General features: G+C 45.5%; 11 protein-coding genes and 2 long non-coding RNA genes across 29 annotated transcripts; 5 read left to right on the forward strand and 8 right to left on the reverse strand.

The window, feature by feature from the left end:
- Window positions 1–6,359: 6,359 nt before the first annotated feature.
- RpS20 (ribosomal protein S20) lies at window positions 6,360–10,221 on the reverse strand. Its single transcript, XM_037415647.2, has 4 exons — window positions 10,083–10,221; window positions 9,782–9,884; window positions 8,399–8,598; window positions 6,360–6,480 (listed from the first exon to the last, which is right to left on the reverse strand). The coding sequence occupies exons 1-4, from the start codon at window positions 10,083–10,085 to the stop codon at window positions 6,424–6,426; spliced, it is 363 nt and encodes a 120-aa protein (XP_037271544.1). The 5' UTR covers window positions 10,086–10,221; the 3' UTR covers window positions 6,360–6,423.
- A 326-nt stretch (window positions 10,222–10,547) lies between these two features.
- Window positions 10,548–34,545, forward strand: TM9SF4 (transmembrane 9 superfamily protein member 4). The gene is made up of 17 exons (XM_037415648.2): window positions 10,548–10,675; window positions 14,373–14,640; window positions 15,123–15,300; window positions 16,875–16,977; window positions 17,382–17,434; window positions 17,695–17,736; window positions 18,336–18,577; window positions 19,331–19,401; window positions 19,945–20,077; window positions 21,213–21,294; window positions 21,894–21,969; window positions 23,019–23,102; window positions 24,154–24,329; window positions 29,169–29,232; window positions 29,396–29,515; window positions 30,091–30,180; window positions 30,999–34,545. The coding sequence occupies exons 1-17, from the start codon at window positions 10,637–10,639 to the stop codon at window positions 31,146–31,148; spliced, it is 1,971 nt and encodes a 656-aa protein (XP_037271545.2). The 5' UTR covers window positions 10,548–10,636; the 3' UTR covers window positions 31,149–34,545.
- A 30,747-nt stretch (window positions 34,546–65,292) lies between these two features.
- LOC119164930 (uncharacterized) lies at window positions 65,293–173,794 on the forward strand. The gene is made up of 5 exons (XM_037417130.2): window positions 65,293–65,773; window positions 157,711–158,159; window positions 160,501–160,602; window positions 170,975–171,160; window positions 173,660–173,794. The coding sequence occupies exons 2-5, from the start codon at window positions 157,748–157,750 to the stop codon at window positions 173,668–173,670; spliced, it is 711 nt and encodes a 236-aa protein (XP_037273027.2). The 5' UTR covers window positions 65,293–65,773; window positions 157,711–157,747; the 3' UTR covers window positions 173,671–173,794.
- UbcE2H (ubiquitin conjugating enzyme E2H) lies at window positions 172,982–228,834 on the reverse strand. Of its 4 annotated transcripts, none has more exons than XM_075873344.1 (7): window positions 228,384–228,570; window positions 224,060–224,167; window positions 221,962–222,036; window positions 218,999–219,038; window positions 218,379–218,431; window positions 213,495–213,623; window positions 172,982–173,247 (listed from the first exon to the last, which is right to left on the reverse strand). In XM_075873344.1, the coding sequence occupies exons 1-7, from the start codon at window positions 228,454–228,456 to the stop codon at window positions 173,150–173,152; spliced, it is 576 nt and encodes a 191-aa protein (XP_075729459.1). In that variant the 5' UTR covers window positions 228,457–228,570; the 3' UTR covers window positions 172,982–173,149. The 4 variants fall into 4 exon arrangements, with proteins under 4 accessions (XP_075729459.1, XP_075729460.1, XP_037271549.1 ...); XM_075873345.1 differs by lacking the exon at window positions 172,982–173,247 and adding an exon at window positions 203,628–205,945 and having other exon boundaries at window positions 228,384–228,562; XM_037415652.2 differs by lacking the exons at window positions 172,982–173,247; window positions 228,384–228,570 and adding exons at window positions 206,655–210,653; window positions 228,641–228,834 and having other exon boundaries at window positions 224,060–224,136.
- Window positions 183,415–185,200, reverse strand: LOC119163613 (uncharacterized). Its single transcript, XM_037415649.2, has 2 exons — window positions 184,970–185,200; window positions 183,415–184,055 (listed from the first exon to the last, which is right to left on the reverse strand). The coding sequence occupies exons 1-2, from the start codon at window positions 185,049–185,051 to the stop codon at window positions 183,547–183,549; spliced, it is 591 nt and encodes a 196-aa protein (XP_037271546.2). The 5' UTR covers window positions 185,052–185,200; the 3' UTR covers window positions 183,415–183,546.
- Window positions 191,058–202,917, forward strand: LOC119163614 (uncharacterized). 3 transcript variants are annotated; one of them, XM_075873337.1, is made up of 5 exons: window positions 191,058–191,118; window positions 192,115–193,940; window positions 198,405–198,628; window positions 200,072–200,112; window positions 200,977–202,917. In XM_075873337.1, the coding sequence occupies exons 1-5, from the start codon at window positions 191,074–191,076 to the stop codon at window positions 201,199–201,201; spliced, it is 2,361 nt and encodes a 786-aa protein (XP_075729452.1). In that variant the 5' UTR covers window positions 191,058–191,073; the 3' UTR covers window positions 201,202–202,917. The 3 variants fall into 3 exon arrangements, with proteins under 3 accessions (XP_075729452.1, XP_037271548.2, XP_037271547.2); XM_037415651.2 differs by lacking the exon at window positions 191,058–191,118 and adding an exon at window positions 191,323–191,667; XM_037415650.2 differs by lacking the exon at window positions 191,058–191,118 and having other exon boundaries at window positions 191,676–193,940.
- On the reverse strand, window positions 219,383–221,951 carry LOC142771618 (uncharacterized). Its single transcript, XR_012886023.1, has 2 exons — window positions 221,620–221,951; window positions 219,383–221,514 (listed from the first exon to the last, which is right to left on the reverse strand). It is a non-coding gene; the product is annotated as an uncharacterized LOC142771618 (long non-coding RNA).
- Window positions 228,835–230,676: 1,842 nt separating the features above from the next.
- Window positions 230,677–299,207, reverse strand: LOC119163616 (uncharacterized). 8 transcript variants are annotated; one of them, XM_075873334.1, is made up of 19 exons: window positions 299,014–299,207; window positions 285,424–285,601; window positions 282,149–282,190; window positions 276,565–276,768; window positions 272,818–275,627; window positions 270,089–270,189; window positions 267,490–267,657; window positions 266,318–266,469; window positions 265,102–265,258; window positions 264,206–264,403; window positions 263,612–263,683; window positions 263,434–263,502; window positions 260,660–260,823; window positions 258,800–258,893; window positions 242,170–242,419; window positions 238,777–238,859; window positions 237,592–237,777; window positions 233,017–233,114; window positions 230,677–232,282 (listed from the first exon to the last, which is right to left on the reverse strand). In XM_075873334.1, exons 1-19 carry the CDS (start codon window positions 299,021–299,023, stop codon window positions 232,243–232,245), a joined length of 5,076 nt encoding a protein of 1,691 aa, XP_075729449.1. In that variant the 5' UTR covers window positions 299,024–299,207; the 3' UTR covers window positions 230,677–232,242. The 8 variants fall into 8 exon arrangements, with proteins under 8 accessions (XP_075729449.1, XP_075729446.1, XP_075729445.1 ...); XM_075873331.1 differs by lacking the exon at window positions 299,014–299,207 and adding an exon at window positions 293,628–293,827 and having other exon boundaries at window positions 270,089–270,186; XM_075873330.1 differs by lacking the exon at window positions 299,014–299,207 and adding an exon at window positions 293,628–293,827.
- On the forward strand, window positions 283,047–285,411 carry LOC142771617 (uncharacterized). Its single transcript, XM_075873346.1, has 4 exons — window positions 283,047–284,114; window positions 284,275–284,499; window positions 284,586–284,648; window positions 284,711–285,411. Exons 1-4 carry the CDS (start codon window positions 283,880–283,882, stop codon window positions 284,770–284,772), a joined length of 585 nt encoding a protein of 194 aa, XP_075729461.1. The 5' UTR covers window positions 283,047–283,879; the 3' UTR covers window positions 284,773–285,411.
- Window positions 296,431–365,753, forward strand: LOC119163619 (uncharacterized). Of its 3 annotated transcripts, XM_075873341.1 has the most exons (14): window positions 296,431–296,690; window positions 341,395–341,512; window positions 350,467–350,586; window positions 352,577–352,654; window positions 352,745–352,826; window positions 352,944–353,036; window positions 353,135–353,165; window positions 354,417–354,474; window positions 355,755–356,071; window positions 357,782–357,948; window positions 359,258–359,325; window positions 362,089–362,678; window positions 363,238–363,290; window positions 365,650–365,753. In XM_075873341.1, the coding sequence occupies exons 2-14, from the start codon at window positions 341,465–341,467 to the stop codon at window positions 365,697–365,699; spliced, it is 1,755 nt and encodes a 584-aa protein (XP_075729456.1). In that variant the 5' UTR covers window positions 296,431–296,690; window positions 341,395–341,464; the 3' UTR covers window positions 365,700–365,753. The 3 variants fall into 3 exon arrangements, with proteins under 3 accessions (XP_075729456.1, XP_075729457.1, XP_037271557.1); XM_075873342.1 differs by lacking the exon at window positions 350,467–350,586 and having other exon boundaries at window positions 296,432–296,690; XM_037415660.2 differs by lacking the exons at window positions 296,431–296,690; window positions 341,395–341,512 and adding an exon at window positions 350,036–350,358.
- LOC119163618 (phosphatidylinositol-3,5-bisphosphate 3-phosphatase MTMR14) lies at window positions 301,004–349,738 on the reverse strand. Of its 3 annotated transcripts, none has more exons than XM_075873339.1 (20): window positions 349,511–349,738; window positions 344,041–344,106; window positions 341,451–341,551; window positions 337,877–337,997; window positions 337,294–337,369; window positions 336,195–336,284; window positions 333,997–334,117; window positions 331,959–332,075; window positions 326,118–326,191; window positions 325,242–325,312; window positions 324,317–324,394; window positions 323,833–323,896; window positions 320,710–320,872; window positions 319,455–319,491; window positions 318,784–318,848; window positions 318,634–318,692; window positions 312,811–312,946; window positions 311,196–311,375; window positions 307,927–308,034; window positions 301,004–305,217 (listed from the first exon to the last, which is right to left on the reverse strand). In XM_075873339.1, exons 1-20 carry the CDS (start codon window positions 349,691–349,693, stop codon window positions 305,022–305,024), a joined length of 2,106 nt encoding a protein of 701 aa, XP_075729454.1. In that variant the 5' UTR covers window positions 349,694–349,738; the 3' UTR covers window positions 301,004–305,021. The 3 variants fall into 3 exon arrangements, with proteins under 3 accessions (XP_075729454.1, XP_075729453.1, XP_075729455.1); XM_075873338.1 differs by having other exon boundaries at window positions 301,004–305,220; window positions 349,511–349,737; XM_075873340.1 differs by lacking the exon at window positions 307,927–308,034 and having other exon boundaries at window positions 301,004–305,220.
- An 11,867-nt stretch (window positions 365,754–377,620) lies between the features above and the next one.
- On the reverse strand, window positions 377,621–391,318 carry LOC142771619 (uncharacterized). The gene is made up of 2 exons (XM_075873347.1): window positions 391,192–391,318; window positions 377,621–386,502 (listed from the first exon to the last, which is right to left on the reverse strand). The coding sequence occupies exons 1-2, from the start codon at window positions 391,313–391,315 to the stop codon at window positions 386,123–386,125; spliced, it is 504 nt and encodes a 167-aa protein (XP_075729462.1). The 5' UTR covers window positions 391,316–391,318; the 3' UTR covers window positions 377,621–386,122.
- Window positions 391,319–392,318: 1,000 nt separating this feature from the next.
- On the reverse strand, window positions 392,319–408,388 carry LOC142771620 (uncharacterized). The gene is made up of 2 exons (XR_012886024.1): window positions 397,144–408,388; window positions 392,319–393,727 (listed from the first exon to the last, which is right to left on the reverse strand). It is a non-coding gene; the product is annotated as an uncharacterized LOC142771620 (long non-coding RNA).
- Between the last annotated feature and the right edge of the window lie 7,775 nt (window positions 408,389–416,163).

Raw genomic sequence — 416,163 nt, forward strand, 5'->3', positions numbered from 1 at the left:
TCGAAAGGGCTGTTCTTGAAATGCGTAAGACTTTGCATTTAGTTGTATTAAGTTCCATTAACCATTGCTCACACCAGTTATAAATTGCATTCGTGTCCGATTGCAGTGCCGTAACGTCGTTATCGTTGTTAATTTCTCGAAAAATAACACAGTCATCTGCAAACAAGTGAATATTAGAGAGAACACAGCTAGGTAGGTCATTAACGTATATCAAAAACAAAAGTGGTCCCAAGACAGAGCCCTGGGGAACGCCGGAATGAACAGAACTGGGTGGAGAGTCATAGTTATTGGCTGTGACGAACTGGAAACGATTAGAAAGGAAATACTCAATCCATGCAAACAACTTAGGATCTAGATTTAACTTGCTTAGTTTGTAAAGGAGTAGTTTATGAGACACTTTGTCAAAAGCCTTGGAGAAGTCGAGGAAGATACAATCAGCGGATGAACGGCGATCTAAAATTAAGTGTAGCTTGTGGGTTAATGAAAGCAATTGGGTCTCGCACGAGAACTTCTTTGGAAAACCATGTTGCGTGGGTGAGAAGAAAGAGTTAAATTCAAGAAATTTGACCAGATGGGAAAAAATTACATGTTCGAGAATTTTGCATGGAATGCTTGTTAGTGATATGGGTCGGAAATTGTTAGGCGTGTGTTTGTTATCGGACTTATGGAGTGGCACCACCTTCCCGACTTCCCAATCCGCCGGCAGGATGCTCGTGTCGAGGGTCTGCTAGAATATTTTGCACAAAATAATAGAGGAATACACAACAGTACTTTTTAAGAACTTCGTATTAATAAGGTCAACACCGGGGCTCGATGAGGGTTTCAGTGACTGGATTATTTTACTTACACCACCTGGGACAGTAACAATGGGGTCCATGGAGAGATAATTACAGTTCTGAAGTTCAGGTATTGAGGGGTTAGAAGAAACAACAAAGTTCTGGCAAAAAACTGCATTGAGTCGGGAAGAACATTCGCTACTAGGTATAATGGAACCATCTGGCCCAGTCAATGTAATACTATTCGTTTTAGAAGGAGTGATCACACGCCAAAATTTTTTAGGGTCGTTAATAAGCATAGAAGGAAGGGTGCGCTGAAGAAAGTGTGATTTGGCAAGTTTTACTGCTGCAATGTATGCTTTGTTGGCGGTTGTGTATGCGTTCCATCGGTAATCACTCGGGGATTTTTTAGCCAGACAATCATCATCATCAGCATCAGCCTGACTACGTCCACTGCAGGACAAAGGCCTCTCCCATGTTCCGCCGGTTAACCCGGTCCTGTGCTTGCTGCTGCCAATTTATACCCGCAAACTTCTTAATCTCATCTGCCCACCTAACCTTCTGTCTCCCCCTGACCCGCTTCCCTTCTCTGGGAATCCAGTCAGTTACCCTTAATGACCAGCGGTTATCCTGTCTACGCGCTACATGCCCTGCCCATGTCCATTTCTTCATCTTGATTTCAGCTATGATATCCTTAACCCCCGTTTGTTCCCTAATCCACTCTGCTCTCTTCTTGTCTCTTAAGGTTACACCTACCATTTTTCTTTCCATTGCTCGCTGCGTCGTCCTCAATTTAAGCTGAACCCTCTTTGTAAGTCTCCAGGTTTCTGCTCCGTAGCTAAGTACCGGCAAGATACAGCTGTTATATACCTTCCTCTTGAGGGATAGTGGCAATCTACCTGTCATAATTTGAGTGTGCTTGCCGAATGTGCTCCACCCCATTCTTATTCTTCTAGTTACTTCAATCTCGTGGTTCGGCTCTGCGGTTATTACCTGCCCTAAGTAGACATAGTCTTTTACAACTTCGCGCCCCGCCGCGGTGGTCTAGTGGCTAAGGTACTCGGCTGCTCACCCGCAGGGCGCGGGTTCGAATCCCGGCTGCGGCGGCTGCATTTCCGATGGAGGCGGAAATGTTGTAGGCCCGTGTGCTCAGATTTGGGTGCACGTTAAAGAACCCCAGGTGGTCAAAATTTCCGGAGCCCTCCACTACGGCGTCTCTCATAATCATATCGTGGTTTTGGGAGGTTAAATCCCACAAATCAATCAAATACAACTTCAAGTGCACTATTACCTATCTCGAAGCGCTGCTCCTTGCCGAGGTTGTTGTACATTACTTTCGTTTTCTGCAGATTAATTTTAAGACCCACCTTTCTGCTCTCCTTGTCTAACTCCGTAATCATGAGTTGCAATTCGTCCCCCGAGTTACTCAGCAATGCAATGTCATCGGCGAAGCGCAGGTTACTAAGGTATTCTCCATTGACTCTTATCCCTAACTGCTCCCATTCTAGGCTTCTGAAAACCTCGTGTAAGCACGCGGTAAATAGCATTGGGGAAATTGTGTCCCCCTGCCTTACACCCTTCTTGATTGGTATTCTGTTGCTTTCTTTATGAAGCACTATGGTAGCAGTTGATCCCCTGTAGATTTCTTCCAGAATGTTTATATATAAAAGCGCTGCCAGACAATAGCAGCGCTTTTTTCGATTAGACAGCCTGTTTAACTGCTTGTTGTACCAAGGCGCCTCCGGGTTAGAATTTATTGTGCGCAGAGGGATGTATTTATCAGTTAGTTCGTGAACTTTATTTTTAAATAGGTTCCAGTTTTCTTGAACGGTACGCGTATCAAAATGCAACAAGAAAATGTCCAGAAAGCAAGCTAGTTCGTTGTTAATAGTTTCAAAGTCTGCTCTTGAGTAGTCGCGAATTTGCTTAGTTGAGGTCGTAGCCTTGCTTAGTGGAACGTTTATATTAAATGAAAGGAGCGAGTGGTCGCTCAGACCGGGTAAGTATGAAATCGGGGAAGCAAAATTAGCGTGCGTAGTTAATATCAAATCTAGTATGTTCGCGGTCTCTTGCATGGTTCTAGTCGGTTCAGAAACGAGCTGGGAAAAAGAAAATAATGAACAAAGATTGAGAAACTCTGTTGTTTGAGATGAAGGTGGTTTGGATGCGGGGGTTTCCGAGGACCAAGAAATATGTGGGAAGTTAAAATCACCCATAAGGAATATAGGAGCAGTGGGGTGTCGTGTAGAAACAATATTCAGCGCATCGTGTAGTTCAGACACAAACGTTGGGGGATATGAAGGTGGACGGTAACAAACGCCCATAACAAATTTCCGGTGCCCAATGTCAACGCAAGACCATACAGATTCTAAATCAGTGTGAACGTGAATTAAGCGAGATGGATAAGACTTTTTGACAGCAGGTAATACGGCACCGCCTTGACGCAAGTAACTTATGTATGCATTAGCACACAAATTTGGGCGCAATGAAGCACTCATGGCTAGGACTCCTAAAAGATAAAACAGTAGATAGTACTCACTCAATGACTACCATAACCATCTTGTGCATGTAGAAGTAAATTGCTACATAAGAGAACAGAGGTTGAGTATATACGACAGGATTGGGGCAAACTAAAATCCTGCAGCAACAGATGCAAAACTTCTGCAGCCAACTATAGATATATATGGGTAGATCACTGAGCATCGTTTTTGGGGGGAAGGGGGGGTTGCATTCAGGCATATTGGTGATTAGCAAAACTATGACGCAGTGTGTACTCTACACAACGCATGTGCTCACTTTTTCAATAAGCATTCACATAGCAAGTATGCTCAGCTTAATCCCGTCCAAAAATTGAACATTTGCATCAACAGCTATGCACAAACACTGATCTCTATTTCAAGGGACGCCAGTGTGTACGAATAATCGCACTCAGTCAAGCAGCCATCAGTCCATCTGCATACATTAGCCTAATCACTACTGTATCAACCAAATAGTACATCTTTGGATATTCAAGGGCACTTGAATATTTTAGAGGGGCAAGGATTCTTTTCCCCTGTACTAATATGTGACTAGGGCTTAAGATCAGCACACTAGAGCCACCAACTGAAATTTAGTAGAAATTTGTAAGCTGGCTTTCCTGAACAGAACATTTTTCCAGCTCTCAGTGCATTCACCCTTCATTTCAGTCGTATGTGAACACCACAAAACTTTTTCAAAATATGTCAGCAGTACCCCTCCTCATGCAATCTTTCTAGTGCATAAAAAGAAAGGAACAAAACAAAGCACATAATAGTTTGCTCTGCTAACCTGTGGTTAATGCTGCTAGGAATATATACTTACTTGCACAGCCCCTATTTTGCAGTTTAGTTAGTGAAAATGAGGATATTATGCAGGTGCACTTGAAACATGCCTTGTGTCTCAAAACATTTAACATTTGTATAGCCATCTAAAGTGCACAGCTCTGGTGCCGTCCAGAAGACTTTGGCTCCGACCATATTACGGCTTGAAAAGTGTAGATTTCCAAAGTGCTTTCACAAAATATTCTCACTTAATCTACAGTGCATGAATAGTGCTTCATTTCTTGAGACCTGTGGCTTACGAAAGGCATGCACACAGAAATATACATGCTCGACTGGAATTCCTGCATCACAAATGCCATCATTTCATTTTACCCGTCTACTCAAATTAGAAATTGCGATCCTATGTCAAGCACGCTGCAGTTTACAGGAGAACTGCAAACGCAAGCTGCGAGTGCTATATCTTTATTCTGAGCTACTTTCAAAAGTTGGAAAAGTAAAACATATGGTGTACACGTGAAACACATCTGAGCAAAGGAGGCGAGGTGTTTGTGTCATGTTGTTGTAAACTGCACGAAACACTTTAAATATCTATGCAAGGTCGCTCCTGAGCAGCAAGTTTATAGCAAGGTCGTCACCACGAAGTTTGTGAATAAGTTTCATTTTGCTGTGGAGAAAAATTCAATTCACACTTGTCTGTAGAACAAAAAAATGTGTAACAAAGGACTCCGGAGTAATTTGTTATATGCGGTGGCAAACTGAATGAAACAAACGTACAAACCTCGCAAAGCCTAGAAGTGACTTAGTGCACCTAGCCTTAATGAAACCTGGCTTTACACATTAATGTGTCAGAAGTGACATCTAAGAAAAAAATGTGGCTGATCCCTCTTTTTAGAAACCGCTATAACAAAAAAGTGAAACGCGTATTCTCAGAGGTAGTTCAGTGTTTGCTGTGCATTGCTTAGCCACCAAGGCGAAAAAACAAATGCTACAGCAACAAGGAACCACAAGCAGCTCGGAACTTGCAGCGCACACCTCAAGCAGAAGGCGCGCACGAAATGAGCCTACATAGTACGTGCGTGGACTAACAAATACCACAGCTCGACAATTAAGGTCCGCTGTTCGAACATAGAAAGATGCGCAAAACGAACGCACGAGCATACACAGGTCAAGCGCAAACAACTGCCACCATTCTTACTTCATGTGTGGGCAGCGGGTTCCTTTGGTAAGTGCAGCCTCAGTAACGAGCAAAGTGATTTTCATGCTCTCCCAAAGCACGAGTCTGCGTCACACGTGCGCAGCAGACACAACGCTCCGTGGAAGTGGCGCTCATCAAAACGCTACAGGCGACGACCTTTAGAACGCGCCCAACGCGAGACCTCCACGCCATCTCGCTACCGATGACAAAAACACGCTGATGTTCTGGAGCTTTGCGGTCCACCAAATGGTATACAAATGGTATATGGTGTGTATATATGGCTTCGATGTTAGCAATCTTGACGGCCAGCAGTGGCACAAAGCAAACAACACGTGGTTTGGTGTTCCTTTATCAGTGGCCCCTCAGTACATGGATTTGCCTAATTTTCACAACTTATGCCCCGTCAGGCTTCGCATGGCTTGAAGCTGCTTTTGTCACGAAACAAAAGGCAAATGTCCCGCAGTAATGCTTCACCACCGTAACCTTTTAGGCTCACCATTTTAAATCAGATCACAAAGTTCAGAACGGTTTGTTCTTTCATTTGAAACTAAACCAAAACACAGCAATAAACGAAGCCACATGTGCGTTCACCGCCCAAAAGCACAAGGCCTAAGCAAATTCATGTACTACCCATCATTCCCACGGTTGCTGAACGATCGCAGTGCTAGGGACCACTCTAGTTAATCTTAGAAAACTCTATGCCATGCATTAGATTAACTGGGTAAGCCACATGTGCGTTCACCGCCCAAAACCACAAGACCTAAGCAAATTCATGTACTGCCCATCATTCCCACGGTTGCTGAACGATCGCAGTGCTAGGGTCCACTCTAGTTAATCTTAGAAAACTCTACGCCATGCATTAGATTAACTGGGTGGAGCTTAATAAGTATGCAAAAGTGCAACTGCCACATTGATAATGCTATATGAATCATTCGCCAGCCCTCTTTCGGACATATGTATACCTGTGCACTTGCTCTCAGTTTCCAAGGAAACAGATTTGTGTGCTCTTTCAGTACCTGGTGTCTCAATGTAGCTTGCGACCCAGCAGAGACAGATATCCGTACCATCACAATAACACAAGCCAAACTGTTACTGTACAAAGGTACGTCAGAGGCCTTTATTTTCCGTCACGACGGCGGCATGTGGACTCAGCTTACGAGTCGGCGATGGTGACCTCAACCTCGACACCAGGCTCGATGCTGATAGACGTCTGTGCAAATCAGGTTAAAGAATGCCACGCCATTTTGGAATGGAACAAATGGCACGTCAGTTTTGCCCCTCTCATAAAATGCCACACTTTGCGGTAAGAATTCAAAGTCAACGTGAATCAACTAAATAACACATTCCCGAATTTCTAGTATAACTGATATTAGTAAATGAGAACTGCAATATATTTTCACATCTGCTGTCACTTGACAAATACCAAAACAAAAGACATATACTTTGTAAATCACAGAATCGTTTATGGCATAAACTAAACAATGTCAATCCACTGGCAAGGCATCCTACTTGGCATCAACGGCCGTAACAAACTATCTTTCACAATGTGTTTCTTGAGAAACCAGGCTGTCGGTAAGCATCCACACCAGCCACGAAGAAGAGGAGTGCCATGTGCCTTGATGTGCACCAGTCACGACGTCCATATATGTGCCTGTTGGTTAACCTTTTATTACATTGGTGTGTTTCAGTGGCGAAATCCCCCCAGTAATCTAGCTGGCTTTGGAAAAGAAACATGCTGAGTGGCTTGAGGTGCCAGCAGATCTTTCGCAGTGCTTTTTGTTGAGCTATTAAAATCGACAATGCTCAAAGCCGAAGCCGCAATGCCGAAGAGCTGCGCTTTGAAAACTAAGCCAGATGCACACAGTTTGACACCTCAGCTGTTCAGTTTAGCTGACACAGCCTACAACAATGATGAGAGGATAAAGTGCACCACGCAGTATTCCATGTCAGCATGCTTAATTGGTTTAAAGGGGTACTGGCATTAACTGTTTTATTTATCTTTTTTTGCGTCGAATGATAGGCCAAGTTCCTGAGAGCATAAGAAATGTACCGTAAGCGTCAGTGCGCCCTTAAAAATTAATTTCCAGCACCCTTTAAAAAGCCAGTTTTGGTTCCTACTGTACGCCGCCATCACGACATGGTATGAGCAGTGCCACCTTGCGGCAATATGTGCACGCACAAGTTTTCGTGAGTTATCCTCGTTAGCACTTTGCTTTTTGAGCTGCTGCGCGCCCCATGTGTGACACCTGTCGCGGCAGGGGGGGGGGGGGCAAGAACGTTAGAATGGGATCACTTAAAGTGCAGGTGTTTTGTTGACAATCCGAAGTCTCTTAGAAGCTGCATCTAACACGTGCACCTGTGTGGAGCGAAGTGCATCATAAAGAGCAAGCTCTGCTTGGTTGGAGCCCAGTCTTCGCCTCAATGCACGAAGTCGACCCACGCGTGACTCAGCGCTGGATTGGATGGTAATCGGTGAAACTTGCACCTGATGTCCTCCTTTCACTGGCACAAGACTTCACATGGTAAAATATTGCAGTCATGACAAGAAATTCGAAATCTAAACAATTCCTTAGCCCTCTGATAAGCGTACATCTTGTATTCGCCTGCACGTACACTATTCCAGACTCAACTAGCTCGCTCCAGGAGTACGCTAGATGACAGTGACCACACGATGCGAGCAAACGATCAAGAAGCAGGCGTGCAAGCTACCACTGTGTTTCAGTGCTAGACGTTATCACAACTAGCCAGATTGCTGCATAAAGTCATCACGATTAGTACTGTAGTCAGACGTCAAGCCAGCGTCGATGTCAGCAGGTGCGCCGCAAGAAAATTTACTATAATATCAAAATAAAAAAAAAAAATCGGCACTGGCCGAGCATCACACTCTCCGGAGGCAGTCTCTGTATACAGGAGATTTGTATGGCAGAGTAAACTCGCCTCCGACAAAAGGAGTCAGGACACCCTGTTTGCACGGCGAGTCTCATACAAGCATCTATAAGCAATCTGCTAGACCTCAGATAATAGCCACACATGAACAATGTTAGCACTGGTACATTACGAGCAACAGGATGTTCGGCAGAGGTCTACACTTGAATCTGCAACCCAAGTTCATAGCTGAAAAAGGATACGATCTGCTTGACGATTTCCGAGGGCGAGTGCAGGTCGATGACGCGCTTGTAGATGCGCATCTGGTAGCGATCCCAGGTCTTGGAACCCTCACCACAGGGCGTCTTACGGGTGGTGATGCGAAGCGTCTTGGTGGGCATCCGAACGGGCCCCTTCACCCGCAGCTCCTTGTCCTTGGCGCCCTTGATCAGGTCAGCGCACACTGTGGGAAAAAAAGCAACATTCGTAAACCTTGCTGCGGCATTCTCTTTGCAACCAACAGTAACCAGAAAAGGTTTAAATTCTGGGCCTGCTCTGACCACTTTTGAAAGCTGATTTTTTGCTTCCCACAGAGGTCTGTTTTACTGGCAGATCTGGAGCAGCTCTCTCTACTCCAAAAAAATCTGCTAATTCAACCGGAAGTTGAATCTACAGCTAACTATGCACCTCATGCATGCACCGAGTACCACATGTCTGAAATCGCGCTGCCCAGGCGTGGCCGTTTTCGTCGTGCACACACCAGTGAAAGCGCGTGAGCACCCCCGGCATTATTTTGGCTGTGGGAAGGGTGCATGCGTCCCACCGGCAGGTTTCCTTCAGTAACCCTGCCCTAATGTGCTCGGCGCATGGTTGTTCGGCCACTCCGAATCTGCCATTGGAATTCACCTTTCAGGTACCTTGTGTGTATGCAGAACCTCGGTAATCCATTCACATTGCAGCTTCCACTGCTACTTTCGCAATGATGCTCTAAAAGAAGTCAGTCGTGTTTGCTGATGCTCTGAAGAATAACGATTTCTTGTGCAGTGGTGCTCTAAATGAAGTCAGTCGTGTTTGCTGATGCTCTAAAGAACAATGATTTCTACAGAGGGAGCTGTAGATTATGAAAGACACCAGTTCGAGTCTATGGAATCACTCCAGAACAACACACTTGCCTGCAAAATTCCCAGAATGCTCCTTCAGGGGTTCAGCAATCACTCTTAGTTTAACACCGCCGCTAGGATATTAATCGTGCGTGCTAAAATGAAGGCGATTCATCAGGTGCAGCACTTGGCTGAAAGGCTGCACATACCACGTAGTCAAACCGATGTTTGGCAAATGGGTTCGCACGTTGCCAAAGGCCTTGCTCTACACATATGTTTAGGACTTGTATTTAGTTCGTACGGTAACTTCCACCATTATGATAATTCGGAAAGCGCTGCACGCCTAGATCTTATGCAACGCCAAACAGAACCTTGCCCAGTCTAGTTGCCACAGCTTTCAGATTGTGTCGATTAGCCGGTGACTCTTCTCAAATGTAAGGCAGACGGTATGAACGACAGAACTGCCTAAAGTAACTTCTCAAATGCGCAAAATTAAAGCGGCAGAGTGGAGTGCCGGCACCAGCACCTTTAGTTATAATTACTCACCCTTCTCCAAGCTGGCTACATTGCGACTCGTCAACGTGATCCTGATCCTGTGGACGGGCCAGGCTTGCGAGTCATCGACGGGCTTCGTGTCCTTGTAGACAGACTGAAATCGCACAACAACAGAACCAAAGATCGGCTCAGCGCTTTTTGTCAGTCAAACACGGGGCAAAGACACCACGAGACACCAGTTGCCCGCTGTCGGCGGCACGTTAGGCCTGGAGCGCGCGCCAAAGTACGACCACCTAGCAACAATATTGAACTAATATTAAAAAAAATGGATAATCGGACGGGAGCAGCTTACCATGACGACCTAAAGAAACACTCCTCTGGCCGACTTAATCAAGGTATTTCGTGCCGAAACACTTGAACAGCGGTGAGCCAGGGACTTTACGTCTGCACGCTACGCAAACGTGGTAGAAAAGAGAGCTGCCGGTGGCGATCGCACTGCCACCGCATGAGTACAAAGTAAACAAAACTATTCCGAATAGACCCTGCATATGCTACTAAAAGCATAGCCTTTGAGATTTGTAAAAAAGACTAAAAGATTGCTAACAGTACTAACAATAATGCTTCAGTTTAAATGTGAGATAGTAGTTTGCACAAAACAAAATATGTAATTTATTGTAATACAGCAACATGCTACAAAAAAGCTTTTTGTTAGTTTTTATTATAAGCTTGTGTCTTCAGTTACGGCAGCCTGCGTGTAAAACCTCAGTAATAAAATTTCAACAACTTGAATTGCTTATAAATTGGTTAAATAAAACTTCTCTGAAACAGCAATATTATACACGACTGTCACAACGCCGCAACGCACCACCTGTGCGCGCTTCAATCGTCGATGACGTAACTTCCCCCATGTTTCCTAGCATGGCGACGTCTACTCTGTGCCGATCGGTGAGTGCACAACTTTGCGCCCGAACCACCATTTAATTCTTCGTCAGAATGAGCTCACTGTGACGATACATTGTCCACCGTGACTCAATCTAAGTATCGTCTCACTCGAACGGCTGCGGTAAGCCCCCGTACTGCGTGTAGGCGGCTGTGATCGCGTTTGTATGGAGCGTCGCTCCTTGGTCTGTGAACCGCCTGCGACGAGCTGGGTTGTTAGCTGGGCGACGACGCGCTCCTAAAGCAGCTTTTTCTCGATCTCCGCTGTACTCCTCATTGTCGACGCCACCTCAAAGCGACGACAGAGTTCGTAGATGCGGACACTTCGGCATAGTCGCGCCCGTATCGTCTTTCTGACGGCTACGCACCTTATGAAACTCGACGTAGCAGCGAAAAATATACGAAAAAAATGCGTGCAGCCGGATCCATCATAGATTCGCAGCTGGTCTTCGGGCTACCGTGCGTTTTCAAAGGCTTGTCAACCTCCCGTCGACGCCGTGCACAGATCAGTTAGCGATTTGAAGTTAGCGGCTAAAGCGATCGCGGGGAGCTGTTTCAGTTTTGTCCGCTTCAGCGCCGATACTGAAACCAACCGTCAGCCGCCTTTGTTATACGGTATTTGCATAATGGAGCATTCGCTACTCGAAGAACACCCCGATTGCGCAGTAAAGTCGGCACAACGTGTAGTGTTTACGTGTGTTGATCGACAACGCTCAACGCGTCACCACTAAAGCCCACTTCACGTGAAGACTGCACGTAGTTTGAATAGCGAGGCGTTGGTTTCGCAGGTTGTAAAACACCCGTTGCCTGTTTGTAACAACCTTCGACGTGAAGTCGCAGCGTTAGCTTGCTCCGATGTCTCACCGTGTCTTCCACCTGTGGCACCAGTCGCAAGAAACGAGAAGTTTCGCGATAAGCCACGGTTTGCACGAAATTTATACGGCATTATGATCTTTAATGCTTCAAAAAATTTGTTTGTAGAGCTTCTGGTCGCAGGTTGGATGTCTTCGAACGGTAGTTACTGATCACCTCTTTGGTGACTGTCATGTCGGCGAGTGTATACCTGTCAGATTTCACTTCATTTTAGACTACTACGATATCCCGTGTCTCGCTTCTGCGAAAGCCAAAAAGTGTTGTGGGAGTTACATACATTGGTTAAGTGGTGATAAACTTGTCACACTTGTTACTGGTATTGTTATCATCTCTGTATGACGTGTCTTCGTCTAACCAAGCTGCATGAATTCATTTTGGGAGGTTCTTGTCCCGGTTAGGTTAGTCTATCTACAGCTTCATTTAATACTGACATCACCACTACAGAAAGGGCATGGCGTACTTGAAGGCAATGATCAGTTCTGTAAAGAAAATGTCACATTTGTGACAGAAAACTTTTTCGTCATCTGTGCACGTCTTGCTTTTCTGTGACCAAACCATGCGAATTCACCTTGAGATTTCTGTCTCGCATAAATAAGTTGGTTCATGTACAGCAGCGCTTAATACTGGTATCACCAGTGTAGAGACCGTGCGAAGTACTCGGGGGCCTTATACACTTTGGTTAAGTCTATAAAAGCGTCTCACATTTATCATGAGAAACATGTTTTCATCCGTGTGTCCAACTTTTGTCTTGACGAAGCCATGGCTGAACTTTGGCTTCATCCAAAACTAGATTAAAAATACTCTTGGATATATCGAGGGGCACTCATTGTTGTGGCTGTACAAGCTGTGCAAGTTTTTTGTGTTGCTGGCATTGTCTGTGCGGAAAAGTTCACAGCTGGCTTTGTGGATTTGCTGCACTCGCTCGGTTCAGTTGGCAGTGTTTTCATGTGCAGCTCTGAATAATTCATTTCTAAATTTTTTTCATTTTTTTTTGTTTCCTTGTGAAACTGGGATATTCTGGAAGCTGAATTGCTTTGGCTTTGTTTGAAATGTCTTTGTTTTCTTGATTTCATGAAAAGCGGTAGCCAAAGGTTTCAGTACCAGTGTGTGTTAAAAGAGCACATTTGTTGTAAATGAACAAAAATATAACAAAAATGGCTGCATATGTAAAAGATGCATGGAAAACGCACATGACTACCATCCGGGGATCTGCAGTCGACAGCATATATCCTCTCTGTAATATATCAAACACAACCTTTATTACATGCTTTGCATTTCACGTTATAAAAAGATGCATGCAGGAAGTGTGTGTTCAGTTTATGTCATACGTGGGTGGATATTAATTGCTTTTTACGCACAAAGTTGGCTCATAGTCAAACAGGGCATTGCCAAGCTGGAAGTTGCAGGTTTGATCTCAGCTGCAATGGCCACCTTTAATAGCCGTAGAAACGCGATAGCGCACCTTATAATGATTTTGATTCAATTAAAAAAAAAGGAATAGTAACAGGTCGAAATCAGAACTTCAATAAAATGCACAATTTTTTTAGTTGAAGGCTTTGGAAACATTGCATGTGATAATGGCATGGTTTATTATAAAATTTTTAAATGTTTTCCTGCAAATAATCACGGTCTGTAGAAAGACGCGCGTGAGAAATGGGAGTTCTCAAGTCACTGGCAGTAAATGCTTTCATGTACAGTTGTTTCATCATTGATCTGTTCCTTAATTTGCAAGTACTGAAGTCTCTAATCTGAAGAAATAACAAGACAATACATGGGAATGTGGCTAATGAAAAAAAGAGGTACTTAAGAGTGTTTAAAAATTGATGATGCTTGATGTTGTTCCTCAGCAGCTGCGCCCTTAAGGTTCAATTCCTTAATATGTGCAGACTGTCTAAAGAATAATCAATATGTTAGTACATATTACCTTTCCGTTTGTCTCTTCTAGTGGATAACATGTGAAAATTGCTTGGGTGCTGACACTATGGTACCAAAATTGCTAGGACCACTTCATAGTTCCAACCTAAAGCTGTGCAGTTTTTGTGGAAAACTTGAGGGTAGCTGTTGCATGTTATCGCAAAAGTATTGGTGAATAGGCTAGACAGCTCAGTGGGCCATGTGCTGGTGCTGCAAGCCACAAACCGACAATATCACACACACACACAAAAACGAGCATTTCACATCAAGGCAGCTCGTCTTGTAGGCTTGCTAATTGTGAGGAGAAAAGCGGTTCTTGTTTTTGGAGGCCATCTGGGAGCATGGCTTAGTGTTACCAGAAAGTGAGTGGGGAAGCAAAATAGTGACTGCAACACAGTGCGAAAAACAGACACAGAAAGGATAGGACCGTGCTTGTGTGTTTTTGTGCTAACACAAATATATGCTCCTTCCAAAAAAGGGGAGGGGGGTGGCAGAGTGTTAAGGACACGTGTCCTACCCTATCTAGAACATGTGCTTAAGAGTGTAAATAGTTAACCTCCTTGTTGGTTGCCGATCGTGTCCAGCTCATGTTCTAGATAAGCTGGGATGCATACACATTTTCAGAAACTCTTCCTCACCTCTAACTGTGAAAAACATATATGTTTGTGTTTGCACAAATAAACGCGTTGTTCATTGTTAGCGCTTGGTCCCGTCTGTCTCTTTCTGCGTCTTCATTTTTCGCGCTGTTTTGCAGTCATGAAGTCGGACCGACAAACTTATTCCCACACCCTTTAAAAGGGAAGCAAATTAATAGAGGAGAGAGAGGATAGACAAACTTTCTTGTTGCACGCAGCACCATTTCAGGCCCATCGGGTGAAACCTTAGTTCAATCCGTTGACAAATCAACCTCTCACAGGCAGCCATGGGTAGAGCCGGCCGTTGCAGCATCCTGGCGTCGTCCGGCAGGCTTCTAGCCCTGTGGCTGCTGATGAGCTTGTTCACAGGCTGCGCAGACACGTTCTACGTTCCCGGCGTGGCGCCGGTGGAGTTCAGCCGGGGTCAGCCCATTGAGGTGAAGGCCGTCAAGATGACCAGCACGCTGACGCAGCTGCCATACGCCTATTACTCGCTCAACCTCTGCAAGCCCAAGAACGGCACGCTCAACTACAAGTCTGAGAATCTCGGTGAGCAGGGGGATGAGCATTCTCACGGCTGAAATCGCATGCATGGTGGGGCGGTTAGCGTACTAGTTGCCTTTCTTTCAGTGGCAAACCCACCTGCATCACCGTGTGTATAAATATATCCTTGTGGCTTTGTGCTACAAATGGGTGGTTGTTTTCTTTCCCTTTCTCAACCCTTCCGCCACCTTGCGGGTTTCCGCAGAACTCATTTGCAATACTTGCGCCCATTTGCCTAGATCTGTTAATGAATTCGCACTCGCGCTGTCAATTGCTAGCGTCCTGGTTAGCTCGATCGGCAGAGCGACCACCCCGGAAAGACGTTGGTCCCGGGATCGAACCCCGGACCAGGATGAATTTTTTCGGCAACTAAGATTCTGACAATTCCATATGTAGCTCCGAACATAGTCAAGCTTCGGAACTTTAGGAATTGGAGAGCGAGTGGTTAGTGACAGCTCATCTCCGTCGCTCTACGACGTGGCTCGCAGGAGAGGTCCTCCGTGGGGACCGTATTGTGAACACGCCCTACGAGGTTCACATGGCGGTGGACCAGAAGTGCAAGCTGCTGTGCCACATCAGAGACACTGACCCACCGCCCATCTCGTGGCAGCTGGAGGACTCGCAGACTGCCGCACAGCGCATTCGGCATCAGTACTTCGTCCACCTGTGAGTGGCTGCACACCTGTTTGAGACATCTTAAATTACTATGTCATAGTATGCTTACTCTGTACTATGTTAAAAAGTTGACATCACTTAACTTTAGAAAGACATCGTCACTCTCTTTCCACCACCACCGTGCACATTTTGACTGAGGCGAAATAAATTCAGGAATGTTGCCCGGGTACCGAGATCTAATGTGCGGTGAAGTGTAAGAACCCAGGTGATTTATTTATTTATTTATTTATTTATTGGAATACCCTCAGGGCCCGTAGGGCATTACAGAGGGGGTGGGTACAACATTTTATAACACACAAGAAAAAAAAAAGACAAAGAAAAGAAACAAGTGTCAGATGCGCAAATCACAAAGGCAACATAAATCAACTAAAAATGTATACGTAAGAATTCAAGCACATACAAGACAAAGATAGATAATGGAAACTGCGTATAGTTACAAACATTGCTGAGAAATTGCAGTCTTGAATAACAAAGGGTCTGTTATTGTTACAACGGAAGAGGGAAGGTGGTTCCAATCGGCGGCTGTTTTCGGTAAAAAGGCTGCTGAAAAGAATTTGGTGCGGCAAAACGGAATGGCAACCTTATGCTGGTGATCAATGCGCGATGAGTGGTATGACGGTTGTGAAATGAGGTCTCGCTTCATTGATGGATTGAGTGATATCACAAGTAGCCTCGAATCACTACAGCATGCCTCATCATCATATCATGGCTACTTGAAATTCCTTAATTATTTTAAATAACACCCTTAGCATTGACTTTTTCTTTTCAATGATCATTCTATACTAACCCAAACAAACACTGTCGAATATCTCGACACTCACTCTTCTAAATCCCGCACGTGGACGTCGCACGTAAGTGAAATTAACTCAACTGTGCACTAACAGTCTCATCTATTCTGCCTGCAAGACTTTCCTACATCTTAAACTGGACTATGTTAGCGTTGTCCGGGATTTTCATTTTAGCCAGCCTGTCCCGCCCAGTTCAGTTGGCTTAAAAGCCAAACGCCTCAGTACTCCTAGTCCCAGTACATCTGCACAGCTGCAGTTATGTTAAACCTTCCAGTATTAACCGTTATCACTGATTCTCGCAGATACTCCAGCAGGTACATGTGTAATTTCACTAACTCATCACATGTCCTGCCACATTCATTAGAATGCTCTTCAACCTCAGCATGCCCACCTAGGAGCACTTACAGTACTTTTTCACGACCATGTATCGGACTTTTCACGACCATATCTGACTACACCCAATTCGAAACTTTCATTGATGTCAGTTGCAATGTTCGATTTGCCAAAATGGTCACATGTATGTTTACTTTCTTTAACAACACGTTTTCACGGCTCTGCCTCCCCCATCCCCTCCCGTCTAACTCTGCCTGGTAAGCTGCCTAGTCAAGTAAGCGAGCTGTTAGCGACAAAGCTAAAGTGCACAGATGTGTAGACACGATGTCCCACCGCATCATATGGCGATTCGATCCGAGTTACAATCGCCAGATAAAGCAGCAGTTTCACGTCAAACAAAACTCTTGAGAATGTTTTCACCCTCCTTTCCTGTTCACATTGCAGGCTTGCAGACAACATGCCATGCGCGACACGTCTCGAATCATTTGACAGCAGTCAGCCGGTTTATGAACATGGCTACCGGCTTGGATTTATAGAGAATGACAAGGTATTACTTTATTCATTTTTATTTCTTTTAGCAGAAAAAAAGTTTGTTTTGTGCTTGTCTTTGTACCTAGGTGTTTGTGTTTTGTTCGGTACTTTTGCTTACGTGTACATGTTTAGGTCTGTTTCTCTGTGTGTGTCGGGGCCATTGCTTGCATGTACATTAGCTTTGTTTCTCTGTGTGTGTGTAGGTAGGGGGGGGCATACTTTCTATGTATATATGACAAGCACACATGCCTGAAGTGCATCCACTTAAAATTTTAGCGTTTTGTTATGGTTTTGCAGGCACGCTAAGTAGTCTTGTGCTGCGATGTTGGCGCAGATATGTTCAACGTAGTATTATGGTTATGCCTTACTAAAGTAATAGTAACTGCAACAGTTGATGCCTATTTATATTTTGCCTTGCAGCCATACATCAACAACCACCTGAAACTCACTTTGTACTATCACACCGAGGACAAGTAAGTGTTCTGAGATGTGCCACCTTGATTTGCACCACTTCCTGTGCGTTTAGTTCATTTGGAATGTTTTATTCCAAAACTACCAATGCAGAAAATGTGCATACGTTTGCAATATGATTTGCCTTTCGGCACCTTCAGGTCTGGATAAACTTCACGAGTGTAGTATTTCGAGCGTCTTTTTTTCGAAATTCTTCAATTGAAAACGTAAATCATATTTTTTATTTCATGTTCTAATTCCCTCGATCCGTTTTCTTTTGCAGCGAGCACTTCAGGGTTGTCGGCTTTGAAGTGGCCACCAAGAGGTTTGTGTTCTAGTTATACTAGTATATGAACTCACTCAATCGCACTTTAACAGCATTTCTCTACATTATCAATCATTCGCTCCACAGGAGGCTTTGGTTGCACAAAGTGCTTTTACACACTCTTACACTTCTAAGGCTAGAGCCAAATGCTAAAGTGGTTTTGAAGAATGATCTTGAAGATTCTCGTTTCTGAAAACACGGAGTGTATCAGCCACAGCAGGAAGTGGGTATGTGCCAAGTGACTCCCGCGTGCAGTATAGTATTATGTCATACAATAATATACTATGCATGGCCATGCATCAATGCATCATATAGTATAGGGGGGGGGGGGAGTGAGGAGTAGTAGTTATGTGAGGGTTAGCAAGAGGGGAGGAAGGAAAGTGTGCAATGTAGAAAGTGATAGAGAAAAATTAAAAGAAAGTAATAGTTGTAGAGGGAAACGAAAAAGAAATAAAAGTGGCAGAAAGAAATCACCTTGCGTTTGTTCACAAGATGGTGGCACTTGCTTGCCAGCTGTGCTGTGTACTCCGATTTACCTGTCGTGGAGCTGGCTTTAATTTTTTATGATGTATTTTTTCATGTATCTTTGCTACGTGCAGCGTGCACAAGGATTCGATCAAGTTCCACAAGGGTGGCTTCTGCGAGTTTGACCCGAGCCAGGCCAAGAAGCAAGAGGTGAATGAGAACGGCATCACGGACCTGTACTTCAGCTACGAGGTGGAGTGGAAGCAGAGCAGCATCCGGTGGGCCTCCCGGTGGGACACCTACCTGGCCATGACTGACGTCCAGATCCACTGGTTCTCCATCGTCAACTCAGTCATCGTTGTCTTCTTCCTCTCGGGTGAGGCGTCCAGCCCCTGTCCTCATGCTAAAGATAAGGAGGCCAGGAAGGACATTCTCATGCGTTCATGAACGAAGTGGTAAAATTTGAGTGTGTTTGATCAAGCACTTGATTTATGCTGAATATTTTTATGAACATGCCTGTAGCGTGCGAGATTCGGCTAATAGTTGCGTTCAAATTCATGGGAGTCTATCTGTATTTGAGTAGAGACGACTTTGTTCAGCAAGCCACGTAGCTTCAATCATCTATTGATTCGAATTGTGTGAATTCAAATTATAGAAGTTGTACTACTCTAGGCAACCACTGTTTCGATAAATGACTTCAGTAACTACGTTATCTTTCTGGTCACAGTCATATAGAACAAGCTATTCTGACTGTCTTACATTGCATACATTTTTTTAGTTTAGCATTATGATATCTTACTATGTTTATCTATTGTACTGTGTTTTATTGCTTTAGTGCGTGTTGATTCTTTCCATACTTTCGTTTAATTAATCTTTCATTTAGGCAATGTTATGTCCCCTACTTTCGTTTATTCTTTCATTTAGGCTGTGTTATGCCCCCCTACTTGGTCATTCTATCACAGCATTGTGTAAATGAAATTAAATTTAAGAAATTTCTCGTGCTAATCGAATAGGTACACTAGTCACTCCTTTCATGGACACTAGCGCCAGGATTGCCTTGTGTGCTAGTTTCGTGGGACAAGCCATAATGATTGTTGATTAATTTGTTTCTATTTCTCGTTTGCTTCAGGCATGCTGACCATGATCATCGTTCGGACGCTGCGAAGGGACATTGCCCGATACAACAAAGATGAAGACTCTGTGAGCGCCCGCTTGGCTGCCATTCAAACGTAACATTATGGTGTTACACTTTGGTGCACACCATGTAAGAGAACGTGGCAGGTTATGATGATGATAGCAAAGAGAAAGAATGTGATATGTTTACTTGAAACGGGACTGAAACTTTTCAAATCAAGATCATCAAAGTACACTCAGCCCTCATTATAATGAAGTTGCATCTTACATAAAAATAAGTTAGTTATATCCGAAAATTTGTTATAAAGGTGCATTCCTAACACTAGATCAATTGCAAGACTATTCGTCATTTACTTTCTTATAACCGATATTTCGTTATATCCGGGGTTGCTAAAGTGAGGTTTTAGTGTACAGTGATAAACCGTCTACCACAGTTTTGCGTTGTCGACCTGAGTTCGCATCAAATTGGAGATGTGTCGTCCCTGACGGAGGCTTTTTAGCGTTTTACGTAGTCCGCTCAGTATTAATCAAAAATTGGAATGCGCTCTCCATATCTATGGGATACAGTGATTTCATATACTTTGATTGTTTTGATTTTGTTTTGCTCAGGAAGACGCGATGGAGGAGACTGGCTGGAAACTGGTCCACGGCGACGTCTTTCGTCCTCCTCAGTACCCCAAGCTCTTCGTCGCCGTTGTTGGCAGTGGGATTCAGATCTTCTTCATGATGTTTATCACAATCGGTGAGTGAAGAGAAATTGTGAATTCCCAATACACTTTAGCGAATTTTGTTGCATGATGAGCACCGAGATATAAATTTGATATGACAGAGCTGTTAAATATTAGGGCACATAAAAAAAGATAGCCATTCTACGTAGCATCAGGCTTGCGACCAGAGATTAGTTTAGCTCGTATTGAAGGGAGCTGGAAAAAATAGGGAAAAAAATGTGCTCTTGGTGATGCGCAATGTTGCTACAGAAGATAAAATGATAATTGCACAGTAGTATCAAGTACAGCGTTTCATGTAGTGCTTACTTTTTTCAAAGCAAGGACGCATTTCTTCACTTTTTGTCCGCAGCAAGCTGTGCCCATGAAATTCAGGCTCAAGTTTAAAAAACAAAATGAATCGCAGTCCTCAGATAATAATACCAAAATAACTCCAAATGGTATAAAGGCTATGGCAAGCCTTCTCGTGTTCTACTTGGGTTCCACAGGCCATTTAGTAATGGATGAAAAAATGCGGCGTGGCAAGTTTTCTTGGAAAATATTCGAATTACCTGCGCTTCTAAGCTGCCATTTGCCGTTTCTAGCACTTTCTTTATATATTATTTTGGTCTGTGTGAATATAAATATTTCTTCAAGTGTTTGTTCATTAGCAGTTATTGTCTGCTAGTGAAGTGTTGCCAGCTCAAATGTGCAAGCTCCCATGACATGCATTGTTTCAGCCAGTACAGCATGTTTTAAGGCATTTTGTTTATTGCCACTGTCACGTAGCTCCACCTTCGACTCTGTTAATTTGAAGGTGGTTACACTTTAGTCACTTGCTGTTTGTAAGAGTGCTCTCTTTTTACTTTTCTCTCATTCCTTAATGGTTTTGAAGCTGCAATAGTGGGCAAACATTTCGCTCAGCTAATCTATCCAGTTAACATCAAGATTCTTTTTGCTATTACAATCTTACTTTCAGGTGCACTGTAGAGTACAAATAGTTTTTTTATTTTGCAAAGTTTTCTCGGAACCTGAAAGATTCCTGTATCTCGATATGCGTTGCATGAATTGTGCTGGGGTTGCTTAACAGCGCTAGCTTTCAGAGCAATTCAGCCCAGAAATGTAAGACAGCTTGTTCTTCTGTCAAGTGCCTTGCTATCTTTTTATTTGTAGTCTTCGCCATGCTGGGAATGTTGTCACCAGCGTCTCGGGGAGCCCTGATGACTGCCGCCATCTTCCTCTACGTCTTCATGGGGTGAGTTTGGCAATGCTGGGTCCATCATTTTAAGAACAATGGGTCCATTTGGACCCTTGGATCACGGGCTAATTAGCTACGTCGTGCCATTTATTGCATGAAAAATGTACTTGTCGTGCTGTTTTCATCAAGTAGCTTTTTTTTATCAATGATAAAGCCAGTCTTAAGATGTTTTGCATTTGAGAATTGCCTTGTACAGAAAATGTGGCTACTAGAGGATGGCCTAGGGTTCACGGTAGTTGCCAGATGTGTTTCTGTTTGGGCAGGCATCATTAAAGATTACAGTTTGCTGGACTCTTGCCAAACTTAGGTTGATAACTCTTTTATACTAATCTGGCATTTCTATTTTGTGTGGATGACCCTGTACATGCGCCTGCAAAGAGTGGCAGTGCCCTGCTGGACTGAATGGTTCTGTGTGTTGTAGGGTTTAACCATGCTGTAGCTTGGAAATGTTATTATCCCCTTAGTTCTTTTACAAAAATAGTATTGAGTGATTGATTGACTTATCAATCAATCAAGCTTTGGTTTTGCCTTGCTTTTTTACGAAGCACAAGTTGACTGTTCTACCGTCCTGTAACTTGCGACTCTCTGCCCAACAGCTTGTTTGCCGGCTACTTCTCGGCGCGCTTGTACAAGACTTTGCGGGGTGTCCAGTGGAGGAAAGCAGCCTTTCTGGTAATACATTTTGCTTCTTGTCTGGGTTTTTGCTTGTCCTGGCGAGATTGCACCAGAGAATTTTATCGGCGGGTTATTGATTTTTTATCTGCAGTCACCCGCAGGGGCCATAAGATAGCGGTTGGTGGGCTTGCATTAACCAAAACCTTTTCAGCGCAGTTAGCCCAACTGCAGCTACTTTGTGCATATTAGCCTGTTCTGGCATATGCAATGCCTTTTGGTATTACAGAGTTCTTGATAGGCCGAAATCAAAATTGACTTAGAATCAGCGCCCGTTAGTGCTAATGTTCCATCGCCGCCTTGCAACATGGTGAGGTCAGGTCACATCATGTCGCCATGGCCATGTCTCCAACTTTCAATCACAGTATCAAATATAGGCTGCAGCAGCCAGGTTTTGATGAAAAATTAATGCAGAAACACCCTTGTTCTCTTATATAGGGGTATGCTTTGTACCCAAGGTAGTTGAAAGTATTTCGGAGTTCGTAATCAGGTTGTTGTTCTTGTTGTTTTAGCGCATTAAACCACAGAACTTGCATTTTTCTGTGTTGCATTGCTAAACAGGTCACTAATTTTTCAGGAATTGTTTAACTTATGAAACTTTTTCTGTAGAGCAGTTTGTGTTTTACATATAGCGAGATAGTAATGTCATCATTCCTGCAGATGTAAAAAAACATTGACACGCCACTGTAGCAATTGAACGAGGATGATTCGAAGAGGTTTGAACGAGCATGAGTTGCCAGAAGACCACAGCGTTCAGTGAGTAGTAAATGAACGAATTTGTTCAGAAAGACATCGAGACCCTTACCCTCAGCTATTGCAGTTCTTGTTTTATGCATCTACTTTGCCACCGACTGGCCTTACACCCGTTGGCAAGCGGTTTGCTTCATTTTGCACTCGTTCTTTGCTCGCAAGAAAGCTGGTTAGCTGATTGATATCCACGATATTTGGGCGGATCTTGGTGCTTTGTGCGTGTCTTGTTCAAGTTTACGTTCAGATACGCTGCTACGTTTTGTCATGAAATTCACGCGGTCTTTTTCTCTTCAACGCAGACATCAATCCTGTATCCAGGCATAGTGTTTGGAACGTGCTTCTTCCTCAATTTCTTCATCTGGGGAAAGCACTCCTCAGGAGCGGTGAGTTAGATTTCAGAGTTTTTATTTAGGCCCTTGTGTGTATCGCATTGGCCTCTAGTACTCATGTTGCAGATTTTAGAACAATTTCTGCTTCTCAATGTTAATCACTTGATTTCTTGCCATGCATAGACTCTTTTTCTAAGTTGCCATTTTTAAGCTGGTTGTAATGCCATATTAGTGGACCCATTAGCTTGACAGGTAATCTGAAGCCCAACAATTTGGCGACCTTCACAATCGTATCGTTCTGAAATTTAGAAACCCCAAATCTACATTATTAATGTGGATATTTGTATAAGAAGATAGGTATGTGGGGTTTAATGTCCCAAGCTATTGTATAAGAAGCAAATTTCAATTTATGAAGACCTCATTTCAAAGAGATTAAAATAAAAGTATTTTTTCAGGCTGTACTAGTGAAAAAACTTCTTGTGCTTTAAAGTGGGATTTAAAAACTATAATTAAAGTTCTAACGAAGGCTAAACAGTCTACTGATGCAGAGGAACAGATACAGTGGAGTGTTTGTTGATTTTGAAGCATAGTTCCATTTAAGAAGGCATCTTAGAAATAAAAATGCTTGCAATTGTTCCAAACTGAATTATACAAAAACTGTTGATTATTTCTGACAACACTTACTGTCTGGGTAGTCGCCACAAAACCAGATAACAGAAACTTGTGCCCTTGTCTCATCTTAGTCCGTGTATTTTGTTGCTCCTCTTTACAAAAAGTCCACCTTTACAAAAGGTCATATGTGGATTCTATTGCTTCATTCGGAATGTTACAAAATTTTCAATAGTTTAAGTTCAGATTGAAGTGAATTCAAATACTGTAATACTCGTTCTTATATTTGAAGCATTTGGATATTCACATAAGCCTGAATAATACACTTGAGTAATGTTTGTGGTTCACTCCTAAAGCAATGTGATAACATATTCCATGTACTCCTACACCTTGACCTCGTTTCATAAAACGACACAACAGTTCCTCCTGAAATTCACTGTCACTTTTTTTCTGTGGCCTTAGCTAACGAATTCACTCATCTCCTGTTATCGCTCAGGTTCCCTTTGCCACCATGGTGGCGCTGCTGTGCCTCTGGTTCGGCATCTCAGTGCCCCTGGTGTTCCTGGGGTACTTCTTCGGGTACCGCAAGAAGCCCTACGAGCACCCTGTGCGCACCAACCAGATTCCTCGGCAGGTGCCCGAGCAGGTCTGGTACATGAACCCAGTCCTCTGGTGAGCCCTGCTTGACACACATATTTGCAGCGTTACTTCTTGTCCTAGCCTTTAGTGTTTGAACTGGCGTGCTAAATGCCTTGTCTGAAGCACGGCCCACTGAAACTTCTTACTTCTACAGATATCTCCACCGCATCATGCCGTTCTAGTTAATTCATTCTGCCACTGGGGATGGAATGTACGAGTGGTGTGGCGCTAGTCAGTACTTGCTCACTGTAGTCTCCTTCAACACTCCTGGTGGTGTTTCTCTTAGCGCATAGCACTCACATAGTGCAATTATGATGCGTGAATACACAGCACCTCAGAAATAAGGACGTGAGAAGTGATTTAGGAATCCTTTGAATTTAAATTGTCTCCGTAGCATACAGCATCACTCAAAACTCGTTATAAGATAATGGGATATAACGAAGTAAATGAAATTCCCCTTGAAAGCTTTATTGAGAACCATGCATTTTAAACCTCATTGTAATGAAGTAAAATTGACCGTTGAATGAATATATAACAAACTAAAATAGTCTGTCAAATAGTCTATAAAAAAAAAAACGACCGTTGTGCGTTAAGTAGTACAGTAGACTCGCGATAATTCAAACTCTGATAATTCGAACTTTCGGTTAATTCATACAAAATTCAAAATTTTGGTTGGCTCGCTATGCTTTCAATGTATTTAAAAGCCGCTTAATTCAAACTTCGTCATTCGGTTAATTCGTACTTTCTGCCTGTCCATACCGGAAAATTTCTGCTGATTTGCCGGCAATATTTGAAAATTTGCGTGCTTATGATTATCATAATAGTCTGATATTGAAAAATAAGCGCCTTAAAACTTCAAGGGAAAAGGTTTTGCCACACAATCATTTCTCAGCATTCCGCGCCGCGGTGGAAAAAAAAACGAAAAACAAAAACGGCCCGGTGGTTACGAAGCTGGCTTGCGGCTTATCTCTGCTTTTCCGGCGTGCCGGTGGCGCCGGCCGACTCCGAAGCACGTGACCTGCCCACAGAATGCATACAGGTGTGCCCGTCTTTCTTACATGCTGCGCATTTTTCGATCGACCATGTCACCGCGAGGAAAATATCGGACACTACCCCTAAAAGAGAAATTGGCCGCTATCCAAGAAGTCGACGCTGGGGTAAAGAAGACCGAAGTGGCACTGAAGTATGGAATAACCAAAAGTACTCTCACAACCATTCTGAAAGCCAAAGACAAGCTGCAGAATAACGCGAGCCGCTTCGCTCCCGATCGGAAAAGGCTTAGGGAAGCTGCGTACCCGGATCTCGAAAACGCCGTGCTTCTTTGGCTCAAGCGCGCACGGAGCTCCAATTTACCGATAAATGGGCCAATCCTACGAGAGAAAGCTGAAGAACTTTCCTTGCGCTTGGGCATTGAAGATTTCAAGTGCAGCGATGGCTGGATTTCTCGGTTCAAGGAACGCCACGGTCTCTCCTTCAAAACAGTGAGTGGTGAAGCAGCAGTGGTCGATGAAGCTGTTTCTTCTGACTGGCGGCAGACTAGACTTCAAAGCCTGCTGCTTGAATACTCCCCGGCTGATGTATATAATGCCGACGAAATGGGGCTGTTTTTTAAGTGCCTGCCCGATCAAACCTTGTGTCGCAAGGGAGAGCGGTGCACTGGCGGAAAGCTGAGCAAAGAACGGTTAACCGTCATGGTTTGCGCCAATATGGACGGAAGTCACAAGCCAGAACTCTTCGTTGTGGGCAAGTCAAAGCGTCCCAGGTGCTTTAAAGGCGTCCGGACGCTCCCAGTTGCATATGACGGAAACACGCGAGCCTGGATGACGCAAGCTTTGTTCGAGGGTTGGCTCCGCAAACTGGATGGGCAAATGAAGCGAGCGAAAAGGAAAATTTTGCTCATTGTTGATAACTGCCCTGCGCACGGCGACGTGGAGGGGCTGGAAGCAATTCGCCTTGAATTTCTGCCTCCTAACACTACAGCTGTCCTCCAGCCCCTGGATCAAGGGGTAATCAAATGCTTGAAGCTTAATTACCGGAAAACACTGCTAAAGAGAATGCTGATATGTATGGACAATTCCATGCCTTACAGTGTCACACTACTCTCATCGTTGGGCATGCTCGCCGACGCATGGAATGCTGTCACATCAGCAACAATAAGGAACTGCTTCGAGCATGCCTTCCGCATACCTGGCTGCAGCATTGCCACTTCATCTGACTGCTTGCAGACTGAGGGCGACGATGAAAGCCAAGTGCTGTCTGCTCTAAAAGCGCACAACATAGCTGCCGACCTCGACAGTTATGCAGCTACTGATGATAACCTGTGCGTGTGCAGGGAGGACACACTCGATGACTTGGTGGCAGAGGTGCTGCCAGCACAACACAGCAGTGAAAGTGAAGAAGAACCGGAAGTGGAAAATGTGACAACTGCACAGGCTTTCCAGTACATTGCTAAAGTGAGAAAATTTCTGACAACAACAGAAAACTCTCAGAATCAACTGGCAGCACTTACTGGCATCGAGAGCTTTGTGCTAAATGTGCATGTGGCAAATAAGCAGTTGACCATCCATGATTTTTTTAAAAGGTATAGTCAGCAGTAGATAGTCAATAAACTTGTTGACCATACATGCACCGCTCTCTGTTTTTGTGTAGTTAGGATCTAGAGATGCTTAAAAGTGTGAATATAGATGTCTGATCATAATTTGTGCTGTCACCTTACCCAGAGTCGCATATATGAGAACTTCTGATAATTCAAACAGCCTGATAATTCAAACAAAATCCAGGGGTCCCTTCGAGTTTGAATTAATGAGAGTCGACTGTATATCGTTTTCTGTGGAATTTGACGCTCGTTCAGCGCAGCTCTTTCAAAGCTCCCGTGCCGACATTACAGTCACGCCACGCGCTGCCGAGAGAGCAGTCCTCCACACGCAGCCAGCGGAGAGGATTAAGAAAGCGCTCAGCCGGTCAGTCGCATGACCAAGAAGCGGTGCGGCAGTGCAAAGCGATTTCCCTCTCACTTAAGAACACACGATGGGGAAGCTTCAGAAGACTTTTATTCACAAATAATAGGACATCCGTTATTAATTGAAGTAATTGGTGATGCACGTCTGCACATGTTTGCCTTACAGCAAGTCAATCGATTTCACACGCAGTTTGCAAAGCATAGTAGCACGCGGCTAAGTCCAGCGCCAACACACTCTAAAAACGATGGCAGTGACTGTCTCCGCTGCTACCCTCTGCACCGAGAAAGGAGGAGTGTCTCCACAAGGAGAGAAGCAGATCGGCATTAGAGAGAGAGCCAACTCTCCGTGACAGCTTTCTTTTTTTTTTTTTCCTCTGTCTCCGCACGCGGCCTTCAAAGTAGGAGGGTCTCTATGTTCAGAGACGAAAAGGGAGAAGCGAGGCACAGGCGCTTCGCATATCGGCATTTGAGAAAGAGCAAACAATCCGCCACAGTCTTTTCTTTCCTTTTCGTTTTTTCCTTCTTCGCGCGCAGCGTTGAGAGGTGCTGCCATGAGATTGCCCAGGTGCTGAGAGCATTTTCGGAGCGCGGTATGTTCGAATTAACCGTCGCAAGTGCTTTCACGTTCAAAACACATAGCTTTGACAGGACCACAGCTTGAGTTCGAATTAACCGGAAGTTCGAATTAAGCGCGTTCGAATTAATGAGGTTCAACTGTGTTTATTTTCCATCGCACGCGTGGTCGCGTAGCGGTAAATCGGGCCATGATGCGGTTTCCTTCTTTGCACTCTTAAGGTGTGCTTCCATCTGAGCATACATTGCCACAAACTGTTATAATCGATATAACGAAATAATCGATATAATGAATTAGTTGTGGCTCCCCTTCAACTTTGATATAAAGATGTTTGAGTGTGCAACGTACCATACACATGGTCATTTTTACCACGTTACTCTACTATACAATCAGTACATTACTGCACTGAATAGTTCTCTCAAGCCTCTGCCTAAGTTTGCAAAAACATATATGGCAGCAGTTTGTCACAGAATATGGGCGTTCTCACTTCATTGACGTCCAAATGACTGCAGAGGAGCAAACAGTTATTCATAGAAGCGACACCAACGGTGAGAGGTTGAACGAGTTCAATTTGTTCAGTAAAAGAAGGCACATAAAAAGAACACAAAGCCGGTTCATCAGGATATCTGTGACAATAGTTGCCATTTTTCAAGCATGTGACAGATCGGGACATAGTACTGCGCCAGGGCGCACAGGTTTTGTTTAGGCATTTTATATCTACATAGTACTAGCATAAGTTTGCGAAAATGGGCATGAAATAGTGGTTGGCGAGCATAAGCACGCAGGCCAGTGCCACCACATGGTAAAAAGACATGAGTTTGTCTACTGCAAGCCCTCGCAACAGTTAATGTGAAGAACCTTTAGTTCCTCAGAGTAACATCTGTGTACACCCTAAAATGTCAACACCGCTTCCCTCACGAGCCTCGCGCTTCATGCAGTGCCCTCCGAAAATGCTGTAAATATCTGGAAGCAGCTGCTTGATGTGTTAAAAGAGCCGAGCTGTGAAAGCTTTAGGTTACTGGAAGTGCACTCATTCACACTTAAGCACATGTCCATGCAGGCTCTTCCTCAGTTGCATTAGTACTCGCAATTTCTCACTCACACACATTCGTTCGGCGAGAACTGAAAACTGAAAAAGGTAATTACCGACCTTCAGGCCCTTGTCACAACCTGTACCGGAATATAATGAGCTCTTGTAGGGGTACGACCGGTGTTTAAGGAGAGAGCGTCACCTGGCAGCAGGAAATAAAGTGGAATAGGCTTGTTTTCACGTCGTGTATCGGCTTCAGTTGCGCCCCCTAACTCAACCCGGCCCTTCTTTGTCTGCCCTCTTTTTCAGCACACTGATGGCAGGGATCCTTCCTTTCGGAGCCATGTTTATTGAGCTCTTCTTCATCTTCTCCGTGAGTATGATCATCGTTGCATTGTATCGGCAGTCTTGCGAAACACACTCGCTTGGAAAATGTTTCTCCGCTTCAGTGTGTGCCTGCCTGTCTCACGACTGTACGCTCTCGCAAAACTCTTCTCTCCTCCCCCACCCTCCCCTTTTTTTTCCCTCTTCTTCAGGCCCTGTGGGAGAACCAGTTCTACTACCTGTTTGGATTCCTCTTCCTCGTTTTCATCATCCTCATAATTTCCTGCTCGCAGATCTCCATTGTGATGGTGTATTTCCAGCTCTGTGGTGAGGTAAGTACTCCGCAATGTGGTTTTCACGCTATTTTCACGTTGAACGCTTCTTCTATGCCAGTAGCAAGCTTTAGAGTGTAATAACACAAGCGAAGTAGTAAAGGATATGTTTAGTATTTGGACCTTGCTTTATCTTGCTGGATCTGCTACGTGCGAAATTACAAGTTCTTATCATATTTTATTAGTTTTATTGTAATTATTCTCATATGCCATACACTTTTTTTAATGGGGTGCATGGTGGCTGTGAAAGAAAAGCTGTGAAGAAAAGCCTCATGCCAGCCCTCCCTGCTTAGCTTCCAGCACTTTAGTCTGGGCGAGAGAAGGGAGAATGCAATTTCAGCGTGCAACAAACCTTTGTTATTACGTTCGTACTGGGCGCAACCTAAATATGTTTGCGACGGTGAATTCCTGAGGCAATAAGCCACTTCGGTTAATCCATTCCATAGGTACTCGTAAAAGGGGCTGCAGGGCCCCTTTAATAACCGACATTTTTTTTTTCTCTCTCTCTCTCTCTCTCTCATCTTTCTTTTCTTTGCATGTGGTGCCCACCACACAACATGTCATCTTCATCTCAGAACTACCACTGGTGGTGGAGATCGTTAATAGTGTCCGGCGGATCTGCACTCTACGTGTTTGCCTATGCCGTATTCTACTTTGCCACCAAGGTAATGACACATTTGTTTACTTATTTGTTTACTTATTTTCCCCCCCCCCCCTTTTTTTTTGCGAAACTGCACTGTCGGGAGTCGGATCATGAATAAATACTGCTTTGACGGGATGGTGTTTACCAACTGCGCCTTGGGACTCCTCTCCAGACCCTTGTTTACAAACTCCCTTTGATTTACACAGCTCACTGTATTTAGGCAGTACTAGAAATTAAATGTACCTAAGAGCACCTGTAGGGAACTATCGCAGTTAGATCTTGAATATTATATAGCTCCATCAATTCGGATCTCTAGTGTAGACTCCCCTGTGTATTCATCCTAAACTCCCCACTGTTTAACTTGGGAACTTCCTTTTCACAGAGGTGTTTACTCCTGTGAATAGAAAGATTTATTGTGACAGGATGGTATATACTTACTTCTTGGCATGTTCCTGTGCACCAGGAAAGATTCTGGTGAACTCTCTTTGGGTTGTACGTCACGGTAACCAGGAGAGTAACAGGACTCCCTTGGCCCGTTAGAACTTCTACCGTCCTGAGGGATTATAATCTTCACCTACACAAGGGAGTTTTGTAGGCGGTAGAGGAAGCGTCACACACTTTGCCAAAGATGGCAGCTCTTAACGGTGAGACTTCTTTAAAAAAACATGTGAAGTCCTAGCTGAGGCTCTCCTCATTCACCCATTCTTGTCTGTCTTCTTGCGACACATTTTAGAAGCAGATTGCAGGTGCACTGACTATGGCTTATTGATCGAAAATATGCAGTAACGCCGGTGCCATACTTTTCGTGAGAAGTGAACCTGTCTGTTGACTGTTTTGCAGCTCGAGATCACCGAGTTCATTCCGACTCTCTTGTACTTCGGCTACACGTGCATCATGGTACTGACTTTCTGGCTCCTGACTGGAACCATCGGTTTCTACGCTGCGTACTTCTTCCTCTGCAAGATCTACGCGGCCGTCAAAATAGACTGAGCCGCGCCGATTACGTGCCTTGCCCACCGCCTGCGCTGCGCGTCCACGTGTACCGGCGGCATCGTGCGGGGTGCGCCAATACCGACCCAATCCTCCATGTTTCTTGAGAAATGGACGGAAGAGGTGAAGAAAATGCAAAAAGAAAGTACTCTTAAACTGGAGAGGGTGTGATGCGCGTGTGCCTGTGTTTGTGCATTCATGTGGAGGACAAGAGATGGCCGAGAAGGTTTGACTACAGTTTAGCGCGAAGCATAAGACGGACGTGCATAATGTGACAAGCACGTTGTACGGGTGAGGGAAGTGTGCAGTTTTTCTTTTTCTTTCCAGATTTCAGTGTGAATCCTCATAGCTGTTGCTTGTTTTCGTTTTGCGCGTAGATGTCAATGAATGGATGGCTTAAGAGCGAGACAAATACTAGCTGCGGCTTGCTTTGTACTGTTCCTTCCTTCATTCCGTTTTTTTTTCTTCTTTTACGGAACAGCTCCACTTTCGTGGTATTTACTGGTCGCGATCATTATTTGTCTAGCCGTCGGCCCGTCTCTTCCAGCTGCTGGACACTAGTCAGCAAAAACAGCGAGAAGCTCTCGACTTTGTGTACTTCCAAGGGCTCATTCTGGATTCGCTACCTCGTCGTGTTGCAAAGCACATCACAGGTGTAGTGTCACGGTGGCCGTGAATTCCTTGCTATTACTGTTTTGTTTTCTTCAAACAGAATGTGTCTCGTAACTAATGCACTTGGTGCGTACTTACAGCACAAGTGGCTTCATGCGTTTTCCAGCCTCAACGAAATTAATTAGCAATCTGTTTTGGCAAAGGTATCGAAGGTGTGCTTGTATCGATAGATCTTCCCGATGACAGCGTTTTCGAATGCCTCAGCTGATGCACCCTGCAGGCCTGTTGTATAACACGGTCTCTGCTTTCCCAGATGGAGCTTTGGAGGGGTGATGAATAAATTTTTTTAGCGTCTTTTCACTGCCGTTAAGTTGTGCTTTTTGAAGTCTTTTGCCCGAGTTGTTTTCACTGGTTGTTCTCTGTAAAGTGTAGAGTAACGGCTTATTGTGACTGCTGTCCCTAATGACCGCTGCACGTTTCGTTCAGATTTCCGTTGCCGTAATAGCTCGCGACTTGCTTCAAATCGGTGTTGTCAGCATTGCCAGTTGCAACATTTAGTCGGCTGTGGCGCAACCAGAGCTCTATGGGGAATTCAGATGCTCTGGTGTTTGCTTTTATTGCTTGGGCTGTTTCATTTACATGTCTTTTTTTCGCAACTAGTCACTTGCTTTCTAAAAGCACAACTTCGCAGCTATAGTTCCACAAACACAGCTGAACATGGAGGATTAGATTCTTTAATGAAGCACTAATTTTTTTTTTACTTCCATTACCTCACCCCCCACACACATACAAGAAAAGAAGTTGGTCAAACACTGCTGCCCTTCTTTTGTGTAACCCTGATTTTTCAGTGTTTCAGTCATTGGTTAAATGTTGCTTACCATTTTTTTTATGCACTGCACTGCTACTCCAAGTTCTCACGGCTCTGTTATCAAATCTATTTGAAAAACTTCTGTTGTTTTGTCATGCACATTCGCTGGATAGAACTTTTCCACACCCTTTTTCTGCAACTTAGCTGAAGGATGGCTGTGAAGAAGCTTGCACCCTTACCGATTTTTTTCGCACATCTGGGAAAGCAGCCCTTTGTCTCTGTGGCATTTATACCAAAATAGTTTTGTACACATCCGTGGTTAGTCTGCCAGCATCTCTTTTTCAGCAGTCTGTCCGCGGTGCCCTAACGCTTGAATCTGAATGTTTGTACTGTGAGTTGAGAGGACTCGTGCGTCGTAAACTAGGCACTTCCGTAATGTATGCTCTCAAGTGCCTATCTGTAGGGAAAGTGATTTTGCACCCGGATGTCTTGAAATGGCTTGACTTGGATTTAGAAATGAGAATGCAGTGCTGAAAAGTCAAATCGAGCAGCTTCCTGGGCCAAAGAAAAGTGTTTTGTGCAGAGTATAACCGTCAGAGGACTTAAAATATAGGGCAGCACTTAGTTTTGACTGTCAGAATTTGTAGTATGGTGCACTTTTGGGCGAGATGGCAAAGTGTTTGGAGCTATATCCAGCAAACTATATTGGTGAGTGACTCAGCAGCTCTGGCTTAGGTCTCTGAATCATATTCTAGGTACATTAAGCACTATTTGCTGTTTTATTGTCTAGTGCTAAAGATCTGCAATGCACTGTTGAGATATATATTTTCCAATTGTCTTATTATGTTGCAAAATGAGTCAGCGTGTTTGTTTTGTGCTTACGTGGTGCTGTTTATTTTGCAAAACCTCATTACTATTCACACGCATCGACTTCTGTACTTTGTAATTTATGATGTACATATTCCTTTGTATCAAGGAAAACTTCTGATTCCCTTGGCGTTTTTCATTGCTTCTCTAAACTACAGAACAGATGACATGTTTAAAATGGCAAAACAAATGATGGGAATGGTGTCGCTATGTGCAGTTTTTGTCAGAAGATTGGAAGCTAATATGAACATAACCAGACCATTTGTCTAGCCCATGCAAGGAGGCTTAAAAAAGTAATACTGGAGTAGAAGCTCTGGCATCATTTTACCGTATAAAGTGATACCAGCATTGCCCCAACCTATATTTTGAAAATGCTTCTTTAGTGGGGTGCCCGCTTAGAGGTGAGGTTGTTAAGCTCTGTTAATGTGAATGCTAGGTTACTCTAAAATAAGAAATCATTTCTGATTAAAGTAACATATAGAGATGAGTAATGATGACATTACCTCCAAAAAAATTTGACAAGACTATGCAGTTTCTTTTGTGAAACTTTAACATAAGTACATCTCAGCAGCATTGAGCAGGAAAAATTAGCCATACTAATCTTAAAGGGTGTGAGAGAAAAACATTACCCTTTTATTTGCTGAACAACATTAAGCCTGCCCCGACTAGGATGGCAGTCGCTTCCACCATCTTGGACTGGGCACAGCTTCACTCTTGTGGCTTAATTTCCACTCTAGGAAGCTTTTTAAAGCCTCTTTGGCCGGTGAAATCATGTTGGAGGTTTTGTGGCTTGCAGCGTGCGAGGCTCAGACTGGTGAGGATACAGCTTTGGAGCACCAGCTGGGTTACGTGTGAACAGAAACTGAAACGTTGCATCCACCGGCAAAGTAGCTTTGGAACGTTCGACCAAAACTGTGCTCTTGTCTTTTTGTTGTGTGCTCCCCTTTAGTAAGTTGCAGCACCTATGTAGGGTCAAGACGGGCGTTTGTCCAATGTGGAACGCCACACTACAACCAAAGCATCGATAGTTCATCACGGTAATGTACATTCATTTTGGGCAACTGACCTTTGAAACATTTACTGAATATTAAACACACTACTACTATGGAATTCACTTGATATGCTCTCGAGTGCCATGTTAACTTAATGAAGTCAGTGTAGAGGTGAGACCTCTGTTGAAGTGAGAATTTGCATGCAGTGTGTCTGGGTTTCACTCCCTTGCAAAAGCATAATGGCTTAGATTTGCCAGACTACGTACAGGTGACTGACAGCTCCGACTCCTTCTTTGACTGACTAGTGCCATATGCAAGCAATGTTTTCACATCCACTTGGAGTTAGGGGGCCAGCAATATGAAAGCGCTTCATCCAAGTGTTCCCCTTAGCAGTGGGCCATAAAGCAGTTTTTTTTGTTTATGAACAATTTGATTTCTATTCAGTCATGTAGAAATAAAAACTAGTTTCACTTTCATGCAATCACCATGGCTAGAAAGTTTGAACCTTGAGGCAGATTCCGTCCTTTGTTCGAGCCTTGGGTCTAAATTAGTCCGATTCTTCAGATTTTGTAGGCACCTGTTCCTGTGTAGAGGACATAGCGGCGCATATAGTGGGCAAATTTTGAAAGATGGCGACAAAGAACTGTGGTTGAAACCGGAAAAATATTGCCGTGGTTGAACGCGGTAAAGCCAACCTTATCAAGCGATAGCAGCAACTACTACCAGAAGCCTGCGGCGGCGTTGTCTCGTGCATCGGCGCCCTGCAGCGACACGACACGCTGTCCACATCTCGCATCGCCGACGCGTGATTCACGTGATCAAGCTTGGTGGTGTGGTAGTGGTTAGAAGATACGAAAAGGCACCTAATCTCTGCAACCCGGTCGGGAGCACGGCGCAGTGCCCAATGACAAGCGTTTGGGTCTCAAAGCGCGTGCTCTCGCCGTCCGACGGGGAAAAAAGGGGGCGCGCGGATAGGTGGAAGAATCGGTACTGCGCATGCCCATTGCTACGACGACCCACGTTCGAGGAAGGAAATTGACCTTGGCTGAGCTTCAAGGTCAAAGCCACACGCAACACCGTTTTCTGGCTTTGTAGCGGGAAGAGTGGAGTTCTCTAAGCACATTCTATAGCTTCTGAAAACCGTTGACAACTATTTTTTATAACTCTTTTGCTCCTTAACAGCACGTTGACTGGAACGGTGATTTGGCGTCGGAACCAAAGGCTCGTGCTCTTAAAGTGCCGCATTGAATGCACGCCGGGTGCGTTCTGTTCGGCTGCCATGATGGCGCAGAGTTTTTCAAAGCACTGGGGTTTAGGGACAGGGAGGGCAAAATAGACTTTAAGCGGGTAGCCCTTAACTAGAAGGAGGTTATCTGATTGGTGGCTAAAGTCAAGGCACGAGTGAAAATTAAACCCTTCACTGCAAAGTACCCGTCCAACTTTACTACTTAAAGGGGAAAAAAAATAAATCTAGTGGGTAGTTCACTAAGTATTACGGCTAGGTGGCGTTAGCCGCCGCCCGATCTAAAGGGTACAGCCACATACATCCATCCATTCATCTATGGTAACCGAGTGCAGCATATGCGTGCGCAGGTTTTCCGATGGGAGAGAGAACAACTTTATTCCGCTGGGAAGAAAGAAATTTAACATTGGTGCCACCACGCCCTCCACATCACACAAAGACCCGCACAGCAGGCAGGACAAGTCCGAAAGAACTCGATGTATGCAACAAATGCAAAAAAAAAAAAACGAAAGTGAAGTGACGACGTGCGCACAACGGCACCTTTTCTCCTGGGGTTCAAGGTGTGACGTAAGCTGTTCTTGGATTACAACAAAGATCGTTCGTCGTAATTAAAAAAAAAAGTTGCATGGCTGTGATTTCACACTTCAACTAATTACTGGATAGGTCTTAATAAGTGAAGATATTGGATACTGGACTTCCCCTCCCTTCTTTTGATGAAGGGAGAGTGCCACACCTCCTTTGAATACTAATTTTATTAAACATTCCTCCACTAGGAGCTGGTCTCGCAAGTTGCGATGGACCACAGTTCTGACCGGCGCTCTTCTTGTTATCGTCCCGTAACGAAGTCTACAGTTACAGTGGTGACATTTTGTAAAGTGCGCTGCCCCACATAAAGCTTCGTTTGGACGTGAAACCAGCTTGCGCGAACGGTCCCTGAAACGTTCTTTTTTTTTTCACATTCTGTTTTGATTAGACCATTACTAGGAGCAAATCATTGGCACCAGAGTTCAGTCGAAACACCCATTAATAATGTAGCTACGAGTACTAAAGAAGTACACTCCTCTTCCGCTCCGCCTTTCCCCCTCAACTCTTCCTTCGAGCGCTTGAGGCTAAGCTCCGCCTTCACGGCGCCTGCGTCACGATGTCACGAGCGTCACGATGTGGCGTAAATCCCGCCGCCGATCCGATACCGGCAGTCTGTGCTGCGAGTTCCACAGCCAATCGGATCAGCTGAAAACGATGACGTCAGTGGGGCAGAGCGCGTCGCTTGGTGTATGGGTGGTTAAAAACGCGTTTGGCCGAGTCTCAGCGATCCGGAGCGATTCACAGCTTTAAAACGTTGTATTAAATTACACAGCTTACGCAGAGAGGTAAAATTGATCTCTAAAATACCCTTGGGACTTGGTCTACCGGCCCTATGTGTTTGTCGAAAAACGTCAAAGCTGTTTCAGGGTCCCTTTAAGCGCGGACACCTATGAATACCGAACTGGCGTTCGCGTATTGCCGCTTGTAAACCACGTGAACTTGTGCTCAAAGAATGGTGACACGAGATTTTTTTTTTTTAATAGGAGAATACCGGTCTCTTTCCCTCCAACAGTCATTGCACACGCTCCACCGCGATACCCTGTCATAACGTATGTGATCCATGAGTTCTCACAAAGTCATGCGTAAGCTGCCCGACGTAGGAGCGTGGAAGACGCTTCTACACTGTCGCGCCATGCCCTGCGCGAATAATTATGCCTAGAGTTACTGTATATGCTACCTTTAGGTATATGCTATTTAAATATTTGCTACCTAAATGTAGCGTATACAGTAACTCTAATTTGGCCTACGTCGTCGACCATACTGGCGTAGCCATTAAGGCACCGTTCACCACTAACGCCTTGTGGAAATCGAAACACGGCAGAATTTCGGGGGAAGAAGAATGCCTGAATAGATGATAAAAAAAAACTGCATATCACGAAGCGAATGCTGATGATAGTGCGAAGCAGTGTGCATAGAATCACGAAATGCAGTCGCCTATTTTGTTTTGGGTTGCAGCCTTTTGTTCTTGTTCACCTTTTGTTTCGTCATATGCTTTGAATGATGACTGGTTAAATGTCGGTGTTTTACCGGTTTTGTGGTCTTTTATTTTGCTTCATCTAGTTGACAGCCTTTCTGTAACCCTTGTTTTGTTCACGGATATTTCTGTTTCTACGTCTCCTATAGACGCCGGGCGGCCGTTTACGGACGGAGCACGCACCGTGGGATGGAGGGACTCGAGGTGCGTCGCCGCTAAAACAAAAAAGCTGGGAAAGAACGAAGCATGTATACATGCTTCGCTCCTCCCTAGCTTTCATCCCCGCTTCCCCCTTCGCACCTCCTGAGCTCCTATCTAGATGAAACACCATGGGTGTTTCACACCTATAGAAAAGTTCCTCCCTAGATGAAACATACCCTTCCCTATGGGGAAGGTTGTTTCATATCCAATAACATTGTCTCCTCCTCCATCCCTAGATGAAACATCCTTCGGGAAGGGTTTCACACCTATAGGGAAGGTCCTCCCTAGTTGAAACACACCTATAGGGAAGAGAAGAAGACTATGTTAGTGGAAACACCCTTCCCTATAGGGAAGGGCGTTTTCTTTCTACTAACGCCGTCGGAAAAGTGCGTCGGATTGCAGCTTTTAAGGTGCTTCTTTTTCTTTTGCTCCCTACGGCATGAAGGAAAGGGTGTTTCAGCTAACGTCGTCGGCTGCTTGTTGGGCTAACTGTTGCCTCCTTTATGTTTATCGGATCGGTGGGGAGAAGTGGGACTTACCCAATTTTCGAGGGGCGTACCCGTTTTTACGATGTACCGTGACGACATTAGACGCGAACACCCTAAGGTTCTTCGCTACTACATGATTGCGTCACAAATTTTGTCGACCTTGTGTCATCACGATGACTGGATGACGTCATCAAGTTAGGATGTACCGTGACTACATGAGATGCCGACTTGCCGAGTCACGAAGGAGCTTCGCACCTGAAATCGTTGAGCAGGGGAATCGTCGCTGGAGCGGATGTTTCGGTAGACGGCAATGTTCTACTTCAGCATGTGTATGTCTGTTTCGGACGCTCCCCCTAACTAACACTCGGTGTGAAAGAAAGAGACTTATTCACAGAAAGGTCGCAGACACAGCCAATTCAGTAGCTCGCTCTCACCTGCTACTATGCCCTGCTGAAGGTGGTTACCGCGAAGGAGGGTTACTGTAGTAAGTGGTGTGGACGTCTCTCCGGCAGAGGACGTCCCTGATGCAGCCTCAGTTTCTGGCGCCTTCTTATCGGAGCAGCTGTTGAGTATAAAAATCGCTCATTGCGGCAACTCGAAAGATTTAGCGCACTGCCTCGTGTTGGCGCGTATCTACAGCGCTAACAATTGTAGAAAGGTGACATCCGCACTTGCTAACCAAAGCTGCGTTTTGGCAACATAGAACCATTAGCATCACTTCGACCACTTGCACTGACATGCCTTGGCGGCTGTGGTATCTAGCCTGCAAAGAATGGAGCGCGTGGAACTGCTCGGAGCCCGCCGATTTCTTCAGCATAATTTTTGAGGCAGTACGCATTGTCAGGCCTCTCTTGCACTCGGAGAGCTCCGATGCAGGTGCCCAACTATGGCTTTTCTTGGGCCAGCGACTTCTGAATTCGGAAAGGAAAAAAAATTAGCGTGAGGAAACACGCGAGCAAAGAGAAGTGCCTGTCTGTGTGTGTCCGTGTGTTGTATCGCGCTGCAATTTTTTCCCCTTTCACAACCCAACTGTGGGTTGTTCAGAAGGCCCACGATGCGGCGAACGGAATAGGCCTGACTGTCCCAACGTCGAGCCCTTCAGGAGTCCCAGTAAAGTTCGGCATCCGCCCATCCATTCGTCTTGGTGAGGTTTTGGTAAGGAAAGGTAAGGTAAGATCTTAAGGAAAGCGGGGGGGGGGGGGGGTGCGCTTCTCAAATCATAAAAGGGGAACAGCAAGTCTCCTTCATACTTTCGTTCAGTTGGACCCCGACCCTTCATTGCTCAATGTGCAGAGTTATGGCCGTGCAGGCGCTTGTTTGACGATAATTAACACCGTGATGTTGCATTCCAAGAACTGTTTACACCGAAGACCATGCTGCGATTCTCCGCGATCTCCGAAAACTTCCAACACCCGCCGAGTTATCTCGCGTATGCTTAGACGTTTTAGGCTGAAGAATAGTTTCGGTGAACTAAAAGCTCCACGAGGAATACGAAGCTGCTTTGTAGACAAACGTCAAGAACAACGTGCACCAATACTCACGCTGGGACACGTGGTGCCGAGACGCCTTCCCTCATAATTGGACTCTGAGCTAATTGGTTTACGTGTGCAGTAATGTTCTGTTGCACTGACGTAACACAATATATATATATATATATATATATATATATATATATATATATATATATATATATATATATATATATATATATATATATATATATATATATATATATATATATATATATATATATATATATATATATATATATCACGAAGCATATCTAGATTTGATTGATTGATATGTGGGGTTTAACGTCCCAAAACCACCATATAATTATGAGAGACGCCGTAGTGGAGGGCTCCGGAAATTTGGACCACCTGGGGTTCCTTAACGTGCACCCAAATCTGAGCACACGGGCCTACAACATTTCCGCCTCCATCGGAAATGCAGCCGCCGCAGCCGGGAATCGAACCCGCGACCTGCGGGTCAGCAGCCGAGTACCTTAGCCACTAGATCACCGCGGCGGGGCTATCATCTAGATTTGTCAAAGATATCACCCACATTTGTCAAAGGCGTTTGACAAAGGTCCTTCTACCAAAACGTCAGCTATAGCCTGTATGAGGCAATTTCTCCTGCTTAATTGTTTAACCTATAAGCGTATAAATTAAGACAAGGGCACCCCTTTTTTTCTTTTTTTTCCTTTTATCAGCTTTAGCCAGTCTTGCTGACGCTGAACGCGCCTGGTGCGTTTAATGCTCTCTTGTGGAACTCGTACAACGTCCTTAGCAGCGGGTAACGGCCCAGTCCGCAGGAACCGTCGAAGTCGTCCCACTCGGGACCCCAAGAACCCAAGCACCGCCATGAAGTGCGCGACGACGTTGAGGACTCCAAGTAATGCTTCAGAGTCGCCGGCGTCAGGAACATCACGTACTCGTCGCCTATCATGGCGTTCTCTCGGCTCGGAAACACGATCCGACTGTTTCCGAGCTCGCGGCAGAACTCGAAGAAGGTCAGCTTTCCAGGTTCCCGACTCGTCATCCTCGCCCCACCCCGACCGATGGGCCTCAGTGTCAGACCCGAGTCCTGGAGCACCGCCTTCATCTTGAACGTCTTGCCCCAGAACGGTATCATCGGGCAGATCACGGTGCCGGCGAGATCACCGAGGTACTTGCCGTATTCCCCGACCAGTGCTTGCGAGGGGCTCGAAAGCTTTCCCGTGTAAGCCGACTCGTCCATTTCTGGTGGAGACAGCAAAACGGCGTCATACGAGCCGTCTAGATTCGCGGTCAGGGCCTTCAGATTCGACATATTGGCGAAGTACCGCGTCCCTGGGGGCAGGATGATGCCGAACTTGAGCTTCGACTTGACGAAGCTGCCAACGAGGTAGCGGAATGCATTGACCAGTTTGCTGCCGTCACTGTCTTCCATCTGAGGCCAGTACAGGTAGACTCCATCGATGTTCCTGGTCTTCATCCAGTGCACGGCAAGCAGGTTGAATATGTCTTGGTGCATTGTACCAGATACCAAGCGTTTGAAAGATGGTGCGGAAGATTTGTCCGCTTTGATGACCACAAAATTATGTAGGCCAGGGCTGTCGCTCTTTATCTTCGCCAGCTTTGTGAAGTCGCTGTGGTTTCCGTGGTCTTCAATGGTGAAGTCCTCACGCAGCCCCAAGCAGCAGTACACGACGGAAGCACAGTACTGGTAGGGCAGGGTATCGAGTCCGTACGTCGTGTTGCCACTCACCCAACCTGCGTGTTCCTTTCTGTAGACGCATGTGATCCCCGTTCTGCGAAAGTCAGGCCTAGAGGTCTTCAGTTCAATTCCTCCCGTTGTGGTTACGACCGCTCGACTTCCCGAGTGGTCAGCATCGAGAGAATACCGGCTTGAGTCCCTCGCTCGGGGAGATCGCGTAGGTGTTGAGTTTCCATTCTCCATCGACTCTTCGCCAAGATCTCCGGGGTCTTGTGGTGATCTCGTGTTGCCGTACTTGACACGGGTCCCGTTCGCAAAGTTGCGTGCAGCGATGCTGCTGTTCGTGCTGCCACTGGTGGAAGAAGCAGCGTGATCGTCAGCCAAGGGTTGCACGCCGGGTTGGTTTGGACCACTCGACGATTCAGCTACTGGCAAATCAGCCCCAATGTCAAGAGCATTAGGAGGCGTTTCAGCGTAAGGTTTAGCTGTGTGTTTGACAGTGTAGGAAACTCTGTCACGCGCCCTCGACTCAGTGCTAGTGGGCTCAGTGCTAGACTCAGTGCTAGACTGCGTCGATGTACCCGACTCGCTTTGTCCGTTTCTGAGGTTAGGTCCAAAGTCTGGCACTGTAAAAGCGTTCTGCTTAGTCGTAGAGGTCACATCGCGAGGTACCACACCGTAGTCCAGCATATCTTCACCGCTCTCTCCTACGTCGTGTTTGCTTTCCTCCCGTATTGCCTCGTTCAGTGAGGAGAAAAGCTCACTCATAGCGGACTTCACGTTGACTTTCGAAGTCGGTTGCTGCTCCCTAAGAATCGCTTTAGACGTTTCTCTTGCTTGCATTCCATGATGCTCAGGTTTCCCACTTGTGCCGCCGACACTCACGTCCGCACTGCGCGGTGTTTGATGGCTCGCGTGGTCACCGGGAGCGATCAATTCATCATCACTCGCCACGACGTGGTGCGCTGGTGGTGCTTTCCCTCGAAGTTCAGGCTTAAGAATATTGGAATAGCCGCTGAGCGCGTCGATGTATCTGCGTCTCGACTCTGGAATCCACTCGTCCTGGCCCGTGTAATACGCGAACGTCGATGTTGTCGTTGCCGGTGTGGTCGTCTCGAGGGTGGTGGACGTAGGCGCAGCTTCAGTTTCGGGTACGATCTCATCAGGATGACCGGCATCCTTTGATGTACCAATCACTTCGGCCGGGTTGTCTGAAGTGGGAACCAGTGTTGAAGATTTGAGCAACGATGTAGTGATCGTTGAACTCAGTTTTTCAGGAGAGCCCTTCCTGGCTTGCCGCCTCGTAGCCAACTCTCTCGCCGGCGTTTCAGTCTTCGAGCCTTCCTTTTCTGACGATGGTATTACAGGTGGTTGCGCATGCGAAGGCTCTGCAGCTGGACTTGTTGACGCGAAGACCCTGACTTCCGATGTCGACTTCATGCCTTCATTTCCAGATAAATGTACTGCGAATGACTGCGTATTCGAAGGGTCTGCAACCGAAGGCTGCGGCGATGCAGCCGGAATCGTCGACACGAAGGCTCCGCCTTCTGATGTAGACTTCAAGCTTTCCGTTTCAGATGAATGTTTTGTAGATGGTTGCGTATTTGAAGGTTCTGCAGCTGAAGACTGCGGCGATGCAGCTGGACTTGACCCAAAGGCCCCGCTTTCTGATGTCGACTTCAAGCCTTGCTTTTCAGACGAGGGTATCGCAGATGACTGTGTACTCGAAGGCTCTGCAGCTGGAGGCTGTGGTGATGTGGCTGAACTTGTAGAAAGGAAGACCTTGCGTGCCGCAACACTCATCGATGTCGATCGATTCTGTTCCGTCAAATACGTCGTGGCACGTACTTTAGATGATTCTTTAGACTCGGTTGATAACCAAGTGTGCGCGCTAGAAACCGCTGTGGTTGAATTCGCGTTGCCTGCTCCTTCCTTCCAAGTTACGCCTCCGTCCACGCCCTTCGAAGTGTGAGCTGTGCTTGCGCTATCTTTCGCTGAGTTCGCGGAGTTGTTTCGTCTGTCTTTCGTCGCCTTGTTGAGGATCTTTTCAAGGACGTCATCCGCGGACTTGTTGACACTTCCAGCCACGACGTCGACTAGGCTCGCGTCGTTAAACGTATCCTTGATTCTTGGAGTTTGAGTAGTTTCAATGCTGCGAAGTGCGATTAGGGTAGTGAACGAGGTTCGTAGCTGCGATGACGATTTAGCACTGGAACTAATTTCGTTGAGCGAAGAATTTGATGTTCCCTTGACTGAGTCGTATGTGTTCGATTCAGTTGTACCAGTCTCGTCATTACTACTGGCAACTGCGGAGCTGCTTTTCGGTTCGCTTGCAGAAGAATTTTCCACGCCTGCAACATTAACATGTGGTGTCGAACCAATGACGCCGGCCACTGTTCCTTTTTTAGACACAGGCTCCTGACCTCCTGATGTTTCTGCAAGGTGATGTTCTTTCGTGGTAAAGGTGACACCTTTCACAAACGGGATAGATGAGGGTATTATTCTTGACAAGTTTGAAGATTTATTGCCACTAGAAGCACCGGAAATCTCGACATCAGTGGCAGCGGTTCGTTCCTTTGTTGTCGCCGGGTTCTCGGAACTTAGTCCGGTGGCCACTTTTGAAGTGATATTCAGTGCGTACTCTTTTTTTGTCTCCTCTTCCTCCTTCGCCCGGGCGCTTCCAGTATTGGCGGTGTGTGTTCCAGCAGTGGTGTTTCCAGCAACAACGGTGGAACTGCTGGACAAGCCGGGACTTGACATTGAGGCCGGCAGCGTGCCGAGCCTCCGAAGCTTGCGCCTCTTCTTGACCATGCGAATACGTTTAGGTGGCGTCGCGGAAAGTTTGCTGCTGCTGGTCGAGAAAACTGGCATGCCTGACGTAGTCTGGGCAGTGGATGACGTCCCTTCCGCTTCCTGCGATTTTGAAGAGTCTCTAGTGAAGTTACTGTTACTAGGTTCAATCCTGGCTGACGTGGTGCTGGAGTCGACTCCTGGAGAGGATGCCAAAGGAGCCCCGGACTTCTGTACATTTTCTACGGTTCCCGCTATAGACTGTTTCTTCTTAGCGTCGACTCTCCCGGTCGGCGAGGCGTCGTCCTCAACTACTTGGGGTCTCTCGGCGAAGGGCCGTTGCAGGATCTCGAGCTCTTGGTCTACGTCCACGACCTCTCCTCCGTCTCGGTGCCCTCGCGGAGCACCTCGTCTCGTCAGCGCCTTGTGAGTCCCCCGGGAACTGTTCTCGTGCCGCCGCAGTGTGGACTTCACGCGAGCCTTGCGCTTGATCTTAGCCTGCACTAGCTCTCGCGGCTTGATTTTCTTTGCTACAGCCATGCCGTGGGTAGAACTGCTTCGCTGTTGCCGCTCCAGCACGTCGCTTTTGCGCAGCGTCACGTTGGCCGTCGACTGTCGGCCCCAGACTTCTGTGGCGGCAGCGGCGGCGGCTGGCGAGTGGCGGAAGTAGGCGGTTAGGTTGAAGCGCCGACGAAACACCGCCACCGATGTACACATTAGCAGCATGGCAGAGGTCATAACCCCGACGATGAGCCAAGTCCGCCGGCTGAAGGCTCTACGTGCCACGCTCTCCCGGCCCATGGTCTTGTTGCGGAAGACGAACGATTCGGCCATGGCGTCCGGTCTACCGAAACAGTGGGGGCAGCACCCGTGTCGTCTCCGCGACCTGGCGTGAGCGAGCCGAAAACGGCCCTGTGTTTACGCGGCGCTGGTCAGAAAAGCGGTCAGCCTCCGCTGACCCGCTTCTTCTTCTACCCTGAACGCACGCGCTTGTTCTTTATGATGTGCCCGGGACGATTGACACTTACCCACTAAGGATGATAAGCCGGATGTATGGCGGATGAGATCGTCTTATTATTTTTTTTGCGATTTGACTGGTAGGTTGGGTTCACTACATCTAAACTTTGCCCGTTTGGAGCCGATCAGTTCAGTCCAAGCTGCAGGGCTATTCTGACTGCGCTACTCAAATTCATTCAAGCATCCGGAAGATTCATCATCATCATCATCATCATCAGCATGACTATGCCCACTACAGGGCAAATGCCTCTTCTACGGCCCGCCAATCAATCCGGTCTTGTGCTTTCTGCTGCCACATTTACTGTCCAACTATTTAATCTCTTGGCCCACCTCACTTTCTGTCGTCCCTTCGTAAATGACTGGACCCGGAAGATTACGATACCGATTACTGGAAACAATTTCCGTTTCTTCTTTTCTCAATACTTTACAAATTAATGGATGGATGGTGAAAGTTTATTTAGAGCCCTGAGCAGTGTCGTAGCCAGGGAGTAGAACTACGGCCTGACCTGAATATGGCGGCCACCATGACTCCTCATCTTATTCGAGAGGGTCAGTGCAGGGGCGAGGAGAGAGTCGTTCGGTCCCCACGTTTTTTAGTGCTCTTCTCACTTCCTTCTGTTCACCAGCCGCGTAAAGGAGGAACACAAAGAATCGGAGGGGGAACTAGCGCTAATCTGACGTCACTGTTTCTCGCTCCATGCGTTCGTGTTCACGCAGCATCTCAGTCAGCTGGTACCTGAAAATGGCGACCACAGTGACGTGAAGGCAAGTTATAAGTAACATGGTGCCACTGTGATGTCACACAATGCCAACACTTGCGATGTGAACGTACGTTGCTATCACGTCACGCTATGTCGTCATCATGGGACATTGTCGTTTGGTGAAAGGTGGACCGATCACGGTCGCAGTGCAAAGGCGGGTAACGCGCAGAAAGCTTGCGATGCCTCTGATCCAGGAGGCCGCGCGAAAACACATTTGTGGCAGAAAGCTTTCGCAGGGTGGATGAGGAGGATCCAGTACACCGACTGATACGAGTAAGAAGATGGCTTTCACCTTAGAGTCGCCTTAGGCGAATCTATAAGAGACCAGGTGAGTCAGATGCGTATCCCACGAGTGGCACGTCGGACCCGTGGGCCCACGCTGGTGTCTGTAACCGCTACGCTCCCGCGAGAAATAAATTCGGCAAATCCCTCGTACCTTGTGAATTGACGTAATTCGAAGCATGCGGAGAGAAGGTGATCGTGTTGTAAATGTTTTGTTGAGGGACACGTGATGGAATGACGCTAAATATATGTACAAATGTCGCACGCACAGAAATATGTTGCAGAATTGCAGATGTGTGCATTACCAGTTCTTCGCACTTGCGCAACGATGCCAACAGGAACATTAGTGTTAGCAACACCACAGGCGATAAGCTGATATGAAGCACATGGTGCTCGCGAGGATGGTTCTGGACCCTGGACACTGCTAAATAAATCAACTTCACTGCATGGCACCTAACCACAATTCGAGGTAACGCTCCGTGACGGCTGTATCATAGGAGTGCACATGTAATGCTTGCGAAATTGGATAGCCACAACTGCAAGCACAATGGACGCTTCACGAATATTGGCGCTTATTTGAAAAACAGTTCCGAGACCTGGCGTGACTATGTGGTACAATCCTTGACGAGAGGTCCTTTAACGTGCACCCAAATCGAAGCACTCAGGCCTACAGCAGAGTTATATTCCTGCTGGGACCTTGATACTGATTCTTTGCACTCTGTCGGGTCAATGCTGCCGATGTCAGGTTTCGCTTCACGCTCACGCGCTAAAATTACCGATGTGTCTCCTCGTCGTTCCTGCGTAGATACTAAGTGTCAATCACCTGTGGCACATACCCGCCCGCGGGTATATATGTGCCTTTTTCAGGCGGGTAGTGTTTGACGACGTACGCGACAGATTGTGGCATTACTCATGTCATGACCAGCGCGTCATATTCGTCAAACCATCTTACCCCCCCCCCCCCCATACTGATTTCACGCCAAGTTTAGGGGGTGATCATGGGAGCACCGAGACGTAAGCAGAGATAGATAGATAGATAGATAGATAGATAGATAGATAGATAGATAGATAGATAGATAGATAGATAGATAGATAGATAGATACCAAAAGTGCTTGCAGTACGCAAAGAAAGGATTCGCATTGCTAAAATATCATTAGAAAAATTTCTAGGAATTAATGGTGTTTTAACCCGGGACCTCTGCGTGGCCGTAGAGTATTCACAGAACGACGCTGGTCATTGAAACTTTTTCGCTACAACACGCTACGTAGGTGTCGTGCCGAGCACGGATCCGTGATAACACATATACTATGGCATCACAGAAGAGTTAAATAACAAACAGTCATCGCACAAATCTAATTGCGCAAGGAGTGGGTAACTCAATGCATTCAACCCGTTCTAGAAAACTCACCCATCTTTACTCTTCACCATCGTCGACCGCACAAAGTGCGCATAACTTTTACATATATGAGTAGCGAGTCCTTCGCTTATCCGCAGAATAATGAACAGTGGCATATTGGGAGCTTCTCTACTTCCTGAATGTCACGGTGGTTTATAGAGTAGTGGGTACCTTGCAAATATAATTGTATTGACTAACTTGGTTTGCCCCAAGACATATTATATACAACCGGCTCTGGAAAGGACACTGTTCCGGCTTTCACTGTGACTGCAATGCGTGTTCTGTGCAGGCCTGGCATTTTTTTTTTCGCTTTGGGATACAGAGGTCAAAATGACACTCGACCACAATTCTTTGCCGGGCCCCCCTTCCGATCAAGATGGGCCATCCTACTTCACTCCTCCCCCTCGAAAAAATTTCTACCGCGCCCCTGGTGTGAGTGTGTACGTCTTTGAATGCAACCATGCAGGTGTTTCTGTTGTTGTTTTTTGTCGTCGGTAGTTTGATCTCTCGTGAATAATTACGCTGACACCTCACTACGTCACCGGGCTTGTGTTCTAGAATGCCCCACTGGTGGCGCAGATCACGGGCTATACGTCTACCTTGACTTCTCGAATCCCGAAGCGCTTCCGATGGAATGGACGTTGGCTTTAGTCAGTGGCCTAGCCAGAATTCTTCTTTCCTTTGAGATGGGGTGGTAGGGGGCGGCTAACCGCGCGTGCGTTTGTACGTACGCTCGATTGAATATGATAAATTGAAGATGTTCGCGGAACTTGCAACGACCCCACCTCTGACCCTTGGCTATACGATCTAGTGTGTTGTGTGTCCATGTACAACTGCGGGATGGCGGCGGCCTCATATAGGTTAATTCACTAAAGTCGTCTGTATAAGCCATTGCGGTAATATGACAGTCAAAATGTGCACACGAACAGGCTTAAAGCATCATTGCACAGCTGCTGCGACGGAGCCCTGGAAAGCCTTACAACCCATCCCTCTCCCACCACACACAAACCCCTGCCTTAATCCATGTATGGCTTGACCACGTGACCGCTTGGTGAAGGGAAGCCCCTCTCGAGGCAGGTGCAAGCAACGCGTACGATACGAGAAGTCCCTGCTGTGAGGTTCTCGCTTGCGCTTCAGTGAAGCACGCCTTAATTGCTCAGGCCTAACTGCTGAATCGTGACTGACAGGCTCCCGTCCACTCGCGAACGAGTTAGCCGAGGTCTCTGGGCCCACGGTCTTTTTTTTTTTCTCTTTTTTTACACCCATACATGCCTGCAGCTCGTACGGACAAGCGTGCCCGCTTCCAAAGCGATACGTCGACGTTGGAGGTCGTCGCCGATATCAGCGCGTATACGTAAAAATGAAAAAAAAAAAGACTTGTCCCACGCACACATAATCTTGCGCACACTTTTCCATTCAAGAACAGGGAAATAGGGGCCGGCCAAGCTTCACCGCTTCGATCCACTCCCCCCCCCCCCCCCCCCCATCCATTTGATTGGTTGATAGGGTTTAACATCACGAAACCACGACATGATTTATGAGAGACGCCGTAGTGGAGGGCTCCGAAAATTTCGCCCACCTGGGGTTGTTTAACGTGCACATAAACCTAAGTATACGGGACTCAAGCATTTACGCCTTCATCGAAAATGCAGCCGCCGCAGCCGGGATTCGATCCCGCCACCTTCGGTTCAGCACTCGATCGCCACAACCACTCGACCACCGCAGCTAGTACCCTCCCCCCCCCCCTCTTTCGTCCTTCTCAATCCCAAAAGAAAATGAGTTTCACGATTGATCGAATCATTTTAAAAATGTGCTTTTGTTCTCCAGCTTTCCAAAAAGCAGTTAAGAGAACAGGGGGGGGGGGGGGAGGCGAAGAAGGAAGATCAAAAGACGCATGACTCCGTAAGAGCACTAAGAATGAAGCCACAGGAAGAACTGACAGCTACGAACAAGCGCCGTTCTGTCTCTTCTTTCAGTGCCTTCTTCCCGCCATTTCGCGGTCATGAAGTCGTACCAACAGGTTCAGTCACAAACGCTTTTAATGTAAACAGTTCATGGAATGTGACATCAAGGATGATCATGGGTTGGCATTATTGTAAAAACAGTGCGCGTTCCCAAACCTGCATTTAAACAATGCTTGTGCAGGTTCCACTAATTATGCGCGTGCGGCATGCTTGCCCCCCCCCCCACCCCCAAACGACCACAAGGAAGTGAGTGCCGGCGCCCGTCAAATCATGCGAATGCCTAGGCTCACATCCACTGCTCACTCCTTACCATTCTCACAGAATGGCGTCCTTGCCTTTGGGACATTTAAGGAATGCAGCGCAGGTTTTACCATCCCAATACGTATAGCCCACCACCCGTAAATCTACTAGCCACACGACACATGATTGAGGGCTTATGAAGTCATCGCTATTAGCTGACAATCTGTCGCGGAAGTTAATAGCCTTTTCCGCCCCACCCTTCGGGCGAGGAACTGCCTTTCTGTACGCTGGCGTGACTCGTTTTAATTAGAACCGAACATTCATGCAAACACCTGCTAAACAAGGATTCATCACGTGATCGAACCACCGCCAACTCGACGACGGCCGGAGAAGCCTCGATTTACGATCGGAGGCTCAATCCACACAAACCGGGAGTCAAATGAGGACTCAGCGTGCAAAGCCGGAAGAGCTTTTTCTCTCGTGGACAGAGGCGTGAGCCATCCGTCGTGTAGGCGTCAAGACGGGCTTTGACGCATCCTGGCCCCCTTGACGAGGCTTGATCTTAAGTCATGTCCGACCCACTTCACTCTGCGCCACAATCCGATAAGCCGTCGATTTGTGGCTCGTACGCAGCGGGCGCCTTCGCGGTGTTCCCTTTGATGCGGGCAGCTGGCGCCACGCAGCGGGCGCGTCTAAGGTCCCTAGATGAACTTGTTTTATCTGGGGACCTTAGGCGCGTCTACGCCCACGGGACTTTTCATATACGCCGGTCTCATTGGAGTAAATACGCAACAGTATAGCTACCACTAGCTAGACGTACGTTAACTAGTGTTGTTAACGAACGGTTAAGATTATAGAGAAGTACTTGTCATGCAGCCGCGTTGGCGTCACGATGAAAAGGCAGTTGGGCTGTTAAGGACGGAACTGTTAAGTCAACTTGCGCCTAGGAAATGGAAAAGTCAGAGTAGAAGCAGTACACTCTGTACACTGTTAGCGGCAAGCACAAGTCGTCGGCCGTCGGTAATCTGATCATCGGCGGAACGTGTCGCCTTTTGTGCATCAGTTGTCGAAACTTCCGGTGTCATCGCTAGCGCTAACGTAAACTCCCGAATAAACAGGACCAGGCGCGTCTACAGGCCCTAAGAGAACAATCTGAAACGATCGTGAAGCTTCTCAAACATCGCGGCGAGGCTAGTGCTGAGTGGTGCTGTTTCTTTGTGTAAAACTGGATCACATTGAACTAATGAAGCGAGGGCGAGTGGCAATACCAACCTCCTTTGACAATACCAGCGCCTCCTCTATTTTATCAATGCCAGCCAGATGCGCCCTATCCAGCTGTTGACCACCCTCTCCTCTAGCCCTTTCCTGCTCTCGCCCATGCCTTTACGTGTGCTTTGCGGTGATAGGGAAGAGAGCTCCTCATGCAGTTCCTCACGACGGGAATAATACTATAAAGTAATGTTTTGTTCAGTTGTGTACAGATCCGTGGGGCGGCTCCTAGCATTCCTCATGATCACAATGTTTGCGGCCAGGCTGGCTCTGTAAGTGATTCGGTGTTTTGAGGTAGCGTGTCGCCGTTCGTGGTAGTTCGTAGGGCTATGCGGGCAACCAATGGGGGCACGTCACGGGTGCCACTGCATAACTAGTGCTGTGAGGTGGCGGCGGCACTGTTTCCAGCCACAAAGAAGGAGCATGAAGAAACAAATCTGACAGACGTGTCATATTGTAGGGGGACACACGTATTTCATGTCTTCGTGGTAAAGCGCTCTGAAGCACTTGTGATGCATGCAGCCCTGCTACTCCAGTGGCGTCGCATCGCGACCCCTCTCTGAACTAAGGCGTACCGACGGCTCCCGTTGAAGAGCGCGCGTTGGCACTGGCATTGAAAGAAATAAAAGTGTTGTCGGCAATACACTAATGCTGTGATTCGACGTGGCCCGCTATCTCGCGAGACCACTTCTAAGGGATAAATCAGCACAATAACTTAGGCAGAACGAACCCCGGTGGTTTAGTACGCCGATAACAGAGCCAAGAGGCTTGACCTTCATGTCCCAACATAGACGTAGTGAGGTGGACGTCTTCCACGTCTGGTACGGAGAAAGGACAATCTTTTATCAACGACAATTTGCTGCCCACACGTCGAAATATTAGCCAGCCTCAATTGGTCTATTCCAACAGATGCCCATTAGCGCATATACACAGTTACCATAGTCGTAAGCATGCCCAGGGTGCTCCATTAAAGGGGCCCCGCTACAATTATCCAAGTAACCGTCGAATGGCTTCAATAAATGAGTTTATTGCTTCACGAATCGACTAACACACAAGTTTTAGGAATACGTTCATTTGGAAAGGGGTTAAAGGGGCTTGTCGCACACTTCAAGCTCTTCTTTTCTTTCCGAGTGTGCCGAAAGTCACGTGTAGGAAGGGTATGACAAGGGGGCAACAGAGGGCGCCCCTTCGACAGCATGCGTCTTGACCACGGACACGTTTTCTCATGAGAAGCCCGACTGCGATCACGCGCAGGTGCACGGTCACGGGGCGGCATCTCGCGGTGGCCATGGTAAATATACAGCTCATGGTGCTCAAATCGGCCAATGGCCTGAGACACTGAAGTTGTGGCGTGGTCACTTGCGTTTATAGCATCATTTATAGAGAGAAAAAAAAGAACGATTTCTAGCTGGCTGAGAAGTACCTGCAAATTTCAGACCACGTGCTGCGGTACAAGTCTCTGCCTCACGCGTCCTCGGGAGCCTCACCTAGCGATCAGCAGCGTTTTAAGGCGAAAGCTTTTAATGGCTCATACTCGCGGCGACCATAAGTATGTCCGTGCCCTGGAACGGTGCCAGCTGTGGCACCGTTCATACTCTCTCATCAATCATATCATTGCTAGGAGAGTGTAATGAATAAAAAAAAGAAGAGAGAAAGGGGAACAAAGAAACAAAAAGAAAGGAGATGGCATAGTCAGTCGAATAACCACAGGTTTTGGCGAACATACTTTAGTTTACACAGAGTGCCCTTAAAGCTTTTTTTTATCGCTTTTAAGAAGACGCAGGGCACTTTTAAGGGGGCCGAGTGTCACCGCAGCACCGCCCGGATAAAAGCTTCGAAACTACAGTCGTGGCAATTTCGCTAGCTTCACACATAACAAATTTGGTATTAAATGACGCGACCAGACGAAGATAAAAGACCATCCAAACATGATACTTATGACATGCGTGTCATGTAAAACATGACTACATGGTACAAAAATGAGAATCAAGCGATGGCATACTTATTGCAACGGCTTACCTTTGGTCACCGTTTTTTGCGAGGAAATGATGGCAGGTAAAAAGTCATTGGAATGCAACACCGAGGGCCCCCGGGTGCCATTCTCGTCAAATACCTGCGTGTCCAGAACCACGCTTTTTAAACCAAGGTGGGACACGTTGGACTGGAAAACATTGTAGGAAAACTTTTCAAAAAGGGTTAACACAACATAAAACAATTGGGAAAGAACGCGAAGGCGGAGGCAAAAAGCGCTGACTTCCAACTACTTGTTTTTATTTTGATAGGAAGGGCATTTATACAATGCAAGGAAGAAGGTGCGACACAAAAAGAATAAAAAAAGAAAAAAAGGATGTACAGGTGCGGTGAGCATTGCTCGATCCTTTCACATACTTCGAGCATACAAACACATACATCCGAAAACCCAGCCAGATAATCGAATTCTTGATTCAAAAGCGCAATAGATGGTGTGGTAACGCACTTATCACCTAGCTTATGTATCATATCAGCGTCGATAACTTCACGAGTTAGCTGAGCCATAAGTATGTGAAACGATTGATTTATATGTTGGGTTTAACGTCCCAAAGCCACGTTGTGATTATGAGAGACACCGTAGTGGAGGGCTCCGGAAATTTCGACCACCTGGGGTTCTTTAACGTGCAACCAAATCTGACCACACGGGCCTACAGCATTTCCCCCTCCATCGGAAATGCAGCCGCCGCAGTCAGGGTTCTATCCCGCGACCTGCGGGTCAGCAGCCAAGTACCTTAGCCACTAGACCACCATAGCGGGGCAGCTCGACAGCATTAATACTGCGAATAACTGTTGGTAATTGCGAACGTTGTTGCTTAGCTATGGGCGATTTATTTTCTTTTAACGCGGCAGCATCAAAGAGCCCGTTTTCATAGATGCTGCCATGCTGGGGAAAAACAGATACGGAGCGAGAAGTACGGGACAAAGTGAAGAAACGGCCCCGCCACGGTGGTCTAGTGGCTGGTACTTGGCTGCTGACCCGCAGGTCGCGGAATAGAATCCCGGCTGCGGCGGCTGCATTTCCGATGGAGGCGGAAATGTTGTCAGCCTGTGTGCTGAGACTTGGGTGCACGTTAAAGAACCCCAGGGGGTCGGAATCTTCGGAGCCCTCCACTACGGCGTCTCTCATTATCATATGGTGGTTTTGGGACGTTAAACCCCACATACCAATGAAAGTGAAGAAACGAACTGACACTGGCGCCGCTGACAGTCCGTTTCTTATCCTAGTTTCTGTATTCCTTGAGTCGTATATGCTTTTTACTTGAGTTTGAATGAACTAGCTCAGCACCAAGTCCTGTTTGTCATGTCGGGCTTTACACGAATAATTTCCGAGTTTCGTACGTCGTGACGGCAAAAGGCAGTTGCGCCTTGGAGGTGTGGCAGCTTGGGCTAGTTGGTATGACATGACGATAGTTATAGCGCGAGAACAAAACGACGACACAGAGACAAGAAGGACGTCTCCTTCGTGTCCTTCTTGTCTCTGTGTCGTCGTTTTGTTCTCGCGCTGCAACTATCATCGCGCCTTGGAGAGAACAAGACCACGTTCACTCAGGCGCATCAGCAACGGTAGGGGAAGGGCAAAAGTAAAGGAGAGTGAGAGGGGTACTTGCCCCCTGCCTCCTTGAGCTACATCAACACTTACTTCCCATCAATTCCACATCAAGCTTTTATATTGTCCTGAACTTGCACCTTTTTTTTTGCAGAATAAAATAATTTGATGAGATAGGCTTCTTCTGATGGTCACTCTTATTGCGTGTAAGCAAATTTTTGACGAGCCAGTTTCATGCGAGTCGGGTTATTATTGTTCAATACTTTACGTGAACTGTAAATAAATTACCACATGAGGCTTGCGAATTCGAATTGCGCTGCATTTATGTAGATATGCGCTGCTTTAGATATGCGAAAGTGCCTCCGTCTCAGTCTGGCACCATTTCAAAAACAATAGTATAAATGAAATGCATGAGGTTGACTTCTCCTTATAGTGACCTTTATTGCAGTAAAGCCAGCTTTGAAACACTATTTTCGCGTTAGTTGAGTTACTAGGGGTTTTTTAGAATAGCGCATCGCAAAACCCTCGCAGTACGATTGCTGCCACTGCGCATGCGTCGTAACGCGAGCCACCCTTCGCGTCCGCGGCCCGCCCGCAGAAAATTCGAAATAGCGGGTGGCGTGTGCGGCCCGCATGTGGTTTGCGAAGCGCTGTGAGTAGGCAGTGCATTTGGGTATGCGGTCGGGGTGAAACGCTATTCTAAATCTCATACGGCACCCGCAACTAAAGCAACGCCCGCACAACCTGAAAACGTTATTCCAAAACTCCCTACCAATGTCTGCAAGTTCACGTGGTCAGCCAACTAAGTCATCCATTGCGTTTGTGCATTTGAAGTGAGCTGCAGTAACGTAGATATGCATTGTAGATGACATGCAAAAGGGCCACCGTCGATGTCCGGCGCCGTGACCAAACTGCGAGAAATGTAGTTCGTGACGTTGGCTTCTCCTCGTGAGGACTCTTATTTCGGGAAAGCCAGCGTCGGTGAACGTCCCAAAACCACCATGTGATTACGGCGTTCGTGGTGTAATGATCCGGAAATTTCCGCCCCCAGCGGTTCTATAACGTGCACCCAAATCTGAGCACACGGGCCTACAGCATTTTCGCCTCCATCGAAAATGCAGCCGCCGCAACCGGGATTCCATCCCGGGACCTGCGGGTTAGCAGCCGAGTACCTTAGCCACTAGACTACCGCGACGGAGCTAAGTATGAGAAATGATGAACCCTAAGTACGTAATAATCGAGGTATGTGAAATGATGTATCTCTGCTCGCCGTACATGAACGCCCTTTCCTGTTTTTTTTTTCTTATTCTTTTCGTCTCGCACCCTCTCCCTTGCATTGTATAAGCGTCCTTATAGAAATAAAAACTAGTTTGCCTGTGTATTTGCCCCCCAACTTGCCCACGCGTCAACTCTTTCACATGGGAAAAGTTGGCAAGGCACAAGAAGGACGAGGACAAAAAAAAAGCATGTGCACACGAACTGCGCTTTACATTTTTTCCCCCTCATGTAGTCGACCAACTAGAATGGGAACACGCCTTCTTGAATCGTATGTGTCTGACTAGGTATTCTGCTTACACGATTAGGGCAGGGTGCCGCTATGGGCGCCGTACACATAGAGGCACATTAGATTAGGGAAGAGGGGCGCCCCCCTTCGCAAATAATGCAGATGGAAAGGGGCGCCTATGACCACTATGGCTCGCCTATACGGCCACAGTTGTCTACATAAACGTGTACGAAGTTCCCATCCGGGAAGGGGATGAATGATAATCACAGCGCCCCCCTTAAATGTCGAAGTATAGAACAAATATTGCCTCCCCACCCCGCCTCTTAGCCGACTAAGGCAGGCGGCCACCTAACATGCCTTCCTCCTACGTACGCCTATATGGTTGTCTCTTTGGCAAAGCAGCGCGCTCAAATACAGCACCACGATGTTACAAGCACATGCCTGTAACTTGCGTTTCTTGAAATGATGCATTCTAAAGAAAATTTCTGGAGCCCTCCAGACACTTTGGTGTCTCTCATTACCATATCGTGGCTTCGGGACTTAAAATGTCAACAATTGTCATTATCGATTTAAAAAAAAACTTGGCAATCTACCCTCGTATGCGAATGATGAGTGACAATCATGTTGGGGTGTGGTGCGTCAAGAAAGGGGCCAGGTACAATACTGCATGCGGAATAGCACACACGCCGCCGGCTTATATGCAGGTACGTGGCGCTACGCACGACTTCTAAGAGCATGCCAAGGCTTGGTTCAAAAACAAAAAAAAAGGACAGAGAGGAAACCGGGTGCGCAATTTCTTGCGTATTTCGCAAGGCTATAGATAACCGGCTACCTACAACATGCTAATCCTAATCCAACTTGAACGCCCAGCGACATCAAACATGTCAACGTAAATGTCTCTGTCTTCGAATATTACGAGCCGGTCCGACCTTCATCAGCGACACAGAGCTGGGCCTTTCTCTTATAAGCCAGGCGCAACGCACGAGAGATTCCAGTGGCGATTACGCCATTTCGTGTGCATGCGTAAGGGAAGAGAAAGTGTCAAGACAGGCCTGTCACAAATAAGACCCAATATCGGCCTTTCAACGAGGTTTCTCAAGGAAAGCCGCTCAGGTGTCCCGCTTCCAAACGCGAAACCCAGCTGTGCCAGTTTTCAACCCAAAGTTGGAGCGACAACCTTAGCACACTGACAGGACGGAGTTAATGGGCAAGTCGTGAAAGAGATGGCCCGAAAGCGTCGAAATGTGGGTTGTGAGGTGTTTCTCGTCGGTTGATGGATGTTCTACCGCAGCTTTTTTCCCGGCCTTATAGGGCTCCCAGCTAGCTCCGGGCGGAGTTTTGAAGAGAATGCGACGCACTCTAATGCAAGTTGCTGACTATTTCCCTGAAGTACATTTCTGTATTCTTCTTATTGACTTATTAGGCGTGAAAAAAAGTACTGTCACGGTTTTTAAATGGTTTCGGTTTATTGCTCTAAGCAAAAACGTGGGCGTCGAGAACCCTAAAAAGAGTGTCGTAATGCTTGAGAATGCATTGAATATACTTTTAATACAGCTGCCTTGAAACAGCAATTGTGGTTTTGGTATCGAGAGGGTGGCTTCGCAGTTAATTGTCAAGAGAGGTCTGACGTCACGGGAAGACTGACACTCACGTCCTGCTAGCAGCAGCTGCCCGTTTGCCGTCAGTCACGCGTAGTTCACGCAAACGACGAGTTAATTGTCGTCCAGAGTCTGCGACTGATTTTATGCGACTTAAGCTGCATGTAGGACGCAAATTTAGAAAACTCAAGAAACTGTGTCGACTCGTAGTGAAAAAATGCCCATAGTTGTGGGGAAGGGTTAGCAGATGCTGGGTGATGAAAGCTTTAAAATCAAGGTAATTTTTTTTGGTACATGTTGTCCGGCTCCGGTATGTTCAGAGCGTTGATAGCGCACACCAAGGACACAAAATATGTCTTTTCTTTGGGTGTCTCAATATCGTGTCACTACTCCTTTAATTAACAGACTTTCAAAGCAACAAAGCTGGACAAAAATAATGATAAAGTTGTAGACCAGCCTGCAAAACGTCTAATGAGACAGTCTAACTTTCCATCTATTAAAGTGTCTTTTGCTTTCTACAGATGTCCGGAAAACAGAAAAAAAAAACGTGGCTGATCTGTCTGGGCATCGGTATTACGCGAAAGCGAAACGTGTCTTCGCGGAGGCAGTTGAGCGTTTATTGTGCATTATTTTGCCACAAGGGAGAATGAATGAATGCTACAGCATCACATTGTAACGTCACGTGAAGAACGGCAACAGCTCGAAACTTGCAGCGCGCACCTCAAGCACGAAATGGGCATATTCAGAACGAGCGCAGACAAACGACTATCACGGCTCGACATTTAAAGTGCGCTGCCGAAGACGTACGAAACGAACGCACAAGTATGCACTGGGCGAGCGCGGGAAACTGTCACGATTGCTATACTTCGTGTGTGAGCAGCGCGCTCCTTTCGTGACCTTCGTGCACTTTTTTAACCACCGTGATTTCAATGTACACTTGTTGTGGAAGCACAAGACGTACAAGGCACCCCCGATAACGAGATAAGTGCGCACGCATCGCAACGCGCTGTGCGACGACTTCTAGAACGCACCCGGATGGATGGATGGATGGATGGATATGGCTGTACCCTTTAGATCGGGCGGTGGCTAGCGCCACCAAGCCGTAATACTTAATGAACCAAAAACTAGATTTATTTTTTTTTCTTTAAAAAGTTAGTTTGATGATTCGTACTTTGCAGTGAAGAGTTTAAATTTCACTCGTGCCTTGACTTTAGCCACCAATCAGATAACCTCCTTCTAGTTAAGTCTACCCGCTTAAAGTCTATTTTGCCCTCCCGGTCCCTAAACCCTAGTGCTTTGAAAAACTTTGCGCCATCATCCTGAACTATAGGGTGAAGCCCTTTACAGAACATTATCAAGTGTTCGGCAGTTTCTTCTTCCTCTCCACACGCACTGCATACTGTGTCTACCCCTTCGTATTTGGCCCGATATGTCTTGGTTCGCAGTACTCCCATCCTGGCCTCAAACAGTAGAGAACTACCCCGAGTATTATAATAGATCCTTTACTTGGCAATTTCCTGCTTAAAAGTTCGATATATCTCTAGTGCGGACCTCTTAATCATGCCCATTTTCCACATGTCAGTCTCCGTTTCCTTCACTTTCTTCTTAACCGATAGTTCTTTTTGGTTTGGCCACCTTCTGTTTTCTAAGTATTTACCAGTCAACTTCCTGGTTCGCTTCCTCCATTTTGTATCGACATTCTTCATGTACAAGTAGCTGAAAACCTTCCTAGCCCAACGCTCTTCCCCCATTTCTCTCAATCGCTTCTCAAATTTTATCTTGCTGCTAGCTTCCCTGCCCTCAAATGATGTCCATCCCATATCACCTTGTACTCCCTGATTTGGTGTATTCCCGTGAGCTCCTAAAGCAAGCCTACCTATTCCACGTTGCTTAATTTCTAATCTTGCTTGAACTTCTGATCTCATGCACAAGACCGCGTTGCCGAACGTCAGCCCGGGAACCATGACCCCTTTCCATATTCCTCTCACAACATCATACCTATTGTAATTCCACAGGGCCCTATTTTTCATCACTGCTGCATTCCTGTTACCTTTAGTCGTCACGTATATTTCGTGTTCCCTCAGGTACTCGGTCCCATTGCTTATCCATACGCCCAGATATTTGTATTTATCTGTTATCTCTAGCGTGACCTCCTGTATTCTAAGCTCACTACCTTCGTTGTCATTGAAAATCATGACTGCTGATTTTTCCTTACTGAATCTAAAATCTAACCTATCTCCCTCATTACCGCAGAAGTCCATCAATCTCTGCAAATCTTCCTTGTTGTTGGCCATTAGCACTATATCATCTGCGTACATTAATGCTGGTAGTGCCTGATTAATAAGTTTTCCTTGTTTGACTAAAGAGAGGTTGAAGCCCAGTCCACTTCCCTCTAATTTTGCCTATAATCCTTGTAGGTACATCATGAATAATAAGGGTGACAGGGGGTACTCCTGCCTAAGCCCCCGTTTTACCTCTGCAGGCTTGGATACCTGTTTTTCCCACTTTATAACTACCTTGTAACCTTTATAGGTATACCCTTTAAAAGATTAGTGACTACATGTTCCACGCCTAGTGTGTCCAGTATTCCCCACAATTACTCCTAAACCACGCTATCGTACGCTCCCTCGATATCCAAAAATGCTAGCCACAGGGGCCTGTGTTCCTTTTCTGCTATTTCGATGCACTGCGTCAGTGAGAACAGATTGTCTTCCAACCTCCTGTGTTTCCGAAACCCATTCTGCAGTTCCCCCAGCACCCCCTCATCCTCTATCCATGCCTGCAGTCTTTCCTTTATAATCTGCATCGCCAGCCTGTAGGCCACTGATGCCACTGTTATAGGACGGTAGTTGTTTATGTCAGCTTTGTCCCCCTTTCCGTTATAGATCATGCTCATCCTGCTAAGTTTCCATCCATCGGGGACTTCACCATCGATTATTATTTTGCTCACTGCCTCTCTCAAAGCCTGCTTAGACTTCGGACCTAATGTCTTTATCAGCCTAATTGGAATGCCATCTGGGCCTGTTGATGTACTACTAGGAACCCTTTTCTCAGCCCTTTCCCACTCTCGTTGTGAAAATGGAGCCATTGTACCACTTGATTCGTCCTTGTCTATTGTGGTGCATAAAGTACTTCTTTGTTGAAATTTTTCTGTCACCCTTGTTCTTTTATATTCAATAGCTTCGTCCCCTTCTAGCCTAGCACCTTGGGCTGTAGTTATAAAACTCTGCTCTAGGCTCGTCTCATTTCTTAGGGAGTTTAGATGGTTCCAAAATTTCGCAGCTGCCTTTCTATCTTCTTTATGTACTTCTGCCAGCCACTGGGCTCCCTTTCTTCTAATCTTTTCATTGATCAGAAGGGATGCATCCCTTCTACAGCTTAGAAAGGTTTCCCCTTTTTTTTTTTCAGCATCATCTGCCGGTTCACCCCGCTGCTTAGCATGTCTGTGTTCCCTAGAGGCTTCCTGACGTTTTGCTATGGCTCTCTTAACTTCCTCATCCCACCAACTTTTGGGTTTGTGTCTTCTTTTCCGGGGTGACTTGTTACGCGTCTTAGCAAGCTCTAGCTCAAAGAGTCTAATTAGATTCGTGTATGTCCACACTGTCTTATTATCCTCCGTGATTATACTTTCTCAATTTGTTTAGTGGCTATTTCAATTTGCCTTTCTGAATAAAAATTTTCCTGTAGTTGCTTATCTTGTCTCCTCATCTTGTCTCCAACCCAACGCGCGCCTTTTGCGCCATCTCGCGGTTGATGACGAAAACGCGCTTATTTTCTGAGCTCCAAGGACCGTCAACGACATATGATGAATATAAATAGCCCGCCGTTAGCAGGCTGAGCAACGTACGCTCTGTGGCTTAGTGGTTTCGCACTGCGAAGCGAGAGGTCGTAGGTTCGACACCCGGCGCCGTGATTGCAGAGATAGAATGTATGTGTGGTTTAGAACGCGCTTGTTCTCCATCGTCATCACCATCATCGACAGCGGCGGCTAGGCGCGGGAGAGAACACGTCTCGTTCATAAGCTGCTTCGCATCTAGAAAGAATGAAGAAACTTCGTCCACAAAGCCACAACCATCGGTACGTGAAAGCTCACGGCCCCCTTGACTTTCCCTTCAAAAGCAGCAAGACAGGCCGGTGAGGTTTCTCGTGGAAAACCCATAAAAACGGCGCTTGCTTTTTACGAACGCATTCTCAGACCAGGCGCAGGCGTTTTCGAATTTAAAAAGCGGGCGAAGCTATAGCCTTTCCACGTGGTTTAAGCGGGAAACACGTTTAGGGCCACATTAGCGCGTTGTTTCTCCGTAAAATCATACTACTAGGCACGTTCGAAAAAAAATCGAATACATAATGAGCAAAGCGTCTCCGCTATAGGCATCGCGGCCGGGCCGTTAATCCGTGCAGCGATGGTAAGGAAAAGGCGGCGTCCGTGCCACATGCCCTGGCGGATCCAGAGGAGGGGGGGGGTGGGGACAATCACCCTCCACCCTAAAGCCTGTGTCAGCGCTTCCAGACCCCTCCTTCCATTGACTGTCATTCACCTCCTATCATCGAGCAGAAAAAAAGAGAGACAACTGTGAGCACAAATGAATGGTGTTGACGTGATAGCGTCAAAAAGCTCGTGTCGCAGAAAACCCGCCGCCGGCATCGGCCCCGTTGGTTGTGAGCGAAAAATCGTCTGCGCGTCTGTGACCGAAACATAAAGTTACCGAGATAGCCGTGGGAAGCCGCTACTTGTCCACGCGTGCGCGCGCGATCACACTGAAAAAGCTGTGGATTCGAAGGAAAAAAAAAGTGCTCAAAGTCACGAGGCGTGGTAGCTTCTTTGCCCTGCCACCCCCTTCTGCTTAGCTTCCAGCGCTTTCGTCGGGACGAGAGAAGAGATAAAGCGATTGCAGCATGCGACAACCCTTTGTAACTCAACTCGCACTGGACGGATTCTTGAAATTTTCGCGGCGTTGAATTCGTGAGGCAATAAGCTCTTCTAGGGAATTCATTTCATTGTTACTTGAAAAAGTGTTTCAGGGCCCCTTTAACGCATTTTGTTCGACAGGTGTCACGACGAAAATGAGCCCATTTAGCAATAATAGCGCGCGCTGGTTTAATCTACTGTGTGCGTGTTTGTGTGGGCGCGTGTATACGTAAAAAAAAAACCTTATAAATAAATAAGCAGTTAGCGGTTGAAGGGTGCACTAGGGGCCGGATTTTGCTATCGCGTTCAACTCTTAAAGGCGAAGCTTAAGGGTCCCCCAATTGTTTACGCTGTGATTGGGTTCTTGTGACGATATATAGTAACCACTACAAACCATCCTTCTCCGGTTCAACTTCGAGCAACCACCCTTCCCTAAAATGTGCGGATGGATCCGCCCCTGCCCCACGCGCCAGGTCTGGAATCAAGGAATCAGCGTAAGGTGCGAAGGCTGAACACCGCGCAGTGATGAATGCACGGTCGATTCGCATGCATGCGCAGTCTCCGTATGCCTAATCATAGGAGTTCATGTTATCTCGAAGCGAGAGAAAACGCGTTGCACTTGCTAACTTCTATTTTCTTTTCTTTTTTGCACCGTTCTGACGAGACATAATGTCCACTGTCATCGAGTGAGAATTATTTACGTTTGCATATCCTCGTTAACAGCGTGCTCGTTGACCTACTTACTGAGCGAACGTCCGGCGCAAGAACTAATACGGTCCCTTACGCATTCGCCTAAAATGACTCGAAAGCGGAAGGCATCTTCCTCTTCGTTTAGGTACATGGCACTGTAGGGGCCCGCCTTGTCGTTTATCCGTGTATTACATGTGACGTGGTCACGCTCAGAGTAAAGCGCTCAATACAGGCCACAAAAGCTTAGCGATGCTCAAAACCGAATTGAAATAAACGAACAAGGACTAAAATATAATTAACAGAAATAGCAAAAAAGAAATTGCAATATTGAACTTTAAAAAAAATGTAAAAACACTTCGGAAACATGTCGCTGGTTCCGGCACCGCGCAAGAGAGGGCGCCACCGCTTTGCCAAGTGTGCGAATGCCCTTTTTTCTACGTTTCACCGGTGCTGAATCGATACATCTGCTAGGAGAAGATAACCTGACGGAACTCGCAGTAAACGACATGCATCCCAGCTGCCGCGACAAGCAGGAAGTCGTTGAAGCGCAGCAAAATGCAGCGCACATCCCGCACATCGAGTTGGCGAATCTCCCTAAGATTCTAGTCGTGCCGGGGAAACCCTGCATGCGTACACCATAAACATTGACGTCATCGACAGTTTGGTAAACGGGGCAGTCGGAGCTCTAAGAACGGGAATCGCTGGGTGCCCATGCTACGCATATCCTGAGGTTACAGAACAGTGAAGCTGAAGAACTTTTTCTTCTCAGTCGACTACACTCTCTGCATTTCAACAAAGAGTTCTCTCTCCCTTCTCAGTCGATTGCCTTGACTGGTGCTCCTGAAAGCTTTCTGCACGTAACATGGTTTTTACACTACCTCCAGTACTGGCCCACCTTTGACCAAGCGACGACACAACATGATGATGTTGTCATGTGACGTCATCAATTTTAGCAGCCTGTGACGTAGTCTGGTGGTGCCAATTTTTTGCGTCACTCGTGTTGACACCGTCTCCACAGGTCACTTTTCGCGCTCGATGAGGCAACTAAGGCTATCGCCTTAACAAGGAGGTCAGATAACTACGGGCTTTTGCATAGTTGTTTGATGCATTGCTGACGTTCCGCCTTCTGCGTGCGAAGTTAATGCTTGTATCGTTCCTTGAGGATCCACTTTTTTTTTCCGATGCCACGACGCATCGCCTTTCCCCTCAAGGAAATGTCGCAAAACGCCTCTTGATCTCGGAGGCTTTAGTTTCGGCGATACCAGTTGTCTCCACCAAAAACGACAGAGGGCAGCACGGGAAATTGCGACAGACGGATCAATCGACGCACCTCCGACCATTTCATGTCGCTCTCGTCAGCTTCTCAACCTCGGCGAATTGTGGGTCGACTTCCTTAACACGATTACGATTGCACGCGCCTTCCCGTCACGCCCGGGCCAGCCGTCCGGCCCGGTCAATTAAGCGACGCTCATTTGCAAATAGCACGCGTGGTGGAGATCCGATTGCGGCTCCCGCCGTCTCAGCAGTGGAGACGGGAAAGAAAAAGGGGTGGGTTACCGTGATCTATGTAACGCTCTCGGTAGGGGTTAGGGAGAAGGAAAAGACGCAAAGCCAGTAAGGCAGCGGCTTCGTCAGAGAGGGAGAGAGAGATGTGGGAGAGGTCGGATCACGACCCGAAAAATCGACGGCGAAGTTTGCGCGCGCGCGTAGCAGCAGGAGGCGCGCGCGTGTGTAGGTGGGCGGCTCCTGTGGCAGCAGGGGTACTAGGCACTTTCGCGTGCCGCTCGCTGCGTGCGAGAGGCTCGGCTTTTGCAGGGGGCGACGAACGAAACTGATGTGGCTGTCGCAGGCGCCGCGGCTGCGTCTCCGTCAGCGGAAGCAGCGCGAACCAACGACGAGCCGCGGTGGAGGAGTAGCGGCACGGTGCCAATTGCATGCCTGATTTGCTGGCTCCTGCCAGCTTCGTACCGTTGTGCTCTTCTTCATCTCGTTGTTGTTGTTATTGTTGTTGTTGTTGTTTCGGCCCGCCGCTTGTCCGTCCACCACCTCTTCGGTTGTTGGCATCTTGAAGAAGGGTCAGCAGAGCATAAAGGAGAAGCCGACGGCTCCGTGATCCATTCGACCGTGTGGTCAGCTCTTCGCCAGTTAGGTCACCGAAGGTGAGTACTTTTTTTTCTCTCCCGCGGTAATCGGCAAGCTAACAAAAGGAGTGAGGGGGGTACTTCCCTATTAAAAGGTTTCTGTTCTGTTCTGTTTTAACTGTTTTGCTGTGGAGAGGTGGAGGTTTCGAATTTGACAATTTTTATTCGCGGCAATGCGCTGTCGATTCCCCCAGAACTTTAACTGGGGTTATACAGTTGCGGATAATGCATATATAAAAGGCAGTTTACTTCCCCCCACCTCCCTAAAAATTGCTTTTACGCGCCTGCCCACAACAATACTTTCGATTCAACCAGAATTTTAGCCTACGGCTATAATTGGAAGATAGATTAAAGAAATGGACACCCAAACAGGCGGGAAACACTTAAGGAGGCGAAACCTTTCCCAAAATAACAAAAACCACTCGCACCAAACTGTTCCTTTTCTTTATTTATTAGGATACGGTCTTATCTGTAAGACAATACCTTGTGTGTGCCGCATGACCCGTGTTGTGGAAGAAGTGATTGATTGATATGTGGGGTTTAACGTCCCAAAACCACCATACGATTATGAGAGACGCCGTAGTGGAGGGCTCCGAAAATTTCGACCACCTGGGGTTCTTTAACGTGCACCCGAATCTGAGCACACGGGCCTACAACATTTCCGCCTCCATCGGAAATGCAGCCGCCGCAGCCGGAATCCGAACCCGCGATCTGCGGGTCAGCAGCCGAGTACCTTAGCCACTAGACCACCGCGGCGGGGATGGAAGAAGTGAAGCAGTGTCTTGTGGAATCTATAATCATGTATACAGTGGTCAAGAAACTTTCCCCTGAGGAGAATGTGGGGAAATGATTCTTTTTTATACATTTCTTGTCAGAGATGTTCCTAGTTTTCAAAAAAAGAACCCGTAGAAAGCACTCCGCCTTATTAGACAATACTTGACTGCTCCAAATTTGTTTTTTGTGTTTCTCTTTCTCTACCTATCTTTTGGGGGAGTGGGAAAGGAACTTGACTCTTGGGCCGAGTGGCAGGTAGCTTGGCGATGTCATATCTAGGAATTTCTTCTAAGGTTCACATTTCTCAGGATCACGCAAGTGCCGCCTTAAAGAAACGATCAAACAACACCTGACGGTTGGTGCCCTGCTCCGTGAATTATAAAGAAGTTTTAATTCGTTTTTCGTCTTCGTTAGTTCGACGCCAAGTATACGCGTGTGACCAACGCGCGTCTTGTTTGTCAACGTGCGAACGACTCGACAGATTAGAAAAAAGGGGCGGTGGTTTGGCAATATACCTCAAAGAAGGTTACATCTATGACGTCATAGATGATTACACCGTTTCAAATCGCAACATAGAATGCCTTACGCTTTGTACAACACGATTTCAGCTAGCTGCTATTTATAGGCGACCAACTGGCTTAAAGCGTTATTTTTTCAACTACATGGAAAATCTCCTGAACTTTTTTGCATCTCAAAGCACTCCTTTCTTTATCGTAGGGAATGTAAACATTAATGCAATGAGTAATAAACCATATGCTGCTGATTTCAAGATTTTAATTGATGCTTATGACTCGCAAAACGTCATTGACGTGCCAACACGCATAGGGGTAAACAGCACAAGCTGCATAGACGTCTGCGTTACCAATGTAAAAGAAGAGCAACTCAGCTCAGGCGTGATTACCCGTGACAAAAGTGATCACCTGCCGCAGCATTGCATCATGACTGAAACTTTCTCGAAGAAAACTAAAATCGCTAGCTTGTTCAGTCAAATAAACAGTAGATCTATCGATGCTCTCCGTAAAATGATTCAGTCTACTCAGTGGTCCAGTGTACATTTACAGAGGGATTCAAACACAGCATACGACATGTTTTTGTTTGAATTCAAACGCTGCTATGACAATTCTTTCCTTCTAACGCTTTGCAAGACACCAAAAGGGGCAATAAGAAAACCTTGGGTTACTCATGCTCTACACCACATAATAAAAGAAAAAAATAAAATGTATCATGCTTTTGTGGTTTGTAGAAACCCTGAAATTTTTTCAGAGTACAAGAAGGTGCGACAAAAGCTTAACTCAGACCTAAAAAAACGCAAAGGATAACTACTATCAAAATCTATTCGCGCATTGCCAAATAAATACGAAGAAAGTGTGGCGATCAGGATTCCAACACCAACGGTTCTTCAAGAACTGCTGAATAATGGTCGCGTCGTAACAGGTGAAGCTTTGGTTGACACAGTAAATGAATATTTCGTGAATGCAGGAAAACATATTAATGCAAATGTAGATAGTGAGTTGTCATTGCAGGCTATTCATCCTTTATCAAACACTATATTTTTTGAGGCAGTTACTACGCTAGAGATGGAACTATTGCTCAGCAAACTGTCAAATGACGTCTCAGCGGGATACGATGAAATAAAAGCGGAACCAGTCAGGCATGTCGCTAGTACCATAGCACTGATTCTGACTTACATAACGAACTTGATGTTTGAAAAAGGCATATTCCCAGATTGCTTAAAGATAGCAAGGGTGACTCCGATCTACAAAGGATGGAATAAAAATCAGGTTGCCAATTATAGATTTATTTCAGTCTTACTACTATCTTCAAAAATATTTGAATGGGACATAAACGAGAGACTGACGACGTTACTACACAAATACAACATCATATCTAGCTCCCAGTATGGGTTTTTAAAGGAAAAATCCACAGAGCAAGCACTACTTCATGTAAAAGAAAAAATTGTTGAAGCGATTGAGCAAAAGTATTACACCCTAGGATTATTTTTAGACTTACGTAAGGCCTTCAGTTCTGTCTACCACGAAGTGCTGTTGTTGAAGCTTCAACACTATGGGATAAGGAGCATTCCACTAGAACTCATCACAGATTATTTACGTTATCAGTGCCAATTTACAGCAATAAATAACTTTTCATCCAGTTGATTAAATGTCACAACTGGAGTACCACAAGGCTCGATACTAGGGCCAACTTTATTCCTGCTGTATATCAATGACATAGTGGGTATAGGTATCAAACAAGACATCGTAATGTATGCAGATGACACCAACGTATTTTTTACCGCAAAAGAAATGAACCTGTTAGAATTCATGACAAACTCCTTTCTAGAAGAAATAACCATATGGCTTCATCATAATAAGTTACAGTTAAATGCGAATAGGACACAGTACATATTATTTGCACAACAAAATAAGCGGAATGTAGGTGATATAGTAATTAAATATGGATTCACATAAATTACACGAACAAAGGAACAGAAATTTTTAGGAGTCTGGTTCCACGAAAACATGACATGGAATACACACATTTCAGACTTGACAGCAGACATAGCCAAAACCATTTGGGCATTCGAAGAATTGGTTCTTTATTACCACTGTGGTTAAAAAAACAACATTACTATTCATTAGTGTATTCGAAATTGACATACTGCACTCTAGTTTGGGGAACAACTACGGACCCCAATTACAATAAGTTGTCAGTTTTACAAAAAAGGGTGCTGCATATATTTAAAAATTATATGGGAGACATACGCGACTTACGCACACGAGAACTCTTCATAAAGCACAGCATATGAAAGCCCAACCAGATATACTTGTTTAAATTAATGAAGTATATACACAATAATAATGTCTTTAAAGAAAACAGTTATACTGAAACAGACAGATATAAGTTCAGGAATATTCAGCGTCGATTGCCTAAGGTGAGTACGAATTACAGAAAGCAGACATTACATTACCGAATTGCACATTTCCTGAACAAATACAAAGGCATTCTCTGCTGGACTGATTCCGCAAAAAAAAATGAAACATGAATTCAAGACACATCTTATTAACACTGACGTCGGTGATTAACTGCTTGTATACTATTTTTAGCTGTTCTCAGTAAATTCATATGTGTTCTACGTTCCTGTAATTTTTTTCTGTAAACGTTATGGTTTTGTAGCATTGTATTTATGTAAGACTGTACAATCACTACTGTTGTAGCGTTTCATTCGCGCTCCTTTTTGTACATAATTTTTTTTTGTATATGTGTGATTTTTGGCGTTACTGTTTGCTTTATGTATTGTGTACCTGCTCCAAACTTCGGGGGGCAGAGGCCACCGTCAGGCGATCAAAGCCTTTAGCCTCTGTCTTCTCAGGATATACCCGAAATAAAGCTGAATCGAACATATGGACTACAAATCTTGATTGGCGTGGGTATGGTTCAAGTAGAATGAAGATATACAGTCCACGTAGAAGTGGGCAAAGCATGCAGCCCCAAGGCAAGATCACCACTGGTCATTGATATTAACAGACTACATTAAAGGAGAAGGCAAGTGTGCGAGGGGGGGGTTGATAGATAGTTGGGTAAGTGCGATTCAGAATCTTGCGAGATTGCATGGCCATGCAGAGCACAGGACGGGGCTGATTGGCGAAACCTGGAAGAGGCTTGTGCCCTGTAGTGGGCATCGCCAGGATGATGATGATGATGATGATGATGATGATGATGATGATGATGATGATGATGATGATGATGATGATGATGATGATGATCAGATCTGTTTGGGTTACACTTCCACTTCACGGACAGGGACATGCGTCGAGCTTATGTCGCGTGGCCAGCGGACACCACAGTTAAACGCTTGGGCATTTACCGTTGGAATGCTAACCGTTACTGCAGTTGTGGCAGTGTCGTGTTTAGCAAATCCTAAATAAACCATTTTTCGAAGAGTGTTGAACGATTACTTGTCTTTGAATGCAAATGCATCAAGTCCCACCGTAATCGCTATTGTTAACTTTTTTGCATATTGACCCCTGTAAGTGTACTGTAGAACTGCTCTATATGTGAAGACCCTGAAACCTACTTCTACCACCAGTACCTTGACTGGGTGGTTGGAGACACTTAAGCAGGTATCGGTAGGTAGAGGGTTTCAACCACGGCACAAGTTGGCATTCTAGTGAGTGTGTATTCTAGAGACACGTCTCCTGGTTGTCGCACCGAGGAACTGGGCTGATATACCGGTGGGACTTCTCAGAACCGTGCGGTCGAACGCTAGTGTCATCACCTGTGGTGAGGTCACATGATGCATAACGTACGGCGGAGACCCGGCAACCGTGCGGTCGGCGTTTACTGGGGACGTGGGAGTGGATGTGGAGGACATGAAGTGCCACTTTATTCGTTGTTATATTACTTAATCATTTTTTTGAATATTGACCCGTGTGTGTGTACTGTAGAACTGCTCTATATGTAAAGACCCTGAAACCTACTTCTATTACCAGTACCTTGACTGGGTGGTTCGAGACACTTAAGCAGGTATCGGTAGGTAGAGGGTTTCAACCTCGGCACAAGTTGGCATTCTAGTGAGCGTGTATTCTAGAGGCACGTCTCCTGGTTGTCGCACCGAGGAACTGGGCCGATATACCGGTGGTACTTCTCAGAACCGTGCGGTCGAACGCTAGTGTCATCACCTGTGGTGAGGTCACATGATGCATACCGTACGGCGGAGACCCGGCAACCGTGCGGTCGGCGTTTACTGGGGACGTGGGAGTGGATGTGGAGGACATGAAGTGCCACTTTATTCGTTGTTATATTACTTAATCATTTTTTTGAATATTGACCCGTGTGTGTGTACTGTAGAACTGCTTTATATGTAAAGACCCTGACACCTACTTCTATTACCAGTACCTTGACTGGGTGGTTCGAGACACTTAAGCAGGTATCGGTAGGTAGAGGGTTTCAACCACGGCACAAGTTGGCATTCTAGTGAGTGTGTATTCTAGAGGCACGTCTCCTGGTTGTCGCACCGAGGAACTGGGCTGATATACCGGTGGGACTTCTCAGAACCGTGCGGTCGAACGCTAGTGTCATCACCTGTGGTGAGGTCACATGATGCATACCGTACGGCGGTGACCCGGAAACCGTGCGGTCGACGTTTACTGGGGACGTGGGAGTGGATGTGGAGGACATGAAATGCCCCTTAATTCGTTGTTATATTACTTAATCATTTTTTAATATTGACACCTGTGTGTGTACTGTAGAACTGCTCTATATGTGAAGACCCTGAAACCTACTTCTACCACCAGTACCTTGACTGGGTGGTTGGAGACACTTAAGCAGGTATCGGTAGGTAGAGGGTTTCAACCACGGCACAAGTTGGCATTCTAGTGAGTGTGTATTCTAGAGGCACGTCTCCTGGTTGTCGCACCGAGGAACTGGGCTGATATACCGGTGGGACTTCTCAGAACCGTGCGGTCGAACGCTAGTGTCATCACCTGTGGTGAGGTCACATGATGCATACCGTACGGCGGAGACCCGGCAACCGTGCGGTCGGCGTTTACTGGGGACGTGGGAGTGGATGTGGAGGACATGAAGTGCCACTTTATTCGTTGTTATATTACTTAATCATTTTTTGAATATTGACCCGTGTGTGTGTACTGTAGAACTGCTCTATATGTAAAGACCCTGAAACCTACTTCTATTACCAGTACCTTGACTGGGTGGTTCGAGACACTTAAGCAGGTATCGGTAGGTAGAGGGTTTCAACCTCGGCACAAGTTGGCATTCTAGTGAGCGTGTATTCTAGAGGCACGTCTCCTGGTTGTCGCACCGAGGAACTGGGCTGATATACCGGTGGTACTTCTCAGAACCGTGCGGTCGAACGCTAGTGTCATCACCTGTGGTGAGGTCACATGATGCATACCGTACGGCGGAGACCCGGCAACCGTGCGGTCGGCGTTTACTGGGGACGTGAAAGTGGATGTGGAGGACATGAAGTGCCACTTTATTCGTTGTTATATTACTTAATCATTTTTTTGAATATTGACCCCTGTGTGTGTACTGTAGAACTGCTCTATATGTAAAGACCCTGAAACCTATTTCTATTACCAGTACCTTGACTGGGTGGTTCGAGACACTTAAGCAGGTATCGGTAGGTAGAGGGTTTCAACCTCGGCACAAGTTGGCATTCTAGTGAGCGTGTATTCTAGAGGCACGTCTCCTGGTTGTCGCACCGAGGAACTGGGCCGATATACCGGTGGGACTTCTCAGAACCGTGCGGTCGAACGCTAGTGTCCTCACCTGTGGTGAGGTCACACGCTGCATACCGTACGGCGGAGACCCGGCAACCGTGCGGTCGACGTTTACTGGGGACGTGGGAGTGGATGTGGAGGACATGAAGTGCCACTTTATTCGTTGTTATATTACTTAATCATTTTTTTGAATATTGACCCCTGTGTGTGTACTGTAGAACTGCTCTATATGTAAAGACCCTGAAACCTACTTCTACCACCAGTACCTTTACTGGGTGGTTCGAGACACTTTCATTTCATTTCATTTATTTATACTGTTAGCCCAGAAGTGGGCCGTTACAGGGTGGAAGTACAAACAATTATTTGCAAAAAAGAAGTACCGTACAGGTCTCGAGATAATTTCTCGGTATTATTGTGACCAGCAACTCGAAGTTATACATAACATACATAAATGGAACACACAGGCGATGCAATACATACGCGCAGAACAGCACATGACGCATTTGAGGCGGCACTTTTGCACCGCGCTGAAGATTTGAAAGACAACTACTGCAGAATCATGCAACCAACAAAAAGTACACACACACGCCAAAAAAAAACATATGTCACTGTTATTCGGAAAATAAACGTTTTAGATTCTGTTCAAATGATGTAAGCGAGGAACAACCAATTATAGACTCTGGCAGCATATTCCAATCTTCAATAGCACGTGGAAAGTAACTGAACTTAAAGCAATCGTTACGTGGGACTAGGGGTGGTATATACATATTATGGCGATGTCTGGAGTGTTCTTGTGTGTTGACCTGGAAGTAATCTGAATAGTTTAGTTTAAAATGATTATGAATTAACTGGAAGAGGAATTTCAGACGCTCAATCCTCGTCCTAAGTTCAGGACTATCCAGTCCAGCTTTTTTACAGAGTTCAGTAGGAGAATGATGTCGGCGATATTTATTAAAAATAAATCTCGCACCAAGTCGCTGTATTTTTGTTATTTTATTGCAGTTTGTCTTTGTGTAAGGGTCCCAGACAATTTTAGAATATTCGATAATAGGTCTGACAAGAGTTTTGTAAGCAAGACACTTTATATCAGATGGGGCGGTATAAAGGTTACGTCTAAGGCTATACAATGCCTTGGTAGCCCTGGAGCATACATTATCAATATGAGTGTTCCACCGGAGGTCGGGCGTGAACCATAACCCAAGATATTTATAGTTTTGTACACGCTTCAGGAAAGCATTGCCAATCTGGTAGTTGTAATCTAGAGGTGCTTTCTTTCTAGTTATAGTCATAAAGACTGTTTTTTCTGTGTTCAAACTCATTTGCCATTCTTCGCACCAATCCTTTATTCTTTGAAGATTGTTGTTTAGATTAACTTGGTCATGTTCAGTCTCGATTCTGCTATAAACAACACAGTCATCGGCAAACAACCTTATCGGGACCGTAACGCGGTTTGGTAGGTCATTTATATATAACAAAAATAAAAGGGGACCCAGCACGCTCCCCTGGGGAACTCCAGAATTCACTGCAACTGCTCTAGACTGTTTATTTTTTATTTGAACAAACTGCTGACGGCAGCTGAGATAGGATGAAAACCATTTTGTCAAGTGATTATTTTGAAACGTTTTGTCAATTTTAAACAGTAGCTTTGAGTGCGATACTTTATCAAATGCCTTTGCGAAATCCAAATATACCAGATCAGTTTGACCACGCAAATTGATTGTTTTTGAAAGATCATGAACAAATTCGATTAACTGAGTTGTTGTAGATAAGCCTCGGCGGAAGCCATGCTGCTTCGAAGATAATAGATTGTGCGTATCAAGATAGGACATCAAGTGTTTGTTAATAATGTGCTCGAGTATCTTTGAACATGTACTGATAAGCGAAATAGGACGGTAGTTGCGCTCGTCCCGAGAGGAGCCACTTTTGTGAACAGGGGTAATTTTAGCCTGCTTCCACGCTAGTGGGAAAGAGCCACTGCGCAGGGACGACTGAAATATTTTTGTAAGGAAGCGAGCCGCCCATTCAGCGTATCTGTACAGAAATTCGTTTGGTATACCATCAGGGCCGGGGGTTTTTCTTGTATTTATATTAAGTAAAAGATTTAGGACACCCTCTTCGCTAATTACCACATCATCGATCGGCCGCTGCAATGGTGACGTAGAAAACTCGGGCAAAATGCCATTATCATGAGTAAACACAGAAGCAAAAAAAGAATTGAAATCATCAACACGTTGTTGAGTAATTTCAGGTGGCCTCGGAGAGCTTGCTGGGGGAGTTACAAAGCGCCAAAACCTTGAGGGGGCTTCCTTCAAGTATTTCGTCAATGTCACATTGAAAAACCGATCCTTGGACTGCTTGATCAGACGTTTCAGTTCTTGTCTCATTGAAGAAATGCAAGCTGTTCCTTCCGGGGTACAATTTTTTGCACAAGATTTCCGTTTCCGTTTTAGTTTTCTTTTTGTGTGAATGATTTCTCTGGTAATCCAGGGATTGGTTTTAAAAATGCGTTTTCTAATCCTAGGTACATAGCTGGGATTGGTAGGTAGAGGGTTTCAACCTCGGCACAAGTTGGCATTCTAGTGAGCGTGTATTCTAGAGGCACGTCTCCTGGTTGTCGCACCGTGGAACTGGGCCGATATACCGGTGGGACTCTCAGAACTGTGCGGTCGAACGCTAGTGTCATCACCTGTGGTGAGGTCACATGATGCATACCATACGGCGGAGACCCGGCAACCGTTCGGTCGACGTTTACTGGGGACGTGGGAGTGGATGTGGAGGACATGAAGTACCACTTTATTCGTTGTTATATTACTTAATCATTTTTTGAATATTGACCCCTGTGTGTGTACTGTAGAACTGCTCTATATGTAAAGACCCTGAAACCTACGTCTACCACCAGTACCTTTACTGGGTGGTTCGAGACACTTAATCAGGGATTGGTAGGTAGAGGGTTTCAACCGCGGCACAAGTTGGCATTCTAGTGAGCGTGTATTCTAGAGGCACGTCTCCTGGTTGTCGCACCTTGTAACTGGGCCGATATACCGGTGGGACTCTCAGAACTGTGCGGTCGAACGCTAGTGTCATCACCTGTGGTGAGGTCACACGATGCATACCGTACGGCGGAGACCCGGCAACCGTTCGGTCGACGTTTACTGGGGACGTGGGAGTGGATGTGGAGGACATGAAGTGCCACTTTATTCGTTGTTATATTACTTAATTATTTTTTGAATATTGACCCCTGTGTGTGCTGTAGAACTGCTCTATATGTAAAGACCCTGAAACCTACTCCTACCACCAGTACCTTGACTGGGTGGTTCGAGACACTTAAGCAGGGATTGGTAGGTAGAGGGTTTCAACCTCGGCACAAGTTGGCATTCTAGTGAGCGTGTATTCTAGAGGCACGTCTCCTGGTTGTCGCACCGTGGAACTGGGCCGATATACCGGTGGGACTTCTCAGAACCGTGTGGTCGAACGCTAGTATCATCACCTGTGGTGAGGTCACATGATGCATACCGTACGGCGGTGACCCGGCAACTGTGCGGTCGACGTTTACTGGGGATGTGGGAGTGGATGTGGGGGACATGAAATGACACTTTATTCGTTGTTATATTACTTAATTATTTTTTGAATATTGACCCCTGTGTGTGCTGTAGAACTGCTCTATATGTAAAGACCCTGAAACCTACTCCTACCACCAGTACCTTGGCTGGGTGGTTCGAGACACTTAAGCAGGGATTGGTAGGTAGAGGGTTTCAACCTCGGCACAAGTTGGCATTCTATTGAGCGTGTATTCTAGAGGCACGTCTCCTGGTTGTCGCACCGTGGAACTGGGCCGATATACTGGTGGGACTCTCAGAACTGTGCGGTCGAACGCTAGTGTCATCACCTGTGGTGAGGTCACATGATGCATACCGTACGGCGGTAACCCGGCAACCGTGCGGTCAACGTTTACTGGGAAAGTGGGAGTGGATGTGGAGGACATGAAGTCGCAATATAATCGCTGCTAATTTTTGGCATATGTGCAGTTGGTGTCAGAAGGTTAAAGGTTAAGGACCACTGTAGGTCTGAGAAAAATTTCAAATTCTCAGCACGATTTAACTGCATTTGGTCGAACCCCACGGTACGCGTTAACGCGTTTTAAAAGAGGCCGTAAACCTAATATTGGTGTCACACAAACACTTTTGATAGTAAACACGTGTCTTCATTGGCTCATTTACTCAAGGTACAGAATGAATCCAATCACAGTTATGAAGTTTGATCTCGGTGAGGCCTAATCATGATTAGCATAAGTCCAACGCTCACTGACGAAGGAGACAGAACATTCCGCATTTTTCGTTTGTTTGTTTCATCTCACAATCTATAAACTTCTGGTGGTGATTGCGCAAGTGTATGCCTATGGCTTAGGCAAGCGCTGCTAGATACAACAGTAAAAAAATCATCGAATGAAGATGCCCCTGCAATGAGCGTTTCGGCAAGGGGTCGTTGGTTGATGGTTCGATTACCGACCGCTGTCGCTGTGGTCCGATGCGAGGTGGGACATGTGCAGCTTTCGACACTTTTGTTTTAATACATTTTCGCGTGAGCGAATAAAATTTACATGAAGCGGAAAGTCAGGTGTGCTTGTGCACAACATGTTTAGGTGTATGCATTAAAAAGTATATACCGCTATGCCCACATTCTTCCGGAAAATTTCACGATGACTTCTCCTTCAATTCGTCATTCAATTTCTGAAGGTTAAATGAATTTTTTAATTAAAAATAATTTTATTATCACGCAATTAATGTTTGCGTTTTGTTGATAGTGAAGTTGTTTTATTCATTAATAGAAATATTTTATATATATTGTGTTTATTGATGATTTTTGTAATAATTATACTCGATGTTCTGATAATTTCGAACCCACTGGTTATTTTAATAAGCTTGTGCATATAAACCGCACGCAAAAAAGTAAAAGCTGTACCAATACTCGACTTTATACACGATTTCTCAATTTTAGCTCATGGGGCCTCGAAGCAATCTATATTATAAACTAACTGACTGGATTCCCAGAGACGGCAAGCGATTGAGGGGGAGACAGAAAGTTAGGTGGGCTGATGAGATTAAAAAGTTCGCAGGTATAACTTGGCAGCACAAAGCATAAGACCAGATTCATTGGCGCGGATTATGGTAGAGCCCTTTGTATTGCAGTGGGCGTTGTCAGGCTGCAGCTGCTGCTACTGAATACATTATTATTATTATTATTATTATTATTATTATTATTATTATTATTATTATTATTATTATTATTATTATTATTATTATTATTATTATTATTATTATTATTATTATTACAAATGCACGCGATTTCAAGCGTGCTACCCATAGCACATAATAGAGCGACATGCGAAAACTTCACTGATACAAGTCACTTTCAACTTCATCGATTGCATTGTATACCCACAATTTAAATTTCGCAAGTAACATTATACAATAAAAAGTTTGCACTGACTAGTTGAAGTACGAGCTATAGACAGAGTATCGCTATCTCTTTCAGCTCTTTAAAAGCAAAGCTTAAAGGTACCTCAATTTTTTTGCAATCCCCATCCCTGCGCCCCACTGTTCCCGATCCCTAAGGCCTTTACTTTCAGTGTGCAGTACAAATACAGAAAATAAAATGCCCCCACGCCCCAATTCTGACTCTATGTGCGGCATGCCTGTGGTGTAATTATAGACTGTAGCATGGGCCGCTTTACTGAATATTGTATAAGCAGTGTACTCAAGCTCTTTGGCTAACGTAGCAGAGAATCAGAAGGCCGCGTAAATTATTTTTAACTGACTACATATTTTCTTCCTATATGCTGCTTCAAACGCGTTTCTGCGAAAAATCTGGCCCATCAGTGACGCAGCCTCGGTGGTCTGATTGGCCCACCGCGGTGGTCTAGTGGCGAAGGTACTCGGTTGCTGACCCGCAGGTCGCGGGTTCGAATCCCGGCTGCGGCGGCTGAATTTCCGGTGGAGGCGGAAATGTTGTAGGCCCGTGTGCTCAGATTTGGGTGCACGTTAAAGAAACCCAGGTGGTCGAAATTTCCGGAGCCCTCCACTACGGCGTCTCTCATAATCATATAGTGGTTTGGGGACGTTAAACCCCACATATCAATCAATCAATCGGTGGTCTGATGATTATGGCACTCGACTGCAAGGTCGAAGGGCGCGTGATCGAATTCCGGCTGCGGCGGGTGCGTTTTCGGTGGATACGAAAATGTCAGAGGCCGGTGTATTCGAATTTAGGTGCACCTTTAAGAACCACAGGTGGGCGAAAAGTTTCGAAGCCCTCCACTACGACCTCTTTCGTAATTATGTCGTCGTTTGGGGACTTCAAACCCCGGCAAATATTAATATCGTTACTCACAGGGTATATTTACCAAATAAACTAACGTGTATTTAGCGTGTGAAACGTGCGGAATGTCACAACTCCTGACTTCTGTATTCCTTTCCCTCTTCAGCTTCACTTGATGCGTTTCATTTATCATCGTCAGCCTGACTACGTCCACTGCAGGACAAATGCCTCTCCCATGTTCCGCCAGTTAAGCCGGTCCTGTGCTTGCTGCTACCAGTTTATACCCGCAAACTTCTTAATCTAATCTGCCCACCAAACCTTCTGTCTCCCCCTAACCCGCTTGCCTTCTCTGGGAATCCAGCTAGTTACCCTTAATGACCAGCGGTTATCCTGTCTACGCGCTACATGTACGGCCCATGTCCATTTCTTCTTCTTGATTTCAGCTATGATATCCTTAAGCCCCGTTTGTTCCCTAAGTTTCATTTATAACCATTCGTAATTAATAACTGAAAATTAATACCTGCCCCTGTCTTTTTTTACGCGTTTACTGCCTCCATTTTTTTAAGGACAACTACTGAAACATAATAAGACAGATGCTTGGGCTAGATGGGGATTAGGAATCGACATATTTGCACAGCGCAAGACAGTGCTCTTTCTGTCATTGTCTCTTCTTCTGTAGTTTCGTCGTAACTACTCGTAGTCTTTCGCCGTGCAATTATGTTGATACTGAAACATCATGCACTCTTCATATCGCCGGTTTTCCGTACAAATGGCCCAGCTTCTCTGCAGGTGCAAGTGTTTTCGTTTAAAAGTGTCACGCGACACCCAAATGTGAGAGAATGTTTTTTATTTTTTTTTGTTTTTGCACGGAACGGCGAGGTTTTCTAGTTAGACCACCTCTTTAGATAAAAGCAGCTGGGAATAAGAAATGCCTTGCTGTAGACACGTTTTTTAGTGTTTTTTTGTTTGTTTTACCACGGCACCAGCATTTGCATCATAAAGCTTTTCGTGAGTCTCCTTTGCTTAGCCGACCTTTACGGTACGCTAGGCGCGAAAACGCGTAAAGCTTTTTTCGCAAAACAAACAAACAAACAAGCAAACCAACAAGCAAACAAACAGTTGTTTGAGCTATACCTTGAAACAGACGCTGCCTGGAGCGTCGCCTAAAACGCTCCTCCTCACAAAGCTCGTATGATACACCACGTGACATTGCATAGTCTCAGCCTGGGGTAATTACGTAATAACATCCTTTTAAAACGTACCATCTTTTGTGTCGTGCACCTGCCGGCATTACCCTTGCTTCTGTTTCTCTCGTGCGGCGTTCTGGTTATATGACGTTCTGCGTAAATATATTTCAGTATAATAACAAATTAACAAGAATAATTAAGCAACCTTTCAATAGTTAACTTGAGGCCACTGTATAATGAGGAGTTGCAGAACGTGACAAATAATATCTAGAAAAAAAACACACGTAATTTGAGATATTAAGGTGAAACTGCCTCAAAGGCTTCATCAAACAAAAAATTTGACCTTCGGCGGTGACGGTCAAAATTTTTTTTTCAAAATCTGACATGCAAAAATATCGACAGCATCACGTGGTGACGTCATCACATGACGTCAACATGAACTCGCACAACGCGAAAAAAATTATCTAAACGTCACAAATTCCAGCGTGATGTCATATGACGTAACGCCACGCGATGTTGTTGTAGCGCCCTCATTTGTGCGGCGAACGAACGAAGAAAGCACGCGACCTCCGGAGAATAAAATGTAACTAAAATAACTTCTCAGTGCAAATATTCCGCACACAAGCAATCTTTAAATAATAATACCAGAACACACTTTTCGTAACGTTATTTCTAAATACAACAAGTCAAACCTTTTATTTTTTCAGTTCAGCTTTTCAAGTTACTGCTGTTCAGTAATGCAGCCCAAACTAAGAGGTGAGTTCAGCAAGGCATAGGGCTGGCCAGAGCAGCATAGGTGAGAAGATGATTTAGAGGCTGCAGCAAGAGCTGAGGCGATGAAAGTGGGCTTCCCAGGGTCCTGCAAGCAGCGATTGGGCAGGAAACCAACCACCACAGGCTGTCGCAGATCCCTGCTCTGAGGGGCAGCAGCGATCGGGCTGAAAATCTATGAACACACGTGTGAAGTGCCTTTCCTAACCTCCATCGAGGCCAACAAACTTCAACAGCCACGTCTTGATGAAACGCTGAGCTTTTTCAAACACCTGCATACGTGGATAGAAAAGACGACGCTTGAAAATGACAAAAATAATCTTTTTAGTATTTTCTTATTCTTATTTTCGCCACCGAACTTATCTGATTGCCTGACCGTTGGCTCGTGCAGCGTTTTCATTCATTATTTACGATTTGATTTTTCGGGGCGAAGCATTTTAGGGTCGAGCTTTGTCCCACCGATTTCCGTTGTCCTGGCTTGCGCGCGCTGGGAGCGCCGGCCGCGAAGGCGCTGATCATGGGAAAGGAGAACGACGATCGCGGCTACACTCGTGGGACGCTATTTCTTTCTCTGCGGTGCCTGAAGAGCTATAAAACGAGCTTGGTCTCGGCTCTCTCTCTCTCTCTTTCATGGCAATGGAGTGCACTTCGTCATGATGGAGTGCACTTCGTCATGATGGAGTGCACTTCATCATGATGGAGTGCACTTTGTCATGATGGAGTGCACTTCATCATGATGGAGTGCACTTCGTCATGATGGAGTGCACTTCGTCATGATGGAGTGCACTTAGTCATGATGAAGTGCACTTCGTCATGATGGAGTGCACTTCATCAAGAAAGAAAGAAAGAAAGAAAGAAAGAAATAAGCAAAGGAAGAAAGGTCATAATTACTTTCACTGCATTTCCAAGCCAGAGAAGTTGTATTCCCTACATTCACAACCAGAGGCGTGGCTGCGTGTTGGAACACCCACTTGTCACGCAAACGACCCAGATTCGATCCCCCCTTTGTGACCGAGAATGTTTTATCATTTACTTTAATTGCATCTATCGCGATTTTTCGGTCATTCAAAGATGGTGATTTTTCGCTCACAACCAACGATGCCGACACCAACGCCGGAACTTCTGCGGGACGAGCTCTTTAACGCCGCTGTCGCGTTGAAACGAGGTTGTCGTTAGGTGCGTCACTGCGGCACTGTAGTTTATTGGCTATGCGATGGGCTGGTTGGGTCATAGGAGGCGCTGCTTGGGCTACAAGATGCCCTTTTACTGTACAATCGTGGTTTTCCTGCAACGAAACACAGGTATGGATGCACGCAAATAAGCGTCTCATTTGTTACTTCGCTGAGTCTGAAAAGCGCGCGCTTTTCGTGAACGTAGACTGCAATGATTGCAGTGACCTTTGTTCACCCGGTAGCTACAGCAGAATTGTTGCACGTAAAGTCCGAGGCCAGCCAAGGCGTACGATCCTCCCCTCCTCGCCACCGTGAGATAAGGGCGCGCAAGGGAGCGTCGTTCTCCTTTTCTAAGCCGGGCAAAGTATGCGTAGGAGATTAGAGCGGGCGCCGCTGCGCGATGTGGCGACGTGCGCTCATTGCGACATCTTTCTGGTAATGCCGAAAACACAGCAGCGGTAAGTGGTAGACATAAATAACTTGCCGTTTATACAGTAAACGACGTTCTCCGGGGTGGCTCAGTGGTTAACGTCTCGCTTTCACGACGCGGAGGTCCCACGTTCGATTCCGCGCACCAGAGTGCTTTTTTCTGGAAATTTTTTCGTGAGTTAGCATATATTTAGATACGTATACATATACGTGGCACGACATCGACGCCGGAGGCAATATCCAAATGAGAGTGCCCATATAATTGCTATCGCAATAAAAATAATTTCAACAAGTAAAGCATGGCAACTCGGTACTTTAGCTCTTTTTTCCGGGCGCATTTTGAACTTAGGCTGAGACGTCGGCGCAAACCCCCATGGGCTTATATTTAAGCACATTTTTAAAAGTGCCGATGTTCAAAAATAATGCAGGTGGCGTGCTTTACACTTATGGCATACACTTAAGGAAATTTTACGAAGAAGTATTGGTGAAGGGGGCGGGGGGCGAACCGTTTTCTTACTCGTTTCACGCGAAATCTCTATTTTATAACATTGCCATGAGTGCTTGTGTGGCGTTCTTATAGATTGATGGATGACCGAGGACAATATTTATTTAAAAAAAACACAAAAATGCGTGTTCCACAAGCTAACCAACCTTTGTTTTTATCACTGTCATGCAAGTGTTTAGTCGACGAAAACTCTGTGGTGAACTGTTATCTTTTTCATTCTGTTGCTAAAGCAAAATCAAATGCGTACGTTTTAAACATCTCCGTAGCGCAAAAACGCTGTCAGCCACGTAGCTTTCTGACTAGGTTTACCTGTAAGCTGTCGTACATTTCATGGAGAACTAAACAAGAGAAAAAAAAATCCACATGCGCCTTCGTGCGAACAGTCCTAATGAACTCACCCCAAAAGAATGCGAGTTTTATTTCTTTTTTTCCCCTTTGGTATCCATGCCAGCGAGAAATAAATGCTTAGGTACTTTAGTAGCACTACGGTAGTGTGTAGTAGGCGGTAGACAAGCTAGGCACTTACAAATAAAACAGCCGAAAAAAATCACACACAAGGTGCGAAAAACCAGACCGTCATTATCAAGGTGAGCATTCCTTTCATTGGCAGATTTCTCTTCTCTCAGTAGTTATATAGTAACGCTAAATGAGCTTATCGATTCGGCAATGAATAGCGCGCACATTACCAGTGAGGTAGGTGCTTCCAACGCATTTTATTCGCCGACAGTCGGCTCGAAGTGCTCACAACGAAGTGCCGCTGTGTACAATCGACTGATATGTGGGGTTTTAACATCCCAAAACCACCATATGATTATGAGAGACGCTGTAGTGGAGGGCTCCGGAAATTTCGACCACCTGGGGTTCTTTAACGTGCACCCAAATCTGAGCACACGGGCCTACAACATTTCCGCCTCCATCGGAAATGCAGCCGCCACAGCCGGGATTTGAACCCGCGATCTGTGGGTCAGCAGCCGACGCTGTGTACAATCATATACGTACCTCCGACCGCCTAACGCACTCTAGACGGGGACGGTGCTGCCACCTACATACAGCGATCTCGGAGTGAATAGCCTACGTTATCCGGCGTTGCCTACGTTATCCTGCGCTAGCTAGTGGGGAGTTTACTATTGGCATAAGGCGGCTAGCGCTGCCAAGCGTTGTTTAATGTTGAATTCCAATTGCAGGTAGCGAGCGTTCCTCTTAATCGTGAACGGAGCGTGTAGATCCGAGCGAGATTGCTATCGAAAAAAAAAAGAAACTGTGACTGGAACGCGTACGCCTCGATGGGAGCAGTCAATACACGAAAATCTTGCGAAGGGGCATTATTGGTGGAGAGGAGGGTGAACCGATTTCCTACTCGTCCATGGTTTCGCGCGACTCACAACATCCGCCCGTGACAAGGTGAAAAAGCGGGCGCACAGACTACGTCACGCGAACTTCCACTGAAATCATGCTATTTCCGCGGAGCAAGAGTTATTGCTCCACGGAGCAATCCGTAATATGCGGTAGCTCTCAATCTGCCGTTGGAACACACAATTCAGGTTCCCAGTCTGCCATTGGAATATGTTTGTTACACTCGGAGAAGAAAGAGTTGATGTTGATCTGCCACTGGAATTCAACGTGAATTATGATGTGTTTGCCGTAGTGTTTCCCTATGCAGTTTATCCACGGCTATGAGATCATCATTGTTTTTTGTAACTTTAGCTACACTGGCCTCACTGAGCCAATTTCGCGTGGCACTGGTCTGCGCATGCGCAATGATACTCCGCTGCCGCCGCGCGCGGCTCGCCGCCGGTGTGCGCGCAGACGATCAGTGGTGTCACGCACCGGAGCCGGCACCTGCCTCGCACTCGGCCGCGGCCGCGCGCGACTCGCCGCCGCCGGTGTGCGCTTTCCAGAGGAGTGCCGTCATAGCCTTAATAGACATATGGACGCCGACGCGCGCGCCTTCCTTGTGCAGTCGCCATCTGACACTGCGCTGGAGCCACTTGATAGCGCCTCTGACTGGCGTTTGCCACTGTGGTACAGCCATGGAGAAGGAGAGTGCAAATGCTGCTCAACGGTGCAGTAGAGCGGAGAAGCTTAACTCATCGAATCCCGAAGTAGTTGCCCGGCAAAATAAATATACATGTGCCACATAATACGTATACCGTGTGTGTGTGTCATTGGAACAGCTGTAAGCATGATACCCAAGCTAATTATAGACAACCAGGAAAGTTTTCCAGAGGAGTGACGTCATGGCCTTGACAGACATATTGGCGCCAGCGCGGGCGCTGCTATGCTATCACAAAAAGACAGACAATTCCAAATACCGTGTTGGGGCCATATAGACAGACGGCAGCGTGTTACTTCACTGACCACTGATCCGTCTTTGTGGCCACAGAGAAGCTACCTGGACGTTGAGCAGAAAATACACATGTGCCACATAATACGTATGCCGTGTGTTGGTCATTGCAGCAGCAGTAAGCATGATAATGAAGCTAATCCTAGACACTCTGGAAAGCTAAGAATAATCAGCCGAACCTTTGCTAACGCTACCTATATCCTGGCATAGCTGAGCTAAGCCACTGTCATTTTTTTCTATGGGTTTCAATGAAGTGATGTGATCACACATAAATAGACGACCGACCACCTTGGTTGGTCCTCCCTGGGTGCTTTCACTGAACAACAATGACGCGGCAACAACAAAAAAGAACTGAAAGAACGGCGAGGGAGCACTACATGTTGGAAGACTTAGATGAACGCAAATCAGAGGAGTAAAAAACAACAAAAAAACGAAATTCGTGAATGCCATTGTTACAGCAGATTATCAACAACATCATCATCGTCGTCGTCGCCGCCATTAAACCGCACCGAAACTATTTCTACGTCACCTGGGGTCACGGGGCAGTCGCCGTCGTTGATGATTTTATCAGGTTATCGATCAAGGTAAACTTTTGACAATGACTGATCGTCGCACGCCCGGTCACCCTATTACGTGCGTAATGGATCAGAAAACGTGATGAAAGAGGCTGACTGATAATGGCTTTCCCAATGTCTTTCACGATTGAGTCATCTTAGGCAAGTGGATACGGAACCCTGTGAGTTTTTTATTATCATACGTGTCCCTTTTCTTTCCTGCAAATTGACTACATTTGTCCGCAAATTCCTGCTTGTAATCACCACCACGTGTGACGCTCACTTAGTTTTACACGGTAAAAAGTAAATAATGTTTCCCACCATACAGGGCTTTCTCAATTACTTCTACCACAGCACGCCGTCTTATAGAAATGAACAGCACGATCTGAAGCTCTGAACGTTGACGGGACAAAAAAAAGCAAAAGGGAAAAAAATATCTACATATCGCCTTGGCGTCAACGGCAATTCGGTGCTCTTCGCTCCGCCCTATGTCGTTGTAAGCCGGCGGCGCCTTTGTTCTGCCGACGAGCCGGCATACAAACACGTGCGCAGCTTCTCGTAAGCACTGTGCAGCTTCAACGTCGTTTTTGATTGTGTCGGTCTAGCAAGCGTTCCAGGTTGGTTGGCCAAACTGAAAAATAAGCAGGTCAAAGAACTTTTTTTTTTCGTGGATCGTATAGTCACCGTGCACGTACACAGATGGCGCTGCAATACGTACTATGCCGATATGCCAGGCGACTTGAAGAAAACGATGAATTGGGCTTTCAGTTATCCTACATCCGTAATGGGCTGAGAGCTCGACATCATCAGCGCTGTGAATGACTCTTGCAAATTACGAGCGTTCTTGCTTAGCTATGGCCAATTTAACGCGACAGATTTAAAGAGCTCGTTTTCATGGACGCTGCCATGCAGGAAGAAAAACAGACACGTAGAGTACGGGGACAAAGTGAAGAAATGAACTAACAGACACTGGCGCAGCTGACAGTCCGTTTCATCACTTTGTTCCCATATTATTTGCGTTGTATCTGCTTTTTCCTTGGGTACGAGCAAACTAACTCAGCATCAAGCCCTGTTGGTCCTGTTGGGCTTTACAAGAATAATTTCTGAGTTTGTACCTCATGACGCCAAACAGCAGAGACCGCCTTGCAGCAGAGAAGGCCATGTTCACTCTAGCGCATCGGAAGGGGAGGCGGAGGGGCAAGAGTAGAGGAGAGTGAAAGGGGCACTTGCCCCCTTCCCTCCCTGAGCTACATCAACACTTACTACCCATCAATTCCACGTCAAGCTTCCATATTGTCCTGATCGTGCACCTTTTTGTAGAATAAAAGGAATTCACGAGCTTGGCTTCTCCTGATCATTAATCTTATTGCGGGTAAGCCAGTTTTGACGAGTCAGTTTCGAGTGAGTCGGGTCAATAACGCTTGAAACTTTACGTGAACAGTAAATTAATTACCGCATTAGGCTTGCTCAATTCTAGCGCGCTGCAGTTATGTAGATATGCACTGCTTTAGGTATGCGAAAATGTCACCGTCCAAGTCTGGCACCATGGCAAAACAATAGGGCTCTTAAAATGCACAAGGTTGGCTTCTCCACACAATAGCTCCTATTGCAGAAAAGCCAGCTTTGAAAAACTACAGGTTTTCCCGTTCACTTTAACCCAAGTGCCAGCCTAAATAAATAATCTGCACGCCATTGAAATAATCTGAGCGCCGAGCTATTTAATCCATGTGCCAAACATTTAATCCAAGTGCCAACATAATTAATCCAAGCGCCAACTCACTCAGGCCACGTGCCATTGAGTTTAATCCAAATGCCACCGTATTTAATCCGATTGCCAATGACATTAATTCAGGTGCCAGTCAGTTTAATCCATGCGCTAAAAACACACAGTTAGCCACTATATATAGTATAAATGTCAGAATAACGTAAACATGGCGCCACAGCAAGAACTTTTCCCTCGGCTATACTTGGTAGCGCTTATGAAATGAAGTGCGCAGTGCGACTTCCCCTTAACATTTTGGTGTCATAGCTTCAAAATAAAAAAAAACTGTCAGTAGTAATTGCATGTATGGGTACTTAAATGTATTTGCTCATAGAGTCCATGTTAGTCTTTATTGCATTGCTTCTGCTTCATTCCGGTTAACCATCTACACCATCGCATATGCATAGATTCGTGTCGTCTTGAGCAGACGGCATTTGGCTACTTATGCGCTGAGGCTACCGCAGTCGTCTGCTCAGCCCAGGGAGAACAGTGACCGACAGATGATATCCATTCGTTCTTGAAATCAGAAATAACCACTTAAACATACCAAACTTGCATTTATTCGGGTACATGTGGAAATAAGTTGTTATAAAAGCATCAAAGTAGATACTCTGGTTTTCATGTAACAGACGACGCTTATTGTAGCTGAAGCGTGTTTACTTGAAACGTGTGTTTTCATACGAGAACATTTGCAGACGAAGAGAGAGCTTTGCTTGAAGTCATGGCTGGACGCAAACGAGGACCACACTTTAAGAACCCCGACGAACCTCGTCGAAAAAACAGCAGAGTATCGGTGGTCGACAGGGCTAGGATTGTGGACGTTTACAGGCGTGGCGGTGACTTAAAGCAACTGGCCGACGCTCTAGCCATCAACATTAAAACAGCAAGATTGATTGCCGCTACCGACAGAGAAACATCAAAGCGTGGTGGGGGTTCAAAAAGGAAGTTTGGAGATGACGTCGTGAGTACTTTGAGACGAATTGTCGACGAAAACTGTACATTTACATTGAAGCAAATAAAGGAGGCCTTGAAGAAAGAAATGCCAGGAGTAACAATCAGTGCAAGCACAGTCGACCGCTTGCACGATGCCCACTACTACTCGATGAGGCTAGTGAAGCAGAGGCCCCCAGATCGCAACCGTGACGATATCAAGCACAGCCGCATGCTGTACGCCCAATGGCTGCAGTCTGATGCACCGCGTGTTTGACGCTTCTATTTGGATGAGACTAACTTCAATATCTGGTGTTCCAGGAACTTCGGCAGGGCAGCTAAAGGACAACCAGCTGTGCACATGACCACAACGACAAGGGGAGTGAACTTGAACATTATAGCATGCATGTCCGCAAATGGAGTTATTCACTCGACTGTGGTGGACAAAGTTCATTGGGTTGTTTTTAATGACTTCCTCAGTGATGCTTCGGCCCGCGTAGAACGTGATGAGCCAAATACCGAAGCTGTATTCCTTTTTGATAATGCACCTGCTCACGCTCGAGCAGAACAGGCGGCTTTGGCTAACTCCATGCACTCTATTAAGCCCCTGCCAGCGTACAGTCCCTTCTTTAACCCTATAGAAGAAGCCTTCTCGAAATTGAAGTCACACGTGAAGGCCTACCTGAGCGAACGTCGTAATTTAGTTTTAGTGACACCGCAAGGCATGACGAAGAAGGAGCACAGGCGTTCTTTGCTGCTGGATGCGGCTCGCCACTCCATGCAACAAATACAGCGCGTGGACTGCGCGGCCTTTGATCGGCACAATTTCTCTTTCGTGCCTGCCGCTTTGCGTGAAGATGATTCGTGAACATCCGTCTCCGAGCCCTATGAGACAGTTCTGTTGTAATAAGTACATTAACCTGTGCCTATGTTGCATTTCTTGAATATTTAGTAGTAATCACTCTTGTTTTCCTGTATATGTATATGTATGTATGGGTACACACACACACACACACACACACACACACACACACACACACATATATATATATATATATATATATATATATATATATGGTGTGCGTGCGTGCGCGTGTGTGTGTGTAGAGATAGAGAGGGGGGACAGAACAAATAATTTAGTGATTGCACTGAATCCGCAAGCTTCCAATGTGCGATGAGAGGCATAATGCCACGCAAAAAAAAACACGTACTCAAAAAAAAAAGCTAGGCCCAAGGTCAGTTGCGTGTTATTATCATTTTGTTTCCTTTGTGTTCGTTTCATCGCATTCATCAAGTACGTCACAAAACTAACAAGCTAAACGAACAATCAGTACTGTTCGTATCATTGGAGACATTAAACTTTATTTAAATAAAAAAATAAGAGCATACAATAATGTAAAATAAAGCTTCTATTGCCACATCAGGATGATCAGTTTACGTTTTATGTTCACTACAGGAAAAAAAACATATTGGAATTATGTCTATTTCACAGTGCGTGCCACACGACGGCTTCCTAATTTCTTGATTATGTAGCTGTCTTTGACCCATCACTGCCCGCGACCATGCTTTTAATCTCTTAGTATGCGTTCCGGCACTCCAATAAACATAGTGTGTCGTTCGCATTACATGACCTGTCGTGGTCATGTAATGTTGTAGCGTGTACCAAAGCCAATTAAGAGCTTCAGTGACGGATACTGAATTTCTTTGCAATGTAAAATATTCAGTAATATGTTCCTGCGTTTTTTTCGTTTTCATTAAATTTATTTCACCTGGGCCAAGCACTCATTATACAAACTTGCGCATAACAAAGTATAAGCACTCCAAACATGGCTTAAGCGAACCACAGCTGTAATTTTTTTCAAGAATACAAATAATAATGATTGATTCTACCTTCCGACCATTGTCTTTTATACTGTAGGAACTGCATTTCAATTGCACTGCCGTTTTTACGCCCCGTATTCTGGTTTTTGTGCGTGGATTAAACTGACTGGCACCTGAATTAAGGTCATTGGCAATTGAATTAAACACGGTGGCACTTGGATTAAACTCAATGGCACGCGGCCTGAGTGAGTTGGCGCTTGGATTAAATATGTTGGTGCTTGGATTAAATGTTTGGCACATGGATTAAATAGCTCGGCGTTCAGATTATTTCAATGGCGTGCAGATTATTTAGGCTGGCACTTGGATTAAAGTGAGCGGGAAAACCTGTAGTTTTGCGTGAGTTGAGTCATTATGACGTCGGCAAGTACAGGACGCCTGCAATTTAAGTCGTGAATTACGTTTGCGCATTCGAAGCGAGCTGCAGCAACGTAGATATGCACTGCGCTTGACACGTGAAAAGGCCATCGTCGCAGTCTGGCGCCGTGACCGAACTGCGAGACGACCGTAGTGCGCGACATTGGCTTCTCCTCGTGAGGACTCTTATTTCGGGTAAGCCAATGTAGGTGAACTCACTTGCATGATCACGCGAAGTTTGTTACCAGGTGGTGGGGGGGGGGGGGCGTAAGGATTTTCATATAGGAGAAATGAAAAGAAATGTGAGGCCCGCAAGTGTCAGCATCAGGGTGCACCACCTCAGCAGTAGCTCACAGGGGAAGAGATAAGAAGCAATTAGAAGTGATGTAGAGATAAGTAATGTTTTGAGAGAAAAGAAAGGGAGACCGGGACACGGTCGAAGGAGTCCGAGGACGGGGCACCGATCGGCGAGAGAGAGAGAATATGGTTGAGGGAGAGGCGGGGAGGTTAACCAGAAGAAAATTTCCGATTTGCTACCCTGCACTGGGGAAAGGGAAATGCGTATGAAAAGGTAATCTAGGAAAAAGGACGGAAATGGGTGGTAAAGAAAAGAGAAAAAAAAGGCGCGCACACGATCGGCGAGAACTACGATGGCGCAGAGGAGATCGTGGACGACACAGCCATTAAGCATGATATCCACCGAGCGAGTTCTTGTTACGAGCATGCTTAGAAAAAAGTGGTTAATGGTATGGAGTACTTGGTACGCTACTAAGGAAGAGCATAAAGCCGTCCCGTATCACGTACTATGTGCTTAGCTTTTTGCGACTGTATTGTGTTTAGAAAAAAAAAATGTTTAATGATTTCGAGTACTTCGAACTCAACTATGGGAGAGCACTGAGCCGTCCCGCTAACAGAATTGTTTGGAAAAAAAAAGAGCATTCTCCTCGCACGCCAAACGAGTTTACGCTATGTGTGTTTAGAATAAGTGGTTAACGATTTAGAGTACTCGGTACTCTACTATAGGAGAGCTTAAAGCCGTCCCTATGTTGTGTGTTTAGAAACAGTTGTTAACGATTTAGAGTACGATGTACTCAACTGTGGGAGAGCAGAAAGCCGTCCCGTGTAGTGCAGAAATCAAGGATCTCGACCAAGATCTCGTCCCCATGCTATCGCGCAATACTCACTGCTGCGCCAGTAATGTACGCGAAAACAATGTGGTGCTTGCAAGGGTACGAAAATTAGGCCTTCAAAGATGCACCGGTCACATGCGCATCTGCATGCATTGTTTTCCAATACCGTGATACTCCCTCGAACGAGTGCTTGTCGGCGATCAACCATGCTTCGCACAACAATGTTATCTTTTAACCAACTTCAGTTGTCATTCAACGTTGCCGTGTTCTAGTGTTGCCTGAACAACAGCAGGATGACCATCATTGTTTCCTATAGCCGGTGAATTGTTGCAATGCCAAGTACGTGGATTGCAATCTGATTCCTGCCATGAAAGAGGGAAATATTTGGGAAGGAGCGCGGTGTAATAAGAAAGAAAGAAAGAAAGAAAAAAGAAGAAAGAAAGGAAGAAAGAAAGAAAGAGAGAAAAAAGAAGAAAGAAGAAGAAGAAAGAAAGAAAGAAAGAAAGAAAGAAAGAAAGAAAGAAAGAAAGAAAGAAAGAAAGAAAGAAAGAAAGAAAGAAAGAAAGAAAGAAAACTAGCACGTCAGGCACGCATCAACAGTTACCCACAAAATGCATGCCGATAGAATACCTACGAAAAAAAAAAAGCGAGTAGCAGTACGAAATGATTCAGTTTTGCCAATGGGATTCCTTCAAGTACATCTATTTGACCATTGCTTTGTTTGCACTACGGAAAGTTTCGAGAAGTTTCAGAAGAGCTTGTGTAGGGGCTAGTTAGAACGTCGTGTAATAAGCAGTGTTTGTCATGCTCTCGTTCTGTTATGTTCAGTTCTAACTGTGTTGCTGTGGAGAGGTTGAGTTCCATATTGCCTCTGCTACTTCACTACGATAAGTTCTGCAGTTAAAAAGAAAAGAATAGTACTGAACGGTACCCAAAAAGGAACAAAAAATGGCAGCATATCCACGGAGTGAATGATGGAGAGTGGGGCGAAGAATTCGTCCGTCCATTCGTTCTTGCTTCCGTCCGTCCATGCGTCCGTCAGTGTGACCGTCCATGCGTCCATCAGCCCGTCCGTGCGTGCGTCTGTTCGTGCGTCCGTCCCTGCGTTCGTCCATGCAGCCGCCCCTGCGTCCGTTCATGCGTCCATCCATGCATCTGTCTATCTGTCCGTTCGTCCATCTATTCAACACTCCAAGTACCGCCATCTCGCATCTTTTCATCGTATATTCCCCATATAGAAGCACCGCCATCCAGCGGACATTCCAAGGACTAAACGAGAGGTGGCACACGCACACTTTCTTACGGCTTGCGCTTCGGGTCCACTTCCCACCTCTAACCACCTCGAGTTCATGGTATATACTAGTTCACTGTTTTCATGTCAATGCGGCCGAACGCTCGCTAAACCTTTCGAAAACCAAGGAGGTTGCGCCCAGCGAGTATGACGTAGCAAACTTTTTCAGTCAGATAGTGCTCAATGTACATGCCAATGGCTGCTAATGGGAAATGAAAGGCGGAGAATTCGGCTTTTACTTTCTTACGGCTTGCGCTTCGTATCTACTTCCCATTTTTAACCACCTCGAGTTCATTCATGGTATATACAAGTTCATTGTATTCATGGCACTGCGGCTCAACGCTCGCTAAACCTTTCTAAAGCTAAGGAGGTTACACCCAGCGAGTTTAACGTAGCAACACTTTCTTGTCAGATAGTGCTCAATGCACATGCCAATGGCTGCTAATGGTGATCGCAGCCTGCGCGTTAACTAAAAGCCGAATGCCCCTGTCTCTCATTCCCCATTAGCAGCCATTAACATGTACATTGAGCACTATTTTTTATTGTTCAACAACGCACAGAAGAAGTCTCACACCGGCACCACCTTGGAGGTCAAAATGTTATACTTCTTACATACTAAGGGGGGGGGGGGGGGGCGAACGGGTGCCGCTCTAAGGAGCTTCGCCCCTAATACGAAGAAAAAAAATAATAGCACACTGAAACCAGTTCAAATATCATGCCAATGCACAGTTTGCTTGCAGCAGTTCACACTGTCATAAACTGTTTGCACGCACACCTCCTTTTTCTACTCTTGCGTCTTTGAAGGCGAAAACCTTAAATGCCTCATGACACGCGAGAAGTGACTGTCGGCATCAACACGAGTGACGCAAGAAGTTATCGTCGCTTGATAACTTCACTACATGACATCACAATCACGTCACAGGTCAGCATAACCTGCGATCTGATCATGACGTTACTATGACGCCAAAGAATCTGACGTGGTGGCGTTATCACATGATGTTGTCGCTCAGTGAAAAAAAAAAGGGGGAGGGCAATTTCAGAGGCAATGGGACAACACCTGAAGTTCAATGTCTCCGATCTCAGAGGCCGTGAAAAACCACATCGGGTGCAGAAAGCTCAAAGGGAAGGAATTAATGCAGTCGGCTAAGCAGAAAAAAAAATTACACATTTCCCGCTAAAGTGAACCATGTGCAGATGTTAACGTTTACACTGGCGTTGACGCTGGTGCTCCTTGCGGCGTTGCGCAGGAGAAAAAAACTGGGGAGGCCGGCCTTTCCTGCTACAGCATGCCAATCGCTGCTAATGGGCAGTGAGGGACAGAAGGCTTCGATTGGACACAGAAACGCGCAGTTCGCTTTTAGTTAACGCGTACGCTGCGCGTTTTTTTCGACCATGCAGCTGAGGTTCTTTAACTTCCGCCTAAATCAAAGTCCACGAGCCACGCGCCTTTTCGCGCCCATCGAAAATGCGGTCGCCACGACGAGGAGGATTCCATCCCGCGACATGTGGGTCAGCATTCGAGCACCGTAACAAGTAGACCACTGTGGCGTGTCGCTCTCGGCGTGAAATGGGGCGATCCGAGCTTCCGGCTGTCACCCAACTGCTTGTTATGCTGCACCCAAGGAGGATTAAAAAAATTGCTGGAGTGTAAATGATTGCGCAAAAGTGAAGCCGTTCCTCTAGCAAGATGGTGGCTGTAGCGGCCATCTTACTAGGGGCATGCTGAAGTATCACCGTTTATTTAGAAAAAATTTATTGCCACAAACTTCAATAATACTCAACAGAACATTTCCTTCTTAGACATACTCTAACGATGATGACAAAACAGACGTCATTTACATGAACATGGATATGAGATGACGTTGAGTTTTTTTTCCCTTTGACTGGTTTGTTCTTTTAGCATGATTCTGAACGTTGCATTATGACACTGTTGTTTTGGCTACTTGGACTTCAATAGTTTTTTCTTTCTTCTTCTTGGATTGTGTCGGTACCTTTCTGTACGTGACATCATTGTTTGTATATCCTATGTACCACTCCTGCTTGGACCGAGAAGGTCTGCAGTATACTTAAATAAATAAATAAATAAAGAAAGAACATGTTTGGCGATTAAAAACGACGCGTTTCTTTCGCACACCCAATTAGTTTAATGTGGGAACTTTTTCGGGTCACATAGTGCTCCAAGTGCGTCATAAAGTTACTAGTTTTTCGCAGTGAGCCTATAAATGGAGGCAAAGCTCTTTGAAGATTCAGTCATTCATACTCGTTTCTGTGTGTTATTTCATCGCAAACAACTATCCTTTAATATAGAACTAATGTAGCATTTACATAACGTATCAAAGCCACTTGATCTTGAAGGGGGCACTATAAGAAAAGAGCACGTTTCCGCCATCTTGGCAGTGGCAAAAGGTGGCTTCACTTCTGCTGGCAAGGCATTGCAGGAGCTTCCACTCCAGCAATTTTTCTTTAATCTTCCTTGGCTGCACCGCGAGTGTTGAGTCGTGAACGCAGAGCCGCGTGATTTGCGAACGCCAGTGACGCGTCCGGATAATTCGAACTGACGGCTGCACAGACTAATTTTCCAAATTTGCTTCGAGAGTCTAGAGCAGCTGAATTTCTTTCCATAAATTTGTTTATGTAGCCTGTCGCTTCGCATCGTCTGTTCTTCAAAATTTTTGTTTGATTTTCCAGTTCTATTTTTAGGAGCGAAGCTCCCTACGCCGTGGGTCGTACGTCCCACGTCGTCGAAGTCATCGTAGTATCCAATTGCATTGCATTGGATGTGAATAAAAACGATGTCAAAGCATATACACAGAGTGAATGATGATGAGTGGGGCGAAGCGTCCGTCCGTGCGTCCGTCCGTGCATGCGTTCATCCGTCCGCTCGTCCATGCTTCATCCCACTCGTCATCGATCGTCTCCACCCCCTGCGTGTATATGCTGTGATTTTTTTCAGCAGTGGGAACCAATCAATCAATCAATTGATTGATTTTGATTGATTGATTGATTGATTGACGCTTGAACAAAAAATAATTTGCTTTACAGACAAAGATATTCTTTGTTTGAAAAGCAAATATTTTATTACGGCGTCTATGGACCAGAGGCATGCTGCTCTGTGTAGGGACGGGAAATGGGAATAAAAGATTTATTAAAACAGAGACGACGATATTGATAAAAAGTATAAACAGATATAATATCGGCAAGTGAACCTGATTGACGTGGTAAGCTAGCAGTTATGTTTCAATCGCCAAAACCTACCGGTTTCTGGGCATCATTATTGATAGGGACCTTTGTTGGAGTCCGCACGTGACCTATATGAAGAAGCGCCTGAACGCTATTTCCCAACTGTTCAAGTTCCTGGAAGGAAAGACGTGGGGGATGTCAGTAGACGCAATGATGGAGCTCTACAGGGCCCTGTTTCTCGGTTTCCTCAGATATAGCTTGCCCGTGCTTAGCAATACCTGCAAGACCAATGTTCGTGTTCTACAGGCAGTACAAGCCCAAGCGCTGAGAGTGTGCCTCGGTCTGCCCAGATGTACGTCAACGGAAGCAACAATTGCAATTGCTGGTGATTATCTGATACAAACTTACATTGTTGTAGAAGTCCTGAGAACGCACATCAGACACTTCGCACGTGCTCCCTGCCATCACCCTGCACTGTTGCCTTCAGAGAGGCGCCAAGCATCGTTCGCCAAAATGATTGTGAAATACAACGATAAACTTCCCTCGGGCTTCACTCCTGCATCTAAACCATCCATACCACCTTGGTGTCTTTTTCGACCCACAGTGCATCTTAGTGTACCAGGGATCCGGAGGAAATTTGAGCTTTCGTCGCCCGTGCTGACACAACCGTCTTTTCTTCTTTTGCACGAGAAATATTCAGACAGCATACATGTATACACCGATGGTTCCACGAACCACCAGTGTTCGTCAGGGGCAGTAGTTATCCCAGCAAGAGGTGTTACCATCAGCTTTAGGACTGACCACTCCACGGCATCTAGAGTAGCGGAACTAGCTGCTTTGCGCGCTGCACTTTGTGTGGTCAATCGGGAACCACCGCAACAATGGTCGATTTTCAGCGACTCAAGGGCTGCCCTACAATCTGTGCTCTCAGCACTGCGTCGCGGGCCATATGAACAGCTTGTTCTCGAAATTCGATGCCTTCTCCACACTTCACACGAGAAAGGGCATCACGTGACGCTTCAATGGCTGCCAAGTCACTGCGGCATCATAGGGAACGAACATGCCGATACTGCCGCGCGGGCAGCCCTTGAAGGAACGCGAGAAGAAGCCATACCGCTTTCGAGGACCGATGCTGCCAGTAATCTTCGACGACTTTCGCGTGAAATCAAGTTTTCACTATGGTGCCCACCAAGCATCGATACGAATCGTCAACACCACCTGTCCTCTTTGATGGCTCTCCGCATGCCCACTGGACTCGACCGAAGAGAAGCCACCCTTCTTCATCGCTTATGGCTAGGAGTGGCATTTACAAAATCTTATTCCTTTGTCATAGGAATGGCCGAAAACGCTCTCTGCGATGCCTGTCGTTGCGAAGAGACGCTACACCACATCCTGTGTGACTGTCCGTTGTATGAAATCCAGAGACAGTCACTGGCGTCCGCTTTTGCGCGCATCGACAACAGCCAAACACTATTCCTGTGAACACTATTCTGTCAAGTGCCCGAGAGAAGACATTGCAACAGAAGGCGACGAAAGCTCTGTTGAAATTCCTACGCGACACCGACTTGAACAAGCGACTGTAACAGCAATGTCACACAGCGCGAAAGACAAGACTGGACTATGACTGAGTGTGCGCGCGTGTGCTGCCGAATGTGCTGTTTCTCTCTTCACTCTCCGCTCTCTTTCATCTCCCCCATCCCTCTCCCATGCGCAGGGTAGCAAACCGGCTGCCTATAGGCTGGTTAACCTCCCTGCCTTTCTTTTCCCTCTATTTTCCTTCCTTCCTTCACTGCTAACACCAAGGTCGTGGGATGAAATCCCAGACGTGGCGGCCGCATTTAGATGGCGACAAAATGTTCGAGGTCCGCGTACTTAGATTTAGGTGCACGTTTAACAACGCCAGGTGGTCGACATTTCCCCGAAGCCCTCCACTACAGCGCGTCCCAATCGTATCGCAATATCGGGACATAAAACCTCAACACTCATTAACCATTTGCTTCGAGAAATCGATCAGGCCTCTTCAGTGTTCGCTTACTCCGGAATGCATCGAACGTGCCGTCGACAAAGGTTTCTCGCAGCAAGTGACAAGCCGCGTCAATGAAACTTAATTTCTTGGTGGGCCTTGACGTGAGGCTTGGAATGGGATAACATACGTTGTACAGGACGCTCCTGCATGGCTACTGGGCGATATGACGCTACTTCCCAGACTGCTTGGTCAGTTAGGGAGCCTCTTTATTTATTCTTTTAGCTAAGACTGGCGCGTGATCCAATAGGCTCGGCCGACATATTACGCACGCTTTAGCAGGTGGCCACCGGCCGGCATCATCGCCGACCCCGAAGACGCGCGCAATGCCGGCCGGCCGTTCACGCGCCGACTGAAAACACGAAGCAGCTGGCGCGGCATTCGCCATTCATCAGCCGAGAACGAAACGGTTTGCGCGGGAGCACGCGCGCCCCGTCTGATCCCGGCTTATGGAACGGGGCGTCCTTCGGTTTACGAGGACGCCTCGTATATAGGATAAAGAACTCCGTCCAGAACAAAGAAAGATTACACTCCGATCAAGCTGATCGCAGAAGGAATCTCGATTGGGCGATTCTTTCGCCAGTCGCAAATTTACGCAAATCGTTGGTAGCCAAGCGTTAACATATGGTGCCTCGTATGACTTCTAACCACGAATGATAGTCGGGAGTTTACGAGCGGCGAAAACCTAAACTGTCTCATGGAGTGCCAGAAAGCTCACCTTATCCCTTACGCTATACTTACACGTTCGCCGACAATGAACTTCAGTCGTTGAAATGTAACCTCCCATATATTCTTAACAAGCATAAACATTTACATAAACCGGCGCTAAAGACATTACGTGAATTATTTTCAAATTACTAATGTATTCATACATTTCAATTATTTATTCATGCTTTACTACATTTCACTGTATACCTCTATGTATGGTTAGATACCATGCTTATTTTTTCTTATATTATGTGGATTTTATTTTTTCGTGTAGCTTACTGCCAAAATTACAGGTGTACTACTGTTGCATTTTTTTCTTGTACTTTCAGTATTACATTTTTTCTATAAATAAACTTCGGTGTTTTGTTATTGTTTGTTTGTTATTAGAAATGTGTTCATTCAAAATAATTCCCTGTTACGTTTGTACAGGTATTGGTATATGCTTTGTTTTTTTCATATGTGGGGTTTAACGTCCCAAAACCACCATATGATTATGAGAGACGCCGTAGTGGAGCCGGAAATTTCGACCACCTGGGGTTCGTTAACGTGCACCCAAATCTGAGCACACGGGCCTACAACATTTCCGCCTCCATCAGAAATGCAGCCTCCGCAGCCGGGATTCGAACCCACGACCTGCGGGTCAGCAGCCGAGTACCTTAGCCACTAGACCACCGCGGCGGGGCATGCTTTGTTTTTTGTAAATATTTTTTCTACCATGTGGGATCATGACTTGTACATTTTTGATGCACAAATTTTCAGCTGTCACTTGTTGCCATGTAATTGGTCTTCTGGGCCTTAGTCAAGCTGTTTAATTACAGCTTTTAGCTCAGGAGATCACCTAGAATATAATGTTTTCGTTTTTTTTCTGGGAAATAAAGAGAAAGAAAGAAAGAAAGAAAAAAGAAAGGAAGAAAGAAAGAAAGAAAGAACGAAAGAAAGAAAGAAAAAAAAGAAAGAAAAAAAGAAAGAAAGACAGAAAGAAAGAAAGACTCGAAGGGGAAAGCCATCTTCCTCTCAGGGAATGTATTCGTAGCCAGGTCGACAGCTGCACTTGTTGATGTGGTTACATAATATTCAAAGCAACGCAAACGACAGGACAAGCCGATGGTTCGTTGTGTCCTCTTCTTGTAAGCGTTCGCTGTGTCCTCTTGTCCTGTCGTTTGCACTGATTTGAATAAGATGTATTCGTCGTATACCCCGCCCCAATCCAAAAGCCTTCTGCACCAAACGCGGTTTTGGAATCGCCTCCGTGATCGGCACGCTTCTGACAAAGCGAAAATACCATGTGGTGATGCCATCTATCAACGTCACGGCATGTGACGTCATACATTTTGGTAACGTGATGTAAAAGTGGCATTATACAGTGACGTCATCACGTGATGGCATCGGCACATCTCGTGTTGACGCGGGACGCCGTCATTGACGGTCAGTTATTACGTTTCATGAGACATCTAGAGCTTTCGCCCTAAAGGAACTAACAACAAATTTTTGTAGTACCTATTTGTTTTAGCGCAAAGAAAGCTTATCTTTAAGAGATCCGGGTCCGTCTATCCATCTCCCCACTCCAGTGCAGGGTAGCAAAACCTGATACTAGCTTCTGTCTGTATGTATGTCCGTCTTTGTGCCCGACCACGGTTGAGGTATGTTTCACAACCTTTCAAGGCTTGACTAGAGCGCAGGCTCCCGTAACTTTATTACGAAACAGACTATCTCCCATACCGTTTTTTTTCTCCTTTTTTCACTTCTACCCGCGAATATGCGAGAGCACACCACAGCCGCGGTCAACTATTCCTCCTTCTCCTACACAGAGGCGTAATTGTTTCGTTTTCTATTTTTATTTTTATTCCGCTCGCCAGTTATGAAGCCGGCACTTAGTGAGACACGCGCAGGCTCGCTTTTCCGAGCGCATCTCCGAGAACACTTCAATAAAACTTACTCATCGTGACATAAACACATTGGGCTTGGGATATAGCAGACACCTACGACCTCTCCTCTCAGCCGTCTTGCACTCTTTCTCATCGCTCTCTGCGCTACAACCGCAGCCCCCCCCCCTCTCTCTCTCTCTCTCTCTCTCTCACCGAACGGTCCTCACGTGCACGTGTGGAGAAAAAGGCAAAGAGAAGTCGTTGCCGAGAAGAATTGCAGCTGTTGTTGGCCCCCAATAGAAAACGAAACAAAGTTTTGTTCCTCTTGCTGACTGTACAGGTGTGAGAAAGCTGGCGACCAGAGAGATATGGGATAATGAATTTAGACCACGGTTTGAGGGCTCTATTCTCGCGTGAAATCGCGAGATACCGGACTTGGCAGTAATGCAGTAACGACAATGAAACCACAGTAACGAAAACACAGTAATTATAAATTCTCTTCTCTTCAACCTGATTTGCTGAGGAGATGATGTGGTTTACATCACCCTGGCTACGCTATGTCTACAAGTTTTGCAGCGAGGAAAAAAAGTTATTAAGCTTCGTTAAGCTCCTAAGATCAGCCAGCTTCACTGTTTCTTACGCGGCTATTGTAAACTTCGCCCCCCTTTTTTAAATTTATTGTTTTTTGCGTCTATGTTGAATTTAATTTTCGCTCACAACCTACGATGCTGACGCCGACACCGTGATTGAAGCGTAATAAAGTAGTTTTAACGTTGTCGCGTTAACAATTTTAGTTGCGAGTAGGCGCTTGTTTTATTGTACGGAAGTAGGACATTTTTATTCGGGTCTGATTAGGGGGGGGGGGGTATTATTCTTTCCAAAAGGACTTGAACAGGAAGAGCAAGAGAGAAGACAGAACAGTGCCATCTACCAACTGTTGCTCTTCCTGCTTCACGATATGTTTTTTGCGCCTCAGTCTTCTGCACCAAGTATTATTCTTCGTGTGTGCATGTGCATGTTGTTCTACATGAACGTGCTTATGTACACAGGCAAAATTGAAAATGACAGGTGATGCCTTTTTCATAGGAATTGCTCATAACATGAAATACTGAAATAACTACTTCATGGGACGTTAATACTCGCAAGATAAATTCGAACTGCCTAAACTTTTTCATTGATCGATGAACTCGAGCTGTACATATTTTTATTATAAGTCTTAGCGCACCGCCATAACGCCTGAACAAATTCGCTTTGGATAAGCCCGTATCTCTAACGTCTAGCCGAGAGTCCTATCATCCTAAAACATTTTCAGCATAACGAAATTCGCAAGTAAATGGCAAACTTATTACAGAGAAAGCTGTTATGATATCACAACTCGGGCCTCACGCAGCACCATAGTTGTCCGCCACCGCCGCCGCCGGTGTCCATAACCACATCGCCGCGAAATTAGCAAAAAGACATAGTACCGATGACACAGTGGAGCTCGAGCCCGGGTCCGCTGGGTGCCAGCCCAGTATTCTACCACTAAGTCACGCCGGTGCTTGGAACTTGCTGGAAAACTTGCCCTAGGCAGGATTGACGTCGGAAAATAAATAGCGTTATCGTGAGTAACAAAGCGTTTTAAAACAGCAAACGAACAAACAGGCGTCAGACAATGCGAATAGTGTAACGAGTGGGTCATCCGATCCTCCAACCCACTACAAAAGCTTGTTATTGATCACCTATTAACTGTGGCTCATACCCACTTCAGGCATAATTCCTCATCGTCGTCAGCCACTGCATGAACAATTGGCACAAAATTCTTGCCAATAGTTTAGCGGATACTACGTTTCTCAGAAGAATGACGATTGATTGATTGATTGATTGATTGATTGATATGTGGGGTTTAACGTCCCAAAGCCACCATATGATTATGAGAGACGCCGCAGTGGAGGGCTCCGGAAATTTCGACCACCTGGGTTTCTTTAACGTGCACCCAAATCTGGGCACACGGGCCTACAACATTTGCGCCTCCATCGGAAATGCAGCCGCCGCAGCCGGGATTCGATCCCGCGACCTGCGGGTCAGCAGCCGAGTACCTTAGCCACTAGACCACCGCGGCGGGGTAAGAATGACGAAGAATAGCATAGCGAATGCCGGCCTGCTACCCTAAAATTTTTTATTATTATTGCCGTAGTGGGTACCCGGCAAGTGTGCCTGCAGGAGTAACCCAATGAGTGCTTAGAAAAGGCTCTGAAAGGCCACTCTTCTAGCTTTCGCTGTGACTGTGCTGCGCCTTCCGTGCACTGGCCTTGAGTTTTTTTTTTTTTTTCCCTCTTTAGACAGTTACAGAGTTTCAGATAAAAGCCATATTTTTCTGCCTAAACGCTTTTTAACTGCTTTGATAAAAGCCAAATCAAATAATAATGAAACAGAATGTGTTGAATAACTTAGCCAGCAGAGCCATCTAGTTTTTTAGGGATGCACGAAGTCGAATTTTGGCGTATCTTCCGAAACGTGCGAAAGGAGTCAGCTGTATTTTTTCTGTAGGTAACTAAGGGACGGCTAGAGCTTGTACCACTCTGAAATTACAGTCCGTATTTTCCTTTTCTTCATTACAAACATGCCTTTTTATGTGCAATATTGTTCTTGAGCACAAGAGGAAACTGTCCTCACAGGTGAATGCAAAAACACCACCTTACACCGTGAATGACCCCCTTGTTTGTTCATATAGCCTTACTGTTTATACAAGTTTAATCATCTCGATGTGCCCCGCCGCGGTGGTCCCCGCCACGGTGGAATCGAACCCGCAGGTCGCGGGTTCGATTCCCGGCTGCGGCGGCTGCATTTTCGATGGAGGCGGAAATGTTGTAGGCCCGTGTACTCAGATTTGGGTGCACGTTAAAGAACCCCAGGTGGTCAAAATTTCCGGAGTCCTCCACTACGGCGTCTCTCATAATCATATGGTGGTTTTGGGACGTTAAACCCCACAAATAAAAAAAAGAACGCCCACCTACGCATTTTGGGTACGCGGGTTCGAATCCCGCCTCGCCAAGAACGTTTTTTTTTTTTTATTTTCCTTGTTTCTCTTTATTTCTCCCTCATCACACTCGCTCTCGCACCGATCAAGGTTAATCCATTCAATGCCAGAGAAAACAGCGCACGTGTTTCAGGAGTGAAGCAGGCGAGGACAGAGGGGACGAAGAGGACACCGGACGACTCATGATGACAATAGTTCCATGTTCGCACTACCCGAAGCAACCAGCCTCTCATAATAAATAAAAAAAGAAGTCCGCAATATTCTTCTCTGCAGGGCGTCTCCATCTTCCTTGCACACGTTGTGACGCAGACAGCGATTCCCATTGACGCCTACAGTGGACATGCTCTCGATTGATTCATATGTGCAACATATCAGACGTCAACTGTCCCCTGCACTGCTTTGCTTTTCCCACCTGTTCTTCCTTGTCTCACACGACTGTCGCGCACGGTCAACTGATTTCCCTTCATTGTGTGCCCTTACGACTGCGCAAGCGGTGATAGTAGAGGGTAGCCGAGAAGTGTGAAATGCTGATTGCTTAAAGGCCAACTACGGCGATTTGTCGACCATGTCAAGGCAATAGTGTTTCTATGTTCCCGAGACACTTTTGTCACGAGCCCAATAGCTGAAATGTTCAGAAAATTCGAAAATAACTTTTAAAAAGCAAAAAAAAAAGGTGTGAAAACGAAACCGAACCCGGCCGGGCGCTCTTTCTGCGTATGACGTACTATTTGGTAAGAACCGGAGGCCGAATACTGGTTTTGCTGACACGTAGTATGGAAACTGTGAAAACAGACCAGTAAAGCGCTGGCCTAACACCAGAGAAGGAAGAAAACTTTCCTGTGCTATGGGCCTCCCAAACTCGGACAGGGGCGCTCCGCCGCACGCGTTCTGCCGCGTTTCTTGCAAAAGCCGGTCGATATATAGGTGCCTCGCTGCCTGCGCTATCTCAGCACGTTCACGTGCTCCGTATATCAAAACACATACAGGAAAACGTCATTGTTGCCCCAATACCCCCCGCAACACTCACCCTGTACACAATGAGGTGCGTCGTCGGGCAAGGGCGACGGCTCTACTGAAGCAACTGGGAAAAGGTGGCGTAAACATGATGCAAGTTTCGTTGACGCTGCAGCATATCGAGACGGCAAAAAGTTCGCAGCGGTGGTCAGACGGGCTCGACTACGAACTGCGCCACGGTACGCACAACGAATCCCCAGGTGGCCGAACAAGTGGCCATCGCACTCGCTCTGCTAAATGGTCGGTGCGAAGAGGTGTACAGCGACTCCAAATCCGCAGTCAGAGCCTTTCAAAAGGGCCGCATATCAACACAGGCGGCCAGGATCTCGAACAGCTTCACCAGCGATACGATTGTCCCTCACACCATACATTGGTTCCCCGCGCATGTCGGCTCCATAAACGGCGTTGCACTGAACCCGAACGAGTCGGCCCACACAGCAGCGCGCGCACTCACTGACCGCGCTGCTCTCGACCTGGGCGACGGCTCCAGTGCCGACGACGTGGGACATAAAGACACACCTACTACACACAACGAGATTACCAAGTATTACTACAAGGCGAGGTGGGCATTCCCAATGCCACATTCAAAACTCAATAGAGCACAGGCAGTCTCGTTGCGCTTACTTCAAACCCATTCGTACCCGTCGTTAGCATACCTAAATGCAATTTATCCTCACGAATTTCCCGATGCCGCCTGCGCCGCTTGCGGGCAGACCGCTACGTTAGCACACGTGCTCTGGGAGTGCGGGTTGCTTGGACCGACTCATAGCAAAGCCGAGTGGGATGCGCTTCTGCACAGCCTAGAACTTCAGGACCGAATCTCGGCCGTCCAGTGTGCCCGCGACAGGGCCGTCAGGCTAGACCTGCCGGTCCCCACGTGGGAGTAGCCGGGTGACGCGTGGCAACCTCAGCGTCTGCACTGGACCATAATAAAGTTGTTCTCACTCTCACTCACTCACGTTCACGTGCTCCGCCCGCGCTGTTATCTGGTCGCCCTCCACGTGCAGCGTCACCTGTGACTTGCTCCGAAAGTTTTAAAGAATTGTAAAAAAAAAACGTTTTCACGGCGAGAATCTTATCAGAACCGAGAGCGATTCATTGACAACCTTTGTGGGACAAAGCAAGTCAAACACGATGTCTTTGAGCGAGTGTTATGTGAATGTCAATCATGAACAGCTGCCTTTCTATGAAATTAAAAGTGAGGTGACGGCGCGAATTCTATATGTGTGTTACCGAAAAACGCGCATTTGCTGCGGCATTCGTGTCTTCTCGGAGCTGTCGGCAGATTGCCACCACGCTTTCGCATGCATTTGTGTATAGCGTTCGGATTTCTATTGCTTGAATGTCAAGTTTGTCACGCGGCTTTCAATTTAGTAGGAATTCAGTGTGAAGAGATTAAATTTACGCCCGCCCTCTTCAGTCCCTGGCAGCAATTCAGTGCGGTGTGTTCCCTTTCACAAGACCGTGTGCTCAGATTTGGGTGCACGTTAAAGAACCCCAGGTGGTCAAAATTTCCGGAGCCCTCTACTACGGCGTCTCTCATAATCATATCGTGGTTTTGGGACGTTAAACCCCACATATCAATCAAATCAATCAAATCAATCCCTTTCACAAGAGTTTCACTTTTGCCGAGGTTTTCATCGGATGTCAACAAAGTCGTATCGTAAGTTCAGTGACACTTTTGATTTTTTTGCAGCTCCTTTGAAAGTATAATGATGCGCAGAAAAAAAAGGGGTATTTTTTTTGGGGTGCACGTTAAAGAATCCCAGGTGGTCAAAATTTCCGGAGCCCTTCACTACGGCGTCTCTCATAATCAAATAGTGGTTTTGGGACGTTAAACCCCACAAATCAATCAAAAAAGGGTATTTCATGTCCACTTCGACCACGCATGTTTCTTGCAGCGCATATTTCATTTCGGATGATATCCACGCCTGATCACGCAGCGTGTTCAATGATTCGAATGTCGATTAGCCTGTTTTGACAGCTCACTTGGTCGTCATCATATCACACAATACCCACTAAGACCGAGCATGTTTTTAGGTACGCCGAGATTTGCCCCTGATAACCACGTCGAATTTCGCGAAACCATCGAAAATTTTACATCTGCCTTGGTTCTTTTTCTACTCGTTTTGATAGCGGCAGCTGTTTATCACCCGCGGCTCGGGTGCATGCAAGGACATAATATTTTACGTGGCAAAACCATCATATCATTAGGAGGCACGGCATGGATTGAGACTCCAGATTTATTCCGGTCTCCGGAGGTTTTCTTTTTTTTTAGCGTGCACCTAAATCTATTTGAAGTGTGTACGGCGGGACAACTGACAGAGGGCGCACACCATAGAGTTTCCTAAAGTTAACTAGTGTGGACTCTGTCGCTCAGATCGTTCAGCGACCATGGGAATGATGGGTAGTACACACATTTGCCTAGTCTTCGTATACTTTCGGGCGGCGAATCGTACTTGCGGCTTCGTTTATTGCTGGTTCTGAAGGAACAAACGAACCCTTTTGAGCTTCGTGACCCGATTCAGAATGGTAAGTCTAAAAAAAAAAAAATAAGGTGGTGAAGCGCAACCGCTGAACATTTGCTGATTTTTGTTTTGTGAGAAAGCAGCTTCAATCCACACGAACACACACGGAGCCAAAAGCAGGCCAGAAGTACGAAGATTAGACAAATGTGTGTACTACCCATCATTCCCATGCTCACTGAAGCACCATGCATGGCTTTCAGCTCTCTTAGACGCTATGTGCCATAGTGCCCTCTATAGTGTATATTAGGAAACTCTATGGTGCACACACACACCGAGCGTCACATCTGTTTACATTAAGCGTCATACCACCGTACTCTTGAAATATGCAACACCAACACACCCTGTCTATCATTCTTGTACCAAGATCTGAGCGCACTGTTACTGCGTTTCGCTCCCGTAGAAATTCATCTGGCGTATGCGGGAATCGAACTCACGACTTCGATCCTAGCATCACAACACCTCATCACGCTAACTTGTCGGTCGGTGTTGCTTGCAAGACCTGTACGTATAAACGCTCAGCGCGAGCCCGCAGCACAAATCTGTTTACACTGAGCGGCGACGAGAAGTGTACAGCCATGAGCTGAATAAAACGCTTGGAGGGCTCACCGCACGGTATTTTAAGTGTATTAGGCTAGCAAGCTCCACCGCTTTCGCACTACGAATGGTAGTCTCGGAAAGCCAGAGCTCAATCGCGAAATGTACAGCGGTTGTCTACCGGCTGTGGTTTCAATTTACAAACACGCTTTTTTTTTAATGGGTCCGGTCATCGCGTTTCTTTCAGTTAATTTGTAGTACTGTGCACGACAAAAAAAAATCGCAGCATATCTACGGAGTGAATGATGATGAGGGGGGCAAAGCATCCCTCAGCCCGTCCGTCCTTCCGTCCGTCCGCACGACCATCCGTGCGTCCATCCATGCGTCCGTCCGTCTGTCCATGCGTCCGTCCGTCTGTCCATGCGTCCGTCCGTGACTCCGTCCATCCATGTGTCTGTCTGTAAGCTCGTGCGTCTATCCGTCCGTACGTCCGCGCGTCTATCCATCCGTCCGTCCATCTGCTAGTCAGTCCGTCCATCCGTCCGCCTATCCGTCCATCCATGCGTCCATCTAGGGAACACTACATGTACCGCCATCTCCCATCTCGCGTCCCCTGTGGCACACACCCGCTCCAGAGCGAGTATGTGCCACCAGTGGTTACGTACTACTGCATACATACAAGGGATGGACAGACCCACGCCTTAACGAGCTTGGCCCCTAAAAATTTTCAAACGAGACCACCGGAGTATCGGCGAACTGCCATAATCCACTATTGAAACCTTTGCTTCTCGCACAGCTTGCACTGGAAACGGTAGAACTTGACGGGCGGTTTTCAGGTCTTCGTCATGTTTAAGCTTCTGTATCAGCTCACAATGCAGCAGTAGCGCGTGCCTGCTTTTTGGCACGCGCTACTGCACACCGCCACCGTCGCGTTTTGGCCAGCGCAATAAACGCTGTAGCGGCCAACGTGGCGATGCCATCGGCGGCGTCCCTTCCGTTGACATGCCAAACGCGACGTCACAGAGACAGTGTTGCCAATAATTCTAGCAAGTGAGGTGAGCTTTCCGGGGCATGACGGTAGTTATAGCGCGAGAACAGAACGACCACAAAGAGACAAGAAGGACACGGGCTTGTCTCTGTCGTCGTTCTGTTTTCGCGCTATAACTATCGTCATGTCATACCAACTAGCCCAAGCTGCCACATTTCCGGGGCCATCTTTAAAATTAATTTGCAAACGATGAGCGCATCTATCAAGCCCGCAATTTGGCGTAAATGACGGAAATGCGAAAAGGAACGTACCCAGCGAATTTCATTGAGATCCATTGACCTCGAAAAATAGCAGGACTCGGCTTTAAGTACTGACATCGTCAACGTGCTTTCAAGAAATAGGTGGCGAGAAGGATACACCGCCTGTGAGAAGGGTAGTGGAGACGAGGAGGAAACCGTGCACTCTCTCGCCTTTTAAGCAGGGGTGGTTATGAAGGGCCCTTAAACAGTAATAATATGCGAGGTATTACGTCCCGAAACTATGATATGAATATTAAAGACGCTTGAGTGGAGGGCTCCGGGAATTTTAACTATCTGGTGTGCTTTAACGTGCACTGACATGGAACAGTACACGGGCCTCTATACCACTTCGCTTCTATCGAAGCGCTGAGGGCGGGCTCCTAAACAACCTCTGAAAATACAAGGGAAAAAGGAAAACGAGCTCCTTATTGTTTCCAGGCTTCCGCCGACTTTTGGGCAGCATTCTTGTCGGCAGCAGTTTGCTTACGTGAAGTCGTGTAGAAATGAGCCCCCTGTTGGTCCGTGTACAAGAGAGAGAGAGGGAGAGACGTCTTTATTCACAAAAGCATGGAGATGGAGGGCGTGGGAAGAACCCCTAGTCTGGGGTCCCTAGGACGACTCCAGCGACGAGCCGGGCCCGCTGTATCAGAGCTCGGAGGACCTCGGGAGGTCCATCGCGGAGAGCATCATCCCACAGCTCCTCGTTACGTAAAGGGTGAAGGAAAGCAGGTAAGAGAGGAAAGATGTTCGCAGTGCACTCGATCGAGACATGGAAGGTCGTGGGCGAGTTTCCACAGCCGGGGCAACGGTCTGCATAGCACTGCGGGTATAGAATTTGTGAAGTGATACTAGATTGGGAAATGTTTTAGTCTGTAACTGGCGTAACGCTACTGCCTCCTCTCGCGAGAAGAGACGCGGCGTTCCAGCGCGCGCGTGAGACGCATGTCACGTCGGCTCCGTCAGAAATCGACGAATGCTGTGGACTTTTGGCAAATATCCACCAGAAACTGGTTTCAGCGTTTCGGCGAAGCCATCAGGAATCTCTGGATACCTATTTTATCCAGGTAGGCCCATTTTCCGCCAATCTACGACTGGTTGAACACCACGCGACGCCCGAGCCCGGCTAAGCCTAACGCCAACGAGGCTTACGCCCGGGCTCCCCAGCCATGGCAGCGTCCACGAAGACAGGCTACGACCCCAGCACGATGCAGTGGGTTGACATCGAGGTGGCAGAAACACGGGAAGACCCCATACCAGGTGAAGACGAATATCTTCAGATCATGGTTCGCCAACTGCAAGAGAAGCTCGCTAAAATGAAGCCCCGAGGCTCGACGGCCGCCGCCCAGCCACAGGCTCGCAAAACACGATCAACAACCGCAGCTTGCGTTGAGTCCCCGCGGCAGCTGGCGACGTGGAAGCCAACACACACGCCTCTAATCCGGTCGGACGAGTTGGTTATTGTGCTTAAACCAAAAATAACCATGGATCTGCACGCTGCGTTCGGCCCAGGCGGGATTGGCACAGCAGTGCAACGCTTCACCGGCAGCACCACGAACGCTGGTATCTCCGTGTGGCCGGTGTGGGACCAAAACATTGTTGTTGTAGGTGTGAAAACGGAAAGCCTGGCCTCGAAGCTCATCGGAGACATCACGCTGACGATCGGGGACCGCCAGGTACCATTTAAAGGACATTTGCAATCAACCGGAGAAACCTGCAAGGGTGTCGTCACCGTCGCAGACAATGAAACTTCAGAATCCCTTCGACGCAAGCTCGAGTGGATCGACGGCGAAATTTTGTATGTGCGGAAACTCGGAACATCCAATGTTGCAGTGGTGACCTTCAAAGGACGCCGCGTTCCAAGATTCATTCACTACTGCTGTGAAAACGTGCCAGTGCGCTACTACAGGAAAACGGTTCCGGCATGTTACCGGTGTGAAACGGTGGGCCACAGACCGGATGCGTGCCCCAATCCGGACAATCAGCGGTGCATTCACTGTGGTGCGAAGGTGGAACTCACTCTGGAGGGCCCAGTGAAGCACGACTGTCAGCCCGAGTGCCTTATATACGGTGAAAACCATTTCACCGGCTCAGCGCAGTGCATCGGAAAATTCCGGAAGGCATGGAAGCCCGCTCTAACACAGCGGCAACATGGACTAAAAAACAAGCAAGAAGAGCCCTCAGCAGCTCTCAGGACTGATGAAAAAGCGAAGCCCATGCATAACAAGCCCAAGCCAATCAAAGCCCCAGCCGGACAGAAGTCGAGGCCGTCTAGCTTCGGCGCCGAGGATTTCCTGTCACTGGCAAACCCGCCCAAACAGGTGAGCAATTGGGTAGGGGTCTCCTCTCAGTCTCCCACCACCACCACTGCCTCCCCCTCCAATCCTAAAATTTTAAAACAATTGGAAGCCATGAAAAAACGCATTGAAACTCTGGAACGCGAAAATCGGGCGCTGAAGGTGTCGCAGGCTGCTACTCCTTCACCACCGTCGGAACAGGTGGCTATGCACACCTCCGACTGCTCGGACGATGAGCAGGACACTCAGTCAGACGTATCGGGTAACACTAGTGTGTCTAAAACTGTAGTAGGTGCTTCGAACGACATAGAAGGTCGACTAAGCAGACTAGAGGCTAAACTTGACGAGCAGAGCAAAATGATCCTAGAAAAAACCAAGCTTACAGTACAAGACAATATTCCGCAGCAGCTGAACCTATCAGTTCAAGCCGCTATGCAAGACCTCAAGCAAAGCGTTTTGCCAATTCTCACAGCCAGTGTACCACAAACCATTCAAAATTGGCTCACACCCCAATTGGACGAACTCAAAACTAGCATTAAGACAACAGAACAACCTCGACGCAAAATTGTTCATCGTAACCTGGCAAATTCTGAATCAGAGAGCAACATAGCCCAGTCGTTAACAAACCAAGCTGAGTCCCCCACGCCTCTCCAGGCTCCCACGCTGGCTGCAGTGGCGAAAATGACACCTCCTCAATAATAAATTCATGATGGCAGGCAATTCTAAACATAATAATAACAGCTGCAAACAACAGCAACTCAATATTTTCCAGTGGAACTGCAGGGGGTTTAAAGATAGTAAAAAGAGGGTCACTCTTAACCTTTTCCTGCAGAATCAAAATTTTACCCCTGCAGTTTTGGTGCTACAAGAAACCGGCTTACAGGCGAAATTGCCCGGTTACAACTCATTTCAGGGAAGTGCGTCCACCTGTGTTCTCGTACACAAGGAGTATACCGCTTGTCAGATAGACCTTGATCTGTCAGAGGCGCATGAATACACAATGGTCAAAGTCCTTCCCAATAAAAGACGAGATCCTAGCTTGTACATTCTAAATGTATACAGTTCTCCAAAATCTAGGCAATGTGTCTTCAACGAAATGTTTTATAAAGCGATTAAGGAAGCAGATAAGAACCCACTGGTGATTTTGGGTGACTTTAACGCCCCCAGCTATCATTGGGGTTACACCCGCGAAGTCCTCAAGGGACGGAAATTGGCAGAACTCATATCCACTCTTCGTCTATCGCTTCTCACAGATCCAATGAAACCCACTAGAATCGGGAATTCTGTAAACCGAGTTACTTGCCCGGATCTATCACTGACTAAGAACATTTCCTACGCAACATGGGAAAACTTAGAAGAAATGCTCGGCAGTGATCACTGTCTCCTCAGAATCACACTCTCCGGCAACATAGGCCGTAGAACATGGAGCCAAGCTAAGCTGACAGATTGGACAGCCTTCCGCTCACAGGTGATCCCCTCTGTGCCAGGGGCGGGAGGATATACGGGATGGGCAAAACAGCTCCTTGCAGCCAATTCCAAGTGTCTTAAAACTATAAAGACAACGGAAGACACCCCCGCCGTCGATAAGTACCTGCTCCACCTTTGGGACGCCCGCAGAAGCTTAACTAAACGTTGGCGGAAAAACAAATTCAACCGCAAGCTTAAACTTAGAATAGCCAAGTTGAGTAAGCAAGCGGATGAATATGCTGCACAACTGAACGAATCCAATTGGATAGAACGGTGCAATGTTGTAGCTAAAGAAATGAATACAAGGAAAGCATGGCGCCTTTTTCGAACTCTCGTGGACCCCGCCCAAACCCGAGGAGAAGCGCAAAAGCAGCTCCGTCGAGCCCTGCACAGTTTTCAGGGAACCAACTCCCAGCTGGCTGATGATTTGTGTGCTAGATACCTATGTCGCACCACGGATCCCAACAGGAGCGCATATGAATACACAGGTAGAGAAAACAGTCAGCTCGATGCCCCTTTTGAAATGTGCGATCTGAAAGCAGCACTGAAAAAAATGCGCAGGGGCACTGCCCCGGGCCGAGACCTGATCACGGTAAAACTGTTAGCCAATCTGTCAGACGATTCTTATCGGCATCTATTGCAGTACATTAACGCGATCTGGGATGGCCAACCACTGCCAACTGAATGGAAAACAGCAGTTGTCACATTCATCCCCAAACCAGGCAAGCAAATCAGCACGGACAACCTCAGACCTATATCATTAACTTCATGTGCCGGCAAATTGATGGAAACAATGGTTAGAGACCGTCTCGCCACGTACCTCGAGAGCAATGGGCATTTCGCAGATTCCATGTTTGGCTTTAGGCCACACCTGTCTGCGCAAGATATCCTCTTGCAACTAAAACGAGACATTATCCAACCCATTTCCTCGACGCACAACGACAGAGCGATCCTTGCACTAGACCTTAAAGGCGCATTCGACAACGTTAAACATGAAAGCATCCTGAAAAACTTGAGTAGTGTCCATTGCGGCAAGAAAATATTTGCCTACATCAGAGACTTCCTCTCTGAGAGACTGGCGTTTATTCGCATAGATGACGAGGAACATGGACCATTCAAAATGGGGACGCGGGGAACCATGCAAGGAGCTGTCCTGTCTCCGCTGCTATTCAACATTGCCATGATGAAGCTCCCGCAAGCATTGGCAGTAGTGGAAGGAATATATCATGCAATATACGCCGATGATATAACAATCTGGACGAATGGGGGCAGTTTAGGAGAAATTGAAGACCGCCTGCAGCAGGCCGCCTCCATTGTGGAGGGCTATGTGGCCCAGTGTGGGTTGCAGTGCGCTCCACCCAAATCTGAATTCCTGCATATCAGAGAAAACATTAAAGATAGGACGACCCTGAACTTGATGGTATCAGGATCAACAATACGAGAGGTTTCAGAACTACGAATCCTTGGCCTTCTGATTCAGAACAGAACAAAAAACAGCACCACGCTAGACAAGCTACGGAAAATTGGAGAACAGGTAAGGCACATGATCCGCCGAGTGTCAAACAAGCGCGGGGGGCTACGAGGAAGGGACGCGATTTGGCTCGCCAATGCTTTTGTAACTAGCAGGATTCTATATTCAATACCGTACTTACGAATGACTAAGCACGAAGAGAACTGAGTCGATGCTATTCTTAGGAAAGTAATTAAGCGCGCACTAGATTTACCCATCAGCACTTCAAATCAGAAACTCTCTGCATTGGGAGTCTAACTCTATACAAGAACTCCAAGAAGCCCACCTCACAAATCAATATACGCGTCTTACGCAGACGCCCCCCGGGCGGCGCCTACTGGACCGCCTCTTGATCCGGCACGAATGCGAAATCGAAAACGCGGAGCGTATTACTGAACTTTGGAGAACGAAACTCTGGGTGTCCCCGCTTCCCCGCAATATGACCAGGGAGGCGCACCAGGGTAGAAGGCAAGCGCGCGCTGAGGCACTTGAACAACGGCTTGGCTCCCGTAATGGGGTCTATTACGTTGATGTGGCCGGGCCGTCACCTAGGGGATACTACACGGCGGCGGTAATACATCAAGGAACGCAGGCGGACGGCCTCACTTTCAAAGCCACAAGCTCAAGTAAGGCGGAGGAGGTGGCCATTGCACTGGCAGTATCCCATCCAAACTCAAAACAAATAGTTACAGACTCTCGAAGAGCCTGCGAGAGCTATCTTGCAGGAGAAATCTCTCCATTGGTTGGAAATCTCTCCATCATGAACCGCGATCCTACTCCAAAACGTCTTATATGGACTCCGGGACATCAGGGTCTACAGGGTAACGAGGCTGCACATGCAGCGGCCCGCGTGCTTACTTCCCGGGAAACTCCCCGTTCCCCTGATAGACCTGAACGTCCCACACCTTTAACACGGTTTCGAGAAATCAAAGAATACTACATTGAGCGACGCCGCTTGTATCCCGCACCAGCGAAGGGACTCTCGAAAACGGAGGAGCGCATCCTGCGGCGCCTACAGACAAATACGCTGCTCTGTCCAGCCATACTCATATATTACGACCCAAAAACAAGTGGGCAGTGCCAGTACTGTGGGGAAGTGGCCAACACTTACCATATGGTCTGGGCCTGCCAAATGAACCCAAAATTAACCCCCTTTCCCAACCGCACCAAAGAGGACTGGGAGACGACCCTACTCAATAGCTCCACACTAGAGGAACAGCGAAGTCTAGTCCAGCGGGTTCGGGTGGCGGCCTCGACTAATGACGTCCCGGACTAGGGATGTCAACCAGCCCGGTGGGGATAAGGGCTATCTGGCACAGCCAGCATCAATAAAGGTTTTTTCCTCCTCCTCCTCCTCGCGAGAAAGATGGTGGTGGGGCGCTCTGACTGCGACGGACGTTCCTGTAGTAACGAAGAACGTCTTTGTAAGTGAGAAGACGATCCCCCCACTCCGAAATGGTCGCATCGCCTTGCCGGGCCACCCGGAGGGAAATTTCGCGGGCAACAGCGTGTGCACGTTCGTTGCCCGGCAGAGAGGCATGACCAGGAGTCCAGAGTAAGTGGATGCGAAAAGTACTGTTTGACTCAGTTGAATTTGAGAATTTGGTGGGCCGCTCTTGGAATGCCATGTCCTGACAAAGAGGTCCGATATGCCTGTTGCTAGTCTGTCAATATGAAGATCTCATTGTGAACACGGATAGCGTATCGTATCGCTAGAGCGACTCCAAGAATTTCGCCGTGAGCGGCATGTGTCCCACGCATTGCAGCCGAGTCCTGCAGGGAATTGGTGCCATCTAACACTACCGAGGTGTAACCTTCGCGAGTTCGGTTTGTGTCCGTGTAAAGAGTATGCGATTCCGGGATGTCTTCGAGCATACGGCCGAGGTATCGTACGTGGGATTTGCGCCGGCCCTTGTCATGCGGGGGGTGCATGTTACGTGGTAAGAGATGAACAGTTAGTATTTTACGTATCGCAGGCGATAAGGGCGTGGGGTGGGTTTTAATCTCAAGTGGTGGTACGGGATATCCGAGGTGTGAGAAGATATTGCGGCCAGTAGGGGTGAGCAGGAGGCGTTGGCGCTGACTGAGGAGACACCAGTTGTGATTCTTTTTTGTCCTGATTTGTCATGTACGGCTATTCTGCTTTGTCTCGCGTGGCTATCATGCGCTTACAAGAAAAAAAGAAAGAGAGAGCGAAAGAAAGAAAGAGAGAGCGAAAGAAAGAAAGAAAGAAAGAAAGAAAGAAAGAAAGAAAGAAAGAAAGAAAGAAAGAAAGAAAGAAAGAAAGAAAGAAAGAAAGAAAGAACAGGCGCGCACAAGCCAAGCTTCGCTTGAACCCATTTGCTCGGTTGGGCTAATGATACCATTGAATTTCGTCTTCATAGATTGTAACTGACCACAGAGGACCGTGTGTGTTGAAACCCCTCACGAGTACTCGTGGTGACTCAGAAGAAAAAAAAAGGACACTTCAGAGCAGCTAACTCTACGGACATTGAGAACGCAGCTGAGAGACCCCCCTGCGGAAATAAGTGTGCCCGACATCTGCAGCTTACCACGCAGGCCGACCCCTGGGAGTGCACGGCGAAGTTATATTCACGACGGGACCGCATTCAACGCGAAGCGAACCTCTGCGCGAAGGTGTTACGTGAATGCGTTCGTTCACGCGCGCGCCCGCGACCTCGTCACTCAACTTCGCGCAACTACGTTTTTTTTTTAAGCCCCACGCTGACCGGTGCTTCTTCAAAAAAAGCCGGAGCTCTTTCAACGATAGCGACGCTGAAACGCGCAGCAGCGCTGAGCTTTCAAGTTGGCGCCCCTTGACAGAGAGGGTCGACACTGTGGCGAATCGCGAGCGTCCATTGAGAACGCAACGTGAGTTGACAGACGTCGCGGTAATTAATGCTATTTAGAACGCACAGTGGGATTATGAGGGAGTTTAGGATAGCGCGCGCAGAGCTTTGCGTTTGCGTTTTCAGCCACTGCGCGTGCGTCGTAAGCCGACCGTCTTCAGAACCCCGTTAAGCGACGGAAACAGCCCGCGACCGTAACGAACGGTAACTTAGCGTGCGCTATTCTAAAGCTCTCTATTTGACCGTTCCAGGATAATCGGCGATGAAAGGCTAGGCCAACAGTTGAAGAGGAAGTAAGACTGTTTCCCTATTTAGGCCTAATTAGAGGCGAGGCAAGCTGCCTACTCAAAGCAACGACGTCGGTGTTCAAGAAAAAACTATTATGATTGTTATTTTTCTATACGCCGTGCACTTCGTACTCGACTGCATGGACGGCGTGCAACGCGTTGGAAGTGATCGTGGTGACGCTGGATTGTGGAATAAAGTGTGACGCTTTTTGTCGGATCGTGGAGGACAGCTCTTGGTCGGCATTGTGCTGGAATAGTACGACTGTCCTTCTCGGAGAAGTCCGGGATTGTGAGGAGGTGAGTGATGGCGGAAACTTCTTCGCTGTTTGTGATCTTGTTGCGAAGAAACTCCGGGTAGCCGGAGGTTCTTGAACAGTGGTTGCGGGCGAGGAGCACATTACAGCACTCTGCTCGAGGCTGTGGCTTCGCGGGACCGGTCCATCATACCCAGCTGATCGTCCAGGCTATCGCATTACCGGCACCTCGTTCTCAACTCGCTTCGGTTGTTGTAGGAGTGCTATCTTAAGCCTGCGCAGGGTTACTCATCAGCATGGGGGGGGGGGGGGGGGTCAAGGGGTTCACCGCTGCTCCCCTCCGTTAGTCAATGTATGGGCAGGTTCTGCGCCCTCCTTTCATAGATTTAAAAGGGACCCCCTCCACTTCTGTCCCCCTCGTCCTGCGGGTGGTATGGCAGGGATAACCAGAGATGCTCACGTGACTTCACACAGTGTGGCCTTGGCTGAACCACTATTGGTAGCGAGCAGAGTAGGCCGAAGGGTGAATTTGGCTGAGGATATGCAAAGAAGGGTGGCGTGTAAGCTTAGACTGGCTTTCAACTAACCTCTTCCTTTTTTATTTTGTGAGAAGTTTGGTTACAAGAAACGACGTCTTCAATTACTTAAATTCACCCGCCACGGTGGCCTGGGGGGTTATGGTGCCTGGCTGGTGACCCGCAGGTCAAGGGTTCGAATCTTGGCTGCAAGACCGCATTTTCGATGGAGACAAAAATGTTCGAGACCCACGCCCTTGCATTTAGGTTCACGTTAAATAACCGCGCGCAGCTTGTCGAAATTTCCGGAGCCCTCCACAACGGCATATCTGATGACGCTATCGTGGTTTTGGGACGTTAAGCCTCAATTCCTATTTTAGGGGCGAAGCTCCTTACGGCGTGGGCTGTGCGTCCCCTGTAGCCTGTATGTAGCCACCTCTAGTTTAGTTCTTGCAGTGTTCACTAGATGGCGGTACCGTCCCCTGTATGTAGCCACCTCTAGTTTAGTTCTTGCAGTGTTCACTAGATGGCGGTACCGTCTCCTGTATGTAGCCACCTCTCGTTTAGTTCTTGTAGTGTTTACTAGATGGTGGTACTTGTAGCTGATGATGAAAAGATGCAAGATGTTATTATTGTTACTAGAACTCGCTGACTTATTATGTAACATGTACAAGCCAGTGGACAAAACAACGAAGAAAAGAACAAAAGAAATCAGTATGGCTTTAACTAAAACGGGAAAATAATATGGAAATTGCACAAGATGGCGGATGTAATTTGCCGATCATGAGAGGGCCAATTTTATTACCGCCGAATTACATGCGCCACACGTTCTACCAGCTGAGCAAGAGCACCGGCTCTTGCTCAGCTCCCCCCCCCCCCCCCAATCCTTTAATCATTTTCAGTTAACAGTGTTAACTTCTCAAGCTGCTTGCATTTTTGTCTTCTATTTCTCTCGTGTGCACTAAATATGTGTATTCTTAACTATAAGTGCAAGCTATCGAGTATATCAAACCTGCTGACACCTTTGCAGAATGAAACTCAAAACTAAATAACTAGCTAACCCTGTTCGATACATCTAAAACTTTAGCCTGCTAACCATTGCCACTTTTTAAATCCCAACGCACATGCGTGCACAACACACGATAAATGCCGTTACAAATATTTATGAAGTTCAATTGTTTTTTTTTGTTGTTGTTATTACACCACGTATTGTCTTCAACGGGCCTCATTAAAACGCGATTGTTTACGCTACAAGTTTCGAAGCATTCGCGTCGCTTTCACACGTACGGAAACATAAACATCGTTTCGCATTCATTCTACCCGTTGTTCGGACGTGTTGCACTAAAATTTTTCGACACTATACTTTCTTTTCCACACTGCGCGCGATCTGTCGTCGAAGAATTATAAATACCGCGATGTTTTTCTCGGAATGCGTCTCCGCGTTTCAAAATCCTCGAGCGTCCTTAAAAGCACGTCTCAAAGACCTCCTCTCCGCGACCACCTGCAGACCAAAGCCGGGCGAGGTCTAGAGAGCGTCGGTGTTAAGTTCGTTTCTCGCGAAACTGTCGCGAGAACGCGCTTACCCGAGACGAGTGTTTCTAGGACTTATACCCCGCTTTGTTATGCGCCGGTATTTCGTCGCTTCTCTGTTTTCACATAAAAAAAAAACAGCGCTAATAACGAGGGACAAGAAAAAGAAGCAGACAGACGTTATTAGCGCTGTTTTGTTTATGTGAATCATGTCGTACCAACTCGCACAAGCAACCACGTTAGCTACTTTCATTTCTCTGTTTTGTTGTCAATTCATCATAACGACTGGTCCCTCCCCCCCCCCCCCCGAAGGACAAAAAATTTTAAAAAAAGACGGGATCCATAACTTATTCGTATAAGTTTTCCTGCAACCACCCTTCCAGATATTTTCGCGAAAACGAGAGCTATGAGCTCTTTTTTTGGTTTTCTCTTCATTTTCCTTAATTTACGCTGAACTCGCTGCGCGCGGCAACCTTACAGTTGAAATTCACGCGATCTAACCTATATCTAGACCAGTGCAGCTCATACGGCTGAGCGACCACCGTAAGTACAGTATAGTACTACGTATGTCTAAGCAGTAATCTTATAAAACTGTCGGGAACAAATTAACGCCCTACCGCTCACTTTTCTGCATAACTAACACCCACTACCACTGTGGTCAAATGCGGGTCATGGTTCACAACTGCCGAGTTGCAAGCTGCGGGATCGAATCCCGGCCGTGGCAGCCGAATTTTCGATGGAGGCGAACATGCTCGAGGTCCGTGTGCTCAGATTTAGGCTCACTTAAAGAAAATACCAGAGGCGGGTGGGCTCCACTAAGGCGTCTCTCGTAATCGTATTGTAGTTTTAGTACATTCAAAGCGCAAAAAGAGTTAGTATTGTTACAAAGAAAACGCGGCACAGGCGCAAGGAACGCGAAGCACACCGCCTTCTCCTCGCGTTCTTTGTGTGGGTCGTCCTAAAGTATTCCCTGCAGTTCTTTTGTGATGATGCACAACCAACTATAGGTCCACCAAGGTGGATCTGTGGCTATAGAGTGCTCGGCTGCCGAACCGAAGGTCACGTGTTTCAACCCGGCCACCGCGGTCGGATTTTGATGGAGGCGAAATAGTATAAGATGCCCGTTAACGAACACCAGATAGTCGAATTTTCCTGAGCCCTCCCCGACGGCGTCTCTCGTTATCACATCGTGTTTCTGGGACGTAACATCCCGGTTATCATTAGAGAGTTCTAGAACAGCGCAACGCAATGACTTGCGTGTGCGTGGCGCATGTTTCTTACGCTAAACCTCTTGCGGGCTCCCGTTGGGTGAGGAACGCTAACGCTACACCCGCAAGATTTCCGTCCAGTATATAGGGAGCTTTATAGAATAGCGCACTGCGAGCTTTTGCGTTGCGGTCGCTGCCACTGCGCATGCGTCGCAACGCGAGTAACCGTTCGCGGCCCGCCCGCAGAAAATCTGAAATAGCGTGCGACGATCACGGGCCGCGAAATGCTGTGTGTAGCTTCCGTGCGTATGGGTTTGCCATGGGTTTGCGATCGGGGCGAAAGTCTCTAGACTTTTCCCTATAGGGGGAGCAAACGCTATTCTAAACCTCATATGGCACCCGCTATGCCCGCAACGCCCACAGAGCCTGAAAACGTTGTTCTAAAACTCCCCATTTTCATACTGTCCGTTATGTTGGCAAGAGATACTGGCATTGCTAACATGCAGTGATGCCAACCGAAGGCAACGTTTTATCCTTATATTGAACCTCGAAAATTCCCTAGAGCACAAGAAAGATCGTTTGCATTATCTTTTATTGTCATTATCCAGACTAATCGACCCTTAACAAAGAATTAAGATAGTGTGCCCCGTGTTAAAGTTCTTCTGAATCTTGTTAAAAGTAAAAATAATCATATTAACCACCTTCAAGGTTTTTTTTTTTCTTCGTGTTCTGTGGAGTTCCATATAGAGTACTTGCAGATGGTACCATTTGCCACAGAGACGAATTTGCCTGTCTAGTTCACTTTGCACGCGCGTTGAAGACATAGCTGTGACCATTCAGGTCAACTGCAAGTCTGTCGTACTACCTGCGACTTTTGAGGTGGTGGTTCATAGTTAATTTTCCACATATATAATCACTGTTGCATTAGTTGAAATTGATGTATGTGGGCCTTTTTTTACTGGCTGATAGCTAAGCCTTTCCACTGTACTTTCAATCAGCTCGCCGTCTGGCGAAATATTGTCGTCACCTTTGCGCTCTCACTTAAAGGGCGTGACGGAGAGACTGAAAACGCGCGAACAAGTATTCTTGTCTCTCTTTTTTTTTTAATCACGCCGTTTCCGCAATATTGAACCCGTACAACACCACCCAATCTTAGTGTCGCTGTGTTCCTCTCTCAGCTTCCGGGTCAAGGAGTAGGAGGAAGGAAAGAAATGAAAGGCAGGGAGGTCAACCAGACGCACGTCCGGTTTGCTACCCTGCACTAGGGGAAGGGGTGAGGGGATTAAAGGAGAAGAGAGAGAGAGAGAAGTGAAGGGCAACGTGCGTGTAGATGTGACCTTGTCCATTGCACGCTTATAAGCGGTCGCGTAGTCCGGTCGTCTTTAGAAAACTGAGCAATGCCCGCGTCGCTTTGCTGGCCAGCGACGCGTAGAGCCATGAACCAAGGATCTTCTCTTCGGAAAAAGGTCTGCTGTCAAGCTATTTCACACGGAGACATTGCTCGGCGAAGGCACACAGTGAGTGCGTAAAACTGTTTATGTGCACTACAAGCAAAATTTTGTCTTTGTTTCACAGAGCAGCAATCACTCAAGGCACTAATGATATAAACGTGCATGCTTAACACTTACGACAACAATTTCATTTTCAGCAGTATTGAGCCTTTGTTATTGTCGAACTGCCATATCCCCTTCACATGGGCGAGCACAACATCAAGACTGCCATAAATGAAAAGGACATGAAATAGCCAACACTATCGTTTTTACAGCCTTTTAAGTTTAATGAGAGTTATTATGTCTTTATCAGGCCACGTAATGAGACATTTCCAGAGTATCACCAAAAATCCATCGATTCAACAAAAAATACACCTGATTCTTAAGAGAGATAGCAAATCTATCGTGTTGGCATCACTGATCGTTTAAGAGAATTTTATTTCCAGATATATCTTACATAGCTTATGTGCACACAGAAAGATGGACAATGATGATCATGTGTATGTACAGTGCAAGCTGTTATATACAGCGAAAATAACTTATTTGTGTATGCAGTGATGTACAATGCGAAAATTGTACAAGGACAGAACATTCATGAACATCGAGATGAGTAAACGTATTTAAACAGTAAAGGCTATTTGCACAAACGAGGGGGTCATTCACGGGGGGTGTAAGGGGATGCTGTTGCAATCACCTGTGAGGGCAGTTTGCTCTCGTTCTCGAGAACAATATTGCAGCTTTTGATTAAGCTGTTGAAGATTTCTCTTTAAAGAGGTAGGGACGGCTCAGTGCTCTCCCGTAGTTGAGTACGAAGTACTCGAAATCGTTAAACATTTTTTTCTAAACACACTAAAAAGACAAGTTTCTAATGAAGAAAAGGGAAATACGCACTGCAATTTCTCAGTGGTACAAGTTCTAGATCACCTCCTCAATAGGATAAAAAAAGGCATGGACACTGTTGTTTTTTACAAAAATGAATCGCGTAGAACAGCGTCGGAGGAAAGCCTCCTCTCCCAGCATAACTAGTTCTTCATTGAGATGCATAAGGGACGGCTTCATGCTTTCCCATGGTAGAGTACCTAGTACTCTAAATCATTAACCACTTTTTCTAAACACACGTTTATCAAACGATGTAGCAGAGAAAACATGGCTCTCTGAGGGCGTCCCCTCAGGTGGGCCAGTCCTCTCCGCTTCCATAGGACGAAGGCTCCGATAGCCATTAAGAGTTCGACAAAGTTATCCCAGTGGCGGGACTTCCACTGTATACTTATTTTGGAACATACTGGTGACCATGCGCCAAAAGGTGCGTGCTACCCTACATTCATGAAAGACATGGTTCAGCGTTTCGACGCGGCCGCATTGCGGACATGTGGCGGAGGGCGCCACACCCCACGCCGCAAGGCGGTCGGCCGTTGGTAAAGCTTCCCATTCCCTAAGCCAGTTTAGATCACGGACTTCGGGAGGGGAGGGACGTGTTTGTAAGAGTCCAACGTCTTTTCACGCGGCATTTCCGGCACTGTTCCTCAGCTAGACTTTTAAATGCTATTTGTTCGCTCATGTCGGTGGGAGACATTTACATCAGTTCTTAAGCTGGAATATCGTTTCGCCATTGTCGTAAAGATTTTATCACATGCGTGTGCTACGCCGGTGGCTGTTCAGCAGCTGGTCCTGTTTCATTTGTTACGTTGTGTGCTTAGAAAGAAGTTGTTAACGATTTAGAGTACTCGGCACTCTACTATGGGAGAGCTTAAAGCCATCCCGTGCGCTTGCGCTTTCCCTTGAATGGAGCGGTTGCCGTTGATACCACGCAGTGTAACTTCTAAAGACACCCGACGTTAAACTACAGATCTATTTGAGCGTACAAGAATGCGTCCCTCAAATGTGCGCTGGCCCCATAGTCATATAAATGCGCACGGTACCAACAATCGTCGTTACGCCGGTCGTGTGCTTGTCGGCGATCGGCGGTTTCTAATACGGCGGTATGATCTCTTATCGAGGTTACTCGTCATTTCGTGTTTTCGCTGTTTCCTGGATAAAAAACGACCACTCCATTTACCCGTAACAACTGCCACACGGTTGCAACTGTAGCAGCTCGCGCTTGTAGCAACTGCTGCAGTTGCCTGTAGCAACTCCAGCAGCTCTTGCCTGTATATAGCATTAACGAAACGTAGCATTAATGGCATGCGCGCATTACAGTGCGCACGTGCCGCTGTAGTCCGGCCGTGCTTGTAGATACTATATAAGAAGCCAAAGCGACGCATGCTGGCTTCGCTCTGGCTGGCGTCACTTCTCTGGCGCAGCAGTGAGTATTGCGCGAATAGCATAGGGACGGCTTTAAGCTCTCCCATAGTAGAGTACCGAGTACTCTAAATCGTTAACCACTTATTCTAAACACAGAAGGAAAGAAAGAAAAAAAGAAAGAAAAAAGAAAGAAAGAAAGAAAGAAAGAAAGAAAGAAAGAAAGAAAGAAAGAAAGAAAGAAAGAAAGAAAGAAAGAAAGAAAGAAAGAAAGAAAGAAAGAAAGAAAGAAAGAAAGAAAGAAAGAAAGTTAGTAAGTTTGAAAACGCTTGTGCTTCTCCTTAAAGAGTAGAACGTCATAGCGCAAGGGGACCCAGTTCGCATTATCTTCTTAAAGGCTGGTAACGTATAGCGTTTTGAGTGTGTTGGTACGACATACATGTTGTTTTCTAGCGCTAAAAAGAAAAACGCATGGACGGATGAAAACGCGGCAGGCGCTAACTTGCAACAACGTTCACTCCAGAAAAAAAGGTAACCATATATCTTTTCACCACCTTTCTCTGGAATAAACATTGTTGAAAGTTGGCGCCTGTCCCGTCTTCGTCTGATTGATTGATTTGTGGGTTTTAACGTCTTGAAACCACCACATGATTAAGAGAGACGCCGTAGTGAAGGGCTCCGGAAATTTCGACCACCTGCGGTTCTTTAACGTGCACCCAATGAGCACACGGGCCCACGAAATTTCCGCCTCCATCGGAAATGAAGCCGCCGCAGCCGTGATTCGATCCCGCGACCTGCGAGTCAGCAGCCGAGTACCATAGCCACTACACCACCGTGGCGGGGCGTCCCGTCTTCATCTGTCCGTGTGTTTGAAACGCTGACCTATAGCTTCCCTCCTATGTGCAACCCTAAACCATACCGCAAAGAAAGTGGGGTCTGTGCGGCTGCACCCTGACTTTTTCAAACTACTGTATAGTATCTCTTCTGCTGCTGCGGCACTACACGATATAATGCTTCCTTTTGTGAGTTGGCCGAGTCACCCACTATGCCTCCGCGAGGCACCACGCACACCTGCACACATTGTCGATACGGTTCTTGATAGTAAATTATGCTTATGTGTTTTGTAAGTTGGTGGGCCATTAATCAACCGCTCGTTGCTCAATTCACGTCTGGTGATTGTGCGCTTCTGCGAATCAGTAATACAAGTGTTAATGACACTCATCGTACAGAATAACATTTATAATTTGAAAACAATTTATGTAGCGCGAGGCGAAAAAACGAACACAGGAAAGAATAGACTGAGAAGACAGAGCGTACACAGGAAAGAGTAGACTGAGAAGACAGAGCGTTAGCGCTCTGTCTTCTCAGTCTATTCTTTCCTGTGTTCGTTTTTTCGCCTCGCGCTACATAAATTTCTTTCAAATGTTTCACCAACAAGCCCACATCTCCACTCTTGTAACATTTATAAGTCTTTTTTTTTTCGAAGAAGTTTTAAGCACGGGAGTGGCTTTGTACTAAAGCATCTGCTTGTCCTGGAGAAGCCCTGGGTTCGATTTCAACTCGACCAGAAACATTTCTGTCGTTTCTTTGTTTGCAATGTTCTCAGCTTCTTCTTAACGGGCAACCCTAACTTTTTGCTCACAACCAACATCGCCACCACCGACACCCTAATTTCTGCGATACGAGCTCTTTAACGCTATCACGTTAAAGGATGGAATGTTGTATACATCAAGCAGGTAGAGGCCAAACTTCCCCCACTATCCCGACAGCGAGGGATCCTGATACCCCCCCCCCCCCATTTTTTTTTAATGCTTCATCAGTAGTTCCGAATGATGCTCCATCCCGGGGCCGCAATTCGAGACGATTACCCTCAATTACAGTGGGACTATGCGTAACACGTCGCGAACTAGTTGGTTGTAATAATAATATCTACATGTGGTTTTACGTCCAAAAACTACGATATGATTATGAGAGATGCCGTAGTGGAGGGCTTCGGAAATTTCGACTACCTGGTATTTTTATAACTTGAGGCGACATAGAACAGTACGCGGGTCTCTACCATTTATCTCCCACCGAAATGCGTCCGCCGTGTTCGGGATCGAACCCACGACATCAAGGCCAGCAGCTGAGCCCGTAGCCACTGATCAAACACGGCGGAGTCCCTTGCAAATAATTGTAGTGTAAATGGCCAGGAGACAATGTCGAGCATCGGTAAGGTAGTCCTACCGGGATAGTTGAATCACAGATTGAATAGGATTAAAGTTCCTTTTCGAAAAACAAGACAAATAACGAAGACAAAAAGAAGAAACGAGTAAGTGTACCGTGGGCACAGCCATGCCCACGGTTTTAACCTTGATAAGATATCGTAAAATGCTCACTGGGATAAAATCTCATGAGAATTTTGCAGCAGAATTATTAGGCAAGGCTCGGAACGAAAATTCAAAAATTAGTAATCAAAACCCTAGTTGATGCGATGCTTTTTTTTTGTCATTGATTTCCCTTGCTGACTGGCTGGTTATGTTCAACTTCCTGCCAAGCGTACAGTACATCCGTCTCGCGTATGTAACACGAGCAACCTCATTCGCGATGTCTTCTAAGCCTCGCGCCCGTATAAGGGCCACCAGGCGTGAGAAGAGCAGCATTCGTCAGGCGTCGGTTACGTTGATGGATAACGAAATAAATCATCCACAGATGCCAGCAACAGCCCCGTGGCCCCACGTGACGTAGAAAGTGTGGCAGCTGCTTGTTCGTGTATGCTGAGCCAACGCCTCCTCTAGGAAGATGCCTGCCGCATGAGAAAAAAAAAACAGCTGCCACACCCTTCCCCTCCTTCAATTTGAAAATGTTCTCGGTCGCTAGCGTCACCTGTGGCGGACGGTGCAACAAAGCAACACTTTGCATAGCCTCCGAAACAGTGGTACACAGTTGCATGTCTCAAACAACTCTCGATTGACGCGCCCCATATGGGCCGCAGATGAAAAACGCTTAGCTGGTACCGCCCATCGCCGTGATGATGGATGGATGGATGGATGGATGTGGCTGTACCCTTTAGATCGGGCGGCGGCTAACGCCACCTAGCCGTAATACTTAGTGAACTAACCATTACATTTATCTTTTTTTTCTTTAAATAATGAAGTTGAGGATTCGTACTTCGCAGTGAAGGGTTTAATTTTCACTCGTGCCTTGACTTTAGCCACCAATCAGATAACCTCCTTCTAGTTAAGTCTACCCGCTTAAAGTCTATTTTGCCCTCGCTGTCCCTAAATCCCAGTGCTTTGAAAAACTCTGCGCCATCATCCTGAACTATAGGGTGAAGCCCTTTACAGAACATTATCAAGTGTTCGGCAGTTTCTTCTTCCTCTCCACACGCACTGCATATTGTGTCGACCCCTTCGTATTTGGCCCGATATGTCTTGGTTCGCAGTACTCCCGTCCTGGCCTCAAACAGTAGAGAACTACCCCGAGTATTATCATAGATCCTTTCCTTGGCGATTTCCTGCTTAAAAGTTCGATAGATCTCTAGTGCGGACTTCTTAATCATGCCCATTTTCCACATGTCAGTCTCCGTTTCCTTCACTTTCTTCTTAACTGATAGTTCTTTTTGGTTTGGCCACCTGCTGTTTTCTAAGTATTTACCAGTCAACTTCCTGGTTCGCTTCCTCCATTTCGTATCGACATTCTTCATGTACAAGTAGCTGAAAACCTTCCTAGCCCAACGCTCCTCCTTCATTTCTCTCAATCGCTTCTCAAATTTTATCTTGCTGCTAGCTTCCCTGCCCTCGAATGTTGTCCATTCCATATCACCTTGTACTCCCTGATTTGGTGTATTCCCGTGAGTTCCTAAAGCAAGCCTACCTATACCACGTTGCATAATTTCTAATCTTGCTTGAACTTCTGATCTCATGCACAAGACCGCATTGCCGAACGTCAGCCCAGGAACCATGACCCCTTTCCATATTCCTCTCACAACATCATACCTATTGTAATTTCACAGTGCCCTATTTTTCATCACTGCTGCATTCCTGTTACCTTTAGTCGTCACGTATATTTCGTGTTCCCTCGGGTACTCGGTCCCATTGCTTATCCATACGCCCAGATATTTGTATTTATCTGTTATCTCAAGCGTGACCTCCTGTATCCTAAGCTCACTACCTTCGTTGTCATTGAAAATCATGACTGCTGATTTTTCCTTACTGAATCTAAAATCCAACCTATCTCCCTCATTACCGCAGATGTCCATCAATCTCTGCAAATCTTCCTTGTTGTTGGCCATTAGCACTATATCATCTGCGTACATTAATGCTGGTAGTGCCTGATCAATAAGTTTTCCTTGTTTGACTAAAGAGAGGTTGAAGCCCAGCCGACTTCCTTCTAATTTTGCCTCTAATCCTTGTAGGTACATCATGAATAATAAGGGTGACAGGGGGCACCCCTGCCTAAGCCCCCGTTTTACCTCTGCAAGCTTGGATACCTGTTTTTCTCACTTTATAACTACCTTGTTACCTTTATGGATACCCTTTAAAAGATTAGTGACTACATGTTCCACGCCTAGTGTGTCCAGTATTCCCCACAATTCCTCTTGAACCACGCTATCGTACGCTCCCTTGATATCCAAGAATGCTAGCCACAGGGGCCTGTGTTCCTTTTCTGCTATTTCGATGCACTGCGTCAGTGAGAACAGATTGTCTTCCAACCTCTTGTGTTTTCGAAACCCATTCTGCAGCTCCCCCAGCACCCCCTCATCCTCTATCCATGCCTGCAGTCTTTCCTTTATAATCTGCATCGCCAGCCTGTAGACCACTAATGTCACTGTTATAGGACGGTAGTTGTTTATGTCAGCTTTGTCCCCCTTTCCTTTATAGATCACGCTCATCCTGCCAAGTTTCCATCCATCGGGAACTTCACCATCGATTATTATTTTGCTCACTGCCTCTCTCAAAGCCTGCTTAGACTTCGGACCTAATGTCTTTATCAGCCTAATTGGAATGCCATCTGGGCCTGTTGATGTACTACTATGTACTACTGATAGTGTCGGTCACGAGCGCCACCGCGCGGAGCTTGTTTAAAACTGAAGGCAGACCAACTCCGCCGGGAGCGCGAGCCATTCCTCAGGCATCTTTCTAGAGGAGGCGTTGGCTGAGCATATGTCTATGGTTTTCGTGCCATTGAACGACGACGACGACGACGACGACGACGACGACGATGATGATGATGATGATGATGATGATCATGATGACGATGATCATGATCTTGATGACGATGATCATGATGATGATGATCATGATGATGATGACGATGATGATGATGATGTCAAAATGGTATTAGGGGCGATTATCTCTAAGGCCGAGGCCTGTGCGTTGGCATCGTTGGAATTGTTCGCCGTAGCCGAGCACATGGAAGGTATGCCCACTGTACGCGATGATTACGACGATCCCGGAAAACGACGGGCTTGTGCAGTATATGACGTCCCGATTCTCTTTGATGCATTTCGCACGACCGTAAATAAACAACCATTAACCACCGGGGGAACGTGCACAGACTTCGTCTTTGCCAGCTTCAGGCTAGATTACATACCACAAAGCAGTAGTAATAATGAAGGCAAATCGAAATTCAAAACTCTATGCAACATACCATTAATGACCAATAAACAGTGTATATAACTGTACACCGCTTGGTCCCTCGTTCACATGCGTGAGTGGTCAATGTCACGGGTGATTTACGGCAACACCGAACGATTGCACTGCTTGGCCCACTTATCATTCAGTTCGTGGATATGCCGCGACATTTATCAATTTTTTTCGTTTTCGGCCTTGCTTTGCTTTTGCGTTTCTCTTCAAGTCTTAAATCACACCGTGCTCAGCAGAAGTTCTTCCTGTTGTTTTCTGTCGTCATTTCTGTCCTGTCGTTGTTCAGCAAAAATACTCAGCAAGCACAAGATAATCTAATCGTCTATATATGTGACAGCATAATCGCATTTAAAATCACTGAAGACAGTGGTGCCGCCATAGACGCGTCTGCACCGACACTAACCAACACTTACCATTATTTAGTCAACGTACGGCACACACAGCCGCCATTTACCAGTAGTCAACCCGCAATAGTAAACAACAACAGCAATCATTTAGCTATGCGTGGCCTACGTTAGCCACTATGAGCTGGCTTAAGCCTGCTTCAGCTGACATTAGCTAGCCATTGTATCACCAAAAGTACCGAATGTTCCCAATTCACAATTCCCAGCCTCCCTGCTTCTATGAAACTCTCCTGTCGTCTCTCTCCCCATCCCCCCTCCAACACAAAAGTCCTGGCACCGCCTGTCCGCCAGTAAATACGGAAGGCAAGGCCACCACCGCTCTGCGTTCGCAGTTCAGAAATCGCAAGAGGAAACGTTAACAGCGAAGTTGGTCAGCATGTGGCTCCCTAATTGTCCGACAAACTAGATAACTAATATATATATATCATCGTCATAAACGTTGATGCGCCACTGAAAAATGGCCAAATCCCACTACTAGCCACAGGTCCACTGAAAATAGAGAAGGCAGCAGTTGGCCCTACAAGTGGCTGCGAATAGACAGTGGCGAGCCGAAGACCCTTAGTACGTTTAACAAGAGAATACCAGGTATAGGGAAGGGCGACGACGGCTGTGAAAAGACCCCCGCCGTGATGGAAAGCATACGCCAACAACCACGTGCCCGTAGATCTACAAGAGGCGTGAACGCTAGGTTTCGGAACGAGTTTCTGTCTCTGGACTACGGACAACCCTGTCGTGTGTATGACTGTCCATGCTTTAACCCGCAGCTCTCTAAGCTGAGAATCAATGTGGAAACAACCATCACCTATAGCTAAAGCCTGGCAATCACCTAGAAGCAACGTAGAAACAACCTGCAATAATACCTAAGGCCTAAAAACAGCCTGAAAGCAAACTTCAATCGTAAAGTTTCACTGTTTCAAGCCTTGCACGGCTTAGCCCAAGCTTTGTCATTTTTTTTAAATTCCCCAACAATTCTTTTTTCCAGATAAAAACCGGAGTAGGCTTGATACTCTCTCGCATATATATTTTCAAAGAAATGCGCTGAAATAGGCACAGTATCCCTTCATAGTAAGTTCACCACGAAAAAAGTTCTCTAAAGACAGACAGACAGACAGACAGACAGACAGACAGGCAGACAGGCAGACAGACAGACAGACAGACAGACAGACAGACAGACAGACAGACAGACAGACAGACAGACAGACAGGCAGGCAGGCAGGCAGGCAGGCAGGCAGGCAGGCAGGCAGATAGGTAGATAGGTAGATAGGTAGGTAGGTAGGTAGGTAGGTAGGTAGGTAGGTAGGTTGGTAGGTAGGTAGGTAGGTAGGTAGGTAGGTAGGTAGGTAGGTAGGTAGGTAAATAGGTAGGTAAATAGGTAGGTAAATAGGTAGGTAGGTAGGTAAATAGGTAGGTAGGTAGGTAGGTAGGTAGGTAGGTAGGTAGGTAGGTAGGTAGGTAGGTAGGTAGGTAGGTAGGTAGGTAGGTAGGTAGGTAGGTAGGTACGTGGACCACCAGCGCACAGCACTACCAGGACTACGGCCGCGGGTTGTAAGCAAGGCGCACGTTTGCATTGCAAAACATATAGTTTCATATACAATTACCTTAAACAGCTGGCAGAGCTGAGACATCTACGCTTGTTTGCACGTGTTACGTAACATCAATGTGTGATGTGTTTATTCTTCGTATTTACGTGGGGTGTTTTTAATTGTTCTATCAGTAACACCAGTAACTGTGGTGTTACAAGTCAACATGGCAGCACCCAGGCACACGCTACCGCCCGCTTTGATCTGAAGTTGCGCTTGCTATATTCACCTACCGCACTGGCAGGAATGAATATGTGGTGAAAGGAGCAATCGCTTTATTCCATCTCACACCGAGGACAAAGCATGCTAAGCCTAACGCCTCGAAAATTTGATAGCACATTTAGGATAGTGTATACGCAAAGCTTTGCGTTAGCATTTTCTGCCACTGCGCATGCTTCGCACGCTAACATCTTGCGGGCCCTCGTTAAATGACGGAAATAGCGGGTGACTGCGACGAACGCTAACGTGGCACGCTATTTTAAAACTCCTTAATGGTTCTTGAAATTAGGGTAATAAAGCATAAATGCATTGCTGTCGAAGCATCAGAACAATAATATAAAACAAATACAAGCGTCAACTTGTAACTTACGGGCCGCACAGCGCACGATGTCGACTTGATAATCGAAGTGGGCGTCAGCTGTAATGTGTGCAGCCATTTCCTTTTCTTTCCTTTTTTCAGTGATATCGTTTTTCGATGTCGTCTTTTCGCTTTACTCACCCTACACGTACGAGCAGACGCCAGGAAGACGCCGAGCAGATGACGCGATGCGGATGAATACACGTGGAGGGGCTAACCATCCTTCCTACAGCTAAGGGCTTCTGCAGCCTTTACAGAGATCAGAGAAATTTCGGGATGAAGTAAAGACGATTCACCGCGGTGGCTTTGCGCCATTAAAACTAGATGGCGACACAACACTCGACCACGCCATGGCCTACCCCTACCCGCGACCTCTGGCAGCGCTAGAGCTTCGTCCGCGCCACGTCGTATGCTCGACGTCGTCTGCGCACGCGCGTTGGCCTAGTAAAAGGGAGCAGAACAGCATCGCCAGAAAATAGTCAACATGGCGGCACCTGCGGTGACGTCACCTTCTACCTTGAATTTATCAGCTCGTCGTCGTGCACTGCGTGACCCGTAAGTTCGAAAACTACGCTTTTGTTTGCGTGCTTTACATTTGCGTGCTGAAGATTCGATAGCAATGTATTCGTCGATATTTTGCAGTGATTATAATATTTGCTTTCGCATTCTCAGAGACAAGGCTTAGCAGGCGTGGCTATAAGTACAGCTGATCTTGATAATAAAGACAAAACATACCTGATGTTTTCTCGTCAACATGAGATGACACGAAGCGATAGCCGATTTCGCCATTCACTTATTGTTGTCAGCACAGTGTGCAAACAGTAGGCAGGTGGTCGTGTCAGCAAGGGCGCTGATATGTTGGCTTGTAAACGCAGTTACTTGCACTTGCCAGTACAACTAAAGCCATATGCCATAAATGTGAAGTAGGATAAACATATCATGTATCGCTGTAGCGTAGTACGTACCAAATTAAACGCAAATGTCTCAACGTCATCAACTTGTTGGCGATCACGTGCAGAACTATGTTTTGCTGCGCAAGCATGTCACTTCCTTACACCTGGCTGCAACCAGCTTGCGTGATACGGCGGCTTCGCTGGCCCAGTGCATGCGTTGACTGAGGCTGGGTGAAAGCTGCAGGTAAAATCACGTGATTACACATGACCGCGCCCATGCACCACTCCAGAATATCCTATTCGAACACGTTAGGCGAGGATGCCTGTGTGCGACGCTGGTCATTGGATTCACCAACACAAAACCGGGCTTGTCGCGACGTGAAATCGCAACGAGTTCGTGTGACACGCAACTCGAAACGAGCGTGCCAAACAAAGAGCAAATGGGGGATTTATTTGATACGCTGTTATGAACGCTGATACAGGACTCGTGAGGGTAAATAAAAGAAAGGCAGAGCGAGAGTTTCGCCTATCGGTAAGTGAAAAGGAACAAGTGCGCACGGTGACAACGACAGTCATCTTTTCTGTTGCGCATTCCTATTCAGCAGCACGGACAGAAGGAGTTGTGAACTAGGCAGAGTGATTGTTAAGTCGACGACATTCGAACTTCTGCCCCACAGAGTAAAGGCTGGCCGGAACGTACAAGTTGATACAAATTCGTTTGTCTGATTCATTTTTTCGTTTATCTGCAAACGTAAACATCTTCAACTGTTGTGTATAAGTCAGATGCTTTCAATGTGTCCTACTCGCTAATTCGGTAAACATGTCGTTGAACGACTGTAAAGCTTTGTCCCCTGCCTGCCTGTTTATTTCTGTGTGCTATAGTTGTACGGATCTACACTAGCACTCTGCAAAGGACCAGATGTTCGTAACGTGTTCCTTTTTTGACAATATTTCGTTCAATAAAGAACAGTTCAATCGTTATAACGAAAAGCGCTCTCGCCCTTACGTCCCAGGTCCAGCGTTTGATCGATAACGAATTAAAACTCACGTCTTTCTTCATGTATTTGCCCGAGAAAACTGGGAGGCGAAAGCCGCCCTCTTAATGAAGTTTGTTGCCAAGCTAATTGGTTCGTAACCTCATACAATGGATAGACTGGTTTCAACGCAGGAAAGAAAGAGAGCACCAAGGCACAGGACGATTGGCGTCCAGTTTTCTGTCTTTGCTGTAGACTTTATTGATCCCACCTTTCCTATACCACCGCGGGTAAAGCAGTGATTCTGGTGCTCGAATTCTTACCCAAAGGTCGTGGCTTCAATACGGGCCGTGGTGGTAGCATTTTAATGGAGTCGAAATCGCAAGGGCTCGTCTACTGCGAGAGGCCAGGGCACGTTAAAGAACACAAGGAGGTAGAAATTTTCGGAACTCTTCCTTATGCCGTATCTCCTAATGATGCTTCAAAAATCTGTAAGGTGCTCGATTAAGACAAGACGAAAACAGGAATACACACAAGCGTTCGCGTGTGTTTGTGTGTTTATCCCTATTTTCGTCCTGTCTTCATTTTCCACTTTACACATTCTTGAACCGTGAACCGACTAGCCCCACAACACGCCCTGCTTCATAGTCGTATAACGTAGTTCTATGACGTAAAACCCCAGAAATTATCATCCCACCTTCCCCACGAAAGTTTTCTACACACAATACAGTTTTGCCCTGCCTCCAGCATTGGAGGCATTGTGAGTTCTCTACACATCACATGGTGCGGTAAATCGCGGAGCGCTGGTTAAGTACGAAATATAGAAGGACACAAACGCACCGCACGACCAAGATCCTCAGTTTCCTATAAGTACACTAGAGAGAACTCTGGCGCTAGTGTCTATGGAAGCTTCAGTGCATGGCACTTCAGCGAGCATGGTTTGGTACACAACATTGCCTATTCTTCATACTTTCGCCTCCGTTAGGCTTCGCGTAGCTTTGAGTTGCTTTGTCACAAAACGGATATCAGCAAATGTTCAGTCGTCGCACTTCACCACCTTAACCTTTTAGACTCACCAATTCAAATCGGGCCACGAAGTTCAGAAAGGTCCGTCCTTTTTTTCGAAATAAAGCCGAAACACGACAATAAACAAAGCCACGAGTGCGTTTGAAGCCCGCAAGCAAAAAGAATAGGTCAATCCATGTACTACCCATCATTCCCATGATCGCTGAACGATCGCAGTGTCAGAGTCCCCTCTGGTTAATTTTAGGAAACTCTATGCCAAAATCATCATCACGCGATGATGGTCCTTCGCACTACTCGTGTTGACACCGCTGGTTGTTACTTCTCGCATTTGATATGGCACATAAGACGTTCGTCTCAATAACTGTAACATTCATTTGCTTATGCGCGGCTATAAAATTTTTCTCAGCTAGAAAGAATTCTATATACCCACATTTCTATCTCACCATCGTCATCCATTAGTCCTTCTTCTCCCCTTTTCCCTCCCCCAGTGTAGAGTAACAGGCTAGAGCAAGCTATCGCTCAGGCCGACCTCTCTGCCTTTCTGTAAATAAACCTGTCTCATACTTATAGAGCTAGAGCTTAGGTTTAAATCTTTGCCTGACATTGATGGGATATTCACTGGATAAATGAGTTGTTCGCAGCGCACGCCTCGCAACAGATCGTGTCATCGACCCATCTCATTACGCACGAATCACGTCGGGGTCTCGGCTTCTCATGTTGCCACAGTATGTCGTACAGCAACGTTCCATCGTAGAACGGTTATGCGCCCCGAAAATTGGGTGAGTCCCGCTACTCGCTAATGATCCGCTGAAAATGAACATGGTAACAGCGCAACAAATAGCCGACAACGTTAGCGGAGCTGAAACACCCTTTCCTATAGGGAACTGAAACCAGACATGTAGAGAATAAGAAAAAGAAACAATAAACTGCAGTAGCAGCAAAAGTACTTCAGAAGTAATTACTCGTTTCTCGACCGATCCACCAGAGTAGGTTGTAGTGTACACGTATCCCGAAGAATTACGGCCACTAGCGTGGGTCTAGTCTTAGCGAGCCGCAGGGCACGCGTTAACCGTCGCCGTGGCGAGAACACGGTACTGCTCCCGGTCGGAACACTGCGGCAACCCCAAAGCACAGTACAGAGCCCATTGCAAAGGCGCGGCAGTAAAGCAAATGAGTTTATCCACGCCACAGGCGAGAAGTGCCACACAGGGACCCGCGAGCACTCCGCGGGCAAAAGTGATTCATGGGGACACCAGGACAAAAATGAGCGTTCATCGCGGGCGCAAGGCGCCGTTGGCGAATTCCGATGAGCCCCAAATAATCGGAGCTGACTGACGGAAAAGAAATGTGTGCTCACCCTCAGCTGTTCCGGAGAAATTTTCTGACTCACTCCTGACGCGCGTGCGCGAAACGTCCTGAGAAACTCCGCGCAGGGTGTCCCAGTCGACATTTGCTAGCGGGTGAGAGGGGTTAAACGTCACTCCCCGCTCCCTCAGCGTGGCGGACCGCGGAGGAGGAAAATCATGCCGGGACATGAAAACGGCAGAAATAGGCGGCAAAGCCCAGGTACTGGTGGTGGGCGAACCTCAAATTCCACATCGTGCGAGTCATGCTTTTATGCCATCATCATCATCATCAACAACAACAACAACAACAAAACAGAAAGGCGGGCGAATTAGGCCTTATCCATAGTGGGCAGCGCACAAAAATAAAACGCACAAAAGAAGGAAACGGGACAGTCGCTGGACAGGAGCTTCCGGCGCTTGTACTGTTTACATCTTTTTGTGTGTTTTCTTTTTGTGCGCTGCCCACTACGGAAGAAAGACAACCTTGGGGGAATGCTGCATCGATTCCGATGCAGCTTTCCGATGACGTTAGCGGAGCTGAAACACCCTTTTTTTTACATGCTCGCTTGCAGGCTTAGCACCCAAATGATGCCTCATCAAAGAAATCTCTCTCAAAACACTGCATGTTTCGTTACTCTCCTTGTTTCAAGTTAGTGTAGCCGAAACACCCTTCACTATCTTGTTCGCTCGTCTGCAGTTCTTGAGTAGGAGAACAAGCATATTTTCGCCCCGCCACGGTGGTCTAGTGGCTAAGGTACTCGGCTGCTGACCCGCAGGTCGCGGGTTCAAATCCCGGCTGTGGCGGCTCCATTTCCGATGGAGGCGGAAATGTTGTAGGCCTGCGTACTCAGATTTGGGTGCACGTTAAAGAACCCCAGGTGGTCAAAATTTCCGGAGCCCTCCACTACGGCGTCTCTCATAATCATATGGTGGTTTTGGGACGTTAAACCCCACAAACCAATCGAGAACAAGCATATTTTTTTTGAACAAAGCAGCGTACAAGAGATGGGTCCGACTGCTTTCACGGCAGGCGCGCGTCAAAATTGTGGCTCTCTGGCAATCGCAACAGTGTGGTTAGTTCACGAAGCGTCAAGACTGCATTAGCCCATGGGGATGGGGAGGGGGGGAGCTAGGGGCTTGCCTTTTGTTCTCCGAAATTTGGATAGACGTGTGTTCTGGCGGAGGCATTTTTTAAATTTTCACCACCTTCCGCTAAAAGGAACCAGCTGTAGATGCAAAGCAGTCGGCCCTAACGCTTACACTGGCGGCGACGTTGACGCTGGCGCTCATCGCGGCATTGCACAGGAGGGAAACCAAACCTGGGGAGGCGCAAAACACGCAGTGATGGACCGGTGTTTCTTACTGGAACATGCCAGTTGCTACTAATGGTCAATGAGAGACAGAAGACTCCGACTTGACACAGAGACCAGCAGCTCGCTTCTACATAGCGCGCAGGCAGCGCTTTTTTATTGTTCAACAACGCACAGGAAAAATCTCCCACAGGCGCTAACTTGGGGATCAAGATTCAGTGCCTATATATTGGGGTGGCCAGTGAACAGTTGTGCATCACGAGCAGTAGCTTTTTTTTTTTTCAATGAAGAAACTTGCAAGCGTACGTTGCCTCTGTCCGCGTCGCGAGGCATGAGAGGAAAGCGTAGGAGAGCAGGTAGAAGGAGAAGGAGTGCTCATGCGCAATGGCGATGTGAACGCCACGGGGAGGAGCAAATAGTGGGGAGGGAGAGTGAGCGTAGGTTAGCAGACGCTCCCTGTGTCGGCGTTGCGAGGCGGGAGAGGGGGACGCGTAGAAGAGGAGAGAGAGAGGTGGAGCGGACGCGCATGTGGGTGGTCACACCACACGCCGGATTGCACTCGATCCCAAGCTAAACATTGGTGTTCTTTAAGGCCTTCAACGCCCTCCTCCGAAAAAAATTCCTGGCTACAGGTCTGGGTGGTACACATTCTTGGAACGAAGTGAAAAGAGAGCGGAGACATCGGCGTTCGCCACCATCTTTCTTCGTTGTACCGCCGTCGTTCGCACCGTTCTTGCAGAAGGAGTTCGCGACCGTAGCGGAAGAGTTACGCGAGCTAACGATACGGCCGAGATATACGATTGGAAGCACTCGAGGCGGCTGAATGAAAGTAGGGCATGAAGCACGCTATAACAGAGTGCGAGCATCGTGCCGTCGCTGCTGTCACCACTTGTCAGCGACGCATGAATACACCGAGGAAGGGACACGTGGTGAAGGGACGTGGGCTGGAGAGGGACGAGGTCTGTACGGCACAACTCGTTCCCCCTCCCTCTCACATTTTCTCTCTTTTATTTTCTTTCCTCCTTCCTCTTGTCCGTTGCTTTTCGTGGCAGCGGAGACGCAATATCTCTTAACGCTGATGTTATACGGGACCTGAAAGCCGTAGATCACGGCATACGTGAATAACCGGGAAGGGGACATCGCTTAACACGCATTCACGTCGGCGTAACGTCAAGACACATCGAGATGCACACTGAACACCGGTTAAATGTGATTACGCGCACGTCTGGCGTGTAATTTCTCCCCCCCCCACGGCCGATTTCTATGCGTACCTAAGAGTATAGTTTCAGGCGTGCATGGCTTTCAGTATGAATCCGCAAGGTTAATGAAACGATTGCGAGTGAATCTGTAAACACGCTGGTATGCGTTAGAAGTTTTACCGTATTTATTTTAAGTGGTCCTTATACTTCTTGGAGATTACGGGTTATTTGGCAGAAAGAAAGCTGCATAGGTGAATGCCGATTTAACAATCTCCTATGCATTTTTTTGCGAACTGGAGGAGGAGGAGGAGGAGGAATAAATGAGGAAGGACAGGGAGGTTAGCCAGTTCTCAGACCGGCTGGCTACTCTGTACTGGAAAAGGGGGTAAGGGGGATAAAGGATGAGAGAAAAGAGACGTTGTAAAAAAAAAGAGGAGTGAGAAGGTCATCAGACGATCCACGACGCTGTTTACAGTCTGTCTCTAAGACCACTTGCCCGCAGAAAGCGCAACAACGCCCTCAATGCCTTGCGTGCAGAGGACGGTCTCGGCCAGTGTCCTAATACCCTTTCTTCCGACAATTGGCGATTGTCTATTCTACCTAAAGCTTTCGACAGTTCTTTTCTTGGCACGCTGAAGCGAGGACACTCGCAGAGAAGATGGGAGAAAGTCTCTGCGCAGCCACAGTTGTCACATGTCGGGCTGCTGACCATTTCGATTCGAAACGAATAAGCATTCGTAAAGGCCACCCCAATCCACAGACGGCACAAAAGTGCCTCCTCTGCTCTGGTTATTCCTGATGGAAGACGGAGCTGTAGGTGTGGGTCCAAATTATGAAGGTGGACGTTGGTGAATGCCGGTGAATTCCACTGAGCGAGTGTCAGTTCTCGTGCAAGTGATCGAAGCCTTGCAGCGGCGTCCGTTCTTGATAATGGTATAGCTACACAAGGGGCATCATCATGAGCAGTTCGGGCTGCTTCATCTGTACGGTCGTTTCCATCAATGCCGCAGTGGCCTGGTATCCATTGATACGCTATGTCATGTTGTTTCTCTATAGCCCGGTGATGAAGCAGTCGTATTTCAGCAATTAGCTGTTCGTTTGGTCCATGAGGATATGGTGAGGCAATGCCCTGGAGAGCTGCTTTGGAGTCGGAGAATATTGACCATGTCTGTTGCGGTTCTTTAACTAGGAACTCCAGAGCGGCACGAATGGTGGCGAGTTCTGCCGCCGTGGATGATGTCAGATGCGAGGTCCTGAACTTTATCGTGATGGATTTCTCCGGAATTACCACTGCGCCTGTTGAACTTGTTGAAGTGACCGACCCATCCGTGTAAATGTGAATGCGTCCACTGTGTTTCTCATGCAGAAACAGTAATGTTGTTTGTTTTAGGGCCAAATTTGACAAATTTTTCTTCTTTTGCATTCCCGGGATGGTTATCAGGGCTTCCAGTGGATGTAGACATCACAATGGTAATGACGGTCTTGCTGCGTGCGTGAAGTTCGTGGGAATCATCGTGCGATGTGAGGCAATAATAGAGCAGAACGCAGAGCGTGGCCTGGAAGTTGGAAGGGAGGCGAGGTGATGCGATTGAATCTGGGTGGCATGTCTTATGTGCGTTCTTAAAGCATCGACACGAATGTAGGTTGTGATAGGGTGTTCATGAGCGATTGCGACAGTCGCTGCTGAGGATGCGCATCTCGGCAGCCCGAGGCATGTTCTCAGTGCTTGAGCTTGTAATGACTGGAGGACGTGTATGTTTGTTATGCGGGCCTTGCCAAGCACAGGTAGGCTGTAGCGCATGAAGCCAAGAAAAAGTGCAGCATACAGTTGAAGCATGGCTCGTACCGATGCACCTCATGATTTTCCCGCAAGAAACCTTAGGACGTGGGTGATCATGGTCAGTTTCTTCTTCATGTAAGCGATATGAGGGCTCCAAGAGAAATCACGATCTATTATTACTCTTAGGAAACGGTGAGTCTTTTGATAGCTGATCGTGTGTTCATTAATTCTGATGCGGTATGACGTCATTGTCTTGCGCGTGAACGCAACCAGTGAGCATTTCTCATATGACAGCTCCAGTCCTCGTCCTTGAAGGTAGTTTGACGTCAGTGTAGCCGCTGTCTGAAGCCTGGCTCGTACGTGTAGACGCGTGACCCCTGATGCCCAAATGCAGATGTCGTCCGCGTATATCGACAGATGTACGGAGTGTGGCAGGACGTCAACGAGGCCGATGAGCACAAGGCTGAAAAGTATGGGGCTTAGGACCCCACCTTGAGGTACGCCGCGATAAGTATGATGTTGCCTTGTTGCGCCATCTTCTGTCTGAACGAATAAGGTTCTGTCCTTCAAATAGCTGTAGATCCATTGGTAAACGCGACCTCCCAATCCAATACTGCCCGAGGCGTCCAGGATGGTTTCATGTAGTACATTGTCGTATGCAGCCTTAATATCCAAGAAAAGTGCCGCTGATAATCTCTTTAGGCTTTTCTGCTGTTGTACAGACGAGACAAGATCAACAACATTGTCTATGGAAGACCGTCCACGTCGAAAGCCGGTCAAAGCATCGGGGTATATATTGTTATGTTCCAAGTATCACTCCAGGAGAGTCAGCACCATTCTCTCCATCACCTTTCCAAAACAGCTGGCAAGCGCGATGGGGCGATAGGAGGCCATGTCCAGAGGCGATTTGCCTGGTTTGAGCAGGGGCACAAGGCGGCTGCACTTCCACAAAGGAGGAACCAAACCATTGCTCCACGATTCATTGTACAGAGCTAGAAGGGCACGCCGAGCTGTTCGTCCTAGGTTAGCAAGGGCCATGTGACTCCATTGGGTCCAGGCGATGACGAGCGCTTGCATGCTGCCAATGCTGCCTGAAGCTCCTCTAGAGAAAACATTGTCCATCCGAGTGTCTCTGGACACCGGTGCGTTTCGTAGGTTACTCATGTTCATCCTGGACCCCTTCATTGCAACCCTTGGCACAGAAGTCTTCCGCTACATCGATTTCACGCCGGCTTTGGTGGAGAGCAAGGCATTTGAACGGACAATGCTGTTTTGACAATGTTCGTAGGCCGCGGATTATTCTCCATATTTGCGAAAGAGGTTTGTGGGGGTCGAGCGACTCGCATAGTGACTTCCATCGTAGCGATTGTAGTGCATTGATTCGACGTTGAATCTTCTTTTGTAGACGTCTCGCTTCCCTCAAGTCGTAGATGGATTTCGTGCGCCTATAACGTCGTTCGGCGCGACGACGGATTGCGCGAAGTCGCTCCAACTCCACCTCATATTTGCAAAAATCTGGCAAAGGTCCACAATTAAACGTTGCCTCTTGGATAGCGGCCTTCATTATACCTTCTAGGCTTTCAAGAGAACCTTCGTTTCTCTCGCATTGCTTCTCTGTGAATGATCTGTACTTTGACCAGTCTATCCGTGAAGCGGGCACGATTTGCGACTTGCTTAGCCCCTTGATCTTTATATAGGTGGGGATGTGGTCACTGCCATGCGTTTCATTGTCCGCAAATCACTGCACCTTGGTACTTAGGCTACTTGACACAAAAGTTAGGTCAAGACAGCTACTATATGTCAGACCCTGTAAAAACGTTAAAGTGCCGTCATTTAAACAATATAGTTGGTGGTCAGATGCAAAGGAGGACACATTTCTTCCCCGACGGTCCATCTTCTGGCTTCCCCACAGGGGGTGATGAGCGTTGAAATCACCGGTAATAATCCATGGCCCAGATGTCGCTGATATAATGGCGCTTAATCTTGCTGGGTCGAAGCGGCCTGAAGGCGAAATATATACTGCCACTAGCGTGAAGTTCACGTTCTTACGCTTAACTGTCAGGCACACGTATTGGTTGCTGTCGTCCGGTGTTACTGGATGCTCAATATATGTGAGTTCGCACCTGATGTAACAATGACCTCACTGGTTTCGTTACGGGTTGCAGATCTGAAAGCCCCGTATTTAGAAAGTCGTATAGCATTGTGAAGACGTGGTTCACAAATTACGATAATTGGAAACTGATTCTTAAAAACATATGGTCGAAAATCCGAAATGCGGTGTTTAAGACCTCGGGCATTCCATTGGAAAATTGATGCCTCTTTCACTTGTTTACGGAAGGGCTGCAGAGAAAGAGCCATGGTGTTTCTCTAGATTTGATAGCACCGGATTCAAAGCGTCCAATACTTGAAGAGCGCTGTGGGCAGCCGGAGTCTGATTATTCAGGAGTACTCGAATTGTCTTCATGAGGGTCTTAATCACGTCTATTATTTCGTTATCTTGACTGTCATGACTTACTGGCTCTGAAGTAGCTTTCAGCGGGCGATGCTGCGGCTCTACTGGCGGTGTCACTGACGGCAGCGCTGGCCACGCGTCAGGGTCAATGTTTCTTGCGTCTTTCTGAGGATGCTTGTTGTTGGCACTTGTTGATGCCTGTGGTGGTGAGTGCGTGATATGGGGTAGCGGTGTATCCCTGGCCTTGGCAGAGGATGTCCTAGGAGTTTTCCTATGGCGCGAACGCCGACGTCGCACTGTGGCAGCAGCCTCCCTGTGGGTGGAACCGTCTCTGGCCATCTGCCTCGGCGCTCGCAAATAGACGCCTGGCCTTTTTTAGGGGCGAATCTCCTTATGTCGTGGCCGGGTCTATCGCTCCGCCGTATGTATGTATGTATGCATATATGTATGTATGTAAATATGTATGTATGTATGTAAATATGTGTGTATGCATGTAAATATGTATGTATGCATGTAAATATGTGTGTATGCATGTAAATATGTGTGTATGCATGTAAATATGTGTGTATGCATGTAAATATGTGTGTATGCATGTAAATATGTGTGTATGCATGTAAATATGTGTGTATGCGTGTATGCGTGTATGCGTGTATGCGTGTATGCGTGTATGCGTGTATGTATGTATGTATGTATGTATGTATGTATGTATGCATGCACGTATGCACGCATGCATGCACGTATGCACGCATGCATGCACGTATGCACGCATGTATACACGTATGCACGCATGTATACACGTATGCACGCATGTATACACGTATGCACGCATGTATACACGTATACATGTATGTATACACGTATGTATGTATGTATGTATGTATGTATGTATGTATGTATGTATGTATGTATGTATGTATGTATGTATGTATGTATGTATGTATGTATGTATGTATGTATGTATGTATGTATGTATGTATGTATGTATGTATGTATGCACGCACGTAGCCACCGGTGGCACATACCCGCTCTAGAGCGGGTATTCGCCACAGGGGTTGCGAGGTGGGAAATGGCGGTACTTGGAGTGTTCACTAGATGGACACATGGATGGACGCATGGAGAGACGGGCGGACGCATGGATTGCCACATGGATGGTCGCGCGGATGCACGGAAGGAAGCACGGACGCTTCGCCCCACTCATCATCATTCACTCCGTGGATATGCTGCGATTTTTTTTTCACTTTTTTTGCCCACCGTGGGCAGCGGCTTTATAGTGTTTACACTGCTCGGTTGCGCACTGAACCGAAGGTCGTGGGTTCGTTCCCGGCCACGACTGTTCGGTGGAGGTGAAAGGGTAGAGGCCCGTGTACTGTGCGATGGCAGCGCTCGTAAAACACCAGGTGGTCGAAATTTGCGGAGCCCTCCGCAACGGCGTGCTTCATAATTACGTCGTGGTTTGGGCACGTAAAACCCTAAACCTTTTTTTAATTGTTCCAAGCGAAGCTTGTTATGGGTTATACGTGTACAGCCCTCCACGTCGCGTTTGTTACAAGAGCGTTTTTTGTGTGGTGTATTGAATAACAATATCAGTCAATGAGTCAATCATTTAATCAACGTGCCCATGAACAACCGTAAGGTCTTTATCCACGCGCACGCAACAATAAAACAATAAGATAAGCAATAGAGTAGAGAGAGTTTTCAGAAAAAGAAACTAAAAATGAAGAGAGCGAAAACGCACAGACAAAAAGAAATCGACGTAAAATGGGGTAAAAATAAAAAGACGCAATATCGTGGAACGGTAGTGAAAAATAATATAAAATATACACAACTATGCGGAAGGTTTCCTGATAGACAGAAATGGGAAGAATCTGTACATTGTGAAAAACTATGTTAAGATAGTGCGAAAGCTCAGATACAAAACAATGACTGTGGACTGTGAAAAACGTCAAGATCAAGAAAGGTAACGTTATAGAGACTGTTTTCTGTGAATCGTATAGTGTTGGAAGAAGTTTGCAGGCACATGAAAGGATTTATTTATTTATTTATTTATTGCTTGATTGATTGATTGATTGATTGATTGATTGATTGATTGATTGATTGATTGATTGATTGATTGATTGATTGATTGATTGATATGTAGAGTTAAACGTCCCAAAACCACCATATGATTATGAGAGACGCCGTAGTGGAGGGCTCCGGAAATTTCGACCTCCTGGGGTTCTTTAACGTGCACCCAAATCTGAGCACACGGGCCTATACAACATTTCCGCCTCCATCGGAAATACAGCCGCCGCAGCCGGGATGATTATCTCTGAAATTATCTCTGAAACATGAAAGGATGATAATCTATGGTTCACTTAGGCATAATTCGAAAATTAATCCAACTGACAGGTAAATGGCATGGTATCATACCGGGAACAAATACTGTAAAAAAAATTAACAGGTCAGCGTGACTTTGTCGGCAGTAAAACGATGGCAATGATAATCTGGCATTATTAGAAAAAGATTTAAATTCATTTCTAGCAAAACGATGGTTGTAAATGCTTATGAATTTTTTCTGGACAGGCTCAATGGTTTTACTGCTAAATTTAGCAGTACCATTCCGGATCACAGACGCATACTCATGTTGAGGAAGACGTATTGCGGTGAACAATATGTGGAAGGCTGTAGAAGAACTGAATCCTCGAGGGATTCTACAAACAAAGCTGAGAGAACGAATGCCTCGCGTGGCGGCAAGAACGTTTCTTGTTGGCAGAAAACTTTAGCATGCTGTCAAATAGAACACCAAGATCATTGATCTCATAAACATTACATAACGACGTGGTATTACCAGAGATGGAAATGGTACGATGCATGTTTTGCGAGATATAGACGCACGAATTCGGTCCTTGATACATTCAGGGAGATGTTATTGTTGCGGAATCATTCGGGGACAGAACACAGATCTGACTGCAGCAAGCAACAGTCGTTAACTAAATTAATTTCCTTAATTATGTTGATGCCATCGGCATACAAGAGAAAAGAAGAATAACGAGTTGTAAAAGAAACTCGGTTAACGTAAGTTAAAAATAAGAGTGGGCCTAATACCGACCCCTTATGGACCCTACTAGTCACTTGGGACATTTCGACTCGTGGAAGATTGATCTTGCAGTTCATTATCGTTATGCGGACGTGATGGTTGTAGGCTTCTTTCGTTTTTTTTTTAGCTCAAAATTTTCTGGTGTAGTAATTTTACACACACTTGTTCGTCAGCGCTTGTGTTGTGTGGTCATTCCAACTTCGCCCTGTTTTTGCGCTGTTTCCTCCTCAGTATCATGTACCAAATGGCCCTCAAAGACACCCTTATGTCTAACATAACCTTTTTTTTCCTTAGAGCGTAGATAACACGTCCGAAATATCAGATTCCTTAGAGCGCAGAGAACACGTCCTAATTATCGAATTTCCTGAATGAATGAGTACCGAATTAAGGATTTTCCCCCCGTATGAACAGTGAATTTAGACGCCGATATTGCGTCACGGACTGCTCAGCTCACGGGCAAGGACCCCCGTGCACTCTTGCACGTCTTCGCAATAGACGCAGGAGCCTTTCGCAATCAGCGGGGCCTTCCGCGCCCTCGCTAAGAGCCTGGCTTTCTGGCCCATTGAGGCGCGTCCTTTTCGTACGCCCGTCTTGCTTTTGTTTTCCCCGTCGCTAACGAGCCTGTTGCCGCCACTCGAGCCTCCACTTTTGCCGCCACTCGCGACGAAAGGCAGCTGGCGTATCACGCGTCGTGGCCGCTCCCACGTCTTTCGATGCGAGGTGAACGCGAGTTTCTGACGCTGCGATCGTTTAGGTACCGCTGGAGTGAACACACCCGCAGACGCAGATGCGGGATGGGGGGGAAGGTGGCGCCCCCCCCCCGGTCGTTTAAAGGGGGGTGCCGATTTCGTCCCATATCTTTCAGCAGGAGCGTACGCAGAATTTTTTAAAGCGGTATGGGGGGGGGGGGGTGGACTGAACCATACTTTGATTATGTTCGCGCATGCGTTTTCATGTGTGCGTGTATATATACGCAAGCAAAATTTTAAAATTTTGAGGGTCTTTGATTGCCCCCCCCCCCTTCCCTCACCCTCTGGTTACGCCCATGGTATACCTCCTGCCACGTCGTTTTAGGGGCGAAACACCTTAACGGGGCTGAGCTTTTACCGTTCGCGATATCTGTCACGGGTAGATCCTTGGATGTGCGACAAAAAGAAAGGTTTAACAATGAATCGTCATAATTGCGACGGAGCAATATAAAACACCTAGGAGCACAAACCTTTCACACTAGTCGCAGACTTCCACGTAAACGTTATGAACCTTAAGACCCATAGCTTCGTCGTCGACTGCGACTGTCCGCTGTCACGTATAGGTAAAAAAATCGTCGCTACAGTCGCAAGATGCGTTGTATGTGAATGAAAAAAAAAACGTTTACAATAGATGGACTACAATAATAATTTATTTATTTATTTATTTATTTATTTATTTATTTATTTATTTATTTATTTATTTATTTATTTATTTATTTATTTATTTTATTGGTATACCCTCAAGACCCAGAGGGCGTTACAGAGGGGGTGAGCGCAATATGAAAGAGGCAAAAGTTATAATAACTGCGTTGAAGAAAATACAACAAATCTGAATTGTGAAAAAATACGAAAAAAGACAAGAGCAGGCAAAGAACAGCAGCCTACAGCCACACCATAAAGTGTTTTGTAACTGCTGACTTGAACAGCCCTTCATCCTTAGTGGCAGAAACGGAGGGGGGAAGATGGTTCCAATCTCTGCTTGTCTTCGAAAGAAAAGATTGCAGAATATAGTTTGTGCGGCAAAAGGGAATGGCTACTTTATTCGGGTGGTCAACACGAGAAGAAAAATATGCAGGTTCCCCGATTAATTCCTCTCTGAGTACCTGATTATGAAAGAAAATCTTGTGGAGTAGTGACCGACGAACGATTGTTCTTCTAGTGGCCAGATGAGGAAGTTGCAGAGTAGATTTCATTAAGGTCACGCTGTCAGTACGAGCGTAGTTGTTAAGAATAAAGCAGGCTGAACGGTTTTGGACAGCTCTTAAAGCTTCAATTAACGTTGATTGAGCTGGCTCGGACTAATGTTTGGTAAAGCTGTAATTTAGGGTGTGGGGGGGGGGGGGGCTTGGAAAAAGTTTCTGCTTAGGTAACCAAGAGAGCGGTTGGCGTTGTTAATAATTTATGTAATGTCAGAATGCCACGATAGATCATTTGTTATGTAAAGACCAAGTTATTGGCAGCTACTAACCTGCTATAACTTATTTCCATATATGTGTAGTTGAAAAGTTTTGGAGTAATGGAAGAGAGTGTGATAGTCAAGCTGTTACACTTGGTTACGCTAAGATCTATTAATTATGTATTTCACCAGAGACGCTATCAAGATCAGCTTGAAGAAGCAATTTGTCGTCTTCGTTAGTTATTCTGCGGTACACAGCGTAGTCGTCTCCGAGGAAACAATACAGGACACCTACGAGCGAAAACCAGTCAGCGATTTTAACGTACACATTATGAACATCAAGACCGAGCTTTGTCATCTCTGCGCAATGCCTGATTTTACGTGTTTATGCGCATCGAGACGGCTCTGTGCTCTCCCATAGTTTGTACTCCAAATCGTTAATCACTTTTTCTGAAGACACCCGTTCCTTTCATACCCCGTTTAGATTTTACTAAATAGGGTACCTGGTACTAAAGTACCTGGTGCTTACTAAAGTACCTGGTAAAGTACCTGGTAAAGTACCTGGTGGTACTAAAGTACCTGGTAAAGTACCTGGTAAATAGTACCTGGTACTAAACATTGTTAAACACCTATTCTAAACACACTCAATTTACATTATATGGGGCTACACTCGGGTAACATACGCGAGACACAAGAAACGTTTAACAATAAACCAATATCGGTCATATATAATCGTGGTAGAACAATATGAAACACACACAAGCACAAATCATTTATACCAGCCATGGTGACTCCAACATCGACATTATGAACCGTAGGACTTAGATTCCCTCCCTCCCCCCTTCCGTCATCACTCATTTCGTGTAGATGGGTGAATTCTTTCCTCTTGAACCATGGAGCTTCAAGAAAAAAAAGAAATTACCAGCTACGTATGCCAGACATGATACTGTTGCCCTATCGCCCTCGCAAAATGTTCGTTGATCTTTGTAATAAAGTTTGGTACTGATATACAATTCCAGAAAAATGGCACTATAAAAGCGCAAGCACATATGCAGCCCGTAAGACTGGTGTATGTAAGATCTTGTCGAAAACTCGCGCTATTTTTTGTCGCTGAAGTCAGAGACTACCACCGTAGATATCGATGTCTCGGGCTCTTTGCTTCAAGCAGCATTAACTATTTGTCACTCGGAGGACGGAAAGGAGTCAGCTGTATTTTTTTGGTAGGTGACTAAGGAACGGCTGTCAGCTCTCCCATAGTAGAGTACTAAGTACTCTAAATTCTTATCTACTATTTCTAAACACGCACGGAGCTCCATGTAGAATTTGTCTCCCGGAGAGATATGCCGTTATAAGCCTCGAGTATTTCTGCTCCTCACGGGACGACTTTACGCTCTCCCATAGTAGAGTACCTAGTACTCTAAATCGTTACACCCACTTTTTCTAAACACACAGAACGCGAACTCACGCAGACTAACTGCACGTTGTGGGTGGGGCCCAAGGGACGGTTTTCTGCTCTCCCATAGTAGAGTACATCGTTCTCTAAATCGTTAACCACTTTTTTTACAGAGCGTTCAAGCCGACAGGGCCTCGTGAAGTGTTAGGCCAATGGGACGGCTTTGTGCTCTCCTATAGTAGAGTACCTATACTGGGCGACGAGTTTCTGTGGAAGCAAAGCCAAAGCTACGTAGGCGGAGCTTCTGCACATGTGTTACTACGCCAAATGGTCCGTTTCGTGCGATTTTGGTTTTGGTTTCGCAGGCACATCTAATTTGTACTTTTTTGCACCACCACCATGCAATAAATCTTTTATTTACTTGAGAGAATATAAATAAAATGTTCATTCTTCAGGGGAAAGAACACGAAGATTCTTTGAAGCGTTGAGATTTATTTCAGAAAAAAAAAAGTACGGCCGAGCAGATACTGCTTGATTGGAACAACGCAAAGCCCCAAGAAACGATTTTCTAAATTTCAGTGCATACTTCGTCGACATCGTTGTTTTTCCTCCTTTAGCGACTCAAGAACTTTCTGGAGACGCTCACGTTATCTTTCAGGGTACGCGAAGGCAACAATGGGAAGCAGAAGTTTCGGCACCGATCGGTCATGAGCGGGCGTTTGGCGTTAGTAAATCCAAGTGGGTGAAACACTGTCTTTACTCGGCCAAGAACGCTGTTTTTGCACAGTCAACAAAGTAATACACACACGCGTCTATTACCCCGGAAAAGCGCTGGGAACGACTCTCTTCGTCGACGCCGGCGGAAGCGGTGTTACGGTACGCGATATTCAGCGTTATCGTAATTATAATAGGGAGCTTTAGAATAACGTTTGCAGGCACTGCGGGCGTTGCGGGCATAGCGGGCGCCATATGAGCTTTAGATTAGCGTTTGCTCCGCCTAGGCAAAAGTCTAGGGCCTTCAATTCACCCCGACCGCAAACCCAAATTGCCCAAATGGACGTAAGCTACACACAGCACTTAACGGGCCTTGCGGGCCGCGATCGCCGCACGTTATTTCGAATTTTCTGCGGGCGGTCTGCGAACGGCGACTCGCGTTACGACGCATGCGCAGTGGCAGCGATCCCACCGCAAGGGCTCGCGGTGCGCCATTCTAAAACTCCCTAATATTAGGCCGCCGAGATACCAACCACGTATGCAACGCAATTTAGAAAAGGGGTCATTGGTTTCACGTACAGTTTCCAATCGTACTTTTTCTTCCAAGCAGCTGGTGTAATTGAGGACTGGTGGGTTGCCGGTGTCACTTTCTTTCACTTTCGCTGAAGGTATCACACGCACAGAACGGCTCGGTGATTGCATGTGCGTGACACAAAATATTTCACGACGTACTACTGTCTTCGTTTCTCTCTGCTCGATGAATATAGATCACCTAATGAACACACACTCATGCTCGCTCACAAGCTTGGATGTGAACATGCTGTAACCTATCGACGCCATCGTTGTTTACCGGGGCAGGGAAAAGGTGAAATGGCACCACGGACGGACGGACGGACGGACGGACGGACGGACGGACGGACGGACGGACGGACGGATGGATGGATGGATGGATGGATGGATGGATATGGCTATGGATATGGCTATGGATATGGCTATGGATATGGCTATGGATATGGCTATGGCTATGGCTATGGATATGGCTATGGATATGGCTATGGATATGGCTATGGATATGGCAATGGCTATACACTTTAGATTGTGCGGCGGCTAATGCCGCTTAGCCGTAGTACTTAGTGAACAAAAACTAGATTTATCTTTTTTTTCCTTTAAATGGCGAAGTTAAGCACTGGCACTTTGCAGTGAAGGATTTAATTTTCACTCGTGCCTTGATTGTAGCCACCAATCAGATAACTTCCTTCTAGTTATTTCTACCCGCTTAAAGTCGATTTTGCCCTCCCTGTCCCTAAATCCCAGTGCCGTGAAAAAAAAAACGCGCCGTCATCCTGATTTATATAGTGATGCCCTTTACAGAACATTATCAAGTGTTCGGATATTTCCTCCTCTATTCCACACACGCTGCATACCGTGTCTACCCCTTCGTATTTGACCTGATAAGTCTTGGTTCGCAATACTCCCGTTCTGGCCTCAAACCGTCGATAACTACCACGAGTTTTATCATAGATTCTTTCCTCGGCAATTTCCTGCTTAAACGTTCGATAGATCTCTAGTGCCGAATTGTTGATCATGCCAATTTTCCACTTGTCGGTCTCCGTTTTCTTCACCTTCATCTTAACCGATAATTCTTTTTGGTATGGCCCCCTGCTGTTTTCTAAGTATTTACCTGTCAATTTTCTGATTCGCTTCCTCCATTTTGTATCGAAATTCTTCATGTACATGTAGCTGAAAACCTTCATAGCCCAACGCTCCTCCCCCATTTCTCTCCATCGCTTCTCAAACTTGATCTTGCTACTAGCTTCCCTGCCCTCGAATGATGTCTATCCCATATCCTCTTGTACTACTTGATTTGGTATATTCACGTTAGCTCCTAAAGCAAGCTTACCTATTTCACGTTGTTTAATTTCTAATCTTGCTTAAACCTCCGATCTCATGCACAAGACCGAATTGCCGAAAGTCTGACCAGGAACCAAGACACCTTTCCGAATTCCTCTCACAACATCATGCCTATTGTAATTCCACAGTGCCCTATTTTTCATCCCCGCTGCATTCCTTTTCCCTTTAGTCGTTACGTATATTTGATGTTCCCATAGGTACTCAGTCTCATTGCTTATCCATACGCCCAGATATTTGTATTTATCTGTTATCTCTAGCGTGACCTCCTGTATCTTAAGTTCACTACCTTCATTATGAGTAAAAATCATGACTGCTGATTTTTTATTACTGTATCTCAAATCTAACTTATCTCCCTCATTACCCCAGATGTCCATCAGTCTAAGCAAATCTGTTCTGTGTGGTTCAAAGGACGCCTATTTCGTTTGATCTCAATTTTTTTTTCTTGTTCAACTCTATTCAAGTCGACAGGCACGGGCAACAGCATACACAAGAACTCAAAGCAGGGGTTGGGGGGGTGGGGGGGGGGGGATCTTCAAAGAAGCACATTAATACTTACACTGCTCAATAGTAATGCACAAGCTGGCAACTCTTCAACCATCGTCAGTACATATTTCAGTGTACGCGGATGATATTTTCCTCCGGTCATCAGAGAACGAATGCAGGGAAGTGCAGGATCTGCTTCAGGAAGGCATAGATATAACTGTGCCTTTTCTTTGGGTGTGTCTAGAAATTTACTACCTCGATGATGGGAAAGCCGGCTCTAAGTAGCCTACCTTTGAATATTGTTTTCTCAGTTGTAATTATCAATGAGAATGCTATCATCGTCATAAACACGTATGTGCCGCAGAAAATTTGTGCTAATCCTACTTCACACAACCTCAACTAAAAAGATGAAGACAGCGTCAGTTAGCCCAAAGAATATCGTGCCAGTTACAATGTAACACCACTTTGACGTAATACTCCGGGCTTAGAAGAGCGCTACTACTACCTCAAAAGCCTAATAAATAGTGTTTTACATACATAGCAGCGACACCAAGTATCAGAAAGACTGCAACACATAGAAATGCGTTAGATTTGTGAAGGGAACGATAGCTTCGCTGTTCTATCTGTTTAGCAAAGCAGGGATGGTTGAACTTTTTTGCCATAATGGCGGCCATCTTCTTGATTCGCAGAACTCGAAAATTATCTCTATTATACCCGGTAAGCTGAGAACGAAAGGCAGGCCGTTCACAGAAGCATGTCATTTTTTTTTAATTTTTGTTTGTGAATTCATTGCGGTCCTTGTCTCTTCTCGGAGTTCGAACAACGGGAATGGAAGAGCGTATACACGGCTGCAGTGAAGGTAAACTAATGAGATATGGGGAAATACATTCGATTTTGTTACGCCACATCTACGGTTTTAGTGCGGAATATTGTAAAATGTCCCTTTGATCTTTTTTTCTCCTTTCAACAATGAATGGAGCAAAGAAATGTAAACTTAAGGGCTCGCAAATTTCTTTGCCAGGCACAACAATAATGAGAACTAGCAAACAAAGATGCCGAAAAAAGTATAGAAGTATTATAGGAAGTAATTGTTATTGGATTGGGAGCGCCGTGAAGGGCTCCGCATCACGCGCGTTCACGCGGCATACATTATAAAATTGTTTATAAATGTTCTAGTGTATATCCCAGTGCCGGAAAAAAAACGCGTCGTCATCCTGCTTTATATATTGAGGAGATTTGATGAAGATCACCGCACTCTCCAGCGTGCCTTGAATAGACTCGATGACCGGTCATTTAATGAAGCAAAGATCTTAGGAGCCTGGTCGCGCAGCGCATCAGCACAGAAAGCCACACGAGCCCTCCTGAGATACTTGACAGCAACGTCATTGAGGGACCGCCTGTGAAACTCGGCATTGTGTGTGTGATGTGACATGTGTCTATCCTTCTGTCACAGAACGAGCGCTCAAAAAGGGCGCGCCGCCAAATTCTCGCGACGAACCGCCGGAGTGACGCCGCGAGGTCAACGAAAAAGAAAGAAAAAGAAAACAAACATCTAAAGGCTCCCCGGGCGCGCGAGCCTCTCCTCTCGGAAGCGTGGCTTCGCCGACGAACCTCCTCACCCCACATCGGCGGCCGAGCAAGCCCGCAAAATTTCTAGAACGAAAGAAGCGTGGTCACGCCGAGTTGAGTCATCCGCCGCGGAGGGCATCCCAACCGTCTCGCCCTCTCCCCAGCCTTCGCTGCGTATCGCGCCGACGAAAGGACGAGAAATTTCTGGAGTCTCGCGCGGAAGGTATTTTTTCGAGCAGCCGAGACGAGAGAGCAGGAGAAGACGGAAGTTAACGCCAGAGCGCGTAGGGATTCCGCCGTGTAGTCGGCGAAGCTTTTGTCCGTAGCGACAAAGCAGGAGAAGAAGAAGATGATTTCCACCTGAGGGGTGACGACTCGAGCTACAGGCAAGAGCGTGTGTTTACCGCTATCGAGCGGAGACGCGTGGCAACAGCTGCATGTGTGAAGCCGACGTGGTTCCGGCGAAGAAGTTTGAAGCTTGGAGAGTGGCCATTTGAAGACGCGAGGTTTCCTGGAAGAGAAACTTCGGCGAGGTTTCCTGGAAGACAAAACTTCAGGGGCAGCGGAACGACAACAACGCTGGACTTTGAGTGAGTGATTCTCGGAAGAGTATCATCCAGACGTTTGTTCCAAGAACTTTGGACTGAATAGGTTTTCTATCTCTTTAGTCTTTAAGTGTCTTGGTTGTTCAATGCATGCGACTGCATTGTAGTGCGTATTGTTGTCTGTGTCCGTTGTTTCGAGAGTGGCTGATTGTACTGTGTAGTACGTTGTTTGATTGGTGACATATTGTATGCAACAATTGTGGAGTGTGCATTTTTGTGTATTGTTTTCGATCTGCCATTATTGAGAATATAATTTGTTTGTTTAACAACTCTCGGCTTTGACTTGTTCTTTGGGCCACAGCCGGCGTCCGCTGGCGCACCAAAAAGGACCACTTCTAAACTGTCCACGCTTTCGTGGTGTGGTTCGGGGGGCCGATACTTCGGCCCTTGGAATTAGCCCGGCGATTGCCTCCCGAATTAACGGGACCTGTGTGACACCTTCTCTCTCTCTTTTAGATGCGGAGCATCTAATACTCGAGGCTTGTAGTGCGGCGCCGTCCGCAAGCTTCCTCCTCCTTCTTCCACCATCTGTGCATCCCTTCCTCCTCTACACACCGCGCGCGCTTCACTCCTCCATCTGTGCACCCTTCCTCCTCTACACACCGCGTGCGCTTCTCCTCTTTACGAACATTCACTAGCTGTATAATGTAGCGCGCACGCGCCGTCACGCTTCGAGAACATCGGCAGCTGACGCGCGCGCATGCGCCGTCGCGCTTCGAAAACATCGGCAGCTGACGCGCGCGCATGCGCCGTTGCGCTTCTCCCCCTTCTCGAACATTCGACAGCTGACAGTGCATGCGCCGTCGCGCTGTATATATACTCAAGGTCGGTGCTCGCTCGCTCAGTTGCCGCTCGTCGGTTGGTTTGTACGGCGCGTCGACGTCCGAGGTCGCAATGATCGGCGTCCCTTCGACCAGCGCCGGCCAAAGTGGCATCTAAAAGCCATCGTGCTCAAAGTTCGTCGCAATAAATAAACACCGCCCTTTCGCATACGTGTCGTACGTGTTCACTCATTTAACACCCCTCCTACAACCACGTTAACCAATTTAGCCAGCGACTCAAGTAAGTCGCAATATAACACCCCATTTCACAACCACGTTAACCAATTTAGCCATCGACCCAAGTAAGTCGCACTTTAACACCCCGTTAACCAATTATATGCTCCGCATCCTCCTCAGTGTTCCCCCGAGGGAAGCTGCGGGTAATTTTTACTCCCCTCTCCCCCTCCCCATGTGTAGGGTAGCAAACTGGATGCATAGTCTAGTCAACCTCCCTACCTATCCTACATTCCTTCTTTCTCTCTCTCTCTCTCTCTCTCTCTCTCTCTCTAGTGTATATCTACCTTTGATATTCTGTAGATGTGCATGTCTCTAGACAAACCTACCTCGCTCATTATTCCGCGTCACAAATTTTGTGTCGGTGCTCCATTAAGCGCCTGACGTGTACCGCGCAGCCGCAGCAGCGCCACAGAAGACAGCGGATGCCACGGGATGCCAACCTCTGCCGGCAGCGCTGCTGACGGAGCGAGCGGTGCCCACAGAGCGAGCGGCGGCGGCGGTGGCACAGCCAGCGGTGTCCACGGAGCGAGCGGCGGCACAGCCAGCGGTTCCCACAGAGCGAGCGGCGGCACAGCCAGCGGTTCCCACAGAGCGAGCGGCGGCGGCACAGCCAGCGGCGTGCGCGTCGTGTCGGCGCTGGTGGCGGCCGCCGCGCTGCTCGGCTGCGCCCTGGCTGACGTGGACTTCGACGTGGCCTCGTCGTTCGAGAACGACCGATCGCTCGTCGCCACCGTCCACAACCTGGCCCTGTTCAAGCCGCGGGCCAAGCACTGCATCAAGAACGTCATCAACTATCGAGACGCACCGCCGGACCGCAGAGGACGTTTCCACATACTGCTGGGCCGTAAGCACACGCACACACACACTGTCTGCTCAAGCTGCGCCGTGCTTTGTTGGTTGTTAGCTGCGGGATATAAGCGCCATTTCCCAATCTCACGTAGCTATGACAGCTGCGATTACCGCTTTTGTTACAATAAGAACCGCGTGGGCACTCGAGGCACGTTTTCGCCGTCTACTTGATGTCCCAAGTATAGTTCGAATGCAAACCAGAGGCGTGTACAGCTTTCCCGATGAGCGCGAACCACATGATGCGGTCCTGCGATCTGTGTTCTTAAATAAATAAAAATAAAAAATAAATATATATTTAATACTGCAGACCCTTACATCCAAGCAGGTAGGTAGTTTCAAAATGACATCGTTGATACAGAAAGTGACATCCCAAATTCTTTGGGGTGGGTGTGCGATACAATCATAGCAAACAAAGAAAGCGACATGTAAAACTCTTTCGTAATTAATGTGAATAACACGCGTATTGAACAAAAAAAAACATTCTGCATGTTCATTTTTCATTCTGTCACGCGAATACTGTAAGAATACAATAAATTTCCAACCAAAAACATCATTTTCACTCTTCAGGCCAGCAAAATAATGAATGCATATGCATGCAATAAAAAGTATACATACAAGAAAACAAAAACACTGCATTAAAATATCTGAAGCATGAATTCACGAGGCAATGCTATTTTGGAGCGAAGAGAAATGGATAGTATGAGGATGCCTGAGTTATCTCATTCCGGTCTGAGGCCTTGGGTGAAAAATTGAATACTTATAAGCGTCTGTTGTGTTAAGTTGTTAAAGATTTAGCGGGATGGTTCCTTGTGGGTCGGCTTGATAAGTGTGTCAGGTACGGAGATGGGTTAATCGCAAGTTTGCGGTTGAGAAGAAGAGAAAGAATGAAGTGATGTGATAAAATCGGTCGATTTAAAATTCATCCGATAGGCCATCCATTTGTTAAACATACTCTAGGCATCCTAGGCTTATCATAAACGTACCTGCATTTTGACCTCGAGCAACTTGCGTAACTTGTATGCCTTAACAGCCTATATTTTCTATCTCTCCATTTTATGAAGGTATTTTCTGCCGGGGTCTACCATGGCTCCGCTGACGTACTTCCGTCACGGATATGACGCTGTAAAATGAGTTCCAATAGATTGCCAAGAAAAAAGAGAAAAGAAACATTTATGTTGCGGGGTTTTGAACCATCGACCTCTAAATGCACAGCGCGCGACGCTAATCACTAGGCCACATAGCGTTTTTTTTTCTTTATTGTCTAGGCCACAGAGCGTACGTTGTTAAGGGAGCTAACGACAAGTCATTTATATACACCATGTACCTTCGAGGGTCCTCATAGCTCAGCAACTTTAGCACACTTTATTCATAAGTAGCGAGACGCGCGCGTTGGGTAAAGCCTTTAGCGTTAGGCGCACCAGCTCTAAAAGTCGTCGCACCGCGCCAGCCCAGCCCACACGTTGCTATGCGCGCGCGTACCTCCACATGGCGTGGTCAAAGTGCGTGAAGATGCCATCTTACATGGTCGCTGACTAGCATGCGCGCTTATCACGGTATTCGGGTGCTTTGTACCCTTGTGCTTCCATCCCCTAGTTTGCTTTAAAGCCACAGTGGTTAAATGAAGCACGAAAGTCACTTCGCTCGCTGCCGCGGCCGCGTTTGCGAAAGGAGCACGCTGCTCACACTCGAAGACGCAAGAACTGTTACAGCGGTTCGCGTTCGTCTTGTGTATACTTGTGTGTTCGTTTCTTGTGCACTTCTTTCTGTTTGAGCAGCGTGCTTTAAGTGTCGAGCTGTGACAGGTATCCGCGCTCGTCCTATGTATGCTCATTTCGTGCATGCTTTCTGTTTGTGGTGCGCGCGGCAAATTTCACGCTGATTGCCGTTCTTTGCTTGGCATTGCAATTTGCTGCTATAGTATTCATTCATTTCCCCTTAAGACGAAACAATGCAAAATGAACGCACAACTTCCTCTGCTAAGACACCTTTCACTTCCGTGTTATATACAGATTCTCAAAAAGAGAAATCAGCCACGTATTTTTTTTTTTTTGTTTCTTAGGCACGGGATGTTACTGGGTAAAGATGTGCAAAACCCCGTATTTTTTAGGGCTAAAACACGAAAAATATGCATTATATATAGGATGTTCAATGTGTATAAAGCTGCATTTTCTTTTTGTGGGGTGTCCAGAACAGTGTTATATCCGTTACTTATGTTATATCGGTTGTGTAGTTGGACACATCAAGCTAAACACTGCCTGTTGGTTTTAGGTTTGTAGAATTCCGGCCTGGCGGGCATCTCGCCTAATGTTGAGTGCTTTCCGATCTGATGCATTCAGGTATGGTGGAGTACGTGGACCAAATTAACGAGAATAACTACAGGACAAAGATCAGGTTGCTGGCGAGAAGCGGCAGCATGCTCCACAACAAGTTCAGCGATGGTAAGTACGTGGCATATCCAAAACAGCTTTTTCGGCACAAAAAGTTCAGCGAGTGCCACAACGATCCACGCTGGTCGTAATCTTTCGATGATCTCAAGTAATTTCCGTTGTTTATCCTCACATCTAACTAGCTTTTATGGAAACCTATGCTCCGATATCACCTCACTCAATGTAACCCTTAACTTGGACCAGAATAAGACATTCCTGTTTTTTTTTTTAACTTTTAGAGGACTTTCATGAATTTCGGAAAACCGAAAGGTTTTTCAAAATTCATGACCGGAACTATTTAAAAGAGAAACAAGAATACCACTGGTTGCTCGGGCCACGAAATATTCCCACGGTCCCTTAACGCATTCGCCTAAGACTGTGCAAAAGCTAAAGCCGTCATGTTTTTCTTCTAAGCCGAGAGTATGTCTCCCCCACCAAAGCATTCTGCACCTAACATGCTTTTTTGCACAGCCTCCGATATTGGAAGCATTGCAAGCTTTCTGCACCTGCCCTGGTTTCGGGTTGCCTCCGTGATCGGTCCAACTTTACCCAATCGACTATGTGATGACGTCTATCATGTGACGTCACGTCGGGTAATCCCCCGTGACTTGATAATGGCGTAATCGAATTGGGTAATCAGTGGCATCGTGACGACAACACTTGTCACCAAATGACATCGGGATTTTTCTATACGTCACTATAGTGTTCCCGTAGACGGTCATTTTTCGAGCTTGATGAGGCATCTAAACCTTTCGCGTTTATGTTAACACTGTCTAAACGGGCGAACGGGGAAAGTGCTTAACAGCGCAAACGACAGGAGGGGGATAGAAGAGACGGGAGACGAAGCGGACAGGGTCGTATCCAAAAATATTTCTGGGAAATGGGGGGGGGGGGGGGGAGTCAACCATACATATGGTCGTGCGTGCGTTTGTGTGTGTGCGTGTATATAGTGCCACTAGTACAACTTCTGAAACTATTATTTCCACAGATGCTGGCATGCTTGTACGTGCCGCTGTTCAGAAGAGGACAAAGATGCGCGTGCAGAAAAAAACAGTAGTCGTACTGCCGTTGTTCGAATCAGTTTGACGTCCTTGTGTGCCATTATCAGCAGGTTACAGTTACGTTGTAACGTGACAATAGTATCTACACTTACAAAATGGAAAACTTTAGGGGATTTTGATCCCCCCCCCCCCTTCCAGGCTACCCTACGGTAGCAGGGCCCACAACACGCTTTCGAGCCCCTTGTCCGTGCCTGCGCTGCTCGTGGTGGCTCGGAAACGTGAAGATTCCCACTTCGCGCACCGTCCAGCCGTAGCCGAGGTGTCGTAAATCACGCGCGAAGCCGACGGGCGGCCCCACATCGTCGATTCACGGAATCGCGCGGCATGCACTCGTTTCTCCTCCTCTCCTACGCCATCTCTGTGCTCGCTGCATACCTCCCGTTGCACGCGCAGCTGCTACTGCCGTTTATGCTAATGTTACTGCCATACGCCCGTGCGGCGAAAATCATGCCACCACCGACCGCGCTTGTATTCTGCTAAAGACACGAAGACAGCTTGGGGGGGGGGGGGGGGCTAATTGGTTAATAAGCACACCCATACGGGCGTCACGCGGGAACTCTTGGAAGACGCCCGATAGATTGCACGACTGACGGTTGTCTCCTCCGTGATGTGCTCTCCTAGAAGACCGCTGATTGATTGATAGATTGATTGATATGTGGGGTTTAACGTCACAAAACCACAATGTGATTACGAGAGACGCCGTAGTGGAGGGCTCCGGAAATTTCGACCACCTGGGGTTCTTTAACGTGCACCCAAATCTGAGCACACGGGCCTACAACATTTCCGCCTCCATCGGAAATGCAGCCGCCGCAGCCGGGATTCGAGCCCGCGACCTGCGGGTCAGTAGCCGAGTACCTTAGCCACTAGACCACCGCGGCGGGGCACTAGAAGACCGCTGGCTAATCGAAGTCCCGTCCGTGAACTTCTCTAACAGTCTTCCAATATTTCCTTTTCTCTCTATCTTTCAGTCCCACCTTATCCACCCCCTTGCGAACCAGTGCTGAGGTGTCCTGCTTAGCTAGAGACAATAGCGGGGTTCAGTTTTAAAAACGACCGTCTTTCTTGGGGACCTTCGACGCAAAAATTTGGTCTGTCAGTCTATCTGTTCGTCTATCTGTACATATGCCTGTTTGTGTCCACCCTTAACGGTACCCTTAACTGCACCAGACGATAGCCCAAACGGCCGACCCCGTCCGCAGTGCCCACCAATATTGCTCAAAGTCCAGCGTTCTTACTTGTGCGATTGTCAATTAAAAAGCAATTATTGCGCATAACTAAGGCACCATAAAAAACGTCAATATTCTATATGTGTGTCTCTTACTAGATAAAGGCATGCATGAGTATTTATCACGTTGCGCTGACTATGCATCGCTTGCACGAAAAGGCAAGTGTTTCCAACGCTTTGCTAAGACGACACGGTGGCGGCACCTACCCGTCGCCTTGCGTTCTACACATTATCACCTCCGAGACGGGCGCGCTGGGCGCGCACGCTTCGTTTTTCGAGATAACTGCCAGATAGCGCTCATGTCTCACGTGTGACGTGACTTGATGCGCTCGTTCGCCTCCGCTGCACGCTCTAGGCACTCAAACGCAGCACCTCCAGAATACCATTCACCGATTTTCTTACGCAAAACATAAATAAACGTTTCGTTCACTCTCTCCAGACGCAAGACTATTGTCTTTCGACGACATTTGCAGTGTAACATGCCAATAAGGGGCCAATATTTTTCTTCCCTTTCTCTTTTAAAATCATTTCCCACCCCCCACCCCCCGGGCACTTTTGACCGCGATCAGTGGAGATCGAAGTAGTCGTGTCCTCCCAGTCGCGATATCGCTCCCTGATCACGACAATGGATGTGACGTCGGCCCCAAACTCGAATCGCATTAGGTTGGACTGTGTAACAGCGATCATTGTCGATTGCGATCGAAAAATGCTATCTGAATCAGCGTCCATAGCAATTGACAGTTTCGTGTGCGAGTATATATACTGCAACCGGTGACACTGTGCCGTTTAGGCCCAGCTGATTTGCTACAGCATCGAACGCGTTACCCAAAGGTTGTAAGTTTGAACCGTGTATCAATGACAAGTAGTTCTTTCATTCACTTTAAAGGGACATTAAAATGAAATAATGAGTCGTTTTATAGTGATAAATTGTAGTCTGAGAACCCTAATGTCGTTAATTTTAGAATCATAGATATATGGAACATTCTAACCCCAGACATCATCTTTAACATCAGCCATGCATAATTTCAAGAACTCCGTTGAGTCACACTTCGTAAATACTACTTAACCTGTTTCTTTTTCTCACTCCTCATGTAAAACCCTTGATTGATTTGTGGGGTTTAACGTCCCAAAACCACCATATGATTATGAGAGACGCCGTAGTGGAGGGCTCCGGAAATTTTGACCACCTGGGGTTCTTTAACGTGCACCCAAATCTGAGCACACGGGCCTACAACATTTCCGCCTCCATCGGAAATGCAGCCGCCGCAGCCGGGATTCGAACCCGCGACCTGCGGGTCAGCAGCCGAGTACCTTAGCCACTAGACCACCACGGCGGGGCTCATGTAAAACCCTGTGATGTGTACAGGGTCCTTGAGGTATTTTCAATAAATAAAGTAAATTAATTAATACAGGAGGAAATCGACGTGAAAGTTTCAGATTTCGATATCCCGCCGCAACCTCCAGGAGTGACGCCACGAATTTCAAACTGTATATTCTTCTTCTTTAGGCTGCATTGACACAACTTAATTTTCTGCAACTTGGTACGTAAATTCTATGACTCCCTCGGAGAAAATCGTTCACTTAATATTTGCTCATTAAGAGCTACGTAGAACCTAGTAGACGCCGTGAAAATATGTGCCGTAGGCGTTTGGTGTGCTAATTTAGAGATGGTGTCACCACCCACTTTTTCTTTCTGCGCACTTTCTCGATCACTAAGCGCGTTCTCACGTCAAGAGTGGCGATTTTCAAATAGATACAAAGCAATTTATAAATTTCAGAAAAAAAATGATTTTGTGTCTTCAGCGCGTAACTTTAATTTATATTTATTTATGGCACGATGAAGTCACTGCAGTTAAAACCTGCAACCAACCCGTGAGTGAAGAACGTGGGAGGACAAACATTGCTGGAGCAACGTTTAATGGTCCTTTGCTTCTTTGATGCGATGTGTTTCGCTTAGATTGCGGTGCAAGATGAGGTAATGCTGCATACGAATGTTTTAATATATTAAACAAACGTTTTAGGGACCCTTTAATGAAACTATATATATATATATATATATATATATATATATATATATATATATATATATATATATATATATATATATATATATATATATATATATATATATATATATATATATATATATAATTGTCTACATGTTGTCTACAGCACAATGCGTCCGCTTTGTTCGAAAACGATTTCACAACAGCGAAGATTTTTATTTTATAGTTTATCCGTTATTCTAACAATAATGTTCGCGGTTTAACGTCATAAGAAACACGCCGTAGTTGAGAGCTTCAGAAATTGCAACTTTCGGGTGAGTGCCGAGCCCCGTGACCACTACCGAGAGGGGCTGAGACAATCTACGCTCTTTTAGGTAGCCCGAATTCACTCTCAAAAATAAAGGTCGGCATGTTCACTAACTAAATACTAACCATTCACTTGTCACATAAACCACTATAGCCTCTTAGTAAGGGAAGGTAGTAAAATGCAGGTTACTGAAATTTACTACCTAGTTAGTAATTGAATAGTGCTGACTCGAGTGGTTTGTTCATTACGAAATTGTAAGTAGCCCCTTCCCCCTCAAAATTCAGGTTTACGCCTATATTGTTAAATGTCCGTGTTCGTTGCCATATTGAATGATTCTATTACAAAAGTATAGAATAAACAAACGTATCGGCATGACCCTCGTAAATTAATTAATGCCTTCTAACTGCGTCGTGTCACTATACTTTCGTAAGTGCGCCTCACAGCAACATAGCCATAGAGAATTAACCACACGATCAAATCAGATTCACATACGTATGTGAGTCTCGTATGCTCATATGGACTCATATGAGAATATCTTACGCTCATATGGACACATATGAGCATATGATATACTCATATGAGTTCTCTTACTCACATGATTATATGCTCATACGTGTATGAGAACTCATATGAACGGCCACGAGAACACGCATGCACAAGTAAATCTTCAAGACTTGGACATAGCAGACTTCTACTGTAGCAGCCGCATGAAGGCTATATACAGGGTGTCCCACATAACTTGAGCCAATACTTTGAAAATGAAAGACACATCAGTGGCGAATTGAACCAAACGCGTACTACTTGCACTAGCCTGTAGGTACTCAGGCAATTTTCATTTTTTATACTAAATAATTAATAATTACGTACTTTTTAATTATGGGCTGGAAACCCAGAATATGAACCCTAGATGTTGAGCACTTTCAGAAACCACCGACCAAGTTGTTTCCTGTGCGATACGTCTAGCGGTGTTATTTTTTTGCGCGTTGTAAAGAAAGCCTATAGCAGTACTATCGCAGTGCGCTCGCAGTCCGTCACACGGCTTTTTTTCAGGTTTCACGGGCTTTCTTTACAACTGCGGAATCTACGAAAAATCTGGCAACGTAGGTGGCTTAGTAGTTGCTTAGCTAAAAACATTAAAACAGGTTCCCTGGTTAGTAAGGCTAAAGTTACAAACTTACTAACTGCGGAATCTATGAAAAATCTGGCAACGTAGGTGGCTTATTAGTTGCTTAGCTAAAAACATTAAAACACGTTCCCTGGTTAGTAAGGCTAAAGTTACAAACTGTACTAACTCCTGGCTAGTAAAAAAAAAACTCCAGAAACTAGTAAACACACCCGTTTACTAACTGCTTACTAGTTTTTTTTTTCCTAAGAGTGGTGATTTTACATAATCGGCTATGAGAAAAGGAAAATTGTGGCCGTGTGAGCAGTAGGTTCACCGAGACTTTCCATCGCGTCCAAGAGCCATCTAAACGATTGATTGATATGTGGGGTTTAACGTCCCGAAACCACCGTTTGATTATGAGAGACGCCGTAGTTGAGGGCTCCGAAAATTTCGACCACCTGGGATTCTTTAACGTGCACCCAAATCTGAGCACACGGGAATACAACATTTCCGCCTCGCCATCTAAACGAGGACGGCGTGGACGGAAGCTATGACATGCTTTATGAGTAGCTCTGAAGGCATAAAATTGCATGAGTAGTTATTTCGTCTGCTGTTATTCGCTGTACAATTCAATCACGCGTTCTTTTTATTTAAATATTTGTATCCAGCTTGTTATCTTTCGTCGCTGTTGTAACCGCTTGCGCAGTTATGCAGACATGTCACACAATTGGCCACGCCAGTAGCAACAAGCTATAGGCTACGGGACCAAACAAGTGTCTGCGAAGTTTTCTTGTTGTGTGTATTTAAAACCTAAAATTAAAAAAATAGATAAACACGACACTTTCGGGGTGTTCACTTTTTTTTTACGATGCCGGCTAATTGTTACGACGGCTGCGGCGACGCAATAAAAACGACGACGGAGTTGTGTACAAGGCGACACATTCCAGCATAAACACAAACCACGGCCGCGCGCCTTTCAAGCAGGCTGGATAAGCTATAGACTTTCGACTGTCTCTATTTTTGTTTTCGTTTGTCATCACGCGATGTGTGGCGCGAATCGTGAAAGTTTTGACACCTCTTCGCATAAACACTTCGCATAAACACAAAAACAAACCGGTCGTTAAGCGCAAACGTGGTGTTCCAACCGCGTTTCCAACCCTACCGTCACTATAGCGTATAACCCCCTCATCCGCGGAAAACGTTTGGTTTTTGCACGCGTGTCACTTCTGCAGAATTCTGTCAGTTGACAACGACACATTTGTAACACAAATACACAAGGAAAGCCGTGTGTACGTTCATTTATATGCCCGCATACGTATATCAACGAACGAACGAACATCCATACCTAATTGCCCTCCTCCTTCTCGGAAAGACTAAAAATGAAGTTCACACTAGACGCGTAAACCTCAAAGGGCCCCCTAACCCACACTGAATTGAAAGGCGAGACAGGAAGCCCCACCCACCCCTTTCCTTTCTCACCTTCAATGACCTTCTTTTACAAACGTTATCTCCTCCACGCCATTCATTTCTTCAGCAAACACGTGAAATATCTGTACTCAGCGTTGATCCCGTCGGGATTTCACGCTTTTCGACTACACTCTAATAAAATATCGAGTAAAAAGGGTGTCCTTTTGTTCCACAACAATAATCGTCACATCAGGCTTCCGTGCGCTTCCTTTCTTGAAAACTCGGCGCTGGCCACTTTCCTATCGAGAATGCAATGTAACCCTGATAATGGGCATGTCGATCGTGACCGGAATGTACCGGGCCCGGGGCGATAGCGCAAGGATGGAACGCAATATAGATGACGATTATTGTTGAGGGACAAAAAGACACCCTTTTTACTCGCTCTTTTTTTAGAGTGTACACAAACATTTCTGAGCTCGCGCAGTCGCGAACGCACAAAAAGAAGTGAAATCGGTTTATCGCGCATGATAGCCGCGCAGTACGAGGCAGAACGTAGATGCGACTGCACGGCGAAAAAAAAAACAGCAGCAAAACGTAGGCGACAATTCACAACACGTATAACTGTCGTATATCGACCGAATTAGAGCTTATACTTCATCCTGACGTCAGGTGAACGATCAGCTGGCTTTACGAATTGGGCCGCAAATATGGGAAATGCGGCGGTAGAGAACGACGCGTGCTCGTTCGTTCTTTGTCTTGATTAAATATTCAACGCAGCGCCCGAAGAACAACCACGCACAGAAAAAAAAACAACAAATATAGACACCACGGGCGCTCACTTACAACTGTTTATTTCGTGAGGACACACGCTAATATAAACCCACTCTTCGTCGACACATGCGCAACATGATCAGCGCTTTTCTTAATCGCGCTATGGGACACATGCTCTCTAGATAACGTGCTTCTGACTCATGCAGGTTTAGTGACGTTTCGCTAACCCGTTTCTTTATGCAATATGCCTCCAAAATTTCCCGTGCTAACTTGTTTGTACTTCTTCCCTGGATCCTAGTCTGCTTGAAGTCTGGTGTGCATCCACAAGCTGTATCATCAACGCTCAGATGCGCACCGTCCTTATTTTTTTTTCTTTTTTTTTTACCGTGAGAGCCTGTTCCCTCGCTCGATCATTGACGCAGCGCCCCGTGTGGCCAACATAGCTATTCCCGTCCGATAGGGGAATTTCCTATACCACTCCAGTGGCGCACTTCGTGAACGGTCGCGCATGTTTCTTTTTGCGGCCTTTCGGCTGTTGAGCACGGCTTCCATTGATGCGAGGGCACAACTTCGCCAGCTTGTTTTGGGGCGGTGAACACCAGCGGTACACCAACCGACTGGCCACCTTCTTTAGGTTGTGTGAAACCTTATGAATATAAGATACCGTTTCCAGTCGTTCTTTATTCTTAGGTGCTTGAGCCGGGCCTTTTTTTTTTTTTTGCCTTGTATTTTCAGATATTATTTAGGGGCCCTTTTGGCAACAGCGAAGCGGGTATATCTTAGGGGCTTTACGTGGCCTTCGTGATTGATGCTAGATCTTTCCTTGGCGTAGACAGAGTCAAACCACAGCCTGTCACAGACCAAAAAAAATAAATTCCCGAACTCCAGCCCCAACGACTAACGTGTGATCCTGGCTTTGGCTCGTCCCCTAGTAGAAGCCTGAGCCTATTTCGCCACTCGCACTCCGCTTGTGCCAAGTCGGGCAAACTGGGCGCGACACGGGCTTTCTCCACCAGTGGGCGCGGCCGGCGGCGGCTGCTTAGAGTGCCTCGATGCGCGCGCCCCCGCGGAGCGCGCGGGCATCAAGGCACCCTACGGCTGCTCCTCGACGCATGTGCGGCTAAACGAAGTTAAAACCAGCGGCTGCGAAGTTGTGGCTTTGTTATTGCCGAGTAACAACGTGGGGAGTTCTTCCTTTCCGTACGGTGGACGTTTTACCTCGAGCTTTAGGCGCTTCGCTATTTCTCAAAAAAATGACTACTATAGTAGTAAGCTTTAGGCTTCCCGTATAGCTTGTATAGTCGTAGTTGTATATATTGATGCACAGCCGCAGCCACGTCTTCGTAGAGCGTGCAAGCAGACGGTTTTTGCTCTGCTGGCTGACACCTAAAGGCAGTTTCGGGCTTTGGCGTGGTCAGCCTGACTACAGCGGCATTGCGTAGCATGCGTGCCTGACTATAGTGAGCCCCCGCATGCCACAAACACACCATGTCAGAGTCCGAAACTGCCCCAAAGTGCCTGCCCGCAGAGCAAAAACAAAAAAAGGCTTCTCGCACGTTCTACAAAACGCGGCCGTGGCTGCGTGACATACATAGGTGCACACACAGGGGGAGGGGCAAAGGTTAGTCGCCCCCGCGCCACATCATCCAGGGGACGCAACTCTACGCCATCTTTACTCAGTCGAACCTGCTCCGTCATTGCTTATAGTGCAGGTCTGTGGTCATGCTACTTTTTGATGATTTTGGCAGCCGATGATCCTTGATTTTACATTCCACAAAAAACTCTTCGCTTCACCCATTGAGCCCAGGAAAGCCGGGTATGAAAGACAGGCCGTTGTGAGAGACATGTGATATCGCTTTATTCTACGTTTTTACATCCATAGCACGGCTTGTTTTACTCGACCGACAGGGTGATTGATTTGTAGGGTTTAACGTCCCAAAACCACCATATGATTATGAGAGACGCCGTAGTGGAGGGCTCCGGAAATTTTGACCACCTGGGGTTCTTTAACGTGCACCCAAATCTGAGCACACGACCGACAGGGTGGGGAGGAGGCATTTAAACATGCACATTCCTGTGCCTGTGTTGTTTTCTCGGCGCTGACAGACATACGAGCCCCATAGGATTCACGATATGTTTCGCCCCGTGGAGTTTTGTCATTGCGACAAAGCTTGAATTTCGGTTACTGCGTCTTCAACGTTTGTCTTCAACGGTCAACCCCAATGGTCGCTAAACGCAACCGTAGAAACACAAAGTGCAAGACCACGCTACAACTTCTCATACAGCCGCATCGTCCAAAGCTGCCACGGTTCTTTGTCTTCAGCCGCATCACTGAGGCTGCCCTTTCCGTACTAGCCAATTGACGCCGCGAATTCAATAATTTCGCGGCATTTCAGCTTTCAGTGGACCTCTGTGGAGGCCTTTGCTTACATTGACCAAGAAAGCTTATATTATTCAAGTGAATACTTAACGAAACTTGACGAGTTCCTTACCTGGTTTCAGCGTTCACGCGGTGCGTCCAGGACCCGTGTTCACAGCCACCCGAACCCGGCTGGTGCCTGCAGAACATGGTGATGTACTACTACGACCCGGACAGGAGATCGTGCAGCGAGTTCACGTACACCGGCTGCGGCCGCAACTTCAACAACTTCCTCACGAAGCACGAGTGTTACAAGATCTGCATCCAAGGCACGTGCTAACCGCGCGCGTCTCGTGGGACACGTTTTAAGTGCGAATCATTTTTTGAGATTTTGACGTATCTATATGTATGTCTGGGGTGCACGCACAGACAGACAGACAGACAGACAGACACCGACAGACAGACAGACAGAGACCGACAGACACCGACAGAGACCGACAGACACCGACAGACACCGACAGACACCGACACAGACAGACACAGACAGACACAGACAGACACAGACAGATAGATAGACAGACAGACAGACAGACACAGACAGACACAGACAGATAGACAGACAGACAGACAGACAGACAGACAGACAGACAGACAGACAGACAGACAGACAGACAGACAGACAGACAGACAGACAGACAGACAGACAGACAGACAGACCGATAGATAGATAGATAGATAGATAGATAGATAGATAGATAGATAGATAGATAGATAGATAGATAGATAGATAGATAGATAGATAGATAGATAGATAGATAGATAGATAGATAGATAGATAGATAGATAGATAGATAGATAGATAGATAGATAATTCTTTGCTGACTAGCTGGTTCATACTTGAAAACTTGACTTGATGTGCTAGGGGGAGAAAGGAAAGAGGCCCGTACTCACATTGATTGATTAATATGTGGGGTTTAACGTCCCGAAACCACCATATGATTTTGAGAGACGCCGCAGTGGAGGCCTCCGGAAATTCTGACCACCTGGAGTTCTTTAACGTGTACCCAAATCTGAGCACACGTGCCTACATTTCCGCCTCTATCGGAAATGCAGCCGCCACAGCCGCGATTTGATCCCGCGACCTGCGGGTCAGCAGCCAAGTACTTTACCCACTAGACCACCGCGGTGGGGCGCCCGTATTCACAAACATTTCCTCGAGTTTTCCTTATCGGTTTTAAACTTTGATTGCGCATCATAAGCAAATTGGACCAGTATTCATAAACCAATCTTGTCCTTAGTTTTCGCCCTGTTACCATTTTTGTGCCTTTATAACGCATGTAGCGAGTACAGCATGTTGAGGAAAACATGACGTAAAGCCGAGGTTGGTTTGTGCATACGGGCCTTAGACGCCCTCGCTATACACTTCCTACGGGCTCTATGTCCTCCTATAATCGTCATAAAATGCTGTTAGTATACGTCAACGATAAACGATGAGCCTATCATTGTGTTTTTTGACTACACGCTGCTTTCTCCGCTCACACAGTGGCTTTTCTTGGCTTTTCGGCGCAGTTTGCAACTAGAAGAGTGGTTCACGTGACGCAATTTGTGTGCTAACTATCGATGAGTCCACACGAGAATACCCAGTTGTGAATTGTCTTCTACCCTGACATGCCCACCAGTCTTTTGCCTCGCGTGACTATCATGCGTGACCAACAGATTTCCCTTCATCTCGTGCGTTCCGACCCGAAGCGAGGGTAGAAACGTTTTAACATTTTTCCAGGGCGGGGGGGGGGGGGGAGGGGGGCACTCTTTTTATTTGAAGTGGAGAGCGGGCGGGCAGATGCAGACATCATCTCCCCCTACGGGCAACAATGATGGGATGCAAAAACATCGCGGGGGCTCTGTGGTCAACGGTGGATCTCGCCGCAGACTCGCGTTGCCTCGTCGCTTCGGGGTCGGGAACTGCCGCTGGACGTTGCCGTTGCGCTTCGACTTTCCGAGCCAGGAGTTCGGGGCCGGCTTGTTAACGCTGACGTTCCACTTCGGTGTGCCGAGCCCGTGTTGCTTCCGAAGAAGTTTCCTGCCGACGTTGACGTTTAGCTTCCCTGGTGCGAAGTTCGGGATCCGCTTGCTGACGTTCACTTTCGGCTTCCCGAGCCTTCCTCTGCTCTGCGGTGGTGGTGCTACAACCAGCGCCGAAGTTGTTCATAGCGTTTCACGCACCGTTGCACAGAGAGAGAATGACGGAAGCAAAGCGACCGTGCGCTTTATACTGCGTACTTTAGGCTGCGACACTTGCACCGCCTGCCGGCGTACCCTTAGAGAGAGGTAGAGTGTGTGTGTTGCAATGATTTGTTGCGCCACACCTGAGGTACCTGTTGCGGAGAGGTGCAGGTGGGAGGAGGAGAGCGTCCACCTCCGTAGGAGAGGATAATGAGGGAGAGTCGCGCATGCGCAGTGTGGGTGCGGACGCCGTCGAACGGACACTGCCCCGAGCATAAAATTCTCTCGCATCTAAATGCCGGGGAGGGTGCGCGACCTCAGTGTGCCACCCTTTAGCTGCGCCACTGGTTTCGATTGCGCAAACGGAGATAACTGCGTGTATCCGACTAGCGAGAGATCCTGATATGCTCAACGCTTAAAAAGTTTAGTGCTGACATTGTACACGTGCTGTAGGAGTACCTTGTCTAAGCATGCATGATCTAGGTACAGTTGACCGCGACAATCACATTCGGTACTAATCATGTTGTGAAACAGTGTTGATCTAAGCACATGTGTCCGCAGCTCATGAACTTACAACAGCCGTCGTTTCTATTTTTTTTTTACAGGCCGAATGTGACGAGGTCATTGAACAGGCCTGCGGACAGCAACGGGGACTTTTGATTGCCACACGAACACAGCACGTACACCGGTCGGCATGAGGGACGCTTTTTGCGGAAATTAAAGGAGCAGTCCAAGTGGTTTATTTTTTTTTTCTCAGAGTACACATTATCATCTGTGACGCGGTCATCAAAACAGCAATGTGCCCTTGCGCCTGTGCTTGGCGTGCCTTCCCTTTCTTTCTATCACAAAATCATCATTGAATGATGGCATTGACATGTGGGGTTTTAACGTCCCAAAACCACCATAGGATTATGAGAGACGCCGTAGTGGAGGGCTCAGGAAATTTTTACCACCTGGGGTTCTCAAACGTGCACCCAAATCTGAGCACACGGGCCTACAACATTTCCGCCTCCATCAGAAATGCAGCTGCCGCAGCCGGGATTTGATCCCGCGACCCATCGAGTGATGAAGTCACCAGAAAGATGAGAGCCGCAAGTTGATCGACACCAGATACAACATCAAAAACAATATCAACGCTTCATTGCCACAAGCACACTGACAAGACACCGACTACGCTTGCAAAGGGAGGTATACCCACTATGTCATTCATTCCGCAGAAAAAAGGTACCCGCTACGCAAACGTAAGGCATAATATGCACTTTGTAAATCAACACGGGTGAAGGGGAGATGAAAAGTTAGGTGGGCAGATGAAGTTCACGGGTATAAAGTGAGCAGCAAGCACAGGACCGAGTTGACTGGCGAAACATGGGAGACGCCTTTGTCCTGCAGTGGGTGTAGTCATGCAAGCTGGTGACAATGATATGAATGAATAAATGAATGAAAAACATTGTTGAGCTTTTCGGCGCCTCTGCCGGAAGGAAGTGGTCCTCTATTCACGGGAATCCAGATAAGTCTCACGCCGCCAAGCTCCTGGCGACGAGCCACGAATTGTTTTCCAAGTACCCACTTTGTATATGCTGCGGCTGATGGTATGGCATGAAAAAAAAAAAGATTCGCGCATATCCACGAAGTTAATGATGATGAAGGAGCCTGCTACAGAGGTTCCATTCGGTAAACCGTCAATCCTCTGTACATATGCTCAATCATCATCATACGAAGACGTGACACGACAGTTGTTGTAGTGTGATTGTATATACACGTTATATACGCAATGTTTATTATTTATATATCATGTACAATTACATTTACATATCAAATATTGCATTTACATATCAATTTACATATCAATATTTACATTACAATTTACATATCAATGTAGCAAGCTCGGAGGAACGTTTTTCTTTCAGTATAAATGGTTCGTGATCCATAACGTACAAAGCCAGAGGATATTGATTTATAGGATCTAGTGGAAAGTTCGAGAAGGCCATGTCTATACAAGTGCCCATGGTATTGGTGGGAAGCTTGTATGAAATGCACAGAAACGCGCAACGCGACATCATGTGTTGGACTAACCAGTTGTCGCGCATGATGTCCACGTTAAAGTCTCCGGTGAGGACGAAGGGGCCATGCTTGTATTTTGTTTCGTATCGCAGCAGTGTCCTGACTTCGAGCCCGCGCTGCAGCCGTGTTGCGGGCCTTCCGCGCAACCACCTTGGATTTCTGCGGTGTTCATAGTGGGAAACCGTCTTGACACGCACTGAGTGATGTCCGGCGAAAGAGAAGGGAAGCGCGCTGAGAGCGAGCTCTATATAAAAGCGTGGTCTCCTACCTAACTAGAGCACGCGCCGACAGTGGAGCGAGCGTCGCCTGAGCGGCGGCGTGACATCTAGTGAGTGCTCTTGAAACGCAGGTCACAGCTGCGCCTCTAGCGGTAGCAATGAGCACTAGTGTACACACCACACGGCCGGGCTAGACTACACCTGCGCGCTCGTTTCTTATGACCTTCGCATCGGGTGTAGTACATGTCTCTCACCCCTTCTTTGAGGGGGGCGCTGCGGCCCTGCCCTCTTCCGCCGCTCAGTAGAGGGCGCGCAGCTTCTGCAAATGAGTTCGGGTGCGTTTCTCCACTCACCGCGCGTTGAAAAACAATCTGCTTAATTGTTGAAGACGCACAAATGGTTTATGACATTGCTCATACCTGATGATGCTGGGCTTGAACCTATATACCTCCGAAGAGTGCACTTTGCTGGCAGTGCGCGCATGATCGTAGCCTCTTTGCGACAGAAAGTGCCCTATCGTACACCCGTTACAAGTTCGTCTGGGCATAGAGTAACATAGTAGTCTATGGTCTGGGTGCGCTGAATGCTTTCTTCCGTCACATTCTGTTTGACGCAAAAGAAACACGACCCTGTGCATCTGTTGCGATTTCCTCAACGCATGCGTGGTGCTTGCTTTCGCAATATTATTGGGGTGCCTTTTTCTCTTCTTTCAGCAATCGCTGCACCTTCTCGCATTTAGAACGACGGTGCGACACTTGAGAGCGCAATCGTCCTATCATGGTCTGGTATCAACCCGCGCGATGAGCGTCGCTGCTTATTGTTTGCGTGCAAACATATACTGCTTCTAGTTCAGTGAAAGCATCTTGTGAAGTTGCAACATCCAGATCCGTTTCGTTGGTCTCAGCTTTTCGCTTCCTTGATGTTTGACGTAGGGAGTGAAGCTCGCGAAGCAGGATCTTTGCGAGGCTTCTATGCAGTTGAAATCATGTAGGAAGGATAGTCCTTGAAAAGTGAAGGTGCGGAATCAGGAATAAGTTTTCTGATGCGGAACGAAGGCACAAAATCTTCATCCCGCAAGCGTCCGCTGCGTGCGACTGTCGATGCAGATTTGTCGCTGATGATGAGGTTGTCTCTCGAAATATTCTTTCGACACTTGGCGCACAGATAAGTATTGTTTGGGAATTGGTGAGAAGAAACACCGGGTGTTTTCCCCGAACGGCACTTGCAATGCGGAACCACGGCGATCGAAGGCCCGTGACGAACCACAGCAGTAAACCTTCACGTAGGTAATATTATATATATATATATATATATATATATATATATATATATATATATATATATATATATATATATATATATATATATATATATATATATATATATATATATTGTGCGTAATGCGCGTACTGAAGGTTGTGTGACTGCCTTCTCTACTCAAGAAATCACTGTAGACTGCACACTGACAAAGCACCGAACGAATTAAATGCAGCAGTGTTGGGTAAATCCCAGAATAAAGCAAGCCACACTATAGAGAAAAAAGGCAGTCAACAACAACCTGCTTGTAGCAATAAGCCACAAGAGAGTTAATACAGATTTTACAGAAAAAAAAGCAGCTTACTGGCCGAAAATTTGTAATGTCAATTTCTATTGCTAAACATGTTGTTCTACGAACTCGACGGGTAGTGCAGAACTGATTTGCACTAGAGTTTTAGTTTCGGGGCAAGCGGTTTGCGAGCGTAAGCAACTGCGTTATTCGCATTCTTTGCGGACATGGCTTGCAGTACAAAAAAATGCAAAAGGGCTTGGGGTCCCCGGAATCAATATCTCTAGGTGGTGTTAACACCTTGACAATGCACACCACCACTCTCTGTGCGTGCCGTCCGAAGGCGTTATTGAGCAGCAAGGGTCCCCCTTTATTTTTTACTATTGTCTTCTTATATGCAGTTTTTTTTAGCTATTAAATATACAACACACGTACGTGTTCAAAAGAGTTGGCAGGCTGCATACAGCAGCTATTAGCCTTGAAAAATGCTCCAAATGTATTTGGAAAAATAAAGAAAAATAGGAAATAGTTAGTAATGAGAACGTGCGCTCGCAATTCTGTGAGCGATTTCTGTCAATTGCGACGTCATTGTCCGACAAGACCAAGGGCCAAAGGTGTTTAGTTTCCTTTGATTGCAGAACAGGTGAACATTTCTGGTGAACAGGTGAACAGGAACATTTCTCTCTAATCATTGCCAGTGCGTTATGCCTGCTTAATGCCTCTCAGTAGCCGATTCTTCCGCATTTTCAGCTTGTATTATTCACGAGCACATACATACCTACATTAAGCAGCAAGGCGTCTGATAATTTTTTTTGTTGTTTAAGTAGAAGATCGTCCCTCTATCCCTTATTTCTTTAATACTCCCCCTCTTCGTCGAGAATCCGCATTCCGCGGTTTCACATCAAGAAACTTCCTTGTGCCGTGTGCGCGGCGCAGAAGATGCATGGTCAGGGTCGCTGCGCCCCTACCGCCGACGGGTGGCAAAAAATAAAAACTCTCCTACTGAATTCGGAACGAATGAGAAGGCCGTAAGGGAAGAAACGCGCGCATGTGCAGTCTAGCCCGGCCGTGCACACCGGTGCAATGACGAGAGACAACCCCCCAGTAAAAGGAGCAAGCTCCTAAATCTTTACGTCCGTCGGGGCGTGAACGAGCGCATAGTGGGCCGCTCCCACGTCGGGACAGATAGGGCCATTCCACGCGCTTTCCGCACAGCCGCAACGCACGTGCCGGGACCCCTACCGCACTCATGCGGTGGACAAATAAGCCAATTGGCGACGCTCTGTCACCCTCCGCAGCGTCGCCAATTGGCTTATTTGTTTCCCGCTTACATGCGGCAGGAGTCCCGGCACGTGCGTTGCGGTTGTGCGGGAAGCGCGTGGAACGGCCCATAGGCCTACCCTCTCCGCCAGCTCGTACGTAGGCCCGTTGGACTGCCCATAGTTGCGTCCTTAAATCCGGACCGCGTAAATGGCAGCATTCCACCTGGACGATGTAACGTCCTCAACCCGTGTATGCTTGAGCCCTTTGTGATGAGTAATGCCACCCGCTTGCTACACAACTGGCATTGTGCATCGCCTGGTGTTATGCTAACTTATCGCGCTATGTTGCATTTACTTTGCCTGACATGACAATCATTCGTGCATATTGGGGGAGGATGCCCCGTTGACCATTTCTCGTGGCGTTCTGCAGACCTTCTCGTTTTAGCGGCAGACAAAGAGGCTGGTTTCACTGGGCTCTCAGATGGTTTATTCAAAGAGAAAGCTTTACTACCAGTGAAAAGTACCTTTGTTTCTAAAGACCGCTCGTGTGCGTCTAGCATCTTAACTGTCAAACAAACATGCCCAAGCTTCTCTTGTACAAGAAGACGGTCGCGCACAAATAAGGCGCCGGATACCCCTTAGCTCTTATAGGTGTCTAACAGAGAGCTTATACATATTGCAAAAGCCAGCGCTGTTCTAGTATACCTATAGCATTCTACTATACTCGATACCAGTACACTTCTTTGCACTGTATCGTCGTTAAGACACTGGTGCATGCTCGCATTTACTGGTACTTCGGTGAGCGCACTCGAAAAGAGCTGGGTCGCACTGGCGTGGGTGTTGGATTGATAGCTATGATGCCGGCGTGCACTGGGAAGCGTTGCAAAACGCTCGAAACGCAATGTCTGTGCCAGTGCGCTGCTTTCAGTGTCGTGTGCGGCAAAATCAGTACTGTTGAACATCGAATGTTTGTTTGCATAGTACCAATAGATGCTACCCTAACAGATCTCAAACATGTGTCAATTTCTGCCTTCGCAAAGATACAACATAGAGTGCTTGCCTGTCGTTCACGGGACGCTGAAGATTTTCGGTCTGTTGTTCCTTCCCAAGGGGCCCACGCGGTTTCATCGGTCCGTCTTCGACACATTGCAAGAGCACTCAGCGGTTAAAAAAAACAAAACAAAAACGAGAACTTCACCGTGCACAACTAAGAGACAAATACGGGTGCCTAGAATGAACAAGCATCGCGCTCTGGCATGTGCTCGTGACTGCACAGGCGACACCTACACTGATAACGCGTGGTTTGACATACGCCCCATCTGAGCATGCACGGTAGCCGATAACGCGCCTGCCCGCCATATTCTTTCCTTGCAAATCACTAAGGCTGCATGAACTTTATCAGCCGTCAGAATCGCTGTTATGGTGAATCACCGCAAAATTAAAAAAAAAGGAAAAAGTGGGTAATCGCTATCGGTAACGACGACAGCTGTGATAACAGCACGAACCGAGGGCAATCTTGCCGCATCGCTTGCGTTGGCGCTATAGATCACTACAGAAGAAGCGATAAAGTACAGTGAAAGACCCCCCCCCCCCCCCCCCAAAGAAGCTCGCAGGGTCCCGTATGCATTCGCCTAGGATTACACGAAAAAAAAAAAACAGGTACACCGTCGTCCCTTATGAAAGGGAACATGCGAGCGCGTTGCCTTCGGTTTGCGGTAGCTGCCTATATACAGCACCGTTAACCGACAGCTGAAGAAAGTGGCACCATCAGTTGTCAGAGGAGCGTTATCTAGCAGCGCTGTAACCGTCCAACGGCCAATACTCATTCGTTTGTTCGCCAATAGATGGCACAAAAAAGTGGTGCGATTTTTTAGCTGTCGGTTGATGGCGCTGTAGGCGGCTGCCACAGAACAGAGAAGGGGTGCCTTCTTTCTGTTCTCAGTCGGTGTACTGATTCGGCGCTCCCGAAAGCTATCTGCATTTCACATGGTTTTGAGCCGCCTCTCAAACCGGATTCATTAGAAGTTCTTAGCATGCGCATACTTAGGCACGGAATTTATTCTTAGCGAGTGCTTGAGGTATCACCAACTAGCACATCACCAACCAGCACACTTCGTACGCTTACTGTATATAACATTTTCCCCCTTAACACGTTCAGAAGTAGGTCTCTGAACGCCTCGATTGTACAGCGGTCACGGTGTTTATTTGCTGACCCGAAGGCCACGGGTTCAGACCCGGCTGCGGCTGGTCGCATTTCGATGGAGGTAAAATGCTCGAGTCACCTGTGGCCGTGCAACGTTAGAGAACAATTAGTGAAAAGTTTCGGAGCACTGAAACGTGACGTGTCTCGTATTCATCACGATTTTTGGCACTTAAAACACTTTACACTAATAATGACACTCTCACTCCATACGGCGTTGGCGACCTTTCTGCAAGTTACTGGTTAGCTCCCAACTTTGGTTGTTGAGGCGCTCTGCTAAGTACAGACCTCTTTTGTAAACAGTGTGACGTCACTGTGGGCACCCCACCCCCTGCACCCTCTCTCGGAGCAGGTGCTGGTTGGCAAGAAAGTTCCTCCGGCGGCATCTTTATGCATAGCAGAGCTGTGTGTCCGCATTCTTTCGACAGAAATTTCTACATTGCTATGTTATAAAGTCACAGCTTTTGAAAGAAGAGGGTCGCGGAAGGGTCACTATCATAGTGTGGGAATTCGCTCGTCGTAGTTGAATGTATGGAGAAACTGTTTAGAGTACTGAGAGACGCGACTAGCACGCAATGGGCTTCACCCACGTAGATGCATGACAGCCAATAAGATAATCTGATCTTTTTCGAAAACGAACGTTTTGAATGTACACGATTACTGGCGCTTTGAGAAATATTGGCAAGGCATAGCTGGAAACTTACTTAATTTCCATCTTGGCATGTGCAATGCAGTTTTAAACGAGGTAGACCATTGGCGGCAGCATGGTTTTGAGCTGCTTTGCATGACGTCACGGATAAGATTCCCACTCCTTGCCCAAAAGTCTCATCGGTGATGAAAAAAAAAACAACACTTCTTGCCGTGGGTTATAGGCTGAGGTTAACATATTGTCGTGAAAATCAAAGTGAAGTTCTACCGCTGCGTTTCTTAATAACCCAGTGAAAATTCACGTGATGTAAAACCCAACATCCTAACAATATATAATAATATATGGCACAGTTACCTTGCTGCATTTCACACCCATAACGTCTTTCGTATCTATCGCTCCTTTAGGCCTGACACACAAACTTCTAACGCGCATTGTCACTTCGTAAGGATCGAGCCGTAAAAGTACAAAGTAGTTGAGAAACCAAAATCACCGCTGTTTCCGTTAACACGTATCAGGTATCCGATATCACGAGTTATAGCCGTGGTGAAGCATATATGCATATTCGGCAACGCTACAACATGCTTATAGCTCATGCGTAGTCGTATAAATCACCAGGAGATCTTGCACTTTTATTTTTCTCCAAGCCGCACATACGTTGAGATGTACCCACTCGCAGATAATCGCGTCAAATGCATTTTTACCTTGACTAAAATGTCGGATCGTAAAGTTCCATTGACAATCGGTTACGGAAACCGGCCCACAACGAATACCACTGTTTTCGCAAACAGGACGCGTCACATTATTCACACTGCACACACAATATTCCCAATTTCACCGTCCGTAAAGATGAACCAATATTGTCGATGCCTTTCAACGCACACTACACGCCACCGTCAACACTGCACATTTTCAAATAAGATGCCACTGTTCCTCGCACAGGCCGCCACGTGCGTTCACTTCACGTATAGATGAACAGCCAGCCAGCGTGGCGAACATTTCATCACGTACTTTATTACACACATAGATGTTCTGTGACACATGCCAGAGCTAATGTTGCCAATGTGAGATGAACATTACGCTTTCAAAAAGAAAAAAAAATGCCCCAAGCACCGAGCAGTCCCGAGCGACTGCACCCCAGTCAAGGCACCGGCGAGAGTGTTTTGCCAACCACCGCCTTGCACGTGCACCGGTGACGTCACGCTGTGACGTACACCGGTAGAGGTCTATTGTGCCAGGCTCGATGACCCGTTGTCGGTACGAAAACCACTTGGGGAGGGAGGGTGAAGAGCTGACAGTTTGCTATAAGACATTTCATACTATGAAAGGGTGGTTGTCCGTTTCCCTTTAGTAAGCGAAAATCTTGCCTTGTGGCCCTCCACGACTCGGAATGCGCCCGGTTCCTCCAAATGTGGCGTTTGAAGAGCTACTCGAGGTTGGCCACTCTTGTGGTACTGGAAAGTTTTCACCACCTCTGCTGGTTTGAGATCAAGCGATTCGAGCGCGAACGTCACCCATGACGTCATCAGTAGCCATCGCTGTCAAAGTGAGGACTGCGAGGCCATTTCGCGTAGATTACAGGCTGTCTAGTGACCTGGGGTAACCATTGTCCCTTGCAAGATATGGATGCTTATAAGACGCCAGGCAGCAACTTTCCTTGCCAACGTGTACGGAAGCGGTAGGGCGACACACGTGAAGTTTCGAATCATGTTACGTGACCCCGAACCATTCAAATTGTATGGCTATGATGTGACGTTATAGTGACATTCCTGCTGAAATCAAGTGGCCCCTAGCTGTTGAAGTGCTGATAAACTTCCTTGTGGTGCACAAGGAAGTTTATCAAAGAGTGGTGACAGAAGTGAACTATCATTGTAACATTATGAACCTATACAAAGAGTGGTGACAGAAGTGAACTATCATTGGAACATTATGAAACTGGGCCATGAAGAATGACAAAAGCACGTGAACACACGAGAGACACGCGCCAAATTCTCAACGGAACTTATAGACACGCCCCTGCGATTTCGTCGTACAGGGATGTCAAACGTTCCCAGATAACGCGGCCATTGGAAAACATGAGGTAGGGGCTTCGGAAAGTTTTACTCCCCCTACCCCCCGCACATCGCAGCGCCGTGTTATGGAAAGACATAACATTTCGTGCATGTGTCAATTGCACTGAAATGAGGGGGGGGGGGGGGGGAGGCCACACTGCGTTGAGGTGCTTGCCGAAGCAGTAGAAAAAAAATGGTGGACGAGACGTGGTAGTTTCGTTGCACTTTAAAAAAAGGGCAAAAACGAAGCGAAAACTGTGGAAGGCGTTGTCAGGGCAACACAAGCGGGTGTCCATTATACTGTGCTATTGAGCACTAATAGAACTTTGACAAAGACCATGTCGGGAGAAGAAGGCAAAAACACGAAGCTGAGGCATAAAGTAAACCATTTTATGGGCACAGAATACGAACGCGGTTACATAAAAAAGGTGCCGATCGCGTTTTTAAAAGAAATGTAAATATCACAATTTATACAGCAGGCATACATCATTACGCTCAGATATTACGCTTATCGGCGCAAAGCCGCCGTTGTGAACGGCGGCACGCGATATGCTGTGGACACGTCGTCCCAGTGAGGATCGTGTTGCGACGTAGACAACAGGAGCCAGTCGTCTTGCTCCCGAGTGTACCCCACGGAGAACGGGGCTTTCCTCGGTGCCTCGGTCACTAGGCGACTGGAAGGCGCCAACGACCGCTTGACTACTTCGGAAGACACACTGGGAACTGCTGTGGACAGTGAACTCTCAAAAGAACCCGAGTGTTCATGTCCGTCTGCCCGGTAAGCGGACGGATAGTAGGTGCCTTCCCGGGTGTCGTAGCGGTTGAGCGTTTCCGACGACGCGTCGTAGACGACGTCGTGGTACCGTAATCCATAAGCAGGTGCCAGTTCGGCCGGAGCTCGGTTCGAAGCGACGTCTGCTTCGCTGTTGCTGAGCGTTTGTTCGTGCAGCCAGGCTCGTCCGAGGATGTGAGGAGGCTCCGTCACGTACTCGTCGAATCTGGACGGTTTCGGGGCGCCTGCGCAGCGAGACGGAGTGTGAAGATGCACGTGTGCAGTAGTGCAACTACAGACAAAAACAAGAAACTAACTTATCCGACATATTGTCCTTGAGCGTTGCTTTTGCACGCGGCCCAACGCCTACGTACACAGTTTGGGGAAAAAATGTACTAGCAGGCGAATAGCGGAATATAGGTAACTGAAATTGAACGTATACATTGAGGACGACACAGCCAACCATGGAAACAAAAAAAAAAAAGAGGTGCAGCCTTAAAGGACACGAAGCTGAATGGGTCAAGGATTAGTTTTGGTGTTGAACGTCCGAAAATCTCGATATGATTACGAAAGACGCCGTAGAGGAGGACTCCGAAATAGCGTCCTTCTAGGGTTCCTTAACCTAAACCCACGGGCCTCAAATATGGTCGCCTTCAGCATCAGGAAACAAACATCTGGGAAAGGCATCCGAGTCGAGAGCAATAAAAATTTGCAGAGACAGGTCATGGAGAGCGAAGGCAAGATAACTGGTGGGAGGTACGAGTAGGAGACTGGATTCAATGATGCAGGCTTGTAGTCAGGGAGGGGTGCCCTAGTTTAAGCTACTTGAAAGTTTGGTGTGGTGCAAAGAACGCCATTCCCACAGGGGGACATAGATTACACCTACATATTCTCACCGGGTTCACAGGCCAAAAACAATCTAGGTGTTGAAGACCTTAAAGTAGGCGCCCCCCCCTAGAGGCTCCTGGATACGGCTCTGCACAGACGCAAGCGCGTGAAGAGGAGGCAGAAAGTTTCGCAGACAGATTGCGTTTCGAAGTCCGATGAAACAACGCGGCCGTAGAAAGCACAGAACCGGACTAATAATCGAAAAATCCACAAATCCTTCACCCTGAAGTGGGCGTGGTTGGACTGATCATACGAATGCAACAACACTTACCGTGCTGGACGAGCAAAGGCCTGGCCGCTACCGCTTCTAAGAGGGCGAACAGAGTCAACGGGTTGATGATTTTGTTGTGCATGTCGACTTAGATACTGTTACTTTCTATCGAGTATACGCTGGTTTAAATTAATACACAGACGGTGATTCCAGCTATAAGCGGTGCAGCCGCCGATACCGACCCGAACTGCGTTCCCTGCAGGAATGTGTCGCGACAAGCGGCGACAGCTTTGTTGTTGTAGTACGAGGCTCGGGGAAAGCGCTTATGTAGGCGTCGCTGGCGATTGCGTTCGAGACAGCTGGTCAGCGAGGCTGATAAGGTGGCCCGCCCTGCCGACAGAGGGCAGAAGTGAGTCAGCGTTTTTCTTCTATTCCGTTCCTTTTGTGAGTGGCCCCCGTGTCACGCCATTGACTGCGTGCGTGCCCGCGTCCCATGTGGTGACGTGCGCATTCGTGGGAGTCCTTTATTCTTTATTCAATGATTACCCCGCTTAGCCCGAAGGCGCTGCAGCAGGGGAGTTACAATGTCGAGAAAAACACATCTTCATTAATAAACAGCACACTTGTTCATTTGATAAGTGATTCCATTCTCTAATGGAACGAACAAAAAACGAATTAGCATACAAATTAGATCTGGTACGGTACTCTAAAATCTTGAAACAATGATCATTTCGCGAAGAGATATAATGAGGACTGTGAAGGTACTTTTCTTTTCGAATGCCGGTTTTACCGTGAAATACCTGGTACAGGAGCTTTAGCCGCAGTTTCTTTCGACGCGACGAGAGTAATTCCCACCCTAGTTAATTTTTCATATTAGTGCAACTGTCATTTCTTGAGTACCGGCTTAGGACAAACCTTGCAGCTCTATTTTGTATTTTTTTCAAGTTTGTAACTTAAAGTACTTTGCCAGGGGTCCGACACGGCACAGGCGTATTCAAGTCCTTGGGCCGAGTCGCGTGGAAAGTACAATACAGTGTAGCGGAAAAGTTTTCCGGACAAAACGGGGTTCAACGTTTATCGACGACATCGCGTAAGAGCTGCCTCGTTTGGGCTAATGGGAAAAAACGATTTTGCTCATATTATTATTGTATTACTCTCTCGCAGTTCCATAACGCTTGTCGCCAAAAGACGCTTGGTACTGCGAAGAAACGGGCAAAAAAAAAAAATAAACTCAAGTGGGCGTCACTTGATGTATTATCGGAGAAGGAAGGGGTGAAGGGAGGTGTACTGGCTCTTTTGTCTTTAGTGCATATATTATCTCAAAAAGCGTATCACAGCACAATTACTGTTATTTGTGCTAACACTAGTAGTTAAGTAAGCCGGCGTTTTCTTTTTATGTTCTGTTTTTGTGTGTGGCTACGTGTTACGACATTGACAACACAGTTAAGTGAGCCGGCGTTTTTTTTTTATGTTCTGTTTTTGTGTGTGGCTATACGTGTTACGACATTGACAACACGCCCTTCACATCACGATTGTAAGAAACGCAGACTGCGTATAGAGCAGGGCATTCGGCTAAGCGGAAACTCCGGCATGCCGTGAGTGTCGCTACGGGCGAATGTGCGCTTTCAGCCGGCGGCTAAAGCCGGCTTGCGCTATTCGAAACGCGCGCGGTGCGATACCGCATTCTCGGAACACACGAGCGGTAAAATTTGAGCGCTGCGGTGGTGTCTGCAGAATGCATCTAGCGACAGTCTAGCGACGGCGCAGTTCGACAGGGCTGAAAGCTACGCCCCCCGTCGTTCGCGTTTCTTTCCATCGCGATATGTACTTACCTTCTTCCCGTCAACCGACAGCAAGCTGTCACGTGAACCGGCGTGCGGCTTCCGTGCTAAGCTACGTGGAAAAGGCGATACGGAGTTCGCGGCACGGGGCGCGCGTGTTTATTTTTGTTTTCCTTTTTTTGTGGTTTTAGCATGTGGTTTTAGCGTGTGGTTTTAACATTTTAAGGCACGATATCATAACCGGATCTGAAAAAGTTTTGTTCAAACCTTCACGTGTACTCGTACGACACCCTGTAGGGAACGTGCTGTGCGTCACCGTTCGACGTTACCTAACGAAACAAATACGTAACGCTCTGCAATTACCGCTGCCCAAAAAAAAAAAAGAGTAACGAAATGCACTTTAGCCATTACTCTACTTTCCGAAGTTTTGATCAGCGCACCTTCGCTACATATACTGAGCATCACAATTTAATAAAGCTCATATTTATATTTGTCATCAAAGTTCTCAGCCACCCATTGATATTTCGCACAAGCGGAAGCATTATGGACTATTGCTATTCTATAGTGGCCCAAAGTGATAGCCTATAACATAGTGGAACATGCATGACAAAGCTGTATCTCGAGATGACATTAAACGGATAACAAGACTTTCTCATCATCCCTACTCGAAAAGAAAACATCAGTGATTTCCCAACAGAGTTACGGTGATTCTAACGGTGTACTTCTAAAAAAAAATGCCTAATTATATGACGTCATTGTGACGACACAAAATTTCAGCGATCTGTCGTGCCATGACGTTTTATGAAAATGTCATAACGGGAAGGTTTTTTTTTTTTTCATCACTATTGTTGGTGGTGATGAAACATGTTATAAATAGCAGTAATAATATTTGGAATAAGTCTGCAGTGGACCCGCAGGTAACATATTTCTCCATAAACCAAACTGAGAGGCAAGCTGTGACTGTTCGCGGACATTGTTGCTGCTAGTACTCGGATAATGTTCCAATGGTCTTTTTTTTTCCTACTCTCACAAACTATTCTTCTCTTTCGCTCGTTTACACCCCTTTTCCCCTTCCCAAGTATAAGGTATACTAATTCGGAGTCTTCCTCTGGTAAACCTCCCTGTCTTTCCTTTATATTTCTCTGAGCATAAATGGTTAAAATTGCTATTTCCTTTTATTCATAACCAGCTTAAGATTAACGTATTTTCATTTTTTTAATATTCAAAGGTATATTGCCACTATCCCTCAAAAGGAAGGTATATAACAGCTGTATCATGCCGGTACTTAGCTACGGAGCAGAAGCCTGGAGACTTACAAAGAGGGTTCAGCTTAAATTGAAGACGACGCAGCGAGTCATGGAAAGAATATGGTAGGCGTAACCTTAAGAGACAAGAAGAGAGCAGAGTGGATTAGTGAACAAGTGGGGGTTAAGGATATCATAGTTGAAATCAAGAAGAGGAAATGGACAGGGGCCGGGCATGTAGCGCGTATACAGGATAACCGCTGGTAATTAAGGGTAACTAACTGGATTTCCAGAGAAGGCAAGCGGGTTAGGGGGAAACAGAAGGTTAGGTGGGCAGATGAGATTAAGAAGTTTGCGGGTATAAATTGGCAGCAGCAAGCACAGGACCGGGTTAACTGGCGGAACATGGGAGAGGCCTTTCTCCTGCAGTGAACTTAGGATGATGATGATGATGATGATGATGATGATGATGATGATGATGATGATGATTCAAAGGGGCCCTGCAACACTTTTCGAGCATGGTCAGAAAACGCTGCCGATCGGTAGTAGAGGCTCCCGACAACACGTGAGCCAAATAATATTGCGCAGCACGCGGCCTGGAATTCACAACAGATTATCAAAGTCCGCTGAAAATAGCTTTCTCTTCTGTCGAAAAATCAGGCAAAATAAAAATAAGCCCAGTAAGCCCATCTGTCAGCCATTGGCTGATTTGAACATGGCGCGCTTGGCTGTTACAGTGGTCTCCGCGAGAGGCCGTCACTTGTCCACGCGTACGCACGCAATCGCACTGAAAAGCCGTGTATTCGAAGAAAAAAAAAAGAAGTGCTCAAAGTCACGAGGTGCGAGTGGCATTTTTTTTTTTTCTTTGCGCCTTCCACCCCTCCCTGGTAAGCTTCCAGCGCTTTCGTCGGGACTAGAGAAGAAAGAATGCGATTGCAGCGTGGGACAAACCTTTGTAGCTCCGCGCGTACTAGACGGATTCTTAAAATTTTTGCGGCATTGAATTTGTTCGGTAATACGCTTTTGCAGTGAATTAATTCCATAGTTACTGAAAAAAAGTGTTTCATGACCCTTTTAAAGGCCAACTTCAGCATTTTTTGAGAGGTTGCAGTGGAAGGAAGGAAGGAAGGAAGGAAGGAAGGAAGGAAGGAAGGAAGGAAGGAAGGAAGGAAGGAAGGAAGGAAAATAACTTTATTTTGGTCCTGCGGAACGCGACTGAGTCAGGCACGTGCCAAATTGCGCAAGGCTAAAATGCACATACTAGTCGCCCAAGAGAGGAAGCCGCGATGTCCGCCCGATACGTTTGTTTTTTAAAAGATGGGAGAGGGCGCTGGGATGAACTTCTGCGTCACACCTCCAGAAGGGGAACCTCCACACATTTCTGCCATTTTTCATCCCCCTACGAACACCCTTGTTTACAAACGAAATTAATTGATTCCCTCGAATCCCCCACATGGTTTGTCTGTTAGACGTCGTTTATGCCAGAGAGACTGAAGCGACGAAACCGATATGCCACTGCAGTGCCTTCTGTCCATCATATGCTTATGCGTGCGCACGAAAGGGGGAGTGTGTGTGTGGGGGGGGGGGGGGCACCTAGTCAAATAAAAGGGGGGAAGCCCGCCTCACACATAGTCAAAATAGGTAGGCGCTGCGACTAGGGCTGGGGGTGGGGGGTCGCTAAGTCAGTGAGAGAATAAAACGTTTATTATTATTTTCTGCGCCAGTAAACAGGTGAGTGGTTTCCTTAGTCCGGGATACCATTGGCACGGGCCGCTGTCATTGCAAGTTTCAAGAGGGCCTCTTGGTTCTTCGGATCCGAGCTGGACAGAACTGCCTCCCACCCTTCCATGTTGTGTCCTGGGTTGCAATGGGGGATTGTGTGGACACTCCCATACCACGTGGTACAGGGTCAGCTTCATACATTACGTAATAAAAAAAGGGGGGGGCACTGTGACCAACCTTCGGCCCCCCTTGTAGGAAAACCCTCGCACGCCTATGATCAGGAGCGTTTAACCAGCGCTTTGTTGTTTTGAAGTGTGATTTTCAGCCGCATGAGGGCGTGCGTGCGATGGGTGGCAAGTGCTGTTGCGTTGTGGGCCGCACGCGACTGCCCGTGCATTTACCCTAACATTCACTAAGCAGTCGCAGCTAATGATTACCCTCGGCCGTGATACTAGAGTGCTTCAGCTAGCAGTGCCGGCTCACACCATAATCGCGAACGTTTAAAAAGCGCGCCTTAGATCCATACGCAAGTGACGCGCCCATTAAAGGATTAATCCAGTTTAGAGTGTACTAGAACAAGGACAGTGCCCGGAACGGCCGCACCACCAATGCATTAAAAGTGAAGCATTACACACTACCGATCGCCGCTTGTGGCACTGCGATCGGTAGTGTGCGGGCTGTTCCCCAGAAGTGGTCGAGTGGAATGCTCGCTTCCCACTCAAAAGACCCAGGTTCGCCACAAGCGGATTGACCCTCTTTGGGCTTCACATTTCGGAGCTCGGTCCGGGCACTCTTCCTGTTCTAGTACACTCTAATCCAGTTGTTTCCTTCTAGAGTTTGTCGATCTTACTAGTAGCGAAACTGCGCTCCAAGTGCGGCCGAAATTTGGACACGCAGTTGGCCCAACTTTTCGGAAGTTAGCTATTCACGCCACCTAGAGCGACAACACAAAACACAAATAATGCGTCTAATAGTGGATGTGATAACGCGACAACCTGCTCGCTTTAGAAAATAGAGTTTTCTAATTTTAGGAAACTGTGTTCCTGACAGAAGAAAAGGGGGGCGCAGGACAACGATGTGTCCGGATTTTGATACATATGGAACTACAGTGTAATGGAGCCTATGGGGAGTTTCGAAACTCGCATGATTGAATAACTCTGGCTTCATTTCTCCATATTCACCAACAACCACTTTAAAATGCTGAATTACTAATATAGTAACATATCAAAGCATTTACCCCGTTTTCATGCATCGTAGGGCATTTTTTTATGTGTATATGTGAGAATCAGGACGATGCAGGGAATGTGCAGATTGTCGCGCCACTTGTTGACCAGCACACCAACTATTATTCGATGTCAGACGGCGCGACAGTCCGGGTTTTCGAACGCAGTTTTGCACCACGTAATATTGAACAACTATGACTCCGACGACGGCCGCTTTCCATGCGATCACCGATAACTTGGTACGGATAAAATTGCGAGTTACAAAACTCGTTTTATAATCTACGAATGAATTTCGCAAAATTATTACTTTTTTTGAATCTCTACCGCGAGACAAGCCAATTGGGGCGTCATCTTTTGCCAAATAAACAAACCAATACTTGGCAATTACATGTCTTTATAACGTTTTGCACATAACTTTAAAATTGATGACACAAGCATTGGGTTTGCGAGTGCTGCTTGTATTTTCCGATCGCAAATGATTTTTTTTCAGCTTTCTTTTTTTGCTCTGCGATCTCCCTCCTAATTTGCGATGAGTGGCTCAAAGCAATGCATGTTTCATGTCATCGCTCCCAGGTGGCTGGTTCGCTCGCTAATCTCTTACAGAACGACATGTCTGGATTCCATAGTGAAGTTTCGGAACTGATCTTCATGTAGTCTCCACGAAGGAATGGAGTAACTGCGAGATGACGAGCCGGCTGACCCAGCCGACGGGCAGCGAACAACAGAAACTAGGGAGTTTGACCAGTTGTTGATCGCTGCTGGGTCATCGATGTCGGAACGTTGCGCGGGTACGTGGCCATATGGGATCGCGTTTATTTGCACGCCTTTTCGGTTCACTGTTCCCCGATTTAATGAAAGCATTAGATGCAGTGTCTCGCGACGCGCCTGTAGCGATGTGGGTGCCTGCTTCGCCGCGTGATTTCAATGTATGCACCGTGAGCGCGCATGGCTTGCGCTTTCGGCCGTGCCTGTGGTCTTGTGCAGCTGCTCGGGCTCGGTTGCAGCGCTCTTCCCTCGATATTTCACCACTTCTAGGTTGTGATTTCCCGTCTTTCCTGCTCTACGCCATCTCCGCCGCTAACCTCTTTCTCCCCTGCTTCTGCCTATGTATTTCCTTTCTGTCACTTTACGGCACCAGCGCGCAAGCTATGGCTAAGCAACGGAGCAATTCTAGCGAGGCTATGGTGAAGTTTCTGAAGGATCGAGTAGAGTCTAACCAGGGAATCTCGCTTCAGAAGCTGACGGGCCACCTGTCCCAGCTGCCATCTGACCTACGCACCAAGTACGGCTGTTCGGTCAAGTCGCTGAAAATATTCCTGCAACAGTTTCCCAAGGTGTTCGTCGTTCGCAATCAGAGCAACGTGTTTGTGCGTACCAGGCGCCGACGCGCGACGACTATGGAGGCGGCCTTGTTGGACGGCAGCACGGAGAGCTTCCAGCCGTCCGCCTCGGATCGTGACGACGATGACGTGACGAGTCTCAGCAACGTCGTGGGCACTGTGTACCGCATCTTCAACGTGTACGGCTTCATCTCGGTCAAGTACCCGATCAAGACGAGCGTCTACTTTGACGTCCAGGCCTTCGAGAACGCCAAGTACAACAATCTGCCGTCTTCGGGGCTCCAGGTCAACGACACCGTCGTCCTGGACGCCAAGTCGGGACCCCGGGAGTGTGAGGCCAAGTTCCGGGCAAGCCATGTGGCACGCGTCAAGCAGACGTCAAATTGCTCGTCCCCAGGTTCCAACAGTGTCACCGGCAGCAGCGGTGGCAACTCGGGTTTGCCGATCGTCAACCAGTACGGCGTCATAGAGATGGTAAAGTCGAACTACGGATTCATCAAGTTCGGCCCAAAACTGAAGGAGCGCGCCTTCTTTCACGCCAACAACGTGGACAGATCTCTGGGCAGGTCCATCAAGAACCTGCCAGACGTGCTCACTGTCGATGACAGAGTGCGCTTCCATGCCAAGCCCAGCAAGAAGCCGTCTGATAAGGTCAAGTGGGAAGCCACTATGGTGTGCCTGAGCCGGCAGTCAGAACGGGAAGGGTCCGTTGATGACGACGAAAGTGGCAACGAGGTCTTCATGTCCGAGGACGAGTCAGACATCCGCGATATGCTTCACGACAAAGATTCCGGCAGCCGTGACGGAGACATAGACGAATCTCATTCCTTGGATTACCCGGACTGGAACTCGTGTTCGACAAGGGCAGATTTCAGCGATACTGCTTCTATTCAAGGAAAAGTGGATCTAGTGAACTCGCCCCTGTCGGGGTGGGAAGCCAGGCAGAAAGTGTCGAGCGAACGGGGTTTCTTTTACCCAGTATCCGAAGCTGAAGGAACCATAAAGTATGGCATCAACAAGGCAAGCACAGCTCGTGCGACTGTGGGTGTGACCTACCGCGACGAGGAGCCACTCGACAATCTACTCTGGGAAGTTAGTGACGGCCAAGAAGTAAGTTTTGACGCCGTCGATGCAGGAGACAATAAGTGGGTTGCGACGCTAGTGTGGATAGGGCAGAGGCCTGCACTGCCACACGTGGGTGACAGCGAAGACATCTTCAACAATATAGTCAACAAAGGTGCCGATAATAACAGAGAAAAGGCCAACAGCGTGCAGGAGCCGGTAGACGATTTTGGCAAAAAGCCGGGCTTCAGGCAGTCTTCCTCGCTGCCCCCGCTATGTGCAATCCAGCCGTGTGTGTCCATTTACGAGAGCGCCAAGGCTACAATATTGAAAAGCATGGAGTGCCTCGCGACATGCAAGGTTAAAGAGTCTGGAGTCTTTAGGAAGATAGACTTTACTAGTGATTGTTTTTACAAAGACGGAACCATCTTCTTCGGTGACTTGAACGAAGTCCTTCATCCGGGGAGCACGGTCTGCCTTGATTATATGGTTGGCATTAACAGAGGAGGCAAGGAAATCGTGCACTTCGACGTCGTCTGGCAAGGAAAGAGGCCTAGAGGCGTTCCACAGCTGAGTCCTGAAGAGTTCAGCAAGAGGCTTCGACGGGATTGCGACACCACGAACAGCTTCAACACTTTTGAAGACTTCGAGCCTGAAGCGTGAGTATCTAACGAAATTAAATCATTTAGAAAAATTATACCGAAAAGATTGAGTGCAAAATTCAGGACAGTGAAATGTACGGTACATGACGCTATCAACTTGTCTCGTATCTTGCGCTGTTCTGTCATAAAGTTCGTGAACCATGTAGTTTGCCTAAGAACCTATGAGCATTTCGAAGAAGCTTTGTCAATCCTACAATGAACGAATGTCATGGTCATTAGTGAAATCAATCCTTAACATTCTTGCAAACAAGCGGTACTAAAATTCATATATATCTCTGTTACATTGGCTACCGAGTTAAAGTAATATTTCGCATCACTCAGTCATGCATGTTCACTTGTTCTTTTAGGTTCTTATTACATTGCACAATAGCTACGCACAACGCTATTAACACTAAAGAGATTTGAGATAGTGCCTAAATAGCTAAAAACAGTATGCATCATCAAAAGTGTAGCGTTACCTCTGTTTCATTTGTTCAGTGAAATGACAGAGCACGAACACACAGCAAACAAAGGAAGAACCGTACAACACGTGTGTGGTTTTTTTTCCTTTGTGTGTTTGCATTCCCATCCTCCCAGTTTGCTGAACAAATATGAACTACCGACTAGCCCACCTTTTGATCCTTTTGCAATGTACCTCAGTTCCAGTATTGCATTCTGCCTGCGCTATTTGCTATTAGTGCAAAAACCTTTTGAAAAGGAAGTAGTGAAGGTGAATATCACGACCAGTGAAAGATATTGATAATGATAAGTAGTAGCATGAAAAGTTATTTTTTCTCTAACATCCTATCTAATAGATTACAAGCTTGCCCAGCCCGCCGTAGTGGTGCATCAGTTATAGTGCTCGGCTGCAGACTTGAAGGTCCTAGGTTACATAGGCCTCTGGCCTTTCGGTAAACTCAAAATGCTAAACGCATATGTACTGCGCGGCGTTGGTGCACGTTAAAGAACACTAGATGGTCAAAATTTCCGGAGTCCTCCACTACAAAAGCTCTCTTAATCATATTGTGGCTTTGGGACGTCAAACCCCATATAATATTATCACCAACTAATCCAATCTTGCACAGTTCTAAGGTTGCGAATATTTGTTTACCAGGTATACGTGTGCTGTGCGGTTGCTTATGCGAGGATTCAGGCGGTTGAGAATCGGGTCCCTTCCCAGAACATTTGCTCCACCATGTGGCCTTTTGTAGAACTAATTTGCTACATTTCCTCTATACACTGAAGAGTTCTGTGACAGCCGTTTTGCAGAGCTTTGTAATACCCGACGTGATGCATACTTACACGACGGCCTTTGATGTGGTTGTGAGACAGAGTTGCTTCGGTAATTCAGCATCACTGATACACCACGTCTTCGACTGCAGATGGAACTGATCCGAGGCACGTACAAGTCAACCGACTGATAGTACTTGCGAATTTCAGTAGGAAGTGCAGAGAGTGCCACTACCTGGTGCCACACTCGTTATCCATTTATCGATCTGAGGCCCATACTTGAGCATTCAAAAGCAAGACATCCTACTGCCCCGTGCTTCTTGAACGGCGTTTTCAGGGGACCTGCGAGTTCCTTTGTTTAAAATAAAGCACTGAGAAAAAAAGAAGTGTGGCAGAGAGTTCATTGCAAATTATGCACTGTCATTCTACACACTGAATAGCATCTAATGCAGGTGATGTTTCGGAGGATAGTTGGGTATATGCAGGGCAGTTAAGGCCAGCAAAGAGTGCCTTCAATGTCAGCAGCACGAAGTTAATTGATGATGATACATACAGCAGGGTGGTTGTAAATATAAGATTAGTGGCACCAATTACCGCTTTGTTTAAGTATAGTGCTCATGGTGTGCATGTCATAAAATTATCATAGCCATAAAAAGTTTCTTATAGGCCTCGACAGCTGGTATTGTGGTGCTGCGGCGCTTAGACGACGTCGCAACAGATTCAAGCGCACGGCCACAACTGGCAACGCTGATCGAGCATGAATTCACAATAATAGTAGATGCTAAAAAAAATTAAAAGCGTCTGCTTATCTTGCACATTACACCACCCTCATCCAATGCTCTCACTGCTTGTACTGTAGTGAGCCTTCCACGCAAGTTTGTACAATTTTATTTTTCGACAGCTTACCAGCAGCACTTCTGCTGATGTAATCACAGCCATACATGCGCAACACTCTTGTCTGAATGCAAATTAGCTTGATTCCCTTCGAACTGCTATTTTACCATCTACGCAGCCAGTCGCAAGGCGCCACTGGTTCGGTGAGAACTGCAGCGCACTAGGCTCATAAGTACACTAGAGGGAACTCTGGCGCAAGTGTCCATGGAAGTTGCGACACGCGGTGCTTCAGTGAGGATGTTAATGATGAGTAGAACATGGATCTGACTAATCTTTGCATCTTCGTTTGGCTTTGCGTGGCTAGCAACTGCTCTGTCACGAAACGAAGATCGGCAAATGTTCCGCATTTGCTCTTCGCCACTGTAACCTTTTACTCACCAACTATTCAAATCGGCTCATGAAGTTCAAAACAGTTTGTTCTGTTATTCTAAAAAAAAAGCTAGATACTGCAGTAAACAAAGCCACACCTGCGTTCAAAGGTCGCAAGCATGAAGACCAGGCAAATCCATGTACTACCCATCATTTCCACGGGGCGCTGAACAATCGAAGCACCAGAGTCACCTGCAGTTAATTTTAGGAAACTCTATGGTGCCAGCACCCATCGGCAAGTACGAAGTACAGCCACTATAGTGCAGTTGGTCACTGATCACTAATTGTAGGCTTTACTTTTGCACTAACTACAAAGCAATGGAATAAAAAAATCACTCCTTTTTTCAAAGTCCAAATGGAACAAAGATCGGACTACATAAAAAAAAAACCTTGGTTTCGTGTAACGTATACATAGAAGAATAAGCTATTGGGTAAGTTGATAATTCATTCCGAGTTAAACTGCACGAAAACCATAGACACAGGAAGAAACAAACAACTCAGGCATGTACTAACAACTGAAAATTTTTTTAGAAGAATAAAAGCGTAATATAAGTGTGCAAATTTAACCACCAGAAAGAGATAAGTGTGCAAGATTAACCACCAAAAAAGACCTACATGTGCACATCAAGATGCCCAATTTGTGCTATGTGTAACACCACAGAGGGCTTGGCAACATCGCTGTCTCCAGCTTTGAAGATAAAACAAGCTTCCACAAGGTCACGTGTCGTATCTTTTCATGTAGTAAATTCTGTGTGTAAATAGAGAAACACTTTTTTTTAATATCTGGAGTTTAAACGTCCCAAAACCGAGATACGATTACAAGACACGTCATAGTGGAGGGCTCCGGAAATTTCGACCACCTTGTGTTCTTGCACCTAAAGACACGGGTCTCGAACGTTTTCGCCCCCATCGAAAATGCACCCGCCACAGGTGGGATTCAATCCTATGACCTTCGGTCCAGCACCCGAGCACCATAGCCACTAGACCACCTTGGTGAGGCAGCACATTTGTTCCATGTTGAGGGTCCTCTTGTCCAAGCTTCAAAGTTGCAGCCATAACACAGAAAAAGCTGCAGGGAAATCTACTTCAAGATTAGTTTAATATCATCGATAACACAATAATGAACATCGTAGGAATATGTTCTTAGAATAGCGTGATAACAGCATTACAGCAGAGCTTTAATACAGCGTAATGCGCTTACATTAGCATCAGCTCGTATCTGAACCCTTCCGCTAAACACAGGGCACACTGCACTGCATTCGCAAGTTTTTAGAGATGTTTAGTGTTGCGGAAAGCAGCAAAAGCAATGACTAGTCTGTGTCATGCAATGCACCCTGTCGTGGCGTTGTGTTGAAAAAGACCCCCACGCCAATAAGTATCTTATTCTATATTTAAACCCTTTGTTGGCAAAACTTGAAAAGGGTGCAGCAACCTTGGCGTTGCAGCAAAATCTGAAGTCATGTCTGCATTTATCTTTGTCTTTGGAAGGAAGACCACTCCCACATTTGGCTTTGCATAGTGCACAGTGTAGTTGTGAAGTACGCTTTTCCTGTACGATCGCTCTGTTCAAGCACCATCATTGCACATTACGAGAACTTGCCGAGGTATTCTAAATTAACACAAGGGTGTCAACCTGTATCAGTCACCCGTCATTAACTTTTTCCAGTAAAAAAGTGTCACTCCCCGAGGAAAGGTGTTAATGAAAAAATACAGTGTATTATTTGCATGTATTGGCACGGAAGAATGGTGTGCGTATGTGTCAGGCCAGGTGCGCTGGTTGGGTATGTAAATTTGTTCTTGCTTAATAAAGCCATTAGTTAATATTAATTGCCGGTGTTGTTTCCTCACCTGACCTTGTCTCAGTATGCGTTTGAAGTTTCATCGATGCATGTGTACCAACCAACTTGTCTTTCTATCTTGCTTCCTTCTGCTAAATTTACCTGGTTGGTTTCCAAACTCAGTCTGTCGATTCATTTGCCCTTTGAGCAGCAACGCTGTGGAGGGGGAGCCTCGCTTGCCATCTCGAGTGCCTTCCGACGAGGCAGCCAATGAAGACAACGAGGAATTAGTTGAGGACGACGAGCCGTATGGACCGAGCGTACCTGGCAGCTCCACATCAACGTCCATGACAGGGAACCCGCCAAATCCATTGCCAGTTGTTGAGAGTCCAGTTGGCTTTGAGCACATTCCAGGAAATCGAAAAGGAGGTTGTGGTGCGTGATTTTGGCTTATCGTTCGCATTTTCCTTCAACTATAAAGTCGTAGCTTTTTTTAAAGAGGAGACACTAATCTCAAGCCTAAGCAAAAGAGCTGTTCAGGCTTGAGGTTACGTGCCAGATCATGTGCAGAAATTTGCCAAGCTCCGACGTTCAAGCAGAGCGTGTCTGCCCATGCTTTGCCTAGCAACACATGAGCCGAAGGCAAACAGCTTAACCACTCGGCTATCCAGACACGCTAGCAGAGCGCACATTTATACGAACCAAATGGTTGCGATGCTATGGGAGTTAGAAAAGAATAGACGGTAAGAGTAGGAAGAGAGTGAAAGAAACGGACATAGAGAAAGCGACAAAAATTAGAAGGCGAGTTAAGGAAATAGAAAAAGAAAGCATAGCATAGCCATGTATAGTGGGTAGGAAAGCAGCAAGGGGGTAGGAAAGGGTTGAGAGTGTAAGGAGGAAGGGGGAGGTAACGCGTAGCATAGCAATGTATAAGAAGGATGGCAACGGGTCGTGAAAGGGAAGTGATGGTTAGGAGGAGGTGAAGGCCATGATATTTTACTGCTAAAATGGCATTGACGCGACTAACTTACAAAAACTCGCTAATTAACTTCAGGGCAGTTGATTATATTGGAAAGTACTATTGCGTGCAAACCGTCGGCATGACCAGTTTTTAAAAATCTCACAAGTTGCACATAATTCAGAATATTCAATACTCAGCCACCTTGTTATCAGAATCCTCTTCAGCGAAATTCGAAAGAATTTTGAAATACACATGTAAACAGCTTGTTGTCTGCCATGTGTGTTGCTTATCTGTTTTCTTTTTAAACGATAAACAGGCACGAAAAACTATTCTGCCTGTCTGCAAGAAACACCGTAGCAGCTTTTAAAAGTACCTGCCCTGAAGTCAATAATGAAGAATTTATGAATAAGCTTTTGTTGTTTAGTCGCAGTAGTGGCATTTTCACTGCGTCAAAGTATTGCTGTTTTGATGTGGAGTTTGCACTAAAACGACAGGCCTTACTCTCATAATAATTTCAAAAACATCTGTATTGTCAAAACAACAAAAGGAGATATAATGCCACATCAAGAAACCATGTCTTGGTAAAGATTCATGGGAAGATGTGTCTGGAAATACAAATTACAAGTTCATCAAAGAACACGAGTCTGTACGTTTGTAGTTGATTAAATTTTTTAGCATGAGCTTGCACAGTTGCATGGCACGTGGAAAAAATATACGGCATCATGTGCATTTGTATTGTTCTTCTTTGCTTCGATCTCACATGCTTTGTGCATTGCCAAATATAGACTTTGCTGGGTGACTCAGTTTAACAATTTATCCTAACACAACAGCACAATAAGCTACACCGGTCGTTTTTTTTTTTTTTTGGCACCAGGACTTGCCACATTGAATTTGCCTTGCTTGTACATCTGTTGCAGGTGATATGCCAGAAGCTTCCTTCTTCTCGTCGAATGTAAATGTGAGTTGCCGTTGCTTTTATTTTTGTTGCATTGTGAATGACCATGTTCATTTGAGCCAATTCCACCCCTAAATGCCAACTGCACTTCCCACACTATTCGAAAATTAAATTATGATTTGTGCCAGAAAATGGGCCGCCTCTAACCCATTCATCACTACTGTAGGTGCTCTCCCCTACTGCTGTGCTAGTTCTTTTTCCAAATGGTTCGGAACATGACGGGAGGGTTGGGAGGGGGGAGTCCCAAGATTACCCAAACTGCGCTAGATACGGGACACAAAGAAAAGGAGGAGGCAGGATAAGTGCTCACAGCCGTGTCTGCGTTCATCTAGTCACCTTCTGTTCTTGTGCCTTGTCTCTAGCGCAGTTAAAGTTTGCAGAATATGTTCTACTGAGTAGCCCCCTTACAAATGCTTCCGAACGTTGGGAATGTCCAACGTTGGGCCTGCAATGGCCCAGGTTCATTTTCTGCTTCAGTTTAAAGTAGGATGCTTCTAAACACCATAATCATTCCCATAAGTACATCCCACGTTTTTCTACGAAATGGCTGAGCACGGGGGGGGGGGGACCAACATTGGCCCAGCTGTATTTTTGTAGGTAGCGATGTACAGATAATGCAGAGATGGGTACCAAAGCATGGGTGTGGCCCGTGCGTTGCTGCTGCCGTGCCCCAAGGGATTCCGGCTGACGGCTAGGGTGACAGGCTATGCCTGACGCAATTGACCAACTTTTATCTTTTTGAATAAAGCTTTCTCTTACTCTCCCTTCTGTGTTTCAGCATAGAGTTAAATAAAACTAATTGAAAATTTGCATCTACAAAAGCATTGGCCTCGTACACTCGTTTCTTCTTGCCTGCATGTTTTGCAGGACGAGGTGCTCCAGCGACTGGCGAAGATGGTGGCGGCAGAAATCATCGCCGAACGAGAGAAGACTCGAATCGTCCTCCACGACATGGGCGTGCAGACTGAAGACGGAAACTCGTTACTATCATCCTTGGCGAGGGCAAAAAGCAAGCCCCCGAAGCTGGTCAGCTCTAGTACCCAGACTCTGTCGACAGGAGGCATCAAATCGGAAGAGCTGTTCATCAACTGAAAGACCACACAGTGCCTTCATCAGGGACTTGTATTGAAGTGGCTGCATGACATCACAGTTGACGCTTTCCCTTTTCTCGTTATTCTTTTAACGCTTTAGTCCATACACCTGTTGCCCACCAGTGGAGGAGAACGCTCATTAGTATTGAAAAGGTGCCTTCCAAGAAGATTTCACGTAATGCCATTCCATCGTTTACAACTGTTGAAAAGGAGATCTGCCTGCAAAGCGACAAGGACTAGATCGCAGTAATGAGTGCCAATGACGTTCTCCTCTTGAAAAACGCATACTTTGGGGAGGCTTCACCAGTTTTTTTTATAGTACTCTTGATGTTGAGGCACGTTCAGTTTTTACAGGTCAGCCAACGAATAAGATTGACAGAAGGTTACCAGTTCCTCGCCCCATGTTGTCGACTGCGAAAGCCCACAAACTTCCTTTTTTGTCCATGTTTCCTGTCGAAGCTTCCTTGCTGTTTGTTGGGCTTCGTAGTAATAATTCATCGTAGCTTTTAAAAAAATGTGCCGTTCAAGAATGCTGCTTTTGGTGGGTGTATATAGAGGCAGATGGCAGTTTTTCTTCAAAACTCTTGACAAAACACTTCCTTGCAATCAAGCCATTCCATCCGTCGGCTGCACAAGCGCAAAAGTTTTCTTTCTTGGCTTGTCAGGCTTTTGTCTTAGACTTAGACCGAATAGTATTCCGAGAGATGTGCCAGCTGACAGTGTGATCTGTTGCCTTGGGAGTGGAGTTTTGAAATGCTCATGCTTCGACAGACCCATGTGATCGGACTACGTTGGCAGTGTAGTCGTCTTGCCAACAGTCTCTTTCTCATACAGTGTTTTTTAATGTTTGTCCTTGGCCTGGTACACAGAGTGTTGCACCTGCGAAATAGAGTTCCACCAAGTGGCATTGCATGAAGTTTCTTCAGCAGCCAGTGGCATAATAGCGAGAGCCAATCTCCATGTTTTTGCCCGGCAGTTCCACTCTTGAAAGGCTACGCGATGCAGTCGTTTCCTTACTTGCGCAGCATTGCGTCTTTTGAAAACGGGAGGACAGTAAGACTGTTTTCACTCGTGATCGTTTTTGTTGCCTTTCGTTACCTACCAATAAGTACCACTCTGCATGTTTCGCGACCCAATGCAGACATTCTAATAAATTCCAATCGCAACACTCTCAAAAACATGCAGTCAACTTTACTCATGCACAAAAAACAGCTGCGTGCAATTTTTTCTGTTCAGGTGGGGATGAAATATTTTTACAACTATATGTTTATTATAGTTTATTATATGTTTACGTCTGTATGTAAAATGCATGAAAACTCGTAGAACACTCCATCAATGTCACTCTTGTACATTAAACAACCGCGTGCAACGTTTGCCGTTCAGATGTGAACGAAATAGTTTTGTTACCGTCTATTACAGTTTATAATATCTTCATGCCGGTAAACAATTTTTATATGGTGTTATGTTGTGTCATACATAACAAACAACTTGTTACATATCAAGTCTACCTGTGCAAAGGAAAACGATAGGCCATACCTAAGCAATAAATTAGTCATTAGTAATGCTGTCCATATTTTGATTATAAGAGAAATTCAAGGTCAAGGTATCCTTCTTTAATTTTGAACTTGCACCAGAATCTGAATGTCAATGTGATGTTTCAGATGCGTTTTTACTTTTGTATTCTGTTCATACAGATGCAATAAAATTTTCTGGAGTTCTCCAGAGTCCCTGGCTCTTTCAGAACACAAATTTCATTAGTTTTCAACAATAAAATATTGCATAGACCACTAGGAGAGGCCACCAAATATAAAATGTTGCGTACATTGCCACTTGCATTTCCTTTTTTTTTTCGGCATTTCCTGGCTTGCCAAGATTCTTGACGTCACAAGAGTCCTTATTCGGCTCTATAATGCCCCTATGCATTGTTTATAGTGTTCCTCTATAAGAACACTAAGGTGCCTATGAACAGGCAGTCAAGCTCGCATTTGGCACAGAAATATACAGACCAGCATTCACGTTGCTGCGCAGCCAATAAACCATAGCAGAAACCAGCTGTGCACGATAACATAAAAATGCAGTATCATTAGAATGACAAGATATATAAAAAATGTTGAAAACTTAATGCAAAGGGGTAATAGATAGAATGAAGGCTAATTTAAATGAAAGTTTACAAAGTTGTGGTTGAAGAGTTTCCTATAAAAACTCAAGAGGGAACTTTGGCGCAAGTGTCTGTGGGAGCTGCAACACACTGCACTTCGGTGAGCATGGGAACGATGGGTAGTACACAAACCGGTCAACTCTTCATACTTTTGATACCGTTTGGCTTCATGTGGCTTGAAGCTGCTTACGACAATCGGCCAAGGTTCAGCAGTTACGCTTTACCACCGTAACCTTTTAGGCTCACCAATTCAAATCAGCTCACGGAGATCAAAATGGTTTGTTCTTTTATTCAAAACCAAACCAAAACAATAAACAAAGCTACAAGTGCGCTTGAAGCCCGCAAACAGGAAGACAACAAATTCGTGTACTACCCATCATTCCAATGGTCGCCGACGATCACAGCACCCAAGACCCCTCTAGTTAATTTTAGAAAACTATGGTTACAGCAGACAGCTTTTATCGTCTTTTTATATCTAAAGCTTTTCGGAAAATATCTAACAAAAAACAAGAAGTATGACGTAGATAGTGTTTCATACTCTACTTTTAATGCACTGTTGGTATCTGAACTTACTAATTTTATTAATGATAAATGGTCACTTATGCACAAGGGCCATTACATACAGTAATAACAAGACTTAATTCAGGCATGCGGCTGATACAGAAGCCAAACAAAGTTCACTGTTCTAGCTGAGGAAACAATGTTTAAAAAATGTTAATGTCCAAGAGTTGTCGGACTGCTTAATACCACGTCTAGATTCATCCCAACATCCTCAAATGTCTTGTGCACAATATATGTATTCCACACATTGTATACATGCAGCATATTAGGTCATCTGTCGACTGCTGTTGCAGTCAATAGCTGCCTGTCGACATTCCAAGTGTTACAAACATCGCCTACCGACATGCCAGTTTGTCCGATTGGAACCGCCTAGACAGACGACCACTTACAATTGACGACGTGCTTGGACCGTAGCCACATTCCGATAATCAAAGGCGCACAGTGAATGCACTTCGTAATTTTTTTCAATGGACACAAATTTAATGAGCTGTCCCGAAGTGTTCCTTGCTCTTTGCCATCACCTGTACAAACTCTATTCACGATGCGATACGCTGCATGAACTGGATTATGCCCACAGACTGTGCTCACGCGTTATAAGCCACGTTTTGTTTCTATGTCATATGCCTCGGAATATTTTTTTTCCTTTCTTTATTCTTAATTTTTCGCATCTGTGTGTACCTGTACATTACTACGATGATGTTGGGATAGCCGGCTCTAACATAGCCTACGTTCCCACATTTTTCCATATATAAATTTTAAAAAAGTGTGTCCAAGGTTTGCGCATGAGCGTACATTTATGCAGTTTAGAGCTACTTTGTAAACTGTTTGCCTTCGCGAGCAGGCACTTTTATACTGCTGTTTCAGTTTTTGTTGCTCCTAGAGCACATGCAATGTATTTGGCCACTGTCAACCACAATATCTCACAAACAATCCACATATAAACTTAAGTTTTTGAAGAAGTGTTCTTTGTCAACTACTTCACGTTTTGTGTACTCCCTCTTTATCTTGCATAGTAGAACATCGGTCGCGACGTTTTGGAAGCACTCCCTCGAATGCGTCCAGCACTGCGGTATCGAGCGGTAATTAAACCCGTAGGCTGCAATATTAACTGCTGTTGTGTTCAAAGCAAGCATGCTGCGTTGATGGCAGTGTCACATAGCTTGATTATTGACGATTAAAGCACTTTTAAAACAAATACACCCGTCGGCTCATTGGCACGTCTAAAGCATCAAGATCTCTTAATGGAGCGGGACCCCTCATTTATCGGGCCGCTGGGTACCTGTCCATTCACGGCCCATTTTTCAAAATCAACCTTACGATAGATATGATATGTGGGGTTCCAAAACCACCATACGATTATGAGACACGCCGTAGTGGAGGGCTCCGGAAATTTCGACCACCTGGGGTTCTTTAACGTGCGCCCAAATCCGAGCACACGATCCTACAGAATGAGTGTTATGCACATTGCTATTACTTTCTGCACAGGCATCGTACGTCGCTGCAGTCCTCGTTACATTGTTGCACAATACTTTTTACGATTCCAACATGACTGTTGGATGAGCAATTTCTGTTTGTATTGCGCAACATGCATATGATAACATATATGCAACCATAAGCATATACGACATATCCACTTCAGACACGAATTATAAGACTTTACAAATGTGTCAAATTTGCATGGCACGATTCCAAGGCACTAAGCATTACATTCCAAGAAAGAAAATTAAGGAATGTTTTATTTTTGCCAGTTTTAGTAATCAAAAGTTAATTGGAATGTAATTAAATATCTAATATATTCATTCAGTGTCAACTTTTGCATTAAAAAAGTGAAATATTAGGCCCAAGCGCAAGAACAGTTTGTTTTCTGGTTGCATTCATTTCAAGCAAAAAAAAATCTTGACGTGGATCCAGGAACACTACCATGTTCGACGACCAGTTGATGTGCAGTGTCACCAGCGAAGCGATTTTTTACAGCATTACGCAGCACAAGAAAGCTAAATGACCAATATTTGCCCACTCAGGAAGCCTGCACAAATATGCACACCACATTTCAAGCCATTTGAATAAACACACTGTGTGTGACACGACTCTAAATTTGATGTATACAGCTGTTCACGGTTCCGCTGAAAGGTATGTAGTGAGAGGGAAGACCTGACTACAGCCAACGTGGTCGTGTCGTCTCGCCATTTTATTACCAAAGGCGATTTTGCCGAAGCGGTGCGGCGCCGGCTGCCACGTCCAAATATAAATGTACAAGTCACTTGTACATACGTACTTATACACATGTATGCAAACATACATACACATTTAACATTTTGGCATACCAAGACAACACATATAATTTCACTCATAAATTCAATGATTCGGGTGCTGCGGTTTATACTTGATCTTATGGTGAACAAGACAGTGATAAAAGCTCTTTGTAAAGGCTTCCCACAGTTATCAAGAGAGGGCAAGCATCTGACAGTTTCCAGTGAAATGCACATTGTTTCAAGTACCCACCAGTTCCAAATAAATCGCCTTGAAATAATTTTGAAAAGGCAACGACGGTGCAGATGATATATGCAACTGGTCCAAAAGTGGCAACCAACCGAGCGTCACCTGCATGTCGGCACAGCCAATGCTGATATCATCAGGAAATATGAGTAGAAACGCAAGAGGCGCATTATTCAGGTGATGGGAAGAAGGTCGCAGAAAAGAACAAGTACGCAAAAATGCACACATAAGACATTGCAAAAAAGTTGGATATAGCTTTATTTATAAATTCATATAGAACTATGGTGTCTTCGCACTCGCACAAACACACGAAAAAGAAAAAGACTATATAGTGATTGAGACAAGCAATGGTTTAAGATGCGTACGTTCACACTGGCAATACTACTCGAGAAGCAACGGCCCCTGCCAGACAAAAAAAAATAATAAGAGCAAACAGTCGAAAAAAACAAAAAAATAAAATGGGTCCACAAATGGTTGTCTACAACGGTTGCAACACCGCTCAAAAATCCAACCTCTCTCCTTTTTTTTTTTCCCCAAGAGCAGACTACTGAAAGAAACCTTCGTAAACGAGAACGCACTGGCGAGAATAATGAAACAAGTGCGACAGAGGCAACCTTACCATGCAACACCGTGGTGCGCCAGTCCTACATGCCTGACTGTTCCAAGCATGCGCTTGTAACATTTCGAGCGAGAACAAAATGATCGGTGCCTTTGAAGAGGCGTGCCAACAGCTTGCAGTACACCTTCGCCGCCGAACTGTGCGTCGGAGAAACTTGTTTACAACTGTCGCCTTCGAGACACCTGTCCTCACGCCGGTGGAAATGTGCACGCGACGCCAGTTTGCGCACCACAATCAGCCGTTTACTAAAGCAGCGATATCCCCAGATTTCCACTGCGAAGCGAAGACGCACAGAACATTTTCAACGAGGCAACCCTTACAACTGGTATGCACGTTTCAGATTGCAAATGTTTATCAAGGGTTCAACCTCAATATAATTAACCTGGATATAACGAAATGAAGAATGGCTCCGTCATAGGTACAGTGCTACAAATGTATGTTTATAAAAAATTTTAGAATATAAGGAAATATTTTTGCGGCAGGTTCGACTTAGTTATAATGAGGTTTGAGTGCAATTTAAGTCAACACGATAGATTGACGTTGGCAAATGGGCATGTTTTTCAGCATAGACAAGAACATAATAACCATGAGGCATAACAGATGCGCTGACGCTTTACCCCAAAGGTAGGTCGTAATTATACGTCCTGCATGTAGATTGGGCAAGCAAACAACGGTACATCATAAACATCAATATGTACCATACGAAGCACCAAGTTTAAAACTATAACAGGTGTGTTAACATCGGTTCCTGCAGATGGAAGAAAGTCAGCTCATCTACTGTTTTCTGCAGCTTCTTATTCAAGGGGAGTATACATAAGACAATGCTTTAAGGCGGCACAAAAATATTTAGCTTATATTGGGGCTGGCACTACTGGGAAAGAAATTGTGGTGATGCAGCCGCCACGCGCACAATTCCACTGGCTAGTACGAGATTGCACTGCTTGCGAGACGCGCCACACCAGTCGAGCAGAAAAACGGAAAATGTGCCGATAAGCAAAGGATTATGTGAATATCGATGCCCAACCTTAGCGGTGGCAAGACACGCAAGAAACGACAACAATACAGCACAACTCCCGACAGCTTGCGACAGTTAAAGGAAATTGAAAAAAAAAAAAAAAAACGGGGGCACGCCCTGCAATCCCTTCCCTGCAAGTGGCCACTCATAGTGAAGTTATCACAGTTTGGTTTGACATTACCGAGCACAAAGAAAAAAAAATAATCTTCAATCATTCTTGTCATAGTTCCCCCAAAGTGCCCGGTTTTTTGCAATGAACCCAGTGTCACGCGTTGTGGTAATGAAACAATAACTACACTGTGTGCTGTCTGCTGTATTTCTTATTGAACAGACATTGCATGAGTTGTGTGATGTGTTTTGCAATAAGTTAAAAAAAACAAAAATGCTTAAAAAAAAAAGAGCACCCTCTCTCGTTCGCAGATGTGCCATTTTTATATGTGCCCATTAATCATTTGGGCGAGTGTTGTGGAGTACCGGGATGAGAGACATTCACAAATGGTGATAAGTGCGATTTCATTTGCTCAGGCATTTCAAGAATACACGCATGCGCGACCGTTCGGACCGAACAATCGCAACTATGGTGGAGCTCGAATGAATCGTTTCTTTCGAAAACAACCCCCAACTCAGTTTTTTCAAGGGTTAGAGACAAACCGAGAACAAGGCGCTAAAAATGCGCACTAAAAATGGCGAGCGGCAGAACACATTCGACAACGTGCCGATGTTAATCCGATGCTCGCGAATTGTGTGGCAAGATCGCGTTTGCAGTAGCCCTTAAAGCGGCTAACTGTTCCAAACAAAGACCATACAGAACGCTGGTTTCCGGCTAACCCGGTGAAACACTGCATTCTCGGCTAAGCAGATACTATTGTAATGCTAGGCCAAAGAACTGCTACATAAAGGCACGAATTACACATTGAAAATCATCTGCACTAAAATGCATTGGAGGCAACGAACTGACATCATAGCTACACAACAGCTTTGGAGAGAAAGCTTGTCGTTCCTCAATTCATTTTGATTATTCGACTACCAACGAACAAACACACTTACTGTGCTGGACTCAAGTGCTGACAATGAAGTTCGCCCATGCTAAACCCTGCGCGACCCAACAGCCAACAATATACGCTCACCGACAATTAAAAAAAAAAGATATTTTACAAGTCGTGCAAATGAATAAAAACTTGGGCACCGGCCAACACAACTAAAAGAATTTAGACAGCTTGATGGCAACACAGTTGTGCAGCAAGGATGAAAATCCAATCAAGAGAAGCCAAATGTTGCAGAACTCTGTCGGGAAAGGCCTTCATCCTCAAAGGCAAACCAGTCAATGCATGGTTAGAAGGGAGAGAAAATAAAGAATGAAGCGTTGATGAAACAGAGAACGCTCAAATGAAAGTGCTCAAGAAGTTGCCATACTTCTGAGGGTTGCAATACATTTGAAAAAGGAAGCCCCTGCAAAAAAAAAGCTTTCTCCTTCAGTACTTGCTGCACTGCTTTCCTAGCAGAATTGTCGATAAAATATTACAGACCGCTTGCACAGGAACGAAAGCCACATTATCGAACAGGCTGTTTCAAGGGAAGACTACTTCCGTTGCGTTACGTCGAGTTCCTGTCAACGAAGCCAAAGAATGCCGCGTTGTGAAAGCGACAATGAAAAAACCTGCCACTCTTATTGCTGCATCTGCTTCTACCGCGTTATGTAAGTGCATGTGAAAACAAAGACGTCCTTTCCGAAACGATCGACCAAATCTGTGGCTCTGGCAGGAAACACGAACCTAAAGAGATAGAAAAAAAAGCTAAAAATGAGCGGTCGTGAAGCGAGACATTCTCTTGCCATGGCTACAGGCATGCAGAGGAGGAGGGGAGGGGGCGAGAGTGAGACAAGAACATCCACATGAGGCGCAACACACACGCACGCACGTACATTCCCGGCATGGCTGGCACTTCTCCTACTGCCCGGCGAAGTGAGTGGAGAAAGCGGCGAACACAAGAGAACACCACAATGGCACACGCACGAGGGAAATACGACAACACGCTTTTCTTGCATGAGGAGCAGGAAAAGTCCCACCACGTGGTGGCCATCTTTGCATGTCCCGCTGGCAGGAGGCTGGCGCTGCTGGGACGTCGTGTCGAAACCAGGCAGAATATTTAACGGTGCCGCGAGGTCGAAGTCAGCAAAAGGCGCGATATTTCCGCCGTGCCACGGCAGCCAGGTGCAAGAAGACAACGGAGAGTGATGGTGGTGGCGGAGGCAAAAATTCGGCTGCGGAGGATGTGTAGTGGCCAGGAAATGGGGCGTGATGCTCGGAAAGGTGAGAAGATGGCGTTGCGATGGCAGAGGCGGGCGAAGAAAGGAAAAAAGGTGACGTCCGCTCGCACGTCCTGTTCGGTTTGTTTTTTTCCCCTCGGCCTTCGCGCTTTTTCCCGTAATGCGTGAGTGGTGTGTGTGTGTCCGTGAATTTTGTCAGGCAGACAGATGCATGAAGAATTACAGCTCCATGTCTTTGGTCTCGTCGTCCGAGAAATCACTCATGGAACTCTCGCTGCTCGACGACTCGTTGTCCTGCTCCCGCAACGCCTCCTCTGTGGCAAACCTCTTGACGTACTCTGCGCCAGGAAATGGTACATTCACGTCAGCCCAACAGGGCTACACAGTGGCGAGAGACCATCACTGCACTTGGCAGCTAGCTTGTCACCTGAGCTAAGCTCAGCAAATTCAGTTTTTTCTAAACTTGGCTAGTAAAGACTCATTCACACCTGCAACTAGCACCAGTTGTGCAACCAAGTTGGTCACAAAAGATCATGTCGCAAATGTCTGGAATTCTCGTTTAGGAAACCCTTCGTCCAACGAAGGGCACCATGGTGTCGGGAGAGAAACGTCCCGTGACTGACTAAGCGACCGCCGCCTCCGACGGTTTCCAACCCAGGGGGCAAAAGGCAGGAGTTGGAGGAACGCGTCTCTGGTGGGGGTGCAAAAACCACGAAAGAGTTTGGCTGCTTCAGCAGCTGATGATCAACCAGCTAACAGAGTGGTTATCAGGTCTTACATAGGCAGCAAGCGTAGGGTGCCATGTGCAATAAATAGAGCCGGTTGCAACACTGGGCACCCTTTTCGTCTAGTGAAGTTGAAGAGACTATCGGTGGCAGGTTGTCTACTCCCCTAAGAGCACTATGAGCTGACATTGTCTGTATGAAATTTTTTTGCTACCGTTTACTTTTATTATAATCAACTGTAATTATCACTGAGGTAGAGCACGCTGCATACACAAGAAGCTCCAAAGATGTAGCAGGGTAGTTCTCGCATAATTTGTCACCGTGTTTCTCTTTAACTCTCTCGTGTCTATAATTACTTTATATACAGCCCCCATTATCTATACTTGTACTTGTCGTAATTCACCTAGTACCTAGCTTGTTTCACAGTTGTTTTCATTGCGCATATTTTTGTTTTCTCTTAGCCCGTCAGTCATCCCGACTACTACTATACGTGCAACACTGCACGGGTCGACCGGACAACGGGGCAGGCCTCTTGGAGTGTGAGGCTGCGAACCCGTTGCAACCATAGAGTTTCCTGAATATACACCTGAGGGAACTCTGGCAATAGTGTCTATGGGATCTGCAATGCATGGTGCTTCAGCGTACATAGGAATGATGGGTAGTACACGGATTTGTCTAATCTTCGTACTTCTGGCTTCGTTTGTGTACGTGTGGCTTGAACCTTTTTTGTCACGAAACAAGCAAATGTTCAGCGGTTGCACTTCACCACCATAATCTTTTAGGCTTACTATTTCAGTTCAGGTCGCGAAGTTCAAGAGGGTTCGTTTTTTCGTTCGAAACGAAACCGAAACACAGCAATAAACGAAGCCACAAGTACGATTTGCCGCCTGCAAGTACGAAGACTCGGCGAATCCATGTACTATCCATCATTACCATGGTCGGTGAACGATCACAGTGCCCAAGTCCCCTTTAGTTAACTTCATTTTCGCAAAGCCGTTGTTGGAGCGGCGGGGCCTCATTGAAATGTGCAGCAGGTCACAAATGGCCGCTTTGGCCATAAAGTGACCGACTGCCTTGGCTTGGTCGCTCGTGGCTGGAATTTTCAGTAGCACGACTGCACCCGGAAATCCCTCAACCAATCAGATGTGCAGGAACAGGACGCCAGCTTATATTATGCAAGCGGATGCGACTTTTTTGTGACAACGGATATAGGTAGCTGCATGCAGGTATGAAACATCATTCGTGTAGAATCGCGATTTGATCACTTGTCGCAAATGGTCACGCAATTAGTGTGATTTGCAGGCGTTAATGAGCCTTGGCACTCATGAAGACTGAAAACCCAAGACTTCTGCACATTCAGGGGAATAGTTCTTGACATGTATTCTAAACGAGAATAAGCAACACGCCAGTGTATAACAAATTTAGTGCAGAAGAAGCATGCACAGCGGCTGACGCCGTCGATTAACACCCATTATGCTAACTGACTGACTGATGCTTCGGTGGTAAAACAGCATCTTGTCAGAACTAGGAATCTAGCTTGATTTTGTAACACAATTAACGTTCACATTAGACATTTCTCCAAGCTGTTTTCTAAACTTGCTAATACAATGTTAACATTCCAGTGCCCACTGATTTACTTGCCAAGAACGTTGCATCTTACCTATACCTAATGTAACACTGCTTCAGTATGCGAGAACAGCATAGGTACAGTCGAACTCCTTTATAAGAGACAATGATATGAGAGGCACCATCATGTGCCTACAGTGAAATATGGGCTGATAAAAAAAAAAATGCATACAAGGAACCCTGCTTATAAGGGAAATCTCACATAAAAGACTAACTGCTGCTCGGAGCATGCCTCTTATAAAGGGGCCTGGCTGTATTGGCACCGTTAGTGTTTCATATTGCTCTCTTGAGACTATTGCCAGAGGTAAGCCAAAGCCAACCAGGGCCTGAGGCTCAGTGTACTGAAGATGCCATCCATCTGAGGCAAAGTCCTCTGCATGCTCAATTTAATATTACCTACAGTTCTCTCTAGTTATCATTGAGTACCGAGAACCTTAGGACAAGTTTGCAAACCTGCCGCATAATGACTAACAACATCATTTGATGAGAGTTTTGACAGCTTGCACCAGACAAACTAAACTTAGTGTCTGAACTACATGTACATCACTCCACTTAGGAGTTACTCTTTTTGATTGTCACACTCGTAAATATACCAGGACACCTCGTCTCAGGTAAAGGTTCCCGCAGAGAGCATGCAACTATAAGTCATTTCTACCAAATTTCTTGATGTCACGGCTTCTCGAGTTCCCTAATAACCACCAACTTGTCGCCACTACCGATTTCACGCATGTTTCTCGTCACATGTCGTTATGTGAGTAAAACGACAAGCTAATGGAACATCAACGGACCAGTGACTTTTCTGACAGCAATAAGAAGCGCACTATTTACCTTGGACTTTTTTCTTGTACTCCTCTGGTTTATGCAGATACATGGCTGCTGCGTCACCGTTCAGAGGGTCGATGGGGTTCGGGTAGGTCAACAGCTGCGGCAGGAACGACTCGAAGATGTTGGACAGATCTACATAGTGGAAAGATATTTTCGAATAAGTAGTTGAATCGGGCTAGGCATAACAACACCAATTGCTGCCCAATGCCATACGGACTCGTTACTCATAGTAATGCATGATGGGTCTCCAAGACATCAAAGGTAGGCGCTCACAATGGAGAGTTTCTTGTGTGCTTGCGAGAGAAATCGCCTATCTTGCAGCCTCTCACTGCTGTAAAGTGTTCGCAAGTTTTGCAACTGATGCTTGCACGACAGTGAAGACTGCTTTGGGCAATCCGTCTAAAGAGCTCTTGCAGAAATGGTATGTGAAAGAGCTGACCGAGACTGTCAGAGCTTCTGCCATAACAGTGAACACATGATCCTCTCATAGAGTAGCACGCAGCCTTGCAAGTCAACTTTAACCTATTGTCGCATGGCAAGAACCGACGCATCTAAACAACTGTCATTTTGCATTCAGAGAAAGCAGAGAAATCATCTTGTGGTCGAACCTTTATTGTATAAGATACAGGAGTCAACATGCGCAAGAGGTTCGATTATTAAAAGTTGACAAAAGTTTTTTTTTTTTTTCAGCAGGCGATCTGTCTAGATCGAACAAATGAACACACAGAAAATTAGCTGTAGTTGAACCAGGAGAGTAACAAAAATTTTTCTTGAGTGGTGGAGGGCGCTAAGGGGGTGGGTGGGAGAGGGTTCAGTGATTTTTAGTATGTTCTTACTCTTCGTGATGAAGGAAAAAAAAATGAAGTCACCCCTGGCGTGAACGCTCAAGTACATGTCACACTTTCTGCATATGTATGCAGTCTTGCACTTACAGTGTCTCGTACAAGATGCTTGTTGACAGGGAAAATGACAAACCTTTATAACGCACGTCTCCAGAAACAGAACAAAAGTACAATAGACTCTCAGTAGGCGGAAATTTGTTAAACAGAACTGCTGCTTAAATGGAACTATCACCTCTGCAATGCTTGGTTTTGTGCTTCTATTCTGCACCCGTATTCACCTCTCAGTAAATGAAACTTCTGTTAAATTGAACGCATTTTCTCGGTCCCTTCAGGTTCTGTTTACTGAGAGTCTACTGTACTAATGCAATAACTAAAAAGTAGTGATCATCACTAATCACGAATATGTAACTACATGAAGTGAGAGCCACATAAGATACAGGATCCCCGCATGAGCATGCTACGTTTTCAATACGCATGGTGTCCACTACAATGGACATACTGCAAAACTTGTTCTCGAAAATTGTCTTGAGTTTTCTAAGCCGCAGTATTTACAGTTCGCGACTACAGAAGCTTTTATCGCAAGCATCCAATAAAACACACCAAGCAGTGGGATTTTGTCTGTGTGATTAGAAAAAAAAAAGTGAAGAGCTTGGCATACCCACCAACGTAGAAGTCTGCCACCTTAAACAAGGGTGCAGAAAAAAAAGTGTAGGACCGTGGCGTTACGTAGTAATGGCAAATTAAAAATCCCTTTGTTCACTTTAGTTACCAATATGCACATGCGGGCAACGGAGGCATTAGAGGTGCTTAACAAATTACAGAAGTTAATCCATTACAGAAGTTAATTACAGAAGTTAGAAAGCGTGCACCAAAGGTTAAGGGAACGAGGTACGCTCTATACCCACCCTGAATTTTAAACAATGTTTATGCACCTTTTTCTCCACAGCCGCAGGAGCTACGGTGATTATTTTACTCTCATTGAGATCAGAAGCTTTTGCTCATTTTACTTTTTACTTCACGTACCAAATTATTGCTCACTAATAGGTATTAGATGTTGTCTTGAACAAAATCATTGGCTCCCCATAATAATTATTCTGCTTTAGTATACTCATTAGTAGTTTGTTTAAACACTGGCAGAAATCTAGTATACTCATTAGTATACTCATTAGTACATTAAACACTGGCAGAAATCTATGTTTCTAGATAATCAGGTTGCTGAGGTAAAGGAACAAAAGCACAATAAAGACATGATTTCAGATAATCGTGCTTAAAGTGCAAAATTTGATTTATTGCAAAAGTACAATAGAACAACGGCAAATTCACGGACCCTTTCAATGGTGCGAGTCAGATACTCGTCTCCAATGCCACCTTTAAACACGATAGTCTTTCTTGAGATACTTCAAGGCAGAAATTTCGGTCTGTCTATCTTTTTGTTGGTGTGTCTGTTGAACGATTCATTTTTAAAAGCACTGTCTACCATCCTTAATGACTTTTCCATTTTGTATCACAATAAAAAGCGCGCCATAATAAATGCCCAACCTTGGAACAGTTTCTCTGAAAAGCGAGTAGAAATTTTTAAAACAGAATTTTTCTATCTGCGTTTGGTCTTCTCCATTGGTGTGATGAAAGTCCATAATGTTGGTTTGTGGGAGCGATAACAAGTGTAGTGCTGGTGAAACCCAAAAACCGAAGCTGTGAGATGTTTTTGCAGGCTTCATTGAGTTTTGTTTTATAATAAAACAAACACCGTAGCGGTTGTTTAAAACGTGCAAATTGTCAAGTAACGTATTATTGCCACAGTTTCTCCAGCTGTGTTTAGTGCGCCTGAAAAATCACCGCAGAGCGGAAAAGTTGGTCTGTTCCAGCAGCGCTGGCACACCAACGTTGCAATTTTTGTGAAACGAACTGTAGTGCTTCCCCTCACGCCGAATGTGCTACAGAAACGAACGTGAGGCGGGTTTCACAAAACAAGAATTACTCTCTGGCACAACCTAAAGCAACCTCAAGGGCACAAAATACGATTTAATGTTATACGCATTTGTTTTTCCCATTCCAGAATGGGAACAGTTAGGGATGAGAGTTAATGGAGAATACCTTAGTAACTTGCGCTTCGCCGATGACATTGCATTGCTGAGTAACTCAGGGGACAAATTGCAACTCATGATTACGGAGTTAGACAAGGAGAGCAGAAAGGTGGGTCTTAAAATTAATATGCAGAAAACGAAAGTAATGTACAACAACCTCGGAAAGGAGCAGCGCTTCGAGATAGGTAATAGTGCACTTGAAGTTGTAAAAGACTATGTCTACTTAGGGCAGGTAATAGCCGTAGAGCCTAACCACGAGATTGAAGTAACTAGAAGAATAAGAATGGGGTGGAGCACATTCGGCAAGCACTCTCAAATTATGACAGGTAGATTGCCACTATCCCTCAAGAGGAAGGTATATAACAATTGTATCTTGCCGGTACTTAGCTACGGAGCAGAAACCTGGAGACTTACAAAGAGGGTTCAGCTTAAATTGAGGACGATGCAGCGAGCAATGGAAAGGAAAATGGTAGGTGTAACCTTAAGAGACAAGAAGAGAGCAGAGTGGAGTAGGGGACAAACGGGGGTTAAGGATATCATAGTTGAAATAAAGAAGAGGAAATGGACATGGGCCGGGCATGTAGCGCGTAGACAGGATAACCGCTGGTCATTAAGGGTAACTAACTGGATTCCCAGAGAAGGGAAGCGGGTTAGGGGGAGACAGAAGGTTAGGTGGGCAGATGAGATTAAGAAGTTCGCGGGTATAAATTGACAGCAAGCAGCAAGCACAGGACTGGGTTAACTGGCGGAACATGGGAGAGGCCTTTGTCCTGCAGTGGACGTAGTCAGGCTGATGATGATGATGATGATGCATTTGTTTTTAAGCAAAATAAGTCTACATGCGAAAATTTCCTACCCTACCAGTAGATTGACCACACTGCTGTTGCGCGTTGCCAGCGGAAATTTTTTCTAGACTTTCACCATCCAATTAAAAATTACAGTTGGTTTCTTGGGGACAAAAGCATGGTTGTTGTCTTATGCAAACTTTTCGAGACAACATGCGAAACCGTACGCTAAGCCTAATCACTGTTAGTGCTTTTCGGTGGCGGCCCCGGGCGATCGAAGTTGCGTTTTTTTACGAATTCGACGCGACTATTTCCGGTGGCTTCACTTGAAGGAAAGAAGGCATGGGCGGTGCTTGTGCAACACTCCAATAGTGGTGCAGTTTGACTGCAATGTCTGGAATATGGGATGCGAGCCCCTCAAATCGAAGGATTGGTACTGCTCAGCGCACAAAAATTTAGTCATGGTAATGCGCGAAATCCCCCTAGGTGACCCGAAACAAAATCAACCAATTTTCGCGATGGCACTCTCTGTTGGTGTTTTTTTTATTCAGTGTTTATTTCGTCGACATCGCAGTTCCATGTTAACTTTTGGGACTTTGAATTCACACTCCATCACATGCCTCGACTTGAGGACATGCAAGCAAGACTGCGTGCTCAACAAGTTTTGCGCCAGTGTAGCGTATGAAGAAGGTTGTTTCGGCTGTACTGAGGATATTCGCGACTTCGGCGACATATACGTTATCAGCGGTCAATGCTGCAGTCGGAAGTAAAATTATCGGAAATTCTATACCGCGTAATAGGCCTGTACCCCGAACCTGAAGCCTGCTTTTCTGAAAAAAAAAAAAAAAAAAAAAAAGTGTGCCTATTGCGAGAATGAATTTTTCTTACATTACAACTTTAACTTGAAGCTTTTGAGTGAACTTGAGGAACTATGGCATTTCCAAAGTCAACAGGCCTTTCTGTGCGTTGCTGGAAATGTAGTGAGTGTTGAAAATGCCCATTTTTAATCAGACCCTCATTTTCCTGTGCTGCCCTCTGCCACTTCAGTAGGGCTTTGGTAGGGGTCGGGACAACCGGTATTGTCAAATGGAAAGCCTACAAGGCGTTTCATGACTTTTCACTGAGGTAAGGATGCGCATGCCAGGGCTTGGTGAAAAAGGTGAATTGAACACTCACCATAGAGTGCAGTCCACGCTTGGTTGATGACGTCCAAGCACACAGTGCCAGACCTACAGGTAGGGAAAAAAAATTAGATGTTGGCAAAACTGACGGCATTCTTAACTATGCAGTATGGTCAAGAACTGGTTTTTAACATGATAGCACTGAAAGGCTCGTTCTACAGAAATTCGAGAGTAGGTGTTGGTGTCTGGTTGAGAGCTAAAAATAAGCTATGTCTGTGAGTGAGAATTCGAAGTATTTGCATTTAAAAAATCCGCGGTTCGAGTGCAATTCGAGATTAAAACCTGCGGCACCTCACTTGGCGGTGCTGGGAAGCTTTACCAATGAGGGGATGAAAGAATTTCTGCCTTAACTCCAGCGTCGCTAAGGCAAATAAGCGGATACATGGAATCCCAAGAGGATCTCAAAGATAAATAATTCGATACATAAAATATCTTACACGTTGAAAATATCTCACCCGCTCGATATACGCAATAATTCATTATGTGTGTGTTAGATATGAGCAGGTTTAACTGCACGACTAGCTACGGAAACATCTTTCCCTTATGCAGACTAGCCTGTCCCATTTCATCAATTGTTTAACGGCCATCGTTTTCAGAAACTCAAAAGACACTCACACTTCATCGATGTTCGGGTGGTAAATCTTGTTCATGAACCCTGTCAAAAAAAAAAAAAAGACAACAGTGAGTCAATAAATGAGAAGAATTTTCACCGCCGGCCCATCAAAGATGGCCACAATACGTATGCTGCCTACTCAGGGGGGGGTGGGGGGGGATAGCATCAGCACAGTCAATAAGATCCATAAGACTAAGCCAATAAGAGTGTCTACAGCAAATCAACATGGATGCTAGCACATCAGAACATAAACCGATACAGCTCAGTGTTAGTGAACTGCAAGCAAACTCAAGGCTGAAAAATAAACTGGCAGCTTTGGGTGTGCAAATAATTATTTAATGCACAGTGATGCTTGTTTGGTGAATGATGGCCACACAAGCCCAGTATTCATCACCATCATTTATTACCCTTTAGAACCCTAAACAGGGCATCAAACAAGGGGGGGAGGTTACAGAGTTAAAACAATGCATAATTGCCAACATACAAGAAAACCCAACAACATAGCAACGTACAGAGCGCATGCAAGAGAAAACAATATTTGACGAACAATGTTCAATGAGGAGAAAAGGCACCCATCTGACCAGATTCGTTGAAGCAATGGTCACTGCAAGCATTTTATCTGTGTTTCGTACACTGACCTTGTGCTGCCAAACATTTATGTACACAACGACATGCACTCGTGTAGTCACCTATTCAATACAGCACCTCTATAAAAAGCTATTCTCCTACTACAGCTCACTGTGCCAGAGGTGGCTGGCATGAAATGTGAAGCAATTTCGAGTGCTGACTGAGTAATGGCAGTCAACTTTAAAGGAGTACTGACACACTTTTGAGACATCGCAAGAGAGAAGCTTTACGTTTTTTTGGTATGCAGTGTTAACACCCCTCCACATGCCGCAGTTGTGCAGCTCGTATGAAATGTTTTGCTTTGATTTTAAGGGGGCACACTGCTCTTAAAAATGTGATTACTTAATATGTAGTTTTGAACATATATCACGTACCTTTTGGGGAGCAACTTTTTTTTTTTCTTACTGAAGGAGTTAGAATGTAATTCAGCATATTACAATAATCTGAAATCAGAACCAAGTTCACTGCAGCAAAAATGGATGTTCTAAACCAATTTGAACAAAAGTTATGGTACGCTGAACATTTGCGAGTGAGTCGATTTCAAGCTGGGATTTCACACACACATGTTCGGCATACCATAACCTTTGCTCAAATGGGTTTAAAACATTCTGGCAGCACTGTGCATGGTTCCGATTCAAGATTATTGTAATGTGCTGATTTACTTCATAACTCTTTGAGTAAACAAAAAAAATCTTGTTTCCCAAAAGGCACATGAGATATTTTGTATTGTATAAACAACACATTAAATACTATAAAAGTAACTGTATGTTTGAGATCAGTACACCCACAAGAATACATAAAATCACACTTTCACCACAACCAATTAAGAAATCAATTTTTTTGAAGTGCCATTTGTCACTTAGCCTCACCAAGCTAGCCCCACCGTAATGGAGATTATCACAAGGAGTCAAGACAGTGACTGAGTTCGTGAATTCCACAGCCAGCATGCAGTGATAACCCTTGAAGTCACAGTCACGGTCAATGAATTACAATTATTTTATTATTGTTTATGCACACCGCAAGCAGATGACAGATCTGCTTCTCACATGCTGCTAATTGCTGTCACCCCACGACATCACACCCCCATGACACGTCACCGAAAAGCCGCCCCCTCGATATCGAAACCAAAAGCTTTTCTAAGGTAGTGGTATTAAAATATATTTCACACATTTTCAGGCAATACATTACTCTTTTTAAGGTTCCCAACATCAGTGCTTTTATTTAGAGCACTAACCTAAATATACTTAAGATTCATGTCAGTACTCCTTTATGCACTCATTTCCTCTTAAATGGGCCCTGCCACACTTTTCCAAGTAACCTTCAAACGGCTTCGTTAGAGCAGTTTATTAACCTCATGAATTGACTGCTACGAAAATTCGTAGAATTGGCCACACACAAGCGGAGATTTGTTGCACGCTGTAATAGCTTTCTTCTCTTGTCCCGAGGAGCACGCTAAGCAGGGAGGGATGGCATAGGCGGACGAAGGCACGTCACACGCACATCGTGATCTTGAGCACTTTTTCTTTCCTATTTTTTTTTCTTCAAACGCACAGCTAACTTTCAGTGTGATTAAGAGCTCACACGTCGGCATGCGTTAGCATCCCGCAGTGGTCGTGGTACCCATCCAGCTCGCAATGCTCAAATCTTAAGCCAACGGCCTGAAGTTTGGGTATACGGCACCATTTGTAGAAAGAAGAGGGAACAATTTCTAGCATATCTTGAGAATTATAAATGCAAGTTCCAGACCATACGCTGTGGCATATTGTTTGGCTCGAGTGTTCTCAGGAGCCTTGCGGCAGTGTTTTCTTATTCTTATGACCGTGCTGAAGAGGTGTTGCAGAGCCCCTTGAAGGAGCACACTGCTTCTACTGGGTTCACGAAACACTGAGTACTGTAAAGAAACATTTGAGGAAAGAACAAATTGTAACCACAAAACAAAAATAACAATATGCACCTATAACGAAGCAGTGTCAAACGAGAGAAATCCATGCTCGACCTGTGGTGGTCCCCACGATGGTTGAGTAATGGCAACAGATTTCCCTCGGGTGAATTTAAGTGTGAGGCTAGGCGTAATGATACTTGACAGGGCGAGGTTCTGCAAGCTCTGTTCAGAAAAATGCAGCATGACCGAAATGTCGCATTTCCCACACCGTTTTTTTTTTTCTTTCATTCCTGTTCCAACGAGCTCTGCAAATATCTACAGGGTAAATGGAGTTTTACACACAAAAAAGTTTTAGCATCTCATCCTGCTGTAATAAGAATGCTATAAGGACACTCCAAGCAATGGCACTGGATGTTCAAGGCAAAGCATATCACATAGTGAGAATGCTAGACTCACCTATCGATGGAGACTTGAAAGGGTACTTCTCGGGCAAATCAACTCGAACTTTCCAGACGCCTCCCTCGTAAGGTGCTACAAAGGCAGGGCAACCAATGCCAATGAAGGGTTCAGCGCACGCTCTTCAAAGTCGGAAAGCTCACAAACAGCCCGAACTCTTTGAGAAATAACAGAAGTCAAAGACAACCCCAATTCTTGACTTAGGAGCCTGGCAGTGGCACCAGCACGTCTGCATTCACATGCTTTGATGTATCCCTTGAGCCACATTTGTGTTTTGTCGTGTTGCCGAAGCGGATCTCTGAGGACACTAGGAACGAAGAGTGTGGTTGAGATCAGCTCCACCAGGTGCCGCCACAATCCAAGCTGCTCACAAAACTGTCACCCCCTTTAAATCCACTCCATTCAATTAATAATCATTACTTATCCAGACAATTAATTTACCCTTACCCTAAGTAAACTTATGTTTCAATATCACCTATATCCTATAAACTTTCAACCTCAACCCGGGCTATCGATTTCATACCAGTTACAGAAGAGTTTTTCTGACGTTAGGAAAACCAGAAGCACTTGAGAGAGGAGAAGAGAAACTTTGTGCTCGTACTACTAATAAGCATAGCAGATGCAGCACCTTCGATTCCCTTGTCTTGGTTACCATGAACAGAAGTCATGCAGTGGCCTTGGCTCAATCAAGCCCTCAATACTCTTGTCCCAAGCCAGAGTATCTTTTTTTTATGTGCGGGAGCACACCTTAACGTATGTGCACTAGATATTCAACATAATGAATGCATAACAACCTCAACAAAATTGCACATTTTAATAAAATATTTGTGGTGCAACTAAGACAAGGAACAAATCACTCACTACATTCAATGAGTTCTCTGGTTTATCCATGCAGTATATACCACCAATGTGCCTCATTTAGGCCAATTCCCTGAAATTAATTTTGGATATCTGTGCCAAGAGGATACACTCAAACCTTGATGCAGAAAATTTGGATTACTACATTCGGTGATAACGAAGTAAGTGACCTATAGCTTTGCCAGTGATAGCGATAGATATAATCGTTTATAACAAATTTTCGGATAGAACAAAGTATTTTCGTGGCACATGAGAGTATGTTGTAATTAGGTTTGAGTGTATACAAAATCTCTTAACGAAGCTAGATATGCACTTTAATGCAGTTATTTTCATTTCACAAGCATCACTCAACACCATTTTCATGGCATCACTGCTTAGGCAGCCTACTCTATGTGCACATCACATTTAACATTTTCATATCAGCATAACGTGCAAATGGTATGGTACGTCAAAGATCTAAACAGTTTATTTACACTCGAGTCTTGAACTCTGTGGTTGATAAATATACAACATTGCATGGCATATTTTGTGTGGCATGGAAGTAAGTGTAACTCTATGCGTCATACGTAGATGACTAACATTTGGTTAACTGAGCCTCCAAAGCTCTGTTTGGAAAGGCACCGTGTCCAGACTCTCCCACCCCCTTTCCCTCAATTATATTTTATTCCATACTTTTCAATTCATTTGAATGAGCAGCAATGTACACAGAGGATAGTCGTCATACTAAAATAATAGAGTAATTTCATCAAACTTCATCAGAGCAAAAGAGGATTCTGAGAATGGGCGTATTAGTCATCTTATACAACAATTACTTCTAATATCAACCTCTATACTTTTTTTGGCATTATTGTCTGTTCGTTCTCATTGTGTCTTAAAAAAAGCGAGCCCTCAAGGTTACACTTCGTTCCTTCATCAAATAATTGATGCGACTACAATGTTCCTTACCTTCTGCAACTTCTTAAAAGGTTCAGCAGTTAATTAGAACATGGGAAGATCCAGTTATGATTGAAGCAACAGAAGAGTAATAGGTGTTATAGAAGTGTATTACATTCCAAATACGAACTGCTTGATGTAAATTTTTTATGAAAAAAAAAAAATAAGCACGTTATATACAACCAACAGCTTCACTACAAGTACACCAATGAACAGAACACGCACTACGATAGCTGGCAGCTTTGCATCACTCGCAAAAGTCAAGGCACTACGGTGAAACGTATCTCGGAATGCGCATTTAACTCACTTGCTTTCGGGCCATAGAACTTGACACAAAATTCATTCAGGCCTCCAAGAATGGTGACTTCGTGCTTGCTTTCAATGCTGGCCTTTGGGTCAAGGAACTGTGTCTGTACTGCACTTTTTATACTGTTAGCCATTAAAAGCACAAAAAGTGAAAACACGCAATCCCTCTAAAGATGGCTGCACAGTTTGTGCATACACACCCTTTAGGGTGTGTGTTAGTGTACACTCTTTAAGATGTCCCCAAAAATACACCCCCAAAAGTAGTTCTGTGAACAGCCTAAAGGGACATACACAAAAATATACAACCTGAGGTGTAATTATTCCCATACAACAATAATCACTCATCCTGTGTGACCTTCCTTATTTCAGCACCATGCAACCGATAGTTACAGGCAGGGAATGGCATAACAAAGCACTATTGTTACGAAATATCGAGAAGTTTTCGAGAAGGAAAGCACAAACAAGCAAGACGCTTCCTTCGCGAGACAAAAATGCATCCGAAAGAGTGCAACCATCTTCAAGAGAGTGGAAACATCCCCGACTATCGAAATGTACATTGAAAAGCAGTCTTCGCTTAAGTACAGCCACAGTTTGGTACAATGACCATAAGTATCAATCCGAGTGTATAAATAAGCAAATAACAAATATTTGGTACGATGAAGGTGTTTTGTGACAAAAAAGCTTCAATGATACTCACACTATGAAAATCGGTGAGCTTTAAGAAGTACAAGAGACGTGCCAACATCATTACACTGTCATGACTGCTAAACTTGACAGTTCATCGGTGCAGCTGTGCAAGCACTTGCAATCATATAACATATGTGCTTAGTTGTTTGTCCAGGGGGCATTTTTCCCTGCCATTTAAAGGACTATACACTGTCGCTGAGGTGTCGGCGTACTCATTGAAAAGCAGGCATTTCAATATAATTGCTCTTGCACATCAGGGAGAAATAACTATGTTGCCGATACCTGCAAAATTTGCATAGGAGTAACTGTAACCTTTTGTAAGATTCAAATGTGTAGAAGCTAGTTGAGAAGCGGCCTGGAATCACCTTATGACATTTATAATAATGACTATTTATCAGCGAGACCAGAAAGCCTCTATCACTCAACACAAACTCCAAGCTACAGGAGCAGGAGTGATAAAGCCACTGTGTGCCTTCATCCTAGCATTTAGCTCGAATGTGAAAGCATACAGAGGTGGAAATGCAAAGAAGCCAAGCCAAGCCAAAAAAACAAAAATCTTGAACAATGAACTGCCAACAGCCGTGAAAGTAAACAAAGTGGTTAGGTAGAATAGTTAGTATTGTATTTTCAGTACAGAACTAGAGTGCAGGCCTCACCCAGTTGGGCCATGAATGTTCCCCGTATACCGGAAACAGTTGCAAGAGCAAGACCATATCGAGAGCTGTTCTGTACATACAAGCATTATTCAATGAGTGCGCTCCACTTTTGGCATAGAACGGTGTACAAAAGTGCTGAAAGAAATGAAGTTAAGCTCCTCGGAACAATGCAGCTGATGTCCTGTATGGTGGTGGAAAAGTGGAGAAAGGCAATGCACTTGCTTGCACCCGTCTCGGGCATCTAGCATAAAAAGCGACTGTCAGTTACTCAATTAGACTGACATTCGAGAGTTTTGAGAGTACAATAAATGGTCGTTCAGAGCTGGCATCCTCTCAGTGTGTCGTGTAGAAGCCATGTTGCCTACACAAACCTTGCACACTATGCAACAAATCTTATCTGCAAAGCGTTTACACAAGTTCCGAGCAACGGTGCAATTCACAACGTTTGGGAAGTGATTTCTGGTATGTTGGTGAGGTGGTAAGTGGTCACTTGCTAAGCAGAAAAAAAGAATTAATGGCAGTAGATTTTACACAGCCAAAAAGGCTTTCTCATATTACAAGGCATACAGAACTTTGTAAGACTAAAAGCCAAAAATTTTAAAAAATTATTCAGCAGTACTTGCAATAGAAGCCATGTTCTACGGCGTAGCGGGCACCTTCAAGTGTGGTTATTTACCGGACGACAAGAAGCAAAGATAAGAGTTCACCTCCAGATACAGAATTACAATATCTGCCGGACTGCACAGACAGTGGAAAGTAAAGAAAACCTAGCGGGCCCACAAGATGCTACGAACGAATGTGTAAAACCTTCAGATATGGACTGTAAGTGCTTTGATTTCAAACAAAGAAGTAAAAGCTACCAATATAAAAGATACTCGGGAACTGGGCTAGGAGCTTCGAAAGGAAGGTTTGACGTGCTGGACGCTAAAGCAAAACACATTTCACAGCGACTTCGTTCCGGCACAATCAGAATTGCACAACGAATGCAGTGTGTGTTTTCGTTGCTGTAATACACTCTTCGAATTTTATTCTGTCGATACATTATGTGTGTTTTTGAAGTCCTCTTCATGTCATTCCCTCAGAGACTTGTGTAGAGGCCTAGTTGGAATAGCATACTTTTCACCTGAAGTACATTGTTGCGAAGTTTAAAACAAAATGGATTTGTAACAAGTGCACACCAATGTTCCTGTGAGAAGGTAGTTTCAACTTTGCAGTACTCTACTGTATCCACTGCTATAGCAGTTTGACGGTCCTGAACTAAGGCTAGGACGGGGGCCAAACCACGTGCCTGTGAAGCCGTATAGGTAGGTGGCCATGCTCATTGCGGAAGAGGCGCCACGACGCAAAACGCGAAGGCGCCCGCAATCTTGGTGCACAGCCAGCTGTGAACGACACTTCTTGGGTTTTCTTTTCTTTAGCATTTTTTACGCATCTCATCGCCGAATGCATTTACAAGACTCGCTGTACGCCTACGCTGTCGTTCGGGTAGCTAGCAGCAGCCGCACGATTAGTATTATTTTTTTTGTCATTTCCCTACGGGCAAGGACATTAGGAACAAACAACATATGGCTAGAAACGAATGTGACTCAATCGCTTATGAGCATGTGAAAGTTAAAAAAAAAAAAAGTTGGCCGTCGAAAGCAGTTTCTTTTACTTTCACAAAGCGAGATTCCAAGTAAACGTCCAAGGAATTCGCTGCATTCTCGGCGAATTTCTTTTCTCGACATTAAAAACTGGTAATACGAGACAAGATGTATATACTAAGAAGAGAGAGAGTGATCTCCTTTTCAAGTTAAACCACAGCCCAGTGGATTACGAAGGAGACAAACGAATAAGTGAGTCCAAGTGCGATAAGCGAAACCTACGCCAACGCGTAGTCAACGTTGCGCATAAGATCAGGTAGTGGATTAACCAGCACATCTTTTTCGCACGAACCACAGTAGACCGGGCAGCGGAGGGAAAAGACAAGAGTGAATTCAAGTGGGAAAGGCGAAACCTACACCAACGCGTGGTTAACGTTGCGCACAAGTTCGCTTCAGGAAAGCTCGGTTATTAGCAAATCACCGATAACCAGCCGGATTGCGGTCAGTGAGCTTTAACGCGTTCGGGTATACGGAAGTACATCCGCACATTCGAGGCGCCGTGGAAAGACATTAGAATGTGACGCAATTCAAGTAAGTGCGAGACCTGACGGACAGCTGCTACAACTGACGCGTCCGTATGGATGCCATGACCAAGGTAAAAATAATAACTGCCTCAGTAACGCGGTTTCGGGAACACACACACACACAAAAAAAAAAATGAAAGAGGGGTGTCGCAAGCAACGCAGGAGGCTAAAGCAACCTACAAGTAGTGAAAGAAGAGCCCTTAGAAAAAAAGGAGGTCAGAAATGCGCTCCTACAACGGTGCGCTTAGTCGTAGCAGCTGATCGGTAGGGACGGCGAAAGATCGAAACTTTGTTGTTTGTTTGCTTTCATAGATGCGTCGATTTCTCGTCACTTATTACCCTCTGTGCTCGTCACGACGTAACGGGAAACGTTGACTAAATAAGCGAGTCCACGCGTCCAGATGTTGCCGTTTTGTGCACAGTCGTAAAAAAAAAAAAAAAAAAGGCCAGTTGTCGAGTAGCCTTGCCCCCTCCGAGGAAGTCCGCAAACGAAACACACACACACAACTGCAGACACCCGTGCGAACAAGGGCCTAAGCGGGCGCATAGAAACAAGGCCCCGCGTGGAAGCGTCGAAAGGGTTGCCCAAATCACCTGGAGGTCACGGAATAACTTTTCTCGGTTGGATCTCTTCGAAAAGTACGTTCAACACGCATCAATTCACGAAAGCACTGCAGCGTACAGTCGCGGGGGCATTTCAGGCAGCAACAAACAAAGGGTACCTATCACGCCAGCGGGTCCTCAAACCTGATTAGAGCCAGCTGAAGAGAGAACATGCCTAGCGAAGCAACAATACGGTGGGTCGCAAGACTTACCTAAGGGCATGTACCGAAGGTGCAGTCGCCACCCCAGCATCGCCAGGTGCTTGCGCGCAGCGTCGATTCCCATAACAAGTCACGCACTGAGGTCCCAAACGCGCACATTCGGGCTTTTCTCGTGCCCCTACCCATGCACCCAGATCAGCAGAGCGACCAAGCAAAGCGAACCAAACGCTTCGGGGTGTGTGAAGTGCGCTGGTGGGGGGATATTTTTTTCTCCCATTCGTCGTTTCACGGAGCGAGTAAAAGGATACAGTTTAATGACGTCGGTATCCATACGCCTCTTCCCAGCGCTTGGAGAAGACATCGTCTTGTCTTACCTCACGGCCAGGAAGCTGCGCAAGAAAAACCGCTCCTGCGGACTTCGCGCGGTTACCTCCGAATGCTGCTGCTTAATGCTTCGGCTCACAATGGCGAACTGGCTGGCTGCGACTGCTCTGCTGCACCATGGCTGCAACATGACCTACTACACTCCTGACCTGTTCAGATAGCGGGGTTCCTATGGGAGCGCGTGTCCCCGCTCTCGTTCAATCGCTCGCCGTAGGTGGCGCTACCTATAACCTGTTCGTCTGCTTCTTTACGGTTGTTTTGTAGGCGCTGGTATAAGAATGCCTGCTTTCTGTGGTGAACTGTCGGCATATATGTGACTATTTCTTCCCATACATTGCTGGTCAAGTAAGCTGTTCAGTGCGCTTAAGAATTTATAGCACACTGGTTGACAAACGTGGAAACCCGTGGATTTACATGATTTTGGACAGCCTATGCGTTGTCGCGTGCATTTTATTGCAAAAAAAATTCTGAATGTCTTTTAGTATTATTATTTCTGGATATTTCTAAATTGTGGATCATAAATTCGCACTACGAGTGCTTTGTTGGTTAAAATTTGACTACAAAGAGTGAAGGTGACGTCAGCGAACAGGTGCTGCCTAGCGCCACGCCGCTCGTAGGTGACGGCCCTAGCGGCAGAAGGTATGAACTAGAACGTGGGCGCTGGAAGAGGTGCTCTCTGGGCAGGTCAGGAGTGTAGTAGGTCATGGGCTGCAACACCACACGTGACGTGTACGTCACGTGACTTTTTTTTATTAGGGGGAGAGAGAGAGAGCTAAACCTAAACACGAAGCAGCGCTTCGTGCATGGCTTCAAGCTTCGGGCGTCACACACTGACGCATGTGACGTGCCCGATTTATCTACTCCCCGCAACGGAATCTCTCGAGACACTGCCAACTCGGCGACATTAGCGTCGATTTTTAGAAGAAACGCTTCGTTAAAACGACGATGAGGTTTTGCGAGGAGGTTGCTCTCTCCTGTGGGAGGAAGTACGTGGCCCCGCCCATCGCCTCGCCCAGTGTTGCCCGTAGCTTTGCGATCAGCTGACGCATGTAAACAAACACCTCACGTGATTTCTTTGTTCCCATACGTTCCGCGTTTCGTTTAAACTATTTCGCTCGCATTTTTTTTTTTTTTTTGGCGTGGCTCGCACGAGTCTTGCAGGAGCTCGCCTTATCCTCTCACTGCGTGGCAGGCGTTTAGAAGAGCCTCGAGACGGAAGTAAACGAGCAACGTACCGCTATCCGAAACCAACTCGCATCGACTGCCACACAGAAGCGCACAGCAAATGGCGGGTAGGGTTTCGTCGTCGATATCTAGTGGCTTCCCCGAGTCGTTGGTCTTCTAAATTGCGAGCTGGGTCGAGCGTCACACTCCTGCGCTTGTAGAATGGTGCTTTGAGTCCCGCATATATCCAAGTTATATTACAAGCATGGTATTTTTGAAATCGGCCTTACCTTTTGGCGGCTGAACTCCGGGCCCCGCTGTTTGGGCAAGTTTACCTGGCTGCTTTTGACCTTGAGATGTGAGCGAGATTCAATCTCAAAAAAAAAAAAAAAGTATTTTCTTTTTTTTTTCTGCAGTCACGCTGTTGTGAATGGGTTACTTAATTAAAATGACAGATTATTAACAGAATTGTTACATAATAAACGCTTACAATTCTCAGTGTACTGCGACGTTTGATTAACAAGGATAAGTTATGTTCCTAGAAATCAGTACTTTAAAAATTATTCACGAAAGATATTCACACATGGCCACACGTGCCCAGTGGAAAATAGAGCTGCTTATTAGAAACACGACATTTAACATTTAAAAAAGCCATTTAAATAACACAGTCATTCCATTGTAGATTATATTTCTTGTTTTTTTTTTTTAAGCCCATCTCTGGTAACCAGTGCATTGAATGCAGGATTACGAATTAACATTCATGTTGATGCTTGCAATAAAGTGATAACAGAACACATTCATTGGCAACGGTTTTATTTACAAAGCAAATATATATATATATGTATATATTATATACTATCAAAAGATTGAACATTCAAACTGGTTGAAAAAAAAAATTAACAACTGCCTTCCTCGTTTCGACATTGCACACAGCCCAAACTAACAACTTGGATTCGTGCAGTATCCAGTTAAGTTATATATGTATAAAAAAAAGGCACGGTGGTAATCACAACTCTGTCGGTGTAGTCTCTTTAGCTCACCCAATGCAAAAAAGGCATGGAGTGGTGCAGAGCTATTCGGAAAAGCAACTATCTATAAAACACCTCCACCTTTCTAACTGTCTGCGAGGCGGTTCAGCAACACCGAGAAGTGGAGCGCAATTCTCAAGTCATTACGCAAAAAAAAAAAAAAACTGCACGCAAAGCAATCAGCTTTGCATGCGATTTTAGCTGCTTTGCATGCAGCTGACCTCGAAATGGCTGTAAAACAGGCGAATGCACCCAATGAATTGACGTATCCATTGAACAATGCAGCATCCGAACAAAGCTTCATCATAACAACAGGCTGGAAGCGAAGCGCGGACATTTTCTTGAACTGTTTCTTCTGGATACACATTTCGGCATGTAATCAACCTGTAAGTAGACACCGATCGGTTTGACAGGACCGCCGATGGTTGGTAATAAAAAAAACTAGAGGTTTTGCTAAAATCAGCTAAAACTGAAACGTCGCATCTACAAATGATCAACAATCTACGTAAAAATAGACTAACAGTGCAGCTCCTCGCAACTGCACAAACGATCAGTGCACACTGCGAGTAAGTTGAAGTAAATGTATAGACGTCTATACGAGGAACAAACGAGATTATGAGGGCTGCACAAGCTAACGAGGCAATGCAAACAAGTCTTTTGGCGATTTTCACGCGGTGATGGCAGCAATAAATTAAGAAGCACGGCCCCAAGGGAATGGCACGATACAGTGATACGAGACCGAACATCTCGCACGAGGAACCTATGAAGGGGAGGGACAATGAAAGATGTGTCAAAAACTGGCAGATAGGTAAAAAAAAAAGAGCAGATGTCACGATGCCTTTGCATGCTGACGTCAGGAGGCACGTTTGAGGGTTCAACACGCATACATACACACACAAAAAGATGGGTACGAAAGAAGGACCGTTTGATTTTCCTGCTAGCAACTAGTTGTGTCTCTGGAGGCCACATCAAGCGTGGGTGCGCCTTGTTTTTCACGTGGACGGCAAGGCAGTTACAATGGTAAGCCACGACAACTTGCTGGAGTTTCTTTTTGCAGGTTGAGATTGCAACTTGTGAGGCCGAGATGACTTTAGTGGGTAAGGCGCTTGCCTCGGCCTCGCCAATTTTTGTTTACTTTTTCGCCCGAACATAACGAGGCTTTCGCATCTGGTTCGTTTGATGGTGAGTAACAGCTGGAGAAAAAAAAAAGGAACGCCCCGCAACGTGGCTTTACAATGTTCGAAACAGTCTCGTCTACTCTGGAACAGGCACGCTCCGTCTCGAGGTCGTTCCTTTTACGTTCCCGTCGGTTCTTTGCAGTGATCACCTACGTCTCAGCTGAGTTTTGTCGCCTCTTCCATTGCCTCCCGCCATCTGCAAATAGGCCGCAGGATAAATTTCTTCGAGCAGCACCAAAAAATACTTTTAACGCTGTACATTCATACCAACTGCTGCATGAGCCTTATGCATAAAAGTAATGAACTTGGCAATTACACTCAAACCTCATTACAACAAAGTTGCATCTTGCAAGAAAATAAGTTTGTTATAGCCGAAAATTCATTATAAAGGTGATTCCTAACACTATCTATTGCAAGACTATTTTTCATTTGCTTCGTCATAACTGATATTTCTTTATATTGAATTTTGAGTATATATCAACTTTACAAAACGTTCTATAATTTGATCTTAAAGTTGGAATCATAACACTAGATCGAAAATAAGTGAGGTCATGAAATGCCTGTGGAAGAATGGTTGCTGTTGAGAGTCTGATTGATGAAAGCTTATTTTCACGCAAAATATGTTCCTGTATAATATAAAAAAATTTCTAAATTTTCCCACAAATTTGTCTCTGTGGACTTCACACTGGGTGTAGACTGCAGTCACAAGGACATGAAAAATCAGAATTATATGGAAACAAAAAAGTAGTATAAAAAGTTGGGTGACAAGGCAAAATCAAGGTCGAAAAAGGCTTGGCATGAGGAGAAACGTTTGTGAAAAACGTTCCGATGGGCAAAGTTTCTTGAAGACAGGGAAAAAAAAAAGGACACCAAAATAAACCCTACTGAAGCCCGTAACAATCCCTACTATACAAAAAATATCAAACATACCTCGTCGCAAGATCTGATGTGTCTGCATAGAAGATTAGTGGGTCGAGCCCTGTGTGTTCTAGAAGAAAGAGCTGCTCTCGTGGAACTTCTTCGAAGCCCTGAAAGAATTTCACACAGCATAGTCAGAATAGAAAAGTTTCATTAAATTAGAGGGTTTTTATGTGCCAGGACCACTACTATATGATTACAAGGCAAACTATAGTGTAGAACTGTGGCTTAGTCACCACCCCCTGGAGTTTTTTTAAAGGGGCCCAACAATGTTTTTTGCACACGGTTAGAAAATTCTGCAGATGGGTTGCCAAGGCTCCTGTGAGCGCGTGAGTCAAACATTATGGCACGGCAAGTGGCAGAGAATTCACAATTAAGCTTTAAAGTCAGCTAGAAGTTGCTCATTCTTCTCTCGACGTATGATGCCATGCACCTAAATCAATTGCATTACATACCCAAGAGACACGGCCACTGGCTCATTCGAACATCACAAGCTGCCTAGTCGCCATGGCTGCAGCATGCCCATGGCACGGCCCATCGCAGCGTGGGCGAATGAGCCACGTGTAACGTTTACACTCAAACCTCAATATAACGAACCCAGATATAACAAAATGTCGGTTATAATGAAGTAAATGAAAAATAGTTTTGCAATAGATATAGTGTTAGAAATAAACCTATACAACAAATTTTCGGATAACTTTGTTTTAATGAAGTGTGAGTCTATAATGCCGCGACAGGTTGGCCACGTTCAAGTAGCCGCCGCAATCATCATGGCAAGAGCACCAGCAAGACCCGGCTGGCATGCGTCACGCGTTGGTGCGCTCCAACAACGAGGAAGAGGAAGTTAGTCGACTCTGTGCCTTTCGGCTGCTTGGACTCGACGACCATAGTCATTAGACTTGTGGGCACAAGTTCGCCCTAATAAAGTTGCTTGTTTTTTGGCCTATCTGCCTCAGCATCGCTACATTTCAGAGAATACCACCACGTCATCCAAATACACCAGGCATGACTGCCATTTCAATCCGGCGAGGACAGTGTCCATCATTCGCTGGAACGTCGCTGGCGCGAAACAGAGGCCGAATGGAAGCGCTTTGAATTCGTAGAGGCCATCTGGTGTTACGAATGCTGTTTTTTCACGGTCCCGCTCGTCTACCTCTATTTGCCAATATCCGCTTTTCAGATCCAAGGAGGAGAAAAACTTTGCGGATCGCAGCCGATCTAGTGTATCGTCAATACGTGGCAAGGGGTATACATCTCGTTTAGTTACACTGTTGAGTTTTCGGTAGTCGACACAGAATCTAAGCGTGTTGTCTTTTTTCTTGACGAGCACTACGGGGGACGCCCATGGACTATTTGAAGGCTGGATGACATCATCCGAAAGCATTTCCTCCACTTGCTTTTTAATGATTTCCCGTTCTTTCTGTGACACTCGATATGGATGCTGGCATATAGGCCTCGTGTCGTCTTGCGTTATAATTCTGTGTTTCGTAATTGACGTGCGCTGGACCTTCGAGGCAATTGAAAAGCAATCAGAGAATTCTTTTACTAAGGCGTAAATCTGTTTCTTTTGACAGTCCGGAACGCTCTGGTTGACGGTCACGGATGTGTCGATGTTGCAGGCCACTGGTCGAGTGGTTGACGTGGTTAAGCTGCATAGTTCTGTCGCCATACAGAAGTCGTGTAAATAGGCAATAGCCGTGCCTTGAGCGATGTGTTGAAGTTCATTGGAGAAATTCGTAAGTAGGACATCTGCACGGCCATTCGTCAAGTGAACAAGACCCCCGCGCTACGCAGACACCTTTTTTCAAAAACAGCCCTACATTTGTATCCGCTATGCCTTCGCGGTTGTAAGATGCGTCATTCTCTACGAGCACCATTATGCTGCAGCGTGGTGGCACAGTTACGTCATCATGAACAACGCGTAGAGCAGTTAGGCGTCCCTCAGATTCCTCTACAGGTATAGCTCGTTCAGTCGAAAACGACACGCTGGACCTACGCAGGTTAATTACGGCGCCATTAGCTCGCAAAAAATCCATTCCTATAATGAGGTCTCTTGAACATTCTGGTAGCACAATGAAATCGGCAACGTAAATAAAGCCCCGTATTTCAAGTCTTGCGGTGCATCTGCCAAGGGGCGTAATAATGTGACCACCTGCCGTGCGTATCTGCGATCCACTCCACTGTGTCACAACTTTGTTCAGCTTCTTCACCATCTTGTGACTTATCACTGAATAATCAGCACCGGTGTCGACTAAGGCATTCAGCTCCCATCCTTCTATTCTCAACCGCAAATCTGAAGTAACGCTTTCGTGGTTGCACCCATTTACCGGAAATACACCGTCGTCGCCCTCAAGCCATATTGGAGGATCTTCGTAATTGATGTTATCAGCGGCCTCACCTCCACAGGTCGCTTGCTTCAGTTTTCCGGGAGTGGACTTGGAGAGCGATGACCAGGCTGCCTTGAAGGTGCACGTGGGCTGGATGACCGGTAGCGCATAGGCGATGGTGACCGTGACCGACGTTGGCGTAGAGGTGGCGAGTTCTGGCGCGTAGACAAGTACTCCTCAATCTCCGCTGGTCGTTCGCCGTTTCGGGGGCACGGTGCATACGACGGGAAGCCTCTTAATCCAGCCTGTCGGTAAGGGCAGAATCTGTACAAATGACCCGCTTCGCCACAATGGAAACAAAGAGGCCTGTGCTCGTGATCACGCCAGACGTCACTTTTTCTGGGCCTAGGCTCCGCATAGCGATGCGTGCTACGTGCTCCTGGGGGCAGATAGGTAGCCGTTGGTTCCCGTGGACGAGGTACGCTGCGTGCTGTAGATGGGAGAGGAGTCGTCGCCATCGCAACTGCTGCATTGCTGTGTACCGTTGGTTGTCGGAGAACTTCAGAGTACGTTCGGATAGGTCGAACTGGCTGCAGCTCACGCTCTGGTTCTCGTATGACCTGCCTCAGTTCGTCACGAACAACGTCTGTAACAGATAGTGCAGTTGAAGTCTGGGGCATTTGCAGTCTGCTCAGTTCTTCCCGAATAACTGATCTAATGAGCTCTCGCAGGGCTTCAACGTCGTTTCGCACGCCTCCAGAGAATAGCTGTGCAGATGCGCAGTTAACATTCCGGTTGTACTGCCGAGCGCGCTGTTCTAGTGTTTTTTCGATGGCCGTCGCTTCCGAATAAAACTCAGCAACAGTGCTTGGAGGGTTGCGGACGAGAACGGCGAACAGCTCTTGCTTCACTCCGCGCATTAGATGGCGCACCTTCTTATCTTCAGCCATGTTGTGATCCGCACGCTTGAAGAGACGGACCATGTCCTCGATGTACATGGCAGCAGTCTCGTTTGTGAGCTGGTTCCTGGATTGAAGAGCAGCTTCCGCTTTTTCCTTTCGGTCTACGTTCGCGAACGTAGCCACTGCTTGTCGTCGAAATACCTCCCAGGTAGACAACGAGGTTTCATGGTTCTCAAACCATGTCTTTGCGAAGTCGTCCAGGGCGAAGTATACGCGACGGAGCTTCTCTCTTTCGTCCCAACCATTCAAGCGCGCCACTCTCTCGAACAGGTCCAGCCAATCTTCAACATCCTCGTACGAGTCGCCGTGGAATACTGGCGGCTGGTGCGGTTGGCTTATGAACACTTGTGCCGGTGTTACCTGGGTAGTCATAGTGGTGGCATCCATAGTTTGAATTCCCCTTGGTGTGGAGTGAAGAGGACCGAACTCAGGTGAGTCACCTCGAAGACGGCGACTTGCCCTCTGGTGTACAGGAGTCACTTCCACGGGGTTGATACGCTGGTCGTCGGGGCTACGCTGTCTTGAGCTCGCGGGGCTTCGATTCATACCCAGCACCTCCACCAGAAATGTAGCGATGCTGAGGCAGATAGGCCAAAAAACAAGCAACTTTATTAGGGCGAACTTGTGCCCACAAGTCTAATGACTATGGTCGTCGAGTCCAAGCAGCCGAAAGGCACAGAGTCGACTAACTTCCTCTTCCTCGTTGTTGGAGCGCACCAACGCGTGACGCATGCCAGCCGGGTCTTGCTGGTGCTCTTGCCATGATGATTGCGGCGGCTACTTGAACGTGGCCAACCTGTCGCGGCAATATGCTAGCTAGGGACAGGTTTTAAAAAGAACAAGAATCCTTGTATCCTTGTGCCCCATTGCCCTGTGTAACTTTGAGCGTGCTCGCAGACTCAGAGAGAGAGAGAGAGCTTTTGAAGCTTACAACAAAATCTTCATACCTCCGCACGTATTCAATGAATTCTATAGATTTTTGTAGCAGTCAATTCCGGAGGCAATAAATTCTGGTAGTGAAATCATTTCATGGTTACTAGGAAAAGTACAGTCGAACCTCATTGTAACAAACTTGCATCTTACATAAAAACTAGTTTATTATAGTTATAAAGGTTTATTTCTAACACTGTACTTATTACAAGACTATTCTTCATGTACTTCATTATAACCGGTATTTCGTTATATCCAGGTTCGTTATACCGAGATACGAGCGTACTACACTGAAGAATGGGGAGGTTGATCCTTGGACCATAGGCCTCAATGCGCTGACTGCCGCAGAAGAAAAAAATGCGACGCACCTTGGTGACTGCACCCACTTGGTAACCGAGAAGCGGCACCGTCCGAAGCGCGGCCACATCCTCGCTTGCCTTGTAGACGTACAGCACGTGTTCCTTGACGACAAACCATTGTCGCTTCCAAGCTTTCTTCGACCAATGGTGAAGGTAGCCACTTATCGACGAACCCAGATCGTTTGCCGCGACCTCCTGCGGGAGACCAAAAAAAGAGGATTAAGGAACGCACTGCACGGTTGTGAAGTGTTGCGGGATATTGCACGAGCACTCCTGCTTTGGTACCGCCCAAAGGCTAGGACGATCGCACGCAAAAGGAATATGTTCTTGCTTTGGCTCGAGATCAACACGTGGTCCATCCACATTTTGGATTTTCTGCACTGCCCCGCTGCAGTTTCGGCAGGGTCTCGGTAGGGGCCAGGACCGGCGCAGGAAATGATAAACGGCGCAAACGGGGGCAAAGACAAAGTGCCGACTTGCAATCCCGCTGACTGGGGTTGCGATTCCACGCCTAGTTCATCTCTGTCCCGTGTTCCTGTTGCTCATGCTTTTTCTCGCCTTCCCTGGACAGGTACCAACCAGCTCGTACAGACAGACTAGTGCAAGAGAACTGGTATTGCCAGAGCGAAAGCATCCAAGGCACTGAGGCATTCTACGACATTTCCGCTAGGGGAAGGGCACGTGAGCATGGCATCGTAAAAAAGGTGAATCATCGTGCTACGTTGTCACACTCTGTGAGAGCAAAACCAAGGACACCCTCCCGTTTTTTTTCCATTTTGCGGGTGAAGACTCGTGCTTTCATTCGCGAGTCTTCACCCGTAAAATGCTTAAGCTTGGGTGTACAGCATGAGACAAACGTTGCTGAATTAATATCCCAGTGTGGCAATTTAGTAATAATATTAGGGGTTTTACATCCCCAAAAAACACCTTATGATTATGAGAGAAGTCATAGCGGAGAGCCCTGAACATTTTGACTATCTGGTGTTCTTCAAGGTGCACTGACATCGTGCGGCCCATGGTGCTATAGCATTTCACCTACATCGAAATGTGACTGCCGCGGCCAGGATCGAGCCCGCGACCTTGTGGTCGGCAGTCAAGCACCTTAGCCACTAGACCGAGGCGTGGCAATTTCATTTCAACTGTCGGAAGTCATCCCCGTCTGACACACAGACGTGCAAGCAGACGAAAACGTACCTGGAGAACGCCGCCATACTTCTTCCTTCTCGCCTGGCCTTGGTCACCATCCCCATCTGCCTCCGGGTGGTCCCTCGGCTCGCCTACGGAAGACAGAACAATAGATAAACATCGTCAGCGGGTTGAAACAGGCATTGCAGCGATGTTTGCTGAAAACATTGCCCTCAAGTTCTAGAATACGTCAGGGATTGCATGCATCCAGCAGGCAAAAAGTTCCAAAATTATGAAACAGGGTAATTTGAGCAATTTTCTAGTAACTGTTTGTCACACTTTAAGTAAAACAAATGCACTCAAACACCATAACAAAGTTACACCTTACATGAAAATAAGTTTTTTATATCAAACAATTTGTTATAAAAATTCATTTTTAACACTATATCTATTGCAATTCATTTACTACGTAATAAGCTATATTTCATGACCCGGTTTTCACACATATAACTCACACCAAAAACCCGAAAATTTCAGTTGCAATGTGAGGGTGCAAATGATAAGCGGAGTTTTTTCTATAGTGCTGCTTCACAGCAATGCGTGTAGTGCTATGAAGCCCCTAAACAATGTAGAAATTGACATGGAAGCAATTTCCGCAAATTCGTGTTGCCCCGAAAGTAGTACGGCAGCTTGCGAACGATTTTGGTTTCGCTTGCCAGGGTGTCTACCAATTTGATATTTCTAAATTCCCCGATTTCTCCGGGTTTTCCATGATGATTCAACGCAAATTCCATGACCGCCACGTCTGCTTGGAAAACTCTGTGCACTGGAAACAAACTCTCGAGTGGTAAAAAAAAAAAACAGGCGCTCCATATAAAATAAGTAAATATATTTATCAGACAGACTCAGAACGTTCTGAGCACGTGTGGTAAACGTGAAAAAAAAAAAAAACATGTATGACTGGCCAAAATAAAACCCCTGAGCCAAGCAGTGAGCAAGTCAGCGCTTTGATGTTCTCCGGAAGAGCCACGAAGCAAACACACCACTTTAAAGTAACCACAGATGAAAGTTTGAAGGAGCCCGCGATAGTCCAACATCGCAGTCAAAGCTGCTAAGAAATTCAGAAGTGGTGCCATATCGCAGCATCCGTGCGAAATGAGGACACAGAAGCCCGGCCGATTCTGCCAATCGAGTAAAATCTAGTTTTCTATAATAGCTATAGCCCATGCCGCTTAGGATGTGGATTGGATTGAATTGAATCAGGTCAACCTGAACTGCTGTATTTACCGACTCAACTATTTAGGATGTGGATTGGACTAGATCTGACTCATCCTGGATTGCTGTATTCACTAATGATTTGCGTCCCTACCTGATTTGCGCACCACTATAATATACTTTTCTGCAAAAAAAAAGAATACATAACCACTACTCACTTATTCTGTGTACCTTGCCTTGACAACGAGTAACGACAACATTGCAAGAACAGAGCCTCAATGAAAAATTTTCTTTCTTTTTCCGACGAGCACATTCATGTTTGCATTTTAAGTCTCTGGACTCTGACGTTTGAAGTGCAATGGAAGTCTTCGGACGACTGCAATGAAAGCTGGGGACGGCCTTTATAATGCCGATGTTCGAATATGTGGTGGCAAGAAGGAATCTGTCAAAGTGCAACAGCTACCTTGATTTCACAGATTAATCACGGATGTTGGCACGTTACCTTGATTTAGGAACTCTTCTGTGGCCATCAAGCTAAAAAATAATTGCAGATGTACACAATCTCGCGAAACTGCAATGAGAAATTTACCCGGGTTTACAGAAGTGGTACAGATGTGCACAAGACGCGAGCATGCGGCACGAGACGCAAGCATGCGCAGTAGGGTGTAGATACCACCGCCAACGCTGGATTTGAGAGTAGGTGTGACTTTAAAACGCTCCACACTTGAAATAAGCTTGCATCATGCCTGCACCTAGAATCCAGACACAGACTGTGCATACTCTGAACAGGAGCGATGGGACACTTTTGACAATGTACTCTCGCTGCTTACGTCCCGTATTTAGGCATACTTAGGTACACTGTGCCTTCTTATGGCTTTTATTGTGAACAAGGCTCTCTCTCATATTGGGTGCCGAAACGTCAGTAAACTTTCTGTTCCATACGTCAGTGTATCCTTTCGAGTTTTGCACTAAGAATCAACAGTTATGCACTATCTTTTTTTTTCTCTCACACCTCTTTTAGCCGCTCACTGTAGTTGTAGTCGGAAGAGAGACATTGTAAGCTTTGATCAATGGTAATGCTTATTTTTAGGACGGCCGCACAGAACTGCTGTCAGTTTCCAAGACCTGGCCAGGTTTTTCAAAAATTCCCCGACTTTTCCATGACTTTTCCAGAAAAATCAAAATTTCCTGACTTTTCCAGGTTTTTTCATCGTTGAAGCATCTAGAAAAACATTTGGGGACAGATGATTCGACTGTTCAGTGTAAACCTCAGTGTCACATTACAAATATATATATATATTTTTTTGACGTTTGTGGCTGCACAGTGACCCTCCACCACCCTCCACATGCCCCTATGTCACAGACACCATGCTTATTTTGGGAAAGAGCTTGCCAAAAATGTGGTGTTGTCTAAGAAATAAAAAGAAAGGGAATGTATATTTGTAAAGTGAACAATACCTGCTTCTTATCTATAACTTACTGTAACCATCTGGGTTCCGTAATAAAATAATGCAGTATTTATTTCAGCAAGGCAAATTAGATAATATCAGTAAACTTAAGTACTACTTCTTGGCGTTGTAGCAGGCATCCATTTTGGTTCTATTGCTTCCACGAGGTCATAACGGAGCTCCCAAGAAAAAGCATGAAGTTGTCGCCGAGTGTGAGCACTCTCTACCTCGCTAATACTACTCACTTGTTCTCTACATCTCGACCTGTTCGCAAAGCTCAACTCGATCTATTGAGTCACCATGAGTAGCGTGCGGCGGCAGTTCTTCACCGCACAGCAAAAGCTTAAAGATCATCGACATCGCCAAGAAGTTCGAATATTTGCGAAGCGGGAAGACAGCACAACGTGGACGAGCCTTGCGTGCGACTGTGGAGAAAGAGGAAAGACGGCCTATAAGCCACGCACTGCGATAGCAGGTCATTTCCCGGCCCTAAGAACGGCGTTTACCCTGATCTGGAAGTACAGTTAGTAAAGTTCATCGAAGATGTGTGAAGCAGGGGTCGCGCCATATCGACCGAGATGGCCCAAGTGGAAGCACGCCGACTGTTGAGCGAGCTAGGCCTACCTCACAGGATCGCCAACTAAGTGAGTTGAGTTGGCGAGTGCACAACTAAGAAAAATTTATCAGTGGCTCGTGTAACCCCGAGGAGGGGCCTTAGGTTTTGCGGAGACCACTTTGAGAACCCCTGTTCTAATTGTTCTAATGCGAAGCCCTCACATAAACGGTCAGAATCGCTCACCGCCACACTGGAGGGAGCGGAAGCAGTCGTCGCAGATGCGGACGGGCTTGTCACTGCCCAGGTAAGGCAGGGGAAGCCGGTGAGAGGAGCAAGTGGCGCAGACGACCTTGCCGCAGGCGCGGCAGTGGTGCCGCCGGTGGGTGAAGGTGAAGCCGCTAGTGCACAGCTGGCACATGGTCACCCGCTGGTCGGGAATCCACACGGGCGCCTCTCGGCCCAGCTCAGAGCTCGACGAGGACTGCGAACCCTCCTGCATGTGGTGCAATGAACGAGTGAACATCTATGCACAGTGGTCTTGAACACGCAGCCGGGCCAACACATCACTGTCTTCATCATATAGACACGTATTTCAGGGGTGTGTGAATATTCAAACTTTCAAATATTTTTTTTAATAAGGCTTCCGATTAGATTCAATTCACACCAAGATTTCACTATTCCAAGTACAGTGAAATCCTGCTACAACAAAAATGACGAGACGCATGAAAAAATTCGTTGTCGCGGAATTTCGCTGTAGCAAAATTTCATCTATAGACCACGAAATTAGGTAAGATTTGATGATTATGACTAGTCCTTTGTTTGGCAGCAAGCGCTTGCATTGAACTCTCGCCAACTCAGACGTGCCTGGCCAAACACTAAGTGAATCTATTTTCTCGCGTATAACGTGATCAAAATATACAGAAAATTTGGAGCAGAAGTCGGGGAGAGGGTTATACGAAAATTTTGGCGTGCAAGTTGGTTTCACAACACGGCTTCGCGGCAATGCAAAGCAGGCGGCCTTGCGTCAATACGTGGGTAGTTTTTCTTCCTCCCACAGTTTGTGGTCAGGGGTGCCAGTTATATGCAGAGGTGGGTTATAAAGAAGAAAACTTTCCAGACAACCCTTGAGGCACGCCGAGTGCACAGCACCGCAAACGAGCATGCCAAAGCTTCACTAGTGGACAACTGATAACTGCAAGAAAAAGTGACGAAGCTCCGCACTACCGTGGCCATAAGTGAATGACAGGAAAGCCGTAACGCTTCGTGTCGTTTTATGGCTTTATATCTACAACTATGTTAGCTGCACACCTTTGAATCGTATTCGCTATCGATGAGCAAGACGATAGCAACTGCTGTTTCCTGTGCCGTGGTTGCGGCAAACTAGTTCTGTTTTCAATTTGTGCGCGCTGCGCTGGCCGTGCGCGTAATTTTAAGACCTGCGTCGTTGCTATCTCGGCTCGCATCATCACGGAAAGAAATACTGGGTTGAGTTAGTGCGCAATGACTGCGCGTGTACTTTTGTGGTCGCCGATAATCGCGTTCGACAGGACCGCATTTAAGTTCGCAGCGGTTGCGGCAGAATATAGTTACGCTGGGATTAGGTGCGCACTGCTCACGTGTGTGCCTGCACTGCACATGTGGTTGTCATTTATGATCGCAGGGCTAGTGACGACGAGCCGTAATTTTTTGTTCTGAGAGTGACGTCAAATATACATGGTGGGGGGGGGAGGGGTCTTGAAGATTGGGATTCTGCCGCAGCCCACACGTACTACATCAAATCCACCAGCCCCATCATGATGGATGGGCGAGCTGGTGCCGAGCGCTCAAATTTTAATGTTCGAATTCCCTTCACAGCCAAAATTTTGCTGTTCACACAGCTGCACTATATATATATATATATATATATATATATTAGTTAGTTATGTTGGGTTTTGTGGCACAAGAGCAACTAAGGCTATGCTACGCCAGACTCATGGTGAGAATACCTACAGCGGACAGGGCTATGACAATGACTGAAATGTCTTGACGGCGATGACATATGGGATATGATGAGCGGTGAAGCGTGGCTGTATAAAGGCCTAAAAGGAATGGCTCCGTAAACGCATGAAGTATATATCTCTTCTAAGATTATGTGTGTGATGCTCGGGGTGGTCAATGTGTATGGTTGGTGCATGAGGTTATGTCAAAACCGTAACGGCTTTTACATAGCACTAATGCCATACCAGTGTCCTTATACCTAAGGGCCGGGAGGCAAGTGCCTCGTTGTAAATTCCAGCTGCAGCAGATGCCTCTCCGAAGAGGCTGTGCTACGAGTCACATCAGTCAAGTTTTGCAATGTCTAGTGGTAGCATAGTTTAGTGTAGTTAGACCTTGTTCAGAAGTTGTGCTTCATTTAAAAAGCTGATCACATCAGCTATGGGTATTAGGGCGTCTTCGCCCAAGAGTAGCATTGGATGAAAGGGAATATTTAACCTGTAAAACATACGAAAATGTTTTTCTCTTAATGTTTCCATATGTGGGCAAGCTATTAAAATGTCCATTACCGTTAGTTGCTCCTGACACTTATCGCATGTTGGGGCTTCTTCGCCTGCCAATAGATAGTTATGTGTGATGTGCGTATGACCTATTCGTAGTCGACATATAACTACTTCGATAAAACGTGCTTGATGAATACAGGTCTTCCATTCACCAAGAACAGGTTTAATTAGGTGAAGTTTGTTGTTTTGTCGTGGTTTCCATTCCTGCTGCCAGTGAAAGGTGGTGGCCCGGCGGACAGCTTGAATCCCATCTCTGGCAGGTATGTTAGTTTTTGACTCGCGCACCTCTTTTGCTGTTGCAGCTAGTTGGTCTGCCCTTTCATTGCCTGGGATCCCGACATGACTCGGGACCCAACAGAGGCATATGATGTGGTCATCAGGTGTGTGGGATAGCATGTTTAAAATATCGCCTCTGAATGGCTCATACTGAGATTTATAATTGAGACTTTTTAGTGCGCTTAACGAGTCTGTAAATATTACAGCTTTCTTATGTTTTGAGCTTATAATGTATCGTACTGCCATCCATAACGCATAGCACTCAGCGGTGTAGATAGATACGAACTGCACTAGTCTAGTTATTTGCTCGTGTGTTGCTCCTACCACGCTGCTTCCGACCTAAACAGATGTCTTCGAACCATCAGTGTAAAATTCTTCGTAAGTGTTGTACGTTTCTTGTAATGTAAGGAATTCATGTAGTATATGTTCACGTGGGGTGTTTTGTTTTTTTATATGTGAGAGTGAAAAATCCAAGAATTCGGAGAAGTCACTCCATGGGGCCAAACTGGGTGGCCTTCTGGCGATGGAGAGTGCTTCGCTAGAGACATTTAGGGCGTGAAATTTTTCTTCAAATCTTAGTATTAGTGGCTTAATTACGTTTGGCTTGTTGGCATAGTGTTGTCGTAGGTCACAGCGTGTGACAATACTGTGGCATATATGATCTGGTGAAGAACGAAATCTAAGGACTTACGTGAGCATTAGTTTCGTTCTCCTATATTCCAAGGATGGTTCGTTACTTTCGGCGTATAAGCTCGAAATAGGTGAGGTTCGATAGGCACCTGTTGTGAAGTGTAACCCTTTGTTATGGACAGGGTCTAGGCGCTTAAGGTACGAGTCTCTTGCTGAACCGTAGATTATACTACCGTAGTCTAGTTTGCTGCGTAATAAAGAGCGGTAGATGAGCAGGAGGCACTTACGGTCGGAACCCCAGTGCTTTCAGGACAAGACTTTGAGGACATTGAGGGCGTTGTTGGATTTCACCTTGAGATTATTAATGTGTGGAAGAAAATTGAGCTTCTTATCAAATACGACCCCCAGAAACTTCTGTTCTTGTTTTATTGGCAATACTGTTTTGTTTATTTTGAGTACGGGGTCTGGTTGTAAGCCTCGTTTCTGGGAGAACGCTACAGCAACCGTTTCTTCCTCAGAAAACCAGAAGCCGTATTTGTTAGCCCGTTGTGTTAGCTTGTTTAGTGCTATTTGAATCTGTCGCTCGCACGTCGCCATGTTAGATGACCGGCACGCTATTTGGAGATCATCCACATATAGTGAGTGCATAAGAGTAGATGTTATGACCTGGTTCACACAGTTCACTTTGACGACAAAGAGAGTTGTGCTTAAGACACAGCCCTGAGGCACACCGTTCTCTTGAGTAAAAGTTTCTGAAAGTGTGGTACCTAAACGAACCAGAAAAGTTCGGTTCGATAGGAAGTCGGACAGGCAGTTGAGCATCCTTCCGCGAATTCCTAGATCTGCCAGGTCTCATAAGATACCATACTTCTACGTTGTGTCATATGCCTTTTCAAGATCGAAAAATACTGTTAAGCAGTGCTGCTTGTACAAGAAAGCTTCTCGTACTGGATGTTCAAGGCGAACAAGGTGATCGGTGGTGGACCATCCTTTCTTGTAACCACATTGGTGGACATCTATCAAGTTATCGGTTTCTAGGATGTATGTTAGTCTATTATTAATAACGCTTTCGTAGGATTTCACCATACAACTTGTGAGTGTTATGGGCCTGTAGCTTGTTCGTAATGTAGGGTTTCTTCTGGCTTTGAGAAATGGAATTACCGTAATTACTCGAATCTAACGCACACCTTTTTTCCGGTTAAGCCAGTTCATAAATCGCATGCGCGTTAGAATCGAGTACGAACAAAAACATTACGGTCAATCTATTGCCATCGGCAAATCCAAAATGGCCGCCCCCTACGTGCGTCGGCATGGCGCGTCGGCCATATCTGCCTATGTGTTGCCCATGTGCGGCACTTCGTACGTGTGCCGAGGAGTTCGTCATCTAGTAGTGCATTAGCATCGACGGCGTGGAAGGGCCAACTCCAAAAACTCGAGTGCACCACGATGCCGCTTTTAAAAGAAAAGTCATCGCGTGTGCAGGAACGGACGGAAATTGGGCCGCATCGCGGTCGTTTGGAGTTCCTGAAACGTGCGTGCGGGACCGGCGGAAACAAAAGCAGTAGATTGTCGACAGCAAAGCTTCACGCAAAGGCTTCAGTGGACCACAGCAGGGTCAGTTTCCGCAAATTAAAAAGCTGCTCGGCGAGTATGTGCTTGAGCAGCGAGCGGAACAGCGGCCCGTGACGACAGAACTGCTCCAAGTGCGGGCTCTGCAATTAGTCTTAGAAAAAGGTCTAATGCAGAGCCAGTTTAAAGCGAGCAGGTGCTGGCTAACTAACTTTATGAAGAGAAAAGGCTTTTCCCTCCGAAGGGGAACATGCATAAGCGAAAAGTTTTGTGGAGGAGTACGATGAAAAGCTTCACTGTTCTCAGAGGTTCGTTCTAAACTTGCGGCGCAACAACGGCTACCTGCTTGCGCAAATCGGGAATGCCGATCAGACGCCTCTTTACTTCGACATGCCTGGCACCACAACCGTCGAGAAGAAGGGGGTGAAGCAAGTTCGCGTGCTGACATCGGTCCACAGTAAAACTACAGTGACGGCAATGCTCTGTTACACGTCAGATGGGCACAAGCTTCGCCCGTACTTCATATTTAAATGGAAGACGCTCCCGAAAGGAGTCGTTTTTTCGAGTGTTGTGATCATGTGGGCCAGCGAGAAAAATGGGTGCGCGTTGCAATCGATGTCTTCCTTTTTTTTTTTCGCGGTGGAAATCGGGTGCGCGTTACAATCGAGGGCGCGGTAGAATCGAGTAAATACGGTATAATGGCTTTTTTCCACTCTGTTGGCATTCTGCCAGTGACCCAAATAGTGTTAAAGAAGTGCAGCAATGCCTTCACCGCTTCCTGGGACAAATGGGCGAGCATTTGGTAATGTATTTTGTCTGGGTCAGGTGCTGTTTTTTTACCTTGAGAAAGCACTCTGTTAATTTCCTGTAGGGTTAAGGGGGAGTTGTATGATCTGTCGTGATAACCTGTAATAGAAAGCTTTTGTTTTTCTGTAGATTGTTTATGTTTTAGGAAAGCTGCCGAATAGTTTGCTGAGCTCGAAATAGCGCAAAAGTGCTGCGCTAGTAGGTCTGCCTGCTCGCCTAAAGTTGTCTGGATGCCAGGGGTTGAGAGAATGGGGATGGTATATGAACTGTAGTTGCCGTTTAACTTGTGCACCTGATCCCACATTCTTTTAGATGTGATGGAACTGTTAATGGATGAAATGTACTTTTTCCACGAGAGTTTTTCAGCCTGCCTGCGAATAAATCTTGCCTTCGCTCTCGCCTTTTTAAAATGCTAGGAGGTTCTCTCCTGTAGGATATTTACAAAAAATGCCCCACTCTTTGTGTTGCATTTTTTTAGCTTGTATGCACTCTTTTGTCCACCAGGGTTTAAGTTTTTTCTTTATAACGCCGGAGGATTGTGGTATAGTTTGTTCGGCTGCCGCGAGTAGTACGCAGGCGGTGACTGTCTCGTTCATTTCCTCTATGCTTAGGCCATCAAGCATCTCTTTTTCTAGGGCAGCTTTTTCAGTGAACAGTGGCCAGTCTGCCAGATGTAGTTTCCAACGCGGTGGTCGGGATGGAGTGGTGGGGAGGGTTTGTGTTAATTTTATGAGAGCAGGCGTACGGTCACTGCCGTAAACATTATCTATCACGCTCCACTTTAGGTCGCAAAAGAGCGACGGTGAGCACAGCGCTAGATCTAAGCAGCTAGTGGCTCCTGTGCTTGGGGAGCAGTAGGTGACGATACCAGTATTTAAAAGACATATGTCATTGTTCAGAATAAAATCTTTGAGGGTTTGTCCTCTGGTGTCAGTTGTACTGCTTCCCCAAAGCATTCCGTGCGTGTTAAAATCTCCTGCAATAACAAACGGTTCAGGCAGTTGGTCCAAAATATGCTCTATATCTTTAGTTGTAAAATGCGTGTGTGGGGGGATATAAATGGAACATATGGTGATAGTTTTGTGAGCTAAAATGGTAACGGCCACGGCTTCAATGTGACTGTTGAGGGTGATCTATCTCACTGCAATACCACTTTTGACGACAATAGCCACGCCGCCGGACAACCGGCTAGCACGGATGCGATCGCGCCGTACTACGGTAAAACCTCTAAGGAAGTTGGTGTGTTTTTCTCCCAAATTGGTCTCCTGTAAGCACATAGCCATTGGAGAGAGACTACTTCGCAAATCTTTTATGTCACCTATGTTGTGACTGAGTTCTCTACAATTCCAATGGAGAAGAAGAGCCATTTTGGGCAGTGAACTTGAGCGGAAAAGTAAAGTTAGACTTGATTTGTTGGCGATAAAACCTTGGTGACGTGTGTGTGATACTAAAGTCAAAACAGAATGGTACCATAACCTTTCAGGTTATGGAAAATGAAACTTATTTTACGGGGCTTTTCGGAGGCCCTGTAATTTGTCTTTTGTCCTTTTTGGAGAGGTCGAGAGAAACTCGCCGCTCCTTTGGCGCTGCAGGCGCCGTTTGACTGGCAGTTGTGTCTATAGCTTCATGAGAAGCGTTGGGCCGTCGTTCTGCCAAGCGATCCCTGGGCGTTGTAAGCTTCGGCTCAAGATACGAAGCCTTCAAGCCCTCTACACCGGATGTCAACGGGGCTCCCGCAGTCTGCCCGTTGCCCTGGCTCGTGCCAGTGCATGTCGACGCCTGTGGTGGGGCCTTGTTGGCCGAGGCCGGAGCAGTCTTGGCTGCTCCTGCAGTAGGGGCAAACGGCGGTCGCTCCAGCACGCTGTGTGTAGCTTGGGCAGCCACCTGGTGCCGTCGTGGTGCTGCCCCCAGTTGCACCACTTCAGCAAATGATTTTGTTGCATAGTAAGGAGAGACCCGATGCCTTGCTTCGCGGAAACTGATGTTGTGGGTGACTTTGATCGTAATAATTTCTTTTTCTTCTTTCCATGCTGTGCAGGATGTGGAATACACCACGTGTTCCCCATCGCAGTTCGCGCAGTGGGGTTCGGCCTTGCAGTCATCATCTGTAGAATGGCCTGTGGTACCACACCGTGCACAGGTAAGCTGCCCACGGCAACTCTGAGAAGCATGTCCGAATCTTTAGCACTTGAAGCAGCGCCGCGGATTTGGAATGTAGGGTCTCACAGACAGTTTTAGGTAGCCGGTAACTAATTCATGCGGTAGTGTGGAGCACCCGAAGGTCACAATTATGTGCTTGGTTGGAGTTTCTTTTAAAATAGAGGTGTTGTACGTCGAGAAAGGTTCAGACGTAGCTTGGCAAAATGTCCTTTATCAGGCAGGTCTGGCTAATGGCGAGCGGCGTGCGCGAGCTATTCCTGCAGCCACCGATCATCATCGTCTTCTTCGTTGCCCGCAGAGCGTCCGTTACTCAGATTCATTAATTCATTACATTACTCCCCGCGAAATAAGGAGCCATCCTGGCGACCTATGGACAAGTAAACACGGGAGGGTCATAGCAGGGCTTAAGTCTCGAGACGTGGACAATTTCCTGGCCACGACGACGTTGGTCAGAAGATGGTTCCAGTGGCTCGATGAGGTAATTCACCGGTGACGTTTTTTGTAGCACACGATATGGGCCGTGATACTTGGGGACCAACTTGGTAGAAAGGCCAGGTGTAGCAGAGGGAACATGCAGCCAGACGAGTGAACCTGGATCGTAGGAAGTGGTGTTATTTGATGCGTCATGGTGGTGCTTTTGGCGTCCTTGGTCTTGGGTTGTGAATGCTCTTGCCAGTTGGCGGCATTCCTCAGCGTATGTAGCGGCTTGAGACAAAGTCGTGGACTCTGAGGAGTCAGGTTTGTACGAAAGAATGGTGTCCATAGTGCAAGAAGGTTCGCGTCCGTAAAGGAGGAAAAAAGGAGAGAACCCAGTAGTGCTTTGAATGGCGGTATTATAAGCGAACGTGATAAACGGGAGCACTCGGTCCCAATTGGAGTGGTCTGACGAGATATACATAGACAGCATGTCACCAAGGGTGCGGTTGAAGCGCTCTGTCATTTCATTGGTCTGGGGATGATAGGCGCTTGTAGTGCGGTGAACGACGTGGCACTCACGCAGCAATGCTGTGATGACGTCTGACAAGAATACGCGACCACGATCGCTCAGTAACTCCCGAGGTGCTCCATGACGTAATACGATGTTGTGAAGAACGAAAGTCGCAACGTCTTTTGCTGTAGACGAGGGAAGGGATGAAGTTTCGGCATACCGCGTGAGATGGTCGACGGCAACTATGATCCAGCGGTTACCGTCAGCAGTGTTGGGAAGGGGACCATAGATATCGATGCCGACGCGGTCGAATGGTCGGGATGGGCATGGTAAGGGTAGCAAGGTACCGCTGGCGTGACAAGGGGGAGTTTTTCGTCTCTGGCACGTCGAGCAGGCCCGAACGTATTGTCGTATAAAACGGTACATGCCACGCCAGTAATATCGGAGACGTATGCGAGAATAAGTCTTCAGGAAACCTGCGTGGCCACATTGGGGGTCGTCATGAAACGTGGAACAAATTTCGGATCGCAGATGACGTGGAATCACGAGTAGCCACTGACGTCCACCGGGTGCGCAGTTGCGTCGGTACAGCACGTCGTCGCGAGTGGCGAAGTGCTCCACTTGCCGACGCAACGTGCGAGAAGGGGGGGAAGCCGTCCGCCCAGCTAGGATGTCTAGAATCGAAGCAACCCAAGGGTCCTTGCGTTGCTCAGATGGCATGTCGGCGATGGTGACGGCAGTGGCATCACAGGTTATACTTTCGCAGCAGTCCGGGTCCGGGGGTAGAGGCGAACGGGATAGGGCGTCTGCGTCCGAATGTTTCCGGCCGGAGCGATAGACCACGCGAATATTATATTCTTGGAGGCGTAATGCCCATCGGGCGAGGCGACCGCTTGGATCCTTCAATGACGACAACCAGCAGAGGGCGTGGTGGTCAGTCACGACGTCAAAAGGGCGCCCGTACACGTAAGGTCGAAATTTTTCTATCGCCCAAATAATGGCGAGGCATTCCTTTTCAGTGACAGAATAGTTGCTTTCGGCTTTGCTAAGAGTTCGGCTTGCGTAGGCAACCACGTACTCTTGGAAGCCGTCTTTCTTCTGTGCAAGAATAGCGCCTAGCCCGACACCACTAGCGTCGGTGTGGATCTCTGTGGGTGCCGATGGGTCGTAGTGTCGCAGAATAGGCGGCGACGTGAGGAGGCGGCGCAGTTCATTGAAAGAGTCGTCACAGGTGGCAGACCAGGCTGAAAGGTCTCTGGAGCCGGCGAGGAGCTTGGTCAAAGGAGCGATGATCGTCGCGAAATTGCGGACGAAGCGCCGGAAGTAAGAGCAAAGGCCTATGAAGCTTCGGAGCTCTTTCATGGTGGTCGGTTTGGGAAACGCTGAAACGGCTGTAAGTTTGGCAGGGTCAGGAAGAATGCCGTCTTTTGAAACCACGTGGCCAAGGATCGTAAGCTTTCGAGCGGCGAAATTGCACTTCTTCAGATTCAGTTGCAGCCCCGCGGCAGAAATACACGCGAGGACTTTCTCGAGGCGGGTTAAATGGGTTGAAAAATCAGTTGAAAAGACGACAATATCATCTAAATAACAAAGGCAAACGTTCCATTTGAGGCCTCGAAGGATAGAGTCCATCATCCGCTCGAAAGTAGCTGGCGCGTTGCAGAGGCCGAAGGGCATCACTGTGAATTCGTAAAGCCCGTCGGGCGTGATGAAAGCAGTTTTTTCACGATCGGCCTCTGCCATGGGTACCTGCCAGTATCCAGAGCGGAGATCTAAAGAAGAGAAAAATTCGGCTCCCTGTAGGCAGTCCAAGGCATCGTCAATGCATGGCAGCGGATAGACATCCTTGCGCGTGATTCGGTTGAGACGCCGGTAGTCCACGCAAAACCTGATGTATCCGTCCTTCTTCTTCACCAACACAACTGGAGAGGCCCAGGGACTGCTTGACGGTTCGATTATGCCACGTGTCAGCATGTCGTCAACCTGTTCATTGATGGCACGGCGTTCGGTAGTTGACACACGATATGGACGCTGCCGTAATGGCGTCTCTTGACCGGTATCTATACGGTGTACAACAGATGACGCTCGACCTAAGGAAGGCTGATTGTGGTCAAACGAGGCTCGAAAACGCTGTAGGGGCTTGATCAGCTGTTTCTGCTGCCCAGGCGTGAGGTTACAATCGATGGACTTGCGGAATACATCCATAGGTTCATTAGCGTCAGTTGCGGGTGTAATGGCACAAGTCGGTAGAAATGGCTTGTCTGGATAGATCGGGTCTTCGAAAATACAATTTAAAGTCTCGAGGCTTCCCAGACACTCACCGCGTAGCAGGATGTACGGGCAAGCAGAAACGTTGCACGCATAAAGTACCGCCGAACCATTGGAAAAGTTGATGACGGCAAACGGGAGGACGATGGTTCGGTGTTGCACACTAGCTATAGTTGGTTGGAACAGGAGCGTCGAGTTAGTGGCAGCAGGGGAAAACACAGGCACTAGGACGGCGGACAACGGCGCGATGCGGACGTCAGCTGCGGCAAACACTTTCGAGGGACTGTGGTGGTCGATATCAAGGCACGGATTCGTCAACGTGAGTTCAGCACGAGCGCAGTCGACGAGGGCCTGATGGGTAGAAAGGAAATCCCATCCTAGTATCACGTCGTAAGATGAACGTGGGAGAACAACAAAGTTGACGGCGTACCAAACATCTTGAATAAGAACGCGTGCTGTGCACTGAGCTGTCGGCGCGATGAAATGGGAGGTGGCTGTACGCAGAGCAAGATTCGTAAGCGGCGTTGTAACTTTTCTCAAATCGCGACACAGTTTTTCACTAATTACAGAAACGACGGCGCCTGTGTCGACAAGTGCACGTACAGCAACACCTTCTACTAGCACATCAATTTCGTTGGGCGGACAAAGAGGAGGTCTTAGAAAGTTCGACGACGACGCAGTTCTTGCCTCCGGAACTGCGGCTGTCAGTTTTCCTCTCGAGCGGGGCTCGTGCGCCGAAGCATCGGGGAGACAGATCGGCGACGGGGTGGTAATGACCGGCGAGAATCGACGGGGCGTCGTGGGGACAATGAGTCGGTGATAGGAGAAGATGGTCGCTGGGGATTCTGGGCAGCCTGGTAATTTGCAGAATTCCCATGGTCTGGAGGCTGGAAGTTGCGACGGCGACAGTAGCGTGCTATATGTCCCATGAAACCGCATGCGAAACAGATGGGTCGATTATCCAAGGTGCGCCATGGGTTAACGACAGAAGGTGCAGGGGGCGAAACGGGATGGGGTGCCGTGTATGTAGGCAGCGTCGTAGGGTAGGAGGACCCGGTGCCCCGGTATGCGCCAGAGACAGGTGGGGCTGGGGGTCTAGCAACGACGGCAGCGTAGGTCAGCGGCGTAGGGACAGGTGGCGATGGGGGCAGTGCTTGCGTGACCTGTGTCTCAATGACCTGGCGTAGACGTGGGTCTAACGAGGTAACTGGCGCGGATGCTTCGGCCACAAGAGAAAGCTGACGCGCAACTTCCTCACGAATGAATTGTTTGATTTGGGGGAGTAAGACGGTGTGTTCAGCAGCGACGTCGTGTACGAGGGCGGAAACTTCAGCCGTATCTTCTGCGGCCCTGCGCGTCGAGACACGCTGCTTACGCAACTCGTCATACTCCTGACACAGGTGGACAACATCGGTGACGGTCTGTGGATTCCTAGCGACGAGCATCTGGAAGGTGTCGTCGTCAACTCCTTTGATGATGTGCTTGATTTTGTCGCGTTCGGTTAGAGATTCATCGACGCGCTTGCAAAGGGACAAGACATCTTCAATGTAACTCGTAAAGGTCTCGTCCTTGCGCTGGACTCGACTACGGAGACGCTGTTCCGCGCGAAGCCGGCGCACGGCGGGACGGCCGAAGACCGCGGAGATGGTGGTCTTGAAGGCGGACCAGTTGGTAATTTCGCCTTGGTGGTTCTTGAACCAGAGGCTGGCCACATCAGCGAGGTAAAAGCGCACGTTTGTGAGCTGGTCGCAGACGTTCCACTTGTTGGAAGCGCTTACGATTTCGTACTCGACGAGCCAGTCCTCGACGTCTTGTTCATCGTTGCCGCGAAAAATTGGTGGGTCGCGTTGCCGAGGCGCGCCAGTACAGTAGACTGTCGTTGGTGAGGCAGCTTGAGAAGGGCCAGGAGCAGTCATGGTGAACGGTGAGGGTAGCGTCCGATTGCGAAGTTCCAGGTTGATGGGAACCCCGGCACCTCCACCACTTAAAATAGAGGTGTTGTACGTCGAGAAAGGTTCAGACGTAGCTTGGCAAAATGTCCTTTATCAGGCAGGTCTGGCTAATGGCGAGCGGCGTGCGCGAGCTATTCCTGCAGCCACCGATCATCATCGTCTTCTTCGTTGCCCGCAGAGCGTCCGTTACTCAGATTCATTAATTCATTACACTTTGTTTTCTCTTCTCACTACGATACGCTGTACGTGAATGACATTTTCGTCCTTCCAGCCAGCCAGAAGCTCATCACTTGTTATGTCTTTTAGGTCATCGTCTGACACAACGCCTTTGACAGTGTTCATCGTTCGGTGCGCAGAGACGGTTACGGGCTTGTCCCCAAACGCTACTAATTTTTCTAGTTTCTGAAACTGTGTCTTGTCTTTAACTTCTACCAGCAAGTCCCCGCTTGCCATCTTTGTAGCCTTATAGCCAGTTCCGATAGTCTCGGTTAGGCACCTGGACACGAGGAATGGGGAGGTGTTGCGAGCTTTTTTTGTCAGAGCTTTCGCAATGAATAACGTGGTACTTAGGGAAATGATCTTGTTTTTCCGAAATCGGCATTACGTTTGCTTCGGTGCGCCACCTTTTGAAGGGGTGATCAATGGAGAAGGGGTTTCGTGATCCCATAGAAAAGTGCAGTTCGTTCAGTAATGGCGCCTACCACCCACCACGGAGCCCAACAAGGGGACGTGGCAGAACATGTAAACATGTCTGCACAACGCCAGTTGTACACCACTGCCATAACCTAATATATCTACCCAAGTTCGGATATTTACACCAGGTTAACCCTTGCCGCCAGGAAAAATTGGAAGTAAGATGAAGTGAGGAGAAGACAGGAAAGATGTAAAGTGAGAATGAAAGACGAAGATGTAGGGAGAGAGAGATAGGAAAAGGCGACTGCCGATTTCCCCTGGGTGGGTCAGCCCAGGGGTGCAGTCTACGTGAAGCCCGGGCCAAAGGGGTGTGTTGCCTCTGCCGGGGGGCCTTAAAGGTCCAATCACCCAGCGTCAGCTCAACCCCCAGGATCCCTTTTTTCCCGGACACGGCAAAGCCACGCACGGCTAGGCGTGGGAGGGAGTCAAAACTCCCCCGTTAGCTCGGGTCCGTGGTGTCGCTACACACCAAACGCCTACTTGCGCAGGCGCCCCTGCGGGGATGTGTATATATATATATATATATATATATATATAGTCTAGTAGATCCTCCGTGAGCGGTCACAACGTGGTTTATTTCGACGTTTCGGCCTAGAGCCTGGCCTTCATCAGGAATAAAGATACAGTATGTCGGTGCTCAGCTTTATACAATCTCAAATCAGAGGGCAAGGAAAAAGGAAAAAAAAGGAAAGAAAAAAAGAAAAGAAAAGGAAAGAAAAAAAAGAAAAAGAGAAAAATAATATACGGTGGACGCCCCTCGGGTGCCCCCCTTCCACTTTTCCCTCCACTTCCCCCCCATCTCTCCCCCCCTCTCCCCTTCACCTTTCTGAAGTCAGCGGTCTGTGTATGTTTCCGTTCACTAGCGCATTCCTCCCGATCAGACGGCCCTTCCTGGCACTGGCGGTTCGGTGTGGGGCAAAAAAGAGCTTTTCAGGAAGTCCTAAGCCTTTAACTACCCGGGGTCCCGTAAACAATTCGTCGTAGAAGGACGGGGGCCGCGTATTGTGGCAGAGGCTGGTCAGCGGGCATTTTAGGAAGTTCTAAGCCTTTAACTACTCCGCGCCCTGTCAACATTTCGTCGTAAAAATAGGGGTGCCCCGTATTGCGGTAGGCTGTGCAAGCGCGTGCAATGCGAATTCCTGGCCCGCTTCTAAATTACGCGTGTCATGGGGGCCTCCCAGCATGTCTCCCCACATAAAGGGAGCATATATATATATATATATATATATATATATACATATATATATATATATATATATATATATATATATATTACTTCCTTAACAAGTTGTTCAGGAGCTACAGATATGACTGATCTCGGAAATACTTTTGTGAAGCATCCCAACTGGTCATCACGTGTCAAAGCATAACCAAGAAAAAAAACTACATTTCAGAATTCAGATTTTAGTCATTCTGGATATCCGTATTAATATGTTGTTGAAATCCTGATGCCGAATCCCCTTCAGGAATAACTTAGACGTCAGAATAACCTATACGTCAAAACCTATACGTCAGACATTTTAAACAGCGATGTAAGCACACATTTTGCCCCTTAAACCCAATCCTATTTTTCATTGTGATAGCAATTATACAGACACTCTCGGCTGGATTTCGCCATTAGCGTAGACGTTATGCATCGCATATGTATACGTATCTATACATATGAAAACGCAAGAAAGAAAAAAAATCCCAGAAAAAAAAGACTCCAGCGAGCGGAATCGAACGTGGGACCTCCACGTCGTGATTGCGAGGCATTAACCACTGAGCCACCAAGAGCTACCTCCTTCAATGTTCAAACGGCAAGATATTCATATCTACCACTTACCGCTGTTGGTGGGCATCTTCGGGGGGAACTATCGTGCTTTCAGCACTATCAGCAAGATGGCGCAGTGAGCGCGCGGCAGCTCTCATCTCTCATGTGTACTTTGACCCACGTAGAGAATAAGCGGGTTATGCTCAATCGCGTGCCCTTCTCTTGCAGTGGGGAGAATTGTAAGTCTTGGCTAGGCTTTGGGTTTCGTCGGAACGATTCTGTTGTACTTACCGGGTGCACAAAGGTCACTGCAATCGCTGCACAGCCTCAGTTTGTGAAAAGGGCGCGCTTTTCAGACACAGCAAAGTAACAACTGATACGCTTATTCGCATTCATCTATACCTGTGAGTATGTTTTGGGCGACATTTGTGCGTGAGAAATGCAGGGCACGTTTCTATCTGCTTGCCATTCTGCGTGTGACCTTCCAATTTGTTGCTATCGCGTTCATTGCTTCACCTTTGCGGCAAAGCTATGACTTTTTTCGCGGTCTCGGTCCTACCAACAGTAAATTTAGCGACTGCAGACACGCTAAATTAGGTGAGTTCGATATGCCTAATCTCTTAAGTAACTCTTATGATAGTCAATGTCCCCCAGCAGTCTTTGATGAAGCAATCCCTCAAATGACCCTTTAAGACTGTCAAAGCAGTAGGGCAAGGCCATAACTTCCACAAAGCTTGTGCAACATAATTTAAGCATCATGTATAAAGGGAGCAATAAGCATTGGAAGGTTACCCTCTTCCCAAGCCATTTTTTTTTCTCGCCTCTGTTTCATTGTGCCGAGTGGTCAGGAACATAAGCTGAGCCTTACACCAGACTCCACCAGCAGGCCGCAAGTCTCGAAGGGCAAGCTTCACATTTACACTCAAACCTCGATATAACGAATCATCGGTTATAACTAAATAAGTGAAGAATGCTCAGCCATATGTACAGTGCTACAAATATATGCTTATAACAAATTTTCGGATATAACGAAGTATTTTCATGGAAAGTGTGAATTTGTTATAATGAGGTTTGAGCGTATTTGATTGTGCCAGAGCAAACCCAGCCATTCGCATTTTTTTCTCCAGCACAAACAGTAGGAAGCCAACCAGATCGATCGTGCCAGTGTTGTCCCGAGACGATGCCGCACCCAGAAACAGCCGTGACTAAGCAATCGGCACGACAGCAGCTTCAGAGGTGACTTGAAGACGGGGTGCATCCGTGAGAATGTGGCAGCAAATCATCGACAAAATTTACGTGCCTTTTTGAGGACGTGGAAGGAGCTCTTGCGGTGAATGTTGTCTTCGATGGCTTTGTTCAGGGCTGATATCCACTCTTCTCGTTCCTCTGGCGAGCTTCAGAAAAAATAAATAAAGAGGTCCCAATCAGGATCAATCCCCTTCAATCATTGAGGCATACAGCAATATAGAGAAAACAGAGCCACAATTTCAATAAGTGGACAAGAAAACTGTTGCCCATTTTTCGCATTTCTGGCTCAATGATGTCCAGTATTTACTCAAGCAGGGTAACTTTACTAGTAAATCAGTAGGCTGACTTGTCGATAAAGTTTATTGAGTCACCTAGTAGGATTTGACATGGGCACCGAGTGCCTATGCCCAATTCTACTACTACACTACAACCTCATCACAAACTCACATTTGCCACGAGAATACTTTGTTATATCCAAGAATTCGTTATGAACATATATTTGTAGCAATGTACCTGTGACAGAGCCAGTTTTCACTTACTTCTTTATAACCAATAATTCATTATATCCGGGTTTGCTATATCGGGGTTTGAGTGTATAGTTGATCAGGAGTGGCCATAAACATATTGTGAGTAGAGCAGTGAAAGACAAACATCACTGCAGGATTTGATGCTCTTTCATACGTGGCAAAAGTTGCTAAAGGCAATGCCTGCACTGTGAACGTTGAGACAGTCTTGGCCAGCAAAGCAGCCTAAAGGAGCGATCCTTGGATTAAACTGTACCAGGTGTTCAAAGTTAAACTTTATGGTGTTCTTTAAATTTGGCACTGGAAAGAACATGAAAACCACCTTTGCAGATAACTTGTGTATCCAGAGGGACACAGAGTGAGCCAATAATTCCGGCTGTCAGTGGCCAAATTAACTAAGATTTCATAATTAACTTTTCAGTGACTGCAGCAGACGGGCATATCTGTATTGAAAAGTTGTAGCCAGTCACGTTTCCACACTGTTACATGCAAAATAATTTTTCTAGCTTGTCTGTGCACCGAGATACCCCACAGCAAAGTTTTGTGTCCTCCTGGATACATAAGTTATCCGCAAAGATGGTTTTCATGTTCTTCCCAGAGCTGAATTTTAAGAAAACCATAAAGCTCAGCTTTGAACACCTGTTACATCGTTTTCCAAGTTGGAGAAACTACCACACACTTAAGACTAAGCATGACTCTCTAGCTTTGTTAAAATTTGGTGGATAAATATGTAGATGACTTAAAATTTCACTGAAAATCAATTAGAGCTTAGCCTTTGTGAATTAGGCTGCACTGATGAAAATATACTATTGGTTTTAAGGTGTACTCCATGTATTTTGTGAAATTCCCACATCTTCCTGTGAACTACTTCTCTGTATAAGTGCATAAAAGCTGTCTGCGCGCCAAAAGGGTCTCCAAACTTTTGCATCAATAGCAGCCGAGAAGAATAGTTATACAAAGTGGTTGTTGTTTACAAAGAAATCCAAACAGCAGTGTTGCAAGATGTCTTTCAGTGCCTGCATGCGACAGCCAAGGTCATCACAGGAACGGTGTAAGCCAGCGAATGCATCAAAGTTTCGAAAATACCATTTCAACATTCAAGTGGGTTTCAATGTTTACAGAACCGCTATAAATGGTAAATACAAAGCGCACATTAGTCTCCATTCACACGGCTGTCTAAGGCTCGATGAGCTCATCATGAGACAGCGTCTTTTTGCCACTTTTTCTTCGGAAATGGGACCCTAATAGAGTCATCAGCATATGCAAATGTTACTGGCATGCCATTTTTTGAACGTGAAGACCGTGTCTTGTGACAAACTCTGATGTAGTGGCAAACAGAGCAAGAACCACATGAATAGAGGGCAAAAAGACCCTCGCTAGTCGCCCACCTGGCAGATAAGATGAAAGAACGCTTTGTGGTGTAGACGCTGAACTCGTTCTGGTAGTCCTGCTGAGGAGGCACCATCACCTTCATGCCAGACAAGGGAAGCTCATAGTTGACCCTGTAGAACCCCTGGGGCGTTGGCACTAGATACAGGAGACTGTCGCTGAACTGTCGGAGACGAAAGAGAAACAAAGCTAAGACAGCACTCAATCCAATACAGGCATCCAAGCAGAGCCACGAGTGGAGAGCGCAAAACAGTCAATTCGAGATAAAATCGCTTGTAAAATTAATGCTAGGAACACTGGATCTAGCTTAACTTAACGAGATACACTCAAACCTCATCATACCAGAGCTGCACCTTACACGAAAATAGGTTCGTTATATCTAAAAAATTCATTATAAAGGTTTATTCTAAACACTATTTACTGCAAGACTATTTTTTATTTACTTCATTATAACCGGCATATTATTATTTTCAGCTTAGTTATACAGTCGAGCCCGCTTACGAATGAACCCGAGTCTGACGCGGCATCCGTTAGCTGTATCCCGAAGTTCGTAGTAAGTGAAACACAGCTTTTAAAAAAGTTGCGAGTGAAAACACAAACTTTTTTGCCCAAAAAAGTTCGTGATGCACATGTTTCGAGGAGCAGAAGCGATAAGGACGGTCTCTAGTTTATTTCAAACAGCAACGAGGTTGTTCGCCGAGGGCCGTGGCATAAGCTGCATGAGGGACTGGCTCCAAAGTTTCGTCGTTCTCGCAATTCGATTCCACCAAATGGCTTTAGCCACGTACTTCATTCACAATGCTCTAATCCGTGCATGGTTCCGCGGTGTCGGCATCACTATCGGCCGTAATGAAACTATTCAATCAGATGTTCCACCCGCTCTCCCATGTCGGAGACGACGGCACGCTGCCACAAATCACCACCGAAGTGATCCTCTTCGGAAGCTTCAGGCTCGGCATCCGGCCCGACGTCGACGAACTCGTCCTCGCAAGAACAGTTTCCCGTGCATGTAGCCGTCACCACCGCCCACGAAATATTCAGCATCTCCACAACCGAATACCGGGACGCCTGGACCGGCACATTCACTGCCAGGTGGTCAACAGCTATGAGCAAGCGCTCCGCAATGCGGCTCCTAACGCGCGGATTACGCTCAAGCCAAGCAGTCACACTTTCGACGTTTTGTTGAGCCGTGGGAAAAGCGTGCAAGACCTCCCGTCAGCCATCCTGATCACACACGCACACCAAGAGCGAGCTAGACGCGCACACACGACACACATGCCAGATCGCGTGGAATAGATCTGGGCCCGTTTCTAGTCAGAAAACAAAACTAACTCAAACCAGCGTGGCTGGCATCGCGGAGCGGTGGAGACGGTTGAAGGGGTTGTTATCAAGAGAGGAGAGCAGATTTACGAGAGAGTTGCGATAGAGTGAAGAGAAGGGAGGACACGGCGGGAGGGTGACCTTGAAAAGCAACACATGCGGGAAGGAGGTAGGTCGGTTAGCTTGCTTGAAAGGTCCGCAATATGTGTACGTAAAAAAACTTGAGAGTGCCTTCGCGCACAGAAGTTAAAGCACGGCCACCTGGATCGACGCACGCAGCGGTGTTCAAAGAATCGGCAGTCGTGGTCAAAAAATCATTTTGTTGCGCCGGCGGGTTTGCGTGGCCTCACCGACTTCAATATTTTGCGATTCATTCCATGCAAATTAACAGCCGTTGTCACGCTTTCGCACGCATGCGGAGGGCATGCTGAGCTGAGTGCGAAGTGAGCGAGAACAGGTCCTAAACACAAAACAAATCGCAAATTATCAGAGTCGGTGGAGTAGCGTATGCGCATGCACTAGACGATCGGCGGTGGCCAACGATGTTGGCAAATGGTCTGGTCACTCCAGGCCGGCGACACCAATGACAGTACTAGCGATTAAAAACAGTGGAGATGGCCGACCAGTCTTTGAAAGATCTGTGGCATTGTGAAAACACGGGCCTCGTCTGGCGATGCAGGGTGCTCAGAGTAGTGGGGAGGGGGGGGACAAAGCACGGAGGGGTGCGTAACGAAAAGCAGTCAGGGAGAGCAGCAACTAGAGTGGCGCGGAGGCAGGGTCGGCGTTTAGTAATAAGAGTGTATGGGCACCTCGCCGATGCCTGATCGGTGGCCGAAAGTGGTTTCCCGAAAAGTTGGCTGAGCGCAGACCCTGTTCGCTGTAACCGATCGGTAGTGCTCAGAGACGTTCGTTGTAAGAGCGATTTTGTGCCATTGAACCAATGTATATTTTCACGCTCACGTGGATATTGTTCGTTCTAACCGAAAGTTCATTTTAAGTGGGGCCGTTATATGTGGGCTTGACTGTATCAAGGTTTCAATGAGCCCCTAAGAGCAAGAGCCACAGATGCTACTTGTGAGCAGGGATCCCCAAAACATCAAGTTTGGAGTCATCCCTTCGCAACACCTTTTGGCAAGTGCAAGTTACATGTACTAACTACATTTTTTTCCCTCTCACCTGATCAGCTTCACTCGAACCCATGATAATGTGTACTGATGTATGTTCAAACTAGACTGTAGGATAGATTTTGATCAGATAGCAACACAGGATGATGATTGATGACTAGTGATAGGACCTGGTCTCCGAGTGATTGGCTTACTAAAGCAACCACTAACGACGAGGAGGCTGCTTACTCACTGACATGACCAAACCGCCAAAGTCAAAATGAGCGACAACCGATTCTGGTGCCTACATGCTCACACGCAGTGCTAGTTAATAATCAGTGAAAGCGTACCAGAACGAAGTACCTTGGCTGCATCTCCTTGCGAGAGACCTTCATCAGCTCACCTTCCTTCAAGAAGGCCTGCGGGAGAACAGAGAAAAAAATTGTGACAACGGTGTAGGACACAATGCCAAGCAGTGCACTACTAAACTACAGATACATCCGCAACAAAAATATTTGCTTCGCTCACCCTTCCTGGTTTGAGCACTTCGTAGCGGTTAGAGATCCTGTTTTGGAGTGACATGAGTTTGGAGAAGTTGTCCTGAAAAGAGACGTAAATGTAAAATAACAACACACATGCCCCGACAAAATCGAAAGAGATGGCAACAGTTTAGCAAGAAGCTTCTTTTCATTTTTCTGTCGAGTAACATTATGCTATTATCAGGCGGATAACTTTCGATTTCACGAAACTCTGTCCGTGTGAGGATCTTAGCACAACTTATTGCTATATTATGAGTACACACGCTTGAAGTTGTCAGCTATTTGTGCCTTACTTTGCGGCCTCCTAGCTTCCCAGTTAACTCGGATGCAAAACGTTGCCATGGGAAAGCAATCAGTCCATGTTTCGATCCCCAAACCAGGACAAATTTTTTTTCGAAATTGAGAGGGTGGTTTTTTTCTAGTAGCCTTGTGCAGGGGGGCTGCTTATCTTTTGTTTTTTGCCATGCCATAAAGCAATGTAGAATAGCCATCTTGTCATTTCAGCTCAACAATCGAGCCATAGCACAGCTTTGAATCAACAATGAAAGTTCAGTGTAATGAGAGGACCTTCTAAAAAGCTCACCCCAAGCTTCATGGTCTCATTGGCATGCTCGGCCACCTGGGAGACTATCTCGAGAGCGGCGCAGGCGTCGCTGTACTCGGGCGTCTCCACTTCCAAGTTCTTGACGTAGTCGGTGAGCAGGAGCCGGTACTGAGGTATCCGCTGGATTGGCTTGAGCATGTACTGCGGCAGGGTTAGCTGCCGGCAGCGAGGGCTTTGCTGCGAGGACACACAGCTCGGTCACGAACCCTTAAAATCAGAAGGTCGTAATACGAAAAACTACTAGCACCGAAAACGTTGTAAAGAATGAAGAGAGAAGCAGTACAGAGTATTTACAGCAAGAACCTTGCTACTGACTTCCCCACAACATTTCTGAAAGCTAATGGGGATTGACCGTAAAGCTAGGTCTAGATTTTGCAGAACACACTTCCCAATAAGCAGACCCAATAATTGCTTAAACTTCAAGGGTTTTCTTTTTTTTGTAACGGATGATGACTGAGTGGGAAGTCCATTCAAACATTTTTTACGCATTTCAGTTACCTATCTCAAGCCCTTTCCCTACACTGTATGTGCATGCAAAAGTGCTTGATGCCACAGAAGTGAGCAAACATAATCGGATGTAGCATTTTTGCCAATACCTTTCGGATGGGAACAGCAACACTCAAACCTCCTTACAACAAAATTTCATTTTACACGAAACTAAGTTTTTTATACCCAAATATTCATTATAAAGGTATATTCCTAACACTACACCTATTGAAAGAGTAATCTTTTCATTTGCTTTGTTATAACCGATATTTTGTTACATCCAGGTTCGTTTTATCAAGGTTTGAGTGTATGAGTGGTAACTATGAACACTAAAGCAGTAAGGCTAGCTCGAGGCTACTGCCACAGAGGACAGTGAAAAATTTACCAACCTCGAAAGTGCGGACAACCTTCTGGAACTCGGGGTACTTGCGCTTGGCCTCCTCCAGAGCAGATGTCATGGCCTCAAAATCCTTGATGTATGACGAGTACAGCTTGAGGAATGGACCCATCTTGATGAGGACGTCAGCCACTTTCTCCCTGCCTTCCCTGTGAAGACGAATTCGCAAAGCAAGAAGGCAAAATATCAACAGGCAGAAAAGAAAGAACACCTAGTTGCAGCTGGGGGAGACTGTTGGCAACTCGACGGTGATCGATGCAACAAAACTTGGAAGCAGGCAAATTCATTCAACAAGGCTCTACAATTGACTCGAACACCTACGATCAAATGTAACATATCTGAGATGTGCTCACACACCCTAGGCACTTGTCTAAAACAAAACTGCTGTGTGTGTCAACGGACACAATAAAATTGCAACACCAAGCCGCTGCACTGCCTGAGACATGGCGTTATCTGACCTTTGCACTACATGCCCTGTGCCATGTCCATTTCTTTTTCTTGATTCAGGCGAAGATGTGTTTAACGCCCACTTGTTCCCTGACCCACTCTGCTTTCTTACTGTCCCTTGATGGGGCCCTGCAACACTATTTGAGCACAGTCAGAAAACCCTGATGATCTGCGGTCGAGGTTCCTGAGAACATGTTAGCCAAACATTATAGCACAGAATGCAGCCTGGAATTCACAATTAATTTGCAAACTTAGCTAGACATTTTCCGCTCTTATCTCGAGAAACAATGCCATAAACCCAAATGACTGCATTATAAACACCAAGTCCACAACCACTGGCTGATTTGTGCATCGCGAGCTGCAAAGTTACTACGCTGCTGAAAAATGTTCTCACAAGCTTATATGCCTGCAGTCACCACACTTAAACTAAGCTGTGTGTTTGAAGAAGAAAAAAAAAACATGCCCAAGTTCATGGCATGCGCCGACGAACAGGCAAAGCTTCTCCCTGCCTTGTCATTTCCCCGCCAACTTGCTGTCAGCAAGCGTACTCGTGCGAAGGGGGAGAAAAAACACTCAAAGCGTGCGACGAATCCCTGCAACTCTGCTCGTACTTGACACATGCCAAAAATCTTTGTGACAGTCGATTCGCGAGGCGATTCACTCCATTGATGAAGCCATTCTATGATTACCCACAAAGGTTGCACGGCTTCTTTAGGGTCATGCAAACAGGTCAGAAAGACACAATCGAAATAAGGACCCACCAGTTGTCCACCCGCTCCTGCAGCTGCCCAAGGAGCTCCTCGTTCAAGTCTACCAGCTGGGGCAGGTGTTTCAGAATCTGGTCCAAGACCTCGTCGGGGACAATCGGCGAACCGCGCTCCTCGCTAGCTGCTTGTACAGCTTTCTTGAAGTCCTGTGAACCGAGCAAAAGATCACGATCAATCTAAAGCATGTCAAGTGGTGTGTCTAACAGTCACCCCTTAACAATCTTAACCATGGGATCGACAATTTGTCATTTCACTCGATCGGCAGTCGCAGAGAAGCAAATTGCAATAGTACTTAGTAGGATGCACCTCGATGAAACTGAAGCGACAGGCATATGCCGCAGTTCATCGAAATGGCATCCCATACATTTGCTGAAGTAGAAATTAAAGCTGCCGTAAATAGTAAATGAGGTGTACGCCCATTTTACATACTTAAAAGCCCCATGCTCTTTCACATGATGCTTTGCCTCTTGTTAGCAAGTCATCTTCACTTTACATGTCTCTTTAGCACCGTGGACATGATATTTACCCCTTTACGGGTGCTTCCCGAACCCGGGTAACAGTCCTAACTTATAACTTCTTTAGTCGTCAGATATCATAGTGGAAGGTACACAAAAGTAATATGGCCTTTTCATTACCTTCCAAGCGTAATTATGCAATATGAAAGCAAACAGCGGCGTTCTAGTTGTTTTTGTTCCGTGAGTGCGTTTCTTGCACTGTACTCTCGTAATTACGTACCAACACACTCGACTCCGCCCCGTTATTCTAACCCTAACTTTTGGACAAAACAACACTTCAAAATTCTAAACTGAGCATATGACGGGAGACCAAGTCAAAGACTTCAACATTGCATTGTGTCTGCATCATCCTTTTTACGCTTCTCCTGTCGTCGGCGGCGATTTAAATCTGAAGCTTGGTGTACCAACGTGTTGCCCAATTGTCCACTTTAGCAACAGTAACACAGTTGGGTTATAAGGGTCGCTGAAAGTTCAGCGTAGAAGGCAAAGAGTTGGGCTAATTGGTACTAGCTGACTTGAGACATAACAACATAGTGCACAAAAAGACAACAAACCAGGTGAACAAACGGGCAGGACGTCCCACTTGGTTATTCTCCAGTCATTCTGTCCACTATTTTGCTATGTCTCAACTCAACGTAGATAGTTGGTCACCTTGTTTAGCAGGTGCAGGGCATCGACGAAGACCTGTTCCGAGCTGGCTATCTCCCGAGCAATGTACATGCACTTGCGCTTGCGTCGGTGTCGGGCGGCCTCGTCCAGCGACATGTTCCGCGTCTCCTCCCCATCGCTCTCATCTTCCGATGATCCCTGCCAGCTCACCTGAGGATGCAAAGAAGCGAACGAAACGAGTTGGACAATATACATACCGACATCTTTCTTTTAGAAAAGAACTATCTTAATTGGTCACACATATGAGTGCTAAAAGAAGCTTTAAATTAACAATGAACAATGTCCATCATCATTGTCATCATCATAATCATTGCCAGTCTATTTAGGCCCACTGCAGGACGAAAACCTTTGCCACTGATCTCCAGTTTACTATACCCTGCGCGGGTCGATTCCATTTTATCCCGACAAATTTTTAAATTTTGTCACTCAAATTTTAATTTTGTCACTCAAATTTTTTAATTTTGTCACTCCTTTCTGCTTTTCTCAACTGCATTTCCCATCTCTTGGCAACCATCCTGTTGCTTTTGCTGTTTTTTAGAAGTGTGGCAGTTTGGGCTAGTTGGTATGACATGATGATAGTTATAGTGCGAAAAAAGAACGGCGACAAAGGGACAAGAAGGAGCCACTTGTTGCCTTTCCTATGCAATACGTGGGCAGCCCAGGTCCACTTCTTTCACTTGGTGCCAGCTAGAATATTAAGTACACTTGTTTGTTCCCTCCAACAGCTGCTAATTATGGCTGTGCTTATTCAAGCTGGTAATAGGACTGTGTATACCCAAATTAACCAATGTAATCAAATGCAAATATTAGAAAAAGTGGGTTTTAAATGTTAATAACATGCGACATATATTTGCATTTCTAAAACGATAACAAATGCGAATAATGCACTGGTTTTGTATGATGCAATAATGATTCGGGCTTGTATACACGTAGGGAGATATGTATTGAGATGTTCACGTGCCAATAAAAACATTAACGAAAGTTAAAACATGTAATAACACTACCTTATGGAAGAATAGGCTTAAACAGGCTAGACACACATTTTTTTGTCTCGCTCAGGAATCCAATGGGTGTTGTATTTGTTATGAATATATTTCCCAATTTCATATAAAATTGTCAAATCAAGTACAAATTCAATATAGATCGAATGACATGAACTATTCGATCTGTATTCGCACACTTGAATATTCGTGCACTCCTGCTAAGCATTGTATGCAACAATTACTGCTCGAGCATTCTCGAAAATATGACAATAGCCGCTAAACAAATAAAATACTTGAACCGTGACAAATTAGTCCTTTGCACAGCTCCCCGCCATGTAAACCGAGATATGAACGTTCAGTGAGATAACTGCGAAAAGGGAGCTACCAAACAGAAATAGCAACAAACAAAAACATCCTGTGACGAACACAGAGGAAATACGAGGGTTACGACAACAGACACTATGGCAGGTCAGTGAGATGGTCTGTGTGGGCATTTAATCACTACTGCCCTGTGCATATTGAAAAAAACTTGCTGTTACAGCGTTGAAGACAACGCACCACATTTTCTCATATCTAAGCATTGCGTACCCTTCTCTATTTGAATTCCCAGCACAATAAAAGATAATGAAGGCATTTAGGCTTCGAGCAACTCTACTAGAGAGAAAAGTCATTCCATTTTGAAAACTATACACGAAATCATTTCAGCTAGACTAGCCAGGCTAGGTAAACTCATAATGATTATGTTCCCATAGAGTCATCAAAAATGAGTAAGAATAGCTTTATAAATTGTGCCCCCCCGCCCCCCTCGTGACTCGATTTGTGAAAAGTGAATTATTAGCAGCGCTGTCCTGGCACACCATATTTGGTCTTGCATTGCTAGCACTGGTAAGCACTGACTAATGCTGGGTAGTGTTGCTTAAGGCTGAATAAATAATTGCCAACACTATGTTGCTATTGCAAAAAATCAATTGGCATTGGCTAAATCACGGGTAAGTGTTGGCTATTGTGGGCTATCTGCTGCCGTAGCAGAGGCATTGTCTTTATCCAGTGCAAATCCAATAATGCTTACACATATACATGGACAGCCATCTGGCTTGGTTCAGCATGAATCATTTTTCATCACTGTGCATGCAATCACGTGCACATGTGAAAATTTTGAATACAAAAGATTTTATAAGTTTGTAAGCAGTTATCAAAAACAATAAAAAATATAAATACAGATTTTTCTAACTTATATGCACATGCAAAAACCGAAAATTCTAAATCTGCAAAAAAAAAAAAGAAGACAGAATTTGTCTGAGTGCGGTTACATTTTTTTGAGACACAAACAGGCATACGCACAAAATGCTCCTTACTTTAGTTAAGGTCAAAAAAGAAAAAAATCACTGTTATCTCAATATCATTGAGCGAGAAAGCAATGAGGTGTTGAAGAAGCAATAGCCACAGCCCAGCTAAGTGCTATATTTAAGCAAGCAGGTTCACAAAGCATATCACCAAAGAAAACTCTTGATGTTACATGAAAGCAGCTTCAGTGGCTACACGCACAGAACTAGTGAAGAGACTATACAAAAGGCTGGACGACACACACTGCTTCTCACCTCTGAGGCAGATGAGTGGGTGCTGGGAAGGTCCTTCCGAGGCATCAGCGAAGGCGAGTCCTTCTCTCCCGTCAACCGGTGCTCCCTGGATTCGCTCTCTGCTGCACGCACAGAGAGCCGACACGACACCTTGTAGATCCCCGTCGGCACACGGCCGGTGGACGTGCCCGCCGCATAACAGATGGCACTCGAGCCCCCGCGAGATATCTCTCGCCACGCAAACGCAAAACGGTTAACCGGCGGTCCCAGCGTTGTGCAAGAACGCGGGCAGTCGTTTGAGGGAAAATGTTAGTTTACAAGAGAGAGAAGTAAAAAATTGGCACAGCTTTGAAGCGGTGCGATCCACTTAGAAACGTACACACAAACTGAAACGCATGCTTGGGACGAGAGTGCACGTGTGTTTCTTCTTCTTTTTTTTACCCTCCTCCCCACTGAATGCAGCAACGACCTTGCCTGTTCACCCAACACGATGGGTTTCCCGGCGTGATAAGATAAGAAGGCCTTGTAAAAAAAAGAGACTACCATTAGAGGGGGAAAAATATGATGCAAGATCAGCAGCGACCATTTATTATTTTTTTTCTTACACTCCTTTCAATGGGATACTCTGCGGTTTGCAAGAGACTGCAGAAGTTCCATTTTAAATGTACGTGGACAGAGAATGCGCTGGGTTGTAGGTGAAGGCAGCATTGCAATCGCAGGTTGTAAATGGCAGGTGGCGGAAGATAACCACTATCTCAATCGTCCCTGTGCCGTACTTCATCGAAAGAAAGGAAACTGCAAAAAAGTATTTATCTTGTACTTAAAGCGAAGAAGACGTCGACAACGGTCTTTCGGCATATGCCTTTTTGCAATGTACATATGCTTTTCAAAAGCGTGAACGCTGTTTTGCTGAAATTTAAACACTTCCTTTTTACCAGTAAAGCGGTCAAGGACAGGTAAAATTATCAATGCAGAAGCTTAAATAGGGAAGTCATGGTGCATCCCGTGCGGATGTTTTGGATTTGACTCCCAGTGGCAGTCGAATTCATCACCCCTTTCCTTGTTAGGAATACAAAGTTTACGACAGTTAATGAACCCTCTGCATTTCCTTGCACATATTATTAAAAACTAAAACAACTGGTTGCCCATAGGCTTCACCTGGTTTTTCTGGTCAATTTAAGTAGTTACAAGAGTCAAACCTGCACTTTATAAAGACGGATTTCATAAAGCAAAACTATTAGATCCGAAGATTATTTATAAGCATAAATACACAACACTGCATTAAGGAAAAAGCTATTGTTCCTCTACTTTGTCATAACCTATAATCCATTTTCTCTGTAGAGAGTTCTGATTTTACCCATTCAATCATTTAGGAGTGCCAATAATTATTTAAACATTCACAGCAATGCAGGCATCAAACTAAGGCATGTCATCAACAAGTTCCTTTATGTTGCTTTGCGTATGTGACAAAGATGCCTACAACTACAGAAAATGTGTTCCTATGAGCTTTCCTTCTATCCATAGTGATTTTTTTCTCATCTTTCTTAACTTAAAGGTGTTAATTCAGTAAATCAATTATTATTGCCAATTATTTCAATGTTCATTATCACCTTTCACTCTCCTCATTCGTAGATGTCTGCGAGGCATATGAACATGGCAGCCTCTTCAGCGCTCGATAAGATAGCTCCACATTAATAACAGTTTCCGGACTGCTCATCAGCGTGCCAGATAGCACAACGTTGAGCGAGTTTCTTACCCCTGCACTAATTACCTGAGTGTCATATAAAAGTGAGTCACCTCGCCACCTTTATGAATGCTTTTTTACCTGGCTGGTACCAGGCAAACGTCAGTTTGACAACATTTGAAGGTAAACTAAGTTAAATCTTACAAATCAGCCAACGAAGACAAGTTGAAGTACGCAGCTTGTAGCATACAGTGATGCGTGCCTAACAGGGATCTCTAAAATATCCATGACACTGCTGAGATAGTGGTAGAATAGTTTATAACAGATTACTGTCTTGAATGTTACTTAATGAATGTGTATTCACTATTTTGTAGGACTGATGCAGCCTAACTATTTACCAAAAAATTGCGTAAATCCTCAACCCCTTGCATTCCTTTCTTTTTTTCTGCGGAGCAGGTCACCGACTTCCTCCCTCCCACACAATTCTCATTATTATCTCATTTCATAGTACTCCTTCAAAGTCTCTACAGCGTAAGTCTCGGCTGAATCCCTTTTTTATTTGTTACTGCTTCTTTTTCACTGCGTAGTAGCAGAGCCTGTAGGAAACTGAAATATAAAATACAAAGCTTGGCAAGGCCAAGCAGCAACAACGATGGCCATACCTTAAATGAGTACACTCTGAACTTCATTTTCGTAAACAATACTGCTAACGCGAAAAAATTCCTAGCACGTGTACACTCATAATAACAAAAAAGAAAACACAATGCTTACATAAATAGGGTTAATGATTTGTTTCTTCACCTTTTGTCTCTGCAAGTGAACTACAAGAAACACTCAGGTATGTATGCTGACATGATGTAGGCATGAACCTATGTGGCACATTGTTCTTCTCCCAAATGTGCAACTGTAGTAAACATTTAAATGCCCAGAAAATCATGCTTTCAAAAATGCACTAACTGTCTCAATGAGTTTCAGCCAATGTACACTCCTTTTGCCACCTTCTGACTCCTTTTGAAACAGTCCCCAACACACTGCAGAATGAACTCTCATTCGAGTCAACACTCACCCCTCTGTGCCGACAGCTCATTGTCGAATGTCTCCAGCAGCCTCTTCTGTCGTTCCACCAACACCTGCGTCATCTCCTTCTGCAGACCTTCAGCCATCTCGAGGAGTTCATCCGTATCTTCCCCTTTGTTCTCAGCTGCCTCGAGCCCCCTGTCCGAACCGCTTGCCCTGGAAGGGGTACGTGGCGGCATGTCTCCGTCCGTTGAACTTTCCCGCTCCACCTCTACATCACAGTAAAACTTTGCACTTGCACGTTTCTTCTCCTTCAGCCTCGTCTTCGACCGCTGCACCGAGCCAGGGGAGGAGTCGGACCTGCGCGAGCTGACTGCGGGGTCGGTGTCACTGGGCACAGCCGGCGAGTCTACATCTGCGACGTCGCCTGACGCGTCACTGTCGTCGTACCAGCTGGAGCGTGACTTCTCGCTGCTGACGTTGGGTTCCGTGCTCGGCGACTCGGCTCCCCGCTGTGCCTCCGGTGGAATCTCGAGCGGCGGACCGTAGAAAGTGCTGTTGGAAAGCCGGAACGACTTCGGCTCCCCGTTCTCCCAGCGAACCTTTGGAGAAGTGCTTCCACTCTTTGGGCTCTGCCGGCTGTGTGGTTCAGACTTGGAATCGCGTTTGGAATCCCGCTTGGATTCACGTTTAGAGTCGCGCTTGGAATCGTGCTTAGCTGGACTCGTCCTCATTTCGACGCTCTCTCTGCGTGCCACTGGACTTTCACTTGGCTCCTGGGAGGCAGCAATGGTCGGATCGGTGCTCAAAGGTTCATTGCTGCCTGCTGGAGGCGTTGAAGGGTTCTCGTCAAAAGAACTAGCAGCAGATGAAGTTGGCAACTTGGACCTTCCTCGCGGGGGCGGTGGAGGAGGTGGAAGTGGTCGAAAACGCATTCCGGTCGACGGTGTTGGCTGGGGAACCTCCTTAAAGCGACGGTCTTTCGTAGGGGCGACCGTGACATTGGTGTAGAGATCCTTCAGCTCCTTCTTCGTAAGAGGTGACTCCAACACCATTACAAATGTTTCAGTTACGGTAGCTGCAACATCAGAATTATTGCTTGGGCCTAGCCTCTGGGCCATCCGGATTCGGATATCGGCTTCGGACAGCGAGTGGCTTCTCCGCGGCTGCCTGCAATGCTCATCACCTGTGACCCTGACTGCCTCCACTGTCCTCGAGCGCTGGCGCCGTCTACGCGGTGGAGCCTGAGGAACATCTTCTGTTTTCATGTCGAGGATTGCGCATGTTGAATCCTCGGGTTGCTTAAACTGATGTGCGGCTTCCCGCGCCATTGTTTTGAGAGATGTCTCGATGCATGACACGTTCTTCACCCGCGCAGCCTCTTCCGCTTCCCTCTGAGCCAGGAGGGCGTCGAGGTCAGCGACGATGTTCTTCGCACGAAACGCCACAAGGTCGTCCGTCTGGCTATACTCATTTGTGCTTGACTGAACCGCTTGCTTTAATGATGACGGCGAGACGGCGTGTCGCTGCGAAGGCATGGGCTTCTTTGGAGTTGCAGGCTTTTGTGAAACCACTGGCTTCTGCGGAACTGTTAGCTTCCCCACCATCTCCGCCAGCTTCGGCTTGCACCTGGGAGGTGGCGGCCTCGGTGGAGGTGTTCGCTTCTTGCGCGGAGTTTCACTGGACTTGGAACCCTCCGCAGCGGTTTTTGCTTCAGCAGGGATCACTTCACTTTCTATCACAGGTTCCTGAGACACAACGGGGGAACACGAAGGCACTTCTTTCGGAATGACCTCAACTTCTCCATCCATGACAGCTGAAGCTTCAGAAACGACGAGTTCTGTACTTTTGCTTTCGTCTGCCACATTGGACGCACTTTCTGACGTAATTGGAGAAGTGCTAACAGATAAAACTATTGGCTCCTCCAGGGAGCTTGGCGGCGAAGATGGGGGAGGCGGAGGCGAACAAGTCGGATGAGGCGACGAAACGACGGTGAGAATCTTCGGAGGGGGAGGTCGCTGGGGCTTCACCTTTTTCGCAGGAGATGACTGCGGGAACATAGACTTTGGCATCTTAGTCGAAAGCACAGGACTCGGCTCCTCTCTCTCCTTGACTCGGACAAGAATGGGATTTTCCAGCACAGGTTCTTCTTGTGCAAGTTTGTCCGAATGTGAGTCCTTCACTGAAGCCGCTTCTGAATCGGCCGGCACCAACTGAGGAGAGCTCGATTCAGTTGTGGCACCTTTTTTTTTCGCAGCCATCGCAGCGATGATGTCGGAAGGAAACACTTCGACCCCGAATCTGACACGCGGCTTCTTCGCCGCTTCGGGCTTTGGTGGTGGCGGCCTCTTTGGCTTTTCTAGAGACCTCGTCTTCTTCTGGGTGGCCTCGAGAACGACGCTAGACTGCTTGGTTTCTTCGTCTTCTACGATGACCATGATGGGGGCGACAGGCAGGGGTGTGGGTTTGATTTCCTCACGAGGCGCTTCAACTATTTCGTACTCATTTTCTTCGATGATCGGCTTGGGCGTGCCTTCCTTGTGAACCGACACCGTAGTCACCTCAGCGACCGCGATCTTGCTGAAGTCTACATCCTGGTAATCTGAGCTAGCCTCGGTGTCTTCGTCGGCATAACGAATACCGTGCCTGCCTCCTGGAATTTCATCGCCAAAGCTTTTTGTTCGCGTTAGCGGTGCCTTGCTCTCTTTGAGGGGCTTGATTGGTTTAGGAGGCTTCGTGAGGTGATTGGACAGTTCTTTAGCCTTGCGGTGAATGAGCTGCGAGAGTCGTGTGCAGCAGGCTTCATCTCCCGATTCAACGTTGTCCTTGATGGACCTGTACATGTGGCCACAGGTTTTCCTTTAGAAACACCAAGACTTCATGATTAGCATGTCACTCACTTGTGCAACCAAAATACGGTTGAATAAAGTTTACTCCTAGGCAGTGCAAGAGTTACACATTTTGAACAAGTTAAGAATGATATCAAATTTTGACACTAAAGTGACAAAAGTGTTCACAGTGTAACGTTTGTGATCTATTTTTAATTATCAGTTCCGGATCATCGATCCTTTATGGGTTTTTAAAGGCCACCAGAGGAGTATTACATTTTAGTGGAGCATATACACAAATCTTTTGCAAGTATAAAAGCACATAAAAATGTAGACAAACAAGTGAGTAATCATGACCAGTGCTACATACCACTAAACTCAAAGAGCACAATTGACTAAGATTGCAGCAATTGTTCAAGAAATAGAGGAGATGGTTGGATCACTTACAACAAGAGGCAAAATCTATAAGCCAGAAAACAATAAATGACTGTTGCAGCAAGGAAAGATAAAGCTGATCTAAGAAGGAACTATCAGATAAAAAAATTCATTTTATTACATCTAACAACTTTGATAACTTAGCATAAATCATGCGACGTAAGACAATTTTAAGTTTACTTCTCTATACCCAATAAATATCCATCTTCCCCAAAATGAGGATTGACAGCACCATAACAACCCAACTTCTTAACAAGTGAGCGGATGACCAAGAGGACAATGCCAATGGTAAAGCACAGCGATTCTATACAAGTCAAATCTCATTATAACAAAGTCACACCTGCTACGAAAATACTTTGTTATATGCGAAAATTCACTATAGATATATACTTGTAGCAGTGTAGCTATGACAAAGCCATTCCTCATTTACTTCATTATAACTGATAATTCATTATATCCAGGATCATTATATCAAGGTTTCAGCATAGAGTTTAAACCCTGTTGACAGGAAAAGAAAAACAAAAGGCACCTACCAGTCCTCTGTTATGGTATTCCGTTTGCTGCTGTCGGATGGCTGCTGCGTGTCCTTGGATTGTGCTTCGGAGTCGCCGTTTTGCACTGGCTGCGCACTAGTGCTCGGAGTGGAGTCGGCTTTGTCGTCGATCGCAGGCATGGTGTCGTTCGAACCGTTGCACAGGGCCTCCGCTTCTTCTCGGTGCTCTATAACCACTGTCACCCTGCAAGTATGCGAGAACTCTTCAAAAGACAGCGCAGAAGCTGCATAAAAATGGGGAATGCTGAAACGCCAGCCCTGCCCGTGATGCACCCCGGGGCGACACTGCTTACAAATTGATGCCGCAAAGCTGCATGCGTATGCTTGCCCGATACTTTTAAGTTGTATATTTAAGCTGACTCACCCTGTACTTTCTTTCACAGTCATGTATTTCAACTTTTGTGAGAATAATTGTAATAGGAACGTCTTAACTCTTTCCATATTGTGCCAATAGGGCATCCATAGCCTGCTATCGATGATCGGAATTGCCCCTTTCAAGACAATTCGCACCATTCATGAACATACTGCACCATCCGTCACGAACTATAGTTTTCTTTTCTGTGTAATTTGCTTTCTCTTACGTGGCCTTGGTTTTTCAACTTCTCCAAAGTGGTGTGATTGTCCAAGTGCGACAGTCATTTAATCCAATTAGTTATCTCATGTTTTATCACTTACATGTAAATATTGTTACGTGATTTCGTCTGACTGAAAGAGGGCATAGTGGGGCATACCCAAGGAGGTGCCTCAGATTGAGAGAAAAGAAGTGGACGTTGTCAGTGAGCTGCGTTGTGGCTGCGGACCGACAACTGTTATTTTCCACGTAACATTTTGGTGGAGGTCCGCAGCCACAACGCAGCTCACTGACAACGTCCACTTCTTTTCTCTCAGTCTGAGGCACCTCCTTGGGTATGCCCCACTATGCCCTCTTTCAGTCAGACGAAATCACGTAACAATATCTTGAACTACTATAAGTTTCAATAATAATTTTCATTACGTTCATTTTGTTTTACTCGCTTGCTGTTTTTTGCTTAGTTGCCAATCTTTGTTCTATATTCTTATATATGAATTCACAGGAGGTCCCCCTGACAGTTTTTACTTTGGGACCTCCTTCTGTATTTTATCAACTTTTTACTTGCACTGTATTTTACTGAATAAAGCTTCCGAATTGAATTAAATTGAAAACGGTTATCACCAAACACGGTGCGCATGCACTTCGAAAGATAAGAGATATCGGCATTCCGGCGTGTTTATGGCTAATCTTGTCAATTTAATGAGCAGCAGCGAGACTTGATGATGCCGATTTTTGGCTGAACTTTGACTCGGAGAGCAACAATGATGCAAACCAGCCTGCGTCATCAGCCAGCCTCACTATCTGCTTCAGGCCATCTCAGTTTGCATTGGAGCGCCAGCCTGCCAGGAGAGAAACTTATAGAAACTGTAACAAATGCAAGTGCAACGAAAAAACCAAGCAGAAAAGAAGAGTTTACTGCAAGAAATACGACAGTGCGCAATGCTTATGTCAAGGAACTGCTCTGCCGCATGACATGCCTAATCATAGTGCCTGCAGCAAGAACTTTGTTGGGAAAATCTTATTTAATGAAGAAGTTTCCATTTTTCGGAGATAGGATGGCAGTACACTTTGCTGATCTGCTAATTCCTGTTACACTCAAACCTCGATATAACTAAAGTGGATGTAATGAATCATTGGTTATAATGAAGTAAGTGAAGAATAGCTTTCTCCTTAATACAGTGGATTTATAATGTATTTATAATAGAATTTTCAAATGTAACGAGGTATTTTCAAGGCAGATGTGACTTTGTTACAACGACGTTTGAGTGTACATTTTTTTTTCTTAGAATGAAGAGGCATGCCTTTACAACTGAGTTCGATTTTGCCCTGTAATCTTGAGTACGACAATTTAAATCACTTGCATAATATATTTCCCATTATTGTAAAAAGAAGTTCACTCGTTTTGCTTTTTGTTGATGTATTATATAAAATATTAGGTACAGCGGTTTCTTTGGCTAAAAAAAAAAGCGAGGCAGCTTCGCATTATTGGTGCCAAGCCCAAAGAGAGTGCGGGGCTGGACAGCCTTCTTTTTTTATTCTTGGTTTTCTCTTTCTGTCCTCTTCTCTTTTTCAGTTTTCTCACTTTTTTTTGTATGTATATATATATATATATATATATATATATATATATATATATATATATATATATATATATATATATATATATTTCTATTTTCCTTGAATTTTTTTTATCGACTGTAAAGCTTGCTTCCATTTTTTTTTTTTTTATGAGTGGTTTTGTCTGCGTTACGCCAAGCGAAAACAGCATACAACCAAACACGACAGCCCGGGCTCACTATCGCCACCAAGGCACTCGAAAAACAAAAGGAGGAGTACTTCTCCTCGGCATGAGCACACACTCGGTGTACTACAGATGGTTATGTTATGCACGGTTTCGCCTGCACCACGCCAAGTGTTGACAGCATACAACAGCATAGGACAGCCTGGGACACAAAAGTGCTTCACACTTAGAAGATCTATAGTCACATATAGAAGAAAAAAAATGCCTCTTTTCCCTTTTGTACGTAAAGAGTTGAACATGTTTAAGTGCATTCACAAGGCTGACATTGGGAGGATGCTTCAGGAAAGCTACGATGTCACGCTTCCTGCAAGTTGCAAAAAGAAATTATGGACTTGAAGCTGGTGAACAGTATATTGTTTGTCTATAAGTACAAACAGCAGTTTTACCACTAACCTGTAAACTTTGAAGTGCTGCCCCTTACATAACAAGGGCTCCAGGCTAGTGTGGTAAAAGTGGTTTTGCTACAACTGCTATTGCCTGATCCCATTTCACACTGATGCTCACAATATCCAACTAGCAATGTTGGCAATACTGCACACACTGCCGCTAGAACACATGGAAGAAAATGAACTGGAGCACGACACATATCAACAAATTGATTGATTGATTGATTTATTTATCGAAGAAGGAACAGCTGGGCTAGAAAGATTCCAGAGTAGACAGCTTTGAATTAGTTTAAGACATAAAATTTTCTTGCGTTTACCAAAATAAAACCAGATGATCGGCTTCCTCTTTCAGAACGTAGCTGCAGATTTAACAAACATGGATTAAACACAGGATCTGATGCTATCAGCGTGACATCGTACCCACTGAATACGACTGGCAGGTGAACAGCTGAAACAAAACTGTCATGTCGACCTAGCCCTGACTTTGAACACTGTATTAATCCAGCTACTATATCCTAGGTAACAAATCAGCAAGTGCAAGACAAACATAGGACATAAGAACACAAACTGATGCCATGGACCCCTAACAAACTATAGCTGACACCAACCGAACAAGAATAAATCTAAAACTTTACCGTTTCACAGTCAAACTTACCAATAGCGAGCGCCTGTACGCCTACTCTCGACGGCACTACAGAAAACAAGGAAGCAGCAGACAGCCTGAAAGTGCTTACGCCATTTTTTTTCGACAGCCGGCTCTTTCCGTGAGTCACTTCTGGCCGCAGAGGCTTGCGCAAGCCTGTTGCGCAACTGCACACCTGTTCATAAAAGTGAATGTTTGCTATGCAAAAGCACCGAGAATTGAAGCTAGAGCGCAGACAATACGCACCTACCGTGAGCCAAGTGATGCCCAATAAAATTTGCTACTGTCCACAGCCATTCCTTCCTAACATGGCAGACAGACAGCAATGACAAGCACACAGTGAAAAACCATTACTCGTTTAGTGTCAAACGTGGGGCACTGAATCATTTGAAGAGTGGAACAGTATATGGTCTCTTTCCCCTTGGGCTCAATATGCTTGTGCTAGGCTGGACTTCTCAGATACAGCAAAGAAACCTTCTGAGGTATCTATGTCTTAATTTAGAAAAATACCAAATTGTAAGGAATCAGGTGATACAAAACAAAATGTTTAGCAACACACTGAGTATTTTGATACAAGCAGGGACACATCGAAATATCTGTTCAGTTACCAGGAAACTGAATAAAGTTTATCAACCAATTATTGACCACCAATACTTAGACCCAAGCAAAGCATGAAAACTAGAGACAACAGTAACCCAACGACTTTATGGGGGAAGTAAATTTCTGCAAGACTGCTGTCGTAGATCTCGACATACTTTGAAACACTTACTCATTGCATGAATTTCAGTTCAGTCGTAATGCGAATTAGTGTGATGCTACATGCTTGAATTATACCTAAAGCTGTCTTAGCGAGACCATCTGTTTACTGCGACCATGTTTCTCCCCTCCCAAAGTACTAGAATTCAATCAAGATCAGCTCTTTCATTAGTTGAATCAAAGCTTTAACGCACACACAACTTATAACACAATTTCGGTTATTTACAGTCATCAACTCCTTTAAACACAGCTGCAATGCACTATGAGCTCCAATAGCATCACAGTGAAGGAGTCGCAAACCAAGCCAAGGCTGTGGAGGAACCGCAAAAACACTTCAGGGCCACATGCGAAGGGCACATTGCAAGGCTTCTGTGCTCAAACACAGAAAAGCTGAGTCTGCAAAACTTAGCAGGACCAGAGCTTCCAAAAGAAAACAGGACTAGGAGAAGGATAAACACACGGGAGCTGTGTTTACACCACTGAACCGTGGGCAAGACTCACCAGAACTCATGCGGGGTACATGGGCGACAGGCCTCTCGTGGATAGCACAAACGCAAGCGAAACGACTTTCAACTTCTCCCTATTTCCAAATGCTAGGAGGTGGTAGAGCACATGCTCCAAAATAGAACCGCCCGAGGCCCGAAAACCCAGCCTGCGCCCATCGATGCCCCGAGCGAACCTCCGAGTGGCACGACGCCAGGAGCGCTGCTGCCATAAATATAGCGACACCACAGTTTTCAGCAAACAAGTGGCTCCCTCTCATGTCGAGCATGACAGACACACTGACCGAGTGAAACTCAAACACACAAAGCATGCATAGCAGCAGCGTGCAGTTGAGTGCAGAAGGGACTTCAATGCGGAAAATTGCAAACCAGTTCTGTTGAATGCCACAAGGTGGCGGAAGGGTTAAGAAAGTGCAATTGGCAATTTCATTTTCTAAACCCTTCCACCACCTGGTGCAAACCTGCAGTATTTTATGTCCGTGCACTTCCAGCAGTCGATTAATTCACCTTTGCGCTTACAATTTCTAGCTTCATGGTTAGCTCAATCGAAAGGAAGAGCGATCGCTCTTCCTTCTGGAAAGGCGCTGGTCTCGGGTTCGACACCAAACCAGGACCAATTTGTCGGCAACTAAGGAAGCCTTCTATCTAAGAAAAATCCACATGGATTCCCGAGTGGCTTCATGCCACAATGCTGTCAATTTCTTTTTCTAGAACTTCGATGTGTTGGTCCAGTTGGTGCGACTTCTTTTCCGCAACAGAATCGCTTTGCAACTGAATCCAGCTTCTAATTCACCACCCTTATGGGTGAGGGCAACGTCGAAATTTGCAATTCAGGCACCCTGCATCAGTTTAAAAAGCAGGAACATACAGTTGCAAAAGCCATTAAAAAGCCATTAATGATTACCTTATGGGTGAGGGCAACGTCGAAATTTGCAATTCAGGCACCCTGCATCAGTTTAAAAAGCAGGAACATACAGTTGCAAAAGCCATTAAAAAGCCATTAATGATTACCACGAATGTAAGCACAAGCCTATGACCTCTCAGATGGCACAAAAGTTGTGACAGAACGTGTGTCTCAAAAAACTACAATAGTTGCCGTCCAGCAACGAATGTGCTACGTGACTTGGCTGAGTTAAAGCACGCAACTCTGCATCAGCTGTGAAAGTTCCCTCGCAGTCAAACCTCATCATAAATACCTAATTAGAAATTTGTGAATAAAAAGCCACCCACATTTCACAAGGTCCAATAACACCAACAGTTCCTGAATTTTTATACCTTCAAGCATTTATCTTTCCCTGAACGTCCTTTGTTGGAATACTATAACAATGCGACATATGAGACGAAAATGGCTTCATTTTATATAAAATATCACAATAAATTCATATTGCTTTAATTGTCCCAAAATTAGACTTCAGTTATTTTGTTATAAACAATAGTTCATAATATCGACTTTTGTTATATTGAGATCGAACTTTACTAACCGCCACGAAAATGGCCGAAAAGAAGTGAAGAAATGACAGAGCCTGCCAGGCAAATGAGGTAAAAAAGGCAGATCAAATCAGCCAAACAAGGCGATACACTCTAAAAATGCAGCTATGTTGTCTATACTAAAGCCCTATATTTTGGAAAGTAGCGACTTTCTTGGATCTTTGCCGCCGTTTCCCTTACCCGCCACTTCCCTCCTCGCACACTCTCTCAGGAGGGGAGACGACAGGGCTTCCGCGGGCCCTAATTGGCTGCGGGGAGCGAAACGTCACCGTGACGTCTCCGCCCCTCGTCGAGCGGGGGCCAAACTTGTTAGCCTTTTTCTTTTTTTTTTCGCTGGTCACCATTTGCCGCCCTGTCGCCACGGCGACTTTCAGCGCACGTGCTTCTTCGCGCTTGTTTTTATCATCGCAATGCCGTTCTGCTGCGCCTATCAATGTAATAGCAGAAGCGAAAAAGGATTCTCGCTGTTCAACATTCCGTGGGGAAAAAGAGATGTCGAGTGCAAGAAGCAGTGGCTGCACAATATCAAAAGAAAAGACTTTGCGCCTACCAGAAGGACTTCTTTGTGTGAGGTAAACTATAATTTTTGGTATTTCCCCGCCGGCACGAGAAGTTCATAGAATGTGGTGAATTCGCTCTTTCACATTCACAGCTATTTCTAAATTTTGCGAAACCAGGCTTCTCTTTTTTTTTGCAGAGAAGCGGGTCGGGACACCGCAAAATGAGGTACAGCAAAATGCGCACCTCTGCATCGATTGCAACTTTAATGCGGATTTAAGATACCTTTCTTAAAAATATATACATTTATTTTCCCCACTCTACTGGTCTGTAACGACGTGCTATTTCGGTAGAATTTTTTCCACGTGTCTTTAAAAATTGCTGCACAGCTGTATTTTGTTTTAGACATGCTGTAAAGAAGTTTTTTTATAGTAAACAAAAAGCCGCTTACTGTAATATGTTAGTCATGTCCAGCAACACGTAATTTTTCAATATTGCATATTTAAATTTGTATTTTGTATATTTACCTGTGTTGCCCATTCGTGAGGTACCGGTTAGAGCTCATGTGCAAATATGAACTTCTAAATCACAACAGGAGGACATTGAGGCTATCATTCAGCTCTTTTTTTTTTCTTTTTTGCAAATCGGAATGGGTCAAAACCAATACCTGAGAAGTGTTCGGGATACCACAGTTTCAAATAATCGTATTATTGTTTTGCAGCTCCATTTTACTGAAGATCAGTTCGAACCATTGATACTCCTGAAGTATGGAAAAAAGAAGTTGAAACCAAACGCCGTTCCAACTTTGTTTTCGCACCGGCCGGCTCCGAAGCAACGAAAACCTCCCGCCAAAAGATGCAAAATTCGCACACACTTGCACCAAGGTGAGCGATCTCAGGAATGACAATAAACTCTACTGATAATTTACAATCGATATGCGTTATCTTGGCATTTTGAATTAGTGTAGCCAATATTATCCGAAGTTATTTGCGCGGATAAATGCACGCGAGTGTCATTCAGTGCATGACTTCATTGTTGCCGCAGGCAAGGTGAACTTCGGGACATGTGAAAGTAGCAGCGGTCAAGAACATGTTGCCTCGTTATCGCCTGGTTCTGCGTCCAACTCCTCAACTTCGTTCGTTGGGGAGAAATATGCGGGATCCTCCTCCGCCAGTCTGTCGGTGCCGACGCAACAGACACAACTTGCAGTGATGGGTTTGGACGACGAAAGCGTAATAGCGCCTGTGGAAAGCCTGCCCGAGGTTTCTCGTAAGATTCTTTTTTTGCTGTTTGCGATTAATGTTGAAGCACCTTCTGTTTGTTCACAGGGTTTTTATGTTAAATTTTATTTACAGCTGAAGTCCCACTAAGCCCGCAGTCCAGCAATAGCCAGGCACACATGGACGTGGCTTTGTCAGGTGAGAAATGATAGCTTTGTTTAGGGCTTGTCGATTTTTTTTTTCCGATTTGCATTCCACAGGTTCGCTTGTTCCTGTGACTTCAATTGCCAGTGAGAGCACAGCTTCAGATTCATTCTCGTGAACATTTCATTCTCGTGAACATGTCTTCCAAAAATGTGTGTCCAGTATTTTCTGGGTGCATCATGATGTCCTAAATATATTAAAGATGAAGTACAAATAAAGAGTTTTCGTAGAGTGCTCTGATCAACGTGTATTTATTCGTTTTCATAAATAATATCGCCACAAGCGAATGGGCATTACAGAGGGGAGTGGGTACAGAAACATAAACTTCATAGTAAATAAAAACACTTTAAGCATGGTACAATATATAAAATGTTAGCTAAAGCGAAAAAACCAAACGCCATAAACGGAGTGGCAAAGTACCTGGTAATACAATAACAGGGTTCTGTGTTTGCGCCGCTTTTCTCGTCGCCACTTCTTCGTTAAGAGGTTAACACCTGTCCATCACACCTTTGACCTTTGCATAGCCATCGTGGCGTGTGCATGCGAAAGTTCTAATAATAATACGTAAAAACGCCGAAGCAACAAGCGATCCCATTGACCCTGCCGCAGCGTCTCGAGCGTGGAGGGCGGCAAAGCGTACCGTGTGCAGCGCGCCGGCTGGTGCGAGAGCGAAATCCGAGGAGGAAAGCGGCCGGAGGGAGGAGAGTGTCGCTACTTTCAAAAATATAGGGGCTTTAGTCTATACCAGCAACACCGAAACCAAACTCACTCGTGAGCAGTTTTCTTTTGGCCTGGGTCTTCCGGACTGTCACCTTCCTTCGTGACACCGTTGGCATGACTCGGGTCGGTCGCCTCGGTCAGCGGCGACACGGTGATGACCGGCCGGCGGATGCCTGCCTCCGAGAGCAGCGCCGTGGGCTTCGGAGGCACTGGAGGCTTGGGCTTGCCTGTCAAAGAGACACAGCAATCCGTCACGCTTCGCCGCCATCTTACGAGGTCACCCGTCCCCTTGCGTTTGACGCCACGCATGGCTGAACAAGTCCTGTCAAGATCGCTATGCTGCAAGCATCGACAACCTACTGTTGGTATGGAGCACATGCTCCGTACCAACTGTCAAGCTGCCTTCGATGATTCACCCAGAAAAGTTGCAAGCAGGAACCTCTTGGCTTCATGATTAGATAAGATTGGTTATATCACACAACACTTGGGCTATCATGGTATCACGTACATAATGTAATAAACATTGCCATTTATTGGAATCTACATAGCTGGTATTATTTAACGTACATATACATACATACAAGAGCAAAGGCATTCTAGGGCTTTGTGTGTGCCAAAATGCAGAAACTACGGCTAGTACTGAGCCGGCAAGGTTGAGTTCAGCAGCGCGATGGCGTGGGCACTGGGCTGCTGTGGCGAGTAGCGTTGAAGAACTTACTGAATGGGGTGTATAAAGCTTGCACAAATTTAATGAAAACAGCCTCACAATGCAGGAATAGGATGAGCTAACAAGAAAAAACAACAACAAAAAAGGTCAATGTCAAATATTCAGTACTTGACTGAATGAACCACTACCATATTTATAATTGTCAGGGGTGTCAATTAATGCATCAAAATAAAATGAATCTGTAGCAATAAATTAATCGAAATAAATTTTAAAAATTATCAGAGAAATGCTACTGACCTCTCAAACCTTATCACCTGGAAGGCAACCCAGGGCTCATAGCTTAAAAATTCTATACATCTACATACACTCAAACCTTTTTATAACGAAGTTGCACCTTACACGAAATAAGTTCGTTATATTCAAAAATTCCTTACGAAACTATATATTTGACACTACATCTATTACAGGAGTATTATTAAGTTACTTTGTTATAACCAATATTTAGTTATATCCGGGTTCGTTACACTGAGGTTTGAGTGTACTATGATAGTAATGTATATTCTATTTCTCAAGCCCACCTGTGCAACCACATCGTTTAGGTACTTCACTTTAGTCACGAATATTTCACTTCCATGACTCCCGTAAGGTGTGTAAATTATTCCCACCTTCCGTTAAGGACAAGCCCAAGTAAAAGACACGTGCTTAATCTTTTGAAGATGGTGCATCATGCAATGGGAAAACGTGATTATAAATCAACTGCGAAAGAACTTGTCCAGCAGTGCCCTACCACGGATCACTGCGGCCAACCAAAATTACACATTTGTTAAAACACTAATTTTTTGTACCTTATGACTCCACTAGGCTAAGCCAGTTAACCGTGTATTAATCTGGAACCTTTCAATATGAAAATCAAAACTTTTAATTTTCTAGACTTGCTTGCCAACACAATAGGAAATTTCGTCGTTTGGGAACAAGACCATCACATATAAGCTTGTAGTCTTGCTGGGTTAGTAGTCGAAAAGTTACTTTATCACCCACTAGTCCCAGTCACTATCATCGACATCACCAGCCTATTAAGCAAAACATTTATAACTGAGACATTTTAGAGATGGCGGCGTACACACAAAACCCAGCACCAGTAAGAGCCCAAAAACATGGCCTTCGGAGGAGGACCTGTCGCATGCATATTTGTATGCGCCATTTTCCAATAATTGATGCAGTCTCTATTGTGGGATTGCTGGCGATCAGCTTTTTCCGATATGGAAATCTGACCTTTCATGTGTTAATTGATGTTGCCCCCCTTCGTCGTTTGATTTCACTGTTTCACTCACGACCCCCGTGGTTGCTTGGGGCGACAAGAGTGTTGCAGTGCTAGGGACTTGTGAAGGTCCTATCATCAGTGCGGATGGTATTGATGAACATTTATAATGTACGAACACCACACTATGATTATGAGAGATGCCGTAACGAATGGCTTTAAAAATTGGCCACTTGGGGTTCTTTAAAGGGACACTGAAGGCAAATATGAACACTTTCGTGACCACGCCTTTCCCCTTCGATAGTATGTTTTCGATGTTTACAACTTGACTATTTGCCCTGCTTCAAACGCCTTTGGACCCCTTGCGCTATCAAACATGTAAAAGAAAAAGTATTTTATCAGTTTTGCTTTTGTGTTTCTCTTTTTACACCGTGTGGTGATTTTAAGGTGCCGTTTCATGCACACGAGTGAGCATGCATAGTTTCAATCATGGCGTCGACATCGTGTGTGACCGCTTCACGAAAACCGCTAATTTTGGGGGATTATAATGCATCTGGGCTGAAATATTCAAATGACAACAGCACAGGCTCGGAAGACGACATCGACATTTTTGATTTCAGTGCGGACGACGAGAGTTCGTGAAACCGCCCCGGAACATCAGCGGTCATGAACCGGTGAGTTTGGCTTTGTGCTCGGGCCACGTTATTGTCGGCGTGCGTCGGTGTAAGTTGACCAGATGTGTTCTGAGGGTTAGGGCTCTTATTTGCAGGGCGTTCACATCCTTTGGGCGGGACTACTTCCCGGCGACAGCGTAGGAAGTGCAGTTTCGTATGCGGAGGCAGCCGGGAGTGAACGTTGGAGCCGCGTTACGTAGTGTCGCGCGGCGCTTCATGAGCGCTGTCGACTCTTTGTTTTTTATTATTCGAGTTATCGGAGAGCTATGCAAAAGCACAAATAAATATGCTTTGATGCATATTTTTCAGAAGCCGATGTATAGTGAGAAAGACGGTTCTTGGAGGTCCCACAGTCCATCTTGATGCTCCTACACGAAACGCTCCTCTTAGCTAACGGCACCAGCCAAAAAAAAAAATATCAGGAACTGTAAATTATGATATGAAGAAAGAAAAGTTGAACGGAAAGCAAGTTTTTTCTGTGAAACATGCGTAGCAACCCTGTGTTTTACTGCATCGCGAAACTGCTTCGCACGGTGGCATGAAAGACACTAAATGTAATGTTATTTTACGTACACAAAAACTTTTGTATTTACAGTGCTTAAAATGTATATTCTCATTTTTTTATTCATAGCCTGTTCAGAGCAGTGTTGATGGTTCTAAAAAGTTTCTTTGTTGATGCTTACAATGTTTTTCGTCTCATAATATTTTTGTACTATTGTTAATAAATTTGTGGTTTCAAAGTGACCGTGTTTCTCGCTCCTAGCTGTACAATATGACACCGTAAGCATTAACATCAGTAACATTGCATGCCATAAAGAAAGAAGGTTTTCTGGGCTACCCAAGAACGGCTAAGTTTCTCGCGGTCACAAAAGTGTTAAGCCAACGTTGATTGTTCGAATAGCCACCCAGTAACCTCACAGTGCTAGTTTTGTGCCAAGAAAGTGCTTATTTTGAAACAAAATCGTGCTCGAATGGTAAGCATCGCACTGGTGCGCTTCAAGTTTACCGCCCGAAAGCGGACTGTCAGAAAGCACTGTTACCGTGCCCAACGTCGCCCGCCTTCACTGCACGGCCGCCGACACCAGCAGCAGCTGAGCGAAAGTCAGGGGAGCCACAGTACTAACAGCGACCATCGAACAATTTTCTGCCATCTTGGAGGCCAAGGTTCTGCTTACTCGGTTCAACTAGGCTCCGCTAGATCCAGTCTAACCAGCCGAAAACTGAACTTTTTAACTACTTGTGCCATTCGCCATAGTAATGTCAGGCGATTCTTTTTTTCTACAAATCAAACAGAAATGAACAACCGGAATTTTATTATGCTTTTTGATGCACAGAAAGTTATTTTTTTATTGCAGCTAGTTTGATTGCTAATGATTAACTGTAGTCGGACCTCTCACACCATCAGGATCACTTCGTGAATGTGTCTCTCGAGGCGCATGTCATGTGATACATTAGCTTAATTTCTTGCTAACTAAGGCACTTCTATTGATAATGTGGCCGTTTCAGACATCGTCATACATTGAGCTCCCACTCTGGCGTAAGTTGTCATTTGCCTTTAGTGTGCCTCTAACATGAACCTAAATCTAAGTGCACGGGCTTCAAGCGTTTTTGCCTCCAATGAATGAAATTTTATTTAAAGTCCAGCAGTTTTCACTGGGCGAGGTGGGGGAAGAGGGGATAAACCCCTGTCCCTTTCCACTCTCCGTCGATCATGATGGCGATGCCTCAGGTGACCGCTCGAAGTCATTGGACACGGGCGGCATTAGAAAAAAATTACACCATCTCCCAACAGAGGGAGCCATGAGTAGCATGCGAGGCAGCGCATGGGTCGACTTAAAGTTCCGTTCATCACGGACTCCTTGCTTGAAGTTAATGTGTCCTTGCAAGCGGAGCACACCGTAGATTCACTGTGAATACATACTACATACTGTGTTCCCCTTAAAAGTTAACCATACTGTAGATGCAATTAAAGAAAAGCTCTTAAGATGTAAACCAGATGAAAGATAAATTGCAAAACAGTGGCTGATTTGCGAAACATTACGTCAGACAATGAAAATCCTTCTTTTTTTTCTACTGGCAAAACTTCGAAGCAGCTGGAGACGGGTAAGTTGTTAGCTTCTGCTTTGCGCTGCCCCCTTCACTTCTTTCAACGCATTACGCATACGCATGTTGCAAACTTTTTACTCATCTGCAGTATGCGTTGGAATAGACATAAACTTAGCCGATGATAAACCTGGCCACCCCATCATAAGTAACTTAAATGCATTGTTGAAGAGAGAAGAAGCTAGCCTCCGCCACAATCTACACAGGTCCACCAAGTTCAACAAGCCCATGTATTCATAAGACAAAACAGTGACCCAATGCTTCCCTCGAAAAATCACAACACGCTCATGAATAATTTGATTATTTGATTTCAAACTGGAAGAGTAAGAGAGGCCATCCCAGAAGGTCACTACTCGGCCAAGCATGCACTACTTGCAAGCTCCGTAAAAAAACATGCCTTTAACAAAGTGCGATACCTAGTTGAAATGGCTCCGCACTAACGCTTCCCTCGTTATGATTGATCGCAGCAACTTCTATTCACGCCTAAGACACAACAGATCCATCTTCACTCCCGAGTGCTTTCTTAAAATGGTGTACAACTCCCAAGTTGGGAAAGTATCCAAGAAAGCAAACTGCTTACTCTTTTTTTCAAAGCGACGAGAAGACTGGAAAAGTTGGATGGAATAGAAAATTCTCAAGGATGCAGCGACAGTCGTGTGCTTTTTGAATATCAGCCAAGCGTGCCACCAAAACAAAGCGAAATCTGAGGCCTCAGCGGCAGAGCTAAAGTCTTGGGAAAGAAGGTTAGAAAGGCTGAGGAAGTGCACGACAGCCCAGTAGCACGAGACGCAGTGAGCTCAATACTCGGTGGAAATACAGCAAAGGAACCACTTCATTGCACAAGTAATCTACGAATAAAATCGTCACCTCAAGACCTTGCAAGCTTTTTTACAGAGCAGCTGGACTAGCCATGTCAATGTGAAGAAGTCAGCATAAGCTAGGAAACTAAACAGCACAGCAACTTTTAAAAAGTTGAGGGGTTCTTGCTGGGCGAGTTTGTGCAAGGCCATGGTGGGAACTGTTAAAGAGAGACTAAAGGCAACTATTAAGTTGATACTGATTGTTGAAAAGCAGTCTATAAACCTCGTAGTGTTACTTTTGTGCCAAGGAAGGGCTTATTTTGAAATAAAATCACATTTTATTGGTCTGCATTCGGTTAGCGCATCTCAAATTACCCGTCTCAAGAAGCAGACCGACTCATGTCACTGTTACCGTGCATGAGTCATGTTGCCCGGCTTTGCTGTGTGGTCGCCGACACTAGTAGACAGAATGAAGGCAGCGGGAGCCACAGCAGCAAAAACGGCCATTGATCAATTTCCTGCCATTGGCTCTGAGATGGCAGAAGCGTTTTGGTTCAACTGCGCCCCGCTAGATGGCACGACCTGTCCAGTCTAACCACGTGAAAATTGAATTTTTGAACCACTCGCACCATTCTCCATAGTAACGTCCGGCGGTTCCTTTAGGGGCGAAGCTCCTTATGGCGTGGGTCTATCGTTCCTCTTCCTCCTCCTCCATATGTATGTATGTATGTATGTATGTATGTATGTATGTATGTATGTATGTATGTATGTATGTATGTATGCATGCGTGCGTGTATGTATGTATGTATGTATGTATGTATGTATGTATGTATGTATGTATGTATGTATGTATGTATGTATGTATGTACACCGGTGGCATCTGCTCTAGAGCGGGTGTGTAACACAAGGATTCCGGAATGGGAGATGGCGGTACTTGGAGTGTTCACTAGATGGACGCACGGACAGACAGACGACTGGATGGACGCACGAATGCATGGATTGACGCACAGATGGTTGCGCGAACGGACAGAAGCACGGACGGGCTGACGGACGCTTCGCCCCACTCACCTTCGTTCAATCCGTGGATATGCTGCAATTTTTTCCACGAATCAAACAGAGACGAACAAGCACCATTTTATTGCATCTTTTGCTGCACGGAAGGTTCTATATTTAGTGCAGCTAGATCGATTACTAGTGATTAATTGTAGGCAGTTCGTCTGGCGTCGTCGGAATCACTTTGAGAATGTCCTACTACAGCGCATGTATTCTTGTGCATTTACCTTAATTTCTTGATAGGTAGGGCACTGCTGTTGATAATATTGTCGTTTTAGAGTTTTAGATGTCATACATTGAGCTTTCACTCTGACGTAAATTGTTATTTGACTTTAGTGTCCCTTTACCACGGGGAAAAGAAAAAACAATGTAGATAGAACTACTGCAAACTGTTACTGGTTTTATAGATTACGCTGCACATATAGACATTGTCCACATGTCCCAGAGCAGGGGCGTAGCCAGAAATGTTTTTAGGGGGGGAGGGTTCAACCATACTTTATGTATGTTTGTGTGTTTGTATGTGTGCATGTATGTATGCACAAGCAAAATTGAAAGACTTCAGGGAGAGAGTGGATTGGTTAAACCCTTAAACCCCCTAGCTATCCTCTTGTCCCAAAGGAGTGGAAAGAGAAAGAAAGGAGGAGCATATACACATCAAGCCTACCTCCCACAGCAAAAGCTAAGTAGGAAATTGCATTTTGCACAATACAAAGCAACAATGAAAGCAGCACTGCATGCAACAAGGCATTTGGGTTGCTTTGTAGTGTGGCGAAAGCAAGTTTCTGCTCAGTTTTTATTGATCTGAGGCAGGCTTGACATGCATATTCTTCTTTCTATTCCTTTGGGACGTGTGAACAATGCATATACGTGTAGCGAATAAATTAATAAAACTAGTTTATCGTTCGCACTCTTTTCTGTGCAGTTTTTCTTTTTTTCCCCAATGTTCATCCAATAGTTTGCACAACGATTCCTATCACAGACTTTAGATTTAGCGAACTAAAGTACTCAGCGGAAAGATGGCAAAAAAAAAAACAGTTTCACTCACTGCAAAAGAGTTCACAGGCATTTAAATTTGTAATGCTAACCATGTCAAGGTAAAAAAAATCACAGCATATCCACTGAGTGAATGATGATGAGTGGGGCAAAGCGCTCAAGGGTTATATATGCAAATACTGTATATATTTATACAAGAGATTTTACAATTCGTAAGTGGTAGCTATACGTTGCTTCTGTCACCCCTTCATTATAATGGCTTTATGGTCGGTGAAGTGGTGGATCGGTGATGGGGCATAGTGGGATGTTTGCAAGGACGAAGTAGTGGGCTGTTTGCGAAGGCGGAACTATGATTGTTTTGTGAGACACTGTGAGACAATCTAGGACGAAGTAGTGGACACCTGGTAAAGGTGAAACTATAGGCTGTCACATAGTAGGTACATACATACATACATACATACATACATACATACATACATACATACATACATACATACATACATACATACATACATACATACATACATACATACATACATACATACATACATGCATGCATGCATACAAGGGATGGACAGACCCACACCTTTAGGAGCGAAGCTCCTAAAGAATGGTCGCCACAAGTCAGCAAAGTGACAAGCAATGGCTGTCAGCACAGTTGACAGTCTAAGAGAGCGGAGAAGAAGCAGGAAAAATAGACATCACCTAGGAAGGATCTGACCCAGTGGCTGTCCCTGGCCGCCTGGACGTAGAGCGAGATCACGTACGTCAGGCAACACAGCGAGACGGTCAGCAAAGCTGCACCCCCCAGAAAAACCACGCCGTCCGAACACTCCTCCATCGGTGTCGGCCGGCGGGTGCGGCCTCAGAGGAGCAACAAGGGGTGAGAACCCCCTGTCGAGCATGTGTCTCCGCCGAGCCCAGGTGGCCCAAAATAACCTCCATACCCCTCACCCCCTGGCTGAAAATGTGGTGTCACGTGTCAGCAAGGAGGGGGTGTTGTGTGCAGAGGTAGGGATGGGAGGGATGGCATGCATGCCCAGAGCTGTGAGAATATGCGGGAATGTCCACATAACGTGGGAAAGGAGTGATTGATATTAAGCACATGAAAAGAGTGTCTTTGCTGTTTGCTCCTGGCACTGTTTTTTCTAGCTAGGGTCAACTGGGGTTTTTTTGCCATGGTTTACTAACCAGTAGGTCAGGTAATGGTTTACAGGGTTGAAATGCCCAAGGACAGCACCCAAAAGAGCAGTTTCTGAAAGTTAAGTGAAAACATCATTGACCTAGCTAACATCCCCTGCCAGAATTCTGTGGTTTTCCATGTGTGTATAGACACACATTGAAATGCATGCACATACAAATTATGGTTGAACTTTTCCCCCATTCCCCTCCTTCAGAAAAAATAAAACTCCTGGACATGCCCATGGAAATCATGCATGCTGAATAGTGTATACTTCTTGTTAGACTTCCTGTACAAACAAGCCTCCTTGTGTGCTTTTAAAATTATACTTATGTTATGCTAAAAGGTAGGTTTACTGAGAAAGAAAAAAATGAAAAGAACTGAAGAAGCTCACCTAGTAAAGAGAACAAAGTTTATTTCATGGCATCTGCGATGACACATTGATATCGCATATGGTATGAATATTTGATGCCCGAACAACTGTCACACATTCAGGAATGCCAGCAGTAAAATCACTTGAAATACACACAAGTAACATTAAAGAAAGACTACAGTCAAAACAGCTGACAAGCTGGTACACCATTTGCAATGGCTATGACATCGTCCAACTTTCACCCACTTCATCACAACAACGACCGCGTTACATTACGGCTATAACACGTCTACAAAACGGCTACGGCGTGCCGACGTACTGCGAGGGCAAGTGGAAAGGGTCATAAGCGTCTGGATTCGTTTTCCGCACTTTTTTTTTTTTAACGTGCAGGGAAGAGAAGGCCCGTCTTAAAAATAGACGCCACCGCCGCCGCTTCGCGCAGTTTACCGTTTGATTTGTGCGGCACACGCCCTCTGGCGGTCTGTCGCCCTCTCCCGCTTTCCTCCTCTCCCAGCGGACGACACAATACAAATCGGCGGCGGCAGCTAAACGACGCTTGCGCGATAAGTCCATTGTGCGGGTACGTGTTATACACGAGTCCGCAATGCGAGAGGGTGTGAGGAAAAAACCGCACTTTCCGCCAACAAAAGGGGGGGGGGGGGGGAGGGGGCGCGACAGCTGTGTGTGCCACCCGACCAGAAGGCCAACGACATCCGGCGCTACAACCATCTACAAATGCGCACTTGAACGAGGCTTCACCTCGGGTCATGTTGACGGGCTCGCGCGCTGCGTGTGTACTTCGGACTGAATTTTCATTTATTCTAGGAGCAGAGAATGGGTATGGAAAAAGAGGGAGAGCGAGTAGTTGCGGGCACGCGTAACAGCTACTGTAGTAGGAGCAAAGCCCGTACGCAAGTACATAAAGGCGATATTTATCTTTTCGTACTGAAGCAGCGCGAAACGTCAGTCGCATTTACGCCGAGATGACCCAAGGACGAGCTCTCGCTTTCGACTTGTAGCACTGCTCTAACGAAGCAATCTGTTCGGCTGGCATATGCGCAGTTTCATTTTTTTCAAGGCAGCTTCGCATTTCTTTTCCTTTCTTCGCTTTCGTTTTCTCTATTCGTCGCTTCCTCTTTGATTCTCTGTATTTCTTGCTTTCATTCCACTTGTCTCTTTTATGTGGTTGTTTCTTTCTACCTATCTCTATGTATTTCTTCATTTCCCTTTCTTCCCTAACATTACATTTTTTCCCTATCCCACTGTACTTGTTCCCCGCTCGTAGGAGTTATTGCATACCTCACCGGACCAATCGGTGCACATGTTCTGTGCGCGAACTGGAAGGGCGCTAGAAGAGGGCGAGGATAGCACGCGCTACTTCCTGATATGGTTTGGACAAACTTTATTAATATATGATAATTTTGTTCGCAACTAACAGAGCTTCTCCGGGCTTGAACAACGCCGCTTAACAAAAAAGGTGTTACCAATGGCGATTACAGAGCGGTGAAGAGGAAGAGCTAAAGGTATATGTATATCACACATTGAGTGGCACCTACAGCAGTGACAAAACTCTCTCGAACAATGAATGAACGCGGAGGCGTGCGCAGTGTGTAGAACTTGCAAGCTGACTCACACTGGACTACACAACGCCGAGAATGATGGCGACGTTGTGATTTAGGTAAACAAAAAAAAAATCTGGACAGCTGCCAACATGTTAAAAACAGGTCACGCTCACGTGACGTCCGCTCGGAGCATAGGTCCTCGATTTAGTTGTCACCAAGGGCTAAAATAAACGCGACAATAAATTCGCGCGAATACATGCAAAAGAAGTGTGGCAGCTTGGGCTAGTTGGAATGACATGATGATAGTTATAGCGCGAGAACAGAACGACGACACAGAGACAAGAGCGCCATGTCCTTGTCTCTGTGTCGTCGTTCTGTTCTAGCGCTATAACTATCACCATGCAAAACAGCTACGGACCTCTCTTGCTAGCGAATGAAATAGAAACAATGCGCAAAAGAAAAATGTTCTTGGCGAATCCCCCAGCGCGAGTGTGTGGCGCAGATTCCAGGCTCTTCTTCTTTTTCGTCTAAGTACACGGGTGTTTGCATTTAGGGCCCACCGAAATGCAGCAGCCGTGGTCCGAAGTCGAACCCTCGAGCTCAGCAACGCGGAACACCTACGTGCGAAACCAGACGAGAAATTCACGCAACCGGTAAGTTACCGCTCTCTCTTCGATCACAAATTTAGCCGGTGCTTTGGAAAGAGAACCGCACGCGGCCATTATCGTATTAAAAGAGAGCGGTGGTAGTGGTTAGAAGATGAGAAAAGGCACCTAATTTCTGCAACCCGGTCGGGAGCACGGCGCAGTGCCTAAAAAAAAAAAAAGCGATCGACGCATAAACAGGATGTGAAAGGGCGAGAGGGGAGGCGATGATTGGACGCGAGGCTTAGTCCAATCGTCGAATGCGGCGGCAGCGATCTCATCTGCATTAAAAGGATTAGCACCGCAAAATGACTACAGTAAGTCACCGTAACTAAAGCATCAACCCAACCCAGTGGGAAGACGATCTGCCCGGAAAGAGTCACGCAGGACGCGACGTCATTAGTGCTCTATGGGAATCAAACAAAAAACGTTAGGCGCTCCCGATTGAACGTGGGAAACCAGGAGATATTGAATCTGGATAACCGTGACGTGTTCACTGCGGTAGCGCGCGTTCAATCCCGGCCGCATATTATAGGCGCGTTAAAAAATAATGCAAGACCAGAACCAAACTAAGCATTACATTCGGTATTCAAATGAAATTCAATAATGATATCATCTGTGAGCGACCCATCCCCCCTTTGATCTAAAGAAGCGTTGGTGTAACTGGGAATTGGCGGGGGGGTTGGTCGCCCGAATTTTTTTTTTCAATTTTACATACGTACACAACCAAACGCGCGTACACATACGCGCACGAACGTGGTCCATAAAGTTGTAGCAACGGTAGTGGATGAGTTGGTGGAAAACTTTCGGCGTTTCAATGCAGAAAAAAATTAATCAAAACGATTTGTCACCCTCATCTCTGCTCGCAACAGCTTCGACACAGCAATAGCGATGATATTTTTTTTTTCGGAGAAAATTATTTTCCGGAAGCAAATAATTTTGACCAGTCCATAAAAGTTTGCTCGTTCCAATTCGTAACTGCATCAACAAGTCACAGCAGAATAAAGCATGGACAAGTGATATTATATAAACCCCTCTTCAGCGCTTGTCTGCTCTGCAATACCACAGCACAAGACGCGAAAACGTCGCATAGGCGACCCGCACCGCAAATACAAGGAAAATCATCACAGCGGACATGTTGGCAAAAGTTTACTGTGTCGTAACATTGCCTCGTAAAATTTTCGTTCTACCGCAAGCCCCCCCGGCTGATACGCCTATGCACGTAAAGGTTAAACCAACCCCCCAACCCAGGAAAAAAATTTCTGGCCGCGCCGACAGCAGCTAGGTTTCTCAAGGGACAGAGCCTGTTCAAGCTTTATCTCAGTCCGGAACGAAAACTTCTAAACGAAGACAACTCAAAAGCCTGAGCCAAGCGGTCCGATAAGACTGGCCGCTGTGTGTACTTTCGACAAGTTATCTGCTAGCGCTCGCACGGGCCACGTGAAAGTATTCGGGTTTCTCGAAGGCACGCACGCTAGTTGTTTTCGAAACTTTTTCGATCCTAGAACGCGCATTTATTTTGTTGCCTTTCCGAACATTCAGTAAACGTGTGTCACAGCAGGCGCTGATTTAACACACCGCTACGGAACAATCGCAGGTGTTCCGAAACTGCGGGAGTTCCAAAAGCAAAGAAAAAAAGACTACCAGCCCGTCCGACGATCCATGAGCGCAGCAAGCTAACACGTTTTTTTTTTTTTCTCTGCGACTTTTTTTGTTTGTTAAGCGTGTTTCGTTTTCCGGCTCAGTCGGCCACCTATCGTTAAAGCAGGTTGCGTTAAAAGACAGCACTACAAGTGCACGTCGGAAGGCGGCAATTTTCGTCGCCGTAACAGCGGACCGGGGGTTTGTCTTCATGACTACATAACGTCGCTAACGGCATTGTTCTGCCTTTTTAACGATCTCCCAACAGCGCCCATAGAGCGTGGCGCAAAACACGCGAACGTACGGGACCCCCCCTTTCCGTTTACGCATGAACGAATTCGAAAGCAACGATTCGAAAAACGCCCCTCCCGTACGCAGCTCGCCCGTCCGATGACACCCCTCGGCAAACGCATCCGCGCGTACGTGGTATCGCGCACCTACTCGTGTGTTGCATGAGCTGTCCCGTTGACTCAGCTCGCACATCCCGTGAATTTCCACCCTACGCTGATCACGAAATCAAAGCGCCGTCAAGAGCAACCCACGAGCGGCACGATACAAAGAGTTGACCGGTAACCACGACAGCCTCGCTGGCTAGGATGATAGTGTAAACACACGGGGCGATCGGGAGCCGAACATGATACGGACGTACGGACTAACAGGGGCGAGATACGCGGAAACAACGTTGACTTACTTGACGCCATGAGCGATGCGCTTGTCAACGCTTGCGGGCCTCTTCATTACTAGCAGAAGTCACATCCGTGCCGCTTTATGGCACTGTCAGGGCGCTTTCCAGGCACTTGCTTCGATAAAACGATCACAGCAGTCCGCAACATATCCCACAAGCGGTAAATGCGTCTGCCATCTTTGATACACTGGAGAGGTAACACAAGTAGGAAAAACTATACATAGAGGTTCCCCCCTTAGATGCGATCTCAAAGGCTTGAAGTAAAGTTGTGTGGTGCGCTTCCTAGTAAGCAAAAAAAATTTTAAAGCAAAATTTAGCAAAGATAGAATAATGTCTGTTAGATATTAAATTAACATATATAACTGACGCACATTATGCTACAACTATTTTTGTACTAGTTAATAACATCCATTTTTCAACACACAAGCCTCTGAGAGTATTCTGCATAAGCTTTTGCATCGCAATCACTTTTATTACTTTCTATTAAAAAAAACAACTTAAGTTTTTTTCCACTTTCAAGTTGTGAAAGTGCTGTATCAGACGATAAATGGAGGCTAACGGCAACACAATTAAAGATAGCGAACGCATCGCGAAAATCTCGGAAGCCAGCTAAAAGTTTATATTCTCTCTGCGAATACTTCATCTCCATCAACATCGACCTTTAGGCGGGAAAGTTGAACAAACGTGCGCCAGGTCTCACGAGAAAAGTGGCTGCGATAACACCCGTCGAGCTATTTTACAGCAAATATTGCACAGATTGAAAAACACGTACGTGCCACTCAATTGCTGCGGAGCTCGTTCAGAGCGACGGATCAGCAGGTGTGCCAATTCAACGCACGACCTTGGCTAGTTTAAACCGGACTTCATTACGAACACAGACGACCTCAACTGTTATTCTAAGGCCATTCTTTACGCACAACACATTAGCTAGCAAGTGGGCACTTAAGTCCAAGGAACATGTAATGTGGAATACCCCGATAGCAAAATATCTGAACAGCTTTTAAGCTGTCCACAGGCACTCTTAGAGGGTAACCGTAGCGCAAAATCGAGGAGGCGGGGAACTCTACCCCCCCCCCCCCCTCTGCGATTGACATTTGGATTATGTTATGTATGCACACATACAAGCACGCGCACCAACACGTTAAACGGGATGTTGTACCTCCCAACTCTCCCGATATTAATGAGGCACCTAGCAACTGCACTGAGGAAAAATTATTTCCGTTCATGCCGACTTGATGTGCCATCATCGAAAGCTAAAATAGCACAGACCACAGCGACTTGAAGTTTACTTGCCACTCAAGCAAATAAAACAGCAAAAATATTTCTTGGCTAAGTGAAGTGTAAACTTAAGGGCTCGTCTTCCTTTTTAGACCCAATATTGAGATACTGAACCACCGTAGCACTGTGATAGAGCATAGAATGGGTTATTCGAAAGTCGCAGGTTCGGATCCTATCGGTGGAAACTTACTTTTTCATCCACTTTTCTTTCTTCACATTTACATCACAATTACTTCTAATAACAACCCTCACCTTTCCTCTCTCTTTCTCTCGCTCTATTGTCCGTTAGTTCTCATTGATATGATTATGCGCGAACACATGAGATGAACATGCACCGACGACAGTCCAATGAATGTCTCTCGAGATCTTCCAACTTTTCATGTACGGGACGTCTCAAGGTCAAGGCGACAACTTGAGCACCAAAATAAGTGCTACAACAAGAAAGTAAATAAAGCAGCTGGACATTTTTTTAAGAAAGTGAGCCGCTGCTCGGGCACCTTTATTACAAATTGCTCGTGTAAAAAAAAAAACATCACACAAGTTTTTTGCAAAAGTTAGTGACAAGTTGCTGGACAAACTTTCTCGGGAAAAAAGTAAATTTTCATGTATGGGTTACGAGTGGAACAGAAGATACAATATGGAAGGAGGCTCCAGTAGTATTACTAAAGGTTTATAGATCTTTTTTTTATTCGTCAACGTGCATCGCCACAACCGATGCTAGTTGATTATGACGATGATAAACCCGCAGCTTCTCAAGCCACGGTACAAATGGACGTGCTTGTAAAGCACAAAAATGAATGCACTGACCAGGTGTGTACGAGAAAATTCTGGCATGAGCTAACCTCACGCCGAGCAGTCGAGCCGAGCCTTAGAAAACAGCTTGACAAGGGGCCCGAAAAGTCGCGCAATAAAATAGCGCAGTTCGTGGCCGACTGGTCACAGCCTAATGAGAGCGGTCAGACAACCGTACTGGCCCGAACAAAACGCTCCTCTCTTTCTTCTTTTGCAGACAACCGCCATTTCACGAGCCTGGCACAAATTCCAGTTTCCTTACTTTTCGCAATGAAAGCCAACTGCAACCAAGTTCGTGACTGCATAACAAAGCTAAGTTTCATGTAATACGGTAGACTCTCAGCAAAGGGAACCTGAAGGAACTGGGAAGGTATTTTCCATGTAGCAGGAGTTTGATTTACCGAGAGGTGAACATGGGTGCAGAATACGAGCCTGAAACCAAGCGTTGCAGAGGCAATAGTTCCGTTAAAGCAGTAGTTATGTTAAACAGATTTTCGTTTACTGAGAGGCTACTGTATAGCAGTACCTAGGAGCATCATGCAGTAACTATTTTTTCAATTTGTACTTTGAAACACCATTACATTAATAACTTACTTGGTTTTATGGGGAAGGTAAAGAACCTTTCACTGTTTAGGAAAAAAAAAAAGAGATGCGCACACACAAAGCGTCGTGCACGAATTGCGAGACTCAATCAACAGCGTGAGAGAGTCTAACGCAGTATATCCACCTCCATGGTTCACTGCGTCCGAGTGCCCTAGTTACTTCCCATGGAAAAGTGAGGGCTTCATGCAATCTATGTTGCGTCACTCAAAGCCAGTGGCTTTACATTAAGAGCCTCAAAACATGCCCACATTATTTACTGTCACTTATTGACTTGAACCTTGTACACTACATTACACAATGCTCTAATTAAAACTTGAACACCCCCATGCGTCACATTTGTGCAAATACGATACACTTCTGATATCGAAATGGCAGTGTACGGAAATGCGCAGCACGAATGAAAACGACGTTCGAATGCGCCGATGTGGAAGCAGTGACACCTTGCAACACGTGCTCAACAAACGCGCGACCATTGGTGGTACAAAACCACAATGTTCTGAAACTGTATTTCTTTCAAAGGGCCGCATCGGGGTGGGCAACATTTGCGCGAACCACCAAAATGTCCGTCAAGGCAACATGGCAAACAACAGATGAGCAGTGTTTGTCGAAAGTTTGGAAGCCGCCGCACATGTCAAACTGCCCCCGCGAAGTTGGACCATATGCTATGATGCATTTTCAATAACGAGAGCACTAGGCCTAACTGCTTTTCAGATAAAAGGTAGCTGCTGAAACGTTACACAGCTCCCCAAAGGAATGTGCTAATGTATCTCTGGAATCCAGTAGTGTTTTTGAGAATTCAGACAACACTTTAGTAGTTCAGCTTCAACATATGGCATAAGTTCAATAACAATGCGCAACTGTAAAGCCTTGACGTACACAGACTGTGTTTACCTCCAGAACACTCCTCAGCAATGTGTCCAAGTGAATGTCGCACATTCCCCACAACAACATTACACCACAACAATCGTAGAGAGACGTTTTTGACAGACGGCCAGTTGAAGGGACACTAAAGAGAAATGTTAAGTTGAGCTAGACTGAAAGATTAGGTAAGTGTAAAACGAATTTGCCATTGCTGGCAAGAGCAGAGCGTTGTGAGAAAATGACCAAATTGAGAAAGTAGAGTGGCACCCTCTGGAATACTTTGTGGATACAGATCCTCCAGCTTGATGGCTCAATTTTTACTATGACTTACAAATGAAAATTACAAAAATTCTGACAATAAATAAATGGATGGTAAATCATATATGTATACAGCATTGCGTCTTCAGAGATCTCAGACGCTTGCTAATCACAGAAATCGGCAGCCAAGATGGCAACATAAAGGCCTCCATTCGGCGTGCATGATCAAATTAAGCGATGGCACCAAGGTCTTTAAGTGGATGTTTTTAAAAAAAAGTTCATTAACTGGTGCACAGAATGCAATGATAAGCTGTAACACAGTCAGAAAATCAGTCTAATCTAATTTAGAAATTTTCTTTAGTGTCCCTTTAAGCCTAGAGATGGCATTGCTATTATTCGATGTTGTCTTTACATCAGGCACATTATACAAAGAATACAGAGATCTTGTCACAATACGATCAGCTGTGTAGTGTCGAAATGTTGTTCTTGGCGAACGCTGGACGCGTCTTGTGAAGATGCCGAGTGAGTCCGGAAGATGTCTTACATGGAGGATTGCAGTTCAACACAAACTCGAGGACACAATCACACATTTGCGTGAACCGCACCCGAAAACGGGTACAAGGGCCCATCACCGGAACGCGCCTCCCATTCGAGAATAACTGGCTCTCTCCCCGGCTCGTGAATCTGGCCGGAAATAGCGCAACCCTTTGGCACTGGTCAACAGTCCTCGAGAGAAAGACGCAAACAAGGGGAATTGCATTGCTGATAGATACAAACAACTGTGAGCAAAGAACAGCGTGGTCCTCGACACGGGAAAACCAACAAGCTAACCGCCTAGGCTCACACCACTCGCTACGACCGCAGCCTCGCCGTCTCCGTGGCAGTTTCCGCACTCATTTCAATGGAACTAGTATAAAGACTTGCGCAGCTGAAGACAGCCCGCTACTGACTGGTCGCACGACAAAAATATATAAAACACTACAAAATTCGTTAGTGCACAAAGGGGTAGAACCTTTCTGGCACATTTCACCTACATGCCAAATACGCCCGCGTTTGTTCAGACGTTTCACAGCGTTTTCTAAAATCGCGTGCACCTGCCTGGCACGTATCACAAAACAGCGGACAGGACATCTTTTCTGAGATAACGCAACAATTCGAGCCAGACATTGCGCGCCACGGTAGAGGCGGTTATCCGCGCGGCAGCAAACTGGGGCAGTGCACCACCTGATCTATACACACATGATGCCAACGTTAACAATGTCTAAATGCAAAAGAAAAACATGCGCTTTATAAACAGCGAGCATTTCCACAATGGCGGCTACCATAATCTTTGCATTGCCTGGCAAAAAAAATAAGGGATAGAAATACACGTAATATGCTATATGAATTGCACCAGCTTAATTAAGAAACCATCTTTGGCATGTACAATTGAGTGGTCTATAAACATTCCTCGCTCGTCGGCTCCTAACACAAACTGCACATGAATCGGTAACCTTGAGTACTAATCAATAACCTTGAGCACCGGTATTCTTGCACAAGAGCAAGACATTCCCGTTTCCAAAGACGAGCACCGAGAACTCGTTTACAGAAGAAGCAACTCATCATTTGCCACTAGACAAGACGACAGAGCTGCCCCACAACATACCTGTCGAGCCGTTCTCATCCAAAACGTACAGGTCACGTCTTCGAAGTACAACTTTCTCGTAGGCAGACTACTTCCAATTAGCAGAATGACGGTCAGTGCATCTCTCTATCTATCACACGCTCCTCAGTACTCTGCCCACTCTTTGCGTTGCGGTTAGCTGAAAGCACTGACAAGTAGACTGCGGACTACGTCCTCTACACTTCGATACGTGGAATGCAGTCCCTGAAGTGCCATCACAGCACCACAACCGAAGCTTTGAAACAAGGTAACTTTTTTCCCCCCCAGCCCTTGCATAGGATGACCCGCAATCACACGCACATATACACAACCCGCGATCTTGGATTGTCCTTTGTTACTATGAGAATTGTACGAAGTGGTCAACACATCATTCCAGAGGTTCTTCGTTTGGCAGATTGTTGGCAGAAGCCTGAACAACGAACAATTGCTGGCACGCAGTGCCGTACGACTGTGTTATCGCATCTTCCGCATGCATGTAGCCGCGGACAGCATGTGGCAGAATCCACCACGTTACGGAGCGAAACGTCTTCCCACTAAGAGCCGTTGTGACGTAGTGGCACTAGGAGTAGAAGCTCTGTAGAACTCTGCTGATGCCGTCCGTCCGCGGAGTGGCTAGCCGGTCCGCCACTATACTCAGGTAGATGTTGCTGACGATGCGGCGCACTTCTTGCAACCGGTCACGCCGACGCTGCAGAAACTTGCTGCGCGGTAACGTCCTGTCCGGAAGGTCTGCGGGAGTGTCTAGGTGACGACTGCTTCTGAAAGGATAACAAGGAAATGACACGTAAACTTAAAAGCACGCACCTGACAGCGGCTCTCTACAAACCACTGCTTCACACACTAAAATCTGGCACTTGCGTAGTCTGAAAAAAGGCCAAACATTACTCAACTGTAATAAGATTACATAACTGCTCAGATAAGCTGGATTAGAATGACAAAAATTTCAATTATTAAAAATTCATCGTCGACATAAAATTCCACGTGTATACACAGACACAAAAGGAAGAAAACAGACAACACAACTGCCATCTACCAATGGGATATTCGTGCTGTCATGGAAAAGAAAACTACCACAAGACTTATCTGAGCATGCTTAAGACTGGCAGCGCCTTTTATTTTTCTGAAGCAACAAAAATATGAAAGCAGTGGCAAAAGCATCGAAACAAGGGGTGTCACTGCAGCCGCATTTCCACAAACGGTCTTGCTTCTTCAAAGCAGCACATGCAGAGCAGTTTCAACAAGCCGTCTTGTTTTCTTCAAGGCAGCAACTCCGGGGCCAACTTTTAGACAAGTGGTCTTGCCCCTTAAAGAAGGAAATGTGGAGCAGTTTTAATAAGTTGTCTAGTCTTTTCACTTCTTCAAGGCCGCACTTGTGGAGCCGTTACAACAAGCAGTCTCGTCTTCTCGAAGGAAACAGCTGTGGAGCCGTTTCGACAAGCTGTCTTGCTTCCTAAAAGCAGCAAACTGAAGTTGTTTCAACAAGCGGTCTTGTCTTCTGCAAGGTAGAAGCTGTGTAGCCAACGTTTTGACAAGGGGTCTTGCTTCGTCAAGGCAGCAACTGTGGAGCCATTTCAACAAACAGTCTTGTCTTCTTCAAGACAGCAACTGTGGAGCCGTTCTTACAAATGACCTTGCTTCTTCGTGCCAGCAACTGTGGAGCCATTTCAATAAGGCTTGTCGTCTTATTCAAGGCAGCAAGTGTAGAGTCGTTTTGACAAACGGCCTAAGCAGCAAATGTGGAGTCACTTTAAGAATCAGTCTTGTCTCCCTGAAGAGAGCAGCTGTGGAGCTGTTTTGACAAGTGGTCTTGCTTCTTTCTTCAAAGCAGCAACTGTGGAGCTGTTTCAACAATAGTCTTGTTTTATTCAAGGCAGCAAATGTGGTGTCACTTCAACAGCTGGGTTTACTTCATCAGACCAGCAAATGTGAAGCCATTTCAACAAGTGGTCTTGTCTTCCTCAAAGCAGCAGCTGTTGTTACCTTCAAGAAGACAAGACCACTTGTCAAGATAAGCTAAAGCAACACTTCTTGTTCAAGAGAGAGAGAGAGAGAAAACATTTATTGAATTAAGCTTGTGAGTGAAGGTGGGAGGGCCCCTTATTCCAGGAACACTCTAGAAAAAGAGCGAGTAAAAAGGGTGTCTTTTTGTCCCACAACAATAATCGTCATCTATATTGCGTTCCATCCTTGCGCTATCGCCCCGCGCCCGGTACATTCCGGTCACGATCGACATGCCCATTATCAGGGTTACATTGCATTCTCGATAGGAAAGTGGCCAGCGCCGAGTTTTCGAGAAAGGAAGCGCACGCAAGCCTGATGACGATTATTGTTGGGGGGCAAAAAGACACCCTTTTTACTCGATATTTTTTTAGAGTGAACCCTCTGGCCTGGACAGCCCACCGGGTTCGAGTGACAAGTCGATGCTGCTCGACCAAGTCCAGCTGAGAGATCGCAGCCTACCACACTTCACTGAGGAGGTCTTGGTCCGCATCTCCTGCTGCTGCTTGTAGCCTTGGGACGCTTACTTTTCACTGCAGTAGGAGGTGCACCAGAGTGTCTGCCACATTGCAGTTAGGACAGATGTAGCTGTGCAACGTTGGCCTCATATGGTGCAAAAGTACGCCGTGGGTGAACGTGTTGCTTTCAAGACGCTTGCAGTCAGTGCCTTCGTCTCTTGTGAATTTTGGATTTGGCGGAGGGTATGACCTGCGTTCGAGCCGATAATGTTGCAGTAATGCATGATACGCTAGTGGTACAGGTTCTCTTGCCTTTGGTTCTGTTGTTGAGTGGGAGGTGCCTCGGATCTCGTAAGTGAATGCCCGGTTGACGCATTCGCTGGCTGCGATGTGTGCCGCTTCATTTCCCTTGAGACCTTCATGACCCGGAATACACGCGATGCATGTGTAGGGAAGATGGTCCATGTGCTTTAGTAGCCTAATCGCCACCGTGGAGACCCTGCCTTTCAGGTAGTTCTGTGTCGCTGTTTGTGAGTCAGTAAAGGCCCCAATAGGATCCTCACTCGTCTGGGTGGCGAGTGCTATAGCAGCCTCTTCAGCTTTTGTTCAAGAATTTTCCTTTTTTTTTTTGAAGATGCCTTGAAAAAGACAAGACCACTTGTAAAGACAGGCTTCAGCAACACCCCTTGTTCAAGAATGTTTCCTCTTTTCAAGACATTAGGAAGACAAACTGTGCACAAGAAAGGAAGCAGTCATAGAGAACAAAGCATAAAGAATAGCAAGCAGAAACTACACCGCAGAGGAAAACGTACATGGAGGACTGTGGTAGGTGCTGGGAGTTGATAAGTAGCAAGAATGACGAGCAGCAACGAAAGTTCAGAGGATGACAGAGAAGAAGGCCATGTGGACGCTCTCGAAGAGTTAATATAAGGAGAGAGGGCAAGGACAACTTGAAAGGAGTAATGAGCGGGAGTAAGGGGAGGAGTAGATGGAATCATGCTTTCTCACAGGCTACTCCGGCTGCTCGAAGAATTCCGGTTGAGTTCCCAAGCTGTGGGAGAGTCCCGGGCAGATGTTGAGCTGCGCACGGAGCCCGTCCCGTTGATGATCTGCCAACTGGCGAGGCAAGCAGAAACAGGAAGGGGAGGGGCGGGGGAGCACGGGCAAGCGGCATACCAGTTCAAGGAATGCTGACTGTCAATGAATGAGACTGTACGAAACGGCAGAAAAAAAAAACGAAGCTAGAAAGACACACTGCGATAAGAGACGAACGACAGAAATTCCCACAGAAAGGTCCGAAGATTAGGTATATGGCGTGTCTGGTAATAGCTGCTCCTCATCAATTCCCATTTTAAGTTCTTCCCTGATGACCATGAGCTAGTGTGTAATTGGCAAATGATCAATCAGATTGGTATGACGGTTGTTGCTTGAAGCATTTACCTTGCCATGTATCTTTAAATCTATTCTCTTTGTTTTTTAAATGATTATGACATGAATACAAGTCACTTAGGGTGAGATGACAAAAAAAAGGTAAGCAATGTTTAACTTGCAAATCAAGAGTAAGAAAATGGGGAGTGACACTGACACCTAGAGAAGAACTTTTCTCCATTTTCTCCAATGTGGCGTCTTTTGATGCCCAAGCATAGCACACACTTTCCACTGAATCAACGAATGCACATAACTGCCTATAGCCCAGAAACAGTAACCTAATGCTTGACGACACCATCCTCTTTCAGTGATGTCCTGACTGTTAATGAAATATGCCAGCTTGAACTACGTCTCCTTCTATGATTTGGTAAAGTATTCCAAACAGGAAAAGTAATCAGTATGCTCAAGTAACTAATCAAATTAGCATAGTTAATCGATAATAAATTGAGAGGACAGATAAAAAAAAGTATTCGACAAACACTACATTTACCAGCCTAAAATCAGAACACATACTCACATATCAACACACACATACCCAACCACAAGAGAAACCGAAGTTACTGTAGCAGAAAGTATCATTGAAAAAGTGAAAACGTGGTCTCATCGGTTTGAGCTCTTTGTTAGAATACATCACGTGGAAACTCGGACAAGTTGGTAGGACATAATTGAATATACGAACGGCGCGACAAACAAGGACAGAGGAAAATAACACACAGCGATGTGTATGTGTTCTCAACTTCCTCTATCCTTGTCTATTGCGCTGTTCATATAATCAATGATGATATCACATACTTCTCTTACCCTTTTCGTTCCTCTCCAAGAAAGTTATAGTAAAATTATATAATTCCTAGTATTCTATGATGATGAGGCCCACCATAATGGGGGACTCCAGATTAATTTTGAACCCCTAAGGCTTCTAACATGGACCTGAATATACACCATATTTACTCGTGTTATCCTCACACTAGTATAATTCCCCCCTCTCCCCACCATTGCCCAATAAAAATAAAAAAATTTTTCCCACAAGTAATTATCGTAAAAAATTTCAGCCAAAACGTCGTCTGCTGCATAATAAGTGATGATAGCACACAACAACCTGGCGCCTTCTCTAAAGTAGTATGTGTACTGTCAACGCACGGAGCCCCAATTATATCCAAGCCAAGCAAAAGTGGCAAGTGCGCGTTGCGGCATGATAGTAATGTTAATGTATGTAGTGTCGGTTCTGTGGTTTCGCTCTGGAATGATACGCAAGCTACATGGCTGCTGGTAGGCACTTTGGAGTCGACGAACTTTCGTGTTCGCTGCTGGTGAAGCGTTAGGCCATCTGTGTACCTAAGACGAAATAAAGGTTTTTATTTCCTCAACAGGCAACTACGGACGATTTTATGTTAAACAGCCATCAGCCCAAAGTTGACGTCGTACGCTAACCTTTTGTGGGCTTCGATGGAGTAATGAACGCTAACACTGCTCCCGCAATGCCCACAGGCCATGTGTACGGTATTCCTAAACTCCAGTGTTAGCTTGCAGCTTTTGTGACTCAAATAATTCTTGCCTTGTGTTGAGCCTGTGATTTTGTTGTCAAGGTATGTCTTGATGAGTACTCATCAAAGCTTGTAGTTATAATCTAGAGTTAGAATTGTGGTTTGCCGCCACTGTGTGACAATTTGGATTTGCGGACACTTCACTTGTTTTTATTTGTTTTTTTTTTTTTCTTTCACTCCATGCGTCCTCACAGAAAATTTTCTTCACATATTTATTGTGCCCCCCCCCCCCCCTCCAACTTTTAATCAGTTGTCTGGAAAAAAAGTGCGAGGATTATGCAGGTAAATACAGTACGTACAAGGGTGTTCTCGATGTTTACCCACATCAAAACGCTGCCGCCGTAGTCACGAATCGAATCCAAGTTTTGGGCTTAGCAGCATGACGCCTTACATGGTGAGCTGCTGTGGCAGCTGCATTGCAGTGGTATTCCAGAGCTACCACACTCCGAAATACAGACGCTCTCACGAGATTTCATGCGAATCGATACTAAGCTTGCCTGCCGATAACAGCAGAACCCGTTTTTCTGGGACAAGCTTGAAATTTTCACACAGTGCTCCGAATTCTGCCACCTATATGCATTGATATGTCTGGAGCAAGATCTGACCAAACTGATCATGGGAACTATTTTGTAAGCTTTCTGTCACAGAACAAAGCCATTGATGGAACGAAACATCACGAGAAGATTAAAAGGAGCAAGAAGCCCATAGGTGAGCTGAGAGAATGGCTTGATTTTTTTCAGCAAGTGAACAAATATAGAATCATCATAGCTGAACATTAATATTGACAGGCATTGTTTCTCAAAGCTTGAGATTGAAGAGCACGGTTACCCCAACAATTCATGTTAAATTTTTCGAATGGACGCTGGGTGATGTAGCAATTCGACGAACTGTATGGTTGTTGGGTGCTGGTTGTGATTTTCGCACACTATCAGCGCGGGATTGTGGTAAGCTGGACACAAAGCAAGTTAATTTGATTCTTTGGCCCCGGCGTTTACATGTAAATCCAATCCAAGTCATTGAGTGCCCATTTTGTATCTGTTCTACCCAACAGAATGGGGCCTCCATCCGTTCTGTGCCCAATCTTTGGCTAAATTATAGACATCACTGCCACTTTCGGTCGTCTGAGCGACAGACGAGCTTGGACTAGTCCTCTGCGGCTTTCTCTGGCCTTTTCATGAACTTCAGTCCCCCTAACGCCTCCCTTACAAAAGAGATCCCTATATCCCTGTAAGTGACAGCTAGAAAATAACGCCAGTGGTAACCTATGATGCACTGCTATACAACGAATGGCTACTTCAAATGCCTTACCTGCCGGCACTGACAGAAGAGGAGCTCTCAGACCGATGACGTAACGACGCGGGCACTGCCATTGGGCTGCTGGGTGGCACAGATCCCTGGCCATTGGTCACGGTACTGGCCGCACTTTCGCTGCTGTTGGTCATCGTGGGAGGGGTGGCAGCCCCATTTCTACCGGGGCACACGTAGTTCCTGCAGACAATGCAACACAGCATGACGGGTTACAGCATACATTTCAGTAATTTTGTTGTCAGTCTGTGATTCCTATCCCTCTCTTGTTAAGTGCAGTAGACTCTCATTAAACGAAACCTGAAGGGACCAGTAAAATAGGTTCCGTTTAACAGGAGTTCCCCCTACCGAGAGATGGACAAGGGTGCAGAATACAAGCATGAAACAAATCTTGTCAAAAAAAAACTTGCTCCATTTCAGCAGTTGTTCCATTTATTGTAATTGTATATTAACGAGATAAGGTTGAAGAGCTCTTTTCACAGGAATTCAGGCTTCGGTGTCGTTGGTAGTGAACAAAAATCCTCATCTTGTGCATGATTGACAAAATGAGAAAGATACAAATGAAATTTCGGCAGATCCCACATACCTTGCGAATCGATGTATAATTTGAAGCATGCGGATGGAAAGCAACTGTCTTGTCATTTTTTTATTGAGTGTAACGTTACTAAGTGAGACTGAAGATATTAACAAATGTTTTACACACAGGCATACGCTGAACAGTTGCATATGTTTTACATAAGCGGTTGTTCACAGTGGCGAAACAATGCAAAGAGTCGCATAGGTATCGGCAACACCAGAAGCCGTAAGGTGGTATGTAGCGCTTGTGCTCGCAAGGTTGGTAGCCATGGACAGTGCTCCATAAATCAGCTTCAGCGGATGGCGTTTAACTACAATTGACCTTAACCTAACATGATGACTGTATTGTAAAAGTACATATGCAATGTTTATAAAATTGAATACCCAGTACTACAACCACAATTGACATTTCGTGAACATTAGGGTCTATTTGAAAAGTAGCTCCGACACCTGGCTTGGCTCAGTGGTAGAGTACTTAATTGGCATGCAGAATGCTGGGGTTCGGTTCCTGCAGAGACCCTCACATTTATTACTTGCATTTGTCGGGTCAACGCTGCACATTTCAGCTTTTCCTTAATGCTCACATGCTGAAATTACCCGTATTTGTTCGCTTTGCTAATTCCCGAGTACATGAACTGTATATCACCTGTAGCACATACCCACCCATGGGTATGATTCATTCACACTATTGCTTGCACAGAAAGAAAAAAAAAGAGAAACAGAGGGTCAAGAAACACTTGGGCAAACCAAACACAGCAGTCAATAGAATTTTTTTTTTTTTGTCTGTGCTGACTTTGCCACGAAGATGAGAATTTTACATCCGTAACCATAAAGTGAAAGGAGTTTGCTCCAGAACGAGTCGAGAAACGGTGAATGCGTCAAGTGTGCAGAAAAAAGACGACAAACAAGTTATCACTGACCTCAATTCCGATCGTGAAAGAAATACTGAAGCTCTTCAAGGGAAGTAAGTTAGTTACACGCAAACAGACAGCCTCACTGAATTCACGGCTATCAAAAGTGATGAGAAGGTCAACCGACTTGCCCGTTGCTCAGGGGGTACTCATCACCGGAGTCCACAGGCACCGGAAAGTAGAGTGGTGGCACATCTTGGCTCCAGCCGCTCGTAGAGCTGCTGCAGCTACTGTTGAGGCTCGTATTGCTACCGCGCATCTCTTCCTCTGCACCAGAAAAAAAAACGAGCCCTGCACTCGCATTTCAGAATGGGTGGCTAGTTGTAAACATGCATGGCAGCATAGTAGGGTTGCCACCTGTTCGGTTTTCACCCGGCTCGGCTGGTTTTCAAGACACCGGGCCGGTTGCTAGTCCGCGCCCACCGTCATTGGCCATTTTTTTTATTCAAAGCTGTAAATGAAGCGTCACTCTATTCATGGATATTCTTATGCCAGCAATTAGCCTAGTAGGCTAGCTCAAAGCACCATTTCTGCTTTCACATTAGGTTTGGCTCAAGGAAAGCAACGTTATATCAAATGGCACTGCACATTTAAGACCTCGCATAGTCTTGAGCGTGCTTGTGATTGTTCATCACTAGTTCAATCTCCTGGTAGCTCATCCCTCACCCTCCCTCGTAGAAGGGCCGGTTTTTCGATCGAGAAAAGGTGGCAACCCTATAGCATAGTGACACAATACTACTGTTCTTCTGAGATGCATCGTCATTCTTCTGAGAAGCATGGTATCCGCTAAACACTTGCAAGGAATTTTGTGCCAATTGTTCATGCAGTGGCTGACGACAATGAGGAATTATGGCTGAAGTGGGTATGCGCCACAGTTAATAGGGGAACAAGAACAAGCTTTTGCGATGGGTCGGAGCATTGGACGGCCCACTCATTACGCTATTCGCATTGTGCGACGACTGGTTGTTCTTTCGCTGTTTTAAAACGCTTTATAAGTCATATTAACGCGATTTCTTTCCCAACATCAAACCTGCCTAAGGCAAGTTTGACAAAAAGTCGCAAGCACCGGTGTAGCTCAGTGGTAGAATACTGGACTGGCACCCACCGGACCCAGGTTCGTGCCCCACTGTGTCATTGGTGCTCGGTCAAGCCTGCCTAAGACAAGTTTGACAACAAGTTAGAAGCACCTGCGTAACTCGGTGGTACAATACTGGGCTGGCACTCAGCGGACCCCGGTTCGAGTCCCACTGTGTCATTGCTGCTAGGTTTTTTTTTTCTAATTTCACGGCATGTGGTTACGAACACCGGTGGCGGCGGCGGACAACTGCGCGTGACCCAAGCTGTGATCTCATAACAGCTTTCACTATAAAGTATCACTACTGGCAAATTAAGTATCAATAGCGACTATAGATCTCTTTTTCAATTCCAAAGTGTAAAAAATTCATAGTATGCTCCACAATGACACATTTCTTTTCACTAACGCAGAGGTCTCATGATGAACGCAGAGGTGTTAATCGGGCCCATGGCATGTTGCGAGCTATGTGGCCACACCGTGAGGAGTCCCCACCATAAAAACGAGGACAGCGCACCGCCGGCGTAGGTAAACGAAACCGATAGAAGCCTTTTTTTTTTTTTTTTGATAAATTTGTTTGCAAGTCCTAAGAATGGTAAGCATAAAAACAGTTTCTTATTTAATTTTAGGCATTCAGAAGCATGCATAGTGCGAACACATAGAAAAGTGGAAAGTGACGCACTTTAGTTGGCAGCAGCGCAGACCGAGAAACAGTCTTGTTGCACCGCTCGTTCAAAAGGCACGCAATTATGTTGATATCAATTGCAAAAAGTTTACCGAATACTACTGTCAACGAGGTGTTGCGAAATCTTGAGCTACACATGTGCAGGGACGTAAGCGGTATATCTTTACTTACTGTATCGAAGGTTTTGTGGAGTGCGATGGATATATCAGCCAGCACAGCTTCTGTGCTTCGGCCTTCTGCGTTGGGGCTATACATAGTATGTACCTCCTTTGCACATGAACGCTGATGCATGCACAATGTTCACTGCTGCACGTGCTAAAATGTTACTTAAGTGGCCTTTATTTTATGTAAACATTGATCGCCTGACTTACAATAAAAAAATTTATTGCTGCAAGCTAAGCTAGTATGATCAGCGATGCATATAGCCCGGCCTGTCACAACTTGCTTAAAGAGGCCCTGAAACACTTATTTGAGTAAACATGGAATTAATTCACTTGAAGCGCATATTACTTCACAAATTCAATGCCGCAAAAATTTTTTAAATCCCTCCAGTATGAGCGGAGTTACAAAGATTTGTCACATGCTGCAATAGCATTCTCTCGTCCCGACGAAAGCGCTGGAAGCAAAGCAGGAAGGAATGGGAGGGGCAAACAAAAAACATCATTTGCGCCTCGTGAACTTGAACAATTTGTCCTTCTTTTTTCTTCGAATACCCAGCTTTTTTAGAGCGATCGCTTGCGCATACGTGGACAAGTGACGGCCTCTTGCGGCATTTTCTGTAACAACCGAGCGCGCCATGTTCAAATCAGTCAATGGCTGATAGATGGGCTTACTACGAGTGATGTTTGGGCTTATTCCGTGATTTGTCGAGAGAAGAGAAAGCTACTTTTAGCTGACTTTGATCATTTATTGTGAATGCCAGGCTGCGTGCTGCTCTATAATATTTGGCTCACGTGTTGTCGGGAGCCTCTAATACCGATCGGCCGCGTTTTCTGACTATGCTCATAAAATGTTGAAGGGCCCCTTTAAGTAAGCATGCAAGACACTTATGAGCTTATAGTACCGTAATTACTCGAATCTAACGCACACCTTTTTTCCGGTTAAGCGAGTTCATATATCGCATGCGCGTTAGAATCGAGTACGAACAAAAAAATTACGGCCAATCTATTGCCATCGGCAAATCTAAAATGGCCGCCCCCTACATGCGTCGGCATGGCGCTTCGTCCATTTCTGCCTATGTGTTTCTCATGTGCGGCACTTCGTACGTGTGCTGAGGAGTTCGTCATCTAGTAGTGCATTAGCATCGACAGCGTGGAATGGCCGACTCCAAAAACTCGAGTGCACCACGATGCCGCTTTTAAAAGAAAAGTCATCGCGTGTGCAGAAACGGACGGAAATCGGGCCGCATCGCGGTCGTTCGGATTTCCCGAAACGTGCGTGCGGGACCGGCGGAAACAAAAGCAGAAGATTTTCGACAGCAAAGCTTTACGCAAAGGCTTCAGTGAACCACAGCAGGGTCGGTTTCCGCAAATTAAAGAGCTGCTCGGCGAGTATGTGCTTTAGCAGCGAGCAGCACAGCGGCCCGTGACGGCAGAACTGCTCCAAGTGCGAGCTATGCAAGTAGGTAGTCTTAGAAAAAGGTCTAATGCGGAGCCAGTTTAAAGCGAGCAGGTGCTGGCTAACTAACTTTATGAAGAGGAAAGGCTTTTCCCTCCGAAGGGGAACATGCATATGCGAAAAGTTTTGCGGAGGTGTACGATGAAAAGCTTCACAGTTTTCAGAGGTTCGTCCTAAACTTGCGGCGCAACAACGACTACCTGCTTGGGCAAATTGGGAATGCCGATCAGACGCCTCTTTACTTCGACATGCCTGGCACCACAACCGTCGAGAAGAAGGGGGCGAAGCAAGTTCGCGTGCTGACATCGGTCCACGGTAAAACTACAGTGACGGCAATGCTCTGTTACACGTCAGATGGGCACAAGCTTCGCCCGTACCTCATATTTAAATGGAAGACGCTCCCGAAAGGAGTCGTTTTTTCGAGTGGTGTGATCATGCGGGCCAGCGAGAAAAAATGGGTGCGCGTTGCAATCGATGTCTTACGTTTTTTTTTTTTTTTCGCGGTGGAAATCGGGTGCGCGTTACAATCGAGGGCGCGGTAGAATCGAGTAAATACGGTAAGCAGTTTACTGCAATAAAAGAAGAGAAATTGAGAAAGAGGGCTGCTACAACGAGCGGGGGTCAGCCATGACGCAGAAGCAGACGATGAAAATGTCGTCTGCTATGCACAAGGCCAGCCGTCATATCGAAACACCCTGGTGCTTTTGAAACCTATTTCATTTCATATGCAGTTATAAATTATACAAACAATATTATTAGTTATAATTGGTTCAAAAAAAAATATTTATGTATAGAAGATAACAAAAACTTTGTCACAGATCAGTAAAATAGTAGTTTTTCCATCTTTGTACGATTACATACAGAACCCAGATGGCACTACCGTCGCTTCCAAATTGTAGTCCCCATTGGCTCTATGGGCATGTCACTCCCTTGTGTTAATGACCAATACAGAGGTGTCATGTGGCAAGGCACACTGAAAGAACTACTACGCAGTGAAACATGCTACGAGGAGCCAGCCATATGTTCTCGTGCACAATCTACCCGTGCACGTAACACACACCTCCAACTACACACACAAAAAAAGAGGCGAGAGATCACTGCGCAGTGCCCCAAAGCCTACTTTTTTTGCATTGCCACGATGCAGTGCCGTGAAGACAACTTTCACACTGAAATTCATGTATAACCTAGGCTCTTTCCTTTAACAAAGAATTTTCTGTGCACTTTGAACAGATTACACGTCGTAACACACAATCAACCTTGTACATGGTGTACCTCATACACATACGGTGCACATCATGTTGAAGTACGCATAGAAGGTACATCAGACTTCACATATTCACATTCAACTCCAGAATCACCAATAGTACTGCAACACATCCTGAAATGACTTGTACCATGCAAAATAACATAATCAAGAAGGGTATATGAACAATGCTTTTTGTTCTGCATTGTGCATGTTCTTGTTGTTGTCTATGTTTGCAAAGCAAGATGAATGAAGAAAAACTACCCTTAGCCTGGCTGTCAGTTCTTCAAGTGACACTAGACCATCCGTGACACTACACACATCCTACCGAAGAAAACATAGACATGCAACCAATAGACACTAAAGGCAAATATTAAGTTAACGTTGATTGTTGCCCCGCCGCGGCGGTCTAGTGGCTAAGGTACTCGGCTGCTGACCCGCAGATCGCAGGTTCGAATCCCGGCTGCGGCGGCTGCATTTCCGATGGAGGCAGAAATGTTGTAGGCCCGTGTGCTCAGATTTGGGTGCACGTTAAAGAACCCCAGGTGGTCGAAATTTCCGGAGCCCTCCACTACGGCGTCTCTCATAATCATATGGTGGTTTTGGGACGTTAAACCCCACATATCAATCAACGTTGATTGTTGAAATAGTGGTTCAGAAACCTTGTAGTGCTAATTAAGAGCTTATTTTGAGACAAAATTGTGTTCTAATGGTCCGCATCACGTTATCGCACTTAAAATCACCCACTTCAAATTGCTGGATGGCGGAACTTAACCAGCCTAACCAACCGAAAACTTAACTCTTGACCCACTTGTACCATTCCCCCATAGCGATGCCGGGCAGTTCTTTTTTCTATATATCAAACAGAAATGAACAAGCAGCATTTTATTTTGTCTCTTGATGCACAAAAAGTTTTTATTTTATTGCAGCTGGTCTTATTACTAGTGATTAAGTGTAGTTGGATGCTCTCACATCATCGGGATCATATCGCAAATGTTCTACTCGTGGCGCATGTCGAGCGATACATTTAGCTTAATTTATTTGTAAATTGAGCACAGCTGTTGATAATATTGCCGTTTTAGACGTCATACATTGAGCTTCCACTCTGACATAAATTGTCATTTGCCTTTACACGCAAACCTCATTACAACAAAGTTGCATCTTACACAGAGATAAGTTCGTTATCTTAAAACTCATTAAACAGGTTTATTCCTAACACTATATTTATTGCAAGACTATTTTGTCATTCACTTCGTTAAAGCCAGTATTTCGTTATATCCATGTTCGTTATATCGACATTTAAGCATAGTGTCCCTTTCAAGTTGCACTCTACTTACCTAAAAATATGCTTTCAAGGTTGCTTTCCGACGTGTTCCTCCGTTCCCTCTGCATTTTTCTGCAAGATTCAAGAAAGCACGCCGTGAGACATGAAACCTTGCACAAACCAGAGCTGCGAAAATCTCACCCACAGTCGAGTGCATGCTTACAGTGAGAGTATGGAAAACTCCTCTGTGTCGAGGTGCTTGAGCATGTTGAAACAAAAGTAGAAGATCTGCAAAGAATTGATGAGGAGGTCTTGACAACGTGACAGTGAACCCTTTTCAAAATTGCTAAGTTGGCTTTCCTGCTATGCAGTTTGAAGAAGTAATGGTGGCTTGCCATTTAGTGCAAACAGCCTGTTCAAGCTCGCCTCTCTAGATATAAACACTCTTAACAGAAATGGACCAGCGGGTTCACGTAGGACCGCGTGTCCGTTTAAAGCATGCTGCTTTGCAATTCATGCTGCTTTGCGATTCCTCTCATGAGCGCAGCGCAAAGGCGGTGGGCAGCGATATCATGATAACATGGCGACGCCAATGGATGTAAGGGGGTCCCCTTACGAAAAGCCGTTTTTTTTTTCCTTTTTTTTTTTTAAATCCCAGGACCATACAACTCCGCTTTCTTTCATGAAGCAATGGCAAGCCTCAATTTTTGCACTGCTAAACTTCAGAACTACAAGTCAGGTAAAGTGCCGGCCCTCCTCTTCTCCCCTCCCCCCACTATCTCATTCGGTTGCTACAAATTTGAGAAACATTTAATGCAGAAAATTTTCTAGCCGAGCCAACATTTGTGGTAATACATAACGGAAAGAGCACAGTGGTGCTTGACGACAACTTACCTCTTCTCCTTTGCTTAACCGGTCACGCAAATCGTGGCTGCAACGCAACAGAAACAAAAAAAAAGACCGTGAGTAGCGGTGTCTCACGCTACTGAAGATCTCCCAACACATTTGTCAAATCTCAGTTCCTCCCATTTCATGTAATGAGAACGAATTAGAAAAAGTTGTGTGTCAAAGTAATGCTTTCCATTTGGTACTTTGCAGCTTCCAGTGGTAATGAAAGCCCGGGGAGGAACTCGACAAAAGCACAATTTCGGAAATGAAATGAGGAACGCTTTTTCTCACTGGCCAAAATTCACGGCAGGCAGATGGCTTTTTTACCAGAGGAGCCCTCACCCTTTCGGGAAAGCGGAGGAAAGCGAACGAGCCTCATGTGAACGCCTGGCGTACTACTGTTCTTTCTTTCTTTCTTGCTTTCTTTCTACAACACTGCATAATGCCCCCTCCTGGCTGTTCCATGCTGGGAATCAGACCTTCGGCCATGCACTCAGCAGGGCAACAGATTTCAGTTCTACGAGCAACAACCACAGTCATTCATTCATGTCTAGGCAACAATGAAACGAGGCAGCGCGAAACGACAATAAAAGATCCCATTGTCGTATAAGAAACGACAGATCGCCGACAAGCCCACGATTGGGAGAGTGTCGGCTATTGTGAAAACGGCGCGTACAAATATGTGAGCGGCCGGTGCACCGCCAGGCACAGAGTTTCCTATAAATACACAAGAGGGAACTATGGCGCTAGTGTCGATGGGAGCTGCAACGTACGACGCTTCTGCAAGCATGGGAATGATGGGTAGAATACGGATTTATCTAATCTTCGTACTTTCGGCTCTGCCTTTGGAGCAGCTTCGTCATGAAACAAAAATCAGCAAATGTTCAGCAGTTGCACTTCACCACCTTAACCTTCTAGGCTCAGCATTTCAAATCAGGTCACAAAGTTCCCACCAGTTCGTTCTTTCATTCGAAACAAAACAAGAACACAGCAATGAACAAAGCCACAAGTGCGTTCGAGGCCCGCACGTACGGAGGTTAGGCGAATTCCTGTACTACCTACCGTTCCTACAGTCACTGAACGATCGCAGTGCCGAAGTCCCCTCTAGTTAATTTTAAGACACTCTATGCGATCAAGGGCCTAGTTACTGTACGCTTGCTGGCTTTCTCGCGTCCTATGCCACTACCACCACCGAAATGTGCGACCCATAACAAGCTTCGCCAGAGAAGGAAGGTGAGCCAGTGCAGGGCAGCTGACGCACCAGAAGAGGAACCAGTCATAGGCGACCGTGAGGTAGGCCATCTCTAGGGGTGACAGGTTCGGGTGGATCTTGTTGTCCGCCCAGAGCGAGAGCCGTAGTAGCGAGATGAACAGGGGCGTCCGGTCCCAGCCGGAGATGCAGTGCACAAGGAGTCCCGACGTGCCTGCATTGTCATAAGCGAAGTGTAAAAAAATTAATTTTCCTAGGTGTGGACACTCCGCCAACCGGCGCGTCCAGATGTCATTCGGCTCTTTCACCTCTTCTTGGCCCCCCATGTCGCAACTGCTGCCGGCGCATGGACTGTAGAAGACTAGCTATGTGCATGGTGTCCGTAACAGCATTGAACCGTGAAAACGGTGCGTTAGAAGTGTAATCTTTTTTTTTTTTTTTTTTTACACCGTGCAGCTAATTGCGGCATTTGCCGGACGTGGTGTTTTTTGGTCCCAAAAAATGTGGCATTTGTTTCTAGGTCTAGTTGCTAGCGCTCACAGTTTTAAAAAGTATATATTATGAGGCACGAAAAAAAAATTAAAAACGAGTGTTCACTTCGTCGGACTCAGTTTCTAAAGCCCGAATGTCACAGTGCTCCCCACAAAACTGTGGCCGACGCGTGTACTAAAGCCAGACATTATCTGGACGTGCTCTCCGTCGCATCGGACGGAAAGTGTCCACACCTAAATCGTTTTTTACACCATAGTCGCAAGACAGCGCGGCTTGCAGTGGCTTCCCACACTGAGTGCAATCAACGTGCACATTCGGCAAACATCCCACTCATGCAAGACACTGCAGTGGGGCAGCGACAGTGCACGATCAACAGCGCTATCCCCACTGTACCAACCTGACAAGAAATTTATTACAGACCTTGATGATACGATCACGGCTCAAACTAATTTCGGGGCGATACGAATTTCTCAGAAATTCTGACCAACGCCCACTATCCTAAAATGGAATGGAGTACAGTTGTTACGAACCGCTTTTCTCCCCGTGATGTTTCATACGAACGTGTGCTACTGCACAGGATCAAATAGGTGCTGCTCGCACTGCCGCGACAGCTCAACCACAGGCGTTCCCACAGTGCCGCCAATTGGTCAGGATCAGCCATCAGTGGCACGTGGCATCCTCAGACATTGTGCACCTAAATCTTGGAGGCCCAAAAGCGCCCTCACAGGCCTTCATTTTTGGCTTACAGATAGTGCTGGTGTTGCCATTCTTATTGAAGTTTTAATATTTTAAATATTTTTTTTCTCACGTCTTTTTCTTACTTCTCTTGTTCTTTTTTTTTATTTTATTGTGATAGAAATTATATGAACACTCTTGGCTGGATTTTGCCGCCGGCGTCATTCACCGTATATGTATACGTATCTATATATATATGAAACCACAATACGACCAGTCTTTTAGGATAAATCGGTTTAGTTCCTGCTTAATCCCCACAGAAATAATTTATTAGAAGCCTTGGTTATATGGCGCAGTTTCACGCCGAACCCGCATCTTATGGCAACTTTTACGTCCGAAAGAAAAAAACACCTTTACTTGAATAAAACGTCTACCAAGTATTCACGAGTGCAAAATGTGAACTTGCGTTCCCTTAGGTCGAAAATCGGAAAAGTAGGGAACAAGACAGGATGCCGTCTTAGAATGAAAAATTTATTCTGGAAATTTATTCTGGAAGTTCATGCGCATCAACATACACCTCAATCACACGTGTACGTATCCGTAGTCCCTATCTAGTCAAGCTCTATCCACACAGACAAGCTTTAGCCAGTCGAAAAGCTGATATTTTCAAGTTTTCGGTCCGTGAGAACTTTTCCTGGATGACATACTGGTTACAGCTCATCTCCTGCCTTTGTCACACTCGCAGTCACGGGCTCGCGCGTACATAAGGGCGTGACGCAGCTGTTTTCACCGTGCAAAATTACTTTCACTGAAAGGCAACATTCATAATATGAGCGAGACACTGCCAGTTGCACTGCACAAGGCAACAAATTACAGCGCACACAGCTCAGTCACGCAAGAAGGCATTCTGCGCAACATGCTACACAAACTCGTGGTCTGTCACCATTATGTGATAGCGATGGCACTGTGTCTGACTCTTATGACAGGAAGCTGTTGGCAAAGGCAGTTTTGGTTTCCTTTTCATGCACAGGCAAGTTTCGAACTCTACATAATGGTAAGAAAATTCCCATTAGATTCGATTTTTTTTTTTAAGGTTCGCTCGAACCACCTTCAACTAAGTAATGCTGCCATTAGCTGCCACTGGCAAGAATAATTTAAACTACCTTCTTTGCAAAAGCACAAGGTCGTGCCGAGGGCTTATTCAGGCAGTCTGTATCGGTTTTTTAGGCAAGGCTGAGTGTCAGTACCTTTAATCTTAGTTTTTCGATTATACGACGGTTTTGTGTAGTCCCCTGAAAATGGCATAATCGGGGTTCCACTGTGCTCAGCAAGTGATGCAAGCTATGTCCTTGCAATTCCCTATTAAAGGAGGACGTGTACTAAAATAGGAAGTGGACAGTCCTGCTGAAGAAGCTAAGCCTCGCAATGTCAACATGCACGAATGTTGGGGACACGCACACCTGCTAACTATCCAATTTGCACGAGTTAAACTAGATTTTTAAACAAATCACCAGAAAACATCCCCAGCAACCACCATGATAAGAAAACGACATAGCAGCAAAGCGCATCGGTTCGAAAATTTTTCTGCCCTTCATCCATCGAATGCAAAGTGCTTCTCAGGTCACCTTCACCGCAGTACTCTGATGTCATGCAAAAAACCATACTAACATCAGAAAGGGGCGACTAACTCGTCTGCTAAGGGCCAAAACTCGATTGCTAATTTGCTAATGCAAGGTTTTTGGATTGCTCTTGATCCTAGCATGAATGCCATAATTCAGTTAATTTTTCTGGTAAGACAAGGCTTGTCACAATAAAGTAAATGTGATAAGTGCACAGCACAACCTTTACCAAAGCAGTGAGCAATGCAGCCAATACGTTTGTCGTGTCTTGTTCTAAACACACAAGGCCTGGTAGCAATGCACTGAAGTGCTGAACACAATTGCGGGCAGCGCAATAACGTAGCGGTTGAAACAGTCCACATTTCAAAGAACCCGAAGTCGAGCTCACCGTCAAAAGTGTACTTCAGGAGCAGTTTAAGGTAATTTCTTGTGAGCACCACAACGTCCCATGTCTGAAAGTGAATAAAGAAAACATGCCAATCGACAACAGAATTAGCAAACACAGCAGCAACAAAACGCAAAAGTAGAAAGTGATTATAAGAAACAGACAAAAAGAAATCAATCGCTTTAAGCATGGGGTACTCGAGCACATGACATACACCTCGATTTCTTGTTCTTCTACTTCCTTGAAGGCAGTGCCTAAGATCTCTTTAAAATGTGAACCCTCTGTTTAACTTTGTTCCAAAATTCCAAGATGTATTAGAAACTTTAATACTCAGAGAATCATATCAAAATGTCTTAATTTTGAGAGAAAAAAAAAACTTCATACTGTGTACATGCCAAAAGTGACAAGTCATCTGCACACAAGTACTAAACACACCTCATTATAGTTATGATCAGGCAAGCCTGTAATAAACAAAACAAACACTTGCCTTGTACATGGTCCAATCAATGTTGAGCTGAGAGGTGATGGCATCATCAGGAATGTTCAGGGGCGCATTCACAAAATGCTGTGAAACAAAACAACGAACAAGCACACTGTATTACGATGCATATGTAGATTTTATACTCAAACCTCGTTATAACAAACCCAGACATAATGAAATATCAGTTACACAATGAAGTAAATAAAGAATAGTCTTACAATAGATATAGTGTTAGGAATATACCTTTAAAATGAACTTTCAGTTATAATGAGCTTATTTTCGTGCACGATGCAACTTCGTGATAATAATGTTTGAGTGTACTAAAACTTTTCAGGCCAGTAACACCATCTCGCTTTTAGAAAATTTCTTCGCCAAAACCATAATGAATGCTCAGATTTCCGATTGAGAAAGCCACACCACAAGAAAAAAAAATTCAGGAGTCCTTCCCTATTGGCGAAATGGTGACAAGTATCGCTTTCTGTCCGTGTGCCCAACATACAAGTTCTCTTTTTTTTCTTTCTATCGTTTCTATCGCATCGCACAATACCCCTTATTTGTTTCCCTTTTCCGTGTCCAGATTGGACCATCATCCACATGCTTAACAGGACAATGCTTTAGTTGCTACACGTAATGACAACGGCCACATTTTTACGTTGAGACAGCAATGAAATCACAAGTGACTTGGATAACAGATCACATCGCCATGTCAGAAAGGTCTGATAACCGACAAACCCATTATCGAGCGAGCACCAATTACTGGAAAATGGCACTAACAAATTTTCCCACGATTAGCACAACGGCGAGCCGCTTTTCTGATGCTCGCCAACACAGGGTTTTTCGCACGATGCCGCCACAGACCTGTGACTCTTAAGAGCTTCGCTTAATATTCTCGAAATGTTACGAACGACAAAAACAAAACATCTCAAGGTACCTGATCCCAGTCGTAGATGAGTCCCTCCCCACTGTAGTCATTGTCTCGATAATGCTTGAAGAACTCGCAACCTGAAAAAAAAAAGCATAAATGATACTGAAGTACTAAAAAAATAATTCCGGAAATTATTCGAGGCCAGTGAATCTCAATGAAATTCACTCTGTACGTAAATTTGCACGTTTTCGCCATTCATGCCAAATTGCAGGCTTGAGACTTTCGCAGATTCTATTCAAATGAATTTTATAGCTTGCCTTGAAACGCTCACCTCGCTTTCTAGAATTAATGGCAACATTGTGTGTGTGACGTTGAGTTTTGCCTGGCGGAAGTGACGAACAGATGTGCACCTGGAGCGTCTGCTTGTCTGCTATGGATTGTGTGGGTTTGGCCGGCGCTTTCTTGAGCGTGCTATTTTCCTTTTCGTGTTGGTGGGCGTGTGATAGGTGCCAAGTGGTGTTGCGTTGTGAGCCACACACAATTTGGGATATACTCACCATAACACCGTAAGCATTTTAGCCAATCGCCGTGGACGGCGTGGACAGGTAATGCCATCTGGTAGGCATTATGTGCAATTGGGCAGGTTCCGGCAGTGCCAGGCAAACCTTTACGTCACACGTAGAAGTGCACTCGGTTTGGTTTCGATTTCAGTATTGTGGCTTTTCGGTAATTAAAAATTATTTGCAAATTTCTCTAGCATTTCAGTTATCGAGCGCATGAGGATGATGTCTAAGGAACATAAAAGCACCATTATCCTGACATGGTCAAAAAATCGCCGGACTTGGCCTTTCAAGACACCAAATAATTTACAACTCACTAACAGATTCCACAGATTACTAAAAATATCATCAACAAAACTAGGCAAAAGCCTTGATAATATACCTGGATAGGGAAGGTTGTAGATCGTGAACCCGTTGTACCTGTTTTCCTTGTCAACCTTTTCAGAAGACGTTACTCTGCAGAGAGATAAAGATCAGGAAAATATAAAAATAAATCATGTCAGGTCTATCTGGCAGCATATGGGATAGTAAACGTTATTATACTGTAAAGAAGAGGAAGTACTCCGGCGCAGAGGCAGCAGCATCGAGTGTGCAGCAGCGGCTCGAGCTCGGAAATTGCGGCTGGTGCATCGCCTTCCAAGCCTTCCAAGCATCAACCTTTCTGCTTAATAAATCTCCTTTATAATTGGTGGAGCCGTGCCGGGTACCGTCTCTTACACCTTCCCGCTACCATCCTGGAACTCCGTTCTCGACGGTTACCTTCTGCTATGCCGGACGCCGATCAGCAGACGCTTCCATCTCTTCCGGCCACCTGTCCAGGCAGTGTTCCTCAGCGGGAGCCTCCAATCTTCAGTGGAACAGATGACAACGACGTTGAAGAGTGGCTCTCGACTTTCGAACGGGTGAGCGCTTTAAACAGATGGACGGACGCGGACAAGTTGACACGCGTTTCGTTCTATCTCGCGGGTGTAGCCAGCCTTTGGCTTAAAAACCACCAGGCAGACGTCCGAACGTGGCCGCAATTTAAAACGTCGATTGTAGCAGTCTTCGATCGACCTGCCGTCCGAAAACTTCGTGCCAAGCAACGTTTACGCACACGCGCACAAGAAATGGGTGAAACATTCACAAGTTACATGAGGACGTCGTCGATTTGTGCAGACGCGTGAACGCCGAAATGACGGAAGCTGAAAAATGTAAGCACATCCTCAAAGGGATTGACGACGACGCTTTTCAAATGCTCTTGGCGAAAAGCCCGACCACTGTTAACGACGTAATTAGCCTCTGCCAAAGCTACGATGAATTGCGGAAGCAGCGAGCTCTGACAAGACGTCCTCCAGCGCACGATTTGGCATCGCTGTCTAATGTGATCAGTGGTCATGACCACGCGTCACTAATAGCCGAAATAAAAGCATTTGTCCGCGAAGAAGTTGCACGACAGCTTTCCTTGGTGCCTTTCACACCAGAAGCTACCACAACTTTACCATCGTCTCTACGTGACGTCATTCAAGGAGAGGTCGCCAAGGCCTTATTAGCTGCTCGCGAGCCTAATCTTGTGGCTGCTCCTCTCACCTACGCCGCGGCTGCAGCCATGCCAACTCGCAAGGCACCTGCGCCTCCGTTCCAGCCTCGCGCGAGCTATCCCTTAGCTCCAGTTCACTGGACCAGCACAAACACCGCCAACCCGTGGCGCACCCTCGATAATCGCCCGATATGTTACGCTTGTCGATACCCCGGACACGTCGCAAGGTATTGCCGCCGCCGGACGCATATCACCAATGAAAACCGCCGTGAGCCTTTCTTCCCGCTTGACTCCAACGCGCGATACGGTTCCTCCACTCCAATGCCAGCCCGCTACCAGGACGACCACCGCCCTCGGCCGGGACGTCTTCGCTCGCCCTCTCCACGCCGCCGCTCGCCTTCTCCTATGCGTCGACGGCCCGCACCTAACGAGGAGGAAAACTAGACGACGCAGTTCCTGAGGCAAGAACTGCGCAAGTTTCGGTTTGCCCAAGTCCTCATTTGTCACCTACCAATGTTATTGATGTGTTCGTCGAAAATATCCCTACTGTCGCTCTTGTAGATACCGGTGCAGCTGTTTCGGTTATAGATGCTGGATTTTGTCGCTCAATTCGTAAGGTTACGACGCCTTTCTCCGGATTATCGCTTCGCACAGCCAGTGCTCAACCTGTTCAACCGACCGCAGTATGTACAGCCCACGTGACAATTCAGGACGTTCTGTATACGATAGAGTTCGTGGTTCTTTCATCATGTTCCCATAATATTATTTTGGGATGGGACTTTTTGTCGCGTCATAACGCCGTAATCGACTGTGCTAGGGCTGAGGTCGAATTTAGCTCACTGGATGACCAAGCGTCCGTCGACACCCAGTTTGCCGCTAAACTTGTCGTTAGCGATGACACCTACATCCCTCCATGCTCTTTTGCGTTCGTGCCAGTTTCATGCTGCGCCATATCCGACGGCACGGTCTTCTTCACACCATCTCCAATATTCGTCGCCCGAAGAGCCCTCCCCGTGCCTTTTGCTGCTCTCGATCTTGTAGAAGGGTCAACCACAATGCCAATTTATAATCATGAGTCGTCGTCTTTATCCCTACTTTGTCACGAGTGCCTTGGCCACGTCGAAACAATCAGTTCTTCCAGAATTATATCCGTCCCCGATGAGGTGCCTTCTACCTCCGTCTGTGAACTGGCTGTCGTCTCAGCGCCGGACTCAACGTCGGCAAACATATTTCAACCATTCATCGCTGCAGATTTGACATCTTCGCAGCATTCACAACTCCTCACCATTCTTGAGAGCTACCGCCACTCTTTCGACGTTGAACAAACATCTCTCGGCCGTGCCTTAGCAGTAGAACACCACATCGACACTGGGTCCCACTCACCGCTGCGACAACGACCATATCGCGTGTCCGCTACAGAACGCCGCGTCATTGCTGACCAAGTAGACGACATGCTTCGCAGAGGCGTCATTCGACCTTCACAGAGCCCATGGGCGTCTCCGGTGGTTCTCGTCAAAAAGAAAGACGGTTCTATTCGTTTCTGTGCCGATTCCCGGCGATTGAACAAGATCACGCTGAAGGATGTCTATCCACTACCGCGCATTGACGATGCTTTGGACAGTTTGCAGGGTGCCGAGTTCTTTTCCTCGTTAGACTTGCGGTCAGGCTACTGGCAGGTGCCTATGGCGGAGGCCGATCGCCCCAAAACCACTTTTGTCACGCCAGACGGCTTATATGAATTCACCGTCATGCCCTTCGGACTTTGCAATGCACCTGCAACGTTTGAACGAATGATGGACAACATCCTGCGTGGACTAAAATGGAAGATATGCTTGTGTTACCTCGATGATATCGTGGTCTTCGCCCGTAACTTTGACACACACTTACGTCGCCTTCAGCACGTCCTTCAATTAAACCTAAAAAAATGTCGATTTGCCATGCGTCAACTGAACATTTTGGGCCACGTTGTTTCCAAGGAAGGCATCCTCCCGGATCCCGAGAAATTGCGAGCTGTTACGGCGTTTCCTAAACCTGCCACCATCAAAGAACTTCGAAGTTTCATCGGCTTGTGTTCGTATTTCCAGCGATTTGTCCGAAACTTCGCGTCTATTATATCACCTCTCACGCAACCTCTCAGCAGCTGTAAAGACCTCTTATCGTGGTCCCCTGCCTGCGACGAGGCTTTCACCACCCTGCGACGGCTTCTTACGACGCCACCCATTCTACGCCATTTCGATCCTGAAGCTCCAACTGAAATCCACACCGACGCCAGTGGTGTAGGCCTGGGTGCTGTGCTCGCACAGCGTAAACCGGAACATCAGGAATACGTCGTGGCATATGCTAGTCGCACACTTACCAAGGCTGAGAGCAACTACAGCGTCACAGAAAAGGAGTGCTTGGCCATTGTGTGGGCCCTTGGAAAGTTTCGCCCATATCTATATGGTCGTTCTTTTGATGTCGTGACCGACCACCACGCGCTGTGCTGGCTTTCGACGTTAAAAGACCCATCTGGCCGCCTCGCTCGCTGGGCGTTCAAAATTCATGATTACGACATACGCGTGGTTTATCGGTCAGGACGGAAGCATGCTGACGCCGACGCCCTTTCCCGTTCCCCCCTGTCCCAGAATGCCACAGCTGACTCCGCTTGCGATTACACATTGTCATCGCTTGACTTTGACACCATTGCTATCGAACAACGCAATTACCCGTGGACTGCGTCTCTCCTCAATCATCTCTCCGACACTTCTGAGCTCCCAAAGACGCGAACGCTTCGGCGCCAAGTTCCACACTTCTCGATACGTGACACGCTTCTCTATCGACGTAACTACGCACCAGAGGGACGCAAGTGGCTGCTCGTCGTTCCACGAACCCTGAGGTCGCAGATTTGTTCCTCTTTTCACGCTGACCCACAATGTGGCCACGCAGGAGTCTTCAAAACCTACGAAAGGCTTCGACATCGCTACTACTGGCGTGGCATGTATACCTTCGTCCGCAACTTCGTCCGCTCTTGTGCCGAATGTCAGCGCCGAAAATCTCCACCACACGCCTCCGCCGGTGAACTACAGCCTTTACCATGCCCTTCCCGGCCCTTCGAGTGGGTTGGAATAGATATTTATGGGCCACTTCCATTGACTCCGACTGGCAACCGGTGGATAATAGTTGCTATCGACCACCTAACGCGCTATGCTGAGACCGCTGCTCTTAAAACGGCTGCAGCACAGGAGGTTGCCACTTTCCTACTGCGTCATTTTGTGTTGCGTCATGGAGGCCCTCAAGAACTCCTCAGTGACCGCGGCCGCGCCTTCTTGTCCGAGGTCATTGAAAAATTGCTTGCTGAGTGTGCTATTGTACATCGCACATGTACCGCTTACCACCCACAAACCAATGGGGCTACCGAGCGCTTTAATCGTACACTCGGTGACATGCTATCTATGTATGTGACGCCTGACCACTCTAACTGGGACTTAGTTCTCCCATTCATTACATACGCCTATAATACGGCAACGCAAGCGACAACAGGCTTCTCCCCTTTTTACCTCCTCTACGGCCGTCACCCCTCCCACACCATTGACACCATTTTGCCCTATCGACCAGACGCGTCCGAGTGCCTACCGATCTTGGACGCCGCCAGACACGCAGAAGAATGCCGCCGGTTAGCTCGTCGCTTTACCTGCGATGACCAAAACAGGCAAAAAGCAATTCATGATGCCCAGACCTCAACTCCCGTTTTTCTTCCGGGTTCTCTTGTATGGCTGTCAGTGCCGCATCGCACACCTGGGCTCTCTTCCAAACTTCTGCCAAAGTACGATGGGCCATATCGTATTGTCGAACAAACTTCGCCAGTAAACTACCTCATTGAGCCTCTTACGCCACCATCAGACTTGCGACGTTGCAACCGCGAGGTTGTACACGTCCAGAGGCTCAAGCAATACCACGGTTCAACGCCGCCTGCCCAGGACTAAGTCGCCAGGATGGCTCCTTTTTTTCTCCGTGGGGCCATTGTAAAGAAGAGGAAGTACTCCGGCGCAGAGGCAGCAGCATCGAGTGTGCAGCAGCGGCTCGAGCTCGGAAATTGCGGCTGGTGCATCGCCTTCCAAGCCTTCCAAGCATCAACCTTTCTGCTTAATAAATCTCCTTTATAATACTAACATTCTTTTCAATATCGTATTACTGTTTACTTGAATTATTACACTTTATCCTGCACAGAGCAGAATACGCAGTTGTGGGAGCAGAAGGCATTTTGTATGTTTATAGCAGATTTCCTTATTGCAGCCTGTGCAAATGAGTGAACCATAATGTATCCGTAAGTGTGCTTAGGTTTTCGTACTTTTTCAAATATGTTTAAAGTTGTATATACCGTAGCGTACTTTGCCTACTTGTTATGGTCTACATAAAGAGCCTAGTGATAATAAAAATAACTGCATGCAATTTTCCAATTTCAGCAAGAACTACGACATACTTAGCCAAAAGACAATTAGTTTCACAAGAGTGTGAAGAAAAAGCAAAAAATGCAGGAAATAATGTGCTCAAGTTTGCAAAACAATGCCATACATTTCATGAAATACTAAACACCCACAAAGATAGTTCACAAAATACTTTGTCCAAATATACCACTCCATTTATGGAAAAAATCTAGCCAGCTGTACCTGCTCCACTTCAGTGAGAAAGAAAACTTTGTAGTGCACGCAACTTCAGCGCACTCACTTGAGAAAGAACTTGACCTTCTTGTTCTCGACCATGAAGTCGCAAATGTGGTCGACAGAGAGCAGTCGCAGTAGCCGGATGTCCTCCATCCGCAATGTGCTAAACAGTGGCCAGTGGCTATGAAAAAAAGGGAGAGAGAAAAAAAAGGCTTGGACGTGTTTCCAATTCTTAACTCATGTGCCTGTACTCGCAGACAACTTTTTTTTTTTGGCAATGAAGGGGAAGCTTTGGGGGTGGAGCAAATACACATGTACTGAACAGCGAAGTAGTCCAGTTCAGCTTGTGCTTCGAATGATGGCCGTGTTCGAGTAATAAAATTGCATTCTATTCGCTTTGTTTTCTTAGATAGTCATTAATGTGTGAAATCAGTCACAAGCTCCTTCGGCGGGTCGTCGGAATGGCTGGGGGACGACAGGCGCTCTCCCTGAAATATGAAGATGCAGTTTTTGACTGTGAGGTGCTTGTGACAGACGTTTTCACCCGCGCAATGACGCAAAATGACACTGCATAGAGTAAAACAAGTATTAATAACTCATTGGTGCATGGTGTGTCTCTTCGTAAGCAGCACCCCATAGAAAATAAAATCCTGTTGTCTTTTACGATTTTCAAGCAGTGGTACACGCCCACTTTAGCTGTGTAGCCTTCCCTTCATTGCCAAGAAAAGTTGTCGCCGCCTATAGTAATGGCACTTGCACAACAGCGTATGGGTGCCCGGCATATTCCTTGAATTAGCTTTGTGTTCAGTCTCACTCAAGAAGATAATTTCAGAGGCCATTTAGAGAGAAGCACACAGTTGAGATATGTCCCACCAGGTGGCGCAAAAGTCCCTGCTGCTCACAAAACAGTCTGCTCGAAATTTCGGCATACTCATTCAATTAATTTTCATCAATGATTCTGACAGTTGATTGGCCTTTATCTTATCAATATGCTGTGGTATCATATCTATTCTATAACTCTACTAGAACCAGAACCATCGATTTGCTAAAACCTCAATATAATAAATTCAGATATAACGAATTATCAGTTACAACGAAGTAACCCATAGCTTTGTCATAGACAGCAATAAAAATAATCGTTTATAACAAATTTTAGTGTATAGCGAAGTATTTTCATGGTGTATGTGACTTTGTTAAAATGAGGTAATACTGGATCAATTTGTGAATGAAGATACCGGGAGACCTAATGTGGCAGTTTAACTTCTTAACCCCCTTGTAACAGCCCAGCTTGTCTTTCCCAAACTGTTTTGAACGAGTGTGGCTCGTTTGGGTGAGATATTCCCCCGCCACCCTTGTTTTGATTGAAACTCACTGATTTCCAAGCTAGTTCGAGTGTCCCTTTCCAGATGATGGCACTCGCTCGGTGATTTCGTTTATTTCGGCCGCCATTTCATTTCCCCCCCCCCCCCCCAACTTGTGTTCAGAAAATATTGTCCAGTAAAGACGGCGTGGCGCGTATGTTGCTCGTGTATCATCATGGCAAAGACACCTTTCCTTATCGTACGGCTCTATGGGTGCTAATTATTCAAATAACCAAGTTTACTTTGAATACTTGACGCATTATACTTGCAAGTGTTTTGATGATGCCTATATTTTGTGAATTGTGAAAGACATCAATAGGCCATGGGACCACAAACTTCATCATGGTAATTTGACCTAATATACACTTCAATTTTTTTTTTGTTAATTGACACATGCTTTTTAGAGGTAAAATACTCTATATCAAAAAACAAAACTTTTTAATGCAGAAAAGCTAAAAAAAATTTAGAATTCAGGGGTTCAGGATATTTTATGAACCAATGCGTCATGCCGATGTAGGTGTCGAGGTTCTGGTGAGAAATATTTTGAAAACCGATCTTTGGCTTCAGCCTCGAACTCCATACTTTCCGATAATAAACCTACGATAGCGTCAGTTTCCCTTCTGATAACAAACCTACGATAGAGAAATTAATGAGGTCGGAATTCTCAGATAATACTAACTTTTCAGTTTATTATATAATGTGCCCTAACGTCACATTTTTTTTTTTTTCCTTTTTACTCACCCTGCAGCGGCTGGCGGAGCATTGTCCTTCGCCAGGTCGATGAAGTTCTCGTCCTCCGCGAGACTTTCAGTCGCCGCAACGGTGGCATTGGCTTCCGTGTCCGCGTAATCAGACGGCAGCCCTGGGAATGTTGCAAGGCGAAACAAACAGTCGTTGCAAAAGCCATCGAATCCATTCACACGAAAAAAGAAAATGCACAGAAAAGCAAACAAATGCAAAAGAAAAAAATAAACGGCACCAAATTGCATGCAACCTGTTCCTAAACACCATCCGAAAAGACCTAGATACCCTGTTTCTAGAAAACTAATGTGATATGCGGATGTATGTTTGATGTATGTTTTTTTTTCAAAGTAATTAATCTCAATTAAATTTCATTTACACATCACTTCATCCAGAAGTCATTCACGGCGTGTCTTTGCAAAATTAGAATTAAGTATCAGGCTAGGCATACAGTGGTGTGCTGTTTTTCGTTACACTCATCATTATGCTCATTTCAAGCATGGGGATATGAAACTTTTAGGCGAGTCATAAGAAACGGCACTTTGAACATTATAGTGCCTTTAGCCGACTGATTATATACAGCAGTACACTGCAAAATGAAGTTAAATGAAGACACGTTTGTTATGCAGAAGACTGCGTCGTCCTCTTTCTTAGCCACTAGTCAACACAACTATTAAAAACAAGTTATCTAGGCAATAGTATACTGTCTCCAAGTGTTAATTAAACTAACTTTTCTGCCCTCAAACACTCAAACTCATCTTTCTTTACTAAAAATACACACTAAACATCAGACATGTAAAACTAAGTAACGGGGTTTAACATACTACAACGATCCTGATGTTAAAGGGGTACTGACACAAAAACTTCAGCCTCGCGTTTTTCTGCTCAATGTGTTGCTGGGGGCCTGTTAGTCATGACAAGACACATCGTTTGCTGCAGAATGTGACAGATAATTATTTACAGGCCCCTTATTATGGATCCGTTTCAGTTTCGGTTTGGGAGAGCTCCAAAAACTGGCTGCAACTGTCGCCACCTAGCGTGCGCAGCTTTTGACCACGTCAGCACACAGAACTGTGACACACTTCCGCACAGTCCACATCAAGAATTACATTCGAATAGGACACGAGACTGCAATATTGCCAAACACAGAAATTTGTAAGCCTGCGCCATGGCCATGCACTCGCAACCACCTGCCGAGAAATATAGACTACCGTAACAAATGCGGCAAAAAAAAAATGGTGGCTATAACGTCATCAAAACTTGTTTGGTTGACTGCAGCGTGGTGATGTGAGGGAAGTAAGGGGTCATCTAGGGGTCCCCTTCGATGGTGTCAATGGCACGATGGAGTCAAGGACTCGTGCAAACTTCAAAATTCTTTTAAAATGCCTTCCCAGCTATATTTGCTGTTGATATTTCGCAGATGATATGCGAATGATCCTGGAAATCAATCCTACAGGCTATCTCGCCCACTGAAATTTTCAGTCAGTGCCCCTTTAAGTGCACTGTAGGATTAATTTTACTACCAGGGATCATTTAATGTTCACCATAATCTAAATGCATTGGAGTTCCTGTATTCTGTCCTTAATTAAAGAAATGCAGCCCCAAGGACCGGGAATCAGGTCCACCACCATGCTGAGCAATGTAGCCCCCGACCACTAAACTTAAACGAGTTGCAGCCGTCTGTTTCAACCAAAGGAGAGAACCATGAATGGGTGTGTGAACATTTGAGACATTTTAATATGAATGATATTTTGTTATTTGGTTCCTCCGTCTGGTTTTATATAACCTCGTGACTTTGCAAATCGATCACATTCAGCAATTCGCACTAAAAATGCAATAGTTAGAAATTCCTAATCACTACACGTGTGCCGAGTCTTCATGCCTTCGTGAATGTTCCGCAAATATGACTGCTTTAAAAGAAGACACAGCGTAGTAAACAAAGCCGTAAGAACGCCAGAAACCCCATGCGCAAGAACTAGACAAATCTGCCAATTATCTCTAATTCACCCAGCAACTAAATAATTGGAGTGCCACAGCTCTTATAGTGATCTTAGCCGGGAACTTCCATCCCATCTCAAAACCTTTAGCCTGGCGAATGCGCTGCACTGAGTATGCTAGCACAGTGGACACAGCAGAAACCGCTTGTCTACAGAAAATTTATGCAAGAGACTTTGACCCAAGCATTGAAGCCAGCTTACCTATAGAGTGCGGCTGCAGGGGCTCCGTGTTGTTGGACGCTCGCATGTTCCCATTGTCCACGTTTCTCCGGTTCTCAGTAGAGCGCTTATCTGGAAACGCCCACCCATAAGCAACAAGAAGCAAAGCTCCGGAGATTGCCACCACAAGCAAGATAGAAATATACGAGAACACTCTCTATTGTCTTCAGTCTTCGCTTCTTTGCTATCAATTTCTAAGGTAGGCAGGGCAAGATAAGATAGTACATAAACATGTGGGAATGCCTCATTGATGATAACGGTCTTTTTTTACCCACTTTCACAACTGTGCAATGCGTGGCACTAATGGATTGACAGAGACACATTACAACAAGATTGTTTATGACTGCCTTTTGCACGCGTAGCTTGTCATGATCGACGACGACTACAATTAGAATGGCATGAACAACGACATAAAAAGCTGACTGAGCTCTCCGATAACATCGTAATGCTTCAATATCTCCTCCATTTCGATTAAATAGGTGGAGAGATGCAAGCATTTACAAAACGACTTTGTCACCTCTGGATTTGTGCCTACATTTCCCACAGAAACAGACCTGGTATGTCTTTATGGCTGGCATAGCTTAATGCTGCGAATGTCAACTGGATGCAATCAGAAACCCTAAGGTAGGTGTATACACTTGCATGTCAACTTCTTGGACTGTTCACCAAGTTCTTTTTTTTCTATACTGTGCCATTTTTTTTCTCCGGTAAAATTGGACCTGTGTTCCGAAGTGGTTCTGTTGAGACTGTAGAGTTGTAAGCTCCCAAAATAAGACCAATTGCAAAATAGAAAAATTAATATTAAATGTAAGTGCATCAGTTGACGCTGCCTTGTGCTCCCAATCTGCTAATCCTTCCTTGTCTAACAGACTATAATTAATACAAGAGCCCACAGCCTGCAAGACGCCACTGTTCCACTGCAAGACACCACAGTCATCAAGCCACAGCAAGGAGTCTCTACAAACTCACCATTTGTTTATAGGCAAGTGCCACTCTGTATGTACTCTCAGCACGAAAGCATTGAACTAATAAAACCTGGTTTTTGAGTCACCAAGAAGACAAAGCAATGACAGGCACGCACCAGAGAAGAGGAAGTCGAAGCCCGAACGGCTGTAGATCTCGGCTCCGCCCGCCAGCGTTGCCGACCGGCAAATATGCTGAAACCCGAGGAAGAAAAGAACACTTGAGATAAGGATAAGTGCACAATTAAAACAAGATCAGCAATAACAGAAAAGCTAGCTTCCAGAATAGCTGAAAACCAGAGAGCTATTTCATCCAATGAAGATATGCCAGAACTGAGCTAAATCATTAATAGCAGTGCTACCCCCAAAAACGAGAAGTGCTGCTGATACTGCAATAAAAAACACTGCTTACAATTAATGAGATATCATAGAATGTAATAGAGCTTACTACAGAGAGAAGAATGAATTATTTGTGCAACAAAAGTTATTCATGTAGAAAAAGACCCTGTGGCCATTCAGTGCTGACTGTCAAGAAAAATTAGTTCCATATTAACCTTAATTACTCGGAACTGCTTCGATTGCCAACACTAGTCAACACCGGTAGACAATGTTGGCATTGTTCCGAGTCAGCATGGCATGCCAGCCACATGACCCTGTTCTTGCTGTCCTAATGACAATTCCTTAACAGGCTTATCCCATTACCTTTCCTTCATACAGAATGACAGGGACCGGGAAGCGTGTGCGACACCTCGCAATACGAGCCTTCTGAATCTGCTCCCGTAAGTCCTGCACATCAGGAAGGGACGTCAGTCCACCAGCCAGCCTGAAATAACAACAGTGTGGTGTCACTAAACCAGCAGCAAGCACTAGCCATTTCTCAAACGAGCTCGCCGACGTCCCCCACACCCCCTTTTATATTTTCCACAATCGAAAATCGGAGGTGAACTTGCGAGGGCTCTTGTAATGTGCTAAAAATCAAACTGAAAAAAAATTCGGCAGATCCCACATACCTGGGAATCGACGTTATGTAAAGCAAGCGGAGGAAAGGTGACCGTCTTGCATTTTTTTTTATTGAGCGACATGTCATGAAATGATGCTAAATATATGTACAAATGTTGTACGCACAGACATATGTACAAATGTTGCACGCACAGACATATGTTCAAGAGTTGCAGATGTTTATAAAACAAGTTGTTTGCACTTACGCAACGATGCCAACTGGAACATGCGTATTAGCGACACCGGAAGCTGATATGGAGCGCTGATGCTCGCGAAGATGCTGGCCCTGGACACTGCTACATAAGACAACTTCAGCACATGGCAACTAACCACAATTGACGTTAACCTGACGTGACGGCTGTATCGAAGGAATGCTTATGTAATGTTTAGAAAATTGGGTAGGCAGCACTGTAACCACTATTAACGTTTCACAAAGATTAGCGTCTATTTTACAAGTAGTTCGGAGACCTGTCGTAGCTCTGTGGTAGAATGCTTCATTGCTACGCAGAATGCTTCGGCTCGATTCCAGCTGGGACTCTGAAATTTATTATTTGCATTCGTCGGGGAGGGTCAACGCTGCCTATGTCAGGTTTTTGTTAACACTGACATTTATTCTATGCCTTTGTTGGGTCGACGCTACCGAACACACAAAGGCAATTTTTTAACGTTCACGCATTAAAATTGCCTTTGTGTGTTCTCGTCGTTCCTGGGTAGATACTAAGTGTCAACCACCTGTGGCACATACCCACATACCAGCGGCACATACACGCCCGTGCTTATGTGCCACTGTCTGGCGGGAAGGCTTTGACAACGTATACGACGGGATTGTGACATTATTCATGTCTGGACCAGCGCTTCATATTTGTCAAACCATCTTACCCTCCCATGCTAATTTTGGTTCATGCCAAGTAGAGGGGGTGACCTTGAGACCTAGATTAGATTAGATTAGATTAGATAGATAGATAGATAGATAGATAGATAGATAGATAGATAGACAGACAGACAGACAGACAGACAGACAGACAGACAGACAGACAGACAGACAGACAGACAGACAGACAGACAGACACAGACAGACAGACAGACAGACAGACAGACAGATAGATAGATAGATAGATAGATAGATAGATAGATAGATAGATAGATAGATAGATAAGCTCAAAGTCGCGGAAGTTCACAAAGAAATGCTTCACGTTTAAAAACTGACAGAGCAGGTGCTCCTTTGTCTCGTTGTGTTCCTTTTGTCGTCCCTAGCGTGTTTCATGAGCATAGTCAAGGTATTGATATATACTGAGTATTTGCAGCCCTAAGGAATGAAGACAAAAATGACACAGGCTCGCACTGAATTGCTTGTTCAAGTAGTTGACACAAACGAGCATAAAAACTGGCTTCGTGCTTTTCAATAAATTCAGTTACACAGCGCAAGTCTATTGTCATTTGTGTCTTCATTATCCCCATTTCTTAGGGCTGCAAGTACTCAGTATATACCAAGACATGCACCAACTAGCCCAACAACGAATTCTTGTTGTCAATGTATACTTGAGCGCCATTAAACGTACATAAATAAAGGCATTTTAGAACTCTTTTATAAGACACACTGCTAGTAGCAGACCTTGTTCATCACATGAGGAGCCTCTGAAGAGCAGGGCGCTGTGTTCTCATTTTCTGAACAACCCATACTGACGTGGGCCCACAGGTCTGTCTTCCACCCAACTATCTCTTATATCAGTCTCTCTTATAAAGGGTTTCAACTGTAAGGGCAACCTTATTTTTAGGTCTGGTAGTCCATTTAGGTCAGTCATTTCCCACCTGATGGGTGCTTTACCGAGACACTTCAAACATAGTTCTACTGAGCACCAAATCAGAAGCACGCATGGACCACTCAAAAGTGGTAATTCATTATAACCGACCGTAGTGATAAGTACTCTACCATCTTACCAAGGCCGTAATGTAACATGGTACCATAAAGACCACCACAATTCATTGTGGTTCCGCCATTTAAAGTGAGTACCCATACGTAACTGCCTACAAAAATGGCTATTGCTACAAAGCATGAGTTATACTGTCGTACTGTACAGGTTGTGCATCCTTATTGGCATTTTAGTATTCTGATAGAAGAAGCTTAGAAAAGTGGTTTTAACCATCTGTTACTCCAAAATGTCTATGTGGTAAATTATTCTTCAAGCAACCAGTGGGAGTTGACTCATAATGAACTCATAATAAAGAAACAGCACAATCGTGCTGACGTTTGGTGCTTACGGTGTTTGCAAAATAAACTGGCACACTGCCAAGCCGAACAAGGACGATATGTCAACTAGAAGACACTCAGGCTACTTGCTTAAGGGAAGAGACATCCCAGTCAAGAAACAACAGAGTCCGGAAAGTTTGTGTATGTGCTATTGACTTAACCAATTCAGGCCAGTTGTAACTTACGAAGGCTGATTAAACCTAGACACTCTCGAACTAGTTGTACTGTGTTTTTGTTTCACAAAAAAAAATGCGGACAGAAACACTCAACTATTGCAAGAAGCAGCACTGCATGATTGACTCCAAGGTGAGACGCGCCACTGCGGTTAAATAACAATTTTAAGAGAGAGCATGAACTTAATGCCGGCTCGGTTTACCATTAAACCGGTGCAGATAAAACGCTGAGATGCTCTTGCAGAACCACTGCCGTACTGATCTGAGCAAAACCCCTTCTGCTCATGAGTTTAAGTACAACATTTAATAAATGTTGAATTTCAGTTACTAGTGCCTCACACTCTGAAAAACTGTTGCTAAGAATGAGCAAGTGAAAAAAGAAGGAAAGCTGAAGCATACACTTTACATTGTACTATTCTTCACAGAAGTACAGAAATATAAGTGTCCATGAATCCGTATCCATTATGAAATACGTACATGACAGCACAACTCCAATGCACAAGTATGCTACGATGCTTATGAAGAATTGAAAAAAAGACCTCACTTGCAAACACAAACAAATACGTGGCATGATTGAGAACAGGGGCTTGTAATGCATCAATTCTATCCACTTATATGATTAATAACAGTTCAAATGATCGTGATACTTTAATGACTGCATAGGAAGTCGTAACTTGATTCTTGCGATGTTAGCAACTACGCGTAACAAATCTACATTCTAGGCTCACAAGAATTTTCTCTTTGCGATGAAGCGCGTCATATGCAGTGCACCTTGTCTTGTCCTTGCAATGACTACACAGGAGATCTCAAAACAAGAGCTTCGTCTCGGGCTGCACGTGTAAAGAATAAAGCATACCTGGGAGACGTGTCATGGTTCTGGCTGCCAATCGGATGCTCCAAGAGGATAATCCTGTTGGGGTAAGTGCTGCTCATGGAGCCCTGCTCATTTTCAATAACCTGTCAAAAGTAAAAAAAAAAAGAGAACATCATCCAAACAAAATAGTGGCAATTCATACGTATAACAAAAAAGGTATAAAAATTTGTCGTTAAAACTGGACTCACTGTAGCAACGAGCTCTTACAGAAATACAAACTGATATGTAATTCCATGAAAACTTTATGGTTGTTAATTGAGAACACAGCTATGTTGTTAGAAGACAAACTTTTCGCACCTTTTTCTATATTATCGATCCTTCCTCGTGGCAACAGTGTTTCTTTGGTATTGTGGAAAGGGTAACTCAAGTGCTTACCTTAAGCAGCCGAAATTGCGAGAGCAGGGGAAACGTGAGTTGGTGGGAGTATAAATGTTTATGACCCCATTTATTAATCTCAAGAGCAACATCAATGAGATATTTTTGTCTATTGTTTTATTGGAGGTAGATAACTAAATTTATTTCTGCAATGAGGGTTTTGTGTAAGTGACGCGAATATAACACAGTATTGCTGTATCATGTGTACTACTATGTTCCGGCAGGCTATCAAATTAATTCCCTTATTCATCTAAAAGTCTCGCTTACTAAAATGCTGCTCTTGATCATTAAAATGCCTAAAATATTTTCCTACTTTAAACTAAAACTTGACCTCGGCTAAATATTTGCCTTCATTGTTCTTTCACAAAAAAAACCTACACACACATACTCACTCACTCACCCACTCCTTCATTCATTCACTCGCTCGCTCTCCCCCTCCCGTCTATTCATCAGTTTTGCAAGTGAAGAAAACTTTAAGCGTGTGGCTCCCAAAGACGTAACTTTGAATGTAACTATTGATCAATTGCTTGGATATCTTCTAGTCATTAGCGTACCCTTAAAGGGGTACCGAAACAAAATTTCACGGCCGAGATATCCTGCGGCATCGATTCCCGAGAATGTGCGTACGTATATCATCTGCAAGACATCAACAGCGAATATAGCTTGAAACGTATTTTGCAGCAACTTGGAAGTTGGAATTTCGAAGGTATCGACAGCATCTAAAGGGACCCCTTGGGGACCACCTTACGTCCCTCACATGACCACGCTGCAGTAAACGGAACAATTTGTGATGATGTCATAGCCGCCATTTTTCTTTCGCCGTGTTTGTTCCAGCAGTCTATACTTCTTGGCAGCTGATCGGTATTGTGTGGCCGCAGCGGGCAGGCTGGAAGTTTCGTGTTTGGCGACACTGCAGTCCCATTTTCTACCGTATTTACTCGCGTAATCCTCGCACAATTCTCGCACCCCGCCCAACATAAATACGATTTCTTTTTTTCCTCGAGTAATTATCGCACCCCCAAAAACTGCCGCAATAATGTCGTCTGCTCGTTACAACCAATAATGATGATGATAGCACGCACCGTCTTGGCGCCATCTCTTAAGCATCAGGCGTACTATTATTGCACGGACATTCAATCTAATTCAAGTCAAGCTAAAGTGGCAAGTGCGCATTGCGGCGTGTTTTATGCATTGTGCCGGTAATCTTGTCACGTTATGGGGCGATACTGAAGCTACACGGCTGCTTTTAAGTTGAAAGTGATAGATCACGCACTAAACAACGGCAACAGGGCCGCCAAAAGGCCCTTCGGAGTCTACGAGTTTTGTGTTCGCTACTGGTGACAGCTGAAAGCCACCAAGACGAGTTGGGCCTGCCGTGTGCGTATAAATCTGGGATTGATGGTAAACTTTATTTCTTCAGAAGGAAACTGCAGACGATTCAGTTAAACAGCCATCAGCCCAATACTGACGTCCTACGCTTACCTTTTGATTGCTTCCGTTGAACGAGGAACGCTACAGCTACGCCGGAAACGCCCACAAGCTTCGCGTATGGTATTCTAATTCCCGACTATTTGCTCACACTTTTTGTATCTCAAATAAATCTTGTTTTGAGTTGAACCTGTGCTTCTATTGTTGAGGTAAATTTTAATTAGTACTTCTCAAAGCCTGCTGTTAGTTTCTGGTGTTAGAATCCCGATTCGCGGCCACTTCATTTTCTTTTTCGCTCTGTACGTTTTCGTGGAAAGTTTTCCCCGCGTAATTCACGCACCCCCAAACTTTGCATCGGTTTTCCGTCAAAAGAAAGTGCAAGGATTATGCTAGTAAATACGGTATTCGAAAAAAATTCTTGATGCAAACCGTGCGGAAGTGCATCTCAGTTATGTGTACTGATGAGGTTGAGGGCTGCACACGCTGGGTGGCGATAGTTGCACCTTGTCGTTCTTGAAGCTCTCTTAAATCGAAACTGGTCGATAATGAGGGCCCTGTAAATAATTATCTGTCGCGTGCTGCAGCAAACAATGTGACGTGTTATGACTATCAGGCTCCCCAGCAACACACTCCAGCAAAAAAAAAAAAATGCGAAGCCAAAGTTTTTCTGTCAGTACTCCTTTAGGCACCAAAACTTTTACGCATCATCAGTTTCGAAAACAATACCACATATAAAGTGCACAACCTGCAAGAGTGAGTCAGAAGTTACCTTGAACACGTAATCCTTGGCAAAAAGGTCTTCGCACTTCTGCTGGATGTCCGCATTTCTGCGAGCCTGTGAATGACAAAGAACAATGGGTCAAGAGTCAAAAGCGTGCTTTTCACATAGAGAGCCACCTGCTGTGCAAGACAACCACAAGAGACGCACTCGTGACAAAAAAAAACAATGCGGTGCTAGTCAGCAATCACGTGCTCGGAACCAGCGATTAAGCTGTTGGGACAAAAAATACGGCGAAGGGGCATTTGATTGATCACCTCTAGACCATAGCAACTTCAAATGAGAATTAACGGCAATCTTTTACAGGGCTCAACTTTTGCAGTTACTATTTCATTATAACTAACACTTGCAAAAACAGAATTGAAGTTGTGCTATTGATCTTGCCAGTACCAGTAGACAATGACAAACTGTGCAGCTTGGGACCTGAACAAACTTGAGCACAAGTGAAAAGTTGGCCTTTAGACGAAGAAATCTTGCAAGCAAGAGAATATGACATGATTCTTACATTACTACAAAACACAAAATTAAACGTGTTCACCCCTACCATCAGTAGTGTTTTTCATACACATGCTATCAATATAAATGAGTTTAGATTGAGCACTCCCACGAACTTTGCTTGACGTATTTGAGGCACAACATGCATAATACTGAAGATAACTTTTAAAATCTTCTTAAATACACTCACTGTTCTCTTACTGATGCTTTTAGCGATGAATCTTAAAACCTTACGTGGAGGTAACAATTATACATATGACACTATGCATAATAAATTTGATTTAAGAGTAATGGATTTTGTCAGGCCCATAGCCAGAAGAGGGTACCCTAAAGGCTCCCCCCCTCCTCGAAATTTTGATGGAGCAGGATGTTGTTTAATAGAACATGAATAATGAAAGGCGTTTTTCCCAAGCCAAGTGCTCCCCCCCCCCCCCCCGCCACCTCCACAAATTCATGGCTATGGGCCTCGATTTTGAATTAATGAAATTAAAGCTAAAACAATTAACATTAATATGAAATGGGAGCAAACAATTAATAATAACTACAAGTAATTCCGATCAGCATTTACTACAAGCAATTCCAATCAGCATTTGCTTATAGATATACATTTCATTTAGAATTTATCACTAAAGATTCTTGTAACAAATAACCTAATGTCCTATTAAATGACAATGATCAGTTTTTGTACTAAGATTAAACTAATTAACTGTGCATGAGAAAAGTTAATTATAATAAGTAAAGGTGCCACAATGAACCAAATGGTAAATTTACAAATGTAGTTAATTCCTAAGAACAGTTCACATGTTCCACATAAGGGAATGCAGAGAACCAGTGTGTTTGACAGAGAAGCACCGCTAACTGTTATCATGCCACCACAATGCGAGATAAGACGTAAAACTGAAGTGCTCAAGTCTCATACTTTGTTTTATTGTTGTATTTTCAATAAACACCACTTGTCGATGTTTGTCGTCACCAGATGCTTCGCTTAATTAGGACAAACACAAGTGTGTTTACCTAAAAGCATGTGTATAGACCTGCGTTTGTACTAATTAGGTAAAAAAAAAGTTCGAAGCCTGCACGAGTGCCACAAGCCGGAAACGAACAGTATACCTAGTGTTAGAACTGACCAAGTCTCGGTGCTAATGCCAAGCTTTTGCTACAGATTTTGCTAGTATTACTAAGCATGGCAAGATATGACTACTTTCAGGTTTCAGTTGATTCGCCATGCTACGCATGTGTCACGCGACTAGTTATTACACGATGTTACAGATTTTTGCCTTCGTGTCTAGTGTTACAAGATATGTAATCTCAGTCACGTGGCTAGCTTTTACATGGTTCAGGCTCGAAGGTGGTGTTACATGACTAGCTTCTATGTGTTATACGATATTTAATCACAAGACTAGGCATTACATGGTTTACGATGGGAACCAATCACGTGACACGATTGTTAGACACATGGCTATCAATTGCATGGCCTAGTGGAAATAAATGACTAGCTATTACGTGAAGTCAAGAGATTTTAATCACGTAACTATTTATGTGGTTCATGACGAGAACGTGCCATGTGACTAAATTTTATGCAATGTGAGATTTCAGTCACATGACATAGTGCGATTCTCATTTATGTGACTAAATGTTACGCGATTTTTAGTCACCGACTAGATGTATGACACTGCACGATTTTCAGTCACCCGAGCGATGTCATGTGCTTTTGTCACAAGGCTAGGTGTTAAGCAATTTCAACTGATATAAGTGCATGATGTCATGAGATTTTGCCTTAAGATACTGGCTGTCGCACAACTTTTAATCACGTAACAGATTTGCCCCTCATAGTTATTGTATTCCACATTGTACAAATCAAGTGTTGTGGGAGTGAAGGAGAAGTTGAAGAGGATAAACGGAGCATGTACTGGTTCGTGATGACCATAATTACTGCTCACTACCTGGCACAACAGAAAGCTTTAAGAGCTCAGCTCTTGAAACAAACATTGGTCTTCACGAGGGCGCACAAACACGGACACGACAAAAATAAAACGCTTGCGGTGTCTCAACTTCCTTCCAGTGTCTCTGTTGGCACACCCTGTCTTACAGAACAGATACATCTGTATTTGCCCGATTAGGTCAAACACACATGTTCGTCTGTCACGTGCTTGGCCTATACAGGACAAACACAGATGCTCGCCTGTGTTTGAGTAAATTAGGACAAACAAATAAGACAGCACCGCCATCTGTATTTGTCCAAATTATTATCACTTGTTTTATAGCTCTATCACGATAACTCACCCTATTAGAAGTACTATTAAAAACATGTCACGCGCGGCACCCGCGACTGTTTGTCTAAGTTTAAGCAGTTCAGGACAAACACAGACAAACAAGACAGGACAGGCGTCTGTGTTTGTCCTAATTTTTATAGCTATGTCGTGCTAACTAACCAGATTAGAAGTGCTCCGACGAAGGCATGTCAGGCACTGCACCCGCGACAACAGTCAGAATTTTTCCAACTGCACGAAGACTGAATATGTTGTTTGACATGTGAAGCCCTCTCAGCTAGCTGCCCCATTCTGAATAGCGGTTGGTCAGTATGATAGCAAAGGCATTGATAAGGGGGGCAGACACACAGGCAGTGAAACACAAAGTGCCCACAAGCAAGATAAGTCTTGTGACTGCGGGCACATATGCTGATAATTCTTGACTTGTACAGCCTATTATTTCCACAACATATAAATCTCAGATGGTCGAACATACTCTCCTGCTAGGCTAGTTGATGCATGTCCGCAAATAAATTTTTGCGCAACCACACAACGTAGTATGACAAGAGCTGTTGTCTTTCTTGTGCAGTTTTGTTGACTTAGAAGTTACTGTGGCCACGTACCCGCAACTGTTCACATTTGCTACTTTATGCATGATGTCACGCGAGGAGTTGAAATTCAGAAAACACCAAGCAATGCCAGGGTAGTCTCAAAGTGAAAAAATTCAACAAGAACACACTACAGTCTCTTACAGCCCAAGAATAAATGTGAGCTCCGCCAACAGCGGTCACCGTCCCATCCATGCAGAATTGTTATAAATGTTCTACTCAAGGCGGGCCTTTGGCGCATTACAGGCATATGGCTTGGTCATATAGGCACATGTCAATTTTGATAGCTTTAGGTCGAAAAGCTTTACTTCGTGGCAAACTTCCTAATAAATTTTCAACTTCACTGATCAGCCAAATTTTAACAAGAAACGACAAGCTTTTAATCCATAATATGCATAATATTTGCATTATTAGCAAAAAAGTGCTTACGGTTAGAACAGAAATCATTAATCATTGCTTTGCAGCACAGGTGAATGACAGGTGCGCTGCAGTACTGGGGGTGGAGCATGTATTTATTCTTAGGTTTTAACAGACTATAGAAAACGCTGAGGTGAGTGTGTAGGGGCATAGTTGGGATTTCATTCTAGGGGAGAGGTGTCTGACCTTTTTTGTATGTCAGGGGCATAGCCAAGATTTGTTTTTTTTTTTTTTTTTTAGGGGGGGGGGGGGGGAATTTCACCACCTTTCATGATGCTCATGTGTGTGTGTGTGTGTGTGTGTACATATGCACATGCAAAATTCAGAATTATCCGGTCGAAGGCGGGGCTTGAACCCGACCCTCCCCTCTCAGCTACACTAGCGGTTGTGCATGTATACAAAGTGAAAGTTATTGCGGTAGAAGGGGGGATGGGTGGGGGGAGGGTGCGAGAAACATTACTTCACCCACATACCCCCTCTTCTCGCTTTGAACTTGTTGCTCTAGTGTCACGAGTTTCGCAAGAAGGTTCCCGTGCTAGGCGCGCTGCCAAATCACGTGACGACGATAGAGAGGCGAGGGGGAGGGTTCTACACAAGCGGAGTGAATCACATAACCAGAGCGAAACAAAAAAAGAACGGTTAGCGTAAGCATACTAAAAGCACGAAGTGGGAGTGGCACTGGTGCACCGCTACTCGGTATTTTAATGTTACTGAAGTGTTTCGTTTTTTCGCCAACGCGCGCTTGCCGCACGGACCAGAAAAGGAACTCGTTTTGGTCTAAATTAAAACGCCGCCGTGCCTTCCGCAGCGATAACCTACATTCGACAATGGACAACACGAGCATAGCTCCGCTTCGGTGAAAGCAAAATAAAAAAAAAACACAGACAAAACGAGCACAAACAAGTTCCAGAAGGAAACGGCCCAACCGAATTCCAGACACGATCGCGGGAGACAGAAAGTAAAACTTTCGATGTCGAGCAACTGTTGAAGTATAAACACGACACTAGAGATGCTAGCGGTCGAGGAATCGCGTTTATTCGACCGACAGTCGCGGCAACTGAGGTTGGTCGGCTCCGAGGCAGCGTGCCTTCGAAATACACCGCAGATCATGAACGGCACGTGCTGTTTCGTCTACACCGATGTGTCGACACCGGCTACACAATTGAGCGACACTGTTGGCACGCGACAACGGCAACTTTGAAATCGTTGTTGTGGGCCCTCGCAAAAAAAAGTAAACACGGGACGGGTCATCTGCAGCTTCGCGTCGCACCGTGGTTTCCCTTTTTTGTTTTTTTTTTTTTCGCGGTGTCGCGATCTCCCAGTCTTGCAATTCACGGCGATGCGCCTACTCCATCCACGAAACCGTGAAACGAAACGGAACGCGGAAGTCTCGGATCGATGCACGAGATTTGTCACACGTATCCGGTCTCTTCTCGAGCGATAGATGCATAGGATAAGCCGACCACATGGCGAGCCGTGCGCAAGGTTGGATTGTGGTGATCGGCGGATATGGATTACGAAGAACGCCTCCGCAAGCTGTCACACGCGAGCTTTCGCAGCGGCAGTGAGCGCGGTGACTCGGGCGAGTTCGTCGCTAAGCTTCCGAGGCTCCGCGAAAGCGAGAAAGCCCGCATACTGAGGCGGCGTTACTCTTTTTTTGATAACGTGTCATCGTGACGGCGGTGTATTCACCTGTTCGGAGTTGCTCGTGGTCGAGCTGAAGACGGTTTTCGTGCAGAACTCGAGCAGTCCCTGTAGGTCGGACGTCTTGACGACGTCCATCTGAGACGGCTGGCGCGGTGAACCCATTGTCGCTAAGGTCGGAGCCCCGGCGCGCTTGGAGAACACGGGCCTACGCTCGCCACAACGATGCATACCACGCAACCAGCAGACGCCATGTTCACAATCCCTTGACAGGGGTCATGTGACTCGCTAGTGACGCTTTAGCGGCGGCGCTGATGAAGCGCTGGCTTCAAAACCATGGCGGTCATGACGTATTTTGCCAAAACGCAATGTACATAGCCTTCAAGATTGGCAATAAAAGACTTTAAGAATACCATTATGCTGCTTTTATCTAACTGATATTTGACCAAAACATAATCACCTAATACATAATACAATATATTTTAAATATAAAATTTAAAAAAAAACGTTAAATGTTTGTTGTTTCATTGTATTGTATTTTGCAGAAAAACTAGTACCAGGTGGCAGCAGCAGCGAAATTCAACTTGCGATGTGCGAGACGGCTGCTGCACAGAACACCCAGTCTTCGATACGTTTATCCTGATAAGCCAACGGATTTTCAGTGTCAGCTTGACAACTACCGTTGATTAGTTGGCGCGCTATCTCCGTCACGTAACGCAATTGTGTTTAGTTGCGGATTCAACCTCTTCTTGCTAAACGGGATCCCGTATGTTGACACCCGGCGGGAGCTTGCGGGACATACTTCTTCCCGCGCTATTCTCGTTGTTCTAAGCTAGCTGCAAAGCAAGACAGGGGGAAAAAAGGGGGGAGCCCGGAAACGCTATTAGGTATTTACGGTGAGTGCGCTTTCCTCGCGACGTTCGTCCAAACCTCCATGCTTCCGTTGTTAAGTTGTGTGCCGCGATGTCTTGTTCATCCGATTGTTGAATTTTCTCATCTCGCAGATGCGGTGGATAACGTTTGACACGTCCGCTGATGGGATATTCAGCCGCGAATTGTGTCTCGAAGACAGCGAGTTTTTACGTTCGCACATTGACACTTTCAAGTGCATGTGGCACGAACAGGTGTGTTTTGTTTGTGCTCCCTTGCGTTGCGTGTACGCACGTGTTTTGTCACTCATGTTTGATCAGGTGTGGCTGCCGCTGGTTGTCCTCTCTGTGGCTTTCCCTTCGCCTTTGCTCACGAGCTCCTATCATTTTTGTGATTCGGACCCGGCTTGTCTATCCAACAGGGCCAGCAACGCTAAAACCAGTGAAGAATACACTAATGAGGTCTGAAATTCAACGAACTACAGAAATAACCAAAGAATTGCAGTAATTGGCCCAAGGTAGTAAAATACGCTTCCGAAACATCCGGTCTTGGCCGCGCCGCTTAATAGAGGGCACCACTGCCCCGGCAAGCGCGCGATTGTCAAGGGAATCGCCGAGTTGCCCGTGCTAAACACTGAATCGGGTTTCGTTGTAGTGGTGCTACATATAAAAAAAGTGAGGTTTCACGTCCCAAAACCACCATATGGTTATAAGAAACCCCGTACCAGAGGGCACTGGAAATTTCGACCATCTGGTCGCTTGCACAGACATTGCACAGTGCACTAACCCTTACAATTTCGCCTCCATTGAAATGTCATTTTAGCGGCTGGAATCGAACCCTAGACGTGCTGGTCTGCAGCCAAACACCCTAGCCACGGATCCACCGAGGCGGACTTAGTGCTCATTTCACTAGACAAGTGTGTAGCACTTGTCAGCCATACAGTGTCTCATGTGGCATATAGTCATGCTGAAATTTTTTTTAGTTATATTTGCCAAAAACATGGGAAGGTAGGCTACATTAGAGCTGGCTATCCCAACATAATGGTAGTAATGTACAAGATACACACAAATGAAGCGGTCATTAAAGGCTGGCGATTCTCAAAACTAATTTTCTGTAAACAAGGTCTGAAGTAGTATAATTAACAGAAATAACCAAAAATTGCAATAATAAACTTAATTGCTCTGAACACTTCGGAAACATATGGCTGACACCCGAGCCATGCCAGAGAGGGTGCCACCGCCTCGTTGAGCGAGCGATTGCTCCTTACACCGGGCTTTCGTCGCTACAAATGGGGGGAGACTACCTGACGGAACTCGCTTCGAATGACATGTGTCTCAACTGGTGTGACAAGCGGGGACTCCATAAAAGGTGCAAATCTCACTCCAAGTTTGTGAATTACCCAAATGTGATTGTACTCGTGACAAAGAAGTCGCACATGCTTACGCCAAACACTGATGCCATTGGCGGTCTGGTTAACGAAGCAGTGGTAACTCTTCGAGCGGGAATCGTTGGCTGCCAGTGCTACGCGCTTCCCGAAGTTTCTCAATTGTAGAGCTGGATTTAACCCACGGCTTATTAAGTACTCTGCGTCAAATGGGTAACTCGGGACGTATTACAAGTCACGATTACAGAACTGAACATGGAAAGCAGAAAAGTAGGTCTGAAAATGAATGTCCACAAAACTAAAGTAATGTGCTACAGTCTTGGCAGAAAACAGCACTTTGCGATAGGCGGAGAGACACTAGAAATTGCGAAAGATTATGTCTACTTAGGACAGGTAGTAACCGCGGAGCCAAACCATGAGAGTGAAATAACCAGAAAAATAAGGATGGGGTGGATCACATACGGCGAGCATTCTCAAATCATGAATGGTAATCTGCCACTAAGCCTCAAGAGGAAGGTATATAACAGCTGCATCTTGCCGGTACTTAGTGAAACCTAGAGGCTTACAAAAAGGGTTCAGCTCAAATTGAGGACGACGCAGCGAGCGATGGAAAGGAAAATTATAAGCACGCATTATATACTATTGCAAAGGCTTGCCGCTGTTCGGGTGTCATTTCACGAAGGTAGTACATCAGTCACTACTCAAGAATGACGTTGTTCTTCACTACGAGCGAAATTTCAGAAGCGTATCGCGTTTCTAGGAACGCAGATATACAAGCCACCCATTCTGTTACTACATGATTGCAAATTTAACTGTATTTGTATTTTACATTTTGTGTGTTTATCATATTTCTTTTTCAGACTCGAATATATTGGGTACGGATGATTATAAGTCTAAGAGAATACGTGAGAAAACACGTCTTTACAAGTGAATCTCTGGTAAGTTCATAGCTCCTTACACCACGCTCTTTCCGCCACTAAGGGTGACCAATCTCATTGTGTTTTTTTTTTTTTCTTCTCCGTTTCAAGGAAGGGCTCGGTGCACCTCGACAAATTTTCGAGATGTTAGTAGAATATTCTTACATAAACATCTGCTCAAGTTTTACGCAAGGTGAACTTTGCTTCTTTTTTTCCTCTCCTGGCGGTGTTTGTGGGTGTGTAATAAAATCTTCAAAGACTATTTCGGTGTCCGTTCAATGCAATCAATAGTTACCTTCATTTTTTTCAGAAACTTTTGGAAGAGCCAAGGAATTCCTAATGGCCATTATACACGTTGCGGCAAATCAAAATATGAGTGGCAGCATAGGAGCACGACCACTGTGTAAGCACTGTTTTTTTTGTTTGTTTTTTAATAGTCTAGCATGTAGTCGGGAGTCCTGAAGTGGTGTGGTGAACTTTTTGCATGATGTTCTGTTGCAGCAAACGACCCGTTCTACAACAAATTTACGAGGTATGTCAAGTTTTATGTTTAACGATTACAGTTTCACTCATGGCACAGTTTTTTTTATTTATTTGGATGTTCTAGTGTCCGGTCGATAAAACAACATTTAGAAATGATGTGCAAACATCATTTTTCAACATTGCATATCTAGACATCACGCATTAAAGGGAGAACTTTAAAAAAAATCACAGCATAGTTTTGCCATATGTCGAAGCCATTGAGTATGGGGAATTTTAGATAGAAACTTTTAGATCTATGCAATGCAGTATTTAAAAATCATTAGAGCCTTTTTCACCACTAATCTATAGCATTCTTTGCGTCTACTGTTCCCATTACCCCGCCGCGGTGGTCTAGTGGCTAAGGTACTCGGCTGCTGACCCGCAGGGCGCGGGTTCAAATCCCGGCTGCGGCGGCTGCATTTCCGATGGAGGCGGAAATGTTGTAGGCCCGTGTGCTCAGATTTGGGTGCACGTTAAAGAACCCCAGGTGGTCTAAATTTCCGGAGCCCTCCACTACGGCGTCTCTCATAATCATATAGTGGTTTTGGGACGTTAAACCCCACATATCAATCAATACTGTTCCCATTAATAAAGCTTGTGCCTAGACGCGCAAATATATGCCAGCATTTTTTCTGCTCAGCCAACGACATTGAGGTAGCGGTAGTGATACGAGCAAACATTGGACTCTCAACAATACAGCCACATAATTTGGCCATGACAACGAGCGTTGCCGTGTAATCGCTTTGAATGCTGGACTTGCTGCGCATTAGCATGGACATGCCAACATAGATCAGCACATTTGGTGCTACGCAGGAGCAGCTATATTCACACGCCAGGGGCATTGGAATGCATTTGAAGGCACTTGACAGGCTGTTTGCATTGTGCCGTTAGAGGGAGTAGAGTCAACGGTGGTTCGCGTTTGTTACATCATGGAGCTCACTTCGCGCACACATGTTGCTTCGGAGCGTGCCTGCGACTTCAACATGATGTGCCACTACGTGCCAACAACTCGAATAATTCCAGGAAAAGCGAGGGCATCGCGTTTAAGAAGTTGCGCTTCTGTTCACGGTATCACGTGCCAAGTAGAAAACACGATGACAGTTGCCAGACCCGTGATTTCGCTCATCGATTTTCACTTCATTATTTTTTTTTCGTCTTGCACCTCATAAAGTGTCATTACTTCTGCGGGAACTGTGGGATGTAGAAAAGGTTTCAGTTTGTGTGGAATTGCTTATAAATGCTTGCTTTTTTTCTCTTGCAGAGATTCTTATAGAACAGTATTTGGCCAACCTTCTAATGTACTCAGGATGAAGTTACAGGTGCGTCTCTTGAACAACCATTTTGTATGCAAATTCATGCATGTCTGTCATAGTACACAAACACATTACTCATATGCCACTACAATTCCCATTTTCCTATTCATGTCAACCTATTTTTAGCCCTTTACTGTTTCCATAGGGGTGAGTAAGCGCATTGCTAAAAACAAGTTCCAGGGCTCTTACATGGGGCGCTTTCTAATGGGGTCCTCAAAAGCTTGGGGGCCGCCGAGCCCTTTTCGTATGCCCGCTTTGGATCAAGCAAGAGTTAAAAGTCTTCGAATAGGGTCTGCTGTGCTTTGCACATTGTCCCCCTTATTCTAGGCCAGCGCTCACTACAGTGGGTGACGTCACGTTTGTTTGTCACAAAGCTTTTGGGGAAGGCGTTGGGGCGCCCAATAAATTTGAGAAATAGCGTCCCCAACACGAAACCCAAATGTGGTTCGGCTTTGGCGCATGTGCAGTGGTCTCGGCGCTATTTTGGGGGGCCCCCATTCATAAACTTCCTATTTACATAAAATATATAAGGCAGGACAAATAATGAAAAGCTTACAATTATTGGAGTGAGACACATTATGAATAATAAGGCAGGACAATTTGTACTTTAATTGATTACAGGCTTACAATAATTGTGGTGGGTCAATGCAAGGCACCTGCGCAGCTAAGAGCACCATGCAGATAACATGGAGCGTACACTTGGCCGGATTCTGGCTGTGTCTGTGGCCAGTCACATGATGCAAGATGTTCACTGAAGTGCCAGTCCTTGAAATCATGTGACCTTGCTTTGCCCAATCGAGCGTAAGCGTGTATGCCACGTTTCTTCTAATGTAACGATAGTTTTTTTTTAACTTCTGTTACTTGAAGACAACCGTCACATTGAAATCATATATATATATATATCAAAATTCGAGTTGTCATAAAAGTGCAATGATGCGTGCAATTTTTTAATAATTTTTCTTTTTTCCTGGACGCATTAATAGGTCACCCCTCGCGTGTCAATCGGGGGTCATGTTACGATCGAGTCAGTACAGTATTTCAAACCTAACTTGATGAGACCACGTGATCGCGCTAGCCAATCACTTGCTTTCGCATGCTTACAGCTTTCTTAGTGTGAAACTGGTTGAATTTCCTTCATTATGTTAAACAGTGCTTTGTGTGAGTGTGTTCAATTTAAGAAGCATTAGGTGAACCTTGATGTTTCTGTAAAGGAACGCAGAACTGTCAGTGGAATTCGCAAAACCGAGCAACCAGAACGAGTGCCTCGTCTTTCTCCCCTCCGTCAGGTGTACGCAACTGCGCCGCTGTACAGCCGTTTTGCGGCAGGCGTTGTTGCCGTGCTGAAGCAGTGGATAAAGGCCACCGACTGCACCCTTAAGCACTACTACCTGAACTTTACCTCCAACCCCTACTGGTCCATCCCCGATGACTTCTGCCCTCAAAAACCGTTTTTCAACTATGTCGACGAATACTGCTTCGGGTGGCAGAACCCAGACTACGATGAAGTCGGGGAGGTCATGCGCAAGGCGCCCGACCGTGCTGCAGAGTTTGCGGAAGTCGTCGCACTGCTGCCCAGCGAACTCATGGATATCGAGGAATATATGTGAGTTTTTCGTCCATATTTCAAGAAGGACGCGGGTATTGAAATATTTTTTTGTTTTGTATCGATTGAAGTCAAACTTGGCGAGTTTACGTATGTTTGCATAGAGATTTTAAATGTGCAACTATTTTTGTATTATAACATGAGTGAACAACAGATGACAATGTGAAGCATGGTATAGGGGACATTAACCTTGCTGTTTCAACTTTATTGTAGCAATTTTGATATAAATGTGAAGAAAATATTGTGGATGAAAAGACAAACGTTTGTTTTCATTAAGGTTGCACCAACAAAGAAACAAGCCTCTAAAAATTTTTCTCTTTCATTTTAGTATGATAGTATGTAGTTTTTAAAATAGCAAACATTTCATACGCTTTTTCTTCTTTTTGGTGTAATAGCTTACCTAAATTAAATGAGTTAAAATGTGAATAAGTCTGTAACAATCGCCTCGAATGAGTGCTCGGTGCAAGAATGGATGTTGTGAACCCCTTTGAACAAAACATATGGTCTGTTAAAAATTAACGGGCGAGTCGACATGTGAAGCTTTGTCGGTCACAAATGCTCAACATGCCATAACATTTGTTCAAATGGGTTTAGAGCATCCATTTTTGTTTTCTTGCATACAGTCCTCATTGCAGATAACTCCGATGTACTTATATTTACTCTGTAACTCACTCAATCGACGCGGCAGGTCGGGAGATCGAATCAGGTTGTGGGTAGAACAAAAATGTGCCTTGGGTTGGAGCGGCATTGCAGGCCAGGCCATCTGCGTGGCAGACAGGTGCTCTGCCACAGAGCCACACCAGTGCTTGACATTGCTTTAAAAAATTGCATTGCATTACATTGCATTGGGAAAAAAAAGCCCTGTACATGTGTCATGTAGTGCAAAATGGTAGAGGGAAGTGACAACAAGGGGGACAAGAAAGGAAAAAAAAAGGTGAGAGACAAAGGAACGGGCATGTGCAACAGAGAGTGGGTTTTGTACAAAGCAGCTCATATCGTCCCCTAGTCTTGCATAGTAAAGTATAGCAACTCATATTGTGTAGTCATGAGTAGTATAGTATAACAGCTCATACCATTGCCCAGTCATGCATAGCTACTCATATCATTGTGCAGTCATACGTAGTATAGTAATAACAGCTCATATTGCATGGTCATACATAGTATAGTATAGCAGCCCGTACCATTGCATAGCGTAAATTAGTATAGCAAGGAGTGGGAAAGTGGAGTGAAGATGAGGAGTTGGGTTGTAAGGGATAAAGGGGGAGTGGAATCAGAAAGTGGGTATAGAAAGATAGAAAGATGAAAGAAGATGATCATGAAGTCAATCTGCATTCGTCAGGTGGTGACATATATACGCATAGAAAATCAGAGTGTTGCTGTAATTTAAGAATAAATTCTTTCCTTTATTTAAATAATCATATGCATTAAATTAAGCACCACAATTTCGTAGGTCATCTGTAATCTTTTATTAAAGTATATAACCTCCATTATTCTAAAGCTGCACATTGTTCTTACAAAACCACTCAATTCTTGGGCATGCGCCACGGGCAATAGGTGAACGAGAACAGGTGGTGGCGCTTGCTTGCCTCTACAAGCCAAGCCTACATTTTCTAAGGAAAGGCTGCCCAGCACCACCGTTTCGTCAGGCTTGGCAGCGCTAGTGCAAAGATGCTCTAATTTTTTTGTGTCTGTGTCTTCCTCTCAATGCAGGAGTGATGACTGCAGTGAGTACAGCTCCTGCAGCGATGATGAGCATGGCATCAAGAACTGGAGCAGCATAATGTTTGCCGTGAGCGATCACATCATGGAGAACTGTTCATTCCACATTTCTCGACAGTGCAGCACCTGTAGGGCTCACGGCACGTTCTCGGATGATTGTGAGTGACTTTTTTCGGTGTATGTACAGCATATTTTTTTGGCCCATGTTTTGCAAACTGTGCGTCTTCAAAACGTTTAAATTTGGTCTACTGTCAACTACCTTTGTGCACAGACATGAAGACAGTTGAATTTTTGTTTAGTTTTTAACTTTAAGAGCATGCTCAAAAGAAAATATGGTCGACAACCCTTCATTCTAATCTCTGAAAATCAGATGCTGAAGGGTCCCCCATGTATGTTGCTGTGTGGTGCAACCAACATTGTGTGGCGTCAAGCAAACAGGGAGCAGAAACTGCGTCACTCGCGTACTGGAATGTGACAAGACCAAACAAATGTTTCTTTGCACGTGCAAACCAAAACACTGAAACTGCCAGCATTGCCATCTGTTGGGAACAGAAAACGACTAGGCAGACTTATGAATCTAAGCTTGCAGAAGCTTAGATTCAGAAGCACCGGTGCGGCACTGCTCTGCCTATGTGCATGCAGAATGCATTTGCCTTATTAAATCCGAAATTCATTTAGTATTTTTTTCTTTTTTTCAGTAATACTATCAGCCCTTATTGTAGAGTTGTTACAGGAGTGGAGGGTAAATTGCGATTCTGTTCCGTTCACTTATAACCATATCCAAGCACTGGCTAGGAAATCCCATCGTTCTAACTGATCATTATTAGCGGCTTGAGAAAACAAGGCAACAGAGAGATCAAAACGCCTTATTTACATGCAAGCATGGTAGCGCACTATGTATTACTTGTCTGAAGAAAAGCCATAGTCTGTCAGCTTTGTCTGCTTCACGCGAAGCTGGCGTGCATCTTTCTCAAGAGAACATCTAGGTGCTCTATTAGCTGAGTGGCAGGTTTTTCATGGAAACGAAGTCCTAGAGGAACTTCATAATCCATTAGGACTCCTACAATGACAGCACTTGGGTAGGCTGTTCAACCACGTCATCGCGGTAGTCACTCTCGCCGATGTCCACAGCAAGGCGCAGTCGGCGTGAAGTGCCATTTTCGACGCATACTGTGGCCAAATTCAGTTGCTACATCCGATGTCCCAGCATTGTAATAAGCGGTTTATTTTACCATAGAAGGCATACAAAAGTGAGCGGTTTTATCGATGTTCGTCGTTATATCCGATACATTGTTGTATAAATGGTATCGTTACAAGTGGACACAACTGTGGTAAAATGCTATATGAGTTTATAGCGAATCAATTGTAAGTTGACAGGGGAGATGATAGTACTGTTGCGTGACATTCGTTTTGATTACTATGACAACCTGAGAGCTCCCTGAACCACGCTTCCGTTTGTTGTTGCAGCCGAGCCGGACGACTCGGACTTGGACGATGTTGGGGACAAGAACTGCATGTTCTGGAACCGGCGTGAGGTGTGTAACGAACTTTTTTTTTCCCCACTCACATCAGTGTGTGTGTATCTTTTGTTTTTCACGATGGCAGCATTTCACCGGCTAGAACCGTTACACCTGTCATCGCTTGCTACACAAGCGATGACAGGTAACAATTACACAGGTATTCCTGTGTCAGAATGTCAAAACCTTCCATAACTGTACAGCCAAGCTGAACTGCGTGTGCAAAGTGAGTGGAGTGGCACGTTATAGAACTCGCACACTGTAGTGGTTGATCAAAAAAAAAAAAGACAGGAAAAAGAAGATGAAATGTTGTTATGAAAAAATGGATAAACAGGAGTTGGGGTGTGTGCTTGAGGCGACGTTTCGACAAGGGTACTTGTCAAAACGTCCGCTTGAGCATACCAGCCCTTGTTTGCGAATTTTTTCATTGTAGTGGTTGATGGTAGGAGTGTGCGAATAGTGAGATTTCATCTCGAATTTAATTCAAATCGAATATTAGAAAATAAATAGCCAGAAATGTTGAATGTCAAGTCGAATACCAAGGATTTTTTTCTTTTTTTAATTGAAAAAGAACAACAAAGAAATGCTATCGGCTCATGTCCTCGAGCCTATAATGCAGCTAGGTACTGCCGCCGAAAGGCGATGGATTGTCGTGGCAATGAATTTGATGCAGAAACACGTGCTGTTCCACGCGACGTCGCTTCAGACTTTCTCACCCTGATGTTGCTATGTTTCCTGCAGTTGAAAACACGCGCTCACTGGGCACCTAAGTAGTGTGGATTGGCAGATACCGCAAAGCAGCTTCCGCGATATATGGATTATGTGTAGCTCTATGCGCTTTCCATTGTTTCAAAAGATCATTCTTCATCTGGGGTGGTTCAGGAGCTCATTCAAACATTTTTGAACCTCTCGCCTGTAAGGTCTGAGCTCTGTGCTCGTCATTTTCTTATGCCTGCAGTTCGACAGTCTCCCAGACTGCTCTCTGGACTTTTGCACTGGAGCCATGACGTGCAAAAACGACGTGATCTCGTTTAAAATAAATATTTGCTCGCATTTCAACTGGTATGTCAGTGAAAGGTTAGCGGGAGGCCTTCTGTAGCGACGGTAGTGCTAGTGATTTATCCTCCCCACCCCAACCAAGTTGTGACAGTGGCTTTTGTCACACTTAAGATATTCGTCTAGTCTAACTATTCGAAAATTCAGATACTAGCAATTCAAAAGTCTATTTGAATTCGAAACTCCCATATTCGCACACCCCTTGGTGATGGTGCAGGTAGAAAGGCGTGACTTGGTTCACTGTTGATAAGATGACGACTGCGTTCACCACTACTGTATCACGAGTGCACTTTGTTGTAATTGACGGAAATGCACACAGTAGAGATCTCTAGTTCATTCTGCAACCTGCCATATTAGCTCGAATATAAGCCGACCACCTAAATTCCAAGACTGTGATCTAGTGCTCTCAAGTCGAAGCAAGTGAAGCAGGTGTTTCGCGAAAAAACGTTTGACACGCCGAAACTTTTGTTCATTCTTGTTTTCTGACATACAGTTCTGACTACGGATTACTTTGATGTGTTGATTTACTTCTATAAACTCTAGAGTTTAGAAAAAAAAGTTTGCTTCCCAAAGGGTGCGGAAATTATTTTATATTTTAACAAGTATGTACTGGACTAAAAACGTACCTGCATATTTGATACCAAGCCACAAATATACAGAAACTGCAATCTTCACAAACAACTAATCAAGAAATATCTAAAAATTGTCACTGCAGCTGCAACATTAAAGCAGTGAATGTGATGGCAATAATTCAAAATGTTATGCAAAGAATGGCAACTAGATTGAAACGTTCAGTGCGCTGCTTAAGAAGAAGGAACGCACAAAATGCACACAGAGGACAAGCACAAGCTAACGACGTTCATAGCTGAACACTTAATGCGCTGCTCTAACACAAAGGATTGTGCAAAACGTATACGCACAGGTATACACAGGATGAGCCCAAACTAGTGTCACAGTTGTTACTTTGCTGTGATTGAAAAGGGTGCTCTTTTCACGAACGGGGGCTCTGCCGAGAAAAAAAAGTGAGAGCTTAGTGCACCCTGTAACTACACCATCATTCCAGTCAAAGCCCAAGATGTACAATGCTACCCCACCCCGATATAAGCATGCGCACGCATAGGCAACCACGCACTGTAGGGCAGAGTATGCGTTTACAGGATTGGGGCTCCAAGCGCGGCTTTTGCGCCATCTCGCTGGCAATGGTGACTGCGCACTGATGTTTCGCTTGAGATCGGCATACCGACTATGGTAAATGATGTATGTAAATAGCTTGCCTTCACTATGGTGAAGGATGTGCGCTTTTGTGACTCGGCATTTAATGCAGTGTGCTGAGGAGCGGGATGTCGCCTGCTTGATGCTGCACGTTGAAAAATGTTTTTCTCGCCTATTTTTCTTTGGGCTTTCAATATGTGTGTGTGTGTGCGTGCATGTGCATGGTACCCTGCATATAGAAGACACCACATGCAATGAACAGGAACTGCTGCCCAGTGTGTCTCTTATAAAGGAGTTCAACTATATAGGGTATGAAGTCTATTGCTTCAAGTCTTATTTTCAAGCCTTATTTTGATCTAAACGCACCTGTGTCTCTCAATTGTCTCTTGCATCAGTGTCCCCTGTGAAAGCTTCAGGTGTAGGGTGTTGCATTTGTGTACAGCAAGGAGCATTGCAGGTTTTTATTGCAACATGCAATGAAATTTGTAACATTTCTCTCTGTTTTTCTCGCAGGTCATAGTCATACTGCAGGCTGCAGAGAAGATGTTCAGGGAGAGAATGCTGGACGAAGTCCTGAAAGCTCAAATCGGTGAAGCTTGCACCTGTGAAGCGCAAGCCGACGGCAGCACGTCAGATGCTTCCGTTCCACGGAAGAAAAAGAAGTCCAAAAAGAAACTCTCCGTCACCCTCTCCACCAATGTCACGTCGACAGGGAAGCGACCGCAACCCACCTTGATGAAGAATGGCGCGGATCCTCTGCCACCAAGGTCTCGAGCCGAGGTGATCAACCTCGACGAAGAGGACAAAGCCAGCAAGCTCACCACCGCCCTAGAAGGACTCATGTTGAAGATAGAAGGGAGTGGCGAAGCCACGTCCACTGCCCAGCAACCTGAAAAGCCTCAGGAAACACCGAAGCCTCCGCAAAAGGCATCATCGTCAAAAGCCAAGTCTAAGCCAGAACAGATGCCAGCACCAGCGAAGAAAGTCCAGGTTGCAGACAAGAAATCGTCAGCCAAGGCTGCCCCTGCCGCACTAAAAACTGCACAGCGGAAGTGTGCCAAGTGCGGCAAAAGCGAAGACGTCAAGCTCAAAAAGTGTGCACTGTAAGTGTTTGCCACCTCTTGAGTTTGTGAAAGTGCAGTGTTCTGCCTTTGTAGTTTTTCTGTGCTGCTTTTCAAGTGTCTGTTCAAAATGTGTATGTTTAGTTATGAGCACTGAAATGCAAATTAGAGTTGCACAAGCTTCATCCACAGGTTCTCCTCAGGAAAACGATGCCACTTGAAAATTTAAAAAATGCTCTCTAGATAATTTAAATTTTATACACCCTACCTGTTAAGTGTCGTGAGGTGCAGTGCACGGCACTCCATTGTAGATGCTGAAATTTGGATAAAATATTTCTCCAGTTATATTCGCTTTCGATCTTTGATAGTTCATATATGTGCAGGTTCACAAAAATGGATTTCAGAGGCTATCTTAGCCACGAAATTTTGTGCCAGGACTCCTTAAAGAGGTCACTTCTACAATTTAGTACATGCTCCTTATCCCGTCAATTTCTAGAAGGTATCCTGAGAGGCAAGGCTAGTCAATGCTGTCCCTGTAACTGCATAGGCATTGTAAGTCGTACATTCACGTAACTACAAGGTGCCATCCATCTACCAACAGGTGTGTCCAGCAGAAGATGGACCCGGTGTATTACTGCTCCAGGGAGTGTCAAAGTAAGTGTTCAGACACCCTGCCGGTCAGTTTATGTGGCAAGGTTCTTTGAACTGTTGGCATAAAACCCAGAGTGAAACAGTTTCCATATTCACTCATGTGGGGCCCACAACGTACGCTGACGTGCACAGATTTGTACAAAGGGTCACAATCAGCATTTCACAAACATTCGTCATGTTCTGCAAGATCACACCGGGGCATCGTTTCAATATTGGACGTTACACCTGTGTGCCAGTCGATCTTTAGCTGGTCTCTTTGTTAGATGATGCTAGTCTATGCTGTACCAACAATTACATAGGCATCGTCGGTGTGTACAGTTGTGCAATCGCAATCGTGACTCATAAACGTCAGACCCCAGGCGGCGCTGCGAAAAACACTGCCATCAGCGCCCCCATCGCCGCGCCGGCCATAATTGGGTAGTGCACAGAGAGCCGTCCGCAAGCGAACGTGCATAGACCCTGCTCTTTCGTTGGTCTTGCGTGGTTTCCTGAAAATCAAGGACCTGGCAAACTTCTTCCTTCAATCTTCAATCCAATCTCGCTTCATAAAAGTAGGAAGCTCATCAAAACGAAATGCGGGCACAATGCAAAAGATGGTGCATCTATTTCGGTGTGCTGCAACTGGTAATTTAACTGCAAGCGAGCATCGCATGACACGCATTCCGAGGCAAGCACTCCGACGTGGGTTCTGTGCATACACGAACCATCTATGCAATCAGTGGTACGAAGCTTGCTTTATCCGGCACAAATGGCCCTGGTGATTTACGCTTTGCAGTTGCATTCTCCATCGATTTCTCGCTTCCTGTGCGTTGAACTGATTTATAACACATGCTCAAATGCTCTGGTGACGGTTGTCTTCCGCTTGTATATACTGCAAAGGAGGATATATGCGTGTCCACTTTCTCACTGTACAACGAAAGGCAAAACCGATGCCGCCGAGATAGCGCTGTCCGGTAATCGCGGAGACCAACGGCAAAAAAAAAAAAAGAACCTTTGTGGTCGCGATGATTTTGTGTTTTACCTTTATGACACACTTGTTCGCATTTCCTAGTAAACGCCGCGACTTGGAACCTCCAAAGCCCGACGGGCGTAATGCTGTGTGGTGGCGACAACTTCAGGTTATCGGTGGTCGCGATGTATGCCACGCCCAAGCAGACAGGCGTCACCTGTCTACTCTTGTATGTCACGCACCGCCGTCAGGGGGGTTCTGTTAAGCTTAATAATAAAAGTTACCACGGTTTTCCGTCAAGGCTACTAAACAATAACAGGAGACCTACATTATCACACCTACTTAAGCGAACTGCTGTGGAGAACGAGAGTAATTCACTTGCCCAACATGTTCGCAACGGCCTGTATTTAGCGCTCTCGCCATTATGCTTTGCAATAGCTGCAGAAATCAGTAAAACAAGTCATTTACGTCCGAGGCTATTCAAAATGCAACAGTAGCCCAGAATGGGGTCTTTCTTTCGTAGAGCGCGGAGCTACCTGCTCTTGCTTTCGCAGTCGTTCAGGCAAGTGAACCAGCAAGTTTTCACAGTGGTTCGGTGACGCGTCCGACTAGCGGAGAGAAACTTGTAGCTCTTTTTCCGAGTGTTCAATGTGCAAATGCATTTATTGTTTCACTCAATCACTGTTTCGTGCGCTGTAATTTCATTTGGTTGCACAGCAAACTGTGCAAGGGAGTCTGGCTTTGCACTACTCAAAACTGCGTCGACAGGTGGCACTGTGTGTCCGCAAAACTCTAGAGTCTGTCGTCTATAAATCTAGCACTTTTCTTGGTAATCGGCTCTGCTGGGCTGCATCGTTTAGGCACTTCATGCTATTTGGAAGGCATGCATTATTTTATGAACTATTCCTCTGCTGCATATGCAAACCTCAAATGGAAAATTTGAGGCAATATGCATGGTTTTTGCACAGCGGAAAATGATTGTGTTGGCATTGTTTAACACTCTGTCTTTGTGGAACACTATTTTAAAGAGCCTAAACTAGGACCTGTTACGAAGCTCAAGACTTTGTAGACACAGGAGCGTACTGCACTTAAAATTTGTATGGGAAGCAGCACAGAGTCGCTGTCCATAGTTTGGTTACGAAAGCAAAGACCAGCACCACAGCTCACTTAAGATAAGTGAGTTGTCCGAGCTGGTAGCGAGACAAAAGGCCTTAAGCACTTCGTGTGCGTTGCCGTGTTTTTGCGCTGGTCATTGCGGACATTTACATCTTGTACTGAATTGCAGAAATAACAGAGGCATGCTACGTTCAAAGCTGCCACCACGTTCTGCATGTTGCTATGACATTCAGCAAATGTGCAGGTTGCGACAACAGAGTGAATTTTTTTTTCACTTTGCCTACCATCCTTTTGCAGCGGAAGACTGGGACGAGCATCAAACAGTTCACATGGAAGACCTCAACTAAGCCCTGCAAGCACCGAAAGAATTAATAAAATTGCGCTTTAACATTTCGTTTCAACATCTTTCTCACCGTTTTTGATTCCCGTTAGTACCAGTCCAAGGTACCACGTAGTGGTACCTTGGACTAGTTTGAATGCATTTCACGGTTGTCCGAATGCTCAATTGTCAAAATGTAGTATTTGTACAGACTTTCTTTTACAGCACTGTACGTGTTCATGAAATGCAACGGAGAAAATATTAGCCTACCTCAAATGGCCATGAAATAGGGTTAATTAAGAAGAAAAATAGTAAATTCATAATTGTGAAATTTTTTACAATTTAGTCTTATACACTGCATGACAGCCTCTTTTTCTTTCATTGCATTCAATGCAGCTGGTGCTCCCAATCTATTGTATCACAACATATAAGCGCGGGTGCAAGTGTAACTAGGGCTCGGCGGTAAAGTTATTTACAATTTGGATTTATTCGATAAACTCCCGTTTTTAACAGTCAATACGACCTTGTTGCATTCTTTATCAAAGGGGTAATCTTTGTAGGCACATTGAGACATTGGCCACTTTAGCCGATATAAAGTTTACCTCGTGTCTACAGTATCTCGAAGACCACACCCATCGCACATTTAACTTATCGCACACAGAACAAGAGACGTCGGTGTATCTGTGGAGCGCATGTAACCGGATCATGCCAAAGTAGGTGTGCATATATTAAATGGGAAGCATTTCTTGGCGAACTTCGGCGACTTAAGTGTATCTATCTATCTATCTAGGGCTTCTAGCTCTCCTGGTCGTTTCGATAATGCTATCAATACTGAACTTGGTATGGCATAACATGACTGTATGAGGAACACATTTGACTAGTCATAGTATGAAAACTATGACATGTATGTCATGAATGTCATTGTTTACATTTCAAGGTCCTGCAGCTCTTGCGGTGGTTTCGTTGACATGCCATGTTGCAAAACTGGTATGGTATAGCATGATTGCATGGCAAACACAAGCGACAGACCCTAACATGAAAATTATGACATGCATGCCATGTAACAACATGACTACATGCCACGCTCGTGATGCGCTCGCGGCCATTTCGCTAGCATTACATATACCAAATTTGGTATTACAGTACGTGAATGGATGACGAAGGTATGTGACTGGTGCAAATATAATAAACGTGAGATGCGTGTCATGTAACAACATGACTACATGCTATGCTCATGATACACTCGCAGCCATTTCACTAGCATCACATGTACCAAACTCGGTATTACGCGAACGAACAACATAGGTAAATGACACGTCCAAACATGATAATCACGACATGCGTCTTGTGTAACAACAAGACTACATTCCACACTGATGATGCCCTCGCGGCCGTTTCACTAGCTTCACATATTTGGTATTAAGTGACGCCAATGGATGACGAAGGTATGTGACTGGTGCAAACATGGTAATCATGAGATGCGAGTCATGTGAGAACATAACTACATGCTATAGTAAAGGCATGACGCGGTGCGCGTGCTCGGCAGCGTTCGTTTTGTCGCGTTGCCCTGCCGTTGCCACGCCTGGCGCCTTCCTGCCATATACTTGCAGGCACGCACCGCGTTGCTTTGACACATGCGCATTTCAGCGCATTCGGCTTCCCTTTGTCACGATAAGAGGGAGACACAGTTTTATCTGAAAAATGTGTTGGCGCGAATCATCTTGACTGTGACCGAAAAATTGAGCAACATGCAAATAAAACAAATAAAAACTTTTAGGCCCATGTGAGGATCGAAACCTGGCCGTTTACGTGGCAAGCAGGTGTTCTAAACAATATTTGCTGCAACTGCTTTGGAAAATATAATACATATGTGTAGCGGAATGAGTCTTCGTAACGCATCATATATTGCATGGCAGAAGCATAGCATCGCCCCAGACATGAAGTGATACAAATTGAACGATGGGTGCCTGTTTTAAAAGTTCACGCATTATAGAGCACTTGGGCAGCAGAGGCATCAACAAAGTGAACACGTGTGCAGGTTCGCCTGTTGCTCTACAGACATGTAGTGGGATATTCGCTGAAGGTGCAGGGGGCACTTAAAAACCAAGCTTGCAATAGGCATTCAGTAATACTATGAAATGGCCAGTGCTACGAGCACAGTCATTAGTTTTCTGTGTGCACCAAGAACTGGAGCAGGCTAGTAGTTGAAAAGGCAATGAGCACGAGACCAAATTATGCTTCGCAATCTACTCTTGATAGGTGAAGCTCAGGCGTCCTCCAATAATTTTTCGTGTTCAGATATCATTTCGTCTAAGATACTGGGGTATTGAAAATAATTCAAAATTAAACTCCAATAAAGGCTGAACTTTCATAAATAAACTTCAAGAAACACCCTATGAACTTTAAAAAAAAACTGAAAACACAGAGCTCTTCTTGCAAGCTATGTATTACTTCCCTCATAGGGCGATGAAATGGCCCGTTTTATAAGTCAGCTTTTTTCTTTTGGTCAATATCCCATGTTTTAGCAATGTATGCATCACTGTAGCAGAAGTATACCCCCATATTAGACTCGGTCATTATAGAGATTGGTTTCAGGCCAAAGTATCAAGGTGAATTCTTTTTGCTCATGTATATACACACACGACCTTAATTACTGAATGCAGCAATAATTTGCTGCGTACGTATACAAATAGTATACAAATTCATATATAAAACCCTACAATAGATTTTTACATTGCCACCTAGAGTTGTGAGCCGGCAAGCCCTAGCAAGCCAAAAAAGGGCAAAGAGAACGAAGAAAAAGTGTGGTTAGCACTTCAATTGAAAATACACGCTCGTGTCTTTCTGCCCCGCTGTTCCTGTCTTGTCTCTACGGCTCTTGGTGCGTGAAAAACTGGTGAACATGCTGGGTAATCTATGCACCGTGCCCCTCCACATAGCAGAAACATAAGTGTCGTACCGGTGGTCATTCCTGTGCATCGCGCTAGCAGAAGAATCCGAGGGCAATTCCCTGACTTTAGACTGCTCGCAAACAACATGGCAGCTCCGACCAGCCCTACCGACGCCAACCCAACCGGTACGAACGGCACAACACCACTTCATTGCACCTTACACACATCGCGAACGCCAAATCCCTTTCATGGCACAGCACTTGAGGATGTGAAAGATTGGCTTGTTCATTACGAGTTCGTTGCCGCGCACAACCAGTGGAACGACGCAGACAAACTGTGGCACGTCTATTTCAGTCTTTTGGACAGCGCACGTATCTGGCATGAGAACCGGACAGGTATTCTTACATCATGGGAAGACTTCAAACGCCGACTTCTTGGGACATATGCCAGCCCTGACCGTCGGGAGAGAGCTGAGCGCGATCTGCAGTCCCGCATACAACTGCTGAACGAAAGGGTTGCGATGTATGTCGAGCAAATGACGCGCCTTTTTCACCGAGCTGACCCCACCATGCCCGAAGAAAAGAAGGTACGGTACCTCATGCGCGGGGTGAAAGAGCAGTTTTTCAGTGGGCTTGTGCGCAGTCCACCCAAGACTGTGTCAGAATTTCTCACGGAAGCCGTCACCATCAAAAGCACTCTTAGGCACCAGGCCCCGTCATAGGAACGGCACGTCAACGCTTCACCTACGGACTACTTAGGAGCTTTCGGTGGCCAAATGGATTTCTTCCGAGAGCTCATACGTTCAGTCATCCGCGAAGAACTCCAGAAGCTGTCAGTGCCCTCGAAGCCCACTATTTCCTCGTTGTCCGAGATGAAGTCCAGCATGACTTCTCCCGCATGTCGTATGCTCAAGCTGTGCGGCAACCTGTTACACCGGCAATTCCGCATCCCACCGTGGCCCCAGCCATGCTGCAGACGGTCCAAGCGGCGCCATATTACAGCGCACCTCGCCTGATCTCGCGGAAATCATATGTCTGGCGTGCGCCAGATCGCCCTCCTCTCTGCTTCCATTGTGGTGAAGCTGGGCACCTGTATGACAGTGTCCTTACCGACAACTTGGACTACGCAGATTTTCGACGAACTCACCACCACCCAGGTTCGGTCAGTGGCCCCCTGAAATTGAAGAGTATGTGGCTCAACAGCGCGGAACTTTGTCATCCTTGCAGTAGTCACGCTCAGGCCAATTCTTACTGCTGGCAGGCACATCGTCATGCCACTCGGCGTTTGCACAGTACGAATATATATTCGTGGTTCTACCTTCGTAGTCAGCTTGAGCGTTCTCCGTCAGTGTTCTCGAGACCTGATCATTGGCATGGGCTTCCTGAGGGAGCACGGTGCTATCATCGACATTCGACAACGCCTCGTCACGTTCTCAACAAAAAGCGCGCCACAACAAAGCATAATCCCAGCCACGATCGAGTATGTCTGCGGGTAATTGACGATGCTGTGACGATACCACCGCGCTCAAGTGTTATGGTTCAAGTGGCGTGTAACAAATCAGCACACGGTGAAATGGTGGCGGAAAGCAATCGATCCCTACGCTTTTCCCAAGGTGTCTGCGTAGCACGAAGCCTAGTAGACCTACAGGCTGGCCACTGCGAGGTACTTGTTACAAACTTCAGCTACGAGCGCCAACACCTTTTCCCTGGTACTGTCATCGCCTATGCCTACCCAGTAACCAATGTGACTGAGTGTTTTGCTTCCGAGGCAACCGATAATGACGAAGCACCTCTCCAGGGCGTCGATATAAATCCAACGCTTTCTGACGAAAACAAACGAAGGCTTAACGACCTGTTGATAGAATTCCACGCCTGTTTTACACGTTCATCGAGAATCCGTCAAACATCGATTACCGAACACCGTATTATCACCTACGGCGACAGGCACCCTATATGGCAACAGCCTTAACGCGTTTCATCAACCGAACGACGCGTGATTCAAAAGCAAGTGAAGGAAATGATTCAAAACGGTGTAATACAGCCATCAAGCAGCCCTTGGACAACGCCAGTGGTCCTTGTAAAAAAGAAAGATGGTACACTTTGCTTTTATGTTGATTATAGGAAGCTGAATAACGTCACAAAGAAAAACGTGTACCCGTTGCCTCGAGTGGACGATTCTCTTGACAGGCTGAGGCGACCAAAGTGCTTTTCCTCAATCGACCTCAAAAGTGGTTATTGGCAAATTGAAGTCGATGAACGTGACCGCAAAAAAATGACTTTTGTAACTCCTGACGGCCTGTATGAATTCCGAGTGCTTCCATTCTGCCTCAGTTCCGCTCCGGCCACATTTCAACGAATGATGGATACCGTTATCGCTGACCTCAAGTGGATCTAGATGATGTCGTCTTTTCAAAAACGTTTGACGAGCACCTTCGTCGGCTTCGAAGTGTTTTTTGAAGCCATACGATCCGCTGACCTTACCCTCAAGCCTGAGAAGTGCCATTTCGGCTAAAATGAACTGAAGTTCTTGGGCCAGGTTGTGAGCGCTGCAGGCGTTCGGCCCGATCCCGGGAAGACTGCCGCTGTGGCCGCTTTTCCAGCTCCGACAGACAAAAGAAGTCTTCGGCGATTTCTAGGGCTCTGCGCATACTATCGCCGCTTTATTGAAAACTTCTCTAAGGTTGCGGAGCCTCTCATCAGACTTACACGTGACGACACCCCATTTCTGTGGACTGACGAACAAGCAACTGCCTTTGCGGAACTGCAACATCGATTGTCTTCCCCTCCTGTACTTGGTCATTTCGATGAGGACGCTGACACAGAGGTGCGCACTGACGCAAGCAACATTGGTATCGGAGCTATTTTGGTGCAAACACAAGATGGGATCGAACGTGTGATTGCCTGCGCGATCCGCACTCTATCACGTGCCGAAACCAACTATTCAACGTCAGAGAAGGAATGTCTCGCGGTAATATGGGCGATTACAAATTCAGGCCTTATCTCTATGGGCGCCCATTCAAAGTTGCGAGTGATCACCACGCTTTATGTTGGTTGGCTAACCTCCGAGACCCCTCTGGGCGATTAGCACGATGGAGTCTGCGACTTCAGGAGTTCGATGTCACCATAGTATACAAGTCGGGTAGAAAGCATGAAGATGCTGACACGCTATCACGAGCACCTCTGGAATCCGACAATACAGGTGTAGAAGACGACAGCGCCTTCCTGGGGACTCTCAGTGGAACCGACATCCTCAGTAAGCAATGAGCGGACCCCGAGTTAAGGCCCATCATCGATCATTTAGAAGGCAGCACCACTTCTGTTTCTCGTCCACTTTCCCGTACGTTGCCGTCATTTTGCTTACGACACGGCATATTATACAAGAAAAACACCGGTGTTGGCAGCAGATCTTATCTTCTAGTCGTCCCTCAAGACTTTTGTGATGATATCCTATTAGCCTGCTACGATGAGCCGACATCCGGCCATCTGGGATACTCACGGACGCTTGACTGGGTTCGACAGCTTTATTTCTGGCCAAAACTCTCAGCTTGTGTCAAACGCTACGTGAAAGGATGCCGCGAATATCAGCATCACAAGTCACCACCTATAAAACCTACAGGCCTCTTACAACCCATCGATCTACCACGTACGCCATTTGACCAAGTTGGGATGAACCTCCTTGAACCGTTTCTTTCGTCTCACTCCGGAAACAAGTGGATCATCGTTGCAACTGATTACTTGACGCGTTACGCTGAAACAAACCCATTGCCACGCGGTACAGCATCTGAAGTCGCCCAAATTTCATGCACCACTTGTGCTTCGTCATGGCGCCCGTCATTCGTCATCACTGACCGAGGGACAGCCTTTATACGGCAAAACTGTTGGACGACATCTTCAAGCTCAGTTACACGAACCACCGCAAGACAACCGCATACCAGCCCCAGAGTAACGGCTTAACAGAAAGGCTGAACAAAACGCTGGCGGACATGATTTCTATGTACGTAGATGTGCACCATAAAACGTGGGACAAAATCCTGCCATACGTAACGTTTGCGTACAACACCGCAACCCAGGAAACGACAAGGTTCGCACCATTCCGCCTCGTTTACGGTCAAGACGTGCAAAACATGCTAGACGCTATGATTCCTTGTGACATCGACCAGCAATAGCTATTAACTGCTGATGTCGACGATTACATTCAGCGTGAGAGGAAGCACGTCAATTAGCTCGCATGCACATAAGATCCCAGCAATGTGAAGACGCCCGAAGGTACAATATCCACCATCGACAAGTCTCCTGTCAACCTGGCGACCAAGTGTGGGTTTGGACTCCTGTTAGAGGGCGAGGTCTGAGCGAAAAACTCCTGAGCAAGTATTTCGGACCCTACAAAGTATTACGGCAGTTGAACGAGGTGAACTACGAAGTTATTCCAGACAGAGGCTCAGCAACGACCCAACGCCACTCACCACGAACAGAGATTGCGCATGTCGTCCGCCTAAAACCTTATATTACGCGGTGATACTCGTCTTTTTGAGCCCGGGCAGCAAACATTTTCTTTTTTTTTTTATATTGCCCTTGGGTCTCGAACGAACTGTGAACTCTGTTAATGGTTTTTTCTCTTATGACCAACCTCAGACAATTTTTTTTTGCACCTGCATATGCCCTGTGCACTAGAGGTACCGTTTCTCTCTCTCTCTTTTTTTTTTTTTTCCTTATCGGCCCTGCCGTCCCCTTGTGTATGAGCATCGGGTCGATGCTCTAATGGGAGGGGAAATAATGCCACCTAGAGTTGTGAGCCAGCAAGCCCTAGCGAGCCAAAAAAAGGGCAAAGAGAACGAAAAAGAAGTGTGGTTAGCACCTCATTTGAAGACACACGCTCGTGTCTTTCTGCCCCGCTGTTCCCGTCTTGTCTCTACGGCTCTTGGTGCGTGACAATACGAATCTTGTGTCGTACTAACAAACCAATAAGATAGTGGTAGGCTTTGCAAAGAAAGTATCTCCTTCCGCCTTTCCCTGAAAATTTTTTTGGCCAGGAATGACACATAATTGCTGATGCAAGCATGCATTTTTATACTGAAATGGATGCTTTGAGTGTTTTTCATCTTTTTTTACTGCACTACCTGTTCAAGTGAAAGATAACTCAGCAAAGTGAATCAGAGTAGCTTTATTGGGTGCAAAAGCAAGCTCGTTTTCAGTAGAATCAGTAAAAGCCATGCCAACGAGCTCAGCTTGTTTTCAGCTAGGAAAGGGTTAAAATGTGCTTCTTTACCATATCTATTTGTCATTTGAATGACCAAAAAAATCTTTTCAGTTAGACAATGAATTAATTTAGATTGGTTAATTACTTTTTGAAAACTAGGCTGATATTTTTGCCATCATGGATTTATTCATAGAAAAAAAAAGATTCTAAATTTCACATCACAATGTGCACAAAACTGACTTTTTTTTTCTTAGCCTCTTAAAAATTTCTTCACAGTCGGCACATCGTCCCTTCGCTGTGAATTACTCCGTTTTTACCAATTAAGAACCATGCGGCCTCTAAGAAACTCTATCAAAATCTAGGACATTGCAGCGATTTGGTGCACAAACTTACTGATAGCGTCAACACATGCATTTTTTCTTCATGCATTTTTTCGCTTGCCAAGCATTTTTTTTTACAGCATGATTAGTGCTTTTTGTACAGTGTAGACGGCTTATAATGTAAGTCACGGGAGTTGTAAAAATCCACGCTATAAGCGGTATCGCGTTATAACCAAAGCATGCTTTTTTCGGCAAAGGGCAACCCACTTTTCAAAAGCAATTTACTACACTTTTCACTCGCACATTCAACACAATCACAACACGGCACGGAAACAGTTTTCAAATCCGGCATCAGCGGAAGAACGCCGTTATTTTCGTCTGGCGATGCTTGCGAACAGCGCTGCAAACAATTTCGTCCTCCACAAAGCTTAAGCACTGAAACGATTTCTCGCTCAAACTGTTTTTCGCGTAGTACGTTTTCACTTTAGTGAGGTATTCCAATGCGTCTTTGCACCAGAAATCTGGTTCTGGCGTCGGGTCGACATCGTCTTCGCCGTCCGACTCGTCGTCCGTTGCAACCTCCGCGCACCGCTGCGACGATCGCGTCATCTGTGCTCGCTTCCTCGCAGACAGAAAGCTCCGACTCCCCGGTATCGACAAATTCTTGGAAAGTGTCGGTGGCGGTAACAAAGTTGCTGTCAACGAGGCAGGACCACACCTCGTCAGTGTTGAGGGTCTCATCGGCGAGCGACGTGTAGCTCTGCTCATCGTCTTCCAGAGCCTCTGCATTGCGCACGAAGCCTGCCCTCTTGAAACACTTGCTTATGGTATCGGCCTTTACCTGCCACCATGAAGCGACCACGATGTCAATTGCGCCTCTTACGTTCACTTTAAGAGGCTGCTGCTGCTGCATGCTCAGCAAAACTCTCGCAAATGCGCCTTTTGTACAGCGCCTTTACGGTTGCGACGACACCCTGGTCGAGAGGTTGACTTTTTGCTGAAGTGTTGGCAGGCAAAATCTTTAGGTTGACTGCGGTCAACTTCGGCTTGACGTTGTGGGCCATGCAGTTGTCGAGGATAAGCACGACCCGCCGTTTCTCTGCCACCATATCCTCATCAAACTTGCAAAGCCAGCTGGTGAACAAATCCTGCGTCATCCACGCCTTTTTATTGGCATTGTAGGTCGCTGGCAGGCACTCTCGCTTTTTAAAGCAACGTGGCCTTGCCGATTTTTACCTATGACAAAGAGGCGGCGCTTGTCACTCCCGTCCAAATTGGCGCAAAACAATACAGTTATGCGCTCCTTTGAGACCTTGCGGCCGGAGCAGGCTTCGCCTTTCAGCCCAAGCGTGCGGTTGGTCAAAAGGTTATAAAATAAACCAGCTTCATCGGCATTATAAATGTCTCTGTCAGTATAGGTCGACAGCATACTCTCCAAGTTCAAGCGAAGCCAGACTTCGATAGACTCGTCGTCGACAGCGCCGCTTTCTCCGTACACCACTTTGCAGCTGATGCCATGGTGATCTTTGAAACGCTGAATCCACCCGTTGAGTGGATTGAAGTCATCGTGGCCTAAAAGAGCTCCGAGATACTTGGCCTTTTGTTGGAGCATGGGGCCACTTACTGGGATGCTTTGAGCCCTAACTTCGCGGAACCACCTGAACAGCGCTGCGTCCACGTCTTCGTATTTTGACGTACGTATTCTCTTCCGTGACAGGGAAGACGAATCTTGCTGCAGTTGCTGTCGCAGTTTGTCCTTGTTTTTGTAGATGGTCGACACGGTAGTGTCATAAACGCCGTATTTCGCCGCCACCGACGCCTTCTTCAGGCCACTCTCAATGTCCCTTATGACGCATTCCTTAATCTTCAGCGATAAGGCACGGTGTTTTTTCACGCCGCTTGAAGACGCCGCCGACGCCATGGCGACTGGAGCTACGCAACACACGTGCTCTGGGCTCTCAGACCGCAACGACACGGCGAAGCGCACACAGCAAATTCAAAGAAGGAGGTTGAGAAAAAAAAAAGCATGCTACCGCTTCTCTCCCCCACTCCGTGCAGCGCGCACCCGGATTGGACGCTGCCACGGTTGCCACGGTGACGAAAACATGCTCTCTCCTTCCAAGGTCTCCCCGACTCACTCCCTACTGTACTCTTTCTTTTCCTCCGCAATGTTTGACTTTTCGCGGCGGTCTCCACGTACGCCCTCCCACTCACACTCCCAACGTTCCGGCGCATCAGAACGCCGCCGGGAAACCGTGCTGACCGTGCTCCGTTCGCCGATTTTATGGTCGCACGCCTAAAAACTCCGCGCTATAACCGGTATTCCCCTCCGTGCGTCTACGCAATAAACGGTCGGCCTATACATTGAGTTCTATGGGCGACATATCAGTGGTCAAAAAAACCCAAGTTATAACCGGTCCCGCGCAAAATGCGGTTACGTTATAAGTGGTCTGCACTGTATAGCTAGAAGGTAATTGAAATTAATGAAATTGTTTTTTTCATTCGTGTCGCATAAAGTTTTTTCATCTGGTAGGTACACTCGTCATCAAATGAAACCTGAACAGCAGCAAGCATTCACAGAGGTAAAGCACATGCCATCTAGTCATCACCGTTGAGAAGTGCGCACATTCGACTTCACAGCAGTTTCCATCCCACTATAGGGTAATAGTTCTGCTTCTGTTCTAGTAGCAATATTTCAAAGGAAGAAAATAAAATCTAAAAAGCAAAATTAAAAGAACCAAATGCAATCTGCACATCAACATGGGCCACCATTACCACCACATCGGAAATAACAGACGAGAAAATGTCGCACCACAGGGGAACCTTGTAGTGCCGTTAGTTCTGTCGTGCACACAGTAGTGTTGACTGGACGGTGCTCACTATACTACGCCAGTGCTCACAAAACGTGAACAGCTTGCCGCTGTTAGCGTTTCACATGGTGCTGTTAATACACTGAAGTCTAAATATAACGAATTCGGGTATAATGAATTATTGGTTATAGCGAAGTAAGTGACCAATATGTTGCCATAGATACGTTGTTATAATTTACGACGAATTTTCGGATACAACGAAGTATTTTTGAGGCAGATGTGACTGTTATAATGAGGTGCGAGTATACAATAAAGTCGCATCTGCCACAAAAATACTTCATTATATATGAAAATTCATTGTACACATATATATTGTAGCATTGTAACTGTGACAGAGCCATCTTCACTTACTTCGTTATTGTCAAAAGAGTTGTTACCTTACTTTTATGTGAAAGCTGAACTCTCTGTCATGACATCCTATGTCGGGGTGACAGGATTGCCCTGCCGGCAATTTCGACCCGCCGTTTTATGGATCTGGCCCACAAGTCGCATCCAGGCATAGTAATTTATCATATGTTAGTTCTTTAGATCGAGGTTTCAGTGTACTTGGTTCATCGGTCGTTATTAATTCATATGTGGAATCTTCAGTGGTACCAGTGAAGATTGCTACACCACCAACATTGAGCTGCCGTGGGCAAGGTGGCTAAACACAAATGGAACGGGTGCCACACGTTATTCATCATGCTTTTATTTGTAGCAAACAGTCAAAGAGAGAAAGCACTCGACATGCCAACAGAGAAACTTCAATCCAGTGACAAAATCTGGTTTCAGTGTGACCACACGTGCAAGGACTAAAACTGATAAAAGCTCGAAAAGAGCGAAAAAAACTTTCACAACATGAATATGCTTGCTTCTCCGTGAACTGCCACGTTTTATTATTACCGTTCACCGTCACCGCATGATGGGACACACGTGCGCAAATATTTCTTGTCCCTAGTTAAAAACTGTAAACACCGGGTCGACAAATTGTTGGTGTTATTTCAGGTTGTCAGTGGCACATTAGGGAGTTTTCGAATGGGAGCCCAAAAGCCCTTTGCGTATGGACGCTTTTGGGTCAAGCAGGAGCGATGAGTCTTCGAAAAGGGTTTGCTGTGCTTTGGACACTCCTCCTATTCTATGTCACTCTAGTCATGGACGAGAGCCGTCACTTCAGTAGGTGCTATCACATTTGTCAACCCAAAACTTTTGGCGCAGGCTTTGAGGCTCCTGCTAAATTCGAGAAATAGCGTCCCCAACCCAAAACCCAAATGCAGTTTGGGTTTCGTGCATGCGCAGTGGGGTCTTGACGTTATTTCTTTGGGTCCCCAAACTTTTGGGGTTTCTATTCAAAAACCCCCTATTGTCTATATGTAGTTTACTGTGCCAGTGAAGTTACCTTGCATCTAAATCAGTGTTAGGCAGTCTGCGGGAAACAATATCGAGAGAATGATAGTGAATACTACATCATAACTATACAGGATATTGCAAAATACGACCCACTATCCCACTACATATTTTGACAAGGTCAATAGCACCAGAAAACATAGTGGCAAGGTACAAAGCCGGGACTTTAAAAGGGGGGCGTCTAATACCTCCACATACGTACATGCATAATCATGCATGCATGTATGTAAACACATACAAAGTGAAAAACTTCAGAGTGGGGCAGGGGGCAGGTGGAGTTGTATGCTCCTTCCCGAACCCCAAGTGGCTATGGCTATGGTCGGTTATTAACATGAGAATGGGTGAGTTGTCCCACAGTATGCAATGCACAAGACTATTTGCGTCACATCGAGACAGGATAGTGTTAGTTTATACACTTGAGATCCCACACAACACCACGACGGTTTAGCAAAGTGAGGCTTGTAACTATTTAGATGATTGTTTGCCCATACATAGTACAACAAATGCAGAGGATGAATGAGCATCAATCCCTCAGCATTCGTACATTAATGATTCAGACAGTAAAACCTCAGGTTCAGCCCGTAACATGAGTAATAAAAGCGGTACATATGCTTGGCATGTGAAACATGATCAAGTTAAATGACATGTCCAACCCACAACATTTTGATTAATCATCTAATTAGACTTACTGTACCTACTTCAAGCACGATGTTATTGACAGCCACACAGGTGAAAACCTTCGTTCTGACAGTTACAATGACATCTGAGGACAGCCGCTGTATGTGAAACTTGTGAAAATTTGTTAGCGACAACAGGGCATACTACGAAACAGTGTATTGGGAAACTGCTGCACAGAATCGGGATGCTTTACCAGTCTTCCCGCTCAATTGCCACTTCAAAGTTCCGAGAAAAAAATTTTTTGCTCTACAGTTCATTTATACTGTTGCGACGCTGTTACCTACGTTTTACATGGGCAATCGTCACACTAGACACTTTACGCATGCTACAGCTGTCATTTATCTTTAGGGCCGGCTGCTTTTTATATAAAATCTTCGAAAGCCACAACAAGTGTGCAGGCTAAGACTGTCAGTAAAGTGAGTGAAGGACATTCCATTTCTGCCCTAAATACACAAAAACGAGTTGAGCTGAGCACTGCACAAATGCCCCCACATCAGTGAACTGTGAGTGGCATTCAAGGACATGAAATTCAATGCCGGAAGTTCGCACAACTTTAAATTGCGAGTTCTTCCAGCAAAGCTGTTGAAACTCGATCTCCCGCAACGGTTCTCACGTGGTCATTTCGTGACACGCCTTTCACTAGAGAACATACGGCCCAATGGAACCTTTTTGAACCTCCTGTGAAGGTGTCACAACCATTCGACATGCAAAACAGAACAAAAAAAAAACGGAAAAGGCCACACTTTCATAGGCCACAGCATGTTCTTAATTAAATGTGTGCAAGGACAAGAAAACTAGAGTATACGTAAAGTTTTCTATGACATGTTACTGAAACTTTCATTGCAAGGGACAGTCGATAGAAAATCAGCAGGGGCGTGCGCATATTGAAATTTTCAAATACAAAGAGGGCGATATACTGCCTTCAAATATCTAATCGAATATGAGTGCACCATTGAAAAGTTGCAAGAAGAGAAACCACAATAGCTTTTACTACTTTACTGAAAAAAGAATTGTTTAAGCGCATTTTGCTAGGTTGCAACATACTGATGGTTATTCTAGTAATGCACTCATTACAGATTATCATGCAGTAAAACTAACTGCCTGAAATGTTCAAAAAGTAAGCACTCTGTATGCTCTTAAACAACTTATCTCAATATATAGGGAAAACACATAGAAATAAGGCAGTACAATACAATGTAACGCTAGATTAAAATGGGTATATATTAGCCACCTTCTACAATAAAAGTACAAACAATCACTACTCATAAGTTGTCATTCCTAATATTTGAACTTGTCCAAATATATGCCTCCCTAATTAACCATATATTTGGCCATGGTCAAATATTCGACAAACTCTAAATATGCATTTTTCTAAACGAATATGCTTTGAACAAAGGAAGTATATAATTTGCATATGAAATTTCCAATTAATCACACATCTCTAAAGATGATCATTTTATGAAGCACAACACGAGTCGATTCATCTTGAAATAGACATATGACATGCTGCAATTTCAGTGGCGCACTAGGATCGTTCAACAAAGCGACACACCTTTCACACTTTACTGTTGGACGAGTATAAGCATAGCTTCATCGCTAATGTTGTTTCTAGCATGTCTCTTTCACATGTACGGCTGTAGGTTCACAAATGTTGACATCATGCTAAGAATGGGCAATGAGCTCCCGCCAGTTATGCGCCACAAATCCCGAGGTGCAACAATTTTTATCCACTTTTCTTTCGTGATTGCCAATGACATATAAATGCGTAACATTTGTAAAGCACTGCTTGTAGCAAGTGCGCAACACCGGGCATGTTGTCTTCGCTGTAATCTGCAAGTCAGACTTATAATAGAAAGTGAAATTTTGTATGTGGTCTGGTAATGCGTGGGCCGAAATCGTGGTGCCACGAGTTCCAGGAGCAAACTTATTTACAAACTGTGTTACTCAATTTGACGGCGCGAGCTTGATAAGGTAATGAAACTCTGGTCTTTACAGCAACGGTGCCATTGTGAATAAAGCAAATTTCCACGCTCTGAAAAGCTGAGTGTGCTTATTGTGACGAAACCAAGAGTTAGTTTACGAAAAAGCAGATGTGATGGGAAGTGCATTTCACCGTCCAAAAAAGTTGTAGAGATCTGGGCTGAATTACAATTAGAACTATTAATAAATAATGTGTGAGTAAAACCTTCGTCAAGACACTTGATACGATTGTTATCACATAAGTGAGTTCAGTAAGAGTATTGAAAGCCATAGTAATATAAGTTTCAGAACATTTGGGTAAGTACTCTGTAATTGGTTTTGGAAACAACAAAGATGATAAAAATTGTGGCAGAGCGATGTACAGATCATGCAGTTCAAAATAATAGGTGCACAAAAACTCAAAACAAAGAAAAATATTGCAGGAATAAGGATAACATTGAATGCAGGAATAAAAGAGAAAAAAACATTGCACATCATCGTATGAAAAAGTATCAGATGTACCACTTAGTTCTGGGAGGCAAAAGAAAAGGGTTATGTAAAAGCACCATGGCACTCCCTAAGATGTCTTACAAAGGAATGAGAAGAACCCCACCCTACAAAGGCCTCAAAATATGAAGTTTGATAAGCTGACTCATACACCCGAATTGCAAATTCAGGCACATGAAACTTCACTCAGTAAATTAAAATCTGTTAAACGGAACCACTACCTAAACGGAACTATTGCCTCTGTAATGCTTGGTTTAGGGCTTGTTATCTGCACCAATCTTCGCCTCTCAGTAAACAGAACTCCTGTTAAATTGAACAGAATTTTCCGGTACCTTCAGGATACGTTTACTGAGAGTCTCCTGTAGAGCCTAGCAAACAAACTTATTTCCCGTTACTGTATTAAACTATTTTCATTTCAGTGTGCCCCCTGGCTAGAATTAAAAACGATCGGGTGTTCAGACTTTCCTTACTGTACAATAGTGTTTGTGCTTAGAAGGAAAAACTACACCTGAAAGAAGTAAAATGAACATTTTGATTGAAATACTGCACATGCATGTTTCACGCAACCCGAAAATTTAGTACAGACATCGCCCGCAAGACCGTACTTGCACGCGCTAAGCTCCGTGGCTCTGCACCCCGAAGCGTAGTTTTCCTACATGGTGTCAACAAACATCTCGTCCCCAGTGTAATGTCACAGAATTGAGTAAATGTGCTTGGTACCGAGGCCATTGCACAAATTGTTGGACAGTGGCGTATGCCACATCGCATGCGATGCTGTAAAGAAGGTTGCACCCTGGTGGCGTATATTTGTGAAAATCCTAATCTGTTGTGTCTGCTCTCTTTTTTCCCGTTTTAACAACGCATGCCAGATATTCTCAGCTCAGATTGCAAATGTTGCAAGCATTATCAACATCACACCTCCGATTGTAAGTTCAACGAGTGCCACATTTTCGAGAAAGGAAACTCTGGCAAGCCAGTTTATGAAGGTTGCGTGACCAAAAAGTAGAATGTTTAAAACCGTGAAAGAAATTCACACCCTGTAAGGTTTAGCTTGTTCCCCAACAATAAAATTCATCAGTCTTGCCTTCACTTACTTTGTCGAAAGCTGCACTTGACTTTTCCGCTGAGAATACCGGCAAACTGATAGCAGAGTGTCCTCAGTGATTTGAAAGTACCACGAGCACCGCAGGTCAAATGAGCGAGTTCACCAACCTATGCTGTTAATGCACACGTGTAAGACGTCTTGTCAATTATCCCGGCGTAATGGCATAGCGCAGCAAAAGGACGATAACGCACATGCCGTTCATGATTTGGAAGTATCGGGCACACAGTGACAGTACAAGGACAGGCATGCATGATAGGCGATTATTGTTAGCAGCAGCCCAAGTTATCTTTTCGCCCACCTTTCTTCACATTTACATTACTAATACTACCCATAACATCACCTATATTTTCCCTGGCATCATTGTCTGTTAGTTCTCCTTCATATTGCGATTATTGGTGCAAGACGAAATAGAACTCTTTTTCACTTCCCCTCTCCCCCCACTTTTTTTTTAGTGTAAGACGTCTCCCCACAGCTAAAAAAATAGGAGAAAAAGCAACTAGGTACTGGGCTGGAGTTCTTCGCGGCACCCTCGTGTTACAGGAACAAACTGAATCCCATATATATGTACTGCATCCAGGGGCGTAAGCACAAATAGAATCTTTTTTTTTTTTTGGATCACACACCCTTTTTTGATCTGAAGTGGGGGCCAGGCAGGCAAATGGTCATTTTGCATTATGTATGCTATGGCCAAAAAAAAAAACAAACAAAAAAACGCCAAGCCTGCGCGGAAGCCGCAGCACAGTCACTGCTAAAGCAAGATAAGCGATCTTTCAGAGCCTATGCTAAACACTCATTGGGTAACTGTTGCAAGCAATCTTGCTGGGTACCCACAACGGCATTAATAATAATAATTTCTGGGTAGTGGACCGCCATTCCCTATGCTATCCTTCGTCCTTCTTCTGAGAAGTGTGGTATCTGCTAAACGCCTGCAAATAATTTTGTGCCAATTGTTCATGCAGTGGCTGACGAGGATGAGGAATTATGCCTTAAAGGGGCCCTGCAACACTTTTTGAGCATGGTCAGAAAACGTTGGCGATCGATAGTAGAGGCTTCTGACAACACGCAAGCCAAATATTGTAGTGCAGCATGCAGCCTGGAATTCACAAGAAATCATCAGTCAGCTAAACATTGCTTTCTGTTCACTCGACAAATCACGCAATATACCGAAAAATCACACGTAGCAAGTACATCTATTGGCCATTGGCTGATTTGAACATGGGGCGCTCACTCGCTACAGATATCGCCGCGGGAGGCGGCTACTTGTACACGCGTGCGCGTTCAGTCACACTAAAAAAGCCGCACATTCAAAGAAAAAAAGAAATAACAAGTGCTCAAGGTCACACGGTTACCATGACGTTTCTCTGTGGCCCTGCCATCCCTTTCTGCTTAGCTTTCAGCACATTCCTCGGGACGAGAGAAGAGAGAATGCCATTGCAGCGTGTGACAAATCATGGTAACTCCGCTCGTACTGGATGGATTCTTAAAATTCTTGCGGCGTTGAATTTGTGAGGCAATAAGCTCTTCCAGTGAATTCATTCCTGGGTTACTTAAAAAACTGTTTCAGGGCCCCTTTAAGTGGGTCTGCACCACAGTTAATAGGTGAACAAGAACAAGCTTTTGTAATGGGTTGGAGCATTGGACGACCCACTCGTTACGCTATTCGCATTGTGTGATGACTGGTTGTTCTTTCGCTGTTTTTAAACGCTTTATAAGTCATATTAACACGATTGCTTTCCCGACATCAAGCCTGCCTAAGGCTAGTTTGCGAACAAGTCCCAAGCAACAGTGTGGCTTAGAGGTAGAATACTGCGCTGGCACGCAGCGAACTCGGGTTCGAGCCCTACTGTGTACTTGGTACTAGGTTTGTTTTTTTTTATTTCTTATTTCGTGCAATGTGGTTACATACACCAGCGGCGGCGGCAGACAACTGCGGTGCCACATGTGAACAGAGTTGTGATCTCATAACAGCTTTCGCTGTAAAAATTATGGGTGGGGGGCACAGGCCCAGTGTGCAACCCCTTGGCTTCGCCACTAGCTGCATCAAAAAGCTTTTTCAGCCCCAGCAGACGATTGAAAGTGCACGGACAAACCTTGCACCTTTCATGGAGTACTGTCGTCTGACAATAACAATCGTCACTTCACTCGTTTGGGCTTCCTCCCTTGAAAACACCGCACTCATCACTTTTTGTCGTCAAGAATACTAACCATGCAGAGAATGTGCACCTAGTCTACAACCTGGAAGTACCATGTACCCCGTGATAACACGACAAAACAGAAAACGCATTCGAGATGAATCATTAGTTGTGCGACAGAAAAATGCTCCGAACACACCCTTCCTTTCTACACTCTAAAGAAATAATGCATAAAAACGGTGTCTTTTTGTCCCAAAGCAATATTCGTCATCTGGCTTGCTTGCATTTCTTTCCTAGAAACTCTTCGTTTGCCAATTTTCTAACAATAACGCTGTCACACTGATAATGTGCTTGCTGTTCCATGACTCAAATTCATACAGCAGATGTTAATAGTCATCAACATAATCAGCCTGACTACACTCACAGCAGGGCAAAGGCCTCTCCCATGATCCGTCCATCAACCCGGCACTGTGCTTACCATTGCCACGTTATACCTGCCAACTTTTTAATCTCATCAACCCACCTTACCTTCTGTCTCCCCTTTGTGTGTATGTCTTCTCTGGGAATAGAGTCAGTTATCCTTAACGACCAGCGATGATCCTGCTTACGTGCTACGAACCCGGCCCATGTCCATTTCTTCTTTTTTATTTCAACTATGATATCCTTAGCCCCGGTTTGTTCCCTCACGCACTCTGCCCTCTTCTTATCTCTTACGGTTACACCCATCATTTTCCTTTCCATCGCTCGCTGCGTCGTCCTCAATTTAATCCGAACCTCCTTTGTAGGCCTCTAGGTTTCTGCTCCGTAAATAAGTACCAGCAAGATGCAGCTGTTATATACCTTTTTACTGAGGGTTAGTGGCATATTACCATTCATTATTTCAAAATGCTTGCCGAATGTGAGCCGCCCCATCTTTATTCTTATAGTCATTTCACTCTTATCGTTTGGCTCCATGATTACTGTTTGTCCTAAGTAGACATATTCCTTTACCACTTTCGGCATCTCTCCAACTACCGCAAAGTGCTGTTTTCTGCCGAGACTGTAGCACATTACTTTAGTTTTGTGCATATTAGTTTTCAGAACTGCTTTCTTGCTTTCCATGTTCAGTTCCGTAATAATGAGCTGTAATTCATTCCCCAAGTTACTCATCAAGGCAATGTCATCAGGGAATTGCAGGTTACTAAGATACTCTCTATTAACTCTTATCCCTAACTCTACCCAATCTAGGGTCCCGAAAGCCTTCTGTAAACATGTAGTGAACAGCATTGGAGAGATCGTGCCTCCCTACCTTGCTCCCTAGTACAGGGAAATTAATGCAAAATAGACGCTTGTTGTTGTCGGACAAAAAGACCGAAAGTGGGTGAAAAGGGCAGCTTCGCACTGTGCCAAGCTTTTTCATGAACTCTTGCGCTACAGGGACGAATTGAATCCGAAATACGTGTGCTGTATCGCATGCTTCTTGAGACCCTGCTGCTGACTGAAAGTGCGTGGGCAAATCTCACAACGGAAGGGTCTCTCACCCGTGTGAGTTCGCATGTGGGTCGCCATGTTGTGCTTTAGCGCAAAGGTCATGGGGCAGAGGTGGCACTTGAACGGCTTCTCGCCAGTGTGGATCATCTGGTGCCGCTTCAGGTGCCAGCGGCTGGAGCTGGTGTAGTGGCACACCTCGCACCGAAAGGGACGGTGTCGCTGCTGCATTACGCTCGAGAATGACGCCCTCATCCTCGCCATCGCCTCGGCCCGGCCAGCGGAGTGACCGGCCGCGGAATAAGACGACCGCAGATGAGAGACTGAAATGTTGTCAAAAAAAAAAACAAGCTGGGTGAAACAGGAAGAGTCACGGCGAGGCTCACATTGTGCCTGTTAATTTTATTACGAGTAAAACATTAAAAAAATCAGAAGTTCTCACCCTGCCATGAAAATAAGGTCAAACTAAGCTTTAGGTCTTTACTGCTATTCCTTTCAATGGCATTGTGCAATGCTTCTCCCCAACAGTTTCCTTCCTCCATTCTGAGAATTGGACTTTCATTGAAGTGCCTAGCATCATAACACTGGTCACGGTTTCACGCCAAATTATTTTGACACAGCAATTACTTTGAACATACAACTTGCCTTGACAAAAAATCAGGAAGTCACATGAAAAACAGCTGACAAGTCCACAATAAAAACAGCACCAATTATTGAAAACAGTGCATAGAAACACACATGTGACACACACGTTCTTGAGTGCTGCATTTCTGCATGCTGGCCAGCGTCAAGTTTTTCGTATCAGAGGCCAATATTAGTGGGTTATAAAAGGTTCGGTTAAAAAACTTTCATCCTTACATTTATCACACGAATTTACAATGGAAATCAATCCGGAAACTTCAGAAGGAATGCTTCACTGCAGATGAAACATTTGTCCTGGCTTAGGGTTCAAAATGAAAACCGATGCTGTTCCAGGGCACTCACTGCTATCGAGCGGACCAGAAAGCTATTAGATTGCAGCACTGTGACAAGCTAGATTGAGTTAGCTCAGTTGATTGCAGCACCACGTTATTGTGGTTTTCTCGTGTCATTCTATCACACAAACTCAGGCAAAGGTCATGAATTGAACATGTGCACATGTTATGACATCCTAATATTCCTTCTTAAGGTGCTTCTAAAAGAAAGGCTCTGTACTTGATACAGTCGAAACTCAACACAGAAAAAATAGTTATATATATATATATCATATGGAATGCTAGAATAGTTAGGTTTGACTCGAAATGTGTTAAGACCTTTTGGTTCTTGCAAACTTTTAATACCAGAATCAAAGCCGAAGTCAATATCGTGCTACTGGAAGCAATCTACATTTTCCTCCTTTAAGTTTGATAGCAAACCCAAACTTGTAACTGGGCACAAAAGCAAAACACACAGTGCACAACAGTAAGAAAAAATGCAGATGTTATATTACAAGAATTGACACTCAACAAATGGTATGACTTATCCACGGTAGTGCAGATGGGGTTTTACATACGGCTTAACAACAACAAAACACTTTAACATCGTCATTATACTAAGCCATGTCACTGGCACCTACGAGAATTTAAAAGACGCGAATGCACCCGCAATCATGAAGTGTGATAATTTCAATGAAGATTACTGGTTTTGTAAAAATGAAAAAAGAAACAAATGAATCAAGTACTTTTGCTGTAAAGAAAGAAAACAAAAGTACATTCAGAGTGGCAAAAGCAAAAATGGTCATGTTCAAGCATGTCTGCAATATGATATAAAAGTGTGCAGATATTAAAGTTGGTTTATTTTATAAAACAATTTTTTACTTTTATTTTATGAGTAATATGCAGTCAGGAATTCATGTAATTTGCCAAGGTGTTTTGACTTGATGCTGGAGTTCACTTTAATATACTTAATCTGGCATAATCAGCATGACCATGAAGTCATCAACAGCTTGAATTCCAATAACACTGAATAGCAATTAGAACTACGCATGATCACGTAGCTCTTAAGCAATCAAGATTGCTGCACATATTCTTTTTTTTTTTTTCATTATTGTTCTACTTGCGCATGAAAACTGGAGACCAAGCCACTGTGCTCTTCCATTTTTGACACTTAAACCAGAACTGATAGTTAAACCAAAGCATTACAGCAAATTAATTAGGACGTGCCACCATATGTCAGTACTTTTGTAGCATTTAAGAAGTTTGGAGCTTCATTTACTGAAGAAAAAAAAATTGGCACGTCAGTGATCTTTTTTGACATGCCTACAATAGAATTTATGCACGTATTTGTATGTTTACTGGCAGAAATGTAAACATAAGGGTGGTTCTGCGCTGCCTTAGATTGGGTGCAGAATCTTTGCATTCCATTTGATGATGCCACTCTGCAGTAGAGATCCAATAAGGCTCAACTTGGCTAACTTTTTGCGTTGCCCTCTTTTGCCAACAACACTGGTTTAGAAACATTGTGGATCCAAAAACAACACAGCTCACAACTTCATAACATTCAGATATCAATACGTGCCCCAACCATTACACAGTCATGATATCTGTCAAGGTTGCCAGGCTCAATGATGGAAAATGTAGCAAGGCAACAAGCCAATGAACACAATGTACGCAAAAGCGGATGAAGTAAGCATTTCTGAACAAGACCGAACATGTACACTCAGATGCGTAGAAATCAGCCGGCATAGGCACATCATAGTCTTCACAGAATCTCTGAGACCATCCTTGCTGAAAGCAAGAAGAACAAGAAAGTGAAGACACAGACTAACATTCCATCTGCTAAAATGGTAAAGCAATGCAAGCAGTTTCGGACACGACTAGCTACAAGTTTACCAAACATTTTCAAGCGAGTAAGCTTGGTACTAACTTTTTTAACAATTATTCTGGACAGTTAGCTTTCTTTTTACACAGCTATATTCCACTATGGCAGAAAAAAAACAACAACCTGAACTTGCACGAAGTAATTGAATCACACTAATACACTCATCTGAACCACAAGAGTAATAAAAAGAACATTGAGTCACATGTAGGCCAGATGCAAAGCAAAACATTCAAAGACAAGTCTCGTACAACATGACAATAACTTAAGACATTAATAAAGAGCTAAAAGTTGTCCCAAACATTTGTTTAGGAATACTTCTCGCATAGAGCCAAGTCTTTTACCAAAGTATTCGAACAGTGCTACGTTCACCTTAATAGTGTATGAGCCTGTACATCTTGAAAAAACAGAGCAAACTATATGACGCAAAGTTGCCTTTGTCCTCTTTGTTTGTTTTTTCTTCCCAGTGACACATAGCTTTCAGCCTTTCGTGGCGAGAAAGCAAAACCGGGCAGGCTCATAAGAGCATATCTTGCTGTTTAGTCTGACAATGTTCGTGGGAAAAGCTTGTATATAACGTCACAATCGTGTACGTGCAATTATGTGCTGGTGATGCTATCCCGTTCTTGAACGCTTCCAACATTCTTCAAGCACAAATAACTGTTGCTTGCGCAATGTGAACAGTCACAGCGCCCACTGACGGCTACTGTAAACTGCCCGAATGAGCTACCTATTGTCATCAACAGCCTGTTACACAAAAAAATGTAATTTTCCATAAGCTTTTCCTTTACCAAAGTTGATAGCAATATAAGCATATCTAGGTGCATGTTCAATGTCACATCAGTGCGCACACAGTCATTCTACACTTTCGACAAAACAAATGATCGACGGGTGCAGGAAAATACGCATTGACCCTTTCATTCTGAACATGCACAGTTAATGTTCGAGAAGCTGTTCATATCTGCATGGAAATTCGCGCTACATTCCGCAGCACCGCAATTTTTTTTTTTTTTGCAGCACTATTAAAATTACGTACTGACAGCGCCATGCAACTCAACGCAAGCATATTCTACCACTCACAAAATATGGTGCGTTAGCAATGATTCACACCGCGAGAAAATTTTCTCAATTTCGCTTAACGACTTCATTTAGGTGCCAGTACCGTACTCGAATACTAGAACAGAAAACTTTTTTTTTTTTGGCAGTTAAAATAATGTTCCTTTGTTGTATACTTTATGAGAGCGTTCTGCCATCGCGCTAAACCACATCAAGAAAAAAAGAAAAAACCTGACTGGAACTTCCGACGGCTAATTCACAGGAAACAGCTACTACGTGTTCATAATATGCCTTAACGTAACGAGAGCGGTGAAGTACTACGCGATGTTCGGCGTCGTTAAGCCGCGTTGCCTAAACAAGCAGCCACGCGAATTATCTCACAGCTGCTGACAGTCAAGACGCCTCACGTTCCCAGGAACCCTGCCGAGGCCCCGGCGGTCGCGTCTTTTGTTTAACCCACATTTGCGACGAGAGTGCAACGCAGCACGCCAGTTACAGGTACCAATACTAAAGATGCTCTTTTACGGGCGCTGCGCTCAGAGTTTATGGGAGGTTTCAGGATTAGATCGCAGGCTAGGCTGCTCAGCGCGACTCGCCTGTTCCACCCATGGTTCCACCGGAGGGCTTCGGCGGTTCATTCCATGCGCACTAAGCGTTTTAAATGCGTCTGGGAATAGAAAGACTCAACCGGTTAAGCGCGAGGTCGGACACGGCACCAAATTACGCGGAAAGACGGCCCGATTCAAGATTTTTTTAGCACTCCCCGTGAGAGCGAAACTGGCCGAACAACGCAGACGTCATGTCGGTGATGTCTGTGGAAGATGCCGATAGTGCTGGCGTCTTTTGGAACCATAGTTTCTTAATTTTAGGAAACTTCATGTTTGGAATGTCTTGTCTTGCTCAGGGTGCGCAGAAAGATAGCGGGTCGTGATCGGTATTACTCGTCATATAAACTACATCAAATTTATTGACCGTGATCCTGCGCAGCCCGTGCAAGGAAGTCAATCGCGGTCCATAAATTCAGCTTTAAGCCCTTAACCAAGTCCGGTCCCGGGTCGAACTGCAAAAGTCACCTAAAAGGACTCGAAGGCAAAAGCTGCCTTTTTTTTTTTCTTGCTCACTTTTATAAATCCTCCAAGAAAGCTTTCTCGTGGTCTTGCTGCGCCTCCGCGATTCGCTCACCTTCGACCTAGCGACGATATCTGCGATTACGCCACGTGTGATTGCGTCACGTTGTGGCGTCATAAATTTGTGACGTCATAATGACGTGACAAATTTTGGCAGTATGCTACGCCACCATATGATGACTTCTTGCATCACCCGCGTTCATGCCGACGACCACTTCTCGCGTTTGATGAAGCACGCAAGGCTTTTTTTGCTTTAGCGATTGACCGTGACAGTTCCCTTATTCTTCTATTTTTTTGTATTTTTTGTATATCTTGTAGTACAGTACTACCATGATAATGGGATAGCCGGCTCTAACATAGCCCACCTTCCCATATTTTTACCAAAAACGAATAAAAAACAGAACACTTAAGCAACACTCTGACACACATACATTGTCATAATCCAGCACCCAACTCCTCCACATACATGCTTTTCTAATTTGCCCTCTTATCTACTTTCTGGCCAGCTCCTTTTTTTTTTTCTTTTTTTAGTGCATTGAGTTTTCTCAATCGGCATCAGCTCTTCGTGAATATTTTTCGTTTCTTCTCTTTGATTATGAAGACATATATCTAACATGTCACATTCTGTTGCATAAAAGAAAAACATTTTTTTTGTCAGACACGATAAATGAAGGGCAAATTCTGAATTTTCAATGCAAGATTACTGCGCACCTCATCTTACTAGGCTTTTTTTTTTTTTTTTTTTTTTTCGAGCAATTCCATCAATGCTTATGTTTAGTTATCTTAGTTGGTTCTCAGCAATAAACAACAGTGGAAGTTCAGCGCTTACATTTTTTGCTCATTATGTGTCATCTTCGATCACTGATGATGCACCCCGCCATAAGCGGTTATGATTAACAAGCAATCCTGGCTGTTGGGTTTTAATAAACAGTATACGGTAGCAAGCATACTGTTTGCATGCTGGGAGAACAAAGCTTTCATACAAATAAGATTAACCTTAGTTCTAGAAAAAAACCTATGCAGGTTCACAAGTTTGCTTGCAGATTCAGTAAAGCTGCAGCCATTGTTCTCTCAAGGAGGCAATAGACAATTCGACCCAACAAGGAACACGGAAGCTGTAATTCTGTTTGTCGAGTTATATTTGCAGCAACTGACTATGAGACCACAATACAAAGCAAGACGTGGCAAAGCAAAAACACTGTCCTCTTTCAGTGCAACACCACAGGGTGGTGAATGAAAGCGAAGTGTAAATGAGAACACAGAGGAAAAACTGGCAACAACAAAGTACATATCATAATTCAAAAGATCGCATTGACGAGCTAGATAGTGTAAATCTATAGTGCTCATTTATTGCAAAATGACACCACAAAAAAGAAAACTGGTGTCGTTATGTGCTGAATAAGCCCATATAATTTAATAACATATGCTGCAGTTCTATGTGACAAAAAAATTCTCTACTGTATATGACTATGAGGCATGCCATAGTGGGGTTCTTCGGATTAAGTTCAACCACTTGGGGTACTTTAACGTGCACCTAAATCTAAGCCCACAGATCTTATTTGCATTTGTAATACATGACCCAAAGGTTAGGGGATCGAATCTCAGCCACGGTGACCGCATTTCAATGGAGACAAAATTCCAGAGGCCTGTGTATTTAGATATAGGTGCACACAAAAGAATCGCAGGTGTTCGAAATTTCCGGAGGCTTCCACTATGGCAACCATCATAATCATACCACAGTTCTGCAACATAAAACCTCAATGATTATTACAGGTCCCTTTAGTAAACAACCTAAATATTTTTTTAACCCATACCCCCCGTACATAGCATACAAGTTGTGCTTTGATACACCAAAGCCTCTATATAACAAACACAGATATAACAAAATAGCGGTTATAATGTAGTAAATTAAACATAGTCTTGAAATAGATAGTGTAAATAACTTTTATAACAAATTTTCGGTTATAACGAACTTAATTTCTTGTAAGCGGCAACTTTGTTATAAAGCGGTCTGAGTGTACTATGAAAACATATAACCACCACACACTTTGGACTTCGATATGTAAGCATGCATTGAAAAGAAGCTGCCAAAGCGCGCTGCAGACAGAGATTCACTGCAACGAGGCATCGAGCGAACATGGAGATGCGTAGAAGTCGCTAGATCACAGTTCAATGAGTTACGGGTCGTGTTTGGAAAATGTGTGGCACCGCTCGTGCAACTTGAGGCCTTGAAACTTGTTGAAGCGTCTTGAGCAGATCTTGCACTGGTACTGCTGCGATCTGTGATCCTCCACGTGCTTCAGCATGTCCTCCTTCTGGTCAAAGGCCATTGAGCATAAACTGCAGGCTAATGATTTCTCTCCTACATGGACTGCCTCATGATGAAATTTGAGCTGCCACTCTTCGCCTGTCACGTAAGAGCAGAGCACGCACCGATGCCACTGCTTCTGCGATGACACTGAACTCGGCGGCGACGAGGGTTCGTGCTTTACGGTTGCAGCTGCCTCGGTGTCTCTACCTGGTTTGCCAGCTGTGTAATGGAGAGAATGTCAGGAATGAGAGCGGAAGTTATTTTTTTTTTTCAGCAATGACACAATGCACTTTCTGTTTGTAGAAAGCATAGTTGGCCAAGACAAATTACAGCAGACTCTCGTTAAATGGAACTTGAAGGGTCCAGGTTTGTGTAAAGCATAGTTGGACAAGACAAATTACAGCAGACTCTTTTCAAACGGAACTTGAAGAGACCCGGAAAGTATGTTTCATTGAGCAGGAGTATCGTTTGCAGAGAGATGAACAGGAGCTCAGGATTCAGGTATGAAGCCCATCACATTAGCAACAGCTATTCCCTCTAAGCAGCGACACTGTTTAAGCATAGAAATCATCGTGAACGTGCAACTAAACACAACACATAGGAAAAAACATTTCTTCCCGAGCGTTGTGTTTAGTTTCCCATTCATGATGGTTTCTATGTTAAAGCACCAAATCGCCCAACAGTCAAATGTTTTGAAGTTTTGTTTAAGCCATTTTCAGTCGCCCAAAGTGTTCTGCACTTATGATACTCAAACAAATAACACAAACAGTACGAAACAAACATCGTGTGCAATCAGCTGTGGCAGAAAGTGTGGGGTAATTGTTCAAGACAAGCAAATTGAGAAAAAAAACAAAATCTTTGAGAAAAAAAGATTTCGGAAGTCGATAAAATTTTCTGACTTATTGCCCTTATTGCTTCATAAATACTAAAAGCCTGCTGTTCTGAAGCTTTGGAAATGTGTTTAAGTGTAAAAAAAATTACAGGCTATGTGATAACAAGTTATTGACTTCGTATTCTCAAATTGAAATCAGTGGCCTATGGACAATTTCATGCAAGACCATATGGGTGACGCCACTTCGGGCTGTTAAACGAATATTTTGTTTTGTACATTGTGACATGAGATATATATGTCACTAGATATTGAAAGCACCAAGCGAACTGTTTTTCTGCCTATCTATCTAACATGGCACTGTTTGCAGTTGTTTTGCGAGAAAGAAGACGGCAAGGCTACAACTCAATGTGGTGGTACTGAAGTCCATCTGTAAATAGTCTATAGCAAGCATAAATAAAAAACATCGAAAAAGAAGTGCAAACGTCAAAATGAAACAAACAAACAAACAATGCAAGCATTGGCAGGTGACAGAAGTAACATTACCTATGGTAGTGCCAACAACGTTCCTGTACAAACTTCAAGTCGCTTCCAATCAGTAAAAGGAGTTTCAATATGTGTAAGAGCTGCAAAATACTTTATTCCAGCAATGCACTACAAACATTAAAGAACAAGCATTTTTTCTTTTGTGCAACACAAAGATTCGTCCAGCCCCACCTTCCGCAATAATGCGCATGGCACGAAACAAGAGACGGCATTTGCGTGTGGCAATCACGTAATAGACGTGTGTCTGAGAGTGTGTACACCTGCATCCCAAAACATGACAGCATAGCTCAAGCAACAAAAATGCACAATCGATTTCTCTGCCAAAACCAGCACTATGCTGAAAATGCATTTATACATACTGTGCACAAAAAAAAAAGAATTTACATACAAGGTCCATATTAAATGCGACTGAACTTTACAAATCAGTTCTGCAGAAGCCCATAAAGTTGGGGGAGATTTGTCTAGGAGAAAGACGTGTCAATCGCTAAACTGTCGCACCAAGCCAGGGTCAAGTACATTTTCAAGTTCAAAGGCCTGGATGGCCAATTTGTCGTGCCTGATTGCCTCCGTGACTAAATAAGAGTCTCGCTCAAGCACTCAGCAATGCTCTCTGACCACAAGGTTTCAGAACGTCGCCGTGTGTGGTAGTACATCTCATGACATCAGTGTGGAGTGCGCAATCATAGGTGCCAACTTGTGTGCATCCGCCTTCGAAGAGGAAGAGCTGCAGACGTTTAATGTGACACCAGACGACAAAAACGCCCCCCCCCCTCACCCCCTCAGCAGATTTCCTCAAAGGAAATGTGAGAAGTCGGCTTTTTGTGAATTAAAACATCATGAATGAATTTTTTTATAGATAAGGAGTGCCAGATACACATAGCTGTCCCACACCGAGAACTCACTTGTGTGCAAATTTCAAGAGAAATTTTTGCATTTTGCAGTGCCCATAGCTTTGTGTCACATTTGGATGCCCTGTGCTACAGTCCACGACTGCTTTGTTGAGACGAGGTAAATAAGAAGCAGGTGCTGTTTCTGGCAGTGCTAGAAAACTGAAAGCAAATACTTTGGGAAGAAAAAAAAAAAGTGGCACAGAAGCAAAACCTTGCGTGCGCTACGTCTCACTGTTTTCTTGCAGCTAGGAATGCAGAAACAGCGAGACCTCAGAAACGAATAAGATTGCAAGGAAATTACTGTTCTATGATGAGATATTTTCAGTGTTTTAAACAAAATAAAGTTCCTTTACAGTGTGTTTGTTATGAAAGGGACGAGTTACACTCCGTTGATGTAATCACGTAATGCTTTTGTGCGTGGGCCTCCAATCGAACAGATGAGCTTGCATTTAGTACACAGTCGTTTTCAATCAAATGGTGGACAACAACGAGAGTAATAAATTAAGAACATCACCAAATGCATGTGAAACACAATGTTCACAAGAGACGCAAGCTTTAATATTTCCTGAAGGGTTCCTGTCACCACAACCCACTGAAAATGCTCGTTAATCACCGGTAGTTTAAGGTGCCCACAAAACATTATTGAATGCTACTTTAAATTGCTTTTCCAGCATTATCAAACTGCTTTAAACAACACTGAATCTACCATCTATATCAATGCATGATTGCTCTGCAACTGTGGCGTTATATTTTCTTATTTAGCATCAATAGAGATTTGGTGCTTTTGTTGATCTTACTATAGTAATAGCATGACAATACTTGAGAAAACCATGTCATGGGCACATGTAATTAGACGTGGCAATGCTTCACAAACACTTTTCGCACCATCCAGTTAGTAGCCAAACATTTTCTGGAAAAGTCTTGACATTTCGAACTTTCCATAAAATGAGCTTATAGTGGGTCCCATCGTGTACGTATCATTGGACGAGAAATGTAAATTACAGCAGAGTTTGAGTTACATAACTTTGTGTTTTCAACAATCAATGACAATAGGCCACCCAAAATGTTTGTGAGTGAACAATTTGAAGTCTTCGCTGAAACATTGCTCATGTACATAAATACTAATACCAAGACTGCTGTTCACAAAGCCTTCTGAACTAGTACAATTGAACAAATATCTCAGTGTAAGCTACTGCACTATATGAGCCATGAGTTTGCTTACATTATTTACGTCTGAACAAGTACACCAACAGCTTCCACATAGGTCTACCCTGTGTTCCCAGTCAAGCATAAAGACATCACAGCAAATTTCACGCAGAGCAATCAACATGAGGATAAGACAAAAAAGGACATATCAGACAAGACCATACCCGAGTCAATTTCAATTGCCAGTACATAGTTTCTGTAATCCAGCAAAGTAAAGAGACACAAGTAGCTTGAATATGACACTTCTTAACACTTCACGCTGCGATGCTCCTCTGCACACAGTAACGTCTACTCACTAACGATGCAACCCGCCATTTTAACATCAAACATTAAGATTTACGTAACTTGCAGAAAGCTAGCAGTACCATAGCTCTGGAAAAACCCCACTTGTTTCTGCCATCTATAGCCTAAGATTTAATTAGCACTATGTTCACCTCCAGAGCTACGCTAATATTTCCACCCGTCATGAAAAGAAATAAGTACAACTTGCGCTAACTTTCACAGCACAGCTGGTGGGCACCTAGCTCTGCTGCACACCGCAACTTGCACAGCACCACAAACTTGCACAGCAGAGCTGGTGGGCCCCTAGCCAGTACTGACTTGACTAGACTTTTCCCATCTCACCCCTCTCTTTCCACTCCTTTCTATATTATAGAACTATACATTACTGTGCTTGCTCTTTATTTTCTAACTCTTTTTTTTTGTCTCTTTGTTGCTATCTCTTTTTCTCACTGCCATTTCATTCTCTTTCTGCCCTCTCTTTCTATTCCTTTCTTTATTTCTATTACCAGTCATTCTCTTGCCTTTAATCTTTCTTCCTTTCATTTTGACGTTTCTCTTTTTCTTTCTATCTCTCTGTACTCGCTCCACTTCCTCCCTTTTCTACTCCTCTCCCCCACATATGTCCTCCTCACCCTCAATTTCCTTCCGCACGCCCTTTCCATGCTACGCTCTGCAAGGCTACATGCTATGCTCGGTTAGCTCCCCTGGATAGCCCAGTGGTTGCGAGGGCGACCTTTGCCTTGTGGAAACATGGGATCGAACCTCGCCTCGCCCACAAGTTTTTTTTCGCCATGAATTTCTCTTTTTCCATCATTTTTCTTCTCTCCTTTTCCCCTTTTATACCTCTCTCCAAAATTGTTCTCTCGACCATCACAGTTATTGCACTTGACAGAGGACAAATTGGCACACGTCTTCTGTAAGCGAAGCATAAAAGGAAGGCGAGGACAAAGAGGAAGAAGAAGCCAAGAGGAGTGCACACTGGTTCATAGCGTTGATAATTTTCTATCTATAACGCATCGCAATTCTTGAGCACAACCGCTCTGCTATGAAAGAGCACGCAATGTGTGACTAGTTCAAGACCCAGCTTTCCCATGTCAAACGGACGGGGCAGAAGCATTCATGTCCGCCACTTAGTGAACCACGTTTCAGGACCCGCACACCGGACATGCGAAATGGTAATCAAAGGCCAACGACAGCAAAATTTCGCATGCAAAAGATGCAACTGCAGCGACAGTGAAGCTACGTGGAAAGCTCGGTGCAAGAGTTATGTGCAAGAAATGCGATGCAAACAGACACATCACTAACAACCCCTCAAAATTTATGCTTTCCGTACCGAGGCCAGCAGAAAGGTGATGCTGTTATGACTTGTTTGACATAACATAGTACCATGAGTTAGGCTGACCATAACCACGTCCATTGACTCATTCAGACGCGCGATTTCCTGGGTGCAAACTGCCGTTCCAAAGATGTCTTCACGTATCTTAAGGACAGACATCGCACCTGCCGGTAAATGTGCCCATTCGTTACATGTGCTTGGCAGCATGTGCGACACAAAGTGTCACAAGAAAAAACTTTTGCTGGTTTCACTAGAGCCAACTTCTCGACAACTGGTATTGCCTTCTTCAAGACAGCAACAGTTCACCTTGAGGTGTGCATATGTGTGCTTCGTACCTTATGTGCATACTTCATAAAGGGCACGAAGAATACACATGTATTGGTACTCGGTTGCACTCTTTAAAAAAAATAATAATAAGTCTGCTAGTCAGAGTGTTGGCTCCAGCAACACTTCGTGTTAAATTTTTCATTACTTGAAGCTTCCATCTTTTGCGGAACATCTGCCCTATTTATATTTACGTGACGTCACACAAGCATCAAATCTCCAGTGTCACAATGTCATGTGTATCACACATGTGACACACGTTACGTGTGTCCATGAACAGTCGACTACCACCACCCAATTGTCAAGGACGGGAAGGAGCCGGGGTTTCGACTTGCAGCTACGAGGCAGTCGGTGGAGAAAATCATTGAGATCATTAGAAGTGCAAGGCTGTGCTTTAAGTTTCAGTTCATCAACAAAAAAATAACCTATCATTTTCATTACGAGCATGCAATCTCAGTGATTGACACATGCCAATCTGAATGCTGTAAATTAAAGAGCAATGTTATTGCTAGGCTTACAGCCTTGCCACGGTAACTTTGGTGGCAACCTTGGTCAGTACAGGTAGTACTGTTGTAGTTGGCCTTGTACCAACTCGTTGAAAATCAATTTCATAAACTAATACAAAACATTACCCAATAATCACTATCATTAAGGTTCCATTGCAAAAATGTTGATTACGCTTACAATTCATTTTCAACAAGTTGCACTCAAGTGAGATTTCATCACAAATCGGCTTTAAGTCGCAAATTGCTTTCCAGCCACATTGACTTCATCATAGAAAAAGTTAGCTGTATACACAGGTACACAAAAGAAGGGAAACGCACAACGTGGATGCCGTCCATCTACTAAAAGTTTGCACTGCGGCAGAAAAGGAAGCACACGCAAAACTCATCTGCACATGACCAGGAATGATGACAACTCCAATCAATCTGGCACACGAGTGGGCTTATGCAAAAGATAACAGCTTAAGGTAGCCAAAGGCAGGCTTAAGCATGCACTTCGGCCGTTACAGATGTTTCAAGCTTCAACTAGAAAAGACGTTTCTTTATTCTAATGTCTATATAAGACTGTGCAAAATCAGATTTCAGAACGCATATACGATAGAGACAGTCAGTGAAGATGGTTGAGGCTCGGCATATCAATGTTACTGGAAGTGTACGCATAAGTTAGCCTTCAATTACGCCACATAGAGATGAAATGTCACACTTAAATACCTATCTTCTGTGTAGGCACTTACAAGTGCTAAATTGATGGGTGACCGTCTTGGGTGTCAGCAGGGGACTGCAAAAGGGGCACAAGTTTGCACCTCACAAAGGGTGCAAACCTATGTTGTCACTATGCCCATAAGTTACGTTCCTGCCCTGTTTTACACCCACAGTGTGACATACCAGTCGATAGTCAACATTTCCAACACCTGTGTTTCTTCTATCGTGTCCTTGTCTACATGGCTAACTTTTCCTACAAGGAAACCCACCCAACTAGAACTCAACTTAAGCCATTATACAATAATTTATTTTTGTAATACACTATATGAACAACTTTAACCACGTCACGCCGCTTGTTCGAAACCGGCACCGTCGCTGCAAGTCTGCAGGTGACTTGCCAGACGTTGACTACGTGAGAAGCGTGCCGGGCACCGGCTGCACGCAAACGGCCTCTCGCCTGTGTGTCGACGCATATGGGTCTTCACACTCTGCTTGGCGGTGAATCGCGCCTGGCAGATGGGGCAGTAGTATCGGCGCTCGCCAGTATGTGTCACCTGGTGCCGCTTGATTCGATAGATGTCGGGTGCCGTGTACATGCACCGATTGCACCGCCACACACCCGACACCCTCGACCAAGGAGGCAACGATAGCGTTCGATCGTCTGGCATTGAGTCATCGGATGCGTCGGCCTCCGTGCTCCACAAACCTTGATCCACCGGCCATGCCTCCATCACCGCTGGAAGAGACAAGACGAAGTCCTGTGCTCAGACAGGCTTCACTAAGCTTTTAGTAAGCTTGTCATTACTTTGGCTACTACAGCGTAGGAAAATATTTCACCTCTGCTCGTTTCACAAGACCTATCGTCACCATCCCATTCTGTAGGATAAACTTATAAACCCCTCATCTTGCGTATCTACCCACACCGATCATTGTTGTAAGGTTAGCATTTCCTCAAGCCACACCAAAGTCCTTTACAATTCATTCATCCCCAGTACATTAGCAAGGTGGAATCGCCTTCAAAAATTTGTTGCCAAGGTAACTGATCATGCCAAGTTCAAAGCAGTTTCAAGTCATTTGCTGTGATAAACTTATTAATTTATAGCAGTGTAACCTATTTTCTTTCTGCTTAGGATTTTTGTTGTTTTTTATCACACTAGTACTTTAACATGCAGGCATGATGTATTATTTGGCTTTTAGGTGCCTTACAGTTCTGAGGAATATTTATCTTGCATTGTTTTTTTGCTATAAAGAACTATTTATGCTTTGTATTCCTAATTGACTTTCTTTTTACTCCTTGATCTGTACTATTGTTAGTTTCCTTTATTACATCTATGTATTCCCTTTTATTTTTGTGAGTTTGAAAGTATGTTGTGTATGTTACGAATGCAACTCACTCTCCTCTTAGATCTTGAGACCTTGAGGGTAATGAAAAAATTAATAAATATAAAGCTGTGATTTAATATGCACTGATTAAAAAATCATAATGAAGCCAGATTGACAGAGGTCAATGGGACAAAACAGGTGTCTGTCCATCTGAATTCATTTCAATTTTTCCAATCAGAGCACAATTGAAATTTTACGATGCACCCAGTCACCGCCATACCAATTTTAAGTCTTCACATTCTATAAAAAGCACGATGAAATGTCAATGCTCTTTGGTCTGCCAGATTACCAGCTTTAAGCAACCACAGTTTCGTACAAAGATTACAAAGAGAGATTGCACTGTGATCATTGAGACACCACTGGATTGTGAGTACTATTAGCATATTATAAGTATTTCTGGCATCACCTAGTTGGCATTTATCAAGTAACGACAGAAGTAAAAACAGGAGAACTGCTCCCAGCACTGTTTGTGTTCGCGATTGAGTAATAGAGAATGGTAGCAACAACAGCGAGAACATATCTCGACTGTGAATAACCCATCAGGCTTTTGAAATCTTGGGGAATGTTATTGCTTTCTGTGCATATTGTGAAGTGATTGCATTAAGAACAATGAACACTTTTATTAAACAATATTGTCTATGTTAGAGAACAGACTGCTATGTCTACACAACCATTGGGTAACTACTGTGCTAAAAAGGCAAACGGCGAGAACAGTTCGCCTTATCTGTTAGGTTTCAACTAAACACTTGGCTTTTATCGAAAAGGACCATCTGGTACATACCCATGTATTAAGTGCACTAACGCAGCACTGGTGTTTTGATTAACACTGTTATTGACGGCGTCAGAGAGAAATAGGATGTCGAGATGTTTGCAGTATTAAGATACTAGTAACAGCTGAACCTGGCTTGCTGGCAAGCTTGCTGATATTGCGAGAGAGAGCCGACTTTAGATATCAAGGCACAAATAAATTCACGTTCAAACCCTATTGCAGATAAAAAACAGAACAGGTATGCACCAGGAAGCATAATGTCAAGAAGTCACCATAATTTCTATCCAAACAAAAACTGGCACATTCAAACATAAATAATACACCAGTACACTAATTACTCAGTCCCAGCTGTGAAGACAGCAGTGCTACTCGTTAAAAAAAGGAGAAGGGGAGGGGCAGTCACAGTCGGAGCTATAGTGAACATGACAATGGAGTCTGCAAAAACATGTCTGCACATGGAACACATCTACGTCACATGTTTTTCATGTGGAACTGGGGCTTAACACAACAGCTGTCATAGAATTAATTACCAAGTGTTGCTGGCACCTCTAATGAGCTCGTGCCTATAGATTGTGTTCATACCCACTGGTTTGACCACTTGGTGACAGTGAAAAAAACAAAACAAAGAGCAGTCTAGATAACACAAGCCGCTGAAGTGCCACACTCAAACCTCGATATAACGAACCCGGATATAACGAAATATCAGTTATAACGAAGTAAAGGAAAAATATACTTACAATAGACATACTGTTAAGAAAACATCTTTATAACAAATTTTCTGATTTAACAAACTTATTTTCGTGTAAGACGCAACTTTGTTATAATGAGGTGTGAGTGTACAGGTCTGCACTCCTGTATTCTGGTTTCTCTTACTCTCACAAGGTCTTTACACATTTGCACGAATGCGCTTCTTCTTTTTGTTTTTAGAGCAACGACATCTATGAGCAATTATTTGTGATAAGCACATCATGTCAGAGCACCTCTGGCCGCTATAGGTAATGTTGTCTTTGATCCAATGTTCCAAGTAAAAATGTGACATGAACTGTATGTAGTCAGCCCTAAAATTTCGTGTTTCAATCTAAGAGTACCGTACAAGCCAGCTTACTCCACAGCTACTCTGCCGGAGCAATGCAAGCACTATGTTTTGCTTTTAAACACCAAAAACTTCAACTTTAAGCATGTGGATACCAGATAGAACTATAAGAGATTAATCATCGCATCTCTGGGCATTCTTTCAATACTGCATGGTCTTGCATAAACTTACTTTTCTTAAACGTCACACACATCTCATGCGTCGTTAAAGGAACACTAAAGAGAAACAATGGCTCGGTCTAGATTGATAAATTTCACTCTGAGAACGCTAATGCCCTGACTTTGACTGTCGCAAGTTCATTATCGGCAGAGAAAATCAAAGTAGAAGTTTTATTTTTAAAAATTCTGTGTCGAAATCTCCGCGAGTGGCGTAACAAGTTACTAAATATATATTTCATATTTTCGCAACATTGGCTCCATGAAATTTTCCTAAACTTCATATGCTGAATCTATAGCACACACAGATAACAATGTACTTCATTTTTATCGAGTAGAAGCTATACAGGATCCAGTAGAAGCCTTCAAAATTTACTACATCACGGTTCTTGGTGCAGGAATCTCATGGTGGCGTCTTCTTTTGCATATCCTTCTGGCGCATTTTCTCGCTTACCAAGCGTAGAGTCGCAGTAAGAGTGGTGTTTTTGGGATTCGTACCTCACTAACACGCGAAAAATTGCTCTGCTCTTTAGTGTCCCTCTAACACTTAAACTAGAGGGTGTCATCATCAATTCTGGTGGACCCACAGCACTTTTCACAGAACATTCAGCTTGAAAGACTTTCTCAAGTAGCCACACGAGCAGGTGATGCTAAAATGTCAGTTTAAGGCACTAATCAGATGATGACGTGAACACTATGCGATTACTACACCAGGTGTGTCAAACAGACAGTCCACAGAACTTTTGCAGTTGGCTCGGCCAGCATGTCACTTTCTTCATGCGATACTTATTTCCTTAATGAGCATTTTCATCAGTTATGCACGAATAGCCTTGAAAAAAAAATTTTTTTGTGTACCCCTCGCAGTCCCCGTGTTTTTGAAACACTCCCTTGGAACAAAAAATTGGGGTTCAGATTTCAGACATTTCAAAGACCAGTATCAATACGTTTTTCGAATTCATGCAGAAAATCCCCTTCAGAAATGACCCAGACATGAAATGTGGCAAGGGCCCTCCTTCGAATAACAATGTTAGCAGACATTTAGTTCAACCTCCAACCTGCTGAAATTTTTTTTCCTGTACCGGCCCTTGCAGGAGACTAAAATTTTGTGGCTTCAGGCTGCTAGCCGAGGAACAGTTAAGCGACCCTGAAACAGTTTCGACGATTTTGTACAAACACATTAGGCCGATAGACCGATTCCCAAGAGTCATTTACAAACCGATTTGAGCTCTCTGCATAAATTGGGTAATTTATCACAGTGCTTTAAAGCTGCGAATCACTGCAGATTACTGCAGCACGGCCAAATGCGTTTTCAACCGCCCATTCACAGAGCGGCAGGCTCTGCCCACTTAACGTCACCATGGCTGCTGCTAGGATTGGCTGTGAAATGCGTGGGGGCAGGCCCTGTGAAGGCAGAGCTTGACGCTTGAAGAGTTGAGGTAGCTGTGGGTGAAAGGTGGAGTGGAAGAGGAGGGTACCTATATATTACTCGTAGCTTCGTTAATAAAGGTTGTCTCGATTGAATTATGCTGCCAATGATTTGCTCTAGTAGTGGTCTAATGAAAAACGAAAATACCGTCTTGAGGACCCTTTCACACCCAGGTACAACACAATCATTGACCTCCATTTCTACCAAACATGACAGTGAAATAACTGACAAAAAGTGTGGCCATAACAAGCGACCATGCAAGCAATAATGAAGAAGGCAAAAAGCACAGACACTGCTATACAGAGGCAAGGTTCGAATGAAGGCAGTAATCCTCGTACACTCAGTTCTCTAAGATCGGCAGTGAAAGTGACAGACCGTGCCATATCCACAAACAACACGCGAGCATCAGTAAATAGGGCGCAAGATGTACTTGAAGACTGGCAAAGGTCAACTTGAGAAGAAACTGGTAATCTTCGTGGACTCTCCTTTCTGGTCCTTGCTGAAAGCAAAGAGGGAAACAAAGTAAAAAAAAAAGTGAACCAGATCACACATACAGTCAAAACAAAGAATAAAGAAGGAGCTTTCCCTGGCTTACCAGTTTTGACCCTCGGTCTAACAAGAACATCTCCAAGCAACAGAGATAAGAACCACCAGTCACACAACCACTGCATCTCGCAACCAATGTTTTACAGTTGTACTACAGGGTGAAAAAGGTGTCCAAAAGGGTGAAAACCCTCAACGAGTTATTAAATTTAAGTTTCCTCGATAGCCTCCCGGTTGCTAACTTATGAAATCCATGAAAGTACAAGCTTTCGAAGTGCCAGTTTTTGAAGCAGAAAGGCGATATAGTGAGGTCGTAAAAACGTACAGCATAGATCCACAACTTTTTTATAAAAACACAGGCTATTCACCCTAAACTGTGGCCGAAAAGACATCCAAATGTAGTAACCTTAGCACAAGGTTACAGTGACATAAATTCTCTTGCTTATCAACAGAATCACCATTTGAACTTTCACATATTGGTACAAGCAAGATGAAAATAGCATATGCCTCATGGGGTTCCTCTGTGGCAAAATGAGCTGGGAAGGCATAGCATATGAAGTCTGTTGCTTGCGAGATTCTGGTGCGAACCTCAGAGCGTTTTTTAATCTGTCATTAAACGAATGCCTGAAATGCCTCATCAAATATGAAATTCGAACATTGGCATCAGCGTCCCACAGCATCGGAGATGAGCGATGCAAACAATCAGCATTATCTCATAATGACGTAACCATACGACAAAATTGTGACATCACAGACTACTAAAATTTGCAATGTCATAATGATGTCACGTTATGACATCATTGTAAAATATGTGGCCAAGTGAACAGTTGAAATGGACTCCTAGAAACGTTTATTAGCATCCAAACGTGCTCAGAACGTAAAGAAAATGATGGCTTCTCGTCTTCTTTTGGATACATATTTCATTTGGATACATATTTTACAGTCATCGCATGACATTGTAGCTTGGTAAAAAAATGTCCAGGGGTGCAATCCCACAACTATATTATTCCTTTATTATATGCTTTTTGCGGCCATTAACTGTCTGCGGTTGCTCGAAGCACGCCATTAGCTGTCTGCGATTGATCGAAGCATCACTTCCACCAATCGCAGACGGCTAATGGCGGTGAAGGGCATAGAATGAAAAAATAGAATCATTACACGATGGCACCCCAGACCACAGATGCAATGCAAAACCAGGTGCTTGGAAGCAAAGCAAAGCCTTGCAGGTGGAGAAAGCTTTCAAAGGTTGGCACAGCAGGGTCAATATCATAGAATTTCCTACAAGTATGATAGCTGCAACACATGGCACAGCATGAGAACGATAAGTTCTCAAAAAGCCAAATGGACTGTTTACGAGAGCAGGAAACTAAACGACAAACTTGCTCTACAATGCAGCTGCTATACCATTATTTTAAATTGAATACAAAGGCAAAATTATGTGCAGATACGAAAGCATAGGGTCCACCTCTCTCTCGAGGAAGTGGTGTGATCTCAATCGTTCTGCCTGAGGAGCTAAGCAAAAGACTTCCCAATTCCATAATAATAACCCACTGTGTTCAATTTAGATAACTAACAACACCTGCTAGAAATAGTCTGAGACGGTTTGGTCAGGCAGTATAATCACTCTAGGGGAGCACTTTCAGTTTCGCACGATTTCGAGCCTCTGAACACTGGTCTGGTCAGCAGCATTCGTAGCATAATACCAGCATGGCGATGAACTGTTTATTCATAACTTGAATTGACGTCACTGCGGTCGCCATCTTCAGGTACCAGCTAGTTGAGATGCGCATGAACTCTTGCTCGACCGCGTGAAACAAGAAACAACGACCTCATATTGGTGCCAGTGCCTTTTCCAATTCTTTGTGTTCCCTCTTGACGCGGCTGGCGAACAGATGGAAGCGGGGATAGCACAAAAGAATGCGAGGGGCGAACGACTGTCATCCCTTGCACTGCTTGAACAACTAGAATCTGCCGTCCCTTGCACTGGCACTCTCAGATGCGATAAAAAGTCATGGCGGCCGCCATCTTCAAGTACCCAACACAGAGAACCTGTCTGTGATGTCACGTGCAAGTTATGCGTACAAAATTATTCCAGCGTGTTGTTTATACATTTCTGTTCTCATTTTTGAATCGTGCCGTCTGTGCTATGCTGTTCGTAGATTGTGTGTCAGAGTTGTAAATCCCGAAAAGGCTCACGGTATTGAAAGTAAACATATAAATGAAAAACCCAGTCAACGAACAGCTTGGAAAATGCGAGTACCACGGTCGCCAGTAGACGCTAAACGCATTCTACCTAGAGAAGCCGAAACCATATCCGAAAGTAAATGGCAGAAAAACGCCGCGCTCGCATGTTCGCACAATAGTTATTTGATTTTTTTTAACGCAAAGCTTACACCGACGTTCAACCTCAGATACCGTGAGTACCGTACACACACCGTACGGTATTTCTTCAGGCGCACTGCAGGGAACCATCACACACGAAGCACGCATTTCGTGCGGCTGACAAGGAAGCCATATGAAGGTCGCCGCAAATATCGTTGCACAGCTAGTATCTCGGCGACTCCATCGACAGCAACAATGAGCGTACTGTTGGACGTGCAGTTTACAGGCAGAACTTCGTGGAGCGGTAGCTTCGTGATGAAGCAGTGACGACCATGGTCTGTGCGCGACTTTCGTTTGAACGGATACTGTGCTCGGTAATGCGCCAAGCAATGGGTAAAGCCGAGCAGGTCTTCAAATGCGAGTAGTTGGGACACTTGCAGCACTCCGTAGATTGGATACTGAGGAGCAATTATAGATACGAACAATTAGTGAACACACAGCTAGCCACCCTAACACAGCTACAGTGGCTAGAATAGCCACTGCAACACAGCTACACGGCTAGTCAGCTCCATGACGGTGATGTCGATGAAGAGCAGGCAATGGTGCTAACGTTGGAATTAAGAGTACACCCAATCTTAGATTAAGCGAGCGCTTCTACTGTTGTTGATCCCTGTGCAAACAATTCATTTAGTTGTCTTTCTTTTACTGTTTAGCCCTCGCCTTAACAGTGCAGTTAACGAGAGCCACGAAAAGCGTAGGAAACTATAATTGTGATTTGTAAGTGGTAATGATTAGTGACACAAATTTTTAATGTTTGGAGGGTTCTCGCTCTGAATGAAGACATGGGTGTCTACAACTATTAAAAGGGTGTCGTAGTGTTTGGGAATGCATTGCATGTATTTTTGATACCAGCACCTTAAAACAGCCATTTCGGTTTCGGTATCGCGGGGGCAGCTTCGCCGTGACGTGTCAACATAGGTCTGATGTCACGTGAAGACTACATCTCAGCTACTGTAATCTCAGCCTGCGCACGTGGTGCACTAAACAGCGACGAATGAACTGACGTCCAGAGACTTACAGCGATTTCTGGGATTTACGCTGCACGCAGGACTCCTATTTGGCAGATATCTTGCACGCGTTGTCGGGCTCCGGTGTGTGGATATCTCAACCACTAATAATGCACATCATGGTAGCGAAAAATGTCCGTTTTAGAGTGCCTCGAAATCGTGTCAGTACTTCTTTAAATCGGAATATATTAAAATGAAGAAAAAATCAATACCCCCCCCCCCCCCCCCCCCCAAGGTGGCCGCCAACAAACTAAGCAATCAAGACACGGCAGTTATCTCCTAACCGGATCTTCCCTCGCCTACTCTACTCCCTTACCACGCGGGGCAGGGGAGGTTGAAGACAGCGAATAGACAAGAAACAGTTCCTAGAATATATTCTAGACACTATAGTTGAGGTAAGGCTTGTACCTAGAAACTTTTTCCTGGGGAGGGGGCACCGTCTTGATTTCGGGAGGGGCACCCCCTTAACATGGCCATTTTTCACTTTCTATGCCATGGTGAAAAAAAAAAAAAAACTTTCGGGGAAGGGGAGGGGGGGCGTACCTATAATGCTACCCCCTGGCTAAGCCCCTCGTTGAGGTTGTTAGCGCCCTCCCTATATACCGGGCTGCCGAAATTAGGCGCCTTCCAACCACCACCACTACCATCCGGTCGCCTCTCTAGAGAGGCAGCCTAAAGGAATGTAAAATACGAAGACTAGGCAAGTCCGTGCATGTACTGCCCATGATTCCCACGCTCACTGAAGCGTCGTGCATTGCAGCTCCCGTAGACACTATACCGCCAGAGTTCCCTCTAGCGTATATATAGGAAACTCTACATAGGAAACTCTCAAGTGACATTCGAAACCATATGGTTTTCGCATGCCGCTGGACGCCGCACGCAAGGCTGCCGCTGGTGTCGTCGCGAGCACTTATTAGCGCATTCCACCCCCTCCCCCTCCCAACAGATGACGCGACAATCAGCACGCTACCGCAATTTCGTCTAATAGCGCGTCCAGATTTTGATACATGGGTCCTATTGTGATAGATGGGGCCTAACGGAAACCTATCAATCCGTATGATTGAAGAGCTGTGGCACAAAGGAAACTCTTCGGTCCTACCCTTTTAGTAATACGCTATGTCAGCTTAAAATAAAGTAGTCTTATTGAAGGCGCAGCATGGCCATGAGCTTCGACCACCGCAAAGCAACCAGTAGCGCCAGAGTTATGACCAGGCAGTCACAGCGTTACAGTGTGCATAGGGCCGACGACGTGATTTAACGAAATCCCAGATTTAACGATTCTCTGCATGGTCCTCTCAATTTCGTTAAATCGAGACTTAACTGTATCTTTAATATGCATGTGAGCGCCGCGAACTTTCACCAACAAACTTTCTCAGTCGGTCAAACACACCACAGAATACGATGCATTCATCATCAGCAGGAATCAAATTTCACACGGAAGAATCTTCAGCTTTTTCCTTGCGAAGATCGCGGCGCTGTATACCCTAGCTGAAAATGGTCGGCTCGGTTAAAGTGTTAGCTCGGTGTAGTTTGACAATATATATATATATATATATATATATATATATCAATAAAAGTCCGAAAGCGCACGTATGTCCTATATAGCACACGGCGGCAGGCGCTTGGGACAATAACCACCAGATCGTATACAGGCCCTTTGCACAGGCCAAAGATGTGTGACGGTATGTCCGGCCTCAGAGCGGAGCCCCACTTGCTGACCGATGCTGTATTAGTGCTGCGTACCGAAGAGCACTCCCGCAGCTGACTAAACCACCTCATTTCGCACGTGAGTTAGTGAGGTAAACATTAGGACAAAGCTTGTGGAGAAAAGCGCATGGTATACGTTTCCCTTTGCAGTAATATTTCAACGTCAAGCGCCTGCGCTCCATTTAACTTCCTAGCTGGAGGTGAAAAACCTCTCTTATCCATAGCGAAGTGCTGCGTATAACCGTTTACTGCCGATCAAATTACACGACATGGTACCTGATAGTCTTCGAATTAAACTTACGCAACTGCTATCAGGGCTCCACCACATTTATTTCCCTCAAGAGAACTGGATACACAATTTAACTAACGAGATTACGACAATGCACCCCCCCCCCTCCCATCTAATACCCCTGTTACACGGGCACCCGCGAAGACCGTTTAACTCCCTCGTCCTTACGACAACGAAGATGCGGTCCGTGTCACACGGCCACCCTTACCCAAACGAAGGTAAACGGAGCGTTTCGCAAAGGACGTTCAACAATCTCCCTTCGCAGCGAAACAAGGTACTTTCGTCCCCAGCAGTCTAGAGGTCAGAGAAAAATTTCGAGCACCAAGTGGCCGCAGTGAAAGATTAATACATTTTGGCAATTTTAAACGTTCTTTCGTTGCAGTACTCATTCACAACGCGTGTTTGTTTACATATATTTACGCCCGCCAGAGTTCACTTACTCTCAACACCGATGCTCTACACTCCGTGCCTCGCGAGTCGGGCCCAAGGAGGATTCAAAAATTGCTGAAGTGGAAATGATTGCGCAGAAGTGAAGCCGTTCCTCTGGCTAGATGGCGGCTGTGGCGGCCATCTTACTAGGGGCATAATAAAGTATCGCCGTTTAGCGACTAAAAACGAAGCATTTCCCTCGCACGCCCGACGAATGTAATGTGGGAACATTTTCGGGCCACATAGTGCTCCAAGTGCGTCTTAAAGTTACTAGTTTTCCGTAGTGAGCCTCTAATTGGAGGCAAAGTTCTTTGAAGATTCAGTCATCCATACTTGTTTCTGTGTGTTATTTCGTCGGGAACAACTATCCTTTAAATTAGAACTAACGTAGCATTTACATAACGTATCAAAGCCACTTGATCTTTAGTCGTATGTATAGTAGGGAGTAGTTGATTGTCTAGAATATACCTCGATTATTTAACACGAGCCAAGACCGTTCCGCGTAAACGTTTCAATTCGCATTACCTGTTCGTCGCGGACCCAGTCGTACACCCTCAAAGGACATGGCTCTTTGTGTTTCATGCTTATAAATAAAATACTATGAGCACACGTGAGCTGCAAGAAGGCAGAAGAAAAAAAAAAAGAGAAATGTCATATGCCCGCCAGTGGCTGAAAGGCACAACGCGTTTACTTCCCTATCATCTCTATACCAAATCTTAATCGACGATATCAAATGGCCCGCTATAACTGCACGCTAAGGTCACGATCATACGAAATCCGTCTAAAAGCTTTATGAACTCAAACTACATCTTGTTTTTTTTTTCTTTCCCTTCCGAACACTGTATTTTAATGTTAATGGAAATTAACCCTTTCAGACGCCACCCACAAAGAACCGTTTGTAAATATGTCAAATCGCTACAACGTTACTGCAAGGCACTCACTATGCTATTGCGACAAGAATAATGAAATAATTCTCGAATTTACGGGTGTTACGGCAAGTCATCTCATCCCAATTACTTCTAAATGGATATATATTTACCCTGATGTCACAGGTGCTTACTTTTTACATAAATAGAATAGGCTCCCAGGCAAGGAATGCAGTACAAATTAATATTCTGTTATGTTCATTTTGAGCACAGAAAAAATTATTTTCGCATTGCTCAAAGGAAGCGACACGCCGCACAACTCGTCGAACGTGGTAGTGCCTTAATTGATTGATTGATATGTGGGGTTTAACGTCCCAAAACCACCATATGATTATGAGAGACGCCGTAGTGGAGGGCTCCGGAAATTTAGACCACCTGGGGTTCTTTAACGTGCACCCAAATCTGAGCACACGGGCCTACAACATTTCCGCCTCCATCGGAAATGCAGCTGCCGTAGCCGGGATTCGATCCCGCGACCTGCGGGTCAGCAGCCGAGTACCTTAGCCACTAGACCACTGCGGCGGGGCTGGTATAGTGCCTTCAAAAAGGTGATCATATGTATCAGTACACTGCAAAATTAGGTTAGATAAAGACAACTTAATTATGCAGAAGGTTCAATTCATCCAAAGTATAAAATAGAGAGTTTTAGTACTGCGGAATGGTGCTACGTACGCATCACGCAAGCGCCTTGCGTTACGTGGCGTCGTTTGCCACTAATCGGCTTTTAGTACGCCGTAGTACCCGCGTACGTAACGAGCGAGAAGCGTGTTGCGCCATCTGGTAGACCAAAATAGAAGCACGTGTTGTTGACAGCCAATGTGAGCCAATCCAAGTGTTACAGCCAGATTATGGCCAATATTTAAACCACAGAGCCGGTCGGTGCTTGCCTTCGATGCAAAACGAAGTCTCGCGCTGTCGCGAACTTGTTCGAGAGCGGCACGATCAGCTCATACGTACGCACGCACGCTCGCATCTCATGCGTGCGTACGTAGCGGCTGCGTACGTAATGCGATACGTGCGCGTTGCGGTCTGCGCATGCGCACTACGCAGAACGTGGCGTCCTTACGTACGCAACGCCACCACGTACGCAGCGTATGCAGTACTAAAACTCTCTAATATCTCACTCTTTCCTAGCATCTACTTGATGCAAATAGTCCTGTTATCTCCTGTTAACCTGTTAATAGTCCTGTTAACGCCCTGTTATCTGACACCCAACAAACGTCGCTGTTATTTGGCATTACTTTCCACAATCAGTCCGATATACTATCAGACTTACTCCGGATTCGTTGGTGATGCTTGGGAAAACTGTATCCGCCAATGGTTTACCACCTGCAATGATCACTTCGTGAAGTGCATTCGTCTTTGAAGATTCGGCGATATCGCCGCATGTGAAAGGAACGATGACAGCTTCAATTTTCACCAATTGCGGCAATAATTACAGAAATTAACAATTAACTTTTTAAACGGTGGAAACAGCCGGTCGAGTCAAACGGGCAAATTAAAGTTCTTCATACGAATAGTCCGTAGCCACTTTGAAATTTCGGAAAGACGGCCACTGATAATCACCGTGGAGCAATGAAATGTGGCTGATTAAGCTGGCGAAGCCGACCCACCAATTAGCGCTTCTACCATTAACTTCGAAAACACCCTCAATAAAAAGTCAATTGCTTTAAATTCTATACGAAGATCTTTCTTTAATTTCCATCTACACCCCTGACACTGTAGAAGGATTGAAATTGCTGGGCTAGCTGACATAGGTCAGCAGAAAAATTGGAGCTCACTCCGACTCACTGAAGATATATATATATATATATATATATATATATATATATATATATATATATATATATATATATATATATATATATATATATATATATATATATATATATATATATATATATTTCTCTCGAAGCTCATTTGAACTCAGACTTACAAAATATTTCTATCAACCGGACTTTCCTTCACTTATTAAACTTTTCCTTATTCGGATTCGCACTGACCGACATAGCACTCAGCCGGACTGATACGGCGCGTTAGAGTGAAATCATCTTTTTCCGATCATGATGCATGTCAACGCTGTTTAGCGCCTTTGTTGGAGCTAAACCCAATTAGTGCCCGACGATACGCCTTTTGCTCTTGGACCCTTCAAATAGGTTATCAATAATTTAAATCCAGCAACGGCACTTCTATATATATATATATATATATATATATATATATATATATATATATATATATATATATATATATATATATATATATATATATATATATATATATATATATATATATATATATATTTCTCTCGAAGCTCATTTGAACTCAGACTTACAAAATATTTCTATCAACCGGACTTTCCTTCACTTATTAAACTTTTCCTTATTCGGATTCGCACTGACCGACATAGCACTCAGCCGGACTGATACGGCGCGTTAGAGTGAAATCATCTTTTTCCGATCATGATGCATGTCAACGCTGTTTAGCGCCTTTGTTGGAGCTAAACCCAATTAGTGCCCGACGATACGCCTTTTGCTCTTGGACCCTTCAAATAGGTTATCAATAATTTAAATCCAGCAACGGCACTTCATGCAGCGCGCAACTCGTATAGGAGATACCTTTATCGAAAAAAGTCCCGCGAAAGAGCTTGCCAGGGTTGCGTCGACTCCCTCCCACACACCTTTGATCCATTGATACTGGGGTGACGCACACTAGAGCATTGAGGTATATACTTGAGTAAAAAGACGTAAGCCGCTATAAAGCTGAAAGTAATGTTGAAGATGGATAGATATCACCACAGGACGGCAACACAAAGTGAACTTCACACAGACTCACTCAGGAAATATATTTCGCGCTTTGGGCCCGCTCGAACTCACTCGAATTCAAACTCTCCGAAATACTACTTACCCTGACTCAGACTTACTGCCCTACCTAGTGAGCCTGAGTGAATCGACTAACGAGTTTGCCGACCTATCGGTGACAGTACCTGAACATTTTTGAAACAGCGCAACGACGACGCGGACGGACTGAAAAAAAGGACACAACCCATAGCGCTGACTGTCAACTGGATGTTTATTAAAAGCACACGAAAAAAAAAACTGTTAGGTACTCGGGTGGTACTAGGTACTCGGGTGGTACCTCGGGTGGTTAGGTACTCGGGGTGTTAGGTACTCGGGGTGTTAGGTACTCGGGTGTTAGGTACTGGGTGGATTCCGTGCTGAACGGTCGTGTCGTCCATACGCCAGTGTAGGTCTCGCCGATCGGCCCGCCGTCCGCGATCTCTTGCCGCCGTGAAGCTCTCAAACACGTGGCGACGGAAGCTCGCAGGCTTGGGATGGATTTTGGGAGTTCCCATCCCCTCCCCCCCCCCCGCGCCCCGACTTTTTTTTTAATGTGGGTTGGATAATATATACATGTACACACAAAAACACGTACACAAACGTACATCAAGTATGGACCGAAAAACCTGTCCTTTGTTGCAGGGATGAACGTTTTGGGAATCCTTTGATGTACATTTTATTATTACTGAACTTATACACTGCCTCAGTGTGTTGCTTCGAAACACAGTAAAGCATTAAGACTAGCCAAGGTTGCAATCGGAACGTATTTGCTCAGCAAACTAATTGCTTGACAAAGATTAATTCACGTATCTATTCAGATTCCTACATTGAGCACTGCTGCATGCAGTTTCAAACAGAGGTTTAGAGACTGCACATGTGTAGCAACGTAGGTTCATTGCAGCACCTTGAAAAGGCAGGATCAGGCGTTCATGCGTACAGTGCATCTTCCTTGTTGCCCCCCGCCTTCACCAGTGCTATAGGATATTGCCTGCCTTTTCGTGACTGCACGGTACTACGCAAAAGAAGAGAGAGAGAGATGCGTGAGGAGAAAGGGTGAAGTATCGCCACAGCGATTGATGTAGAGCGTT

This window comes from Rhipicephalus microplus, chromosome 9, assembly GCF_043290135.1.
Source record: "Rhipicephalus microplus isolate Deutch F79 chromosome 9, USDA_Rmic, whole genome shotgun sequence".
Classification (NCBI taxonomy): domain Eukaryota; kingdom Metazoa; phylum Arthropoda; class Arachnida; order Ixodida; family Ixodidae; genus Rhipicephalus; species Rhipicephalus microplus.

Excerpts from the sequence above, each read along its gene's own strand:
- LOC119163616 (XM_075873330.1), bottom strand. The coding sequence starts at position 293,763 with ATGGAGGAGTGTTCGGACGGCGTGGTTTTTCTGGGGGGTGCAGCTTTG. Across the intron at positions 267,658-270,088 it reads CCCACTCATCTGCCTCAGAG|GTGAGCTGGCAGGGATCATC; the intron begins GTGAGAAGCAGT and ends TTGCATCCTCAG. Across the intron at positions 237,778-238,776 it reads AGTATGGCGGCGTTCTCCAG|GAGGTCGCGGCAAACGATCT; the intron begins GTACGTTTTCGT and ends GGTCTCCCGCAG.
- LOC119163614 (XM_037415650.2), top strand. The coding sequence starts at position 191,680 with ATGGGATCGCGTTTATTTGCACGCCTTTTCGGTTCACTGTTCCCCGAT. Across the intron at positions 193,941-198,404 it reads GAAGACTTCGAGCCTGAAGC|CAACGCTGTGGAGGGGGAGC; the intron begins GTGAGTATCTAA and ends CCCTTTGAGCAG. Across the intron at positions 198,629-200,071 it reads AAATCGAAAAGGAGGTTGTG|GTGATATGCCAGAAGCTTCC; the intron begins GTGCGTGATTTT and ends CATCTGTTGCAG.
- LOC142771619 (XM_075873347.1), bottom strand. The coding sequence starts at position 391,315 with ATGACGCCACAACGTGACGCAATCACACGTGGCGTAATCGCAGATATC. Across the intron at positions 386,503-391,191 it reads TTCTTGGAGGATTTATAAAA|TCTCTCATCTGCGGTCGTCT; the intron begins GTGAGCAAGAAA and ends ACAACATTTCAG.
- LOC119164930 (XM_037417130.2), top strand. The coding sequence starts at position 157,748 with ATGCCAACCTCTGCCGGCAGCGCTGCTGACGGAGCGAGCGGTGCCCAC. Across the intron at positions 158,160-160,500 it reads TTTCCACATACTGCTGGGCC|GTATGGTGGAGTACGTGGAC; the intron begins GTAAGCACACGC and ends TGATGCATTCAG. Across the intron at positions 160,603-170,974 it reads CCACAACAAGTTCAGCGATG|CGTTCACGCGGTGCGTCCAG; the intron begins GTAAGTACGTGG and ends ACCTGGTTTCAG.
- LOC119163613 (XM_037415649.2), bottom strand. The coding sequence starts at position 185,051 with ATGCACAACAAAATCATCAACCCGTTGACTCTGTTCGCCCTCTTAGAA. Across the intron at positions 184,056-184,969 it reads GCCTTTGCTCGTCCAGCACG|GCGCCCCGAAACCGTCCAGA; the intron begins GTAAGTGTTGTT and ends CTCGCTGCGCAG.
- LOC119163618 (XM_075873338.1), bottom strand. The coding sequence starts at position 349,693 with ATGCATCGTTGTGGCGAGCGTAGGCCCGTGTTCTCCAAGCGCGCCGGG. Across the intron at positions 337,370-337,876 it reads TCATTCTGTATGAAGGAAAG|CATATTTGCCGGTCGGCAAC; the intron begins GTAATGGGATAA and ends CTCGGGTTTCAG. Across the intron at positions 334,118-336,194 it reads CCTGCAGCCGCACTCTATAG|GGCTGCCGTCTGATTACGCG; the intron begins GTAAGCTGGCTT and ends CAACATTCCCAG.
- LOC142771617 (XM_075873346.1), top strand. The coding sequence starts at position 283,880 with ATGGGTCAAAACCAATACCTGAGAAGTGTTCGGGATACCACAGTTTCA. Across the intron at positions 284,500-284,585 it reads AAGCCTGCCCGAGGTTTCTC|CTGAAGTCCCACTAAGCCCG; the intron begins GTAAGATTCTTT and ends TTTTATTTACAG. Across the intron at positions 284,649-284,710 it reads CATGGACGTGGCTTTGTCAG|GTTCGCTTGTTCCTGTGACT; the intron begins GTGAGAAATGAT and ends TGCATTCCACAG.
- RpS20 (XM_037415647.2), bottom strand. Across the intron at positions 8,599-9,781 it reads TGTAGCCAGCTTGGAGAAGG|TGTGCGCTGACCTGATCAAG; the intron begins GTGAGTAATTAT and ends TTTTTCCCACAG. Across the intron at positions 6,481-8,398 it reads CGGAAATCGTCAAGCAGATC|ACGTCTATCAGCATCGAGCC; the intron begins GTATCCTTTTTC and ends TGATTTGCACAG.
- UbcE2H (XM_075873343.1), bottom strand. The coding sequence starts at position 228,456 with ATGGGAATCGACGCTGCGCGCAAGCACCTGGCGATGCTGGGGTGGCGA. Across the intron at positions 224,168-228,383 it reads CCTTCGGTACATGCCCTTAG|TACAGACACAGTTCCTTGAC; the intron begins GTAAGTCTTGCG and ends TAAAAAGTGCAG. Across the intron at positions 219,039-221,961 it reads TTTCAAGTCTCCATCGATAG|GGTTCATGAACAAGATTTAC; the intron begins GTGAGTCTAGCA and ends TTTTTTTGACAG.
- TM9SF4 (XM_037415648.2), top strand. The coding sequence starts at position 10,637 with ATGTTTCCTAGCATGGCGACGTCTACTCTGTGCCGATCG. Across the intron at positions 10,676-14,372 it reads CGTCTACTCTGTGCCGATCG|GCAGCCATGGGTAGAGCCGG; the intron begins GTGAGTGCACAA and ends AACCTCTCACAG. Across the intron at positions 20,078-21,212 it reads CATGATGTTTATCACAATCG|TCTTCGCCATGCTGGGAATG; the intron begins GTGAGTGAAGAG and ends TTTTATTTGTAG.
- LOC119163619 (XM_075873341.1), top strand. The coding sequence starts at position 341,465 with ATGGTTCTGGCTGCCAATCGGATGCTCCAAGAGGATAATCCTGTTGGG. Across the intron at positions 356,072-357,781 it reads ATGGATATCGAGGAATATAT|GAGTGATGACTGCAGTGAGT; the intron begins GTGAGTTTTTCG and ends CTCTCAATGCAG. Across the intron at positions 362,679-363,237 it reads AAGCTCAAAAAGTGTGCACT|GTGTGTCCAGCAGAAGATGG; the intron begins GTAAGTGTTTGC and ends ATCTACCAACAG.